The 560000-nt window shown below is 36.6% G+C and overlaps 1 protein-coding gene across 1 annotated transcript; it reads right to left on the reverse strand.

The window, feature by feature from the left end:
* Positions 1–55526: 55526 nt before the first annotated feature.
* Positions 55527–314533, reverse strand: CDH2 (cadherin 2). The gene is made up of 16 exons (XM_072604465.1): positions 313507–314533; positions 284014–284125; positions 129237–129463; positions 127423–127569; positions 123741–123896; positions 122761–122905; positions 119818–119990; positions 114132–114269; positions 113235–113420; positions 107188–107441; positions 105694–105836; positions 100093–100326; positions 99342–99575; positions 97479–97618; positions 74770–74934; positions 55527–56930 (listed from the first exon to the last, which is right to left on the reverse strand). The coding sequence occupies exons 1-16, from the start codon at positions 313681–313683 to the stop codon at positions 56724–56726; spliced, it is 2838 nt and encodes a 945-aa protein (XP_072460566.1). The 5' UTR covers positions 313684–314533; the 3' UTR covers positions 55527–56723.
* Between the last annotated feature and the right edge of the window lie 245467 nt (positions 314534–560000).

Consider the following 560000-nt stretch of genomic DNA (forward strand, 5'->3'; position numbering starts at 1 on the left):
GTTTTTCTGAAACCATACCATTTGTCATTTCTTATAACACAATAATATTCCATCTTAATCATATATCATAATTTGTTCAACTCTCCCCCAATTGACGAGCACCCCCTCAGTTTCCAACCATTTCTCCCCACAAAAAGAGCTGCTACAAATATTTTTGATAATATAGGTCATAGCCCTCTTTTTTGGCATTTAAAAAATCTCTTTGGCTTTCAGACCTAGCAGTGCTATTGCAGGTTTAAAGGGTATGCTCAGTTTTACAGTCTTTTGGGCATAGTTCCAAATAGCTCTTCAAAATGGCTGAATCAGATAATTCCACCAATAGTGTATTAGTGTCCCCATATCCCTTCCAATATCTGTCATTTTCCTTTTCTCTCATATTAGTCAATTTGATAGACATGAGCTGGTATCTCAGAGTTGTTTTAAATTGCATTTCTATAATCTATGATGATTTCATACATGTGATTATAGAGAGCTTTGATTTCTTCTTCTGTAAACTGCCTGTTCACATCCTTTGACCATTTATCAGTTGGGGAAAGACTTGCATTCATGAATTTGATTCAGTTCTCTATATATTTAAGAAATGAAGCCTTTATCAGAGAAACCTGCTGTAATTTCTTTTTACCCCAGTTTTCCATTTTCATTCCCATTTCTGACTGTGTTGGTTTTGTTTGTACAAAAACTTCTTCATTTAATGTAGCTAATATCTTATGATGTACTTTATGTCTTGTATGGTCAAAATTCTTCCTTTATCCATAAACTTGATGAATAAACAATTCAATGCTAGCCAAATTGACTTGTGATATCATTCTTTATGTCTAAGTCATATACCTGTTTTGAGCTTGTTTTGGTATACAGTGTGAGATGCTGGTCTGTATTTAGTCTCTGTTAAACTACTTTCCAGTTTTCTTAGCAATTTTTGTCAAATAGCAAATTCTTGTCCCAGAAGCTTGGATCTTTGTGGTTATTAAACATTAGATAACTATGGTCATTTACTACTGTGTATTATGTACCTAATCTATTCTGCTTTAGCCAGTACGAGACAGTTTTGATGATTACTCCTTTGTAATACAGTTTGATATCTGGAAAAGCTAAGCAACCTTCTTTCGCAATTTTTTTCATTCATTCCCTTGATATTCTTGACTATTTATTCTTCCAGATTAATTTTATTATTTTTTTCTAGTTCCTTTTTGGTAGTTTGAATGACATAACACTGGATAAGTAAATTAATTTAGGTAGAATTATTTTTATTATATTGGCTAGACCTAGACATGAGCAATTAACATTTTTCCAATTATTTAAATCTGAGTTTATTTGTGTAAAAAGTATTTTGTAAACATGTTCATATAGTTCCTGGGTTTGTCTTGGCAGGTAAACTCTCAAGTGTTTTATATTGTCCACAGTTTTGTATACGGAATTTCCCTCTTACTGCTATGTTGTAATAAGTAGACATGCTGATTATTTAGTGGTGGGTTTATTTTACATCCTGCAACTTTGTTAAAATTGTTAATTATTTTCACTAGGTTTTTAGTTGGTTTACTAGGATTCTCCAAGTATACTATCATATTATCTGTAAAGAATGGTGGTTTTGTTCCCTCATTGCCTATTCCAATTCCTTCCATTTATTTTTCTTCTCTTATTTCTATAGCTATACATTTCTAGTACAATATTGAATAAGTAGTGATAAAGAGCATCCTTGCTTTACCCCTGTTCTTATTGAGAAGACCTCTAGCTTATCTTTATTACAGAAAATTCTTGCTCATGGTTTTCATTAGATACTATTTATTATTTTAAGGAATACTCTCTTTATTCTTATACTCTCTAGTGTTTTTAATAGGAATGGGTGCTGTATTTTGTCAAAAGCTTTTTCTGCATTTTTGAGATAATCATATGCTTTCTGTTAGCTATGTTATTGATATGGTCAATTATGCTGATAGTTTTCCTAATATTCAACCAGCCCTGCATTCATATTAGAATCCTACTCATTCACTAGATCCTTATGATACACTGCTGTCATCTCCTTGCTAGTATTTTATTTAAATTTTTTTGCATCAATATTCATTAATGAAATTGGTCTATAGCTTTCTTTCTTGGTTTTTGCTCTTACTGGTTTAGGTATCAGCACCATATTTTTGTCATAAAAGAAATTAGGCGGGACTTGTTCTTTGCCTATTTTTCCAAATAATTTATATAGTATTAGAATTTATTGTTCTTTAAATGTTTGATAGAATTCACTTGTGAATCCATCTAGTCCTGAGCATTTTTTTCTTAAGGAGCTAATTGAAGCATTTTTAAATTTCTTTTTCTAAGTTAAGGCTATCTAAATATTCTATATCCTCATCTGTTAATCTTGACAACTTATATTTTTGTAAATAGGTATCCATTTCACTTAGTTTGTTAGATTTATTGGCATATAATTGGGCAAATTAGGTCCTAAAAATTGCTTTAGTTTCATCTTCAGTGGTGCTGAACTCACCATTTTCATTTTTGATATTGGTATTTTCATTTAAAATCAAATTAGTTAGTGGTTTAGTTATTTTATTGGGCTTTCCCCCCATAAAACCAGCTCCTAGTTTTATTTATTAGTTCAATGGTTTTCTTACTTTCAATTTTATTAATATCTCCTTTGAATATCAGAATTTCCAATTTTGGTATTTAATTGGGGATTTTTAATTTGTTCTCTTTTTACCTTTTTTTAGTTGTATGCCAATTCATTAATGTGTTCTTTCTCTATTTTATCGATGTAAGCATTTAGAGATACATTTTTTCCTCTAAGTACTACTTTAGCTCTATTCCATTAATCTTGGAGTGTTGTCTCATTGTCATTCTTTTTGATAAAACTATCGATTATTTCTATGATTTGTTCTTTTACCCACACACTCTTTAGGATAGATTATTTAGTTTCCAATTAATTTTTAATCTATGTTTCCACAATCCTTTGTTGAATGCACTTTTATTGCATTATGATCTGAAAAGAATAAATTTAATTATTTTTTCTTTTCTGCATTTCATTGTGAAGTTTTTATGCCCTAATGTACCATCAATTTTTGTGAAGGTACAATATACCATTAAGAAAATGGCATATTCCTTTCTGTTCCCATTCAATTTTCTCCAGAGGTCTATGATGCCTAACTTTTCTAAATTTCTCTTCATCTGCTTACCTTCTTTATTTTCTTTTTTTGGTTAGATTTATCTAGTTCTGAGAGGGGAAATTTGCAGTCCCCCCTTTGAGTAGTTTTGCTGTCTATTTCCTTCTATAACTTATTTAATTTTTCCTTTAGGAATTTGGATGCATATGGGTTTAGTATTGATATTATTTCATTGTCTATGATACTTTTTAGCAAGATACAGTTTCCTTACTTGTCTCTTTTTATTAGATCCTCTTTTGGCTTTTGCTTTGTCTGAGATCATGATTGCTATTTCTGCTTTTTTTTGCTTTTACTTCAGCTGAAGCATAGTAGACTCTGATCAAACCCCTTATTTCTACTCTGTTTTTGTCTCTCTGCTTCAAATGTGTTTCTTGTAAACAACATATTTGTAGGATTCTGGTTTGTAATTCACCCTGCTATCTGAATCCATTTTATGATTGAGTTTTTCCCATTCATATTTATCATTATAATCACTATGTATTTCCCTCCATATTTTTTTTCTCCAGTTTATTCTTCTCTCTCTCTCCTTTCACCCTGCTGTTTTCAAAAGCATTTTGTTTCTGACCATCACCTCCTCCATTCTGTCCTCCTTTCTATTATCCCCCACTCCCTTGTCTGATTCCCTACCTGTTCAATTTCTCTGCAGGGTAAGATATATTTCTACACTCAGCTAACTGTGTATGATATTTTCTCTTTGAGCAAATTCTGATGAGAGTAAGATTCAAGTGTTGCCCACCTCATCCTTCCCTCCATTGCAAAAGCTCTTTTATGCCTATTTTGTGTAAGATATTTACCCCATTCTATCTCCCGTTTCCCCCTTCTACCATTGCCTCCCTCTTTCTCAATCTTCAACTTTATTTTCTTGGATATCACCCCATCATAGTCAATTAACATCTATGCCCTCTGTCTATATACACTCCTAACTGCCCTAATAATAATAATAATAATAAAGTTCTTAGGAGTTACAAATATCATCCTATGTAGGAATGTAAATAGCTTAACCTTATCGAATTCCTTACAATTTCTCCTTCATGTTTACCTCTTTATGCTTCTCTTGAAACTTTTATTTGAATGTCAGATTTTCTATTCAGCTCTGGCCTTTTCATCAGGAATGCTTAAAAGCCCCCAATTTCATTAAATGTTCACTTTATAACTTAAAAATTTATACTCAGTTTTGCTGGATACATGATTCTTGTTATCTTAGTGCCTTCTTGTTATCTTAGCTCCTTTGCCCTCTGGAATATCATATTCCAACCTACCCCATGCCCTGTGATTCTTTAATATGGAAGCTGCTAAATCTTGTATTATCCTGACTCTGGCTCCACAGTATTTGAATTGTTTCTTTCTGTCTGGTTACAAATTTTTTAGCTGCAAGCTCTCAAATTTCATTATCATATTCCTGGAATTTTCATTTTGGAGTCTCTTTCAGAGCAGATTTTTAAGGGTTCAGAGAAAGGGTGGGTAGAATCATATGGCTTAAAATTCTACAGAGCAATTTAGTCCAGTAGAGATAAGATGCTCTTCAGAATGAAATTCTCATAACACTAAGAGAAACAATACCAAAAAAAGTCTGATGTGGAAACACTAGAAAATCATTGATCAACTTAGATTTTATGAACACAAGATGAAAGCAAAAGCAAGCAATGGAAAATCAATTCAAAAGTGTGGCAATAGTATATATGAATTGAAAGAAGATGTTTCAAACCCAGAATTATCTCAGACTGATAAGGAATGTTAGAGACAACAACAACAAAAATCTTTAAATTTATTTAGGGAAAAGAGGAATTTAAGAAAAAGATAGGCCAATTTCTCATATTGGTTGGGATGATGAAAATAGATGTTAGAAAGTAAAGCTATTTAACTCTTATTTTGCTTCTGATTTCTTTAACAAAGAGAATAATCTTTGGTCTGGAAAGGACTAAACAAGAAAGGATGCTGGTACAAAATGGGCATGATGGTGAAAAAGCATTGAGCTATGTTTGACAAGTTCAAGTCACCATAACCCTGGTAACTACATCTTGAGTACTGAAAGACCTGGCAAATTGAATTACTGAGCCATTTTCAGAGATCTTAAAAAAACTGTGACAAATGGGAGAAGAGCTACAGGACTGGAATGGGACAAATGTTGATCCAATTTTTTAAAAAGAGCGATTCCTCTTTCTCTAAGCCAGCAGACTTGACATTGATTCCTGACAAAGTTCTAGAAGTTATTAATAGGTGGTTAGTAAACATATAAAATGGAAGTAGTGACCACAGAGCACCAGCAAGGTTTTATCAAAAAACAATACAAGCCAAGCTAATTTAATTTCCTTTTTTGGAAAGGGTTCTGATATGAATATAGGAAAATGCTGTATGTATAATTTACCTAGATTCCTGCAAAGAATTAAACAGCATTTCATGCTATTTTTGCTATTCAAGATGATGAGATATGGGCTAGCTTATAGTGTATAGTCTATAAGTTGCAACCCTGATCGAATGACTAGATCCAAATTAAAGTTGTTAATGACTTGATATTAACTTAGAAAGTCTATGGTACACCAAGATCTTAAGAGCTAAGATAACTTGTGGGCTAAATATAATGCATTTTAAATATAAAATATTAGATTTAGTCAACATAATATAATGTTTTATATAGGTTCAAGAATCATCTTCACCGGTACAAAATGGGAGAGTCAAGGACAACCAAAATTTTGTCTGAAAAAGACCTGGGTGTTTTAGTAAGCAGAAAACTCAATGATTCAACAGTGTCATCTGCCAGACAAACAAAATGTTATATAATATTAACTTTATTAGTAAAGATACAGTTTCCAGAATTTTCCAGCAAGAGTCCCAATGTACTCTGCTCCATGCAGATCACATAGAAAATATAAGAGTATGATGTCTAGTACTGTTATCACATTAAACAAAAGTATCGATAAGTTGAGAAAGAATCTTGGGGAAGATGAACAGGACAGTGAATCAACCAGTCAGTAAGGATTTATTAAGTGCCTTCTATGAATTATCATATACTATGCTAAGTGTTAAGATGCAAAAATGGCATGTGGACAATGGCATATTTTGTTTTGTTTTGTTTTATGCATTTCATTGAGAATTGGAGGAAAAATATAAAATGTCAGTAAAAAAAGATGCCAGTCTTTTTTGCTTTCATTTTTTGTTTGTTTAAAGTGTAGGAGTGAGTCATTTTTGCAGTAAGCAGGGAAGGAACAAGTAGATAAGGAAAGATTGAAGATGAGGGCAGTGATTGTGAAGGGAATCTGCACAGCATTCAAGGAATAGGTAGAGAAGCTGAACTTGGTAAAGATAAGGGCCATTTTATCAGAGTAAAAGAGCATAGAGTGAGGGAAATTAGCAAGATGTTTTGAGATATAAAGAAGAAGAAAAGACATTCATTGCATCAATTTTCTCAACATAATATGAGGAAACATCTTTAGCTGAGAGAGTAGGAGTAGGCAGTAATGTGGGAAGTTTGAAGAAAAAGAAAAGGTCTGGAATCGCTGCTATAGGAAATATGACAGAGAATGCATTAGGGAAAGTAAAATGGTTCCCATGGGACAGTAAGGACACAACTAATATTAAATAATATAATATTAATTAATATAATAATAAAATTGGTATTGGAATCCATCTACACAGTTATGTGACTTCCTCCAGCTCCATTCAGTAGCATATAAATAGAAGCAGAGGAGGCAGATGGTAGGAGTAATCCAGGGTTAGGGTTTGGCAAGATGTGAGAGACAGAAGGGCAAGGGAGCAAAGGACGAGAGTATGAGATAGTTTGGAACTGAATTGCTTAACTACCGAATTGCTATTGGGAAGTATGATAGATCTGGAGTGATAATGTAATGATACAATGGGTATGGTGTCTCTGGGGTATCCATATCCAACATGTAGTACTTCACACTTTTCACCTCGGCCCTCGAACATGTATTTCATATCTGGGTCGGCTGACTTATACCAACCTTCTTTCACACTGGTGAGTCCAGGTTTCCAAAGAAGGATACAATCATAGTTACACTCTGAATCTCTCAGAGCCTTTCCAGTAACCCTACTGAGGAAGAATATATTCTCCTTACTCACCAGTTTGCCTATTAAGCCCTAACTGATGCATTTCTCTTTACTCGAACTAGCTATTTACAGTCCTGTCGCTTTTAAATCTTAAACATAACCATTTACTTAGCAAAAGTCAATAGAAATAATAATATTCCTGGTAGTCATATGTAAAGTGCTTAAAGAACAAAATATAACACAATTCAAAATTAAACCTGTGTCACACTCTCCTACTAGTACCTTCAGTATCTATGGGGGAGAATAGGCAAGTACAATGAAGGCGTGTAATCCATGTGTTTGGGCTAACTCACAACTTTGAACCAGAACCGCAGGTTTTGCTTTCATTGGCCCATTCAGGAACACTTGTGCCACACAAAACCACTTCTCTGCTAACTATTTGTACATTGGTTCTTCTTGCTTTTCAGTTCGATTCATCTTCTTCTCTTCCAAATTCAAACTGACACAACATTCATAAGTTCTTTCCACTTATAATAACCCTTAAAAGAGGGTTGAGCCAAAAAGCTTATCCAGCTGGCAATTTCTGGGATATGCAAGCGAAACCAGACCAGATATTTACTCTATTTTACTCAGTTTTGGATACTCAATACCTTCCCAACTTCTTCAGCCTCTGACTGGAGCACTAAACTGCTCCCAAAGCATTCCTTTATTGGGAGGGCAGGGATGGGAACTTTCCCATTCATTCTGTACTTGGTAGAGTACCAAGTACTTAATTAGAGTTTCCTGTCATTCAGTGACTCACTTTTCATGGAAAACATAGGGACTCACCAAACTTTCCATATTAGCCAATCATTCAATAAGTATTAATTAAGTACCTTCTATGTGTCATGCTTTGTGCTAAGCATTGAGATACAACAAAGGCAAAAGACAACCCTTGCCATCACGAAGCTCACAGTGTAATGGATGATGCACACAAAAGGTGGATGTAAGATAAATTGGGGATAAGCCGTGGAAGGAAGGCATTAACATTAAGGAGAAGTTTTTAGAAAGCCTCTTGTAGAAGGTGGGTTTTTACTTGGGATTTGAAAGAAACCAGGGAAGTTAGAAGAAGGAAGAAGAAAAAGAGTTCAAGGAATAGTAGACAGCCAGTGAAAAATGCATTTAATTAGAATCAGGTGTGAGGCACCACAAGGACACCAATGTCACTGTATCCAGTAAGTTGTAAGCCTTTTTCCCTTCATGCCTCAGATTCCAAATAGATATATGATTTCTCATTTTTTTAAGTTTTGCCCTCTTTAGTCTTAAACCAGCTATATGCAAATGAGCTGAGATACCACAATGCCTTCCTGCTCAAGAGTTCTCAACAGTCTTTTATTTTTACCTTAAAAATGTTTGCACTAATTTTTCTCAGATTTTAATAAGTAAAATACTTTTTTCTTTGTCCCATTAAACAATCAAATTGTTCATACACAAAACATCATCCTCTATCTCTCATAAGGCAATCTAAATGCTTATAATTATGTCATGGTTTATTTTCTATTCTCAAATGCTCAAATTCCATTGGAAAGTTTTTTATTAAACCAAAGTTTTTTTCCTACTCTTTTCAAGCACCAAAATATTCATTTATGATATTCTACATCCTTCGACACTTAATTTAAATCATTTTCTTTACAATAAATACTTTTAATTTTTTTTTCAGCACTAAGCTGCTCTTTATGAAAACAGCCTTAAAAGGATTTTAACTTACATCAACCTGGGAAAGTTCTGAGAAATGGAGGAATTGGTGGTCACTGTGAAGATTAAAACTAGGCTTAGGTAGAGAAAGGTAGAGGGAGGTATAGAATAACAAGAGGTTAATATCAGATAAAGGAATTTCAGTGAAGAGTCTAGATATTATATGGCATAAAGATTGATTGAAGGAACTAGGGCAATTTGGCTTAGTGACAAGAAAATTACATGGGAGAAGATAGTTGTCTTCAAGAATTTAACGGGTCACTATGCAAAAGTTAAAGCAGTCTGACTTTATGGATAAAAAAACTGGGCTTAATGCCAGAAAGACATGAGTGCAAGTGCTACCTCAGCAGCATATTATCTATGTGACAATGGATGACTCGCTTAACCTTTCAGTGTTCTAGGCAAATCTCTAAGACCAGAGATCTCAGTGTCATCCTGCATTGATACAGGGCAATGCCAATAAAATCACTGGTTTTTTTCTCTAACCTCTAACATAAAAGAGTGATTAGACTTCTACTTGGCTCCAGAGGGCAGAACTTTGAGAGACAGTATAAAGCAAAACAGGAACAATTTATACCATAACCTTAATATTAAATATCTTGAGGACTTTTATAAACAGAAAAATGAAATGAGTAGAACTAGGAGAATAAGTCATAGAGTAACAACCCTGTAAAAACAAGCAACTTTGGAAACTGTAGGAACTATGATCAATACAATGACCATCCATGATTCTAGAGGACCATTAACAAAACATGCTATCAATGACAGAGAGGTGATAGATTTAGGGTTCAGAATGAGAAGTATATATTTTGTATACCATCATTAAGCGGATTTGTTTTGCTTAACTGTGCATATCTATTAGAAGAATTTTGTTTGTTTATATTTCCAGTGGCATGGAGAGTTAAAAAAAGATTTCTCATGAATTAGGAATAATCAGGAAGAATCTGTAAATGTTTGTAATTTAAAAACACAACATATCAATTAAATCAAATAGATGGAGAAAAAAAAGAAATAGTAAAAAGTTACCAAGAGGGAGATTCAGGCTGATGGTAAGAAAAAGCTTCCTAAAATGGAATAGGTTGCCTCAGGAGGTAGAGTATTCCACTTCCCAGGAGGTTTCTGAACATAGGCTAGATAAACTCTTGTCAGATATATTTTTGGGGATGGGGGTGGTATTTTTGACCAGGTAGAGACTAGACTAGATAGCTTCTGAGTTCTCTTCCAGTTTTGGGATTCTGTGAATCAGAATGAAGAGGAACAAAAGATGGTCAGTTGAGAGGGTGACTCAATGAGGGCAGAGATGGAGCTGGTGAGTAGCCATGGAAAGAGTAAAAGGAAGGCTCACATGATTTGACTTATTTCTTTGTATGTTATTCTCTATAGAAGTTTTCTTTTACAAATAGTTCATTCTTTATTTCATAGGGAAAGGTGATCCATTTAAAAACAATTATCCAAACTCTCTCCTCCTCATTCTATTTCATATTCTATTTGGGAATATTTTTTGAGTTGTCACTGCATCTGCCCAAGAGATGAAAATGAGGTGAGAAGATCAATTTTGTCAATTCTACTAAGTAAAAGTAACTGGGAGAAAAATTATTTTCAGGAGGTTTTAGGAGGAAGGTTATCTATGTGTTCTTTTCTCCTTCAACAATGAAAGAGAGCTGGCTCCATTTTACACCCTCTCTACTACACATGGTATGACTGAAAATGCCTGAACTAGCAAAATTGTAAGAAATCGGGGAACTGAAATGCTTTTCAGCATCTAAAGAAAGTACTACCTGGAGGTAAAACTGAATGATCTAATGAATCTTTTCTAGTCTTAGCAACCAAGACTATGTTACCCCACTGCTAACACAACACTTTTCCTTTGATTTTGTGAAATACAGATCTGGAGGAATTTGTCTCTGAGAACAATGTGCTTTCTGGAATGTAACTCGTTGGAGAATATACACAAATTAAAATCCCTCAGTCTCCTTGGCCTCGGTAGGGCTCTCACAGATGTCTGAGCTATTGAATCTTGTATGTTTAGGGAGCTTTGTGCTAAATCATCAAGCAACTCTGTTTCTAATTGTGAGGGCATCAGGCACAGGCCCACAGGGCATCAATGTGACTGTTTAGGACATATGTACAATTCAGCTAGTATTGCATGCCCATAACCTACCCAGAGGGGTTGTCATTAGCAAATCTGATCACACTTTTAACAATGAGAAAGTGTGTTACTTTAAAACATTTGCAGAAGAAAAGTGGAGAAGCGTGCTTTGCAAGTATTCTTTTCATTGACCACCTTGAGGTTAAAGGGCAGAATCTCCTTTCTGGAAAAAAAAAATGTCATGAAATAGTACTACAGATAAATGACATATCATTCCCCTAGAAAAGCCAGGCTGTGTATATTCATCCCTGTTCATCACTTTTATTTCCATGATAAAAGGCACATATGTACATTATCCTTATGAATATTTGATAAGAGGAACTTCTTTGTTTAATTACAAATGAAAACCTTTTCAACAATGGACTTTCCAGGGGTTAGGGTAGCTAAAGGCTTTTTCAGTTAAAAGCAGCTAAAGTAATGCTCTGAAACACATGAGAGAGAAAACTGTGGAGAAATGGATTGAGGTGCAGAGAAGGAAATTCTGACTTTTATAAGGAAAACCTGCTAAAAATTAGAGTCACCTGAAAATTGAAACATGCTGTCTCTAGAAATAGTGAGTTACATCATCCTAGAAGTCTTCACACAAAGGCTGGATTACCACTTGTTGGGGATGGCATCAGGGGACTTTTGTTCCAGAACAGATTACAATAAAGATCTCTGGTGTCCTCTTAGACTCAGGGATTCTGTGTGTTCAGGAGTGACAAAGGGTATATAGGGTTGTCCTAACACATGCTCTGTGATTGACAGGGTACGTTTTCAAAAAATACTCAGAGAAAAGGACAGACCAACCTCTTTGTATCAAGGGTCCTTTAACGCATAGGTTCTCAAAGTGGGCAATATTGTCTGAGGGGAAGTACTGGAATGATCCAGGGGGTTAGTAGAAGCCTCTGGTGCAATTGAGGAGCACTGAATAAAAACAAGGGGACAGTGAAAGTATAAGGAAAGAAAAGAATTTTGAAAAACTTCATACATGTTTCATCTGTTGTATTAAAGTTAAAGTTAGAGTTAAAGTCATAGTGATTGTATTATTTTACAAATTAACACACAAAATGCCAGTTATAGATGATCAGTGGTCAAGTCCACCAACAGGTCTTAACAAGCAAGTGTTTGCAGGAGAGAATGTTGCTCACTGTTGGAAAGTCCAGCATGCATGGGCAGGAATATATGTTTATAATGACTTGTTTACAATTTGATCTTATACACTTACATGATACAATATTGTATCATCAAAATTTCAATGCAGGGAAAAAATCCACAAATTTACAATAAATTATCAAATTTATTCTATGTCATTCTTTTAAAAAGATATTTTCTATTTTTTGAAATGATGCAAATTTCCAAAAAAAACCATTAAAGGGTTTAAGAAAGTAGATGTCCAGAGGGGGACTAAGTAATTATTTTTAAATGGGGCAGTAGGCCAAATAAGTTTGGGAACCCCTAATGACTTCTTCCACCATGCTAAACTACATGTTACTTGAGGGCACAAACATTAATTCACACTTGGTGTCATCCCCAGAGTCTATTTTTATTATATTAGTGTATTTAATAAACATGTATCAGAATAAATTGGGGAATAGGTGTTTTGTATCTTCACAGGTACATGAAAGAACTCCCCCCCAAAATCTAGGGAGATACCATTTCACATAATTTCAAAGTAAAAGGAAAGAGAAGAGCTTTAGCTGCATAATTTTCAATTCAATTAAACAAATATGTATTTTAGATTCCTATTATTTATAAGGTATTGTCCTAGATGTCACAAATACGAAGACAAAAGCAAATAATTTCTTGCCCTTGAGTAGCTTCTGCACTGCTGGAGAAACCTTGGAAATAATTTCCTAATTATTGGTTCACGAAATGTCCATTTAGCCTGTTGTATTAGCCTTGTTTATGTTTACCAATATTCATCCCTTTCAAAGAGCATAGTGGCCTGCTGAATAGTGTTAGGCCTGGAGTCAGAAAGATCTGAATTCAAATCTAGCCTCAGTCACTGGCTAACTGTGCAAGTCATTTCACTTCTGTTTGTCTCAATGTCCTCAACTACAAAATGGGTATAATAACAGCACTGACCTTGCAGGATTGTTGTGAAAATCAAACGAGATAACAGTAATAAGCACTTTACAGAGTGCCTAGCACATAATAGGCTCTGTACAAACTCTTAGTCCTTTCTCCTTTCCTTCCTTCAAATGTCCTTCTACTTCTACTCATCCCTTCTTTTTTCTACTATTTTCTACTATCACTAGGTTAAAAGAAAGAAAGCCTTTGACTAATAGCAAATAATCCAGAGTATGACAACAGAGAGACAGCTTTGAAAATATGTTCTGTTGGATCTGTCACACTCAATAGAGTAGCTGAAGCTAGACCACTTTGGGTCTGACGAAGTAACATTACCAAAAGTGTTGGTCCTCATCCAATATGACTCTACCAATGTTTAGAATGTGACCCATTTCTCCTGAGTGCCTCCACACAGATTTACATAAAAAAGAATATATTCAAGAAATAAGACTCTGTGCCTGCCTCACGAAGCTAAATTCCAGTTTAGTAAGGAAATCATGCACATGGAACCATAAAACACAATGTTATATATGCTATTTAAAGACTAGCAGAAAGTTATTAGTTTTTGGAGGGAGAGAAGAGTGAAAGGAATCAGTGAATTGAGGGGGTGATATATTACTCGTTAAATTCAAGTCAAGTTAATAGGCATTTTTTTAAGCTTACTTTGTAGCAGGCACTGTGTTAAGCCTGGGTATATGTAATTTTTTTAAAAAGCCAAACAAAATGCATGTCCTCAAGAAGCTTACGTTCTGCGTGGGCCATAAATTCTCTTTTAGATTACTCATATTGTGATTCAGTATTCAGAGGATCCTCTGTCTCAAGTATTGAATAATATTCCTTTGCTTTGCAGTATAGATGTCCAAATTTGTTTACTAGATCTGAAGATCACATTTCCTTCTATTGCTGAGTGTTTTTCCCATTGATTTATCTACACATATTCAAGGCCTTATCAGTCCTTATCCTCACCCCTTGTTTTCCCCTATTGTTCATTTTCTGACTCTTCTCTCCAACTGAAATTTCCGTAGGGACTGTATCTCAAAGAATGTCAGCCTCCTCCCATGTTGGGTCCATGGTTCACTAGCCTAGGGCTCTATCCTAAGTGACTAGTGGATGGTCAGAATGTCTACAGCTAAAAGCTGTGCTCTTTCAGTCTTAATGAAGTTTTACATAACCACCACTCATACCCCCCCCCACACACACACACACAAACACATACACACAGCATCTTCTCCTGGTATCCTGTCCCACTCTCTCTGTTCCTTAGTTCTTTGACCTAACACAGACACTTCAGAGCTTTGGTGCACTGGTGTTACAGGATTATGTCACCTCAACAGGTTTTTGCTCTTGAGAAGCTGTCTGTCCATTGAGGACAGGGTAAATTCTGAAGCCTAGAGCTGAGTCTCCATGTAACTAGGAAAAGGGAAGGGGGAACCAGAGTATAAGGGGTTATTTGTTTGTGTGTTTGTTTTGGCATGCCTATGTTCTGTCTTTGTGAAGTGAGGGAGGTGTGCTGAGTGAGCTCAGGTTCAGTTTGTTCATAGTTGTTGAGCTTTTTTTAAATCCTTTTATATTCTAAGTGCCCTAGATCATGGAAACAGCTGAAGTTGCTTGAACTTTGGCACATAATTTCTGTTTTGGAGAGGTTTGAGAGGTTGTAAGGATCAAAGATAGTGCCCAGTCCTCCATCTTATTGTCTATATTCTAATGGGGGAGACATCATGCAAACAACTGTAGTTAGTAAACTCAGGATCACTCTCCCACAGCCAGGCTGGTTGTATTTCTTTCCCCAGGCTTCTAGCTTTACCTAAGAGCTTTGGGCATTGTCTTTCTTCTTTACTGCTCTCAGGTCAGATCTAGAAGCTAATTACTAGTGCCCCAGATCCATTTAACTACTTAACATTGGTAGCTTTTTTGACATAATCAGACCTGGTTTTAAAAAGATGAATTTGGCACCAGAGTGGAGGATGGACTGGAATGACTTCAGGAAGGGAAACCAACCAGCAGGCCATTGTAATAATCCAAGCATGAGGTGATGAGGGACAGCACAGTCATATATTCAAGAGGTGATAAAACTTGGCAACAGATTTTAATATCCACTATATATATATATCATCTATCTGGCAGGGAATGGGGATGTGATATGCTAGAGAAAGGAGTCAAGTATGACACTTAAGTTGAAGTAATAACAGGGAAGTTGGGAAGAAGGGGTATTTTAGGGGGAGCAGAGATAATGAATTCTCTTTTGGACATACTGAGTTTAAGATGTCTATAAGATGTGCAATTAATAATATCAGCTGTTAATGTAAGTCCTGAAATCAGGAGGTAGATTAGGGCTGGATAAATATATATGAGAGTTATTTACATAGAGATGATCATAGAATTCATGGGATCTGATAATCTCACCAAGAGAAATAGTATAGAGGGAATATAGAATAAGGTCAGAGACAGATCCTTGGGGGCAATTACAGTTAGTGAAAGCGCTTTGGATGAAGATTCAGCAAAGGAAACTAAGAAAAAGCGGTTAGACAGGTAGGAGGAGAACCAGGAGAGATCAGGGTCATAAAGGCCTGGAGAGGAGAGTATCCAGAAGAGAGTCATCCACAATGTCAAAGACTGTGAAGAGACTGAGACTGTGCCTTGTTCTCAGTCTGGTCCTCGCTGCTTTTAGGCACACCGCATATGAAACAGTAGGAATTTTCCAGCAGTTTTATCATGTCATAGTTTCTAAATGTGAAAGACATCCAAAGGCCTTCCTGACAAGTTAAACATTCACAGGTTCTCAGAGTTGGAAGGGGTTTGAGTAACCATTCAATTGAGCCCATGTCTGAAAATGAATCCCTACTTCAAAATAAATGGTCAAGTATCTTTACTTAAAGACCTCCAATGAGGGTGAATCCATCAATTCCTTGGGGATCCTATCCATTTTTGTATAGCTCTAATAATTGATTAGTTTTCTGCTTATATCAAGCCTACATTATCTATTTGCAACTGCCAATTAGATTTTAGTTCTGCCTGCTGGGCTCTAACCAAACAATTCTCATTTCTGTTGAAGCACTTGGCAAAAAGTCTGGCACACAGAAGGCACTTAATAAGTGTTTGTTGATTGATATGAACTCCAAGTATATATATATATATATATATATATATATATATATATATATATATGTAAAGCCATACATAGGTGAAGTCATATATATCTGAAGTCATACATAGGTGAAGTCAAGAGCAGCTAGATGACACAGTGCCAGGCCTGGAATCAGAAAAAATCATCTTCTTGAGTTCAAATCAAGCCTGGGTAAATCATTTGATACCTGCCTCAGTTTCCTCAACTATAAAATAGGGATAATAAAAACACCTACTTCTCAGGGCCATTGTGAAGATTAAATGAAATAACACCTGTAAAGCACATTGCAAACCTTAAGGTACTATATAAATGCTAGACATTTATATTCTTTAGAGACAACAAGTTGAAAGAGACAGAGTCAGATGATCAGCTATAAGGAAGACAACTCAAGTAGTATCAGGTCATATATACCCTGAGGACACAATCTATTTTTTCCACATAAAAAATCCTATCTAAATCCCCCAAGGGAATTTTCAGCGTTCTTTTCTCCCATCATGCCTTCTGTGTTTGCTAAACCCATTTTGCCTTTCTTAGATTTAAGACCTATTCTGGACCTAATGGTGTTTTCATCTTTCTGCCTGCTTCCTTTCCCTTTTTCTGCTGATGGTAAACTTGTGCAAGCAAAACATTCCCCTGAAACCCTTCTGTGGCTGTAGCAATGAAGCTGGGCACATTCCCAGGAGACATTTAGAAGCAAGAAAGGGAGTCTTACAGGATCAACCATTTGGAGAATGCCTGAGCATTGCACCCTAGGGAGGGATTTATCAAAACAGTCTCATCAGAATCAATTTGCCCCTTTGCCTTTTTTTGTCTGGATTGGGTAAAAACTATTTCAATGAAATTATTTTGTACAATCTTTCTTGCATCATTTGCTTTGTTGCATGGCTGGAAATCTTATTAGGTCAGCCCCCCAAATACCTCAGTGCGACATGCTTTCATATGAACCTACCTGAAATGATCTGCACAGCCAGTTTCACAAAGTAAGTAGATGATTTGGGAATGGAGTTCCTAACTCTTTAGTCTGTATTCTCCTGAAGGCTCCTAATTTCTAGTTTTCAATAAAACTCTCCAGGCTAATCAGTAGATTAGAGGACACAGGACAGGATGAAAACCTTTTCAAAGGCAGCTAAAGGTTAAACAGGACAAGGTATGTTACCTATCTGTCTTGGAAGTCAAAAGGTTTCTTTTTTCCTTCCTTCCTTCCTTCCTTCCTTCCTTCCTTCCTTCCTTCCTTCCTTCCTTCCTTCCTTCCTTCCTTCCTTCCTTTTTTCCAGAATGTGTTTTCACTAACAATAGACCTTTACAATGAATCTACACCCTTGGAGATTAAAAGACTCCCAGGAGTGTACAAATAACAAAAATCAGATCAGAAACTGTTAAATGTATCAGGCAGATAAACTCAATGAGAAACCTTTGGAGAGAACTAGATAAGCATTGCATCAGAGCCAAAATGTCAAAGGCAGGGAGACAATTGCTCTGGAAGCTATTTCATTTTTTCCTTCTAATAGAGAAAACTAAAGCACTGATTAGAAACAGGAAAAACATGTGGATTTCAAACAGAAATATATTTCCCACTGAAGGAATATCTGTCTGATAGACTGTTTATCTCTGGGGTTTTTTGGCTTCCTTTGAGCCTTGAGTCTCTGGCCACTTGGGGAATCTGTCTTGCTGTGGTATGGCAGCTATCCTTATGTTAACCATGTAGGGACACTGGGACCTTTAAAAATATCATAGTGCAACAACTAAATGCCAAACTCAGAAACTTTTAGCAAAAAATGTTGTTTAGAAGACACTTAACCCTGTTTGCCTCAGTTCCTCATCTGTAAAATGAGCTGGAGAAGGAAATGACAAACCATTCCAGTATCTCTGCCAAGAAAACCCCAAAAGGGGTCATGAAGAGCCAAACATGACTGAAACAACTGAACAATAACAAGAAAAATATTACCTTCCACTAAGTGGAAAGGAGAAGACCTTCTCTGAAGTACTCTTAGTCTCAAAGTGGAGCTTTGGTCCTTGACTTTTCAAGTCCCGATAATCACTTATATTTATAAGCATCTCAAGGATGAAAAAATTGCTAGGTGAATGACTGTAGGTAAAGCAATTAACCTTTCTAGACCTCAGTTTCCTCATTTGAAAATTGAGATGGTTGCACTAGAGGGCCTCTTAAATCCTTTCAGATTCTAAATATGTGATGCTATGATGCTAAATACTTGTCTCACAACAATTCTGTAAGGCAGATAGCATAAATAACATTATTCTTATTTTACAGATAAGGAAACTGAGGCTCAGAGAAACTGTATAGTAAGCATTAGAGCTACTGACTCACTTGATTCCAAAGTTGGTGCCCTGTTCTCTGCAACACATTGTCTCTCAATAATTCACGTCTATATATACATTTAAAGTTAGATACAAAAACATACATTGTCCTTTTTGGGTAACATTGGTTAAGTGTGAAAGTGCAGCATGTAAGTACACTGGAAGATGCCTATTTCAGAAGGTACCATCTCCAGCTCACATCTTTCTACTGTGAAAGTGCTCCCTAAAAAGTCCATTTCTAAATAGCAAGAGCAATACGGCATGATTCCATGATGCAGGCGAATGTTAGCCATTTATCTTGGCATCAAACTACCTGGGACCTTTGAATCCTTGCACACCTAACCTCCTGCTTCCAGAACCTTCCCTGTGACATTGCCATATGGTTGTTTTTCCCTTTGTGATGATCAATACCATAAATGCCCCATTAAAGTAAATTGTTAGGGGCTCAGTCATGCTCTGAAAGTCTATTAGATATGCAATCCAGTTTGCTCGATCAATTCTAGGGTTTCTGAAAAGGCTAAAGATTAGAGTCTTGGCTGTAACTTTAATCAGCTTCATGATGGGACAAATGTTCACTGCTGGTTAAACCCCTAGCATGCTTCTTTGTGCCCTTAAGCTAATCAGGGCTTGAGTGATATCCCTGACACAAAGAATGAGGTTCCGACCAACCACAGAGAGCATTTCAATTTAAAACTAGTCTCATCTGAGGCAATGTAAAAACATATTGCTTTAAAAAGGAATGATCTTAAATAGACCTTCTGGTATTTCAGGATACAGTATCAGGTTTGCTAACTTTTGACCGTAATATCAGTTGGCTTGCATTTTAGGATAATACACATTTGGCAGTAATGCATTTCCGTACTGAACATGATATCAGTGGAGGAAAGGAACAGTTGGAAAATTTGCCTTTGGATACAATTTTTAGAACAGAAAATGGATAGAAGTGCTCATTGGCACATCCGGAGAATATTCCCCCTGCAGTAAGTCTCAGGATACCCAATTAAGATAAACTTAAATCATGCAAATATTGATCTAGTTAAATTTGCCAGAGGTAAGTTTTATTATCAAAGTACTTTATATCAAATACCAATGAATTGTGGAAAATTTTATTTTTGTCAGGAAGACAGGAATAGAGAGTGACATTTAATTTTTCATATATGGTTTCCACTAATCTTTGACTTGAAATTTAGCTCATTATTATTAACAATTCAATTTAGTGAATTAGACTTCTTTGAGAGAACTGACATTGTACTATCCTCAAGAAACTAACAATACAGTAGAAAACCTGTATTCTTCATATTATAGATGACTATAGGTATTCACTCTGCCTTCATTCTATGTCTCAGAATTCTTTCCTTTCTCTAGTCTTTGCTCAGATGTAAACTTGTCCAGGAAGTCTTCCCTGATACACTCTTCCTTCTCATTTGTAATGCTCTCTCCCTTTTCAAATTATTTTGAATTTACTTATTTGAATTCATGTGATACCCTTCCAATACCATATACTGTTTATAAAAACATTTTTGTTTTCCCATCACCACCAAAGAGGTATATGTTGATTTCATACATTGCTTTCCCTACTCTATTGTCCCAAAAATTGTATTGTTACATTACTCATCTCCTTTTGGCTTTCTTTAGGGCTCCATTATCATTTTTCCTTCCATGACATTCTCGATACTACTTTTCATATGCATCAAAACCCACTTCTTTCCTCATTGTGTATATCCTTTATCCTTCCAGGGTCCCTCGCTTCAAAAATGATGCAAAATGGTGTAGTTTCCCTGTAGACTAATGTATTATTTTTCAGCAACAGTTACTTCATGTTTTTATCTGGGCAAAGAATGCATATTGTCCAGACTATGACAAACAATTATTAGAACAACCTATCTGGTTTGGCTATTAAAGCACTCATGCAGATACTTTTCAAAAGACAAATGAATTATACACAAAGAGGAAAGAAGACTGGATTACTTATGAGAAATTTCAGACCTCCATTTAATGTTCCTAGATTTCTACTTGAAACAATGGACCATCTTTTAAATACTATATTCTACAGTTATTGTTATATGACCACAAATTACACAGTGAGTTAGCATTTATTAAGTGCTTACTGCATGCCAGGCATAGTGCTAAGCATCAAGGTTACAAAGAAAGGCAAAAATATGGTCCCTGCTTTGAAGGAGCTCACATTCTAATGAGGTAGAGAGCATACAAAAAAATTGTATATACATACACTATATATATAGTAAATGGAGTTTTCTCAGGGGAAAGGCATTAGCAGTGGGAATGGGGCATTAAAAGAAAGAATTGTGGAGAGGAGGACCAGAAGTGCCCTCCTTGGCCTCTGTGACTGGAAAAGTCTTTGAAGAATTCAAATGAGTATCCAAGAGCAAGGGATAGGTGCAACATGTAACAGTAAAGGAATTATAAAGAAGACCCAGAGGAAAGGATGCCCTCAGATAAATATATGATCAAAAAAAGTAGGCTGGGCATTTCATGGGAATGAATGGTAGCCATTGGATAACATTGTTCCACTTCCACACTTGTGATAACAATAAAAAGTGAGAATGGCTCCCTTTATTCAGGCGGCATGCTGGGAGGATGTGGCAAGTCTTATGTGATTGGAGGCATGGATGGATTACAATGTACATGACTAAACAGGAAAATCATATTAATAATAAAACAATAATAAAAGCTAGAGTTTCTGTAGAACTTGAAGGTTCACAAAGGGAGATATACAGATATGTGTGTATATTGATATCTCCATAAAAAATCTCCTGTAGTCCTCAAAACAACCAACAACCCTATATAACAGATGCAACTCTACTCATTTTATAGATGAGAAAACTGAGATTATATAATTTTCTCAGACTAGCACAACTACTAAGTGCCTGAGGCCGGATTCGAAGTAAGGCAAATTTCAAACTCTGGTCTTCATCGCTACAAAATCCGCCGTGTAACCAAACTGCCTCAAGAAAATGAATTACAGATCCATTTGAGTCTTTGAAACTGAAAAGGAGAAATATTTCCTCAAAAAAGATTTCGTAGTGGAGAAATCAATTACTTTGATATAAATGTCAAAACAAAGATGCATTTTAGTATGTACATATGTAAATATATTTAAGTACTTACTGAACAACAATGAATTTCCTTACAATTTCTTCTCTGTTCTCTATTTACTGTCAATTTAAGGTGATATGATATATACCATGTAATAAATGCACATATGAAGCTAAATAAAAGTTCAATAATTAACTAACATGAATCATTATGCAATATTCAATATGAGGAAAGAGAAAAGAATAAACTGCATTATTATAACTTCCTATATCTTCCCAGTAAAAGCATTCAGTCAGCCAACAAGAGTTTATTCAGTGTTTACTATGTGCAAACACTGTGTAAAAGTTCATGTTTCCTAAACAATGAAAGAAGTAGTTTGCTAGTCAATCAAGTGGCACTTGATGTTTGCTCCATACGTACTCTAATGGTTCATGATTGTTTGTGACTAAGAGATAAGTAAGGATGACATTTTCAGGGAGTTAATCCATTCTTTCAATATTATAAAGACAGATGTTCTCCACAGACTTTGGTGGGAGGGGAATAATAAATTTAATAAGGAGCCCTTCTAAAATTTCTGAAGTAACAAAATCCAACAGCTTCAGGTAGGGATCAAACACTGTGTCCAATACAGTTGTTGGTGAGTAATACCATATGTGTCATTTATATACCTTAGATGCAGGTAATTCCCCAAGAAAGACCTATTGCTTCTCTCTGCCTTGTTAACCTTGTAACCTAAAAGCTGGTCTTACAACAAAAGGACCACCCAGTATAGATGATGCTTTCTCGGAGAGCAATATCAAATGCAAGGTCTGATTTGAATTAAATCCTTTGCAATGTCGCTTTATAACACAATTTCCATTCCATTCTCTTTCTAGGGCTTTTTCTTATTTTTTTCTCCTTTATTTTGCATGTAAGGAACTTATTTGTGGGATTATAGAGAGCTCTTATTTCTAGGACCTTCCTTTTTGCTCCTTCTTTGCTTCTCTCTACCTCAGGTTTGGTCTAAAGAGTATTCTATACATCCTAAATGTTTTTAATAGTGACAAATTTGGCAAGAACTTATTTTTCAAGACATGCTTTGAACATCTCACAAGTTAATGTAAGCACCATATTATGCGTCAACTGTTAGGTTTATTACTTAAAATTCCCGCAATTTCAAGGTGTTCTGGGTCCAGATACAGGTAGAACTGGGCAGTTGTAAGTTGACTGGATAGTCCCACAGTATCACCAGCCAGGGCTCTTGCAGGCAAGAATTGTGGTGTAGACCAGGGCAATAGAGTTAACTTTGCCCCTAGGCAGGCTGATTTGGGATCCAGCTATGGGGCCTTTGCACAAGGGGAGTATAAAAACAGTTTTTGAGACTTTCACAGAAAACTCCTGAGATATCATCCAAGGAACTTCCTGGCTGATTGCTTTTTAACCTCCTTACAGACAACTTTTATTTGTTTTTATCCTCTGGGCTGCTTTTAAATTACCTTGAGAATTGCTTCTACCTGAGGGTATTAGAATATGATTTTAGTAAACGGACTGTTTGTTTAAACCCTCTGGCTTTGAATGATCCATTGCACCAAATGCAGGGGACTGACCCTGACATTGGGCATCTATCCTTCTCTCTCTACCTCTACAGATGGGTTTCTATTGAAGTGCCCTGATGACCATGGGTGTTCCATTAGCTAACATAAATTTTGGCTTGGAGGAATCATCTTTTCCTGGAGTAGGAAGCAATTTAAGTCTCTGTAGCATCATTCTATGACTTGTCTTCATCTGGCTGTCAACTATGTTGAATTATGTATAATGATAAATTGATGTGGATTGCTGTCCATAAGGAAAAGAATTGACATCATCAGTCTTATTTCATCTAGGTCCTCAGGTTGTAAAACCTTTGGAATGGAGGAGAAAAGGCTTTTTTTTTCTTTTTCTTTTCTTTCTTTTGTTTTGGTCTTATTGGGACACTGGGTTTTAGAAATTTCTTTTCTTTTTGATAACAGGTATAGTGAAAACCACTTAGCAGGTCTTAAAGCATAGTTTTAAATACAGGTGTAAAAAGCAGCATTTTTTCCCTACTTAAAAGGCAACAAATAACGATATCCCTTCAACACTTTCAACATCAGCCTTACTCTTTAACCATTATTTAAACACTTGTAAATGGTTGCTGTTGGATATCCCATGGGACTCGATATAGAGAGATTTGGTACAAATTTAGACCAGCATTTCTACTTCAAACTTCAAAGAGCTGGCACTTACCCAAGAACAGGGAAATGGAAGCCAATAAAAGGGGGACTGCTCCTTTCTCCTTGATGCTTGTATGAGCAAGTGCTATTAGCAATAACGGTAGTTACTCAGTCACATTGAGAGGACAATATACGAGTAAGTACTCTCCAATCACATGTAAGATTTGGCTGTTCCTAATGTCCTGATTTATATAGTGCCTTTTTCACTGTGTAGCAATATCAATCTCTGAAGTGCATCCCATAATTATACCAGCAGTAACCATTTTATATTTGTTTATAAAAATAACAGCAGGAGGGAGCTGAAATATAATTTCAAAGAGAAAAACTCTCCAGAAATGGTTATATGCTTCATTTTATTGTGTCAGAAACTTAAGGTCCTAATAGCTCACATTCGTGCAATCACACAAAGTCAGTCAGAGGGTCATCAGTTATCTTGATTTTCAAAATGTATTACTCAGGAAACTATTGGAATTGTTCTGACTTTCAACTCTACTTAAGGGTCCAGAGTATAACAGTAAAAGTACAACAGTTTATTTAATCAGTAGTGTTTGGGAATAAGGAATTCTGGCTAATTGAATTTCCTGGTGACCTAATTTGCTGACTTATTTATGAAATGAAACTTCCTGAGGGTGTAGATACCTGTCTTGGCCAGGAATCCATGTCTCATTTATCTAGGATATCCTCTGTGAGGTATATAATTATGTTCATTTCCTAATCATATATCATTTGGGTGGAAAAGATGTTATAAACCACAAATGTTGAATTTAGTATTCAGCACATCAAACATAGCATGGCACTTTTTGAAAGTGGTATTATGTTACACAATATAAAATGTGATAAGGGGTAAGTGGTCAGAGAGAACAAATCTTTCCCTGACTCATCACACTGGCAGAACGTTCAGAAGTCCATGAGAAGTGAGGAAAAAAATAAGGACTGGGTCTCTAATTTAATTTGTGTATAGAACACCCCATGAGGAAATTGCTTCTATTAATGCAAATTTGGCGCTACTCCATAAATTCATATAGTCTTAGAGAATTGTCTAAAGGAGCCCCTGAGAAGCTGTTACTTCTCCAGAGTCACATAGAGTGTATCTGACTATCCAGGTTATCCTGATCCAAAGTTAGCTCTATATGCTGTATTATATGCCTCTCAAAAATAAAGTTTGATTAAAAATACAAAAAGCCAAAAAGCATGAATCTGAAAAAAAATGAACAATTTGAAAATATTTACTCAGTATTCCCTTTCAGAGAGGGTTTCAAGACACAGATCAATTTACCAGTATAATCTTCCCCCAATCTTGATTTAGGACTCTTGCTATTTTTATGGTCCAGTGGAAAGAGTGCTACATTTGCTGTCAGAAGACTGGAGTTCAGCTTCTTTCTGCCACTTATTACCTTAGTGACCCTGGGTAAGCAACATAACTAGGCCTCAGTGTCTTCATCTGTAAAAGGAAGGGACAAGACTAGATAAATCAAGTCAAGAAGGCTTTGTAAAGTACCTGATACCATACCTCTTCTAACTCTGAATCTATTGTCCTCTACTCTATTCTATTATATCCTCTAATCTGGACCTCTAAAAAGATTTCCTGTTTTACCTTGAGGTTCCACATGGGCACTTGTGGGATCTTCAGAGAAAAGGAGGACCTCTGTCACACATCTTTCTGGGACCTCCAAGTTCACTACAGTGTGTGGGAAGTTAAATCAGTAAATAGGTTCTAGGGTTAATCCAAGCACTATTTATTTCCTTTTCTTTACTTAGCAAGGAATAATCAGACTTTATTTAAATCAATATAATTCCTGCTTTGAAAGAATATTGGAATTGACTATGATCCAAATCCATGACTACTATATATTCGTATTTATTATACATGGAAATTAAGAGTATTAGTCCATTGAGCATATTAGGTTACAGATATTGTAATGTATAAAATCCTTTTATTACAACAACATCATAATTAAAGTAGTATTACAGAAGATGAAACTGTTACAGAGCATTCTAGACACGCTATTAAAATATTAAAGAATTATTCTTTCCAGGTGGCATATGAGTCATGTTCAGCTTCGTTAGGTCAGAAGTCTGGACTGCTTAACTTAGTTGCTGAGGTCATGGTGTCAATGAAGCAAAAGCTGAAATGAAGATTTATAGATCAATCAATTTTATCCAGAGAAAAGCTTTCTAAAGATCATACATTACATTCTTAACCTTATCTGTTCTTCTTATGTATTCCCCTTACTCATGTTGGGGACTGTGTGAAAGTACATGGAGGGATGGGGCCCAATTCAATACTGTCACTGGTGGAAAAAAAAAATATATGTACGTACTCCTTCCTTAATGGTAATTTAGTAGTATTATTTTCACAAATGTCAAATAGGACTTAAAAACCGACCCAAATTAAATCTTGGTCAAATAATAAACGAATTTCTATCAGGACATTTATTGGCATCATTTGGCATCATAAGTCTATCGGAAGAGTCTTGTCTATATGCAAATATGAGAAAAACTAACAGTTTTCTTGTCATACAGGATGAATAGGTGACTCAGATGACTTATTCATGAATCTACATGTTATTTCTGCAATGTAGTTATTGTTCTGATAGAATCTATTTTTCAAGAACTAATTGCCTGTGTTGATTCGCTCATTTTAATTCTTTACTAGCATACTATGAACAATAAAAACAGATGTCTTGATAGGAAGAACGTGTTTTAAGGGTTAACATTCATTTTGACTATGCTTATATCAACTCTGAAAGCCTCACAAATTATGAAATACTCAGGATCCCTAAAAATAAGCTTCAAACATATGAAGTTAAATTATTATCAAATTACCAAATTAGCAACAGATGTTTTCTGGAAACAGAAATTTTATTTTGTTATTTTGATATTGATTTGATAATTATTATATATGATACATGTATATATATGTTATATAGTATAATTACAAATGGATAATTATTAATAAGTTCAAAACTTTTTAAAAGAATTCAATCTTTCAAGACATCTGTTTTTTTACCTTCAATAGTGGAATTCCAAGTCAATAACATGATTTCAGCATCACTACTATTTCTCTTCTTGAAGATCTGCCTCAATTCTTATCTAATCCTTTGCAAACTCTATTTGGTTTCACACATTTCTTTAGTTTTATTTCCATCAGGTATTAGCAGGTACTGAGAAAAGGAGCTGTGACTGAGTAAGCTAGCTGCTTCAGGATTCAAGTGTTCCAGAAACACGGATAAATAGTGGAAGATGAATGCAGAACACCACCAGTTCATTAACATAAGTAAGACTGTTCATAAACTTTGGTAACAAGTGTGGTAAAACTGAGTCCAGAAATGAGATTGCAAATGAATGATACCTATGGTAGTAATTAACAAAAATCCTGAAGAAGAGAATTCCGGGAATAAAATTTAAAAAATCAAATTAAAAGTTCTCTTTATTAATGCTGCTTATCCTTTTCTTGTTTCAGTCATATTAAATTATTTTAAGCAGAGATTATGGGATATGTTTCAAGCTCAGGATTTTATTTATTTATTTTTATTTGTGCTACCACTCTTGGACCAGTTGGTACTCCCATCGGCTTCTTTGTCCATCTGATTAAGCTGGTAATGCTGTCCACTGACAATAATTCCCTCTCCCCTCCTTTGCCCTTGACAGGATTGTGACAGTAATCACTGTGTCACTTATGTTATGACACTCAGATTTTCCTTTTAACCCAGTACAGCTTCCATTAACTTACCTAGGCTAAATATATTTCTTTTCTCTTAAAATCAGTCCACAAGCCCAGAGCTTTCTACTCCTTGACATTGACGAGCTTTTGCTTCATAGATCTTTTCCAACTGTCATTTTTCTCAGCAACCTCAGCCAGAATTCTACCTTCTGCCATAAAACATAATTCCACCATAAAATGATACCTCCTACAAAAAAGTCATATGCCATTTTCCATGACATCTTTAACAAATAGCACATAACTATGTGCATAACAACTGATCAATACCTACTTATTTAGCACGTGGTGATACAAAGACAATTAAACAATTTATTAAGCAATCCTTGCTTTTCTAGAGTTTACATTTCACGGGAGGGAAATATTCCACTGGTGGCCCAGTATATAGAGCCCTGGGCCTGAAGGTAGGAAAAAGTGAGTTCAAATATGGCTTCAGGTCCTTACTAATCGTATGACCCTGGGCAAGTCACTTAAATCTGTTTGCCTGAGTTTTCCTATCTGTAAAATGGAAATAATAACAGCAATCTACCTCGCAGGATTGTTGTGAGGGTCAAATGAGACAAACATTAAAAAGTGCTTAGCCCAGGGATAGGCACACAGTAAGTGCTGAATGAACATTAGCTATTTGTGTTCTGTACATAAGCATATATGGAAGAGATACAAAACATATACAAGGTCAGGAAAGACTTTATGTAGAGATTGGATCTTGAGTTGATTACTGAAAAAAGTCAAGGATTCTGTGAGGCAGAAGTGAGGAAGGATCGCATTCCAAGCAGAAGAGATGGTCAACGTAAAAGCACAGAGGTAAGAGATAGCTGGACCATAGTGTGGAAAGGGAAGTAATGTATAATGAAAGCTAGGTTGAGGTCAAGTTTTCAAGGGCTTTAAAATCCATTTCAAGGGCAGCTAGTGGATAGAGCACTGGGCCTGGAGACAAGAAGACTCATTTCCTGTGTTCAGATCTGGCCCCAATTACTTACTAGCTAAGTCACCCTGAGCAAGGCACTTAACCCAGTTTGCCTTAATTTCTTCATCTGTAAAATGAGCTGGAGAAAGAAATGACCAACTGAGCAAGTAACTCTGCCAAGAAAACCCCAAATGGGGTCACAAAGAATCAAACACAACTGAAAACGACTGAACAAAAAGCCCCAAATTAAAAAGTTTATATTTTATTCTAGAGGCTTTGGTTGCTAGAAGTCATCAGAGCTTTTAGAGCAAGGGAATGACATGGTTATACCTGTACTTAATGGAAATCATCTTGGCAGATTAAATTTAATAAATATTTATTAAATACCTACTATGGGCAAAGCATTGGTACTATTCGTACAAAAAGAAAATGAAAAACAGCCCCTACCCTCAAGGAACTGACATCCTTCTAGGAATACTTCAGTCATACTAATTTAAGCAAATACAATAAAGTAATCACAAAACTGAGATTTGGCTTAACTAACCACAGAGTTTTTAGGGGTATCTGGGGTGTGGGATGTGACTCTTAGAAAATAAGTGGATCCAGCAGACACATTTGCCATTTGGAAGCTGGGAGGTGAATATTTCTCTGCTGGGGAAATCCTGTCCTGCAGCAGAGAATTCCAATTATTTAGAGGTCAAGCCCCCAACCCTCCTCTACTTATTGTGATAGACTCTAACTTAATGCCAGAGTTTGAGAGGCCAGTCCTCACTATTCTACTAATAGGCTTCCAGCATTCTTCACAAGCATATTTTTTTTTCCCCTGGAATCCATGAGCCCATTTTTAACAATGCTGTGATGGCTATTGATTGCCAGGAGTGGGGGAGGTAGTAGAAGAGCTATTTTATCCATAATGGCCCAGATTTACAAAGTCTCAGTTTGTAAGTACCTTTGAGGTCATCTGGTCCAAATTACATCCCAAAAGGAATTCCCTTTCCTATATCCCAGACAAGTGATCAACAAGACTTTTGAATGAAGACTTCTAGTATAAAGGAACCAAACTCCTCCCAACATAACCCATTCTACTTTTCAATAGGCTGAGATGCTAGAGTTATCTTACATCAAACCCATATTTGCTTCTCAGAGACTTCCAAAAAACCTACATCATAGAACCACAGATTTTAGACCTTGATGGGAACTCGGGGCCGTCAAATCCAACCACTTCAATTTATAGAAGAGGAAACTTCTCTGAGCAACTTGCTCAGTCACATTACTAGTTGAACAGTAATTGAGAGCCTTTGGAATTGACAAGGACAATGTAAAATAATTACATTTATTGACGTACAATAAATTTTACAACTTTTTTACTTCTTTTAAAAAAACCTCATTAATATGCAATATGTCCTTTTGCTGCAATCATTTGGTCCACAAAATTTGGCATTGAGTTTACAAGATTTTGATACATTCTTTAATTCTCTATCATGAAATTATATTTTTATCACATTGACTACTAAGCCTACCTTTGACAAATAGTCCATTTTTTTCCAAGTCTTGACTGGATTATAGCCCATATGTTTTCATTAAGGCTTAAAGCAAGCATTCTTTGAGATTTAAATTAGGGAAGATAGATCCATATCTTATATAAATAACCTAAGGTTTTTTTTTTTTTTGGAAGTAAGGCATGGTTAAGGGTCATTTGCAGTATTCTGTGGGCACTTGGGAATTTCTGTAATACTGGAACAATTCTACTTCTCAGTATAGCAATATAATCATAGTTTATCATCCCCTCAATGGAAACAAGGTTTCTAGACAAGACTTTTTGGAAGAAAGACATCCCTAAAATATTTTGGGGGTAGATGTTTTATAGTTGGATAAAGATGCCCAGATCTTACAGGTTCCCCTAGATTTCTGACAATAGTTTAGTATAGCCTTGAGCTTTTAGTGTTGCTGCCATGGGAGGCTAAGTGGCAGAGTGGATAGAGTAGCAGGCCTGGATCAAGAAGACCTGAGTTCAAATCCGGTTTCAGACACTTGTTAGCTGTGTGAACCTGCGCAAGTCACCTAAATTTTGTGTGCTTCAGTTTCCTCAACTGTAAAATGGGATAATAATCGCACCTTACCTCCTAGGGTTGTAAGGATCAAAAGAGATAATAACTGTCAAGTGTTTAGCACAGTGCCCAGCACATAGTAAGCACTATAGCTATTTTAACTATAATTATTATTGAACAAAAAAGTGAGTTTACTAGTAAAAATTACCTTTATCCATTAGTTAAAACTCAACATTTTTAGTCTTACCTATGACAAATATTTTTCTTTGTAACAATAAATCTGATTTTAGCTAGCCTTTTTATTCTTCTATATTTAAGAAACTTTTATTACTCTATAGAAGAATCAGGCTTCCTTTAAAGTTTCCAAGTTCTTTTAAAGATCTTTGCTTGTTTCCTGAAGATTAATTAATTAGTGCCAATTGTTTGTGGGTTTTTAGCATTTTGTTATTATTTTCCACCATATTTTCCTCTGTGCTTCATTCCAACTAATCGTGTTTCATTATGGGCTTGAATGATGGTTAAAAGGCTTGAGTTCCTTATACTAATATCTACTACATTATCTCTGAGTCCAGACATGCTCCTTAAGAACTATAAGGTTGGCATGTTTCCTTGGAGTAATATCCATTCTTAAAAATCCACAAACTTAAAAACACAAAAAAAGAGCAATGGAACATACACATGATAGAAAGTCTAATATTTAAAAGATAGAAAACCAACTAAAGGTGAGGAAATCTGCTATATTGAGTTTTACCTGATCTCAGTCAGATATTCTGAATCAGCCTAGTATACGCAGAAGCACACACGTGACCACTGCTTTCCCAAATAATTTCCACATCATCATAAGTAGCTGAGGCAGAATTTGAACACAGCTCTTCCTGATTTTGAGTCTAATGACACATCCACACCATCACATTGTCTCTCAGGTTTTACTCCTCTTTCTGCCCACCAAGGTCAAGCAAAATAAGTAAAATTCTTATTAGAAATGAGAGTATTTAAGCTACATGAAGATAGTGATCATTTTCCCCCTAATTCTTCTGCTCTCCAGGTTAAACATCCCTACTTCCTTTATTTGACCCTAAAATGGCATGATCACTTTGGTCTGTCACCATCTTGATTACTTTCCTTTAAAAGCTCTACAGCTTGTCAATGTCCTCCCTAATATATGATGCCCTGAACTGATAACATATGGACTGACCAGGGTAGAGGAAAGCGTGACTTTCAGTTTCCTGGTCCTACGCACTATGTGTCTTATAGAGAATGGACTCTAAGATTACACTGAATTTTTCAAATGAAAAGGTTTTGTAGTAACAACATTTTGAGGATGTCTTAATGTGATGTATGTGCCTTTGGTTTAAAGAAGGAGACAGAAGTAGGACACATATCTTTTATGCTCTGTAGTCTTGCTGCATAATTCCTGTAGGATTTGGCTCTTGAAGATTGGTTTCATTTTTAAGATGTTTGAATTAACTAAACCATTCTACAGAAACTGTCAAAAATAGCACTAAAATCACGCCTTGGATTTATCCAAACAACAACAAAACCATTGTCACCTGTGCTTAGAATTCCCAACACCATTTTGATCTCTATACTACAGATATATTTGGAACATAGCTTATCTAGAGCAGTTCAGCTTTTATTTACTTGTGGGCTATATGTTCTAATTTAACTGGATTGAAGCGATCAATGTCTTCTAGCCAATTAACCCACACTTTTCATTATCATTGGTACAGGCCAGATAAGTATCTACAAAAGTTAGTAAAAGTTCATTTCAATTTATTATTATTGGATGATCTACTTGTCACTTATTTTATAAAATGTGATAGGAGAAGTGAAAATAATGTACACTATAATCATTTTCTTGAAAAAAATTCCCTTATTTCTAATAAATCATAGAATTGTTGAGGTAGGAAACAGATGTATTATTGTGTGCTATAAGCCAAGCAAAACTTAAAACTAAAGTTTATAATCTTAAAGTTTAAAAGAGCTTATTTCTTGTTACCATTATTCAGTTATACACTAGATGAGTACTTGTGTTCATTCAAATGAGGAATACACAGTAAAATAATACTCTGTCTCAAGAAAGTGGACTGATTATATAAGAAGGGAGAATGAGGGATAAATGGTGGACAACTTATATACTCCAAGGGTAGCCATGTAATGCTAAACATCTAGAGGAAGGCTCCCAGAACTTTGGGTGGATCCCTAAGAGAGGATTTATGGAAGGATGTAGGAAATACTCCCACAGGATGAGAGGTAATGCATAGCCTGCTATCTGCATCACTGGCAAGAACACTTACATCAGTGAGGCTGAAAATCCAAAGTATCAATTTTTCTGTTGAAATTATTTCACCCTTGGATTGAAATTCCATGAACAGTTTTCAGATATTTTTAATATATGTTCTCCAGAACAATTAATATGAGGCAAGATCTGAAAGTTCACTGAAATCTGTTGTCTTGGGTCACTGAAAATTGGTCTATGAAAGGGCCCAAGGTCTCCCACTGCATCCTGGGTCATCTTCAGTCATCTGGATGAATATCTGGTCACTGGGTTCAGATGGCTCTGGAGGGGAAGTGAGGCTGGTGACCTGCACAGCCCTCCCCCACTCAAAACAAAGTCAAGTGCAAGTCATGTCATTATTTCTCTGATGTCATGGTCTTCTTCGTCAACAAAGGATGAAAACACAATAAATGTTATGATAACCAAGGGGGGTCGCTCGTATGACAGGGACAAAGGCACTATTCTAAGATTACCACAGAACAAGTCATCCTCCCAATCCTTACTTAAATATTCCCAAGGTTTCATAAACGTGGTCATGGGCAGTTGCACTTGAATATAAAGATGTATCCAACTTCTTGATGCTATAGCACCATTCAACAAGCTTCAACAGACTTTAACACCCAGCACTGGACTAAGTACCAGAAAGCAGGCAAAGAAATGGGAAGCATGGCTTTCCCACCTCAACTAGCAACTTGGTACTTTTAGTTACCAAGAAAATGAACATCTTCCTCTTAATCTCTATTGTTCAAAATCCTTCCATGTCTCCCCATTGCCTATGGAAGTCCAAATGTCCAAAAGTCCAAATTATTCTCCATTATACAATTTGTTCTAAGACTTCCTCCTTGTGTTTCTGCTCATGGTCAATTCCCTATACCTGGAATGCTTTCCACCTCCCCCCACCCATGACTCTACTGGTTCTTCAAGACCTCCCTCAGATGCCATCCTATCAAATCATTATCAAATGAGACATTTGTGAAACACTTGCATAGTACCTGGTACATGGTAGTTACTTAATAAATGCTTATTCTTTGCCCCAATTCCTCTGTGGTCTTCTTCCTTGATTCAGGCTCTGTTTCCCCTTGGAGTTCTTATGGAACTTTATAACTATCTAATGCACTTATAACAATCTATTTCATATTATAGTCAACTGTGTAGCTTCTATATCTATTAGATTATGTAAGTCCTTGAGGAAAGAGATCCTGTCTTATTTATCTTCTATTTCTCCCAGTGCCTACATTACAATATTTCACATAGTAGATTATTTATCAATATTTGTCAAATTAATATGAAAACAAAATATCAAAAAAATTTTTTTGGAAACTGTATAATGCTGTGGCTTACCTGGGGTTGAGCTGGAGCTGTTGGTGGTGGCTGGTGTGTGCTGAGGCTAGGTGAGGTCTTTCTTCATTTCCCCAGTTACACTGAAGCCCAGTGGGTGGGGTGTGTGGGAAGGGTGGTCTGGCCACTGGAGGTCTTCTCCTCCCCAAGGGCTGTGCTAGAGCATGGGTAGTCTCAGCTGCAGGTGCCCGTCCATCCACAGTGCAAGTGGTGGTTCTCGGCGTTGGTGTCTGCTGATTGCTGGTGTTGGTGCTTGCCTGCTCCACCACTCAGGGGTTCAAGATCTCCTGCTGGTTTGCTGAGGTGGGGCTTGCCACTGACTGGCCAGGATGCCTCCTGTCCTATACTGGTTCCCTCCAGTCACAGAAAGAGGAACTTTCCTGTTAATCCCCCTTGACTCTCAGGCTGGAAAACTGCTGCACCCCATCTTTCAGCTGGCTCCACTGTTCCAGGATTTTTCCTGGAGGAGCATTTTCTTATTTTTTTCAAGGTCAGCAAAGGAGAACGAGAGTGACTTACGGCTTACTCTGCCATCTTGTCTCCCAAAACACTTACCTTTTTTTAAATTTTATTTTAGATTCAATCACCATAACATAAAGAATAGAGAAAAGAAAAAAAACATATAATAAATTTAATTATTGGAACTTAAATATATAATAAGAAGGAAGGGAAGCATGTCACGTGCATAGCATTACATAAGAGAGGATTCAAAATATATAAGAATAAATTTTCATTTCAAGAAAGCCTGTAATGACAAATACTACACATTGTGTTGAGAGCTATCCATCTTTTCTTTGCTTCCTTGTAAGTTTTCTTTTGTTTTCTGAGGTACACTTCTTTACTTTGTTCTTTTTTCCCCTCACCCCCAGAAGGCTACAATTAAATATGACTATATTTCTCTACAGCTATAGATATGTACATACACGTATTCGTATGTACATACATATATAGACATATATTTTCCCAAACAAATTCCACTCCTGACCTTTGTTTTTATGTTTGTGCATATCTCTTGTTTCCTATCCCTCCCAGCTCCTCTACATTATTTTTACCCCGCTACCTTGCCCTCCTGTTACTTGCCTACAACTCTCCAAGGATCCCTCCCCTTTATTCCCATTCCCATAAATCTAAACACCCTTCTATACCCCCTTTAACCTATTCTATCACCTCACTTCTAGAGATCCTTCCTTCATTCTCTCATTCCCATTAATATAAACACTGTTCTATATCTCCTTTTACCTATTCACTCACCCTCTCCGCTAAGGATCCCTCCCTTGTCCTCTCTCCCCCATCCCCTTAACGTTTTATTTCTTCTGAATTTAGACTTTTATACTCTTATATATATATATGTATATATATATATACACACATTATATATACATATATATACATATATGCGTGTGTGTGTATGTGTGTGTGTATATATACATACATACATACACACATACATACATATATGTATACACATAGTTTCCTCTTAAACCCATTCTCAATGAAAGTAGGTTACCAGAACTATCAGACTCCCTTATTCATCTAATTCCTCTGTACCTGTTGCACTTCATTTGTATAAAATAATTACTTTCTTTTAACTGTTCCTAAATGGAATGAATTTGCTAAATTAATATCATGTTCAGGTTTACCCCAGTCTTTCTTATGAACTACCCAATTATTAATAAAAATCTTACACATACGTTTCGCATTTTACATATGTAAAAGCAAGCAGTCTGTCCTTATGAAATACCTTGTAATCAGTCTTTGGTACGTACCTAAGAAAGCCTCTTGGCTCTTGTATACCATATCTCCTATTAAGTTCAGGGTTTGTTTGTTTGTTTGTTTTTAACAAAGTCTTGAAAATCTGACAGTTGATCAAATGCCCTTTTGTGCATTCAGGATTATGCTTAACTTTGCTGGGTATGATATTTTCAGATGGAGCTCCAGATCTTTTGCTCTTCAATATATAGCATTCCAAGACCTGTGGTCCTTTAATGTCTCTGCTGCTAGGTCTTGTGTGATTCTAATTGTGGCACCATCATATTTAAATTGCTTTATTCTTGTTACTTTTAATATTTTATCATTGAGCTGGGGGTTTTGGAATTTGACTATAACATCCCCATGAGTTTTCCTCACAGAATCTTTTTTAAGTGGTGATTAACAGATTTTGCTCTATTTCTACTTTACTTATTCTAATGCTTCAGGACAATGTTCCTTAATTATTTCTTGTGTTATTGTATCAAAACTCTTTTTTTTGATCATAGCTTTCAGTTAGTCCAATTATTTTTGTTTTCTCTTCTTGATCCATTCTCCAGATGTTGTTTTTCTTATAAGATGTTTCCCTTTCTCTTCTATTTTTTCCATTATTCATATTTTGTTTATTTCTTGATCTCTTATAATTTTGCTGGCTTCCTTAAGATTCTAGACCTCCTTTTCTAATTGGTTGAATTTTCTTTCATAATATTCTTGTTTTTCTTGTATTCTTTTTTTTTTAGTTTTTCCTCCATCTCTGTCATTTGATTTTTAAAGTCTTTTGTATGAGGTTCTAGGAATTCTTTTTGGGCTGGTGACCATTTGATGTCACTTCTTTGCTTAATAAGCTCTGCTGAGGATGAACCTCCCAGTCTTCTCTATTCCCATAATAGCTTTCTATGGCTGGATTCTCCTTTGCCAGAGCATTTTTTTGAGGTAATAGCTCAATTTTTGCAATCATCTCTATCCCTGGGGTATGGAGGATGGTGTCTCTTGCACCAGATCTTCAGTTCTTCCCTCTAACTTGGAACCAAAGCCAAACCTCTAACCTCCTGTAAGTGCCTTTTGCACTCACTAGGGTGTACTCTTTCCTTCTCATTCCTGTCACTCTTCATAGCACAGGTGGGTCTGGCTTTCCTTGTCAGTAGTGGTTCCCTTGATCTTCCCAAGCTCAGACACCCAAGCCCCGTTACTACCCTGGGGGTTCCTGTGTTTGGGGCAGAGGCAGCCTCCCAACTCAGCTATCCCCAGGACTTGCCTCCAGTTGTTTAAATGGACCCTAGCTGGGGGTGTTTACTCTTCACAGGGACCAAACCTTGTCCTGGGATTTATCTTCTGATCTTCTCAAATTGTCCTAGGAAGACCCCTGTTGTTCCTCTATTTTTATTTTATCCACACTTCCCTGGCCCAATTGTGCTATTTTATCTCCTTTGTGGGGAAAAAATCTTGAGAACTTGGAATGTTCTGACCTACTCTGCCAGCCAAGAATCCTCTGAAATAAAATACTTATTAAGGAATTTTAGACATTGTTTTACCTTTTAAATAAATATTTGTTAATCTTCTGATTAACTATAAATACATATTTATTTTCTTTATGGATATTTGTATATGTAAGCTTGTAAAAAGAGAAACTGAGTAAGAAGTACATTATAGGCATGTGGACAGTGGAGACAAAAGGCCCAGAGTTAGGAGATAAAATGTCTTGTTTGAGGTCATCAACAGTCAGCCAGTCAGTCAATACCAAGCACTTACTAAGCACCTACTCTATACCAGGAACTGTACTAAGTGTTGAGAAAAGGAAAAAAAAAGTCCTTGCCCTCAAGGAACTTTCAGTCTAATGGGGATGACATACAAAGAACTATGCATGAACAAGTTATGTCCAGAATGAACTGGAGATAATCTCTAATGAGGGTGCTAGAGTTAAGAATGATTAGACAAGAAAGAAAATTTTAGCTGAGACTTGAAGGCAGCCAGGAAAGTCAGAAGGTAGAAATGATGAGAGAGCATTCCAGACAAGGAACAGAAACAGGGAAAATGAACCGAGTCAGGAGATGGAGGTTTTTGTGCAAGGAATACTCAGGAGGCCAGGGACACTGAAGGAGGGGTTTGGAAAATGTGTGCAGGGGAGTAAAGTGTAAAAAGACAGAAAGGTAGGAGATGATCAGGTTATGAAGGGCTTTAAAAGCCAATAGATTGATCCTGGAAGTAATGGGGGAGCCACTGGAGGCTATCGAGTAAGATAGGGCGTAGGTTGTAAGGGGGTCAGACCACTTTAGTGCTTTAAGATCACTTTGTGACCTGAGGGCTGAAGTGGGTTTGAGATCTGAGTGAGGGAAAGCTATTGAAGGCTAGCAAAATGGCCATTTGGGCTGGAATGTAGAGTTGTGAAGGTGATTAATGCCTAGCAAGCTTACACATGGAAATGGAGCTTAAAAAGCTTTTTTTGAGCTAGGGAAAGAAATGGTCAAACTTGTTGTTTAGGAATATCAATTTAGCAGTTACATGCAAGAGGAAGAAGGAGGAGGAAAAGAAGAAGGAGGAGGAGGAGAAAGAGAAGAAGGAGAAAAGAGTCAATTAAAGAAGGGACATCAGTTAGGCGTAGGGTTAAGGGAGCATGATAAGGGCTTGATCTATTGTGGTTCTGATGTGAGTAAAGAAAAGAGGGCAGTTTCAAGATATGATTGAATAGACAAGAGTAGTAGCTGAATCCCCTCCTGGATCACTGCTTTGTCATGGTGGAGAGGCTTGCATAGCTCAATGAAACTCTAAGCTATGTCGGTTAGGGTTACCAAAGATAGACAGATCATAGTAAAGATTTCTGACAAACAACTTCAGTAGCTTTGCGAAGAAAACATCATGTTCAGTATTAAAATGACAAAAGATATGATGCCCAAAGATGAGTACCTCAGATTGGAAGGTGTTCAACACTTTACTTGGGAGGAGCACAGGAAAACTCTGAATAGCTCCAGAATTAATGAAATGAATGGGGCAAAGCTGAAAGGAATCTCAGTTGTGAATGCATTTGGTGATGAAAGGAAACTCTAAAGTTGTAAAGATCAACACTGCATAAGAACATGTAATGTAAGCTCTATGAACTAAGCTCTACATTATTACCATAATGTAAGCTAAATATGGTCAAAAAGGGGATGGAAAAATTAAACATCCGCATTTTGGTGTCAGTGAACTTAAATGGACAGGAATGGGTGAATTTAGTTGAAGTGATCATTACATATAGTATTAGAGCAAGAATCCCTTACAATGGTTTTTTGGGCTGCCTCTTGTGAACCTCTGTTCATAGCTAACTGTGGCCTATATCATGAGCTTCTCTTTCTTATTGCAAAATTCAGACTTAAATTGAAGGAAGTAGGGAAAACAGCTAGACCATATAGGTATGACGTAAATAACATCCTATGTGAATATGAAGTAGAAGTGGATTAGATCTGATAGAGAGTGCCTGAAGAACTATGAACAGAGGTTCACAAAAGGCAGCAACAAAAAACATTCCAAAGGAAAAGAAGAGGAAGAAAGCAAAATGGTGGTCCGATGAGGCTTTATAAATAGCTAAAGAAAGAAGAAAAGGGACAAGGAAAAGAGAAAGGGAAAGATATACCCAACTGAATGCAGAATTCCAGAGACTAGCAAGGAGAAATAAGAAAGTTTTCTTAAATGAGCCATGCACAGAAATAGACTAAAACAATAGAATAGGAAAGATGAGATTTCTTTAAGAAAATTAGAGCTATCATGGGAATGTTTATGCAAAAATGGGCATGATCAAAGACAAAAACAGCAGGGATTTAACAGAAGCATAAGAGATTAATAAGAAATCCCAAGAATCTACAAAAGAACTATACAAGAAAGATCTTAACATCACTGATAACCATGACAATGTTATGATAACTGATCTAGAGTCAGACATCCTGGAGAATGAAGTCAGATGAGCCTTTGGAAGAATTGATAACATAAGGAGGTGATGGAAATGCAGCCAAGCTATTTAAAATTCTAAAAGATGATGCTGATCAGGTGATGCACTCAACATACTAGCAAATTTGGAAAACTCAACAGTGGCCACTAGATTGGAAAAGATCAGTTTACATTCTCTAAAGAAAGACAATGCTGAAGGTTAAAATTACTGAACGATTGTGCTCATATCACAAGCCAGGAAGGTTATGCTTCAGATTCTGCAAGCTAAACTTCAGGAATATGTGAACTGAGAATCAACATACGAGTAGGTAGGCTGCTGAAGAGGCAGAGGAACTGCAGACTACATTGTCAACATTTGCTGGATAATGCAGAAAGCAAAGGAGTTCCAGGAAAAAACAAACAAACCAACATCTACTTCTGCTTCGTTGATTGATTACACTAAAGCTTTTGACTGGATCACAACAAAATATGACAAGCCCTCAAAGAGATCGGTGTATCAGATCATCTTCCTTGTCTCCTGGGGAAACCGTATATAGGCCAAGAAGCAATAGTTAGAACCAAACATGGAACAACTGATCGGTTTAATCTTGGAAAGGGAGTATGACAAAGCTGTATAGTGTCACTTTTTTTATTTAACTCAAGATTGCCAGGAGAAATATCAACAAGCTCACATATGCAGATGATACTACTCTAATGATAAAAAAAAGAAGAAAAATTAAGAAGCCTTTTGATGAAGTTGAAAGAGGAGAGTGTAAAAGCTGACTTGAAGCTTAACCTAAGATCTCAGGAACTGGTCCCATCACTATCCGGCAAATAGAGGGAGAAGAACTGGAAACAGTGTCAAATTTTATATTCTTGGACTCGAAGATCATCGCAGATGGTGCCTGCAGCCATGAAATTAAAAGAAGTTTGCTCCTTGGAAGGAAAACTAGGGCAAATGTGGACCACATACTAAAAAGCGGAGACTTCACATTGCCAACAAAGTTCTGTATGGTCAAATCTATGGTTTTCCAGTTGCAATGTATGACTATGAGAGTTGGATTATAAAGTGAAGCTGAGTACTCCAGCTTTTGAATTGCGGTGCTAGAGAAGACATTCGAGAGTCCCTTAAAAACAGCAAGGAGATCAAAGCAATCAGTACTTAAAGACATTAATTCAAACTAATTAATCAGATACTGAAGTTAAAGCTTAAATACTTTGGTCACATAATAAGAAGATAGGACTCCTTGGAAAAGTCCCTGATGTTGGGAAAGATATAAGACAAAAGAAGGAAACAGCAGAGAATGAAATGGATAGATAGTGTCATGGAAGCAATGAACATGACCTTGCACAGACTTTGGAAGATAGTAGAGGACAGAAGGGCTTGGTGTGCTATGTGCCATGTAGTCACAAAGAATCAAACACATCTGAAGAACCAAATCATAACCAAACAAAAGGCAGCTGATTGGATGTGAGGTAAGGCAGTGCAGGAGAGCAAAAAGTCAAGGACGCCTGAGCTCACAATCCTGGCTGACTGGAAAGGTGGCAGTATCTTTGTCAGAAAGAGAGTTATGGGGAGAAGACTTAGAAGAATATAATTATTTGGACATGTATTAACACTGTTTCATGTTACTTTTTGACCTATGCTAAATATTTGTTGCATGTGTTTAGAAATAAAATCCATCTCAGAATGTCCAGCTCTGACACCGACTTCCTTAAAGTGGTAAAAAAGGTAAAGACAGTCTTTTCAAATCTCTGTGCTTAAAACTAGTCTTTTCTGTTAACCAAAACAAAATGTTGAAATCTTTGGTTTTTATATCACTTTTCATTTTCAGATATAACCTTGTCCATTTACCTCCCTGAAGAGTCTCTTCTTCCAAAAAAGAATAAAATAGAAAGAAAAACGTCAACTCAGAAAAACTAACCAACACACCAACTGACTGTGACAGTACATGTCATACCCAAAGGCTCCCGTCTCTTCAAAAAGCAGGAGTTGTTTTCTCTTCATCTTCAGGATGATGATTGCTTCAATTGTTTTCAATTGTCCTTCAGATTCTGACTCCTTTTCTCTCAGTCATTCCACATATTCCACTGGTTGCCACATCTTATGCTTTTTAAATGTTATGATATCTCTTTTAATTGTCTGCTCTTCATTCACACAGCCATCACTCTAGTTCAGGCTCTCATCATCTATTATATAGGACATTACTATAGTTTCCTCTTTGGTTTCCCTGTCTCAAGTTTCTCCCTGCTTCAGTTCATTCACCACACATGTGCCAACATGATATTCCTAAAAGCATAGATCACTCCCCTGCTCACTAAACTTCAGTGTCTCCCTATTACCTCTAGGATCAAATAAAAACATCTCTGTTTGATTTTTAAAGCTCTTCATTTTTCTGCCTCCAAACTCATGTGAATCATAATATACTACTCTTTTTTTATATATTATTTGGTCCAATTACAATAGACATCTTATCATTCCTCACACAAAGAATTCAATCTCCAGTGTTGGTGTCTTTGTACTTGCAATTTATATGGTACCTATATGTAAGTTTATTCATTGCCTGGAATGCACTCCCTTCTGACATGTGCCTTTTTTGAAAACCTTGTTTCCTTTGAAGATGTCTTACATAAGACCTTTCCTGATTTCCCTAGCTGCTAGTCCCTCATGAACAAATTGCTTTTTATTTATTCTTCATTTACTTGGTAAATGATTTCAAGTGGGCATGTCTTCTCCCTCTATAGAGAGCAGGGACTGTATCCCATGTGCCTGGGGGCAGTTAGGTGGCACAGTGGATAGAGCACTGGGCTTGACATCCGAAAAACTCAGCTTCATAAGTTTGAATCCTGTGTCAGACACTTGTTCACGGTGTGACCCTGGGCAAATCACTTAACCTCGTTTGCCTCAGTTTCCTCATCTCTAAAATAAGCTGAAGAAGGAAATGGTAAATTTCTCTAATATCTTTGCCAAGGAAACCCTAAAATGGGGTCATGGAAAGTCAGATACAACTAAAATAACAGCAACCCTCAGAACCTAGCACATAGTAAACAATAAATGTTTGTTGATTAACTGATCAATAATCAATAACTTCATGATATATATTTAACCAAATTTCTAATGCATTTGTAACATTCTCCAGCTGCAATGAGTGATTTAAAAATGAAATGATGCTGGCTTCTTTTAAATAATATGTTTTAGATTATTTAAAAATGAATACATTTGATTTCATATCATCCACCTCCATTTATTAAAGTTTAATGTTGTATGATGATATTTTTAAACCTTATATGAACATTCAAAATGAATAAAGATATTAAGCAGCAAAATACCAGAGAGGAAGTAGATAAGTAGATATATCTGGTGAGGAAGACCAAAATCGATGACAGTTTTAAAGTAGCCATGGTATTAAATCTGCATTTATCAAGACCATAGGGCAAAATCTCAAATTAATGAAGCCTAACATTTTCTGGATTTGTCAGATGATAACCTTCTATGGGAAGCTATTTCCGGGGCATTTAATCATTTGTTTCATATTCCTTTGGCTGGTAGCCCTTGGATATTCTTGCTGAATTTATCAAATGGCATCTGGCTTCCAGGGTCAGGGTAAAATAGCCTAGACCTAAATATTTGCACAGCACTGTGCCAAGCAAAGAGGAATATGTGTGTGTGTATGTGCACGTGTGTGTGTGTGTGTGTGTGTGTGTGTGTGTGTGTGTGCTTATAGGACAAAATCAGTACCCTATTCATTGGGATTTTAGGCATGTATTTTTGAAGTTTTGTAAAGTTAATTTTAGGGGTCAATATAATGGCCATCCCTGGCCCAGGGCCTTCAAGAACTCAGACTCTTGTGGATTTGTTTGATCAGTGAGGCCTGATTCTCTAGAGGTTAGGTTCTGTCTCTGACTTTGTCCCTACCCTGGAGTAACACGCCAAGAAAATCTCCACAAGACTTAGATATGGTGGCCTATATGTAGAGTTATTTCATACATGGATAATTGTGTTCCTTACCACAAAAGTACTCAGTGCTCAATATGGGTATTGAGTGAGGGACAGCTTTTATTTCCTCCACTACAGAAAATGTATAAGATGTAAAGGATTCCTAAGTAAGCATAAATACATAAAACATAAAATACTCAAACTCTCATATTGTCCCCTTCTTCTACATATGTCCCCAAACCCTAATAAACATTCATGTGAGATTGCTCAACAGATTATTTCCCATTACCCTTAGACATACCTTTTCTAAGCAACTCACAACAATTATCATGGATGGTTGGCAAGGTACTGATGCAATGGCATCTTGTGGCATGGCTTTAGTCTTCCAGCTATAGAATCATTTTATCCCCTAAGAAACATGTTGTCAAAAAACCTTACTCCTAAGAGGCCAGTGTTGATCAAGTTCAGAGACTAAGGTTGAAACCCTACCTCCCCACCCCAATTGGGAGATGTCCATTCTCAGGAGTCTCAAAACTATGCTTAGAAAAGGAAATAGAAAGGCAGAGACAGCCTCAGTTAGAGGTCATTAAAGCTAGACTTACACAAGAAGACACTTTCTTTTGGGGGTGTTTGAGGAGGTGATGGAGGAGAAGAGTTAGAAAGACCCTCACTATTAAAAACAATTTTTAAACAGCTGAATATGTTTGATTAAATATCATGTACATGCATTTGTTAAAATTTAATGTTTTGCTTGAAAGTATGGGGAAAGGGTTAAAAGATTAGAGCTGTTTCACAGCTAAATGTGTGTGTATGTGTGTGTGTGTGTGTGTGTATGTGTGTGTGTGTGTGTGTGTGTGTGTGTATGTGTGTATGTGTCTCCAGGGTCCCCTGACAAGAACCTCTAGTCCTGGGGAGGAGCCAAGATGACAGAGTAGAAAGATACACATATGCCAGCTCCGAACCCACAGCCCATAAAATACCTGTAAAGAAGAACTCCCAACAAATTCTGGAGCAGCAGAAGCCACAGAACTATGGAGCAGAGGAGATTTCTATTCGAAAGAGCCCTGAAAAACCAACATGAAAGGGCTGTCTCACACTGGAACCAGAGCAGAGCCCAGCCCTGCCTTGGCCCTGAGTCACCGAGAGGAGCAGATCTGAGCAGGCTTCAGGGACAGAATCTCCAGCAGCAGCGCAGGTCCCTCCACCCACAGGCACCAAAGGTCAGTGAGAGAGTCTTTTTGGCTCACCAAGAGGGGAGTGGAGTGTCCCCATGACTCAGGCCCCCTTGGGAGGCAGAAGCAGAGGCAGCAGCAGAAAAGGGCTCCCAAAGCAAGCAGGTCTCCTCGTAAACCCCCCTGAGGGAACTGAGCCCCCTTGTGGCAGCCCTGTCCCCACCTGAGCACCTGAACTTAATCTCACACTGAATAGCATCCCTGCCCCCACCCAAAGCCCTGAGGCTGGGAAGCAGCATTTGAATCTCAGACCTCAAGTGCTGGCTGGGAGGATCTGGAGGTGTGGTGGAGGTGGAAAGAAAACTCAGAAGTCAAGTCACTGGCCCAGAAAAGGGAAAAAAATTAGGACCATAGAAGAACAGATAATTCCTCCCTTCCTTTCAGATGAGGAAGAACAATGCTTACCATCAGGGAAAGACACAGAAGTCAAGGCTTCTGTATCCCACACATCCAAAATAAATATACCATGGGCTCAGGCCATGGAAGAGCTCAAAAAGGATTTTGAAAATCAAGTAAGAGAGGTGGAGGAAAAACTGGGAAGAGAAATGAGGGAGATGAAAGAAAAACATGAAAAGCAGGTCAACACCTTGCTAAAGGAGACCCAAAAAATGCTGAAGAAAATAACACCTTGAAAAATAGGCTAACTCAATTGGCAAAAGAGGTTCAAAAAGCCAATGAGGAGAAGAATGCTTTCAAAAGCAGAATTAGGCAAATGGAAAAGGAGGTTCATAAGCTCACTGAAGAAAATAGTTCTTTCAAAATTAGAATGGAACAGATGGAGGCTAATGACTTTATGAGAAACCAAGAAATCACAAAACAAAACCAAAAGAATGAAAAAAATGGAAGATAATGTGAAATATCTCATTGGAAAAACAACTGACCTGGAAAATAGATCCAGGAGAGACAATTTAAAAATTATGAGACTACCTGAAAAGCATGATCAAAAAAAGACCCTAGACAGCATCTTCCATGAAATTATCAAGGAAAACTGCCCTGATATTCTAGAACCCGAGGGCAAAATAACTATTCAAGGAATCCACCAATCACTGCCTGAAAGAGATCCAAAAAGTGAAATTCCGAGGAACATTGTGGCCAAATTCCAGAGTTCCCAGGTCAAGGAGAAAATATTGCAAGCAGCTAGAAAGAAACAATTCAAGTATTGTGGAAATACAATCAGGATAACACAAGATCTAGCAGCTTCTACATTAAGGGATTGAAGGGAGTGGAATAGGATATTCCAGAAGTCAAAGAAACTAGGATTAAAACCAAGAATCACCTACCCAACAAAACTGAGTATAATACTTCAGGGGAAAAAATGGTCTTTCAATGAAATAGAGGACTTTCAAGCATTCTTGATGAAAAGACCAGAGCTAAAAAGAAAATTTGACTTCCAAACCCAAGAATGAAGAGAAGCATGAAAAGGTAAACAGCAAAGAGAAGTCATAAAGGACTTACTAAAGTTGAACTGTTTACATTCCTACATGGAAGGACAATATTTGTAACTCTTGAAACTTTTCAGTATCTGGGTAGCTGGTGGATTACACACACACACACACACACACACACACACACACAGAGAGAGAGAGAGAGAGAGAGACAAAGAGCACAGAGTGAATTGAATAGGATGGGATCATATCTTAAAAAAATGAAATTAAGGGGTGAGAGAAAAATATATTGGGAGGAGAAAGGGAGAAATGGAATGGGGCAAATTATCTCTCATAAAAGAGGCAAGCAAAAGACTTTTTAGTGGAGGGAAAAAGAGGGGAGGTGAGAGAAAAACATGAAGTTTACTCTCATCACATTCCACTAAAGGAAGGAATAAAGTGCACACTCATTTTGGCATGAAAACCTATCTTACAATACAGGAAAGTGGGGGAGAAGGGGATAAGCAGGGTGGGGGGGATGACAGAAGGGAGGGCAATGGGAGGAGGGAGCAATTTGAAGTCAACACTTGGGGAGGGACAGGATCAAAAGAGAGAATAGAAGCAATGGGGTTCAGGATAGGATGGAGGGAAATGTAGTTAGTCTTACACAATACAACTATTATGGAAGTCATTTGCAAAACTACACAGATATGGCCTATATTGAATTGCTTGCCTTCCAAAGGGAATGGGTGAGAGGGATAAAGAAAAGTTGCAACTTAAAGTTTTAGGAACAACTGTCGAGTTCTGTTCTTGCTACTAGAAAATAAGAAATACAGGTAAAGGGGTATAGAAAGTTATCTGGCCCTACAGGACTAAAGAGAAGATGGGGACAAGGGAAGGGAGGGATAATAGAAGAGAGAGCAGATTGGTGATAGGGGCAATTAGAATGCTCAGTGTTTTGGGGTGGAGGAGAGGACAAGTGGGGAGAAAATTTGAAGCCCAAAATTTTGTGAAAATGAATGTTAAAAGTTAAATAAATAATTTTTTTTCTTTTAAAGGAATGGGTAGCTTTCAGCATAGCTACAAAAAAGACTATGACCAGTTTGTGATGAGGCAGGACCCTTATAGAATTCTGAACTTTGGATTTCCCAAGATATAGTCCCCTGGCCATGTGACTTCATGTTCTCCTCTGATAGAATCTTCCTCACACAGCTCCTTGGGCCTGTACATTAATTTCTGACCTCTAATCTGTCCATGCTAGATCACAACTCCCCATCGAAGTGTGGAAATAAAATTTGCTTCCTGTTTTCCCACAAAAAATAAAATAAAATAAAATAAAATCCCACTATCTAAAAAAAAAAAAAAAAAGAATTTCTAGTCCTGGGCCTCCAACAACCAATCACCAAGTGGTAGCGCCAGGCAATGAGGACAAATCAGAAAAATTCCCTGTGTCCTCTCAGCAAGGAACTAGGCACAGGGATGGGGAACTTGCAGCCTCGAGGCCACATGTGGCCTTCTAGTTCCTTGGGTGCAGTCTTTTGATTGAGTCCAAGTTTTACAGAATAAATCCTTTTATTAAGGGGATTTGTTCTGTGAAGTTTAGATTTAGTCAAAGGGCTGCAGTTGAGGATCTAGAAGGCCACATATGGCTTTGAGGCTGCAGATTCCCCACTCCTGGCTAGGAAATCTGTCTTACTCCATGTAAAAGAGTCCCATTTTAGGCCTTCAATTTCATTAAATTAATTGTGATATTCATAAAACTGACCACAGTTTCTCCTGATCAGCCTCCATTAGATACATACACACAACACACACATATATGTATATGCGATATTTATTATATAAAGGACACAATCCTTTTTCGTGGTAGCTGTGGATAAAAAGTAGAGCAAGAAGTAAGGAAGCAATTATTTTACTAATTTGAACAAATAGAGGTAAAAAAAAAAAATTACCTCACCAAGTCAAATGTATGTATGAGGAAATAAAGACAGCATGTATCCTATAATCTCAAGGGTTCTTATGAATGTTTAGACTGAAATATTGGCAATAATGCTTACAAAATAACAGACTAAACTGGGACCCAACAATAGGGAAATTAAAGTGCCTCCCTAAAGAAAGAGAAAGAGAAAACTGGACATGTGTCAACTGTTAAATTTCCATTTCCAGTGGAATCAGTTATAAAAAGAAAAATCTTCAAGTACCTTGGGATAAGCAGCTGTGTCTTAATGAATAAGCAAAACATCCCCAAGTACAAGTGAGCTGCATTATATTGGCAATGTACCAGGGTCCATTTTGTAAGCTAATACAATCTTATATATTTTAGTGGATTGAAAGAAATGAGTTACTGCTTCAGTGCACTGAACAGGCCCCTTGTGGCATGGAAGTGTAACTGCACCTTCCAAGAGTGCTGCACAACTGGACAGCAGCTTAAGTCCTGGGGCAATTTGACTCATTAAATCAAGAGAAAATGGTATCGATGTTCAAAAGACTGAATTGCAATAAATGCATCTAAGTATTACAGTAAATACATTCAAATACACCAAATTAATTACTAATGTCATTTCAAAAAGTAATTTTAAGTTGCATTAGATATGAAATAGTCCAGGGGCTGTCCAGGCATATGTTTACATGATAGACTACTGAATGAAACTGCTCAAAAGCCACATAATCATGTGCTCTCTTTCACAAGGGGAGACAAGTTCATCTGCCAGATTTTCCTCTTGGACTTTAGAAAGACAATTCTGTTTGAATCACTCCCTAGGATTTCTGCCCTGTGAATACGGAGGTATTGAAGCTAAAAGGCCATGGAGGAACATGAGGCTGGGGCCAGGAGTTTGTTTTTCTTTTTTTTTTCATTTTCTGGTTGGAATCATACCTGTACTGAACTTCATGGGAAGATAGCATGAAAGCTGGTAAGATTAAGGAAGGGAGAAACCTTTGAGTTAAAACACATATAATTCTCCATATCCAATAATAATGAAAATAAAGTATTGCCATTTAATGTAAAGTCCTAAGCAACTACATTACAAAAAGTAAAACAATGATCCAGAAAAGTTAAAATAGCCATGTGTATAAAATTGTGGATCAACACATTTATCTTTCTTTTTACCATATATTATATAACAAATATTTAATATTAAAAATGTTATTAAGTGGGAAGTGGTACATTTTAATATGCTTGTTAACTTACCTACTGACAACATAAACACTCCCAAGAGGATTAAACATATTCCATGAATCAACATTCTCCAATATGATATTTTTCCTTTTATAATAATTTATATTATAATCTTTGTCACACTAGACAGAAGACATTATTTTGTATTTTTGTGGAAAGGGATCCAATAGAGAGAATGTAAAGCAGAAGCGTATTGATGATCCTCAAACAAGCTGATTCTGTGACTGCAAATGGTAGACAGAGAAGAAGAAGGGAAGGTCAAGTCCATACAAGCCAATGAACTTGAAAAATTGAGGCACAAGGAGGCTGTGACCTTGTCCAAAGTCATGAGGCAGAGACAGGCCTTGAACTTATTCAAGTACCTTCTCTTCCATATCCAGTGCTCTTGTCAGTGAACCATATTTCTAAAAAGTTTAGTTGAATTAAAAAGGTGTTCTTTTTTTAATTAAAGGAATTGTAATTGAATTCAACTAGCATATTTTAAATTGGTTTCTATGTGTAGTCTTTAATGGTTTCAACTCTCCACATCCTATCAAAGATAAAAAACAAAAGCAAATTTGAAGAAACTCTAGAGATCCAGTTAAGTAAAGTCACCTCAAGGGCACTTAAGGATGAAACTAGAAGGACCACAAATAGACAATGGTAAAGATCTGTAAGGACTTTAAAAGTCAATGCCTTCATCATCAAGGATGTTGAAACTGACGCATTTAGACTAACATCACAGTCTTGGATTTGTTTCTTGAGAAAGTAGAAATGGCACTGAAAGAAATAAAAATGGGAAAACTAGCAAATCCAAGTGTAATCACAGTAGGTCTGTGTTGGAGGAAAACAGTTCTAAAGATGGTAAGGGATTGATTCTCCTAAAAGAGAGGAAACCAAGGACATGGAAATAATGTCAGACTTGTGTGCCCATTGAAATAACTGAACTGATATCAACAATCACTGACCAATATGCCTTCTTCCTCACTTATATAAGGCTGTGTGAGTGAACAATTTACATATGAATGAGGGGCATCTCTGATGATGATATATAACTAAAAGGCCAGGTTTTTGTCATTGACATTCTACAGTAAACCATATCTGTACATACAACTGACTAGAAAGTGTAGAAAATACAAAATACATTGATACTTGTTCATTGACCATTTTTAAAAACAAAGAAACTTAATTCAGTAGAACAAAACACCACCTTACAGGAAATTCTTAAAATAAAAATGTCTCCCAAACATGAATCAAAAATCATACATGATCTTTTGAAATATGCAAAACAGACATCCCCCCAAACTTTGTTTTACAGTCCTCTAATCCAAAAGGAATCCTGAATTCCTTTTGAAATGAGGTCCTTTAGTAGATGTTCCTTTTAGTAGATGATATTACACTCACTGAACCAAGCCCTAGAACACTGTAGAGATGCCTAAGTGAAGTCTGTAATCATTCAAAAATTTTCCCTATGTACCCAGAAAAAACAAAGCAGATGAAGAATACCTGTTCTCCTGACTATAATATTCATTTGGATGAACAGCATATTGAATTTATCAGAATTTGGACAAGCACTGCAAATGGAAAATGAATTGAGCCCAGAATGAAAGATGGCAGGGAGAATGGTAGAGATTGCCTTTGGGAGAGTGTACAAGCTTCTTCTTGAAACAAAAACTCACCTTTTTTTTCCTTTTTTAAAAATACCAATATTCTTCCAGGGATGTAATATGGCTATGAAAAAAGGATTAGAGTTGAATGACATGCCAAAAGCAATGGAGTGGTACAGGGTGGGTGTGTGAAAGTCACAGTACATCAAATACAAGAAATTATGCAAAAGTGGTATAAAGAACTCCATTGGAGAAACGTACGATTAAAAATTTCTACGCTGGTCACGTAGTAAGTGTTCATCAAAGTGGGCATTGCTGGGAATACTGTAATGCCAATAGAATAGGAAGCTCTTCCCCTCCCATTAATAGGCCTAGCACATGGAGCTTGTGGTCACACGGAGCTCAGACTGGGAGGAGTTTGCCCAAGGAGAGAGAGAGCATGAGCAGAGAGTGAGAGTAGGCAAAGCAGAGAGAGGGAAGCAAGCTCTGAGTGAGAGCAGTTGGCCCAAGGAGCAGAGAGAGACAAGCTGTCAATGGACAGAGGAAGGAATTTGTCTAGGGGAACTTGTTTTTGTGGGGAGCCCTGATAGAAAGGTTTAAGATGTTGGTTAAATCTTACCTCCTGATGTCCCAAATAAATATTTTGGTTTTGCCTTTGAGGAAGAGAGCTTATTACGTTTTGTTAATTTACCCTGGAAATATTCATACATATTCATAGTGGCTGCTATAGGTATCGTTTTGGTGTTACGGTTACACAAGAGTGAAAGGTAACCAATGGACAGTTCAGATATTCCAGTATTATCCACACATCAAGAAAATGTGCATGAGATGTGGGATTATGACAGGTCATGGACTGTAGCCACACAGTATGGATAGGTGAGGAAAGGTTACAATCTACATTGGTAGAGAGAATGAAGACAGGGAGAGCAATAGCGATCCGTTGAGGTCAGGACTTTCTAGAACACCTATCTGGAAGTAGTTATTCTAGGATTATTTTTGAGTGAGTCTATTATACCCATCATTTCACTGAAGTAAGCTTTCCTGCTATACATCTATATGACATATGTATTTAATGGGGATTTGTTTGCCTCAACAGGGGGATAAACTTTTATATTAGGCAATGAAATATTTTTTGAGTGTAAAGACGAATATGATTTTCCTCTCATTTTAGAATTTGTAGAAAGTATATGTGGAAAGGAGAAATATCCAGATGTGGATTTCCTCCCCTCCACACCTACTGGAGAAAAAATAAATTATCAAGATAAAATATCTATTTCCAAATTTATTCAATCCTAAATGACAACCAAAATTTACACGTTCTTTAAAATTTCTGGCAATGGAAAACCAAATGAATATTTTAAAATCACAAAGTTTTTCAACTTTCTTTAACTATGACAGTATCAATTTCTCAACTACCAAAATCTTCGCCAAGTTGGCTAACATGAAAAATAGGTGGATTTTACTTTTTTTCCTAACACCCTTGGGATTAGAAATACTAATTAAAGTCAAAATGCAGGTAGCCCAGGTAACAGGATATTTAGTTTTCAAAATAACTGACCAGGTGATTGCTGTAGAGAAATTTTTAAAAACTGACTTTTTCCTGAATTAATTTTAAAAGATCTATGAATTATGATGTCCTTTTGAGAAGTCTTGTTATCTAAAGCTTGTGGTGGCTTGAGAGCATTACTTCTCACTGGTCATAGCAATGCCAATTCGCTAACCTGTATCTGATAAAATAAGATGAGGTATATAAGCCAGTTCGCAAACTTTTAAAAGGCCATATAAATGTCAGTTATTATCATCAGTTGTGGGGAGCAGGTTTTCTATTTCTCTTTTTGAGCTGACTTATTTAATTCCCTCTGAGTTTAATATTTTAGCTCAGACATATGGAACAGTTCCACAAAGGCATAGAGTAGATAGAAATCACCCAATATATGAAAGTCATCATGCACACATGTTGGAAGTCATGGAAAATTTTACTTCATTTTTGGTGTGACTGTATTCTTGCCTGTTATACTGTGTAGGCAAATTTCCAATTGTTGCAACCCTGATATATGCCATAGAATTTAAGTAATGCAGCTGCTTTCTACTAAGCAAATACAGCAGCTTCAGTGTAAATACTGTACCTGAAGCAAGAATTTAGAAGCTGTCTGATGGTCAGCATGTTGGTAGCAATTTTTAAAAACCATTATCACAGTTATCAAGAGACATTTTGCCATGTTTTTTACATTTTTGGGGCCTGCTTAGAAATCTGAAATGATCATGGAGTTCATGATGTCCTTTCATAAATGAGGTTAGTAACTTAGGAAGGAAACATAATATGATGAATATGATAGGGCTTTGTTCAAGTACAGCTGTAACACATTAGGAGTGCTCTAGGTCAGCATATTGCCAAAGATATCTGATTTAATGTGAGGCATATACTTTGTCAATGGGAGAGAAGAACTTCTTGTAGCAGTTGGTTTTGCAGGTTGTAGTGGTCAAAAAAATCATCACCTGGTAGTCAATCATCTAGAAATAATGTGTCCAGTCTTACGTTGCTATTTGATGACAGACACAATTCATTGTTGGGTCCATACTGGAAATATTTCCTACTGGACAGGACCTTTCAGGGTTGGCCATAGAATGAGGATCCAAATCATTTTCATGTAATGATAAACTATCATATCAGCATGGGACTTTACAGGAGGCTAAGTATCACATGGTTCAGAATCATACACATTCAGTTGTGGACATTACTTAATAATCAGATTTTTGTAATTATACAGAGTATAAATGAAGGACTTGAAACAATGACATATAAACTAGATTTAGTATGCATATACACACATATCACAACAGTTTAGAAAAAAAAACTTTAAAATATGGATGTTTTATACACACCACGTCAATTAGATTCCATTCAGTAAATGCTTACAAAGAATCTACTGAGTGCTAAGGAATTTGCTAGACATTTGGAGAGATGGTAAGATAAATACGATGGTACTTGCTCTCAAAGAGCCCACAGTCCCTATGACACATCGGGAAAAATCGTTTTCAACTGAGAATGAGAAAAGCATATAAAAGTAATAAACCAAGTGTTATTTAAGGTTTAAGAAAGGAACGTCTTCGGCAGGATCATAAAAGGTGTCAAAATATTCTACTGTATTTGCATGACCACGGGTGGGGAAAACTAAAATGTGAATATAATAAAGGGGATGAGTAGTTCTATGCAAGTAGACCTATGAAAGATCTGGTGTAGGTATTCACAGCGGAGAAAATGAATGTTAGCAAGTATTAGTTTACACAAAACCAAGCATGTTCCTTTTCTTCTAAGAGATCTTCCCTGATCAGTCAACTACCTATGATTGATTCTTTATTCTACAATATTTTATCAATTTGTGCAAGAAATCTGTATTTATAAGGCACAAATTGTCATTAGATTGTGTTTTCAATTTGTCTGGTGTATCTAAGTCCTATCTCTCCAACTAGAGAGAAGACAGGGATTTTTTTTTCTCTCTTCTGTTTCACCACTTCTCAGTGTAAAATATACACTGAATAAATACTCACTGAATGAACAGATGAATAAAATAATTAATGGAATTTTAATTATAAAATTCAATCAAGTTTCATCCTGAGAATTCCCAAGGGGATATTGTGGAAGTTGATCATTAGGAAAAATTAAAAAGAAGAAAAATTAAAAACAAGTATTAACCATAGAACATAAATAGAAACCTCATCAGTTTCAGAGCCTAATCTATGGTCTATCTTATTTCAAATGAACACTTATCTTAATAAAAAAATTGGAGCTTATGATAAACTAAATATTAGAAAAATAGGAGTTCCATTAAATTGTTTAACAACATTCTTTTCTGATTTGTAATGATATACATAAGGGATGCATCTCAAATCACAAAGACATCTAGTTAAATGATCCATTTAGTATGAAATTATTTAATGATGTTTAACATGATGACAAGAATAGTGACAAATTTAGTAAAAATAAAACAAAACAAAACCAGTTAAGACTGATCTTGTGACTTATATAGACGAAATAATCGACTAATCAAATTTTTCAGAACTAACCCTGTTCTCTTCGTTACTTTCAGTTTCCAGAACTTGCTTGTCCTGGCTGTTACATCTTCACTAATGTTCTGACACTGTATGGACAGCGTTAATATCTCATTAGTATCAATACTGCAAACAACTTTGATATACTTAAATGTAAGAGTCTTTAAAAAACATTAAACTGAAGTTGACCATTCTTCAGCTAGTTGTTGCTGAGTGACTTTTCTTCCACACCGATAATACAATCCCCAAAGCTGTTTCTCCTCGGCCTGTATGTAGTCACAAGAAGGATTTGAGTTTCCATTTTTTTTCAGTGCTAAAATGAGTAAACACTTTATCACCATTACTTGAAATTTCAGCATTAGGTGTTTTTTTGGGGGGTGGCATTCAATTATTCAAGTGAAAAAGAAAAAAATTCAAACCAGTCACCAGATCCAAAATTAGCATTTTATTCAGAACGCTGGGGTCAGAGGTGTATCATTTATATTCTGGTACACAATACAGAGGCAAAGCTGTTGTCAGAAGTCTCTCCAGTTTAAAAGCTTTTTTTGTTTTTGTTTTTTTTAAACACACACTTAGTAGTGCCACCAGTGTCAGGCCACCCCTTTCTTTTTTTGGTACAAATTATGTAAAACATTTGTGCTAAGAACTTTTCTCCCTCCCCAAACAAAAAAAAAATTAAAATTAAAAATAAAATTAAAATTAAAAAAATTAAAAATTGAGTATTCTAACTACAGCTCAACAATTGAATCAAATGTCACTTGTTTTAAACCTGTTTTGTAAATATTTTATCCATAACGAAAGATATAAACATGCAAAAACCTGAATCCATAGTCCAAATAATACATACACGTGTTCTGAAGTTTTGTACTTCTCCATAGACTATGCCAATAAAACATTATGTACACATACGATTTTTACAGTGAAGTGGAAAAAAATACAAGAAATAAAAAAAGTATACATGGATTAAGACCAAAATGTGTCTAACATTCTAGCTTAGGAAAAAATTCAATTCTGCTACAAATTGGTGATATGAAAACTCCCTTTATTTGCAACCAGCTGCGTAAGTTTTAGAATTTTAGTGAAAAAAAAAATCTAAAGTCTAAAACTAGAAGTAATGTACATTTCTCAAGCTCATGGTCTCCTCCCCCAAGGTAATAAAATCGTTCCATGAGGTTTTTCTTTTTTTTTAATTCTGTATTTTAATAAAAGCAAATGCAATGTAACAAAAGCATGTTGAAGCATATCATGGTTTAACTTACTGCTTCCACCCCAACATATTTGTCTCTTTTACTTATCATTTCAGAAATCAGTACCATTAAAGCCTTAAACATAAAACTAATTCCGATCTGAAAAAGGTACAAAAAGGCACATAAAATCCCAGTGCTTCTGTACTGTAAAATTCAAGTGTAACTGAGCTCAATATTTTTTTCCAAACAGTATTGGATCACTGATATTCCCACTGAGCCCCAATGGGTTTGCAGCCTATGCCAAAGCCTTCAGCAAGCACTTGTGCTAGTAGACTACACGGTTAAAGCCTAGCTTCTGTATGCTTTTTTTTTTGTTTGTTTTTTTGGGAATATCAGTTGAAATGTTTGTACTTGTCCAAAAACCAAGTTCATTCTGTAGTTCAGTCATCACCGCCGCCATACATATCGGCAAGTTTCTTGAAGCGTGGGCCCCAGTCATTTAGGTAATCATAGTCCTGCTCACCACCACTACTTGAAGAGTTAAGGGAGCTCAAAGATCCGGCAGTGGAGCCACTGCCTTCATAGTCAAAGACAAGCAGGGAGTCATATGGTGGAGCTGTAGGGTCATTGTCAGCAGCTTTGAGTCCCTGCATGAGAGAAAGAGAGAGAGACAGAGAGACAGAGAGAGAGACAGAGAAAGGGGGGGGGGGGGCACAGAGAAACATGAGGTTACACATCTCCAAAATGCTTTAACATCAAGCTAGTAACGTCAACATCAATCATATTCCTTTGATATCAATATAAGACTGAGGTCTTTTGACAATATCAATTGCTAAATGACAACTGATATCGTCAAAACACAATAGCTATCAACTGTCAAGACGTTATTATCACATTCAATTCTTTTTTGTGAAATCTATATTTTCCAGATGTCAGGTGAAAACTACCACCTTTTTCCAAATAATCACTTCATGCTGATGCTAAAAATTAGGCATCTATGTTAGTTCTTCAAAATACGTAGGGTACGTATCTCTTACTTCTGCCTCCTGGTTCAATTTGTCCAAAAAAAAAAAAAATCTAAAATATCTGCCTCAATTAGGAAACACAGGGTTTTTAAGGCAGTGGTAGAAAGTAACTAGGGATACTCAGCAACACAGACTAGACTGCAATAGCAAATCAAAAACATTATATGGCATTACAGGAAAGAGAACAATTGTATAGTGGGGCATGAGTTTTAAATAGGCATTTAAATATGAACTAGAGTAGGATTAATTCTTACCAAAATATATGTTCATTGAACTATTTTTTCTTACTTTCTAATTAGGCCAAAAGATATATGTGAAATGGATCCTCTAAAATGAGCATTGACTGACACTTTTAATATAATAGTGCATACTTTAGCCTCCCTCATTTCTTCTTAACCCACAGCAATACTACCGTGCCCCTGAATTTTAGGGAAAATAGGTATATTCTGTTCCCAAGAAAAATATGGAAGGGATAAAGACAAAAAAACCACATCATTTACTCTACTTTGTACCACTGCCAGGAGATGCCTTCTTTTCTCTCATTTGGGTCTTGGTTGGCTGCAGCTGATGTTTCTTATCTCTATGTCTTCCATGGTAATGAATTATGTAATTGAGTTTCATGATATTTTTCACAATTAAAAAGAAATCTAAATAATCTAAAGTTAAATGATGGTTGTCCGTATGTACATGCACACACAAAATCTTACAAAGACCGAGATTTTTTAATTCTAACGATACTGCCCCAGATGTCTCTACTTCATCTCTACATGTCTCTTTCCAAGTTCTCCAAACATCTAATTTAAGCACAACTTTTCTGTGGAGTAGATGACAGCATTGTTCATAATCCAACATATTTAAGTAGCTGGTGGTACAGAGGGTAGAGAGCTGGGCCTAGAGTTAGGAAGCCCCAAGTTCCAGTTCAGTCTCAGTACAATGGGCAAAGTCACTTAACTTCTTCCTCAGTTTCCTCAACTGTAAAATGGGGATGATAATTCTAGTACTTGCCTCCCAGGATCGTAAGGAGCAAATGAGATAGTATTTGTAAAATGCTTAGCATAGCTGGGAACATAGTAGATGCTTAGCAAACACTTGTTTTCTTCCTTCCTTCCTTGAGATATAAATAACAAGCTTATAGTGAATCACAAGTTTAGACCACCAAGTACAGAACTTACCTTTAGCTAGGATGTTATTCATTATGTACAATTGTTGTTACAAAGAACTGTCCAAATGTACTGAGCAAAATATAATTTCTCAATTGCATATTGAATCCCCAGCACCTGACAGAGTACCTTTCATACAGCAGGTATTTAATAAATGCTTACGGAATTGATGTTTTTGAGAAAACAGCTTTTATAAAATTGGAGATTGACATTTCTTTCTAAGCAAGCCATCTAAGTCTAATTACAACCTGACCATACATGGCTATAAAAGCAGTCCTGCACAAGAGGTAAAACAAACCTGGGAAATTCTTGATAATAAGAAGGGTGAGCCCTCTGATCACCAAAGGAAACAATGATTTGTTTCAGTTCCAAGTAAAACCAGATGAACTGCAGCATCCCTCCAACTAAAAGGGAACTTTCTGTCTCCTTCAAGCCCTTGATTTCAGTGCTTCCCTCATGCATTTTTACACTTTTCTTTGTATTGTTGCTATGCAGCTAGTATTTTTCTTTGCTTCCTGGTGCTCTCTGCTCCAAATATATTCTCTATAATATATTACGTCAAAGCACGTAATTTGCTAATTTGTGACTCCGTGACATTCTACCATGTGGAATACTTCTCGACTCTCTCCAATAAGCCATATATGGCAACAGAACCATCTTCTCCTCCAAAAATGCCTCACCTAATTAGTTTTACTCTAAAGCAGACCTGCACAGCCTGTGGCACACCAAAGGATTTTGGGTGGAAAATGTATAGGAAATCCTTTGGCATGCTGCAGGTTGTGCAGGCCTGCTCTAGAGCTGCCACTCCACAACCCCACAAAATACTTAGTGAATTGTTTGAACATTAATACTTGAGAGAGTAAATATACAAATCAATATCAAATTAGAACAAAGGATAATGAAGGTATATAATAATGGTTCAAATATGGTAGAATTTTTGAAAATGTGTTGACTGAAAAAAAGGAACTGGTCATTTTTTTTGGAAAAACGTTTTATTAACATCTTTAAATTTTATATTAGTCATTTCCAGATATATACCTGTAGCCACACCCTCTCGCCCCAACACACACACACACACACACACACAAGAATGAAGTCTTGTTGGTTGCAAAGAAAACAAAAGGTGGCTATGAAAAACCAACTAACACATTAATTGTATCTGACTGCATTTGATATGCTACATATTTAGAGTCTCTCCTTTCCAACAAAAGGAGAAAGAAGCATGTTCTCTTGTCTTGGGTCAAAACCGGTCATTATAATTACCCTATGATCAACTTCATTTGGATTTTCCCTTCATTTACATTTTTGTAACCATTCAGTCTATTTGTTTTCATTTCTTCTTCATTTACTCTATTATTTCCTACAAATCTTTCCATATTTCTCTTAATTCTTTGTATGTGATATTTATTATGGTACATTAAATTACATTTATATAACAACATCTATTTTTTGCCATTCCTCAATTCATGAACATCTGTTTTGTTTTTAGGTATCTGCTAAGATGGGAAGTACTTCCAGGAATATTTTGGGCTATATGGGACCTTTCAATGACCTCCTTGGGGTCACTGTTCAGCAGTGGGCTCTTTGGGACAGAGTATAAAATGATTCAATTTTTTCACTCCGCATAATTCCAAATTGTTTGCAGAATGGTTTGATCATCTTATGTCTCCATTTAAGTGTATTAATATTTCTGTTTTTCTGCAGCCCTTTAAACACTGAACGTTGAAGTCTTTTTTTTAATCTTAGCTACTTTGAGGGTGTAAGGTGAAATGCAGGGTACTTTCAGCTTGCTTGTTTATACTTGTGATTTTGATCTCTTGTCATTTCTATGTCATTAGTGACTTGCAGCTCATTTTCTGTGATTGGTAATGGTTTGCAAATCTTTTTTTGAGCACACTTTGTTCATATCTTGTAATCATTTATCTACCGATGAATGGCACTTGGTTATATAATTGTGTTAATTAGCCACAAAACTTGGAAATAACTTGTGGATGGATTTTTACTCAAGCAAGAGTTATCCTTTTACTATACTTGCACTCATTTTGTTTGTGTAAAAGCTTTTAAATTTCATGGAATCAAATTTGTCTGTTTATTCTTTTGTGATGTTCCTTTTTTTCTTCAAAGTTCTTTACCTAATCCTAACTGCCATTTTAAATGACCTAACCTTTTACATTTAGCACAAGGAGCCATTTGAAACTTTAACAAACAACAATAACAATTTCTATTTCTTCCTCCTTTCTTCTTTTCCCCCCCTTCTTATTTATCATCAAAATGTTTCCAGTTTTTCCAGTAGTTTATTCCAAATGTTGTGTCTTCCCTAAGTACTTTATGTTTTGGGGGTTTAATGAACACCAGGTTATGACTACAGTACCTTCAAGCATAACGTAATTTTGTCTTATACTGTAATTCTAATTTTCTTCTTTTCAATGTCTCATTTTTAATCTTTACATGCCTTTAATTTTAAGTTGTTTCAGTTACAACATTTTTTGTTCTCATCCACTGTCATTTTCTCTTGTCTTATTGGATTGTCAATCCATTTACGTAAGATTAGACTTGTTAGGATTAGCTTTTCTACAATTTCTTTTGTAATGATTTTTATCTCCTCTTCCAAGTCAGCACTTTATCCCAACTTGACGCTACAACAGTCTCACAGACTGCTGTACTCTCCACTCCTGTTCACTTGACTCTTACGTCTTTTTGACCTTTTTCTTCTCTCTACTGAGATAAAGCATGTGCTTCAAAATCCTTCCTTCACTAACTTCTTAACTTATGTAACATTTTTGTAGTGCCCTTTTCCAAGAAGAATTCCTTTCCTTCGAACACCTCCTTATCTCTACCCTGTTTTTAGTCTATTCTGAATGTGTTACACTTCTGTTCTCTTTTATTCTATGTCCAGCATGAAGGGCTGAGCTTCTGAAGTGACACACATTTGAGCTTTCCCTATGACTTCTATGCTAGTGTGTTCACAGACCTCTCCTTCTTTCCTGTTATTCGCATAGCCCATTAATAGTCTCTCCTTCCCTTCCGTGGAAAAATTCTTAATTCATACTCTTTCAATAGTCATTCCTATTATTCTTATCCTACTATTCCAAGCCCTGCCCCAATATTTTAGAGAAGACTACAAAATTACTGCTTTCTCTTCACCTTCACCTTGTTTTTTTGTCTTCCCTTTTCACATTCAAATGACACCTATTATTATATTGTGAGCCTTTTAGGGCAGGGACTGTCTTGTCTCTTTTTGTATCCCCAGCATTTGGCCCATTGCATGACCCACAGGAGGCACTTAATAGATGCTTACTGATTATTATTCAACCCCTTGATGAGTATTATCAGAATAATATTGATACACTTACAGGAGAACATGTGATTTTGTTCATTTAATATCAGTTCTTCCTTCTCTTCTGACTCTTTAAGATTTCATTAAATGTTCAGATCCTTCAATCTTTTTGTCTGTTATTTCTTTTAACCCTCAATCCATTTAAATAATCTCAGAAACATGAGAAAATTGATTTCATTGCTCAGTCTCTTCTTGATAATTGTACATATATTTCCTCCATGTACTTTTCTGATTAAAAGTTTTAGCACAGTGAGTATTCTGCAAGCATTTGTTATGACTCAAATGCTTCTCTTTTATTGAACATCCATCTTTGTCACAGATAATTAAGCTTAGCTTTGAAGGACATGCTCTATGGATTGAGGTGCCTTATTTTTTGGAATATCCTAACCCAATATTTTCTTTTATTTCTCATGGCTATGGTATAATCCTGGGCTAATCAAAGTGATGTCCATTCATAGCTGAAGGTTTTTTCTGGTAACTTGCAAAATGTATTATATTCATTTATATTCTATAATTAACCAAAAGATGACATGGAATTTTTAACCATAGCTTTTGTATAGTAGCAGTCCATGGATTTGATTAATTAGTACTTTGCCTTCTGTAATGTGGGCCATATTTTTCTATTTTACCTTGCAGTGAAGAAATATGTCACGGTGACTAAAAAGCTGGCTTTGAAACCAGACAGACATGTTCAAGACCTATCTTTCATGTATACTTTGTGACCCTGGTCAATTCACTTAACTTCTCAACAATCTAGACCTCTCTCTCACACTAAGAGCTGCACAGAAGATACTGAACTACACTGAAAGAAGTCTTTCTCATTCCCCCATCCCAGGTCCAGGCATTTGTCCGATCCCTATTTCTTATAGCAAGACTATTTAAGTTTTAATATTTGTCCATTTTTCTGGGAGACTCATGACCATTAAGTTAACTCTGTGTGCCTGACCTTCCAAATCATCAGCTTTGGCTTACAGAATATTAATGTGTACTTTCAAAGGGATCTGTTGCTTCTCTCTGATCATTCCCCACACTACCCTCAATTCTGAATTTCTGAGTTCCAAATTCACATCTCTTTTTTGGAGTCTCTGCTCCTTTGGAGAGGTTGTTCATTATTTCTAAGTTGTTTATTTACTCTTTCACTTATCTGCTATTGATTTTCTTACCTGATGTCACTTGCAGTGTCTTCTCTTAAAACAATTATTTTTCTTTTGATTCTGGTGTTTCTGCTTTTTTGTTCTTTGATTTCATGGATATCTACAGAATTCTCTCTTTCATTAGGGGTTTTATGTTTACCTTTCTTCAAAGTATGATTTTGACCATTTGGGGGAACTCTTACTTGTCTCTCTCTGAGTTTCACTATTGGTTTCTCTGCTTGGGAGCAAGACTTATATCCAGCATCTCTGGAACTTTTTTTTAAAGCATTAGCCTTGTATTCCCAATGGTTTGTCACCTTGTTTGGCCATATGTCTTTCCAATGCTGTGGTGGGAATTTTTCTCCTTCAAATTACCTTGGGTGTACAAAGCCTCCTTGAGTTGGGGCAGTGAGGTGACACAGTGACTTGCCCAGAGTCACACAGCAAGTAAGTGTCCGAGGCCATATTTGCATTTAGGTCTTCTTGACTGTAAGGCCAACACTATCCCCTGGGTCAACTACACAGAAACTGCTTAAGCCAACAAAAATTAATTCCTTGCAAACCAAAACATGACAGCCAAAGGAACTGTGTGCTGAACAAACTAAATACCATAAAATCACACAGAAAGATGATGGGTGATTAAAAGTAGTTATTACCTTAGATAAGAGCAAAATTAATAGATTAAAAGAAATCTTGCATAGTTTATGGCTCTAGAGGAAACTCGGAATAGGACAACAAACAGATGTGAAATAAAACTGCTCTGCTATCTTTTCTTTAGTAGTCTATTCTTATCACTTAACGGCAAAGAAACTCTCACATACAGATTCTAATATTTCAATATATGATGTGCTGTAATAAAAAGAAATGGAAATGGCACTCAGGAAAATGAAGACAAGAAAAGCTTCTGAATGTGAATAAATTTATAAAAGAAGAAATCTCTGCCAGAAGAGAAACAATTTAAAAAGTATTCAGAGATCATTTTTTCAAAGTAATTCTACGAGGGAGTAAATTACAAAAAAACTTATAAAAGTTTGTAAAAGATGGTTGTTCCCCAAAAGCGATCTGAAAAGATATAGGGATAAATTGACAAAAATGCCTACTTTCTCACCTTTTTGAAATTTTTATGAGAATGGTCTCAGTACATGCACTGAGGAAATCTTTGAAGGAAATAAGATGGGCACAAGTAGGCTTTCATAATTTATTTTCACAGCAGTTCATTTTTTTCACAGCAACTCAAATTTTTCAAAGGGATAGAGTATACCAAACAGTGCCAGGTTTATTTTTTTGGTGGTTGCAAAATGTATTAAATTTCATTAGAGCAAAAGAAAAACTTAAATTATCTCTCTTCCATCCAGGCATTTCCCATTTGTTACATTAAGTTCATGTAAGATTCTATAATAGATGTGCTCTCATCTATCTCTAATAGTTTCCTGTTATCGAAACAACTTTGATCACTGATCTTTTGATGTTAATATCAGATGAAAAATAAAACGGAGATACAGACTGACCTAAAGGTATTTCCCTATATTTTGCTGACTCTATACTACAGACCTTCTCCAGGAGCTCCAGGGCCACTCCAAAGAAACCTGCTTTACAAAATACACAGGAAAAAAACAGGTGAATGGAGAATGTCTGTTGCCTAAGTTATAGGGAAAATATATAACCTATTGAGTTAGTTTTTCACATACACATTTGGAATTCTATTTGTAGAATGAACCAAAAACTGAACAGGAAAGAATATATACCTAAGATCTTGCAAAATTGTCCTATGTCATTTTTATCTCCTAAAGCAAACCTGTGAAACATTATTTTTACTGGACCTATGAATGCATTGTGTATGATGCTCTTGGTGAAGAACTCCCTCTACCAATATAGACTGGAACATGCTGTGGAACTTATAATCTTAGTTGTCCCAATCACTGAAAGGTTAAATCACTTGCCCAAGGCCACACAGCCAGTATGCATCACAGATACAACATGAATCCAAGTCTTCTTAACTCCAAGGCAATCTTTGTATTCCCTACATCATAGTTGTAGGGAATTGTTAATGTTAGCATTCTCTTAGTACTGCTGGATGGTTATGAACTCTGAAACATTAACCTCAAGAAAATAAAAATTCTACATCATTTATGGTTACAGAAAGACATTTGCATGCATATATATGTATACATACGTTATTATGTATACCAGTAGATATATATATATATATACATATATATACATATTCATATGTGTTTGTATATATACCTGTGGATATCTATGCATGTATATATACAAAGAGAAAGGTGGGTGGGTTGGAAGGTGCAGAAGAGGCTCAGAGCTGGAAGGGATCATAGATTTAGAGTTGGAAAGGACCTTAGAGATCATTCTGTCCAATCGATTATCTTTTTTTTTTTTTAACAGATAAGGAAACTGGGATGCTGTGCACTCCCAAAGATGACCAGAGTAAAAGTTATATAAAAGGAGTAACTGAGGCCATGCATAACTATAACATGAGGTGGATAAGTTAGGCGCTAACAGCACAGGGTAATACTTGAACAATATGAGTTTCGCCCTCATTCACAAAATATTCCTCCTTTCAAAGGAAGGCCTCCAACATGTTGGGTAGATGCTCAATGGAAGATTATGGAAAGGCATGGGCAAGAAAAGTCCAGAATGAGAAGATACAGATGGGTTTTTAGTTTTATCCGTGAGGCAAATTCAATTCCACTGTGACCATGGTCCAAATAAACCCTTTCAAACAATTATAATACTCAAGGGAAAGAAGGCCAAGGGGAGGTTGGAATAGGAAATAGCTAGACCCCTTTGCTACAGAAGAGGAAATATGCAGTCTCTTTTGACCCTCAGATATGTATGGAAGCTTAGTCTGGCTACCAGTGTGGAGCTAAGAACAAAACCAAATAATGTAATTCAGAATGAGGCAGAAAGTGAGTCTAGCTGGATGGGATAAACTAGCCATGGATCAAATAAGCCAAGGCTCTGACTGTTCCAAAGTGGCTCTGAACCTCGTGACCTTCAGTTCACAAGGAAAGGGCCCAGATCATTGGAGAAGGAATCAATCTTAGGAGTAAGCTAAAAGAAGTCATCTCATAGGAACAGCCACAAGAGACAGATGAGGTAGGGGAAAATAAAAGGGGAAGAAAGACATAGGAGAGAGAAAGAGAGAGAGAGAGAGAGAGAGAGAGAGAGAGAGAGAGAGAGAGAGAGAGAGAGAGAGAAAGAGAGAGTGATGGAGAGAGAGAGATGGAGAGATGGAGAGAGAGAGAGAGAGAGAGTGATGGGGAGAGAGAGAGATGGAGAGAGAGAGATGGAGAGATGGAGAGAGAGAGAGAGAGAGAGAGAGAGAGAGAGAGAGAGAGAGAGAGTGATGGGGAGAGAGAGAGAGATGGAGAGATGGAGAGAGAGAGAGAGAGAGAGAGAGAGAGGGAGAGAGAGAGAGTGATGGAGAGAGTGAGAGACTGACAGAGAGAAAGAGAGAAAGAGAGAGACAGAGACAGAGAAACACAAACACACACACACACACACACACACACACAAACACACACACACAAGTTTCCAGGGGGTCAGAAGAAGAAAGAAAGTTCCACATCAGGGTTCAGGGAAACAAATTCCTGAAAGGTGGGAGGGGACAACGGTGGAATTAGTTTAAAAGACATCCTTTCTCATTGAGTCTGGGGGATGAATGGCAGAAAGCACTTTTGACAGACCAGGGAGAGTAGGTCAAGGTGCAGAAATCCACAAAGATTAAGAGGGTACAAAGGGGGAGGACTGATGGTGGAAAGGACTACCTTAAGCCTCAGACTTCAATACTTTCAACTTGGAGGATGGGAAAGTAAATAATGGGGAGTAACAGCTCTGATAAGCCAAATGGGAGAAAAAAACGTTGTGACTGAGGGGAAAGAAGCTGGGCAGGAGAGAGCTAATGAATGTAGGCTAAGAACTATGCTATGTCGTTACTGTAAGCATAGTTATAATGAGTAACTATATGCATATCTGCAACCTGCAGATCCATTTACCTTTCATCTGTTACTGTAGCTTCCTCTCATCTCCCATTACAAACATCTTACAGGTTAGTATGTTATTAATGAAAGAGCTAAGAAAAAAATGAGAGAAAATAAGAATTTTTTTTTTCTCTTACAGAGAAAGTTCCTGTGAATTAGGGAATCCTGGAAAGCCTGGGAGAGTCATGGCATCTCTAAACCTGAAGGGATCACTACAGAGCTGAGACCAGGAATTTTAAAGAAAGAGTATTTCTTAAAAAATGAATGTAATTACACTTCTTTTGTAGAAGTGACAAAGTTAAAGCTATGAGAATACTGGGATTAAAAGAATGGAATTACAGGGTTCTGGGGCACTACGGCACTCTGTGGCACCAAAAGAACAAAAAGGAATTTGCCCCTGGGCCAGACAAGTCTGAAATTAGAAAAAGAAATAGTTTAATTTACTCTGGGAAAGGATTATGTAACTTTGGATGAACTGCTGCTCCTGTTGAAATTCACTCTATATACAGAAGTCTGAATGTATGAATGCCTTGTGTGCTGAGACATGCTAATGAAGTCTGTAAAAATCACACACAACTGAACGTAAGAGTCTAGTAAGATATTTTTAAGAGGTGATACTGCAACTCTTTTTCAACAAGTGAATTTTGTACTGTTGGTCTGAGCACAAAAACTTTATTCAGCCTTCTACATAATTACACAATCTTATCTAGCATGTGTTCTATGATGTCGGTTAGAACGCAGCTTTAAAACAAAAAGTAACCTTTTCATATCACCGTGGAATTTTACTGGTCATCACTAACTTAAGTTTCTCTTCTTTCCTACGTACTCTGGAAATCCTAAGTTTCTACTTCTATTAAAGGGACCACAGCACTTTAGAGCTATAAGGATTCCTGGAGACCATCTAGTCTAATGCGCTCATTTTACAGAAGAATCTGAGGCCTGGACTGGCCAAGGGATCTGTACAAGATTTGGCAGTCAGCTGCTGAATGGGAGGGCTTGGATGAGACTTGAACTTTCAGTGCCAGGGTTCTGTGTACTATATCACAGTTGCTCTTCACTGTTATCATTTAAGGCACATAACTAATTCTAAATTGCTAACTGTAATGACAATGCTTTCCCTATAATTTCGAAGTTAAGTTCAGCTATTTTCAAATATAACTATTAAAGTTTTACTAGTAGGAGAAAAAGATGAAATTGTCATGTAGGGTTCAGAATGAAAAATTTTATTCAAGCAAGGTTACTATAAATGGGCAAAAGATTTATAAAGAATTTGATGAAAGTTTATATTTTAATAAAAATACATGATTTACTTTCATTTTGATTTGAAAACAAAAAGGTTAGAAAATGTATTCTTTCTAGGTTAATAAAAACTGCTACATTAAGAGAAAATGAATTTGTATCAGCTTCCTACATTCTGAAGGTCATTTTCTAAAATTTCGAAGTAAAATGACCACCAACTGATGATACTTAAAAAACGTGTGTTTCACTTTATATATTTGCTACATTGCAAACAATACCCTACCTCAAGATTCGTGATTACATGGCCAATTAAGCACACTAAGCAACACTCTTCTAAACTTAACTTGGTCTTTTACCTACAAAATCACTGTGATGACAATCATCATCATAATGTTCTTCTTTTACTAGACAGTTCTAGATTACAGAGCAGCCAGGTGACATCGTAGATAAAGTGCCAGACCTAGAAACAGGAAGACCTGAGTTCAAATCCAACCTCAGACCGTAGCTGCGTGACCCTGGCAAGGCACTTCAACCTGCTTGCCACAGTTTCATCATCAGTAAAATGAGCTGGAGAAGGAAGCAGCAAGCCATTACAGTGTCTTTGCCAAGAAAATCTCAAATGGGGTCACAAAGAGCTGGACATGACTGAAACAACTGCACAACAAACTAGATTAAATCATTGAAGTTACGGGTGAATAAATATGTAGCCATTTTCAAATAACTCACTTCTATAGGTGCTTTCAACTAGCAAATCCTTCTAATACTCATCTATTCATTTATGCAAGCAAGAAAAATCAACAAATGTTCAAAGGCTTTTTCTAGAAGTATCTAAAGGAAGTTCAGAAGGATTCTGACTTCAGAAAGATTTGTTAAACAGACAGTCCCCTACTAATAATGGGTTTGTTAGTATTTTAAAAATCTGTTGAGTAAAAAACAATTCTATAAAAGCGAGTTAAATTCCAAGGTTAGACAATTTAATGGATAATGTATTTGAAGTACTAATAGTATAGTTCCAATTAGCACTAGCCGTAATGTGCTCCATTACATTGTGGGGGAACTTAAATTCAGCTTGAGATTGCATGGTTGATTATATGCATGGAGTGTACGATTAGCCCCTGCAACTTATGTCTACATACTTATGCATAATAAAATGTATCTTTTATATTCTAAAGTTTTAAAAAATACATTACTTTCCCCTTTAATCTACTGGAAACATTATTTCATAATAACCCATAAAGTATATTCTACAGGCCTAGAGCAAGAACTCTCATGTCCAAGGATACAGCCAAGTAGTACAGTGGATAGACTTCTGCCTGCAGTGAATTAGTCCTGAGTTCAAATTTGACCTCAGACACTACCTGTGTTTACTCTAGGCAAGCCACTTAACCTCTGCCTGTTTTAGTTTCCTCAGCTGTCAAATGGGGAGCACAATAACACTTATTTCCTAGGGCTGTTGTGTGGATCAAATGACAGTTATCTGTAAAGTACTTAGGACAGTGCCTGGTATGTTTGTTGTTCAGCTGTTTCAGTGGTGTCTGACTCTTCATGACCCCATTTGGGGTTTCCTTGGTAAAGATCCTGGAGTGGTTTGCCATTTCCTTCTCCAGCTCATTTTACAGATATGGAAACTGAGGTACCAGGAGTTAACTGACTTGTCCAGGGTCACACATCTATTAAGTGTCAGCGGCCAGATCTGAACTTAGGAAGATGGTTAACGTACTCCAGACTCAGCTGTACCACCACCCACTGTGCCACCTAGTTGCCTGCCTGGTACATAGCAGTACTTTAAAAAACATTTGTTCCTCTCTCCTTTAATTAAAAAAAAAATTAAGTGCATACTATATGGTAGGTACTGAGAATTGGAAATATGAATCAAACAAATCTAACTCAAGGATTCAGCCTACATTGTATCCAAGAGAAAATATTTATAATAAATACACACACACACCTATAAATATGAAGAATAAATAAATACACAATAGTTTAGCATAAGGTAGTTTGGGAAAGAAAACATTAGTTGGGAGGATTAAAAAAGGCTTCATGTTTGTACTGTATTTTAAAGGAAATGAAGGATTCTACATGGTAGGGGTAAAGAAAGCGAGCACATCAGATATGATAGTCACAGCAACGGAATGTAGATGAGAGAATGGATACCATTTGTGAGGAATGTAAGGCAGGCCAGTGTGGGAAAGGCACTAAAGTATAGAGATACTGGCAAAACAAAGAAAGATTAGGGCTGGATTGTGAACCAACCAATGAATAGCAAAATTTACATTTGATTCTAGAAGAAACAGGGAGCCTCTGGAGTTAATGAGTAGGGGGAAAGATATGGCCAGATGTGTACTTATGGAAAGTCACCACAGTAGTAGTAAAATGTATGATAGATTGGAATGGCTCTCAGATTTAAGGAAGGGAGCCTAATTGGGAGGATCCTACAGAAGTCCAAGAGTCAATAAGCACCTGAATAAGGTAGTGGTTGTCTGATATGAAAGAATGAGTTATAGAGATAAAAAACAACATGATCTGGCAATTGACTACATATGTGGACAAGGGTCAGTAAGGAGTTAATACTGAGGTTATGAAGCAGGGAAAATGAAAGAATGGTGATACCTTCAGGTAAATTCTGTACAGAGCTGTGTTTGGGGGGCAAGATAAGTACTTTGGACCTGTTGAGTTTGAGATGTCTCAAGGACATCCAGTGTAAAATCTCTCAAAGGTAGTTGGCAATATAGGACTGGAGAAAGAGACTGGGGCTAGGCATATAGATTTTTGAATCATTTGCATAGCTATAATAATAAAATCTATGGGAAATTATGAGAACAATATGAGAGATTGTAGGAAGAAAAAGAGAGCCTGGGTGGTGCTTTGAAGTATAACCAAAGTTAGGGGTAGGATATGGATGATAAATAAGAAAAGGGGACAAAGAAGAAGCTGTCAAATTGGTAGGAGGAGAACTAGGAGAAAATAATATTATGAAAACTAAGAGCTGAGAGAGTATTCAGGAAGAATGTGTAGTCAATAGTGTCAAATATAGCAGACAGGTGGAGAAAGATGAGGACCAGATGTGGAAATTAAGACATCAGTGATGAGTTTGAAAGTTAGATTGCGAAGCTTTGAAGAGGGAGAAAAGTAGAACTGAAGCAAATGAATAATAATTGTTCCCCTTTTCCCCCTTTCATCTCTGCCCCAGGAATTTGGCTGAGAAAGGAAAAGGAGGACAGTATCTTGAGAGGATGGTAGAGTCTAGTGAAGGTTTTTTAAGGATGGGAGCATCTGAGGCATATCTGAAGACTGTGCAGAAGGAAATCAGTAGATAGAGTGAAGTTGAATATTAGAAAGAAAAACAGAATGACTGATATTACCACCTTGTGGAGAAGATAGATGGTATAGAGGGATCACTTTTGGCAAGGAGAAGGGCCACCTCATCAGAGATGGAAGGAAAGTAAGGGGAAAGGGGAAGATAAAATCTAGGAGGTTTTGAGATGAGGAGAATGGGAAACAAAGGTTCCTGGCAAATAGTTTCAATTTACTGCCTCCCCCTCTCCCCCCCAATAAAGCAAGAGTTAAGGCTCTCACTTGAGAGGGTGGGGCAAAGAAGACTTGAGAAAGTTCTAGAATAGCTTATGTGAGGAATTGGATAAGGAATTAATTAGTGAGGAATAAAAGGACTGGTGCTAGTAAGCACCAGTCAAAGTGTGAATCTGTAATGTAACAATTAACTCAAATGCATGACTTTCCCTTAGCCTGGTTCAGCTGCACACATGAAGAAGGGGCAGAGGAGATGGGTGGTGAGAGTCATCTAGAACTGGGGTTTACCAAGGGAAAGTCAACAACAGAACTGGGGCGGGGGGAGGGGACTCAAGAGTAGATGATAGTATAGCACTGAACTAGTTAACCATATGGTTGAGATTGGGACGAAGTAAAGTGAAGGCAGAAAAGAGACAAAGGTCTGAGAAAGTGCAAGAAATAAGAAAACTGAAAGTTGTGTAATGAGGGCAAAGAAGAGGTCTAGGAGGGCTAAGACGTAAGAGAGATATGCACTGAATGTCAGTTTTAGAAAATGGAGTCATGAAACTTGTCTGTAATTGTGAGATCCAGGGTATGAACACCCCCATTTGTGGCTGTGGTAGAGTAAGGAAATAGGTCCTGGATTTGAGGAGACTGAGGAACTAGGAGGTTAAGATGTTTGAGGAAGCATCAACAAGGCACTGACATCTTCTTGCAAAAGGGAAAAAATGGGAATCTGAGGAAGAAATGAGTCTGATATAATAATAAAGCAACGGGTATTTAATAAGCATTTACCATGTGTCAGGCATTGTGCTACTAAAATAATGATTAAAAATAATATTAATATAAGTAAAAGAGCAACACACATACATATGTATGTATGTAAATGTATATACGTAAATACTATGGTGAAATGGCTTAAACATTACTTGAGTAAGATGAGGTTGGATTCATAAAGATGAATAGATGGTGAGATTATGTTACTTGTGACAAATTTCTTGTGTTATTGGAAATAATCCTGTTACTGTCTGATTACTTGAAACATACATTTAACCAAAACAAATTTATTACCCAATTAACACAATTTAACATCCATTTTCAAGAATAAGCACCATATTAATAAATTAAAGATAACAAGCACTTATAGATTCCTACCTTCTTATAAAACCTTTACTATAAGACCTGGTACAGTGAAAAACTTATTGGGAAATCAGAACTATAATGATTTTGTATTCGGGAATGACATCAAAATACTTTCTATTTCAGAAAAAAACTCAAGAAATATCTATCTTTTGTAAGCATATAATGCTTGGTTTTTTATTAAAGGCCATACAAAATGGATTTAGTTCCATTGCGTACACATTCTGGCTCTTCAGTTCTTAAGCCTATCTTATCTTGGGTTTTTGGGAAGGGAGAAGTGGAATAGGATTAGGGTTGATGACTTAAGCTAAGGTCTGTTAAGTGCTATTTCTAAGTTCCAATGCAATGAAACCATGATAAACAGACATGTCCAGAGCACTCTTGGATTTTTATCAGTTCTTGCCTGGAAATTTTTCACATTTCATTGGTAGTTCATCTAAATCATGCTATACTTCTCTATATGCATCATGTTCACTGTGTTTTACAGTGGAAGGGAATAATATTCCATTACATTCATGTAACAGTATTTAGTCATTTCTTAGTCAATGGGCATCTACTTTGTTTCTACTTCTTTGCTAACTCACAAAAAAGGGTGCTATAAATACGTTAGTGTACAAAGGGTCTTTCTTTTTCTTTCTATCTCCCTAGGGCATATGCCTAGCAATAGAATCATTGAAATACAGGGTATGGACAATTCAGTCATTTTCTTTGGACAGTTCTAGACTGCTTTCAAGAATGGTTGCCTTAATTCACAGTTCCATCAACAAGGAATGACTAGGTCCGTCTTTTCACAATGTCTCCAAAAGTGACGATTTTCTTTATCTTCACTAATTTGCTAAAGGTGAAGTGAAGCCTTAGCATTATTTTGATTTGCACTCTTGAATTGTTAATGATTTGGAGCATTCTTTCATATGGCTGTTAATGATTTGCAATTTGAGAAATATCCTTTGACTACTTATCTATTGGAGAATGGCTTCTTGGCCTTAAATTCTAACAAAAATAGTTTACAGTTGACTGCATTCACCTAAATGTAAGTTTTACTACACATCTTAAGCACAAAAGCTAGAAGAACTCTTGGTTAGTAGAGAAAGGAAAAAAAAATTTTCATAGTGAAAATGAGATCTGTTATATTCAACAGAGAATTGGTCTCCTCTCACACAGGTTCTTAAAACTCAAATAAATGTTTAAGTATTTATGCATTTACATAGCAGCTAATTTGCCTGGTCTTCTCACTAATCTTATTTGATGGGACTCTGGTCTTTTTGCAAGTACAAATTTCTACTATCTTTAGAATTTGAAAGGTGTTATGTAAGAAACTCAAAATGAACATCTTTTATTAATCTGTGCTAACAGGTGAATTTGGAAATACGGCAATTTTGTTAGTCTATTACTTGGAATCCAGGGAATTCTTGAAGATCTTGTAACGTGGACTGATATCATACTTTAACTGTAATCAATACAATGTATGAGAGATAACTGATCTTTTCTTTGGGTGTAACACATTTTTATTAAATTAGACTGCTATTACCAAGTCAATATGTTTTACCTCTTTCAAAAGTTCCACGATTTTTTTGATACAGGTAGCCCCAGACCAATGCAAATCACATCCTTCTATATCTTAGTAGACAGTTTCATGACCTGCTATTGGCTCCCCAAAATGTCATCACATTGTTAGTGAGTCTCTCCAAATTCAAGTTGTTCATCGGATGAAAGATATACAGTCTATTCTTAGGACTGTATTCTAAGCTTTTATAATTCATAATCTTAATATCATAGCCTATAAGAACTCAAAGTCTTTAAAGTTGAGGACTTTTCTGATGAAGGGTCATGTTTGTTTCTAAAGAAAGATAAACTTAAGGAATTAACAAGTTATGAGACTGAATACCTAATCTTCTGTAGCCCAGACATCTTAGTTGTAACATAAAGTTTCTAAGGAAATGTTACCTCATTAATGAAATCACCAATGTCCCCAGGATGAGGAGCTGCTGATCTGACTGGATACTGAGGCTCTGCATGAATAGGCCTCTCATCTAATCGTCTGATCCCAACAGGTTTGATTGCATCAGGTTCCACCGTATCAGGTTGCTGGAGCTGGCTTAAGTCATAATCCTGAAAAATACAAAATCAAAAAGTCATGTCCAGTGGGATTTTAAGAAAAATACAAATGAAAAAAAAATCAAGTGATGGAAAATGGAAATCTTTATCCTACATATACCAGCAACTCATAAAAATGACTGAAACTTAGCATAATGGAAAACCCGCCACTATGATTTCTCCATGTTATGATTAAATATTTCTTTCACACAGTTCCTTCTTCTGTGTTTTTCATTTCCACGGTCTGTGCCCCATCTGCTTTACAATGTTGCTCATCAATTTTCCACTATGAAACAGCAGAGATATGAGGTAGCAAGCACTATGAAATGACTAAAACTGCCTAGAAAATATAGATGTAGAGTACAAGACAAAGATACTGAGAGGAACTGGTCAAGTTCTTCCCCTACCCCCAACAAACAGGGCTAGCTCTCTCTAAGACAAAAACAGATACAAAATACAATGCAATTTAAATTCTTCTGAAAGTATTAGGAATTTATGCATATTATTTTGAAACTGTGGATAAATGAGTCAAAAAATGTTATTTGCATAGGAAACAATATGTTTACTAAATATCTAGTTAATCGGGACTTAATGTATGTTTTGCCACAACTCACATCTGATGCTATACCTTAACTTTCAGAGGAGAATATACTAATTCTCATTTTGTGTAAGACTAAAATTGATTGTATTCAGTTTACAATTATGACTTCTAGTCCAACATCTTAGATTTTCTATGGGCTGAGGGCTTTATACAAAGAAATACCTAAATCAACCTTTTAGTCAACCACACTTTAATTTGTCAGAAAAACAGACTATTTTGTCTCTAATAAAATCTAAGCCAAGACCTGTGAAGAAAACAGAAGAATCATAGACGGGTGTCTCAGCACTGTCTTCAGTTTCCATTTTAGGAGCCAATGAAGGATATACAGGAAAATCAAATGCCAGCAATATAAAGCTTTATCAATATTTTAGCCTGAAGCAAACATTTTCAGCATTCAAACCAGGACTATAATATTGCAAAAAATGTTATGCTACTTCTGACTTTGGACATTTCCAGATTGTGCAGAAATTCAGTTGTATTCCAGGCAATCCACTGTCCATATCCAATCTAACCTGACATTTTTCACAAGACTATTAAGATGAAAAAAAAAATTACAAGAGCTACAATGATGGTCTTTATACTTCCAACTCTAATACACACTCCTTTATGTCTCAAAACCCTGTGACTTCTTTACTCATATTCTGCTTCTCTGATCCAATCTCAGCTAGCTAGATGACCTGCTTCCTAGACATCTCTGCCCCGACCCTTCTTCAAGAAGTTATACTTCAGGAAATTTGATTCATCACCAAATTCTCTCTCATTTTCATCATTCTCTCACTCACACACATTCTGACATCAAAATATCTCTTTTGCTCTGTCTTCTCCTTCTTCTCTCTCTCTCTCTCTCTCTCACACACACACACATTTATAGACTCTCATTCTCTCTTACGCTATTTTCTCATCCAGTATCTTTCCTCCATTTCATTGTTTTACACTTCTAGAAGCTATCTATACTCGCTGCCTCCACTTTCTAACTGTTCATTTATTCCTCAACCCACTGCAATCTTGTAACACCATCACTCTAATGAAATTATGCTTCCTCAACTGTGAACTCAATGTTTATTTCACTATGGTTCCCCAAACACTTGTTCAGACTGAACATGTCTAACTCTTCATGACCCCATTTGGGGTTTTCCTGGCAAAGATCCTGGAGTGGTTTGCCATTTCTTTCTCCAGCTCAAGGAAACAGAGGCAAACAGGGTTAAGTGACTTGCCCAGGGTCACACAGATACCAAGTGTCATTTGAATTCAGGTCTTCTTCACTCCAAGGTGTTCTGTCCACCATGCTACCTCGCTGTCCCAGCAGGGACTTAATAACATTTGTTGAATTGAACCCATGAAATGCTAAACATGGTCTTCATTTTTCAGTTCTTATTATATCCCTTTATGCATCATTTGACATATTCAGTATCCACTAAAAAGGTTAAAAGGATATCTTACTACTACTGTATACTATCCTTTCCACATCATGGAGGTTAGAAGTGTGACATCCCTGCAATCTGGAAAATCTGGGTAAAATTTGTATAGAGCCTTAAGACTTTTTTTTTGTTTTGTAATGAACCAGCCTATTTGGTTCTCAAAATAAATCTGAGATAAAAGGACATGATAATATCTTCCCGGCACAAAAATCGAGAAAACTGAGACTCAAACACTTAAGAGAAGTTCAGATATTTGGTAAGTGTCAGAGCCAAGATCGGAGTCCAGGTCTTCTGATACACAGTCGAGTATGGACTTCATTACATCACAAATGCCTCTCCTTATCACAGTCCAGGATTTTAGTCTAGAGACATTTTTAATACACAAAATTTATTCCTTTCAATATATACTTTACTGTGTAACTATAAAGAATATTGTATGTAGCAGCCAAATATCTACAACAATAAATGAAGATTTCCCTACAACTAAAGTACCCAGAGAGCAAGGTAATTGTTTCTTGGACTACACTGTATAGAAAGTGATCAAAAAATAATTATCAACAATTATTTGATTGTGCCAATGATTCATTGACATCTAAATATCACAATCTGTTCCATTATTGATGCTTGATGCAAAAGCATGACTAATTAAAAAAGTTGACTTAATCAAACTGCACTATAGAAAGCTAGAAACCAGGACAAACTGTATTCTCTACACTCCTTAAGATATAGTTTTCTTATATTGATCCCAAATATGAGATACAAAATTTTACTTCCAGAAAAGCACTACTCAGACCTTAACTATATATACATCTATATCTATCTCTCTCTCTCTAGTTTTGATTCTATATCCATTCATCCTCACTCTGTCCTCTGGTAAAGGCCCCACCCTATAGTCAAGCTTCTGTCTCATGAAAGGTGGTCAATCTACTTGAACCTCTTAATTTACATAGCTTTAAAATCATATGATGTTAAACATACACTATTCAAAGAAAACACACAAATTGCAATATGCAGGGTAAGAATTACATACAGAATTACAGGGGAAACAGAGCCCTCAAGAGTTCATCACGTACATGGCTTCATTTTCAAGGAAAAATGTCATAACAAAACTGTTCAACATTTCTTGCCTAGCTTATAAAAAAAAATCTCTGGAAACAGTGAATGTCTTAAAATATTCTTGGGCATATGTTGCAAGACTCTGCAACCTTTACAACTGGTTTAAATTACTTAAAATCATTATTTTCAAATGAAAGATTCACTAAAAACAAGTAGTTTAGGTTAACGAAAAGTACATTAAATTTAGAATCAGAAACCCTGAGACCAAGTCCTGGCATCGCCATTTACACAGCACATTGTTATTGTCATGTGATTTTACTACGCCTCAGCTTCTTTATCTATAAAATGAGTCTAAGGATAATTGTATTATCTGTCAGGAAGAAAGCATTTTGTAAACTTGATAGTGCTAAAGGATTCATTGTATTACATGAAGTAGTATTAACTAATGCTCAAAACGTAGGAATGAATGAAAAGCACTTATTAAGCCCTTACAATGCCAAGCCCCTGGTTAAATTCTACAGATACAAATACAACAGGGAGACAGTCCCTGAGGCACAAAGCAGTGCCCAGGGCAACATAGTACATAGTACATCTTTATTTTAAAAAATTTTAAAAATTGTATTTTTTCCAATTACATGTAAAGACAATTTTTAAATCCATTTAAAAAAATGAGCTCCAAATTTTCTCCCTTCCTCTTTCACCTCTTCTGTCCCTGAGATGGAAAGTAACTTGATATGGGTTATACATGTTTAATGATGCAAAACATATTTCCATAATTCATCATATTGTGAAAGAAGACAGACCCAAAGAAGAAAAAATAAACAGTGCTTTAATCTGCATTCAGACCCCATCAGTTCTTTCTTTGAGGTGAACAGCATTTTTCATCATGAATCCTTTGGAATTGTCTTGGATCACTGTAGTACTGAGCATAGCTAAATCATTCACCATTAATCATCCCACATTACTGCTTTTACTGTGTACAATGTTCTGGTCTTGCTCACCTCACTTTGCATCAGTTCATGGAAGTCTTTCAGGTTTTTCTGAAATTATCCTGCTTGTCATTTCTTATAGCACATCAGTATTACATTATAATCATATACCACAACTTGTTCAGTCATCCCCCAATTGATGGTCATCCCTTCAATTTCCAATTATTTTGTAATCATAAAAAGAGTTACAATAAATATATCTGCACATATAGGTCCTTTCCCTTTTTCTTTGATCTCTTTGGGATATAGACCCTTTTTTTTTATTTCTTTGGTATATTCTCTTTATTTTATAAGACAAAATGACTCTTTAAAAAATAAGAATTGATGGGAAAATTTTTAAGGCAGTTTGGCAAAATTTAGATAAATATCTTAAATACCAACGTAAGTTTAAAATAGGTATGTAATTTGAATATAAAAGGGTCTTGCCATAAAAAACATTAGATATGAACTAGATCAAGTACCTTTTACAACTACGTCATAACTACACTCTGTCCTCCCCTCAGGCAATTTGATCAGATGAGAATCCATAGACCTTGGTTGGACATAGGGTACCTCCCTTGCAATTAAATACGTTGACCTAGTCCTTCAATCAGAAGACCTGAGAAATTCTGATTGATGCTCAGTAGGTCTGGCTGCTTCCTGATGTCTGGCCTATCAAGAGTCAAAAGGTGGACTCTTTTTTAACATTTAAAAAAATTTCGAGTTTCAAATTCTCTCTCTCTCCAGCCCCTTCCCCACCTATTATTAGTCATGTTGCCTAAAACCAAAACATTCCCCCCAAAGGAAAAAAAAACCAAAACCTCCAAATGAAAAAAGTATGCTTCAATTTGCACTCAGAGTTCATCAGTTCTCTTTGGAAGGGGAGAGTATTTTTCATCACAAGTCCTTTGGGACTGTCTTAGGTCATCGTAATGATCAAAGCAGCTAAGTCTTCCACAGCTGAACATGGTTAGAATATTGTTGTTTCTATGTACGATGTTCTCCCAGTTTTAATCATTTAATTTTGCATTAGTTCATATAAGTCTTCCCAGGTTTTTTTTTTTCTGGAACCAACCCCCTCCTCATTTCTTACAGCACAGCTAACCTCCCCTGTGAACGATATACATTCATTGTATGAAACGGTCAACTCTTTCAACCCCTTTTCCTCTTCCAAACCAGAGGGTAGCAAAGAGGGTGTGTCTCTGTGTGTGAGGAGGTTATCTTTCTTCTTCCACTCCATGAGCAGAAAATGGAAACTTTCAGGACAAGTATATGGCAAGTGAACTATTCTTGTCCAGGATAGCATGAGAAGGGAATTTCTGAACTTCTAGTTCCTAGTTCTCTTTTTCTTCTTTTGTTTACTTTTTTGACCATAGGTCAGAAATTAGTGATCCTTATAAATCAAGGCTATTTTCACCCTTGTGAACTGTACCTTGTGATTAATCTTGCTCATTTCTGCTTCCATAATACCTATCTCCATTCATATGGTCCCCACCCCAGTTCAGACCCTTGCTGCCTCTCAAATGGACTCAACTCTCAATAATCTATTATAATAGTCTCTCAATTGGTATCCCTGCCTCAAGTCTCCTCCTCTTTCAATTTCTACTCAGCCATCAAAGTAATGCTCCTAAAGCACATCTGATCATGATACTCCCTTGCTTAATAAACATCAGTGGCTCCCCTGACCTCTAGGATAGAATACAAACCTCTCCATTTTGCATTTAAAGTCCTTCACGGTGTATTCTAAATGACCTTTCCAGCCTTATTATATAATACTGCCCTTTTTCCATCTCTGTGCTTCTGCACAAACTGTTCCCCATGCTTAAGGATGGACTGCTCCTTACCTTTACATCTCAGAAATCTTAGTTTCTTTCAAAGTTCAACTTAACGCCACCTACTATATGAGGTCTGTCCCTATACTCAGCTACCAGTGCCTCCCCCTTACTCTTTTTTTTATTGAATTATTTTATTTGTTTTCAGTGTTTGACAATCACTTCCATTTATCTTAGATTTTTTTTTCCACTCCCTCCCTGAGATGAGGTACAATCTTATATAGGTTCTACACATACATTCCTATTAAATGCATGTTGCATAGAAGAATTAAAATGAATGGGAGAAACCATGAAATGAAACAAAACAAAACATAATACAAAAGAAAATGGTCTGTTTCTATCTGTGATCCAATTCCACACTTTCTCTGGATGTAGAAGGAGTTTTGCTTCAAGAGTCCATTGGAAATTTTTTAAGTCCATGCATTTCAATGAAGTAGTAAGTCTACCAGAAAAATTCCTCGCACCCTGAGGTTGTTGCTATGTACAAAGTTCTCCTAGTTCTGCTCCTTTCACTCAGCACCAGTTCATATACGTCCTTCCAGGGCTCTCTGAAATTTTCCTGTTCATCATTTCTTGTAGTACAATAGTATTCCATTACATTCATATACCACAACTTATTTAGCCATTCCCCAATTGATGGGCATAACCTTGATTTCCAGTTTTTGACCACCACAAAGAGAGTTGCTATAAATATTTTTGCACATGTGAGACCCTTTCCCATTTTTATGATCTCTTTGGGAATACAGTCCCAGAAGTGATAATTGCTGGGTCAAAGGATATGCACATTTTTCTAGCCCGTTAGGCACAGTTCCAAATTGCTTTCCAGAATGGCTGGATCAGCTCACAGCTTCACCAACAATGAATTAGTGTTCCAACTCTCCCACATCTTCTCCAACATTTATCATCTTCCTGTTTTGTCATCTCAGCCAATCTGATAGGTATGCTGTGGTATCTCAGAGTTGTTTTGATTTGCATCTCTCTAATCAACAGTAATTTAGAGCATTTTTTCATATAATTATAGATAGCTTTAACTTCCTCCTCTGAAAATTCCCTGTTCATATTTTTTGACCATTTATCAACTGTGGAATGACTTGTATCCTTGTACATTTGACTCAGTTCTCTATATATTTTAGAAATGAGGCCTTTATCACGGATACTAGTTGTAAAAATTCTTTCCCAGCTTTCTTGAGGGCACAGACTGTGACAATTAAAACGTTTGAGAGATGTAATTTCTGGGTAATTTAATCATTTTATTAATAAGGCCAGAATATTATTAATAGAAGGATGGTCATATGGCCATCTCTCTTAGACAAAACACAATCATTATGGTAAGCTCACAGTTTACATGCCCTTCAAAGAGGGGCTGAGAGTGACATCATGTCATCCTTGGACAGAGAAACTATCTCTACACTCATGTTACCTCCAGCCTTGGGCTATCTTGTCTCCACACAAGCCTGAATGGAAAAGAATGGACTTTCCCATTTTAGATTAAATTCCTTGTAAGATTGAGTGGAGTCTGACCAAGACTGGGGAGAGTTCATTCAATCTCATTATCAGTGATGTCCTTCAAGAGACTGAACTTTTAAAACTGGGAAGGGAAAGAGCTATCTCCTCAAATTATTATTTATTGATAACCATTTCTCTCAGAGTATCTCGTTATTACCTTTACTTTCCCAATGACCAAAAGAGTGCCTGGTATAAAAAAGGTACTTAACAAATGTTTCTTGTTTGTTTTACTCAAGAGTTTCTAAGACAGTAACAATTTTAAGCTCAAGAGTTCCTGAGTTTGAGAGTTCAGTGTTGGACTCTCAGAAGGTGATTTCCACATTAGCATATAACATAGAAAAGAGAGAAGACTGTCCAGAAGCTGGAGGATCAGATTCATGCCATCATAGGGCAGAATGTCATTGAGAGATGTTTAGACACTGCAGTCCAAGGTGAATGGGAAATATTTGTTTACCACTCTCAAGATATTGTTACTGTTTCCTAGTAAATCCAATGAGCTATTACAGTTTTAGTGTGCATCCATAGGCTATGGTGAGCTCTTTGACTCTTTTCCATTTCCTGTGCTGGAGGACATCAAGAGCTGCCCCCATACCCAATACCCATGTTGTAGACCTTAGTACCTTTGCAGGCAAGAACTCTTGGTACCCACATTTTGAAAACCCTAGACATGAGCTATACCTACACTTTATTTTATATATCATCCACACAGTTTTTATGGTGAGGGTACAAGCCAAAGAACATGTGTGGTCAATCCCCCATGACTGAACCAGGTCTGTGGGAACTCAGGTTCTTAGGTAATCCTGGACCACACAAAACACTAATCCAAACAAATGACAAAGGAGATCATAAAAATTAAAATAAATCATCCTAGCTTCATAAAATTTAAAAGCTTTTGCATGAATAAAAATCAATGAAGACAATTACAGGAGAAATCATATGGCAGGAAAATAACTTTCATAAAATATCATCAATAAGAGCCTGGTTCAAAAAAAAAATAAGGATTTGACAGAATTATGAAACCAGGAGTCACTAACAAATTTTCAAAGGACATGGTTGACCCAATGCCCAACGGATAAAAATGGTTAAAGAAAATGATTAAATTTTCAAAAGAAGTACAAACTACAAATGAACCCATAAAAACAATGTGCCAAATCACTACGAGTAAGAACAGGAATAGGCACTGGATTTGTATAGGATTCAATGCATGTCTCCTGCTTCCTTACAATTCTTTAAGCTGCTTAGAGCAGTGCTTCTTAAAGTATGGGTTGCAACCCCATATGGGGTCACATAACTGTGGTATCATGAAAAAATTGGCAATAGTAAATGGTTTCTGAATGTGCAATTACCAAAAATCAATTCAAAATCAAACACAAAATAAACCCAAGGTGCTTCTGGAAGCACTTGCCCATGATGCATCACACAACTTCACTGCAGCCTTAATTCTGAACACAGCATTAACAATTACCAAAATTAAAATATCAGTCAACTCTGGAAAATATTGAAGATACTCTACATCCTGCAGTATCAAATATTCCACCAAGATTTAATTCTTTACGTAAAAATAAACAAGCATACCCATCTCAGTATGCAAATTTGCTTTTGTCTTTAATAACTGGTAAAATTATATGTATGTCAAAGAACTTTTAAAATAAATTTCTTTATGATTTGTTATCAGTAAATGTTTGATTTGTATACTTATTTTATATATTTATATACCCAGAGTAGCATAAAAATTTCTTGGGCGAAAAGGGGTTGCAAGAGGAAAAAATTTAAGAAGCCCTGACTTAGAACACTGAGAGGTTAAACCAGTGATTTGTCCAGGCTGACAGAACCATTACTGAGAACAGCTCTCTAGTCACTATCTCATGCTACCTCTAGATGGAGAAATATAAAACAACTCTTTAATTTAAGTTTATCTTATGCAAAACGGGAAGAATAAAAAACGACTAGTTAATACAGAAAGGACTGCGAGGAAATAGGCACAGTAATACATTGATGGTGAAGTTAAACAGGTTAAACATTCTTTCCTTCCTGAAATTCATTTTGTAATGGTGCCAAAAAAATGACTTAACTGTCTATAATCTATAATTCAATGATAGCACTCCTGGGTATATACCCTAAGGAAGTCAAAGACAGAAACAAATGTTCGATACCAACCAAAATATTCAAAGTAGCACCCTTCATGTTACCAAAGAACTGGAAATAAATTTAGTGTCTATCAGTTAAGGAATGGCAGAAAAATGGCAACAAAAACTATACTATATAAATGTAATGTTCCATAAGAAATTGCACAAATGGGTAAATAAGTAAGAAATATGGTCAAATTTGTACAGATGGATGCAGAGTAAAATACGCAGAACCAAGAGAACAATACACACAATGAATGTAACAGCATAAATGAAAGGATTACTTCAAGGTGGCTGAATTCTTATTAATGGAATACTCTATCAAGATCCTAGAGCAAAGATAATGACACATACTTCCTTGCTCATAGAGAGTGGGGGAGGGAGGGAAACTGCCGGGCAGAATACTGTATATGTTGTCAGATATTCTCTGTACTTGATATTTTTATTAAATTGTTTTTCTTTGTCACCAGGAAGGATCCAGTCTAGAAGGCAGTAGGAAATCAGAGAGTCAAAGACTTAAGTGCTTAGAAGGGAACTTAGAAGCCATTTACTCTCAGCTTCTCATTTCAGAGGAGTAGAAATTGGGTCCACAAGGAGGTTAAGTGGTTTGCCCAAAGTCTAACAGTTAATTAGTATTGAACTCAGGTCCTTTGATTCCAGAGCCAAAGTTCTTTCCACTTTTCCAGTGACAGAAGGCAAAAACCATCAAGAAAACATAAAAATAAAATATATGATCCTATCCTTATATAAGAACAAATCAAAAGTCAGTTCTTTGGGGAGGGGTGAGTTTCATTTGATTTCTGGGTTTGGGGACCTAAACAGATTTAAGATAAAGGATTGTGTTGCTGTTCAAGTTGTTTCACTCATATCTGACTGTGATCCTATTTAGGGTTTTCTTGGCAAAGATAGTGGAGTCGTTTGCCATTCCTTCTCCAGTTCCTTTTTCAGATGAGGAAACTGAGGCAAACATGGTTAAGTGCTTGCCCAGGGTGACACAGCTACTAAGTGTCTGAGGCTACATTTGAGAGTTCCTGACTTCAGGCCTCACTGCACCACCTAGCTAGCTGCCCTGAGATAAAGCTAGGTTTACTTGTATAACTAAAAAGAACCACTCACTTCCTATAATTTATGCCAATCCAGAAAATGATACTGTTAATCTGCTTTAGAAAATATGGTTGGCATTAAATAATCTGCTACACTGGGCATATGCTTAAATTATGGTCTCCTGAGCAAAAATTTGTGAGAGTGCCCCTTTATCCACTGCAAACTCCATTTAAGGACGATTTCACGCTTCCATGCTTGCCACAGCACTGAAATGTAGGGTCTACTTGAGCAGAATACTCTCATGCTACCTGACCAGAATTTGCATCTGAGTCTCCAAATAAAAATGCAGCTGCAGGGCTACATCAAGAAGGCAGTAACAATTACATAAAACTATGTCAATACCCATCCCTAATGCAACTGAAGCCTGATAAGTGAGATCTAGGTAAAGTGCCACCAGAAAAGTGAAACGATTCTTTTTAGAGATTCAAAGCAGAAAACATCATCTCAAACAGTTTTTCTCCCCCATGAGGATAATCACCTAAATATTTAAAATTGTGCATAATATTTAGATTATTCTTCATTTTTTAAGTGCTCTAATATTATGGGTTGTGAAACAAACATAATGCAAAGGAAGAACATGGAAATAATTCAAGGAAGAAAAATATTCCCCCTGCTGAGTATCCACAAAGAAAAGGAATGTCTGGAAAAGCACCAAAAAGCAAGAGAGAAGAGCCAGAAGAAGAACCTTTATGTACTGCCCATCAAAGCTTAGCACATGAAAACAAATTATCATAATTTTTTAAAATGCTTCCGTTTGCATGACTTTTTCAAGTGCTTTCTTCACAACAATCCTGAGAGGCAAAGAGTGAAAAGATATCAATACATTATCACTCTAATGCTGCCAACTAATCAGAGGTCCTCATGGCTTTATACAAATGAGATTATGACCCAATTTCCAGTGTTAAATTAAATGTACCTGTAACAGTGACTGTCTACGCAGTAGTTGGAATTCCCAGTATGAAGAACTGTAAGTCAATTTGGCTGTAACAAGGTAGTGAATGAAAAAGGAATAATGTGAAACAAATCTGTAAAGTTAGGAGAAATCCATACTAGGAAGGGTTTTAAGTGTCAGATGGAAGCACCTGCATTTTACTAAGACAGGAGGGAACCGCAGACAATTCAGAGCTTCATGTCAATCAGCAAGTATCTATTAAGTACCTACTTTTTGCAAAGCACTGTGCTAGGTAGTAGAATGAAACAATTCTAATCACAAGGATTTTAAAGAGTTAGAGATGATCTAAAGACAGATATTCTGAGCCACAAAGAAAAGTTGAGGTTCAGAACAGTTGTCTTCAAGAATTTTATACAATAGAACTCTTTACCCATCGAAACCCATTGCAAAATATAAATATACATTCCTTAAGATCTTGTTTTTTGCCTTTGAGACATAACATTACACTAAGAAACTTTTAAAATCACTAAGCAAATCTTTTACAAGGGGAAAAATCAATAATAATAAAATATTAACTAATTCATAACTAAAAATGTTACTTAAAATATTGAAACTCAAAAACCAGTCATGTAGCACTAGATGGGAAGAGTCCTGTTTACTGACCCACTCACCGAATGACCATGGGTGACAATGGACACTCTTTGTTCTTTAATTCCCTTATGGATACTTCTGTTTCAATTCAGCTGTTCACTATTTCACATTTTTGTGTGAAATTGCTATTTTTTTCTACAATAACATTAAGAGTTGAATGATTTTGACCAGTTGTTATACTTAACTTTACAAAAGTATATTACAAACACATCTAAAATTTGTTTCAATCTGACATCTTAAGAAAATATTAATCAACAAAATTTTAATGTACTTTCTATAAATTTTAGTGGTTTTGATGAAATCTTGAGCAGTCACTGAAGGTATTTCATAAAGTTAAAATCTGCCATCTTGAAACAAACAAACTGCGCCCTCCCTCCAGTTAATCACATTTTCAAATGGTCAGATATTCTATAAATTTTAGAGTATCTCAACTTGGTACATGAGTAAAAATCTCATCTTTAGTGAGGGTACCATATATTTTAAGTTGATCAGTTAGTCATTGGTCAGCCATTCTATGAGTTTTAAAGTCTCTCAACTTGGCACATGGATAGAAATCTCTTACTTTTAGTGAAGATATCATATATTTCTAGTTGTTCAGCTGGTCATCTTTGAGTGTTCTTTCTCTTTTGTTTTAGAGTGGAGTATTTGCCAAGTCTTCTCCAGTTTATTCTGACCATCCATTATCTCCACTCCAGATATCATTACCTTAGTTCAGTCCCTTACTGATCTTACACTTGGATTTATGCAACTGGCTCCTAATTCATCTCTATGCTTCCAATCTCTCTCTTCTTTAATCTATTTTTTTCACATGTGTGTTAAAATAATCTTAGAAATTAGGCCTGACCATATGGCTCCCTATTCAAAAATCTTCACTGGCTCCTTAGGTTCTCCAGAATGATATGCAAATTCATTAGTCTGACATTTAAGGCCCTCTACAATGCTGGTCCTGAATATATATGTTTACAAACATATTTTATGTCATATCTCTTTATGTATTCTATGGCTCTGTGAGCAAGTTGTTTTATTAGCTCTTTTCTGAACTCACATTTCCTCCTCCAAGTTCTGTACCTTTGTACAGGTTGTCTCCCATCCCTGGAATTTACAGGCTCTCCCTATCTCTATCTCTTAGAAGAGTTCCCTTCAAAGCTCTGCTGGGGCTCTACTTCCCTTGCAAAATCTTTGTTATCCCACAACGGTAAAGACATTCTCAATCCTCAGGTTGCTTTGGAATTAATTATTATATACCAGCCTTATGCCTTTCTAGTAGAATGTAAGTTCCATGGGAGCAGAAATGGTTTCATTTTTGCCTTAGTATCCATGATTCCTGGCATAGTGTCTTACAAATAAAAGATGGTTAATAAATATTTGCTGAATTGAACTGGCAGGTATCAATGTAATGAGTGAGTGATGCAGTAAACAGAAATATTACCTGCTCATTTGTACGTGAGAAGCCCTACATATATAATGGAATTAATGACTGGAGAGTGAATACATCTCTTCCATGTCTAAGGTTTTACTTCTGTAAAACACCTTCCCCAGTAAGGCAGAGGTTAATCATAATGCACCATGAAATTACATTATTCTGTCTCGCTGATGTTGAGATATAAATTAAGGTGCTCTGAATTTGCTCTGAACTTTATGTCTCAGTTTACCTTAATTTCAGTCTCAATGCTGATATCAGTCTCATGGTGTCTGAAACAGTACCATCCAATCAACAAGTGCTTAAAATATTTTTATTAGCTAGTGACAACTGTTTTTCATATCATTAATCATGTGCAAATAAATGAAAAGGACTGGCAGACGAGCATTACTTACTTTTATCAAATATATTATTTGTCACAAATTTTATTCAATCTCTTGACGAAAGACAAGCCAATGAACATGCTATTAGTTTCATTTTAGGGGACTTGATGGTTGAGACTTTGATGTTTTAATTATGACGTATGTTTACCTATCACTGGCTTCAAATTTTTACCACCACTACTACTGTCATAAAAATAAGTTTATTTGAATGCTACTAAATGGCATTTAAAAAACTCTTAAACCCAATTTAATTAGCCTGGATCTAACAGGTAAGATTTGATAAAAATAACTGAAGTCAAATTTTATTTTGTAATAAATAACAAAATGATCAAGGAAAAAGTTATATATTCTGTGAAATGAGGATAAAAGTATTTTCCAATTTATTATTTACTGAAATGTTTTTATTACTATTTTAGTAACTAAGATATTTCATAGATATTGTGAGATGATTCACCGATAGTCTTCCAATCCACTTTGCACTGGCTGTACTTGTTTCCATTTCTAGTCTCGATATCATGGTCTGCTCATTTAATGACCCACTCACTCCTCGCTGTTCCTGAGCTCCTTACCTCCTCTTCTTCTGTTCCTTTGGACCTACCAATCTGCATCCTTCCACCGCCTGATGCTCTTTTTCCCAGGTAGCTAAGTATCACAAGACACTGTCATCACATCGAGCTGATTTCATCCACAATAAATTTATGTTGCACAATCTTAAATGTGCGTTGGCTAGTGTTTGATGACCTTTCCACTCTTGTTTGACTACCTACACATTCCATTCCCTATACTAAATATTCCGAACTTTATTTATTGTCTTGTCTCATATTCTTATACATCATTAGCTTCCCACATTTCAAGTGGATGACTTAGCTTCCTATTTAGATGAGAAAAAAAACAAAACAGAACCACCACAAGCTTTATCACCTCTGCCTCCTATATTTCTCAAAACTTACAGGACTGGAGATTTAAAAGTAGAAGAAAACTCAGGGGTCACATAATCATGGATTCAGAGTTAGAAGGGACCTCGGAGATCAAGTCTAACGTCTTCATTTTATCATTGAGCAAACTGAGGCCTGGAAAGGTGACATGATTTGCCCAGGATCGATCACATCACTATGAAGTAACTGAGGTAGGATTCCAACTCAAGTGTTCCTTATTCTAAGTCCAATGATCTACCAACTGCGTGATTCTACTTCTTTTAACTTTTTTGCATCATCATTTATGAACTGTCCTCCTTTCTTTCTAATCATAGGAGAAAAAAGTATCTACTCCTCTTGCCACTAACACATCCCTCTGTTTAGACCTTTGATCTCACCATATCCTACTTCCTCAGGGATGTGGGTGAACCATCAGCCTTTCATTCCCTCATGTATCTTCAAACTCTTCCTTTCCACCAACGTCTTCCCTGTTCTTACATATATAAAATGTTCCCAATGCTTAAAAAAGGGGAAAAAAGCCTTTCTTTGATCTTTTAGTTTCATCAAACTAGCATCCCATCTTTCCCCCACTTTTTTTTGCCAATTTTAAAAAAGTTGTCTCTGCCAATACATGTGCTTACCCTCGTTATCAGCTCACTGCATCCCAGCTTTTATTACCTTAATTAATTATTAATACTCAACTAAAATATCTCTTAAAGGTTAGCAGTGACCTCCTTAATCACCAAGCCCAGTGGCACCTTTTTTAGTTATCTTCCGTGACCTTTTGACAATGCTGATGGTCCCTTTCTCTTTATATACCCTTTCCTCCTTTGGCTTTATGAACACATGTTTTCTTCCATTTCTCTAATGGCTTCTTCTCTTTTTCTATGAGATCTCTTCCCTATCCTTTAAGGTGAGTGTTCCCCAAAATTCTGTCATTGGTCCTTTTCTCTTTTCTCTTTAATGTGGAAAGCACATTAATTTTCATGGCCTCAACTAGCCTTTCTAACCAAATGACTACATACTCAACCCTAGTTCTGCTTTCTTGGGACACCCAGAAAAAGTATAAGCCTTCATTCACAGGACAGGTGGTCACTCTCACATTATTCATGCCTATGTAACCACTGCTGTTCCTGGTGCATCATCTTCCTTACCAACGATCTAGGCTATCAGGATGATCATCTAACAGGGTAATACACTCTCTCACTCCCAAACCTCTAACTTTTTTTATACAACTGCCAAACTAATTTTTCTTACTCAGTGGTTTGGTAATGGCTCTCCCAAGTCTTCAAATCTTTATTAGTTCCCTACTGCCTATTGAATAAACCTAAAATAGTTAATTGGGACTATGAAAGCATATTATATGAAACAATGCCTTAAGGGAAAATTCATTCCATAGAAACATGAGACTTAGGAGGTCAGCAGAATGACACAACAGGGTTTTGAACTGCTATGCTGGGATATGGTTTATTTGTAATGTGCTAATGATGTTTTGAGATTGCAAAATGATGCTGGTGTGGGAAATATGATACAGTGTGTGCCTGTAAAGTAGGAACATGCACAAGTCCTTCACATCATAACCCTTTTCTATTTTCCAGTTTATTGACATTTGCCCCCTTTACACATTCTCCAATTCAGCTACACTGGCTTCATTGCCATTCCTCATATGTGACACTCCATATCTCCAACTCCGTGCCTTTTTGGTGGTGGTCTGTCAGACCTACAACACTCTCTTTCCTCATTTCAGCCTTCTGATCTCCTTCAAGACAGCTTGAATCACACCTTCTGCAAGAGGTTAATTCTGAGTTCTCTGCTGCTCTCTGCCCCATGGTAGGCCATTTTCTGGACTGCCTTCCATTTACACTGTATTTATCTTGTACATAGAATATCATTTGTGTATAGTCTTCCACCTTAAAATGGAAGCTTTGAGTGACAACTATGTCACTGTCATATATACAGAGGATAAACTGAGGCTTGTCTCAGAAGGAAGTTATTTAAATTAAGGAGGACTTGAAAAGCTTTAACTATGGAGGATTACCTTAGATAATATATGGCTTCCTAAGGGGCATTACACCCTAGAAAAACAGCATTACTCTGGAAACTTTTAATATTGAAACTGAGATTCAAGTTGCTGCCCAAGTGACCATCCTATGGGTATTCTACTCCCCAGCTCTGCACAGAAACAAAGTCTACTTTCAAAGCAGCAGTATCTATCATATCACTGTATTTGTCTGATCAGCCAGTCTGACACAATGGAACTTCACTTTATTATGGTGATGTCATTTTGGTCCTCTTTGAAAATGAAGGACAACAACTAATCTATCATACCATGGGTCTACTAGGTTGGTTGCTTCTTTGGAGTCTGATGAACAAACATCAGAACCTGAAGTTGTAGGCCCAGAGCCAGCTAAGATTGTGCTGGAGCCTGCCTTCATTCTCTAATCTAAGAAACTATAAGAAAATCAACTACAGTTGTAGTCTGTAGCAAACCTAAGGTCTCCACAAATACCAGCTCTTAAGGCTGAACCCACACTCAAATTAAAGAGACCTTTGTAGATCTGTGAAACAAGATCAAATGAAGTCTTTGGCCATGCAAAGTGAGAGTTCAAAGGTTTACAATGCACCAGACCAAGGGGCACTTAAAGTAAAGTCAGAAGACCTACCATCAAATCCTCCATCAACTTGTATGATTTTAGGCCAAGTCATTTTAAGATTTATAGGTCATGGCTTCCCCACCTATAAAATGAGAGGGACTGGTCTAACTGGTGACTTAGGTCCTTTCCAACTCCAGGGGGGACTTAAGAAGATCTTGGGATAAGAGGTCATTGTCATTTAAAGTTTCAGTAGATCAAGAAAAACAAAGATGAGTTTTTCTACCTTCAGAGACATTGGGTATGCCTTGGATGGTTTACAAACTATAGCTGGGGAAAATTTCAATGATCCCGAGGCATTAGAGGCTTTAGGGACAAAGACATTTACAGAAAGTTCCTGAAAGTAATTTTATTGGAAAGTACGAGCTCATGTGCCCTGAAACTCACTACCTAAATACTTTAAAAATCTACTTTAGTAAGGCTACAATATAACATAGCCACTGTTATTCTATGACATCAACTTTGAAAAAGGATCCCACTGTATTAGGGAAACTCTTTGAGAAAGTTCACTTCAAAAATAATATTATATGATGCCCAGTTAGACAGCAAGTTAATGAACCTACCTAAGAATCAAAGTGCTCACAGAACCAATGTGTCACATTGGCACCAAAGAGAATAAAGAATAATGTTTTCCATTACTTGACCTTTTTTTTTAACTTATTAAAGAGAATATAGAAAGAAAATGGCAAATTAGACCCATTCAATGTCTGATTAACTCCTTTATTTTGTAATGTATTAAAACATATTGTACTCAAATCTATTTCTCTTAATTAGAAGAGACAGAAATATAAAGTTCATATAGGGAAAAGAGAAGAAAATGGGCTTAAATTTAGTTAGAAACTAATATTTCCTGATATATGCCCTGTTTCATTCAAGCATGAGAAAGGAAAAAAGCAAATTCATAAAATGAAGAAAAACTGACACTATGGAATAAAAGCTACCAAGTATATAATTTAAAATGAATGAAACCACATATACTGAATCTGATAAAAATGATACCTAAGAAATGGAAACCTGAACAAGAAGACAGGTACCTCTGCTCTCCTTCAATGACTAACACAGAATATATCCTATACTATGTAGAAGCGTCAAATATTTCACTTTATCAGGCAGAAACTTTTTCTTCCCCACTGATGCTTAAAATTGTTTGTTGCCAAGCATAGAAACGACTACGTGTGTATCTTGGCATTGGTGATGCTTCATTTTAAATATGTGGCAATAGCTCAATGAGGGAGGTTTTGAAAATTGTAACTAAGCAATGACCCTGAGTTACAAAATAAGTTAGTGGTTTAAGTCCTGGCTAAGATGAAACCACTTCATTGGTTTGGACCGCTGGACTAAAAAACAAACAAAAAATAAAAAGAAATCAAAGGGTAACAGAATAAGTTCCCTCACTTTTGAGTCTCTTGTCCTGGTGGTAACCTTCTTTTCAGCCAAATTTTTAAAATGATATCAATGACTTCTACAAGATTATTAGGATAGTAAAGGAAGTTTGAGTTTTGGTGATTAAAAAAAAACAAGAAGAAAAAAATTTTTTTTTTTCCCGAGCTGCAAATGCCAGTTTCTAAATCTATTACCCTTTGGAAGACATCTTACTTCTATTTTCAAAGTTTTCAGTCTATCTGCTAGGTTTCAAAACAATATAGGGCAAAGTAAAATCAGAAGACCTACGATCAAATCCTGCATCCACTTGTGTGATTTTAGGCCAAGTCATTTTAAGATTTATGTGCCATGGCTTCCCCACCTGTAAAATGAGGGGGACTGGTCTAGCTGGTGACTTAGATCCTTTCCAACTCCTGAGCTATCATCCTTTGCCTATTCCAACCCAATTTATACTTTATTTGCAATATAAAGTCCTTCTAATCTAAATAATACTGCAAAAAAAAAGCTGATTATGAAACTTTCATTATGGGGAATCTGATAAAATTCTATGTGAGTACTAAAAATAAAAGTTCTAGAATAACTTCAGAATATTGTATAGACAAGTTACACTGTAACTTCAGAATATAGTAAAGACAAAAAGAGCTTAGAATTAAAAAAAAAAACAAATAATGCCCAATTAGAGAAGGGAACTGAACGGAAGTGAGTCCTGAGAAATTAATTATGCCATAAAGAGTTTTAGGAGGGCAGGAGCAGAAAGAAATAAAGGCAAAGGAGAGGATTTTTTTCTGTACAAACAAAAAAGATCTCAAGCTTCTCTATGAATTAAAATCCCATCTTTTTTAACCCTAAGTTTCTTCCAGTAATGTCATATGAATATGACTCATGAAACACAAGGATATTAAATAAACAGAAAGGGAAGAATAAGGTACAGACAAATTTACATAATACAAGGGAAGACAAATGTCTGAAGATCTGAAAAGAAGGTATCTTTTTTCTATCTTTCATAAGATATATATATATGTATTAGTCAAATCCCATCTGTTTTCTATGAGAGCTTACAATCCAGACCTATGATTTTACTGCTATAAGGAACTGCTAGTGTGCAGACACCTCCGGAAATTCAGTTCAGTAATTCTTCTTTAACATACGGTACAAGAGTTGTTGGGGTCACTCAGAAGTTAAGTATGGCGTTTATGGCCACACAGCCAGTATGTGTCAGAGGCAGACCTGAAGCCTTATCTTCTTAACTATAAGGTGCCACAGCACTTCTCATACCCTATTTGATAGTTTAACTAAACAGAGAATTAAAGTTTTCCTGTTCATGAAAATCTAATATATTTTACACATACATACAATCTATTCTCCCACATACAAAGACACAGAAGATAAAAATGTGTTTTAACAGAAAGATTTTCCACAAAATCCTACTTTAATAACTTTTAAAATGTCATTACTATCTTTTATTTTAATATATTCATTTTATACTATATTCCCCCTTCACTTCCAGAGAGTCATTCCTTCTAAAGAAAAAGAAAACAAACATAAGAAAAGAAAACCCCAAACTTTGAGCAAATCTGATGATTCTTTTAATCCAGCCCCAGATCTCATTAGCGTTTCTGGCTCTCATCACGGTGCTGACTTGCAGTCCACTAAAACTATCAGGGTGTTTTTAGACCAACTGCTATCTAACTTGTGTCTACAACATATTATATTTGAGAAGCTGGGTTATTTTGTGCCTTAGTCTAGTAAGACTTTCTATCTATCCCCACTGAACTTCATGTGATTCAACCCAAATCTAAAACCTGTCAAGATACTTTTGGATCCTGACTTGCCATCCAGTGGGTTAGCTAACTGTATCAGCTTTACATCATGTGCCACAAATCTGATGAGCATATCATCCACGCTTTTATCCAAGTAAATGATACAAATGCTTACAAACGTAGGGCTAAGCAAAGCTCCACAGCACAGGATGCCTATGCCTCCTGCCATGCTGACTTTAAACCAGTAACTGTTTTCTACCAGTCCACCAGTTCTGGATCTAATTGGATTACTGTCTAGTCTATATCTCCTCACATTCTCCCCACGGACAGCATGAGATGTGTTAGTAATAGCTTTGATAAAAGCCAGAGAAAATTAATCTATGGCACTCCATCTATTAACTTAGTTATCTTGTCAAAAAGGAAAATGGAATTAGTTTGGAACACACTGTTCTTGATGAAGTCAGGCTGGATATTTTTAATCACCATTTTCTTTTCTATATATTCACCAACCAGCTCTTCACTGATCTGTTCTAGAATTTTTCCCCAGAAACCAAAGTCAGGCTTTATCACCCAGAATGCAGTTTGTATTCTCTTCCTTTGTTTTGACATTTGGGACACTTGAATTTTTCCTATTCTTTGGTACCCTTCTTTAGTCCTTTATTACCAACTGCCTACTGGAAATCTCTTGGATGTCTAATAAGCTGTCTCAAAATCAACATATCTAAAACAAAATTCACTCTATTTTCCCTCAAACTCATCATCCATCTTCCAACTTTTCTCACATCTACTGATGGCCATACCACACTTCTAAACACCCCAGTTTGGAGCTCCTCCAGAATTCTTCTTGAGATTTCCCTCTCTCACAACCCCCATATCCAAACAGTTGCCAAATATTGTCACCCCTCCCCAATATCTCTTCTGTCTGTCACCTTCTTTCTAACCACTCATAAAACCTTTGCCTTGGTTCAGGCCTTTATCATTTCTCATTAAACAGCCTATTACTAGTTTCCCTGCCTTTAGTTTTGTTCCTGCTCCAATTTATCCTGACAAACCTGTTCCTGTAGCACAACTATATGGAGAATGAACAGGAGAGACTTCAGGCAGGAAGGTCAATCAGAAGGCTATTGAAGCACTCCAGGCAAGAGGGAAGGGGTCTTTATGATCATTCTCTTCCCCAAAAATAATTTGTGTTACTCTGAATGGCACTTTTTACTCACTACACATTTCCCATTTATCTTACATACAGCTATTTTGTACATAGTTGCTTGCGTGTTGTCTCCCCTAGTAGAGTATAAGCTCCTCAAGGGCAGGCACCTTCTTTTCACCTTTCTTTGCAATCCTCGGCATTTAGCACAGTGGCTGGTAGATAGTAGGCATTTAATAAATGTTTACTGGCTGACTTTGTATGGGTCAGAAGGAAAAAAAAAGCTCTATTAGGTCAGGGACTTCTTGGCAGAGTGCTAAACCTGGGGTTACAAACAAAGCTTTGTGACTGTGATATATCCTTAGTGCTAGCACAGGGACTTACACAAAGCCTCTTCTTAATAAATGTTTATTGAGTTAAACTGGATTGGAATATACTTAGAATATAGTTATTCAAATTGGACTTAGCCTAACGTATCATAATTTCCTGTGCATTTGGAAATTGCCAATGCCTACGTATGGATAAGAACACTAATGTGGTTCTCTGACATGGCAATAATTTAAATGAAATACATGATCATCCCAAAATAAAGACAACTCATACGTTTAGATGGATGTACTCAATTTACAGATTGATATAAAGGAAATTTTAGAATGCTCTTGAATTTTGTAATTATTTCCCACATCTCTAATGATGCATAGTGACAACTATATGATGTCTTTACATTTTAAATTATAATATGCTTCTCACCTGGTCTTCTTCTCCACCACCTTCCTCATCATACTTCAAAATATTGTCTCTTACATCATCTTCTGGGTCAATCAAAAGCTGTTTGGCTTGACGTTCCTTATCACGACGTTTCATCCATACGACAAACATTAATACCAGAACTAGTAAGAAAATGGAGGAAAAAATTTAATAGCACTATCATTTTTAGGTCCTAAAATCTTTTATCATGTTTTTAAGGCATTTGTTTTTAGTAATACATACATTCATTAATTCAATGTTTACAGCCAACTATGAGTTAAGCAAGTCAAGCAGTACTCATTGTATAGCCAAGGAAACAATTCAGTGAAATTAAGTGAGTTGTCCACAGCCACATGTCCAGAGAAGCTAGAAGAACTTAGATCTTTCCTTGTACCATATTGCCTTTCCTTTTTCAAATCTAATTTATGAATTTCCATTAGTTGACTTGAAAATAATTAGTTCATATGTAGGAATACCTTCAGGATTTTCACAATTCATATTTCACATTATTTTATGCTAGGTCAAGGACCTGTAATTCTCCAAAGGGGTTGATGTTACATAAAATGAGCCCCAGTATACTTTCCATTGGTAAAATTATTGATTAAAATTCTCCCTAAACTGATCTCACACTTTGTCACTATCTATCCTTTGTCTAGCCTTTCATTTCAAGCTAAAAACTATGTGTTCACATTTCAGTTAGGAAAAGAAATCTCTCCTTAACTCTATATCTAGGAACCAGCCTTTTTAAAAACTAAGGAGATCATTTTACATCCTGAAGGAAAAAAATTTAATGACCACCATTTTAGCACATTTTTACTACTGGTCATAAAAATAAATATCTTTCTTTTAAAGCCAGATACATGATTTCATTTGGCATTGTTCTGTTGGTAAATCTAATGTGAACAGATTATGAGTATAACACAGAGGTTTCAAATTACAGCCAAAAGTGTAGGACATACAAACCCCTTCCCCCGCCCCCCATATAGCAATTGCTTGGGATAAAGGGGAGAAATGTAAAATTACCAGACCACTTGTAAATGGAGAAAACATAAAGGAAATAGCTGACATTTTCAAAAAGTGATTGCTGCATAACATGTTCACACAATAAACCAAGTCCCACGACAACACTACAATAAAACACAGAGCCTAGGCAATTTATTTTTTTAAACCTCCATACTCAGAAGTGGCGCCAAAAGTACCTTCCAATGACTAATTTCCTGCATTCCACTGAACTGATGACTGGAAAGTGACTAAAAAAGGCATTCCTTTAATCTAATTTCATTATAAAGACAGGCACTTAGTTAAACCATGTAATAATATATACATGTATGTATGTATGCATGTAATATGTACACATATATATGTGTGTGTACACACATATACACAGATGTATAGATAGCAAAAAGAACTCTTTCTATGAAGCACTTCAGAAACACACTTCGGTTCTTATATGATTGGTTCAGGTTGCTTATTGATTTTATGTGAAGCAAAGCAAATGGAAGTGCTATAATATTCAATCTATAATATAAGTGCTAAAAAGTTAGGGATGTTCAACACATGATTATGGGTGTGAGCATATAAGTGTACGTGTGCATGTTTGTGTGTGTGTATCAAATAAAAATTTCTGCACCTAGCACTTCAGTCCAAAAATTTTACACAGTTCGGTAAATCTTAACATTGTTTTTCAGATTTAGACCTCACTCTCAGATGTGACGGCAGAGAAAATGTTTAGAGGCAGTTGGAATAGGTATCTCTGAAGGATACAGCTTTTTGCCAGATAACTTTTAAAATCATATTTGTTTTTGCAATAAAAAATCCTTATGTTTGATGCAGAGCTATGCACTTTAAGAAAAGTTATATACTTACTGAGTAAGATGATGATACAAAGCAGAATTGCAATAATAGCACCTGTTCCAAGTCCAGCACCCACAATCCGATCAACATCAGTACAATCTCCATTTGAGTCACACTGGCAAACTTTCACTCGAAGAACAGAAGTGTTGGATTTGGGAGGATTTCCTGAATCAGTGATTATTATTGGAACTTCATAGATACCAGCCTCAAGAAATTTTATTTTTAAATTGAGCTGAGCAAAATCACCTATTTCAAAAAGAAAAAAAATGCCATGAATTTAATGCATTATATGTGCAAAAAAAATCCCATGTTCTATGTTAAGCAAAGCTAAATTTATACAAAGATTGATTACAGCCCTGAAGGTAGTAGGATTATTTTTCCTTCCATTTTTGGTTTCCTAAAAATATACTAGTAGTACTGTCTTTGAAGGTATTTTGAAACATTATCTTATTTCATGGGTCATCATTGGCAAAAACTCATTACCTAGTGCCCAGACTTCCAACTTTTAGCTTTTCCTTATATAGTTAGATTAGTTCACCCTAGAACTTTACTGGAAGCCTTTCCATCTTGTTAACACCTAGTAGAGATTATATTCCATGGCTAGAGTTTTTGAGATATCTTTGAGAGCAGTCTTGACTTATTTTAAACCTGACATATTGGTTAAGATATTTTTAATCAGAGAAGATTTAAGGGCGAAATAAAGATTTTCTGTTCTAAAAACCTCTTATCCTCATATGCATCCAAGCAATTAACTAGTTTTTACCATTAAGCCTAGTAATGGTCCAATTCCTCTTGATACTTGGTGGAGACAAAGGAAGATCAAACGCAAATGGTCCAGCATTTGGATCAATGTCATAATCAAGCGCTGTGATGTTAATTGAATTGGGGTCTGGAGTTTCACAGGTCTCTGCCTCTTGAGGTAACACTTGGGGAGCATTGTCATTAATGTCAAGTAAATAAATTTGCAGTGTGCCTGTTCCACTCATAGGAGGAATTCCTTGGAAGGGAAACAGAAATAAAACAATTTAATGGTGATAATAATAATGATAAAAACCAAACTGTTGTTAAATTTTGTAATTACTATAAAGTACTTAAAACCTCTAATTTCTTGTCCTTATAACTACGCAAGTTTCTAAAACTCCCATGCCCAGGTATCTGGGCTATAGACTATAGGTCAATTGGTCTCTTCCTTGCTTCACTCAGGAGTGAGCTCTCCCTGCTGTTATTTAGAATGATAATGTAGCCATTACTACAAAATGCATTGTGGCCTCATGCAACCACCGTTCATTCTATGCAGTATCTAGCATGTTTCTAGCACTGTGGGAAGATGTAGTAAGGAACCAAAAAGAAGTTGAACAAATGACCCCTGCCAAGGCAAGACACTGTTGCATAAAACCAATGATAGGTTATTTTTAAAAACAAAATGTAAAACTTTCCCAATCTCGCCTGTGTACCCTAAGTTGATGAATGAGACGATTATTGTTGGGTGGGGTTGATTTGAGAAAGCTTTCATGAAGAGGATAAATTGCCCTGAGAAACAGGATGTGAACCAAATGTCAGAAGACAACTTCTGTGTATGACAATAACTGGCATGAATTGAAAAGTGGGCAGCATGTTTTAGGGGCCTGTCCAACTGCAGCAGAAATGGGCTGACAAAGTGTAAAAGAAACAGGTGAAGCCAGCTGATAAATGCATGTATCACAGAATCAATCTGAAGAGCTAGAAGGTCTGGTGGAGATCATACATGGAAGGTATCCTCACTCTCACATGCCTGACTAGTGGTATCCAGCCTCTGGTGTATGGACTCCAAGGACAGGGAGATCACCACCTCTAGAGGCAGACTACCACCTGGGGCAGCTCCAAGTGCTGGGAAGGTTTTACTGATATCAAGACTAAACGTGCCTCTGCAACTTCCAACTATAGCCGTTGGTTCTGTTTTGTGGGACCAAGGAGGCTAAAACACAAGCGGAAAAGTGAATGAGAAAACCAGCCTCCAAAACCAACCCACTCCCTTTCACACAGTAGATCTTCAGGTAGTGAATGGTGCAGTTCTCATGTTACCTCCAGAGTCTTTTCTTCTCCAGGCTTAAGCATCTCCAGTTCCTTCAGGTCAACCAATCCTCACAGATCATGGACCCAAGGCATCTTCCATGCTAACCTCATCATACTACTCTAAGCAATCTCCACTTCGTTAATATCCTTCTTAAACCATGGCACCCAGAAATGAGCTCCAGATAAAGTCTGATGATGAAGTGCCGTACTATGTGACTGTCAACTTTTTACTTCTAGAAGTTGTTAGGCTTCTCTTAATGTCTAGGTTGAAGAAGTGTATTCCTCCCTATTCTGTCTTCTCTATACCACAGAGTGTTGGTTACAACTGAGAGCCTGATGGATGAATAATCCATCTAGAAATTTTTTTAAGTACACACAAACTTTTAAGGTGTTTTAAATTTTATACACACAGGTAGATACACAATAAATATAATTATCAATAATAATGATATAAATTTAAAACTCATATATACAATATACGCATATATACATATACATACATATATAATGTCCCAAAAGTCTAAGTGCACTTTTACGCTATAAAAGTACATATACATACCCATATACACACAAATACATAATACAATTCCCCCCCATACATACACAAAACAACAAACACCAGAAAGTGAGTGAGGCCTTGAGTCATTCTTTTTTCAGCGAAACACAGGACTCCTAGGATTGAATTTAGAATTCTAATGCATGGATACTGTGGTTGCTGGTGGATTCTTTTTTTGTGTGTATGTGTGTGGTGGGGTTGTGTATCCTAAGAGGTTTCATGATTTTAAAAATCAAAACTCCAACCTTTATAACACATATGTATGTGGGTGTGTGTATATATATTTCTACAAACCCATAGGAAGTACTATGTGCATGTATTTTAAACACATGGATGTATGTACACATATGTGTATATATAACCCCCTCCAATGTGTGTGTAATGTGTGGGTATACAAACATACATAGAAAGAATAAGAAAGAAAGAAATAAAAGAGCCTTAAAATAAGAAAAAAATTCACATACCTTTTGTGTCTGCCCATCCTATTTCCTTTAACCACATATAACCATGAGCTTATGAGAAAGAAAAACAATGTCCCGAGCTGCCAAATTAAGGCACACTACAGATACACTCCCATACATAACCCCTCTAATATAAATATATCTTAAGATCTATAGTTTTTAATTCCAAGGACAGAAAGCTAGCTCTTATTCATGGACAATATAAAATAAGAGTAGACGCTTCCTTTGCCGACTGGCACAAAGATTCCCTCATGACAGGCCACAGCAGAAACTGTTCCAATAGAAGTTGTCACTGAAACTTATTTCTGAACACCAAGTTATATGGCAGCAGGGCCAAGAAATATCAGTTACACTAGATCTGTCATCAAGGAGATTTGCTATAAAAAGTAATCTATCTGAAATGTATTACACATTCCTTAGGAGAGTTCCTGGAAACAGTTCTTCCTGAAAGTTATGGTGGGATTGTAACTGCATATATAACTGCACATACTTAGAGAGTCTAAGAGAAACAGATTTTTTAAAATCCTGGAACTCCAACCTTTACAGTTTTTAAAACCTGAGGTTTACTGTTGTAGCTGTTGTTGCCCTTGTTTTCAACTGGCTCTGCAGAGTGCAATTCTGTGATGGCTAAACTGTCAGGAGCAAGTATATTATCAAGTTATCAAAGTAAAGGATCAAATCAACACGTCTCCTGAAACCTTAACTATTTTGAAGTTGGCCTTGATGCCCAAACAACAAAAAGGCTGACTGCCAACCAAACTGGATATCATCAATCATGTGCATGTACTCAAAAGAAGGAGACCTTAAGGCCTCACTACAGATTTCTTATTGTTTGTTTGGGCAGCTAGGTGACCTAGTGGATAGAGTGCTGAGCCTGGAGTCAGGAAGACTCCTCTTTTTGAGTTCAAATCTGGTCTCACACATTTCCTAGTTGTGTGACCCTGGGAAAGTCACTTAACTCTATTTGCCTCAGGTCCTCATCTATAAAATGAACTGGAAAAGGAAATGGCAACCCACTCCAGTATCTCTGCCAAGAAAACCTGAAATGGAGTCAACAAAGAGTTGGATACAAGAATAACACTGTTAGCCTGGTTAATGATTTTTAACAGTCTTATATGGTGCAGTGTTAGGTTCACATCCCAACCCCTACAACTCAGGTCATTCTCTAAAGACTGGGGCTATAAATGGTAGATGGGTTAGTACCTAAATGAGAAGGAAGGAGTTCCCACATCAAAGAAAGCACAAGCCTGGAGGTATTAATATATTTTCTCAAACTTAAAAACACCCTGAGGACTGAAATGTCTTATTTATTTTTATATTCTTCCTCCGCTTCCTTTCCCTCCCTCCCCACCCAATAGCTAAGACACTACCTTATGCATAATAAGTAGGTCCTTGACACATAGTTGAAAGAATGACATTTGGTCATCTGGTCAGAATAGAAGCATCAAAACAGAAAGCTGGAGCTGCTAAAGGTTGACATAGCAGTAAAAAAAAGACAGGTGATAAAGCAAATGGGAAAAAAAGAAGCTATGAAACGTAAAAACACATGAACTCAAATCACTAACTTTGAGATCATTTAGCATAGAGACAAATAATAATTTTATAACTGCTCTTCATCTATGATACAAATATATTGTTTCTGAAAAGTTAAGAATGAAAAAAAAAAACAGAAAAAGTCTCTAACCAATGCAAATAAGTCAGAACTCTGATAAGGAGAGATGATTCAAAGAAAAGACTAAGCCTAAATTTGTGGGTCTACCAGGATAAAGTGAACATTTGTTCCTTTAAAGTATACCATTTCTTTAACATAGAGTATTTTGGTGGCCCGTGATAAGTGCTGTTACTATGCTTTGGGCCTGTTTGTCAGATCCTTGGGCAAGACCTACTCAGAGCCCATTTACTCTTATTTTATATGCAGTTATAACAAATTTGGTAATCTGATTTTCAAACTGATGTCAAATTAGAGACAGAAAATCAGAAAAGAAGAGATAACACATTGATAGCAGCAAGCCCACAATTTATGACAATCGAGGAGGAGAGTGAAACACTAAAAGCAGACACAATAATTTAAAAGTCATAGCAGTCTGAGATTATTTAATTTAGGATCAAAAACGGCCCTAATATGTGAGCAGAACCTGTGTTACAGTAGAGTACTATGGACAGATTGATCTATATCAATGTGTGTATGCATGTGGGGTGTATGTTTATACGCTTCTGCTCATTTTATAAATGAGGAAACAGAGGCAAACAGGGTTCAATGACCTGGCCAGGATCATACAGCTACTAAAATGCTGGAGGCTGGATTTGAACTCAGGTCTTCCTAACTCCCAGTGCTCTATCCACTGTGCTACCTATCTGTTCATATATGATCACAGTTACACCTTCCACATTATGGAGATTAGGGGCCTAGTGACCTCATGATCTGGAGATCCATATAAATATTTTTGGCCCTTTCTTAGTACTAGAGAAGTCCAAATTTTTTCTTTTATGGAGTGTTTATAGTATTAAAAGATAAACTATGTTGACATATAATACTACACACTTATTTTCTATCTAAACTTTTTCCGATCTTTGCATGTCGTCTGTGGCTTCAGCAAAACACCCCCAAATTCCCATTTAATTTCTTATGATAACTCGCAATACAGCGAAACTACAATGGAAAAAGTTCCGATGTGGAAGGGATAGCTGTATGTGTATAAATGTATATGTATATACAGACACACATACACACATGCATGTGCACATGTATATGTGTGTATGTTGTTAATGAGTTATATTAATTGTATCTGACTCTTTGACCCTGTTTGGGATTTCCATGCTAAAGACACTAGAATGGTTTGCCATTTCCTTCTCCAGCTCATTTTACAGAACAGGAACTGAGGCAAACAAAGTTAAGTAACTTGCCCAAGACACCTAGTAAAAGTCTGAAGCCAAACTTGAACCCAGGTCCTCCTGACCCCAGGGCAATCTATAAATGCTTTATATTATTGTTTAAAGCATTACAGATGCTTTATCTACTGTGCCACTTAGTTTTGTGTGTGTACATGTGTATGCATACATACGCATTCATAATTATGACACTGAAAAATCAAGATCAGATTGTGTTCATATTTATACTGTAATTCAGAAGGCACATAATTCTGAAATATACCTTAGGCAAGAAAGAATATTCCATCACCTAGAGGACGGTTTCCTCTCAGATATTCATAAATCTCACCTTGATGACACTGAATAAATGTGGCATTACTGCACGCATAAAAAATGGAAACTTTAGAAGACATACAAAAATATTTACCATTGTCAGAAGCTAGAAAAGTAGCATTATACATATTGTTTTTCACATTTGGTGATTCTCTATCCAAAACAGCTATTGTGGTTATCTGCCCATTAACAGGATCTATTTTTAGCCAATTGGCAGGATCGAATAATTTTGTGTATCTGCAAAGTGAAAATACATTAAGTTTAGTTGCTTTATTACCATTTAAAAACAAAAAATATTAACTTCACTCATTTATATTTCTATGGCTCACGAATACAAGTGCAAGGTTGATAAGGGAAAGATCTTCCGGGGCAATGACAAAGGGTGACATATGATAGTAAATTTAGTTTGCCAAATTCATTTTATATGGTACAGGGACAGCAAGACTGGTGTTATCAAGTTCCTCTTACATAGCAGTCACAGGAATGCCCTATAATAAATTGGATAGATTGAGTTTTATGATCTTTTTTACTCATTTTTACCAGGATGTAGAGACAAAATTCTAGAAAAAGCTGTGCAAATTACCACTGGCTTAAAGGCCAATAAGAAGAAAATTACCACCAAAGACTGAAACCCTCTCTAAAACAAAGTCACCACACCTTTTATTATCATTAAGACCATATCACACTAAGGCTTCACAGTGTGAATTTTCAGTGTTAATTTTATTCTTATAAGTCACTCACTATACAATGGTTGAAAAATATGTTAGAATCCTTCATACTATTAGGGTCAGGTCAAGATAAATCAATAAATATTTATTTAGTGTGATAGTAATACTTGGTGAGGATTATGTCTGGGAAGAAATTTACTACTAACATATTAGATAAAATGATGGCTTGTGAGGTTTCAAAAAATGTTTTTGGGATTGTCTATGGATCCCATTCATCAGGGTTACTCTTATCTTTACCACCCTTGTGTCTGCTCATTAGGATAGATAATTAGGGCTTTGTTGCAGCTGGACCCGTTTTGTGATAAGCGTTCTAAGTTCAATAACTATTTTCCCAAACACTTCAAAAATAATTAGCTCTTACATCCTGGTTTTGACAGGATGAGTCTTTGTTTTTGTTTTTTTTCCCTCTCATTGATATAAGGCTTCTAGAGTTCTCACTGTTCCCAAGCCCCCAAACCCCTGCCATTTACTGCTCTTTTAGTGTTATTTAGCATCAAAGTCCAGACTAAGGTATTCAAACCCATTAAAAAAAAAAGACGAAAAAGGTGAAAGTATGTAATTGTATAGCAGAGGCTTAACTGGCTTATATGGACAATTCCAAGGAGCTGAGAACTTTGAAATTAGGAGAAAACTGGTGCGTGTTCATCCCTCCCACCCCACTTCACCCCAAAGAGTCAACACAAGTGACATCACAAAGATCTTATTCATAAAATGTCTTTCCTACTGAAAGTATATTACTATTAATATTGTGATTAATCTTTATGTGCCAAGTTTTTAAATGTAAGGAGTGGAAGAAAAACCTGGATAAAATAAATATGAAGCAATTAAAAAAAATTCCAGCTCTAAGCTAAACCCTGTACCTAATATTTTGCTGCATGTATCGATCCGGATCCTGAGCAGTGAATGTTGTTAACATGGTACCAGCACGGAGTCCCTCCTCATGGCGCACGAGCTTGGGATTTGGGGTGAAATAAGGATTCTCATTTACATCAATCACCGTAACAGACACAGTGGCTGTTGACTGTGGTGGGTGCTGAATGCCCTTGGCTAACGGCACTTGGTTTTCTGCAGCTACAGTAAGTACAAACATCCTATTTGTCTCAAAGTCAATTGGCTGGCAAAAGAGAAAGGAAAGCACCATTAGTAAGCATATGCATGGAGGACAAAGATTTTAATTTTGCAATTCATTTCTGTATCATACTCATCTATAAAACATGAAAGTATAATTATTTTATCTTCTATATACTCCTTATTGATGATACCTCAAACAATGAAAGATACAGAAATCAATTTCTCAAGCAGTTTTCTATTTGGAAAAAAAAATCATCAACATCTGCCTCATTTATAAATCCTAAACCTTCCAAATATTCATGGATCCGAATTTATAAATACAATTATTTAACACAGAAGTGATCAACTTAAAAAGCAGTGTGCATATATATTAGCCTTTTAGAGGTACAGAGTACATTATACAGGCAGAGTACTTTACATATGAGAGAGCTAGGTGGTACAGTGAAATGTGCTTGGAATCAAAAATAATTGAGTTCAAATCCAGCCTCAGATACTTCCTAGTTCTTTAATCTTGGGCAAAGCAATTAACTTCTGATTGCCTCAGTTTCTTCAACTGTAAAACGGGGATAATAACAGCATCTGCTTCGCAGGGTTGCTATGAGGATCAAATGCTAAAACAATTATAAAAAGCCCTTAGTACAGTGCTTGGCATATTCAAATCCTTGCCTTTATATATCTCATTTGATCCTCACAACAGCTCTGTGAGAAAGGGAGTACAAAGGGAACATTTTTTAGATACTGAGTAGTGAAGTCCTTGTCAAGGTCACATTGTTGATAGCAAAGCCAAAGCTTAAATTCAGATCTTCTGACTCTCAGTCTAGCACTCTTTTACCACATGACTTCTCTAAAGAAGAAAATGAAGGAAAGCATTGGTGGGACGAACAATCAGTTTATTTCTGGAGTCACGATAGAAAATGAGAGTCTAGAGAAATCAAATTCACGGATAATCTTAAACTCCAATTTTAGCCATTCAATCAAATCTGTGAGGTGGGCTATTAAACAAGTTGATAACAAGTAGACAAATGAAATGATTCAAGTTTCACCTCTTTTTATTTCCCTTGACTATCCTCTATTGAAGATACAAATGAGCAAGACAATGGAATAATGAAAAGGAGCCTGGATAACTTAACCTAGATAACTTCCAGTCTAAAAATAATCAAAGAATGATAATATGAGGAATCTAAATGACCAACTATCACAACATGAGTTAGTGACTAAGCAACAAATGACCTTCTTCTACACAATCATATGGCCCATACACAACATCTAATGCTTAATTATTTCACTCAAGACAGAGGTAAAAAGTAGATCATGAACATTTTGTGTTTTAAGTGCTAAGAATTTCACTTCTGAGTAGAGAACTCTGACTTTTATAGGAAAAAATTCTACTTTCCTTTAATTTAGATCTTTGGCATTTTATAATGCAGTACTTGCTTTTGAATGTAGTCACTATCTGAGCTAAGTACATAAAGGAAGGGATGGGGGAGAGAAAAGGATACTCTCAATGAGAAGGCAGAAGAGAAGGAATTGAACTTTAAAAGGCTTTTAAATTATACATCTATGTATTTATCATCAGTTAAAGAGCTGTCCCCCTTCTCTTTAGTACTAAATTGGTTGGCAATTAAGAACTCCAAGAACTATTCTTTTGAATATTTTAAAATAAAATTTTAAAACTGTGATATTACGTCCAAATTGTTTTCTGAGGAGCAGTTACCTATCTCCCCACTCAATTCAAATTACTCCTACAACATCCTCTGGCTTGTTCGTCACATGCCAAAGTCTAACAACCATCCATTCTGGCATGGGTTTGAGTCATCATAAAATCTTCAACAAGATGGTTTGGCTAATACTTTCTCATAAAATGAAAAAACAGTCTAAATTCATTTAAAAATTACTTTTATTTACAATCATGAAATGTGACAACACACGAATTGTAATTGTCATCAAATAAGGGACAACGAAGGTTCATTTTATATATAGGTTAGGTTATCAAGTCTGCAAATGTGGAAATCATATACTCAAAATTTCCCTCAAAATTCCCTTGAATCAATCACAAAATATGATGATTTTTAAACAGCTTTATGTAGATAGTCATAAGGCTCTCTTTAAAAGAAGGCAGTCTGTATCAGAAAAATGATGGAACTGAGATGGTGGCTTTGAAAACAACTAAACATAAATTTTATTTTTCACTGTACTGTTCTGACAGGTAGGATCAGATGGATGAACACAAGAACAGGCAAAAAATTAGCTGCAAAAAAACTAAACTGGGCAGCTAGGTGGCACAGTAGAAAAAGCACTGGTCCTAGAATAAAGAAGACCTGAGTTCAAATTTGTCCTCAATACTTCCTAGCTGTGTAACCCTAGGCAAGTCACTTAACCCTAACTGCCTCAAAAAAAACCAAAACCAAACAAAGCAAAACAAAAATCTAACGAATGGGGGTGGGGGTGGGAAATTGTCTTACAAGGGCACATACATATTAAGTAGAACAATATGCCATTGACACTAATGAGTTAGTCAGTCCAGTAGCATTTATTAACTTTTAAGCCCATGTTAGGTGCTGTGCTAAATGCTAGAGACACAATGAAAAGCAAACAAACAAACAAACAAACAAAAAACAAACCAGGCTCTTTCTTTGAGGAAGTCACAGTCTAATGGGGAAGACAACATGCAGCAAACAGCTATCTACATAAAAGATATATACAGGATAAATTGGGGATAATCGCAGAGGGAAGGCACTAAGATTAAGGAAGACTGGGACAGTTTTTTGTAGAAGGCAGGACATTAGCTGAGACCCGAAGGAAGCCAGGAGGTAGGGATTTGGAAGGGGAATATTCCAGGTATGGGGGAACAGTCAGTGAAAATGCCAAGAACTATAAGATGGAGTTTCTTGTGTCAGCAATAGCAACAAGGCAAATGTCACTAATTTGCAGAGTACATGCAGGAGAATAAGGTATAAAAAGACGAGAAAATTGAGAAAGGGTCAAGTTTTGAAGAACTTTAAAACGAATTTCATTATTCCATTTATGAGATTAAGGGGAAATACTACAGAGTTTGCTGAACAGGGTGGATGATATGGTAAGACCTGTGTTTTAAGAAGATCAGTTTGGCAGCTGAATGGAGGATGAGAATGGAGAGACACTTGAGACAGGAAAATCAACCAGAAAGCTATTGTAGTAGTCCAGGGGTGAGATGGTGGGGCCTGCACCAGAGCGATGGCAGTGTCAGGGGAGGGGAAAAGAGGCATATGTGAAAAGATATTACAAAGTAAAATCAACAGGCTTTGGCAATAGAGCTAAGAGAAATTAGTGAGGAGGCAAAGATGACACCTAGGCTGTAAGCTGGGCAACTGGAAGGATGATGATACCTTAAACAGTAATACGGAAGTTAGGAAGAGAGGAAAGTTTGGGGAAAGATAGATGTGTTCAGTACTGGAAATGTTGGCATCCAAATGTTCAACATTCTCCTGTAGAGAAATTTAAAATGTCCACAGGACATGCAGTTTGAAACAGCCAGGTGGGAGAAAGATTATAGGGCAGAATAATTAGATCTGAGGGTCATCTGCATGAAGATAATAAATGAAACCATATAACCTGATGAGATCACCCAGTGAAAGAGTAGAGGAGAAGAGATGCCCAGGACAGAGCCTTGAGGGATACCCACAGTTAATGGGCATGACACAGATGAAAACCCAGCAAAGGAGATAGGTAAGAAGAGGTCAGACAAGCAAGAGGGAGCAGTGTGATGAAAATCTAGAGAGAAGGGTCTCAAGAAGACAGTATCAAAAGCTGCAGAGAAGTCAAGAAGGATGAAGACCAAGAAAAGACTGTTAGATATGACAACCAAGAGATCCTCAGAAACTGGAGAAAGGAGTTTCACTGAAGTGATATAAGGCTGGAGGCCAGACTAAGAGAGAGTTAAAAAGAGGGAGAAGATAGGAAGTAGAAGCTTCTGTTATAGAGAGGTTTTTCATAGCAGTTAGCCAAACAAGAAGAGACATAGAGGATAATAGCCAGCAGAAACTGAGGGATATGGGAGACATAAGCATGTTTGTAGGTAGGTAGTCCAGTACACAGAATAAGTGAAAATTAGTGAATAAGTAGGGATGATGGAGAGGAGGGGGGTGTCAAACTGCAGGAGATGGAATGGGATCACCGGTAAATGAAGAGGGATTTACTCTGGCAAGAAGGGCCACCCTTGCATGTAAAAATGGGAGTGAAGTAGCAGAAAGTATGAGAGTGAAAGGAAATGAAGAACAGGGGAGAGGAGGGAACTCTCCACTAATTACTTCTTTTTTTTCAGTGAAATAGGAAGCAAGGTTCTTCACTGAGAAGGGCGTGGGGAGGACTGTGGGAGATTTAAGGTGGGGTATAAAGACTTGGAAAAACCACTGTGATGAATGGGAGAACAAATCAGTCAGGGAGGCATAAAAAGACTGCTTTGCTGCAGCAAGGGCCCAGTTAAGATCATCGCATAAATTTGCAGACAATCTGCTTGGCACAGCTTTGAGATTCTTCCAGTTTCATTCAGTAGCACATGAGGAATGAAAGCAGTGCTTTGGGAGAGTGATACAATGCTAATGTTTGGCAGGGCAAGATCTCCAATTGGATAAAAGGGCAAGGGATTTGGGAGCAGAGGGCAGTGTAGAGTTGAACTGATTCAACAAAGGGTCAAGATGGGAATGGGAAGAGAGTGTAGTTGGAGTTGGGGTGTTGGCATGGGGAAGAACTGAAGAACAGGGAGAGAATAAACAATAAGTATTGGAGTTATGAGGCAGGGGGAGAGGTGGAATGATAATAGATTATGATCAGGCAAATGAATTCAGAATTCATGAATGTGGAAACAGCAGACTCGTGGGTGATGTCAAGATAAGGAATATGACCATTTCTGTGTGTAGCTGTGGTGGGGTGGAGAAATAGGTCAGGGGAAATGAATAAGTTGAGGAACAGAGAGGTTAGAGGGTTTGAGGGAGTGCTGAAATCTAATAAGAGGGCAGGCGCTGGAGAGGAAAGAACTGTGAGTCAAGCACTGGTTTCACTGAGGAAGGAAAGAGAATCTTAAGGGTCTACAGATGACAGTTACAAGAATCTTGATTGTGTGATTACTATGGATTGAATAAGCCTCAAAGAAGAAGAAAAATAGTGAAAGAGGGAGGATCTGGAAGTGGCAACAGGGAACAAAGAATATTTCAATTTCTCCATCAAGACCAGTTAGTTGAAAGTATAAGTGCAAGTATAGCCAATCCTGGAATAGATACATAGGAAGGAGCCAGGTCTTAGTGAATACAAGAAGATGGAAGGAGAAAGGAGTAAAAAAAGAAAAGGTTTAATTTGTTACCTATGAAGCAGGTATTCCAAAGAGTACAGTGGAAGGACTGGAAGGCTTGAGAGTGGGAGGTCAAAGAGAGTGGGGCGAAGGGTGTGAGGGGGCAGGGACTGAGTGGAAATAAGGGAACAGTTAGTGAGTGAGAGTTGAAGAACTGAATATGAACAATGGCAGATGAGAGTTTGGAATCACTGGGATCAGTATTTAAATTGTTATTTCTTTTTCTCTCATTTCTCTTTCTCAGTAGAAATACTGTATGAGAGAAAGAGGAATAACAATTTAAATACTGATCCCAGCGATTCCAAACTGTCATATGTTAAATGTAAGTAGGATGTGATTCCATCACATGACAAACTTATTCTCTGTGCGTGTGCACATACATACATATATTCCTTTTGAGATTCAAGACAGGTGACAAATTCCTTAGGATTCACTGAAAAATTAAATCCTTTTGCAGTGTGGCCTTTATATACATGTCATATACAAATATTAATGAAATGGACTAGTACTTACCTTCGCAACTGTTACTAAGCCATCATTACTGTTTGGATCAGTTTGGATTATAAAACGCCCCGTGGGATCTCCCCCAGTGATTCTATATACTGCATTCCAAGCAGGCGTATGGGGCTGGTCTTTATCTGTCACAGTTAAATTTGCAACAATAACATCTACTCTGTTTTCGGGGACTTCACCATAGAACTACAAAAAGAAACAATAACCAGTCAAAAATTAATGACCTAGATAAATGAAGGACAACATGTAAAGTAACATCCAAATTTTGCAGGACAATCAATTCTTGACAGCCCACACTAATGGAGGAAATCCACAGTGCAGATAATAAAAATAAGTAATTTATACTTGACTTCCAAAGACAAGATGACATTTTAATTGGTTGATTTACTTTCCTAATTGACTTTTATTTAAAATTACATTAAAAATCAGTGATGATATTATGAATATATAACTATTTAACTTAAGAGAGAATGGCTTGGTAGAGTGTTAAACAATGAAATGCTGGATGGTAAGGAAGGCAGCCTCAACTTCAAATTGCACTGTTGATAATTATATTAAAAAGTGGACAATGGAGAAATAATTCTCAATTATGAGTTGAAGAACTATGGGGTCTGATCAAAGTCAGAGAGGTGATTTTGCCTGAAAAATACTTTATTTCACTGAAAGGGGACAAAATCTGATAGTTGCTACAGGAGCATGTAACTAATTGGTCTACCTGGAACCTACCAGAAAACTGATGCATTGGACATTATTGAAAGATATGCTGATGAAGAATATCACCACTACTTTCAGAAAATAAGAAAATTTCAAGTATAATGAATGTATTTACAAAATGTAGCAATATCTTAGGAACAGTTCCACAAACATAAACTTCTTTAAATATCAAACTCTACTTACAGTCATAGCAGTGAACTCGGGAGGGTTGTCATTGACATCTGTGACCGTGATGACAGCTGTTGCTGTGTTTGAAAGACCATATGTTGGGTTTCCTTCCATGTCTGTGGCTTGGATTATTAACGTATACTGTTGTACTTTCTAAAAACACATAAGGATGCCAACACAAGTTAGACAAACTAATTCCTCAAGATGAGGTATTCTATATAGTGAATATATGGTCTTACACAGTGAGTTTATGGTCTTATTCATACTTGTTAACACTTAAAATACTTCATTATAAATATACCTCCATTCCTTCATGCACAGCACATATGTGGAGGAAAGCATCATGTACCTGTGTGAAGACCAGATAATCCTGAACTTCACTTTGCCTTTTGTTTTCAAGAGGTTTCCCTCTACTTGAAATTTACCAAAACCTGGAGCAACCAACAAAATCAATTTATTTCAATTTCATTTCCTACTCTACTAGTTTCAAGGCCTAGATGTAACTGATGACACTATGAAGACAACCCAAAAAGCATAAAGTAAGGAAGAAAAAAAGAAAGTATGGATAGTGCGCAGATGTGTCTGGAGTGGACCAAATGCTCTTCTCAGTCTTACAGGTACAAATAAGTCACATAGCCTTCAAATAGTCACACGTAAGTCAAAATCAATTAGTGGCTCACCTTTCTCTTTATTATCTTTACTAACACAGAAAAATTCTTCATTGGTCAGTAAATGATCAGAATTATTTGGCTAGAAATGAAATAATCATGATTTAAAGGGAGTATGTAGTTTTTGGAACTTAGAATGAATTTTAAAATTAGAAATGTATTGAATCTCAACATATCTGGGGGAAACCTAAAGTCTTGTAAGTGATCTATTAGGTCACTGGTATACCTGCCAAAGCTTCCTGTTAGGAAGTTGGAGTAGCATAGATGTTGTGATGAAAAGTGCAGAAGATTATGAGTCCGAGTCAGATGACTTTGGGACCTAGTCTCAGCTTAGTCTCTTACTAGTTATATGAATCTAGCCAAAATATTACTCCTCTTTGGGCCTCTGTTTTAAAAAGAAGATGGTAGGGCCTCAAAGATCCATAAGTTTATCCATCCAGTTCTAAAATTCTCTAAGCCCATTCCTAAAAGTAGAGCTGAAATATCTGAATTCCCTGGAGAAAAGCTGGCAAGGGAAAACTACAGGAAATTTCATCATTTTCATAACATCCAAGCATTTCAAACAACTCCCCTTTCCATTCAGTATAAACTCAAACTGCAAATTTCAGCACCCTATTTCTTCATTCATTTGCCAAATTGAGTCCCATTCTCAAAGTATAGTTATAGCTCTGTCAGAAGAGACTCAAATGCAGCACTGGTTTTAGATGTCATTAAGGGGCAGGGAAAAGAAGAGGATAATTCAAAACTCACAAACTAGATTCTTTAATCATCTGCCCACCCAAATGTCAGTCTGTGTTACTTCATTTTTTTAAAGGAAAGAAAATACCCATTTTGTTAATGTAAGTAAGACAGGAATACAGCTGGCTGAGCCACTTTCATTTTTCTTAACCCATAACATCTCACTATAATGCTTACGTAGGTTAAAACATTTCTCAACGGCTTCCTTTTCCAATCCAGAGTGCCGTTTCAGCTTAGTGCTCTCATGGTTAGTGAAAGATTATTGCAGGGAATTCAGTTCAGCCTCCCAGCTGAAAACCATGAAGATAAGCATTTGTTATGACTTTGAAATGTCACTTTTGTTAGCTGTTATTTGCAGCAACAGAAGAGAATTTTCAGAAAAAAAGAAAATATATGAAGTGTTAAAAAAAAAAAAAAACATTAAAAAGTCCAAACTTCTTGCTACATGGAGACACAGTGTATTGCTACTTACTTCATAAAGAATCTTTGAAGGGAATGGATTTTTTTTAAAAAATCACAATATTACCTTTTTAAAAAAATTTCAAACAGATAACTAAGTGCGGTGGTTATAGCCATGTGAAATTTTACCTCGTTTCTAATACTGGCATTTCAATTTAGTAAGCTATAAAAGGACATTTTCTTTATAAAAGAATACAGCCTCAAAATTTCTTATGGTTTGTTTTAGAGGTGTGTTAATGTTTAACTAGCTCTCAAAAAAAAGTGCATAATTACACTTTTAAGTTTAAGTTACACTATTAACATTTTCCCCTATTACTTTCTTAAGCTTAGACCATCAACAAAAAATGTATCAAATTCTGATTTGTAGTATTTGCCAATTAAAATCCAAGGCATATGTGACCCCCTAGGTCCTCAAATGTGGCTTTTTGACTGAATCCAAACTTCACAAATCAACTCCCCTTAATAAAAGAATTTGTTCTGTAAAACCTAGACTCAGTCAAAAGGTTGCACCCAAGGACCTAGAAGACCTCATGGGGCTTCAATGCTGCAGGTTTCCCACCCCTGGTGCAAGATATAAAATCTTACACTAAAAATTTAACAATAAGCTTGAAAGACCAGTTTGACATGTCTCCAGAACACCATCATTTGTTGGACAACCTCCTCTTTATCTAAATGTTTTACAAGATGTCCTTTAATTCAAGGGGTCTGTCCATTGGTCTTTGAATACTATATTCTAGACTATAAATTCAAAGCAAATTATATAATTTAGGGAGATGGAAATTGGTTTTGAAAAGCTATCACTGCTCTAAGTATAGCAAAAATAGATGCCTGGCTGATATCTTTGTATCACTAAGAGTAAAAATAAAGCCATATGGCTTTTCAGAAACTTAGTTCTAGTTGACAACATCTCCAGAGCACTCAGGGACATGGGGAAAGTTCTTCCCTCACATCATATCTAGCCTGTTGATACTAGATTTAGAGAAGCTAAAGTATAGACTTTTCCCTATAAAAGAAACCTATTGAAAATATTCCAGTCATTAAGAGTTCTATATGTTAGAATTATGTATCCTGGGAAAATGACACTGAAATTAATTTTAAGAAAGAGGAGAAATGGATTTCTTTAAAAAAAAAATCAAACAATCTCTATTAGATTGGCGGAAAGTCTTAAGAAGTCAACCAACTTATCTATCCCCTTGTCTTCAATATGGATTACCATAAATGATTAAAGATGGGTGAGAATTTTGTTATAATATCAGAATATCAGAGAAGATTTTATAATGTTCCTTAACATAACATTCCTTTCAAAAAATTCTTTTCAGACCTAGCCAAGCTCCAGAACTTTAGTTTTTCAGTTTCACCTCCTTTCTGGTTTCAGTAATGACTTCTTACCAAATACCCAGTGATAAACGTCTTGCTGTATGGCCTTCTATTCTCCAAACCACATAACTGGACTCCCTTTAATCCTTTCTTCTACTTTCCAACAAGCTCCCAGTTTTAGAACTAACCAGTGATGAGAAAATACAATGTAAAATAAAGATCACTGAACTTTTATTTAGAGGATTTGGGTTCAATCTTGGCTGCATGATTAACCATGTGGCCTTGAGAACACAGTATTGAAATTCTCTGGGCCTCAGTTTCCTCATCTGTATATTGACATCATTAGATTACAAGACCTCCCAAGAGTGTCTTCCAACACTAAAATTCAGATTCATTATAGGATTATCTGGTGTTTAAAGAGGAAGCTAGAATTCTATGTTTGCTTGCCAGAACTGGAGACTATCTACGAAGAACAAAAATACATTAAGACTTTTAAGATACGATAGATGGCTAACTCTATTAGCTGGCATTCGAGAGAAAATAACTAACTCTGATTTTTGAAGTGTCATTCTGCCTATGTTTATCAACATTAAAAACAGTATTTCTCATGGGAAAAGAGGTAAAATGTCATACTGATTTGAAATAACAGAACTGCAAGGAATATTAAAAATTCTAAATGCATTTCAACAATTTCTAACACAAAGACATTCTTTAAATAAGAATCTTCAGCACTTTGATGTTAATAGGTTCAATTTAACAGGCATATATCTTACACTAAATGTGCCTCTTAGTTTAGCAATGAATACTGTAATTTTCATGGGTTCCTACCACTTTATTAATGTCCCCAGCACTCATTTTTGTATAGATTATATATACATATGTATATGGAAAACTGAAATGGTAAAATTTAATCTCATCCAGTTCAAATCAATGCTACTATGTCAATTAAAAAAATCCATGAAATCCAAATTCTTGATATTCTTAACAATTATAAAGACATTCTATTTTAAGGAGATTTTGTGTGATACATTCCATATGAAAAGCTGATTTATTCATCATATCTTTCATTCACTGACATTTTGGTAAATATATTGTTAATTTATATTCAAAATGACCCAAGACTCTATAATTCTAAAGTATTTTTGTATAATCAATTATGTTAAATTGTGTAATAGCTTTAGTTATATTATTTTCAGTTCATTTGCTGAATTACTAGCAATTCATTTTGACAAATATTTAACAAGTACCTACTATAACCTCAAGACTGTGCAAGATTCTTTAACAGATGAGAGGGGAATTCCAAAATAAGAATAAGACGTAGCCTTGCCCTCAAAGAGAGGGACTAGAGAAGACAAAAAAGCCAATTGTGGTCTACCTTCCACCTTTAAGTAAAAAAAAAGTAAGTAATACAGATAATAAATATTACAGTCCAAAAAAGCAAGAGATCAATTTGGGAACCTGAGTGGCAAAATATGAGTGACAGAAGTTTTGGAACTGGAGCTGGACCTTGAAAAAAGGAACAAATTGGGGAAGGGAAAAAGCAGAAGACTATTCTATGCAGAAAAAAAGAGTATGAACAAATTATCAGAGATGAAAATGATCTGGGGTTTTATCTGTTGCTTTTTAGCAGAGTAATGAGGATACTGGATGGGCTAGAATTGAAGGTTCACATGTCCATATTCATATGCTATCTATATAGATAAGTATGTATGTGTGCATGTATATATAAATGTGTGTATATGTATGTGTGTCTCTCTCTCTATATATATATATATACATATATTATATACACAGATATACAGGTATGTGTTGTGTGTATAGCATTACAATTAACCATAATATTCACTTCTTGATACTAGGGAATTTTTTGCAATGATATCTTAATGCTTTCAAATGTAAGCTATTGTTGGAATTTTCAAAAATGTTACAAGACTACACATAAACATCCACACAAGCTGAAAATGCTCTGCTTTGATAACTTTGACAATCTACAACTTGTATTGTGGGCAGGAAAAAGACTACTAAGTGAAATGAGCAAAATACTAGTTTTAAAAATTTATTATTAAAGTCAAGAAGCAAATTCTAATACTGTAGTTATTCTTCTCTGAAATAAATCAGATATAAAACACTGTCATACTGTGCACTAAGTCACAAAACATCAAGAAATGACTTTAAAATTCATCTTAAACATTAAAATGCTAAAAATGGTCCCTAATTTCTTGCTATTTTAAATTCTGCCATCATTTTTACTTTAATTCACCATACCATCGTCTATCAAGAAAGCTAAACATGACAAGCTTGAAAGTGATGTACAGAAAGATAAACAGAGATATTATAATACATTTTAAATATAAAATTATCTGTAGGTTGACATAGTTTAACTCAATTAAATGTTTTAACCCTGCAAAAGAAGAGAAGAAACCGTCTTCATCAAAAGTCAAATACTTAGCTAAAATGGCGTTTTAGATCCTGTGAAAAGAAGCAAACTTTTAGGATAAAATGGGTTTGTGTCAGCTTACTTCTCTATCTAGTCCAGCTGCCACCGTGATAATATCTCCAGTTTCATTGTTGATTGTAAACATGTTGGGTGAAGAGCTGCTTGGAGCCTGGGACAGGATTCTGTACCTCAACATTCCATTGAGGGCATTCGGATCATCAGCATCAATTGCAGTCACTGTCATCACATATGTTCCTAAAGGAAGAACAAATGTCAGAGAAATAGTTAATTCCAGTTAACCAGAATTACAGAAAAGCTATGGCCTTCATCTACAGACTTCAACTTACTTCCTTCGATAAATTTTAATTTTTTCTCTTACTTAAAACAAACTTTTTAGACTCTCTAAATTTGAGAGACATAAATTTGAAGTGCTATGTTAGTTTAAAAAATACCACTTTATGTCTGAGAAATTGCTTTACAAGATATCCATATTTCTAAAAGTTCCTATGTACTCTTACCTTTCCTCAGGCAATCTTAAAAAAAATAGGTCAAACTTATAGTCTGTTAATCAAGGATTTACAATTAGAAGACACTTTAGAGATCATCTAAACCAGAGATGTCAAACTCAGGACCTCTCCAAACCAGATTAAAATGAAGCTGAGAAATATTTAGTAAAATAAATAAAAATACAATAGAACATATGTAATGTTAAATGTGGTTCTCTAAGTTAATATGAACCCACAGGGATCCTTATGTAGGGTTTAGTGGACCCTGTTTCAATTTGAGTTTGACATCACCGATTTAGACCAACCATTTCATTTTACATTTGAGGAAACTGAGTCCCAGAGAGTTTAAGTGACTAGCCCATGCTCGCATGAATATTACATGAGAGGCCTTCTACTCTAAAACTTAGTGTTCTTCTGATCTATCATACTCCATCATCAAAAGGAAATGAAATAAGTCGTCCAAATTTTATACCCATTTTATAGATGATGAAACAAATTCTAACAGGCAAATGACTGTCCCAGGGTCACAGAGTTGTTTAAAAAATCTACCACATAAACGTAAATAATAAGTGTGCAAGATCTAGTGGTATAATCTATCTCTATACAAATAAAACAAAAATGAAACATTTTAAAAAACAATGATTTAGATTTTTTCCTAAACAAATCCTTAACATCCTGAAATATGAACATACATCAATTAAGAAATCATGAATGATTTTTTTCTCCTTTACATCATGTTTTAAAAAGATGTTATTCTCAAGCTAAACTTAAAAATCTCATTCAAGTAGTTCATTTGAAAAGGAGAACAGCAGTTTTATTTAAGTTCCAGGTATATGCCTTAGAGATTTTTTCTTTTTTCTGTAGTTGAACCATGAAATTTTAACTCTTTCGCCTGTGTACTATATCTTCATTAGTAAGAAGTAAGTCACCACCAGTATTCTGAAAGAGATTACACAGGCAGCAACGCTTAGAATAGAGTTCAATTTAAGGGTCATGAGTCACAGTACTTTTAAAGTAAGACGAAGGATAAATAGTTGTTGAAAGCATGAATGAATAAATTAAAATGTTTCCCAGAACTCCAGAAGGTACTGGTAGCTCATTCATGCACCCCTATTTTTTCATGCTAGCACTAAGAGAGAAAAAATATGGGAGAATTTATGTCAATCATGACCAGTTGGAAATGGAATTATCTTAAAAGAGGTAAATTAAGAGAGAGACCAGTTGTTTTATACTTAAGTATTTAACTATTTAAAAATAATCCCATTATAGTCAACTTTTGATTCACATGTCAATAGAGAAGAGAATAAGCCTTTATTAAGTACTCATTGTATTTGCTGGACATTATATCAAACGCTTTACAAATATTATCTCAATTGATCTTCACAGCAACTGAGGTAAGTGCAGCTTTTGTCACAATTTTATAGTTAAGGAAACTGGGGCAGACAAAAGTTAAGCAATTTGCCCAGAATCACAAAGCTAGGAAATGTCTGAGGCTGGATCTGAACTCAGGGGTTTCTGTCTCTAGGCCCAGGATTCCCTCCACTACTGCCTCTCTACCAGAAAAGAGAAGCAACACAGAAAACCCAAAGTAATATTTCATGAAAGATGTTATTTTTGTTTGCGGAGTGTTTCTATTTGTAAAATGAAATATCTAATTTATTTCTATATCTCAATTTAAATAAATAATAAAGCAATATTATGAGAACTGATCTAGGCTAACTTCTTACAGTCCCCCTTTACTCCAAGTTTTCTGCAGACGCTATTGAGGGAGTGACAAAGGGCTAGAAATTAGACTTTAGCAAAAAGAACACATACTCAATTGGTTTAAAGATGAGGAAACTACTTAGTAAATTTTAAAGCATTATAAAATACAAGTTACTATCATTCTAGTTCCTACTGAGGTAGAATAGACAAATTTACAGTTTGTCAATGAAGGACTCTGTTAAGTAACAAACATAAAACATCTGAAATCTTACTTTAATATCATACAAACAATTTTATCAGTGTATTAATGGCTGATGAGGTGTTAGTTTATTATTAATTATGCCAGAGGATTCCAAAGTGATACCTGATGAGGTCACCTAAAGAACACCTAATAACAGCCTCTTGTTAACTAAACAACTGCGTAAGCAAGAAAGCAAATGCATAACGTACTATCTAGGCATCTTTATGGTGTGGTATAATTTTAAAAGTAATGGTGGAAGCTCACCTTGAGCAGGTTATTATTAACCTCTACAGTTTCTTGTAACTTGCTGATGCTACAGGAATGATATTGTAGGAATGATGAATGATGGTATCAGAATTCAGAGAAGGGAAAAATCATTGTGGGCTGGTATAATAATCTTTTTTCATTTATTTTAACACATATATTACTACTCCCTCTCCATTATTTGTGCCCAAAGCATCCAGAATAGAAGAAAATAAAATTAGACACCTGTGACCCTTAAAACACTTTATAAGCCACCTCTCAATTAAGCAGCATTTCTTGATGAAACCTGCAAATTAATCTCTTCAGATACCTGGTTTTGATCCTTCAGGAACTGTTCCATTCCAAACCTGGTGCAAGAATTCTGGTCTGTTATCATTCATATCAATGACATTGATGACAATGTCAATGGGATTCTCTACTTGATTTCCATTTATATCCACTGCATGTGCCCTCAGCTGTAAGAACAATCAGAAAACAAAACATTTTTCACTAGACTTAAAATAAAACTAGTGAACAGACCAAATTCTTATGTTGTGAAAATATTTTGAATCCATCGCAATAATAAAAAATAACATTTCCCATCAGCTTTTCATCATATTAATACAGCAGATTTAATAATGATATAGCTTTAGGTTCTGTTTTTTTAAAGTATTTTGTAGAATGGAAAATGTACAAAGCAAGAATGAGAATTTGGGGAGGAAATGTTTTCATGGTACACAAAAATATTTTAAGTCTTAAGTACTTCTTTTGCTCAAAAACATCACGTAACATGCATTTTGCTTTTCAAATCTAGTACTGTTTAGTTCAAAATACAAATACACCAGATATTTGTGATTTCATCAGGGCAGGGAAGATTAGGTATTATAATTCCCTCTATTAAGGCAAATTACAATCTGTCAGCAATTTAGTATATACAGAAGGTCAGATATGTGCAACTGGAAGAGGTCTAAGAGAAGTACAATGATTTGTCCAAGGTCACCCAAGTAATAAGCAACAGAAGTAGGTTTTCTTGATTCTAAAACCAGCTTTGGTTGGTCTCAAGCTGAAATAAGTTCCAGGGATATGCCAGAAGTGGTATTTAAACCCTGGTCTTCCCAACTCCAAGTCCAACACTCTGTCTACACATTACACAACACTGCCTCCAGTGTGAAATTTAATAGATACAACTGTAACTGAGTATTACAACTCCGAAAAAGCAAATCTTAGCAGAAAACAGTGAAATTTAACATGCACTATTCAACACAAAAGTGAAGCAGGATATCTACAATTACGAGTCACCAAATATCTTACATGAAAACGTGCTATCTGCTCCCGATCCAAGGGCTTTGTCACTGACAGCTGACCAGAGATAGGGTTGATTATGAAGATACCAGTTGGAGGTTGGTCAGCTCCTGGTCCAGTCACACTGTATCTCAGTGAAAGATTTTTATCTCTATCAGATCTAATCTAGGGATCAAAAAGACAATCACATTAAACCAAGAAGAGACTAAATGAGCTCATTATCGAAAGTATACTTTGTGAGCTCTCATTCCCTTTTCTAAGTATAAAGTTACTCTCTCTTTTTTCCTTCCTTTTTCACACTCTTTCTTTCTGTCTTCTTCACTCCCTTTCTTTCTCTTTCTTCTTCATACCCTTTCTCTCTCTCTCTCTCTCACCATATTTTCACAGAAAAGTCACCTATAGAAAACAAGCCACAGCACTGAAACTCGTTTTTTCTTCTTTGTACGCTATTGTTAGGCTTTGAAAGAAGATGGCCAATTTATACAAGGAAGATGGGTCAGCATTTATTTCTACTAGAATTCTACCTAGACATAGTATAAAAATAGTACAACTTTAGGAGCTTTATGGTTTTTTAAAAGTACCACCTCCTTTTCTGGAGGGTTCTTGGATTCAATGTCTTAAACTCAGAAATGTGTTACGTGTCTTCATCACAAGATTTTAAATGATTTGGACACAAATGTTTGTCTATAATACTTATTTCAAGGAGCATCATTTGTAAGCTCACCATGTTCTTACTTAAGCTGGAAGTCAAGATTCTATGTGTGTCTGAGGTTCTGACATTTACCAAATCACCGATCATTCAACAAGTATTTATTAAGTGAATCAATGAACATTTATTAAGCACCTACTATGTGTCAAGCATTGTGCTAAGCACTGGGGATATTAAAAAATAAAAGAAAAAGGCAGAAAATAGTCCCTCACCACAAGGAGGTTCACAATCTAATGGATTACCTATTATTTTCTAGGCATATAATTAGGTACCTGCCCTAGATATAAGTACAAAGAATGAAAAAAAATCTCAAGTATCTTACTTTCCAATGGTATATAGAGCATACATAGAAGGTAAATAAATGCTAATACACACAAGACTGTCAAAAACAATAGTGTAAGAGGGAGGGAAATAGTAATTAGGGCAGGATATGCATGCATGCATATATGGACCAGAGGGACTCTATGAGGTCAAGGTAAGGAGAGAGTGCATTCCAGGCAGGAAGGATGCCCAGTACAAACACAAAGACATTGAAGATGGAGTGCCTGTGTAAAGAGCAGGGGAGAAGGTCAGTTTGACTGGATTGTTCAATGTAGGAGGGAGAGTAATGAATGACCAGTGAAGCTGAAAAGATAGGTTGAGGCCTATACAGGGTTTTAAAAGGTAAATAGCAGAGTTTAAAATATTATCCTAGAGACAATGGGAAACCACTGGAGTTGAGTAGAGAGTCGTATGATTAAATCTGCATTCAGGAAAACTACTTTGGCAGCATTGTCTAGGACAGACTGCAGTAGAGACTACAGAGGGGAAACAAAACTCAACTGGGAAGTCATTACAAAAATATAATAAGAGCTAGTGAGCCTCATAGCTGTGAAAGTGGAAAAAAGGGGTAGAATGCAATTGACGTTGGGAAATAAAAACAAGAAGTTTGGTAAATATCCTTTACCCATTGTATCTTGAATTAGAAAAGGATTTTGAAATCTTTTAGAAATATCAAATCAACTTTTGGCCCCTATTTGTGAATAGGGGAGGTGATTTTTCCTTCTAGCCTAAAAGGAAATATTAAAAAAAAAACATTTTATGAAAAACTCATTGGGCTTAACAGACCCCAGCTATAAAATGCAAACACTCCTGCAAGGATTAATGCTCATCACAAAGGGGCACCTGGAGGTAGGAGAGAGCTTTGCAAAAGGAAATCACAGAAGAAAACCTTCACAGCCTTGGTACTTCTGCTCAAGGCTCATCTACTGAGAAAATCATAAGCAGTCAACGGATGTTGTAGATAGGACTCTAGAGATATAACTGATACATTAAATTATTTCACTTGTAGGTTTGTGTGTCAACTTGATACACTAATAAAATGAGATTTTAAAAAATTAAGCACAAAAGATTTGCCAATAATCAGTGACTGTAGAAAATTAATGACAAACAAAAATGGTTAACAAGTATTTGTTAAGCACTTTCTAAGTGCCAAGAACCATATGTGAGGCATTAAGGATATGAAGACAAGATGAAAACAAAACAAAAACACTTGCTTTCAAGGAGATTACATTCTATTACGGGGAAATTTACATATATGTATAGATACATGTGTATCTATACGTATAGCTACATACAAGCAAACATACATGCACATACATGTGTATAGACACATGCATACATACATATACCTATTCAGAGATAGATAGGCTATGAATATTTACATCCCAGAAGTCAGCAAACAGTACAAATTAGAGCTTGAATAATTTTTGGATTGTCTAGACTTAAAAAGTGGAAGAGAAAATGATAATAAGGCAGATTAAACTTAAAAGTTGTATCATGCTATTAAACATTTACCAGCGTACCCAATGCATAAAAATACAAAATATATTATAAAAATAATTTGAGGGTATAGCAATTTGGGAAATAAGGAAAACCTAGTGAAGGAGAGGTATTTTAACTGAGCCTTGAACAAATGCAATTAGACAGAGGTGAGAAGACACAGCATTCCAAACATGAGATATAGCCTGTACAAATGCTCAAAAGCAAGAGACAGAAAAAATGCCATGTATAGAGAACAACAATACAGAGTAGATGAGGAAAAGTAACGTGAAATAAATCTGGAAAGTCAGGATAGAGTCAAAATGAGAAGGATCTGAAATGCCAAAAAGAGAAGTTTATACTTTAATGTGCATTTCTGAACCATGTATTTTCTTTCAATAAATGGGTCAGTACTTTTTCAGTAAAGATTAAAATATGTGCAATTTTTTGCACCCACTGTAATTCATGCAAAATAAGTAAAAATTAATCTTCAATTGCTTATACCAAGCTTCCTTTGACATACACTCATATACACCACCATCTGCATTTATATCAATTGCTTGTTTCTCAATCTATTTTCCAAGTGGAAACGGCATGGATCCAAGTGTAGAGAGCTTGGCTTCGGCTGAGATGAATAACGCAAGGTGGATAAACTGTAAATATACAATATTTTGAAGAGGGAAAGAGTATACGTGACTAGAGGGATCAGGGAAGGTTTCCTGTAGGAAGCAGAACTGGAGGAAGCTAGTTTCCAAAAAGCAAGGTGAGGATACAATGCACCCTGTACAAAGATACAGAGGTTAAAACATGGGAAGTCAAACTTAAGAAAGACTGACTAGGTTAACATGGCTGGAACACAGAGTGCATCTGTGATGGAGTAAGGTCTTGACAGCAGTCTGGAAAGGCAGGCTGGAGTCAGATTATGATGAGCAAAGAAGTTTTTATGAATAAAGGGAACAGTGAGCCACTAGAAATTCTTGATTAGGGGTCTTGATAAAATGCTTCAATTTCTATTTTGGAGAGTAAATGATTGCCAGCAGGCAAATCTTTTAAAAATACAGCAAAGGAGCACACTGCCATGGTCTGTGGACCACCCCTCTCACCCCAAACAAAAATAAAACAGAAGTTTAAGTCTTCTTTTCAACAAACTGTTGTTCTTACTCTAAAATTCTGCTAACTTACCCTAACTAGCTCCTGAGGAAAAGGCCCTCTGGAGTTTTCTGGCAAGTTGATTGGCGGAATGACCCAGTCTCTCTTCTGTCTTTGTAGATAGCCATTATGACTTGATGAATGCCTTGGAAACACAATTTCTTCAATTTCTTGAGGTTCCTTTGCATTAAAAATGATTAAAATTAAATAAAATGTTGCTATGGATATTAGTACAAATAATATCTTCACATATATTAGTCTTATTATATAACTAGGACTTTATGACAAAACATAATGGATAGACAACAAAAAGCATCCCATTTTACTGAGAAAGAGAAGGAAAATCCTTTTCTCTCTAAAGCCCTATGAAAACAGTAAAAGTAAAACAAACAAAAAATGACAAGAACAATAAATAATCAAACAAGAGTTAGGAGTACACTGTTGATTTGAAAGCTGAATCACAAGCAATTCTGCCCCACAAATGTGCAGACTAGTTTCTGTTTCAATAAACTAACTGCATAGTACTTAATATTCAGCAATGTAATTGTTCCCCTTATATATTCCTCATTAGTTGGAACCACAGTTCAGGTAATGTGCTACTGTACATTAAATTTAAATCTTGGTGTGCTAAAATATAATTTGAGTTCCAAGAGAAGTTTAATACATACTGGTGAGGAATGTCTCAAATATTTATGACCCTATTAAATCCCACAGAATTAATGCTGTAATTATTCTAAACCTATGTCAGCCATGATGGATGCTATGGATGACCCACTTTTCACACTGGACATTAATCTCTGTGGGGTGCCAACATTTTCTTTCTGTTTCTTTCCATATCTGCAGACATTTTAGCCATTATCACTTGCTGCTTCTGTGAAAGTATGTACATTAGTTGGCTAGCACAAACCTATTCAACAAAAGCATGACTTTTCAAGTCATTAGTCAGTAGCTTCCTTCTCCTCCAATAAAACAACATCAACACATATTTTATTAAATTAGAGTCAACTGAAGAAATCCCATCATTATCATTTGTGATAACAAACGCTATTTCCTACCTACTTATATAATATATATATACACATATATAAATACATAATATATAAATTCTCTCTCCATGCATCAAGTAGCTTTTCAGGCCTCCTTAAAAATTTTGGAATTTAGAATGTTTGGGGGCGGAGGAGTCTTTCCCTCCTCATTTTTTCTAAATAAAACTAAAAGAAACAGAGTATTCAGTAAAACATTATCATAACAGTTTAGTGAAGGAGTTATTTATTTAACTGTACTCTAATGGGCTACAATTAAGTTATTTTATCTTGGTTCATAACAGTTTCCACCAGAGGGAGTATAGCTTTCCTAAAAGTCTGGTTGGTATTATAAATAATTCACACTCTCCAATTTGATTATTAAGAAACAAGACAAACCCAATACTCCTTGCCAGGAATGCTTTCCTGCTTTTGCTGTAAATCTGCAATTCCCATCTAATAAACTTGATGGATGATACCTTGCAAAGAATTGTTTATTTTGTGGTTATATTTAACTGCTTGAATAAATACCATAATGCTTTCAAGAAATTTAAAAATAAAGAAACAACTACTTGCAATTTAAACATAGCTATAAATCTCAAAATGCAAACAAATATTTGGAATACAACTTTTATATGCTTAAAAATTAGTCTAAATGTCTTGCAAGACTAAAATAAAGTGATATGATATTTTGTTGAGGTGACTACAGTCTGAAATTGATTTATGTACTAGTACTCCAGTAGTATGATATAAGTCAAAGAAGTCCAAGTTATGCCTTAATCAGATATTAAGATACAATCAACAATGATGATTTGCAAAGAGTACCTTCACCGGGTTGTCCGTGATTGTCGGATTAAGGCTAAGTTTCACTGCCATTTGCCACTTTTCCTGAGTTTCTTTGTCCTGGGCATATATCAGGAATTTAGCATGCTCTGTAGCAAGTGGAAAACTTCTTGCTGCGTAGACCACTCCATCTTCATCCACCTTAAAATCTCCTGGTTCACTGCTTTCATACTGGACTTTCCTTTTTCCATTGCAGTTGCTAAAGTTCACTGTAGTACAAACCAAAAATAGAAGAACAATTACACTGTAGGCAATGTGGCTAAAGTATATACATGCATTCAGTTTAGTTTTCGGGGAAAAATGTAACCCAACTTCCCTCTCCCCCAAATACTATTTAACTATTGTCTAGCCTAAGGCAAATGATTTGGTGGATAGAGTGATGTGCCTGGAGTCGGAAAGATCTGAATTCAAATCGAGCATCAGACACTGATTAGTTGTGTCTCCCTGGGCAAGTCTGCCTCAGTTCCCTCAACTGTGAAATGGAAATAATAGCAACTACTCCCCAGGGTTGTTGTGAAGATCAAATGAGATAACATCTGTAAAAGTACTTGGCATGGTGTCTGCACATAATAGGTGCTATACGTGAATGCACATTCATGCACTTCTATCTAAAAATTAAACTTCAGTATTTTTTATTCGATTTGTCTACTCAGAAAGTGTTATTAAGTTTACCACTGGCATCTTCATTAACAGCTAGTTGAGACTTATCATTTCATTCCTATGTAATTTTAACTGTCTCCTACCTGATTTTCTTCTAGTCTTTCTCCCTTTGGCACGCATGGTATACAAAGGATAAATTAATCTTCTGGTAACACCACTTTCATCTAGTCACACCACTCCCTGCTGACAGACCCATAATGAATCCCAACTGCTTATCAGTCAAATCAAGCCTAAACTTCTCAGACTGGCTTTGAAGACTGTTCATATTATGTCCCAACTCTTCCCTGTGCATCCTTGTTGCTATTTCCAAGAAAAACGATATTTTTTAGTTGGGCTTATCTCCTCATTGTCCTTTATACAATGCTTTCTTCCTTATTTTTCATTACTCCACTGATTAGAATGAACAGACCAAAACTCAAATATATTTAGGCTAACGAACTTCAAGGCTCAATCAATTTCCATGACACAATATCAGTTAGTTACACTTTGAGAAGCCAGGTATCAGGGAATCAATTAAATATCTATGGATTATCATCAAGGGCTAAAAATATAAGGTATGATTGATGACTTCCTTTGTCTCCCTCAGAAAAATCTAGGGGCTACTAAGAATTTACTCAGTTTTCTAGGGTCTAAATGAACTCATAATTTGAGTTATTGATGTAAATATGGCAAATTACATTTTAATGTGAAAGACTTCATTAGCCAAGACATGGAAAACTTCATAAATACATCTTCAGGGTGGAGAAATGGTCTACATAAAACTTTTCACATAATACACAGCCCCCAATCTGGACACTGCCACAGTCCCAGAATGTCACTCTTCACCATAAGACACAACTCTACATTACACAGTGCATAAAATAATGTGAGCTAACTTTAAATTTAATAATTGTACATATATCTTATTGTTCCCTAAAAAAAAAAAAAATATCAATAGAAATGGTTTTCTAGTAACTAATCATACCTTAACTGAATGTGCTATAAAATACTGAAGTTTGATTTGGTAAATCGAAAATATATTGAGGAGTGGGATGAAACATGAAGGACTGGCAGAAGAGATTTAGTCCCCAGGGCAAATAAGTAAAAGACAGCTCTATTGGTATGCACTGTCTGGTTTAGATACAAATGTCAGTGAAGCAGGATGAGAAGGAAGCAACTGAAACAAACTCATTTGCAAATAAGGAAGAGAAAATGGCCCTTCTTCCCTCCCTACAGAGGGGTCGAAGCTGGGTGAGCCCCTCCCACAACTTGTCTGAATGCTAAATATTCCACCTCAATGAGTCAGACTCTGGGAAAACACTTGGGGAAAACTGTGTCATGCATGCCAAGTCATTGGAAAGTAAATTAGGTTTTCCATGGCCACTAACTCTAACCTATAATCAATGGAGAATGATTTAAATACTCTTTAATGTTATCATGTGGGTGTTTCACTTGAGCTAGTCCTAATTCAGTTTAACTTTAAAGATAAATTAATGCTGAATTATCAGTCTAGATTTTTACGCAATTTCTAATAATTCTTTTCCATTGATCATATAAACAGATGAGTCAAATACATGTTCCAGAAATGAATCTAGCAAGCTAATAACTTCTAACAGCTCAGATACACTTATTAGCTGTGCGACCTAGTCATTTAGTTTCTATTTGCCTCAGTTTCCTCAGAAGCCAAATGGTGATGATAATAATAGCATGTCCCATCCAGAGTTACCATGAGGATCAAAGGTGTTAATAACTGTAGAGAGCACTTGAGCACGGTGCCTGGCATGGTGCTATGTGCTAGAGCAGCTACTATATAAATGTTAGCTATTAGGATTTTTCATTTCATTCCTCTTTCCTATAAAAAACAAACTCACCACTCTTATGGTTTCTCAGATTATACACACACACACACACACACACACACACACACACACACACACACACACACATATACACATATACAAATATATATATAATATTCACACATACAATTTATGAAATTTTCCCTATCTCTATAAATTTTTCATACCCCTACATTACATTTCCATGCACTAAAAGTTCTCATATTTAAATTTAAGCCATATCCTTTTCTTCTCAAACACTGGTAAATAAATCCACTTAAGTAGGAATTTGAATTTTTCTGTATCAGCTTTATTAGACACTTGAATAAATTAATATCTACTATTTTTAAAAGACAATGGCTTCATGTTTTCTTGCCAATGATAGCGATTTCTAAGGAAGTTTTTCAAAACTTTGCCACCTTTCACCTTGTTACAGTGACTAAGCCTGGTGACTCCTAATTATTCCAAATGTAAAAGGGTCAGTATGTGCCTATTATGTCCTAGATGCTGTTTTGGGTGCTGGAGATACAAAGATCCAGATCCTTCTTCTCAAGATGCTAATATTCTCCTGAGAAAACAAAGTATAAACATAAAAGAACAAAAAAAATAGGAGGGGGACATGGGACCGAGGCAGGATCATACAGAAAGAAGCTTGGAGTTGTATCTCGAAGGACAGGAAGGCAAAAAAGAGAAAATGGGGGGAAATGTTATGTAATCTTTCAGTAAAACAGAGAATTCAGTGCCTAAAATATCAGATTAATAAAATCTGAATTAAAATCTGTTAAATGGCTTATGTAGAGAAAATTTTAATTAAGTAATCTACTCAAACTACATTTTCAGTTAGTCTCTGTTCCCCAAATAGCTGGCTCATACAACTGCATTAAACTTCATTAAGGCTAACAAAAATAATGCTAGAGATGATGTATAAAATTATCTAGAAACAAAAACCTCAAACTAATTTTACCTACAAAGTCATTTAGCAAAATTAACGAGTGTACTTAGATCCTTTACATCATATGGAAGGGTTATGGGAAGGTTGGTATTGATGAGTGATCTTGTAGGTGGTACTGAAGAGATACAGATAATTAACTCATCTGTAACTTTGTCTCAGACAGTCCCTTGACCACTGAGGGGTTAAGTGACTTGCCTACAGTTTGATACTTAAAATGAATAAAATGTAAGAACTTAACCTAAGTCTTCCTGACTACAAAGCTGGCTCTTTATTAATTGTGCCATGCTGCCTCTATGAAATATATTAGCAATTAAAAATGCTATTTAATGAAATGTATAAATATTATTCCTTAGAACCGTACATATACAAAATATGATTGATATTTTATGTTTCAGGTTTTTTTTTTAAACAGCCTATTCAGAAATGTTTTCAGGAACCTTGTAAAATATTTCTGAACATGATGATAATGAATGCCCAAGACCTACAGAGGTTATTTATTTTAAACAGCACAGTTGATGTTTTCATTGCAATGACCGAAATAATTACTATATTTTTGAGAACGCATGCCAGTAAATCAAATTTTCAATAATTTTAAAGGAAATTATTTTGCCTTTCACTGAAAATATTTGTCTCACTAATTTGAGTGTTTTGCAATATTTTCCCCAATGGATTTTAACAAAAAAATTATAGCTTAGATAAAAATGTTTAGGGAGAGTGAAGGTTGGGAAGGAATATGGAATAGTGGAGTGAGCCCTGAATTTGAAATCAGAGGACCTGGGTTCAAATTCTTCTTCTGTTTTTTACAACCTGTGTGACCTCTGGGAAATTACTTAAAACTCTGGGTGTCAGCTTTTTCACCTGGAAAATAAAAGACATTAGGTTATATGATCACTACCATCTTGCAAAGGTCTAACCTAAATTATCTAATCCCAGACAGAAATTAACTAAGTAAATGTTCTCCTTGGGTGTCCTCTTAATACTTTCTTTGCTGTTAAAAGAGTATTTAAACGTTCAATCTCATCACTATTTTGAAGATGCTTGTATTTTCTCATGCTTCAAATCAACCATTCAACAAGTTAACTGACATCTAAGGCAGAATTTTCACACAATTAAAAACAGGTCAAAATAAAAGCTCATAGGAGTCAAAAGTAAGGGAAATAAATTTGAATGAGAAGAGCCTTGAATGATCAAGACTACCTTTGGTCTCCAAAAGTACCATGAACAAATATCCTAGAAAATTCACTTTGAGTAATATTACCCTACAGTTAGTGCAGCTTAGGTAGTCTAGTGAATATGCCTGAAGTCAGGGGGACTCATCTTCTTGAGTTCAAATCTGGTCTCAGACACTTAGTAGCTGTGTAACCCAGGGCAAATCACTTAACCCTGGTTTCCTCACCTGTAAAATGAGCTGAAGAAAGAAATGGCAAACCACTGCAGTGTCTTTTTCACGAAAACTCTAAATGGGGTCACAAAAAATTGGACACAACTGAAAAATGACAATACCTTATGGTATTATAATTTTTAGTCAATTAAAAGTGATCGAAATAATATTAAGCTTCAAGTGTGTTAAACACCATCCTCTCAATTTCAACAAAACGGTGAAAAAGTTATTAACCATTTGTTATGTGCAGAACAATGGAACTAGACCTGGTGATGGAAATATACAAAGTTCAGACAAGACTGCTCTCAAGGAGTTTACAGTCTAGTAGGAAGATATGATACTCAGAAATCAACAAAATATTAGATAATTCAAGATGTTTACAGAGGAGGACTAAAGTGCTTTGTGTAGGTGAGAGCTGAGGGAAAAGATCTGAGTTTCATTTAAAGGATGATTAAGTTTCTGACAGAAGGAATTTCTGACACAGGAAACAGCCCCCTCCCCAAAATTCAACTAATATTTGCACAGAATTTTCAAGCTCTGAAATTTTTTATTTTACATATTTTTCTCCTCATTTTATCCCTACAACAACTGTATTTTACAAATAAAGAAACCAAAAATAAGAAACTTTATATGCCTAGTAAGCATACCTTAGGTAGGGTTTGAACTCACTGTTCCTGATGTTAAGTCTAATTTTCTTGCTACTAGGGTATGGATACTTAAGAGAAAACAGTTTGTATGACAGTTAATTATCCTATCCTGCTCATCTACAGCATAAGCAGCAAAAATAGGAAGGGATAAGGCTAAAGAACATAGCACGGCACCAGATTGTTGAAGCCTTTGAAAGTCAGGCTATTTTGCTCATTTTGTTAATTAGATAAGCAGCTGAAGGATTTGGGGCAGAGGAGTGGCATGATCAGATTTGTAAATAAGGAAGATTACTCTGGCAGAACTAGGAAGGACAGAACCTGGAATAGCCCAGGCAGATGTTAAGGAGAGTATTTAAAGTTTCTAAACTCAGCTCAAATACCACTTCCTCTATGAAGGCTTCCTTGATTCTCTGAAGGAGTGTAAAAAGAGAGAAGGGGGCTAAATTCCAGAGATCTTACACAAGCAGATAAAAGGAAAAAAAATGGTGATAGCAACTAATTGGGAAAGTAAGGAAAAAGAAGCATCAAGAATAACGTATAATACCAACCATGAATATGTAAAAAGTTCACACAAATAAAATCATATCATACTCCGATTAAAACAGTAAAAAAGCAACAAGAAAATAATTCTTGAAAGTTTTTGCATATTCTACAGAAACAACGATAGTGATCATCTTTCAAAGCAGTGTGTGTAATACATTATGAAACAATTACTTTCACTCTCTGGAGAAGAATATGTGAATATCATCTGTACAAGAAATACAATGCCAAATGAAATACAAAAGAAAAAAATATTAACTATGTTTTTTTTTCTTTCTAAAGGTAAGATCCCTCCCCTTCTCCATCAACGTAGCAGCAGGGATGACATAAAAGAATGATTATACCACCAAAATAATATGAAGTTCACATATTCAACAACACAGTAATATGATGCATCAGATTTCTTATATTAAATTGTTGGAGAAACAGAAGGGTTATTGCCACGTTCCCTGATATGCATTCTAATAACTCCAAATTTAAAGCCGCTATCCACTTCATTGATATTCTTCCTCCAGGCATCTGTATGTTATGAAATTCAAAGAAATACCCTTCTTTTGACAGAACTGAGCTAAAAATATATAAAATTGTCAGTGCCCAGGAAGAACTATTCTCTTTGCACAAAGAGCGCCCATTAACAAATTACACTGAAGTATCGCTTTCCATAATTAAATTTCTTTGACAGAGCACAGGTTGTTGCATAGCTGCTTTTCCCCAGCTGCATGGCTATTAGTCTTTGAAATTCGATTCAGCTGTGCTTGCTTCATTTTTCAGTCTACTTTGATGTCAATGGAGGGACTCCTGATTTTCAAAGTTCCTCTTAAGGTGTTAACTAAAACTCTTATGCAATAGGGAAAGAATCATTGAGAAGCAGCTCTGTCTTATTCTCACAGCCATCACCACAAAAAAAAAAAAATGGAGCCCCATGGCTAATTCAATTCTAGCAGTTCCATCTTGACCAGTCCCAGTATGACTTGAAAGAGTTAATGTCTCCCTGAGTGCTTAATTTACTGTGTGACAAGTCAGAAGAGAAGGGGGAAAAAGGCATTTGGCATTTATGGAAAACTTCACTAAATATTATCTAAAAATTACCCCTGAACTTCCTACAACATTAAGCCTGAAACTGTATGAAAGTATAGTAATTATGGAGCTATTTTTATAGACCTTTCATGTATACATCTCCTCAATCATAAAACCAAATGAAATAATCTTACCACCATTACAAAGGAAACTGCATCAGTTCAAATTAAAGTATTTTCAGTTAATGAAACATTTCACAAATTGCTTTGTTGACTAAGAAAAGAAGGTGACACGCACTGTGGCAAGGTCCTTCCTATGTCTACTCACTAGAGTTTCAGTGTTTACCATTTTACTGAGAAGAAAAAAAAGTTGGATTTATTCTAGATCAAAAGTAGTATCCTAAACTATTTTTGTTTTTTGGAGGGCAGAAGCAAGGGTTAAGTGACTTGCCCGACGTCACACAGCTAGTAAGTGTCTGAAGCCATATTTGAACTCAGGTCCTCCTGACTCCAAGGGTCGATGCTCTATCTATTGCGCCACTTAGCAGCCCCTGAAAAGTTAAAGGTTCTCAATTTTTTTTAATAGAGGAATTTTTTCCTTTTAATAGAGTTCAGGGAGTTAGAAAGATCCAGGTTTTTATCCTTGCCTCTGACACATACTGGGTATGTGATCCTAGATAAGTCAAAATCTTGCAATGCTCTAGGCGAGAAGTATCAAACACACTGAGAGGCTAACACTCTTCCAGTAGGATGAACCAGAATAAAATCTAATTGGGAAATATTTTTTAAAAAATAAGTAAAAATACAATAAAACACGGATAACATTGCATTTTAAAACTAAATCAATATGTGGCCTACAGGGATCTATATGTATGGATTAGTGGTGCTATTTCCATTTGAGTATGACCCTACTGCTCTGGGCAGTTCACAAACTATAAATTGTAGAGGATGTACCAACCTACATTGGCAGAGGGAATTTCCTCACATGGGAGTTATCTGCACCAATGGAATGAAATGTCCAGTCCTTATCCACTGTGTCTTTTGTGAATAAATGAACATTATTGGTAATTCCGCATCAGACTTATAAGACAAAGACAAATACAGAGACTGCTGTCTACAATGAAGCAAAATATACAAAACCTAAAATCAGCAGAAAAAGTACACAGTATCAGTCACATGGCTCCTGAAAGATTTGCCCAGGCATTCTATATATTAATGGCAAATGTTTAGAGAGTCCATATCTGATGTCATGCCACAACAAATTAAAGTGCTTTAGAGATTCTTAATGGAAGAATTACAATTTAGTAGCTTCTCTTAATAGAGAAACTGAGTAAGCAAATCAACTACACAAAATTTGTTTAAATATTCATTGACAACAAAACAAAATATTAGTAAAAATATTAAAAATGAGTATTTATGAAGGGAAACCAAGAATAAAATAGATAACCACCTGGACTATAAGAAACAGCTGGCAAATTTCACTACATCCTATTTTTCTAGGCAAATCATGTAGTTTAGCTAGTTGTCTGAATGGAAGTAAGGAATTCTCCCAATAAACTAAACTTTTTTTTCTACTATTTCTAATTTCTAATAGAAATTTTCTATTTCTATTTCTAATTCACCCAGTTTCTCAGATAAAGTGATATGGCAACTAAAAGTAAGTTACTGCAGGATTAGACAGTTTACATACTGATGTTGAACGCATCAAACTATGAGGCCCTGTTCTCAAGCACTCAAGATACAAAAGCAAAAACTTTCTCTGCCCTCAAGAAGCTCACATTCTAATAGGGTAGAGAAAATATAAATTAGTATGCGATATCTACAAAGTGGATGGAAGGAATTCTCAGAGGGGGAAGGCATTAGAAACTGGGAGACTGGAAAAGGTCTACTACAGAAGCAGGGCTTCATGCTAAGACTTGAAGGAAGCGAGGAATACTAAGGTAGTAAGGATAGGAGGGAAGATCATTCTAGGCATGGGGGACAACCACTGCAAAAACAAGGAGATGAGAGATTGAGAGTCCTTTTTGAGAATCAGCTAGTGTAGTTGGATTGCAGAGCGCATGGAAGGCAACAAAAATGTAAGATTAAAAAATGGTAAAAAAAAAAAAAAAAAGGCTAAGGTTTCAAAGAGATTTAAAAGTCAAACAAAGGAGTTTATATTAGGTCCTAGAGATGATAGGGGTCCCACTGGAATTTACTGAGAAGAGGTATAGGGGATAAGTATATATTACACAGTCAGTCCTGAGTTTTAGGTAGATCACTATGGCAGCTTAGTAGAGGACAGACTGGAAGAAAAGACTTGAGAAGGAAAATCAATTAAAAGGTTATAATAATAGTTCAGATGGGCATCTAGTTGGCACATACAATAGAGGGCCAGCCCTGGTGTTGGTCCTGAGTCTCAAGTTGGCTTCAGATTCTTATTAGCTGTGTTACCCTGGGCAGATCACTTAACTATGTTAGTCTCACTTTCCCTATTTGGTAAAATGAGCTGGAGAAGGAAATGGCAAACCATTCCAGTATCTCTGCCAAGAAAATCCCTGAAGAGTCAGACACGACTGAAACAACTGAACAAACAACAAGAAGAGACTAGGGAGGAAAAGTATGAGCATCTAGGATAGACGGATTTCTCCAATTTAGCTGAGAAGGTGAAATAGGGCAATAGGTAGCAAGGATGGTAGGATGAAGTGAAGATTTTTTTTCAAGGATAAGACCCAAGATGCAACAGGAAAGGAGTCAATAGATATAAAAATAATCATGATAAGAGGTAAGGCTCTTGAAGGGGCAATCTTCTTGAAAAGATGTCAGGGAAAGGGATGACCAAGGATATATGTAAACAGGTTGGCCTGGACAAAGAACAGGGCGGCCTCTTTATATCAGATGAGTGAAAAAAAAGATGTCTGAAAAAGTGAGATGAGGAAGAACGTGGAAGGAAGGAGACCCTCTCAGCTAAAGGCCTCAATTTGTTTTGGTTTTGAGTGGCTTTTTTTTGAGGAGGGGGGAGTTAAAAGTCTTTAGGTGAGATGTAGAAGAAAGGCCACGAAAAAAGAGATGAGACGATTAGGAATAGTCTCTGTGGACAGCATTTGAATTGGTTACAGACGAACAGAATGTTTTGCCCTGCTGCCATGAGGAACCAATTGAGATTATGCAAAACATAAATTTGTAGTGGACTCTTATCAGCACAGTTTTGTGCAAGGAAAAGTGACAGAACATGGTCTCTACTGGGCTATTTCATTTTGCACAAGCATTTCAAGGACACTTGTGTAGGTACTACTTATTCTGAGTGACAATGCTTATCGTTAGATACAATTTTGTGTTCACTAGGTTCTTATTGTTATGTTCAGAAATGCAGTGACTTCCAAATAGTGTCATTGATAGGTTTTTTAAAAAGAGTTCTCTCTACTATCTGAACATTATACCTAGAAAACATCTGCTAATGTACAGTCATTGACAGATGTTTTACAAATACTTTTACTGGTTCAAGAAAATATAATGAGCCTTGTCTTCCTGACTGGATGATGTTTCCTTTTACAGCAAAGACTAAATCTGAAGCTTGTACTTCTCAGTTCTCATTAACTATGCTGGATTGAATGAAATTAATTGACAAATATTGTGCAATTATGGGTTTCTCTGATGTCTTCTATGCAAACGAATATCTGGAAACACTTGGGTCTGGCAGCAGTCAGCTTTTCTCAGAAAGGATCATTATGTATATGATCAACATGACTTGATTTTTTTCCTAATTCAGTGATTTTTCCAAATTTTTATTTAGCCTGTTTGTGGAATAACTTTGTTCTAACATATTAGATGAGCAGATTGGCTCCCACATGATTAATTTGCTGCATATCATGGCAGAGGAATTAAAGTACTTCTGTGGACCTGTGAATTCACTGGTGCTGGCATTGAGCGCAATTCTTTCACCTCTTTAGAATGAGGGATTATTGTTCATGTTTCCCCATAAATCTTCCATGGAGTGTTTACCAATGTGATAAAGGTCTTCTTCTGGTTCTTTGAGCCCCTATGAAATAACTATGTTCCACTTGTTTGTACATTTGTTTGTTAATCTTCCCATTTGACTGACTGCCTCCTTCCTCTTTAATACACTTTATGCCACTTTCGAATACTAGTTGTCTCTATTAACATAATTCAGCCTCCTTATACATACCATGCTTCTTACCATCATCACCTGGGTTATGGTTTTAATAGTTATAAGGTCATAGTTTATAATGATTGGTAGCCATGTAGGAGAATAATGATGTTCAAGTGTTGAACCTTTTGGGAGCAGAGAAACAGTGTTGGGCAACGTAGATCACATACAACTTCTGACACACAATGAACTGTGCTGACTCAACCACCATATTTAAAAAGTTACCAATGGATCTAGTCCAAACTAAAGAGGATAAGTCAGGGACTAAATTTAGCCCTATATAATCAAGGGATGTTAGGAAAATATGCAAATGACACAGAGATGGATGATATAACTAGAAAACTGACAAACTGCAGTTATGTCCAAAGATGCATGACCATGATGGTGAAATTAAGAAACCACAACAGATGAGCAATAGTTGAAGGAACTGGGAATATTTAATTTAAAGCAAAGTATGAGGGGATAGATATGATCACTATCTATAAACATGCTAAGGTTTGATATGTAGAAGAAACAACATCTATATTGTGAGTTGCTCCAAAAGCCAGAAGTAGGGTCAAACACATCCAAGTTTCAGAGACTCAAACATAAGAATAAAAATAATGCTATATTATGTTTATATAGTCCTTTATAACGTTTTCACAGGAATTATCTTTGACTTATACATGTTTAAGCCTCAGAATAGACCCTCTATGGTAGCAGAGGGCTGGTCTTTCACAGCTGGTGCAATTGACCTTCAGAGATGGTAAAGGGACCTGTCCAAGTCCATACAACTAACACATTTCAGAGGAGCCAAGGCTCAAACCCAGTCTTTTGTCTTCAAGTCTAGCGTCCTCTCCACTACACGCTCCTGGCCTCTGTAAACATAGTGAATTAACCTCAATAATTATGACGGTCTAGAAATGGAATGTCAAATCATCTGAAGTGATGATTCTAAATCACCAGTTATATAATTTACCTGTTTTATTAACTGTATCTTAACTGTATTTGAAATGTAATGCAGTTTAAATATTTAACTATAATTAAATTCTAGTCTAACTATTTAAACTCTGAATCATATGATGCAATTAAGAAAGTCCTCTCCATTTTTTAGCATAAAACTTACCTTGTACCCTCTAAATTGATCAGAATTTCAAACATATAAAATGAAAATTCAACCCCCTTTTTAAAAAAATTTCTGAGTAATTCAGGCAGCAAAAAACAAACAAACCCCAATTGGTTGGCTTTAATGAAACAGTTGGGACAGCTAGGTGCTACAGTGGATAGAATAGCAGACCTGAAGTAAGGAAGAGGAGTCTTCTTGAGTTCCAATTTGGCCTTAGACAAGTACTTATTAGCTGCGTGACCCTCGGCAAATCACTTAACCCCGTTTGCCTCAATTCTTCATCTATAAAATGAGCTGGAGAAGGAAGTGGCAAACCACTCCAATATCTTTGCCAAGAAAAACCCAAAATGGGCTCACAAAGAGTTGGATGTTACTGAAAACTGAACAAAATGAAACAGAAGTATGTAATATATCTACTTCAAAAAAGACCTCTTCTTTTGACAGTGTCTGAAACAGAAAAACAAAAAAAATGGCATTACTCTTGAGGCAAATCATGTGGCTTGCCAATATGTGTGTAGATTATCAGCTGTCACCAGAATGAGAGAAAATTTATGTATGTAGAAAAGTAGAATACACTTGGTATTTATCATTTCCAGCACACATGGTTGCAGATTTTTAGGTCCATGCTAACTAAACTTCCAAGTATCTCCAACACCTGGGGATTTCATTTTTTAATAGAAACAGAATTGTTTTCTAAGATTTGAGAGTTTCTAAGAGAACCATTTTATTTGATAAGTGCCTCTGTTATAGCCTTAAGGCTTTGCACATAATTTTACAGTGTATAAGAAATCATTTCAACTTGGTCTTGACAAATAATAAAAAGATTCTTTGATTACTACTAAGCGAGCAACAATATTGTTCATCTTTTTCTATTTTGCCTTCTCAAGTCTTCAAGACAGGATTCATACCCCTCCTTTATTTGGTCTTCAGTAACTTACTGTTGATTGGTAGACAAAACTGCTTTCCAATCTAGTGATAATATAGAAGTGAACCTTCACAAAATAGGAACCATTAGTACACCAATTCACTGTTAATGGAGCAATGAATAAGTATGACAATTTGGGGAAATATAGAGGAAGCAATATGGAAATTATGCAAATAAAATGGCTAAAATGTCCACATCCTTTGATCCAGAGATCCTACCACTGGACATATATTTCAAAGAGGTCAACAACAAAAAGAAAGGTTCCAAAAACATCAAAATATTCACAGCAGCACTTTTCTGTAATAGCAAGGAATTGGAAAGAAAGTAGATGCCCATTGATGTGTGAACAGCTAAACAAGCTGTGGTACACAAATTGAATGGAGTATCCATGTTCTATAAGAAACAATGAATAGATAATAAAGATAACAGATGAATAGATAAATACAGGGATACATGGAAAGACTTCTACATGCCGATGCAAAAGAGGACCAAGCAAAGCAATAAAATAAGGAGAACCAAGAAAACAATACACACAATGACTACAATAGTAATAAAAACACAAATAAAATAACAATAATCATAAATCAACCAAAAAGGAATGTCGCAAAGTTCTTGTTCTTGAGTGATGACCCCATTTGGCAAAGATACTGGACTGGTTTGCTATTTCCTTTACTATCTTATTTTACAGATGAAGAAACTGAGGCAAACAGGGTTAAATGACTTGTCCAGGATCACATGGCTGTTAAGTGTCTGAAATCATATTTGAACTCAGGAAGACAGGTCTTCCTGAGTCTAGGACCAATGCTCTATCTACTGTGCTATCCAGCTGTCCAATGTTACAAAATAACTAAAAACAAAACTCTCCATCTCCCAACTCCAGACCTTTTTACTGGATGTCTCTCATGCCTAGCCTAGATCGCTCTTAGCTCTCACCTCCACCTCCTAGATTACTTGATTGTCCTTAGTCACAGCTAAAATCCCAGCTACTCCAAGAAGCCTTTCCTAGGCCCCTTTAATGCGAGTGCCTTTCTACTTCCCAATGTGTATCTTGAACATGCAAAATTTTTGCATGTTGTCTTCCACATTAGGACATGAGTACCTTGAGATCTTGAATTATTTTTGCCTTTCTTTTATTTCCTGGGCTTACTAAAGCACCTGACACATAGTAAGCTCTTAATAAATGTTTGTTGAGTTGGTGGAGCTGTGAGCTGATCCAACCATTCTGGAGAGCAATGTGGAACTATACCCAAAGGGCTATAAAAATGTGCATAGCCATTGACCCAGCAATATCACTTCTAGGACTGTATCCCAAAGAGATAATATAAATGGGAAAATGACTCATGTGTACAAAAATATTTATAGCAGCTCTTTTTGTGGTGGCCAAGAACTAGAAATTAAGGGAATGCCCATCAACTGGGTAATGGCTGAACAAGTCGTGGTATATGAATGTAATGGAATACTACTGTGCTATAAGAAACAATGAACAGGTGGCCTTCAGAAAAACCTGGAAAGACTTGTATGAACTGATGCTGAGTGAGAGCAGAACCAGGAGAAGATTATATATGGTAACAGCCACAGCATGCAAGGATTGTTTCTGATAGACTTGGCCCTTCACAGCAACGCAAGGACCTAAAACATTCCCAAAGGACTTCTGAGGCAAAATGCCATCCACATCCAGATAAAGAACTTTGGAATCGGAACGCAGAATGAAGAAGACTGTTTTCTCTTGTGTTATGTTTTGTTTTGATTTGGCTTTTCTCATGATTTCTCCCATTCATTTTAATTCTTCTAAGCAACATGATTAATGTGAAAATGTGTTTAATAAGAATGCATGTGTAGAATCCATATAAGATCGCACACCGCCTTGGGGAGGGAGGGGAAGAAAATTTTAAACTTATGGAAGTGATTGTTGAACACTGAAAACAAATTAATTTTAAAAAAAGAAATATATATATGTATATATATATATATATATATATATGAACATGTATTCAAGCTAGTAATAAAAAAAAGAAAAGAAAAAAAATTTGTTGGCTGACTGAACTATATTGGTCCCAAAGAAGAGATATGAGAAATTACCTCTCACTCCTCCTTTGAAGAGATTAGAGATAATTTTATATAAGGTCATATCTTTTCAATGTATAAATTAGTTTTCCTCAATATTTTTCCTCCTGTTTTTTTTTCTTTTTAATTCTTTGCTATAAGAGATAGCTAAGGGTGATTCAGGAGGAAATTTAGGTGACATTATGGCAAAAGGTATCGACAAAAATTATTAAGCTGTTAAGGATAGTGGTAAATGTAGAATGAATACACATCTTTAAAAAAAGAACAGTGAAAGAAAGAAAAGTGAAGTTATTTTTTTACTCTATTATAGACAATGATGTAGTACAGGTACTTACAAGAAAATGCTTAGATTATTGAGAAATGATAACCCCAAATAAACAGTCAATTCTTATATACATGTTAAATGACACTTTGCTAACTGTCCCCAAAGAAAGAAAGTTTGAAAGCATAACTGGCACATGTAGCTGAATTCAAGGACTCCTTAAAGATCACTCATTGCCTGCCTACAATGTTGACATGAACCGCCTACATATTGGTTAAGTTCGTAAAATGTTGCTGCCCAATGTTAAATGATAATAGTAACCCTGTTTATTTCTAAAAGGGAGACTGTCTCAGTCAAGACCAAAGGATGAGGAAGAAATATAATAGTGGAAGCTAGATGGCATAGTGGACATAGCATTGGCCCTGGAATCACAAGAGCCTGACTTCAAATGTGACCTCAGACTCCTATTAGCTATATAACACTGAGCAAGTCATTTAACCCTGATTGCCTCAAAAAGAAAAAAAGGTAGATAGATGATAGATACGTGTGTACGTATGTATGCACACATATATGTATACACACATATGTGCATGTATATAAATGTATTTATTATATTCATATTATGTCTATATTATAATATATATGTAATATATATTATATTTATACGAATATAAATAAAATGTATGTATATAAATAAAATCTTTCTAGTACTACACAATAGAAATGTAACTAGCATATCAAACACAATCTACGAAAGTTTGATTCTGTGGGATTCTTATAAACAGTAAAAATAAAATCCCTCCCGAAGAGTAAGAAAAATATTTGGCCAGGGGAGGAATGTTCTCTATGGATGGGCAAGCAACAAGCCTGGAACACCTTCTAAGGTTTTTGAGATTGAACAGGATACGCAGAATTTAAGAGCGAGCAAACAGTTGAAAAGCTACAGTCATCAGAATGATTACCATCTCTAGCACCATCCAGAATGATTCAGGCTACAAAGCTTAAACCATACACTGAAGTACTATTAAAATAAAGTCAGTTCCTACCTCACAAACAAGTTCATTTCTGTGTCAGTTGTTTGGAACCTGGAGCACATTTTCCTACAGAAGGATTGCTAAAAATGGTGGATGGGTTCCCATTGGGCCAGAGATGTCTAATTAACTCACGGTTCTGCTGATGCTCATTTATTCTTCCCCCTTGATGTGACCAAACTACTCATACTACGCAATGGGGTCCTCTTCCTGATCATTCTCCTTACCTTTCCCTGAAATTGTTTGCTATGAGTTAAAATAGGTAATATCTGTGATCTGAAATCCTAAATGTAATTTATGACATCATTTCCATGGGAAAACATGCTGTGTGGTATATAGCTCAGGGAATACTTATGCCCTCTGTCACAGCTGTAACAGCTACTGGTCCCAGAATGTTAGGAAAAGACAAACTCTGGGAATATTTCTGTCTCCAGTAGAGAAGCCATCCTAGCTGCCCAAGGAGAAAGGAACATGGTGAATTAGGGAATATGTTTGCCTCTCCAGGGTTCTTTGGGGACAACTTACAACCCATCTGTCCCATAAACCAGGTTGCCTCAGCCCCATGGAATAGACCAGTCATTCACAGAAAAAGACAGAAGCTGAACAAAGAGAATGTTTGTGTTAACAATTACAACAATAAAAAGTGAAAACCTTGCACATATGTAAGGCTTTGTTTTGTCAGTCATTTCAGTTGTATCCAACTCTTTGTGACCTTATTTGGGTTTCTCTTAGAAAAGATATTCTTGTATATATGATCAAGTAAGATAATATCTGGAAAGCCTTTAGCACAGTACATAGTAGGAACATAGTAGGTACTTAATAATACTTGTTCCCTCTCCTTCATCTCTCATTGATCAAAGGTGGGGGGGCCTGAAATAATCAGATTAATTCTCTCTCATTTTTATGGATGCTATGTACAGTTAATTGTTTTTGTCCTTTAACTGCCTAAGTCATGGTTCTTTGTCTCTGAGCTTAGTTCAGAAATTCAGCTGGCTTGTAATGAATTAAGTTTAGAAATCCAGTTCCACAGCCAATCACTGCCCTGTTCTTGCCTCAAGGAAATCTATTATCCTTAAGGGATGTGAGTGGACATCAGGTCTGGCCGAGTATCTATATACCATGAAGTTATCCTTCAAGGATGCTTAGTTTGTAATCCAAAGAAGGTAGATTCATTATCTCTGACTTTGCAGGTAGACCCAAGCAATGAACATTTCTTAGTCATAAGAGGAAAGGAGTGAATGATTGTTAGCTCCTCATTCCCTGTTCTAATCAATCACATTATTCCCCCATGCCTCTGCTCTATAATCAATCATAATGATTTTGCCATTCAGGTTATGAAGGTCTTTTAACCAATCACAACATGCTCCTCACCTATAAAGTCCTGCTCTTTTCTTCTATACTCCCCTAAACTATAAAAGAGAGATGCACCCTGCACCTTCTGTGTCTTAGCTTTGCCAAGAAAGTTGATATCCTATTTATTGGTAAATTCGTGTTTTACCAATAAATTGATCATGAGTACAACACTGTGCCTCAGTTTACCTTAGTTTAACTGTTATATCCCCAAATTTGTGTTGTTTAACCTATTAGAGTATAGCTTCTTGAAAGCACAGATTGTTTGTTTACCTTTTTTTTTTGGTATCTCCAGCATCCAGCACAAAGCCTGGCACATAAGGTATTTAATAAATGCTTGTTGATTGAGTGCCACAAATTAGTGGCTTTCAGGATCCTAGGATCAGAAGACCAAGGCTAGATGGAACCTCAGAGACCATATTGCTAAGCACTTCAACTTACAAATAAGAAACAGAGGCCCAGAAAGCCTAGGCAACAGGTACAAGGTTATAAAAGCAGTAAGCTGGGATCCAGAACAGTGCTCTTTCTACTATGCCATATAGGCAATAGTGACATTTACAATCTGTCTACTACATCTATCAATAATTGGTAAATCCACTGATATAATCCAAACCAAAAAATTTAGAAAACAAAAGCCCTCAATTTCCATACCTAAAAAAATTGGGGGGGGGGGTACTTAGATTAGGTCAGAGGTTCTTAACCTTTTTTTTATGCCACAGATCCCTTTGGTCATTTGGAGAAGTCAATGGACCCTTTCTGAGAATGTCTATAAATGCATAAAATAAAATACATAGCAGGATCAAAGAAACCATATGTATTGAAATGTACTCATCAAACTATATTAAAAAATTCACAGACACTAGGGTAAGAACCCTGGACTAGATGATCCCTATAGTTCTTTCAACACTAAAATCTTGTGATTTCCTATGATGCTACAATGATTTTTAATTTTATCTAATGGGTATCAGAAGATGATGGCACTGCAAATGGGCATGATTCAAAAAGGTAGTGTTTGACTGGTGAGGCAAGGGAAAGGACAACAGTGACTGAGTAGGTTAGATTTCTTCAAAAACCATTCTTGGCAGATAATACTTGAGTACTGCTGCTGTTCACATTAAGAACTTGGAAGGAATATGCTGATTCTAGAGCAAATGTCCCTAGGCAAGTACCACCAGATAACAAGAGAAAAGAAATACCAAGAGAAAAAAAAAGCAAGAAAAGCCAACTACAGAGAAAAGTCTCACTTAAGAGCCTCTAACATAGTCAGCCAAGCACCTTGCTGCCACACTTAGTAAGAAAAGTTAGCAATAAGGGACAGAGAACTGAGGATCTTACTTTCAGCCAATATGGAAGGCAATGGAGATGTTCCAGTGACCTGCTGTGATTGTGCTATGTTAGCATTTTCCCAAAACCAATTAAGCATAACATGTGTGCAAAGTGCAGGTTGATGGCCCTGCTAGAGTAAAAGGTAAAAGGACTGAAATAACACCTCTTTCTACTTCAGTTTCTCTGGGAGAATGAAGTATTCTCTGAAAGAATGAATAAAGTTTTCAAGATGTCTCTCAGGGTGGGCTCAAAGTCTGAAATTGCTTTGCTGGCTACGTATACATAAGAAATGTAGGCACATGTCTAGGCAGGCAAAGGAAACAATGGCCTTGCTCATTAGATTTTGGTCTCTATCCTTACAAAGAAGCTTACAAAGAGGAGGAGACTGGGTTTTACAACTGGAGAAATCCAAATCCCAGAGCCCTTGGTAGTTGGTAAGCATGTTGTGGAGGGTAACCCACTATAATTTAACCTCCAACAGTAAAAATCTGAGACAAACCAAATGTCTACCCTGAGCTAGTTGAGTCTGGGCACAGAGGGGCAAGACCAAAGAAGCACTACACAGATCACAGATCACAATGCAGTCCACTTCTAAAAAGAGACTTGAAACTGAAGGTACTAATTTAACTATTTAGCTATGAGTGAGCCTTCTCTGAGTTCTAAAGGGTTGGGACCTGGGAATCAAACAACCTTCTCTGGGGAAAAAAAGGTCTTCTAGCCAAGTCTCTGAAATGAAAAGGGCAGATATGATCTCAAAAAAGAAAAAGCATGTTAAGGTCCAGCTCCCCATCCCCTACTCTAACTCTAGAAGATTTTTGGTAGTCTACAGTACTGGGGCTGCCAGTCCCAAAAATGGGACTGCCTTTCTAAAAGCAGTTTGTTTGTTTTTTTTAAACCCGGTACTTGAAACTCAGAAATCATGTAGAATCCTACTCTTCTAAAGAGGAAGATAAAACAACAGACAATAGCATCACTAAAGTCAAAAAACGGAAGTAATCAAAAATGCCTCAGCACAAGCCCCTCAAGGCCATACCTAACACAGCAGCCCAAGACTACAAGTTATGCAAAGTGATACCTTGGTTTCATTTATGTATTCATTTATGTATTTATTCTGTGCTAAATATGAACTGGGTAAACGTGATACCTTTAACACAAGGAAGTAAATTTGACTTCAAACATATCACTGAGATGGTGGTGAGGAGAGAATATAACTCATGACTAGGATGTACTATGGGTATGACATTTGAAAAGAACCAGATCATATAAAAGAGGCAACAGAGTGCTAGTGTATAGAAAATCTGTAACAATCAGAAGGAAGAAATATGGAATAGTCTCTCTTTGTGATCAATGATAACAAATATTTTATTATAGTAGAAGGCTATCTCAGATTCGTCTAGAAGGCAGAAATGGATAATGAATACTGGCTTAGCTTCTTATCAGCTATGTGACCTTGTATTAGGAACTTAGTCTCTTTGGTCCTCAGTTTGCTCAGTTGTAAAATGATAGGGTTGGAATCAATGACCCTTAAGGCTACTTCCAGATCTAAAATAAACTCATTCAATTCTAGGGGCTCTCTAATCTTCCAGTATCAAATATAAAATCTGTTTGGCATTTCAAGCTCTTCACAATGGAGCCTCTTTCCTAGCTTTCTAGTTTTTTTATACTTTACCTCACTTCCTCCTACCCTCAATTTATGACCTAGTGACATTGGCCTCCTTTGTTGCTGCTTATACAAGATATCCTGCCTCTGTGCATTTTTACTGCCGGTCCTCCATGCCTGGAATCCTCGAGATTCATTTCAGATGTAAAAACTAGTTTACCAAGAAGTTGAATGCTTCCCATTCTCATAGTTTGCAGATTAAGAATGATTACCATCATGAGGACTTTTAGGGCCTTCAAAAAAAATAATTATTCAAAGCACATACAATATGACATGAGGTATTTCTGTAACGAAATTGGTTCCAAAAGTCACACGTGAAAATCAATCTCATTATGTTATAGTCACACCTCGTATGAAATGCAGTACAACAAACAGGCACTAACTGTACACTTTCATATTGAGTGCAATAAAGAACTGGCCAGCTATTAAATGAAGTGAATTTTTCACAAAAAGATGAATGATACAAAGAGAACTCAAAGAAATCCACTTTTAATCTCATGTACTTTGAAAGTAGTTGTCAGTAAGTCAATAAAGTCTTAATACTGTAATTATTCTATACTTTCTGCTACTTCATCTATATGGTGAATAAGTACTTTGAATTACTAACCTGGTATAATTATATTGATAAAAATATTGTCATTTCCTTTGTGTCTGGCAGTACAGCAGAGGAGGCAAAGCACTAGATGAGGATCCAACAGTTCTACTTTCTAGTTCTAACAGTTGCAAACTACTTCTGTGACCTTAAGTAAGTGTGTCATTAACGTCTTTGGGTCTTGGAAGAAATAATAGGGAAAATTCCTGTGTTTTGTGAAGCGTATTGTGAGTTGTGAGGTGTGTGTGTGTGCGCACATGTGGGGTATATGTTTATATTCTCCAGTTCCTCATTGTGGTGCTATGTTCGATGATGTTATCCAGCTGACTCCTTGTACCATGAAAGTGACTAGTGGTACTCAAGAGATGTCTTTCTCCAATGACTCAAATGAATACTACTACCAAAGGAACTGAATCTTGACATTCTCTCTATAAAGGAAAATGGAAGAAGTAAGAAAGTTTCAAATAAATGGAGGCAGCTAAGTGGTGTAGTGGATAGAGGGCTTAGCCTAAAGTCATGAAAACTCAAGATCTGACTCTGGAGATAAGTCAATTAAGTATTTCCTCACCTATAAAATGGAGATAATAATAATAGTATCCATCTGCCAGAAGTGTTTTAAGGATCAAGCATATGGTAAGCACTTAATAAATTCTTGTTCCTTTTCCCCATTCTCCAAAGGCAGGAACATAATTTCATGGGATATTTAGTGATCTCATATCACTGTTTTTCTGATCAATTTTTACTAAATAAGCCATTATAAGAATGGTCCCAGTTTATATATCACTGGTAGTTGCAGAGGATAAAGCAATCAAATCAACAAAGAACTCAACAGGACCCTCCATATTAAATAAAAATATATTATGATACATGAAAGTGACTTCAAGGTAAAGTTGATAATAGGTGAAGATGCAAGAAATACACTGAAGCAGAATAAAGACTGATAAAAGGTAAAGATCTGCAGGCGAAACAGATATTTAAGAGAACACAAAAACTCTCAGAAAAAAAATAATTCAGAGAAACTTAACTTGACAAGCACTACCATCAAAAAAATTAATTATGTTTAACAAAAAAGAAATTTCTTTTACTGATGTGCAAGTCATTACTGGATCAGATGTCTACAAATAGAATACCAACTTGTTAGAAGCAAGGTCAAAATTAGTATACAACTAGAAAAAAATATAACACATAATTGAAGTTTAAGAAGCTACTGATAATGAAAAATGAGCAAAGGACAAAGGGAGGAAAGAAACAAACTATAATAACTTCATGTACATACAGTTAAAGAAGTAAAAATGACTGCCATACAGAGGGCGATGGAGAGATGAATCACTGGGTGTGAGCAGGCTGTAACTGACATATAACAAATGAGAAATCTGAGAAAATAAATAAAAGAAGAGGATGTCATCAAAGAATTAGATGAGTGAAAAAAGCTGATCACACGGTGAAAATGTAGGGTAATAGACAGACAGATTGACTCCATGTGAGGAGTAAGCAAGGAAGACCTCTAGCTGATTGATCCCTGGTGGTAAATGTATGGGAGAGCATGGAAGAGTTACACAGGACAGTTTGGCATGGATGTGTTACAGTCTACAGCACTAAAGGGAACATATAAATGGACAGGATTATTGATCCATCTGAAAATTTGAGATCTGTATTATAACTCTTTTGAGCAGACTTAGGAGAACACAAAAGAAAACTGCTTTTCTGGATCTATGAAATGTATAATGAACAAAGGAAAAATCATGCTTTAAAAAGTCTATCTTAGAGAATTCTCAATCCACAGATGACAAAAAGGTCAGTGGGAAAGGTCTGTGAGGGAGGGAAAGGCTTGCTATGTGGATGATCTGGCCTTGCCGAAACCCCAGGATGGTGGAGGTGATGGTGGTGGCTGTGGCCAGGCAGCAGTGGCTGCACAGCAGCAGTGGCAAAGGCTGCTTCTGGAGCTCTGGGCCCATGGACCATGGAGGATCCAGCAGCTGATACAAAATACTGGAAGCCTAGACAGTACACCCACTCCCACTGGAAGCAGTTGTACCCTGACAAAGAATTATTAGTAAGTCAAATGTTTGGCTGGGAAGATGAGTAAACATTGTAAAAGAAATCAGACTACGAATCTTACTTTGGTGACAAGAAAGAGCAGGGCAAAAACCTGAAGAGGACATCAGAAGCCCCCAAGAGGAATATGAAGGCCATGGAGGAGTTCAAAAAGGATTTTTAAAATCAGATAAGAGAAGGAGAGGAAAAATTGGGAAGAGAAATGAGAGTGATGCAAGAAAATCATGAAAATCAAGTCAACAGTTTGCTAATGGAGATCCCAAAAAATAATGAAGAAAATAACATCTTAAAAAATATACTAATCCAAATGGCAAAAGAAGTCCCATGAGGAGAAGAATGCCTTAAAAAGTAGAATTAGCCAAATGGAAAAGGAAGTCCAAAAGTTCACCGAAGAAAATAATTCCTTAAAAATTAGAATGGAGCAACTGGAAGCGAATGACTTTATGAAACATCAAGAAATTATAAAACAGAACCAAAAGAATGAAAAAGATAGAAGAAAATGTGAAATATCTCATTGGAAAAAACCACTGACCTGGAAATAGACCCAGGACAGAGCATTTAAAAATTAATGGACTACCTGAAAACCACGATCCAAAAAGAAGCCTAGACACCGTCTTCCAAGAAATTGTCAAGGAAAATTTCCCTTACATTCTAGAACCAGAGGGTAAAATAGAAATTGAAAGAATCCACCACTAGCTTCTGGAAAGAGATACTAAAGGGAAAACTAGGAATGTTGCAGCCAAATTCCAGAGTTCCCAGATCAAGGAGAAAATATTGCAAGAAGCCAGAAAGAAACAATTCAAGTACTGTGGAAAAACTATCAATCAGGATAACACAACATCGAGAAGCTTCTTACATTAAGAGATTGAAGGGCTTGGAATATGAAATACCAGAGGTCAGAGGAGCTAGGATTTAAACCAAGAATCACCTACCCAGCAAAACTGAGTATAATCCTTCAGGGGGAAAAATGGATATTCTATGAAATAGAGAACTTTCAAGCATTCTTGATGAAAGGACCAGAGCTGAATAGAAAATCTGACTTTCAAATACAAGAATCAAGAGAAACATGGAAACATAAATAGGAAAGAGAAACCATAAGAGACTAATATTAAAGTTGAACCATTTACATTCCTACACGGAAAGGTATTTGTAACTTATGAGACCTTTCTCAGTACTAGGGTAGTTGGAGGAGATAGACAGACAGACAGAGAGATAGATAGGTAGCACAGAGTTAGTTGAATATGAAGGGATGATACCCAAAAAATAAAATTAAGGGGTGAGAGAAGAATATAGAAAGAATGAGAAGGGAGAGACAAAATGGGGTAAATTATCTCACATAAAAAGGGCAAAGGTTTTACAATGGAGGGGAAGAAAGAGAAGGTGAAAAGGAATGAGTGACCCTTACTCTCATAAGATTTGGCTTAAGAAGGGAATAAATATACACACTCAATTGGGTATCTTATCCTACAGGAAAGTAGGCAGGGAAGAGGATAAGGGTAGAAAATGACAGAAAGGAGACCAAATTGGGGGAAGGGATAGTCAGAAGCAAACACTTCAGAAAAGGGACAGGGTCAAAGGAGAAAATAGAATAATTGTGGGGTGGGATAGGATGGACAGAAATATAGTTAATTTTTCACAACATGATTATTATGGAGGTATTTTGCATAACTACACATGTATAACATTGAACTGCTTGCCTTCTCAGTGGGGGTGGGTGGGGAGGGAAGAATGGAGAGAATGTAAAACTCAAAGTTTTAAAACAAATGCTAAAAAAAAATATTTTTAAATGCAACTAGGAAATAAGCTATATAGGCAATGGTGTATAGAAATCTATCTTAACCTTCAAGAAAGTAAGGGGGGCAGGGATAAGAGGAGGGGATGATGAAAGGGAAGGAAGTCTGTGGGAAAGGGTAACTGGAATGTATGTCATCACAGGGTGGGGGGAGGGGAAAGATGGGGAGAAAATATGGGACTCAAAATCTTGTAGAAATGAATGTTGAAAACTAAAAATAAATAAATTTAAGTCTTAAAAAAGTGTCTTACATGATTTTCTTTCAAAATTATTAGATAAAAGTCCCAAACAAAACTTATGGCACAAATACCATCTCTGTAATTAGAGATGAAAAGTAACATTGATAGGTATACTTGCAATGAAACTCACTAAGAAGGCACTGAAGTTACTGAATTATCACTTTCTCTTTCAATAGGTTTTATCTCTAAAATGGATTAAAGAAATTATTAAAATGTGAAAATATCTAAGTGGTTTGCTTAAAAAACACACTATCATCAGAATCTGTCATCATAAAAGGTTAAAGAAACAAGCTATTCAATCTAAAATTGAAATGTCTCCAGATAGAGTAGGAAACTTTTCTAAGAGACCAAAGTTGTCAGCCTGAAAGTGCCGTGAAAGAAGTAAACTTTAAAGACCAAATGAATCCCTAATAGAAGTTTACAAGTTTCAAATGTTACTCCTCTATCTCTTTATGTAAATAAAGGCTTTCTGTGAGTCAAATAAAAATGAAATTTGTAAAAGAAACAGCATGTGTCTAATAAGCACTGGTCTAACTGTGGAAAATAAAATTATATATCATAAAATATATTATTAATAATTTCTCTCCACAGGTCAGTTGCATGAATGAAAGCCAAGAAAGACTGATGGATAAATCTTCAGGCAAGTAAAATAAAAGTTCAACTCAATTTCTGTTGAAAACTGAAAACTGAAGGCTGAAAAAGTCAAAGAAGTATTTTTTCTAGGCACAAACAGATTCCCTAAATTACTTAATGAATAAGCCTGTAATTTGAAAACATTCACATTTCATTGCCCTTTAGATTAAAATCTAAAACACTCTTCACTTTTAGGTCCCAGTAATCAGAATTTTCCCCTCCAATTTTCTACAATTCTTTAACAATCTTTTCTTTATTATGCCTACTACTTCTGAGAACTGTTCCATGTGTAAAATCTGCTGTTACAAACACACAGTATTAATGAATAGCTGATAAAAATGAAGAATCTCGATGGTGATTCCAAATCTCCTTTTTGTAGATGTCAATGAGATTTTGTAAAATGACAAATTTAATAAATTTAACTTTCATTTTTCAATCTACAAGCTTATACAGTCACTTAATTTGAAGATAAAATTTAATTTAATAGAAGACTGGGTTCAAGCAAGGAGGGCACAGTTTAGGGGAATAATAACAAAGTATGTCCAAGTTAAAACTCCTACGTGTGATTTAATTTAAAAGATTAAACATCCAGTTAGTTAAATGAAGACACTCATGGAAGATTTTTAAAAAGGAAATGAGTACGTTCTTTTATCTATTATGTTCAAATCAATATAAGTTCCACTTATGAGAAAAATTTATATATAAAAATCTGAACTTATGAAATAACGGTGATTATATAATTATATAAATGCATATTTATATTATATAATTATATGTATTATATAATATTATTATTATACAATCATTATATAATTATATAAAATGTAATTATATAAGTATTGCTGAAGAGTGTCTTACTCAAGAATTTTCTGAATGCATTTGACTACTTAACTGAATGGGTGAAGAAACCTGAGAAACTTGATACAAAAGGAGCCAACATTAGCTAAAGACCAGTCTTAAATGAGAACGCAGTCACTGAAATGAGAGCTTACATGAAATCACTTGGAAAATATGCTGTGACTGACCCTACAAAACCTCAGTTTAAAGATGACTTTGAGAAATGTGAAAATGCATAAAGAGATTACACTTAAAATTTGTTATCAAGTATCCAAAACAAGGCATGAGAGCAAGTAAGTACACTGCTTTGAAATGTAGGCATGAAATACTTTCTAGACATTTTACACCACAAGAAGCTCCACTGGAGAAAGAAGGCAAAAAAGGAAAATAGCTTTCCAGTATTTAAATCTTTTAGGACACTAGTTGTACGTTTTCTGTGCAGTTGTTTGAGTTTCATTTTGCAAGTGTAAAATTTCATTTAGGCCAACATTTCTAGCTGAAAAAAATTTTAAATGCTGAGCTAAAATGTGCTTTGTAAGTAAAGCTCTCATTTGAGGCTGTTTTGTTTGCTTTCCATGTTGAATAAATCAGTAGGGGAGCAAATAAATGAGGCAATTTTGGTTACCTGTATTAGAAGGGGAAAGTACAATACTGCTCATGTTTTAAATTCTCAGTGCAAGACATGCAAAGTTTTTCAATATAACATGTCGCCTTTTTTCCATTTCCCATAAGCCTCCTTGTTTATTGAACAAAGTCATAATAGGTATGCAGGAATGAAAATAGGGATAAAGTTCTTTCTAGTTGCCGGAAATGCCTATGCAGCTTTTCAAAACTGGAATCCTGGCCCTCAGCAAAATACAGATTTGGTGGCTCAAATAGAGCCCATATTACATCTGATTCACTGATCCCTTTCAAAGTCTTGCCCCTACTACTGGGTAATGCAAAATCATTTTGAGCGCCAGCATTCCTTTTGTTTCCTCTATAAAATAAAGTACGACATATGAGACTAAATTCTTAACAATAAAAAGAACTAAATAGTGATCTCATTTCAACTCACCTTAGAAATATATATCGTAGGGAGTTTTCATTAATTTCCTGTCCATCAGTTTCTATTTTTTTAATACACTATTGGTTAAGCCAGGACTATCCTGCAAAGTGAACTCTGCTGGAGTTCTTCTTACTGCAATGAGTTGGCTAAAAATTCATAATCAGTGCACATGGTGTACTCAGTGGTACATAATGTGTTTATAACATACTAATTATTTGTTAAGAGTTGGTAGCTTACAAACAGAAAACACAGTGAAAGAAGCAAGATTAAAAATCCAGGTTGTATACTGAAAGTACACATTACATGAAATGAGAATAAACTGTGTTCTCTCTCTCTTTCTTTCTCTCTCTCTCTCTTTCTTTCTCTCTCTCTCTCTCTCTCTCACACACACACACACACACACACACATACATACACACACACACACACACACACACATTCAATTCAACTGCCAAACCAGTAAATTGGTAAAAAAAAAAAAAACAAAAACAAAAACAAAAACAAAAAACCCAAACAATTAAAAATAAATAAAACAAAATGAAAACCCATGACTTGGCTTTTAACTACACAGTGGAATTGTGGAGTGGTATAAAATACGACTGGCAGAATGACAGCCTGATTAAGACAGCTGAACAAGTGAGAAGCTAGCTTCTTGTTTGAGGGGAAAAGATAATGATGTAGTTTTCATATCTCAAATTTTTTAATGCATTTTAGCCAATTTCCCTAAAGATTGGGCTCCCACAAATGGCAGTCCTGTTACAATGGAGCACTCTGGGATACATAACATATAGGGGGAAACAGCACAGTATTATGGATAGGGCCTTGAACTTACAGTCAGTCAGTAAGACATGGGCCTAAATCCTATTTAATTTCCTTAAATGAGGACAATAATATTCATAACACCAACATCTCAGGGACTGTAGTGAGGTTGAAATTGTGATAAAATGTATAAAACAATTTGCAAAATATATGGAACTAGAGTAAAGGTCACATTACCACCATCATCATCATCACTGTCATCATTGTTGCTGTCACTGACTAATTCAATCGATTACAACAGGCTTCTCTTATGTATCCATACCTGTCTCAGATCTGCTTTTTCCTTCTAGAGAAGATTGATAACAAGCATATGCTTAGAGAAGAAAATATGTCAAAATTATAGTACAGTTCTGGCTCACATTCAGCTTATCATTCATTTTAATTGAATTGTTTTCTCCTCTACTTTGTTTATGTCTATCCAGTCTTTCCTTGTACTCTACTGACATATATCTTTTTATTGTGTAAGTATACTAATGAGAACTTGTTTCTAGCTAAACTCATCTTTAATTTGATGTGGTATTTTTATTTCTCCAACTCTTTGGAGAGAGAATAGACTGCACTCAATTTAGTGGCATATAAAGTATTAAAAACTGAAATGGATTTCTATACACAATATACGCAACCAATCTCATTACTTTATAGTACATATACAAATAGTGGCCTTAGTTTACAACAGAGTCAGTATAAAGGGACGCATTCTAGACTTAGAAGATCTGGGGAAACTTGATTTCTGTCCTGTTTCTGCCATTTACCAACTATATGGCCTTAAGAAAATCATTATTGAATTTCTCTGATACTGAGCTTCTTCATCCATAAACTGGTGGTAGTAATACTTTTCAGTCTAAATGAGCTGATGAGAGGATCACATAAAATACTCTATTTAAAACACTTTGTAACCAGAAAGTAAAATATGTATTTGTAGATGTGTATATACATATGTATGGACATACACACACACACACACACATATATACACACACATACATATGTATACGTTTGTGAATATGTGTATGTATGTACACACATATGTATATGTGTATAGACACACACGTGTGTGTGTGTATACATAGACACACGTAATCAGGTTTTTTGAAAAGACTGACAACTCTACAGGTGCAAAGATAGGCATACAGAGCCTTAATAAATTGAGAAAATTGTAGTTCTCTACTAGTATTTTTCCCCCCTGTACAGGTCAGCAACTTAGTGGATTGTAGCTCTAAATAAAATAAAATAAAATAAAATGGCAGCAGCAGCAGCGGCAGTACAATGGTAATCAAAAAGAGGAAGCACTTGCAAAAACACTTTGAGCATGTGAGTAGCGTAGGTTGGCTCTAGCAGTCAAAGCCTCTATCTTATAGAACAAAGAATTTCGTTGGGGTAGTTGGAATAGACTGACATTGTTCAGGGTGACCTGTCACTAAAGATGAAAGCAAAAGTACAAAAGACTCAACTTCCTTCCCCAGTGCTTACTGCCAGCAAGTGTTGTCTTTAGGTTTTTCTCTATTTTGTTAACCTGTTTCTATTTCCTGATTTTTGTTTCACAGAAAACCTATGATCATTCAAAACTGCTTTGTGCTGTATGTTGGTTAAGTAATCCTGTGCAAGCTGAAGGGCAAATGGAGGCAGCCAGTGACTAGCTTGATATAAACAGAATAAAATTAGGTCACAGAATTTAACCTCTGTCCAGAAATACAGTATTTCCTCATAGCTTGGGATTGAGCTGATTAAAAATCCTAAAGTTCTGATTGTCAATTTATTTATAAGTTCTTAAACTGCAAAGAGAGATAGCCCAATGAATTGGGACCATTTCACCCTTAGATTAAAATGAGTTGTAACCAGAGACAGCTGTGGCTTAGAACTACAAGTATCCCAGGGAAAAAACTAGCCACCAACAGAAGGGGAATAGACAAATGTCATCTGAAAAGAATCTTCCCTCCCACATTCTTGGGAATGAGGAGAATATATTGCAAGCAAGTAGCATAGAAAAACAAGGTTTGGCCATGTGAGGGCTATTTCCCACTCCCAACCCATCCTCCAATGCAGGATGTAAAAGGGATGATTTATTCCCTTACCTCTTCCTCTAATCTCACCAGAAGTGTGACCTCCCTAATCCATGCTTGGTGAGAAGAGGAGAAAGTTTGGGTAGGAATGCCACTTTCCTAACTTGTAGATGAGCAAGGCCCTACTAAGAAACTTCTACCAACTCCTACTGTCTCTAAAACATATTTTTATAGTATAACATTGATATCTGGGGCATTGAGAAAGTCAGTCCTATTGAGGTTCAAACCAGTTCATCCAGTATGACAGTCAGCATGTGTTGGAATTAGGACTTGAGCTTTTTTCAATGTGGAGATCATGTTGTGTGAATATGAGCTAAAATAATTCCTATTATAAGAGAGTAATATGTCAAATGTCCTGAATTTTGATAGAAAGTGTTCCTTCATGATAATTATTCATGGTTTGTACATTTTAGACTCGTAATTAAATTAATAATAAGCTCCTTTACAAGTAAAGGTTGTTCTGTTTTTGTATTTGCATCCTCAATGCCTAGCATAGAATCTGGCACATAATATGCACCTAAAAACACCTGTTGATGTTTTACCAGTCAAATGCTATCCAAGAATGTGCCAAAAAGTATCAGTGACTATTTCTCTACTAATTTTTTTCATCACTAAAAGTGTTTTTTTTAAATGTGCTACAACATATCTCACAATTAGTAACCTGGAAAAACTATTAAGATGACGAAAATCAATGTTCATTTTTGCAACTGATTGACAGAATACTTGCTTAAAAACCTCAGAATAAAAGACTACTCTATCAAAGCAAACAGATACTCCAGTATGGACCTGATATGTATTATATGGATATAAGGCATGAACTTTGCACCTTAGGAAGTCTGACCAGTTTTACCTTCAGACAATGCAATCAAAATAGTATGTCTAAAAAATTAAGGTAAGGAATCAGACAGGTCACGCCTCAGAATGTCATACTCAGGGAGAAATGCGCTATGTCAGCAGTTTAACCAACTTTAAAATGAGGAAACATTCTTTGTGCAGAAAGGATGTGAGGATCCTCCAAATTATTTTTCCTATCCATCTCTATGACATAAATTGTGTTCTTGGATACAATATTAAATGATACAGATTTTGTTTCTCTAAAGGTGAATTTAGGAATCAGTAAGAAAAAATGCACTATAGAAGGATATCATTCAGCTACTTGAAGAATATTACAGAATGGAAGCAACAATGAAAAGAAGGTGTCATTGGAATTCCAATGTAACCTCTATGGCAACCTTTTGGCACTGGGTTGAAGACTGTTCCCATGTTGAAAGATTCATGTATTATTAGACTGCTTAAAGAGAGAGAGAGAGACAAAAAAAAACTGGGACAAGTCATTTATTTGGTGCTACTGGGGAAAGGGTCTGAAGTAAAACAAATCCAAAGATTAAAAATTAGCTATGAATTGGTCATTGTATCCTTGTAATTAACACTGAAATAAATGTTATCAATGTTATAAAAATGTAATCTTTGTCATTTGATAAAATCTAGACTCACTTCCTTTTGTTTCAGAAGATAAATATGTAGGGGTGTACCTATGTATATATGTATACAATATGTAGAGGTACGTATACACCCACCTATATAGCTATTTAGAACGTATATTTGTATTTTTACTTGAAAATGTAATATGTCAGGGATTTGAGCATCATAAACACATGTAAATTTTACAAACAAAACTTCAATTTTAACATAATTCTCATTTGAAAGAGAGATGGAGTTTGGATTTCTACTATTTTTTTTTTTTAAACTTCAAAGCTTTGACTCAGACTCAGGTCTCAGTTGTGACTGCAAGGCAATGTGAAAAGATGGTCAGTCAGCAGCCTTTATTGTACTTCTAGTGGATGTGTCCATGACAACAACAAAAAATGCCATCACAGTTGCAGGCAATGCTGTTGGCAGGCTCAAGGAGATTAAGGATGGAATTAGCCTAGTGATTAATCTAACTTTTCTCTGTCTTGCAGATAATTCTTTCTTAACAGGGTTAAGCATCATTGCAGGAAGCATGTAGGTTTCTCAATAATGTCATTATTATATACCTGTTCGATAGATAAATGGAAAATTTCTCTTCTTAGCATTAACCATCTGATACCCTTCCGACTGCTATAGCTTAAGTTCTGTTCAGTTATGTCCGACTCTCTGTGACCCCATTTGCGATTTTCTTGGCAGTGATACTAAAGTGGTTTGCCATTTCCTTCTCCAGCTCATTTTACCAAATAAGGAAACTGAGACTAACAGGGTTAAGTGATTTGCCCAGGATTACAAAGCTAGTAAGTGTCTGAGGCTGTATTTGAACTCAGGGAGATGAGTCTTCCTGATTCTCAGCCCAGTACTCTATCCACTGTGCTACCTAGCTACCCCCTAATTTAAGTAATTTCTTCCAATTCACATGAAATGTTCAAATGTTCTCAGTATCATCACGATGAAAATGAAATCAAGTCCAAGATAGGAAAAATAAATAAAATCTAAAGTTTTCTTTTAGGAAAGAACAATAGAGATACAAATGTTAACCCGGTATGTTCTATTACTCACATTTTAAAAACTGAAATAACAAAATAGATTGTAATTAATATTTTTGCTATAACCGATATTGTTTTAGAAACTTAACAGATCAAAAAGGCACACATCGCCATCCATTTACAGTTGGCTAAATAAGTATCTTACTAAAATTACTAATACATGGAACCAGAAAGGACACTAGAGTCCAACCACTATAACCAACTATTTCTTCCTAATGTTTTATACATGAAGAAACCAAGGCCCAGAAAGCTTGTGACCCTTCTAAGCTCACACAGTCAATACTCACTGACAGAGCCAGAACTATAATTCAGAGGTATGGCCACCAAGTAAGTCACTGAATGGCAAAGATAGCTGCTTGTGCCTTCACCTTCATTTGGACCAGCCTTGCTAATGATGTACAGAAGTGAGACGAGGCTTAAGAAAATACCTTTAGAAAAGCTTTCTACTGCTTCCTATTGTGCTAAAACTTAAGTCTAGGAAAATGTCAGTCAGCATCAGAAGGCCACAAGGCAAGGAGATTTTATTTAAATCAAGTCAATTTAAGACAAAGTAAATTCATACCCAAGAAGAATATTTTCCTATAAGAAGCCAATTCTTACAGTTCAGTGCAACTTCACAGTCCAGACAACTCACAAAGAAAAACTACAATGCATTTTTGTAGGTCTATATTTTAGATTATTTCTATTACTTTTGCAACTATAGGAGAAAAATGAATTGGCAATTTTATTAAAAAGCTAACAAAAACATAAAGGTATGGAAAAAGGAACGAACTTCAATTAAATTATTATAGTCATGAGAAATATTTGTCATTTGGTATTAGAACATATGCATTATTATTAAGTACTACAATTCTCTTATTCAACTAAAACAAGACATGTACTCTGCCATAACTCAATCTCTCAAAAAGAAAAGCAGAACAGGTACATATACAGGCATATATGAAACATACACGGAAATGGATGGATGGTAACATCAGGAACACAAGTGAGAGTGAGGGAGAGGGGACATGAAGATGAGGAACCCCCCTCACAGAAGACAGTTCGTGAATTGAGTCTTTATAGAAACTAGGCTTTCCAAGGAGCAGAAATGAGGAAGATATTTATTCTAGGAGGAGGAAACAGCCAATGCAAAGGTACAAAAGTGTGTGGAGTGTGAACAAATACATATAATTAGACAAATAAGATTAGACAAATTAGACAATTAGACAAAATAAGCATATGCATTTCAATTTTTAAAAATTATTTTAGCCATAAATGTACACTTTTTTTAAAAAAAATGAAATTTTAAGTGAGTCCAACATGGGAAATTGTGCATTATGCCTTTAATTTCAATAAAAATGAGCTTTCCGGTTCTAAAACTATCAAATGGACCATTTCTAAGAATTAAAATGCTCTTTCCTTAACTGCAGAAAAAGCTAATAAAATGAAGAATGGTACAGTAGGAATAGCTGTGAACATTTTTGAGTCCCAAACCTGCCATTTACTAGCTATGTGCCCATGAAGAAATGATATTCTACTGTTTAGGATTTGGAATTCTTACCAATGTGTCCTGGGATCAGTTTCTGGTCAGGGAAAAAGAGTTATCATGAATGGTGTAGGAAGTGAAAAACTAGGCTGGAGTTAAAGGATCTCTTTTCTGACATTAATTAGCCAGATGACCTTGGACAAACTGCTTATTCTTACAGTTCTCACAAAATAAATGAGGGGAGGGGAGGGTAGAAGAGACATGGTGATCTCTAAGGTCCCCTCCAACTGTAACGTTTTACAATCCTTAAGCCTATGATTAAACATCAAAGCCTCAATTTCCTTGTCTGTAAAATGGGGACGCTGCTTACCCTGTTTACCTCAAAAGATTGTTGTACGGACCAATCAGATAGCATATATAAAAACTAAAGAGAACAAAAAATAATTACTTAAGCAGGATTTGATGAATCTAGGCGCTTTAAGTGATGTCTACAAAGTTCAGAGTAATGACCCTGAGGCACTACAAAATCTTCAATTATCAAAGATTAAATTGGGCTCATTATAGTCTTCTTATTAAGTAGAAAAGTGTCTAATATATTCTACTGAGACTGTCAAAGGATCAGAAGATTCACTTAACCAGAACAATCCATCCTGCAATCTTCTGATTGAGATAAATGATAAAATTAATCTTGGTTAATATCCTCATCACACAATATCCCTAGATAGGATATACAAACACTACCTTATTAAACAATAAATTTTAAAAGAGATGAATCTCTGAATTCTGCAGAGTAGCTAAAGTCTAAGAGCTTAGTATCACATTGGGACCATATAGAAATGCTATTACAGAATCAGAATTTTAGGGACCTTTGAGGTCATATAGTTGAAGGAACTCACAGCTTGCCTGTGGGGTTCTTTAAATTCACAGTGCAGTTCTTTTACAAAGAAATGGACCTATATTTCTGTGCTGACTAATCTCATTAATGTGCATACTCTTTTCAGCACTTTTAATCATGATCAACTAAATCTGGCACAAGAAGGTAAAGCCCAGGCCTACAGGACTTATTCCTTCCCCATGGCCCAATGGACATTCAAATTGGGTCTTCTTTCTATACCTATTGTTTTAAGTCATCAAGCCATTGTTCTGATTTCTTTTTGATTATCATTCCTTACGGTCCCATACCTCATAGATCCTCAGGTTCTCCCTGATTTCTAAGATGATAATAAACCAAACTAAGATCATTGGACTAATGTTTATGAAAGAAAATTAGATATTCTTCATTTAGTCAATTTTCTAGGACACTTGTGTTATATGAAGGACTTTTGGAAATGATAAATTGCATTAACTAGTATAAAAATCAAAGTCATAGAGTAACAGAATCATACTCATAAGATTTAGAACTAGAAAGGACCTTAGAGACTGCCATCATCTAGTTCAACTCTCATTTCCTAAGAAAAAAAGAAAGAAAATGTTTGGCCATACCGCTTCAGAATTCATCAGACTAGGCCACCTTGTTTTATCATTCAGAGGTCTATTAGGATTGGGGGTGAGGAGGTATGTCATGGGGCTGCTTATATCAATGAAATATATGTTGAGGTAATTGCTTTTAACTTTGAGTATTATGGTTTTGTTTATTTTTTATTGACTGACTTCCCTCCCCTTTCCCTTAATTGCGTAATTCAGCCTTTTTGATTACTAGCTTTCTATCTGGTTTCCATGACTAGTCCCATCAGTAGAAGAAGGAGAGAATGCTGACTCTGTAGTCAAAAGATCCAGTTTGAATCCAACCTCTAATCCTTATCACCTTCGTTGCATTGGTCAAATTGCTACCTACCTGAATGGGTCTCAGTTTCCTCATCAATAAAATAAGGGAGCTGGATATGACCTCTGAGACCCCTTCTGACTCTGAAGCTATAATCCCTTTCTGCTCATCCTATCTACTACAGTCAGATCACTTAATATCTCAAGGATCCATGATTCAGTTAATGCAACTACTTCCCTCTACTGTTGCAGAAGCCAAACTCTCTACTGGCTTAATAGTCAGTTGTCACAGAGCACTCTTAGGGCTAGAAAATTAATCAACCAGCAGTCAGTCAGGCTATGTTCCTCCAAAAATTCAGATTCAGGCAACAGACATGCAATCCAACAATAAACCCATTAGAAGGAGTCTTTGCATCTTGACAGACCCTGCCAGAGTTTAGTTTCTGCTGACATAGCTTTAGGAAACTCAACATTACTTCTACTCCATGGTGAGAAATAGAATAATAAAACTTGAACAAAGGCAGTAAAAATCAACCCCTAAAACTGTCTCCATATATTCAGTTATAAACTATAAATGGTTTAAGAACAGGGGATACAGAAATGGAATTTTAGTAAGATTATTCATATTTCTTACTGGAATCTCTTACTATTCTACTGTCTTCAATTAAAAGTCCTTGAAATTCTACATTTCCCTTCCAATTTTATTTCCTTCCTTCTATGTGAGTCTTCAATTTCAGGTCATCTGTGCCCACTAGAAATGCTTTACACAATCTTACCTCCAAACTGGCTTATGCATGCTCCTTATTGGGAATTTCACAGGATTTAGAGCTGGAAGAGATCTTGGAGTTCACAGATTTATGTGCAAGATGGTGCTAAGCACATTAAGCCACCATCCTCTCTTTATAGATAAAACTAGGAGCCAAAGAGGTTAAGTGATTTGTCCAAGGTCACAAGGAAGTAGCTGAACTGGGATCTGAACTCACGTCTTCTGGCTCACTTTTTTTTTTCACTTGCTTTATTTCATCACAGTGTCTCAGAAGATACCTGCATTATATTGATCCTGTAAAACTTTCTCTTACCAGCTAGTTCAAAATGACTTATCCTTCTGAACTCTTATGTCATCTACTACCCATATGATTTATTAGATGCTTTAACAGAATGGTGCAACATATAACATGTGTGCACATACATGTGTTCACATGAATCTATGCATCTACACCCAATGAGCTAAATTCATTGAGGTAGGGAAAAATGTCTCGTACATAGTCATTATTTAAATAATTTTACAAAAGAAGTGAATTATTAAAGATCACTATAAAAAAATTACTATGTAGCACCCAGGGGATCCACCATTCACTGATTTCCAAAAATTAACAAAGAATCTTATAACATTTTCAAGGAGGTGACCTCAGAGAGATCATCTATAACACAAATTCCTCATTTTACAGATGAAGAAACTGAATTCCAAGGAGGTAGAGAGTCTGACCAGCAGAACTGTACTGCCAGTTTGTGAAAAAGTCCAGGCTAAACCACAAGATAACCTGACCCCTAATCCTAGGTAGGGTCTACTATAATATGCTGTCATGCCTCCCAGAAGACTTGAAAAAGAGTCAGAGACCAAGTTTTCTTTATAGCTGTCGTTGCAAAATAATAATAATAATGATTGTAATCTTGCTTTGAAATTGTCTTTATGGCAGTTTGCAACACGAAGGCAGAATGATCCCCATGAAAATTGTAATGGTATTAATCGTCCTAATTTTTGAAACCAAACAAAGTGGTATCAGGCACTGCAACAACAAGGAGACTGAAATAGTAACCTTTAGAATAACTTTAGGAAACTCAAAAGATATTGGGCACAATGTAGAAATAAGGTGTTAAGGTGCCACTGAGTCATTTTTTAATTTGGAGAAACTAGGGAATCAATAATCTGTTTTACAAAATCAATCAATTCCCGAAAATGATGCAGCTATACAGCTACATTTTATGAAAGATACCTGACAGGCAAAGCAGATGATATTAGGATCTTATTCAAGAAAGCAAAATCCATGGTTCAAACTGGAGTTGGGATAGAATCAGAACAATGGAGCATAAAATCATGAATATAATATCATAATGGTAAACCTCAATCATCCCCCCATGCCCCAAAAAGAAGATTCACATCAGAGAAACTCTGACTTGGAAACATTCAATGAGGCAATCTATTTCAACTCACATTAGTACTTCATTGCTTCAGATCACCAGCTATTTCAAATACTTTATTTTACCCACTAAAATGTAAAAAAAACATTTCTAGCTCACACGCCATTCAAAACCAAATAGCTTATGCTCCAATGGTATAATTTTTGAGACCCCAGATTCACCTTCTTGAAACAGTAAGGCTTCAAAGAGCTTTAGGGGAGATGAACAAAGTCCATCCCATAACTAAGCAGAAGTCCACTGTATTAATGTCTGACAAGTGGTCACTGAGCTTTCCCTTGAAATCCTCATGTTAGGGGAAATTCACTACCTTCTAGGGCAATTCACCACATTCTTAGTTCTAAATTTATATTTATATTTCATATAAACTTAACATACGGAAGTCTGTCTTTATGTAAAGCTAAAATATGGCTCAGCATGTTCCATACACTTCTAATCATTTTTATATCTAGTGCCAAACAAAACTTGTCCGATTCCTCTTAAGCATGACATGTTTTTGAATGACAGACATCTTACCCCATCTAGGTCGTTTCTTTCTCTAGGGTAAATATCCCCAATTCCTTCAAATAATCCTTGTACAGCACGGCTAAGATTAAAATATGATTCACATTTAAAGTAGACTCTGAATATTAAGTCAGGGAAGAATGTTAGTAAAAGATTAATATTTCCATTCATATAAGGTATGAAACAAATATCATGAAAATCATCAAGAGAGAATGATGGCAATTAAAGGAGCTATATATGTATGCCCCTTTAAAATTTGGAAGCTATTACATGATAAAAAAACCATCAACTTGATAAAAAAAGAGTAAGCATCAAATAATTAAGTCAGAACACAAGATTTTTACCATTATGAACAGTGTGACACGCTTTCACTGAGGTCAGATTTACTTACTTTATAGACAACTTTCTACATTTCTATTACGAAACTTTTAAGTTGCTTATAGCCCTACTGACTTTAAAGATTCAGTATATCTTTATGAAACTGGCTTAGAGAACAATCATTTCAGTAAGAGGATCTAATTGCTCAAATGCTTAAGTTATAAGATTATTTCTTTATTTAAACATGAAATAGTAAAACAAGTAAGAAGACATGCAAAAAATATGAAAGCAGGCAACAGGAAAATTAAAATTTTGACATATGAAATAGGCTAAGACAAGAAGCAATTTAAATGTTAAAGACTTTTTAAGAGAATGTCTAACACTACCAAGTCAAATTAGGACATAATATAAAATTCTGTGCCAAGAAAACACATTACAAATTTGCAGAATGTATTCAAGGTAACAGTTCTCTTATGAAACTGATAATCGCAGAACTGAGCGAATGTGGTATAATTTAACCATTGAAATTCAGTACAGACATCAAAAAATAAAGGAAAATAAATCAACATTTTGATGACTTTTAAGATGTTATCTACTCTGTTCGCAATAAATGAACTTTTTTTTTGGTGGCAATGGGACTTTACAAACTACAAAATACCAATTTTGCTTGTGCTGGATTAGGGGTAATGGATGAAAATGTCAGGACGTATGATTGATTACAGCCCAATTAAATTTCTCCTTTTAGAAGGGTCCTGAGCAAGAAACACAATATTACCTTTGTGAAATCTAGTATGAGTGAAGAAAAAAAAGGACATGGGTCTAGAGATTCATGTATTACAGTAGATAATGTTGGAAGCCAAAGAACTCTATGTGATGTGATTCCCAGAGGAATTTTTTAAACAGTTACACATCTGTTGTAGCCTTGTGACCTGTTGTGCTCCAGTCACTTTGCAAATAGATTATCATCACTTCTACAAGGAAGCAATGTCATCACCCTCTGAGGGTGATTTTTTTTGTTAAATGTGGAAAATGCAAGTTAGCAATAGCACTAAAAAATTCAAATCCCTAGCAACAAAACAGAAATGAGAGGAGGATAAAAGTTAGATACATATCACTGGGAGTCTTGGCCCTCTATTCACTGCTTTCCAAGAAAAACATAAACTACTCATCATTTTATATCTGAAGACATTCTGTGGTTAGAGGGTAGACTGCCTGCTACATACACTGTCAGTAAAAGTTACAGCACTGTGCCTCTTCTACAAGAGGTCACAGGAATTAATTTTCCTTGTTAAGCCATGCTAGAGTTCTGATACAATGGGGAACAAACACAGGTAGGATATGTCTACTTAAGTATTTAGCTGATGGATTTCTATGATTTCAGATTGGTATCCACTATCAGGAAATTATGAATTCTTAAAACACATGAATTGTGTCTGTTTTTTAACCTCAGTTTATCTAAGGCTTAAACTTGGAGGAAATATCTGGATGAAGATTTTCTTTGCCTCTTATTATTTCAATAAGGTAGTCTGCTTCCAACTGGAATGTACGGACACTAGTCTTACTAAGATTTACATGAGCTAGGGAGCATCCTTGCCAAATATTTTTTACCAGTGTGACAATAATTCCAGTTGGTCTTCTAGAATACTTTTTATCACTTAGGAAAAAAAGGTTTAATTAACATGTGGCTCTGCACAGACACATTAAAGTTGGTGATGTGATACCTGGATTAAATGTGTAACCCCGATTCATTCATGATGATATTTCTCCATGACGTGAAGCCATGTACAGTAAATAGACCAGGGGCTCTATAAACCATGACATGAATCTGAATGTTTGCAAACCTTATTTAAAGTTCTAACTAAATGCAAATCTCATTACTTTAGAAAAGACAAAGGTTCTCAGAGAAACAATACCCGAATTTCTGTTGAAACAAAAAGGCAGACCATGAAATAGCAGCCTGTCATCAGACATTGGGAGTTTGGTTTTCATCAATAGCAGCTGAAACAGCCCTGCCCTCCCACTTCTGTCTTAGCAAATCAACAATGCCATCTGCATGCAAGCATGAGGATAAACCATGTCAATCCACCGGCACTTTATTCAAAGGAACAACAAACAGCAAGTTAGGGTGCTTCACTCCTTGAACCTAACAGATCCTCCCAGCTACTGGACATTCAGAAAAAAAAACAAAAAAACAAAGTAATCGAAACTTAAAAAAAAAAAGGACATAAATATTCCATTGGTGTGGTATCATCAACAGGAGAAATTTCCAGCCAAAGGATTTCTGATTGATTTGTTTGGGGTCACACTGAGATAAAAGGAAAAGTTTGAAAAATAGGTACTTAAAATGTGTGAGTGGCAAATCTGAACAGTGAGGTGAATGAATACATTTTGAAAGCCTGCTCTGTGATGGTAGAAGAAAAATGTGTTGGGGGCCTCTAATACTGCTGGCAAAGGAGCAAGAGTCGACACTGGCTACATGGTGATTTCCAATTCTCCTCTTACTACTGCAACATGTTCTTAAAAGTTCTGTCTTCTGTGGGGAATAAAACTTCTCACACAGAGATGAAATGAACAACACATATATGCACAATGGAAGCCACAAGGGAGCATTAAGCCCTGGGGAGCAAATTGATTAAATATAGGTTTAAAAACATTCACAATGGATTACTCTTGATATGTGGGAAAAAAGTAAAGAGGTTTCAAATTTATTACAAATTCATTCATCTGGAAAGACAGATTCCAAAAGACTGAAAGGGAGCAAATCAGATTATCTCATGATTAAATACAAAAATAAAATGATGATAAATTTATGTTGCTCCTTAAAGTCTTCAAAGTGATTCTTCATTTTCGATTTTCACAGCCAGCAGATGAGGAAAAAACCTCACAAAGGTGAAATAAATTTCAAGGATTAAATACACAGTAATTAAAGGTGGGATAAGGGGTGGAACCCAGATCTTCTGACCTCAATCTAATCTTCCCATTAGGCTGTGATGCCAGTCTTTTATTTTACTAAACCATATGCACATTAATACAATGGCTAGAGAGCTGGCCCTCCTGGTGTGACCCTGGACAAAGCACTTAACCCCTTCCCTCACATTCAGTAAGGGAAGGAGGAAAGGAGGGAAGGAAAAAACAAGGGAAAGGAAGAAGGGAGGAAGGAAGGAAGGATGAAAGGAAGGAAGGAAGGGAGGGAGGGAGGGAAGGGGTATGATTAATTAAGTGCCTAATAGGTACCAGGCACTGTACTAAGTGCTTTGCAGATATTATTTTATTTAATCCTGAGAACAACCCTGCAAGATAGGTACTACTGTTATTTCCACTTCATAGTTAAGAAACTGAGGCAGGGTTGGTTAAGTGACTTGTCCACAGTCACACAGCTAATAAGTAAGTGTCTGCAGCCAGATTTCAACTCCAGGTCTTCCTGACTCCTGGCCCCATATTCTAACCACTACATCATTTAGCGCCCTCCTTATTAGGAATTTCCTATACCAAAGAAATCAAAGGTCTGGACCAATGGAAATGATGCTATGTGAAATGCTATACAAGGCAGTTAAGGATGATACAATGTAACACATCTCAAAGAAAATAGTTTTAAAATCATTTTCTGTTCACAAAGCTAAATAATTAGGGACACAGTTAAAAATATCAATAACGGGAGGTAGAATAACTTCAGCACTATTCTAGTTGTAGTATACTGTTCCTTCTATTTATTCTCCAAAGACTATATAGAATTTTAGCAAGAAGGACGATTGGTGAGAAGCCCTTAACGGAAAGAACACTTGCCTTCAAGTGGCCTCTGTTGGTACAATGCTCACAAGGAGAGTTTGTCTTCAGGGCCTTGCATGCCATGTCCCCATAAAGGTGAGCTAATTTCTTCAATCTCTCAGGGACAACAATCCTAACATGAACTAAGTCTTAATAGAAATAGAAGGAAAAACAAGGAGATTTTAAAATGTTAATCTACATTTTCAACCTGTGAGAACCAGGTTCTCTGACTCCTAACTCTGCTCCTTACTACTTGTGCTCTAATTCTATGACCCTATAGTAGGCAAGATGGCAAAAAGTAATTGCTAGAAACCTCAAGGAAAGGAATTATGCATTAGATAGAGAAGCATTAAAACTGAATTCACAAAACAAGAAGATAGTAATACTACACAAGGTAGAAATGTCATGAAATATTTATCTCAATAACATCAGATAATTGAAACACTCATTGTCTCCACACCTAATCCATGTCAAGTACTAGTTACATCCTGCTGTAATAGTAAGCATCCTGACATACGCAGGTTGCCTGCTATCACAGGTTCTTAGATGTGCATTTATAAAAGGGAAGGCAACTTTTGAAGAGGCAACAATCACTTTAATTAAGCACCCTAAACTTCAGAGAAAACACAGAGAAATCTAAATCAGCAGACATGTTTCCAACTCTCTAACATAAGCATACATACATCACAAATCAACGAACAGATGGCAGCTGCTTGACCCTACGTATATAGTTACCAAAGAGGGAAGCACCAACATTTGGGTTTTCAAAGCCAGGGGGTTGCTTAGTGGCCTCCCAGAGTCTCATCTAGCACACAAAGCTTCTTCCAAATACTAAGCCCCAAAGTAAAAAACCTCACCCTCAGAGTCTTTATACTCTTTTTAAAGTCAGAGGGCATCACAACCCTTGAGAACTAGTGCCTCATTAACATAAGGTGTGGGCTTACCTACAAATCTTCCCTAATCAAACTCCCCTTAAAGGGCAGACCCACTAATGGGTAGGGAAGATCTTCTTTAATCACATTATTTAATCAGAGGCACTTGATTATACTAAAACAAAAAATGCATTATCAATTCACCTGGTCAAGTAACTTGCATGCTTGTGCTACAGTGTCTGACCTGGGAGGGTCCTTGTGCAGTCGCCTAATGGAAGTGACTTAATCTCAATACCTCTTACCTGACAAGGGGTGGCAAACACTGAATATGTTCAGTCACCAGAAGAAAATGGAACACAACTCTGAAGAATGTTGTTTTTGTGTTTGTCCTTCGTTTTTGAAGAGGACCATGACATCAGGCAATGAGACATGACTTGCAGTTGACTTGAATTTGAGTGAGGGAGGGCTGCGCAAGGATACTAGCCTTACTTTTTCCTCCAGAGTCATCTGGATCCAGTGGTCAGATATTTATCAGAATGACTGAGGATGGTCCAGGATGCAATGGGAGACCCTGGCCCTTTTAGGCTAAAGCCTTTTCAGGTTCTTTGAGAGAGACAACATCCACTGTGGGAACAGGCCTCTTAAAGAAGTGAGTCAAGGGATGGCCCCTTTAATTATAAGGAAAAAAATATCAAACTGGGGAGGGGAAGACCCTCAGGGTTTCTGGTCAAAAGAGAAACATTTACTATTGACATTCAGTATAAGCCAGGGAGGGTCCAAAATATAGTCTAGAGCTAGGGAGAAGGAGAGGGGGCTGGAAGGTTCATAGAAAAAAATAGACAAAGATTGCCTTATGCCTGGTATTAACTTTATGAACCCCCAAGTCCATTTACTAAAATTCCTCTCTTCCTTCAAGGTCCCAGTTCCTCCACAAAATCTTCCGTCTTTGGTTCTCTCCCTCTCTCTTTCTTTTTCCTGAAACAAAATCCTCTGTTTGGCTCTTCAAGCACTTTATAATCTACCTCCTCCCCTCCCAGTCTTCTTACATCTTATTACCTTCTGGCTTCCTCTACGTCTCAGCTAAGATCCTACCTTCTGACAAGAAGCCTTTATCATTCCTCTTAATTCAAGTGCTTATCTCTGTTATCTTCAGTTTATCCTGTATATATGCTGATTATACACAGTTCTTTGAATTCTGTCTCATTATAAGCTCCTTTACAAAAGAGAATGGTTTCCTCTTTTTTGTATCTCCAGGACTTAGTACAATAGCTGGTACACAGTTATTGCTTCCACATCAAAGGGGTTAGGCGCATGGTGCCCCCACAATTTGTAAAATCCCCATCCAGCTTTTGGTCCTCCCTTCGTACCAAGAAGAAGTCTGAATTATTATGGCATTAGAAGATAAAATATGTTGATATTATACAATACTATACATTTTCTGCTGGCCTTCATGTGTGGTCTGTGCTTCCACAAAACTCCCCCAAAATTCCCATTTAACTTCTTATGCTGACCTGTGATACATCAAAATCACAACAGGAGAAGTCACAATGTAAGAGGGATAAGTGTAGTACACACTTAATAAATCATCGTTGACTTGAGAGTAACCCTTACTTTGCAAAAGTCTTGCTCAAATATCATTTCTCCCTTGCACTTCATATACTATTACATCACAATTACTTGTGTAAATGTCTTTTCCCCTCTTTAGAGTGCACGTACCCTGAGCACAGTGCCTATTCCTCAATATCTAGCATCCATGGGCATAGTCAGTATACATATATGCTTAAAGTCCAAACTCAATCTAGCATTTAAGCACAATCACAAGAATTTGCAACCTGACTTTCCATCCTGTGTCACAGGAATCTTCCTTTCATGTACTATATGATAAAAATGAATAAATCTGCTTGCTCTTTCTGGCATATTTCCCATGTTCTTTCATGTCATAACTTTGCTAGCCCCAATCATTGCATGTAAAATACTTCTCCCTCTACCTATCGATATCTAACACATTCTAAAAAACATTCAGATAAATTACCATCACTGAGAAGCCTTTCTTAATACCTTCTATTGGGAATTATTCCCTATCCCCACCCACTGACACACATAACATTTTGGTTTTACATTTATGAATTTATTACGTTCTTCACATTTTAGTTCAATGACTCCATGAACATTTGCAATACACCTACTATGTGCCAAAGAATGTGCTAAGAATACAAAGATGAACAAGCATTAATAAGAACCTACTATGTTCTAGGCACTGTGCTGGGGCACTTGGGATACAAAGACAAAAATGATACCTGCCCTTCCGGAGCTTACATCCCACAGAGAGACAAAGAGACGATACGTATATAAATAAGTATGTGCATAACGTGTACAAAATAAATAGAAGTTGACAGACAAGGCATGAACAGTTGAGGGAATCATCAATTAAGGCTTCACACGAAAGTGACACTTGAACAGTTTTGAAAGGAACAAGGAATTATAAAAAGTGAAGGTGAGGTTGGAGTATATGGTGAGGTGTTGGGGCAGCTAATGCAAAAGCAGAGGCAAAACGTCTTGTTCTATATATGAAGAAGAGCCAGAAGTTTGGCTACAGTGCACAAACGGGAATAGCATGTAATCAGACAAGTCAGATAGGAAAAGCTTTAAAAGGCAGCAATAGCTGGCCATTAGAGGTTATTGAGTAAGAGAGTGATATAGTCACAGACTTAGACTTTAGGTGACAATGAGGAAGACAGATTAATAAATGAGACATAGCAGAGAGACTAATGACGAGGTTGTTGCAGTAGTTCAGGAAAGACAAAGTGAGAGTCTCATCTAGAGAACTAGGCTGTGTCAGTAGAGAAGGTGTGGATGCATAAATATTCTTGAGTAGAAAGAACAAAATTTGCCAACTGATTGATGACAGCAGGTCAGGGACAGTGCTAAGTCAAGAAGAACACCACGCCTGGGTAACTGAAATAATAGTGCTACCCTCAATAGAAACAGGGATGATCAGATGGGAGGTAAGTTTGAGGGGGGAAATGAGTTCATTTTTGGACATGTTGAGTTTGAAATGCCTATAAAATATTCGGTTTGGAATATTAATAGGTAGTTAGAGTTGCATGACTAGAGGTGAGGAGAGGGACCAAGAGTAGATGGCAGATATTTAAGTCACCCTGCATAAAGATGACAATTAAACCCATGTGAACTGATATGGTCACCAAGTGAGAAAGGGTAGCGAGAGAAGATCCAAGACAGAACAGAGGGGCATTCCCATGTAATGTGGAAGATGAACCTGCAAAGGAGACTGAGAAAGGATGTCATAGAGTTAAGAGAGGAATCAAGAGAGAATCATGTCATGAAAATTCAGAGCAGAGAATACCTAGGAGGAGATGATGGTCAAAGTGTCAAACTCAATAGAAAAAAGGATGAAGAGAGAAAAAACCATCAGATTTGAAAACTGGCTAACTTTGGAAAGAGCAGTTTCAATTAAGTGATTAGGTCAGAAGTCAAATTCTGAAGGGCTGAGAAATAGTAAGTGGAGAAGAGGCTACAGGGATAGATCACTCTTTCTAGAAGTTTGGTGAGGAAAGGCAGGACAGATAGCAAATAAAAGCTTAAGGGAGATGGCTGGGTCTAGTGAGGGTTTTTTTAAGCATGTCTAAATTGGTAGGCAAGAGAGGAAGAGACTGAAGATGATAAAGAGTATGGTAATTATGGGGACAATCTGCAGAAGGTGGGAAGGTATGGGATGAAGGGTATACACACCCTGTTCATTTACAGCGACATTTCTTATGTTCTAAATAGGAAGTACTATAATGTAGCAAATAAAAGAATGGTCATAACCTTGATATATCAGTTATTTTTCCTTTTTACCAAATAAAACTACTAGTTATTTTTTAAAAAACTATGAAAATATTTTTAAAGGAAGAAGATATTGTGCAGTAAAATGTTTAAAAACAAAAAAGGTGACTTTGAAAAATATCAGCCTACTTGTCTACAATGAGAAAAAAGAACAATCAACTTTTATAAGTAAAAAAAATTAATCACAATTTTCAGTCTGCTAAGATAATAAACTCAAATCAACAAGATCCTCATGAAGCCTTTCTTTTGTCTGCTTTTATTATTTTGATAGTGTACTGCAGCTGAATGCTAATTATAGTCTCAAGGTCTGTATAATTATAGAACTGTATGGTAGGACTGTTGATTTTGTGAAATAGGACATACACATGAAATAAATGATTTAATGTGCAACTAAATGCATAGTGTAGGGCAGCTACTATGTTATTATGAAATTGCAAAGTAGAACACAGGGGATAATTCCTGGCTCACTCTTTTTGCAATAATGTTTAATTAATAAACACCAAAAAAAATACAATGAAGCAAAATCAAACCCAATTGAACTTTTTTAAAAAAAGATACAGAAAAAATAAAAGGGCTAAAAAAAAAAAAACATACCTCATTTCCTTCAGAAAAATAAAAGCATTTTTAGATTTAGATAGTGCAACAGTGCTCTTATGCCTTTCCTGGTCTTTTTCTTTTACTTTTTATTCTTTCCTCTAAGGGTTTAGTTTTTACAATTCTGTTTGCTTCATACGTAAAAATGTAAAAAATAAGAGTACTGCAAGAACAGCAAACTAGAGCTAAACACTACATTGCATAAAGATTTAATTTTAAATATTAAGCCCATATGTCTCTGAATTGAAATAATATGAATGCTTGGGAGGGAGTGGAAAGAAAACGGATTTAAAAATCAAAGAAAGGAAGAAAAAAATTGTCCATGGCCCAAAGAATCAAGTAGAGAAATATATTCAGGACAGAATGAACAGAATCCTATTATTAGAATTTGGGATAATAAAAAGGAAGGGTAACAGCAACTATTCAAAACTTCTATTTTTAAAGGAACTCTGGTGAATATAGGAATTGGTCTTTCTCTACAGGAACAAAGAATGGAAGACTTCTGGCCCTTTATTTATTGAGACACACACCCACAAATATCACTGATTGGTCTCTCCCATTGTAGTAAGCACTAAAAGCTTCATTAACACTTCCTAATAAAACTTTTCACTAGTGCTGGTTCTTTCATCTACATGCAAAATCCAAAGTCAGCAGGAGTCCCGGAGCTTCTGGAAGCCCGAGAGTGACCGTATTAATGGTCTGCAGCAGGGTATCTAGAGAGACAAATTTAGTTAGAGTAGATCTGAAAGAGTAAAGGCGTATACAAAATTTCACACCATCAGGCACTGGGTATCAGAGGCTGAAGGAGAGCAGATATGGAATAAAAAGTCTAACAGGTTTTCAATTTTGTTCTCAGTAAAATTTCACACTGTTATCAATAATTATTCATCCCAGATATCCTAAGAACAAAGTTGTAGTAACATACAATATACACTAAGTTATGTATAATACTACTAGCTTAACAAAGGAAACATGACTTGTATTATCAATCAATCAAAAAGAGAGAAAGGAAAGAGAAAAGTGGATAAGCATTTATGAAGTACCTACTATGTGCCAGGCATTGTGCTAAGTGTTTTACAAATACTACCTCCTTTGATCCTCATGACAAACCTTCAATACTGGTGCTATTATTATCCTCATCTTACAACTGAGGAAACTGAGGCAAACATAGGTTAAGTGACTTTTCCAGGGTCATACAGCTAGTAAGTATCTGAGAGAGAATTTGAATTCAGGTCTTCCTTACTCCAGGCCAAGCACACTATCTGTTGCACCACCAGCTCTCTCTGGATTTATTTATCGAACACTGCGTTTAGGTACGTGGGGATACATGATAAAAATAAACAATCCCTGCTCTCAAAGAGTTTACATTTTATCAGGGGATACAATACAAACATTAAAATATGTGAGCGTATTATATATATGCATATGTATGCTCTACATGTATATACATAAGTATATAGAGAGAGATATAGCATGTACATGTGTATATTTGTATGATGCATATATACACATATATACATATATTGTGTATTATAAGTATGTGTAGGCCTACTGTATTATGTGTATGTAGACTGTATTCTTTGAATAGATACATATATGTACAGATTGTAAAATATACATAAACATACATGCTTGTGTGTGTGCATATACATGTGTATATATGTGTGCGTGTGTATACACACATAAACAAACAAATACAAAACCGATACACAAGGGAGTTTAAGGAAGGAGGACACTAGCACTGATAAGAAAAAGAAGGGATAAGCTCTAGCAAAGTCTTGAAAGAAGGAAGGGCTTCCACAAAGATGAAGTGAGGAGAATGTTAAATTTTTTTAATAGTTGGGATGGTTTGATTCACTGTATTTATATCCTCAACGTCTACAAGAGTGCCTAGCACATAAACATTTGCTGACTAATTGAAAAGAGTGTATTTCAGACATAGGTAACCACCAGAGCAAAGGCATAAACCGAGAAGATAGTATGCAATATAGATACTTCACATATATTTCCATTAATAATATGGAAAGTGCTTACAACTATGAATTACTGAAAGATGGTTAAAAAATTCTTATTTCCTGAAATATGTACATCATTAGATCTGGAAGAGTGATGAAGAAATTCAGTTCCAAGAATTGATTTGCCCAAGTCACTCACACATCTAGTTAGTGATAGAAATAAGATTCAAAATAAAGTTACCTCAAATGTCTAGTGATCTTTTTACTTTTCCCCATTGCTATTCTCAATACGGTATTTCTAAACGGAGGCATTTATCTGCTATTAGGAGAGTTTTCTCATTAGTTTTCATTCCTAGACTCTTCAAAATCCTAATTTTTTTCCAAGAGACCCCATGGAGAAAATACATGCTAAAGTATGAACAGTTAGAATGCTAGGTGATGGGAGAGAAAGCAATGGTGAAGCTATTTTGATAGATTTTTAAAAGGCATTCTTCATTAAATGGTTAAAGACAAAGAAGACACAGGACAAAGTAAATAAAATAAAATGGAACACAGAGGCCAAGGGAAAATGGGAGTGGATATAAAGGTAGAAGAGTTTATGGCTTTAAGTATTCTTCAAAGACATGACAGAAGAAAAGAGAAGAAGCTGTGATCACCTCTCCTTAAACATTAAGAATTGGTCTCCAGAGTCACTCAGCCCAATATCCCAGAAAAGGGGCCTTTATTCAATATGGATGGTGAACAAAACTTTGCTTAAAAAAATCAAATGACAGAAAACTCACTCCCCTCTAAAGGTAGTCCATTTTTGGATACTTTTAATTATTGATAAGTTTTTATTCAAATCAAACCTAAAATTATGACCCTGAAACCTCTGCCCACTGTCTCTAGTTCTTGCTTATGAGACCAAATGGAACTAGTCTATTTTTAACAAGAATGCCTTTCAAATATCAGACACCACTCTTACGTTCCCTAAATCTTCTCTTCTCCAGACTAAACATCCCCAGTTCCTGACATAAACTCAACCCCCTTTAACTAACCAAATGACCTCCTCTTCAGCTTATTAATGTCAATCCTAAAATTGACATCTAGAAGTAAACACAATACTCCAGATGTGTTCTGACTAGTAGAGAGTATAAGAAGAGTTTTCTCTGTTTCTGGACACTGTACCTCTCGCAATGATAGCCTAAGGTAATGTTCACTTTCTCAGCTGATATCAAATGATTACATACATACCTACTGAAAACTAATGAAGAAGGGTAAGGCAGATAAGTCCCAAGAATAAGGAATAGTGCCAGGAAAGAACTACAGGAGAGTAAATAAGTGAGCATGGCTGGCAATGGCACTTCCTCAAAATGCCATTTTGGATACTGGGTTTGTATTCTCTTTTGGATGAACTATGGTCAGGCTTAGAACACTGCAGCGATGGTGGTTAAGACGCTCTTATAAGGGCCTGCTAAAAACAACAACAATGAAAGGGAAGGTAATGTATATCCCACCTAGACCCGTGTAATTCATTCTAAAGACAGCAGCTTCCATGTGCTATTTGACTGAATATTTTTCTAAAATTCAGCTGCCCCAAGAAGATTATGTCCTGGAGGGACTGTGTATTTAACAGACTAAGCATGTCAAATATCCAGTTACATCTTTTTGTCATCAAATCCCATAAAGAAGGCTCCACAGAAAGTTTCTTGTGGAGGGGAAGGTGGCAGAGTGGATAGAATGCCAGGTCTGGAAGCAGGAAGACCTGAGTTCAAATATGGCCTTAGCTACTCACTAGCTAACTATGTGACCCTGGGAAAACCACTTAACCTATGTTTGTGTCAATTTCCTATTTATAAAATAATAATACTAATAGAAATGAGATAGCAATTGTAAAGCCCTTAGCACAGTGTTTGGCACATAGTTGGCACTGTATAAATATTAATGGCATTATCATTACTTTTATTACTAATTAGTCAAAATCTCCCATCTCTGAATGATTTCTGAAAACCTTTTCTATACCAGTTCATGATACAAGAGCCTCTAATTAAAATGGTTCAACATTAGTCATTCTCTAAAACTATTATGTCCAGAATTCTTAAAGCATTCCTTTGGGAGTCAGAAAAACTGAGTTCATATCTTGGCTTTGTACTTCCTAGGAGACCCTAAGCAAGTCACTTCACATTTCACGGACCTCAGTTTTCCCATTTGTAAAATGTAAGCACTGGTTTAGATTATCTCTGAGGTCCTGGCCAACTCTAAATCCCAAGTAAGATCCTATGACCTTGCTATCTACAGTTAAAGAAATACACCGTGATTCACATTTATCAGTTGACATTAGTTTAAGAGGGGCTAAGGTATGGACAAGAATTTTGACAGAGAAAAAAACATTCACAAACATAGTTCAAAAAGCTGTAAGCATCAAGAATGAAAGAAAGGTAGATAAAAAAATCACACACTATTAAAATAAAACTGTCACATTTTTCTAATTTATATTTCTTGCTTTAGGTTTTAAGGCATTCTTCTTTTAAGATATGAAACAAACAACCCTTTTATTCCTGTATAATTTACATTTATTACATCGATATAGTTCAGTCTTTCAAAAGAAAATTTTAAGTAATGTATGGAATTGTATTGACCCTCCAAACACTCTTTCACTTTTCAACAAGAAAATCTTACTTTTCTTCTAGTTAATCAGAAAGACAAGCATGTAATTAAAACGATTTTTACTAATTCTCTTTTTTGTTGAGGTGTCATGGAGAAGTTGGTACTACTCTACTGTCTGTACAATGACTTTCATTACATTTAAGAAATTCAAGTTTAAAAAGAAATTTTCCTATTGAAGAGTGTAGAAGAAATCTTCAGATTATAAAAATAATTCTGTCATCTCTGTTTGAAATCTTTTAATTTAGTCACATTTGGCATTTAGAAGCATGCTCAATTTCTAGAGGTAATTAATGTATGCCTCCATTCTGAAGAAATGATTGAATCCCACCTAGTGGAAGAGAGCAAAATGAATTTCATGTAAAATTAAACAAAATTTTCCAAAAGTGACAATTAAAATAACTGGAAGAAAGAAATTGTTATCCCCTTTGTCTTCCTCTTTTCATTAAAAACAAAACAAAAAGACAAAAAAAAGCAGCATTGTGTTGTAAAAACAAAATATTAATATTTGCATATTAACATTTAGATTACAAATTCTGGATGCTTTCTCTAACATTAGTAATCAGTTATTCCATTTGCAGAAATCTTCACAATGCTGATAGTAAAGTAAATAATTGCAAACATATTTTAAGACTTCTATTACTAAATGGAAAGGAAAGAGAAAGGAAGAAGGAGAAAGGGAGTAAAGAAGAGAAAGAGAGAGAGAGACAGAGAGAGGAGTGAGAATGTTCCTATCGCTATCACTGTAAAAGCCAAAATGCCAAAGATCTTTAGCAAAATGGTACACTTTGATTGGTAAGTTGGGCTGATCTCTTGGTAATTTTTTCCATATTTAAATGTATTCAGTGGAAAATCAGCTAAACTGGGGAAAGGTCACAACTATTGGGTTCAACAGATGCTGATGGTTTTTAAAGCAGAGAAATCCAGTAAATCATCTATGAAAGCATGGAAGAGAAGGCATATGACTTGATAGAAAGAGTATTCATAAAGAAAAAAAACATGAATTCTTGAATCATCAAAGTGATATGTTTATATACAATATTTTAAGCATTTCATTTTTCTTTATTTCAGCTCTAAGTCTTCCAGCTTTTTTAAAAAAATCAAATCAAAATGTGTTTTTTCAAAAGCATCTACTTAAGTTAGTTTCTGGTTTAATAAATAAAAAATTAAATAATAAAGTTAAGTATTGTGAAATCCTTGGGATAATGTATTATAACATTAATATTTGTGTCAGAAATTTGACTGATTCATGTTTCTAGAAAACAACAAAAAATTTACTTGTTATTTTAAAATTTTAATAATAGTTATCATTCAAAGTCATTGGCAAAAGTTAAGTGAAAAACCTTCCCAAAGTGTCATAATGGTTTTGAAAGTACTTCTTTGTATTTACTCTGCATTGAGGAAGGAAAAAACAACCACCACCACCACAACACACACACACACACACACACACACACACACACACACACAAACCATCAAACTAAAACAACAAATCCACATAGAATCACAAAGAATAATAGTCCTTACTCCTCAAATCTGTTGTCTAGTCAGTCAAGCTCAGTCTTGTCAAAGAGAAGGATCTAGCTGTCTTCAGACGGGCACGGACATGAACAGGCCACCAAGTGGCATTGGATTATTGCTTTTCAGTCTCAACATTATTAATATGCACAACCATGAGACAAACCACCCTATTCACAAACACAAAGAATGCTCCAGACATTCCACCAATCCCTAAATAGGCAGTATGCAACTGAAAGACCTGAAAAAAACAAGCTGAATGACTATAGATCCCTACCGACACACAATCACACTAGCAGAGAAGAAACACACACAAGTTCCTGGACAAATATAGAGACAAGCATCATCAAGTAGAAACACAAACAGGGCTTACGTTCAGGAGAAAAAATGGACAATAAAAATAACTTCATCTGGCATGGTGCCTGATTTTAAGATTGGTCATAGCTTCAGCTTATACAGTGCTATTCTCCATATGTGAAGGAAACACTACATGTTACTACAAGGTCATAAACTGGACTGTGCTGAGACATTAAATTCTACTAGAGAATAAACTCTATGAGGGCAAAGACCGTATTTACCTATCTTTGCATTGCGCCACCCCAATCTATTACAAAATAGGTACAATCAGTTAGCTTGATCAAAGCTCAAAAATGCCGAGGCACAATTTAACACCAACTACACAGGAAAAAAGGGTGTTGTGAACAAGATAGAGAAATGTGGATTGACCCATAATGAGGTTTAATGGATTTGTACTTAACTAACAGAAAGTTCTGATTGATGCTAACACAGAGGGCAGAGCTCTTTTTCCTATTGAGAAGTTGTATTATAAACTTGAATAATTACCACAGTGGATGACAAAATCATTTTTAAAAAGGATTTTGAGGGGCTCTATTGAAGGGGCCAAGTACACAAGACTAAAGTCAATATGGTTGAATATAAAATCATAGGTTTAGGCTTTGTTTTTCATGCTTTTCTTTAAATCAATTGCACAATAAAAGATGGGGGGGGGGGGGGCCTTAACGTTGCCTTAGTTTTTACATGAGAAAAACAAACAAAACAGCTGAAGGGTTTTACTTTCTTTGTGATATGATAGTACAATGTGGATACTTGAAAAATATCCAATGCTTTCTGAGAATACACGAAGTCCAAGTTCAACAACAAGGAAGACAATGCTACACTAATGAGAGCATATCTTTATTATGGTCAATTCTTGATACTATATTTTAAGAGGGAAAGTAACAAATTGAAGTGACACTAGGCAATCAAAATGGTCAAGGGTTTGGAAATTATATCGTATGAGGACAAGTTGAAGATATTTAGCCTAGGAAAGAAAAGAAGTATATAGGGAACATGGCAACTACAGTATAGTATAGGTTAGAGTGACGTTACAGAGATCCTAAAGTCAAAACTAGGGTCAATGAATTGAAATTACCCAATGGGAGGCAGATTTCGGCTAAACAAACTTTCTAAATAGTTAGGGATGATTAAAAAAATGGAATAAGGTACTTTGGAGCTGGTGGTCGTGTCTATCATTAGAAGAGTTAAAAATAAATTAAATGCCCACCTATAAAAAATTATGTGGGGGGGAGGGTTTCAGAAATTGGTAGAACATTTGATTAGGTACCTTACGAGATGCCTTCTAAGTCTAGAGTTTTCTGAGTATCTAAGTAATTTTTGTTCTTTTCTGGAGAGTCAGGGTCGTGGCTACTAGTTTCTAAAAAGCACATTTCATACTTTTGAAAGGAGAGTTGTCCAAGCTCTCCATTCTTGTAAGAAACAGAGGGGTTATGCCTGTTGGTGAATTTGACAATCACCACATGTAAAGCACCGGAAGGGATGGTTCTCTGTGGTTCTGACAGCAACCAGGCACTTGCCTCTGTCAGCTACATCTAACTGAAAACAGCAGGTGCATCCGTGGGAGAAAATGTGTCAGAAAATAGTACTATGAAAAATTCAGTCTTTATCTCAAATACTATTCATATAAAAAAAAATGAACACAGTGCAATTCTAACAATCCTAAGTGGAATTCTAGCTACAGTTATAACCAAAACAAGATCCCCCCTGTCATACTTGACAAAGGTTCATGGAATAATGTGGTCTCTACTCATTCTTTAGTAGGCATCAATCCAGTACAGGGAGAGTTATGTGCATTTGTAAGCTCTAAGTGGTGCTGTGGAGGGAAGAGCTGCCACACACACCACCCCCATCCTTTCTTCTCATTCTCCCTTCCCAACAGAAGAGGGGGGGGGGTCCCATTTCTCCCAAACAATGCCTATTTCTGCATTGTTCACAGTACATAGAGACTTTCTCCTTTGATCCCTGACTCTACTTTCACCAGGGAGTGGAAAGTGCCCAAACAGCCCTCATTCAAAGCAACCCATACTGCTAGAGATAACAGCCAACAGCTATAATGCGTATGGCATTTACTTGTGCCAGACACTGATAATCACCTTACCCTTATTATCTCATTTGGTTCTCATAATAACCCAAGGTATGGCTGGGGGGGGGGGGGCTAGGTGCTATTTCCCCATTTTACAATAGAGGAAACGGAGACAAACAGAGGTTAAATGACTTGCCCAAGGTCGCAGAGCTAGTAAATGTTGGAGGATGGATTTAAACTCAGCTCTCCCTGACTCTAGGTCAATCATACTACCTATCATAACACCAACCTGCCTCTATATTTAACTATATGAATCAAAAATAATCAACAATTAAATATAACAACAAAAAACCCAAGCTAGGTAAGTTTGCTCTAACCACTGCCTAGAGACTGAATCTCTACCTTATTTTAAATTTTGGGTAAGCCCTAGAGAGCACTCTTGTACTACTGAGGCAGGATAAAACATACATGTTGTATAGCTTTCACAGAGAAAATATACAGCTCAAGGAAAACAGCATTAAGGTGATGGTTCTCAGAATCATTTTAATCACAAAAATATCCTGTATCTTACCTCTTCCTCCCCTGAAATCACCAAATTGGGCAGGGTGATGAGTCCTTTTTACCTTGGCATCTTACAGGTACTGTTACAATCAAATAATTATTGAGAGCCCTGATCTTTTCCTAAGCATGGGTTGATTTGAAAAGATGAGAGGATGGTGTGGAAATAGCATAAGAAGCTGGCTGCTACCACAAATTACCATTTAGAACTCTGTAGCCCTTTGTTAATTTTTACCATCTTGCCTGAAAAAACAAACCTGGTTTAAAAAACTCAATATATAAAAATCTCAGTATAGCACACATTTTGCAATCACCATGGAGAATGTAAGTTTCTTATGCACAGGTAAGGTTCCTTTTTCTCTTCATATTCCCACTGTCCATAGCAAACTGCCCTGAACATCCTAAGTATTTAATAAACATTCTATTGAATTGAAAAAAATTAAATATTACAAAGAAAAAAAAAAGACAGCAAGAGAGCACAGAGAATGGCAAGGATCCCTGACTTTCACTTATCTTTCCTTTGCAACAAAGAATTGACATGAACCACACCTACATATTTCATTTAATCATAATTATTGCTACCTTTATAAACAATGATTAATTTTTCCTTCCTCTTCCCATCAATTACATTCCCCTCAAAAATGGCCAAGCTAAGTTACAGACTTATTTTATTTTTAAAAACTTTTAAGAATTAAAAAATTTGAAAATTTCTACCAAAAACACATTATTAAAACACATTACTATATGTAGTGTTATAATAAAAAAATGTGTATAACAAAAGTGGGAACTGAGTTCTAAATTATTGATGACTTCATTTTCTTAGAATCTAGAGTGCTTGCTAGATTCAATAAATTGACATCAACCACAATTTAGCATCTTTTATCCATCTCCTACAATGAGCGGCATATCCTTCACCATTTAAAAAAAATCTTTTATTTTACACTAAATGTGGGGTATAAGAAGATGTGACTCAGATTCCAGAGATTTTGCTCTATTGCTGAAACTGCTTAGAATTCAATTTCATAATGATTTCATGGAGATTCAAGAGGTACAACAACTCTCTTTTGCTCCCTCCTCCCCCAAAAAATTCAACACTGGAAAAATTATGTTCCATACAATTTTCAGTTATAGCATCAGAAAGGTTTGGTTTTCTTGGGCTTCATAATATTTTAATAATTATATGTAACTTATCATTAATTAGTCATTTAAATTGTTTATTATTTATGAATTTATCCATTCATTTTCTGCTACCGTGATAAGTTACTAAGCAAAATGAATTGTTTTTTCATACTTAAAATTTGTTTTGAAACCACTATTGATCATGTGACAACCATATAGTTTAGATTCAAAACAACTATGAAAGAATACTCTAGATCTAAAGCTAGAAGAGACTACAGAGGCCATCTAATGCAAACTGCTCATTTTACAACGAGGAAATGGAAGCCAAGGGACATTAAGTAACTTGCCCAAAGTCTTAAAAGGTAATAGTAGACAGAGATGTATTTTGAATCCAGGTCCTCTGACGCTAGAATCAGTTTTCTTTCTACTATACTGTCCTTAGACTCAAAAAACATGAAATAAAAAAATCACAAAAAATCTCTGATGAATTTAATTCAAACTCTTACTGGTTTTATGGAAAAGTAACAATTTCAGAGTGTGTGAGTATGTGTATGTGTGTCCCCGAGGTCATCATTTATCAAGTGTTGGCACTTTCAATATATTATATGAATGCTAACATTCTCAGTTAATTGCATTATAAATAGATATGTGTAACTGCAAGGCATTACAAGTTTGTCGATTCATTTATGCCGGTAATTTTGATTATATTTGCTTGAGATCTCTGGTACAAACAAATCTTCCTAATGGTCCGATTAGTAAATAAAGAATTTATTGCCTCAATAAACTTGTCACAAGTTTTGCTGACCAAAAGTTTGTTTTTTTAAAAAAATCAAGTTAGACTGCAATTCATGTGGCACATATTTCATTTCATTTTGAAGAGACTCACAAGCATCAGAATTCACATACATTGAAACCTTTTAAAAGTTTGACACACAGATCTATCTAGTATCACATTTTAATGTTTTTTTTCCTCTCAGGCAAAACAAAAAAATCAATACAAATCTAGTCCCAGGCACTTGACTGGAAAGCCCAAGAATACTGAGAGCATGTAGGGTTTGTGCACCTATCATCTTTGTATCTAGACTCCGTCAGAAGCCCTGTTGTATTCAGTCTCGCATTCCACAACATCTAACACAGAACAGTACCTTACACAACAAACTTCTAAGAAAGAAAGGAAAAGAAACGAAGAAAAAATTTCGAAATAAGAAATAAGTTGGTTATTGCCGGTATACCTCTTCTATATACTAACTGGAAGGTTTATATAAGTCATTTAAACAGGAAGTTTTTACAGTGGAAATCAATCAATGTGTATTTGTCAAATGCCAACTATGTGCCAAGTACTGTGCTAGGTTCTTGGCTAACAAAGTAAAAAATGAGAAACTCCACTCTCGTGGATCAGGGTGAAATTCTATAGGAGGTAGCAAATTAACTCCCTGAGTATACACATATACATACACATACATACACTTATAGTAACTAAACATGAATTTCATAGTTTAGAAGTACACAGCACTGAGTAAGGATTTGGTTTAAAATCTGGATTTTATCCTGTGCAAATCACTTAACTTCTTTGGGACTCAGTTTTGTCATTTGTAAAAAAGAAGTAGGTACAACTAAATAACCTCTAAGTCTATTGTATGACAACAATAATAGAGCATCGGCATAGTGTTTAAAGACATAAAAAGTGTTTTATATATTTATATGGGTTATGACCTTTATTGCTTACAATGATCCTGTAAGGTAGGTGTTATTATTCGTCTTTTCATTTTACAGATGGGATAACTAATGCTAAGGGATATAATTGATTTGCTAAGGTCACACAGCTAGTAAAATAATGCCTGAGGGAGGATTTGAACACAAGTCTTCCTAATTCTAGGTCCAGCACTTGAGTCATTGCACCATCCAATTACCCATATGATCTGTGGTCATTTGTACAGAGTTAAGGAAAATAATCAATATTTTAAAACTTTCAAGTTTGAGATTAATTCCCCACATAGAAATGGTATATAAAAGTTAAAGGTTTTCTTTTTATGAATCTGTTCCATAAGTATATCATATGACCTATTTTGTTCATCATTTCCTTTTCATTTAGCACAGGTACAGAGAAAGTTTTTGCTCTCCCAATCCATTTACTCTATTTGACAAGTCAACGTATTTCAAAGCTAAATGCTTAAAATCATCTTTCTAGGCTATCTATCCATGGATGGATACAGAGCTGAGAGGGCCCTCAACAGATCATGAAGCTAAGCTTCGTGCTTTAAGAAAAAAGCCGCATCTAAGCTGTACAAGATAAATGGTTGTCTAGTCTAAACACCTCTAGGGATAAAGATTTCATAAACTCTCTGTGTAAAATCTTAGAGTGTTTAACCAGCCATACTGTCAAAAATTTCTTTGCTAACAATCTACATTTTTTCAACTCAGTTTAGGCCTATTTCTTCATTGAGTTCTTCAATGGAGACAAACAATAACGTGTACAGTAACATCTTCATTGAGCTGTGTACATGTATTAGCCCTTTTTTCTGAATAAAATTCCTTAAATTTATTAAAATTTTGCTTCTAGAATCTATCTCCACCTTCAAATAGTTTTTTTTTATTCTCTAAGAAATCTTAATATTGTCTGGTTCCTCCTCAGAATATGGTGACATAACTAAGAATCGATACCATCATAATGTCCAGGCCTACATGAAGCTTTAGCCAAGTGTTGGCTTCATTTTCTATCCTTGCATGTCTTAATCCTGCTGCCATCAATCGATGTTTTGGTAGCGGTATGACACAAAAGCCAGATAGTCAACTAAGCTCTCCTGTTATCTATTTAATTTGAGAAAAACACTGTTTCCTTTCTTATCTGTAAAAAGCAAATTATTTTCAAAACAGTAACTTCCAGTCAAAGGTATCAAATGGCATAAAGCTGAGCAGTCCCGGTGCAATGCCAAAGGTAGAAAGGGACTATTACAGAGAGAAGCATGTCAACTGTGACACTGACCTTAGAACAGAATGAAGGGCATATTCCTGAAGCAATGTTCCATGAGAGACGCCTGATGAGGTGAACTCAAAACATAATTCTAAGAGCACACACAAGATGAAGAAGCAGATAGGAATTAAAAAAAAAAAAGTAACTAAATCTCTTCCAGAAAAAAAAAAATGTCACACAACCATAATGAAGGACGTTTCTCAAAGTATCATCCAAGGACTTCAGGAGTTTTTGACTTAAAAGATTGTTCCTTTGGGAGAACAGAAAATGTGGCTAAGAAGAAGGAGAAGTTTGGATTTGGGGAATCATGTTCAAAAGGGGATAAAGATAGCACTGAAAGATGAGACAGAAAACCACTAAACAGAAAACCCGATACACATGACAAAATTAATACTTATTATAGGTCATAAGGCAGGGCAAATATGAGGCAGAAAAATGAGAGCACATCCACATTTAATCAAATCATGGTGGTTCTGCAAATTATCAACCAGTACAGGCCTTGTTCTACCAAACAGGCAAACAGAAATTTTAGATCTACTTTTTCTAACAGGTTGCTGGAGCGACAGGAATTGTGCATGTAAACATTTCAAAGACAATATTAAAAAGAAAAACATGCATAAAAATCTCTGAAATCATACCCTGTGAGTAGCTTGCCACTTGAAATTAAGAAACTATGGTCTTTGGTGCCTCTGACTTGCTCAATTTATGAATTCTAAGGTCATTACCCATGCAAATCACTCAAGAATTAAATTGTTTCAAAGGCAACAATGAGGAAAAGTGGTGGGTAGAGAAAGAATTTAGATATTATACTAAATAGTGCATAGAGTGATGGTCTGGAGGGTCAGAAAGACTGACTTTAAATCCTGCCTCTGTTACTACTAGTATGCCTACAGGAAAGACCTGTCTAACCTATCTAAGCTTCAGTTCCCTGAGAAATAAATATAACAATCTCACAGGGACATCGTGAAGTCAAAATGAGATGCTATTTAGAAAGTGTTTTATAAAACTTAAACTACTGGTTCTAGAGCCAGAAGTCCTAAATTCATTCCCTACTTAGTTGCTCATCTATAAAATTAAGGGATTGACCTATATGATAAATAGTAATAATAATAGCTAGTCTTTATATAGTGTCTACTCTGGAACAGGCATTGCGCAAAGCACTTAACAATTATTATCTAATGTGGTCCTCACAAAACCTTGTGAGGTAGGTGCTACTATTATTCCCACTTTATAGATGAGGAAACTGAGGCAAATAGAAGTTAAGTGACTTGCTCAAGGTCACACAGCTAATTTGTTTCTGAGGCTAGATTTGAATTCAGGTCTTCCTGACTCTAAGCCCAGCTCCCTATCCACTGTGCCATTTAGACAACCTCTGAAGTTCCCTCTGCCTCTAAACATATGACCCTATGTCACTTGTTATTGGGATACACCAATCTTTGAAAATAATAATATTTTCACTATTTTACAGATTTACTTCATCCTAGGTGTGCAATTAAGGGACAAAAAGATCATCTTAATACAGGGGTTCTTAACTTCTTTTGTGGCAACTTGGTGAAGCTTAAGGATCCCTTCTCAGAATAATGTTGTAAAAATGCACAGAAAAAAGTATGAATGTAAAGGAAACCAATTATATTGGAATACAGTCATCAAACAAGAATTTATTAAGCACCTACTATATATAGCAGACAATGTGATAAGTGCTAATCATCAAAATAAAAAGTAAAATAAAATAAACTGGTTCAGGGACCCCAGGTTCTACCAAGTTTTTCCTTCCTTTAAGAACTGAGAACCATGAGGACTGAGAAATTGTGTGAACGTGTCCAGATCAGATCACACAGCTAGCTGCAGAGACAGAATGAGACTCCCAGGTCAGTGCATTTTCTGTGGTGTCACACTGCTTTACCTGAGTAACACTATCTGCGAATTTATCGCTAAAAGATGACTAACTAAAGCATATTCAAAAAAACTAATTTTGAATTACCAGAGAAAAGTTTTTATCATATTCTCTTCCTTCTATTGCCTTCCTCTTGATAAGACTGAAAATTGGCACTTCAATTTGAGCATGGTGAGATTTATATTAACTGTCACCTTGTGAATTGTTACTTTGATGATTTTAAATATAAAGACTATGATAAACATTAACCTAGAGTAGATGAACCTGTGTACAGCTCCATGAACACAGTAAACACTTAACAAATACTCGTTGAAGGTTCAGTGAACTTGACTAGCCGAAAGACTTCTGTTCAAATGTCAATTCTGCTAGTTATTGTCATAGGTGACCTTAGATGTAATATTTTCCCTCTGACCTTCAGTATCTTCATTATAAAATGGGGATGGGGCAATTAGGTGGTACAGTGGATGGTATGCAGGGCCTGGAGTCAGGAAGATTCACTCATCCTCCTGAGTTCAAATCTGATTCTCTAGCTGTAAGACCCTGGGCAAGTCACTTTACCCTGTTAGCTTCAGTTTCCTCCTCTATAAAAAGAGCTGGAGCAGGAAATGGCAAACCACTCCAGTATGTTTGCCAAGAAAACCCCAAAAGGGGAGTTGGACACGTCTGAAAAATGACTAAAAATGGGGATAACATTTTATTACCTACCTCATGGAGTTCTTAGCAAGATCCAATGGAAATATAAGTAATTTGCTTTATAGTCATCAATCAAGTTACATCAAGTACCTACAATGTGCCAGGACTGTACTTGTTTCAAAAAACAAAGACAAAAATCAAACATTATAAAGTCTCTGTACACCATAAAGTTCTATTTGAATGTTAAATCTTATCATCCAAAGAGCTTATATCCTCTAAGAGGAGGTTACAGGTACACATAAAAGTAGAACTATAATTTTGAAGGAGAGTTATTATCACATGCATAAGAAAGCAATATTACCGAAAAATGGCTGCACCATACATTAAGACATAGGAGCTAGAGTCTAAATAAGTTCTCCGTTTACCAAGTAAAACTTTTTAAATGATGTATTTGAGTTGCTATATCACAAGAATGGAAGACAAGGAAAGGAGACTTCATTACCTAATTTTCCTATTTAACTATCAACTTCTCAATTAGCAGAATAACATGTCTCACTACATAAAGTTAATGTCCTAATGAAGTCTCACTAGGAGCTGCTGGGAGGAAAAAAAACACCTTACATTAACTAATTGGCCAAGATTAGAAATATTTACTGCTAGGCAGTATAAAGTCTCTGCCCTCTATGTGACATTTTTTGGTGAAAAGAAATGCCTGAGATAGCAATCCTGTCACTTCCATTGAATCCCTCCAAAAGAACAGTACACTTTGACATGGCCATGTCATAAGTGTTGACTGGCAGAACTAAAATGAAAATGCACATTTTTATTCATATATTTTTGCCACTTATTTCCAATTTAATCATACCAAAATCTGATAAATACTTTACGGATATAGTGCCCTTCTTAGAGGTTATTAAAGAGCTATCTAGCACGTTATCTCATTAACCCTTACTGGATATCTTTTTTTTTAACTCAAATTATAAAATGTTGTGCCATGCATTTTATTTTAAGCCACACACAGATTCCTTCTATATTCACCTTGTTTATCTTATTCAACTAGAGTTTCTTCATTGTGACAGACCTAGTCGTAAAAAATTGATTCTTTACCTGATCCATATAAGGTAGCCAGGTTCACCTATTCCATAAAAAGCAAAAAGATAAGACATTCATGGAGACAGGATCAAAAAAAATCAGGGTCAGGGAAGACCTTCCTGGAACAGGTAGGATTGAAGTTGGCACCAGATTTCAAAGAATAAGGAAGAATTGCACAGTATAACTGGCACAGAAAGCTAATGGTGAAGGAAATTCCAGATGGAAGGAATTGTAAGATCAAAAGCTGTTAAGCCCTGGGGGATCAGGGAAAGATGGAGGGAAAATCCAGGGAAAGATCCAGGGAAAAGCAATATAGATGAGTTTCACGGAAATATGGAATAAATGAAGGGAAGGAGTTGAAAAGTAGATAAATCATGATGAACTTTTAATGACAGATGAAAAAATCTAGACTTTACTAAAGTTTCAAATCTATGGGGATTTTAAGTTTAATAAAGAAAATAAAGTCAGAATAAATTCTTTTTATATATATGTATATATATATATATATATATATATATATATATATATATATATATATATATATATATACACACAGCAAAATAAGTACACTGCAAAGTGGGAACTGTTGTCCTTCAATTAAGATCCAAGAACCTTCAACAAGCCTATAGATTGATTTTAGGGGAATCTGGGGCAATTTCACAATCCTGTGAGGTAGATGTTATTAATATTCCCATAAAATTATTAATATCCCCATAAAATTTGTGAACTTGGACAGAAGAAAAAAATCTTTATTTTTACTAACTTTTTGTAATCTTCTGTATTTTATTTTATACAATTAAAAAACGTTATTCAGAGAAAGAGCACATGGGATTTGCCAGACTGCCAAGGAGTCCATGACATACAAAAGGCTAAGAATCCCTGGTTGAAAGGGAATTCTTGTGGGGGCAGGGGTTGAACAAGATGACCTCTGCTGTCCCTTTTCTAAATTCTACGATCATTTTATATTCCTCCGTTATTTTATGGCTTTAGGTCCTACCCAAATAGTCTAGACCAAAAAGATCTAAAGACATATTGCAAGAAGCTTATGGAAAAGTAACCATCTTTGCTAAATTAAGTAGTCATGAAGGCTGATGTAGATCCTGGGGGAAAGAATTCTGGTTTAAAATCGTTTAAAAAAAAAAAGTCTAATGCTATTCTGGTTTTCCAGAGTTAACTATGGCAGGAATGGAGACTTATCTCCATAACCCATAAGGTAATGCCTATCCCCTTTCCACTGACCCCCCCCCACCCCGCCCAGTGTAGTTCATCTGAAAAGTAAGAAATTGTAAGACTGGCTTGTTTTAATTTCCTCAGCTTTTCTTTCTCATCCACACTCACTCAGCTAGTGGTACCACTGAAAAGAGGAGGGGGAAAAAGCCTCAAAGGCAAGAGGTGAAATGAGACTCAAGAAAAGCAAAGGACTGGAATCAGCCACAAGCAGAAAAATCAATAGGTAACCACTCACTTTGAGCATCTCCTTACCTTAACACTTCAGATTACAGTTTACATTGTGCTTCATCATTCACAAAACACTGTTTTCCTCACAAAAATCTTATCACATCAGGTAAGTGAATGTAGCAGATAAACTATCGTAAAGAACAAAAATGAGAAGAACAGCAGTCTGTTGTAGAGTACAGTGATGGACGTGGGAGGTCCAGGTTCTAAATTCAGTCAGGCAATAAACATTTATTAAGCACCCACTAATGAGCCAAGGACTATGCAAGGGATTGGGGGATACAAAAAAAGAAAAAGAAAGAAAACAGTCCCCGCTCTCAAAAAGCACACAGACTCGAGAACAGAATTAATATTCAAACATGTAAATATGTAAAATATGTAAAAAAAAACAAAAACAAGGTGTATATAGAAGACCTCAGAATCAAGGGAGATGGAGAAAGACTTCCTATAGATTTTAGCCAGGAATTCTATCTCTGTTCCTAAGTAGATCTGTGACCTTGGGCTTCTCAACTTTTTTCAACTGCAGTTTCCATATATGTAGAATGAGGATAATAATCTGTCTCACAGTACGACTGTGAGTACCAGATGAAATAATCTCTTTGGTAAAGTGCTTGTATTTGATGTCATGGTCCTGTCTCTGCCTCCAGTACCTGTGTGACCGGGCAAGTTACTTTACCCTCTCCTAGGTCTTGGTTTCTTCATCTGTAAAGAAGGAGAACGAACCAGAGGGCCACTGGGATTCTGTCTAGTTCTTTATCAATGATCTCACAATTCGTATAATTCCTCGTTCTTCTAAGACTTGTTATAGAACAATATGAACATGCACATGCTTGTTCTTGCTTTGTAAGCAAGAAAAAGATAAGGAACATATAAATCTGCTTTTGTATAAACAGCACAATGGTCAGCCTTTTATAAATGCCTTTAAAGCCATTTACAAAATTTAAGTTCATGAAGTGTTTTACATGCGTCATCTCATTTGATTTTCACAACAATGCTGTGAGGTACATGCTGCTTTTATTCCCATTTTAATGATGAAGAAACTGAGGCAAACAAAGGTTAAATGACATGCCCAGGATCACACAGTTAGCAAGTGTCTGAGGCAGGCGTTGAACAGCTAGGTGGCAGAGTGGATAGAGAGCCAGATCTGGAAGAATCTGGCAAGTAATCTGGCGAGTCATTTAATCTTGTTTGCCTCAGTTTCCTCATCTGCAAAATGAACTAGAGAAGGAACTGGCAAACCACTCCAGTAGCTTTGTCAAGAAAACCCCAGATGGGGAAACAGAATCGGACATGACTGAAAAAAGATTGAACAGTGATGAATTCTAAGTTCACTCTACTACCTAGCTGCCTTTTAATGGAAACAGAAAACTAAGCTATTCAAGAGGCAGTACAGTACGGTCAAAAGGGGATGATCTTAAAAGTCAGGAATACATAGGTTTGGATCCCATCTCTGAATCTAGCTATGTGACCCTGGGCAAGTTCCTTAACCTCTTTAGGATAAAGTTCCTTCATTGGAAAAAATGAGGGAATTAGACTTAGTGACTTCTGAGGTCCTTCTAGCACTAAATCCTATGAATCCTATGTTGAATCCATCATGTCAAAGAGAACATATATATGAGTAAGAGGGAAATGAAATCCATGATAGAAGAAGAGATAGTAACAATTGTTCAGTCATGTATAACTCTTCATGACCCCATCTAGGGTTTCTTGCCAAAGATACTGGAGTGGCTTACCATTCCCTTCTCCAGCTCATTTTACAGATGAGGAAACTGAGGCAAAAAGGGTTAAGTGACTTGCCCAGGGTCACACAGCTAGTATCTGTGGCCAGATTTGAATTCAGGTCTTCTTGCCTCTAGACCTGGCACTTTATCTACTGCCTCATCTCCATTTTACAGTGAGGACACTGAAGATCAGGTAGGGAAAGTAATTTACCTAAGATCATTTGCTAATAACTAGTAGAACTGAGGTCACATTTGAACTCCTGACTTCAGCCTGGCATTCTATCCACGGCACCACCTAGCTGCCCCTTAGTAACAACATATAGCCACTGTTAAATTAATCCAAATTATGTAGGTATGCATGTATATAAAATGATGTAGTCAGCTTAGATTAAAATTTGTTATTCAAGTGAGTGGTTACTCCTTGGGATAACTGGGGATATCTAGAGATGTCCTAAAATGTGGGCTGGAAATTGCCATTCCCGACAAAACTCTATATAAATGGCATTCTAAAAAGATACCTCACATAGACATTTACTCACTTCCTACTCCACAATCCATAGTTACCCACAGGCATACCAACGGAATACTTAGGGATATATACACACAAGTTCCATTTCAAGGTAGGAATAAGTTATAAGATATTAGATCCAGAAGGATCAGAAGGTCAGAAAGTCTCTAGTCCAACCTCCTCATTTTACAGTTGAGGAAACTGAGACTCAATGACGATAAGTTATTTGCTGAATATCACAAAGATGTCATAGCAGGAATTTGAACTCAGGTCCTCCAACTTCAGAGCCAGTGCTCTTCACGCTGTACTGTACTGTCTTCTACTTTGGATTACAGTGCTACATTGTTGATTTTAGCAAACAGCATTACTACACCTTTCTCAGAAAACCGTCAGGCTCAGTTGCACAAATAATCTGAGTCTGCCCTAGGTAGCCTCCAGGCAAATCAGCCATGAAGACTCTTCATCGCAAGATTCAAATTATTAAACAGAAACTAATATTATACACTGCTTGGCCTCTAAGGTCCCTTCCAGCTCTAAATCTATGATCCAACGATCATTCCTATCAGCACCGTTTGTGTCATCTAGCTGGCCAAAATTTAACCCTTTTCATTATCTCCCTTGAGGGCCTATTAGCTTCTGGGTTAATTCACAAATGTCAGAAAAAATCTCTGCCACTCATATGGCTTATAAACTATATCAGGAAACATGGAAAAGAAACTAACTATTGTATACGTATAACGCAATCCATGATTCTGAATTCTAGAAGATTTTTATGGTCTACAAACCAGGGGTGAGGAACCTGAGGCCTTCAGATTTACTGAAGTTTGGATTCGTTCAAAGGGCCACACTTGAGGATCTAGAAGGCCACATGTGGCCTCAAGGCCACAGCTTCCCCACCCCTGGTCTAGATATTATTGGCTCTGGCTTTTGGGAAAGCACCACTATCTAACACATGCTGTTTAAGAGCCATCCCTGTCTTTTTCCATCTTGAAATGTGTATAAAGAGACGAAAATCAGGCAAGGCATGTTCAGAAAAGCTATTGATTCCTACACCACACTAATGTCCTATTTATATCAACACAAGACTAAAGGCAAAGTATAAGACAAAGAACATTAGATATGGTGTCAGGTGAAATGAGTTTGAATTCCATCTCTACCCGTTACTAGGTATGTGAACTTGGGCTCACATTAACTCTCCTAGCCTCAGTTTCCTTATTTGAAAACTGAGGGGAGTGAACATGATGACCTCTGTGGTCCCACTGAGCTTTAAATTCTAAAATACCTATTAACACCTATCTCCTACAAAAAAGTTTCAATCTTAATAAATAAATATAAGTAAATATATGATATAAAACAAATAATCTTTCAATAGAATTGGTATAATTTATTTTACTTTATGCATTTAAAATCATTATTTTGAGAAATCATCCACAGAAAGCCAAAGGAGTCTATCTCTATCTTTTTTTCTGTCTCTCTCTGTCTCTGCGTGTCTCTCTCACACACATACACATGCACATTAAAAACCCCTGCAATAACATAATAGCAAATAGCTTAAGTTATCAGACTACCTCTTATGAACTCCTCTACTTGCCTTTACAAGCATCATCCTTATATAGACATATTAACCTCTGTCTCATAAACTTTTGTTGGAAATTAATGAAATTCCATAACTAGAAGTAAGTCAAGCCTTAAGAGACTATTTTAATCTTCATCTCACATTAGAGAGAATTCATTCCTTCAAGCCCTTTCTGATCAAAACGGTTTAAAATTACAGGGAAAGAAAATTGTGCCACATTTATTCTAAAACAGTCTGTTTTGAAATTTAAGAGGTTAGTACAAAACAAAAAAAGTTCATAAATGCACGCTCAATAATGGTTACCATTTACTTATTTAGCTTATTAAAGTTTCCTGTTTACAAAACTATACATGAAATCTAATGGCCTCTTTCTAGCTCTAAAATTCTCCATGTCCATTTCATTTCTTTGAACCTCAGTTTTTACATCTCTAAAATGAGCAAGCTGGGTTAAAAGAAGTTTAATATGCTTATCACTCTAAATTCTATAAATGCAGTCATCTTCAAATAATTCCCAAGATGCTTATTTTGATTCCTTTAAACTCTTCATGAAGACTAACTCAATTCCCCAGCTTCCTTTTCAGTTACACTGCCTTTTCTTCTTCTGAAGTAAAAGGTCCTTTTACTTAATGTTTTATCATCTTTAAGGTCTTTTGTTTCCTATCAAGAACAGATTGTGTACATCACAAAAAATCTTCAGGATGCAATCAAGAAAAGAAGAAAAGAATTTACAACTCTGAAGTCACTTCCTGTCAAGATTCCAATCCTATGTAACTCTATGGGGAGGTTATCCATAGAGTTACATAGGATGTGAATTTGGCCCATTATAAATGTATATTTTTGTACATACACAGCACTCACTGGGGCTTGCCTCAAGTTGAATGGTCCCTTGTATTCACTTACAGTTTCCCAGCCTATGCTCTCATCTCATTAGAATTTCTGAATCCACTGGTCTTGCAGAGTTCCCGTTACCTTCTTTTGTGTCAAGCAACTAAAGATGGTAATTTACGTCTAATTAACGGAACTGAGTCATAATGAGCTCTTTTCTCTTAGACACTATTTGAATGTCCAAAATAACCAGCAAGATTGGGCTTTTAGTCCTGCTCCAGTTCAAGTTTTTGTGCCACAGTGCTCTTATTCAGGCCCCCTGCTTTGCATACAGTCACAGGGCTAGAGGTTATCCACATTGTGAAATTCTTAGGATAGTATGCAGAAAGTGATTTAATAGCATGCCACCAGACTGAATATTTTTGCTGAGCAGTTATGCTTAAAACAGACAAGCTTATTGTCACATTCTTCTCACTGACTAGACTCTATACCTTTGAAATGATATCTTCGCTACTTCCTGCATTTGATAGCATTCTTTATAAGATCAATTTCAATGTACAAGAACAAAAGACAAGTTAGATGCAAAGCACACAAAGAGACGTGCATCTGTGTAAAGAAAAGCATGATAAGGCAATTCTAGTGATGCATACTGATGGACAAAAATGTAATGGTGTAAACACAACAAGGCAGTCTAAGAAAGCAAAACTGAAGCTCAACATGAGCATATGCTCTCCAGGAAACAGCAACTCACTCCAAATACCATTAAATCAATATACACACTAGAAGTAGTTCCTTCCTTTTCCCATCGTAGGCAGATATCTACACTGGACTTCATAAGTATTTATATGCCCATATAAATGACATTATTTTACTGCACCTATCACTGTGTCCTGTTGCAAACTTTTAGACTAAGGGTCTCTTAACCCAAAGTTCATGTTACCAAGCATTAAAAAAAAGAACCCATACTTTACCTCCCAATCAAATACTCCCATGTCGATCCTAGCCAACCACACACACACACACACACACACACACATACATACATATCAATAGTCATAGTACTCATGAAGAGATAGACAAGTTTGTGTTTACTTTAAAGCATAAAACAGCTATAACACTTGAAATTAGTTCCCATTTGCCTATGAGAACTGTTTTAAAAATCAGTGACCAAAATGCTTACAAGAGCATTGCAAGAGGCAACGATAGCTGTGATCACACAAGACAAAAAGACAAGCAGAGCAGGGGTACAAGCATTTGTGGTATTTTTTGTTTGTTTGTTTTTTCCTCAGAGAGGGCAGATTATGTAGTTTACAGATGAAGGAAAGAATGAGATCAGATGCACCAGATTTGTCAAAATGGAAAGATGACTTGACACCCTGTTATACAAATTGGCTGCTTGGTGAAAATATTAAATCTGACAGTAAATCAGGGGAAATAAAACACTACCTTGACTAATTATTTTTAATTGGTGAATAGCTTCTAATTTATGATACTCTGCTGACAAATAATCCCAGGATAAGGAAAAGCCAGCAGAAAAGAGCAACAATTTATTCATTTACAGACTGGCCCTAAATGAACAACCATTTAAGGAGATTATCAATCTACTAAATATTTGTTGATTGGGACATTTCACATACATACATACATACATACACACACTTACATACTACATAATATACACACATATGTGGACAGATATAGAGAGATGGAGAGATAGAAATATGACAGATGATTGACAATGGATAAGTAGATAGATAAAGGAAAGAGATATAGATAGATATAGATGATTAATAGATGATAAACAGATAACAGATTGATAGAGATGATCAATGGACTGATGACAGAAATAGATGATATATATTAGATGATTGATAAATGATAGATAGATGGCACTATAGGAATAATAAAAATCACGTTGAATTACTGTCTGAAGCAATTTACATCTAAGTGGAGAGCCATGACATTTCTTTAAAAATAAAAAAGTCCATAACATTTTTTTAAATTTTGGAATTTATTTTCTCTAAGAAACAGTATTATAATAATTGCAAGATTCTCAAGCCAATAATAATTAACCTTATTAGTAATCTAAATTAATAATTTTAAACTCTGCCAAGTGCTTTAATGACAATCTCACATGAATTAGCTGAATTAGTGTATTAATAGTGATCCCAGTCCCTAACGATCTCTGATCCCTAACCTCCCTTATTCTTCTCTCAATTCTCCTTCCACCCAGCTCCTCTACCACACACACACATATACACTTCATCACTACTTTCTTTCCATAGTGCACTGAGTTTAGCGAGGGTCTTAATCCAGCATGTCGCTCCAAAGGACGAGTGGCACTCTGTGTATGTCTCCAAAGGGCTCTAGTAACAGCAGAGGCAGTGTAGCTGGAACAAGGTCCTGTTAGGACTTAGCATTTGTATGCATGAGCTATTCTTAAAACAAGTACAGTTGTCCCCTTCCACATCGTGACTTTCCCCATCTTGGTTTTGATATCTCATGGGTTAGCATAAGAAATTAAACAGGAATTTGGGAGGAGTTTTGTGGAAGGCACAGAAGACATAAAAAGGTCAGCAATAGACACAGAACCTATGATCAAATATTTAACCCAAATTTTACATTAAAATACTATAAACCCCCATAAAAGAAAAAGAAAAGAATTCAGACTTCTTCTTGGGTACAATGGTAGGGCACAAAAATTTTACATAGATTTTCCAGATCATAGGGGTACCATGCCCTACTCCCTCACAATATGGAAAGGATAACTGTAGTCATAATCTATTTTATTTGTTAATTTAACAGAAAGATTTATTAAGGACTTACTAAGCTCCAGGAACTACTTACAACTATCCTACAAAATTGACTTGCTCTGTGATTATGGATAAGTTATATGACCTCTGAATTTTAGTTTCCTCATCAGTAAAACTAGGGATAATAAAAGCACTTAGTTTAAAGATCAAATGAGATAATACATAAGTGCAGTAGAGTATAGCATAGCATAGTGCCATTATGTAATTACTGCAGTATTAGTACTAAACTATCTGCCAAGTACTATATAAAAACTAACTAGCTATATTATTCCTTCCAATTTTTTTTACAAAAATAACCACAATATAAGAAAATAAAAATCAACCAATTTTGACAATGTAATTATAAACACTATCTATTTTTGAAACTAACACATGTACTTGTTCAATGTACTTACTTTTATTTTGAATTTAAATACCAGATGACATCAGCATTTCTATATATGTATATCATTCTACATACATTAGATGTAATATAGATGGCATCTATTATTCTATAATACATACAAAATAATGTACAGGAAGACCATTCATGAAACTGTATCTCTATTATGTATGTAGCTTGCTTTTCTATTAAAATATATAATAAATTCAACTTGTAGTTTTTCAAAGCTGTCCTGTATATTTGTCATTGTTTCTGATCTTTCTGTTGTTCTCTTCTGTTCATTTAAAAAAAAATGCCTCAGTGATTCTTTTCTTAACTTTTTGCTTCCTTTTATCCCCATTTCCACTTTGCCTCTGATTACCCTCTTCCTTCCCCCTTCATGGGGATGGAGGCATACAAAACTTTAACAAATATGTACAATCAAATAAAACACATTCTCACATTCACTGTGTCCAAAAGTACATGTCTTCTATTTATCTTGAGTCCATCAGCTTTCTGTCAAGAGTAGATGATACTCTTTATCAGTGCTCTGATATCATGGTTAGTCATTGCATTGATCAGAATTTTCAAGTCTTTCAAAGCTGTTTTTCTTTATATTGCTGTTACTATACAAATTATTCTTCTGGTTCTACTTACTTCATTCTGAATCAGTTCACATGAGTCTCCCCAAATTTCTCCAAAACTTGTTGTCTTTTCTTACCATATAATAACATTCCACTACATTTGAATGAATGACATATTTAAACATGAATTTGTTTAGCCATTCTGTAATCAATGAGCACCTCTTTGATTTCCTGCTCTATGATGTTACAGAAAAGAGATGCTAGAAATATTTTTTTATACATCAAGGTTCCTTTTCTCTTTCTTGTTCTCTTTGGAGAGAAGGCCTAGGCCTAATAGTGGTTTTGCTTGGGGGCAAAGAATGTTATACACAGTATAGTTCCAAATTGTTTCCCAGAATGCCTAGTTCACAGTTCCACCAAGAATGCACTAGAGTACCTGTCATCCCCCCAAGTCTCTTGTTTACAGCGATATGAATGTTTAAATGCATCTATCTTCACAAGTTAGAACCATTATTAAAGTCAGTCATAAAGATAAGCAGTAGTGCTAACAAGGAAGCTTACTGAATTAAATTACTTTAAATATGCACAGGTCATGTCTCTAAAGGGAAAAAATCAAACAAATTAATTTAGTCATTTGATTCTTAACGAGATTAAGCAGTCAAAATTTCTATATCTATTTTTTTTTCCTAACAAATACAGGCCATGCCTGGTCAAGTTCTTCAAATGTCATCTAACAATATGTGAGTAGTAGGGACCCAATAGATAGCTTTATTTTTAATGCCTCATTATGGCAACCTATCAATAAGAGGACTGAAGATGAGACTGTGTAATGAAATTATATCATATCATTATGGTATCCACATTTTCCAAACTAAAATTTAAGACATATGGTCTGACCAAGGCTATTAATTAAAATTCTCCTTACTTTTTTTTTTCAAATTGGAGCTATCCTAGAAAATCTGAATCATATGATTGCCATAAATACCAATGAAAGTTATCTTCCTCATCATCCTTCATGTATTTAATCCCCAAGCATGTTACCTTCCAAGAGTTCTTTTATATGGATTCAGGACTAGAAAAATGTATAGAAATCATATTGTCAAATAGTTTTCTTTCCATGCTGCATGGCTGTTATATCACTAACAGCCAGAGAGATCAACTGTAACAGCAAGGACCCCAGCATACACAGGAAGATATCTGCATTTCTTAAAGGAAAGTGACTTTTGAGGGGTCAACAATCTACTTTAATCAAGCACATGTATCGTTCACTTTGTGTGTGCTTGTCTTTCGTTGTCGAAGAAGACCATGTCATCAGAGAAATAATGATATGACTTGCACTTGACTTTGTTTTGAGTGAGGGAGGGTTATGCAGGTCGCCAGCCTCACTTCTCCTCCAGAGTCATCTGAATCCAGTGACCAGATATTCATCAGAATGACTGGAGATGACCCAGGATGAGGCAATTGGGGTTAAATGACTTGCCCAAGATCACACAGCTAGTGAGTGTGAAGTGTCTGAGGAGAGATTTGAACTTAGGTCCTCCTGACTCCAGCACTGGTGTTCTATCCACTGCACCACCGAGCTGCCCAATCATCATCATTCAGTTAGTTCAAGGGAAAAAGTCAACACCTGACACTTAGAGAAAATACAAACAGAGAAACAAAGATCAACAGAGAGGGCTTCCAACTGTCTAACCATAAACAATACATAGGTTACAGATCAACAGACAGATCTGACTGTCTGACCATTATATACATATAGTTACCAGAGAGAGAAGCACCAATATCTGGGTTTTCAAAGCAGGAGGCCTCCTTAGCAGCTGCCCAGAGTCTTGTCTGATCAAACAAATACTTCTAATGAGTAAGCCCCAAAGTAAAACCTCATCTCAGAGTATTTACACACTTTTCAGAGCCAGAGGGCATCACAACCTTTGAGAACCAGTGTCTCAATGGAAATTAACAAAAGGTGTAGGCCTTCCAACAACATCAAAAAATCTCCCCAATCAAGCTTCCCTTAATGCGCAGGCCCATTAATGGGTGGGGAAGATATTTAACTCTCATTAATATTACACCAACCTAGAAAGCAGCCATAATTAGAAGTGGAAAAACTCTCTAACTAAAGGCTAAAGATCTAACTAAAGGCTTTGGACTAACCTCAAGTAAAAGATGCAGTCATGATAATCAATTCATCAAACAGCACTTATTAAGCACCTACTATCTGTCCAGAACTACGCCAGGTATTGGAGATGCAAATACAAAGACTGAAACCATCTTATAGTCAAGAATGATATCTCTACTAAACACAGCTGCTTTCACTAAAAATCAAAGAATAGTTTCCCCATATCGTCAGTATGATAAAGACTGATAGTCATATTTCTGGCCAAATTCACAATAGCAATTCTAATCATAAGTCAGGAGAGTTTAATCAATTAATCAACAAACATTTATTAAGTACTTACTATATTCCAATCAATATACATAAGTGCTGAAAGTTTCTAAAATTAAGGTCCATTTTAGTATTATCATTATGATTTTATATCCGCAAGTATAACTTGTTTCATGCAATTAATTGCTCCTGAAAAACTCCCATGTTGGATGAAAATATTAGGAAGTAAATCATATTTTAAGGACATATGTTTAATGGCAGCTGGGTAATATAAGGGACCGAATGCTGCACTTGGAGAAAGGAACACCCAAGTTCAAAATCATGCTTCACACATTTATCACAATTTTCTTGGTTAATGCTCCCATCTAGAAAGTTACCAGAAGACAAATTTGTTAGATCCCACCTTTCTCAACAGCAAGTATTATAGCTCAATCCTCAAAGAGTTTTTTATCTTTGGCCATCATGATCTGCTGCCTCCCTGGCAGTCTAATTGCCTGCCACCTTTTCTTTAAGAGAAGTGATCTTCCTAATGCATGGGTATGACCTTATCACTCCCTTACTCAGTGAACTATAGTGACTCCCCTATTACTTCCAGAATCAAATATAAAATCCTTTCATTGGCCATTACAGCCTTTTAAAGCCCTCCTATACTTTACTGTCTTCCACATACTATACTCTACAATCTTGTAACCATGGCCTTTTTGTTCCTCATACATGATACTACATCTCCTGCCTCCAGGTTTCTTCAACAGCTATCCCCTATGTCAGGAATGCTCACCCTCTTGATCTTGTGGTTTCCAAACCTCCCTTCCTTCAAGACTCAGCTCAAATACTACTTCCTGTAAGAAATCTTTCTCAGATCCACTCCTCACCCCTCAATGCATGCTACTGCCTCCCCTCTGATAGTACCTCCAATATGCTATATGTGTATGTGATGTTTATATACAAATAATTTACAAATCAAACAATTTAAATTTATATAAATATATAAAACTCTACTTATAACATACAATTATGAATTATATATTTGTCATACACATATGAAATAAGTATATGTACTTATGTAAAATACATTACAATTCTATTTTATAATATATTTATAATTAAATACGTTACATAGCTGTTCTATGTTGTTTCCCTTATTAGAATATGAGCCACTTGAGGGCAGGGACTGTTTTTGTATATCTGCATATAAATTCTTGCTGAGATGTGACTTACTAACTTAGGAGGTCCTAAATTTTTCTTGCAATCTCAACTATGAACCAAAATCACTCTAGTACACCGCTACCATGGAGCCAAGTGGATTACATCCTGGGTACTAATTTTAGTTGCCAAATGTTTGAGCAAACTTTTATGCTGGTCCTGTTTGTCCTTAGCTCTCAATTCAACTTACCCATATGATCTTAGGTTCTCAGAAATAGCTTTGCTCTTGTCCCAAAACCTTGTGGACCCATCAGTTCTTAATGCAAGGTGTTCTGTAGTCCTAAAGTCTTTTGTAAGAGAACCTCTTTACCAGCTATCCATAGGTCACCACTTCCCTAGGAACAAAACTTGCCAAATTCTGTACACCAAGGGCAAAAGGAAAGAGGATTATAGCATATATTCAAAGTAACATATCCCTTTGTCCTCTAAAGCTTCTTCCTATGAGTGGAGAAGACAGAACCCTCAGGGTGAACCATGCTTCTCACTAGCTCTGTCTTTTCAACCTCTAATTGGAAGGCAAAGACACTACAAGTCTGCCCAAGGGAACTCAATCAAGTTCGCCGAGAGATTTTTACCAACTGTTCCTCAATTTATCATAAGATACCGTAGCATGAACATGTGGATAGACAATGTAGGAAAGTGTAAGGCTCAGGGACATAACTGAGACAAAAGACCTGAATTTTACTCTTTGATCTGCTACTTATTATCTATCTGCAGGACCTTGAGCAACTCATTACCTCTGAGTCTTAATTGTAAATCTGTAAATCTGTAAAATAGAGATGATGCTACATGGATGTCAAATGAATTCACATGTAGATAAAGGGCTATGTAACCCTAAATCAATATAAAGTAAACATACAAAAGAAATGGAGAATGTCCAAAGGCCACCATGGGTACACATTTAAAGTATTTCCTGGTCTTTTTAAAGACATTTTTGATAAATTATAAGCTGAAAATAAAAATAAAGTTTTTCTTAAATTTAACATTTAAAATAGTCATGCAAAATCCAGAAGCAAACTAGGACCTTCTCCTATATTTCAAGCAACTCTCTGACAATACTGTATCATAAATGGTTTTCCGCTGCCACTCTTGCACGGAAAAATTTAATGGAAGTACAAAAAAAAAAACAAAAAACAAAAACAGAACAAGGTAGATTCTCTTTTTCGACTTTTTCTTTTTGGTTGTTCAAGGGAAATTGGCACTATGTCCACATAATTGGTATAACGGAAGAGCTCTGGATTGAGAGTGGGGAGATTTCAATTCTACTCCTACACCGTCTCATTAACTAGCTATGAGGGATCATGGATTTCTGAAGATAGAAAGGACCTCATATGTCCATTTTGTAGTTGTTCAGTCATTTCAGTCATGCCTGACTCTTTATGACTCTGCCTGAGATATTCTTGGCCAAGATATACTGGAGTGGTTTACCATTTCCTTCTCTAGCTTATGTTACATATGATAAAACTGAGAATAGAGTTGAATGACTTGCCCAGGGTCACAGAGCTAGTAAATGTCTGAGGCTGGATTTGAATTCAGGTTCATACGCCTATGCCAACCACCTTAACATACAGGAAAGGAACCTGAGATGCAGAGAGGTGATGTCACTAACCCAAGATCACACTGGCAGAAACAAGCAGCAGAACTCAATTTCCAACTCATTTCTTATATGCCTGATCACAGGGCATTTAAAATAAGGCTATAAACTACATGAGTGCAATAATTTTATATTATTTAAATCACTGTCTCTCCAAGAACAACTAGGGTACTATGCTATACAAACAGTAGGTGCTTAAGATTTACTTGCTGAACACTGGTTGAATGAATAAATAAACTCTAGTATACTAGGTGCCACTATCTCCATATCTGCAAAACAGGACAAGCTAAGTGATCATTAATTATCTTTTCCAACTCTAAAATTATTCAATTACATAAAACATACAAGTATTCTCCCACTTTTTAAAAATGTAGCACGCATTCTTGTTAAAGGAGCAAATTCCTTCTAACTTCTGCTTACCTGTAACTGGTACACCAGGATAGTAGACATTAAGACTTAAATTTCTATACCCAACAGTAAAGTCACCTGAGGATTCTGAAAAAGCATTAGTCTCTACAAACTAATACCCAACATTTAAACCCTTCAGGCTGCTTGCATTGATTTTTCATTTTTATTGAGAAGGTTGCTTTTCCCATATTTGTCGGCAGAGAGTTGCCAAAATAAAACTATCTAAATCTAGATATATGTTGATTTAAAGCAAAAATAAATATACACATTCAGATTATAGGCTTTCTATAACTCTCAACAGAGAGTTGCCAAGAATAAGTTTCTTACTGAACTAACCTATGGCACTAATAGAGGAGCATTATATCGAGGTAATAAATCTTACTTTCTCTATCTCCTCTAACCCAAAATCATTGCTTATATTCCTTGAGATATACATGTATATATACATACATAGATGAGTGTCTGTATGCATATATGTACATGTATGTTCATAGTGATAAATATCTATATCCAGCACATTTCTGGTACATAATAGGTGCTTATAAATGCTTACTGAATGATTGATATACATAATTCTCCAAGTTTATTTTGACTACCAAGACCATAATGAAAAAAATACCAGTTTTTCTTTCAAGCACATTTTAATGTAACTAGGATTTTTTTCAATTGAAACAACCATTAGCTGGAAGTTCTTAACTTGGGGTTTATTAACTTGTTTTTTAAATATTTTGATAACTGTATTTCAATATACTTGGTTTTCTTTGTAATCCTATGTATTTTATGCATTTCAAAACATTTTTTCTGAGAAGAAGCTTCAGGAGACTGTCAAAGAGATCCACGACATGCAAAAAAATATGAAGAACCTCTGTTTTAAACTGACTTTCTACAGTCCTTAGTTTGATTTTGTGAAGGTTTCACAACTCTTTGAACACTTCAAGGAAAGGGGTGAGAGGCTTTTAGTCCCTTCTAGAGTACTCAAGACAGAAGATGAAATAACATCTTGATGGAGATTACATTTGTTCTGATTACTAGCTTAACGGATTAATTTTTAAAAGTATGGTTTCCTTGAACTGGAGAGAAGGCTCTCCTAAAAAGAAAACTTACAAATCAGTTATTCTCCTGAAAAGCCAGGCACTTGGAAAAGCAATTAACTAAATGGAGATGGTTTTAGCATGCTTTCAATAGAATCTATGTGTCCTATTCTAGTGACTAATGAACTATCTTTGTTTCCAAAGGAAATCTCAAGCCTCTCTCCTTCTCTGATTAACCGGCTAATTTAATAACTCATATCATAAAATCCCCACTAACATAAAACTAGTACTTTGATCTTCATAGTGGCTGAACAATGTCTAATATTCTTAGTTTGGTGTTTAAGGAAAGATGTTGTTTCTTTCTGTCTAGAGATACTGACAGATATTGTCAGACAATGTAATTTACCAAATAGGATGCCAAATTAACACTAGCTAGGTAAGTAACGGTGCTTAAATATCTGTTGGTATCTCTATCCTTTGTTTTTAAAATCAACTTCAACAGAATCTATTCTGAAAAGAAATCTGATAATTTTCTGCACATGTATTAATGTTGTGTTATGAAAATATGAAGAACCGTGAGATGCACAAATTTAAAAACAACACCTTCCCATATGTTCATACAAACTGTGTCCAACCTGTGGTAGAGTCTGCCAAGCTCATATTGGTATAATCAGTCAGTCAGACACACTTTACATTGACCGTGACATCATAATGTCATTTTGACCCTCTTTGATTATGAAGGACAACAATGTTATAAAAATGACTTAAAACCATAACTGCAGTTTAAACAATAGTAAGAGTAATATAATAATAAATGTTTAAACCTGACTTAACGTCATTACAATATTCAGAATTTCAATATATTTAAATTGTATGCAGTCCATATCAAAAGGCCCACAATTTAGACGAAAAAGGAATAAATACTGATCAAAACGAAATTTACCCTGGCATCTAAGCCATGTGAGCAAAGAGTAATGATGCCACTTTATAAATTAACGATTATTTGGAGAAGCATAAAAAAAAAGTCCATACCTTAAAAGACTGCTATCAAAGGACATATTCAGTACTTCTCTTTTCAATTTTAAGCATTGTCATATAACTTACAAATTATGTAGTCCAGGGTTCTTAACTTTTTTGTGTCATAGACCCTTTTGACAATGCGGTAAAGACTAAGGACCAGAATCATATTTTTAAAGCACATAAAAGACAGATTACCAAGTTTACCAAGGAAACAAATTATCCTAAAATAGCTGTCTAAATAATTTTTCAAGTAAGTGCATGGGTCCCAGGTTAAGAATTCTTGATCTCATTCTATCTCCTGATTTTATAGTTGAGAAATATTCAGAGCAAGTGATTTATCCAGAGTCACACAGAAGATAGTGAAGTCAGATGCTTAATGAATTACCAAACATGACATAAACTGCACAGATAAACCATCAGCCATCTCACTGCTCTTACTCAAAAGTTCTGGCTAAAAAAGGCAGCCAGCCCAAAAATGCTTGTCGTATCATCTTTAAGACCAATTCCATAGAAAACTTGCCATTCAGGTAAGTTACACAATGTCTAAGTAAAATTTCACCTCCTTGGAAACATATGCATGCTTTTGTAATGAAGTGACAAGTTGAGGAAACTGTATCTATTTAAAATACAATGAACAGCTGCAGAGTTTCAAAGGTTTCTGCCCTTTGCCCTTCTCCAATTCCCTTATGTTAGCTATTGTGTCAGCTTTGTCAGTCCTGATTAAGACAGGTATGTCCTTGTTTATCTTTTGAAATTTAAGCAAATCTGAAAAACACTGGTCTAAACATTTCTAAAACATTAGTGAAGAACTTGACCACAGTTATCAGATAAATATACTGACTGGCAGGACTGACATGTCAGAGCCTATCACACGACGTCATGATGGGTGCACACTCCTTTAAGCAAATAAGATTCTTGACTTAACTCAGATCTTTAAAGAATCCAAATTTTGCGTTTAGTTAACAAAATGTCAAGATATACTATCCCTAGGAAAGGAAATCATGGGATAATAAACAACAAAAACACAATTCGTAAATTCAAACTTTTAAAAGATAAGCATAAAAGAATGGGAACATAACCCATCAGGTCCATGTCATGTTCAGCCTGAATATAAATGATGCCAGTACTGAGTGGTAGTGATGACAATGATTAATAAAATACAGTGTTTTAAAGTTTGTAAAACTCAGTATATATTACATTTAAGCCTCGCAACTATCCTATGAGGTATCATATCCCTAGTTTAAAAAAAAAAAAAAGGCATGGGAACGGAGACTTCATTGAGGTTACCTCATCACAGTATGTATGAGAGATAGAATCTGGCCTCATGTCTTTCCTAACTCCAAGGTGAAGATTCAAAAAGTTACTTTTTATGAAGCTCAAAAGTTTAGGGACTTATAATACCCCCAAAACATTCCTTAATAAGTTTCAGATCTATATTGCTTATTAATTTGTCTAAATTCTTAATGAACCTGATTATTTTGTATTCTCCAGCATCTTAAGTTACCAAATTCTCTGTTTACTGCCAGCTATGGTATACAGTACTACCTTTTATATTAATCCTAAAGGCAATTCCTAAGAGTTTTAAAGAATATGTGACCATGAACATGGTGACATCCTTCCAAGGACTTCACTTTGGATAAGAACAAGCTATCAGTCTACAAATGTGTACCTCCAGCTTGACCACATTTTATGAAGGTACTCATGAGTGCCACATCCTTTGATCCATCTATAACCTTTTAGATATCTATCTGGGCCTAAGTTTCTTCATCTATCAAAGAAATGCATTAGATTATAAAATCTATGGGGACCTTTCCAGCACTAAACTTCCATGATTCTTTAATTCCTTGTATTTACTCTTTAATAAAATGTTAACCACGGTCCACTGAGTTCTCAAACTCAAAATTTTCTCAAATAAAAGTTCACCCATTTCAATGAGTTAGTAAGCATTTATTAAGTATTTACCACATGCAAAGCATTATGTGGGTCACTAAGAAGAATAAAATGTGGCCCCTGCTCTCAAGGGATTTGTATTGTTCAGAGCCATTAATAATTTGGTCTTCTTAATTAGTAATTTACTCACATCTCTGGATGCCCTTTCAGGATTTTCCAGATAAATTTGCCTAATGAAATTCAAGGCTTTACAAGTATATTGTTTGTTTTGTGAGCTATGGTAAGTTACCAAGGTCTTCCTTGAAAACATTTCAACAAACCTGTCCAACCAGATTTCAAATTACAAAAAGAAGGCCAAGCTTGTAGGGAATGAAGAGCTAGGAATGAAAGAATTAGTTGGTATACATGATTAGCTGTACTTCAAAGCCAAAGAGAAATAATATAGGGATTATCCATTCCTTATTATTCTAGTTTCCTTTCCCTTCAAAAAGTATTGGACACTTAAACTTTCAATCTTGTTCATTTAATAACAAAGATAATAACTCACAGCAATTTGAAATATTTTCCCCACTTACTACTATAATTGTAATTAAGAGATGTCTATGTGCATACATTGTACTAACAGACTGTACTCACACACAGACTTTTTACTGAAAATAAGCCTACTAAATGGAGTGAGATTAAGTAACTTTTTTTAAAATACCACTTAGAAAATCTAAACCTTTTTTTTGAAACTTTATATCTTGGAGGTTTTGCTTATGTTTATTATGCAAATTCTTTTCCAAACATCTTCAAAATATGTTGACCTAGTCTTCATTTCCTAAACTCATCCTCCTCTCTTCAACCTCTATGCCCTTTTTTCCACACTCTTTTCTACAGAATAGCTTCTCCCTACTCCCATCTCCACCTGTTGAGTCCTTTGAAGCCCCAACTCAAAGTCTACCTCCTCAATGAAGCCTTCCCAAACTCTCTTCTAATTTTCCTCTGGTTCTTACTTCTCTTATGCACCAACAAAAGTCTTTGTGTTGTACTACGATTCATGTAATTTTAAACCATCTTTTAGTCCTTTTGAGCAGAAACTAGACATTACTAATCTTTGTATACACCTATTTCCTAACCATAGTTACGGGATGCAGTTAAAAACTTGTCCAATTGAATTGAGAAAGGGAAAGTCCATAATGCCAGGAGTAAGAGCACATCTAGTTGCTTTAAATGCATTCAACTCTCTAGGCCCTAATTCAAAATTCCATAGAACAGTTCTGAAAGAATTTCTAGACGTGCTATTTAAGCCACTGTCTACAAAATTTGATAAACCACAAAAAATGGAAGAGTTTCCGCGCTTCCAAAAGCCTGGAAACGAGCAATGTTCATGCCAATATTAAAAGGTGTGGGGGGTAAGAAGGGAGAGTAAAAGTTAAAAAGACTAATTTCAGCTCCATAGAAGAAATAACTTTGTAAAACATATGTTGTTCATCCACAGAACATGAATGAAAGCAGGGCGGATAACTACCTGTCAGGGACTCTTGCATGGGACAGACAATACATAGCTTTAAAGGTCTTTTTCTACTCTAAGATTTTAGGAAATGATGTATCAGGTCTAATAATACAATAAAACCTTTATAGAATCCAAAAAGCTCAATCAATCAATAAGTATTCTTTTAGCTCCTACTATGTGCCAGGCACTGTAACAGATTCTGGAAATAAGAAAAGTGAAACTGTCCCTGCCCAAGCCAGGAAAACATAATATATGATAACTACGACAATGTAAAAGGAAATAATGAAAACATACACACACACACACACACACACACACACACACACACACACACACACGGATGTTGCCAAATTATAAAGAACAAAACTGTCTCCAAAGAAAAGATATGAGAACACCCTCATTTTACCCTTTTAAAGAAGTGTGAAGTCCATAAAGATTGTATTTTACCCATATTTTCAGAATTGTTTGATATGATCAGTTAATGATGATGTTTCTCTTCATTTTTTATTTTTGTCTTTAAAAATGTTATTTGTTATATGGGACAGCTCTCCAGAAAGGGAAGAAATATTGGGGGAAATTATGTAAAAAAACATTTTTTTAACATAATGCCAAATTGTTATTTATGTGACATATAACATAGATAGATACAGAAACATCAATAAAAACTTGTTTTTATAATAGAGAACTCTTCTGTCTCTGCCCTCAAGGTGATTATTTTCTCGGGGGGAGGGGGGAGGAAAGGGGAGCTGGAAGATAGCAGAAACAGTATTTGTTTTACATGGGCTAAGCTGGTTTCTTTTTAAGGAGAAAGAAGGTGCTCTTCCAGATTTGGTTGGTCTAAGGAACTAAGACTCACAGTAATGACCTGGACTCTTCCTTACCTGAGGAAAAACAAGTCCAGAATATGCAGAGTTTGTGGCTCCTGATGCTTGGCAGAATTACCAATCAAGACTTTTAAAAAAATGATGAAAGTAAAGATGATATACTACCTGACATTTTATATAGTGTTAAAGGTTTGCAAAGAGCTTTACATAAGTAATTGTACCTTATACTGCAAGCTGGTGAGATGGGGATCATAGGCATGCTTTACATTTTACAGATGAGAAAACAGGCTCAGAAAGTTGAATGACACAGAGATAGTAAGTGTCAGAGACAGAATTCAAACTCAGGTCTTTCCTGACCCCAAGTTCAGCATTCTACCCACCATACAACAATTAGCATGTCATAGAAACAACTTTTTCAGCACAACCTCATGAACCTTTACACATATTGTCCCGCAAAGTTATAATTTTCATTTCTGAATGATGACCTTGAGGGACTAAAAGATTTCAAATTACAGAAAGTTTTAATTACATTCAATTTACTTTATTCCAGGGATTCTACAAGAGTTTGTCAAATAACAAGTTGTCCACACCTAACCAGAATATTCACTTAGACAGAATGCTCCAATCTCCATTTATTTCAGTTAGCTGAGGTCTTACTACAAACATACCCTTTCTCAAGACAGGAATACCCAAGTCAAGTGAGTGCTGATGAACCTCGTGGGCTAGAGGCGTGATGTATATAGTTTGATCATGTTTGACTTCTGAACAGGCAGTTATATTTTGAAAACAAACAATTAAAATAGCAACAATCAATATTTGCTCTTATTTAGCAGCCATGCTTTAGAAAAGTGACAAGCACAGCATGCGAGCTACTCAATTAAGCAGGATCATTTTGTGGATAATGCAATTAGAAGTAAATAGAAATCCTGATTTCCTTTTTTAGAACATTCAACCACTAATGTGGTAGGAGTATGCTAATCTACAAGACTGGGCAATTTTTATCTTATTTCTATGAGTACTATATTTTTGTGCAGTTTTACTTGATTTCACGGTTCAGTCACTATCTATTTTTAGAAATGGCCCTGGACTAAGGAGGCAGAAAAATAATTTCCCCTAGCAATCTGTAGTAAATCATTGCCTAATATAGAATAGCTCTGATTTGAAGGGAAGAAAAAGAAAATTTTTTAAAAAGTAAAACTTTGATACTTTTGGTTTTATCTCTATGTAATTAATTGAATTTATAAGCTTATACAAAGAATAAAAATGACTGAACTCCAATTATTTAACTCCATTTTTAAAATATCAGTAAGAAAGAAATGACACTCAAAATAAAATAGAAAAATCAAAATAGAAAATAGAAAAAATAATAGCTATTTCCCTATCTTACTAATGGAAATCCAGAATTCAACAATGGAAAAGGTTTCTCTGGTGAACAGTCTACTACCATTTGTCCTTGTAAATTGTGAAACCCCTTCAAGGTTAGTGCAGAAATTTCATAAACATAATTTTCTGGACTTATGTGTTTATGGCAGATGCATACAATATTCACATAAATAAATTAAATTTGCAATAATGCCTAAATATGATTTAAAGTCTCCATTAAGCCCTCCATGGGATGCACTAAAGAAGCTGTTTGTTGTTTAATTTGAATTATGTGCCAAATGATCACTGTCTTCTATTCTTTTCTCCTAGTGGAAGTTCTACTAAGCAGTGAAATGTGTCTTCAAAAAACACAGGAACACATTAAAAAGTAAGAGTATAAGACCTCAATAACTCAGCAGACTTACCAGTAATCCCTGAATAATAACTTGGATTGGCCAGACTGAAGTTAATTCAAACACTATACATATATATGTACTGTCTATATGCATATATACACACACAGTACATACATACATATATAATAAATGGACATGTTCACATCTGAGTCATATTCATGTGTACCATGTGTCTTATGGTTGTACATGAGGCCTTTAAAGATCTGAAACAAGGGGAGGCAGAGTCAAGGCGACAGAGGAAAAGCAGGGACTTCCAGAGCTCTCCCTGCACCCAGCCAAATACCTGTAAAAAAAATGACTGAACAAATTCTGGAGCTGCAGAACCCATAGAATGACAGAGTAAAGCAAATCTCCAGCCCAAGAAAGCCTGGAAGGTCGACAGGAAGCATCAATCATGCTGGGCTGGGAGCAAAGCACAGTTTAAAGTGGACTGCACCAGCACAGGCGGAACCTGAGCAGGCCTGGGGGTACTGAATCACTGGCACCTGTGGCAGTTTCCAGACTTCACAACCCCAAAATGCAGAGGAAAAATTGGAAGGTCAGTAAAAAAATAAAAATCTGTTGGACCTGTGTGAGAGAGCAGACTGGTCCAGCCCCAGCCCCAGGGTGGCAGAGGGAGTAAAGGAGCCCTCAGCAGCTGCGGCAAGCAGCAGAGGCAGCAGCTGTTTCTGGAGCTCTAGGCCATTTTGTAGGGGGGATCAAGTGGCTGACACCCCCAAACCCCTAAACTCTACTGGAAACAGAGAACTACCTTGACAGAGAGCTCAAAAGTCAAGTAAATGGCTGGAGAAATGAGCAAAAACTGAAAAAAGAATCAAACTATAGAATCTTACTTTGGCAACAGGGAAGACCAAAACAGACAAAGAGAAGAAGAAAACAAAGTCAAAGCTCCTACATCCAAAGCTTCCAAGAAAACTATGAACTGGTCTCAGACCATGGAAGAACACAAAAGGATTTTGAAAATCAAATAAGTAGAGGAAAAATTGGGAAGAGAAATGAGAGTGATGCAAGAAAATCACGAAAACCAAGTCAACCACTTGCTAAAGAGGACCCCAAAAATACTGAAGAAAATCACACTTTAAAAAATAGACTAACTCAAATGACAAAAGACATCCAAAAAGCCAATGAGGAGAAAGTCTTAAAAAGCAGAATTGGCCAGATGGAAAAAGAGGTCTAAAAGCTCACTAATGAAAATAATTCCTTAAAGATTAGAACGGAGCACATGGGAGCTAATGACTTTATAAAAAGTCAAGAAATTATAAAACAAGACCAGACACATAGCAGACAATGTGAAATATCTCACTGGAAAAAAACAACTGAACTGGAAAATAGATCCAGGAGAAACAATTTAAAAATTATTGGACTACCTGAAAGCCATGATTAAAAAGAGGGCCTAGTCATCATCTCCCAAGATATTATCCAGATATTCTAGAACCAGACAGATATTGAAAGACTCCCCCAATCACCTCCTGAAAGAGATCCCAAAAAGAAAACTCCTAGCAATATTAATACCAAATTCCAGAGCTACCAGGACAAGGAGAAAATATTTCAAGCAGCCAGAAAGAAATAGTTCGAGTATTTTGGAAACACAGTCAGGATAACACAAAATCTAGCAGGTTTTACACCAAGGAATATGATACTGTAGAGGTCAGAGGAGCTAGGATTAAACGGAAGTATTTCACACAGAGAACCATTATCCTTCTTGATGAACCCTCAAAGATTTTAATCAATCTGTCCTCATTGTGTGAGATTCTTGTGCACGTTTTTTTTGTTGGTTTGTTTCATAAATCCTTCATTGGCAATCCAGCCAATGCGCTAGAGGCCTTCCTTTATTATTTCATGGACAGTAGTAAAACACTCAGATGGCCCACTTTCTGCCTCATGATATCTAAAAATGTATCTAAGGGATATTAATCGGAAGTCACTGAATGTCTTGTTCAATGAATGTATCATCAGGTGCTGGACAAAGGGAAATAATGCTAAGCATAAAAATAGACCATTAGCTGACGCCAGCTGTGTGTGTGTATGTGTGTGTGTTTTGAGATAAAACAGCATAGGTCTATGTACTTAAGTAACTTAAGGAGAAAAAAATCAAAGCTTGATAGATTAAAACTATCAAATTTGGCAAGATAGGTTCTAATTATTTATAAAATACAGAGCACTATCCAAATACAGATATTGCACAATATTGTTGTGTTCATGTTCATTCATGCTCACAAAGTGGTTATCAATTGTAGGGTTTCACTGTGCTTTTATTTTACATAATGAAAACTCCTGAAAGCAGCTGTAGTAAGTAAAAATAAGGGTGACTGGAGGGAAGCCAGTTGAAAGAAGTTTTATAGGAACACAGAAGAAAAACAAAAGGAGATGGGGTAGGGAAAGGGTCCATCCATAAAGACTAAGAATCACCAGAACTGAAGAAGGGGGCAAGGAGAGCATGAGAAACATGACCAAGTGGTGTTGATAAGAACAAATGGTATTGAGGAAAAAAGACATCAGAGAAGAGAAGGAAATTTTAAAAAAGGGGGGGGGGTCTTGTTTTTGATGTAGAGAGAGAAGATACAACTTACCTTATTACTCAAAAGATCCTTTGTGTTTTATACTCAAATAAATATGTGGTGGGAAGAAATGTACCTGGATTTTGTATGGCATTTCATTCAGTAAAAAGAAGAATGCTCCTTTTTTAGGTACTATATAGCATGTGGGCTCATTTTCTCAAGTTCCTACTTGAACTGGCAGGTTGGCTAACTCTTCCCATAGGGTTTTGGGAGAAACTCTGAGGGTCTGGGAGTATTCCAATACTCCTGCTCTTAAGCCTTCATCCAATGAGCCCGAATATGAAGCAACAATTAACTAATACCTCCCAGATGTCATTTAATCAATTAATATCAATTACTTCCTACCAGGGGATATTTACAGAAAAGATATCCTGGGTCATCTCCAGTCATCCTGATGAATACCTGGTCACTGGATCCAGATGGCTCAGGAGGAGAAAGTGAGGCTGGTGGCCTTGCACAGCCCTCCCTCACTCAAAACAAAGTCAAGTGCAACTCATGTCATCATTTCTCTGATGTCATGGTGTTCTTCAAAAACAAAGGACCAACACAACAATTTACAGAAAAGATATAGCAAGAATCAAAGCACAGTAACTTCACCAAAGAAGCACACACACCTCAACCAACATTGTTGGTAGTCAGGCTAACCTCAAATCTTAAGTGGTTGCTACCAAACATCTCCCTCCACCTAGTTCATCTCTGAACACGCTGCTCTTTTTCTTGCCAGAACCTAGGTCTCAGTCACCTTGTCAATTCACTCCTGGGCTGGGTCAAGAAGGTTCCTCACTGGACTTGGCTACTTAAATCTGCTAGCTCCTATTGCTGAGGGGGCATAAAATGGATCCCCCAAACTTCCAAAGCTCACAAGATGGTATCCTAGTCCATTCCATTTCTAATACCCATTCGCAATAGAGACAGAAGTACCATAGGTTCAGAGCCATGTAGTTAGTGTTCAGGTGAGGAGGAGATAAGACACAGTAAGTGACATAGATACTACTTCTCCTGCTATCCAAAAGCCCACAGTACTCCTTATTCCTCACTTGAAAGCCACCAGGGGAGAGCAAGAAAGTTCATCCATATAAACACTTTTCTTCAAACTCCATCACAGCTCAGTAGCTAATTAAAAGGTTTTTTCATCCCCATGTAATGAGCCCACAGGAAATAGAGGGTAACTTCCCATGTTATGAAGCTGGGAAGGAGAAAGGTCTTTCCATCTAACCTTTCTAGAAGCTGGATCACAAGCTCCCACTCTACAATCTCATGCCTATTCCACACACAAAGCGCTCATCGCCGAAGTCAGGGCATTTTCACCAGCTGTCGGCCATGCTCAGAATAGATGCTCTCCCTCCTTGAATCTGCCTCCTAATTTTCCTGGCTTGCTTCAAGTGTCAGCTCAAATTCTGTTCCACAGCAAACCTTTCCCCTTAATGCTAACGCCTTTCCTCTGAGAGTGTGTCCAATTTATCATATATGTATTTATATCTATATACATACATGCATACATACACATATATCTCATTTGTTCATACTTGTGAACTCCCTCATTAGATTCTGAATTCTTTGAGAGCAGGAATTGTTTTTGTTATTCTTTGATATAATACCCCTAGCACTTAGCAGTACTGGACACACAGTAGGTGCTTAATAAATGCTCATTGCTGACCTGATAGTCAAATAATCAAATGGATCTTTGTTCTCATCTATTTGGGTATTCTCTCCACAGATATGGAAAGTGATCTGTTTTTCACATACATCTTGTGTGACATGATTGTTCATATCCTCCCTGGACTTTGCCACAGTGGTCCATCCAATGTACTTGGAGACTTGCTCATTTTTCTCTTGATTTTTGAGGGCATTACTGAAGCAAAATTACTGTCCCTCGTCCTTGCCATGTGACCAGCCCATCTTTTCTTCCTATCCTACAATTTCTTGGGGATGTCCCTAATTTGTTCAATTATATGTAGCAATATGTTCAATTATATGTCACATCCATAATGAGTTTAGCCATTGCTTTCTGTGATACTCATTTCATTTCAAATTACCCTATGCCCTAAAAATCAATTTCATATCTATATATTATAGTACAATGGAAATGAATTTATCTTCCTCAGAGTTGTGATGTTACTTGCATGCATATTCATTTTTAAGCAACCTACAAAAGTCTATTCCTCCTTACAAAACCTATAGCTATAACCGTATCTACCACATCAACAAATATTTCATAACAATTTTGGATACCATCTTATCAATCTCATTCATTCATTGTATATGTACAGTTTAGTTTAAAATAAAATGTTACTTATGCAAGAAATGGCAGTTCTTGATCAATTAGGAAAAGTAGAAAAGGAAAAAAAATAATGTTTAAAGCCAAACGTTTCTAGCAGATTGAAGAGAAGACAATAAGGAGGATGATGCTGGGGACAATCTGCTGAAGAAGATAGAAGGAGATGGGATTCAAGGGTATAACAGAGAGCTGGATCCAGGCAAGAAGGACCTGCATGACCCAAAGCTAACAACTATCTATGACAACGTGCCTTTTTTCCGACAAGTTGTTTTCTTAAGAAGCTTTTGAACTGAATAAGGATAAGCAGTGCTTTACCAAGGCAAAGAATTTGTAATTAGAGTACTTCATCGAAGCAAAAATCACTTAGGTCCTGGCATCTTTCCCTCAACATCTTACATCAACTCCTTCCTTATTGCCAGCACTAGCCAACCGTCGCCACACATCATAGGATCACAGGTTCACAGATCACTGAGAAGACAACAGGTGGTCAGTGGGGGTGGTGGTGAATGGGAAAGAGGGTGGGGGAAGACCCACATCTGCTTGTGGCAACAGAACAATCTTCACATTTCCTGTGTCATCTTGGAAAAGGCTTTTGAGAAATTACATTACTGATTCTTCATCCTGGAGGTAAAAAACACATCTTAGAACTGAACCATAACACAATTCCGATCTTGGGTTGTTTCCATGGGAAAAGGTGTTCTTAAAAAATTGAGAGTAGAAGGAACGTCACTTTGTGAACAAGACTACTGTCCTCATCACAAGTAGGCTTTCACAAGTTTAATTTCAATGCAGTATTATTACTTCTATTTCACCAAATGTAAAAAATTTAAATTCAACAGTATAGTATGATTCTAAATTGCTTAAAGCATTCAAGGCCTAAAACAGAAAGCAATGTAAGTGATAATGAATCATCACTACAAATTACCTTTTTTACCCTTCTTCATTAATTGGGAGAAGTGGAGGGTGAATCATCAAGTACCAGCTCCTCTATTATCAAATAATCTCCCTGCTTCCAGTTTTTGCAACAAGTCTCACCAATGTAGACATCTCCCACATATACACTGTTAAATATCAAATCAACCAATTTTGAGTACCAGAATAAGTTTTTAGACCAAAGCAAAGTTGCAGAGTAGATAGATCTATGGGCTCAGAGTTAGGAAAAGCTGAGTTCAAATCCGACCTCACCTACTAGTTGTGTGACCCTGGGCAAGTCACTAAGCCCTATTTGCCTCAGCTTCCTCATCTATAAAATGAACTGGAGAAGGAAATGGCAAACTATTCCAGTATCTTTGCCACAAAAACACCAAATGAGGTCACAAAGAACTAGACCCAACTGAAAAGACTCACCATCATCACCATCAACAACAAATGGTTTTACCTAGGAAAAAGCAAAAGCTGAGTAGATATTTCTAACAAATGAATATGCAAAACATTTTTCTTTGATTTTGGAGTTAACAGATACAGTGCTTAATGCAAATTAAGTACTGCACACCACCTATATTCCACCTGAAATTTATTTTCACAGCGGTTAGAGTTCTGAATTGAAGTTTGTTGTTTTTTCACAGGGTAAGGGAGACAAAGGATAGTGAGTATGTAAGATATATTTATCTGAGAAATATAAATGGAAATTGGGAAAAATATGATTCATAAAAATAAACTGTTAGTAAAGGGGATACCCAAAGCCTAGGAAATCCTAACATTATAATTGAAAATATTTTCAAAATTTAAACAAAGATTCAGTGCCTCTCTGGAAAGTATGGACTCAGAAATATTCCTCTCTCTTTCTCTTTCCCCTCCTTCCCATACATTGAAAGTTAATTATCCCAAGATTGCCTATAAATTACTATCATCAACAAATAGCTTCTAAAGTGTTTTTGATGTTTCAGTGAGACAATGCTAGGTGGCTTCCAAAGCAATGTTAAGTCATCAGGGTTACAGAATTTGGGAGACGGAAGGGTGTTTAGAGACCCTCTGTTTTAACCTCGTGTTAAAGATTCAGAAATTGCAGGCCAGAGGTCAAATAATTTGCTCAAGGCAGCAAAACTATATAGTACTAAATAAATCCAAGAGTTAAACGGAGATTTCCTGATTCCCACTATAGTATTCTTTCCATTATATATCCTGCCTGTTGGATTTATAGATTTTCTAATAGGATAATATAGTTTTTTTCTTTACAAAGCTGATGATTTTGCATCAGTATGATTCTTGATCTCCTTAAAAATCTCCATTAAGGGTTTGCCCAATATGCTAAAGACCTTCCTCTTATTAATTTCATACTTCATAGATAGCATTGAAGACCTGGCGTTATTCAGTATCTGTATCCCTCTCACTAGGGCAACTAGGTGATGCAGTGGATTGAACGTCAGGCAGAGAGTTGGGGAGACTCATCTTCCCTGACTTCAAATCTGTCCTCAGACACTTACTAGTGTGTGACCCTAGGCAAATCACTGTAAAATGAGCTAGAGAAGGAAATGGCAAATTATTCTAGTACCTCTGCAAGAAAACCCCAAATGAAGTCATAAAATGTCAGACATCACTGAAACAACTGAACAACAACAATCCCTCTCACTGCAAGGGGAACTCACTGGCCGCCCAATTATACCTATGATGTCTTTTCCACCATTTTATTTAATTAGAAGCTTCAGGAGACTTCTAATGCCATGGAACTTTCCACTGTACTACAGCTGACTCCTCTAAGATGATGGTACTGCATGATTCAGAGACACACAGCATCCCTGAGACAATGTTGGTGCTAAAGGGACATTTTTGTAGCCGCTTGGAATCACTAAAAAGATTCCTAAATAGAAGTATCTGTTATAATCGAAGAAGAGATGGAGATTATTTTTTCAAAAAAGATAATTTTGACTAAAATCAACAAGTCTTTCACAATAACAAAATCAAAACAGGGTAAATAAGGAAAATGCCAATTAGGGGGAAAGCTTTTATACGAAATATCTCTGCTATACAAAATATACAGAGAATTAACACAAATATATAAGACCTCATAGTCATGCCCCAGTGGATAAGCGATCATAAGAGATGAATGAACACTTTCATATGAATTATAACAACTATATAAAACATTGCTCCAAATCTCTAATAAGTGAAAAAGTCATCAAAACAACTCCTAGAATGTCTTTATTATTTGATTCAGAGATTTGACTACTAGGGATAAGTGCTAAGAAGGTAAAAGCCATAAAGAAATTTGCCATATGTATCAAAATATTCATAGCAACACTTTTTGTGGTGTCCATGGTCCTTCTTCTTGCCTAGATATACCCCTCTACTTGTATCCCTGAATCCCATCTCCTCCCATCTTGATCAGCAGAATGCCCCACCATCATACCCCTTACTCTCTTATCTTCAATCTACTAGGCTCTTTCCCTGCTTCCTACAAACACAAACCTGTCTCCCCTATTCTAAACCCTCACATAATCTTACCATCCCCAATCTTACTATACATCTCCTCCCCTCCTCAGCTATACTGCTTGAGAACACAGTCTACATTTCCTTTCTTCCTACAACAATCTGGCTTGTAGTCTCATCATTCATCAGAAACTGCTCTCTCCAAAGTTATCAATGATCTCTTAAACATCAAATCTAGATTTTTTTCAAAATCCTCATCTTTAGTAACTTCACTGCACCATCTGACAGTTCTAATAACCATTTCTCCATGGCCTCTGAGATTTCTTCCCAGCTCTGAATCCATGTCCCCTATAATAATAATTTTAAAATGTTTTTTACTACTATTAGAAACAGAATTTTACATTCTCCCCCACCCCAAAATGAAAAAACCACCCACTTGTCAAGTAAAACAAACAGCACCTTTCTTCACCATCATTTTATGGAAGTGATGTTACTAAACAGTGAAATTCCTCAAAAAAGAGCTATAAAGTCAAAAATGCTGAGCAGCACATACTTGGAAAATCCACATTCATCTCCTAAATAACCATGGTATGACTACAACTTTTAGCAGAGAAAACAGTTATCAAAGAATCACAGTTTCAGGAACAAAAATGTTTTTGCCACATGGTTTTAGTCAATAAAATTGACTATACCTCTAGGTAAGATTAAAAAAAAAAAACACTTTTAAGAGAGATTTTTCTGTTGCTTTCTAAGAAAAATAAAATGAGTTTACACATCAGGATATGCATTGTGAAGAGCAAATTTTCTGTGGTCTACTTTGTTTCAAAAGGATTCAATGTGACTTAAGTGTAGAGGGAAAGTACTGGACTGGGAATCTAAAAACTTGGGTTCCCCATCGTTAACTTCTTGGGTGACCTTGGACAAGGAACTGTGAGGCATCATCTCCTCATCTGTAAAACCAAGCAGTTGGACTACACAATCTCTGAGGTGCCTTTCAGCTCTCAATTTCTGTGATTCTATGAGAGAAAAAGTTCATAAATATTCCATAATCTTCCTTTTACGAAAATGTTACTTCCAAATATAGATAACCTTTCATGACACAAAGCAAATGTTATGACAAGGTATCTTTCAATTAATGCAAATTTTAAAGTTACTATTTAAAATAATTCAAAAATAGAGCACTCTCTATCAAGATGTTATGATTTCAGATATTTCAGAATACAACATAGGGACTGCATGCCAATCAGGATAAATCTAAATGAAGAAAAAAATTAAGAACAATTTTCTGAAAGCTCTGTACAATTCCTCAAAAACCAACTGACATTTTCAGAATAATTAATTTTAAATTGAATACAGGAAAGCATCAAGTGATAAGAATCCAGCTAATCAGAACTCTCAATCATGTTTAAATAAAAATGATTCTTTTGTACATTCAACGTTTATGGAGAATGGCAAACAAAATGAGTCTACATCAAGGATTCTATTAACACAAACTGCAATTCCTATGGCATGCCCTCATGTAAACAAACACTCAGTCTAACCTAATCCATAGCACTGAAATGTAGAAATGTAACATACTGTAAAATGAAAATCTCCCCTCTAAATGATGACTCTAAGGTAATTTGTATGAAATAAAATCAAAGACAGATGCATCTATCTCACTGTACTGTATTTACCATGGGCAAAAATGTTTTACAGATACACTTTACCTACATCTTCCATATGTTTTGAAAGGCAATGGAGTTTCTTGGTTAAATCTAATTTAACAAAAGTAAGTAGGATAAACCATTTCCTAAGCTCTGGCTAATCAAGGTCATATTATAATATGAAAAAAATATGAGTAAGGGAAAGACAAACATAAATTCTCCTTAATAATATCAGCTCTACTACCAGGTTTATTCACAAATTCCCTACTCTTGCAAGTCCAATATGAGATTCTTAAAAATTTCAATTTCCTGCCAGCATTTGGTCCATGTTAGTGGCCATGGAACAGTAAAGTGCTAGCCTATCAGTTCCTGTTTTGTTTTATTCCAATTGATAATCACTCTTTTTTTTTTTTCCGAGGCCAAGAAAAAAAAAATCTGCAAAGATTTGGCCATTGTTCGTATTACTGAAACTATGTTCACTAACACTGAAGATATCACAGATCTTAATATACCAAAAGACTGGGAATTTAAGCATGATTTCAGTTCCCTGAACTTGATCCTCCACCCCTAAGACCACATAAAGTTTCCATTTTACCAGGCATTAGCTTGTGTCTTGCAAAAACAATGGTCTCTTAAAGATAACTTACCAAATGTAACTTTGTAAAATGAACCAAAATCTACTCTTTAATGACCCTACAAAATTGGTTCCACCTTCAATATTACTATTTACATAATATAAAAAATGACTTTAATTTACACAACTATTTAATGGCCATTACAAAAGGGTCAAGGCAGAAAAAGTTAGAATTAGCTAAATTATATAAAATTGGCAAAGTGGAATTCATTGTAAAAAATGCATACAGATTCCTTACCTATTATCTGTCAAATATTTTGTCAGCAGGAGACAAATAGAAAATAGTAAAGTACCTACATTTTCAGACAACAACAGGAAAAGAGTTAGGGTAACTTTTTCAGGAAAAAAAAGGGAGATCTGCTAGCTTAGATGTTAATCAAAGTTTTATCCTCTAAAAAGGTACATATACTTACAGAAGCTCTTTTCTAAAAATGCTAAATATTTTCTCCGATGGTCTTTTCTCACATATATTCTGGCCATCCAATTGTCAAGAAGTTTACAGAAAGGTAACCCAAAACATATAACTACTTGAAGATTCAATACATGACAAACATGAAACAACTTAATTTTGGTATAAAGATTTGAGTATAAAAACAGAATACTCACTGGAGCCATCACTGACTCAAAAATGGGCAAAGGCTACAATCTGAGACTTGATTTGTTTCATTGATTGTCTAGATTTAAGAAAAGTACAGTAAATGATAATAATGCAGATTAAATGATAAAGTGAGTGTCCTTTTGGAGAGCTGGTGGTTAAACATTTACCAGTACGCTCTTCTAAGTTATATGAAAAAAATAGATAACTCTGGGATCTATTTCAATACATAAAATTCACCACAACATTAACCCTATCAGCTGAGGGTTTCTGAAATGAGGGAGAGCAAAATAATGGAAATTATTATGTTAGAAAATACCAAAACATTGACTAGTTGATTAGAGCAGATCTAATATTACCTTTAAGGCTATCGGTCTGAACTGATATTTAAGAAGCCATCCTCCCTCTCCCAGGGCATTTAAGAGTAGCTCTTTGTAACAGGAGTCTTTGGCCTGAGGGGAGGTAACACAAAATCTTTTAAGTGTTTTTAGTGAAGGTTAGGTCAGGGAACCCAGAAGGAAGTGTTGGAAATTCTACTGATGACAAAACAAGTATTTTTTTTTCCTTTTACAAGCAAGAGTGAAAGTTTTTATAATGCATTTTAATTAGGCAGCTTGCAAAAAGGAATCAGGTAAAGACTACTAATTAACACCTTCTAGCCACTCACACTTTGTAGTCTAGCAAAAGAAACACCCTCCCACTCCAGGCCATAAAAAACAAGGCTTCCTTCCTGAAACTACTGACAAGATTTATCTTCAAAGAGCTTCTTGTTTACAATACAAATTTTCTTCTCTGTTACAAATTAAACCCAATTATCCAGCAAACTGTTTCCATAATAAAACTTGGTAGACAGAGAAAGCAAGAACCTTTCCATCCCTCCTCCTCCTTCCCCCCAACCCTTTCATCTGAAAGCCTGCAGGTTTCAAGAAGTTGGAAAACTACGCATGCTCATGAGATTAACACATAGGTGTTCAGAGGGCACAACAAACCCTAAAAAGATAAATGGCCTCATTTTCTTTCAGTTCAAGCCTCTGAAGCAACTTCCCAGGGACTAAAAAAGTACTGAAAACTCAGTTGTTCTATTTCTAAATAGCTAAAAAAATGCTTTTAGGAAAGTTAATAATGGGGTTCACCAAATATTAACTCTTTCTAGTCAATGGGACTTCAGTCTGACATTTCCAGTCACTGCTGAAGGACAACCGGCAAATATCCAACTAAACAGGTCCATCTGTTGAGACAGCAAACAGATGAAATGCAATCAGACACACTTGGGACTGGGCCAATCTGCAGCATCCCATAGATCGGTGCTCAGTTTTTAATCACACAGCTGCTACAAGACATGTTTGGTGTCCATTTGAACACTCCATTGCTGCAACAGCCAAACACGGAATTTCAGAAAATCAAGTTTGTCCTAAACATCTAGTCTCAAAGCACAATTTGTGCAAGCCCAGTCACTATACGCACACTTCAATGACATAATTACAAACTTTACTTCTTCTGCTTCTCTTTAGATTTTTAGTAGCCATTACTAAGAAGCCAAATTCCTCATTCTGCCTTCAAAAAGCTGAGCTCAACTGGCAAAAGCCTCCATGGTTCAGCTGAATTATTTATATTCCTTGGGCACATCTATAGATGCAAGCTGAATTTATGTGTTTCATTAGGCACCCTTTCCTCCCCTCAGGTCTAACGTAAATTTTTTAAAAGATAGGGTTGAGATCTGGATAAATTAATGAGCTGGAAGAAGAGGTTATCTAAAGAAGCATTTATCCTCCTCCACACCAAGTAGAGGAATTCCATGTCCACCTCTTCATCATTATCTGATAGGCAATAAATGACCCAACCTGAGGGTAATTCTGCAAGAGATATATTATAAATTTATGTTTATGTGTAATAAATAATAAATCATATACATATATAAAATGCAGAATTATAAGGTGATTATCACAATTAAGAACACTGAGGCCAAGACTAAATCTTGGCTGAACTGAAGCAGGACCACAAGCATTCAATCTGTGCAATTTCTCAAAGTTTCTTAATTTCAGTACAGTCAAGTGTGACACAGTTAATTGGCTCTGACTACAAGGAAAAGCTGTGTGAATAAGCAAAGTTTAGGGCCTACTCAATTTAACCATTCACATAATACAATCTTTATCTAGATCATCAATCCCAGACACCACAGGTCTAAAGAGAAAACTTCTCTGGAAATCTCCTTGAATGAAACCAATTATCTTTGCACTGTTCAATAATAAAAAGCATAGGTATAGCAAGATATAGTTAAATGTGCTTTTACAGGGCACTGAAAAGTTGTAGCTATGATATGATGCTACAAATTCAAATAGCAGTTTCAAGGATCCAGAACTAGGTTTTCTGTTAATTACTCCTCTTAGAGTCATCCATCTCTCATGGAGCTAAGTTGAGAAATGAATTGGAAAACATATATATCTAGTCAAATTTTCTTTTTGTTTCAAGAGGAGCCATATGGAGAGAGTTAAGCTCTTTCTCTACATTTATACTGACATTCACACAAATTTCACATACTTGCAATGCCTACTCATTTAAATTTTCTGCTTATTTATCATTTGGAAAACTAAAAGATAAAGAATAGGGTTGAAATAAATAGCAGCCAGGTAAATATGGTATTTGTTAAGTACTTGCTATTTGCCAGGCTGGAGATACAAAATAAGCAAGATATTCCCTGGGCTCAAGAAGTACACTTTCCAATGGAGGAAGACAACATATAATGGAGAGTTGGAAAGTAGCAAATACTAGCCAGGGAAGTGAGGCAGACCTGGATTCTGGAAAGGGAGAAAAATCAGTTGAAAGAACCCAGTCAGTCCAGAAGTAGAGTCCAAGCACTGAGGAATCAGGACACAAGGAACTATGTAAAGCAAGACAAGAAGAAGCAAAGCATGAATATTCATAAGATTTGGATTCTAATCCCTGTTCCCTCACCTACTAGATTATGGCAAGTCACTTAACATGAGTAGTTTCAGGGTCCCAATGATCCTTATCTGGATCTTTAATGTGAAAAAGCATAGGGTTAAGTGGGAGGCCACTAATTCAGAGAGCCCTAACATAGCTTTTGGCTCTAAAAATATCCTTCTCTTTGATTCTTCCATTAGGTCAGGAAGGGAAATGGTCCTAGTGATACAGAAGACCAGGAATGAGCTCTAAGCTTAGGTACAGAAAGAAGTCCAAACACTTTATACTCAGTCAAATCACTCCAGGTCTAGAGCCTTGCATCTACACATACATCCAATCCAATTAGCTGGCTTGGAACCATGGTTAGACTTGGAATGGTGGCTAAGGTTTGCAAGCCAACAAAAACAAAAGAACTTCCTCCTCAACCCAGATTAGAAGAGGTCCATGTACTAAGTCAAGCAGATAAGCTCCAGTCATCCATTTGTAAGTTTATCCTGATCCAATGTTTGTTCACATTAAACATTAACCACTGATCCCCTAACCGTAATTTGTATATACAAAAATCTCTGATCAACTCAGGCTGTTTCATAAGAGGAATTCTTAAAGAATTCTTCTTTTTGTGGCTCTCAACATCATGTCTTGCATTTCACAAGGTTCCTGACAGACTCTTTTTGACGAGAGAATCTCAACTCAGGTTTTAGTTTAGGCGTATTTACCAGTGTGTCTGACATGCTGAATGTTCTCTGAATCATGCCTGCATTAAACTAGAAGAATGTGATTACCTAATTAAATATTCTAATCTGTAAAGTTGCTATTAAACTCAAAAAGGAGGATAAATAGACACAAGAGTAATTTATTTAAATCATCCAAAGGTAAAGTCTCATTCCACCCTGTTCTCAAGTTTTCTTAGGATCTAAAACATAGTGTCCTACGTAAAAAAAAAAAAAAATGACTTGAAAAGTCATTTTATATACATACATATGTGTGTTTTACAAATGTCCATTTCCACCTTCCAACCTTTGTCCATACATACATGTAGAAGTGATGAAGACAACTTTGGTCAGAGTTAAAAGGTTAAAGGATAAGACCTTTGTACCTATATTGAAGATTTCTTTCTATAGAACATATATAAATATTCTGCTTGACAACCCATTTAAGATTTCCTTCTGGAGCTGAAAATATCTCTTTAATGAAATATAAAGGCCCATAAATACCACATTAAAGAAACCCAAGTCTTCGAATATGAGGACAATTGAACAAATCAAGATTAGTCAACAGATAAGTGACAGCTGAGAAACTTTCCCTAGGAGGGATATTGCAGAAAGGCCAGGCACCTAAAGAGAACCCTATCTGCCCTGCACAAGTGGTGATCGTGGGGTTCCAGGAGAAGAGGAACCATTTGGCCTCAGAGACTGTAGTGGTCTGAAACAACAGTAAAGAAATAGATGAGTTGCCAGAATTATTCTGACATTAGTTTTCATGAGGAGAAAAATTATCCTGAGACAAAGCATGTTCCTGTCTCGGTGAAGGTCTTTTGAAACTGGGCAAGAGTCTTGGGCAATGAGTAGCAAGGGAGGGAAACACCATATGCAACAACACGCCTGGTCCCTCCCCTTTCTTTAGTACACCTAACTAAAAAGAACCACAGGTCCAAAGAGCTACAGGGGACACCAGAGGTCTCCTAATTCAACATCCTCATTTTTAAGACAATGAAACTGAGACCTAGAAAAAATGAAGTGACTTGTCCAAAGATTCCAATAGTAATGAGGAATATCCTTGATGAACCAGCAAGTCTTCTTTCTGAAAGAAGCCTTCTTTTATTACTTTACCACTCTTGGATACCACCTTGATTCTCTGGAGGTCACAGCAACTTGAAACCTCTTCCCGACTCATTAGGGCTGTGGTTCAGAATCATCTGACCAATGGGAGCAATCTTGGCAGGATTCCACCCCTTTTAGCTTTTGCCTGTTTCAGCCTTTCATCCACTCATCTCCAAGGGAAACCACCAGGGTCTAGTCCCACAACCTTCCCACCTGCATCTTCCTTACTCTCCTCACACAAATCTGAACAAGAAGTGATGAGGGGAGTCTCTTTAGAAAGAATTTTTTTGGGGGTTAGGGGAGAGTTCTTGTCCATAGAACTGGGGACTGGGAAGATGTTTCAATCAATCAACCAACAACTATTTATTAAATACCTAATATGTGCCACCCCTTGTGTTGAGAGCTAGGGACACAGATAGAAACAAAACAGTCCCTGTCTTCAAGGAGATTAAATTCTATTGGGGAGACAACACATACACACATAAACACAGGTAATTTCATAGAGAAAGCACTAGGAGCTGAGGGAGGGTAAGGGATTAGGGAAGGGCTTCATATTGGAGGTAGGTGGCATTTCAGCTGAACTCTGGAGTCAAATGAAGAATCTAAAAGGCAGATGTGAGGAAGATTCCTCACCTTTCCAGGTGAAGGAGAATTCCAAGTATGAGAGGAAACCTGTCTGAAGGTATGGAGTCAAGAAATGTGCAGTTATCAGCCAGAGCAAGAAAGTCAGTGTGCAGAGAGAAGTTTATATGTGTGTGTGTATATATGCATGTATGTGTGTGTATACACACATATATAAACACACCTATATACATATATATACACACCTATATATATACATACATATATATATATAGGTGTGTATGTATGTATATGTATGGGTGTATTTGTATGTATATAAGTATGTATATGTGTGTATGTATATGTATATAGACTGATTAGGGATTCCATATTACTGTTAATATTATTTTGCAGCTACATTATGAATCAAACAGAAGGACTGTGAGCTAGCCCAGGAACCAAACCAACTTTATAACCCTGGTAAAATACATTACAAATTCCATAGTAAGAACCACCCAACTAACAAAGGAATTCCTGGGAGATGGCTCAATAGACCAGCATTATCTGTATGAATGTCTAAAAATCTTTAGGACTAAAAGCAATGCCTTCCAGATTATTTCACCAGGAAGGCTCACTTGAACCTAATTAATACTGATTGCTGAATTATTTGGCCAAGTCTGCCTCCCTTGACAAGAAGCAGAAGAGCTAGAACCATGAGACAAAAGGGATTCTGTTCAAATTGTCATAAACAATGATCAATAGCCTTGATCCTTCCGGAGACAAAGAAAAAAAATCACCATAGGTGATTCCAACATGTTCAAGTCAGGACAACAGAATCCAGACCACTGACAGGGTGGCTTTGTTGATCACTGGTGTCTACCCATCATTTTCATTTTTCCCTATTATTTAGGGAAATGGAAGACTAAAAAAAAATTAAATCTATAATTTGAAAAATAAGGATTAGAGGCTCATTTTCTATCTATAAAATTATATACTTCTAGAGTTACAGAAAGTACATCCCTAATGTCATCTGTTTAAAGAGTACTATTCTTATTCTTGCTAAGAAAGTATTACTGCCAACACTGGTAACCGGATGTTATCTTTTCTTCCTCTGAATGATTAACCAGGCATTTACATACTATAGTTCTGGATAAAATCATTTTGACAGAAGGATTTGTAGTAGCATGAGCACACAAATAAAGGGACATACGGTGTCCTTTCTCAAGATGAGAGGGGAAATGCAAAAAACCTGACACCCTCACTATTTTATTTCCTTTTTTGAATTAAAAACTCCATGCTTGATACATGAAGAAAGAATAATCACGCATTCTACTAATTCTATAGGGAAATATATCTCTTATTTGATACATGTTTACTTGCTTAAGTTTCAGTCCAAAGACTAACAACAGCACCCTACCACATTCTCCCACTGAATAAATGACTTCCTGAGAGTCCATTAGGCACTCTGGGAGAAGCATAAAGGTTTTCGGACCACTAAAGGTAAATTAGCTCTGCAGGAGATTCAACCGGGGAATCTGACAGAAATGAGACTTAGATAACAATGTAAACGAACAAGGAAAGGATATGGGATTGTAAAGGAAGTAATCATTCAGCCAAGGTTGGAATCATATTCCTCTACTCTCACCATAGAATTCACCAATACAAAGATGGTTGGAATATCATTAACATTCTGGGAATCTGTCCTGAAATTTCCCCAATGAGGAGGAAGCATTTGCGTAACTTTGTTGGGCAATTACGGGTCAAAGTGGATAAATAGCTGGATCTGGAGTCAGGGAGACCTAAGGTCAAATTCAGCCTCAGACATTTACTTGGCAATAGGACCCTTGGGCACTTTCTTCCTTGTCTCAGCTTTCTCATCTGTAAAATGGGGATAACAATAGCACCTACATCTCAGGTAGATGTGAGGATAAAAAGAGATATTCACAAAGTGCTTTAAAACAATAAAACACTATGTAAGTGCTTAGTATTTATTATTATTATTCCAATGAATCATTCATTTTTAACTAAGTTCAGAAGAGATTACAAAAAAGTGATATGGCAAGATTCCAGGCTGGGAGAGCTTGCAATATTACTAGGAAGAACATTTGTATACGTAAAATATTTGAAGAACCATAACAGGCAGGTCCAAGACATTTCATTAGTGTGTATACCCAGGGAATTTTTTTTTTAAGTGAACATTATCCCCTATTCAATCAAAAAATCAATTATTTTTATCCATCTTTCCCCTTTCCAATGAACCCTACCTTCTCCAGGGAACTACAAAGTCTTCCAGATTTGAGTACCACCTGGGATTTAGCCTTCTTTTCTTAAGATTAAGACTAAGTTTCTGTACAGTCAGCCTGGAAACCTCATGAAAAGGAAATGATCACTGACCCTGGAGTCAGAGAACCTGGGGTTCAAATCTCACCCTCAGTATTCACTCTGACTGTGACCATGGTCAAGTTAACTGAACTCCCTGAGGCCTCAATTTTCTCATCTATAAAATTAGGGCACTGAACTAGTTAGACTCCTTCAGTTCTGGATCTATGATTTTCTTAAGTCACAGGCAAGGTCCAGGTTTGCTGCTGCACATGGTCTCTGTCCCTTGCTCTTCATCAGTTTCTCTCTTGCCAGACCTATTTGGTCCTCCAACAAGGCCAGGAACTTGCTCTGTTTAGGAACAACTCCTTTCCTCTACAGTTGACTTGATTGGTCCCAGAATTCCTTGAACCTGTCACTTATTAAGGTCTCTGAGTTGCTTCAGTTCCCTCATCTCTAAAATAAGATAGTTGGGCTAAATGATCACTGTGAGCTCTAAATTCTACGATCTAGTGATGCTAACAGCATTCTGATAAGAGACTTTGGGACTCAAGATTTTGAAGGCTTTTTTCAAATCTAACGTAAGGCTTACAATTTGGAGAGCAAAAGAGGCCTATGGGCACTAAAAAGGTTCCAACTCTTTAAGGGGCTTCCCTTTCCCCCCCGCCCCAATCATTTATAAACCTTTGGAAAAGAACAGGTTTTTCTCAAGGAAAAAGAACTGTATTTAAAAAAAAAAATTTCCAATACCAATTCTTACTTTAACAGCGCAACATTTGCAATCTCAACTTCCCACTTTAAATGCCTGAAACTCTTCCCCCATCTCTCCCCCTCCCAATCCCATACAATTGGCATGGCTAACTAAAGACAGGCAGGCACACACATAAATGGGAAAGGAAAAAAAAAATTGTCTGTTTGAAGAATACCTTGAAATAAAATTTACAGCTACTTAATAATACTTTTTATAAACATATCTATTTGTATCTTTTTTGTTTACTTTTTCATCTTTTGTCAAATTTTAAATGGAATAAGGGAAATTTACATACATTTATACTCCTGGAATATGTAACATATAATAAACTTTACTTCCCTTTCTGGGCGTTTTCCTTGGTTTCATCTTGCCTTTTAAATGTTATTTCACTTAAATTTTAAATAGAAGTGGTTTAGGTTTTTTTTTTTTTTTAGAGCAAATTAAAAACATGTGCATGTTCAGCAACAATCTCATCCACGTATACAAATGTTATTTTAGTATGTGTACTCAAAAAAACCTGCCTTAGTTTATGATCATCTCAAGACTTTTCAAGACAGAAAAAAGGTCAATCTGTAAGATAAATGGATTGTGAGTACAAATTGTATAAACTGAAAAAGCCTCAAATACTTTTTAAAATGACATTTTTTTTTTAAACTTAAGCTAACCGCCCCCCTATCCCACAATGTTCCTTCTTTGCAGTGGGAAACACTGGGTAAGGAAACACGGTGGACTACTGCATACGTTGTCACTCAGTTAATTCCTTTACTCAGTTTTGCTGAACAGTTTTTTCTCCCCCTTCTCTTTCTTTATTATTCTTTGTTACAAGGGTAGGGGAGGAGAAAGAAATATATTCAGAAATAAAGGTGATAGAAAAACAAAAAAAGATCACAATAAAATGAAAATTTATTTTTAAAACATTAAGTTAAAAATATATTTGAAACAGAAATTGTGCAAGTTTACACTTAATTGTTAGTTCTTAAAAAAAAAAAATGACCCTTCCCATACATACTTTATATTACAAGACTGGAAGGGCAGCTTGACCTTAGCATTTAACTTTAACTGATAATAAATGTGCTGGACAATTAACTGCTAACAGCTAGGAATATATTTAGCGGATCTCAAAAGCACTATCAGTACATTGGAAGTATATGGAAAGTTTAGTCATCAGTAGATAAGGGGTGAGTCACACCCATGTCACCAGCAGATAACTTGTCCAATTCCTCCCACAATGACTGCATGTCTCTGGGAGCTGGCTTATTTCATCTTCAGTTATGTGGACTCAGACATTCATTGAACCAAACATAAAACCTGACTAGTTTGTGTACTCATCATCCTAAAAGCTGAAAAATTCCACAGTGATCTAAAACGAGCAGGAAAGCACACACACGCTGACCTCAGCAGAGCTGAGGCGGAAGGGCCATTAAAAACGCCTGACATGGAAATTCCTCTGGATGAGGGGGCACTTAGGTGATGGGTTTTAGCTCAAGACCATTAAGTTTATGTTTCATTTCACTTATATTTACAGAGACCCTTAGAGGAAAATAAGTGCTACTTGGGATAAACAGCTTTATAAAATGTACCCATTTGTAACTTTTTTCTCTTTGTCCTACTTGGCCCTTTCATCAGTTTCTAAATGTAAATACATCCAAGTTGAGATATGCCAAAATATTTATTCACTTAGGAAATACTTTCGGATTGGTCACTCAGATTTGCCAGGGGAGAAACTGAATGCCTGAGAGAGCATATGCACAGGGATTTAAAGTCTGAAGAATACACATCAGAATCCCAGAAAAGAAGAAAATAAACAAAGAAGCCCGAAGCCTAAGGTCAATCACACCTTATCTTAGTAAACTGCGTAGCAAAGGAGGAGTTTAATTGAAGGAGGTCAGGGCAATTCTCCTAAGGAAACTGAGAAGGAAATACATGTAGTGGAATGTTGGGATCAGGGTGAATCTCAAAGCAAACATGAAGTAGGCAAACTGATTTTTTTTTCTTTTCTTAGTAAATTCTGCTGTGGATAAATAAAACGAGAGAATATAGAAACCATAAGTTATTGTTGCATAATAGTACACATCCTTCAGACTAGCTACACACAATTTAAATCAAAATGTGAGGAAATCATTGATAATTCACATAAGAGCCTACTTAAACGGTTAAACAGGACTTGGACAAATGTCAAAAAGGCACCCGCAATGCTAAAGATGGAAAAATAATAGTAATATCAATGAATTAATGGCTAATATTTATATAACATTCTGTAAGCTTTACCAACAATATCTCATTCAATCCCAATATACTTGTGAGACTGTGCTATAGTCATTACATAAAGGGAATTCTAATGAGATTCTTATACTGAGAGCAGTGAATAGATACAAGGGTGGGGAACCTGAGGCCTTGAGGCCACAGGTAGCCTTCTAGGTCCCTGGGTGTGGCCTTCTGAGTTCATGTTTTACCAAATAAATCCTTTTATTAAGGGGATTTGTTCAGTGAAGTTTGGATTCAGTCCAAAGGCAGTAGTTGAGGACAGAGAAGGCCACATGTGGGTTTGAGACCACAGATTCCCTACTGCCACTAAGGATGGCAGTAGCAGGGCTTGATTTAAAACCATGAAAAAGAGGAATAGAAGAGAGACACTGGAAACCTCCTAAAAGTTATAGTGGAGTTAGTTGTCAAATGAGACAGCAGGCTCTGGCTTACTAAAGGTAGCTGAGAAAAAGCTACAATGATGTATGTCCAGTATGTTATAGACAGGATTCTTCCTTAGATTCCTTCTGTACTATAAGGCCTCTGAGGTCCCTTCCAACACCAACTCCTATCAGTCCACACTTCTGGGATTTCCTGACACTAAGTACTGGAGACACATAAGCCTGATCTCACCGTAGCTGTCTGTAATATATTCAGAGAAGCAAATCCTCTTCAAAGTGTAAAGAAAAGTTATTTTGCTGGATGACTAAGTCTTGCCCAGAAACCAAGGGAAGGGACAATACAAACTTTAGAGGTCTCTTTAACCCCTTTGATTCTAAAATTACTGAAATAACACTTCCTAAAAGTTTGAAGTTCTTCCATCTACTGCATCAAGATGCTTTAAGGTTTTTTTTTTATTATTATTTACAAAGAGGCTAATGTTTCAAGGCACATATATTTATTATCACAGTTTATCCTTAATCACTTCTCAATTGTAGTACTCCTTTTTTACCATAATTCTACAATAAGGTTCAAGTTTCATTTAAATTCTACTATTTGTCTTTAAATTCAATGCCATGGAGAGATGTCAAATATTTGCTTTTAATAATGACACCTCATGTCAAGACATAGTACAGAGTTACCATTTCTCTAGATGTGGTGTCAGTGAAAAATACAGATGTTATTATGTCATACAAGACTTTGGTTAGAAATGTCTAAATGTGAGGCCTGACTCTGTTATTAACCTGCCATGACCTTACACATGCAGCGACCTCTATGACTCAATCTGTCCATCTCTTGGAAATGTAGATAATACTCCAAATTTATTTCACAGGGTTGCCCTGCTAACCGATATATAAATATTCACAAAACATTTTTAAGTAAACAGTATCAAGCATTTGGCTGCAGTCTCCTCAGCATAAGCAGATTTAAAAAAATACATATATGTACTAACTACTGCAGGAAATTAGGATACCATATAATATAACAGAGGGGTCCACAAACTTTATATGAGCATCTGAGATCAAGGGTAAAGGTTCACTGAATAGAAGAGTCCTTGGGAAAAAAAGAGATTGGAAATTATTGGAAATACAGAGCATGCAGAGTAAGAAACAAGGTAGGAGCTTCAGATAGCAATGAACTGGCTCAATTCTGTGATTATTCATTAAGTTATACTGCACTGAGAGCACTGGGTAGACCCTATGAAGGAAGAATCATTCTACATGGAAATAAGACACACTGGCCTTGCCTTCATGGTTACTTATGGGAGGTACCATTGCATGGTGCAAGGGGAAGCAGCTTGAAGTCGGAAGATCATGGTTTGAATTTTGCCTCAGATATGTATTACCTAAGAGGGTGGGCAAGGTGTTTCAACCTCTCAGAGCCTTGTCAATAAAATGGTGATAACTATACTTGTCCTTACTGAAAGGGTCTTATAAATCTTAAACCTGAATCCTGTTCTTGTTCCAGTACCATTTAGCTGTTGGGGGAGAGGAGGGAAGGGGCGGGGAAAGGAGTGAATGTTTTAAGGACAGCTGACCTACTAGAACCAGAGTCAGCGTTAGAATTACAGGGAAGGAAACTGAGGCCCAAAGACACGACTTGACTTTGTGCAAGGTAATACAAGGAAACAAAACCTTCAAATAAATGATACCCTAGTGTTCTGAAAAAGGCAATCAGCATGGCCTCCAAAAGGCCATAATACTGCTCTTACACTACACTGGATGACAGTATAGATGAACCATTTTTAGCAACATTGGGAGAGGGAAGATGAAGAATGACATCATTTGAAAGCTAAAAAAAATTCTCAAATTTAAGGGTAGAGGAGTAGATAACTAATGATACCAATGACCTAGGTCAGGGGTGGGGAGCCTGAAGCCTTGAGGCTACATGTGGCCCTCTAGGTCCTCAAGTGCAACTCTCTGACTTCTGTGAAGTTTGGATTCAGTCAAAGGACTGCACTTGAGGACCCAAACATGCGGCCTTGAGGCTGCAGGTTCCCTGCCTCTGACCCCAGGTTTTCATGGCTTCCTTTAAAGATGCAAATATGTTTGAACCATTTCCCTCATTTCCAAAACTGGAAAGATGTGGCTCACTCGAGCTACAAATGTTTTAACAATTCAATTTAATACAAAATCAAAGTAGCACATACTGCAGCCACCGTATGGGGAGCAGTATGTGTTCAAAGAGTGAGGTCTTGCCACACTATGAGATCAACTCTTTAAAAAAATTAGGCACGATTAATTTAAATCAGAAATTCACTCATTTTAAAAAATAGAATACATCCATATGGTTAGACAGCTAATGTGGAGAAGATATGGCCACAGGAAAATTAAACGGCTGGGACAAATGCTTAGTACAAGCAGGTCATCCATTCCCCCTTCAGGGATAGCCACCTGGCACTTTATACATGATAATTAATATACAACAATAAGTCAATAACAAAGGATGCACATTTTCAAAACACTTCATTTCAGAAACATAAAAAAGTACTAATTTTATTGTTCAATAACCATGAGAACTACATGGTCACAGTAATGAGAATATATGGTAATGCACATAATATAGGCAAATAATCTCTTTGAAAAATAAAAATCCTCCACACCCCAAATAAGGGTGATATCATTTCAAACCACAATGATACAATGGGTTTTAAGAGTGCCCACAGCAACAGAGTCAATTATGTTCCATCTAGGTTTTTATTTTTTAGATGCAGTGTTGTAAAAAAGAAAGAATGCTCCATTTGGTAATTTTAAAGACTTGGATTTGAAATTTGCTTCAACCAAGACACTAAGTGGGGGACTATAGTCAGGTCCCTTAACCATTATGGTACATAATTTCCTCATTTATAAAATGGGCTTAATATCTTGTACCATCTGACACGGTTGGATCAAATGATATACACCTTAAATAAATACATGAATGTCAACCAGGTGTTATCATTTCCCTGTACTTAGCAATTCCCCTTTACCTCTAGGATCAAATATACATTCCTCTGACACTTAAAAGCTCTTCAGAACTTAGCTCATTCTAACCTATTTATCCAACCTTATACATTTCTTTCTTCATTTGCTATTTAGTTCCACCACACTGGTTTTCTTGCTGATTCTAACACAAGACATGAATAATGATGGCTAATAATAGCTAGCATTTATAAAGCATTTTAAGGTTTATGAAGTGCTTTAGAAATATTATCTCAATTTTATCCTCACAAGAACCATAGGCTGTGCTACATATGTGCTATATGGTGCTGCTATTATCCTCATCTTACAGATGAGGTAATAAAGGCAGACAGAGTCTAAGTGACTTGCCTACAGTCCCACAAGCAAATTGTTTCAGGGCAGATTTGAAATCAGGTTTTCCTGACTCCAGGTCCAGCGCTATCCACTGTACTACTTAGCTGTTATCACTATACCTTGACACAGGTTGTATACCTCGGCACAAGATGTATACCTCCTAAGCCTGCAACATACTCCCTTCTCATTGGTTCATTCAAAGTTTAGTGCAAAAGTCCCTCAAGAAAGCCACCAGTGATTTCCCTTGAAAATTACCTTGGACTTAGTATAAACAGGACAGCTGGGTGGCACAGTAGATAGAGTACTGGGCTTAGAATCAAGAAGATTCATCTTCATGAGTTCAAATTTGGCATCAGACACTTTAGTGACCCTGGGCAAGTCACTTAACCCTGTTTGCCTCAATTTCTCACCTAAAATGGAGCTAGAGAAGGAAATGGCAAACCATTACAGTATCTTTGCCAAGAAAATCCCAAAATGGGGTCACAGAAAATTGGACATGACTGAAAGGACTGAACAACATTTAGTATAAATATACTTATCACAATTAATTTAATCGATAAGCATTTATCACCTATCTGTCCACTTCACTAAGGCTAGAAATAAAAAAAAAAAACAAACAAACAAAAATCAAATGCCCTGGCACCAATGAACTTACATTCTATGTCTGTGTGTGTGTAACAAATATTCTCTACTCTATCCTTTACATAACTGCTAAAGGGATTTTCCTATATCAGAGGTCTACTCACGTCACTCCCCTACTCCATAAACTACCTATTGCCTCCAGGACTAAATACAAAAGCCTGTGTCTGGCATTAAAAACCCTTTATAACCTAGCCCCCTCCTACTTTTCCAGTCTTATACCTTGCTCCCCAATACATACTTTCAAAGTGGTGACACTGGCCTCCTGACTATTCCAAGAATAAGACATTCTATCTCTTGGCTCTGGGGATTTTTTTTTTCTGTCTGTTGCCCATGCCTCTCTTCTCTGTTCCCACTGCGTATCTCTCTGGCTTCTTTAAGTCCCACATAAAATGCTACCTTCTACAGGAAGTCTTCCTCAACCTGTCTTAATTCTAGTATCTTCCCTCTATTAATTATTTCTATTTTATCTTTTTTTATAGCTTGTTTTGTATACATTTGTTTGTATGTTATCTCCTCTATTAGACTGTAAGTTCCCTGTGCAGAGGGAGTCTTTTACCTCTTTTGGTATCCCAAGGGCTTTGGCACCGAGTAGGTACTTAATACATGTTTCCTGACTGAATGAATAGATACCAGGCAATTTGGGGAGAGAAATACAAGCACCTGAGGTCATCAGAGAAGGTCTCATGTAGAAAAGAGCATACTGCCTCCCTTATAGAAGGTAAGCTCCTTCTGGGCTGTGATAGTTTCATTTTTGGCTATAGTCCCAGGGCCTGGTACATAGTATGTCCTTAATAAAATGCTTATTGATTGATTTCGAAGGTATTTTAGATTCTTGGTACATCATACTTAGATTATCATATGGATACTTTTGCAATGTGTTAAAAAAAACACACACACAGCCTATTCACTAAAATCAAACCTGCATCTATCACCATGAGCTACAGAAATTTGTCTAAAAGGGCAAGGAAACAATACTCAAACAACCAAGGGCAGACTTGGAGACAACATATGTGACAAGTCTTCTTTGGACAGGTTTATTCTAATGAAGAAAATTAACAATGTTGTGACAGTAAAACTTTTTAAATATTTTTAGAAAAGAACTATTTTTGTTGTTTTTACAAAATGATAGTGGTGAGTAAAGGGTCATACATTCATACAACTGGAAGGGACTACAGCAAACATCTAATTCAATCCCCACCATTTTACAAATGGGGGAAACTCTCCTAATTCTTAGTCATGATCTTTTCTATTTGCTTGGGTCCAATTCTCTGATTTCATTTATGTGGGAAAACCCTGATGGGGGTAATCTCTCCAAAATGCCTATTGGCTACTATTCTGCAACTGACAGTCTCAGAGCTTCCTGAGAGGTTAATTGATTTGCCAAATGTCACATGGCCAATATGTGTCAGAGGCTGGCTTCAAACTTCCTGACTTGAAGGCCAGCTTTCTGTCTATTTCCTTTTCTTCCGTTACACTTTATTATATGTTTCAATATATCAATACAGCTGTGAGGTAAGCTATCAGAGAACTAGGATCTTTTTCTTTGTATCACAGGCAACCAGAACTGTGCCTGGCACATAGTAGGCCCTTAATAAAAGCAGTTGATTGATTGGTGTCATCAAATGTGAGTTGTGCTCCTTCAGTCAGAAAGGATCACAACCCATCACACCTTAAGGTCCTTTACAATTTGACTTTTGTTTATACAACTCAGTTGAACAAACACTATTAAGTAAGTAGGAAAAGATGGGCTCTGGACTCTGAAAGGGAGTCATAGACACAAAGGAATGGAAGAGGGGATGGAAAGAAAGGAATTAGTTACATAGCTAAATGTAGTAGTATACAAGTAAACTTGACAAGAGAGGAAGGGAGGGAGCATGGGAAACTGGAAAGCCCTGGGAAGGCTTCTCCAAGGAGGTGGGATTTGGATAGAGCCTTCAAAGAAAACAAATATTAAAATTAGGGAGAACAATAGTATGTTATGTATGGCCTAGAACTGTTTTCAAAAGATAATTTTTCACATGATTTTCAAAGTAATGTCAGTTTCCATTTTCGGGCTTTCTCCCTTTCAAAGAATTACTCTGTGTGGTAGCAACTCAAGAACACAGACCACAAACCAGAAGGGTCCTTGGAGATCATGTTCCTCAGAGGGTTTTTTACTTGGGATCCTAGAACTTTTGTTAATATTAAAAATTATATTTCAACATACTTTGGTTTCTATGGTAATCCTACATATATAAATTTAAAAACATCATTTGGGGAAGGAATCCATAGGTTTCACCAAGCCATCAAAGATGTCTAAGACACACATGAAAAAGGTTAAGAACTCCAGATCTAATATAACCTGATAATTTTTTTTAGAGAAGGAAGCCAAGGGTCAGAGTAGTTAATGATTTGTTCAGGGAGGATAAGGCACAGCTTTGGCCTCAGGAAGGCTTAGGTGCTTATCTGTGCCTCAGTTTCCTCAAGGTATAAAATGAGGGGGTTGGGCTCAATAAGGTCCATTTCTTTTCTGTATCTACGATGCTGAGACAGCAGCAGAAATGGAATACAAACCCAGATACTATGGTTCTAAATGGAGTATTCCATCCACTCTGCCATATTGAATTGAGTCCTTTTCCAGTCATGTTTGACTTTAAATGATCCCATTTGGGAGTTTTCTGGCAAAGATACTGGAATCATTTGCCATTTCCTTTCCAGCTCATTTTACAGACAAGGAAACTGAGGCAAACAGGTTAAGTTCCTCTTAACCTAGGATCATACAGCTAGTAAATGACTGAGGCCAGATTTGTACTCAGGTCTTTCTGACTTGAGGTCTAGTACTCTCTCCACTGTGCCACCTAGCTGATCCCTCTGCCATATTTCCTCTCCATAAAACAACTGCTATTATATCGCTAGATATAAGGCAACTGACACCCACGTACATTTATGTTTAAAAAGAAATAGCTCCTTTACCCCTTCTATAATGAGGAAGGATAGAGTACAGAACATGGTAGCAAAGGAGAAGAACTTTGAGTATGAGGGAAGCAAAGCAACTGATTTGAAATGGTCACAGAATGATCAAAGGCAAATACATGCCACAGGTTAAATGTAGTCTTCCATACTAACATATGTGGCCTTTAATGTCATCAATATCATTTATCTCTCCCTCAAATATAATTAAACTGTCAGACAAAAAATAGTCAACTTTAAAGAGTACACTAATAAAGAAACAAAAAGATTATTTTCATTACCAAAAAATAAAATTACAAAATTAAAGGAAGATAAAAAGTGGGTGTACCAAGTTTTCCTTATTATCAAGAAAAGCATTTATTTTAAACTCTGATTACATTTTTTTGTGCTGACTGCAGATTGTGAGGCAGTAATGAGCTCTTGCTCATTTTTGCTGTGTTTGGGATTCTGGGAATAAAAAACCAAACAGTGCACCTAATGAAAGCTTAGCCAGTACATATGACTTAATGGTTATTGATGTATTACATTATTAAGTATCAAAATCAGACTTTTGTTTCCAAAGATGTCTCATAGCTAGAAAGAATGACAGGAAAGTTTTCTGACTCTAAATTAAAGTAAAATAAAATCCAAAATGAAATTTAAAAGGGAGAATGCATATTATTCACAAAGCTTACCTTTCTAATAAAAAAATAACCTAGTTGCATAAAATTGGTAATTAAGTTTAATTAAATTCCATATGCCTCTGTTAGGATAATAAATGTTTTTACTCGCAGTCTGTAACTTATTTAACAGGGAGGTAGTACTGCATGGGGCAGCTAGGTGGTACAGTGGATAGATCTGGGCCTGGAGTCAAGAAGACCTGAGTTCAAATCCCACCTCAGACATGTTAGTTATGTGACTTACCTCATCTGTTAAGTGAGCCAGAAAAGGAAACAGCAAACCACTTCTGTATCTTTGCCAAAAAAATTCCCAAATAAGGTCACAAAGAGTTCAACACAACTGAACAAAAACAAGACGTAGAATGGGGGCCTGAATTTAGAGACGGATGACCTGAGCTGAAATAATGGCTCTGCTATTTGACATCAGGCAAGCCACCTAATCCCTGTGAGCCCCAGTATCCATCTCAGTGAAATGATAGGCTTGAACTAGTTAACATTTAAGTTCCCTTCCAGCTCTATCACAATGATCTTATGGATGGCCCTACATGGAGGAAAAGCAATATTTTCACCTAATAGGTGCATCTGAAATAGGCTGTCCTCTCATACAACCTTTTTTACTGGTTGCCCCCAATATATTAAATATTCTCCCTTCTTATCTCAGCCTCAGCTTTCTTGGCTTTCCCATGACTAAACTTAAATCTCACCTTCTGCAGGTGGTCAGTAAGGGGTCCCTTCCTCTCTACAGTTGGTGCCTTCTCTCTGAGATGACCTTCCATTTACATAATAGACATCTTGCATGTCATCTATATGTTATTTGCATGTGGTCTCCCCCCATTAGAATGTGAACTTAATGGAAAAGATTAAATTTTTGCTTTCTTTTGTATCCTCAGTGTTCAGCACAGTGACCGGCACATCATATGCATTTAATAAATATTTGCTGAGTAATGAAAACTTTTATTTCCTTCTCTATTCAGTTTCCTTACTGACATCAATCTCAAAGCAGTCTCAGTCAGCAGTTTAAAATCAATTTGCTTAAACCAAGGATAACAAACCTTTGCCTTTCCATTATTTAAAAAAATTCGCATCATACCTGGTAAAATGATGCTCAATGAGCACAGTAAATGCTGAACAGTGCTAATAACAAAGTTACATTTCTTCTACTCGGTTCTAGGACACTAGGATACAAGGTTTAGAGCTAGAAGGGATCTTGGGGATCATCTAGATCCAGGCTGATCTGTTAATTTTTCAGATGTGAAGTAACTTGCAAAAGGTTACACAAAGAATACAGCTGAGAGTCAAGACTTGAACCCAGATCCCCTAATTCCAAATCCCATATTCTTTTCACTGGATCACATAGGATATGAATATACAGTCAATTAAATGGCACCATAATTACAGCATCAAAGGTGATTTTTAAACTTGAAAAGAGAAACACAACTTTATCCATATGAGATATAGTGTATATGCTCTAAGTTAAGTATTTACAATGGGCTTCACATAGTTAAATTAAACCCAGAATATTTCACAAACAAACCCTTTCCCCCCAATACCCTTTTCTTAGTAAAAGTGCTAAAAGATAAGTCAGGATAGAAATCTGACCAAGAGATTCTATATGGAAAATCCCTCTCAAACAGTAAGATGTGGAATAAATGTGTAATTAACTACTTACATTTAAAAGTTTCATGAGCTCAACATTTTTTTCCCAAAATGTTTCAGCTGTACAGTCATAGACTAATTATTCAGTAGGTTAGTCAACAAGCACTTTTTAAAGGCTTATTATGAGCCAAATGCTATGCTTAGTATTAGAGGTAGAAACGAGGAAGAAGAGAACTCTAGGCATGGGAATAGCAAAAGCATGGTGATGGGAAATGGGGAAGTAGGAGGTGTGGTACCACATACAAGGAAGAGCGAAGAGGATTCTATAGTTAGACCATGAAATACAGGGCAGGGAGAAACATGTAAAAAAGATTGGGATAGTAGAAATGGGATGGGTTTCAAATGACAAATATAGGGGTTTATATTTAATTTATATATAATAGGGAGCCAGTAGCATTTACTGAGTAGAGGGAAATAACACCATCAGACCCACACTTCAGAAAAATCACTTTGGCATCCAAGTGGAGGACAGATTGGAATGCAAAGAGACAAGGTGGAAAGGCTAACTGGAAGGTTATTCAACAGTCCAGGCAAGAAGATATAAGGGTCAGGGTAAGTGGAGAAAAAACACAACATATCTGTGGACTACAGGAATTAATATTCTACAAAATACTATATTAATGTATTCCCTGTGTATGTATCCTTAAGCTCATATAGGAATGATCCCCTCACCCTGCTCCACCCCCCCCCAAAAAAAAAGCTCAGATGAAAAATGTAAAAAGAACAATTGAAATAAAGGGGGGAAAAACTTATGCCCTCAGATGGAAAACACGGCTATTTGTCAATCCCAACTAGCATAGTCTAAATTTGAAGCAAATGGATAAGAAAGAAAATATCAAATACCACATATAGGTCATCCTAGAATAAAGACATAGGAAACCTCTTCGCTCATTAATTTTTTATCTTACTATTGAAAAGTATTTTCTGTTTAGAAAATTAAAATCATTAAAAAGTTTGAATGTATCTCATAGAGGAAGCCCCTTTGGCCACATCTGTCAGCTTTTACTTTTGGAAGGAATCAGGATTTGCCCACAGGCACTGGGATGGCTTACAGCTAATAGGTTCATTATAAGTCAAGGACAAATACAGAAATCCATGGAAACCACTATAAAATACTGATACTACTTACTCTGTCAGATGATTCAGTTTCGCATCAAGTAAGCCAGTACTTAGTATGCTATTTCACCAAATATCCAGTTTTCAATTAATTAGAAAGCCACACAAAACTCCCAGACTTCTCCCTTTTTTCTAGGGAGATCAAGCAAAAGAATCCCAAATATACTATCCTTCTAAGCTTATTCATGTTCACCTGTAAAAGGTTTCTTTTGAAAACATATTCTAACAAACATAAGCAAAGGTACAACATACGAAAAACGTATATTCGTATTTGTGCTGGCTGAAATTTTAAAAGAAAAGTACATCCTGGATTATATTACTTTCAGAAAAAAAGTTTTCTCCCTACTTAAAATTGTATTGTACTTTGCTGTAAATTTCATTGAGCATCTATTTAACAAGAATTTATTAAGCATGCGCTATAACCAATGCACCGTAAGATGGTATGCTTGCCCTCAAGGAGGGCAATTTAACAAGAGAAGGACAATAAACCCTAAAACCCTGTAGGAGAAGGTGGTAGGAGTATGATTATTCCCTTTTTACAGATGATTAAACTGCAAATTAGAATGAGAAGTACATAAGAATAAAAGATACTATATTTCTTTTTAGAATATTACCAAGCCCTAATATTAAGAGATAAGAATTTCCCCCAAATTAATTAATATTTTAAAAAGAATAGAGTTACAAAACTGGGGAAGATTTCCATACTGTGGAGTTTTTAAGTGGTGGAAGTTCCAAATCTAGTTTTATTTAATACAAATTGATACAAAATGGTTAATTTTAATTTCTAAGATTACGTTAATGAAGGTCTAATTTCAAAAGTAGTAAAATAAAATGATAAGAGGAGGCAAAGATCTGCAATTGTGAAGCTCTACTAAATAAATTGCTTTAAAAGGCACCTTATTTAGCTATTTTTTTCTTCACATTTCCGTGTCAGTGGTGCTGACACAAGTGTTTCTATTGAATACACAGAAAATGCACAAGACAGAACCCCTTGACTGAGGCCTTAAATAAAACAGAAATATCTTTTTAAGACAATTCATTTTTAGGCAGAAAATGATTTCTTACAGATGTGGAATATAAAACACATGATGGCCTGCAAGGAGCATTTTTATATACTGATCAAATCCTAATAGTGACCAAACTACCAAAGAGATACTTTACACAGTCAGACAAAATAACAAAATTCATCTGGAGGAACAAAAGATGTAGAGTATCAAGGACAATAATGAAAAAATGTAAGACGGAGGATGAAAACCAATTCCAGACTATTAACTACAAAGTAGAAATCACCAAAATCACTTAGTCTTGGTTTGGGAGGAAAAATAGAAGAAAAATAGATCAAAAGAACAGATTATACAAAGAAGAATTAGAAACAATTCAACTCAATAAGTTTAGGGTACAATAAGCCTGAAAATATAAATTACCTTGACTTCCTCACTTGACAAAAAAAGTGGGAAAACTGGAAAGTAGCATGGCAGCAATTATGTTCAGACCAACATCTTATACCATATTAATAAACTGAAAATGAGTAACTGACCTAAATATTTAAATTCATACCATAAAATCTTTAGAAGAAACATGGATCATTGCCTATCAAAACCATGAATAATGGATAAAGTCTTAACCAAAAAACGGACAGAAGTAACTGTAAAAGATAAAACAGATAACTTTGATTATATGTAACTGAAAAGCTTCTGCACAAACAAAATTAATGCATCTGGAAGAAGGGAAACCACTGACTAGGAAAAAAAATCAAATATCTTAGATAACACCTTATCCTGCTCTTTTTCATAAATGGGTATCTATAAGTATAGAATATTGTATATAATCTCATTTTTTCAGTGCTGATTGATATTGCTGATTTTTAAAAATATTTTGTCCTTTTTAAAATTCCTTTTCATAAATGATGACTTCATGGGAGATGGGAAAAAGAGGAGTACATGGGGAAATGCAGGCTATGTAGAAACAAAAAAAAAAATCTACTTTCAAAAATAAAAATAAAAAAATTCTGAGCTATTTAGTCAGTTGCAGTAATAGCACGATAGGCTAAAGGCTGTATTTTAAAGGCTGACATTTTAAGAAGTGGCCAACCTGGCAATGCTCATGCCCAGAAATTGTGTTTAAGTGATATGAAGCATTTATTTGAAAATGCTCTGAAAAGGCCAAACAATTAAGATCATATTCACATCAGCACTTGCCATTCTGGGTTAGAACCTAAGCATTTTCAGCCTCAACATTATAGAAATGACATAAACAGCTTGTCACAATCCTACTAAACAATTCATAAAGATGCCTCAAGGAAATTATCTTCCATCCATTCACATTTGTGTATGAACAATATGGTTTAAAAGAAACCTTTCTAACGAAGTTTCATGTACCCTGTATATTTTTTAATATGTTACTAACAAGAGAAGAGTCTTTCTTCCATGTGAATTACCAAGAAACATGAAAAATTGTATTAAATCCCTTCCAGTAACAGTCATCTCTTGTGTTCAGGCCACATACATGTGAAGATATCATTCTAACAATCTTCCATTTTCCTTCTGGAATGACAGGGGCTTTCATTGGCTTACTTTGAAATTAGGAACCTAAGTGTTAATTTTGAACAGTCACTCAAAATAAAATTAGGCAAGCAGAAAAAAGTATCACTAATTTCACAGAATCCCTGGCATACATTCACAAACACATGCTTTTTTGACCCTGTTTAAAAGAGAAGTAAAAAGTACGGCTCTGTATTTTGAAATTTTTTTTAAATCAAACATAATTTTTATTGTGCTTCATAACAGAAAAAGACACCTTCTCATCCCCTGCAGTGATCCTCGGCAGGGAATTGGAGCACAGACTTCATTACAGTGTATTGATCTCACTAAATAAAGGATTCTGAATGTATCGATCAGTTCCAACTAACCCCCTAACTGTTTGCAAGGCCATGCATAATGTGCAGCTCTAGCTTACTAAACAAGGAGTAACAGAAAGCATTTTTGTTCTCAAGCAACCAGACAGCAGGAGTGGTTTACAGTTCATAGTAGATTAACATGATTAAAATAAGAGACAGCATTCATGATGAGGAAAGGGGGTAAAAAAGATGAATTGTTTTGCGGTTTCTCTGTTTGTAAAGGTCTCAAAGGTTTCTCAGTTTGATAAATGGTGGGATGATAAATCAAAGTTTAAACTGATCTTGAAAGCAATGTTTATTTTTAAGTAAGCTACATTTTAAAGGATGGCAGCAGTTTAGTCTCGGTAATACAGGTACACTCATAAATACCAATGATATGTCTGATTTTTTTCAAATTGGTTCTAAATATGCAGAATGTATTTTCCCCTGTCACTTTCAATATTATTGTAAAATGGTGGGGAGGGGAGGGGTGAACCCAAGATTAATTTCAAGGTTCATTTTGTACATCTGCTCATTTTCATTCCCATTTGGGAAGGACATGATTTTCTTTAGTCAAACCCAATTAAGCTAGGCTTTCATTTAAAGTAAGCCTGGATATTCTGCAAATTGATCTTATTATAATAGAATATTGATGCCATCATCTCCACGGATTTAATCCTAGAAAAAGGGAAACCACACCCCCAGTCTTGCTTTTCAGAATAAATTCTGAGAATGTGATTCTTCAAACATTTATAGTCTGTCAAAGGGATCTCAAGTAAAAAAAAAGTCAGGAACAGACTAAACATTTTTCCTGCTGCCTGCTACCTTTTGGTTCTCAACCTTTTTCCTAAAAGATAACCACTTCCATTCTCTCCAAAAGGAAAAGTGATCTCAGATAATCTGCAGACAGTGTGATGCAGCAGAAGAAAAAGTTGGGGCTCTGAAGTCAAGATACTCCACTGTTGACACACATTTGCTAGGTCTCAATGGAAATGTGAAGGACTCCAGACACCTACTGCTGAATACCAGATACGGCTGGGTTATAGTTATTTTTCTTTGAGATGAAGCAAGTTTTTTTTGTTACTTAACCTAGGGGAGATACTGGGAAATATATATGGTGGGAGGAATAAAACAAAAAACACCAAAACATCACTGTCATAAAACTTTTTTTAAAAATGAAACAAGAATAATATTATAACAAAGCCCCACCCTAAAGAGGGGATTTGATATAAAAATCCTTCAGCCAAGCCCTGGGAGATCAGGCCAGTTTATTCCTCCTGCCCAGTTGGAGTCTTTATTTTATGGCTCAGAAGTTAAATAGCACAGAGAGATAGTAAGGAACTTCACATGCAGTTTACTGATTAGTGGTCCTGTTCACAAGGAAAGGTCACCAAGTTAATTATTACACCTAGCTACTTCTAGAACAAAAGAGAAAGGGGGATCTTAATTTTATTTAAAACAATAATGATGTTTAATCTAATTTATGGGAGTGCAAAGTAACTATCACTGCTGATCTATTTTGCCAATCTCTTGAGAATGGGGGGGGGGAAGGTGAGGAAAGGTAATCGAGGTCCTGAACCCCAGAGTTCCAGCTCCAAATCGATAATTCAAACTCTCGAGAACGGGAAAAGACCTCTGACATCAGTCCAATCCATAAAGGAAGAGGAATCCCCTTTACAAGATTCCTATCATCCAGTCTCCCCTGGAAAAGTTCTAAGGATGAGAAACTCAATACTTTCAGAAGGAAGCTAATTTGTTAATTACTGTGCTAAGCACTTTACAAATATTGCCTCCTTTAACCCTCACAACTCCAGAAAATAACTATTATTGTCCCAATTTTACAATTGAGGAAACAGAGGCAAAAGAGATTTAAGCGACTTGTTCAAGGTCATACAGCTAGTATCTGAGGTGGGATTTGAACTAAGATCCTCCTGGGTCCAGCACTCTGTTCGCTACACCACCTAGCTGCCTCAGAGAGGGGGCCAATTCCACTTTTGGACAGATCTAATTGACTGTCTTTTAAGTCTTCTGACTTCTGAAGGCTAAACACTCTCGGTTCCTTCAAATGATCTTGTATGGCATCATTTCCAGTCCCCTTACCATTCTGCCTGCTTAGATCACATGAGCCTTGGTCTATGCCATGTCAAACCATTGCCTAAGAGTGAGCTTTTATTCCATTAAAACCATCAGAGTTTTGTTTTTGTTTTGTGGTGGTTGTTTTTATTTTTCCTATATGAAATTGTCTCACTACAACTCTTTTGTCCTGGACTTGTTAAGTTGAGTTTTTTAAACTATTTTAAAATATAGTTATAACCCAAGCATGCCTGGTATTCAGAACTAGGTGTCTGGAGTCTCCCACATTTCCACTGAGACCTAGCAGGTGTGTGTCCACAGTGGAGTACCTTGAATTCAGAGCCCCAACAAAAGGATCTTACATTTATACTTACTATAATTCCTCGTATCAGATAAGGTAAGGTATTTAAGCCTGTCAAGATCTATTTGAATTCTGTCATGTAACATACAAGCATAACTCAAAATTATTGCAGATTCTGTTCTAGACTACCACAATAAAGCAAGTGTCACAATAGAGTCATAAGAAATTTTTGGTTTCCCAGTGCATATAAAAGTTATGTTTACATTATACTGTGATCTATTAAGTATGCAATGATATTACATCTAAAAAACATTGTACATACTTTAATTTAAAAAAAAAATACTTTGTTGCTAAAAATACCAACCATCACCTGAGCCTTCTTCCAGTTGCAATCATTCTGCTGGTGGAGGGTCTTGCCTCAATGCTGATTTCTGCTGACTGAACAGGGTGGTGGTTGTTGAAGGCTGGGGTGGCTGTGGCAATTTCTTAAAAGAATGAAGTTGGCCACATGGACTGACTCTTCCTTTCACTTGAACAGTTAGAGACCATCGTAGGATCATTAATTAGCCTGATTTGAATATTACTGTATCTCAGTGAATAAGCAGGCCAGAGGAGGAGAAAGACTGAAGAGTAGGTTGGTGGAACAGTCAGAATACACACAGCACTTATAGATTAAGTTCACCATCTTGGTTCATGGCATCCCAAATCAATTATAAATATTTACTGGTTGATTAATCTCTCCAGGGGAGAGGATGACCAGTATTGGTAAGGAGATTGGAGACTACACCACACTTGTATGTGTATCTGTAACATACTTAGATCTTTCTTTCATGGCCAAAGAACTTACCACCCAGTAGCCAAAGTACAACCTCCAGACAGAGCTAGACCAGACCTCAGACAGTAGGCATGAAGCTACATTCAGAAGCCTTTCTATCTAAGGGCCTGCCAACAATCTTTGCGCTGCGTGGTCATGGTCTTTGAGAAACCAGGATTACCTCTCTGTACTTGTTAATAACTCCCAAACTCATTGGGGGATTGTCATCACTAGCTAAGATGTTAAATTGGAGATCAGAGGATTGTTATTGGTAGATTTTAATACTGGCTGTCCAGAAACAAAAATGTACATGGAATACACTTTTTAATGATTAATCTGTATTATTAATATAGTCTCCATCATTTCTCAAGTCTAGACAACCAACAAATAATAAAGAAAGCCCTGATTTGTAGGTTTTCCCATCTCTGAGATATAAATGCTCACACTGAAAAATTTAACAATTTAACAATCTGTTCCTAAGAGTAGATTTGAGCTGGTTCCAGGATAAGTCTTTCTTCTTGTACTCTACCCATATTCCTCCTTCCCATTGTTCCCTTCCCTCCTCCACCAAAAATTAAAACAAGACAAAACATTTCAAGGACTTTTGTGAGAGGCCTCTGTACCTGAGATTTGTTAGATAACCAAACAAAATGCTACCCAATTATAGTCTCTATAATCTATTTACTATTTAAATCAGTAAAGATAGATTTTAAATTTTTAGAGCTTGACCCAAGAACTAATTTCCATAAACTACAGAGCTAATTTCTCCCTTGCAAAGTTGCTTCACCTGAAGCCATTTTAAAGTAAACAATTAAGAGGTTCAGATGCGGTATACATGTCTTTTGATAATCTTTTTTAATAAAACCAGACCCCTAAATGTTGCAGGTCATTTAATTAAGCAAATGTATTACTAAAACCCTAGAGTGAAGTGATAATCCAACTTGAAACAGCTATTGGTACTTCAGCAGTATAGAAAGTATATTCTCCTTCTTTGTACTAATTCTAACTAGAAATACAATTTGGGGATCAAAAAAAATGCAGGAAAACTCACTTCTCTTATCCAATCTATAAAGAGAAGAAATAATAACCCACAAATCAACTACATAGCTCAATTATTATAAGTATCTCATGTTGACTTGGCTGAAAATGTCAGCCAAGTCTCATGTTTATGATTAGTTACATATTCAAAAATATATATGACTTTTCATCTAAATAGAGCAGTTTTCTCTGATGTAAAAATATCCAGAATATAACAATTGAATCAAACAATGTCAAATAGCTTACTGATAGCTGTCAACCTGACCAAAAACAAAATGCCCCAAATAGGCACGAATTGTCTACTAAATTACATCATAACTGTTTATGTCAATTATCAGATAAAGGCATGTCATTTTCTAAGGTATCTATAAAAATGAATCCCCAAAAAAATCAAACTGTGATTTAAAATGTGCAATATACACTTTGTAAATGTGATACATTTGTCTGAGTCATGATGAGTATCTATTAATGATATATCAAACAATAAGAATATGTTTTTGATAACCTACAAAAATTATGCTAACTTTTCTTCAGTTGAAATTCAAATCAAACCATCTCTGGCATAAAATCCAAAAATCTGTAGGACTCCTCTAAAGAATCAGTCTAAATTCCACTTAAAGATTAACAACACCTCTGTCTCTAAGATACAGTTTTCCTAAATCTCCTTTAGCAGATGGCAAATGCAATATTGGCACCCATACTTTTAAGTAGTTTAGGAAATAGTGGCTATAGAGATGCAGATCTCTGAGCCTAAACAGAAACATTTCCTTTGCACTGCTTGCTAAACCACCAAGTTTCTCACCCACTGACCTATTCAGAAATACAATTTATCTCTATGCAGCGTTAAAGAAAAATAAGCATGTAGTCAATGCTTTAATAAGGAAAATAATTCCATTCTTGGAACACCCCTTACAATAAAAAAGCATCTGATGAAATGCACAAATTGTGTATTTCCTTCTGTCTAGAAGCTGTTTTCCCTAAAAGAATGTAGGCTCCTTGGAAGTAGGAATTACTTTTATGTCTTTGTAACCCCAATACACACAGTGCTAGGTATGTTGTTAACAATTCTTTTCAATTGACTGACAATACTACAAGATTTGAATATACCTAAATCCCAAGCAAAAGGGTTCACTAAGTCTGAAAGGCCCCTATAGCCCTAATAAGTGTCTTACAAGTTCAATAAAGGAAACAAACATTTGTTACAATTCCTTTCCTTGACTTACTTACAAATGTCAAACTGGTCAATTTCATGTTTTACAGTATTTTGAATTACAATAGGCACAAATTCGATGATATTTGACTAGAGAAATGGTAGATTTAACAATGTTCAAAGGTATTTTTTACAGCTTAAATTCTAACATATCAAGTTCCAGATATAGAACAATCTAAATGACAAATATTTTAGGGATCTAATCAAAAGTATGACATCTGACTACCATTTGCCCTATTCACTAACCCATGAGTCAAAATGAAATAATAAAATAGTGAATAAACTATCGGCAATTAGTTATAGGTAGCTAAGTGGCACAGTGGGTAGAGTGCCCAGCCTCCAGTCAAGAAGACTTAACTTGAGTTCAAATATAGCCTCAGACACTTACTAGCTACGTGACCCTGGGCAAGTCTCTTACCCCCATTTGTCTCAGTTTCTTCATCTATAAAATGGGCTGGAGAAGAAAATGGTAAACCTCTCCAATACTTCTGCCAAAAAACAAAAATGGGGTCACAAAGTCTGATACAACTGAAAAACACAACTGAACTAGCAATTGTCTTCGTAAACAGGTATTTCTTAGTAAACTCTAAAGGTTGAAATGTTCACCTTTTCGTACACATTTTTTGGGTCCACGTAATTTCACTGGTGAAGGAAAACTGAGCAAGAAAACTCCTTCTACCAGTTAAAATACTCTCAACAACTCTTGGAAGAAGTCCCAAGGAATTGCTTGATGCACTCACCAAAAGGTTATGAGATTTGCCCAAAGTCACAAAGAGTATAGGAGGAAGGACTTTAGCTCAGGTCTTAACTCCAGCTGAGCTAGACATGACTTGCACTTGCCTTTCATCTTATTTTAACAATCCTTAACTTTTCTAAAATTATCCAAAATTTACTGAAAGAGAATGTAAAATTAAAGCTAACTATTTGGCCTCAAATTCCCAAGTATGCAGGTATGTCTGGAGAGCTTCCTTTATTTAATATCCTATCTCAAAATTCAGCACATGCTGCAACAAGGCACAATGTTTAAATGCCAAAGATCTGATTATTGTAAGAATAACATTACTGTACCAGTTACCTAACTGGGGTCTGAGGTTTACACCTGCCTTGCTCTTGTATATAACATAGCATAACCTCCCGAAAATGCTCCAAATGCCTGACCCACTAATAGCTGGCAATTTCTAACACAACTTTTAGAATGTTTAAATGTTGAAAATGAATTTAATTAAACAAGTTTTAAATATGTTCTTTGTACAAGGTACAGTGCCAAAGGGGATAAAAGGAGAAAAAAGTTTCATGTGGAAAATATGAACTAAATTCAGAAGTCAGGTTAGAATCAGGTTGTGAAAAGTTTTAAATGCCAAGATCAATTTGTCATAGGTATTCAATAAGAATTCAAGGCAGAAGAGAATTATGGTTGGTTCTATGGTTTAGGATTATTAATTTAGAAGCTATAGTGAAAATGGACTGATAATAGAAGGGACAAAGCTAGATAGAGGAATTATGAGCTTTTAATGAGATTCTGTGCAAGTAGTGACATGATCTCTAAGGTAGTGTATGTTCGCCCTTCATTGCCAAAGAAGACCATGCCATCAGAGAAATAATGACATGACTTGCACTTGACTTTGTTTTGAGTGAGGAGGGGCTGTGCAGGCCACCAGCCTCACTTCTTCTCCAAAGCCATCTGAATCCAGTGACCAGATATTCATCAGGATGACTGGAGATGACTCAGGATGAGACAATTGGAGTTAAGTGACTAGCCCAAGGTCACATAGCTAGTGAGTGTCAAATGTCTGAGGTGAGATTTGAACTTAGGTCCTCTTGACTTCTATACTGGTGCTTTAGCCACTGCACCACCTAGCTGCCCCATCTAAGGTAGCAGACTGAAAGAGAAAGAGATAGAGCAAGGGATGCTGTGCATAGCATTCAGAATGGATGGTGATGTCTTCCATAGAAATAGGGCCATTTGTACAAACAACAGGTTTAGGGGGAAAAGATACACTATTCATTTTATATACATCAAATCTGAGGTGACTAAAGCCCATCTAAGTGGAGATATCCAGCACGCTTTTGGAGATATGGGACTAGAGTTCATAAGGGTTTCATATATCTATTTTAGCAGTTATCATCATAAAGATGGTAACTGGATCCATAGGTGCTGATGGTGTAACAAATAAAAAGGATAGAAAAGAGTTTCAGGTCAGTGGCATCAAGCAATAATGGCCAGCAATCATGGTTAGAAGGATTACTGGGTATCTTCTTGATAAAAAGTCAATACACAGGATGATTGATTACAACTTCCTTCAAATAGATCATTGTGATCACTGTGGTCTAATAGGGAAAGTCACAATTTTTGTTGTTACTGTTAAGTCTTTTCAGTCATGTCAGACTCTTCATGACCCCATTTGGGGTTTTCTTGGCAAAGATACTGGAATATCTTCTCCAGCTCATTTTACAAAAGTGGAAACTGAGACAAAGAGGGTTAAGCAACTTGCCTGAGTCAGAGAGATACCAAATGTCTAAAACTGATTTGAACTCAGAAAGCTTTCTGTCAGAAAGATGAGACAGGCCCCAAACTCTATCTAGTTTGTCATCTACCTGCCCCTAGCTGCCTTATTTAACTTTACTGGGTCTCAGTTTCCTTATCTACAAAATGGGGGAATGGGAGGAAGGTGGTCTTGACAAGATGACCTTTGAGAGGTCTCTTCTAACTCCAGTTCTAGGATGTTATGCCTCATACAGAGACCAATCAAATGTAATTTGGAATAATAAATTAATGATGAATGGAACTGATAGCCCCCAAAACATTCCCATTAATGTTTCTTGGCAAAGATGCTGGAGTGTTTTGACATTTCCTTCTACAGTACATTTTATAAATGAGAAAACTGAGGCAAAAAGGGTAAAGTGACTTGCCCAGGGTCACACAGATAGTAACTGAGGCCAGATATAAACTCAGGTCTTCCTGATTTCAGACCCCACACTCTGGCCACAGTCTGCCACCTAGCTATCCTAGAAAGAGACTGGCTTTCATTTATTTGTTTGTTTATTTTTAAATTAAGTCTCTTCCTCCTTTCCCCGTCCCTCTTTGAATTGACAGCTTGATTTAGCATTAACACAGGAAGATCACTAGGAGCACAAAAGTATGGCAAATCCAATGAAATGGCCAACATTTGTTCAGCAAGCCTTGTGCTTTCAGTTCAGGTTAAGGTATGCTCCAGGCACAGACCACAACCATTTGCATAGTTGCTTTGTTTTGTTTGCAAGTAAAAGTCAGTTTGGAAGTTAATTTAAAAACCCACCAGTAGATAGGTCATTTACATTATCTAGAATGTCATCACACTTAAATACACAGGTTTCCTCTGTATTCAGCTCCACTCAAAACAATTAGCAAACAATTAGCAATTAGTTACACTTTTTTGCTCTGTGCCCAATCTTTTTTTTTTAAGTCAGTTAATGATGCAGACCTTGGCCTTGCTCTTCTGTCAATCTTCTGGCTATAAATGCTAGGACTTATAATTTGCCCTTTCAAAACTGCAATGAATCAAAAACTGTACCACCTAAATATAGCATCTTCCCTACAAAATTTTATTTTCATCACTTTAATTTCTGGGGAAAAAAAATCACAGCTGTGCAAATTAAGAACCACACATAAACAAAACACAACCACCTGCATTTAAAAACCCTATAGCTACATTTAAGCAAATGTGCTTTAATTATGCTAATTGTCATAGAATTTAGTGAGATGCTTTCCTTGATAGTTCATAAATATAAGACCCCGGGATAATTTATCAAACCTTTATATTTCTTAATATGTTCCTTAATAAAAAAGGTCCAATCCATGATTTGTAAAACTACATTCTAAGCAGAGGTTAAAAGTAAAAATCAACCAGTCATTTGTTTTAAATGGATTGATGCAAGCCTATTTCCCCCATCTGTAAAATGAAGAGGTTGCTTTGGGCTAAAATGACCTCTAAAATCTTTTCCAGTGACTCTATTACCCTGACATATTTCCCATTGCAATGAATACATTTAAACACCCTCCATGCTGCCCATTCTTCTGGATAAGAGAAGCAATTTCGTATTTCAAGGTCTTGGTGAGTCAACTAATCTCTACACTATATCCTCCATTCTCAAATCCCTCGACCTTGCCCCCCTCGTCCTGTTTGCTGATCCTGTCTTGCCAAAACCCTAACACTGGATTAATCTACCATCTGCCTCCTTTGTTCCAGGAATTGAGGCAAAAAAAGGACTGAAGGAAATTACTAAGTCCTGCTGGCAGTGTTCACCACACATTTACATTATCTAATTTCACAACTGGGCCCTCACAACAGCAAGGTAAACATCCTCTTTCTCCCTAATTGATTTGATATCTTACTCTCTACAGTGGCTGTTCCAAGCCCTTTTCAAAATCTTCTGTCTCTTTTCACACTACTCCCTACCCCACTCTCAACTGAAGACCTTGCCTCATATTTCAATCCTTCCTGCCCAAAAAAATTTAGAGAATTACCTGAGAGCTCCTCCTTCTCCCCGCTCAGGTATGTCACATCATTCAGTCATTTATCTGCTCCTTCACCCAGACTGTAATAAAGAACTGGCTCTTGTCATTGCTAAGGCCAACTCCTTTCTGCTCACTCTTGATCCCATCCCCTACCATCTTTCTCCAGAAGTCTGCCCCACTCTCCTATCTTCCATCTTTCCATATCTCATGTATCCTTCCAGCAGTCTATAAACATGCTAATATCATTCCCATCCTTAAAAAAAAAAAATTCTCACTTGATTCTACAAATTGTGAATCTCCTTGAGAAACTCATCTAAACTCTAAGCATGATACTTCCACTTATCTCAGTCTCTCTCCTAAACCCTGTGAAATCTTATTTCCTACTTCATCATTCAACAGAAATAAATCACTCTCCAAATTCACCCATGATCCTGTCTTAACTGTTAAAATTGAAGGCCTTTTTTCAGTCCTTATCCTTTTTAACTAGTCCATAGTATTGTACTTTGTTAATTATCACCCTTCTTAAAATGGGGAAGGCAATGAAAGATCTTAACTAGGTACTGTTTTTTTATTATTCTAAATTTGGTTAACACTCTTCATCCAATTTTCCTAGATCTTGAATTTTGTTATAGACCTTTTTATACACTTTACTAAAGGGAAGAATCTGATAAGGACTTTTTATTAGAGAGGCATTTTTCAGCTGAACCCACAAGGTGGTTTTTAATATTCTTCCAAATGGAATTTTGTTAACCATTTACCAATTACATTTTAATGTAGCTTGAGCAGCACTACTCCCTGCATGCAACTGACACCTCTGACGCAGTTCAACCTCCTCATACTATGGATGAAGAAATTAAAAGACCAGAGATGTTAAGTAACATGCCCAGGAGCTCACAGTTAAGTGTTAGAGGGCAGGATTTTAACCCAGGAATCCAGTACTCTCTACCTTCTACAGCATAGAATGCCATGCCTTGAAGACAGTAAGCAAGCCAGTTTGGCTGCAACAGAGTACATGAAGAAGAAATGTGCAACAGGCCTGGAGAGTTAGGCCCAGAGCTGATTGTGAGGAGCTTTAGAAGTCAGAGAAGTTTTTATTGTATCCCAGAGGCAGAGAGAAAGGTTTCAGAGTAGGGGAGCACATGCCAAGATCTGAGCTTAGGACTATTCATTCAGCATCACTTCAGAGGATGAAATAGAGAGGGAAGAGAAGAAATGGAGAGGGAAGGGAGACCAAATAACAATAAATAAAAAAAGCAGTTAATAGCTTCGTTGTGATGAGGACCTGAAATGAGGGAGGAGGAGGGAAATGGCAGTGTGGTGAAGAGGACAGATGCCAGACAGATGTGGAGGTATTACTGGTTAAGTCTTCAGTCTTCAGAATCTACTGAAGGTAATTTTCCTCTACCCACAAGAGCTCTCCTAGTTTTATCTCCTTTTTATGACCATCATCTCACCAGTGTGAAAGTATTTGTCACACATTACTCCTTTTCTGCTAATACCCTTCTGCTATTTTCCACTGTTCCTTCTCTCCTCACCTCCTCGTATTTTCTTTCTCTTCAACTTGCAAGGATGGGAGGACGGAAGAAAAGGAAGAAAGAGAAAGGGAGAGACTTCTTTTATGACCATTAATAGTCAGTTTCTTTCCTTGCAATGGAAAACCAATCACATTGCATCCCCTGTGATTCATATCTACAAGTTATTTCCATTCTCACTACCTAGAAGTGCTATTTAAAAAACAAAAAACAAGATTCAGCATAATTACAGACTGTTGAGTTTCTATAAACCTTACTTCCAAAGGGAATATAAAAATCACCGTTGGTTTCTATCTCATCTTTGACCAACAATACTGAATGGTTTTAATTTTATCTATTTCTACCTCCTTTCTGGTACAGTTTTTCAAACTTTGGTTCTTGATTTTACACAGCTGAAATTAGTTTTGGGTTATTTGGCATTTTGTTTTTAATGCACTTGGTGAACTTTTTTTCCTACTATAATTTCGCTGAAGGATTGAAAGGCATTATCTTTGAATTCATTTTCTTCCTCTTTTTACATCAACAGATTACACTAATTTTCATGGTGTAATAGTGCGTTTGTTCCCAAGTACAGGCATGGAACCTACCAGAAAGCAATCAGTATTATTTTTTCTCAAACCAACATCATAGAAGACCTTGATACCTCCATCTTTTGACAGAGAAAACAGGTCAGACAGGGCTAACCTGTGAAGGTGACAAGAGGCTAACCTTAATGTGGCACCATCTCCTCTGGAATCTGAGCATCCTTAAACGCTCAGCTTGAGAAAAGCTCAACATAGGTTATCAGTGTAAAGACTGAAACATATCAGTCACTGCCATAACAAGTTTTAACAAAAATTTTAAATCTGATATGAACCTGCATGTCACAATATACTCTAAGAATCCTTAAGGGAAAAGCAAAAACTATCTTACAGTGGATTTACTACAGTTGTGTTCATTTAGAAAAAATGGAGGACAGGTAATTTGAGGGAGGGCGTGAAGAGTAGAAGCTTTGTTTAAAAGATGAAATTCATTAATTCTATAGAAGCTCAACCTCTGCCTGCCACCACAAAACATACTGCTGTCCCTTGCATCTTCTGTTTCTTATTGTTTAATTGTCTGTGTCCAACTCTTCATGACATCATTTGAGGTTTTCTTGGCAAAGATACTGAAGTTATTTGCCATTTCCTTCTCCTGTTCATTTTACAGATAAGGGAGTTGAGAGAAACAGGTTAAGTGACTGAACACAGGGTCACACAGCTAAGTAAGTGTTTGAGGCTAGATTTGAACTCCGGAAAATATGTCTTCATGACTCCAGGCCCAGCACTCTATGCACTGTGCTACCTAGTTATTCCTGAATCTTAGTACACCTTGTTTTTATTTTTTTTTTAAAGCTGAACCTTCTTCCCTACTGTTTTTCCAAAAAGACCATCTCTACCAAGCTCATGATCCAACAGACATATCAATCTCATTTTAATGCCCAACATTAACTCCTTGACCTACGTCTTTATCCACTTTAGACAAATACAAAGCAACAAGCTAAGACAGGCCCTCACCACAAAGTATACAAGAGGCATAATTACAGGAATAAGGAGGTAACAGTACACTTCCCTACATAGGCAACATCTGGAGCACTGTGTTCATTTCAGTTCTGGGCACCACATTTTACAGCAGAAATTGATAATAAGATGGAAAATGTCCAGATGAAAGGAAAAACAGGATGGTGAAGGGTTTCAAGCCTATGCACACCTCAGAAGGACTGGCTGAAATAAATGCGGATGTTGAACCTGAACAACTGAGTACTGAGGGAGACATATTCAAAGTACTTAAAACAACTGTCCCTGGAAAACAGATCATACTTGTTCTGTTTGGTTCTAGAAGGAAGAACCAGGAGAAAAAAGGTGGAAGCTTCAAAGAAGCCAATTTTGTCTTGATGGAAAGAAAAATGTCCTTTTATAATCAGTTGATTCAAAGTGAAATAGTTATTTCCAGAAGCAGTGGGTGAGTTCTTCCTTGTTAGAAATCTTATGTAAAAGTTGATCAACTATCTGTCAGGGAATGGAAATTCTTCTTCACATAAGGGTTGACAGGCTGGACCATTGAAGTCTCTTTCAATCCTGAAAGTCCTAGAGTTCTCATTTGATTCTTACATTCTCCAACCACAACTGTCCTCCTGCATCACTCATTTTTCCCTATCTCTTATGTTATACCAGAACATCCCCAAATATCAGTATTGAGGCTTATACAAGCCCATGAAGATTTTTTTGCCAGTTCAGAAAATCTTTACTAACTTGAAAGGCTGAATTTTTCCTTTTTTTCCATTCCTAATTCCTAGTCCCCAATCCCTGAACCAATGAGATTTGCTGCTCTAGGAAAAGCAGTTTGTGGTAAAAAGTTCCATTATTTTATAGGTTCATAGTATAGTTTGGGTTAGTTAAACACTGGCACAGTATCTTGACCGGTGTCTTTCTCTTCAAAATGGAGCTAAATAATGGCCACCACTTACCCTACACTTACCTTAAGAAGCACTGTCAGAAAGACTAAAGACTTTTGGTCTCTGAAATGAACCTGAGAATACTGTGAAATACTGTAAAACATTACACCTACTCTGAGAAGAAAACTGTACCAAGTACCAGGAGAATACAAGAACTGATTTAAAAAAACCCACCTCAAATGGAATTTATAACATTGTAGGAGTCTGGTTTATACAAACAAATTAACCATAATATATGGTAAATACATGAATGGTACAAAATGTTACATAACAGCCAAGGGGGTATTACAAGGGAGAATCAAATACACCCGCATTTCAAACACAGTTGAGTGAGTGAATGGTAAAAAAAAAAATCATAGTCAAAAGAAATAGTTGGAAATACTGATAGAAAAATCAGGAGTGGGGATCCTTAAGGCTGAAATTATCTTCACAGAAGTAACAGTTGAAGCCTTGGAAGAAAAAAAGGTGTAATAATCACTGGATCTAGAGTATGTCCAAGGTCATTGATTCCAATTCATACATGAGCTATCAATCAATAAAACATTTATTAAGCACCTACTATATGGTCAGGAATATGCGTGTCTGCTCTATAATATTTCCTGACCATTTCCCCCAGACCTCACTACCTCTCAAGGCAACCTGTTCTCTGAAACTTTGGTGGAGTTCAAATAGTTCGAAAAATTTTCCCTAATAAAGGGTTGAAATCTTTTTTGAAGCAAGAAATCACTGATCATCTGGTTCTGCTCTCTGAAGTTGAATAAAACAAGTATAATCCCTCTTATAGTAAAAAAAAAAAAATGTTTTTCCTAATAATAATATTAAGAAAGCATCTATCAAAATATTCTTCCTTTTTCCAAATACAGATCAGAGTAAGGCCAGATTTTCTTCATATACTTTAACCAAGACAATGTAACACAAGAGATTCAATGCAGAAGCCAATGAGAAGCCAGCTGCCTTCCATTAAGCCAGATATTAAAGAGATTTACATAACTACATAAAAGAATGCTATTTTTCTCATTAATTTGTTTTAGTTTTGTAAGTTACTTTTCATAATTATGTTAACTATAATTTTAAAGAAATTACTAAATATATTTTGTTAATCAGTTTTAATTTCTAATATGATCAATTCCAACAGATATAACCACATTTGGAATCCTCAGTTACTTTTAAGATCATAAAGATTACTGAGACCAGAAAGCTTTAGAACCACTGCCATAAATCCTCTCTTCCATCGGAAGACAGTATAGAAAAGTATACAGATCTATCCATAAGATAGCAGGATGACTTACAGAGTAGACACTAAAGATAATAGATATGGAAGGACCAGTTAGCAGGTAGCGGCAACAGGAAAAAAAACTAAAGGATGTCTCCTACTTGTTTAAGTTACCAAAAAAATTGGTACTTTTGAAATTTATGAAGTTTATTTTAGCATGGATGCCATTTTTAAAAAGAAGTACCCTTAATTTTTCTTTCAAATTTGGAGGTGTGATGGTAGGACTATTTATTAGCATCTGCACCATGTAGGTTGAAGTAATCTGAGGTAGTCCTTTTCCTTAAAACAATTGGTTCGAGGGTTGTAGCTTCCTGGTGTCCTGACTATGAAAAAACCATCAGAAACTCCAGCTGCTCACTAAGAATTCAGCAGAACTGCCATGGGCAACAGGCAAGAAGCTATGCTCAAGTGAATCAAGGCTGTATGTATTTTCACTAAATAATAGCCTCTCCCTACTCTACGTCCTTTTCCTTCAGTTCAGTTGTTTTCAGCCGTATTCAACATTTTGTGACCTCATTTGTGGTTTTCTTGCCAAAGATAGTGAAGTAGTTTCTCATTTCTTTCTCCAGTTCATTTTACAGATGAGGAAACTGACGAAGACAGGGCTTAGTGACTTAACACAAGGTCACAAAGCCAGTAAGAGTCTGAGGTCAGATTCGAACTCAGGAAGATAAGTCTTCCTATCCCCAGGTCCAGCACTCTAGCCATTGTACCACCTAGCTGCCCTTATGTTCTTTTCCTACTATGGCTAAATAAATCTCCATTTAACTGTCAGGTCTTCTACCAAGTATCTCTCACTTCTTTACAGTGTCACAAAGGACAGGTATCAGATCAGCCTGGTCAAGCCTGGCCTACTATAAAAGCCAACATTAATGTATTATTATTACTCTATACAGTCATGGTCCTAATATCCATCTATAGCTATCAAGTAAACAAATACTGTTGTTCTCAACCTAATGGTCTATAAAGCAAATAGTCTAATAGCTTAGAAGTGATGAATTCCAATTATTTGTTGTCTCCAAGATTGTTACCACAAAGTGTATTTTAAAATCCTATCAGACCCTAATTAGGACAGCTAAATGAACAACACTTAGGTTGAAACCTGGAGAGGCCAGAATCGTCACAATCTACTATAAAATTGAAAGCAGGCTTAATCTACTCATTTATCACATATGCAACTACTTCCTCACGAGAGGTAACTTTAATACATTTGTCTTCTACATCATTAGAGAAGATGACAAGTCAACAAAAGATACTACGGCAGATCTAAATGACTGAGCTGAAAGAATAATTATATACATGCATATTGTGGAAAATCAGTAGGATTTAATTTCACAATGGGAAGGGAAAAAATATTTCAGCTCTCTTGAGATTTTGCTCAGATCATTTCATGAAAGCAGGCCATTATTTTATTTTTTAAACCTCAGAAATTCTATGAAGAAACATTAATCGCTTCCAATTATTACCACAAATTAAGATCACTTTTCATCATCACCACCACCACAAATAAGTAAGCATGGAGCAGTTACAGAAACTTGGCCTCCGCACAGTGCCTTGTAACTCAAGAAATATGAAGAAGACACACAGAGTCCCTTCAGAGTTTAAATCTCAGCATGTCGAGGTGGCCGAGCAGATAGAATGCTGGTTCTGACATCACAAAGTCCTGACTCTGACACTTGCTTCAAATATTAGCTGCGTGATCACACCTCTCCCAGCCTCAGTTTCTTCATCTGTAAAATGAGCATAATAAAAGTACCTCACAAGGTTGTTGTGAGGATCAAATAAGACAGTATATGTAAAGCATGCTGCAAACCTTAAATTACTATATGTGTTAATTATATTATTGCCATTGCAATCTAAATTTTATGATTTATATTAAATTGGAAGCAGTATGGGCTAATGAAGTACACAAAACGCTAGGCAGCAGGGCCTTATGAAGACCTGGTTTCAAGACCAGCTATTGACAACACCCTGTGTGACACTGGACATGCCTCTTCACTGCTAGGAGCCTCAAACAAATTCCTGGGAGTTACCTCTAAGTCACGGATCAAGATCTCGATTGCTGGAAGTAGTTCTCTAGCAAAGGAAATCATAGGTTCCTACTCTATTCTCACTTAAAATTTGAAAATGCTAAATTATCCAAAAAACTGTTTACCTATCCCTATATCACATATACTCCCTATTTATTTCCTTCTTTTCCCCTTATTTCCCTCATTCTTCTTTTTACTGTTGTCGTTTAGTTATTCAGTCACGTCCAACTTTCCATGATCCCATGGGCCATAAAGTCCATGGGGTTTTCCTGGCAAAGATACTGGAATGGTTTGCCATTTTCTTCTCTGGTGGAATAAGGAAAACAGAGGTTGAGTGACGAGGTTGAGCGTGTTGAGTGACACACAGCTAGTAAGTATCTGAGCTCATATTAGAAATCAGGTCTTCCAGATTCCCCACACAGCACTCTATCTACTGAGTCACCTAGCCACCTCATTTTTTACTGTTGTCTACCTATGGTTTTTTTGGAGAACTTGTAAAAATTTAGTCAGAGGGCTTAGTTTTTGGGGGGAAAAGAAGGTACTTTTACTTGTCCAAAGCCTTAGGTTTTGATGGCAGGAACAGTGAGTAGCACTCACAGAGAGGTGTCCAGGCACCCAGAGCAAGAGTCACTACCATGGGCTATATTCTCCTTCTCCCTGGGAGAATGTAGAATAGTTGAGGGGAAGATGTGGTACTCTAAATATTAGCTTGAAAACAGTGAAAGTAACTACAGGAAATAAAATGATGCTACAGTCAGTATATTGGGACTGGTTCAAGAGGAAGTCATGCCTTGAGGAGATCATCCACCCAGCCAGTTCAGAACCTGGGATTCAGCAAAGGGCTAGCTTGTTGGGAGCACTTTCAGCCAAGTTCCTGAGAATGAATTATGCTGGGTATGGGGGGCATCTGGCATAACAAGGAGGGGGGAACTTTGTGTCCTATTCGCCCTCTTTCCTTAGCCAGAAGTTGGCCTTATAAACTTTGAAAGTCAGTAGATTTTGGACTGTTTATGACAATCTTATAAGTGCCTAAAAGGGGTATCTGAATTCGGAGCAAAGAACAGACTGGACACAGGAAGGAACAGCAGCTTTAGACTCTACCAGGACCCCAGCATGAAGTTACACTGTAACTAAACAAAGTGCAGCTAGGTGGTGCAGTAGGTGGTGCATGTGTGGTCTGGAATCATGACTTAGTATCCAGCCTCAGACACTAACTAGCTGTGTGACCCTGGGTAAGTCTCTTAAACCTGTTTGCTCAGTTTCCTCATCTGTAGAACAAGCTAGAGAAGGAAATGGAAAACCATTTCAGCATCTTTGCCAAGAAAACACCACATAGTTGTGAAGAGTCAGATCACTGGGGAAAAAAAAACCGAACAATAACAACATACACGTATGTATGCTCCTGGGTAGAACAGTGGTTAAAGTGTGGGATTTTAGGAGAGACAGCAGTAAATTCTAATTTCTAATGTATAACCCTCCATAATTTTACCAAGCAAGATGTGTTTTAATAATCTAAGAAAATGTAGATGTAACTAAAAGTAAAGAAATAAAAAAAAAGCATGTTTTCTACTTTGGGGAAATAATTAATACAAAACTGGCCCTCCTTTTCATTAGAATTAAACTAGATATTTAAAGCAACAGAGGCACTGGAAAATTTCTGCTCCATGCAACTCCAAATTTAGAAAGTGAATTAATCAACTGAGGAAAAGCTTGTAAAATAAGATAAAATGCTAAAAAAAAAACAAAACAACTCTGTAATATCGAGTATCAGACAACCCAAATAAAAGGAAAATTAAATTCTGATTAATACTGCTAGTTAAAGGGTAAAGTCTGAATAAATCGAGACAGATCCACTCCATATTAATGAAAGGTTTTAGGCTGAGGTAAGACAGAGCTTTCAGAAAGAGTGACTGGCTCCTGGAGGTAGGCACTCTCCTGGCATGGAGCGGAATCTCATCAGTTGGCAGTCTCAATTTCATTCTTGACATAATGCACACTACAGCCTATGAATATTAGGATCAAAGACAAATCCACTGGGAAAGAAGCTAGAAAACGATGTATTTTTTTTTCAAAACTGATAGCAACCTAAAGTATACAATAAAAAAAACTGTCCACATCTCCTTGAGATATGAGAAGGAAAAGAAAAAAAAAAAGATCAAGAATTAAGTAATTTACCCCTTATAGTCAACTGACTGAAATCCCAACCAAAATAATCTAAGACACGCTTCAGCAATGAGCAATTAAAGCAGAATACTGTAAGCAGAGACAAAGAGAGAAATCTGACAGGGTGACAAAGTGAGTGCTTAGAAGGCAAAAATGGGATGCAAGTTAACTAAAGGGAACAGAATCAAAAACTTAAGCTGGCACAAAGTCATATGAAATAAAAAGGTTTGGTTTTGGGGTTTGTTTGTTTTTTTGTTTTGTTTCTTTTAAAGCAATTCTAGTTGTGTCTCATTGTATCCCATATAATTGATGGATTCCAGAGAAGTAGTTCCATATGGGAGTGGGGGTGCAGAGCAGGGAAATAGGGATAGGTGCATGGGTCCAGTAGGCTTAGAAATGAGTCTAAAATGAATCATATATTCCAACTGACTTCAAAAACTTGTTATCAGCTTTGACTTGGGTTATTTCCCATCCCACTACTTGCAATGATCATTTCCACCAAAGTCTCCTATTAGGCAAATTAGTGATCCTCAAGATATTGAAAAAGATTTCTATTACAGGAAGAAAAACATGAGAGGATTTCTGAGATGGAACCAGAAGGTTAGGTGGTTTAGGTTTATCTGCCAATTTGTAGTGATACTATTTAATGCTCCTCTCTATTGCTTTAAGCTGGTAGAGTGGCATATGGAACTTCAACTCTTACCTACAGAGATTTTACTCTAAACTTCTTATTCCTGATCATTTACAAAAATTTTAGCTAAGATAGGATCTTTAGAGGGCCAATGTTGCTTTTTGAAAAAATTATCAACCTACATTTTTATATTCCTTTTAGTGTATAGAAGGATCCTCAGTCAGTATCTCATGGATTGGTCCTGAGGACAGTCTATCAGAACTTTTTTTTAAAAGAGTTAAATAGCCACAAAAATCTAAAGTCCTATAACTGGAGTAAAAAAATAAAAACTTCACAAAAAGAGGGTAATCAACTCTTTAGCGTACAGCAGCTTTAAAGGTCTGCAAAGCATTTTCTTCACAAAAAAAAATCCTATGAGGTGGATAATGTAAATATCATATCCATTTTGCACATGAAGAAATTAGGTTTCACGGAGATAAAGGCCTGTGTCAATGTTCATCCAACTCATGAAGTATCAGAGCAAGTTTCGTGGGTCTTAACGCAATATTGTTTCTGTCCTGCCACTTCCTCCTAGGAAGTCATACACATGAAAAAAAAACTGAGGGAGGAGGAATTAGTTAACCATTAACTTAATAGGAGATAACTGTCAGGTAGCTATGCAAAAAGCTAAGCATCTTAACTGTGAGAGAAGCCCAGATCAGTCCCATTAACTAATAGTGCTTCAGAACTAGTCAGACTACATGAGCACTAGTGTGTTCAATTCTGGGTATCAAGTAAAGAGGGACATTGACAAAGTAGGCTATATATATATATATGTGGAAAACGCAAATAGTAAAGCCACCATGAACTGGGGGATGTATAACCTACAGAAGTTAAGATTAAAGGAAAATTGGAAAAAGGCAAGAGAAAATTTGAGCAATCCAATTCTTTTAGATCCTTATTATTTTACAAAAATAAGATCATTCCTCTTATTCAGTCTTATGGCATCATTTCTGGAACCCAACACATGTCCAAACAAAGTGTGACTGGCAGGAGTCTTATATGGACAGTTGGCTCACATCCACAACTTTGATCACGCAGCCTAACATAGTAGAGAGAGTCCATGATTTGGGTTATCTATGTTCAAATCTTAGCCTTCTTGCCTTCCCTCTGTTAATTAGTTCCTATTTATCCTGTACATAGTTAGCTTTGTTGCATGTTGTCTCCCCCTTTAAATTACAGGCAGTATCTTTTGACTCTTTGTATCCCCAATATTTAGCACAGTGCCTGAGCATGTACTAGGTGCATGCGGTTTACTGAGCTGAACTGAGTTTTTATTCAAAAAGTGACCTTATGCAAATCAGTTCTCATCTCTGGACCTCAATTTCCTCATATGTAAAATGAAGAAGTTGTAGTGGATGACTTCTAAGGTTCCTTCCAGCTATATATTCTAAAGTCTCACAGAAACATATTGATCACATCAGGGTATTCCAGAGCAAGTTGGAACTAATAAAATCCATCCCTGTAATTGGAGGAAAAAATGAAATCCTCATCAAATATGAATAGGAGTGAGACAGACAGAGAGAGAGACAGAGACAGAGACAGACAGAGAGAGAGAAACAGAGAGAGAAAGAGAGAGACAGTGAGAGGGTTTGGGGCGGTGGGGAAGAGGCAGGCCATAGCAAGCATCACAGGAATAGAATATTGAGTTTTAGAAATAAAATAAAATATTTCAAGGTAATGAAAATTAAACTCATGACAAGGACTCTCAGTTCTGGTTTTAGCCTCAGGTATATAAAATGTTTTTCTCTTTTTACACAAGTGATAGGTAGAAAAGAGTATGAGAATAACTCCACAATGGCACACCTGAGATTCAAGATGGCCACATCATTCTCCTCCCCTTCTTGTTCAGGGATTACTACCACCAACATCCAAAGGAAGGGTCTCTATGTTCTTAGTGGTTTCACCCACAATCAATTGGAAATCAGTACAACACTTACAGTCTGGAAAGTCTTATAAATAAGATGCTTATAAGTGCATCTTTCAAATCTTACTAACACTTAAGAAAATATTCACACAATCAATAGAAGACCACCTTATCAGAAAGGAAAAAATAAAAGCAAAATTTGTGGTTTCATAACCCAGTTTAGCAAAGGCCTCTAATGTGGCATAACTGATTTAAAAAGCATTGCTTCCCATTTTCAGTAAAATGAAGAATATGTGTTTTAATGCCTGCCTGTCTACCTCCTGAAAGAGAAGCAAAAGTCCTAAAAAACCTAGTGACCCAACAAAAAGTACTTCACTTCCCTAAAGATTGTACAGTACAGCTTCCTCTTAGCATTAACGTACACAACCATCAATCTCAAAAGGGTCAATAAAAATAGCAGCCTATGGTTTATTTTCAAGAATATTTTCAGGAACCCATTCATGCTCACCAATGCTAGGTGGCTACATGGTGATTATTTTCAACCAGACAGAAATTGCTTTCGATTAGTTTACTTACTCAGCTGTCTATGCCTGTATATATCACTTGGGGCAAAATACAGGGAAATGCCATATTGGTACATTCATACAACAAACACTTTGTGATTCTTTTAACTACAATAAGATGCCTGTTATTAGAAAGTGTTAAGAATATTGCAATCAAATGAAAATTTGTATTATCAATTACTTTGGATTATTTTCAGGTAATTTTAAAATTCAGTGGAATATACACACACATACACATATAGGACTGTCTGTGTATAAATGTATACAAACATACACAATTATCAGGATCCAGATTATGTTCCCAAGGTCCGGATTTTTCTACTCATGAAAGACTAAGAAATTGTTAATAAGGGGAAGCAGTAAGTTTATAGGGAGATTAGTTTCTCTTCCCATCACCTATACCCAAAGATACCCTGCGTCCCATCACCTATACCCAAAGATACCCTGCGTGTTGATCACCACTGTTCACTTTGCTGAGTAACAATGTTACTCAGAAGTCTTCTCTTTATCACATATAGTAATAAATAAATACATATAAGAAAAACCTACCATGTCAAATCTCATCAACCTCGTCTCCTACTGAGCTAAGATAATAGAACACAATTATAGGTTAACAAGCTGTGTGACCTCAGTCAAGTCTGGGTTTCAACTTCCTTACTAGGGGAAAAATGTGGATTGTACTAGATAATCCTGAAGGTCGTCTTACCAAGTTAAAAAATTTTACAATTCTTTGACCCATCTATATAGAGATATGGACACTCTTCAATGATGCTAATTGCTTCTTCTATATGCTTTCTCATCCTCTGCAGATGACTATCCATATTTTCCCCAGGAAACATCCAACATATTGGAAAACAAAAGCTCTTGTTCATGTAGTTCCTCAAAAGTATCAACATAACACTCAGGTTTGTCCATCTGTTAACTCCCATTCTTGGTACAGGACCAGTTTGCATCCCTTTCAAGTCATCCATTATCATCAATAATGTCTTTCATACAATTTCTTGCAAGCCAAGTTATAACCACTTACATGCCGCAGCCTGCTTATGCCCAACATGTACCTTTCTATGGTTTCTACGTTCTGTGATTTTACTGCGTATATTTCATCATAAATAGAACCACATTACATTGTAAGTAAACTTTATAAAGTATTTTCATTTTACATGATCTTATTTCACCAATACAAGAACATATGTTGAAATCATACTTTTTTACCTAAATTTGGAACATTTTTTCTAAGGTCTCATCTATCTTTAAAAGAAATCATGCTTTCAAAATAAGCTTTATCAAGTGATCCCCAACGTTCTCCTTCCCTCTCTCCCCATTTTGGTGGTAGAGATGGTACCAGCTCAATGAGCTTTCACTAAGTGCCCATGGATAAGACATTATACTAAAAAGGCAAAGGAGGACTTTGACTGTGTTTTGACCTGCTGCTGAGAAATCAAGAGATTATGGTCGCCAAATATAAGAACATACTACTTACCCAAGGTAATTGTTAGAAAGAGGAACTGTTAATATCGGAACTAACTCCTACAGAGCTGCTTAAAGAACAATGAGAGTAAGTGACTTGCCCAGAAGTTATATTGCTAGAATTGTGATCATAATTTGAATCTAGCTTTTCCTGACTAAGAAGTACAGCTTTCCACATTGTTTGTATTTAATAAATATTATGTTGCTAGCACAATAATAATAATATCATTAGGAGAAAGATATGCTCCATATTATTATGAAATAGATGACAGACAAGATACTAGATAGGCTGGCTCTCTATATATCAAAGGACTGTGTCTTTCCCTATATGTTTCTGGTCAAAGGCTCAGACTGCAGAATTACAACACTGTTAACCTAACAATCCATCCAGATCCCAAAAGCACTGGTTCAGCTAGTATACCTGCAAACATTGGCCACAATGCAAAGAATTCAATAAATTTAACTCTGTTACACTCTTGTATTTGTTTCAACTATATGAGCAAAGCCTCCTATAAGGACTCAAAACACAAAACAAAATGGACAAGGGAAAACTCTAGAACCTTCCAAAGCAGTAATATTCCCCAAATCCTTTTCTACCAGAGATACTACTGATTCTGCAAGGAAAGCTTTAGGCTTCAAAAAAGTCTGAGCTGGGAAGTAGGTCTGCTCCTGGCCACAAATGTATTTATACACAAATACACAGATCCTTTCAAAAATTGCATTTTGAATTTTTCCTTAAGATGTTGGTGCTCTTTAATATATTTTAAGAAAAACAAAGAAAAAGCTAATGATATATCCTCTAACAAATAGCCTTATAAACAGTAACAGACAGTTAAAGACATATGCACACTGAAACTATAGATACTGGAAGGAATTCCAATGGAAACAATCACATAATTTGCTCTATGGAGAGCACAGGCTACAGACAAAGATCTTTCTTTTTCCTCAAGTTTTTATATTTCTAGCCCTAGGGGGAAGAAAGAAAAAAAAAAGAGAAAAGAAAAACCAAGTCTTTTCTCCAGTTTGTGCTTAAGAGACATCAGCAGGAAGTTCCACTGAATCCCTGTCACTGGCATTATCTAATAACCAGAAAATATGCTTTTTACAATGAGAGTATTTAAATATGACAGTGAGATCAAACAAGTCAATGGCATGTAGTGACCAACAAAGTATATGCACTTAGACATATCAAAATGTGGAAGAAGAATCAACCGCTACAATAATTCTGTGGGAGACAAAAATCCAGTCAGTGTCTCTTTTTCATCTTGTCTGAACCATTACTGAGATAAGGCAATATACTATGTGCTTGTGTCCCTTTCATAGTCTCTTGAAAATGCCACATGTTTCTGCTTCTAGGAAGAGGACATGTTGTTTCACAGACATTTAAAATTAAAAATAGACAGGGTGTTGATGCCTCCACTAAAGTCGTCAGCCTGATAGTGGTCATATGGTCTTGTAAAGGTGACCTTGAGTTTTTGAAGGGTCTGCCAAAGGAACATATGCACTGGTAGGGCTTACTAAATTGAAAAGGTTTGAACTCTTGGTTTGAGGGCACCCTGTGTTGGCTTTTGTCCCAAATGAGAAAAAGACTCATCAACCATTAAGTTTGGCCACAAGCATTTTTGGACCAGTCATTATGTGATCTGTCTATGGAAACAGTACTCATAGCAAAAAATCACAGTTCACTGGAAGTATCAAAATAAGGATGTTGACAACTCTGAAAATAGTTGTTAGGCAAAAAGAAAGCACCTGGGTGTTGTAAGTTTTGGCAGAAACTTATCTTTAGTTAATGAAACATATGGATTGCTATTATAATAGTAGCTAAAATTTACATAGTACCTTTCATATGCCAGGCACTGTGCTAAGCATTTTACAAATGTTATCTCATTTGACCCTCTGTGCAACTCTAGGAAGTGGGGGGCTATTATTACCTCCACTTTACAGATGAGGAAACTGAGGCAGTTTATGTTTACTGTTGTTTTTTAAAGTAACCTGCCCAGGCCCAGGCCCATGAAGTTAGTATCTGAGGCTGAACTTGAACTCAGGTCTTCCTTACTTCAAGTCCAGCATTCTATCTACTGCACTATCCCTTCTATTTTCAAAGAGACAACAATCCAAGAAACTGGGAGTTTCTCACCTCCATGAAGACTATGATATATTGTATAAAACAAAGAACTGGGATTCAGAGGACTTGAGTATCAAATTCCAGTTCTGCTACTTATTATATGTGCAGCCTTGGGCAAAAAACCTCTCTCTGAGTCTTTGCTTTACTTACTATGTGATGGGAGGGAAAGTGAGGAAGGACTGAATAACATGATTTCCAAAGTCCTCCTTCCAGTACTAAATCTATGATTTTGTGAAAACTCTTTTTTTTATTTGGAGATCAAGGGCAGTATTAGGTGCAGGAAAAATAAGGACTAAACAAAAACTGTAGGTGAGCAAGCATAAATCTTAACAGAGCAATTGTAATTTACATTCTCACTGCCTTAGAGTTTTCAAAGTATTTTCACAGATATTATGTCAATTGACCCTGACAAAATCTCATTAAATATTCAATGGAGTGGGGACTACTAGAAAACACACGCACACACACACACACACACACACACACACACACAAACATACACAGAATCTACCTCTGGTTCAGAATCAATCAGTAAGCATTTATTAAGCACCTACTACTATGAGCCAATCATTCACACAGGCACTAATGGATAGAAAGACAAAAATGAATGGCTGTCTTTGAGGAGACTCCAATCTAGAGTGGGAAAAAGTAGGCTGTATAGGGACTAACTCCAACCTGCCAAGAGTTAAATTTTCTGGGTGCAAATTAACAAACACTAAAATTCAGGGCCTGATTTATTGCTTTGTTGCTTGTCTAGAGGTACGTGTTAATAATAATAATACAAATTAAAGTGTTAATAATAATACAAATTAAACTTAAAAGTATATCTTTACTCGGGTTGTTAAACATTTGCCAGCCCACCTTCACACAATACAGGCAAATATAAAATGTTGGGGCAAAGGCACTGTCAGCTTGGCATGGTTAGGAAAGACTTCATACAGAATATGGTACTTGAGTTAAACCTTGAAGGTTATTAGGGAGTCTAAGAAGGGAGGTGAGGAAGGAATGACTTCCAGACAGGAGAAATAGCCAGCTAAAAAGCAAGTGAGAGGAACAGTAAGGAGGCCAAGCCTGCCAGGACCACAGAGGATGTGAAGGGAAGTCAAAGCACAGGCTAAGGGGCCAGACTGTAAAAGGCCTGAAATGTCAAAGGAGATTATATTCAATCTTGTAGGTAATAGGAAGACTCTGGAGTTTGCTGGGTGGAGGACTGACTGAGGTAGAGGCCTCAGGAAAAATCACTTTTGGCTGCTATGTGAAAAAGATACGTGAAGCTATTTCAGTAATCCAGGTGAGAAGTAATAAGGGCCAGAACTAGGATGATGAGGACTTTCTATTATACTATGTATTACACTGACTCCTACTATAAAAAAGGGAGATTAAATAATTACCTGTGCCACGATAGTTGAGAGGTGAGGAAAAATCACGTATTTTGAAACATCTCACAATTGAGAGTATCCTTAAGTACTTAACTACTCAGATGTGTCAATTCTAAACACACATACATGCACACACACATACAGAGGCACAAACTTCAAATAAGGGCATATGGCAGAGTCCTGTGAAAATCTAATTAGTTCTGGTTGCCACAGAATTTTCTAAAAGCAACGTTATAAAGCAGTCTTAAAGATTTTCAACATTGATAGGCAATTCAAGTTTAGATCAAACTATACTAATCAAGTCTCTTTTCTTTCAAGTTTCAATGACTCACAGTTTTATAATAAATAGGTCTATGGAGAACACATCATTAACTGAAGTTCCATCCTCCTGTAGTTAAATTTAAAGACAAAACATCATTTGTTCATTTAAGGTACCTAGTAATACTTCAGATTTAAGCTTTTATTAAGATTTACAGGGAAAACTAAAAATGAATTGAATAAATAATTAAACATGAACCAGATGAGTCTATATGCAAAATCATTAGTGCCACAACTCAGTAAATTAACTAACAATTTCTATGAACTCTTATCCTATACACAAGAAGTTAAACCATGAATCCACATTTCAACTCAATTAAAAGTTGATCATGGGCCTCTCTTTCATGAAGTAGCTCACTTTTACAATTCTATGTATTAATACATTAAGAACTAATTCATCCTTTAGGAAAAGTTTGTCTTGATTCAACATATGAAGTATAACTTTGCTCAAATGAATTTAAAAACAAAAACCACAAGCCTGAACAAAATACTTGGCAATCGTCATTCCCTGTGATCCAGGATGTTTAGACTGAGATGCTTTCCCCGAAAGGACTGAGGAAGAGGGAGGATGTAGAAAGAGACAGCTAGAGTGACTAATGAATGACTATCCAATGACTTTAGCCTGGCCCCCCAACTGCAAAGGAATTCTATTAAGTCCTATGATTAGCTTTTATCTGACCCGCACATGATTGATGTATTCAATGACGAAAACCCAAAAGTACCTCCTAACCATACTCATGGTTCTCAATGAGTCATTATGCCCTCTATCTTACACTGTAAGTTAGATACCAAGTGGCTGTCATGGCACCTCCACTCCTAAGGGGACTCTGCAGACAACCTCTGCTTCTCAAAGAGTAGAAAACGGGCCTTTCTATATTGCTCTTCTGGTCCAATATGCTGCCTGAATAGTATGAGTGGAGACCAGAAAATTATGAACCTCATATACTATTTAGATAAACTTTCCTCCTAAAAGTTATATGAAATATACTGATCTGGATTGGGCTTATACCATGAGAATTCTACTACATGAAGTAATATAAAGTACTCCTTCTTTGACGGCCACCATTCTGAACTGGGCATATGAATAATTACACAGTCTGCTTATTATAATGGCCTCTCGGAATGACCACATCACTATTCCCTGGGGTATCCTCAGGTAACAGCCTTCCACCCCTGTAGTCTCCAGTAGGTGACATATTTAGAATAAATGTGGGTCTCCCATAGCTGACCCTGGCATTGCATAAAGAAGAATAAGCAAGGGAGGGAGGGAAATATTAAAATGGCCCAAGAATATCACTACTAAATGAAGTCCATGGTCTGGCTAGCAGACAGTCATCAAATAAAAAAAGAGAAAAAGTCTCCTCATCCTTATATGGAAAAGGGCCTGATCTAAATAAGGCAAAATAAGTATAGTCTGGACCCTTGTGAGTAAAGTAGTTATCTTGCCAAAACCAAACAAAATAACCCCAAAATCCCCAAACCCACACGTTTACCTACGCTCCCCCAATATGAAATTCTATCTCTAAGGCCTAAGTACATGCTATCAAGGGTTGGGCTTAGGAGGATACCAGTTGTATCACTGAATCAACTCTAGCCTATATGTTGGAAGCTAACCTTGGAATCGCACACAGGGATTCGATACCTGCCTCTGAAATACAGAGTGGTTTAACCAGGAATAAATCACTCAACCTCACAATGTCTCCACCAACTTTCAGAGACAATAAGTTATGGGGGAAGAGTTGCTAATGCACATATGGAAAGTGTATCTACATCTACACCAAGAGTTCCTGATGCTGATGAAATCACAACTCCAGATTTAAAGGGGAGGGGGGAGAAGACAGCTACATACTCCTGCTTTGAGTTTTTCTCTTCTCTATTTAAAAGGAATTAGTATCGTATGGCTCTGAGGCTTCCTTTCAGAAATAACACAAATCATGTTGTTCCTTTCACAAGATTCTGCCAGTTCCCTATCTTTCCCTTAAAGTTCCTTGCACTGTCATAATGGTGGTATCAGACAGAATATTTTTCATCCAAGACCCAAAGTCACTCAGAATTTGAGGTAGTTGCCCTTCCTGCCACCATATACTCAGTAATGGGGAATATGGGATCCAGGGTGATACATAACTTTTTGTTTGACAATCTGGGCTGGCTGTGGTTGTATCCACTAGCTCGTGGGGCTGCTAAAATCTGTTCTTATGTGTCCTTTCAATGAATCTCACCACTTCTTATCCCTACAAGTCTCTGACTCAAAGTCTTTCCCTGGACTCTGTGAATCCAACTCAAGGTCTGATCATTAAAACAGTGATAACTAGATTAATGGCACAATTATCAGAAAATAAAATAGTAACCAGTTCATAGTAAGACTTCTATTGCAAATCAAAATGGAAGATACATGAAAGAAAATTATAAAAGAGTACAGAAACCTTCAATTACGTACTGTAAGAGATCCATGAACTTACAATAAGGGTAGAATATGGTCCCTATAGTCTCATTATACTGACTGAAAAATTCATACTGATTACTATAGTAGAAATGATTGAGGGATTTTTTTAAATGACCAATTTGTTGCAAAAAGCACAGAACATAAAAAAAGAAATATTTCTTTTCAAATGATACCATTGAGAAGAGGTTGTCCTTCATGCACACCCCTCGATAAGACGGCACTGTAAACATCTTCAGGAAATCCAGTCTTGCATAATGTGATTTCACCAGTTGCCTGTATTGGTGCCTGAAATACAAGATAAAATGTGTGTAATAATCGTAACCCCCCTTCAACTAGGCAACATTCCACTTGGGGAAGAAAAAAAAGAACTCATTTCTCTTCTATCTTGTACAAATAACTCCTTTGTTTCTCAATGGCTACAATTAGAACTTTGAGGGCAAAGGGTTAATCTTTTTGATAACTGGAATGGAAGGAACAAATCCCACTTGTCTGGTAAGAGCTAAATACTACACATTCTGGATTCTTCTAACTATTGAACATTTCAAGTAAAATGCTTATTGAAACTCAAGTGGAATCATAGGGGAAACAAAAACATCTCTCATGCTGTAATAAACCTTGCATTAATCGCCACCACAAACTTATTTTTCAATAGTAGGAAGGAGACACTTTTAACATTTACTTTTAGAGATATTATTACCCATTTAAAATATTTGGTTATGAAGAGTTTCTCTGACTCTATTGCGTATATTGACAAAAAAATCTTCTATGATAAAAGCAGTACCTACATAAACTCAGACTTGTCCCACAAAAATGACACAATTATCCAAATTTTGAAATGACTGCAATAAACAAAACTAAAAGTCTAATTTTCCAATTAAATATATCTTTCTAAAATATACTTTCTATTGTGCCATAGCAATATAATTTGATTTCTAACTTAATGAATCATTCAGCATTTATGATGCTTGAGGGAAAATTCTCCTTAAAATTAGTAAACAAGCAGCTTTTTTTGTTCTTCCTTTTATTCTTTCTCATCTGGTGTTTTTAATGCCCTAAACTGGCTTAAAAATCAAAGCCCTAGTACATGCTCTTTCAGTCACTAATACGTAGCCACAATTTTTTTTTTAGCCCACTCTGGCCCAAGGCTGTCTTTACTTAGTAAAATTCTGATAGAAATTTAAGTAACTGAAAGCACCGTGGTTTTTGTGGTTTATGTGATATATATGGATACGTGGCAAGTCTCGGGGAGTTATTTCACTTAAAACATTAAGTACAGTTAAAATTTCACACAAATTTAATTCAGGCACACATTACCTTATCTATACTTATTTTGATTAGAAGATTCAGCATACTGTAGGTACACGCCCTCTATAAATTATAAAATGGGTTGTGTTGTAAAAGGTGATTTTTCACATTGGTTGTTGGAACTCAAAACACATTCCCCGCCTCCTGCCTCCACCCCAAACAAGGTTATATTGCAATGATTAGCTTTCCAGGACAACCAGTAAAAGCCTGTTTAACTCATAATTTACCTGAAAAACAGCCCTAATAGAGCAGTGTGTGTTAACTCAGTGATCAGATAACAATGCTTCCATGGGAAAAGGTAATTCTGAGTTCCAAATGAGGATATCTGGGATATACAATCAGTCTTTATCTGCCCTCTGTCCCAATATGAAAGACAAACACTTTGGACATGGGGGAAAAATACAAGGAAAGAAGAGTTGGGAAATCTACAAAGGGGCCAAAGGGAAAGGGAAGGAGGGAAGCAAAGAGGAATCAGCCGGACAGAATCCTATCCTTCCTTTCCTTCCTTACTGGTGGTCAGGAGCAGGGGGTAGAAGACAAATGGAGAACATCAGCTGGCTGGCCCACCAAAGTTTTCCATTTGCATCCCCTCTCATCTCACTGCTCCTGAGGAAAACTAAAAAGCAGAGACTAAGACTTTGAAGGTGAAGCTGAAGTAGCAAAGAGTGGTAGCCAAAGGCCCATGACAGAGTACAGCCATGAGAGTGATATGGGTGGGTGGCAGGCAAACCCCTAACAGTAGCAAGTCAAGGATAAGCATTCCCACCTAAAGGATACAAGTCAAGTGTGTCTATAAATTGAGGACTCTATTACTAATTAAAGGACTGCATTTCCAAGGATCCCCATTGTTAAAGAGAAAAATCAATTTTAAATTCCTTTAAATCATATTATACTGCCTCTGTAAGTTTTACAATCATCTCAAAAAAGCCAAAAACTTCTCTTAAGCCTGATTCCTCATCCGTGAAATGGGGTATTATGATAGTATCTACTTCATAAGGATCAAATGAGGATGAAAGCAAAGCAAAATGCTAAAAAAATTTCAGCTATTATTATTATGAGAAACAGGATAGCCTAGTGGATTAAGAGTTGGTTTTGAGTCAGAAAGCTGGATTTAAGGACTGCTTTAACCTATAGAGACCATGGGACCCTAGACAAGTTCCTCAAACTCCCCATGCAACTTTCTAAGACTTAATAAGTACAGAGAAGTTTTTGAGACAGTGCTGTCGATAGTTTCCTTATATGAATAAAATTACAGGACTGTCCCCAAAATGCACTGTTGTTGTCATCATCATTATCATTATTAATAGCATTATTCTGGATGTTGCAAGATCACTTAAGTAATGATTGATATTAATATTTTACATTTGTATGTCTAGAGTCAATGGGGCCTTAATGGGGCCTTGGGAATCATCCATTCCATCACCTTCACTTTACAGATGAGAAAACTGAGGCCTGGAAAGGTTAAGTGACTTCTTTGCATAAGATATCATACTGTATTGAACAGTGAAGTAGAAATTTAGCCCAAATGTCCTGCTTCTAGATGTAATACTTTTATATACTCTGCTAGAAGATGGGATCCAAGCCAACACAGAACGTAAAAACTAAATCCAAAGTGTTCTAGAAGTCTTAATGTAGTTTTGAGCCTTAGCAGCTTAAATATCAATGCTTACTTCTTAAAACTGCACTAAGACTTTTGGGACATCCTGCATGCAACAAGGAAATTGATAATGACACAAACTGACACAGAACTACACAAAAGGGGCAAATTCTCATTAAAAGAAAATCTCAGTCTATGTGAAAAAGTCAGAAAACTCGTTGTAAGAAGAGATGAACAGACAAAGGTCTATTTAGTGATGTTGGGGTCAAGGTCTACTTCATTATGAATAATTATCATCATTATTCTTTCATTAAAATTCTACTCTAAAATGCCATCTTGGCATAAAGATGACCCTGGCATCTGAAAAGCTAATCAATCAGTCAACAAGCATTTATTAAGCACCTTCTATGTGTCACACAACGCTAAATACTACAGTCATATGGGGGAGACAAGTCACAAGTAAGTGCAAATAAGAGATATATAGGATAAATAAATTGTAGATAATCAGCAGAGGGAAGGCACCAGCACAAAAAGGGATTGGCAAAAGCTTCTTGTAGAAAGTGAGATTTAGTGCACTTGAAGGAAAGGCAGAGATGAGGAGGGAGAGCATTCCAGACATGAGGGACCAGCCAGTGAAAATACCCACAAGTCAGGACAAAAGTCAGGAGATATAGTGTTTTGTTCAAGGAACAGCAGAGGCCAGTGTCTCTGAATTTCAGAGTACATGGGGAACAGAAAGTGGGGGGGGGGGGGGGAATTAAAGTGTAAGAAAGCTAAAAAGGTGAGACAGAGTCAAGTTATAAATGGCTTTACAAGACAAATACAGGATTTCTATTTGATCCTGGAGGTGACAGTGAGCTACTGGAGTTTACTGAATGGAGGGAGGTGGTAAGTGATATGGTCAGACCTGCACTTCAGAGAGATCAAATTGAGAACTGAGTAGAAGACAGGGGCAGGGAGAGATTTGAGGCAGGGAGACTTGTAGTCCCAGCATGAAATGATGAAGGCCTATACCAGAATGGTAGCAACAGAAGACAGAAGGGAGATATGCCGGAGATGTTATGAAAATAAAATCAACAGGACTCAGTGACAGAGTGGAGAGTAAGGATCCCAGGATGATACCTGAATTGTGACCCTGGGTAACTGGGAGGATGGTGGTGTCCTCCAACTTTGACACACCAGTAAATTTTTAACAATCCCCCCCTCCAAAAAAATATACAAGACACCCTTTTAAGTCTAATCTGCATTACTGTCATTTTCTCTATTACTTTCTTTGGCTCAAACAATCAATAATCATCAAATTAAGACCTGATTTAAAGCATTTGCCTATTTCCATTAACAGAATTTAACTGCTTGAACTGCCTCTGATACACCTTTGCTTCTATGGGGAAGATGAGAAAAGGGTTTGGAGGGAAAGATAAGCTCAGTTATGGATGTGTAGAGTTTAAAATATGCTGCGGATATCCAGTTCAAAACATCCAATAAGCAGTTGGATAATTCAAACCTGAAAGACAGGAGAAACTTTAGGTCTGGACAAGTAGATCTGCAAATCAATCATCAGCATAGAGATGATAATTAAATCCATGGAGCTGACAAGATCACCAAGCAAAACAGAATAGAGGGAGAAGAGATCTGAGGATAGAGTCCTCGGAGATATCCATTGGCAGGAATGGCCTGGGCAAAGATCCAGCAAAGAAGACTGAGGAGTAATGAGATGGGTAGAAAGAGAGCACAAGTTTTGCCTGATCTTGACAAGGCAGAAAGGCCTTCACTATGGACCCAAGGCTGAACAGTATGAGACATTCATCACCAGAAGTTTGGTTACCTGGCAATAGATTCAGAAGCCACAGTACCACTGCTGAGAATAGAATAACAGAAGCACTTAAAACTGATAAAATCATAGACATTTTAAGTATTAATAGAGTTTTTATATTATTTTACACATTTCAAAATGATCTTACATAAATCATGTGAGCTCATGGCAAATGTCAGTTGTTTTGTTTTTTTTAATAATTTTAAAGTCCAGAAAGGAAGTAGAGAAATGAGGAGACTATAAAAGTTTGGCAAAAAATGAGCAACATCCAAAGAGATGATGAACATGGAGGCCTCCATCTCCTCTACACACACACATATACACTCAATTCCTCTTCAATCCACATATTCAATCCAAATTGATATTCCCAAAATATAGGTCTGAACTGTGGTATTCCTTAAACCACTATATCTCTTACTTTTTCCATATAACAGAAAATAAAAAACTTCTCTGTTGGAGAAGAAAGTGTCCAAGCCTTATAATTCTGCATTTTAATAAGTTAAAGTTTTTCATATCTCCTAGGTGTCAGGTTCCTTTTACATCACTGGGATAACCAAGTAACATCAGGAACATAATGAAAACACAACAATGGACATTTGTGTAGGGGTAGGCCTTTCAATTTTGAAAAATGCTATACAAAACATCTCATCTGAGTCTCACAATCAGTCTGAAGACAGAGACTAAAGACATATCCCCATTTTACAGATGAGAAGTGAGGGCTCAGAAAGATTAAGTGATTTTATTTTGCAGTGGTCACTGAGTTAATGAATGACAAAAGTTAAATCTGAAGTCAAGTCTACTTCATTTCAAATCAGTAACTCCAATGGAATGTAATTTTAATCACAGCACAGAGTTCAAAAACAACATTTTTTTTTAAATTACATATTTCGGACTTAGCACTAAGTCAGAAAAAGGTTTCCTTGCTTTAATCCTGTTTGTGTGGATCTATGTATCCATATACAGAATTCCACAAGGTTCAAGTTGCTAGTCTGTAGAGTTCACATATTTCCTTAACATTCTTCACGTTTACTTTTAAAACCCTGAGCTTCTTGTCTTCCTTTTCTATGGAAAGTATGCTCACAAAACACCATGTTATTCATACACAAACTCAATATTCTGACAAAGAATGACCTCTAGACTAAATGACTTTCCCCCAATTTTACATATTCTAATTTAAATTTCTCCATTTAAATTCTATTTAGATTTATCAGATACCAAATAAAAAGAACTCACTTTCAGATGCATGTGTATAGACACAAGGGAAAAAAAATGGGGGGAGGGGCAAAGAGAGAAAGATTATACCATTTTCCACAGGCAACCAGATTGTACAGTGGAAAGAGGCCTGGGCCTGTAGCCTAGAACAACCATGTTCAAATCTGGCCTCAGGTGCAACCCTAGGCAAGTCACTCAACTTACTTTTGCCTCAGCTTCCTTAACCGTAAAATGAAAATCATAATAGCACCTATCTCATTGAATTTTGGTGAGGATCTAGTGAGACAATTTCTGTAAAAATGCTTAGCCTAGGGCTTGGCACATGACAGGTGCTTAATAAATGCATGTTTCCTTCCTTTCCTCTCCCCATCGTCAGACTCTCAATTTAATTTAATTAAAGATCTTTTTCCCCTATTCCTTCTAAGTTACTCAAGAAAAAGGCAGCAGGGTTTTATGGCTAGAAAAAGCCAGAAAAACCTAGGTTTGAGTCCTACGTATGACATATACTGACAGTGTTACCTGGACCAGTTACTTTACATCTCAGAGCAGTAGACAACTGTATAAGACTACTAAGTTGTGGAGAATGTGCTGACCTGCACTGACAGAGTGAGTTTCCTTAGCAGGGAATTCCCTATTCCAATGAAATGATAAGTCTAATCACCAACCTTAAGATACCCAGAACATGTAGACTATCATAGAGAAATTAATCCTATTGACTATCTAAGCTGTGCCTTAACAACAAATTTGCTTTGTGAATCTAGGGTTACAGTCAAAGAACATACCAGTACCACCGCTAAGTCTATATCCCAAAGACATCCAAAAAAAGGGGAGGGGAAGGAACCTATTTGTACAAAAATATTTATAGCAACTCTTTTTGCAGGGGAAATTGGAAATTGAAGAGATGTCCATGAATTGTGGAGTAACTGAACACGTTTTGGTATCTGATTGTGATGGAATATTATTGTTCTATAAGAAAGGACAAGCAGGATGATTTCAGAAAAATCTGGAAAGACTTACATGAACTGATTGCAAAGTGAAGTGAACAGAACCAGAAGAACATTGTACACAGTGACAGCAATTTTGTTCAGTGAAGAACTATGAATGATTTAGCTCTTCTCAGAAATACAATGATCAAAGCCAATTCCAAAGGACTAATGATGAATCATACCATCCGCCTCCAGAGAAAGAACTGATATTGTTTGAATACAAACTGAAGCATACTATTTTCCACTTTCTTTCATTCGTTTTCTTTTGAGTTCTTGTACAAAATGACTAATATGGAAATGTTTTACATGACTGCACCTATATGACTTATATCTGATTACTTGTATCTCGGGGAGAGAGGACAGAAGGGAAGAAAGGGAAAGAATTTGAAACTCAAAGCTTAAAAATAAAACAAATGTTAAAAAATATTATAACATATAATGGGGGTGAAATTATGTGTGTGGGTGTGGGTGTGTGTATGTATGTGTGTGTGTGTGTGTGTGTGTGTGTGTGTAAAAAGAACATACCCAAACTTGAAAAGCAGTAATCAATTTTTCCACAGAAAACTAAGCAGTAATATACATATTCCATGTATCATCAGCCAATATTTTACCAAACCTAAGTTTGATGATCTCATCATGGAGGGGTGAGTAAATCTATTATCCCTTTGTTGCTTCAGAAAGGGCTCTAACTCACTTTCCATAAATTTAAGCATTTATCAGAGAAAGTTTTTAAAGTGGCTAATTGATCAGCTCGTAATTGGGGTAATTTCAGGAACTGCCCAAGGCCCCTGTCAGCACACTCTTGATTTTTGCTTTTAATCCAATTTATCTTCCAGTTATAAGGTCCACATAATCAAATTTGGCAGACTCCCTCCTGTCCATAGAGGAAGTTTCATTTATGGTTGGAGACATCCCTATTAAGGCAATGCCCAAAGCGCCACTGCTACTGCTCTTTCTGAGATTTCCTCTGGCTCTAAAGCCCTTCTGAATTCACAACAATGTTATGTGCTGCAACGTGCACAAGTCCAAGCACATTTTTTATGTCTTATCAAATTATGACTCTGCTATTCGTCTTCAAGGGCCTTAAAGTGGCCCTCTTAAGTTGACCTGCATGGCAGAAAATGAATTAAACTTAAAGGTCTTCAGATGTGATGAGGTGCTAACTAGTAAATAACTCATGGATCCCTAAGTTAACCTCATTTGCTCATTGAGCAAATCTTTGTGAGCTAAACCTACAGTACATTAATAAAAATAAAGTATTATTGCTAATAATAATAGCATTTATATATTGTGTGTTGTGTGCCAAACACTGGCTAAGCACTTCAAAAATACTCTCATGTGATCCTCACATCAACTCTTCAAGGCAAGTGCTATTATTATCTCCATTTTACGGTTGAGGAAACTGAGGGAAACAGGTTAAGTGACCTGCCCAAGGTGATACAGCTAGAAAGTGTCCGAGTCTGGATTTGAACTCGGGTTAGGACCAAGTGCTTTATTCATTGTACCACCTAGCTACGTATAATTAAATATATAGCTCCCTTATTCACTATTCACCTAGGCTGACGTGCCTCACAGACATTCTATTTTCCGAGAGCATAATCCTAGGGTATGGCGACCTTTTGGATGCCTCTTTCCAACAAGAAGCTAGTCAATCCCGTGTCCAGATCTTCAAAGAAGTTCACTAAGTAAAGGAGCTATTTACACATCTTCATAAGCTTCTCCTTCAACTTAGGAGCTGCTCAGAAAGCACTGTAACTCTACTTAGCCTCTTCAAGAACAAAAATGAGAAAATCAGAAAGAACAGAAAGTGACAGCTCAGTACTCAATCTCCACTCCTGACAAGATTTTGGCCAGTGTCCTTTGGTCTACATATTATGCATCATTAATTATGTGGCTTTATTATGAATAGTAATAAGTATGCTTATTCTTTATCATATAGAACATAGTCTAACCTCCAGAAGATAATCAATCTCATAAAAGTATGATACCATCAGAAGGCCTGGGGACTTGATGGTTAGAAAAGTTAAGCTGATAAAGTCATTAAGTTCCAAGGCCATTCCAATTAGCCTTGCCAATCATCCCAAAGTGATTATACCCTGTCAGATACATTCACTATCAGAGTGAAAAAGTGAAACATGGTTGTATAATGGTCCAGTTTTATCCTATTTCTTTTACACAGCAGTGTTCAAATGTAACATCAAAGAATGTGATGCCTGGTGTTAGACTTTCTTTGCTGTTCCAGGAGAAACTCTTTCAACTAAATAGGTCACATGCTTTACCAAAAATCTTCCCCAAAATTAACCAGAAATATCTGCACATATTCATAAAGACACATGTTGGGCACATGAAGCTGTAAACACTTAATAAGTAGCTCGGGACAGCGAGTAGGGGACTGGACTTGAAAGACAGAAATATTTGGGTTCAAATTCCACCTCAGACACTTATTAGATGTATGCCACTGGACAAATAATTTAATTTCTCCTTACTCAGGATCCTCATTTGTTAAACAAGGAGGTTTGTCCTGATGACCTCTGAGGTCCCATTCCAGCTACAAATCTATGATCCTGTCATAATGCAGATATCATGCATTAATGATCAATTGCCAACCTCTTCACCTGTCCTTAACGTCATCTTTCTTTCATGACCTTGCTGCATCAATCATCCTTTCTCTCTCCACAAATCTTCAGTCTCTTCCTCTCTACTGGCTCCTTGTCCTAATCATAGATGCACATCTTCTTTTTCACTTAAAAAAAATTCCCTTGACCCCACTACCTCTTCCCATGGATTCTATCTCTACCATTCTACTCAAATGACTTTCCACAAGGGTCACTCATAGACTCTTTATCATCAAATCCAATTACATTTTTTTCAGTCCCAGAACATGTGAAACTATAAACTACTTTCACCTTTATCAAGCTAATTCAATTCAATATTAAGCATCTACTATGTGCAAGGCACTGTATACTATGTTGGACACTGAAAATACAACTTCAAAATGTTAGAAACTGGGCTCTACTTTTCCCACCTTTTTTTTACATTTCATTTGCTCCACTTATACCTCTACCTTCACCTTTACCATCAAATAAAGTGACCCCCCTGAATCCACCAGCTTGTGGCACCTGACCAACCAGTTAAGAGACTTAGTGCCTCAAATTCCAGCCTTGGAACCAGTGTGGGCTATTAGGCAGCAACCACACAAAGAACCAATGAATCCATGTATTAAAGTGGGTCCAGTGTGGGATAATAACCTCTTTGGTTCTCAGTTTCCTCATCTCTAAAGTGAGGCAATCAGACAACATGTTGTCTAAGGGCCTATCTAGGTACAGATCTCTAATTCTATGACTTCTGCTCTGATTTTATACCCTGATTCCAGCAAATGGCCTCTATGACTTATCTATCTACTCTGTAATGTAATGTCAATAGCCATGTCTCATCCTTATTCCTCTCCACCCGATTTCCTCATGCCAGAGTACTTTTCTTGGTAACCTGCTCCATACTCCAGTTTCTCTGGAACTAAGACTCTGCCTTGCTCTCAACCATCATCCAAGATTAAAGTTCCATCTCTTTAACTATAGGTTTACCTACTACCTGATGCTCACAAACTTCCATGATACCAACAACCTTCAGAGACCTTGGTAAACCTGCAAATAAAATCAACTGGAATTCCAAGAACCTGTTTAGCTTTCCTATACATGCTCCCTGCTAGGACCAGTGAAAAGCAAACCAAAAAGTCTTTCTTTCTGGTCACCCAGTAGTATAAGCTATCGTTGACTTAGCTGATCTCAATGCTCCTGGAGACCAAGTTGTAATATCAGTCACAGCTTCAGTGACCTATTGCCCTTCCCTTTCTCCCCTCCTTTCCACATTAACCCCATAAAATCATTCTTTCACAATCAGAGATGTCCTTGAGCTTGATTTTTTGGGAGGAGGGCAGAGGTTTCAAAGGAGAGAAAATGAACTGTACCAAATTCAAGAAACTCCTAATATCACAGCCCTCACAACTAAAGTTCTTTGTAGAGCCTTCAAATATTTATATGCTGCAGTGGCTATTTTTGAAAGGAATGATCCCAGCTTTGAGTGCAGCTCTAAGGTCAATGGAATGGTTTTGAATGCTTCTGCTTGCTACAGGGAAATGTATTGAAAGGAAAAAAAAAAAGCATCAGTTCAAATTTCCATGAGTAGATCCTTTTTTTAAGGTGGGCCATCCAATTTATTCCCCAAAGGCTTTTTAATGCTAAGGAAGCAAGGAAAATTGTTAATTAAGTGTTCAATTAATATTTGGTATAGATAGCATACAGTTTTAGATATGTCATATTTATGGTACAACAGAGTTGCAGTTTTATGTGATATAATTATGTATAGCACATTGGGGATTTTGTATAATCTATGTACAATATGTTTATTCCCATTTTATTGGGCTCCGAAAATGATTTTAGTACTAAAAATACTATAGAGGCTTATCATTGTAATAAGCTTCTGCTTTTATGAAATTGTGTTGGTCATATCTAGGATTTAATGTTAAGACATTCAACCCCTCTCCTACATAATAAATGAAAATAGAATTTGCCATCCAGTAGCAAAAAATAGGGACTCAACTCCAGTGCAAAAAAGAGACATTTATTATCTTATTATTTTAAGTAAAGTAAGCACATTAATGCACGATGTCCTTATAATTAACACTGGTTAATTAGCATTAACCAACAATGTTCTTATAGTTCATAAAAAGACCCATGAAGGTCTATCTGGAGGGACACTGGTAACTATGGGACACCAACAAGCTGAGCTCTAGCCTTCAATGAGATCAGACAAAGTGGCCATGTACATCCTTTATCCAAGCTCTGACATTTCGATTGGGCTTCTTTACCAGATCCTTAAATTTAGAGTTGAAAGGGACCTTAAAGGGCAACAAGTCCAAATAACCTCATTTTACAGAGGAGGAACTGAGGTCCAGATTAATGTTATTTTCCTTTGATTCTTACATTAAGATAATTTTTTTTAAAAAATCACCAACAATAAGATCCTATAACATAGCCAATCTAGTGTCACTGATGAATATTAAGAAGAAATATAGTTAAGTCCACTGGTGTTATCATGACCACAACTATACCCAGCTCAAGTCCTTGTCTTCCTATTCACCTGGAATAAGGATAAGAAACCCAAAATGTCCGGACTAAGACTAATTTGACCTGGCCTATGCTTACTGTAGTTGTATTACTACTGGGCTATCTCAATTAACTACTTGTCACATCCACATATCTTGAGTTTTTCTTTCCTTTTAAGTTTCTATTTAGCTTCCCTTGGTTCCCCAAGTTCCTTTCCAGATAAGGCACATCGCTCATTTCATGAATTTCTTCTGGTCCCTTGCCTTCCCTTGAGGAGCCCAGTATAAGATTGTTCTGGGACATGCCATGAAATTACTGTCAGAATTTTTCCATCCAGATCTCCTTCAGGGTATAAAACTTCCTCTGATCCAAGTCATTCTGCACTATAAGTAGTGGTCCTAAGTGCTTCTGTGAATTCCCAGGAATATATTACTGGGGCCCCAGTACGTCTCTTTAATCAGGAATCTTGGGATGGGGAAAATGCTGAGCTATTGAGGCTGCTGATTCAGAGTCTGCTGCAGGTAGACCCAGTAGCTCACATGGCTACTGATAGAGAAAAATAAAACTTGCCTGCTATCTACATGCACATAAACCTCAAAACACATCAGACCTTGAATTTTCAGAAGAATTTTTTTTACATATACTCTTAACTAAAGGAAAACTACCCATTGTAAAAAAAAAAAGCCGTACAATATTAATACAGAATAAATGGAAAGCAGCCTTAGAGGGAAGGACATTACACCAGTTGGGAGGATCCTGAGAGGCCCTCTGGAAGAAGTATTGCTGGAGCTGAGTCTTAAAGGAAGCCAGAGAATTTGAGGAAGAATTTGTGCATTGTAGGCATAGGGCAAAGCAAAGGCAGAGACAGGAGATGAAGCATCATGTGTGCAGACACAAGCAGGTTACTACAGCTAAATGACAGCGTCTGCATAGCATGGGTCAAATTTATTAAGGACTTTCCTCACAACTCTGAAGCATATAATATGAACATTAATATCTTTATTTCATAGCTAAGGAGACTGAAAGAAGTTAAATACCTTCCCCAGAGTCCCACAGTTAATAAGTGTTCAAATGGACTATAATCCAAGCCTTTTGACTCCAGGGCTCTTTTTTTACTCTGCAATACCGTGATTCAGGGACTCAAAAATAAGATCCCAGAACTACCAGCGGTCCACAAGGTTTGGTACAGGTGACAATATAGGTATATTAATAATGACTATACCTATAAATATTATTTTAAAACATATACATTATCACAATTTTTATCTTATTAAAAATGGTAGACTCTTCTATTCATTTTAGTGAACTGTATGTGTAACTGGTGAGAATGTGGAGTGGAGGAGGCAGCCTGGCAAGCCGAGCGGCCTTTGTTCTCCCCCCTTTCCCAACTAAACATTCCTGCTTTACATGAGAGTACAAGTATCACTTTGGGGTCTTGGGTAAAAAGCAAGGATTATTCACTAGAATGCTTAGCAAAGTGGATAACAAAAGAGGCATCCAGCTAGCCAACGTCTTTATCAAATAATCAAAGTATCCACAAACCATAATGGAAGAACTATGAGTGGATGAAAAATAAAGAGATGATAAAGTTTAAGTCCTTGAGATGTTTACAGTGTAGTTAATAACAAAAACAGACAGAAGAAAATAACTTGGGAGTACAACCTCTCAACTAACGGCAGCAAATGTAAATGCTTCTAGTGAAGAGCCTTTAAGAGGAAAGAAGAGGGATAAAAGTGGGTTTTAATTCTGGCACCTAAAGTAGGGGAGAGGAGATGGATTCCAGGCATGAGGATTGAATCAAACCTTATAAAATCACTGAACTGTAGAGTCAAAAAGAAGGTTTTAGACAATACTAATTCACAGGACCATAGTTTTGGTACTGTGTGGGCACTTGGAGGTCATCAGATACAACTATCTAATTTGACAGAGGAACTGGGGCCAAAGAGACAGAGTGATTTGTTCAAGGTCACTCAGGCGTAAGTAGCAAGCAGGGTCAGAATTTGAACACAGGTCTTCTGACTCCAAATCCAGTGTTCTTTCATGATAATTACTTCCTTTAACAAATGAGGAACTTGAGGCCTGCAAAGTCACAAAGATGACAGAGCCATGTTGGGAAATCAAATTTCTGATTTCAGATCAATTTTCTTAGCACTATAATGCTTCCGTTTAACAACTTTCTCACTCAGACTGCTACTGTTTGCCATTCTGTCTGCCTCAGATATCTCTACCCCTATCACTTCCTCCCTAGTAGACTCTGAATGAACACCCAAAAAGGACATAACAAACTGATAAATGGCTTTGATATCTTAAAAGAAACCAAAAATTCTCAATGTCATACTCCCTCCAGCAATACAGATTTTAAAACTCCTCTTAGTAGAATGGATGATGGTTCAAGGATGCAATGTCCTTTTCTAGTTTGGTAGAATAGGACCCACGTCGAGCCAGAACCCAGGAGCAACTCCACCGCACAGTAGAAGCACTGGATTGGGATTTTACTGGATAATAGTTACATAGAAGCATTGTTCCTACTGGGAAAAATAAAGAAGGTAAACTTGGTGATAGCATGTATATAAATATAAATAAATAAATAAATACACACATCATAACTGTGTTTACATATTTTCACTTAGAAATGGGAAGCTGGGATGGGGACTCAGAAGATCAGGACCACACTCTTAAGGGGCATAGAAAAGATGTGGAAAATCCCTTCAATTCACCAGTAACCTACAGTCTAAGAAAGCTTCATGGGGGAACAAAGGTGTTACGACTCATCTACGGTCATGTAAACTCAGTATTTGTCAGAACATGAACCCAGATATTCTTGACTCTAAGGCTGGCCCATTTATTCGCTATATGCCATGCTGTCTCTCAAACATATTTACTATTTAAAGACAAAAACAAAAAAATTCTAGGTATCTTTTAAAAAAATCTATAAAGGGCTCTTTCCCATCTCTCAAGATGGTGGACAAAAAGAAAAGAAGGTTAAAAAGGTAAAAAAGGAGAGCAAAAAGGAAGATGTGGCTGAAAAGGTGGTGAAAAAGTCTCGAAAGCAGTTGGAACCCAGTCCTGGCCTGAGGGATTGGTAGGTACTCCAGGTCTGCAATGTATTCCCAGAGAGCTATGTACAAGTGGAAATATGCTGCACCAAAAACCCAGACTGAAAGGAAAAAGAAAGAGAAGGTACCAGCTACTATCTCAAAGCCAGTTGGTGGAAATAAGAATGGAGGAACCCATGTGGTAAAGATTCGCAAAATGCCTAGGTATTACCCTACTGAGGATGTGCCTAGAAAGCTGCCAAGTCATGGCAAAAAGCCCTTCAGCCAGCATGTGAGGAGACTCCGAGCTAGCATCACCCCACGCACCATTCTGATCATGCTCACTGGCCACCACAGGGGCAAGGGAGTGGTTTTCCTGAAGCAGCTGGCTAGTGGCTTACTACTGGTGACTGGACCTCTGACATTAACCGTGTTTCTCTGAGAAGGACCCATCAGAAATTTGTCATTGCCATGTCTATCAGAGTTAACCTTTCAGGTGTAAAAATTTCAGATCATCTTACTGATGCTTACTTCAAGAAATAGAGACTCCGTAAACCTAGACACCAAGAAGAGATTTTTGATGTAGAAAAAGAAATATGAGATTACACAGCAGCGTAAGGCTGATCAGGAAGCAGTGGACTCACAAATCCTGCCCCAAGTCAAGAAAATTCCTCAGCTCTGTGGCTATCTGCGTTCTGTATTCTCTCTCTCCAATGGAGTTTATCCTCACAAACTGGTGTTTTAAATGCCTACGCGAGAACTCTTATTAAAATATTTGGAATAAGTAAAAAAAATCTATAAAGGCTATTCATAACCCTCTTGGAATTTTTAAAAACAAGATTCAAACAAAAACATATATTGTTGTTCGTCATTCCTTTTCCCAAAGAGGACCAATGACATCACGGGGTGATGTCTTAACTCATTCCTGAACTGGATTTAAGTGAGGCAGAGTTTTACAAAGTTCTCACCTTCACTCTCTTCCAGAGTCACTAAAGTCAAAAGGAAAGACAAAAATCCAGAAAACTAGGGATGGCCCAGGATGCTGCGCAGCTTGGTCAGACATCAAAATAAACATACATTTATTAACCATATGTTATATGCAAGGAAATCTGTTAGGGAAGTGGATGCTAAGAAAATAAGGAGCTGCTACCAGTCCCTAAGTGGCTCGCACAAAGTTCTGCAGGGGAGAAAAACAGTAACATTACAAACCTCTAATACTAACTAGAATGCAGCATTTTGTCCCCAAATACTCAAGCCACTCTGTAGTCTTAAGTTAGATAACTTGGGGAAAATACACTGAATCTTTAAGACAAGAATACTTTTGAAGAAAATTTTCTAAAGTGCTTATCCTAGCTGAGTAGCACCCTAAAGGGGCTGCTAGGTGGCACAATGAAGAGTGCTAATCCCGGAAAACTCACCTTCCTGAATTCAAATCTGACCTCAGACACTTACTAGCTATGTGACCCTGGGCAAGTCACTTAACCCTGTTTGCCTAGGTTTCCTCATTTGTAAAACAAACTAAAGAAGAAAATGGCAAAGCATTCCAGCATTTTTGCCAAGAAAACCCTAAATGGGGTCACTTAGGGTCGGACATGACTGAAATGACTCAACAACAAAAAGTCAGAAAAACAAGTTACCAAAGTTTTCAAAAATAGAACCAATCAGACCACAATCAGGATCACAACTATGGCCCTTAGAATGTACAGGAATATTGGAAAGAAAGGAAGTGGAAATATGGTCAGTCTCCATTAAATGTACAAATATCTCTTTGAACCAGTATTTTAAAGACATATGCAGATAATCCACAATTATGTCTGTAGTTACCAAGGTATATGTCTTTAGAATAATTTATGGAAGACCATGTGACAGCTTTATGTCCATTTTAAAATCATATACCAACTAAATTTCTGCTTATGACACTGTCCAAAAAGCATCTTTGTCCAGATACCAAATAAAAAAGGTAAAGAAAAACTGCAGATCAAACTTCATGGTTACATACAATGACTACAGCTCTGATATCACATAATAAAATCTTCTGTTTGGGTGTGTCGGACCACTTAATACTTTTTAAAATAGAAAGTAAAAACATAAACGATAGAACTATAACATACCATCTGAGCAAAACACAAAAAAGTTGAGATTTTTGTTTAAAACATTATACAATTATGTCCAAAAACCACATATCATGAGGGAGACAGGGACCCTGCTTTTTAAAGCATCCTTGAAACAAATAAATCCTGGGTGGTCAATTATGTTCAGAATCAGGCTTTTAAAAGCCTGTATCATTATGCATGGAATTCTTGAATTACATGCTATATCTACTAAACAACCTATATAAACTGAAACAATGCCCCAGGAAACAAAGATCCTAGGACATGAATGCAGAGACTTCTTTATCCCTTCCCAAGAAACCCCTCAGATTTTCTTTAAAAAGAAACAAAGGGCTGTACTCTGCTCCCAAATACCAAGTGCTGAAACGTCCCAGTACAAAAGCCTGAATGGTTGATGGCATTGTAATCTATAACAATGACTAACTCCTTATTTTAATGTCCTTTACGTTAAAAAAAAACAACTAGCATATTTAGAGCCTTATTTAATAAGAAATGGGTCACTATTAAAGCTCTATCTGGGTATTAAGTAACACTGAAAAGATTACAATCTATTATTTCCCAAATCTTAAGTCTCAAGACTTGAGGCCAAAAGGGCATTTATGTTTCTACCCTATCTCACATGTTTTCTCTTCCCAAAGCTAAAAGATTTTGCTCTTGACAAAAAAGTATTTCCTATGCTACCAGAAACAATTATCTGTTTAAGAAAACTGCATTAAAAGGAACAAAGTGTTTGCAAAGCTCTGACCTTATCAACATGCAGGTGACCCTGAGCTGTAAAGAATGTCCCCTGTGATCAGCTACCTAAGACTTTCTAACCTTCCCCATTGGCCTTCCAGGCCAAAAGTCTCCTGTTTTTTCCAATTATTAAACATGAGTCCACTTCCATCCAAGTCTGCTAATAAAATGACCCAAAGAAAGAAAATCCTGGAATCCAGGATCAGAGAAATGAGTCACAGGAAGCAAAGGATGGCCTCTGATCTGAGACAGACACCAGGAGGACACGGAAAGGTTAATATTTTGGCCACAAGTGCACTAATCCTATTTACTTTACCAGAAAGTATGAACTTTGTGCTATGAACATCAGTATTCAGCCTCCAGATAATGGAGAGAGAATTTTTGAAGTAGAGGGACCACAAATCTAAACAAAAGAAATGTGTCCAGAGTGAGGTGAATTCCTGAGTAAGCTGAATTCTTTTTCAAGGAAACACAATTAATGATTTTTAATGATCTACTTCAAAGCCTGCCTGATATGTCCCCCAACCAAGGAGAGACCTTTTGTTAAGAATCACAACCATATCAAGGGTATCCACCCACTAACTGGGGATCAAATTACCAATAGTTCTGGACTTACCCAGAGGCAAACAAAACGGTTTGTGCACCTTCTCTGCCCCACTCCCACTCCCAACTTACAATTATATAATGCTTTCTGGTTTGCTCAAGCACTTCCTTCATATATCGCACATACCTTCCTCCCATCCCTAAAATCTACACCGTTAAGGAATAAGCACATACACGTTTGCTGCTTAATGTGTAGAGGTTTTGAGAGTGGAATCCAATTTTAAGAGAGATGTCCAATCAGTATGCAGAGGAAAAAATGAATTAAAATCATCCAAACATGAAAAGTAATGCCATCAACAGATTTCAAAAATTCAGGACAGAGCCCTCATTCATTTTTCTTCCCAATTAGGTATAGAAAAAATATATATCTGCTTCACAGAAACATATGGAGTGTGAATATTTACGAGCCCTTTATAAGGTAATTTTACATTTTAAGAGTTATTAGGAGAAGTTATTCTATTTTATTTGAGCCATTAACACATCATTACATTTTCCTCAGACTTGCTGGGTCACTACAGCTAACTCTGCAAGGTAGTAACCCAGATTAAAAGACAAAGCTTACCATGACTGAGGTCAAGTAACTAGCTATCTACTCAAAACCTAAAAGATGCCTATTAACATATCAACTAACCAAGCACATAAAATTCTGGGCAGCCTCATCATAAAAGCAAAACAAAAAAAAAGCAAAAGATCTCATAGTTGTTCAAAGTAACTCAGAGGTCAGCTATATAAAAAGTCTATCAAAACTCAGGTACAAATTTAAACTTTCCAGTGAAAACAACTGTAACCTTTACCCCCAGTTAGGGCAGCTAGGTGGTGAACTGGATAGCTAGCGGAGCCTGGACTCAGGACGACTCCACTTTAAATCTTGCCTCAGACACTAGCTGTGTGACCTTGGGAAAGTTGCCTCAGTTTCTTCATCTGTAAAATAAGCTGGAGATGGAAATGGCAAAACACTCCAGTATGTTTGCCAAGAAAACCACAACCAAATGTCATCATGAAGAGTCACATATGGCTGAACAACAGCAGCCCCACCTCCCCACCACCATAATCGCTTCTGAATTTTCCAGTCACTTAACACTATTGTCCTCAAAAATGAAAAGGAAAGCATCACAAGAAAAATAAAAGGAAAAAGGGAAGAGGAGATGGCAGTTAATATGTTTATCTTTGCAGAGTGTCCTCCTCTGGCAATAAATGTTCTCATAAGGTGCAGAGAATAATGAGTATTGAAAGTCAAACAATTCTTGAAATGCTCTAAATAGCAAGGGAAGGTAATTAAAATATAATGGGCAGAGTAGTCTTCACAAATACATTCCAAGATCATTAATATGTAAAAGGCCTGCACTGGGTGCTAAGGAAATAATTTGTATAAACTTACAATATGTCCTGAGGAAGTGGAAAAACAATCATTTCACTTTCTCGGTCTCTTTGCAGTAACTGCAAAAATGATCAAAGATCCAAATAATTCTTGGGCTATGTATACCTGTATAGTGGAGAGCACAAACACACACACACACGCACGCACATGCACACACGCACTGTCATTGTCTCCCTTCAAAAACTCAGGGAAAGATACACTTCCATTAATCAAACATTTAGAATTACCTACTATGTGCAAACTAGCAGTGCTAGTATTTCTTCGTATCTTAGGATTGACAAACTTATGAAAAGAGAAAGGAGCTGTTTGAGGGAAAGGACCAACCTAAGCAACAAATTGAAGCTTATATTCTTTCACTCAACATCCCCAAATTACTAATGAACATACTTTTCCTTACTTCCTCCAATCTCAAGTTCTATAGCATTTATTAGAGATGGACACATTTTGATGAGGAAAATCAAAAGAATGTAAACTTTTAGTCAGTCAATAAACATTTATTAAGTGCCTACTATGTGCCAGGCCTTGTGTTAAATATTTTTTTAAAGGTGATATAGTAAATAAATAGAAGCACAGAGGGTAAAAACAGCTTATAGCACATTACCAATGACAGGTGGCAAAGGATTCTAAACAGCTGTAACAGCCTGGAAAGAAGGTAAATTCATTACTTAGAGAGAATTAAGGGGTAGCAAATGGATAGCAGGTCTACTCCACTAGTAAGTATCACTACTGCCTATGAAAAATCAACAAACCTCAAGGAGAGAGGTCAGCAGCTTGGGATGACCACATATTGAGAATTTATGAGAGGGCATGGACAAAAATAACAAGATCAGAGACAGTATTAGGATGGGTCTGAGGAAGTGAGTCATTAAGGGATCAAAGAAAATCATGTCACTTTGTATTTATAAATAACACTTCTCTCTGATTTGCTCAAAAAGATTTGAAAGATACTGTAAGATGAATGTTACTTCTTAATGTTGGAGGTGAATAAGCCCATGACTCAACAAGTCAGTTGTTGGTATGTTATAAAAAGCGCAACATACATGAAACACTTCACCAGTTTTAAATCATTATACAAATACTAGCTATTGTTACCAGCCAATGGCGAAACTCTGAACTTCTTTGGACTTCCATATGTATATTCTAGCTATTATGCTCCAAATTCTTGAAACTATCCAACTTAGCCCATACATCTGCTATATCAATACAACAAAAGGACAGGGTGAATAAGGAAATAAAATTACAAACAGTATTAATAAACATAAACATACCACCAATCTAGTACTTTCTGTTAGAGGCAGCCCACCCTCTATTATGGAATACTCTTTTGCAATGTCATCACTGAAAATTCATGACTTTCCCTTAATAATAATGATGGACCCATCCATCACTATCCAGCCATGAATGCATCCAAATCTACTTCCATAGTTCATCCTGCTCTACCATCTAGGGTCATTCTGGTTCATATTATTAATAGCTTTCATGAGGTATACTTTTTGTCAGTTGTCATATGATAAAAACGTCCAGAGATGAAAAGGACTTGAGAGGTCATCAAGTTCAACTCCCTCATTGTATAGATAAGGAAACTGAGGTTCAGAACTGGTTGACTAGCCCAGGGTCATAAAACTAGGATGTGGGAGACTTGATGTGGGATTTTTAAATTTTATTTTTAATTTATAGAATAAAACAAGCATTTCCATAACATAGTATAATAAAAAAGATGATTGTAATGTAACTGCAAATCTATTATGTACAACGTGCAATTCCTCTTTAAATATATAATAAAGTTATGGCACAATTTTTTTCCTCCACTCCCCCACCCTAGAGATGGCTGCCATTAGATACAAATGGGTATATATGCATAAATAAAATTATTCTATTCATACAATTCTTTCTCTGGATGCAGAGAGCATCTTTCTTGTCCTTTATAGCTAATTTGGATATGTATAAGAGTCAAAATGACTTATTTGCTCAAAGTCATTCTTAATATTGTTTTGGATTTTTTCATAGAAAAACTGCCTATTCATATCCTTTGACCATTTATCATTTGGGGAATGACTTGTATTCTCTTTGGGATTTGAAATGTGGCCCTCCTACCTCTAAGTTTAGTGTTCTATGAACTACTCCAGGTTGTCTCATCATCTCTCCCAGTCTCTTTGTTCCTCAAATGAAGTGTCCTGAATTTCTCAATACAGCTTCATCCTGGATTACTGTGGCTGTCTTTCTTTGAAGAATATAAAAAGTCTGAAAAGTTTCAATCTAAAACTTACTGTCTTGAGTCTGAGAGCTTCATAATCCTTTTCATAGGTTGTTTCTGTTTTTAACAAGGATTACTGTTTACAGGATACAAAGGAATGGTTGAAAGATTTTTTTTCTCCTTAGTTATTTTATATTTTCTCCACCACTATGGTGTTCAGATACCTCAACAACTGTTCATGAAAGCAGAAAATATGCTCTGTAAGGATTTATTAGAAAACTGAAAATTATCTGAGTAGGGGTTAAAGGACTAGCCTAAGTCTGGAAAAGTTCAACACTGTAACTGAACTTTTTCAGTCATAGTCATTTACCTAATGGAACCCCCCTGATTTCTGATTGCAAAGGCAATTAGGTGGCTCAGAGTATCGATAGAGCACTGGGCCTGGAGTCAAAGAAGATGGAAGTTCAAATCTGGCTTCAGCCACTTACAAGCTATGTGACCTTAGTCATTTGCCTCAATTTACTCAGCTGTAAAATAGAGATAATAATAGTAACCACCTTCCAGGATTGTTGTGGGATCAAATGAGATAATATTTGTAAAGTACTTAACACAGTGACCTATAGTAGGTGCTAAATAAATGCTGGTTTCCTTCCCTCCTACCAAATGTGGAAGGGTTTTGACTTCGTTGGTAGCTGGTATAACCATCTAAATTGAATGATGCATTTTTGAAGTAGATGTACTGAACTTTAATTTTGTTTATATATGATGCTAAATATTCTTACTCTCAAAAAATTTACCTTCTTTCCAAAGAACACTTTTTAAAAGCTGAATAAAAAAAAAAATCTTCTTTTGATAAACATACACCTTAAACTATCCAATCCAATTTAATCCTATCTATCATTTGTTAAGTGACTGTAAAAGGAAGTGTGGTAGGTACTAAACATAAAAAGAAAATTAAAAAATGAGCTTTTCCTTCAAGAGCTTATTTCTACTGATGGGATACAACATGTGAATATAAAGATAGACATAGTGACCTAATGAGCAACAGATTAACAATTTAATGGAATCAGGAAATGCTTCATGTAGGAGGGGGTGGCACATAAGCAAAGCCTTAAAGCAAGTCAGGGATTCTGAGAGGGAGTACATTACAGGTGGAGGGAACAGCCTACTAGTGAAGTAGCTACTAGTGAAATTTCTTTCCACGAGTTGGAGAATCTTAGGGCCGAAAAGAGCTTCCCTCAAGATTATTAAGTCCAAACCTCTAATTTTAGGGATGAGGGCACTAAAACCCAGAAAAGAGGAATGATTTGTCCAAAAGTCACAGTTACTTGAACAGCCAGGACTCCAGACTCCCCGGCTGTAGGAGCTTTCTACCACTTCACACTGATTTACAAAATCAAAGTAACTTACTATCCCAATACCCTTGAAGTCCCAGACACAAATAGAAGTATTTGCTGAGCATCCTTTATGTCTCCCCCACCCCACAGTGGTATGCCAAATAGCTTTTAAAAAAAAGATCCCCAAGTTCAACATACATAAAAAGCAACTAAAAAGAAATAAAATTCAACAAACATGTACCAAGCACTACAATGTGAAAAGAATTATAAAGGCAATAGAATTACAATGAAAACAAAAATGTTCTGCCCTGAAAGAGTTTATATATAGTCTATTAGGAAAATACGTCATGGATATAAGCATTATAGAGAGAAAAAGATGAAACAATTAGGGGTATGGGGAAACCTTCATGAGGGAGATGGCACCACTCCTCAGTCTTTGAAAGGAAGTCACAAAGGCTCTGGAAGAAAGAATATATTCCAGGTATGGGGGACATAACAGAAATCTATGGAGACTGGATATCTGAGTCCCGAATTCAGAGAACTGTCAGTTCATTTTGGCCAGAATGTAGCAAACAGAACTGAAATAAGCCTAGAAAGGGGAGTAAGAAACAATCCAGGAAAGGCCTTAAAACTTCAGGCAGAAGAAATTTGTACTTTATCCTTCAGCAATAGGGAGTCAGTGGGCTCTTGAGCAAGGGAGTGATACAATCTGAGTTGCCTTAGGAAGATCATCTTGGCATCTGATTGGAGAGTCTGGAATTAGGGAGAACAATTAGAAGGCAATGGAGGCAGAGGGTGATTAGGCTTGAACTAGGTAGCAAAGTGAGTGGAGAAGATAGGAATGGAAAAGATGTTATGAATATAGAATCAATAATCCTTGGCAAATGATGGGAGGTGGTTGGGTAGGGAGAAGATGGACAGATTGGGAACCTGGATGACTGGGAAGATAGTGATGATACCTTTAACACAAAGAGGGAAATTTGGAAGTTGTCCTACCATGGGACCCATCTTGCAAAAAGTAGACAATAAGTACACCTGTTCATATTATCTAACTTGAATTGTGTAAATAAGAGGAAAACATAAAACAAAGTTGTCATAAAATTGATTATCCCAGCATTTGCAATTTTAGAATCTAAATGATGGCATGAGATTACTAGTTATTGTTGGGTTTTTTTGTTTCATTTTCCTGATCATTTTTAAAACAATAAAAGATTATTAAACTAAGCTACAGGTTATTATAGTTATGGCGGATATGAAATGATTATTCAACTGATAAAAATAAAATTTTAGATCCCTCTTCTTTCTAAAATAGTGGATAAAAGTCATAGGCAAGGCTTTGTAATTAAACTTGACTACTACTTGTATTTGAATCAAAATCATACAAACACACACACAATTTTACCTAGGTCAAAAGGGAATAACTATAACTATGTAAATGTAGGCATATTTATATATAAATACACATATATCTCAAATGCTAAGTCTGGGGTTTTTTTAATCAGACTAAATCTAACTTGAGAACATCCTCTTGAAAACAGGAAAGAGATTTGAGTCACTTTAGATCAAGAAAGGATTTTAAAGCAAGCTTAACTTTGCTTTAAGTCTTGACATTTCCTCATTAAAAATCCTAAAGCTTAATGAGGCACAACAGATTTAAGAATTTTAATGAAAAAAAAAAGAAAATTAAGAGCAGTGAAGACATAATGAACTATCATCAGAAATATGTTCCATAAGATGTTCAAGCTATATACTTCCAAATTATAATAGTTTTAAAAAGAGTTTTGCTCTTTAATCCCCGTCCAAACTTTCTTAGAGGAAAACAAGTGGGTTTCAGGAAAGCAAAGACAACATCAGACATTAACTTCTAGGCTTGCAATTAATTTAGTTTTCATTTTAAAACAATTCAGTCTTTCCAAAATTATCTCCAAACATTCATGATACTTCTATTGTTTTATAAAAAAAAATTAATTCCAGTCTATTCAGGCTCTACCACATGTAATGATTTTATGTGCCAAAGAAATGCATGAGCAGATGTATTCTTGACTCCAAAGGGGAGAAAGTATTTATGCTTATTCATACGAGTTAATTTTCTTTCCATTCATATACATGTATATTATACAAATCAATGAAAAGTAAGTACCAATTTGTATGTTTTATATTCAAAGTTTATCAGGTTATTACAGTCTAGATTTGCTCATCCTAACTCATTCTAACTCCTAAGACTGTTTCATGAGACTGACATAACTATAAAGTATGTTGATAATAAAAAGGAAAAATATTCTTTTTCTAATTTAAGAAAATATCTTTAGATTATACACTTAGGGTTCCAAAGAGATCACATAAAACAGAATATAAGGATACAGTGAAAAACAAAGGAACAATAGAAAGAAAATTCATATCTCAGAAAAGCATACAGACCCCTAACCCAAAACAAGTATATTTAAATTAAAACAATATAACTGAGCAATCAAAACAGAGCAGAACTTCAAAAGAAAAAGAGGTCCCTCACTTAGTTATTGGGTCTGCCTTAAATGTACACAGTAATGAGGTTTTTTTTTGGGGGGGGGTAGAGAATAATCACAAACTTCTTTAGAATTCAAAAGTCCCAAGTTTAAAGGAAAATGAAGGCCATATATTTGAAACGAAGCTGGTTAATTCTTCCTTTAACCTGTGAAAACTGTAGTTCAAAGCTACATGGAACCCTACTTTGGAAAAAAGTCAATGCCCTAAGTGGGCAGTGATGCTATATATTTTAAAAAGGGTAAGCTGAAATCAAGTATCACAAGATACAAAAACTTTCACTTTGCTTGAAAGCAATTCATACAAAACACTAACAGGAATCATTAGGAATCTCCAATGCTTAGGAAAAAGTTAAAAAATAAAAGCTTAGTTAACTGGTAAAACATTAAAAAAAATTTGACTGCTATTCCTTTAAGCCACACTAATGTAGGTGACCTGTCCATTTTTTAACTATAATTAACACTTTAGGTACTCTATTTTCTTTGAAATGCATCCTCAGGCCTGGCCCAATAAATCAGGCAACTGCTGCTAAAATTATTTTATGTGTTAAGGCCACCCTTATCTTCTAGAGAGTGCTGTTGTTTCCATGTATAAAATAGAACATTAGCACAAAGTCATTCTTAATCTCAGATGTACAATACAATACATATAGCACACCTGATCCTAAAACTTTTGTTGCATAAACTGAGCAACTCCGTTCCTAATGACCTTTCAAATAACCCAGTGTTAACTGCCTGACTTAAACTACTCATGAGTTACAAAATTGTCAAGTTGCAGAAAAAGGTTATGTCTGGTTTTACATGACAGACCACAAACGACAATTTCAGAAGATAAGAAACTTGAAACTCTAAGTAACTGAATATACTTTGGAGAAAAGTTTAAAGTGAATCCTTCACTTACTATATGCAGTGCTCACTATATGCAGTGTTTTAAAAATAAATTGAGGTCGGGGAAAATGAACTACGGACTTTATAACTGGTTTCATGATTCAGACTTACAAAGCTAATCTGTTCTAAACAGAATTTCCAATTTTGAAGTTTACTAACAACAAAACTCACTCCAAGAAAGATATCCTAGGGTTTGTGGGGGGGGGGGGGGTTGTCCTTAAAGAGGAAATCAGATTTCCCCAACTATAACTTCCTTAGCAATACCTCAGATTGTGAATATCAACAAACAAATCAGCATGACCAATTTCCTGTCCTAACTTCACACTAAGCTTTAAATTAAAACTGATATAAGATAAAAAGCTAGTTGGAAGCAGCTGTTTGCTACAGGAATTCATGCTGTAAAAATTTATCAAATGGTCTGTATAGAGATGAAAAGAAGCATACAATGTCTAAATATAGAGATTAAAAAAATTCCAGATCTTTACTGTAAAAAAAGCAATGTCAATAACCAGAAACATAACATTTTTGCAAAGTTTGTTCTGTCTATCCAATGGCAAAACTAGATTTCTTTTTTTTCCCTTCAAGAACATATCTCTGGACAAATCCCATTTTCAAAAAGTGAAATACTCAAGTTTTAGAAGAAGAAAGAATAAAGTGCTGAAGCTTTTATGTTGTGAGGAGCCACTCTTAATAGCTTAATGACTGGGACAAATGGTTTCTTCCCTCTTCATCCCGCGCCCCCTCCCACCTCAGATGAAAAGAAATCCCACCCTGAACTTACAGAGAACAAAAATCTGAACTGATGTGTTTTGCCCTAGTCTAATAAAAACTACCCTTTTTATCCCCCAGCCGGTATTGGGGAACCTGGGGAGAAAGACACCAGTAGGCTGGGAAAAGGAGAACTGGAGGGAAGAACAAAAGGAGAGACCAAAGAGAAGAAAAGGGAAGGAGGGGTCTTCTCAAGTACCAGAAGCATGTGAATGCATGAAGTGAACAGGGCAAGAGGACCAGAGAAGAAAGGAGAGAGGCAGGCGGAGGGACTGCTCGACCCGGGCTAGCCTGCACCATGGACAGAGACTCCGCCAAAGCCTAGCCCAGCCCACACCCCTCTAGAGGGCGGCTGCAGCTCCAGCCGGCAACACACCCCTGCCCGGGGCAGGAGGATGCCTCGACCGCTGCGCCCTCCCCCCAAACTAGCCTGGCATCCCCGGAGGAGCCAAGCCCTCTCTGCACTTTGGGGCAGGAGATGCCCCAGCCCTCAAAGACCATTAAGGGTGATAAGCCGCACCATCTGCCCTCGCCAGCAAACCTCAACGCTGTTCTCCACCCTCAGCACACCTTGGGGGATCCCACCCAGATCCGACTTTCTCTTTGTGCAACTGAAGCCCCTTTTCTGTCTACTTCCCCGGCTGAAGCCTCTCCCTTGGCTCGGGACAAGCACATTCAGCCTCTTAACCTGAGTTCGGGACATCGCTGTTTGGGACTGGAGGGGAGGGAGGGGGGCTCCCGGACCAAGGCTTTCTCCTTCCCAGCCTCCGGGCCAGGCTGCTACAAGACCCAGCGCCGGGGAGTCGGGAGCTGGTGCCCCCCGGGAGGCGGCAGAAGCACGCTATCTATTCCCAGAGGGGGATTAGAGGGGCCGTGGGGAGGGGGCGGGCTGAGCAACTCAGTCTTGCGGGACCAGGCAAGCCCAGCCCGACCAGGGGGGAGAGAGAAGCACCGGGAGGGGTGGGGGTGATCCGAGGACAGGAGGGAAGTTAAGAAGCCCAAACCACACAACAAGAAAGGGAGCCTGGGAGGGGGTCGGAGGAAAGAGCAGGTGTTTACTGACTCGGAGAGCCGGGCATCTCTAGGTCTCTTTACCCGGACCGAGTACGGAGAGGACCGTGGGGAGGAGTCGGAGGAGTCCTAAAATGAACAGAACGCAGAGGAAGAAGGCTGGGCAAGGAGGGCCCAGGTCAAAGGACCGGTCATCGCAGTGTGTGGAAAGGGGGCGATGGGAGCAGATGGAGCAGATGGAGCAGAGGGGAGACGGCAGGCTACGGACCGCAGACGGGACCTATCGCTTCCCAGCCTGGGCAAGGGCTTGCGGGATGAAGGTGGACGCGGGTGTGAGTTTGGGTTGTGTTCTGTTTTGTTTTTCCTAGGGAGAGGTGGACAAGATAAATCGCTCGAGTAAGTGGAGAGTACGGGAGGCAACTCTGCTGGGAGAAATCCAGCTGAAGGAGGGTGGAGGATACTCCGGGCACCGGGAGGGTGGTGGGTCAGAGTGGAGGCAAGTGCCGCTTTGCTTCGGCATCCCAGACACGGAGGGCAAAGGCTGCGGGGAGGGGGCGCTCGGACGGCAAGCCGGGGAATCCCTTCCACAAACTACCCACCTCGCTCTCAGAGAACAAAACAAAACACGCAAATGGGGCAAAGTCAAAGAGGGGCTAGAAAGCGGAATGCTGCAAATGCGTGGAAATTCCCCAACTACCCCACACGCTTTTTTCCTAAAGATTCCCGAGTCCCCAGAGGGGCGCCCCGGTGACCCGCTTCAATCCTCCCCCCCTCAGGGCACTGCCAAAACAGCGGCTGCAAACAACCTGCTTTGCCCACAACCCCTGCCCCAGCTCCTCCTCCTCCGCCTTTTCCCTGGCCCGCACTCACATCTCCTCCCTGGCTACAGCAACGGTGCAGCCACCCCCGTCCCTCCCACCCCTTCCTGGGTGCATCGCCCTGCACCGGAGCAGCAGTGCGGGGGAACAAAGGGACCCAGAGCCTCCACCCGCCCACACCCCACCCTCCTTCAGTCCCCGTCCCCCGGTCCGTCCCCGGGCCGGCCGGCCTGTCCGCCCCAGGCGCCCTTTACCTGGTGCAGGGCCGCCAGCAGCGCTAGCAGCGGCAGCAGGGTCCACGGCGCTCCCGCTATCCGGCACATGGAGGCGAAGAGGGGCCGAGGAGGAGCCGGAGGCGGCGGTGGCAGGAGCAGCGGCAGCAGCGGCGGCAGCCGAGAGAGAGACGACTCCAGGCAGTTTTCCACACACATACACACACTCACACACACGCAACCCTCCCCCCCTTTCCCTTCCCCACCCCCACCCCCCCTTTCTTTCTCAACCTCTCCTCCCCGCCAATAGAGAGAGAGCGATGATGACAAATAGCGGAGCGAAGAGTCCGCGGGACTCGCACCAGGAGTAATAAAACGGAGCGAGATCAAGGGGCTGGATGCCGGAAGGAGGGTCTGCGTGTGCCTGTGCGTGTGTCAGGGCAGCGGCCGCGGCGCGAGCCGAGCAGCGGAGCCGGTGCCTCTCCCGCTCAGGCGGCCGCGGGGATGGGAAGCAGCGGCGGCGGCCGCGGCGGTCCCCCTCCGGCCCGCTCTTCAGCGAGCTTGCCCTCCCCTCTTTTGCTTCTTTAGGATGCGGAGAAAGCAGCCGGGCGGACGGCGTTCCCAGGCTGCTCCGTCACGCCAGATTTCGGGCTTTTTTCCTCTCTGGGTCCCCTCTCTTCACTGTTCCCCGCCGCAGTTAAAATGGAGAGGGGCAGACAAGCCAAGCCGGGAGGGATTTAGGGCCCGGAGGCGGTGGGGCTGCGAGTACAAAGGGCAGTAAGTAGTGTAGGACCCAAGGCTGGTGCGCCGTGGTCCTCCTCCTCCGCGCTCTCGGATGTCGTCTCCTGTTCCTGGCTGCGGGGCCACTTAATTTGGTTTCTCCCTTTTCTTTTTTCCCTTTTCCCTGCGAGTTCCAGGGAATTTTTTTCTCTCTCTCTCTCTCTCTTCTCAGAGCGACCCTGGGAGAGGAGAAGAGAGGAGAGGAGGGGAACCCAACCCGGCCGCCGCCGCTAGCGCCGCCGCCGCTGCTGGTGCTGCATACTCGCCCCTAAGCCTGCCTCCCTTCTCCTGCACTTTCTCTACTGCCACTCTCACGCTCCCGCTCCCTCCTCCGCCTCCTCCCAGCTTCTAGATCCTCCTCCGCCTCCTCCCCGGCCCTCCCCCGCTCCCCTCCCCCTACCCCCCACACATCCACGCACACCCTGCGAACTCCGCTTCAACAGCGATCACAATGGCCAGCCCCACTGCCTGCGTCTTCCCTTATGCCAGGCTGCTGCTGCCGCTTCCAGCTCCCCTTTCTCTCCGTCTCCCCCTCCCGCCTGCTCTCCCCCACCCCCACCCCTCCCCTGGCTGCTTCTCTGCCGGCTGCGCGGCCAATCGGAGACCAAGCACCGGCGGCAGCAGCCCAGCCCGGATCCGCAGCAGCCGCCCACACCTCCGGCGCTAACCCCCGGGTTTTGTTTCTTTTTTCTTTCCTTTCCTTTCCTTTTTTTCTTTTTTCTGTCGGAGAAGGGGGATCGCTGGAGGGCACGTATGGGGTGAGAGCAGGGAGGGCACCCGCCGAGGGCCGGGCTTGCGGAAATAAAATAAAACTTGCGCAGTAACTTGGTTGGGTTTGTTGCCCCGAGCTATGCCTTCTAAACCGGAGGCTGGGGAATCTGGGGGTGGGAGAAACGCTTCCCCGGTAACCTCACGCACGCACCTCCCTCTCCTGTTGTCATTCCTTCCAGATCTGTTATTTACGGGGGAGGGAGGAACGCCGCGAACCACAGGCCGGTGCAGAGCCCGTCTTGGCCATTGTGTGTGTGGCCATCGCGATGAGCCACCTGCTGGGAGGGGAGCTGAAGGCGGCGGCCGCGGCGTGGGCTCCGGGGCTCGGGCTCCGGGGCTCGGGCTCCGGGGCCCGGGCTCCGCGGCTCCGGCTGCTGCCCGGAGAGGGGTTATTGGAACGCGGGAAGTTTGGCTTTGGAATCTGCTTGAGTTGGGGGGGGAGGTGCGCGTGCTTTGTTTTGTTTTTTTAATATTTTCATTGGGGGAGGCCAGCTTTATATTTCCAAATGCTTATTTGTTTGTAAGCAAATGTAAGATAGACTGCGGAGTCCCAGCGATCCCAGAAAGGTGCCAGGGGAGCTCCTGGACTCTCAGCAAATCCTGGGGTGTCTAACCGACGGGAGAAAAAGGAAGGGAAAGAAGAGACTGCGCCCCAACTGAGCTTTCCCTCCACTTCAAAGACCTTCAAGTGGAGACTGGACTAGTTTGGATCTTGCAAACTTTTTAGGCTAGATTTCATTGGGGGAATTGACTGTTCTGAAAAACGGTTTAAAATTTAACATGTTAAAAAAAATCCAAACCTAATATGAATGTTTCCATAAACGTTTGAAGCATATATATTCAGTACAGTCAAGGATAATTTTTGCATCGAGAACTGAAAATATAATTTTTTATTTCATTCTACGGGTCACTTAGTAAAGATGACAAGCCTGCAGAAGTCATACTAATTTTTAATGATATATTTTAAATAAAGTATCAAATACTCATTTTAAAGCTATTTTTCTCTATCTTTCCTCCTGGAGTTTTTTTTTTTTTGCTGAAAACGTTAATGAAACTTAAAAGTTAAAGGCTAAACTGGTGATGCAATACTTTTGAGTGTTATCTTTTATTAAATTTACTTGTAGACCCCCATTGTTCATCTGCCAGACAATTGTTCTTAAAAACGAATACCACTCAATGGCTCCTTCTAAAGGTAGTTGGAAAAGCCCATCCTTTAGTGAGTGGATTGAATCTTGGATTGAGGGTCAGATCTGGGTTAGAATCCTGCTTCTGCTGCTTAATTAATAATGGAAAACAAGGCACCTCACTTTTCTGCTCCTTAATTTCCCCATCTGCAAAAGAAGTAGTCTTTAATTTATAATCTTGGAGCATATCTGTGTGTGTATGTGTGTGTGTGTCCCAAAGTGGATTACAAGGAAACCAATTATATTGAAATCAAGATGTTATTTTTCCCCATCCAAATTCACCAGCCTCTCATTAAGATTCCCCATGTCAGAGAATTGCCTGGGCATTGAGAGGTTGTGACTTTGCTCTTGGTCTTGTAGAGTTGGTAAAAGGCAAGATTAGAAGCCAAGTCTTGTAGATCCTGCCTCTCACAAATTTATTTATACATAACAACAAGATAGGCAAGTAGCCATTTAAGAATATCACTGGTTGTCCTTTTGATTCCAAAATATGGCTACCAGGGTTATATCCTGTTCCTAGGAAATGGATTTTAAAAGATCCAAAGTGGGATGAGTAGGCCTCATTATCTCAGTTATCCAAATACTTGAATCATTTGGACAAAGTCCTCAGCCAGAGCTTAAGGTAGCCAGTGGAATGTGTTGTCCTTTTTTTCGTCTATCCTAATGGTTAAACAAATCTCTTCTACTGTTGATAACTAACTGTGTTTACTACAGCTAAATAGAACTTCCTCCTCTGGAGGTCACCCCCAGTCTCAACAAACACCCAAGTCCCTTATAAATTAAACTTGTAAAATCTGCCTCATAATGCCAGTCAACTAAGAGTCTGCCATTGTAATAAACTTAGACTGCAGCTGTGTGAGGTAGGAGCTACACACAATTATTTCTTCTGCCCAACTTGCCTGAGATTGCCCTCTATAGTTCACCAGACCTGAATTATTTTGGTAGCCTAATGACTTTCATTCTGATCACATGATCATCTCAGCCTAGGTAATCTGCCAATTTGCCTTTGATCAGGGGAATGTCTAACCTCTAAAATCCTTGTCTTGGGAGCCTTTGTACAACTATTTGATGTTTAATGAGAGCAGATCTGGTGGTGAATGACACTTGTTATAATCTGAATGCATGTCAGGAACAGGCCTGGTTTTAAATCTAAGTCGCTTAATATTATTTAGTAGGACCATTAATTGTTGGGTACAGGTGGTGATTAAGCCCCCAGGTTTTTAGCAGCTGCTTATACCTAAGGCCATGTGAAAAATAGACCATTAGAGCTGTCTGTCCCTTGAGTGATAGAAATAATGGGCCCTGATCGTAAGGCTTTATCATTTGTATAGTGCTTTACAAATAGTATCTCATTTTATCCTCACAACAACCTTGAGGAGGTAAGTGCTGTTAGGATCCCTGTTTTATTGAGGAGAACAAAGTTTGAGTGTCTTACCCAGGGTTACATTGGTATAAGTGTGTGTCTGAATTTGAATTCAGGTCTTCCAAATCCAGGCACAGTGCTCTACGAGAAAGAAACCATATAGATCATCTAAGCAAATTCTCTTGTTTTACGGACAAGGAAAATGAATGCTAGAGAGGGGAAATGATCAGAGTCACATGGCTAGTTACTGTCCATACCAGGCCCCTGGCCTGACTTACTGTCTAGTACTTTTTACATCAAACTTTGGGACAGTTGGGCAGACCCCTGAAGAAAGAGATTACTCAACTAGACCTGCAAAAGAATGGAGCATTATATGCATACAATGATCTCTTCCTCCACTGTTAGCAAACCAAACAGTGATACTTGATGTTTGGCGAAACTGATTTACCAAATACTAGTGAAAGTCTTACCAAGTGCTAGGCCCAGGGAATAAGAAGACTGAAACAAACAACAAAAAGAAAGATTCTTTTCAACTCTAAATTTTAGAGAAAGTCATAAGCAAATTAAATTTTCTGTAGGAGCATTTATAACCTCAGATGTACAAATCAGGGCTTGATTTATTGTTTTGCTGTTTAGATTTTTTAGAAGTGAGGGAAAATATTAATGCATATTACACTTAAAAGTATGCTTTGTGCACTTTTAGGAAGAAGGAGAGGGAGAGCAGGAAAACCTTAGAGATCATGTTATACAAACTTCATTTCTTACAAAGAAAGAAGCTCAGGGTGAAGAGGAAAAGTAAATTGTGAATTATTACAAAGATTCCATGAGGGAATTTACATCAGAGCCTTGATCTTGTTACTCCTGGCCAGTCCATCTTGCTTTCAGTGTGCCATAAAACTCCCATGATTTCACTTTTTATAAGAATGTTGGTGACAGGAAGGATAGGAACACAGACACAGAGCGATTTGCTCAGGGATGTTACACTTTCTTTAGGATGCCTCACATATCCATGTATCTGTGTACATATCCTTGTAAGGTTCTGCTACATGCTGGCTGTGAGATACTGGACAAACCACTTAATTTCTTTCAGACTCAGTTTCTTTTTCTGTAAAATATTGGGTTGTGGGAATAGGATGATCCAAATGATGCAAGCCTTTCCAGCTCTGGGTCTATGATCCCTTACCCAGTTTTGCTAATTCTAACTCATTTTACCCTAATGTTTGAGGACAAAGGGACATCATCTGCTCCAAATCACTCAATTAATGAGCATTATTAAAATGCCAGGTCAGACCGACAAAGAGAAAGCTAAAACAGTCCCTGTCCTAAACACAATTCTAAGCAAAAATTCCGTTGGAGAGACAATAAAGCCAGTAGCCCCACACTCTCCCCTGCCTTTCTACCCTAAAGATAATTTATGTCTGGTGTTGGATCTGGTGGACTTGTGTACCCAAATCCAAGTTGATCATGTTTGGGATACTTTGGTCTAGCTCTTCTTAAAGGGGTTGGGACCCTATAGTGGGTTAAGTAACTGCATGTGGGGGTCGAAAAAATTTGGCAACAGTAGAAGGTTTCTGAACACAAAATGACCAAAACTTAATTCAAAATCAAACGCATAATGAATCCAAGGTGTTTCTGGCAGTGATTGCCAGTGTTGGTTGTATGGAACAACTTCACTACAGCCTTGGTTCTGAACACATAACACACGTACTTTGCACTGCGTGTTGCATCACATGGAACAAAGCCAGAAACACCTCAGATCAGATTTCAGACTATTATATGTTATGAATTGCAGTGTTTTTACTGCACATACAAAATCATTAAATGAATTTTGACGTAGGATTAGGATGGAATTTCCAACAATTTCTGAAATGCCTCTAAACATACTTCTGCCATTTTGTACAACGTATTTATGCAAAGCGGCATTTTCAGCATTGATGAATGTAAAATCAAAATATCATCTAACTCTGAAAAACATTGGAGATGCTCTACCTCCTGTACTATTAAATATTCCCCCAAGATTTAATTCCTTATGTAAAAATAAACAAGCACATCCATCTCATTAGTATGCAAATTTATGTTTGTCTTTAATAAATGGTAAAAGTATTATGCATATCAAAAATTGTTTGAAAATAAATTTCCTTATGATTTATTGTCATTAAATGTTTGATTTGTATACCTAGTTTATATACCTATATGCCTGGAGTTGCATGAAAATTTCTTGGGAGAAAAGAGGTCAGAAGCAGAAAAAGTTTAAGAAGCCCTGGTTTAAACTACTAGGCTTCTAAAGTACTTCATTGACTCTGGCTACCCTACTAACACTTTCTCCCTCCTATTTCATATCCAAAGGGCCTAAGTAATTTATCCAGTCTAAAGATCTTGCCCAGAGTTTTCAATTTTCCATCCCATTAGTGTACTGCTTAATTCTGTATGCTTGCAAAGTACAGTAGCAGGATTTAGTGATTGCTTTAAATTCGGAACTGCCTGTGAAAATTTTTGATGATTTCCTAAGCATCTTAATGCTATAATAATAATAAATATATAAAATGAGGAAAGGATCACTATAACATTTCACTGTGTATATGTAGGCCTAATGCTAGATTAAAATCTCATCTTTTTAATGAACTTATATCAGTGCACTTTTATGTTTAAATGTATTAGATAGTGCTTTTGCAGGTAACAAACTGAAAGAAAATGAAAAAGTAAGATTAGATATATCCAGTTGTATCTCCTCTAGAGGAGATACAATTTGGAGATGACATTCTTAATGCTCTTATGAAAATAATAAAATCATAAATGTTATATGTGTATATGTACACACTAGGTGGCACAGAAGATAGAATGCTAGACCTGGAGTCAGGAAGACTCATTTTCCTGAGTTCAAATCTGGTGGCCTCAGACAATCACTAGCTATGTGACCCTAAACAAGTCACTCAACCCTGTTTGCCTCAGTTTCCTTACCTGTAAAATGAGCTGAAGAAGGAAATGACAAATCACACCAGTATCTTTGCCAAGAAAACCCCAAAAGGGGGGTCACAGAGAGTTGGATAAGCCGGAAATGACTGAACAAAAGAACAGACAGCATTCAGGTATACATGTGGTATATACACCTGCATTTTGTCTTGCCACTGAACTTTGATGAGTGAAGGAGAACTTTTCTTAGTTCTGCCTCACTTAAATCTAATTGATTGACCCACAAGTCAAGTCATCACTCTCCTGAGGTTATTGGTCCTCTTTGAGAACAAAGGTCAGACAACAACATATGTGTGTGAATATATGCATATACCCATGTGTGCATGGATGGATAGATACACACACACAACAACCACCACCACCACCGGTGGCTGGATAGAGTGCTGGGCCTGGAGTCAGAAGTGATCCTTGAGGTCATCTAGTCCAACTTACTCATCTTGCAGGACCTTCAAAGTAATCTAGCCCAATTCCTTCATTTTACAAATAAGGAAACTAAGGCCCAAAGAGGTTAAATGAGTTGTCCTAAGTCCCACAAGGTATTTATTCTCTGGCAGAGTTGGGATTCCTAGGTCTTTTGATTGAAAATCCAACCTTCTTTCTCCACTGTTCCAGGCTGATTCCTCACCAGAAGCATGACTCCTCATGGTCTAAGAAAAGTACCTTGAATTAACATCATAAAAGTTACAAAATTAAGTTCATTAAAGTGGACAATTGTGAGATAATAATCAGAAAGAAAAAATAATGCTGAAAAATATGCTAACTTCTAGAACTGCCAAGAATTTTTTTAAAGCTCCACTGTACTTAAAAATCACAATTCTGGCTTGGGGAAACTTTAGAAGACTTTTGTTTGTGAAATACAGATATCAGAGTTTGATGGAGGACAGAAAAGAACTGTAGCTGATGTTAGGTTTAAATGTAACTTTTCTTCACTTAAAGTCAATGCAGAGGACAGAACATTGGCCACAGGGTGAGCAGTCCTTGCTTCTATTCCCAGGGCTACCAGTGATTTTATAATTTTGGGCATTCCACTTTGCATCTATTTCTCAAGCTATATAATAGAAACATAAGACTACCTTGCGTAAAGGCACATGGTGAGTCCTAAGGAAATAATGTCTACCAAGCATATTGAGTTTGTCAGAAAAAGACAGTAGAGAGATAAATGATGCTAAGATATACAGGTGTGTGTTCCATTATTGTTAGACACATATTTGGCTTTATGTCTAAAGATCAATCATATTATGATGTGATACAATGAAGTACCACCAAATGCTTTGCTATAAATTGTATTTTAATGTGTTTTTCATTTTTCCTTCCTTAAATATCTCAAGCACATTATTTTTAGTTAAATGTATCTTAGTCATACTTAAAGATGCTATACTTAGACACATATAAAATACTCTCTAAGTTTTTCTGATCACATATCCTAACAATAAAAAAATTAGAGCATGTTTCCCCAATATCTGTATATTGATTTATTTCTAGTATGTATATATATATATATATATATATATATATATATATATATATATATATATGTAATTGTAATTTAAATGGGAAAATCTTTCCCATTCATTAATAGGCCTATGTGACCTGTGTAAATCATGTGGAAGCCTAAGTCTCATGCGTGAGAGGAGCTTGCTGAACCCATGGAACTGGAAGGGTAGAGCAGAGCTGGGAAGAAGTTGGTAAGAGCTGTTAGGAAGGAGGAGAGGATATAAGCAAGCAGACAGCTAGGCTCTGAATTGGTGGGAAGGCCCCAGTGTGGTGGGTGGGGGGAGAAGAAGGCTTGAGAATAGTTTTGTCCACTGCAGTGCTAATGTGTATTGACTTCTAGGTTACTATGACAGATTTGACTTTCTGGTGTTGGGATTTGGCCTTATGATGTCTGAATAAATGTTTTTCTTCTGCCTTCTATATGTAGAGTGTGCTATACTTTGCAATTCAGAACTACACCAGGATATTCATAGTTACCATCAGTGCTGTGAATATTGCCTTGATAATACAACATACTAAGCACTAATAATTATAAACATTATACAACTTGCACACACAAAAATAGAAAGTTAAAAAGAATGAGATAAAGAAGAAATCACATTTGATCTACAGTCAATAGGGAGCCACTAGGGTTTACTGAGTAGGAAAGTGACATGGTTAGACCTGCATTTCAGGATAACCATTTTGGCAACTGTGTGAAGAATGGATTGGAGTAAGGAAAAAAAATTGGCAAGGAAAAAAATTCAAAGACTGTTGTAGTAGTCCAGGTAAGAAGTAATAAGGGTTTGAACTGAGTTAGCGGCAAAATGAATAGACATAAGGGAACAGATATGAAAAATGTGAAAATAGAAACAAGATTCGACAACTGATTTGCTATATGTCCAACAGCTGTGTGAGGTAGAAAGTGCTTGTGCTAGTGAGCATAGCCACTCTTCCCTCATTCCTCTCTGTTTTTCACTTAGTTGTGATCTTTCTCTCTAGCTACCTTCCTCTGAGGGATGTGATGGGGATGGGTTTCCTGAAGAAAAGAAAGATACTTGAAGGCACCTAAAATAACTTCATCCAAAGGTAGCACTGTTCACTTCTTTTCCTTTACCTTAGAGGAATCCAAGATGGCCTTGTTTCATTTTGTTCTCTGCTTTTGGAGAACTGACTGTTATGATTTCAATTCTCTCTGGTTGCTTTCAAGCCCTCAGCTAGTAATAGCCCCTAGCCATTTATTTTTTTTTATTTTTTATTTATTTTTAGTTTTTCAACATTCACCTTTATAGGATTTTGAGTTTTAAATTTTCTCTCCCTCCTTGCTCTCCCCTTCCCTAAGAGAGCATGCAATCTGATATAGGCCATACATGTGTAATCATATTAAACATATTTCCACATTAGTTATATTGTAAAGAAGAAATAAAACCAAAGGGAAAAACCATGAGAAAAAAAACAAAAAAAGAAAAAACAGTATTCTTTCATATGAATTCAGACTCCGTAGTTTTTTCTCTTGATGAGGATAGCATTTTCCACCAGGAGTCCTTAGGAGTTGTCTTAAGTCATTGCGTTGCTGAGAAGAGCTAAGTCTATCAAAGTTGGTTATTGTACAACATTGCTATTACTTTATGCAATGATTTCCTGGTTCTGGTCACTTCATTCACCATCAATTCATGCAAATCATTCCAGGTTTTTCTGAAGTCTGCCTGCTCACTATTTTTTATGGAACAACAGTATTCCATTATATTCATATACTACAACTTGTTCCACCATTTCCCAATTGATTGACATCTCCTCAATTTCCAATTCTTGGCCACCACAGAAAGAACTGCTGAACATATTTGTGTACATGTGGTTGCTTTTCCCATCTGTTTGACATCTTTGAGATGCAGAATTAGAAGTGCTATTGTGGGGTCAAAGGTATGCACAGTTTTGTAGTCCTTTGGGCATAGTTCCAAATTTTTCTCCAGAATGGTTTTCCACATAGTGTTCCAATTTTCCCACATTTTCTCCAACACTTATCATTTTATTTTCCCACATTTTCTCCAAAATTTATTATTTTTCTGTTTTGTCATATTAGCCAATCTAATAAGTATAACATGGTAACTCAGAGTTGTTTTAATTTGCATTTTTCTAATCAATAGTGATTTAAAACATTTCTATATGACTGTAGATAGCTTTAATTTTTTTATAAATTAATTTGTTTTCAGTTTTCAACAATCACTTCCATAAGTCTTAAATTTTTCCTGCCTCCCCCATCCTTCTCAGAGATGGCTTACACTCTTATATGGGTTCTGCACATACATTCTTAATAAACACATTTTCACGTTTGTCTTGTTGCATAGAAGAGTTAAAACAAATGAGAGAAACCATAAGAGAAACCAAAACAAAACATGATGCAAGAGACAATAGTTTGCTTCATTCTGCATTTTGATTCCATAGTTCTTTCTCTGGATGTGGATGGCATTTTGCCTCTAGAGTCCTTTGGGAATGTTTTAGGTCCTTGCATTGCTGTGAAGGGCTAAGTCTATCAGAAACAGTTCTCGATAGCTTTAATTTCTTCCTCTGAAAACTGCCTGTTCATATTGTTTAACCATTTATCAATTGGGGATTGATTTGTATTCGTATAAATTTGACCAAGTTCTCTATATAATTATGGAAATAAAGCCTTTTTCAGAGACACTGACTGTAAGAATTTTCCCAACTTTTTGCCTACCTTCTAATATTGGTTGCATTGACTTTTGTGCAAACCCTCTTTAATTTAATGTAATCAAGATTATCCATTTTGCATTCTATAATGTTCTCTATCTCTTGTTTGGTCATAAATTCTTCTGTTCTCCATAGATCTGACAGGTGAAATATTCATGCTCTCCTAATTTGTTTATAGTATCACCCTTTATATCTAAATCATGTCCCCATTTTGACTTATCTTTGACTTCTCTATACAGTGTAAGATGTTGGTCTGTCCTTGCCATGCTTTTTTTCACTTTTCTCAGCAGTTTTTGTCAAATAGTGAGTTCTTATCCCAGAAGCTGGAGTCTTTGGCTTTATCAAAAAAGGATGTTATTATAGTCATTGACTGCACTGTCTTGTGTACCTAACTAACCTATTCCACTGATCCACCACTCTTATTTCTTAGCCTGTACCAAGTAGTTTTGATGATTGGTGTTCTATAATACAATTTTAGATATGGTACAGAGCCCCTAGGAATTTAGAAAGTTTTCTTATCTCTTTCCATTTATCTAATCAAAATTTCCCACTCCACTGCATTATTTAATACCCCCCCCCACACACACACACACTGATTGATATCTTAGAGGAACTAGATTTTTTTTTTTTTAGAACAAATGACCAATGTAGGAAATGAATAAATATTTTTTAAAGAAATTAATAAGGAAGTTTAAGGAGTGTGCCAGAACAATTTAGGAGATAGGGGGTATAAGTTTCTCCAGCCTTGTTTTCCTTCAGCAGAGAGCAGCCACCATCTCTCACCTTTTCTTCTCAGCATTTGCTCTCCAGAAAATTTGTGGTCATGGAAAAGGCCATTCTTATCCTCCCTTCCTGTCTTATTCATGTTATGAAGAGATGATGTCCTGCCTCTGATTCCTCTCTGGACTCCACTCTTATATTTTTATACTTTATTTCCCATACCACAACAGCCTCCTCAACCTGAAATTTCCTTCACCCCTGGGCTTTCTCTCACTGAAAGTACAATCTGCCTCGCATCCCTTCCTCTGACTGTCTGGTCCCTGCCAGAACCTTATAAGGAAAGAACCCAGACCAGCCATATTGTCTTCAAGCTCTTTGGGCTCCATTTTTGACTCTCCAGGCTTTCTCTACTATGTATCAGGTGGTATCTTCCCTATTCCCTTCTTTCAACTTCTTTTTACATATTGTTTTCTTTCATTAGACTGTAAGCAACTTGAGTACAGGTACTATCTTTCTGCTTGTATTTGTATTCTTAGGACTTAGCACAGCCCCTGGTCCCTATTAAGCCTTAACGAACACTTGTTGACTTGATCCCCAAGTCTGTTACTTGGCTCTCATTTATTCCAAGATTTCTATTTTCTCTCTGCCTAAGGACAAGGGAAAGAAGTGTCTTTTCCTTAGTGACAGCCCTAATTGATCATTGCATCAAAATACACTGATGATTTCTATCTCATCCATTAAGCTTACATTCAAAGTCCTTAGGTAAAAGAGCAACTATGAGTAGAATGGGGATATGGGAAAGTGAAAAATAAAGATTTTTAAAAACCTAGGTCATAGGGAAAATGGTGGTGCCATCAACAAAAATGGCAAATTTTGGAAGATAAGTTTGTGTGGAGAAAAATATAATATGATGACATCTAATCAAAATCCATTCACTTTCACTCTTCTGTATGACTCACAATCTGCCATCTAAAATGAAATCAAAGAGGGTGGGACTCTTACTCTTACAACAAAGTGATCTAGAAGTAGGGAGTAGAGTTGGAGTTTTGCCAATTGCATCTGAGCAGCTTCTATGTGTGGTTGATAACTGAAACGTAATCTACTTTAAAAAAAATAACTCAGACAACAGCATTTATCACTTAAACCTAAAGGGATGTACAAAATGACCCGGATACAAAAAACAGTGAGTAGAAGGCATTCCACCTCTATTATGACTTATCTGACTACTAGCTTCTGCCAACTGGTTTGTGCTACATATCCACAGCTTTCAGAATTTTGTGAACTTCATTTTCCAAGCCCTGCTCCACTTTGGTTTATCTCAATGATACTCTGATCTACTCCAGGGACCTTGCCTAACCTAATAAATTGGTTCATAGTCTGTTGTAAGACTTCTGTTTTACCATCATTGGCTATCTGCCTAGAAAACAGACAGTTTTAGAAGGAAGAGATTGAGTCCTTTGAGGGCTTATTAACCCATCAGAGAGAACAAATGAAGCCACATGTGGTGGGACCCCTTACAATGGCAAAAGAAGTTTTGCTGGACATTAATTCACTTTATCCTCAAGTTTTTTCAGGTCTGGTCACTCTTTTCACTGACCAAATGAAACATCAAATACATTTCACAGGGCACCAGAATCTGAGGGTTTTACCTTGGACGTCATCTTAATCTATCTGGACTCCCATGTACAGTCCACAGTAAAAATCTATACATCCATAATACTAAATTTACTTGTTTACCTTCCAGCCTTTGGTCAAATTCTGTCATAACTCAGTTTACTCACTGACCAAAAACACACCCCTTTAAACATATTTTTTTACCTACCTGGTTTTTCCTAATTCTCATACCATTCACCATCATTCCAAGAATTTATGACTACTTAGAAAAGTCTGGGGCTATCCAAACTGACTTGCAGCATATAGGTAGTCAAAACTGCATATAAATGGTAAATCACCTGACATTGCACCCCTGATAACCATTATATATTAGAGACCAGGTCTGACTTTTTGCACACAACCTATGCAAAAATATACCCTCAAGGAGAGAAAAAGTCCCAACCCAGTCACTCAGGTATATAGCTGTATGGACTTCTGAATAAGCTTATCTGCCTCACTTTTCTTCCATTAGTTCACTACAAAACTAAAATTAATTCATCAAATTAGTACCTTCCTCCATTAATTAAAAAGAGGCAAAATAAATATGCAGTCTTAAAGATCTTTGGCATATGGAGACAAACGAGGCACAGTTAGTCCCTGGTAGACTTGGAGGATCACAGGCCCAGGGAAAAGGCATGAGATGGAGCACACAACTGGCCTACAATATCCTATCAAGCTACAACCTTGAACTCCAAAGAGGCATTCTAAGTTAAAAGAAAATCTACAAATCCACAAATACATTGCCTTCCATTAAATTTGTCAGAGGTTGGGCTAAAAGAAAGGAAGAAGAACACATGGCTAATGTAGAAATTATGCTTACGCTGATTTTTTTTTCTTTGAATGAAACAAATTGTCATTAGAGATCTGCAGTCTCCTCTGCATGTTGTCTTCCTGCTTCAGATCTACTACTGCCTCCAGCTTTTACATAATATCCTTAAGCTCAGACAATTATTATCCCTATTATCTTGCAAAGAGTCATAAAACTCAGAGCTGAAAAGGACCATTTTAAGTCCTTAGGTATACTTTAGCTATCTTTATCTTTATCTCCTATAGTGTTTACTAGATATTCTCTCTTTATTTCCCTCAAAGAATGGTGTATACTTAGAACATCTTCCTTCCTCAACTTTGTTAATTTTCTCTTCACCAATTAGTCGCTTACCCTTGGCATGTTCCACCCCACCCTTCTGGAACCTGACCATGACAGCAGGGCTCTGTAGAAACTGGTGATTGCATTAGGCACCTATCTTTGGGGGAATTTTCACAGTTCTAAAAATATTCAGAAATCTGATATCCAAGAACTGACATTTATTCATGTTCCAAATGTTTTTAATTTCTTTTTTTTAACAGGGGAAACTTTTTAAAATAATTTTTTATTGTCTAGTTGTTTTCTCCATTTGATAAATAAACTTTTGTCACATATCCAACTGACTAGCAGTTAACTCATCTTGGTGAGAGGCAAGTTGGTATGATGAAAAGAGAATTGGCATTAGAAACGGAGGCCTCAGTTACTTAGTACCTGTGTGATTTCGAACAAATTACTTAGTTTCTAGGAGTCTCAGTTTCTTAATATCTAAAATGAGGGGGTTTGACCAGATGGCCTCTAAGGTCCCTTCCAGCTTTAAATCTAATGATCATTTGCATTGATACATCAGATACATGGCAATATCCCAATGTGAAAACAAAGTGGTATTCTGGGGAAAAACCAAACCAAACCAAAACCAATAGGTCTGGAGTCAGAAGATCTTAGTCTGAATGCTCTGTTACCATCTACCTATGTGAGTTTAATCATTTAACTTCTCCAGGTTTCAGTTTCTTAATCTGAGGGGTTGGACTAGAATCTAGCCAAATAGGTGTTAAAATAAACAGCTGTGGGGAGAAGGGTTGCAACATTACCAAGTAGAGGTCCAAACCAGATTAAAATATAATTGGGAAATATTTAACAAAATAATAAAAATACAATAGAACATAGAAAATGTTAATATGTGGTTTTATAAGTCAATATGGACCTACAGGTATTCGTATGTGGCCCTGTTTCTGTTTGAGTTTGACATCACTGGACTAGATAATCTCTAAATTTCACTTCAGCCAAAATTTAATCTGAGGCACTGCCATCTGCGTCCCTCCTTAGTGAGGTAGAACTGCTTCAACCTGTACCTGAAAGTCACCCAAGTTCTCTTAGAAATTCAGTATTGACTTTACAAGTTATTCTTTAAACAAAGAAAAGCTATCTCAAAGAAATCAAAGAAAAGGAAAAAGGATCTATTATACAAAAATATTTATAGCAGATCTTTCTGTGGTGACAAAGAACTGGAAATTGAGAGGATGCCCATCAATTGGGGAAGGGTTGAACAAGTTGTGATACATGATTGCAAGGGAATACTATTGTTCTCTAAGAAATGATCATCAGGATGGTTTCAGAAAAACCCGGGAAGACTTACATGAACTGGTGCAAAGTGAAATGAGTAGAACCAGGAGAACACTGTACACAGTAACAGCAGCATGGTATCAGTGATCAACTAAGATTTAGCTATTCTGATCAAGACAATAATTCAAGACAATTCCAAAGGATGCAGGATGAGAAATGCTATCCACTTCCAAGTAAAGAACTGATGAATTCTTAATTCAGATTGAACCATAGTTTTAAAATTTTCTTTATTTTTCTTGTTTCTGGATGTGTCTTCTTTTGCAATATGGCTAATATGGAAATGTTTTGCATGACTTTGCATGTATAATTGATATATTACTTGTCTTCTCAAGAGGTGGGAGAAGGAGGGAAAGAATTTGAAACCCAGAATGTTCAAAGATGAATGTTATAATGTTTAATGTAATTGGGAAATATTTAATGAAATAAATAAATATATTTTTAAAAAAAGAAAATTTAACAATCTGCTATCCATTGTTAGTAGGTATATAAGAACCTATATGAGCAGGCTTAAGTACATCCCTGTACCCAGGTTTCCTGAGTCAAAATCCAATAAATCTTTTATTCTATAAATTGTGCAAGCAACAGGTTACATTTGACTTTATTCTAAAGTAATGACTTAATTAAATGAATCCAAAATGTGGTCAGTATGAATAAAGGATTAAGACATAGCAAGGCAATGGAAAGAGTAGTGAATTATCAGTCCAAAGACCTGAGTTCAGATCTCTGCTCGTGTAATTACTATTTGTGTGTCGTTAGCCAAGCTGGTCAACTTTCTTGGGCTTTAGTATCCTCTTCTGTAAAGCGGGAGATTGGACTAAATCTTCTCTAAGGTTCCTTCCAGCTCTAATTTCTAGCATTGGATTCAGTGTACTAGCAACAGGTGTAGATACAATGGATATTCAATACATATTAATTGATAATGATGGTCATTTGAAATTAGAAATTCTGTGGGGGAAGGGAAAAAAAGCCTTGACTACAGTATTTAATAATTAATTGGTCACCACTGTGTGCTTAATATAAACCTTCTATCATCCATCTGAAATCCTGTGAAGTAGAACTTCTCTACCCATTATTCAGCAATGTGTCGTTAATTCTCCTCTCCTACCAGCATGATGATTCAGGTCTGGAGTTCAAAGTGATAGTGAGTCTATATAGGATCTGTTTAACAGATGCCTGGGAAATTCATTCACTCATTCACTGAGAGTTGTCTTTCCAGAGAATATGGTCTTCTAAAGAATGTGTTTTCCTCTGTTAACCTTTCCAGTTGAACTTTCAGATTAAAGAAGAAAGTTTGACCATTTTACTTGTATAATAAGGGTTTGAGAACTGACTGACATTTTGGATTGTAATTCAGAGTGAGAAGTTTTCCCTCTATTTGTAACTCTGAGAGTAATTTGGACTGTCACAATCTTTGAGCCAGAAGGGGAACTTGAGTCATAACCAGGAATTTTGAAAGAGATTTTCTTACCAATTGTGAGAGAGCAGACTAAGAGGAAGGAGTGGGGTCTTAATGAGTCAAACTGAGATGAATCAGTTGCACAGGAGAAACAGCCAACAAAAGAAGAAACTAAAAAGAGTGGAATTGAAGCCCAAAAGGGAGACATCAAAGTAGGCCATTAGGAATCCAGTTGTAGGCATCCAATCAAGGACTGGGAGAAATTCCAAAAAAGTTCTGCTTTTTTTTTTTTTTTGTCACCTTTCCCTCTCCATGCCTATTGAGTAACGATAAAGTTATATTTTCTGCTCCTTTCTTACCTACATTTCTGTATCCTGGCTTTGATTCAGCCACAGAGAGGCTAGGGATTAGCTAGTATCCTGGCCCTATTATCTATCAGGTTTTTCCCCACCTCGCACAATATGGCTAGGCTAGTTTTTCCTTGGAAGCTAAAAAAGCTGTCCCTGGGACATGATTAGCCCAGAGGACTAAGACAAACTGTGCTTCCCTTAACTACAATGTCCTAGCAGCTTTTGATCATAAAAATGTGGCTTCCAGGTCACCTTGGAGAGCAAAAGGCCCACCCATGTGGAACTGGGACTCTTTCAATTTGGCAGATATTCCAAGATCAGTTAAGTAGACACATTTTGAACTGCTGACCAGACATTAGGGGGAGCTTGACCTACCCAAGCTAAGTTCTAGAGTATCTTTGTTGAATATTCTTTCTATGCTATAGCTAAGTAATCATCCTTTTGTAAACTATTGAATGACCTACCAGTACCTTATTTCATTTTCAGCCAATGCATATGAGAAAATGTTCTGCAACTTAAAAGTCTTAGATAGTTGCCAGGGGTGTCTAAGATTTGCCTTGTATTAACATGGTGCTGGCCTGAATTAGGCCAATCCCTAACATTTGGAGTTACACAAAAATTTAATTAGGGTAGATAACCAAACCTCTGCCTGAATGTAGAGATTTTCTTAACTGGGATCTCTGAGCTACTGTGATTACACTTCTAACTTTTAATTTGATAAAAAACTCCATCAAATAGCAGAGGAGGGAACTATACTAAAGGCCATGATAGTGTCCCTAAGCAAAAACGATAGCAAATGATAGTTAATTAAATCTCTAGAGAAAAGAAGTATAGGATGGAGGGGGAGTGGCTGAAGAAAAGATTGCACCCTACATCACTCCTATTTAGGAGAGAGGCAAGACCTGCGAAAGGACTCTGCTGTCTCTCTCTCTCTCTCTCTCTCTCTCTCTCTGTCACACACACACACACACACACACACACACACACACACACACATACATTGTCCGTACACTGTCTCCATCTCTGTCTTCTCTGACTCATCATGGAGATGATAATGCACATGAAATCTCTTATTAATTCTCCACCCTTAGATTGTGCTTTGTTGTGTTTGTTCTTTGTTGCCGAAGAAGACCATGCCATCAGAAAAATGATGACATGACTTACACTTGACTTTGTTTTGAATGAGGGAGGGCTGTGCAGGTCATCCTTAAATACACAGAAGGGAAAACCTTCCCTGAAGGACAGGGTCTATTGTTGAGTTCTATAAGAGCTTCGTCCACTATCAGAAACGTAAGGATGTTGACAAAAAGATGACAAAAGGAAAAAGGGGAGCAGCCTTACAACTGGTCAGCATAGATTGAAACCATGTAGAGAAAGGTGTGTTTTTGTTTTTTTTAATAAGCCAGAGGTACAAAATCATGAAGACTAGAAAGATAATTTTTTGGCTGGATGTGAATTACAAGTGACAGTCTGTGAATGGAGGAGATAAGTTCATATTCTTCATGCTCGAGGAAAATCAGCCTACCATCAAACAGAAGAAAATCATAGTTTGATCATTGTATCCTAGTCAAGTTAACTCCAGACGAGCTAAAATTTCACAGGTGTCTATCCCTCTGGAACACCTGTATTTTAGAATCATAATCTCAATCTTGTTGCTGGCATGTTGTGAAATTTTTCAGAGGATTCTTTGTATCTGCCCTAGGCCTTGAAAGCTTAATTTGGCCACACCTTTTGAAATTGTTATTATGTGTAATATTAAAATCAGAGATGAAAGTAATTCCATCCCTTTTGCTGGTATCATTTTATCAACTTCAAATGTTTTACATGTCTCTGTCTGACTTTTAAAAACCTTCAGTGTCTCAGGTTCCAAAAATTAGTTGCAACAAAGTCATTACCTTTGTTTTTATTTTAAAAAACAACAAATATCAGAATATATTAATTTCTATTAGATTATCAAGTCCTTACCTCATCATGTCTGACTTAGGTCATAAGACTGGGTGATAGGTTTGAAGGGCATTATCAGTTCTCGTGATTAAGTTACTCTCTTTTTCATTTCACAATCTTAACTTTCCCTTTGACTGAATTTTATTTCCCTACATATCTCTTGTCATCTGGGCTTCTATTTTGTTCCATTGCTTGTTTGAAAAGTCTAGCTAGAATATTTTGTTTGCTATCTGGGCTTGATACAGATTTATATCCATGCTTTTATTATGATTGAACTTGTGTGACTACAACGCTCTTCCTGATAGGGTTTGCTGACAGTATGTCTTACTAGGAAAAGGAAGTCACCCAACCAAACTATTGATTTTTCTCTAATGCATTTTTACATGCCTGTGTATCCTTAAAAGTTGCCACAGGATAGCTCCGCTCCTTAAACTGACCATTAGGAGGTGCTCAAGTATAGAACTCTCTAAACCCTGAGGACTACTTGTATTTTGGTTTTGATGTTTTTGTAGCTTTGTTCTTTAATTTCAGAAATTTTTATTTTGCTTGAACTTACTACTTGTAAAAATTGTCAAATTGACAGCTCTGGGAACTGAAATCATCCAATTAGTGCCCAGAACAAATGCTTCTCTGGCACCTATCACCACAGTACATATAGGGGCCCTCAGAAAAACACATCGGGTTCAAACAAAAACATGGATTTCAGAAGCAAAACTTTTCCGGGTCTACTTGGCCTTTAGAATTATGTTTGATGATAATTGGCTTAGAGCTCTGGTCTTCAGGAGAGTTTTCCCGAGGGCTGTATTCAAGTTTATGAAATAGTGGGAACCAGGTGAATATTTGAATTCAAGTTATTATCATTACTTACATAAGGCCATATAAAAAGTTTACTTAAGATATAATTTAAAGTGTTGTTGTTGTTTTCTTGTACTTAAAGCTATCATCTAGGGATTTTTCCTAGAGATTTTTCCTTGTTATTCCCTCTTGCCTATACCATTTAACCCAGATTTCCTTATACAAGAGTGTAGAACTTAATCCAATCCAATTATCATCGTTAAAGGACTACTATGTGTAAGGCACTGTGATAGGTTAGGACATACTAAAACAAGATTTAAAACCATCCCTGCCTTCAAGAAACATATACTGCAGTAAGAATATGATATGTAAATAGATAGGTGTATATGTAATATGTACATATATAACATATGCACACATATACATATTTATATACATGTGCGTGCATGCACACACACACACACACACACACTGCTATCTTTTAGGAGGGAAAGTGCTTGATCAACTAAGAGAATCAGGAAAGGTCCCTAGCAGATGGCACAGGAATGGGAAGACTTTAATGGTCCCATGAGGTGGTGAGGGATTTCATTCCAAACATGGAGTATAACCTAGACAGAGGCATGGAAAAAACAAAAGATAGACATATTGAACAAGAAAGAAAATGAAAGTAGGGTAGGGTGGGAAGTGAATGAGCCAATAAGCATCCTTAGTAGGTCACCACTAGCTTTTATAAAATGGCACTTTAGACAAACTTTTCCACCTCAGACTTGGTGATAGAACTGATTTGAGTCATTGTGGCATAATAGAAGACTGGTCTGGGCATTAGGAAAACCTGGGTTTGAGTCCCATTTCTGAGGGTAGCTTGAATTATCCTAGACAAATCATTTAACTCCTAGGTGTTCTAGGGCCAGGAACCTCTCTAAGACTACAGAGAAGGTGATAATCTGCACTGATAGAGGGAGTTAACCTCATCTGGGAATTCTCTATATCAATGAGTCACAACTCTAGTCTCTAACTTTACCTATGGAGAATATCTAACCTTGTTTCATTGGGGTCATGACAGTTGTCCTACAATAATTAACAAATAGGTTACCTAGAGGGTGACCTTGAGTTAAACATTACTATGCTTTTCTTAGCCAAATTTACAATTTACATAGGAAAAAACAGTCAATAATTTTCTCACATATTTGTGGAAGAAAATCAGTATAAGAATTTTAACTTAGAGATTTAAGAAAGTAAGCAACTGATTTGGTTTTTATGCTACTAGAATGTCAAAGTTAAAATTTTTCATTTTTATCCCTAGAGCTTAGCATAGTGACAGACGTAAAGCAGCACTTAATAAAGATCACTTGACTGACTGTTACATGGTGGCACCTACTGGCAAAGTGCAATACCATAGCCCAAAGCCATTATACACTGTAATTACCAGACAAAATGAGTTATAGGAGAACTAAATATATCACAGAAATTGCTATCTCTCACTAATTCTAAATAATCAGGGACTAATAATGAGGAAGGGACAGTATTCTAGAGTTAGTGACCCTAAGATTTGAAAAACATGTTAGAAATTTTATTTGGAGTTGAGGACCTGGACCTGCTACTTTCTGAATTATGCCTGGATGAAGGTTATTGGAACCATGTAACTCAAAATACAGGTGAGCATCATCTAACTTTCCTGTTTCTAACATGGAAGAGTATGATAAATGCAAGAAATATAGGAAATTCCATCCTTAAACTACCAGGTAAGCAATTTTAAATGAATGATCATATTATGTAAGATCCAAACCAATCTTAAAAACTCATCACCACAAAAATTTTAAAAAACACACACAAAATAAACTATCAGGATTAGAAATGCCAACAATTTCATTTACAGTTAAGATAAACAGGGGGAAGGAAATAAGAATTTGTATAGTGCCTAGTAAGTGTCAGGTACTGTGTTAAGTATTTTTTTTTTTTTTTTACAAATATTATCTCATTTGATCCTCTCAACAACCCTACAAGGTAGGTGCTATTATTTGCCTCATCTTATAGATGAGAAACTGAGGCTAAGAACAGTTAAGTGACTTGCCCAGGATCATATAGCTAATAAGTGTCTGAGGCTAGATTTGAATTCAGTTCTGCTGGACTCCAGTCCCACTATACTACCTATTGCCTCTAAGTAAGGCCAGAGAGTGGTTAAAATCTTATTCTTATTTCTGGTTATTCATAGACTGGGGAGAAAGAATTCTACCAATGGTCATTCTTATAAATTATAAGGAGGGAAAAAGAGTCCAGCTTTAACACATTGTATGAGCAGTGGTTTTACATGTTGACAACTTGTAAAGATGAATTAGGTTGGAAGGCATTTGGGAATTAATCAGGAACATTTTCTTTCTTTTTAAATCTCTTGGCTTCTAAGAAATATTGCATTTCCTGGTATTCACATTAAGAATTTCTGATTCAATGATTGAGCTTAACAAATGTTAGTGCATAATGTATGCAAAGACACTAATAAAGATAAAAGGTTAAATAAGGCACAGACTATATCCTCATAGGATAATAGAATTGCAGAGACTAAAGAGACCATTTAGTTCAAGTCCTAATCATACCTCTAACAAGTGGTCATCCAGTCTCTCCATGGAGGCTTCCAGTGATGGGATATTTCCCATTGCCCAAGACCTCTCATTCTACTTGGGGGCAACTCCAAATGTAAAGATTTTTCTCCCTTAAGATGAAAAACATCTGTCCCTGCTGATTCTTGTTCTATAGAGTCAATCAGGCATATTCTAATTCCTTTTCAGTATGACTTATGCATACATTCTTTAATTTGTGATCTCTTGGTGTATGTACTTGGTTGGTGCAGATTTTAACCCATCCATGCTTTCTCATTTGGTGAAATTTTGTCTATGTCTTCCTGAAAATTCTCCATGAAGGTTCTACCTAACTCACCAGAGGCTTTTTAACATTGCATGGTTACCATTGCAACACTTGGGCCACCTTACTGGTATCTATTATTCTTACTATATCACCATTCCACTTCTTTTTCCAATCATACATCTCTTTGATAATATTTTTATACCATTTCTTGTGCACATCACTAAGGGTAATGTGTTGCAGTCTATTTATACCAACTGTACAACTCCAAAGTTTTTTAGGATATCCCTAATTTTAGTCTTTAGAGATCATGATTTTCTAAGATTTGTAGACACTACCAGAAAGTATGAGTGATCAAATGTTTTTTTCCCTCTAGGGAGCAGTTTGGAATATTTGCATGTCCAATGCAATTTCTTAATGCAGTCCTGTCCACTTTTTTCTTCCTATTCAAATTTGGGCAAATTTATCATCCACCTTCAGTTCCTATCTAAGATATATGTACTAATAAACTAAATCAATGAACAATCTAACATGCTATAATCTGAATAATTGACGTTTTCCATTCATTTGGTTATTCCTGAGGGGGTTATTAGGGGTGATTTTTCTTTGAGGTTACCTGCAGATCCTATTAAGGAGATATTGTAGAATTTAAGGGTGCAGTCAGCACAATGTCACCTGCAAATAGAAACATTTATAGGCCCACACCATTTGTGGAAAATTCCTTTTGTATGAACTCTCAGCAGGAAATCCTAAATAATAACGGTGACTCCTTTTAGTGAGCAAAGAGTGGTGTCAAATGAACTGGAACAAAGTAAAATAATTAATTCTATTGATCTATAATAAACTTTAAAACTTTAAAACAAGTTTTAATATTCAATTATTCCTTTTGCTATAATCACACATTTTACATGATACAGCTTTGAATTCACAATATTTTGACACATAATCTTTAATTTTTCATGATGAAACCACGCTTTTACCACACTACATATAAAGCCCAGGTTTTATGAAGAGTCAGTTTTCCCAAGTCACCTAGAAAAAAGTCCCTTCATAGTATATCTGATAAGTAGTCATTCAGCCTTGGTTTAAACTTCAAGCGACTGAGAGTTCATACCTCCCAAGTCAGTTGAACACACTTTTTATGTAGTTTTAATTATTATGAATGTTTTCCAATACAAGCCTAAACTTGACTCTTTCATTTTCCATGACTTCACCTTTAATCTTTAGCTCAACAATACAACCTATTGAGACATTTTTGTGTCCAAATTCTGTAATCCAACGTGTCAGCTATCCCCTCCCAGAATTATATTATCTATGAAATTGACAAAATAGAAGCCTGTATCTTCAATCCAAATCTCTTACAACTGGGACTCCCAAACATCTCATACAGTGATGACATAGAGACTCAGAACAATTTCTGGATGAGAAATTTTCCTGGCAATGTGTCTGAATAGGCTTATCATCACAGACTCCCTTGTCCCAGAAAACTGACACATTGTCACAGGAGAAGATATCAGGTACAATCCATGGCCCACAAGACACTCAGGAGAAGAAAATACAGACACAACATATTGCATTCCCAACTGCCTTCCTTTGAGTCACTGTGTCCTGGGAAATTCAGGGAGACATTCACATCAAGCAAAATTCCCAAGGAGCCTAGAAAAAGGAGTCATGTCCTTCATGGGCCCAAGGGACTTATTTGTATCTGAATCTCTGTAGTGAAATACATCTCAGTTCATGAAAAGTTTTTAAAGAAATTGGTAACTGTACTTTAAAATAATTGGTTTTCTTTGTATTTCTCATTGTATTTTGTGCATTTAAAGCCATTATCTGAGAAGGGGTCCATAGGCTTCACTATACTGCCAGAGGGGTCCATGACACACGTAAAAAGGTTAAGAATACCTAATTTGAAGGAAATCCTGTCGCAAAAATATAATACTCTTCCTTCTGTATTCTAGAGCTATTCCTCTAGAACAGGGGTGGGGAAACTGCAGCCTTGAGGCATGTGACCTAGATCCTTGAGTGTGACCTTTTGACAGAGTCTAAGTTTTACAGAACAAATTCTTTTATTAAGAAGATTTGTTTTGGGAAGTTTGAATTCAGTCAAAGTGTTATATTTGAGGACCTAGAAAGCCACATTTAGCCTTGAAGCCACAGGTTCTCCATCCCTGCTGTAGAATAAGATGATGTTATAATATTTTATTTCTATTTTCCAGTCATGAGCAAATTTCATTGATGCCTATGAAGTCATACCCAATTTTAAAATTTCTAATGTACTTTGTTTATTATTCATCCTTCATATATTGGCATATAGACACCTGGGCCTATGAGTATTACTTTTCTCTTTTTCCCATTCATTGTCTCCTGTTAATTCCTGAATACCTGTATTCTTTTTCGTATATTACTTAACTAAATTCCATGTGTAATGTACATGAAATAAGATCTTTATTGGAGAAAATTGTTGCAAAGAGTTATTTTTTCAGTTAACTGTTTACCTTTGGATGTTAATTGAATCATTTTTTATATAAAATATTTTTTAAAATTTTATATAATCAGAATTGTTTATTTTCTGTGATCCCCTTTATCCTGTTCGGTCATGAACTCTTCTCCATAGGTGTGAAAAGTATTTTCTTCTTTGCTTGTTTGTTTTATTTATTATGTGGTCTTTTAAACCTAAGTCATGTAACCATTTGTAACTTATTTTGGCATGTGGTACAAGATCTTAATTTATGTCTAATTTCTGCCAGATTACTATCTAATTTTTCCAGAAACTTTTGTTGAATTTTCATCCCAGTAGTTGGATTCTTTGGGTTTATTGAATGTTATGCTACTGTGTTCATTTACTTCTGTATGCTATGCATTTTATCTGCTCTGGTAATTGACCTCTCTGGTATTTTTTCTTTTCTTTTCTTTTTTAATAATTACCGAGTAGTTTTGATTACTGACTTGTAGTATGATTTGAGGTCTGGGATACTAGGCACTCTTCCTACTCATTTTTTTTCATTATTTCCCTTATGATTCCTGACCTTTTGCTTCTTCAGTTCAATTATATTATTATTTTTCTAGTTCTCTAAAATAACACTTTGGTAGTTTGATTGCTATGACCCCAAAAATATAAATTAATTTAGCACTGTTATTTTTATCATATTGGCATAGTCTATTCATGAAAAGTTAATATTTCCCAATTGTTTAGGTCTGTCTTTATTTCTATAGAGAATTTTGTTGTAGTTGTATTCATATAATTCTGTGTGTGTCTTGGTAGATAGACTCCCAGATTTTTTTATGTGTTATAGTTGTTTTGAATGAAATTTCTGCTTCTCTCAATTCCTCCTAGGTTTTGTGGGTAACGTAAAGAATCCCTGGTGATTTGTATGGATTTATTTATATCCTGATAACTGTTATAATTTTTTTCTATTAATTTTGTAGTTAACTCTTGCATTTTCTAGCTATACCATTATATCAACTTCAAATAAGTAATAGTTTTTGTTTCTGCTATACTTGTGCTTATTCTTTCAATTTCTTCTTCTTGTCTCATTGTTAGTAGCTAGTATTTCTAGCATGAAATTAAGTTATATTGGTAATGGTGCACATCATTTCTTTATTGGAATTATTGGAAAGATCTTGACCTTTCTATGATATGTGTGTGTGTGTGTGTGTGTGTGTGTGTGTGTGTGTGTGTGTATATAAGTTGGCTCTATATTTTAGATGAAAATGACTTACCATAACGACATTTCCGTTTATCCTTGATTTAGAACAGTAGTGTCAAACTCAGAAACTAATTTGTACATAAGGACATCTAAGGGCAGCATATTAACTTAGAAACCATATATTAATATTATTTCTTTTCTTATTTTTTTTATTTTATTAAATAGTTTCTCATTCCATTTTAATTTGGTTCCAGTTCTATTTGGGAGTACTATGTGACACATGTGGTCCTCAGGCTGTGTATGACACTTTTGCATTAGGGTATTTTTTTTTTTAATTTAACTTTTAACATTCATTTTCACAAAATTTTGGGTTACAAATTTTCTCCCCTTTTATCCCCTCCCCCCACCAAACACCAAGCATGCTAATTGCCCCTATGACCAATCTGCTCTCTCTTCTGTCATCCCTCTCTGCCCTTGTCTCCGTCTTCTCTTTTGTCCTGTAGGGCCAGATAGCTTTCTATACCCCTTTACCTGGATTTCTTATTTCCTAGTGGCAAGAACATTACTCGACAGTTGATCCTAACACTTTGAGTTCCAACTTCTTTACCTCCCTCCCTCTCCACCCCTTCCCTTTGGAAGGCAAGCAATTCAATATAGGCCAAATCTGTGTAGTTTTGCAAATGACTTCCATAATAGTTGTGTTGTATAGGACTAACTATATTTCCCTCCATCCTATCCTGTCCCCCATTACTTCTATTCTCTTTTGATCCTATCCCTCCCCATGAGTGTCGACCTCAAATTGCACTCTCCTCCCCATGCCCTCCCTTCTATCATCCCCCCCACCCTGCTTATCCCCTTATCCCCCACTTTCCTATATTATAAGATAGGTTTTCCTACCAAAATGAGTGTGCATTTTATTCTTTCCTTTAGTGGAATGTGATGAGAGTAAACTTCATGTTTTTCTCTCACCTCCCCTCTTTATCCCTCCACTAATAAGTCTTTTGCTTGCCTCTTTTATGAGAGATAATTTGCCCCATTCCATTTCTCCCTTTCTCCTCCCAATATATTTCTCTCTCACTGCTTGATTTCATTTTTTTAAGATATGATCCCATCCTCCTCAATTCACTCTGTGCACTCTGTCTCTATGTGTGTGTGCATGTGTGTGTGTGTAATCCCACCCAGTACCCAGATACTGAAAAGTTTCAAGAGTTACAAATATTGTCTTTCCATGTAGGAATGCAAACAGTTCAACTCTAGTAAGTCCCTTATGACTTCTCCTTGCTGTTCACCTTTTCATGGTTCTCTTCATTCTTGTGTTTGGAAGTCATATTTTCTTATCAGCTCTAGTCTTTTCATCAAGAATGCTTGAAAATCCTCTATTTCATTGAAAGACCAATTTTTCCCCTGAAGTATTATACTCAGTTTTGCTGGGTAGGTGATTCTTGATTTTAGTCCTAGTTCCTTTGACTTCTGGAATATCCTATTCCATGCCCTTCGATCCCTTAATGTAGAAGCTGCTAGATCTTGTGTTATCCTGATTGTATTTCCACAATACTTGAATTGTTTCTTTCTAGCTGCTTGCAATATTTTCTCCTTGACCTGGGAACTCTGGAATTTGGCCACAATGTTCCTAGGAGTTTCTCTTTTTGGATCTCTTTCAGGCAGTGTTCTGTAGATTCCTTGAATATTTATTTTGCCCTCTGGTTCTAGAATCTCAGGGCAGTTTTCCTTGATAATTTCATGAAAGATGATGTCTAGGCTCTTCTTTGGATCATGGCTTTCAGGTAGTCCCATAATTTTTAAATTGTCTCTCCTGGATCTAATTTCCAGGTCAGTTGTTTTTCCAATGAGATATTTCACATTATCTTCCATTTTTCCATTCTTCTGGCTTTGTTCTGTGATTTCTTGCTTTCTCATAAAGTCCTTAGCCTCCATCTGTGCCATTCTAATTTTGAAAGAACTATTTTCTTCAGTGAGCTTTTGAATCTCCTTTTCCATTTGGCTAATTCTGCTTTTGAAAGCATTCTTCTCCTCATTGGCTTTTTGAACCTCTTTTGCCAATTGAGTTAGGCTAGTTTTCAAGGTGTTATTTTCTTCAACATTTTTTTGGGTCTCCTTTAGCAGGGAGCTGACCTGCTGTTCATGCTTTGACTTCATGTCTCTCATTTCTCTTCCCAGCTTTTCCTCCACCTCTCTAAGTTGATTTTCAAAATTCTTTTTGAGCTCTTCCATGGCCTGAGCCCATTGGGTGGGCTGGGACACAGAAGCCTTGATTTCTGTGTCTTTGCCTGATGGTAAGCATTGTTCTTCCTCCTCAGAAAGGAAGGGAGGAAATGCCTGTTCACCAAGAAAGTAACCTTCTATAGTCTTATTTCTTTTCCCTTTTCTGGGCATTTTCCCAGCCAGTGACTTGACCTCTGAATATTCTCCTCACACCCACCTCGCGTCCTGATCCTCCCAGCCAGCGTTTGGGGTCTGAGATTGGAATGCTGCTTCCAGCCTCAGGGCTTTGGGCGGAGGCAGGGGTGTTATTCAGTGTGAGATTAAGTTCAGATACTCAGGTGGGGGCAGGGCCGCCTCATGGGCTCAGTTCCCTTAGGGAGTTTATGCACAGACCTTCAACAATGGATCCAGGCTCCTGCCTGCTTGGGGAGCCCTGGTCTGCCGCCACCCCTCAGCTCCTGTCTCCCGAGGGGGCCCGAGCCATGAGGGCACCCCACTCCCCCCTCGACCCACCAAAGAGTCTCTCTCACTGACTCCCGTCACCTGTGGGTGGAGGGACTTGTGCGGCCGCTGGAGATTCCGTCCCTGAAGTCCCCTCAGATCTTTTCCTCTTGGTGCCGCGGCCGCGGCAGGGCTGTACTCAGCTCCCAGTCCCGGCGCCCAGTCCACAGCGTGAAGGACCTTTTGTGAGAGGTTTGCAGGTCCCTCTGGAACAGAAATCTCCCTTGCTCCAATGTTCTGTGGCCTCTGGGTGCAGAATTCGCAGTGAGTTTCTTCCCTGTAGCCACTCTATGGGCTGTGGGTTCAGAGCTATGTGTATGTGCGTCTTTCTACTCCGCCATCTTGGCTCCACCCCCCTGCATTGGGTATTTTAATGAGAAATGGATTTTGAATTTTATCAAAAAACCTTTTAAACATCTTGATATAATCATGATGTTATTATTATGTTTAATTTTGTTTACTGTTTTCTTTGTGTTGCACCAAACCTGCATCTCTAGAGTTCAGAATCCAATGTGGCCAGACTGGTTATTCTTTAATATGTGTTGTTGAAGCCTCTGCTCATATTTAATGTGTTGATATTCATTAAATATGTTGGTCTATAATTTTCTTTCCCTGCTTTGTTTGTTTTTTTTTTTTTTTCCTGGATTGGGCATGAAGATCATGAAAGATCTTAAGAAGAGTTTGGAAGGGTCCCTTCTTCCCCTATTTTTGCAGTTTACATAATATTGGAAATAAGTGGGGTTTTTTGGGTATTTGACAGATTCATTTGTGAATCCTTTTGGTTCTGGCTATTTTTTAAAAAATCAGTGTTTACTTATGAATTATTTAGATTCTTTTGCTTATATGACATCATTTAAATAATATTCTTTCTCTATTGATAATCTGGGGACTTTTATATTGTTGCAAAGAGTCGCACATTTTATCTTAGTTTCAGTTTTGTTGAGGTATAACTGGGCAAAATTACTTAATTTACATTATTTTATAGTTGTTATGAATCTTCTCTTTTCAATTTTGATTCAATTTTAAATAACATTTTCTAGACTAGTGACTTATTTTACTCATTTAAAAAATACTATCTCCTAGTTTTATTCATTGTTTTTCTTACTTTTTTCAGTATCTGCTTTGATTTTTAGAATTTCTATTTTGGTGCTTAATTATAATTTTTGATTTGTTGCTTTCCTTTTTTAAATTACATGTGTATTTATTAATCTGTTCTTTCATCTTTTGATGAAAGCATTTAGTTTTCCCCTCAAGGTTGCTTTTAGTATTACATCAGTTTTAGTATGCTTTATCATTGTCATTTTCTCTGATGAACTTTTCTATTGTTTCTGATATTTGTTTTTTGACCCACCAATTCCTTAGGATTAAGTTGTTTAGTCAATTAATTTTATTCACTTCTTCCATTACTTTTTTAATATAATTTTTATCAGATTGTGATTGGTAAAGGATATGTTTTATATTTTTGCTTTCTTGCATTTTTCAGAGGATTTTTATGCCCCAATATATGGTCAATTTTTGTAAAATGCTCTGCAGATGTTCCCATTCAGTAATCGTCAGGATCTATCATCTCTCATTTTTCTAAAGTTCTATCCAGTCTTTAACTTATTTCTTATTAATCTTTTTGTTGGATTTGTTTAGCTCTGAGGAGTCTGGAGTATGCCCCTCTTATAGTTTCACTATGTATATATTTAAATGTTGTCATTCATATGCCTGCATATTAGCTATTGATTTATCTATGTTGCCTTTAAGCATAACACATTTTTTTAAATGACTTCTTTTTATTATGTCTATTTTTACAAATGCCTTCTCTGGAGTTCAAAATGGCTGTCGCTGCTTTTCTGAGTTGAGCTAAAGCATAGATTTTGCTACAACTGTTTATTTTAACTGTGTGAATTTTTATATTTCAAATATATTTATTATAAACAACTTATTGTTTTATTCTACTTTTATTTCATTCTATTATCTTTTTCTATTTTATATGTGAGTTCATCCTCTTTATGTTCATACTTACGGTTGTTAATTGAGTAATATTCTCCATCCTGCACTCCTGATCACTTTCTTCTCTGTCTTCTGCTTTTTTCTTTAGAGAAATCAATGAAAGAGTTTGCTTAATACTAGTGAATTATTACTGATGCCATCTGTTTCTTCTTCTTTGCTCTTTCCCCCCCTTTTCTGCCCCCTGACAGAGTTTTCACCCCTTTTTTCTTTCCTTTTAACCGCCTCTTCAAATTCCACCTGAAAACATTGAAGTTTACTTTATGTCCACTTCCCGACTCATCCTACCATCTCTCTTAAACATCTTACTCCCCTTTCCCTTTGCCTACCTAACATCCTGTTGAATTTGTGCATAAATGGGACACCAAACTTTTATGTATTTGTGTGTGTGTGTGTGTGTGTGTGTGTTTGTTTTCAACCTTCCATTGTCTGGTTAAGATGAAAGTAAGGTCATAGGATACTGGTTCTTCCCATTCCTTTCTCCATTTTCATATGCCCTTCATCCTACATATCCCTATTGTATAAAATGGTGAATTCCCTCCTCTTCCTCATCTCTCCATTATTCTTCCTCATTCCTCAAGTATGTTCTTCCTTCCCTTTCATTTCCTTCATCTAATAATACTATCAGAATAGAAAAACATAACAAAACAAAAATACCACTAACCCAGACTCTCGCTTGTCATTTACCTTTTATAATGACCTTTGAATACAATAGCTTTTGCAGAGGACATGAATTTTTTCTCTTCCTATTCGAATATAAACAATTCATTATCATATGATTAAATGTGTGCACCTTCCAATTGATTAAATATATTTGCCTCACTATGTTTTTCTTGACTTCTGTGCATGCATTTCAAGGTTTTTTTTTTTTTTTCAATACTGCCTTTTCATTGGTAATGCTTGGAAGTCATTTATTTCATTAAAAATCCTTTCCCCCTGTAGGATCATACTCAGTTTTGTCTTATTCTTTATTATAAGCTTTTATATTTTGTATTATGGCACATTATATTCCAAGCGTTCCTCTCTTCCCCATTATAATGGCAGCTGCCAAATTTTGTTTGATCCTGACCAGATCCATGATACTTGAATATTTTCTTTTTGGATGTTTATAATATTTTTCTTCAGTGTAGAAGCTTTAGATTTGACTGTTATGTTCCTGGAAATTTTCATTTTGTAGTTTCTTTCAGGAGGAGACTGGTAGACTCTATTTTCACTTTGCTCTCTAGTTCTAATAAATTGGGGCAGTTTTTGTTCAAGATGTCTTGAAATATGGTATCTGAGATTTTTATTCTTTTAGTCATGATTTTCAAGCAGTCTGATAATTTTTAGATTATCTCTCTTTGAATCATTTTCCATGTTAATTGTTTTTGATAGAATATACCTTATATTTTCTTCTGGCATCTCTTCTGCTGCTCTCTTTTGCTATGTTTCAGGAAGGGCTCCCATTGTGTTCTACTTCCTGGGCTTTGGCTTTCAAAGTATAACGATAAGTCAAATTAAATAAGATGAAATTTATGGCTTTCCCTCTAATAACTCTTATTATAATCTCTCTATGCTTTCACACCCTGTGTAATTCTTCTTGTTGTTTAATTTATCATTATAGCTCATTGAACTCTTTTTGGATCTCATTTCTGCCCTCTAATCTGTTGGCTATGCCTCTCAGCTTCGCCTTATACACAAATGTTATAAGCATGTCAATTAGACTTTTATCCAAATCACTGATTAAAAATGTTGAACAAAACAGGATCAAGGACAGATATCTTAGCCATTTCACTTGACATCTCCCTCCAGGTTTATATCAACCGCTTTATTGTTCAGCTCATTTAAGCAAGCTCAATCTACATAATTGTACTGTTACTCAGTATACATCCCTCCCTCTTGTACACAGATCTCACAGTACCCTTGTCTTGTTTCCTCTGTGGCAGTTTAACCACTGAATTAATATAGGCTGTTGATTTATTTTGTAGAATATCATCAAGTTCTTCATATAATTTATCAATTTATTCAAGTGTCTCAATGGAAACTGGAGAAGAAAATGAAATTATCTTTCTAATATTGTGAGTTTTTCAAGGGAAAGGAATAAATGCCCCTTAGAACAATAATTTTGATATTCCTAAGTTTACTTTGAAATCTTGTAGTTAATTCTTTTATTCTTATCAAGTTAATGCTGGCTTCTAAGTATTATCATTTCTATTTCTAAGGGTCTACATACCACTAGGTCAATAAACAATTCTAGTTATTTTGCTCAGTGTTGGACTCAAACTCACCATTCTACAAATTCAAGAATTCACTTTTTTCTACTTTTACATTTTCCTATTCCCGGATTCTACTCTCAGAGATAATCACCAGAATCCTAGAATGTCAGAGCTGAAAGGTACCTTAGAGAAAATAATAATAAGGAGAAGAATAAGCTAACATTTATATAAGACTTACTCTGTTCCAGCCTCTGTACTAAAATAGTTTGTAAATATTCTCTCTTTTAATTTTCACAACAACTTTGTGAGGTAGGTGTTGTTATCCTCACTTAATAGTTGAAGAAATTGAGGCAAACAGAGGTTAAATGACTTGCCCAGGGTCAGACAGAGAGGGTAGATTTGAACTCAGGTCTTCCTGACTTCAGGCCTAGCACTCTATCCACCTATCCACCATGCCACCTAGTGTCAACCATATGAACTAGCACATTTTAAGGGGAAGATGACCTCATCTAGAAGCCCAGAGAAATGCTTCATACAACTCTACTCAGTGGTTAAGGTGGTTCAGTAATCATATCTATATGTGTAAGTTCCTCAAGTACCTTGTGCCTTAATTACTCTAGGCCAGGACTCATTTAAAATTACTAAGTGTTCTCTTACATCCTCCTCTCTTATTTTGGGTGTTGATTCTATTTTAGTCCCTTCCTTCCTTCCTTCCTTCCTTCCTTCCTTCCTTCCTTCCTTCCTTCCTTCCTTCTTTTTTTTCTTTCTTTTTCTTTCCTTTCTTCCTTCTTTCCTTCCTTCCTTTCTCCCTCCGTCCTCTTCATCCCTCCTTCTCCATCCTTTCCTCATTTCCCTCTGTCCACATAGGGTATCATATCCTTACCTGGGGGTGCTCTGTCCAAAGGAATGTAATTTTTGATCACTGAAACCTCAAAAGATATCTTGGGGTTTGTGGGCTAGATTTCTTTCTTAAAGACCATGCCTTAAACCCAAATCACTGACTCTCATTGATTGACCAACCATAGGTCTCACCCCAAGCCTCACTTGATCATTGTTTGGGCCCTGAAGGCTCCGAGTGAGCGTAAATAGCAATTGTTTCTATTTTGACCAGAAATCCTGAGCGTCTTTCCCTCCCAAGCTGATCTTTTTTTAACTAGGCAAAAGAGGCCACTCTTTGCCTCATTTGTTATCTAGCCTAAATCACGATCTTGGAAAGACCTTAACTTAAAAAGGCCAAGGTCTCCCACTGCATCTGGGGCCATCTCTACTCATCCTGATCTATATCTTGCCATTGGACCAAGATGGCTCCAGGGGAGAGAGTAAAGCTGGTCCTTTGCACAGTCCTCCCTCACTTAAATCCAATTCACTTGCAAGTCACGGTATCACCCTCCTGTTGCCATTATCCTCTTTGAAAACAAAGGATAAACTCTTTAAATGTGAAGATCACATTCCTTTATTGAAAAGACAGGACCAAAATGTGGTTCCCTTCATTACTGTGGTCTGTTACAATTAAAGTGTCCATCCCAAGTATTGGAAAATTTTTCTTTATTCTTTTTGTTGCAAATGTAATTTTTAATAAATGAATGCATGCTGGGTAGAGCTCTGGGCTTAGAATCAGGAAGAACTAGGTTTAAATCCTATCTCTTACATTCACTGGCTGAGGAACATTGAGGACACTATTTAACCCTTACTTGCCTCTGGCAATTGGGTTGTCAGCTCAACTAATATTTATTAAGAGCCTATTTTGTGCCAGACATTTTGCTAGGTGCTGGGACTTATCTCCTTACTTAGAATCTACTGAGTGAAAGACAGATGCTGAAGAAGGATATTTCAGCAATGGGAGTCCCCTACAAAGAAAAAAAAGTCAACAAACCTCTTGTATATTCACATAGTCAAGAAACAAGCATATCAACTCACTATAAATTTATTAATTTAAGAGTCACCCCTAAGATACAAGATAATGAAATCTCCTTGAAATAAAAAAAAGGGATGGTAAAGGATAAGATACCTGCTCTAGCCCCAGTGAGGCCTCTATTGCAAGTCAACAGAGAGAAGAATACCATTTCTTCCTCTCACGGTTACAGCTAATATTAATATATTACTTTAAGGTTTGCAAAACACTTTGCTTATATTCCCTCATTTCAAAAAGAGACAAGCATTGGAAGAAATGACTTCAGCCTGCTTTTGTCTTCTAGGCCCTACCTCCTACTGTGCTTCACACTTTTCCAGATCATGCACAAGAATCCTCACTTCTGCTCAGCTGCTCCCCATCAAAGATTCCTCTGCTCCATTCTTTCCTTCTTTCATCTTCTCCCTCACCCCAGTTCTAAACAACTGGAAGATGCCTTGGTGTCAGTCATTGTAGCATCATCAAGGATTGCTAAACAATGTGCTTAGTGGGGAAATTTCTAGGCATGGAGTCAGAAGATGTAAGTTAAAACCTCACTTTTGGAAGTTATTAGCTGTGTGACTATAATCAAGTCACTTCACCCTTAAGGAGTCTCAGTTTTCTCATCTCTAAAAGGGTGATAATAAAAGCATAGTACCTAGCTGAAAGGACCATTATGACCCTCAAATGAGATAAGGCATTAAAATGCAATACCTGTCAGCTACCACTCCTAAGCAGGCAGGATCCTAAAAAGGCATTTGGGAAAGTGGGACTGCATCTTTGGAGAGAGGTTAGCATCTCTGCTTACAAAGTATAGCACAGCAGCTGTTCACCAGGTTGAAACAATGCCCAGCATGCCATGGGAACAGCCGCCATTGTAACTCTTTCCTTGCCAAAGTTTTGATTCAATCTACCATAGGATTTTTTTCTCACCACTGAAATGTATCTCTATTTTTATAATTAAGGTCATCAAGAATTAGGATTCCCTTTCCGGAAACATGCCTTCTAGACAATCTTGCTGGACATAGCTATTTCATAAATTTGGTCAAAGTATAAGAAGCCTTTACAATATTAAGGAATTATTATTTTTAAAAAAAGCTTTTTTTTTTCTAATAAAGGAAGTCACAAGATGATAAGTCAGTCCTATATAAACTGACAGGAACATATAACCCTTAAGTACAATTATGAACAATATTATGATTCCAACTAAAATGTTGCAAATATATATGTACATATACATATATACCTACAAAATTTGTTGTTCCTTTCAAAGTAAAAACTTCTTGTCATAAGCTTAAATATTTCCCTCAGCCTTCTACACACCACGCATATAACCTAGGAGAACAAAAGGAGATTGTCTGGAGAAAGAAGCAATATAAATTCTTTTTGTTAGGATTCTTTACATCTTTTTGTGCTGAAGCACCCTTCCCAAATTGCATGTTCACGTTTCCAGGCTGAAGATAACAGCACATGTTAGATCCAAGGAGATGTTTGCGTTTAGCTGCAAAATATATAGCTAATTTAAACTGAATTTCTTGCTTTCAGATAACAGAATTGCTCTTTTAATTTGTTGGCAGTGTCAAGACCTTTTTATTTTTCCAGGTTTATGTCCCTGTAATGACTACGCTGTTGCTTTCCATCCTTTCCCTCTGTTATCCCATAACTTTTTCCTCAACACCTTTCTGTATAATCCCTCTCTCCAAAACTCACTTTTTCCTGGGTCTTCTCTTTACAGACCACAACCAAGCATCTAGGTTCACAGTCAATCTGCTTACCGAGAGAGAATAATACTTTGCTACATCGACGACTGTGTCATCTCACTGATGTGTACTGCCTTCAGAGACGCAAATTGTAACCCATCCTGGATAATGAGAAAATAATTTCAAGTGAACAATTAAGGCATTGATCTTACACAAACCTGTAAACAAAGTGTCTCCTTTTCTCACCACCACTGTCAAGCATTATTCTCCGTCCTTTAAACTGATGCCAGTTCCATTCCTGAGATCCTTAGGCCAAAAATAGACCAACTCTTCTTCACCAACAGAATCAGGGTAAGGTTTTAGCTAGGCTAGACTAGGCTAAGGTAGGTTAGGCACTCTGATGGTGAATGTTTCTCATAGAGGGATGGAACCAGGGCACCTAAGGCCCGTAGGATAATATGTTCTAAGCAATGTTTGATTTCATAATTCTAGGTCTGAAACTTTTATAACATGGGCACTGTCCCCCTCTAATATACTGTGTTATTTTTATATTTTGGTGTATTTTTGCAACTTCCTGATCTTGATTTTTTAAAGAGGTCTCACTAAGGAAAGCAAACACCTAAAACTGTTTGAGGAAATGGGAGATGCTTATTTTCTGTTAAAAACAAATGAAAGGAGATAATTTAAGTGTTCTATTAGGCCATGATTATGTTAAGTAAGCCAGTAAATAGAGTGTCATTTATAATTAACACCATTGTAAGAGTTTTTCTTCAGCAATTTTGCCTACTGAATGTGTTTAAGCAATATAAGCTTGTATTGCCTTAATATTTTTCCTACGACCTTAAGACTAAAAATGTGTAAGGGTCCTAAGGTCAGAAAGGCACTATGAATACAGACAATGGTTTACTTAGACAAAGAAATTCTTTTTGTTATTTTAGAATGGAAATACCTGTGTTTTAGACTGAGAAAATATCCAAATAAAAAGTACCAACTTAACATTCTTGTCACAATATTATTTACATGATGCAATTTCTTTGTGTATCTGAGAAAGATCAAAACAGCAAATTAAAAAAAAAATCAGGTGCAGGTAAGATTTATTTTTCCTTAAGATTTCAGCTATGCTAGTTCAATATGTTTAGAAATATTTCAAGCTATGAATGGATTGGACCAAAGAAATAGCCTTTATTGACAACTGGGTTAATTATAGTAGTTTTTGTTACTCCAAGGCCTATTATTTCACTGTAAAACTCTCTGTAGGTTAAAACTTGACACACATTAGCCTCTCCATGGGTATGATGCTTTATATATTTTAAGGAACATATATTTTTTAAAAGCCTGCTGAACACAGATGCTTTAAAAAAGTACAGCTTCAGAATAACTCTTCTTTGATATGAAATGTGGGGTTGCTTTGGGGAGTTTTTATTTTTTAAAATCCCACTATTTCTTCCTACCCTACTAGATGCCCATTTTAATTTGTATTTTGAAGGTTCCACTTATAAGGCCGTGCTACTTAATCCTTGTATTTAGTGGTACATGGAGCTCTTTGGGAAACCAGAATGTGACTATCATAGAGTCATTAGATTTTAACAGAGATTCTTTCTCCATAATTAATTCAACGCATGCCCCATATGGGTAATGTTGAACAAGTGGATCTTTCTCCAACCTGAAAAGCTGCCAAGATGGAGAGGGAAAAAAAGAGAGAGAGTCTCAAAAGGAGTCATAGAGAACCACAAAATGATTATGAAGGAACACTGCTTTGTAATAATTCTATTACAGAACCACACTGATAGGTGCTAATATAGAACAGTTATGACACTCTGTGTCAGAGCAAACATTACATAGTTTCTGGATCATCTCTTGAAGATTATTTTGTTATTAAGTAGAAAATCAGAGAACTACAAAAAGGTTGGCTCTGCATGTTTAATGTGGGGAATTTTTAAAATGAGTATTTCAAGTTCTCTCCCTATTGTTTAAAGAATCTTTGCATAGAAGAGAAATAAGATAAATACATAGCAGAGTGGAAGCTCAGAATGAAAATCACCATTCTGACCTTTATACACCATCCCTAGCCAAAGCTTTTAGCCAAAGATTGTATTATATCTATTATGCATGACAGTCTTATTTTGAGAACCTTGTATAAATTCATTGTAAGCCTAGGTAAGACTATTCTATTCCTGTGCTTCAGGATCCTAGCAATGAAATTGTGTCAGAATCTGGTACTAAGCGATGCACAGCCTTTCAGTCGATGAAATCCTGACAAATGGAACACTGTGTCAGTGCATATTAAGAAGATGATAGAAAACCCTAAAATAAAAAAAAAAAGGTTGATTCTGCAAATGTCAGTGGAAAGATTTTAATAGTTATGTTGAACATGAAAGACCCAATGGACTGAACACAAGATCAGTGAAATATTTTCTGTTCACTTTTCATGAATGGAAAGTGAAAAAGAAATACATTATTTTTGAGCCCCTCATCCTTCACTGTAATTCATCCAAATCCAAATTTGAAATTTCCCATGCTCCAAAGACTTTTCTCAAGTTAGGTACAAAATACTATCCTGTATCTAGTCATATTCTGCCTCCTTGCATATTATTCCTTCTACATTTTGAGAAGACAGATTATTTCAGTTACATTTCTCTTCCCTGCCCCTCCTTTCCAACTGGCAATTCTGCTGTCAGCCAATAGTGGCTTATTAATATATGAATGAATGGGAAAGCATTTATTAAGCACTTACTATATACCAGGCTCTACATTAAATACTGGAGACACAAATAACAAACAAGCAAGGCTGTCTCTACCTTCAAAAAGAGGGGTGGAGGTGAGGAAGGGTGTGTGGTGGCAACATGCAGTGGAGATGGGTCAGAAGGAGTGGTGGTGTGATTCCAGACCAAGAGAAGATGAAAACAGTATCACTCAACTGGTAAATATCTCAAGTAGAATCTCAATTCAGATCTTCTTGACCCCCTGCCTAGAGCTCTATCCAACGCACCACCTAACCAACTCTAAATCATAGATCCTTGCAGTGTTCAATTATTTCCCTCAGAAATAAGGGATTGGTAAGGGATAGTAAGCATGTTTAGTAATCTCAATACCTTACAGTTGAATAGCACTTTGGATTTTTAAGAACCCTTCTATGTATATTATCTCATTTAGAGAATTATAAAATCTAAACTCTCAGAGACCTTAGAGATTATCTATTCCTCACTCTCACTTGGAAGAGGAAACTGAGACCAGGTAAGCTTAAAGGACTGGCAAAGATCACAAATTCAGTTCTTTGTAACTGATTAGTGAGTGAGGAATGAGGAGGACTGGAAATGAGGATGAATCTCAAAGAGTAATGAGTGATGGAAGTTTCTGAAAGTAGCAGGATCCAGACGTTTGAATCTGAGAAGGTGGTTACCAATTTTAGAGTAAAAATAGGAGGAAAGGGAGGGGAGAGAGCGGTATTTTTTAACTTCATTATCAACAAGCATTTGTTAGTCTCCTACCATGTGCAAGGAACTTGCTGAAGATGCAAAGACAAAATTGAGAAAAAAAATAAAACTCTTTTCATCAAAGAGCTGAGATGCTCCTGGGAGTGGCTATATGGGAACAGATAATCAAATAAAAAATAATTTGAGTAGAGAGGGAGACAGAGAGACAGAGACAGAAAGAACGGGAGGGAGAGGGATGCAGAGAGACAAAGAAAAAGGAATAGAAAGAAGTAGAGAGAGGAAGAAAGAGAGGACGAGAGATGGAGGAGAAAGATGGAGAGAAACAGAGACAGAGAGATAGGAAGAGGGAAAGAATGACAGAAAGAGAGGAAAAGAAAGAGAGAAATGGGAGAGAGAGGGAGAAGAAGGGAGAGAAGGAGGGAAGGACAGAGACAGAGATGGAAGAAAGACTTCCTGTAGGAGAGAGGAAACCATGAAGAAAGCGAAGGTTTTCAGAGGTAACCGTTAAGAGGGACTCTCTAATCAAGGTTTTTACCTTTCAAGACCTAAAGACTGTCACTGACACTGAACTTCTCCTTTTGCTTAGGAAGAGAGGAGCTACAGGAGACTCCTTACAAAAGAAACTGTTATCAAAGAGTACCATAAGAGACACCAAGGAGGAGGCCAGGGGCCCAGACTGTCCTGCACTACCAGTGATGTAGCTCCTTTAGCAGGCCACTGTCTGCTTGTGCCACTGCTGCCGCCAATTCAACCCCAGGCTGCTGCCACCAGGAGGGAAGATAGAGACACATAGGGGGCCTGTCCCAGCTAAGAACCTTACTGGGTTGAGCAGGAGAATGAGAGAGTGGGCCAGCAGAAGCTGAGAAAATAGTTGCTATGGAATCAAAAGCAGAGATGCAGGAATGAGACCAGCACTGGACTCTGGGGCGGAGAGGACCATTTGGGCAGATCCTTTTTGAACTTGACAGAGGAGCTGATTCAAGACAGTGATTCCATTCACACACACACACACACACACACACACACACACACACATACACACACACATCCTAAACACACACACACACACACACACACACACACACACACACACACTTCACTTCTCCCTCAGAAGATAACATGTATCTGTTCCAAAGCTTATCTCTGCTTCTTTAAATTTTATTTTGCATTTTTTGATCATGTAACCTTTAAAGCAGAGGTTTCCAAACTTATTTGGCTTAACCCCTTTCAAAAAATTACTAAGAATCCTCCTGGAAATCTACTTTAACCCTTTAATTTTTAAAAAAAATTGTGTCATTTCAAAAAATATGTAAAATACATTTTTAAAATGTAATTAATTTATTTGTTTTCAGTTTTCAACAATCACATCCATAAGTTTTAAATTTCCTCTCCCTCCCTCCTCCCTCTCCAAGATGGCATTCAACCTTATATGGGTTCTATACTTACATTCTTATTAAACATGTATTCACATTAGTTATATTGAATAGAAGAAGAATGAAAATGAATGGGAGAAACCATGACAAAAACCAAACCAAAACATAACCAAGAGAAAATAGTTTGCTTCATTCTGTGTTCCAATTCCGTAGTTCTTTATCTGGATGTGGATGGCATTTTGCCTCAAGAGTCCTTTGGGAATGTTTTAGGTGTTTGCATTGCTGTGCTTGCACACTGTGATTGTTTCTGTGTATAACGTTCTCCTGGTTTTGTTCATCTCACTCAGCACCAGTTCATATAAGTCCAGGATTTTCTGAAATCCAGCTGTCATTTCTTATAGCACAATAGTATTCCATTACATTAATATACCACAACTTGTTCAGCCATTCCCCAATTAATGGGTATTCCCTCAATTTCCCATTCTTGGCCACTATAAAAAAAACTGCTATAAATACTTTTGTACATGTGGGACTGTTTCCCATTTTTATGATCTCTTTGGGATACAGCCCTAGAAGTGATGTTCCTGGGTCAAAGAGCATGCACATTTTTGTAACCCTTTGGGCATATAGTTCCAAATTGCTCTCCAGAATGGTTGGATCAACTCACAGCTCCACCAACAATGAATTAGTGTTCCAACACTTCTCCACATCTTCTCCAACATATATCATCTTTCTGTTTTGTAATGTTAGCCAATCTGACAGGTATGATGTGGTAACTCAGAGTTGTTTTGATTTACATCTCTCTGAAATATTTTTTAAAAAGATGATGCATCTTAAATTTAATAATTTTTTATGTTTATGGTTTTTTTCTGCTTTGAAATTTTGATGATGTAATATTGCCCTATAACCATATAGTACTGCATTGTAAACAAGTCACATATTGCTGCTAATGCATATTGGACAACGCACAACACACTCATGCCAGCCCTTGCTTGTTAAGACCTGTTGGTTGACTTGACCACTGATTGGTTGTAACTTACATTTTGTGTGTGTATTTGGAAAATAATATAATCTCGACTCTAACTCTTGTTACACAACAGATGAAATCTATGAATGGTTTTCAAAATCTTCTCTTCTTTCCTTATGTTTCCATCGCCCCCCTTATTTTTTTTCAAGCCCCACAATTGCACACAAGGATATTACCACCTAACCCCCATTGTTCCAGTACCCACTAGGGGGTGGTAAAAGATGGAATTGAGAAAAAAACTGTGATTAATAAATCCATTACAGGGACGTATATTTGACTTGGGATGGAAAGAGAGAGACAGAGGAAAAGAGCAAAAGAAAGAGAGTTAAAGGGAGAGAGAGTGGGGGAAGAGAGAGAGATAGAGATTCTCTTTGCTAGGAGTACCACCTCAGGACTTCAGTTAAATAGAAGTTTTATTGATACATATCATTACAGATTCTCCACAGAAGAGAAAAAGAAGTTAATTTGGACCTGGAAACATTTGAATTGTGAAGTTTATGGAAACTGTATCTGGTACGCAAGGTAGCTTCTCAAGCAAATATTTTCCCTTTCCGTTGGTCATCCCATGCAAATTTTAAAGAGGAACTCTTGGTAATTGGTGAGATCACTAAGAGAGGGCATGGAGAGGACAGGAAAGAAAAGACCCTTGGGGAACAGCCAAAGTTAGGGAGTGGGTCAAGAACAATGATCAATCAAGAGACTGAAATGGAGCAGTCAGACTGGTGGGAGGAAAACCAGGAGAGAAAAATCTAGGCAGAAGAGTATAGAGGAAGAAATGATCAGTGTCCAAAACTGTAGAGGGCAGGAAAGATAGGATCTGAGAAGAAATTTCTGATTATAGATTTTTCAAGTAGATTTAGTAATTCTTTATCTTCAACCATACATTTCCTCCTTCAATTCAGAAATTAATGATTATATTGGAAGGTTAGGAAAAAGAATGTGCAGGCTCAAGGAAAGTCTCTGTGGAAGAGAAAAAGTAAGTACCTGTATGAGAAGACAGAAATATTCTCCCATCCAATAAATCTCCAGTCAAACCACTAAAGAAAATGTTTTCCTTCATGGTCATGATTTCTTAAGTGTTAGTTGAATTGAATTGCATTGTGAATTTCAGATACATGTCTAAGACAAATAACAAGGATGCTTACACTTAAAAATACATCCTCTGGAGGAGAGACAGCTTTCTTCTTTTTACATACTATATTTTCAATACAGTAGTTCTTTGGGTGGCATGACAGAGAAAGAAAAAGGGAACAGCTGGCACTGTCTCCAATACTCAACTCTCTATCTCTGTCTCTCTGTTTCTGTTTCTCTCCCCCTCTCAACATTTTCTCTTTGTATACACAGCTACTTGAAACATTTGCCTACTTATACCAAGCTGAGTAACTGATTTTCATTAAGTAACACTTGCAAGTATAGAAGGCTTTTCTGATGCACATATTCTGTGTAAATGCACTTGTAGGCAAGTTTTGCATATCTCCAATAATACTTTCAAAATACTTCCTGTTAAAGTAACAAAATCAGTAGGTAAGGGAGGGATTCTCTTTTCTTATAGAAAAAAATGGAGAGATGTGATCTTATCAGGACTTCTTAAGCATTTTCCACTTGGTGATCCCTTTTTGCTTGAGAAATATTTATTTGTCTCCAGGTATATAAAATAGTTATGCAAATCAAAATTTACTGATAATAAATCATAAAGAAATTTATTTTAAAACAATTCTTTGGAATAAATGTAATTTTGCCATTTATTAAAGATGAAAACAGATTTTCATACTAATGAGATGGATACACTTTATTTTTACATAAAGATTTAAATCTTGGTGGAATATTTGATATTGGAGGATGGAAAGCATATACAACAGTTTTTTAGAGTTTTAGAGATTGATATTTTGATTTTGTAATTGTCAATTCTGAAAATGCTGTTTCACATGAATACATAGTACAAAATGGTAGAAGTATGTTTAGGGCTATTTCAGAAATTGTTGGAAATTCTGTCCTAATCCTAAGCCAAAATTCATTGAATGATTTTGTATGTACAGTAAAGACATTGTAATTTGTAACGTACAATAATCTTGAATCTGAGCTGAGATATTTCTGGCAGTGTTTGCAAAGTGCAAAGACCAAGGCTGCAGTCAAGTTGCACAATGCAATAAGGGCAAGCCTTCCCAGAAACACCTTGGATTCATTGAGAGTTTGATTTTGAATTAAATACTGGTCTTTTACTGTTGCCAAATTAGTGCTGATAGATGATAGTACAATTAGATGGAAGGGGAAGTGGTTGAATGATAGGATTAAAAGAGCAGTCATTAATGGCTCAATATTAGCTTGAAAGGTGGTCTCCAGTGGTGTGCCTCAGGGATCTGTACTTAACCCTGTGCTGTCTAATATTTTTAGTCAAGGACTCGGGTGAAGGTGTAGTAGGCAGCATGCTTACCAAATTTCAGTTGATCCAAATTTGAGGGATATAGTGAAACACTGGAACAGCATCAGGGTCCAAAAAGATCTTAACAGTACACCATGCTAAATTGAATATGATGAAATTTAATAAGGATAAATGTAAAGTCATCCTTGGAATTAAGGAACCAAATTCACAAATAGGTGATGGGAAAATATGGTGAGACAGCAGTTTGTCTGGAAAAAAAGACCTCAACTTCAAACTCAATATAACTACAGTATGGTTTGAAAGTTAAGGTGATTTTAGACTGTATTATGAGAGTGCAGCTTCAAGAAATAAACAAGCGATAATCTTACTGAATTCTGCTATGGTTCAACTACACTTGAAGCCATGTTTCCAGTTCTGGGAACCACATTTGAGGAAGGACATTGATAAGCTGAATGAATGAATAAGAGAAGGAAGCATTTATTAAACTCTTACTATAAGTGAAACACTGTGTTAAGTGTTGGGGTTACAAGCAGGAAAGAAAGACAGTCCCTGCTCTCAAATACCTCACATTCTAGTGATGGAAACCACACATATGGAAGGTTTCAGCTTACAAGCCAGACAGAAAGGTCCCATGGAGTTTAAGGCACAACAGCAAAGCAAATGGCAATGTGTCTTTTTTTATATTATTTCTGCTCATAAAATCATATCAGTTTCTGATATTGAATTGTTTTCTATAATTAATTTGTTTTCAGTTTTCAACAATCACTTCCATAAGTTTTAAATTTTCTCCCCTCCCTCCCCAAGATGGCATGCAATCTTATATGGGTTCTACATATATATTCTTATTAAACACATTTTCACAGTAGTCATGTTAATATTAAATCCTTTGACAGTGCCTAGGACTTTGGTGGCAGGAACTTTCTTTTCTGGGTTTTAGTAGCTGCAGTTCTCTGGAGCAGTTGCCAGGCTATATCTGCACAAGATAATAACTGAGGACGTTGGGCTGGAAGCGTTGGCATTTCCAAGCCTCTTGAGCTCAGAGTTGTGGGCTTGCTTCATTAGGGTCTGAGTGGAGAAGGTAGTCAAAGTAGTGATGGTATTCCCTGGCGCATGCTGCCTCCTATCTCCCTCAGGATGCTTTGTTACTTTAACCAGGCTGGCCCACCCCTCCTGTGAGTGGCAGTCAGCTGGTAGTTGGCAGAGTAGTCTCGCTTCTTCTCCACAGGATTTTACCCCTTGTATGAGGGCTGTGAGGGCTTGGCTAGAAATAGACCTGGTGGCCTCAAGGTGGTGGTGGTGCTACTACTATTCTCAGTAGTCTTATGTTCATCTACCTGTTGCTGGCAGTTGGTCATCAGTTATTACTGGTGGTGAAGAGGAAGGTAGGATCCTTCTTGACAATGACCGCCCCCCTCAATGGTGGCTTTGAGAACTGGTGGTCAAGGCAGTAGTAGTGAATTGACCCACTTGGCACATGCTGTGTCTTTGTCTCCTTCAGGGTACCCTGAAGAAAGTTGTGCCATTTAGTGATCATGTGAAAAAATGTTTTAGGAGATGTGATATTGTAGCTGTCCTCAAGTACTTGAAAGGCTGTCATATCTTTGTGTTTGGCCCCAGGAAGCAGAATGAGGATCAATAAGTAGAAACTGCCAAGAGACAAATTCAGTCTTGATTTAAGAAAAAATAGCAACAACAACACGTCCATTACCCCCAGAATAACCCAATCATTAGAGCTATCTAAATGTAGAATGGGTTTCCTTGGGAGCAAGCTAGTGTGTCTTTCTTGCTGCTGGTGTTCAAGCAAAGACAGGGTAACCACTGGCCAGTTGTAATATAGAGAGGATTCTATTTTCAGTTATAGATTGTGCTAGATCTAGATGGTCACTGAGGTCCCTTCCAAAGCTGAAATTCTATGATTTTATTATCACTGCTCTCCTCAATACTACAAGCTCTTGTTTGTGAATTTGTGGTCCCTGTAGACTTCAGTATCTTAAATCTTGCAAGGATTAATCAGCATAGGACTACTTAAATGGGAACTTTGGTGATGTTTAAATATAAGACATATATATGGACACATAATACAAATATGTATATCTCTATGTGTGTCTATATACATATATCTATCTATCTATCTATCTATCTATCTATCTATCTATCTATCTATCTATCTATCTATCTATCTATCTATATGCATGGTTTGTGTATATATTAGGGCATCTACGTGGTCCAGTGAATAGAGAGCTAGGCCTGGAATCAAGAGTTCAAATGTGTCCTTAGATACTTCCTAGCTGTGTGACCCTGAACAAGTCACTTAACCACATTTGCCTCAGTTTCCTCATCTGTAAAATGACTGGAGAAGGAAATGGAAAACCACTCTAGTATCTCTACCACGAAAACCCCAAATGGGGTCACAAGGAGTCAGGCATGATTGAAAAAATAAAGACTGAACAACAATAATGTATATGGATGTATGTTCCTAGGTAGAGCAGCAATTAAAATACGGGACCTGGAGTCAGGAAGACTTGAGTTTAAATCCTGCCTCAGATACTTACCAGCTGTGTAATCTTGGGCAAGTCACTTAAGCTCTCTGTTTCAGTTTCCTCATCAGTGACAATGAGTAATAATAACATCTACCATACAAGGTTGTTGTGATGATCAAATGCATTACTGCATATAAATTATACTGGGAACTTTGAAGCACTATATAAGTGCTAGTGATTATTATATATTTAAACAAATACCACTAGTCACTTCTCAGTGCTCTGCAATTTTCTCAGAACCCAGGAATCTGTGAACAAAAACAACCCTTTTCTCTTTGTGAAGAGTCAAACCACAAAACTATTCATTTATCCTCTAAAGTATTTTTAAAATGTTATATATGCATACCAAAAAAGTGGTTTTGGTCATAACATTTGATGTGGTAGCTCTATGTGTAGACACACCCTCAGCTTCAGGGATGGGAGATGAAAAATGCAAACTGACTTAGGACCTTATTCTTTAGCTAAAGTAGGTGGAAAGGGCTCGACATCTCCAATGGAAAATTGACTCTGATCTGACACATGTGAGACTTTTGACTGTTGGCAAGTCACTTAACCTGTGAGTGTCCTAGGCAATCTCTAAAATGAAAAAAAAGGAAAATGGTTACTAATTTGTAATGGTGGAGAGCGCTTTCTCACTGGGACAGATCTATACCAATAATTGGTCAGGACCAAAAATTAAACTAGGTCATATCAATTGAATTATACAAATCAGGTGTTACAACCTAAAATTCAGAAGAAAATGTAGAATGCAAGTAGACTCCTTTGTTTCCACAAGTGCTATATACTGTATCAGAGTTCTAGTATTATCGTATTTTTGTAAAAAAAAATTCAATTATTTATTTTTAACATCATTTTCTTTTTAAATTTTGAGTTTTACATTCTCTCCCAGCATCTCACCCCTTCCCATCCACTGCAAAGGCAAGTAATATGAAATCAGTTATACATGTGAAACAGTGCAAAACATATTTCCATATTGGCCTTATTTTTTTGTGAAAATGCAAGAAAAATAAAGAAAGTAAGAAAATTGTACTTCAGTTTGTACTCAGAGTTCATCAGTTCTCTCTCTAGAAGTGGATAATATTTTTTCATCATGAGTCCTTTGGAATTGTCTTGGATCATTGCATTGATCAGAATACCCAAGTCTTTCACCAATTTGTTCTGAACCCCGTTTCCTGCTACCCAACCCCATACTCCCCTATCCCCACCTTGAACTTTTTCTGACATACTATGACCACTTGGCCATGACTTCATCCACTGTAAATTTGATTATAGATAAATGTAAATTGGGTCCTCACCACTGATTGTTAATTCATCTATTCTTCTTTTATAGGCTCTCTGTTTTATGCCAAACAGTGGCTGCTCCAAAACTTTCCCTGTGTCTCCAAACCCTATAACTATATCAGCCTCTCATTGTTGTTTGCCTTTTGTACTCAAAGAGGATCAAAGACATCATAATATTGGGATCTAAATACAGTGTGATGGATTATAGCTGATCAGTCCAATATGAATTTGGAAGGCTATACCAGATGTCTCTACATTTGCTCATCTCGTGCTTCATTTGTGCTACTTGCAATTCTACTTTGCTCATAGAGCACAGTGACTTCTTTGAGGCAGGAACACTGTGCTGGGTGGTCCTGTGCCAATGTCTCCCATGTCTCAGAAATGATAATCAGTTCTTCCCAGAGACCTTAAGAGTGTCTTTGTATAGTTTCTTCCCTGTGAGCTCATGACTTGTTTGGGTTCTCTGTAAAATACTCTTTTAGGAAAATGTATGACTGGCTTTTGAACAACTATATCAGTAAGTACCCCAACATACACGGGGGGGCCTGCTATCACAAGTTCTTTGATCTACTTTTCTCAAAGGAAAGACAACTTTTGAGGAGTCAACAATTACCTTAATCAACCATATATATCATTCACTTAGTTCAGGGGAAAACATCAGCACCCTGAACTTCAGAGAAAATACAAACAGAGAAACAAAGATCAACCAACACACAGGGCTTCCAACTCTCTGACAGATCAACAGACAGATAACTGTCTGACCATACATACATAGCTACCAGAGAGGGAAACACCAACATCTGAGTTTTCAAAGTGTGTGTGTGTGTGTGTGTGTGTGTGTGTGTGTGTGTGGAGCCGGGGGGGAGGTCTCCTTAGTGGCTTCCCAGAGTCTAGTCTGCCCAAACAAAACACTTCCAGTCAGTAAGCCTCAAAGTAAAACCTCACCCTCGGAGTATTTATACAATTTTAGAGCCAGAGGACTTCACAACCCTTGAGAACCAGTGCCTAGTTAGAAAATTAACAAAAGGTGTGGGCCTTCCTACAAATCTTCCCTAATCAAACTCCCCTTAATGGTAGGCCCATTAATGGGGAAGGAAGATCTTCTTTAATCATATTTTTCAATCAGAGGCATTTGATTATACTAAAACAAAAACAACAAAAGATCCTACTTTGCTTGCCCTCCCGACAACATTGCCAAACCTAAAGGTAGCTAGTAGAGTTTGAATGCATGGGAGTTCAGCTTGAGAGGGACCTGAGTGCTAATACCTTATCTTGTCAAACTGTCTTCAGAAGCATCCTAAACTTCTGAAGTGGTTCAGTTCAGTGGTCCAGTTTGGTGCTGGTATACTGTTTAGGTTTCACAGGCATACAACAATGAGGTCAACACAATGGGTCTGTAGATAAATCTGGTAGACAATCTATTTATTACCTCTTCTCTTGTAACCCTATCATGTGTTACATTGTATGATAATTTTTTTGTGTGTTATATCTTCTTATACTGTGGGCTCCATGAAAGGAAGGAAGATACCTTATTTTAATTTTCTATTTAATTTAACCCCAGAATAGTACTTTGTAATCAGCAGGTAATTAAGAAATTTTTTGTTGAAATTGATGTATTTGAATTATGTAGTGTGGATATCATATAATTCTATAACTTCTTGTTATGCCCAAGTTTGGTATGGGGTGATTTGGGTCATCCTACTGACGCAAATATGGCCGAAGCTCTCATGCTATGTGTTGTCTATCAACAGACCAGAAGCCATTAAAAAATGGCAAAGCTCTTAATGAGAACAGAATTATAAATTCAGTAACAAGTGAGAACCTTCTTCTCTCACTCTCTCCAGCTCAAGGGATGTGATTGCCCAGACAATCCCAAGTCTCCCATGGAAGAAAATGAACAGTTCCTAGAGGACCCCTCCTTCACAGGTTCCACCTTTAAGCCAACTTGCTCTGCCTTCCTCCTCTTCCTCTGCCCTCTACAGCTACCTGTGCTCTCTGACTCAAAAGCTAAGGAGAGATGAGTTCTTCTGATGCCTCTGGAAGCTAGCATTAGAACCATGCAAATGTCCTTGTAACTTCAACAACAGCTAACATTATATAGCACTTACTATGTGCCAGTCATTGTACTAAGCACTTTTTATAAATATTATCACACTTGATCCTCATAACAACTCTGGGAGGTAAGTGCTATTATTATCCCCATTTTACAGATGAGGGAACTGAGGTAAGCAGAGGTTAAGTGACTTGCCCATGGTCACATAGCTAGTAAGCATCAGAGGCTGAATTTGAGCTCATCTTCCAGATTCCAGACCCAGCACTCTAACCACAACAACCACCTACCCACTCCTATAATTGCAATGAAGAAATTAGCAACACTAGAGGAATATGATGGAGCTGGTGACCTATGAATTTCATTCCTGCTCCTCTTGCTTTGATCCCTGTCCTCTGTTAATGGGAAATATGACACTGTAGCTAGCTTTCAGGAAGCTCAGATTCCTGATTTAAAAAAAAAAACCCACCGAAAAAAACCAAAACAACCAACAGTCCATTTTCCAGGCATCCCACCTTTCTTACTGTTGCTTCTTCAGTCTTGTTTTAACAAAATGTAACTTTTTGAATACATCAGAATTCCAAAATGTGATATTCTGAATATTTTTCTTTTTAGTCTGGCACAAATGTTGGTCTAAGTTTTTTATTTCATTTTTGCCTAATTCTTTATTTCAGATGGTACTCAGGAGATGTTAGTCTGTGGTTTAACTATTATTACTAATTGCAATTATCAAAATAAGTTCAATCTAAGACATAATAAAGATTAACATGAATTTGTCTTTAAAAATCCTACTGCTTATTCTTGACTATTATAGTGGCTTAAATGTTTTGAAAAGCATGGAACAAATACCCCAAAATGAAAGCATGACATTATGGTGGATAAATAAGCATGTCATAATAGGATCTGGCCAAGATAAGCTAAAAAAAAAAATGGGAAAGGGCAAGAGCAAATTCTGTCATTTAAAACAAATAAAACAAAATAATAACCACAGAGAGGCCAGAATACTTCCTTTAAAAGAAATAGGAAGGAATGAAAAGGAAATTGTGAATAAAGAAACAGAAACTTCACATCTAAAATAAAGTATTTTCTTTATTCACAATCTCACAGTAATATTTTCTGAAGATCTGAAAGTGAACCAATCAATATTGTTGGCTTGCATTCATCTCTTTTTCTTTCTGCCTTGGGAGAGTTCAATGGGAAATCATTTGATTACTCATGTAAATAACACAATACCAAACAATAAAAATAATAACACAACACTAAAATAATTTAGCAAAATCACTATTATGCTTTGTATATGGGAACACACACAAAAAATAGAATCATAAAATTTTAGAACTGGAAAGGGCCTCAGAGGTCAACTAGTCTAATCCTTACTTGACCAAAAATTCCCTCTATACTAATTTGTCAAGAAACCTTCCAGCCTTACCTCTGAGAAAGCCTGGTACTTCTGGACAGCTCTACTTTTGGGGAAATTCTCTCTGGCATCAAGTCTGAATCTGTCTCTCTGCATCTTCCATCATTTGTTCCTCATTGTATATGACAGAGTTAAGTAGAAATTGTCTCATCATGCTTTCATGTCACAGCCTTTCAAATACTTGAAGATAGTCATATTTCTTTTATAAATCTTTTTCTTTCTTCCAGACTAAATATCCCCTGCTTCTCCAATTGATCTTAAGGTTACTTGAGGCAGCATGGTATATCAGAAAAAACGTTGGACTTGGAATTAGGAGAGACTAGATCCAAATCACTCCTCTGACTCATTCAATATTTGTTACCATGGACAAATTACTTAAGTCATAGTGCCTTTATCTGTAATATAGGGATAATAATACCTATTATAGTACAAAGGGCTATTGTAGGCATGAAATGAGATAATATTTGCAAGGATTTATGATTTTTAAAGCACCTTCTAATTGATTGTCATTAGCATGGTCTCAAAGTCCTTTATCATCTTGGTCACTCTCTTTGGATCACTCCCCAACATTAATAACCTCAGTTTCTTCATTTATAAAATGAGAAAAGTAGATTAAATTACCTCCAGAGTCCCTTCCAGCCCTACATCTATGATTCTGTGATTCTTCTAAAATGTGGTGCCCCAAAGTGAACACAGCAGTCCAGATTGTGTCTGACAAGGGCAGAGTACAAAAATACTATTACTTTCCTAGTGCTGTACTCTATGCTTCTCCTAATGCAACCCAATATTTCATTAGCTTTTTTATTTCCATACTACCCTCTTAACTCATTCATTAACTTGCAATCTGCTAAAACCACCAGATAGTTTTCAGATGACCTGAATTTGTCCTCTATTTCCACAAACAACATTCTTATATTACAATTTTGAAACTTGTGAGACAATGAAACATATCTTTTGAAAAGTTTTATGAGAAAAAATAACATAGAAAGGCTCTGGAATAGAAAGGGATGTCTGATCTTGGATCTGTTGGTGATTCATTATGAATTTGGCAAAGCAAACTAAAATCTTTGTGCCTCAGTTTCTCCATGTCTCTAACAAGATAATAATATATAGTTCTAACTATTAGGTCATTATTAGAAAACATAAAATGTATTTTAAATTCTTTGGAGGAAATCCAATGTAAAATCACAGTAATGAGATGAAAGAAAAGTCACACTTAAAGATATACATTACATCTGCTAAACTGAGAAGTGAGAAGTGACCTTAGGGATTATCCAGTATAATTCACTCATTTAACAAAGCAGTTCATAATTCCAGTCCTGATTTCCCTTTTTAAAAATATAGCTCTGAAAACTATAAAACAATCTAGCTGAAATTGGGCTGGGATCAACACATTTCATCATATTTGGCAAGATGTCCTAAATGAATACATAGCCATGTTATAAAAAATTGTTAGAGAAACAGATCCGTTTACCTCTCACAACTATGGGTAGGAGAGAGAACCAAAAAAAGAATGTAATAGGATGATAACTTTAAAATGTAGGGAGGGAGACCAGACTTAGGATTTCAGTGGTATAGGAAATTCCTGTTGCCAAGGAAGATTAGCACCTTCTCTGCAACTTCTGGTCTCAGAGAACTATGAAGCTAAATGCTGCCCAAGTTCACTCATTCACTCAATAAATAAATATTTATTAAGCATCTACTATATGCAAGGCACTGTGCTAAGCCTTGGAGATACAAAAAGAAGCACAAGATAGTCCTTGCCCTCAAGAACCTTTCAATCTGATGAGGGAGACTACATATAATACAAAACACTGTATAAGTAGGAAATTATTAATAGAAGAAAGGCACTGAAATTCAAAGAGATTGAGGAAGGCTTCCTGTAGAAGGTAGGATTTTAGGTGGGACTTAAAGGAAGTCAGGGAGGTCAGTGGTCAGAGCTCAGTTAGTATATGTTGGAGATGGTGTTTCAGAGATATTTTAAAGTTATCCCCTCATTACATTCTTTGTAAGAATTTATAATATATATGCTTTGTTTGTTTATTTTTTGGTTGTTATTTATAAAGAGAAATTATTGCTATGTATACTTTTTTTGGAAAGGCATAGTATTTTTTTAAAAAAATGTGAATGATAGGCACTGCCATACTCTGATCCTCATTTGTTTTAGATAAAGCTTGAGTTATAGAAAATTAAATGCCATCAATCGCAAAGGCATTTGAATTTTAATGTTAGAAAAAATTTCCTAAAGTTAGAGCTATACAAAAATGGAATGACTTGTCTTAAGGACTGTAATTTCCTTCTCCGAGGAGGTTTTCAAGCAGAGGTTGGCTATCTACTTGTCAGGTAGATTTTAGTAGTGATTATTTTGCATATGGATTGGACTAGGTCCATTCCAATTCTTAAATTTGTGATTCTGGGATTTTGTCCTTTAATATTTATCCTTAAATAACAGAGCAATGGGCACAAATTGAAAAGAGGCAAATTGAGGGGTGATGAATCTTTCTTTTGTAAAAATTAAATTCTTGTCAATTATCAAGGCCTTCCAGAAACTGTCCTTTCCATCTTTCTTGTTGTGCAATAATATTGCATTACACTCATATACCACAGTTTGTTTAGCTATTCCGTAACAGCTGGCATTCCCTTAAGATTCTATTTCTTTGCTCCTATAAAAGGAGCTACTGTAAATATTTTTGTATGCACAGGTTTTTTTTTCCCTCTTTTTTTTTAAATTCACTTTGGGGTGTGGGTCTAGTAGGTATCCCTCAGTGAGAGGATATGTAAAGTTCAATGACTTTTATGGCATAGTTCCAAGTTGCTTTCCAGAATGACTGGAACAATTCACTACTCCACCAAGAGTACTTTAGTGTGTTTGCTTAAGAAAAATCTTTGTAACAATTAGAACCATTGTGACAAAAATCTGCAATAAAGGGAAACTGAGACACGAGATGCAGGTTAACAGTTGCCAATAAAAGAAGTCATTGGAACTTCAGTAGTCAGAGACATATCTGCCAGAATATATTTTTATACAGCTGGCTACATGAGACCAGTGATGCAAACTAAACTAAGACATGATTGGTTTATAGCAGAAGTGGAGTGTGGGCTTACATTTTTCTAACTCATGCTGACTTGCAAGAGGGGATCTTCATATTACATAGATTCCCAAAGTGGGTGATACTGCTCCCTGGGGGGGGGGGGGCTGGAATAATCCAAGGATGGTGTTAGTAGCTTCGGGTACAATTGAGGGGTATTGAATAAAAATAAAGGGGTGAGGGAAGCACAAGAAAGTAAAAAGAAGATAATAAAATTTTGAAAGACTGTTTATACATGTTTCATCTGTTTAACACCAGAGGTAAAGTCATAATGACTACATTATTTTCCAAATAAACACATAAAATTCAAGTTATAGCTGATAAGTGGTCAAGTCTGCTAACAGGTCTTAACAAGCAAGTGTTGGCAGGTGAGAATATTGCTTGTGGTTGGGAATTCTAGCATGCATAGGCAGGAATGTGTGAGTGCAATGATTTGTTTACAATATGATATAATATGGTTATGTGATACTATACGGCCTCATCAAAACATCAAAATTTACAATAAATTATTAAATTTAAGATGTCATTTAAAAATATTTTATATTTTCTTGAAATGACCCAAACTAAAAAAAACAAAACAAAACTTAAAAGGTTAAAAAAAAAGTAGATTTCCTGTGGGGTGTTTAGTAGTTTTTTTTTTGAAAAGGGGGTGATGGGCCAAATAAGTTTGGGAATCTTTGATCTAAAGCAACAGGGAAAACACCATCCTCTGGAAAATCCAGTGCCAGATATAATTTAACATCAGAGAGACTCAGTACTAGTCAACACATCTCCTGACCAGGTTGACTCATCTTCCTTATCTCCCTCATGAGACAGGAGCTCTTAAATGAGACAAGTCGCTCTTAAAATTAGGGAACTTAAACTCTTACGAACTTTACTACTGAGGCCTATACAATTAAATCCAGATCTGATCCACATATATTGATTCCAGTGATGTACTAAAACTTTTGACCATTTGTCAGACTGTGAAATAAATAAAAGTCATGAGTTGAGGAACAAAGTGTTTTTAATTGAGACAACAGGGTAACAAACCTGCCACCCTGGGGGAAATCTTATGAGTGCAGAGCATAATGAATTGCCCAACTCCTCAAACCAGGAAAAAAGGTTTTTATACTTTTAGAAGAAAAGGAGGAGGAAGCCAGATCTGGTCATGAGACTCCAACTGTTCTTGGTAAGGAAAACCACTTCATTCTAGCTGTTTTGTGCTTTATGCCATGAATCCCAATGGAAGGGGTCAAGGACATTAGGAGCTGAGATCCAGTTTAAGTTAATTAGGTTCCTTTATAAGGTAAAAATCTCAGGGTTGGAGAGACTTAGCCTGTAGTTCAGCTTAGCCTAATCAAGAGTACCTATCTTAAAAGTAGGAATGTAAAGACATTACTGAAATTCTCACATTAAGAGAGTGGCAAGTAACATTACATTTGCATTAACAATTTTCTGTAATTATATTAATTTTTCTCTCACATTATTCAATCAATAATCAATCATTTAAATTTCACAGAACTACATAAGAGTGTACTGGACTGCCTGTAGAAGGCATAAGGTCCCCCTCATTTCAGAACTTCATGCAAAAGTTAAATGACTTGTTTGTTGGGTGTATGGTGGTAAAAATTCTTTTTCAGGTATGAAATAAAGCAAATGATGGTCTAGGTCCCTTTCCACTCTGTGATTCTTTGATTCTATGTAATAGTCATCAGCTCAAAGTATGTGTTTAGAGTTATTTTTAATTATTACTATTTCCTTTTCAAAGAAAAAGGTTTTCATTTAATCCAACAATTCCCTTTATATAGTCTCTTCAACTGATTTATTTTTTGGTTTTAATTAGCACTAAATGACCACTTCATTTCTACCTTCTTTCATTAACTCCCTTTAGATTCCAGAATTTTTATTCCTTCAAATAACACAGAATCAGAGGATTATTGATATGAGAGCTCAGTGACATTCTAGTCCCATACAAAAAGAATCCCCATTAGATGCTTGATGACTTCTATTGGTCTGGAATCCACCATCTTTCTATGCAACCCATTCCACTTTTGGATAACTCTAATCATTAGGAAGTTTTTCTTAATATCTTGTCTAAATTTGTCTCTCCATAACTTCCTCTATTTGCTTCAGTTCCTTCATTTGTAAAATGAAGATGATAATAGCACCTATTTCCCGTGGTTGTGGCAAGAATAAAATAAGATCATGTTTGTAAAACATTTTACAAAACTTAAAAACTATATACGTTCTATTAATAAGAGGAATAACAGCAATGAAATTATAACAACAAAAATAATTTTTCCTCTGAAGGTGACTTTTGCAAGGGTCAACCTGGCACAGGGGATAGAATTTCAAGCTTAGAATCAGGAAGACCTGAACCTGAATACTTCTTCATTCACTTACTAGCTGAGAGGCCCTACAAGGTACTTAACATGCCTTGGTTTCAGTTACCTCATTTACAAAATGGGGATAATTATAGTAGCACCTAAATCACAGGGCTGTTGTGAGTGTCAAATAGTACAATAAAGGTAAAGCGCTTTGTGAATCTTAAAGTGCTATGTCAATGTTAATTATTATTTTCATTTGTATCCCAGAAATTTAAGTATGTTGTCTCATCATTATCATTCTTTTATGTAGTTATTGTTTCTATAATACTCTTTAACCCACTTATCAATCAGGATGTCCTTTCAACATCTCTATTAAATTGTGTGTCTTTTACTGGTTTTTCCTCTACTTATTGAATGCCTTTATAGGGCACATCACCCATTTTCCCATTTTTCTTACCTCCCTTCTCTACATGTATGAAATCTTATACTTTACCATCTCATCTTTTAAAAGACATTGACAGATCAAGAAGTAAAGTTTTCCTTTTTTTTGGTTTCTCCCAAGTTTTTTAAGTAGTCTTGAAATCTTTAACTCTTTAAACCATTTTTTTGTCCTTTGATGGTCACTTTTTGTTCTTTTACCTCATATATCAATTGCCATTTTATATGACCTGTATATGTCTATAGAAGGCATATGTAATATTTCTATTTTAAAAAGTTATTTAAAATTTCTCTGTCCCGTAGCTCATGGTTTATTTATTTATTTATTTATTTATTTTTGTAAAGGTACCATATAGTGCTGAGAAATATGTATATTATTAATGTAACTGTCCAGAAGATCACAAGTTTTTAAATTGTAAATCCTCCAACACTTGTCATGTTTGTCTTTTTTGTTAGATTTTTCCAGCTCTGAGATGAACATTAAAGTCTTCTACATTTTTTTTTTTTACTTTCTGTCTTTTTGCATTTCAGTTATCTTCTATAAATTTAGCTGCTATGCCATTTGGTGCACATATGTTTAGTACTGAAGTAGGCTCATTGTCTCTTGTTCCTTTAAGCGTAATATAGTTGACTGGTTTAATCCATCTTGATATGAATTTTTATTTTTGCTTTGTCTGATAACTAACTTTAAACCAGTGTGCTCTTTTGGGGGTGGAGGGAGGGATACACATAATAAATAGTAAATTTTGCTTCAATCTCTCATTTTCATTCTGTATATGTCTTTCTTTTTAGCTATGCTTCTTGTATGGAACAGATTGTAGGGTTTTGTTTTCTTATATATTCTGCAATTCTCTTTCATTTTATTGTATTGCTTAATACATTACATTTAAAATTGCTACTTTTTTCTTGTGTTTTCTTTTTATTTCTTTTTGTATTGCTTTAAAAAAAATTAGAAAAAACCTTCCTCTTTTAAGCCAGCACTTTTTTTGTTAATTAGCTATACTTATACTACCAGGAGTTTAGTCTGTTCCTACACTGTCTATGCACTTCCCCATTCCCATTTAAATGCCTTCCTCATTCCAAACTCTTTGAGTGGACCTAAATTGTTAATTTCTCTTTCTCTTATTTAGTTATCTGTTTCTCATCTTAATTTGACCCTTCTCAATCAAGAGAATAGTTTAAAATCTTTCCCGTCTTCTTCTTCTCCAACCCCTTATTTTTAATAACTTTCTTTTACAACTCCTTTTCCAAAAGTTTTCCTTTATGTTCTTTCCTATTATTTCTCTTCTTTTCTAGTCTTTTCTGAATTTTATTTTCTGATTTATGAACTATATGCCCTTACTTGCCCCAGTTTTATTCTCTCTGTATCCTTTATGAGATTAAAGTTTCCAAATTACTAGGTTTGAACTCTGCCTTTTATTCAGCCTTGGTTCTATTGATGTTGTAGAGCTTACCTTTTATTTTTTTGTATTGCCTCTTAAATTCAAGAGAAAAGCAATGCAAGATGGAAGGAATTATTCTGTGTTTCACATTGTGTGATTTAGTCCCTCAATATAATCAGTGTTTATTATAAACGCCATGTTCTACCAAAGGGGCCATCCCTACCACTTGAGGGTTGGGGGAGGCAAGCTGCCTCCAGGAGCTCAAAAACCTCCTTTTCCTATGGCAGGATATTATTCTGGGGGGCACAATACACTCTCAGATAAGGTAATTTCCTTATGCAAAAATTCCTGAAGGAAATCCACACTGAGGTCCTGTCTCCCACTGCACGTTCATAACTCTTTCCCTAGGGGTATTCCCTTTAGCAGTACTCTATCTCCTACTCTGGGCTAAGTTGTACTAGTTTATGATCCCCAGTTCTATTCCCCCGCACTCTCACCCTACCATCTCATTCACCATAGTCTCCACTTTTTTGAAAAGAATGTAAGAATCACCATCTATTCTTAATTCACTTAAGGGCTTCATAGTGGCACATCATCCATTTTCCCACTTCTCTTACCTCCCCTCCCTACATGTATGAAATCTTGTACTTTACTATTTCATCTCTTAAAAGACATTGACAGACCAAGAGGAAAAGGTTTGCTTTTTTTTTCCCCTCCTAAGTTTTTCAAGTACTCTTGAAATCTTTAACTCCTTAAACCTTTCTCTTTTATCCTTTGGTGGTCACTTTTTATTCTTATTCAGTATATCAAGCTTTCCCTTTTTTCTTTTAGAAATAACTTATAATATTCTACTTCTTTACCTGTCACCTGTCAAGTGTTTCTATTGTTTGGGGTGTTTGCAAGTCAAATAATCCTTTCACCTTACTTTTCCTTTTTTGCCTTTCTTGTTGACTATATATCTTTTTATTGATTATTAAGTTTAGATTTGCAATAGATATCATTTTGGTTTGCAGCCTTGCTTTGTGGAATTTATTTCATTTTCTTTTTGATTTTTGAAAACTGCAGAAAATCCTTTGTTATTCTCCTGGCCCCTTGAAAAATTTATTGCTTTTCATAGAAACTGTAAAATTTAGTAAACTTGTTTTTAGAGTAGATATTTTTCGCTTGGCAATGATCTGTGAATTTTCTGAATTGTTGCTTTGTTGTTGGTATTCAAAAGTTCTGGACAATTTTCTTATATTATTTCCAGGCTTATGGCATTAATTCTTTTGTATACAGATTTTTATATGTTAGCTTCTTTAGGACACTTCCGATTCTAAAGTTACCTGACATCCAGGTGATTTGCTTTAGCTTCTATCTAATTCATATACTCTTTTAATATTGGCACCATTTGCTTATCTTCTACCAATATTTCCTCTATTTCAGTGTTTTTATGTTCCAAAACTGTTTTTTCTGTCTCAAATACCTTTAATTTCTTTGGAGAGATTTTCTTTCCTACTCTTCTAATTTCTTAAATCTGTGTGGGAACTACCAATTTTGGACCTAATTTATTCCTAATTTCTTCTCATGAATTTCATTTCTTTTTTTTTTGAGTCATTCTGGGTCTATTTTGTTTGTCTGTGATCTCTAGGGAATCCCTGGTCTGAGTCACCTCTTGGAGAACCTAATGGGCCCTACCTAGCTGGTTTCCTTAGGCAGATACTTGGTTCGACCTAGCTTACTGTTCTGAAGAAAGACATGTATGTTATATTCTCAGACTTTTTCTTCTTCTACAGCACTTGGATAGGCACTTGCATTGTCTTTTCTTGTGGAGTTTAGAGGTAGTGGTGTTAAGAACCATTGCAGCCACACCTGGGAGGTTGTGCTTGCTGAGGCTAAGGTGTTGTTAGATGGGGAGGGGTACTGAGTGAAAGCTCTAAGCCTTAAAGTACTTTTCTTTACGTTTAATTTTTGTTTTATTTTTCTCAATTATACGTAAACAAAAATTTTAAACTTAAAAAAAAATGAGTTCCAAATTATCCCCTTGCTTCCCTTCCTTCAACCCTCTTCAGGAAGGCAAGCAGAATTAAAGTTCTTAAGACGGTTCCTAAGAGTTTTACCTGGGGCCTGGGGAGGGAGGTGCTTCCTTATTTTGTGGAATCAGTTCTTAATTTCTGTGTTATATATACTTCCTTTTTTTTTTAGGTTTAAGGTTGAAGAGGTTTTCATATAACTTCTATTCCAGCATCTTGTTAGTCACCTGACCTTGAACCTAATTTAAAATCAATTTTTATCTGTATCAAATGCATTGCTTCAGTGATTATTTTAAAAATATTCCATCATTTCTTTCATCACTTGTCCATAATCAATCTCATTATATACATCTAAACTATGGTAAATATTGTGGCTCTATTTACACAGCACTCCCAGTCAGTTGATTTCGAATGAACTGACAAGTTAGTTCAAACAACTTAATTTACAGGTGACTTATCTTCTCACTATTTTGACCAGTTTAAATATACCAGGAACTCTTCATTGTTCATCATAGTTGTCGCAGAGACTTAAGAGAAATAAAATTCCTATCATCCTCTGAGTTTGTGGATCAGAAGTGTGGATCAGAAGCTTACACATCCATTCAATCAAGTATTATGACACCTATTCAGCTTACACCTTTATTTCCAACTAGATATTTCTTTGATAACCTGATGTTGACTTAGTAGTGCCATTAAATTACTCATTCCTAATTATCTAAGAACATAATCTTAAAAAAAAAGCTGTGTTTTTCAACAATGACTTGTTACTGAGGTTAGTAGGGATGATAATAATGATGAGGATGGGGATGGTGGTGAAGATGATGATTGCGGTGTTGCTGCTGCTGATACCTGTCAGCTCAGGATACAGTGGATGACTTTGGCACCTTTGGTGTCTAACCAAGCTCTAACCACTCCACATCACCTGCTTCATCTGCCTTTGTGGCTGTTGGAACAAATTGTTCTCATCTGCTCATTTCACCACATGAAGATCCTTTCATGTGGCAAAGTATCTGGTGCTTATTCTATTCCAGCTGAGATTTACAAGGTAGGGGGACCATTGCTCATGCAAAAGCTTACTGAAATTTTCCAGGTTATATGGCAAGAGGAGGTTATCCCCCAGGAGTTCAAGGATCCCTCCATTGTTCATCTCTATAAGGGGAAAGGGAATAGATTGTCCTGTGACAATCACGGGGGATCTCTCTCAGTCATTGCTGGCAAAATTCTTGCTAGAGCCTCTTTAACAGACTGATCCTTCACCTGGAAGATGATCATATACCTGAGAGCCAGTGTGACTTCAAAAAGGGCTGAGGAACAGTCGATATGGTGTTTGCTGCCTGACAACTCCAGGAGAAATGCCAGGAGCAGAACGCAGGTCTGTACACAACATGTGTAGATCTGACCAAGGCCTTTGACACTGTTAGTCATGAGGGCTTATGGAGAATTATGTGAAAATTTGGTTGTCCAGAAAAGTTCATCAATATTGTACATCAATTTCATGATGGCATGTTTGCCTGGGTTCTGGATAATGGACAATGCTCTTGTGCCTTCCCAGTCACCAATGGAGTGAAACAGGGCTGTGTGCTTGCTCCCATGCTTTTTAGAATGATGTTTTCAGTCATGTTGACAAATGCTTTCAATGAGGATGAACACAGAGTCAAGGTCAACTATCATACTGATGGTTGGTTCTTCAATTTGAAAAGGTTACAAGCCAAGACCAAAATGGAGGGAGTGCTGGTGCATGATTTTCTGTTTGAAGATGATTGTGCACTCAATTCGGCCTCTGAGGCTGAGATGCAACAAAGTATGGATCAATTCTCTGCTGCCTGTGCTAATTTTGGCCTAATAATTAACACACATGCAAAAAAACACAGGTGCTCCATCAGCCACCACCACACCATCCATATGTGGACCCATTGGTTACAACAAATGGAGAAGTTCTGAATGCTGTGGATAAGTTCACTTACCTTGGTAGCGCACTTTCCAGGGATGTACACATTGACAATGAGGTTGATGCACACATTGCCAGAGCTAGCTCAGTGTTTGAGAGTCTCCAAAGAAAAGTTTGGGAGAGAAGAGACTGACTACCAAACTTTAGGTCTACAGAGCCATTGTGCTGACCTCATTGTTATATGCTTGTGAAACATGAACAGTCGATCAGTGCCATGCCAAGAAGCTGAATCTCTTCCATATGAACTCTCTTAGGAAGATTCTGAGGATCACCTGACAGGATAAGGTACCAGACACTGAAGTCCTTGCTTGAGCTGAACTGCCAAATATTCAAACTATGTTTCAGAGAGTGCAACTGTGATGAGTTGGCCACGTTGTTAGAATGCAAAATGTACACTTGCCAAAAAGGCTGTTTTATGGAGAACTCGCATGGGCAGGTGATCCCATGATGGTCAGAAGAAGAGATACAAGGATACTCTCAAGGTCTCTCTCAAGAACTTTGGATTTGACTGTGCAACATGGGAGACACTAGCACAGGACCGATCAGCATGGTGTGCCCACATCAGAAAGGGTCCAGAGCTCTTTGAGCAAAGCAGAATTGTGACAGCACAAAATAAATGCAGGATGTGCAAATTTGGGATATTCATTCCAAATATTCACACGGACTATCTGTGCCCAACCTGTGGTAGAGTATTCCAAGCTCGTATTGGTCTGATCAGTCAAAGTCGGACACGCTGAAATTTCACTTTATCGTGATGATGTCATTTTGGTCCTGTTTGAAGTGGAAGGACAACAACCAACCAACCAACCCATCAGCTAGTTTAGTAGATGGATAGAACATCAAACCTGGAATTAGAATTTGAGCTCTAATCCTGACTGAGACACTTATTAGCTGTATGACTCTGTAAAAGGCACTGAACTCCTTTCAGTATCAGTTTCCAAATCTCTAAAATAGGATGGTAACATCAACCATCTCATACAATTTTTGTGTCCTTAGATATTTACTATAAAACTATTAGAAAACTGCTATGTAAATGTTAGCTAGTTTATTAACTAATTTTATTTAGCATATTCAGGTTTGTAAAACATTTTCTATACACTGTCTCATTTTATTCTTGTGACAACTCTATGACATAGGTACTATTACTATCCCATTTTATGGAGAAGAATAAACATCTCACAGAGGCTGTGGCTTTTCCAGAGTTAAACAGTGAGGTAGTATTCTAACTCAGGTGTTTCTGAATTCAAGTCTAGTATTCCACTTTCTACAGGAAGCCTTCCCTTATCCCTTTTAATTCCAGTACTTTCCCTCTTGTAATTATTTTCTATTTGTTCTCCATATAGTTTGCTTCATATATACATATATATTTCTTTATATGTTTTCTTCATTAGATTGTAAACTTCTTAAAGGTAAATATTGTTTTTTATCTCTTTTTGTATCCCTAGTGCTTAGCAGAGTGTTCTTAATAAATGCTGACTGACTGATCCGTCACTTTGATATGTTTCAAAAAATTGAAAGTGAGAATTCAGAATTTTACTGCACTGTGTTTTCCAAGCTTCCCTTGCATTTCTTCTTACTGACAGAGTATGGGGAAATGAATTATTAAATTAAATTAAATGCATTATTAAAAAGGGTATGGAAAGTAGGAGAGTTTTTTTCTGAATTATAGAATTGAGTCCAATAGTTTTCTGTTGAAATGGAATGGAAATGGAATTAATGAAAACAATTAGCCAAAGATAGCAAAATGTGATTCATTGCATCTTTAGAGAGAAAATCCTAGTTTAAAGCTCATTACAGACAACAGAGATTTGAACAACAACAAAGAAAACACACCAATCCCTGCCACCTTCCCCCATATATATATATATATATATATATATATATATATATATATATATATATATATATATATATATATATATATACACGCAAAAGAATATTTTGGAAAGAATTTCTGAGTTGAAAAATTAGACTAGAAAAACTAGTCTATTATAGTCATGGTCACTGATAGGCCATTTCCCATCCAAATGCGATACCATAAAACACTCTCACAGAGTTTTGAAATAACTAAATCTACTATAATGTTTTATACCCCACTTTTGTTTTCATAGGTAGTGAATAAATATTTACAAGTCTATCGTCTACTTTATGAGTTATTTTTTCATTACTTTGTTCAGTATTAATATCCATCTGTACCACAAGCTTACTGAGTTCACTCCAATATAGTATATGCTAATATTTATGAAGAAATGAATGGTATATTCAGACATTTATTGGGCCTTAGCCCTGTCTTATAGAAAATAAACCAATATTACTCTGAGCAGGAAGAGTCCTCCTTAATACTCTAAGATAGAGATAATTTGCTTTTGTTCTTTAGCTATACAGTCTAGACTGAATTACCATTTTCTAAACAGAATTTGACTCACTCTGCTCTCAGAAGTAAGTTGAAGCACTTAAACTTGTGGAATAGTTACTTCTGTTGTTCTTAAACCTTACCCATTGAACCCCAGTTCAAGCACCACTCTCTTCAGGGAAACTCCCCTGTTGTCTACACTATTGAGCCCACCATGGTCAGAAAATGGATTTTTGTCTGTGTATGTTAATTATTCCTTAGAAGAGAAAGGTCATTGATTCAGGAGTCACAGGACCTGAGCTGACATCTTGCCTCTGATGCTTATATGACTATGTGAACTTGGGCTAGTTAGTTACTTACCTTCTTGGGACTCGGTTTCCTGCTCTGCCAGAATGAAAGATTTGGACCTAGTTGTTTCAGAGAAGCCCCTTCCAGCTCTAAATCTCAGATCATATTTGCATATGAATTAATTTTCTCAGAAGAGCAACATATTTTAATATACAGCTAATTGGCACAGTGGATAGTGCCAGGCCCGGAGTCAGGAAGACTTATCTTCCTGAGTTCAAATCAGTCTCTGATACTAGTTGTGTGACCCTGCGCAAGTCACTTAATCCTGTTTATCTCAGTTTCTCATATGTAAAATGAGCTGGAGAAAGAAATGGAAAACCCTAAATGGGATGTTGAGGAATTGGACATGACTGAAAAACAACTTAAAAATAAGTTCCTTTTCCATTGAACAAAATGACACATACCATTTTTGTGTGTTTGCATGCGTGTGTGTTTTTTGTGAGCCTATGTATGTATACCTTTTGCCTTCTTGGATTTACCCTGGTGTGAAAAAACTCTGTCATTCATTATGAACTGTCTTACATTCTCCAACTTCTATTTTTGTGCATGTTGGCTAGGCTGATGATCTACTTGACCCTAATCAGTCTTTCAGGACCTCTTAATTAGGACAGGGAGAGATGCATATTGGTCAGGGGTGGTAACCCTGTGACCTCGAGGTCATATGTGGCCCTCTAGGTCCTCAAGTACAGGCCTTTGACTAAATCCAAATTTCACAAGCAAGTCCTTTTATTAAGGGGATTGCTTCTCTGAAGTTTGGAGTCAAAGGGCCGCATTTGAGGCTGCAGTTTCCCCATGTCTAGTGAACAAGGTCTAAGTGACCCAAAATTATCATTAGTAGTCACGAATAACCTTGTTTTTGCCAGACAAAATTTAAAAAAGCTCTTACACAAATAAATCTAATAATGTGAAGATTAAAAAGAGACAGTTAACTGGGAAATATTTTTCTTTAGTTTTTCTTAATGGCTTCATTGCCTGGATTACATTTTACATTCTGAAGAAGAAAAAACCATCAAATTCAACTACTGAATAACTGCCACCTATAGGACAGAGGCTATATCCTTCTCTTCTCTATAGATGCAGTTACTGAAAATCTGGAAAAGAAGTTCTCACAATCAAACACATTGGCACAGCCAAATAGTTCAACATTAGAAAGAAATATGATTTTGTAAGTGGAAATCATATTAAAGAAAATGCATAATCATCAGTTTTGTTTTTTTTGCTGTATCCTAAGGACTCTAAAACCTTTCCATTGACTTACAATTGGAACTTCTTAGATGGTTTATTTCTTTTTTTAAAAATCAATTAATTAATTTTGTTTTCAGTTTTCTACAATCACTTCCACCTATCTTAGATGTTTTTTCCTTCCTTCCATCCCCCCTCCCTCCCCCCTTCTCCCTCCCTCCCCAAGACAGTATGCAATCTTACATAGTTTCTACACATACATTCTTATTAAATAAATTTCACCTTAGTCATGTTGCATAGAAGAATTAAAATGAATGAGAGGAACCATGAAAACAAAACAAACCATAACACAAGAGAAAATGGTCTGCTTCATTCTGCAATCCATTTTCATAGTTCTTCCTCTGGATGTGGAAGCGTTTTGCCTCTTTGCTGTGAAGGTCTAAGTCTATCAGAAAAATTCCCTGCACACTGTGGTTGTTGCTGTGTATAAAGTTCTCCTGGTTGTGCTCCTTTCACTCAACATCAGTTCATATAGAGGCCTTCCAGGCCTCACTGAAGTCTTCCTGTTCATCATATCTTATAGCACAATAGTATTCCATTACATTCATATATCACAATTTATCCAGCCATTCCCCAGTTGATGGGCATCCCCTTGATTTCCACTTCTTGGTCATCACAAAAAGAGCTGCTATAAATAATTTTGTACATGTGGGACCCTTTCCCATTTTCATGATCTCTTTGGGATACAATTCTAGAAGCAATATTGCTGGGTCAAAGGGTATGCACATTTTTATATCTCTTTGTGCATAGTTCCAAATTGTTTGCCAGAATGGTTGAATCAGCTCACAGTTCCACCAACAATGAATTACTGTTCCAACTTTCCCACATCTTCTCCAACATTTATCATCTTCCTGTTTTGTCATGTTAGCCAATCTGATAGGCGTGATGTAGTACCTCAGAGTTGTTTTGATTTGTATCTCTCTAATCAATAGTGATTCAGAGCATTTTTTCATATGACTATAGATAGCTTTAATTTCTTCCTCTGAAAGCTTATACTTTGACCATTTATCATTTGGGGAATGACTTGCACATTTGACTCAGTTCTCTGTATATTTTAGAAATGAGGCCTTCATCACAGACACTAATTGCAAAAATTCCTTCCCAGTTGTAATAGTAATTTAAATGGAAAGATCTTTCTCATTGATTAATAGGCCCATATGATCTGCTTAAATTTCCTGGAAGCCTGAGTCACATGTGGTGACAAGCTTGGCAGCTTGTTTGAAGGAGCTTGCTGAAGAAGTGGAACAGGAAGAGTAGAGTAGAAATGGGAAGAAGAGAGTGAGTGGGGTCAGTTCAGAGGGGATAGGACACAGGCCAACTGACACAGGCCCAACTGACACATTGTGACAGTTGATAGTGAGAAGGCCCTGGATGAGGGAGGGGAGGTTTGAGAATGGCTTTGTCCTCTGCTGTGATCATGTTTATTATCTTCTCTGTCACCATGGTGGATTTTACTTTCTGGTTCTGGGATTTGGCTTTCTGGTGTTTAAATAAATGTTTTTCTTCTGTCTTCTATATGGAAAGTCTTTTATATTTTGTGATAGTCACCACCAGTGCTATGAATATTGCCTTGGCGATACACCAGTTTTCTCCTTCCTTCCTAATCTTGGTTGCATTAGGTTTGTTTGTGTAAAAACTTTTCAATTTAATGTAATCAAAATGATCCATTTGGCACTTCGTAATATTCTTTTTCTGTTGTTTAGTCAAAAATTTCTTCATTCTCCATAAATCTGACAAATACAATATTCCTTGCTCCCCTAATTTGTTTATAGTATCAGTCTTTATACCTAACTCATGTATCCATTTGGACTTTATTCTTGTGTACGGTGTGAGGCATTGGTCTGTGGCTAGTTTCTGCCACACTGTTATCCAGTTTTCTCAGCAATTTTTGTCAAAGGGTGAGTTCTTATCGCAGAAGCTGGGGTCCTTGGATTCATCAAACAGTAGATTGCTATATTCATTGACTACTGTGTCTTGAGTACCTAACCTGTTCCACTGGTCTACTTCTGTATTTCTTAGCCAGTACCAAGTGGTTTTGATGATTGCTACCTTACAATACAATTGGAGATCTGGTAGAGCTAGGTCACCTTCCGTACCATTTCTTTGCATTAGTTCCCTTGATATTCCGGATCTTTTGTTCTTCCAGATGAATTTTGATATTATTTTTTTTCTAGCTCTAGAAAATTATTATCTGGTTGTTTGATTGGTATTGCACTGAATAGGTAAATTAATTTGCGTAGGATTGTCATTTTTCTTATATTAGCTCTGCCTACCCACTTCCAACTGATGTTTTTCCACTTATTTAGATCTAACTTTATTTGTGTGAAAAGTGTTTTGTAATTGTGTTTATATAGTCCCTGGGTTTGTTTTGGCAGGCAGACTCTCAGATATTTTATAGTGTCTACTGTAGCTTTAAATGGGATTTCTCTTTCTATTTCTTGCTGCTGGGCTTTGTTAGTAATATATAGAAATGCAGATGATTTATGTGGGTTCATTTTGTAACCTGCAACTTTGCCAAAGTTGTTTATTATTTCAAGTAGTTTTTAACTTGATTCTCTGGGATTCTCTAAGTATATTATCATATTATCTGCAAAGAGTGACAACTTAGTTTCTTCTTTGCCTGTTCTTATTCCTTCAATTTCTTTTTCTTCTCTTATTGCTAAAGCTAACATTTCTGGTACCATACTGAATAACAGTGGTGATAATGAACATCCTTGTTTCACCCCTCATTTTACTGGAAATGCATCCAGCTTATCTCCATTACATATAATGCCTGCTGATAGTTTTAGGTAGATATTGCTTATTATTTCATGTAAGATTTCATTTATTCCTCTGTTCTCCAGTGTTTTCAATAGGAATGGGTGTTGTATTTTGTCAAAGGCTTTTTCTGTGTCTATTCAGATAATAATATGGTTTTTGTTACTTTTGTTGTTGATATGATCAATAATGCTGATAGTTTTCCTAATATTGAACCAGCCCTGCATTCCTGGTATAAATCCTACCTGATCATAATGTATTATTCTCATGAAAAATTGCTGTATTCTTTTTTGCTAATATCTTATTTAAATTTTTTGCATCTATATTCATTAGATATATTGATCTATAATTTTCTTTCTCTATTTTGGCTCTTCCTGGTTTAGGTATCAGAACCATATTTGTATCATAAAAAGAATTTGGTAGAACTCCTTCTTCACTGATTTTCCAAATAGTCTATATAGTATTGGAATTAACTGTTCTTTAAATGTGGTAGAATTCACTTGTACATCCATCTGATCCTGGAGATTTTTTCCTAGGGAGTTCATTGATGGCTTGTTCAATTTCTTTTTCTGAGATGGGAATATTTAAATATTTCAATTCCTCTTCTGTTAATCTAGGCAATTTATATTTTTTAAAATATTCATCCATCTCATTTAGATTGTCAAATTTATGGGCACACAGTTGGGCAAAGTAATTTCTAATTGTTGTTTTAATTTCCTCCTCTTTGGAGGTCAGTTTACCCTTTTCATTTTTTTGATACTGGCAATTTGGTTTTATTCTTTCTTTTTTTCAAATCAAATTGACCAAAGCTTTATCAATTTTATTGGTTTTTTCATAAAACCAACTCTTAGTTTTATTTATTAGTTCAATAGTTTTCTTAATTTCAATTTTATTAGTCTCTCCTTTGGTTTTCAATATTTCTAATTTGGTATTTACTTCTGGGATTGTCAATTTGTTCTTTTTCTAGCTTTTCCAGCTGCATGCACAATTCATTGATCTCCTCTTTCTCTGTCTCATTCATGTAGGCTTTCAATGACATAAAACTTCTCCTAAGAACTGTTTTTGCAGTGTCTCATAAGTTTTGGTAGGTTGTCTCATTGTTGCCATTCTCTTGAATGAAGTTGGTGATTATTTTTATAATTTGTTGTTTAACTCACTCATTCTTTAGGATTATGTTATTTAGTTTCCAATTAATTTTTGGTTTATTTTTCCATGACCTTCTATTACATATAATATTTATTGCATTATGATCTGAAAAAGATTCATTGACTATCTCTGCCTTTCTGGATTATGAGGTTTTTATGCCCTAGTACATGGTCAATTTTTGTATGTGTGCCATGTATTGCTGAGAAAAAGTATATTCCTTTCTATCCCCATTCAATTTTCTCCAGAGATCTATCATATTTACCTATCCAGGGTTTTATCCACCTCTTTAACTTCCTTGTTGCTTATTTTGAGGTTAGATTTATCAAGTTCAGAGAAGGGGAGGTTGAGGTCCTCCATTAGTACAATTTTGCTGTCTATTTCTTCCTATAACTCCCTTAACTTTTCCTCTAAGAATTTGGATGCTATATCTCTTGAAGCATATATGTTTAGTAATGACATTGCTTCATTGTCTATGGTGCCTTTTAGCAGGATATTGTTTCCTTCCTTAACAGTTTTGATTAGATCTATTTCTGCTTTTGCTTTGTCTGAGATTAGGATTGCTACTCCTGTTTTTTTTACATCAGGTGAAGCACAATATATTCTGCTCCAACCTTTTACCTTTATTCTGTGTGTATCCCCTTGTTTCAAATGTGTTTCTTGTAAACAACATATTGTCCGATTATGGTTTTTAGTCCATTCTGCTATCCGCCTCCCCTTTATGGGAGAGTTCATCCCATTCACATTCACAGTTATGATTACTATCTGTATCTTTCCCTCCATCCTCTTTCCTCTTGCTTGTTTATACTTTTAATTTTCTGCCTCTTCCTTTTCACATGTGCTGTTATAATCCCTTCTCACTCTTACATCACATTTTTATCATCACATCATTTAATTATACCCACTAAATTTCAGAAGTTTTAGATGAGAGTACAGTCTCAATGCTGACCTTTTGGATATTTGTGTTTTGGTTCTTATCCCTATAGTATGGTCTTATCTTTTCTGGTTTGCTTCTTGCTCATGATGATCACCCTTTTCCTGGCTTTTAAAGTGGATCTCTGCTTCTGGGGCACAGGGGGTTCTGTCCCATGGTTCTTGGGCTTAGAACTTGAGGCTTTGTGTATTGCGGCCTCTGGTTCTTTCAGTTAGAAGCTAGAATGCTGTAGTTTACCTGGTGCTGAGCTGTCTGGTGTGCCAAAACCGAGACCCAGTGAAGTCTTCCTGAGTTTCCCAAGAGTTGGAGCTGGCTGCGTTAAGTGTGGGGGAGGTGTGGTCTGGCTGGAGGAGGTCTCTTCTCCTGAGCATAGGCAGGCTCAGTGGTTGATGAACCCCATTTGTGCTAGTGTATTCCTGATTCCTCTGGCTGTGTTGAGGCATGCCTAGGGTCCTGGTGTTGAGGACTATGGGGCTCCACCTCCCTGGGCTTGGGATCTCCTCCTGGTTGGCCAAGGTAGAGCTGTCTGGGACAGCTCTGGTCCTACGTTGGTCCTCTTCAGCCACAGCAAGAGGGACCTCCCGCCCCTTTGAGATTTTCCTAGCTTCATGAGTTAAAAGACTATTTACCCCTTGACTGATCTCACTGTTCCAGGATTTTTCCTGGGGATGTATTTTCTGTTTTTTTCAAGGTCAATAAGGGGAGAGGGATAGCATTTACTGATTACTCTACCATCTTTGCTCCTGAAAGTTCAAGTAGGTAACTTGCAGACATTTAATCTGTGGGCTGATAGTCTCAGGAGCAGCTGCTGCTGTTACATGGGATTCTGCAGTTCTCTCCTGCTCACTTCTATTAGATTCCCATACTGGGCTGATATGTTTGAGATTCTGTAGTGCTGTTGCTGCTTCAGACTGCCCGGGGCTTCTTCTCAGCTTTGCTATGGTGGGGTCTGCTATGGTTTATTTCTTACTTTAGAATGTAGACTTTCTGAAATCAGAGACTATCTTGCTTTTCTATTTGTATCCTCAGTGCCTACCTTAATGATTTGCACGTGGTAATCACTTTAATACTTTTCCTTTCATGCATTCATTTGTTTTCCTACAATGTTGGTAGAACCTAGTACATAAGCAGACACATAAAAATATTTGTTGATTAATTGATTAAGAGAATATTGTAGTTAGGTTCACTGCCAATTCTTTTTTTTTTTTTGGAAAATAATTTCTGCACACACTATCAAATCTTATATTGCTTACTCCTAAAAGAGGAAACTGTGTTTGTGGGTGGGCTAATATGAATTCTCTACTACGTCTCCACTTGAACATGTCACAAGAACAACATTTCTGAGATGGAACTGAAGGTGGCATATACTCACTTTTTGTTTAAATTTTATTTATTTTTATTATGAACTTAACAAACACCAAATAAAATGAGCATATATGAAGCAAGACAGAAAACAAATATTATACATGAAACTACATATCTCTTTTGTGTACAGCATATTTTTCTTCCTAAGTGTATTCAACTTTCAAAGTTGGCCTGCTTATCTTTGTTTCCTTCTGTTCTCTTCTGTGCATTGAAAAAAATTCTTCAATGACCTTTCTTTCTTCTTTCCTTCCTTCCTTTGCTGTTTCCTTCTTTATTTCTTTTTTTTTTTGATAGCCCTATGTACAACATAATATGTTTAGCCACTTTCCAATTTATAGTCATTCCTTCCTGTCCATTTCTTTGACATTAAAAACAATAGCTATTATAAATATTTTTTTTTGTATAGGAGGATCTTACCTTTGATTCCTTTGGAATATAAATTTAGTAGAAGTCAGTAGGCATTTAAATGATAGTGAAAGAGTTGTATCAAATGGTATGGATAGTTTAGTGACTTTGTGGGGCATAGTTCCAAATTGCTTTGCAGAGTGGCTGGACTAATTCACAGCTCTCCTAAGTGCACTACTATGCTTGTTTTCTTTTCTTTTTTTTTTTTAATATTTTTTAGTTCTTTATATATGTATTTGAGGAGTAGATGCTTCCAGGACACATTCATTCAATTACACAAGGGATTAAGTTAATGTATTTTAGTCTGGGTTATAACTAAAGAAAGTGATGTATCATTTTAAGATTATTTAGCTAATGTAGACAAATATCATGGAAAGTGCCTGAACATTCACATTCTCCATTCCTCTTCCCAGAATGCTCCTGAACAAATTAACACAATTATACTGACTGGGTTCAGTAAGTTATTTTATCTCAATTATGTCTTTATTCATGTACATATTATTCCATAGCCCCTAGCACACTTATAATTTTCTTTTTCTTCCTTCCTTCTTTTCCTTCTTTCCTTTCCTTCCTTCCTTTCCTTCCTTTCCTTTCTTCCTTTCCTTCCTTCCTTTCCTTCCTTCCTTCCTTCCTTCCTTCCTTCCTTCCTTCCTTCCTTCCTTCCTTCCTTCCTTCCTTCCTTCCTTCCTTTCTTCTTTTTTGCTAATCAGATGGGTATATGGTTGAACTTTTGATTTAACTTGCATCATCTAATTATTAGTGATTCAGAAAATTTTTCCTTATGGTTATTGACAGCTTCAATTTCATCCTATTGAGATATACCTGTTCATAGTATTTAATCATTTATCTGTTGGGAAATCATTCTTAAATCTTCTATAATGGGGAGACTGACAAATGAGAGCCTTAGTCATGAGGGTATACATCTTAGGTGAGCCTATTTTTAGAAATACCTGATGAATCAGAATGGAAGAATTCATATCTCTACTTGAGAGCATGCATTGGCATCCTGTAACTATTTCTTGTCCACTTAGCAAGTTTTGAATAAAGGAACTTTTGGTTGTCTGTGTAACCAGAACTGAGTGCATATTCAAAAAGATTCTAAGAAGACAAATAGCTCTCTGTTTCTTGGTAGAGATTGAGGAAGATGTGTTGTAAGTCTCCAGGTGAGGAGAGAGGTCTTGGCCTTTATCTTTCCACCTAGGCTATGATCCAGGAGTGTGTGGCCCTGTTATCACTTCTGTTTCTGTTGTCTTTTATTTTCTGCTCTTAGATAAAGGAATATTACAGAAGGAATAGATTAGATTGGGATTTTGTGAAAAGCTGGAAGCATAAGTTGCCAAAGGTGCAGGAACTGGAATCCATTCTGCAATTTGCCAGTAACTAAGTCAGAAGACACTTACTGGCTTGAACAAGTCACTTAATCCTTTTTGCCCCAGTTTCCTCAACTGCAAAATAAGCTAGAGAAAGAAATGGAAAAGAATTTCAGCATCTTTGCTGAGAAAATCCCCAATGGGGTCATACAAAGTTGGACATGATTGAAAAGTGAACAAAATAAGCCATAATTCCTCTTCTCCTATATTTGTTGCCTCAGTTTCTTATATTATTTTTATAGCTAGCATAGGTGGCAGGTAGGTAGCTTAGAGGATAGAGCACTGGGGCTGGAATCAAGAAGAAATGAGTTCAAATTTGGCCTCCACATGCCACTAACTGTGTGACCCTGGGCATCTCATCTAACCATGCTTTTCCTTAATCTAATGGAGAAAGAAATAGGAAATTACTCCAGTATCTTTGCCAAGAAAATCTCATGTGGGGTCACAAGGAGTAGGACAGAACTGGACAACTGAATGACGACAACGACAACAGCAACAACTCTAGCATTTCTAGCATTATGTTGAATAATGATGGTGATAATGGACAGCTGAGCTTTAACCCTAATCTCACTGGAAATGCTCCTAACCTTTGTCCATTAGTGCAATATTTGCTCTAGGTTTTCGATGTTACTTATCATGTTAAGGAAAGGCCCATTTTTTCCTATACTTTCTAGTATTCTTTTGTCCTTCCCTTTAAATATGTTTAGAAACATATTTAACTTTGTCAAAAGTCTTTCCAGCTTATCCAGTTTTTGTTATATTGAAAGAACCCTTAATGCCTGGTATAAATCCATTCTGGTCAGAAATGGCCAATTTGGTCATCTTTTTAATACGTTATAACCTATTTACTCATATTTTCATCAATATTTATTATTAGCTAAACTGTAGGCACAGCCACTAGCTTATAAATGCATTAGAAGCTAAAACTCAGTTTGTCTGGCAATCTTCAGAGTGGTTTAAAGTGCCTACATCTGAGCAGTGATGAGAAGATTAAAACAGTGCTCACCATCAACCTTGAGCCATTACTCTTTCAACAGGAGTAAATGAAAGAAAGATAGTAGTCTGGGCTAACTTCCAGGGCCTTTTTCACTAAATAATTGGAAAACATTTTTGCGGAGAAGAGATTAAGGGAGCTTTTTTCCTCCCGCCTTTCTGTCCCCAACAATAGCTCTACTTTGTAGATTGTTTGAAGATTTAGGAAAGAAGGTCTTTAAGGCAAAAACTGAAGAAAAATCATATGACATGGTAGAAGAGAATCCTGACCCATATCAGGAAATTGAAATGTCCAAGGCAAAACACACATGTAAAGAGAAGTAACATTGAATATCTGGAGCTAAGTTACAGGTATGAATCTCTTCCTATATAGAAGGGAGTCAAATAATGATGACATATATCCACCACAAATATTGCGTGAGAGAATATCCAGTAAAGGTAAGGTAAAGAAATGAGTAGTGATATTTAATAACTCTCTGCTGAGAGAATGTCCAAGCTACTGCTTACTGCCCTGACATGCACAATTATCTTCCTATGGTATGTGTCTGCTACTTGATAAGAGAACTTAGTAATATTCTTTTTTATTGCTTTAGTACAACTAAATTTATTTTATGTTTCTAATGTCACCAAAGAGTTATAATTTAGGAACACCAAATTCCCCTTTCTGCTACACTAAAAAACATAGCTCCATTATAAAAACACCTTTATTCCACTCCAAATTTGGATAAACATAATACTGATGACACAATGCTAGAATTTCACATCATATCCAGTGGTGAGAACAAAGCAATGCCACAAACCAGAAGTTTTTGGAGACATTCCAGCTTCTAAGAGGCAACTGGTAGAACCAGATATCTGCTAGGCAGTCCCTGGCATGGGCAACAATTGTATATGCTTTAATACAAAAGCAATGATCATGTTACTGATATTCTGTGAATACATGGGAGCTGATAGGACCATGAAAACTGAGATATGCATTGGAGCTACTTTTTATCAGACTGGCAGAGTAGAATCCCCAATATGTTAGTTCAAATGATCCATCCTAAAACTTCTTAAACCTGAAAACTATGACCACTCACTTTTGGTGATTCATATGTTGACAAATAATGCCATCAGAAAAGAAACACTGTGAATGATGGGGGCTTAATCAAAAAATTTAATGAATGGGGAAAAGGTAAGGTTTTCACTACTGTTTCTGATTGAGATCACTGATCCAGCCTAGAAGGGACATCAGAGGCTATCTGGACTTTCCCTTCATTTTATAAATTAGGAAACTGAGGCTCAGGTTAGTTAAATAATTTGTTCAAGGTCAAATATATAGTATCAGAGGGAGGACTTGAACCCAGGTCAATTCAGAAAAAGAAAGGCAAATTAGAGGAGTGAATGATTGGTTAAGACAAGAGTAACTGAGAAAAGGATTTGAATTTCTGGAACATGATGAAATATAGAAATTATATACTCTTGGATAGGGATAGAATCCATCATAAGAGGTGAGATAAAATATATGTTTGTAGGGAGTTTTGTAAGGCTCATCAAAGAGGAAATTGGTTTTCTTGGCATCCATTGTGGCTTACTGAATAGAGATATTCAAGGCAATAGAGTCAGGAAGATCTGGTTTTCAAGCTGACCTTTGACGTATACTGACTAGGTGACCCTGAGCATGTTATTGAATTCCTTAGTGTTCTAGGCAATTCTATAAAATTATAATCTGTGGAGAAAGTGTCAAAATGCTTCAGTAAAGAATTCCCTCATCCTCAAATTCCCTTTGTCAGTGAAATCCAAAATCCGTGTTCAGTCCCCATCTCCAGACTCTTTCTTGGCATCATATATATAGAGACTCATGAATGACAATGGTAGAACTATGCTGTAGTCCAGTGTTGTTGTTACTGTTGTAATTGATTGGGCATGGCCCATAAGGCTGTGCTGATACAGAATAGGTGATACTTTAATTCTCATAATTATTAGTTTTCAAAAAGTTATAGATTTCAGATAAATTTTGAAAGTAAGAAAGTATTAATTAAAAATGCCTGTATAAATCGTCAAGTTGATTTTAATACCTAAATACAAATTTTAGAAAATATATTTGTCAGCTGCAGTGAATTATTGAGTTTAGCAGCAGAGGCTAAGGTTCTTTGCAAATGGATTAGATTTAAATTTGTGGGAAAGGCCTTTGGTATAAATTGGTGTAATGTCTGAGAATTCCTGATTATCAGTAGGGTATCTATAATGAATCAGAGTCTATATTGTTCTTTAAGCTTATGCCCAAATATTTCTCATGGCTGCACACATAGGTTAGTTTATTATAACTTTGTTCATTAAAAAAATAACTATCTATGTAGGGCCAACTTTGAATTTAGAGAAAATACCTAAGGTTCCTTTCAACTCTTAACTTTTTATGTATCTATATTCAGTCTATACTAAAAAAAACCTGCTATGAGGATTAAGTTCTAAAATATGGATAAGATTCAAGGTAAGGATTATTTCTCTGAACTTTCAATTTTGGGAAGAAACATTCTGGTGGGTGCCATAAAATCAGATGAGACTTCATTAAGTTTTCTTGTTAAATGGCTGTTGAAGAATGCTCTGTTGGAGGGGATAAAAACTCCTTCAGAAATCAGTTCTGAGGAACTCTTGCTAAAGATATTTATGTCAGAGGCAATTTATATAGGTGGATGGCTGCTGGGGGTTGCCAAAGGGAAGTATTGTATTTAAATTCAAGTAATATCTAACTAGCAGCTTCTGTTGGAGATACCTGCTGGGAGGATGAAGGTTTCTCTCTTTTGCAAGAAGTGAGTAGAAAGTTACCTCCTCCTGACTGGAAAAATTAGATGGGGTTTTTATGTTCTCAACAACAACATGCTGCTGTATGCCTCAGTCCCTCTCTTCTTTTTTTGACTTAATGGAAGGGATGAAAATGGGTCTCTGATGAAGATGAAACCCATGGGGTTTCCACAGTAAGTTGTAAGGGAAGAAAGTCACAGGAATCTCTCCTGTAGATGAAGTAACTCACATCCAGCTGTGACAAAGTGGAGGCTCTCAAGGGCAGCCCTAAAACAAAAGGACTCCTGGCTAGGTTGCTTGTGTGGGCTAACTTAACATTGTCATCACCAAGGATAGCAAGGGGAGAGATTTTTCTTCAGTAGACAAGGACCTTGGGTTCATGGTCGTGGATCATTATTTTCTCTTATCCAGTGATTCTTCTTTTGCTTTGAACAGAAGCAATCTGTCACACAATCAATTCAAATGTACCATTAATCTTTCTGTGGGAATTTAAGCATAAAAGTACAGTTGAGATACCTGTAAATAACAATAGTTCACATTACACAGCAAATTATGATTCACAAAACCCCTTATATCTCATTTCATCTGCACAGCAACCCTGCGAGGTTGATAGCATAAGCATGAATCCTGGTCTCATTTTACAGATGAAAGGACTGAAGCTCGGGGAGATTCAGTGATTTGCAGAAGTTCAGAGAACTGGTGAGCAGTGAGTGACAGAATCAGACCTTGAACTCAGATCCAGTATCACTTTGTATCATACCACTTAAGTGATTCATTTACTCCTATTTAACTATGGTTTTAAATATTAAATTGAACTTTGTAAATTTTACTATTTAACAAAAAGTTGAAAAACACACTCCTATTTTTTTTTTTTATCAGAGGCAAAGACATCTATGGAGTAGTCTAAGAATTTGGATAATGGCTTGAGAATGGATCTTTGATCTCTTTGGTAAAGGGTACTTAGGAAGAACCTTCTACCCTTTACCAATGCAAGTCATCACATTCTCAGCACATTCTGGTCACTGAAGGTTAAGTGATTTGCCCAAGGGCACATAGCCAGTAGTTATAAAAAGCAGTACCTGAACCCAGTTCTTGGCTCGAAGACTAGCTCTGCATCCACCATACCACACTGCCTCCTTAGCATGGAAAATATGACCAGACTAAGTTTACCTGGGACACAAAACCCTGAGCTCAGTAAGAATTTAAATCCTTTATTGCAGTCTCCAGTTTTCTCTCTAGCCTAGTCATCTTCTTCTGGGATTATTATAGTCCCTCGAATGTATGGGATTATTATCGTCCCTCGAATGTAGCATGGGGGTCTCATGGGGGTGTTGTGTACCTCAAAGGAGGCAAAATAGATTCCTCTAACTTCTTCTTTCCCCACATTTCTCCAGACTTTAATTTTTTCCAGGAAGGGAAGCAGGAACTTGGGACTGGGGGCTCTCCTCAGAGAGAGGGGGTTGCTGGACCAGAATTATATCTATCTGCCACTTTAAATATTATTAGTCTAGGGAATGTGAGTTTCAGATTCAATCTAATTTGTGATAGCTTTTCAATATTGAAGACTCCAAGCTCTGTATCCAAGATTTGATTAGTTTTCCACCAAATTCCAGTTCCACAATGAACACACATAGCACTTAGCCAAAGAAACTCATTTCTCCAAATCAATAGCAAAACAGAAATCAGAGACAGTATACATAGGAGAATCTGTACCAGAGAATGCAATGAAGGAGATCTCCCACTCAACTGAGACAGACACAGAGAGAGAGAGAGAGAGAGAGAGAGAGAGAGAGAGAGAGAGAGAGAGAGAGAGAGAGAGAGAGAGAGAGAGAGAGTTCTAGATCTCACCCAAGGAAAAGTTTCCCTGAAGTCTCTAGTATAGTAAACTGGGGAACAGGGACAAGTTATAGACTGCCTTCTCCTCTCATACTTGTAAGAGTCTTTTCCTTCAGCAACCTGAAGTGGGGTTGGCCTCTTCCATCTTTCCTCTCAAAGAAAGTCAGAAACACCTGAAGCAAGTGCAGAGCCCCATGCAGTTTGAAGATCTGACAAAAACTGAAAAACTCTCCTCTTTTCAGCTCTCACTAGTTACGCTCTGCTCCTTCTGAAGGACAGGGCACTTGTCTCCCAAAAGTAAAGAGACAATTCCATACCAGTGGATTCTGGGACTAGAATTATAATAAGTATTAATATGTTACAAGCTGTGTGACGATAAATCACTTGATTTCTCTGCACCCTATTTTTTCTCATTTTTAAAATGAGAGGATTTGAAATAATGGGCTTTGATGTCTCTTTCAGCTTTAATGACCTATGAATGCTGAGGTAAGTTATTATTAGTATTATTATTACAGTTCCTTGAACCCAAGTTCTCACTCCAAATTTTAATTGGCAACTAGTAAAAATGCAAAGGTGATCCATAATAAGATGACAAGCTCCTACAAAAAATGAGCATTACCTAGGGGAGAAAATGACATAATGCTAATTAAAATTGTTTCTTAAAAAACAAGATTACATAATTTTCTCATAGATTTCTCTTTGGAAACACAGCACATATTGTTAAGATAGTAAAGTATACAAAACAGGAAACTAGCATTTAGTGTTGCCATTAAGTGGTCATTAAGATTTGGAGCACAATAGAAAGAAGTACCAAAAATGGTTGATAGATAACTAAGGTCTTTTGTATCATTTCCCTAAAATCATATAGTGTAAGGTTCTGTGCATCTAGAATCAATAAAATTTAGCCACATCTAGTCACAGTCTTATGTCAAATATGAGATATTTAAACAGCAAAGGGATGATATTGAGAATTTTTTAAGAGGTAAAAACTGATGATAAAATACTGTTTATGCCTAATTAACAATTAGCTTTATACAGGTTGTGACTCTGAAAAGTTTCACTGGGCTAGCCACTTTGCTAAGGTTTTAATTAATCATGACTTATTTAAAGATGCTTTGGCTTTTGGGGAACTTGTGGCTTTGCTCATAATGGGGAAGCAGATTGACTGGCAGGTAGAATTAGTGTTTGACAAAACTGAGCTGACATGGCCTTGGTGGTCTTTGGAAGTCTGGGTTCTTTTCCTCTTGTGCATGTTCTCTTTGACTTTCAGTAGCATTCTATAGCTAAGAAGACATCCAGAGAATGTCTCTGGTGTTGTATACAGGTCTCCTGGGGGCTGCTTATAGAGGCACTATCTATGTTGTATAACCAGGCTCACAGGGACAAGCAGGGGAGGGTCTGAAACAGCAAATATCAGGACATTTAGATAATGATGACACAAATAGCCTTAGACTCAGGTGTCTGTTGCTTATTGGAAGCTTTCTAACATACCTTACCCTTTTCCTTTAGACACTGCTTTGGGTATACTTTGTAAAACTGAAACCACTATGTAAATGAGAGCTATTAGCATGCACCAGCTTCAGAGGTCATGGTCTTTGACATTAAAGACCATAATAGTTGAATAGAGAAATAAATTAAAATATCTTGTCAAAGTTAAGCTGCTTCTTTGTGTTAAAACTGTTTTAAATTTATTCTTATCATCTCATATGTATTTTACATATCAATGCATTATATTTTGATAATTTAAGGAATGGCCTTTGCTGTCATGCTCTCTAAACCCAATTGGAATCTGATTTTTCCAAAGAGTACTATTTAAAAAGATAAAAAAAAAATAAGACTACAGAGAGAGTTAAATGTTTAATCAAGAGAAAAATCTACTTTGCTAAATAGGACACAGAATTTATTCTTTTGGGAAATTCTAGGCATGGTATTCCAGGCAGTTTTACTATACCCAACAGGGTATCACACATTGATCCTTTGGTGGATCCATGATTTGGTAGATGCGGTTTCTCCCTCCATTAGTTCAGATTAAGTCTTATTCAGGCCTTCTAATTCTGTTCAATTGTTATCCGCATCTTCCCATATATCCTCTTTAGATCTGTAATATTGGAACCTTTCTTCAGGGACTTTCTATTTTTCATGGATACCTGTGGGACATTCAAGTTGCCTGTTCTCTTTTGTTCTTGTTACATGAGTTCTAATTTCTAGTTATACATTTTCATGGATGATACTCTTATTCACAAGAAGCAGTATGGCATAAAAGATAAAGAGCCACTCAGGAAGTCCTGAGTTCATGATCCACTTTTGATGGGTACAGACTCAGTGACCAGAGGTGAGTCACTTAACCTCTAAAGTGCTCTAGGCAACTCTCTATGACTATGAGTGGAAGAGAAAGTGCTAGTTTGCATTGTAGAAGGAGTTTCCTTACATGAGAACTACCCTCTTCAATTAAATTACAGGGACAATCCCAAACCTCTATACTTAATATTACTTCTTATGCATAAATCATCATTTGTAGTAAGCTACAGCTAACTTCTTTCACAATACATCTCTCCATTGTACTTGGATCATCTGTAATTATGATTCTTCTGAGATTGTGGTGTTTCTATTTACATCTAGACAGCATTATCAGAAGAATGGTGGCATTTAAATGGTTTGTGTGAGAGAAATAGGGTGAGGGAGGGAGGAATGGAGGAGAAAGAGAGAGAGAGAGAGAGAGGGAGAGAGAAAGAAGAAGAGAGAGAGAGAAAGAGAGAGAGATAGAGAGGGAGAGAGAGAGAGAGAGAGAGACAGAGACAGAGAGAGAGGGAGAGAGAGAGGGAGAGAGAAAGAAGAAGAGAGAGAGAGAAAGAGAGAGAGATAGAGAGGGAGAGAGAGAGAGACAGAGACAGAGAGAGAGAGAGAGAGAGACAGAGACAGAGAAAGACAGAGACAGAGAGAGAGAGAGAGAGAGAGAGAGAGAGAGAGAGAGAGAGAGAGAGAGAGAGAGAGAGAGAGAGAGAAGAATCAGTTTGGGATACTAAATGTGCTGTACAATTTTCCAAATACAATACAGCTATCTTCCTCCTATTTAATTCTGGGTCCTACTCATATTCCATCTACAGTTCTCATCCAAGATGCGTGTCCTGACGAACTAAATTGATGGACTGTCTAACAACATATCATATTTACGGTGATAGACATTTTTATTCATTTGATTTCTTCTTTTTTTTAAGTATGTGTATATGTGAATGGATTGTTAGATGAAAATCTTATGAGTGACTATGATTCTCATTTAGAAGACACTGAATTCTGAGAATTGTAATCAAGAGAAGGTCATCTGCAAATAAAAGTTTCTAGAGAAACTTGTCATCTATTGGGAATCCCTCTCCCATTTGTATGCTGAGGTTTTTCTGTGAGACGTTCTATTTCACTATTATGGAAGAAAGACATTAAGGTTACTTTTTGAGCTATGTCTATTTTTTTGTTAAAAACAAACAAATTCATCAAGATCTTATATTCTTTTTACCTTTTAGTTAATTGAATGACTGAAGATATGTGATAAGCTACAAAATCATCCTCAAAGCCCCTCCTGTTCTCATAATATCATGAAGATTAGCACCAATGTGAATGTATGTCATTGTCATAATAATTCTATTATTTTATAGGGATATTTGGAGTGTTCAAGGAAAACTACCACCTTTACTCAACTCTCACCTGTGGCTTCAAGAAGCTATAGCATGTACAGCAGCCATACTCTAGTAAACCATCTTGGCAGATGGGCTAAACTAGGGTGAGTAAAAACAACAGGCCATCAATGATTTAGAAGAATGTCTGCCTCAGACATGTGAAGACTTTCCTGAGTGGAATGAGAGGGAGGGAAGAATTTGCTTCAATATCCATGAAGGCAGTTGAAGCAAGTGCTATGGAGTTCTTAGAGTTTGGTCAGACATCAAAGATGCCAAGGTCTTCCATTGCATCCAGGCCACTGGGAGTTTTCTTCCCTTTTTTCCTACCACTGGGCTTTGATGACTCTGAGAGAGTGCGGTTGATGACATTGCACAACTCTGCCTCACTTAAATCCAATTCATGCCCAAGTCAGGACATCACTCCATAAGGTCATTGGCTTTGGAAAATGAAGATGGATAATGATTCCATAGATACACACATTTGGACATAATTATAATCATATTTAAACAAAAATAGCCTAAACCTGTAAAAAAGTCTTTGATAAAATAATATACTCATTTATACTAAAAACTACAAAGGATAGGCTTTGAAGAATCATTTTTTAATATGAGAGAAAGTATATATCTAAAACCAAATTTAGTGTTATTTGCAACAGAGAAACTTTTGGAGCTTTCCCCAATAGAATGAAAGCATGGGTAATTTTCTTCACTTAATCCTGTGCCCCCTTCTTGTCTCTCTCTGCTTGTTCTTTTGTGATCTTATGAGCTCTAATAGCTTCAATGATCATTCCTATACACAACTTCTAAATCGATATATCTAATATTAAACTGTCTCCTAAAATAAAGTTCTATATCCATAATTACCTAACTCTTCTTGGATGTCTCAGTGGCCTCTTGACCTCAATATATTCAAACAGAATTCATTGAGTTTACTCAGAAACCCCCAACTTCTCCAGACTTGATTTCTGATGAGGGCACCACCATCCTCTTAGTTACCTAGGTGTGAAAACTTGGAGTTATATCCTTGACCTTTTTTCTCACTCTAGGCAATTTCCAAAACATTGATTTTTACCTACACAATATCTCTCATGTCTGTTCCCCTTTCTCTATTTTTGTAGCTACTACTCAACTTCATTACCTTTCACTTGGACTATTTTAGTAACCTGCAAATGAGCTCTTTTTCTTTGACTCTTTCTTCCTATCATATTCCACATAGATACCACATCATTACTCGGAAGGCACTAGCTGTCTCATGTTACTTCCATGTTAAAAAATCTTCAGTGTCTAGTTATTACCTAAAATAGTGACCTCCAGCCTTCTTTGATCACATACTCCTATCAGTAAAAATATATTTAATAAATTAGAATTGAGGACCTAAATATGTATGTACACATATATATATACCTAAATGTGTATATTTATTCATTTATAAATTATATACATGAGCAGGATTCTAATTTCAGTTTTTTGTGATATTTGATTTTAATGGCTGTCATGGCTAAGAAAGATGCCTCATAAAAATATGTAACTCCAAATAGAAGAAGCATATGATTGACTGCATTTTTGTATTCATGATATTCATTTTTCCGTCCCATTCACCAATTACATAAAAGTTTTCATTGAAATTCTCCTAGTAAATTTTCTTTTTCCAGACTGCTGCCTCCACTCCAGGCATTTTTCTCAATCTTCTCCCATGAGTACCACTTGGTCTGCCCCTTTGGTTTACTTTATTTTGCTGAGATCCACATCTCAGACTCATTTCCTGACCACTTTAAAACCATTTAAAGCCTCTAATCCTTAGTTTTCTATTTATATGTTATTGTCATTCATTAGGATATGGTCTCTTTGAAGGCAAGACATGTCTTACTTAGTATACCCAGAGCTAAACACTTAGAAATGTATTATCATTCATTTGTAAATAGTAAGCTTTCCTCATATCCTTCAGTTATTCTTGCAAATTTATCTAAAAATGTTGGATTTTTGTATTTTAAAAAATCAGTTCAGGGGGTGGAACCAAGATAGTGGAGTAGAAAGATGGACCTGCTCTAGCTGTTTCCCCATAACCCATAAAATACCTGTAAAAATGACTCTAAAAAATTTTAGAGCAGAAGAAACCACAAAACAACAGAGTGAAGGAGATTTCCAGCCCAAGACAGCCTGGAAAGCCGACAGGAAAGGTTTATTGCACCAGGCTCAGAGCAGAATGCAGCCCAGCCTGGGCCACTTAGCAAAGACAGGCCTGGAGCAGACTTCAGGAGTGGACATGGGTACCAGCTGCAGTTCCCAGATTTCTCAACCCACAAATGCCAGACAGATTCAAAGGTCAGTGAGAAAGCTCATTCAACTGGGTAAGAGGTGTGTGTGGTCTACCCTCAGCCCTGGCCCCAGGGTGACAGCAGCCACTTTTGGAGCCCTTGGCCTAAAGACCCTGGGGGAATAGAACAGCTGATCTAGGTATCAGTCCTGAGTGGTGGTCCTGGAGTAAGGAGGAATGATGGTATGGTGGAGCTGATGGTGGCAGTGGAGAAGGAATCCTACTCACAGATCCTGGGCAGAAAAGAATACTTGTGGGTGTTCACAGATCAGAGTGCAGACCAGGAGAGGAGTAAACTCCTCTCCCTTGATTGTGCCACCTTGGAGGAACTGAAAACTTACAGGTCCCTAGAGTATACCCTCCACTTGACAAAGGACTCAAAATTCAAGTAACTGGCTAGGAAAATGTCCCAAAAAGGGGAAAAAAATAATACTATAGATGTTTACTTTCTTGGTGAAAAGGTATTTTCTTCCATTCTTTTGGATGAGAAAGAACAAAGCATACCATCAGAGGAAGACAGCAAAGTCAAGGCTTCTACATCCAAAAGCTCCAAAAAAAAAAAATACAATGGTCTCAGGCCATGGAAGAGCTCAAAAAGAATTTTGAAAATCAAGTAAGAGAGATGGAGGAAAAATTGGGAAGAGAAATGAGAGAGATGTAAGAAAATCATGAAAAGTGAGTCAACAGCTTACTAAAGGAGACCTAAAAAAATGCTGAAGAAAATAACACCTTTAAAAAAATAGACTAACCCAAATGGCAAAAGAGGTTCAAAAAGCCAATGAGGAGAAGAATGCCTTAAAAAGCAGAATTAGCCAAATGGAAGAAGAGGTTCAAAACTCACTGAAGAAAATAGTTCTTTCAAAATGAGAATGGAGCAGATGGAAGCTAATGACTTTATGAGCAATCAAGAAATTATAAAACAAAACCAAAAGAATGAAAAAATAGAAGACAATGTGAAATAATCTCACTGGAAAAACAACTGACTTGGAAAATAGATATAGGAGAGATCATTTAAAAATTATTGGTCTACCTGAAAGCCATGATTAAAATTTCCTCCAAATACCCTAAAATGAGAAAGGTCTCATGAGTTACAAATAACATCCTTCCATGTAGGAATGTAAACAGTTCAACTTTAATGAGTTCTTTAAGACTTCTCTTTCCTGTTTACGTTTTGATGTTTCTCTTGACTCATATTTGAAAGTCACATTTTCTATTCAGCTCTGGTCTTTTCAACAAGAATGCTTGGAAGTTCTCTATTTCATTGAAATTCTGTTTTTCCCCTGAAGTATTAAACTTAGTTTTGCCAGGTAGGTGATTCTTGGTTTCAATGCTATCTCCTTTGACCTCTGGAATATCATATTCCAAGCCCTTCAATCCCTTAGTGTAGAAGCTACTAAAGCCTGTGTCATCCTGATTGTACTTTATAATATTCGAAGTGTTTCTTTCTGGCTGTTTGCAATATTTTCTCCTTGACCTGGGAACTCTGGAATTTGGCTACAGCATTCTTAGGAGTTTTCCTTTTGGGATCTCTTTCAGGAGGTGATTGGTGAATTTTTCCATTTCCATTTTATCTTCTGGTTCTAAAATATCAGGGCAGTTTTCCTTGACAATTGTAAGATGATGTCTAGGCTTTTTTAAATCACAGATCCTGGGCAGAAAAGAGTATTTGTGGGTGTTCACAGACCAGAGAAAGGGAGAGGTAGAATGTAGCAAATCATGTCACATAAAAGAAGGAAGAAAGAGTTTTTAACGGGAAGGGGCGGGGGAGATGAAAGGAAATAATAGAGCCTTACTCTCATGGAACTTGTCTTAAGGAGGGAACAATACACACTCAATTGGATATGGAAATCTATTTTATCCTGCAGGAAGGCAAGGGGGAAGGGGATAGGAGAGGGAAGATAATAGAAGGGACAGAAAATTGGGGAAAGGGATAATCAGAAGCAAACACTATTGTGGGAGGATAGGTCAAGGGAGAGAATGGACTAAATGAAGGGCAGGATAGGACAGAGGGAAATGTGGTTAGTCTTTTACAACATAATTATTATGGAATTAATTTGTATTGTTACACATGCATGACCTATATTCAATTGCTTGTTTTTTCAATGAGGGTTGGTGGGGAGGGAGGGAGTATGGAAGATTTAAGAATGAATGTTAAAAATTGTTTTATCATGCAACTGGAAATTAAACTATACAGGCAATGGAGTATAGCAATCTATTTTACCCTATAGGAAAATAGAGGAGAAGGGGAGTAGAAGGGTGGGTAATAGAACAGAAGACAGACTGGAAGAAGGGGTGGATGGGGTTCATGCTGTCCTGGGGTGGAGGGTGAGGAGAGATGGGGAGAAAATTTTGAATTCAATTTCTTGTGGAAGTGAATATTAAGAACTGAAAAATAGATTATATATATATATATATGTATATATACAAATAACATATCAACAATAATGAGTTTAAAACTCATTGCAAATTTTTTATTTGGAAGATTCTAAAAACTGGTTAGAAAATTATGTCTCCAAGTTTTTAATTTGTATAGATGTAAATTTTTATGGGTGATATAACTTAAATCATTTTCAGCAACAAAATCACATAATGATGGAAACACTTCTAAACATCTATTTGCAAAATGCTTTCTCCATAGTACAAGTTTTCTTCAAAAAGTAGTTACTTTCTCAGTCACTGCTAAAACATCACTTTTATTTTGTACCCTCATCTGAGGCTACTGGATAGGAAAAACTTGCCAGCAGTGAAGAAAGGAAATAAGCACTGATTAAATGCCTACTATGTGCTAAGTACTTTACAAATATTATTTCATTTGATCCTCACAATGGCTCTATGAGGTGGGTACTATTATTATCTCCATTCTACAGTTAAGGAAACTGAGGCAGAGAGAGGTTAAGTGACTTGCCTAGGGTCATAGAACTAGTAAGTGTCTGAGTCCTTATTTGAACTCAAGTCTTCTTGATTTCGGGTCTAGTGCTCCATCAACTGGCCCATATGGTTGCTGCATGGATACATTTACACTTTCCCTTTCTTAGCCCTCAGACTTCGGGGGACAGAGGAATAGGAAGACTGATAAGGAGTTGGAAGTTACCAATTACAATCTGTGAAAGATAACCAGGCTTTACCTTCCACTTTGTCCATGGTCCTCCAGACCTTTCCATATGCTTTTCTGTCTTCCTGATGCCTTGGTACTACCAACTGATTAGCTGATAAAACATTTGGACTGGAACACCTTTCAATATACTTTACAGCTAAACTTGCATATGTCTCTCAGAATTCCTTCTTTCAATTAGAATAGTAGCTCTTTGAGAGCAGGACTAACTTTCTTTTTTTTTAATCCTTGGCTCTTAGGATAGTACATAATAAGTGAGGCATAGTGGGATAGCTAGGTGGTACACTGGATAGAGCACTGCACTTGGAGTCAGAATGACCTGAGTTCAAATCCAGCTTCAGACACTCACTCGCTGTGTGGCCCTGGGCAAGTCACTTAACTCTGTTTACCTCAGTTTCCTCATCTGTAAGAGTAGTTGGAGAAGGAAATGGCAAACCACTCTAGTATCTTTGTCAAGAAAATCCCAAAAGGGGTCACAAGGAATTTTACATGACTAAAAAATGACCAAGCAACAATGTGTAGCAAGTATATAATATTTCATTCATTTTCCTTGTTTATTTCTCTAGTTTCCAATGTACCTTTGATAAGAATTCTTATCATACATCCACATATATCAAAAAAGATGTTATACATCTTGCATATATTTGCATATACAAATATGTAAACTAAAGGAACCTATTGTGATAAGAGGGCAGAGAATATGCAGATATAATTTTCAAAATAAGAATTGTAAACTATTAACAATCAAATGAAAGATTGTTTCAGATAAGTAATCATATCAAAATGATTCTGTGGTTTCTCATCGTAGTCAGTAAATTAGTAAAGATGATGAAAGATGGGAATAATTAATATTGGATAGAGTCTCAAAAGACAGGTACACTAATACATTGTTGATATGGCTGTGAGTAGGTACAACCATTTTTGAACAATTTGCAATTATGTTAAGACAGTGACCAAAGTGTTCACATCCTTTGATCCAGAGATCCCATTCCTCGGCACATATACTGAGATCAAAGATAGAACGGTAAAATCAATATTTAGCAAAATATTTATGGCAGAATTTTTTGTAATAGCAAAGCCCTGGAAACCTTAGAAACCTGTTGATCAGGAAATGGCTACATAGTTGATAATACATTAGTGTGATAGATTATTACCAAACTGTAAGAAATGGTGACTATGAACAATACAAGGAGGCATGAAAAGACATATACAATGATGCAAAGAACCAGGGACATAGCACACACAGTGTCTACAGCAATCTAAATGTAAAGGAGACACTACCAAATAAAAACTGAATATTGTATAAATATAATGATCAAGTCTGGCACTGCAAATGTATCTTTCCCTTATATAAAGTGGTGGGGGGACCATGGATTTCAAATAATATATATTGACAGATTTGATTGATTTGATTGATATCTCCCCAAAACTGAACTGTTTTTAATCTTTTTTTTCCCCTTTATTAAAACAAATGTATATCTGAATGGAGATCAGATGTTCTATAGAGGACAATTAAGGTGATTAAAAAAAACCAAAAGATATCATTAATTTTAAAAACGTAGCCTTTATTTTGAGACAGATTAAGTGTTTTATTATTTTTTTTAATCTGTGAGGTAGCATACAACTAACTGACAGCCATTTCTTATCACAGAAATTATTACAGCAAATTCGTGACTTTAGTTTTTGGTAAAAAAGCGAAACATACCTCCCAGGAGATAACCAGCTTACTTCTGGAGAAAAACTGTTGGCATACATAATTCCTTTATGAGGGGAGAGGGGCAAAGGTGTTTGTAAGTTTTTTGTTTATTTTTTAGTAGTTGGAAATATTTCAAAATTAAGTATTTGACATTTTGAAAAACAGCATTAAAAGATCAATGTACTTTACCTTTCTTCTCACATCTTTTTTTTTTTTCAAATACACAATTTATTTTTCCTATGGTTTGTTTCATTAATTCAAGTATTCAGTTAAGTTGGTAAACTTTGAAACCAAACAGAGGATTTTCTCAAATACCTGGGCATGCAAATGTGTATGTGATCTCATGATTGGAAAGCAATCAATTAAAAATATTTATTAAGGGTCATTTAGGTACTACTCTAGGCTTTGGGAATTCAAAGACAAAATTGAAGTAATCCCTGACCTCAAAGGGCTGACATTTTGTTGGGAGACATGGCATATACATAAATGTGTAGAGATGTGTGTGCATAGATATATGTGCCTATCTATATTATCCATGAATATGTATAAAGTCAATACAAGGTAATTTTGAGGGGGGGCATTAAGAGCTGAGGGGAATCAAGTTTGTTTCCTTCAAGTGCTACCTGAAAACTTGAGCTGAGTCTTGAAGGAAACAAGAGATTGTAAAGGACAAAAGCAGAACAGAGGTACCATGTAGGGTCTGTTGTACATCCTTCCTACTCAAAGAGGACCAATGGCATCATGATAATGGGGTCAAGGTACAATGTGTCCAACGTGTCTAATATGAGCTCAGAAGACTCTACCACAGGTTGAGCACAAATAGTCCATTTGAAAATTTGGGATGGAAATGTCTCCAAATTTTTACAAAGGCACAGAGGTGGTACGTATACTGTTGTACACGTGTGAGGGACAGGAAGAATGATGATCTTGTACAATTCATCATAAAATTCTACTTTTTCATCTTTTGTAACAGGTGTTGTATAAACTTCAATTATCTCCATGGTAGTCAGTAAATAAACATTTATTAAGTTCCTACTATGTGCCAGGCTTTATGGGAATCATTAGCAAAGATACAAAGAAAGTTAAAAGACAGTCTCCACTTTCAACTAGTTCATAGTCTAAAGAGAGTTCCTCCCAAGGGCTCCTGGACCCCCCTAGTTTTATAATGATTATCAGTAGTAACTGTTGCTGTTTCCTACCCAGTCTAATGTCTTTGTTTTTCTTGACCTCACTAAAGGGGCCTGGCTGCTCTTAAACAGGCCTATTCAATGAATGGGCGTTGCCTCACCCTAAGTGAGTACCTGCAAAGACCTTGGCCTAAAGGACACAATGCCTCCCAGTGGATCCTGGGCCATTTCCAGTCATCCTAACTAATATCTGGTCACTGGATTCAGATGGCTCTGGAGGAGAAGTGAGGCTGGTGACCTGCACAGCCCTCCCTCACTCAAAACAAAGTCAAGTGCAAGCCATGTCTTCATTGCTCTGATGGCATGGTCTTCTTAGGCAACGAAGGATGAACACGACGAGTCTAAAGGGGGAGACATGAGAGCATCTATGTACAAGCAAGCTATATACAGGAAAGATTGTAAATAATTTAGTTGTAACTTAGTTGTGTTACTGGTCAAAATGGAGACAAATGAGGAAAGGTGGTTCTAAAGTCAGGGAATATAAATACAGGGGTGGGACATCAGGCAATGATTAATTTTGTTCTTCTAGCATGGATCCATGGAGAATTGAGATTATCTTTTCTATATGATTTTATTCTCTCTCTGTGCTTTAGCCAATTCTGGAACTTACAGCAGTGGTCTGGTATTCTGATGGCAAAATGTCAGTGTAGATAAATTGTACACCCGGAAAAACACAGAATTTACAGTCAGAATCCCTCGATACATGTAGAGTTATCCTTTCCATATAGTGGAGGTTAGGGATGTGGTGCCTACAATCTAGAAAATTTGCTTAAAAGTTTTTGGTCTCCTCTTTGCACCAAAGAAGAAGCCTGAACTGTCATAGTATTAAAAGTTAAAGTATGTTGAAATTGTATGATATTATGCATATATTTTATGCATTTCTGAGTTTCTAAACTTTTTTTTGTATCATCTGCTGACCTTTGCATGTCATCTGCAACATCTGCAAAACTCTCAAAACATTCCCATTTAATTTTTTATGCTAACCTATGATATATTGAAACTGAAATGGGGAAAGTCCTGATGTGGAAAGGATAACTGTACAAGCTGTGTGACTAAATTACTTCATTCTGTTTGTGCCTCTATTTTTTTTTTTACCTGTGATGTGTGGATAGTTGTTGTATTTACTGTTAGTAAACCTGAGCTCTCTACCTTAAATATAGGGTAATTGTGAGGACCATATAATAAAAATGAAATGAGATATGCCAAACTCCTTTGTAATCATGAAGTGCTGTGTAAATGTAAATCATTAGCAAAGGATCGTAACCACAAGTGGCAGAGACCTCAAAAGTTATCCAGTCAACCCTTCTCATTTTATGAAGAAATGTAAGCCCAGAAAGTTTAAGTGACTTGCCCACATTCACATAGGTAGTCAGTGGCAGGGCTGGGATATGACCCCAAATTTCCTCTGACTCCAAATCTGGTATTGTTTTCACTATATAAGCATACTTTTCATCATCATTATTATTAGTATCTCATTAATATGTAAGCCCATCTTTGAAAATGTCTCAATATTCACTAAAATGCCATGCAGAATACTAGTGGACTGACCTAAAATCCCATCAGGAATCATTTTTAATAGTTGCATCTATTCCAGTGGAACATCGGTTACCTTCTAGTTAATTTAATTTTCTGGATAACAGAGAGGTTAAGCAGCAAACTAGTTTTGTTCCAACCCATGTTGTTGAAAAATCTTTGTAAAATGTATTAGTCTGCTTCAATGCCTTACTAACTACAGTATATTGAAAATAATTTAGTTTTCCTTTGATGATTGATGACTTTGCAGTGGCTCTAGGTCAGCATGAATTCTCATTGTGTAACTCTACAGGCATTGAAGGCAGAGGAGATTAAATTGAATTTACTCCAAGACATAGCCTGAATGTTATTTGGGGATCTTTAATCCCTAATATTGGCTTCTTGGATTTTGCTTTGTCTCCTTCTACTAAAAGTAGTTTGGAAAAGAAATGCGTTTAATTGAGGGATTTAGTTAATTGATGTTTTACTGTACTGTGAACTACAGGTGACACTTGGTGGTTCTCATTATAGGTAATAGTGATTAGAACAGTAAAAACTGTTGGTGATGTTAGGTCTTAGCCCTAAATGGAGTTTATCATGAATTATTAGCTGAATTTTTAAGCAGCCTGTGTCCAAGAAAACCTAGTCTCATGGCTCCTGCTGATCTCATAGCTTCCACTGCTATTGCTCAGGGTTTTGTACCTTCTTCATTTTTTACTATTGGTAATTAGACAGTAGCAAATTAGACATAAGGTAACTGGACTGATGACAAGGGCTTTGTAAACATTAAAGAACTATAGAAATATTGTCATTATTATCATCATAGCAGACATAGTTATTATAGGAAACAACTAAATTTTCCAGAATACTGTTGCGTTTGTCCTTCATATTCAAAGAGAACCATGACATCAGGGAGATGACAACGTGACTTGCAGTTAACTTAGATTTGTGTGAGGGAGGGCTGTGCAAGGTCACCAGCCTCGCTTTCTCCTCCAGAGTCATCTAGATCCAGTGGTCAGATATTTATCAGGATGACTGGAGATAGCCCAGGATGCAATGGGAGACCCTGACCCTTTCAGGCTAAGATCCTTTCCGGTACTCACTTAGAGTGGGGTGGAGCTTGGGTAGGGACCTATTGTTGTCCATCCAACCTATGAGCTTCAGAGTGAACTGAGTTTGAGGTTTTGTGAAAGAAAGAAAAAGAAAGAAAGAAGGAATGAAGAAAAGAAGGAAAGAAAGAAGGAAAGAAAGAAGGAAAGAAAGAAGGAAAGAGAAAAGAAATCTATCCAGTATACCCCAAGTTAACTGGGCAGCTTCTGCAATTTTTCCTCCCTCCCTCCCTCCCTCCCTCCCTCCCTTCCTTCCTTCCTTCTTTCCTTCCTTCGTTCCTTCCTTCCTTCCTTCCTTCCTTCCTTCCTTCCTTCCTTCCTTCCTTCCTTCCTTCCTTCCTTCCTTCCTTCTTTCCTTCCTCCCTTCCTTCCTTCCTCCCTTCCTTTCTCTCTCTCTTTCTTCCTCCCTCTCTCTCTCTCTCTTACAAAATCTTAAACCCAGTTCACTCTGAAGCTCATAGACTGGGCCACAATAGGTCCCTACCCAAGCTCCACTTAATGGCTGTATTTTGGGCCCTACTGGCTTTGAGTGAATGTCAATGGTGACTCTTTCTCTTTGGAACAGCAATCCTGAGGGTCTTCCCCTCCTAATTTGAATTTTTCTTTTTTTTTCTAATTAAAGGACTCATTCCTTGACTCACTTTTTAAAGAGATCTATTCACTTGAATGGACATTACCTCACTCTTAGTGAGTACCTGAAAAGACCTTAGCCTAAAAGGGTCAGGGTTTCTCATTGCAATCTGGCCCACCTCCAGTCATCCTGATGAATATCTGATCACTGAACCCAGATGGCTCTGGAGGAGAAAGTGAGGCTGGTGACCTTCACTCCTCACTCAAATCAAAGTCAACTGCAAGTCATGTCATCATTTCCCTGATGTCATGGTCCTCTTTGAAAACAAAGGACAAATACAGCCTGTGAGTAGACCAAGCTGCCTGAATGGGGATCCAACCAGGCTTGTCCTCTGATCCAATCAGCTTGTCCTCTCCCTGTCTCTCTCCCTGTCACTGTCCTCCTCTCCAAAGGAAGGTAAATCCAGAATACTGTAGACCAAAGGAAAATGGCAGAGAGCACCAAATAAGGAATTTAGGAAAGAAAAAAATATAGGAATAAGGAGGAAGGTAGGGAAAAGTTCATTGGAAAATAGTGAGTGTTAACAGCAGCAGCTGTAGAAGCTGTCAGTTAAATGCTGGCTGAGCTGAGAAAGAATCTGTGAGGAGAAACAGGAGGCAGTTGTTTCTAGCGTGATTGGAGTGCCCAAACTTGTAGGGTCTCATACATTCACAGAACAATGGAGGAACTTCTGAAACACTTAGGACTTCTAGAAAAAGTGAAATTCCTGGACCATGACAATTTTCTTATTCAAAATTAGTTAGTCTAAGGAGAAGTCTTTGAGGTCAGAGAGGACAATAGCTAAGAGGGCATGATAAGATTGGACTTCTATATTAGGAAAATGACTTTGTGAAGGATCTCTTAGAGACTAGAGGCAGGGGAATCAGTCAGAGACTATTAGAAATAGTCAGAATAAAAACTAATGAGAACTTAAACTCAGTCACTTACTATGTTCAATGAACTGTGCTAGGCATTGTGAAAGATACAAAGAAGAATATGACATGGTTTCTTCCTTTATAGAGATCAAAATACAGAAAAGTAGATAAAACATGTCAAGAAAAGAGAGATAAGAAGAACTATAATATTCCAGATAAGTCAGAGATTACTTCTGGTAATACAGACACGGAAGATTTTTATGGAAGAGAAAATGCTTGAGTCTGGCCTTGAAGGATAGGTAGAAATTAGAAAGATGGAGCTTGGGGAGTGCAGGGTATATTCTAGGAAAAGGGAACCTTTTGAAGCAAAGGCCTGAAAGCACAAGGGATGTTCGAAACATGACACATAATTCATTTTATCTGGGATATTGGATATGTTATTACATTTTACTAGTCTGTGACTATGTAGTACAAGGAAGGTATAATCCCCAGGAAAATACCTATCCATCACCAATCCACTTCTTGTTTTGTAAGTTCATGGCATATGTTCTGGGTATGATAGCAGAAGCACATTAGAGAGGGATTCAATTCTCATTATTTTCAATCCCTGATTTTCTCTATGAATTATCTGTTATAAGCATGTAGCATATAGACTTTTAGAAAGACATGATATTTCTCTATTAAGTAAGTTACAGAAACTGGAAAAGGGGGAGAGATTTAATAGCTAGGTGGCACAGTGGTTAGAGTGCCAGACCTGAGGTCAGGAAGACTCATCTTCCTGAGTTCAAATCTGACCTCAGACTCTTAGCATATGTGTGACCCTGAGCAAGTCACTTAACCTCATTTGCCTCAATTCCTTATCTATAAAATGAACTGGAGAAGAAAATGGCAAAAAACAGGGGCAGAGCCAAGATGATGGAGTAGAAAGATGCATATACTCTAGTTCTTCCCCCATAGCCCATAAAATACCTGTAAAGAATGACGCTCAATAAATTCTAGAGCAGCAGAAGCCACAGAACGATGGAATGGAGGAGATTTCCAGCCCAGGGTGACCTGGAAAGACAATGGGAAAAGTCTGTTACACCAGACTCGGAACAGATCCCAGTCCTCCCATTGCAGTGTGGGGAGGAGGACCAAGCAGACCCCCAGGGGCTGAATCCTCAGTGGCAGCAGCAGTAGTTCACAGATTCCCTCAACCCACAGGCGCCAAAGGTCAGTGAGAGGGCTTTGTCAGCTGGCCAAGAAGGGAGCAGGCACCCACTAATAGTTCTGGCCCCAGATGGCTGCAGCAGAGGCCTCAGTAGGCAGTGGTGACTCCCACAGCAGGCAGCAGCTGCAATCCATTGTTGGTGACCTCATTGTAAAACCCCTGGGGGAATTGAGCAGCTGATCTAAATCTCAGCCCTGATTGCAGGCATGGCAGAACTGGAGGTGAGGCTGTTGTGGAGAGGAAATTCTGCTACTTTCAGATTCTAGGCACAAAAGTTTCTGGTTGCTCCCAGATCAGTATGCAAGCTTGATTTTGCCACTTTGGAGGAAATGAGATCTTATAGGTCCTCAGAGTATACCCTACTCTTGATAAAGAACCCAAAAGTCAAGCAGTTGGTTGGGAAAATGACCAGAAAAATGAAAAAAAAATAAGACTATAGAAGGTTACTTTCTTGGTGAACAGGTATCTTCTCCCATCCTTTCAGATGAGGAAGAACAATGTTTACCATCAGGGAAAGACATAAAGCCAAGGCTTCTGTAACCCAAATATCCAAAATAAATATTCAATGGTCTCAGGCCATGGAAGAGCTCAAAAAGGATTTTGAAAATCAAGTAAGAGAGGTAAAGGAAAAATTGGGAAGAGAAATGAGAGAGATGCAAGAAAATCATGAAAAGTGAGTCAACAGCTTGCTAAAGGAGACCCAAAAAAATGCTGAAGAAAATAATTTCTTTAAAAATAGGCTAACTGAATTGGCAAAAGAGGCTCAAAAAGCCAATGAGAAGAAGAATGCTTTCAAAAGTAGAATTAGCCAAATGGAAAAGGAGGTTCAAAATCTCACTGAAGAAAATAGTTCTTTCAAAATTAGAAGGTAACAGATGGAAACTAATGATTTTATGAGAAACTAAGAAATCACACAAAACCAAAAGAATGAAAAAATGGAGGATAATGTGAAATACCTCATTGGAAAAACAACTTTCCTGGAAAATAGATCCAAGAGAGCAATTTAAAAAGTATGGGGTTACCTGAAAGCCATGATCAAAAAATGAGCCTAGACATCATCTTTCATGAAATTATCAAGGACAATTGCCCTGATATTCTAGAACCAGAGGGCAAAATAAATATTGAAAGAATCCATCGATCACCTCCTGAAAGAGGTCCAAAAAAAAAAGAAACTCCTAGGAACATTGTAGCCAAATTGCAGAGTTATCAGGTCAAGGAGAAAATATTGCAAATGGCTAGAAAGAAACAATTTGAGTATTGTGGAAGTACAATCAGGATAACACAAGATCTAGCATCTTCTACATTAAGGGACTGAAGGGCGTGGAATAGGATATTCCAGGAGGCAAAGGAACTAGGATTAAAACCAAGAATCACCTACCCAGCAAAACTGAGTATAATACTTCAGGAAAAAAAATGTCATTCAGTGAAATAGAGGACTTTCAAGCATTTTTGATGAAAAGACCACAGCTGAAAAGAAAATTTGACTTTCAAACACAAGAATCAAGAGAAGCATGAAAAGGTAAACAGGAAAGAGAAATCATAAGGGGCTTACTAAAGTTGAACTGTTTACATTCCTGCATGAAAAGATAGTATTTGTAACTCTTGAAACTTTTCTCAGTGTCTGGGTAGTTGATGGGATTACACACACACACACACACACACACACACACACACACACACACACACACACATATATATACAGAGAGAGAGACAGAACACAAAATGAGTTGAATAGGAAGGGATAATATCTAAAAAAATAAAATTACTGGGTGAGAGAGGAATATATTGGGAGGAGAAAGGGAGAAATGGAATGAGGCAAATTATCTCTCACAAAAAAGACAAGAAAAAGCCTTTTCAATGGAGGGAAAAAGGGGGGAGGGGAGAGGGACAAAGTGCAGCTTACTCTTATCACATTTGGCTCAAGGAAGGAATAACATGTACACTCAATTTGGTATGAAAACCTATCTTACAATACAGGAAAGTAGGGGAGAAGGGGATAAGCAGACTAGGGGGATGATGGAACGGAGGGCAAATGGGAGGAGGGAGCAATTAGAAGTAAACACTCTTGGGGAGGGACAAAGTCAAAAGAGAGAATAGAAGAAATGCGGACAAGATAGGATGGAGGAAAATATAGTTAGTCTTATACAACATGACTATTATGGAAGTCATTTGCAAAACCACACATATATAGCCTATATTAAATTGCTTGCCTTCTCAGTGGGGATGGGTAGGAAGGGAGGAAGGAAGAGAAGTTGGAGCTCAAAGTTTTAGGAACAAATATTTAGTATTATTCCTGCATACAACTGAGAAATAAGAAATATAGGCAATGGAATATAAAAATTTATCTTGTCCTATAGGACAAAAGAGAAGATGGGGATGAAGGAAGGGACAGATATTAGAAGGGAGGACAGATTGGTACAAGGGGTAATCAGAATGCTCAGCATTTTGTGGGGGAGGGGAGAGATGTGGAGAAAATTTTTGGAAATGAATCTTGAAAACTAAAATAAATTAAAAAAAAAGAAAATGGCAAAAGAGAAACAAAAACAAAACTCCAGTACCTTTGCCAAGAAAACTCCAAATGAGTTCATAAAGAGTTGGACATAACTGAAACAAATGAACAACAACAAAGAACAGCTGATTACATGTCTCTAACAGAAAATTTTTATTGGACTTCATTGCTCAAGCAATCATTGTTGAGTACTAGGCTAAAATCTAGTAGATGGACACAGAATTTTGTGGGGCAGATGTGGGGAGAAAGGCAAGCAAGCATGAAGGTAGGGGAGAGAGGGAGAGGAAGGGAGGGAGAGAGAGAGAGAGAGAGAGAGAGAGAGAGAGAGAGAGAGAGAGAGAGAGAGAGAGAGAGAGAGAGAGAGAGAGAGAAATTTAAAAAAGTCACCAGATGTGGAGGTAGAGGACTTGGGTTCTAGTCCTGGCTCTGACCTTTACTAGCTTTGTGGGACTCTTTAGACAAGCTACTTTATCTCTAATGGCCTCAGTTTTTGCATGTATAAAATGCAAGATCAGACAGTCTTTAAAGTCCTTTCCAGGTCTCACAGAATCTATAATTATATGGTATGGGTTACCAATAAGTATTTGTTGCAGGGCTAGAGGGGTCTTAGCTGTGCCATCACTAGTCATGAGAAGTCAAGGTGAAGTCTACCATTCTGCTTACCAAAGAATAAGTTTTAAAAAGGGGGAGTGCCCACAGCCAGACTTCTTGACTCAAAAGTAAATAGAGACAAGGGATGGGAACCTCTGCTAATCTGACCATTACTGTGTCATAGAACCTTTCTCTCAAAACTCTGACTAAAGTTGTTTCTTATTTCGATGTTGTTCAGTGATTTTTTCCCCCTGTGCATTACTTACATGTGGCTGTTGAGAGAAAAACTTTGTCCTAGTTCACAGTTGATATAAGGCACATGCAAAAGAATGAGGAATGGTCCTTATCACAGAAAAGGGGTCACAATGGAGTTTTCAAATAACTGTAAAAGATATAATCATATTACGTGATCTCTTTATGAGATATGAATTAGTCCCTTGAATGACTCAGAAAGGAAACAAATGATATGAAGATAGACCAATGTTTAAAGGTGACCTTTAAAACTCAACAGACTGAGTCTAGGAAACAGACTTTGCAGTTTTGGAAACCAGCTCCTAACAGGAAAAGCAAAAGAAACATGGAGCTGGAGAAAGGGAAGCCGTAGGAAATAAACAAACCCACAAAACTCATTAGATTCTACCATCCCTAATAACTATCGTCTTGTATCTCTCCTCCCTTTTGTGTCTAAACTCAAACTCCACTGAGTAAATCTACTTCTTTCCTCATTTGTTTTAAACTCTTTCCAGTATGACTTCTGACCTCATCATTGCACTAAAGCGTCTCTGCAAAGTTACCAATGATTTCAAAATTGTCCAATCTAATGTCCTTTCCTCAGGCTTTATCCTTCTTGACTTCTTGATAGTCTTTGGCAATGCCAATCACCCTCCTCTCCTGGATACTCTCTTCTCTTGAGTTTTTGTGGCTCTGCTTTCTCATTTTTCCTTTTGACTGTTTGATTATACTTCTCGGTCTCCTTCATTAGATCTTCATATCATACCTGCTGAACATGTATGTCCCCCAGTTCTCTGTACCGGTTCTTTTTCTCTTTTTCCTTTTTACTGTTTCTGTTGGGGATTTCACCAGCAAACGTGGGATCAATGATCATTTCCATAAAAATGATCCCCAGATCTTTATATCCCATGCTAATATCTCCTTGAACTATAATCATGCGTCACCAACTGACTCTTGGACATTTAAAATTGGATGTCCTGTATGAATCTCAAACTCAACTTGCTTAAACCCTATCATATTCCCACCATCCTGATAACCATTGATGGCATTCTCCTACCAGTCACTCTGTCTGGGGTCAGTCAAATGATAAATCAATACGTATTTAAGTGCCTGATATGTGCCAGGCATTGTGCAAGGTTCTGGGGATTCAAAAAGAGGCAAAAGACAGTCCCAACTCTAAAGATCACACTTTAATGGAGTCCTCTTCAACTCTTCATTCTCACCCTACATAGCTAATGAGTACCCAGATCTTGCTGTTTCTGTATTGACAACGATTCTTATATGCATCATCTTCTCTTTGCTCATGCAGCTACCACCATGGATGCTCATCACCTTTCATGTGGATTATTGCAATAGATTCCTAATCACCTAGAGTTCTCCCTGATGTTCCTTACATGGGACTCTCTATCCTGAGTCTCACTGTCTTTGCCCTAGCTTTGCCCTTGCCTGGCAGTGCTCTGTCCCATCACCACCTCTGCCTTTCAGTTTTCTTTGACTTCTTTCAAGACTCAATTGAAAAACCACCTTTGCAGGAGACCTTTCTTAGTCCTTTCAGCTGCCAGTGTCCTCCCCCACAATCTACCCAGTATTTATCTTCTATGTAACTACTTATCTCTTCCTCTCCAGTTAGAATGTGCCCTTCCTGTGGGCAAGGACTCTTTCTGCCTTTCTTTGTATCTCTAGTACTTAGCATAGTGCCTGGCACGTAGTACGTGTTTAATGAATGTTTACTGATTGACTCTTTTAGAAAGCTCAATAATTAGCACTTTGATATTGTAGTCTAGATCTTTCCTGAGAATGAAATCAATATCACCAGCCTCTAGTTCGAATGATAGCTTAAAAAACATCCTTTGTTGACTTTAGCATGCATTAGCAGCCTCAGCACATTCTGAGGCTTTAGTTCTGTAAGAATAATGTCAGTACTCTTTTTTTGGCATTCATAGTTACCTTTATTTGTTCACATCTTGTGCATGTGTTTTAAAAATTCAAGTTGGTCCATGAGTATTCTGTGAGTTCATATCAGTCAACTAATTTTTCCTTATTGAAATTATTTATGTTTGTGATTGGGATTTAACTTTTGACAGTATCCAATCTCCTCTGAATCAACTTTCCCTGTAAATTTTGGGTCATGCTATCTTACTTATCTATCTTCCAGACTCTTTGAAATCTGCTCTCCCCACACCTAGGGTGAATGGCACATGATGCCTGACCTTCTCTTCCTTATCTATAATAAACGCTGAGATGAAACAGCTACTTCATAATAGGTTCCCCTTCATTGGGTTTTTAGCTGATGGTCAAAATCAGGTCCAGAATAGCAATTCTCCTTATTTGCTTCTTTCACCTTTTCAGGCGAAAGAAGACATTATCACTAAGGCACCTTAGAGTTAATTAGTTTGGAAAGAGTATGCTCCAACCAATATCTATATATTTGACATTTCCCATTATTGATTTATAAGTCAATCTGGTAAATATTTATTAAATGCCTACTATTTGCCATGTTCTGTGGATACAAACTAAAAAAAGTGAAACCATTTCTGCCCTCAAGGAACATACTAATATAGAGGGAGACAATATGTACAATTATAAATAAACAAATAAAATATGCAAAATGAAAACTAGATTGCTTTTAGGATGGAGGTTCCATACTAGCGGGGCAAGGAGGACGGAATCAGATAAGGTCTTTTGCGGGAGGATGCTTTTGAGCTCAGTTTTGAAGGACACTAGGATGAGGAGCGCATTCCACTGCTTTAGAAGTCAATCAATCTGGTAAACATTTACTAAGTGCCTACTATGTGCCAAGTGCTGTGTATACAAACTTCAAAAATGCAACCATCTCTGTCCTCAAGGAACATACAAATATGGGGGAGATAAATATACATTTACAAATAAACAAACAAATCAATGAAACGTGCAAAATAAATGTCATTTAACACCCTTAAAAAACTCAGCAGGAGATTCCATAGCGTCATCTCCCCTTCTTCTCTCCACCACAGGGTGAGTGTCACTGGGAAAACTCCTCTATACTGTTCAATAAAGCGTTTAGACTTACTGTTGGTCTTTTAGCTGAAATACCTTAGTCTCCTAAATCTCAAAAAATCTACATATAGGAGTAGCTGAAAAAAAAATCATGTAGAAGATTCACAGTTTTAAATCTAGAGGTTATTGGGTGAGAAGAAGTCAGTAGTGGTAAGAGTGCTATGCTAGGAAGTATTATTACTATCATTAAGTGTCACAAACTTGAGATTGACTTAAAAGTAACCAGATCATTCAAGGTGTTCCAAAAGCTTTTCATGTGCAAGATAAATTTCTCACTGCCTAAGCATCTACTTAGCTATTTGTTTTTTTCCTAGTAGTAAAAGCTTCTTAAAAACCCCCACAAAAGTAAACCCAAAAGTTAAAGCTATGATTTAAAGCTATGGGATAAAGAAAAAGATAAAGAAGGATCATTGTTTAGGGTTGATGGATAATGATAAAGTAAGTATAGCATCTCTGTTCATCCAGCTCTTAATTGGTGTGAATAATGGATCCTTTGAAGTGGTCCCATTATTTGAATTCACTCTGAATATTTCCATTGGACTGGAACCAGTGACTAGGTTTCACATAATTATAATTTATTTTAATGATATTTTATTTTTTTCAATTACATGTGCAGACAAATCTTAATATTCATTTAAAAGAATTTTTTGAGTTCAGAATTTTCTCCCCCCTACCTTCCTAAGATGATAAGCAATTTGATATAGATTATACGTGTGCAGTCATGTAAAAAGTATCTCTATATTAATCATATTGTGAAAGAAAACACAGACTAAAATAAATAAACAATGAAAAAAATAAAGAAAGTGAAAAGAGTATGCTTCAATTTGCATTCAGACTCCATCAGTTCTTTCTGTGGATGTGAATAGCATTTCTCAGGAGTCCTCTGGAATTCTCTTGGATCATTGTATTGCTGAGAATAGTCAAGTCATTCATAGTTGCTCATTGTACAATGTTGCTGCTACTGTGTACAATATTCTGGTTCTGCTCACTTCACTTTGCATCGGTTTATGTAAGCCTTTTGAGGTTTTTCTGAAATCTACCTGCTTGCCATTTCTTATAGCACACTAGTTTTCCATTACATTCATATACTACAACTTGCTCAACCATTAGTCAATCGATAGGCATCTCTCAGTTTCTAATGCTTTGCCACCACAAAAAGAGTTGCTATAAATATTTTTTGTACAAGTAGGTCCTCCCCCAACCTTTTTTGATCTCTTTGGTTACAGATCTAGTAGTGGTATTGCTAGATCAAAAGGCATACACAGTGTGATTGCCCTTTGGGAATAGTTCTATATTGCTCTCCAGAATGATTGGATCAGTTCACAACTCCATCAACAATGCACAAATTATAAATTCAATAGTGAGAATTAGAATATATATATGTTCACTTTAAGGGATTCATTATTTGCACTAATCAGAACCTGGCTGAGACATCTACTGCTTGTATTTCATGTTTTCTCTATTTAGAATAATGCTCTCTCAAATGAAGAAGGATAGAAACAAAATGGTTGAGTTTTCATCAAAGATATTAAAGGGCTTTGTAAAAGATGTCCTTGATGCTCGCAATTTCAACTCACTAGGTCCAGACAAATGATAACCCAGATAGGACTGGGGCATATATTGACTGAGCCTTGTCCATGAGCCTTGAAAAATTAAAGGAATGTAGATGCATACATCTTGTGCCATATATATGTATATATGTATGTATATGTGTGTGTGTGTGTATTTTCTTGCTGTTTGATCATTTTCAGTTGTGTTCAACTCTTCATGAACCCATTTGGGATTTTCTTGGCAGCGATAATAGAGTGGTTTGTCGTTTCCTTCTCAAGCTCATTTTACTGATGAGGAAACTGAGACAAATAGGATTAAATGACTTGTTCAGGAGTAAGTGTTTGAGGCCAAATTTGAAGTTAGGAAGATGAGCTTCCTGAGTTTAAGCCTAGTACTCTATCCACTGTGCCATCTAGCTGCTGTAGAAGTATATTCTGATCTCATATGGGGTTAGGGGTGGAAATCTTTCTAACCATGAGCTATAAAAACTGGAGTGGGTTGTTTTCAGATTACTATCCCTGGAGGGGTTATCTCTATCCCTAGAGTTCAACTAGATGACCACTGTTAAATGTTGTTGCAGAGGGTCTTCCTATTGAGATATAGGTTGCCTAGATGACTTCTGAGATACTCTCCAGTTCTGAGTTTCTGTGACTTTGTGTACTTGAAGGCCTATCAATGCCCACAGGCCGGGTTTTGGTGGTCATGGGGTTTATTTCCCATCTTTCACCACAAAATAATGCTACCTTGGAATGATTCCTATGTGAAGCAAATTATCATCATTTAAAATACCATTCTCTTGTCTCTGGTTAATTTTCTTAATTTCGACCAAGCTCCTCAAGGTCAGGAACTATTAGATTTTTGTGTTTGTATCAGCACACCCAATACAATGTTTGGCATATCGTAAGTGCTTAATAAATACTAGCTGAATGAATGCCAAACCTCTGGGCTTTTTAGTTGTTGCCTATGAAATTGCACGATATTTTCCCTGCATAGCCTCCATATCTTGTGTGGTTGTGTGATTTGTCCTTTGTTCTTGAAGAGGGGCATTACATCAAGAAGATGAAGCCATGACTTGCAAGTGAGCTAGATTTAAGCGAGGGAGGGCTATTCAAAGTTGGGCAGAGCACCCTCAGATAAGAGCATGATCCCCCATTAAAAAAGATAGGAGGAGAAGAAGAGAGGAGAGGGGAGGAGAAAGAAAGGGAGAGAAGGGGAGTGGAGGAGAGCCCTCCATATCTACTAACTTGCTGACTGGTGAATTCTTTGGACTATAGTACCAGTTAATTTCTTGACTTCAATTTTACCTAGGCTTGTAGACTTTTTCCTATCCTGTATTGAGAATTGGACTTGTTAATCACCTACTAATCCTATAGACAGATAAGAACTGTGACTTGGGAAAAGGATTAGACTTTATTATTTAGCCTCAGAGGACAAAATTAGGAGAAATTGGGTGGGAGGAGGGGACGAAGTGAGATTATAAGGATTTGGTTCAATCTAAGGGGAAAAAAGCCTTCCTAATAATTAGAGCTATTCAAAGGCAGAATGAGCCACCTTGAGAGATAGTGAGTTCCCTATCACCTGAGGTTTTCAAGAGGAAGCTGGGGGTCCATTTGTCAGGAATCTTGAAAAGAAGATTCCTTTTGTAAAGGTTGTATTAGATAACTAGGCTCCTTTCATTAAACTTTTAAGATTCTATGAAAAAGCAGGTTTGACAAATTCAGACTTAGAGAAATTAGAGGGCAACTAACATTTTAATGAATTCAGGGAAAGGTTTATGGAAGATTGATCATTTATCTATGAAATTTTTTTTTCTCCAGAGTTCTAGAGAAATCCAAACCTAAAGCTTTAGTCACATACTGTATGTATTTCTAAGAACAAAGACATTCTAAGTTTTGTTGAACAGATAATTTCATGTAGGTAGATTATATTTCTTACAAATAGTTCAAAGAACTCATATTCTTTATTTCCCTTAACTATTTCCTAAATTGAGAAAGGATAAGTTTCCTGTACATTTTCTTTAAGATGCAATTTGTCTACTTAGCAAATGCTAGATGTTCAACTGTTCAGAATGGAAGATACCTGTCATTCTTATATACAAAAATATTTACTGATTGCTACCATGTGCATGATACACTAATAAGTTTTTTTCTACTATGTACTCTTTGGAATATAATCTAGTAAGTTAGATGGAATATTTCAGGAATAGAAGTAATTAGTACTTTTCTTTTCCCCATACTGAAGACTGCAACTAATTAACACCTTTTCATCTGGTGTGATTCTCATCCACATAATTCCATATATTCCCTACAGATGATCAATGTAACACTTACCTGGTAGATGCTAAGACAATATAAATAGATAGGCAATTTAAAGTTTTTGATCTATTTTCTTCTATTGATTTAGTTTCTCAATGTAAGGAGAGAATATGTAATACATATATTTCATTCTGGAATTCCCACAAATTGCAAGGTTCAAGGAGTAATAAAAGGCTCAAGCCTTGCTCTAGTGTCTACTCTAATAAAAGTTGGCAAGCTGTCTGAATTAATGCTGAAGTATTTAATTGGCACATAAGTTAAGTAATAGTCATTAAAGAAACTTTTAAATTTGTTATTTTTTAAAACATTCTTTTCTTTTTAAATTTTGAATTCCAAATTGTTTCCTTCCCTCCCACCTCCTTACTCATCCACTGAGAATGAAAGTAATAGGATACCAATTATGCATGTGAAATCTTGCAAAATACATTTCTATATTAACTATATATATATATATACATATGTATATGTATATATTTAAAGCAAGAAAAATAACCTGAGAAAAATATACTTTGATTTGCACTCAGTTCATCAGTCCTCTCTCTGGAGGTGGATAGTATTTTTCATAATGAGTTCTTCGAAATTGTCTTGGATCATTGTATTGATCAGAATAGCCAAGTCTTTCACAGTTGATCATCACAACATTACTATTACTGTGCATAATGATCTACTTGTTGATTCTTTTCACTTGACTTTGCATCAGTTCGTGTAGGTCTTGCCATATTTTTCTGAAACTACCTTCCTAGTTATTTCTTATAGAACAACAGTATTTCCTCACAATAATATTCCACAACTTGTTTAACCATTTTACAATTTATGATCATCCTCTCAAATTCTGTCACCACAAAAAGAGTTGATGTAAACATTTTTGTACATGTAGATCCTCTTTCTTTGGGATAGGGACCTAGTAGTGGTATTTCTCGGTATTTTTGCACAGCTTTCTAATCCTTTGAGCATGGTTCAAAATTGTTCTCAAGAATGATTGAACCAGTTCGCTACTCCATCATCATTCATTAGTGTACATATTTTTTCCTCATCTCCTGTAGTATTTGCCATTTCTGATAAGTGTGAAATGGTACCTGAGAATTGTTTAATTTGCATTTCTATAATCAATAGTGATTTGGAGCATTTGTTCATTTGACTATAGATAGCTTTGATTTCTTCTTCTGAAAATTGACTGTCTATATTCTTTGACTATTTTATCAATTGTGGAATGACCCATATTTTTATAAATATGATTCTATTCTGTACTCTGTATATACTTTAGAAATAAGGACTTTGTCAGAGAAACAGGTTGTAACAATTTTTGATTATTACTTCGTTGTCTATGGTACCTTATTTAGAAAAATGTAGTTTCCCCAATTCTCTCTTTTAATTAGGTTTATTTTTGCTTTCCTGAGATCATGATTGCTATCCCTGAAGGTTTTATTTTTTTTAGTTCAACTGAAGCATATTTGAGTTTGGTTCATCCTTTTCTTTTAACTCTATGTGTGTCTTTCTGTTTCAAGTGTGTCTCTTGTAAACAACATATTGTTTGATTCTGGTTTCTAATCCATTCTGTCATCTACTTCCATTTTGTGGGTGAGCTTACGCCATTTACATTTACAGTAATGATTAATAACTGTGGATTTCCCTTGAGGTGAGAGTTCAGTACAGTTTAATGCAGGCAATGACCCAACAAGATAGCAGTGGGCCTTAGGGGTCACAGAATCTACCTGCAGCAGCAGGTTCTGGAGCTGTCAGCTCACAGACATTAAGGGGGTTAGACAGCTGATCAGAAGGAGATTACTGGAGTCCCTTTGCTGGCACTGGGTGCAGAACTCTGTTGCATTGCCTGTACATGGATCTAGGTCCTAGTCCTAGCATGAGGAGGACCTCTAACATACCAGAGCCTGCAGCTGTAGGATAGGGGGAAGTTGGTCCAGTTCCAAGGTGGAAAAGAGTGCTTATGGTTGCTCACAGACCATAGAACAGTCCAGAAGAGTAGTAAACATACCTCTCCTTCCACCATACCAAATTGAAAGAATGAAAAACTTATAGAACTAGCTCTGAAAATAGCTGCACAAAAAAACTCGAAGCTTGGGACAGTGGCCACTCCACCCTGGGAGCAAAGTCCAATAAGTGAACTATCAAGAGATAGGCTGGAAAAATAAGCAAGCAACAGCAAAAGAACCTAACCATAGAAAGTTATTATGGTGACAAGGAAGATCAAAATACAAACTCAGAAGAAGACAATGAAGTCAAAACTACTATATGATGATTTCATCAAAGAAAGATATGAATTGTTTTAGGCCCCCAAAAGAATTTATTTCCTTTTCTGTTTTCAGAATTTAGTTCTTGAGTGTTTCCCATACTGCTTCGGCTAAAGCATTTTACTCTGTATGACCCTACCTACATTTCTTCTGAATCCTCTGAAATTTACTTTTCCCAAATCTTGGGTACCTATTAGATTATGTCTTCATTTCCTTTCCTCTTTTTTTTTTTTTTATCACAAAACCTAGGATGAAGTGGTCATTTCTCTAAGGGCTCCCATTGCTTCCATCCCAACAACCAGTTTTTATCTGTAAGAAGAATCACATCCTGAATAATTTTCCCTTGTTTATTCTTATAGTTTTTAAAGTATGGAATTATCACTAAAGCAAGTGAAAAAATTTTTAGTTAAATTCTGCATTTGGAAGATGGGCAGGTACTTGGATAATTGAAGTCCCCATCTCCACCACATCATGTCTCTGTGCCAGGGTTGTGATGTTTCCCAAATTTCTTATTTGTATGTTCTTCTTGACCATGTGGTCTGCAGTATATTCCAATGACAAAATTCACTCTGCTTCTCCTTCCATTGACTTTTACCTCCAAACTCTCCTCCATGCTTCCCTGTTCTGGTTTCTGGATTTTCTCAGCATTTTACTTTCTTAATATATAATGTTAACTCCTGCCTCTTTTACCCATCCTGTTTCTTTTGAATAAGGTATGAACATACAGAGCTATGGCCTAGTGATGGATCTTTAACCCACAATATCTCAGTAATACCTATGAGGCACCTAGTTTGCCTCTTGCATTAGGATATCAAGTTCCTCTTGTTTATTGCCTAAACTTTGGACATTTGCATATAGCAATTTTAGATCATGAGTTTTACTTCTGACTCTTTCCTTGGATTTTACTCTTTTTATTTCTATATATCTCAGAAACTCTTCTTTGTGGATACTTTTTATAGATTTAATGTGGAGTATAAATATAGACAGTCTTCTCCCTTCCCCATCCTGATGTTTTTTGTTTGAAGCTTTTCTGAATAGATTCATAAGACACCTGGAAAATATATTCTTAACAGTCTTCCTTCGGTTCCATCTCTGAGTAGGAATCTGTCACCCCCATTTTGTAATCTATAACCTAGAAATTCAATCTCATTCTCAGACCATCACTTTCTTAGTCGGTCGTGCATTTCTCAAATTATTCTTTTCTCTTCTGCCTCCCATTCCTTCAATGGGCAATAGTAAGGTTCTAAAAGGGCATATATTTCTTGAGGAACAAGAAGGAAAAGGGAAAACAGGCAACGGAATGAGCATTTATTAAGTGCCTTCTTGGTACCGGTCACTGTGCTTTTAAATACTTAACAATGATTATCTCAAGACTTCATTGTTGCTAGTAATACTTTTTAAGTTCCTTCCAGTAATATCTCTTGTCACAGCATGAATCACCACAAGCTGATAGTTATGAAAGTCTACAAAAAAAAGTGGGGATGTGAGCTGAATCTTGAGGAAAGTAGGGATTCTATGATGTATGATTGAGGAAGGAGTATGGTATGGAGAACAGCCTTCCCAAAAGGAGTATTGGTGGAGTTCAATTGCCATATGTAAGGAATAGTAAGAAGGTCAGTTTCACTCTCATAGAGAGTGAGAATGAGAGTAAAATGTAATGAAGCTGGGAAAGTAGGTAGGGGCCATGTTGTGAAGAGTGAAATTACATGACACCTATACTTCTTGGAGAATCACTTTGGTGGCTCTGGGGAGGAAGAATTTGAGAGAGGAGAGAATTTAGTAATGGAGAATAATCCAACATAAGTTTTCTCACTTATATTCATGGTTGTGTCACCCTTCGGGTCCAACCTCATTGGTTTCTTATTGTCTACTGTTCAAATTCCTTTGCTTGACATTTGAGGCAGGCATTCAATAATCAGTTATCTCATATAACTCCTCTCCAATGCTCTTAAAGGAAAACAAGGCTATAGTCTGCCTTCAAGTATGCCCTGTATTTGTCTGTTTCTATGCATTTACCTCATACTGTCTCTCTCTCTGAAACAATGAGCTCTTAGTAATAGCTTAATAGTAATAGAATAAAAAAAGTATAGGCTAGTAATACAATAGTTTGATACAATACTAAGCTATTTTTCCCTTCTTTAACTATTTGTTTAATTTTTCTCTTATTTCCTAGTCTTTCTGTTCAAATTCTTTTATTTAATATTCTCTTTCCTACTTTAGAGTTCAAGACACTGCCAGGTACTGAAGAAACAAAGATGAAAAATGAAACAGTCCCTGTTCTCAAGGAGCTTATATTCTATTAGTGCAATGATTTATAACCATTGAATTCCTATTTATTCTTCAAGGCCCCAAATAAATGCCATCTACTTCAAAAAGCTTTTCCTGACCCCCTGGGTTGGTAATGAATTTTCCTGTCATTCCTGTTACAGTTTTTGTTTTGTGACTCTCTTAAGCAGTTAATGTTTGCATTTTCATATTGTAGTTTTTTCATAGATATTTTTATAATATAGTTATTTTTTTCAGGGCTAAAGAGTAGATGAGTCCAGACCTGCGATTTCCAGATAAGGAAATTTCATTGAGCAACTATACTGCAACATATTGTTTCAGAGTTACCAGAGCAGTGAGAAGTTAATTGACTTACCCAGTATCATACAGCCAGTATGTGTCATAGGCAAGGTTTAAACCTTAAAGGTCTTTGGGCTCCAAAGCTGGCGTTCTTTCTGTTATGTCAAACTGGTCTCCTAGTAGTCTTTATCTGTGTTTTGTACCTCTATTACATTGTAACTGCCAAAAGGGAAGGGACTGTTTCTTATCTAAATCATGTATTTTCTTCAACATCTAGCATAGTATTTTGAACAAGGGCATGATGGCTTCAAATTTGACAAGAGAAAAAGATAGTATAGCTGTGAAATAAATATTGAAAGGGAAATTATTTCTCTACTTAATACTTTAACCTGCTAGGTCATAGAAAGGCTTCTAGATGGTGCAGTGGATAGGGTGCTAGGCCTGGAGTCAGGAAGACCAGAATTCAAATCTAGACTTAGATACTTCATAGTTATGTGACCCTAGGAAAGTCACGTAACCTGGTTTGCCTCAGTTTCTTCATATAAAACGTGAGCTGGAGAAGGAAATGGCAAATCATTCCAATGTTTTTGCCAAGAAAACCCCAAGTGGGCTCACCAAGAGTTAGGCATGACTGAAATAACTGAACAGCAAATACTTAAACCACTCAGAGAAAAGGCACTTAAGGTAAAGATGGTCAAAGTATCCTGTTTCATACCATCTAATTTGTATGTAAGTGATAATGGGCACTTTGATTGTAATAAGTCAGAAATGTCAGTCTCTACAATTGTTTAATGACTATGAGATAAATGTACCCTGCCTAGTTATGGCTGTAGAAAAACAGATTTTGCTTTGTCATGTGATGGGTGTAAAAGTTATCTCATTTAAGAGATTTTACTTTGGCTTATTAGGGTAGCTGAGCTGCATTTAGGGTCTAGAGAGTATAGCTGATCTCGGGAAAGATCTGTGATTGGGTTTTGGAAGAAGCCTCAGAGCTTTCATTGATATCTGCTACTTGAAAGAGCTGACTAAAGGAAGGCAGACTTTGCTTTTGTTGATTCAAAGAGCTGTCAAAAGGAACAAAGGTTTTGCCTTTGCCACTTCCTGCTTGAGAGATTGGAACCTCCTCTGAATTTTAGCAGAGAAGCTATTGAAGAAATAATTGTGTTTATTAGTATTTTATAGCCTATTCCTGAGGGAAAAAAATAGAATATTACTTCAGTGGTGAGTTGTCTTGTGCAATATCTATACTTACATATATGCTTCTCATCTATGACTCTATGACTTTGTATCCACATGTCCCTCCATCAATGGGAAGGTATATCCCTGGATTATAAGTGAAATGTTATTATTATTTTTTCAGTGAATTATTAAATGGAAATCACACCTGTAGGGACTCAGGAGATTCAGTGTATAGTAGTAGGTAAGTGGCTTTCCTACAAGGGCTACTCTTAGATCCCTGAGAGAGTGGGTTGCATCAGTGTCTTCCCACTCTAGGAATCCCTGATCTGCTAGTATTAGGGCATGTTGGATGAGCAAGATAGCTGAGAGAGAGAGAGAGAGAGAGAGAGAGAGAGAGAGAGAGAGAGAGAAGATAAAGGGGGAGTCAGGAGCCATTTACATGTTAAACAGATAGAGCTTAATAATTATTACATCATATGCATTGTTATCTTCTATAATAAAAGCGTTTATTCATTTAGGGTAAGGGTCAGCAAACTACAGCCTAAGAACCAGATTCAACCAGCAGACTGTTTTTGTACCTCTGTGAACAGAGAAGTTTTAAAAATTTTCATAGCAAAAAAAAGCTTTATTTAAAAATGTAAAAAACAATTCTTAGTTGAAGGGGCAATACAAAATTGGGCAAGGACAAGTTTATCTGTGAGCTGTAGTTTGCTGAACCCCGATTTAGAATATAAGATCTTCAGTGATGGAGCTAGAGTGTACTTTAAATATCATTTAACTCAATTGTTTATTTTGCACAAGATAAAACTGAAACCCATTTTTATCAGTGATAAATTTCAGTGACTTGGTCAATGTCATCCAGCTGTTTAGCAGTTTCATGTGTAAAAGGACACAGAAAATAATGAGAAAGTTATTTGAAAGATGGTTTGCATATTATAACTTGCGTATTAACATTCCCTTAATTCAGGCCCGCACAACCTGCAGCTTGTGGGCAGCAGGTTGTGTAGGTCTGCCTTAATTGGATTTTTGGGAAGATTATCTCAAAAATCACTAGATGACCACTTAAATTATGGTCCCACTTAATTGAATGACAAGATATGGCTGGACATATGAAAAATTAATCATCACAAAATTCATGAGAAATAGATACATGTGGAGCCTCTTTTCTTACAGTTTCTAATTAAATGATATAATCAAACATCAAGTAAACTGAAAGACCATTCTTTGGAAGTTTAAGTGAATGGGAGATTTTCTGTCTTTTTGCATCTTACTTGTAGGAGAAACAGAAAACTTGAGTAAACTCAAGCCTATGGTGAGGGTTTAGATAAAAATCCAATTCCCATGGAATTGGCAAATATACACATACATGTATGTACATACATACATATGTATATGTGCATATATGTGTACATATATCCTATCTTTGATTAGCATCCACTGCTTTCATATTGTACAATGATAGCTTAGTTTCAAAATAATAGTTTTGAGTCACTGCTAGAGTCACAATTATCAAAGACAAATTAAATTTTGTTCAGTGTACTACATTTAGTAAGTCAGGAAAGCAGACCAGTTCCTCCTTTCTCTTCCCCTGTTTGATCTAGAAAATCTTTAAGATCCCCTCTGGTGCTAAAGTTTTATGATTTCATGATTCACATTAGTTCTGTTTATTATTATTGAAATAATCCACAATAATGGTAGAAACAGAAAATTTGAGCTTGACTTAAGCTGAAAAATTACTTTAACATTTCCTAAGAATTTTCATTATTTGAGATTTTATTTGGGAAATATACCAATGATCACAAATAATTAATGGAGTACTTCATTTCATATTTCCAAGGTGCCAAGATACTTTTCTACATGCAGAGGTTATCAGGAAGCTCCCAGTAACAGGAGATAAAGGTGGTATATAGGCCCCATTAGCAGATAATCAAGATGTTGCCTTACTTGAGTAGGGCACAAGGTGAGAAGAAGGGGGAGGAGAAAAGAACATTTTGATTGTCAGTTTCAGAAATCAATCAGTTTTCCCTCAGATCAATAAGCAAGTCATTTAGCAAATAATGGTAACATCAGCCACCCTGCAGAGAGCTCATAAGTCTTCTCACCCTTGAAATTAAATCTAGTTCACGGTCCTCCAAGGACCCAACTTGTGAAAGACAACAAACCGCATTCATCATATCCACATATTTAATATTAAAAACACCACCATGACAATAGGCACAACAGCAGGAAACAAATACAATTAGCAGAGGAGGCATAGATAAAACATTTAAACCCGCAGCTTTTATGTATTAGATCAATGATTCAGTTCAAACCTAACTTTCCAATTCATCTATCTCCAGGTGTCCTCCATTTCTGTAATAGACCTTATTTTTCCTCATCAGATTTTATGCCACTGAAACATCTGAGAAAATAAAGGTTGTACCTTCCCAAATCACATTCAGCTTCAAAGAGCATAATATCTTGTGATATTTTTACATAAGAAAGTCTATTTTACCTCAGAGAAACTTTTGTATGCACCCACATAATGCTACTACCTGATGCTTATGTAATATCTGTTATCTGAGGAGTGGCGATGTATTACCAAGATAAACTCATTTATTCCTGTGAGAATATTTTGAGATCACCACTGTCAGCCTCATTTTACAGATGAAGACACAAGACATTGCAAGATTAAGTGGTTTCCTTGGGGTCTAATGGTCAGTCAGTGATCAAGTAGAGACTATAATTCACAATGTCTTACTCTTGAAGTTCATTATTCTATCCGCTAGAGTACATCGCTTTTCTTGGAGGAATAGCTGGAGCAATAATAATGTTATACAATGTTGTCAAAGAGGCTGCTTTTCATCCCTATCTCTTAAAAGGGAATAAAATAGTCTTTTATCCCAGGAGTGTGTACAGAAGATAGGCATTCCCTGCACCAATCTTATATTTCCTGATAATATCCTTAATTTTCTTTTTAAGGGTGGTGGTGATGGAGTGCTTGGGTGCATATACTTGGACCCCAATTCTAAAATCACATTTCTCTTTAAAAATCACATTTCTCCCTAGCCTTTATCTCAGGCAGTTTCTCCCTCAAGGACGCAGCCTGCCCTAGCAACAACCGTTATCTCCCTTCCCGCTATAGTAGCCAGCTGATCCTATAGAACTCATTAGTTTGAACCAGCTGTGTACTGAACTGGCTATGTACTAGGTCATAACGACATTTACTACTCACTGACCAGTCATATGTATCCTAGACTTAGACATACCTATACTCCCTTCCATTAATCTTGTCTAACAAGACATTGACGAGAGAAGCCTGGTTTGTCCTGGTCAGCCCAGATGGTTGGTTGACTTAGTGATGTTTCAGGCCTAAAACCACACCTCCAGGTAACTCCACCTTGGGCTATTTCCCGATGAATTTTGGGTAAAATACCTGTGCGGTAGATATCAAAAGTGCATGTTCCTTTAAGAACTGACCACTCCTTAACCACTCCCTAATCCCATCCCAAAATACCTAGTTAGCATATTTGGCACAAGTGATTCTGTAGAATATACAAACTTTGCCCGTACCCCTTTAAGGTTGCAGGTTCCCTAAGAACTCTTGCCCACTGAAAAGAGTAATAAATCTCTACCTTGACTTCAACAATGCTGGAATTCATGAATTCTTCTCCAGACGACCTGCCCCTGGTACCCTGGTTTTTGTGGGGCCTCACATCCCCTTTCTAGCCCTTATCAGTGGGGGAAAAGGAAAACTTCTTTAAGCACATTAGTGCAGCTCAACAATATATAACTATGAAACAGCTACTAGAATAATTTCCTTAAACTTTTGAATTTGTCACCCTATATTCTTTCTGTTACCTCTGCATTGTTCATAGTGTCTTCTCAAAACGTGCCTTATCAGGTTCCTACATTTTCAGGTACAGATGATCAAATCTCGTTTCTTTACAACTGACTCTCACATGCTACCTCTTCTGTATTTAATTTTTTCCCCTGCATCTTGCCATCATTCCAGCCACCCCTTTTTCTGGGGGTGTTCCCACTTTTCCCAGAAGTGTGGCCTCAGCATCTTTCTTTTCTTTATTCAGTTCCATGTTAATTTCCACCCAGGAGTCCTTGCTTCCTCTTCAGATAAGATCACAGCATAATGAAGACTGTTGAATTTATAGTGGAACAATTGAAGAAGCCCTGTAAAGTCTCCCTTGTGTTCCAGAAGCACTGGAGGAGATGAGGAAAACAGGAGCCTGCCAAATGACTAAGAGCCTGAAGTTCAGTTTTAAAGTAATTTCTGTCCATTTTATCAGTCTTATTCTCTGAGTCTGGCATCAATCATTTGCTACTCCTGGTAAGAACACAAACCACTAAGTGACAAAGCACAAACAAGGAGATTATTAAAACCTCTTAAAAGGGAATAAAAGGGTCTTCTATCCCAGGAGCGCTTAAAGAAGATAGGCATCCCCTACCTCAATCTTATTTTTCCTGCTAATATCCCTAATTTTCTTTTTTTCAGGGAGGAGGAGGAAAAGGGGAAATTTTTTCCACCACATTAGGTAGTTCAACAATACAATAAAATATTTATTTTTGTTTTATGAGCATCTCTTGTGAATAAAGATTATGGTCATTTCCCTCCATAAATATTTTTTCTCAAGTATCATATATTGCAATGAAAAAAGCACCACAATCCATGTTATATAGGGATAGTGACTAGATTTGTGAAATCCCAGGGAAATCCCAGATAAAGTGACTTCATAAGCTAATGCACATACCATATTTCACCACACAATTAGTACCGATTTTATGCCAAATTTTTTGCAAAAATTGGGGTGTGACCATTATGTGAAGCTTTTGTTTGTGTGTGTGTGTTTAAATTGTGCTGGCATTATTTAAAATCATTTATTACTACACTGTCTTTGGTGCAAGAGTAGGATGTGTGAATATACATTAAAATTGGGAAGATGCAAGTCCAAATCATGACTTACTCATGGAAACTTCACAGGCCACATGCTCCCTTTGCTCCTACAGCTCTTCACTGGGTTGAGTGACAATACCATTAGTACTGCAGTGCTCTAAATGAACCACACAACTAGGCTTTTGGAAATATACTGACAATGTGCCAGCACTGAGAAGTCTAGGCTCACGGCTTGCAATGCACAAGAGATAAATGTGTGTTTACATTTACATGCCACTGGTGAATACATTGCTGCCCTATTTACCTTTTAAACAGCTTGAGGATCAGAATTATACCATGCAATGATTACGTAATGAAAGATTATAAATCAGTGAAATATGGTAGGAATCTTCTTTGCAACTTAGTCTTAGAGAGTTGACCAGAGCATTGAGAGGTTACCTAATTTATGACTATATTATGACAGTCACTATATGTCAGAGGTAGAAATCAAACCCAGGTCTTCCTGGAATGAGGTCAGCCCTGCTAAGCTACACTATCTTTCATACATAATACATATGCTAAGGGCATTAGATATTGCATATTATTGTATGTAAACAATTTAAAATCCCTCATTTGTTTGAAAAATGTAAAGGAAGAGGGAATGTTCTATAGCAACTCCACTCATATGATTACTTGTATGTTTAGGGATTCTTCCATAAAATCTCCTCTTACATTTAAATAATTGTGCTAGGCTTTCAAATCATAGTTATGTGAAGAGATCAATGACATAATCTAAGAAAAAATTGCATAGCTAATAGCAATGTGTTTCAATTTGAATTTTCAGAAGTGGCATTTTTTTTGGTAACTTGAAAGATCAAACATACATGGGTAATATTTTTTTCCCTGCAGATTTCTTAGTTCTCTCCATCACAGTTGTCTTGTAGCTTTAGAATGTTGTTATGCCTCTGTGTCTTTAAAAGTGCATAGAAATAAACAGCCTAGAATGTAAGAGGAATACTTCAAAGATAAAGAAATGCATAAATAGTGAACTTGGGACCTTAGGGTGTTCTTCTGAAGAAGTCTGGAAGGGGTACTAGCAGATCTGACATTAATGTTAAGGAAAAAAGTTAAAAATAACAAAAATGAAACTGGGCAATATGAAAGCTAACTGTAACAAACACCAAAGAGTAAAGATGTTTACTGAATTGCTGACCTAATTGGAATATAAATTTGCTTTACCTTTCTATGTAACGCAACATGATGTTGTGAGAAGGTCTCAGAAGGTCTGAGTTTGAAATCTGACTTGGCAGTTTATCTATTAGCTGCATTGCCCTGGGCATGTCATATAAGCGCTCATCAGGTTTCTCATTTGTTGATCTCGCAGAGATGCTTTGAGGAATAAATGAACCAGGTATTTCAAAGTGCCTTGAAAGCTGTAAGGTGCAACATAGGTGTAAAGTATTATATCAGTCTGGAAATGGGGAGTAGTCCATAACCTTTGATTAAACTGATATAGGTCTTTTGCACCCAAAAAGATCACTCGTTCTTAACACCTGCAGTTTGACTGAACCCTCCACAGCCTTGCATCTTTATATGGATCCTACCACTGAACTCTCTAGTTCCCTGTGTCTTACCTTACGGTGTGCTGCAGTATCCTAAAGACCACTTAACAGCCTTTCCACCCACCTTCAGCTTAATTCTCCCCTATGTATTGTCTCTTGTTTTTCTATTCTGCTTCTCACAAAGAAATGTCTCAATATTCTCCGTGTATTGCCAGCACTTAGAATAATGCTTTGCACATAGCAAGCATTTAGTAAATATTTTTAAAAACGTTTATTTTCTGGTATAGAGACCTTCCCAACCCATGCAGTTCAGCAAACTCATCTGTAACTTACGGTTTTAGAAAAGCTGGCAGCGGCATGGCAAGTGATTCACCCGTAGTCTCATAGAATGTATGAATGTAGGAGAGAGTGGATCTGAATTCAGGTCTTTCTAACTCTAAGACCAACCCTCCATCAAGCAAGCTATGTTGCCTCTCTTTTAAAGGTATTATCAGAGTTTTGGGACATATGCTTTTATACCAAAAAACAAACAAACAAACAAAAAACCAAAAAACAACTGCAATGACAGAGAATCCAGCGGTTTTGGAGTACAGCAAAGCTAACTGTAGGTGGAAAATATTCGTATTGGCAGATTTTCTGCTTATGTAATTTTTTTTTTTCAGATTCATGATGTTAGTTTAGTACAGAACATTTTATGGATCTTCTTCAAACAGTGTTTCTGAGATGGATTTAAAAATATGAATGTACTGTGCAGCTTTATCCTGCTGTTTTCTGTGAGTAAAAGAGGGATGGAAACACTGGCTCATGTTCCATGACTTTGGTTTGAATTGGGGCCACCTACATAGCATCCTGCTGAGGGTGTTTAAACCACAATCTACACTTTTAAACAGATAAAATGTTCAAAGGAAAATGCATAAAATTCAAAAGAAAAACATGGATTTTTTTTTTTGATTGAAAAAGTATTATCCCGTCTGGTGAAGAGAGAGCAAGGTAGATTTTATTTCAGAAAGTAAACAGGTGTCCCAATAGAATAGATAACAATATATCTAGTTTCTTCCCAAGCAAAAACAACCAAAAATCTCATGAAAAAATTTATTTTTTGCTTAGGATGGTTAATAACTTTTCTTCCTGGGAAAATTATCATGATTAATACAAATGACTATACTTAATAAGCCACTACTTAGCACCAGACCATAGAATGGACTGAAGATAAAGGGATGTATAAAGAGTGGTACCAGCCTTCAACAGTTTTATCATATGGTTGAAGAAAATATGCAGAATGAGACATACATTTTTAGACATGGACCATATGGAGATTTGTTTTGCTTGACTGTATATATTGGTTACAAGGGTTTCCCCTCTCTTCCCCATTCTGGGTTAAGAGAAATGAGAAGGAGAAAAAAGTAGATGCTTGCTAATTGAAAAAAAATTTTTAAATGCAATCTAGTTGAGGTAACAGAAGATATCTACTTAAAATTAAGAATGCCAGGTGTCAGTCTAAAAAAAAAATAGGTAGCTTAAGTCATAGCTTCATAAATCTAGAGGTATAAAGGTAATAGAAGTCCTCTAGTCTAATTCTTTCAATTTAAAAGTGAAGAAACTGGGCCCAGGGAGATTAAGTGACTTGACCAAGGTCAAACGGATAGAAAGTATGAGATATTGTGTTCATCAGAGGTCTTAAGTCTATTAAAGCTGTTGTGCTTGTATAAATTGCTCTTCTGATTCTGCTTATTTCATTTTGCATTCCAGGAGTCTCTGAAATTGTCTCTTTCATCATTTCTTGTAGTGCAATAATATTTCATTACAATCATAGACTGTAATTTATTCACTCATTGTCAAATTGATTTTCAGATTTTTTTTTCTTTTAATTTCTTATTTGGGATTAGGAAATTTGATTTCTCTGGACTTATCCTATTACAGAGTTCTCTTTCTTCTTAACGAATACCCCATGCTTCCCTCCCTTCTCACTGTTTTCAGTGTTATGTTTTCTGTGTTTCCATATATAACTGTGGGTATGTTCAACTCTCCATTGTCCATTTCAGATAAGAGTACAGTACATCTGATGCTCACTTCCCCTGCCTCTTCCTCTACACTTATATAATCTTCTCATCCATATCAATTATGAGAAATACCACATTCCATCCCTTTCTTCTTTTCTACTCTTGGGTATTTCTTTTACCCTGCCTTCTCCTTCCCCTCTTAACTTAAAAGAGAAACAATTCAACCTTAGCTCCTTTGTTTTTTATTGATAAATTCCTTCAGTATGCTTTAAAGACATTTAAATTCTGAAAGAATGCTTCTCCCCCTTTAGAATAGTCTGTTATCATCTTTTCTAATCAGTCAAGTTAAATTTACCTTTCTAGATTTCTGTTGAGCTGCATATGTTTGCATTTCAAAGTTTCTACAGATTACTTATCAGGAATGCTTGAAATACTTCTTTGCCATTAAAAGCCTGGAAACTTCCAGGTCTTATTTGAGCTCAACTGTTGTTCCTTGGTACTTGAACTCATTCTTCCTGGCTATTTGCAATACTTTTTTTCTTTGATAGGGAAGCTCTGGATTTTGGCTATGATATTCTCGGTACTTTTCTTTTTGAGGTATTTTTCATAAAATGACTCAAGGATTCTCTCGATATATTTTCATTTTGTTCTCTGGTTCTAGTAGATCCAAAACGGTTGTCACTTATGATTTCTTGAAATAAAGTATCAAGGATTTTTCTTTGATTATAATTTTTCGGGTAGTCTGATGATATTTAGATGATCTTTCCTTAACTTATTTTCCAGGTCAATTTTTTTTTGATAGGAGATGCATTTATATTATTTTTCTATTTTAATTCTGAGTCTTTTGGTTTTGTTCTATTTCTTGCTGTCTCAGAGAGTCATTGATTTTTACTTGTTCTATTTTAATTTTCAGGGAATATGTTTCTTGTGTATGTTTTATCTCTTTCTCTTCTAAAGTGTTTTTTCTTCTTTCAGTTTTTTTTCCTATGGAACTTCTATTAATTTTTTAAAAATTCTCACTCCTGTCCTCAGCATCCATGTAGTCTTTTTGGAAAATCTGTTTTTTCCTTTAAATTGTTATGGTATGGGGTTATTTTACCCTTGTAGATTGGTATTTTTGGTATCTTTTAATCTACAATAATTCTTTGTAATGGTCAATTACTTCTTTTACATACTCATTTATCTTCTGGTAGAACCAGGTTCTGTCCCCTATTGGGCTTTTGGGTGGGGCAGTCAATCCTGATTCATCTTGGCCTAGATCACCTTGGTCCATGGATTGACTTCCACCCTGTAACCTTAAACTTCTCTGGATCTTTGAGGTTTGGAATGCTAGATTCTCATAGCTTTCTATGGCATCTCAGGACAAAGTGTTAGTGACCTTACAGTTCAAGACCTGGAATGTATCAATACAAGCATTGCTGTAACTGCAAGCAGTATAACTCATGATTCCTTTCAAATTGTGTTTTTGACCATCACCTCATTTTGTGAGGAGACCTCTGCTCTTGTTGCCTCTGGACACAGAAACTTGAATGGTATATGTAACTCTCTGGATCCTACACGTACATTTGGAGGCTATTAGCTTGTTTACCTGGATGATAACGATGAGGATGATGAATTTTCAGCAGACTCCCTTTTGTCTTTGGGCTTCTGGATGACTTTTATTTTTCATTCTGGGGTGGAAGAAATCATTTACTATAGTTGCTCATTATATTTCTTGATCATTCCATATTATTATTATTATTTTAGGTTTTTGCTGGAGTAGATATGTCTGCCTTTGTTTGCCAGAAGTTTCATGATGAGTTTGGTATCAAATTCTTAGATGAGTTCATCATCATCTGGCTGTAAGTACGTGTACCATTTTATAAAGATGAAAGAGGGATCCTATATTCTCAAGCTAGTCCCAGGTTCCACCTCTCTGGTGCATGAAGGTAGATGGTTTCTGAATTCATCTTAGACAAGTAAAAAAAAAAAATATCTTGTAAAAACATTGGACTCTATTTATATTACAGAGAATTTTGATGCTTGCTTAGTATTTGCTTGGGAAAATATCTATTACTAAAAAATATTTTTGTAGGAAACTACACAAAGCTTTTTCTCTACTGTATTCTGGGGAACATATTCAGAGTGACTCCAGCCAGTCATATCTGCTGTTTTTTTGCACTAGGTTCTCCAATTAAAGAATGGGTACAATGACTGATTTTCTGTCCATATTTAAAGTAATGGTCTTAGAGTGCTCCTAGACACTGTACATTTCTTCAAACCTCCCCTGTGATAAAAGGAGTTGGATAGAGTGATTCCTCCTTCACCCTATACCAATTTATGAGTCATTTTGAAAGTAGTTATTAAATATTCCTTAAAAATTTTAGTGAATTTCTTGTAAATCAGTCTAGACCAAGAGTATTTTTTTTTCTTTTCATTTTTAGCTTCTTTACAGCTAGTTTAATGATCTTTTGTGTGATTGGATTAGAACCTACATTTGATGTTGGTCAGATGGACCCTAATGACTCCATGAGACACCAAGAAATAATAAAACAAAGTTAAACATCTAAAAAATAGGAGAAAATGTGAAATATCTCATAGGCAAAAAAACAATTGACCTGGAAAACAGGTTAAAAACAGATGATTAAGAATCATGGAATTACATGAAAGTCACAAACAACAATAACAAATTAAGCAAAACCATCAGATTTCAAGAAATCATACAGGAAAATTACCTAGATGTCTTAGAACCAGAGAGCAAAGTAGAAATTGAAAGAATTCATTGATCATCTCCTGAAAGAAATCTCAAAATAAAATCTCCCAGGAATATTATGGCCAAAATCCAAAGCTCCTCAGTTAAGAGGTCATTAACTAGCTTTTAGTTTTGTGAACTAGCTTTTAATTTTGTATATTAGTTCTATATTCTTTTTGGTTTCCTTTTTTTTTTAATTATTATTTATTTATATATTTATTTATTTGTTTATTTAACTTTTAACATTCATTTTAACAAAATTTTGGGTTCCAAATTTTCTCTCCTTTTGTCCTCTCCCCCCACCCCAAAACACCGAGCATTCTAATTGCCCCTATCACCAATCTTCTCTCTCTTCTATCATCCCTCTCTGCCCTTGTCTCCATCTTCTCTTTTGTCCTGTAGGGCCAAATAACTTTCTATACCCCTTTACCTGTATTTCTTATTTCCTAGTGACAAGAACAATACTCGACAGTTGTTCCTAAAACTTTGAGTTCCAACTTCTTTTCCTCCCTCCCTCCCCACCTCTTCCCTTTGAAAGGCAAGCAATTCAATATAGGCCAAATCTGTGTAGTTTTGCAAATGACTTCCATAATAGTCGTGTTGTATAAGACTAACTATATTTCCCTCCATCCTATCCTGCCCCCCATTACTTCTATTCTGTCTTTTGATCCTGTCCCTCCCTATGAGTGTTGACCTCAAATTGCTCCCTCCTCCCCATGCCCTCCCTTCCATCATCCCCCCCACCCTGCTTATCCCCTTATTCCCCACTTTCCTGTATTGTAAGATAGGTTTTCATATAAAATGAGTGTGCATTTTATTCCTTCCTTTAGTGGAATGTGATGAGAGTAAACTTCATGTTTTTCTCTCACCTCCAGTCTTTATCCCTCCACTAATAAGTCTTTTGGTTGCCTCTTTTATGAGAGATAATTTGCCCCATTCCATTTCTCCCTTTCTCCTCCCAATATATTTCTCTCTCACTGCTTGATTTCATTTTTTTAAGATATGATCCCATCCTCTTCAATTCACTCTGTGCACTCTGTCTCTATGTGTGTGTGTGCAATCCCACCCAGTACCCAGATACTGAATAGTTTCAAGAGTTACAAATATTGTCTTTCCATGTAGGAATATAAACAGTTCAACTTTTATAAGTCCCTTATGACTTCTCTTTGCTGTTCACCTTTTCATGGTTCTCTTCATTCTTGTGTTAGAAAGTCAAATTTTCTTTCTAGCTCTGGTCTTTTCATCAGGAAAATTTGAAAATCCTCTATTTCATTGAAAGACCATTTTTTTCTCCTGAAGTATTATATTCAGTTTTGCTGGGTAGGTGATTCTTGGTTTTAGTCCTAGTTCCTTTGACTTCTGGAATATCTTATTCCATTCCCTTCAATCCCTTAATGTAGAGGGAGCTAAATCTTGTGTTATCCTGATTGTATTTCCACAATACTTGAATTGTTTCTTTCTAGCTGCTTGCAATATTTTCTCCTTGACCTGGGAACTATGGAATTTGGCCACAATGTTGCTAGGAGTTTCTCTTTTTGGATTTCTTTCAGGCGGTGTTCTGTGGATTCCCTGAAGACTTATTTTGCCCACTGGTTCTAGAATCTCAGGGCAGTTTTCCTTGATAATTTCATGAAAGATGATATCTAGGCTCTTTTTTTGATCAAGGCTTTCAAGTGGTCCCATAATTTTTAAATTGTCTCTCCTGGATCTATTTTCCAGGTCAGTTGTTTTTCCAATGAGATATTTCACATTCTCTTCCATTTTTTCATTCTTTTGGTTTTGTTTTGTGATTTCTTGGTTTCTCATAAAGTCATTAGCCTCCATCTGATACATTCTAATTTTGAAAGAACTATTTTCTTCAGTGAGCTTTTGAATCTCCTTTTCCATTTGGCTAATTTTGAAAGCATTCTTCTCCTCATTGGCTTTTTGAACCTCTTTTGCCAATTGAGTTAGCCTATTTTTCAGGATGTTATTTTCTTCAGCATTTTTTTGGGTCTCCTTTAGCAGGGTGTTTACTTGTTTTTTCATGCTTTGCTTGCATGTCTCTCATTTCTCTTCCCAGTTTTTCCTCCACCTCTCTAACTTGATTTTCAAAATCCTTTTTGAGCTCTTCCATGGCCTGAGCCCATTGAATGGGCTGGGATACAGAAGCCTTGACTTCTGTGTCTTTCCCTGATGGTAAGCATTGTTCTTCCTCATCAGAAAGGAAGGGAGGAAATGCCTGTTCACCAAGAAAGTAACCTTCTATAGTCTTATTTTTTTTCCCCTTTTCTGGGCATTTTCCCAGCCAGTGACTTGACTTCTGAATATTCTCTTCACACCCACTTCACCTCCAGATCCACCCAGCCAGCGCTTGGGGTCTGAGATTCAGATGCTGCTTCCCAGCCTCAGGGCTTTGGGCGGGGGTGGGGCTGCTATTCAGTGTGAGATTAAGTTCAGGTGCTCAGGTCAGGGCAGGGCAGTTTCATGGGCTCAGTTCCCTCAGTGGGTTTATGCAGAGACCTTCAACAATGGATCTGGGCTCCTGCCTGCTTGGGGAGCCTCTGTCTGCTCTTGCCTTCGCTGCTGCCTCCCAAGGGAGCCTGAGTTATGGGGGCACCCCACTCCCCTCTCAACCCACCAAAAAGACCCTCTCACTGACCCTTGTCACCTGTGGGTGGAGGGACCTGGGCGGCCACTGGAGATTCTGTCCCTGAAGCCTGCTCGGATCCGCTCCTCTCGATGCTGCGCGGCCAACACAGGGCTGGGCTCTGCTCCGGGTCCGCAGCGTGATGGACCTTTTGCAAGAGGTTTTCAGGCTCTCTGGAACAGAAATCTCCTCTGCTCTGTTGTTCTGTGGCTTCTGTTTCTCCAGAATTTGTTGGTAGTTCTTTTTTACACATATTTATGGGCTGTGGGTTTGGAGCTAGTGTATGTGTGTCTTTCTACTCCGCCATCTTGGCTCTGCCCCCCTCTTTTTGGTTTCTAATGTATATATTTCTTCTCTAATTTTCAGGATCTCCTCTTTTGTGCTTAATGTTTTATAGGCTTTAAAATTTTAAAAAATTCTATTTAATTCTTTAATTCTTTTTATATCTTGTTAATGTATATTTCCAGGCACATATGTGTATAATGTACATATGTATGTGTCTGTCTGTCTGTATGTATATATATAAATTTCAGGGCTATTTTGGCCATATTCCAGAAATGTTTCTCTTTTTTCTTGTTCTTGTTCTTGTTCTCGTTCTCCTTCTCCTTCTCCTTCTCCTTCTTCTTCTTCTTCTTCTTCTTCTTCTTCTTCTTCTTCTTCTTCTTCTTCCTCTTCTCCTCCTCCTCCTCCTCCTCCTCCTCCTCCTCCTCCTCCTCCTCCTCCTCCTCTTCTTCTTCTCATCAAGAAAGATGAGAATTGAGAGAAGATCACCAGATTTGGCAGTTAAGAGCTCACTGGAAAATTTGGAGGGAGAATTTTCTCTTGTGTGCTGAAGTTCGAAGCTAATTTGTCAAGAGTTGAGTAATACATGAGAAACGAGGAAATGATGACAGCAAGTATAGAGAGCTTTTTATTTTTCTTAGGAGTTTGGCTGAGAAATCTTACATGTAATGAGTAGGAAAGCCAGGATTCAGACCTCTCTATTGCATTATGATGGGGCATGTCCCATAAGTACTTAAGCAACTTCTGTAGCTAGAAAATAGTTAGTAGGAATATTAAATTATTTGAATAGACAATTGAAAGATTTCACAAGCTATGGCACACAAGCAAATGCTTCTCTATAAGTAAAAGAAAACACTCTTAAACAGTCTTTTAAAAAGGCAGGTGCCAAGTATTTGAATTCTCTTTGTATTTGGTACTATATTAAAAGAACTTTGGATTCACTAGAATTGTAATCATTATGTTATAGTATAGTGGGGAAAATGCTGGATTTGGAGTCAAAAGACTTGAGTATTAATTTTGGCTCTGTTGCTTAATATCTGTGTAAACTTTCATAAGTCACAACCTCTCTGGGCTTCACTTTTCTCATGTGAAAAATGAGAAAGTTAAATCAAAATTTCTCCTAGTATTAGTTCCTATGATCAGCTATTATGTGGAAAAGACTTAGTAGGGGTAAAGTAATACAGAAAAATAAACTATCATCAATTTGTTTTTAAATCTAAGGATTAGAAAAAAGATATCTGATCTTTCCATCTCGGCTAAATATCATCTTACCTCTCTTCTGCCCTTTGTGGCTAAACTTGAAAATAATGTTTAGAATATGTGCCTCCATTTTCTTTTCTCTTTTTGTATCCCCAGGGTTTAACACAGTGCCTGGCACATTGCTTAATAAATATCGATTGACTAGGTGATGTTTTAAAAATATTTGAACCAGAAGACAAATCACTACCTCACCATTCCAAGCATGAGATTTTATTATGTAATCCTTCTTTGACCCAGATTTGGGTGGACTTTTAGTAGTGTCAGCTTTATCTTGCACACTCAGAGGAACACATGACTCCTGACTGACTGAGAGAATGATGAGCATAGCTATTTGCTTATATAAGGGACATACTTCAATCATTTGTAGACAATAGAGATTTTGAACACAAATGGAGCTAAGACCTTCAGGGAGATAATGAGAATCAGAGACAGAGACAGAGATATTGCTTTTTGAGTGGTGGACTAGAGGCCCTTGAAACTACAGAAAAGCATAGGAACTGGTTCTATCATTTTCCTTGACTCCCAGGCCTTATAATTCTAGAGGCTGCTGAGAATAGACAGCCCCAGGTGAGATTGTTGTTTAACTTGAAATCTTATCTCATTCTTAGCTGAAGAGCTCTTTTCCTTTTCCTTTGTATTCTTCTCTAATTTCTGTGTGCATAAATGTTTACTTGTTGTATGCTTTATCTTCTGTGAAACTAATGTTGGTACCTATCTCCCCCTTAAAAATGATAAGAAAAGTGACTTTTCCACTGAAGCTTAGACCAGAGATATTGGGTAAGAGAGAAAGATCGATGTAATTCTAGCCAAATGCTCGTCTCAGATATAGGAGAGATTGTTGACACAATGCCTGCTTTCCCTCCTACCTGGTGTTCTATCAGGGCCAACAGGACCTTCTACTAGTCTTCACAGAGGTGAGACACACCCCAGATCATATCTAGTTACACCACCCAAGAGTCACACATCTATATGTAGACAGCCCATACATATCCTGCAATTAAATTTCAGACTCTGGGGAAGATATTTAACAAAATGTCAGGATCTGATACTTAGAAAAACTAGAATTAACTCTGAATAGGAAGGCTGATATGTGTTAAAATTTCATATATAATCATCAAACAACTCAACGTTAACGTATTAATGTTAAAACCATGGGACCCTCTTCTTTCTACAAAGAAATGCTTTTAAATCACTTTTTATAAGGGCTCCATCTTCCTAATAGGTAATTTTGTAGGATTCAAGGTTTATCTAAACAAAATTATACCTTAGATCTTCACTAACCCTTAATGTTGATACATGAAATATAATAATAGACTCAGTAGCAACACTAGAATTAAGGACCTGGTGATGTTACCATTATATCACTCTGGCATTAAAAATCCACTTCAGGAAAAAATGTAGGAGTAGTATCTCACTGCTATACACATAAATCTTGCATAATGTGATTAGAACATTCCCTATGGCCTTCAAGATCTTAGCCTGGAAATGAGTTTGTCTTTCAGATACAAAAAAAGAGAGAAATAGAAGCTAGTAATATCACAGTTTTCTTTGTACAACTTTAAATATATTCAAATCAGATAGGGAAAATGGCTGCTTTAGAAATAGAAATGAAAGGAACAGTTGTCCTGATTTTAGCAACTATTGAAAATCTCCTCCTTGCAGTGATGACCTTTCCTTGACTTTATTGAGGCTATTTGCTACGAGGTCCTTTAACCAATAGTAGTAGCTAGCATTTGTGTAGTGCTTGCTATGTGCCAGGCACTGTGCAAAGCACTTTCCAATTACTTCATTTGATCCTCACAACAATGCTGGGAGGTAGATGTTATTATTACTTTCATTTTATAGATGTGGAAACTGAGGCAAACAGAAGTCATGGTGACTTTCCCAGGGTAACACAGCTGGAAAGTGTTTGTTGCTGGATATAAACTTAACTCTTTCTGACTACAGACTGTAATGGCAATCAAATTAGGATCTTTTGCTGTTTTTGTTTTACTAAAAGTGCCTCTAATTGAATAATATGATTAAAGAAGACCTTTCCCACTCACTGATGGGTCCACCCATTGTGGGAAACTTGACTAGGGAGCTGTTTTGTAGGAGGGTCCCAAGTAACTTTTGTTTTTTCTATTGAGGCACTGGGTCAGAAAGTTATTCACTCTGGCTCTAAAAAAATGTATAAATACCCTGAGGATGAGGTTTTACTTTGGGGCTTAGTTTCTGGTAAGAAGGTTTGAAAACCAGATGTTTTGCTTCCCTCTCTGGTAAGTATGGTCAGACAGTTGGGGGCCAATTGTCTGTTGAACTCAGACAGAGGAAGCCATGTCTGTTGATCTTTTGATTTCTTTGTATTTTCTTTGAAATTCAGGGTGCTGACTCCCTGAACTAACTGAATGACATATGTAGTTGGTTAAAGAAATGATACATGTGCTTGATCAAAGTGATTGCTAATCCCTTGAAAGTTGTTTTCTTTTTATGAATGAAGATCTAAGAACCTATGATAGCAGGCTTCCCTGTGCATGTTGTGGTGCTTACTGCTACGCAGGCCTAGTGCTCTATTTACTACCTAGCTGTCTATATAATGAATGAAGACTTTCAAAAAGGCAAAGAAATAAATGACATCATATGATAAAGGTGATAGGATGGGCTGATCTCATGGTCAGAATGAGAGGTGAGAGGTGGACAGCCAGAATAGCACACTGGTAACCTTGAAATATCAGGAAAAATGGAGGAAGGCCTTTTGTACACTGAGAGTAGCTCTTATGGCAAATTTACAGGAGGTCCTGAACAACAGTGGCACATGATGGGCAGACAAAGATGGACTGTGATCTTCATTCTTCAAGGGAACTCTGGATTCAGTAACAGATGCATTTGAGTATATGAGAGAATATGTCATCTTTCTGTGCTCCCCTTTCAATACTGCTTCATTATTTTAAGGACCTATGATTTTATCTAGTTATAGGATTTTCCAAATGTATCTGGGCTGTTCTCTGGATCTGGACCCAAATCATTTTCAGCTTCATAAAGTCTGCTTGAACTTAGAGTTTGCTGTCCTATTCTTCAAAAACTCAGAATTATTTCCTAGATGCCATGAAGAGGTATGAGAGTAGTCCTTTGCTGTAAGTCCTGGCTTTGTGTCATATACAAATGTGATTTGCTCTTATGTAATGATTGGAGTCAGTCATTGATAAAACAAATTAAACAGCACAAGGTCATGAATGCATTTCTGAAGAATTGCATTAGAGATCTTCCCCCAAATGACCTATTCACTAATGATTCTTTAATCTTTAGCTCATTCACAAATCCAAGCAACTTTAAAATCTTCTAGAACAAATCACCTTAAATGGACGAAGAATTTGACTTATTCTACTTGGTCTCAGAGGGTAGAATTTGGAACGAGGTAGTGAAAATTGCCAATATATACATTTAGGCTTTATGTAACAAAAATGTCCAGATCACTAGAGCTATACAAATGTAGAATGCATCCCTCCTCATCCCCTGGCTGAGATATTGTGTTCTCCATTGTTGGAGGTCTTCAAGCAAAGACTGGATGGTCACTTGTTGAGTATGATATAAAGGGAATTCTTATTCAGGAATAGATTGAACTAGATGGCTATTGAGGTGCCTTCAAATTTTGAGATTTTGGGATCTAATTGATAAGTATAGCATAAGATAGAAGAGCAAAAGAGACTTTGTCCAAATTTTTAATAAAGTCTAAACTCTTGGTCTACCAGTCTAGTGTGGGGCAGCTAGGTGAAGCAGTGGACAGAGTGCCAGGCCTGGAGTCAGGAAGACCTGAGTTCAAATCCAGCCTCAGGCATATACTAGCTGTATGACCCTGGGTAACATACTTAACCCTGTTTGTATAACTTAACCTCAGTTTCCTTATCTGTAAATAAGCTGGAGAAGGAAATGGCAAAAAACTCCAATATCTTTGTCAAACAAAACCCCAAAAGGGGTCACAAACTGTCAGACATGACTGAAATGACACAATAACATCAGTCTAGAAAACCTGTCAAAAATGTAATGAGGTTGCTTTGGCATGGCATGTCCTTGATTAAACTATGTTGAGTCTTAATGATTATTGTTTCTCTTTTTGGACATTCATTAACCAACTCTCTGACTCTATATTTTACAATTTTGATAGATATCAAACTCAAGCTCTTTAAGCATCAGTTTGACAATTCTACAAGTCTTTTTTTTTTTTTTGATGAAAATTGGGAGAGTTGTCCTTATTCAGTTTTGTAGTACTTCTATTCCCTAGAATTTTAAAAAGATCACTTTTTTCTTCTGTTCTTTTACATCCACAATCTCAGTCTTTGACAGAGAAATAGGAATTAAAATTAGGAATGAGTAGTACTGCCTTCTCTGTTATCTGTTCCTATCATCACCCCTGACTGCACATTCCTCTAGAGTTCTCTGTTTTGCCCCATGGACCTCTTCACCCTACAAGATTCCTTCAGCCTGTGTCACACATCATGTCTTCTGCCCCTGGGGCCCTTCTTTCTCTCTAATAGGAGGGTGAAGAGCTCCCCTGATGAGTTACGTTGTCCAGGTCAGCCATCTCTTTATTTCCTGCCTATTGCACTCCTCTGATCATGCCCCTTGACTGGGTACTTTCTTCTCTCTACCCCCTTTTCAGCTTCCTTTTGTGTGTTGTCTTCTTCTTTTAGATTGTAAGCTCTTTGAGGGCAGGGACTTTTTGTTTTTCTTTATATGCCCAGAGCTTAGCACAGTGACTAGCTACATAATGGGCACTTAAATGCTTATTGACTAACAGGTTCTGTGCAATGATCCTTTTCTTTATTTGATCTTCCTCTTGCCCCCAACATAGCTTAAAAAGTCTCTTTTGTTGTGCTTAACCTAACAGACTTTTTTTTTATCTCTTAAATTCCATTGACTACTGATAATGTTTTTCTTTTATATCTTTTTTCTTCTATATCTTTTGACTTCTCATTAAAGTGAGTCTCTGTCTATTTGATCAAATTAAAATATCTCATTGGTCCATTTTACAATTCTCTTTAACAGTGAAATATCTTTTCTCAGATGTGACCAAGAATTTCCATTGTTTAACTGAGTCCTGGAGAATCATGACAATGTGAGCGTGTGTGTGTATGTGTGTGTGTGTGTGTGTGTGTGTGTGTGTGTGTGTGAGTGAGGGAGATGGGGACAGTAACAGTATTCTGAGTCTGTGATGACATGATGACAGTATGGTGTATTGGCCCATGTATTTTAGCCCGTTTCTTGGAGGTTTGCTATTTTTTGTGGTGCAAGGTTAATTATGAAACACATATTCATCCCTTAGAGACTTTCCCTAAAAAGACAAATGGAAATTTTCTTATAGAATTGCATAAACTGATGATGGCATGAATAGAAAGTATTCAAGACATGCATAATTGCTTTTCTACTTTTTACTTACAAAATTATCTCATAATACAAGTAATATAATAAATGTTTTGAAAGAAAATAAAAGATTTCTTTAATCACCGTATTTAAGTGTTTTTGAAGATAAGTTATTCCTGAAAACAATTCACTATACTATATAAAATTGGTAGATACACAAAATATTTGTTTAATTTCTTACTATGTGTTTGGTACTTTGGTAGGCATTGAAGATCCAAATGCAAGCAAGCAGGCTAGTGTTTGTCCTTAAGGAGCTTACATTCTGTTTGTAACTTAGGGCTTGTCTCAGTGCCAGAGAAATAGTCTAAGGTTACAGTTTACAGTTCAATAGTATTTGCAGCTCTTTATCAAGTTCAGCTCAATGGGGAAATTAGAGGAGGGGTATGAGCATAAGAGAAAGTAAATGTGGTGAGCAGATGGATAGAAGAATTACTTGCCAGCTAGGAGAGACAAGGATTTTCTGGATGACAGAAAGAGAATCATTCTTGGCTAAACTGGTAAGGAGAAATGCTCTCAAGGTGTTCTGGAAGCATCTCTTTTTCCTAGGCAAGTGGGTGAGGTTGCTAGACCTGGATGAAATGCATGGTGAGGACTAAGGAGAATCCAAGATTCTTTTTTTGCATACTCTTGGTTCAGGGAATGTTTTTCTTTTTTTTTTACTCCTCTGTTTCTAAGGAGGAAGGGCACCCCAGCGACAGAGTAGGCTGGGGGCCATTGATTACATCAGGGATTTTTTTCTATCTTTATATTAAAGCACATTCTAATGAGAGAATGCTAAACATAAAGGGTGAGAATCAAGAGCACCTGTAATGGATCATGTTAAGACAACCAGCAAGTGGTACGTGGGCAAAATAAAGCAAAGGCTCACTTGTTAGAGGCGGACTCCAGGATTGATTCCTAGTTTCTGAAGAGTTTGAAATTCTTGGAGAATAGGGCCATGATGAGGACACTGTTAGGAAGTGACTTGTTGGAAATAATATATCAGAAATAAATATCTCACATATGTTTGCATGTATACACATATACATATAGATACACATATAAGGTCTGATAGATCATAGTATTTAGAGTTGGAAGGGACATTAAAATTAATCTAATCCAACACCCCTAAAGATGAGGAAATTGATTGATCCAGAGAGGTTGTGATTTATGCAAGATCATTCAGGTAATAATAAAAGCAATAATGCCATTTCAAATTTCTAAAGCATTTTAATATTTTCAGAGCTTTTTCCATGCAGTAATTATTGTGATTTAAGTAGTGAAGAAGACAGAACCTAAGAGGGGCAAAGTTACTTGTCCATGGTCACACATTTGGCAGGGTCAGAATTAGTACCCGGGTCTTCTGGCTCCAAAGCCAATCCCATTCACTGAGAAAGAACACATTTTAAAGGGTATGTTCAGGTTTTATAGAAGTCAGATTTGGTTAAAAATAAGGACGAAAAGCTATGTGGCTTAATTTGAGCCTAATTTGGATAATTCTCCAAAAAGACGAGCTACTTGTTAGCCATAGCAGCCTGGTCTTGGACTCTAGAAGATCAAAGAGGCAGATATTCCGATGAAGGACGATAAAACGGTAGAAACAATAATTAGGGCAGAAAACATTTCCCTGCTTAACTAAAGCTCTTTTACTTTTGTAGAAAAGATTTCCAGAATACAAAATCAACTTCTCCTAGAACAAAGATAGATTCCATAAAAAAATCAAACTTTACTTAAAATATTATCTACTGTTGAAAATTTTTTTTTCTGGTAGAATAATATTACCACTTTGAATTCCTTATGTTTCTTTGCTTCTCCCACCTTCCTTCATCTTTTTTTCATGCATACCCCACCCTGCTACCCGTCCTTGCCATTTCATCCCTAAAATTTCTCTGTGGAATAAAAGGAAAAAATTATAAATAGTATAATTAGCTGGAAAATGGAGATCTTCGTTGAGAATACTTTTTGTTTGCTTATATATTGCCAAATAACTCATTGGACTGATATTTTCACAGTAATTGATTTTTTTCTAGTGCCTATTAGACACACAGCCATTCTCTTACAATGATCTAGAATTAGCCCAAGTGACAACTCCAAACACAGAAGATACCCAGTGGAGAAATCTGGACTGTTGGATTTATTTTAAGTGTTACATTTCTTTTTGAAGAAGCCTTCACTATGCATGTCACATGTTTAATACAGTGGGAAATAATCCCTCCAACTTTGCTCCTTTCTGTTACTTCTCTGACTTCAGTTTGTGTATCCATTTTGTCTGAGCACCAGCAGTTTATTCGCTCTATTCATCTTTTGAGAGAAAAGTACCCTCCAGGCCTGTGCTTGCTTTGTCCTGCTCTTTTATGTTTGCAGTGATTTTATTATAAGTTCTAAAAAGTAGTAGCCAGAATTTATTGAACTTTCTCCCTTAGTGAAGAACTAGCTAGTAACCAAACACAAATGTTTGGTCAGGATTATTGGGCATATGAGTATCTAACAGCACACTCCCTCCAACAACAGAGGGAAGAGATTTAACTTGGCAAATAAAAATGAATTTTGGTGGGATCATAGCAGTCATGCGAAGGACTGTCTTTGCAATAATCTTCAAGCCTAGGAGGATCAAAATTCAGTGGTTTCTCTTGCAAAGAGAAGTCATTCATTCACTAATAGATGTAGATATCTGAAATCAGGCAGAAATGACTCCAACAGCTTGATAATCCTTTTAAATATGTGAAAGTAAAACTTATTATAGAGTCATAGGTTTTGGAATTGGGAAAGAATTTGTCAAAGCTACTTCTTGCCTTGAAAAATGACTTTATTTCTGTGTACATACTTTGCATATACCTATATGTGTACATGCTATTTCCTCTGATAGAATGGAAATCCTTTGAGGGCAGGAACAGTTTCACTTTATATCTTTGTATCCCCAGAATCTAGCATAGTCCCTGATATGGAGCAAGTCCTTAATAAATGGTCTTTTGTTGAATATTATATTATTCTAAGTCGATTACTACCTGTATTGTGAATTGATTTCACAAACAAATAGGAAAAGAGTGTGCCTTGAACATTATTTATTCTCAAAATTATCAGAAAAATAATATCCTGTGACTTTTCAAGGAAAGTCTCCAGAAAATTAATAAAAGAATGAAAATACCTTTATTAATTGTTTACTTATGCACAAAGCACTGTGTAAGTGATGAGCATACAAAAGACTCCCTGATTTCAAGGAGTTCACATTCTAATGGGAGGAGACAACACATATAGAAAGTGTTAGTAGGTGGAAAGACTCAGTGGTCTTTAGATTACAGCAATAACGCATATACCTATGTATCTACAGTAGTGTCATTTCCATAAATAAAATCATATTAGATTCTGATGCTGAACCATTCAATGGGGCTAATGACTTGGGCATCTAGAACTTTTTTCTAGGCCTTTATTTATTTAGATTGTTGACATGGAGGGTGCAGTACTTAGAGAGGAAATCTCAAGGGTGTATCTCTGTAAGAGTTGTTGGCTATGGGGGCATGCTGGACCAGTTATATGGGAGTGGTGGGAACTGTTGATGGGGGATATTGGGTTTATCTGCCCATCTGTGGAAGCAGTTATATTGATAGGGATGGAGGACCCCTTCTTCACAGAAGTTACTCTCTAGATGAAGGATTGAAAATTTGTCTTATAATTAACATTTTTTCTCCAAGTTAAAAAACATCCTGAAATAAAGACCTATATATTTAATACCAATGTCATTCTCTTTTTGGTATTGCTATATAGTTATAAGTAATGGAATATTAGACTCTGAAGAATTAAAATGGAGGGTTATCCAAAGGACAAACAAGAGGAACAAAGTAGGCAAAAACATGTTTTCTAAGCCTTTATTATATAATACTTTATTAATAAAGGCATAATGGAAAATAGTATTAAAGATGGAAGATATACATGTATGTGTATGCATGTATGTATGTTAGGTATATATGCATGTATATATTTGCATGTATATGTGTGCATTTGAATGTGTGAAGTACATATATATTTACATGTGACAAAGACAACGAGTTGTTCAGGAAGATAAATGAGGCAAATGGATAGTCCCCCTGCTCCATTGGTATCCTTATGTTGTCATATGGTAGCAAGGAAGGCCCCCAAGATGGACCACTTGTAGTGAATTTATGGGTAAAATGGGCAAGAGTTGAACAGTATAGTCAAGTAAGAGTGGAATGTGATCTGCTTTGTTGGAAGGAATACCCAGATCAATGTGATCATGCATTGGTTTGAGTGATTGAGAGTATTAGGGTAATAGATCTTATTTCAACAGAATATTCATCATTACTCATTTTTATTCATAAATTTGTGGGTTTCTTTGATTCTTGTTCTTTTGGATGTAACTAAATGTAGAATCATTCTTCCCCATCTAGGATTTAACAACTGGAAAATATTTTTTTCCTTCCTTAAACTGTTTTATAATATGTGCACTTTAAGATTTTCCCTTGTTATGCCTGGCTAGTAATCCATGACATTTAGAATTGCTTGTGAGAATTCTTATTCACCTGTTCTCTGCTTTAGTAGAATTTAGTATTAATCTAAGGAATCTGGTAGGCAAAAAAATATAAAGCCTGTCTCAAAATGAAAATTCATTTACTAAAAAAAGAAATCCCTCCTTAAAGAAACAGCACTTTACAACTTTTAGTACAGGGAGTTCAAGGACTTTTTTTTTTCATATTTTGATAACTATTTCTACGTAATTTCTTTCCTATGTATTTTATTTCAAATATTTAAAACTATTATGAGAGGAGGTCCCTAGACTTCAGACTGCCAGAGGGGTCCACAAAAGAAGAAGGTTAAAGACCCCTGCTTTAGAATAAACATTTAGCAATAATTATCATAATTTTCAGGGTTAAAAAATAACCTATTTCAACAGTTCTATAGATAAATTCATTCTAATGCAAATTAAGGAAACAAATATTTTGCAGTAGTCTTTTGAACAATGACTTGCACAAATACACTATGTGTGAGAAAATGGAAGGGATGTGACTTGCCCAAGTTACTATGGTAGTAAATTGTACAGTTGCTATTTAAACTCAGTTTCTCTACCTGCAAATCCAGTGATTTTTCCCACTGTGCCATATTTATCAATGTGCTTTCTAAATGTGATACCCAGAAGTAAAAACATAATGTGAGGTTGTCCTCTAACCACAAAAGAGAACAGGAAGACCATCGCAACCCCAATATTAGATACCACGTTTCTCAAACTGTTTAAGATTACATTCACATGGATTACTTACATTGATCTTACAGTACACTAAAATCCTCAAATCTTTTCAAAAATCATAGTGAAACATCCCTATATTGTACCTGTGAAATTAATCCTTTGAGCCAACATGTAAAAAATTTAATATTTATCCCTAATGAATTTCAATCTACTAAATCCATTGTTCTAGACTGTCAAGATCATTTTTGAATCCTATGTCATCCATTGTGTTAACTTCCACTGAGCTTTGTGTCACCTGCAGATTTGATAAGCATGCCACCTATGTTTTCATTCAGATCACTGATAAATATTTTGAACCGTAGGACTGTGCATAGTTTTCTGGGGAACTCCACTGGAAACTTTCTTTCAAGTTTATGAAGTCTATTCATTCAACAAATTCTTTAACAAATTTTATAATTTCCTAGCCTATATCTTCCCATCTTTCCCATAAGAATAACACAAGAGATGTTATTAAAATCCTGATGATGCAAACCCAAAGAATTTCCATGATCCAATAGAATATAAGTTTCTTTAGGTCAGTGACTTTCAGTTTTATTTTTGTGACCCCAGTGCCTAGCATGATGACTGGCACATAGGAGGTGCTAGTAAAAATGTTTATTCAGTGAATGAATTAATCAGTTCCAAAATACTGTCCAAAAGGAAAATAGTTTGGTATGACCTGTTCTTGATATATTGCCATCTACTCTACCTTTCCACCCTAAGCACCAGGGGTTCTTTCTCCCACATTAGAATGTAAACTCTGTGAGAATAGGGATTGTCTTGCTTCATTACCAATGCCTAGCACAATGCTTTGCTAATAAGTGTTTAGTAAATGCTTGTCATTCCTTAAGCTGCACTGTCCTTATGTTCACTTTTCCTCACATTAGATGTTCACCAAACTTCCCTACAGTAAGATATTCCCTGATTTTGCCTTACTCAAAGATAAGTTAACTGATCTATAGCTTGGAGCTCTATTCTCTTTCCTTTTTTTTTTTTTTTTAAATTAGGGTATTTTTTCCCCAAGTCTGTGATATTTCACTTGCTTTCTGTGATTTTTCAAGATCACTGACAATGGTTCATCAGTTTTTTCTGTTATATCTTTCAGTATCTAAAGATGTTGTAGTCTATTTGAGTCTAATGACATTCATGGAAGGTTCTTAGATTCTTGTTTATCTGTGTTGAGTAAATTTCTTATTCTTTTCTAATGGGTAATGTAGTGTAAGTCTGTGTTATAGCATTCCATTTCTGTTTGGGAATTTCCGTAATTCTAGAATAATTTTGCTTCTTGGCAAGATCTCTCTAATCAGGACCACACAGGACCTTGCAAATTCCACATAAAAAGATCAGAGTGATTGGAATAAGATATTGCATAAGGCAAAGGAGGTTGGACTACAAGCAAGGATCAATTACCAAGCAAAACTGAGCATAATCTTTCAGGCGATGAGACAAACATTCAATGAAATAAGGGATTTCCAGATCGTCCTTATGAAAAGGCCAGATCTCATTAGAAAGTATCATTTTCAAATACAAAACTCAAGACAGGTATTAAAAAGATAAACAGGAAGAGAAAAGAAAAAGAAAGCTTGTTAGTTAACATGGGCAAACTATTTACCTCCCTATATGGGTATTACCACCCTCTAAATGAGTACCTGAAAAGGCCAGCCTAAAAGGCCAAGTCTCCCATTGCATCCTGGGCCATCTCCACTCATCCTGATGAATTGATGAATATCTATCTGGTCACTGGACCCCGATGGCTCAGGAGGAGAAAGTGAGGCTGGTGAACTGCACAGCTCTCCCTCACTCAAAACAAAAACAAGTGCAAATCATGTCATCATTTCTCTGATGTCATGGTCTTCTTTGAAAACGAAGGACGAACACACACAGACAGACACAGCTTCTTGACATATCAGTATATTTATCAGAGTACATTTTTCCCCTAAGGGAAAAAGACTTCCAGGACTATTGGAAATAAAAAAAAAATGTCCAAAACATATTTTGGGTAGATGCTTATTAGGATGATGAAATTGCCCAGTTCTCAAAGGTTTTTTCAGACTTCGTCTGTCAATGGTATTGCCTTGAATGAAAAAATAAGTTTCCCCAGTAAAAACGACTTTTTTTCTCATCTTCAGTACTTGAATGTTTTTATTGTGTTGCTCATGACAAATAATTTTCTTCATAGCAATGGTTAACCATGTATTAAAATACTCGTCTTCCTATGGTTCTTCCAACTTCAAGAAACTTATACCTTATTGCTGAGAGGTGTTACACATCTATGTTATACATCCTTATGAGTATATATGTCATATACATATATATGTATATATATAAAATTCACATACATACACACACACATATATATATATATGTATTTATGAAAGAATACATATCCTTTCTGATAATTAATTAGCCTTCTAAAATAGTTTGTCACTTCTTGGTATTCGTTTTCATTTTCTTTGATGTGACTGATTTTCTTTGGTGTGACTAATCCTGTTTCATTGTAGGTTTGAATGATCCTTGAAATACTTGACTTCACCAACAGCCACAGAAATATCTCCAATAGTTATTGAAGTGTGCATTTTAAGATCTACAACTTTTGCACATTTCCTTAGAGTAACATAAATTCTTAAAAACCACAGAAATAAAAACCAAACAAAGTGGAGATTTGGAAAACATATATGGCACAAAATATATTATCCAACTGAGAGGAACTAAATGAAGATGACAAACCAGTTCAACATGATCTCATCTGGTCAGGGTCAGGCATTCTTAGTCAGGTTAGTGTCAAAAGAAGCATACGTACTGGATCATTGCTTTCACAACATGAAATCATATTAAAATTATAGCTTATCCCAAGTAATTTTCACCCCACTATATGTACTAGGAACTAATGCCAGGAACTGAGAAGGCAAAGAAGAAAATAATAGCACAGTACCTGACACATAGTTGGTGCTAAATAAATGCTTATCTCCTTCTTTCTTCCTTCCCTCCTTCCTTCCTTCTTCCCTTATATGCTAACTACACATAATATGTGATGTCTACATAATTACTGATATCAACATAGATAAACATGTTTTATTTCTAGCAATATGTTATGTTTCTCAATGGCACGAATTATTTTATTTTACAGTTGAGGAAACTGCGGCAGACAGAATTTAAGTGACTTGCCAGGATCACACAGATAAGAAGTGTCTAAGGTCAGATTTAAACTCAGAAAGATCTGAGTCTCCCAGGCCCAGTGGTCTCTCCACTCATTAGTTTTGACACTACCATCTGTTACTCAGGAAAGAAATGTAGTAGATGATTCTTGAGTTAAGTTTTGAAAGAATTAAAGAATCCTAAGAGGTAGCAGTAATGAAAGAGTTCATTCCAGATATAGGGGGCAGATAGTGCAAAGGCATTGTAGGGCTAGTTAGCTAGAAATCTCAAAGAATTGACAAAGAATCTAATTTAGTCAACTGCTTCAAAAAAGTACTAGGATACAGAAGAAATACGTAAAAATGATCAACACATTTCTATAGCAATCACAATAAGCAGAAAGAAATGAAACAGAAATTCCATTCAAAGCAACTCCAAATGTATAAATTTTTTAGGAATCAATCTATTAGAAGACAATATTTGTCCAATTACAATACAAATACAATTATAAAATACTCCTTTCAGAAATAAGCAAAGATAAATAAGATATTAATTGCTCATTGTTGGGCTATGTCAGTATAATAAAATTAGTGATATTGCCTGAACTAATTTGCATATTTAGTGCTACACCAAAGCACAAAGTATTTACATGAAACAACTCCTAGACAAAATGATAAAAAAAATCATTTGGAGAAATGAAAAGTCTAGATCCCCAATGGAAATGATGGGACAAAATAGTAATTAAGAGGGAATAGTACTTCTATACTTCAAACTATATTATAAAGCAGTAATCATAAAAAATTAATATGGATTAAAATGAAACATCAGAAAAGCACAAACAAGAAACAATCAAGCTTGGTGGTCTAGTGTTGGATAAACAAGCGCAAAAACTGCTCGGAGAAGGACTTTATTATTGGCAACAGATTGCTGGGAAAACTAGAAAATAGTTTGGAAGAAAGTAGGTTTATATTAGGGCAGCTATGTGGCCCAGTGCATAAAGTGTCTGGCCTGGAGTAAGGAAGACTCATTTTCCCAAGTTCAAATCTGGCCTCAGACACAAGCTCTGTGACCCTGGGCAAGTCACTTAATTCTGTTTGCCCCAGTTTCTTCACTTGTAATATGAGCTGGAGAAAGAAATGGCAAACCACTCCTGTCTCTGCCAAGAAAACCCCAACTGGAGGTCACAAAGATTTGGGCATGACTGAAAAAGACTGAATAACAATAACAGGTTTATATGAGAATTTCATACCATGTACTGAAATATGATCCAAATGGGTATGACTGAATCATAGTATAACATGGTTGAATTTGGCCCTTCTCCATCATCGATAGACTTGTTCTACTTCCTGCCTCCATCCCTCTACCAGGGTTTCCAGGCACTGAAAGGTTTAGGATTTCTCTTTCTTTGCTATCAACTCTAGGCCCCACTGATGATATTCCCTGCCCTAACCCTACCACCCTCTCCCCCTCCATTTTAAGGACTCAGTGACTAGTTAGCACTCTCATTCAATTTAGCCCTTTAACACTGGATAATTTTCACAAAGGAATATTTACTTTTAAGAGATAGCCAGAATAAAGTACAAACAATTTCCTTGACACCTCCAGGGCATAATCCCATGTACTACCTTGCATGGGAAGAGTTAATCAGATTAGACTCATAGGTTAGCTCAATTTCCATATTACATTGGTCCTACCAAGTTCATTTCACTTTCTGCTTGGCTTGGAATCTGGGAATCCTGCACCTTACAACTTTTCTTCTGGGCTAGCTGGATTCCTGTACTCTCAGATTCTCTGGATTCTTCCTCCTTGACCAGAATGGAAACTATACTTAGAATGGAAAAAGAAAGGTCATAGATTCAGCCCCATTTCTCTGAAAGTCCTAAGACCCTCTGCCTATTGCCATCCCCTTATATTTCATGGTCTTACTATCTGTGGGTGAGGGAGTTATCTTTTTCCTCATGCTAATACAGTAAGCTACAGCCACTGCAGAATCAAGCAATATTAAAGACATACTCTGTTATATCAACCAACCAATGGAAACATGGCTCCTTCCAAACACATTCTGGGCCAGCACAGAATGTCCATGTCTACTGTGGTCTTCCAACCTCTCCACGTGGAGAGTTGGTATCTCAAGTGATCAGTGCATATTGTAGATCTGCATTACAATAGAAAAGTCATGACATAAAAAACTGGAGGAAAATATAAGAAGATGCCTTCCAACCTTATAATTGGAGAGACAATTCTTAGTCAAACAAGTGATAAAGTAGCCCATAAAGGACAAATTACTGTAGAATATTTCAATGATCACATATACAATTTAAGAACTTTGGCATGAACCAAATCAATGTCCTTATGATAAGAAGGGAAATTGGTGACTGGGCAAAAAGTTTCACATTTGAATCTCTGATGAAATTAAAATATCCAAGGAATTAACACAAATATTTAAGATTGAGAGTGATTCACCAAGAGATAAATGGTCACAGGATATAAATTAATTATTCTCAAAAGGAGAACAAATTCTTGAAAACCACATGAAAGATTTCTCCATCATTAATAATTAGCCAAATGCAAATTGAAAGACTGAATTTTTACCTTATCTGTACAAATTGTCAACGATGACAAGAGATGGAAATAGTGTTGAAGGGGCGTCATGAATTCAGGCACACTGATAATTTATTAGTGGAGCTATGAATTGGTTCAGGAATTCTGGGAAATAATGTTAAATTACATACAATAATGACTAAAATATTTCATTCCCTTTGACTGAGAGGTTCTATGATTAAACATGTAACCCATTATACAAAAATATTATGACAGTACAAGAAACTTTGAGCCCATTGATTGGGATATCGTTTAGTGAATGAATGAATGAATGAAAAAAGCATTTATTAAGCAATTACTACATGTCACCACTATGTTAAATTTTGTGAATACAAATAAAAAAAGCAAGATAGTCCTTGCTCTCAATAAACTCATAGTCTAGTTGGAAAAGACAACATATACAAAATACTTTAGCTTCTAAGAAGATGGAAAAGTCTAGAAATCATAAGGGTTCAACAGTGGTATAGGTGGCAAGGCCCAAGAATCCTTAGGGTACATCAGCAGGTCAGATGATAGTACCCATTAATATAGTTGCAGAGAGGATAGTTGTAGGACAGATGGTAAAGTCTAGTAATTCTCCATTTCATTGGAAAGCTTCTAGTTAGTGACTCTCAGATCATCCAGGTGGCTGTGAATAGCCACGTTGCTCTTTCAGAAGCCCAGTAAGGGAGTTCCAGGGTCAGGGGGGTGGCAAAGGGAAGTCAAGGGGAAAGGATGCTGCTTCTGGTGTTTCTTTGTATCCAACTGGTCTACCTGTGATGCAGAGAGTGGTCTTGAATGATAAATAGGAAAAATTCAGTTTATGAACTGATGCTGAGTATGGTAAATAGAACCTCAAAACTAAAATTCACAGTGATTACAGCAATGTGAGTGAAAAGAATGATAAAACTAATCTAAGCCCAGTGTAATAATATGGAACAAGTTGCATCCTGGACAGGGGCTAAGGAAATGCAAATCTTTTTCTTACAACAGCCCTGCAAGATAGATTTGAGAGGTGGTATTGGATTTAGATTTAGAAGACTGGCTCTGTCACTTGCTACTGATTTAACTGTGGGCAAGTCACTTAACTTTCAGCCTCAATTTCTTTATCTGTAAAATGAGAAATGTTGGAGAATAAATGATTTACCCACACTCACATGGACAGCAAATATTTGAGCCATGATAGGAAATAAAAACCTCCTGAGAAGATTCAAGGGGTACATGATCACTATCTTTAATTATTTGCAGAGTCATCATAAGCAACACAGATAAAACTTCTTTCTAGCACCATACCTTAGAATGAGGAGAAATGGGTTAGGTTAAAGAGACAAATTTAGGGCAGCTAGATAGTGCAGTGGATAGAGTGCTCGCCTGAAGTCAGGAAGACTCATCTTTTAATTGTGGTGCTAGAAAAGACTTTTGAGAGCCTCTTGAAAAGCAAGGGGATCAAATTAGTCAGTTCTTAAAGAAATTAATTCAGATTATTCACTAAAAGGTCAAATACTAAAGTTGAAACTTAAATACTTTGACAACATGATGATAAGACAAGACTCATTTTTAGAAAAGACCCTGATGCTGGGAAAGAATGAGAGGAAAAGGAAAATGGGATGGGAGAGGATGAGATGAATGCATAGTGTCATGAACTTGGAAAGATTTTGGGAGACAGAAGAGGTTAGAAAGGTCTGATATGCTATAGTCCATGGAATCATGAAGAGTTGGACACAACTGAATGACAGAATGACTGAACAAAAACAACAAAGAAAAAGAAAAAAAAAATAATTTCTAGCCCAGTGTAGAATGGGCTGCCTTGGGAAGTGATAGGTTTTCCCCCTACTAGGAATCCTCATGAAAAGGCTAACTGACTGTTTGTTAGTTATGTTGCAGAGCAGTGGTGTCAAACTCAAATAGAAATATATAATCTATATAATCTATAAGATCTTTATGGACTGTATGTTAACTTAGAAAGTCACATATTAACATTATGTTCTATTGTATTTTTTATTTTGTTAAGTATTTCTCAATTACATTTTAATCTGGTTTAGACTGCATCTTGTTGGAACAGTATGAAACCCATCTGTCTCAAAAAGACGGAAAAAGCTCCTTGAGGGCAAGGAGCTTCTAATGAGGGAGGATGATACCAAAATGGGAAGGTAAATGTTGACACAAAGCACTGTGGTGAAATTTGAAGAGTGAAAAGCAGAGCTGGTAGAAGAAAGAAATAACGATGGCTGACCTGAGCTCTTCCTCAGAGTGGAGGTTCTGGGTGGAACTCTTAGGCTACAAGCACTGAGGTCTTCCATCATGAGAGAGCCACTGAAATATGGTGGTAAAGTCCAGGGAGTCTGAAGTTAAGTAACTCCACCTTTGAAATCTGATAATTCAGGTATTTTGTGAATCTAAACCATATACTTTCAACTATCCCATCTGCCACAGAGTAATCAATTACATTTTTCTATTGTTAAAGGTATGTAACTCCCTGTTTGTTCTCAATAACTGTTAAATAAAGATAGTTATTTCCTATTGCCTATTTTTCTTCCTAGTGTGTTTGTAGTAATAACCCTAGGGGACAATTAGAACATTCTATCCTAAATATTTCCTTTTTTTAAAAAGAAACTAAAGTATGCACATAAATTTGTGTTCCAAAAAATGCTATTATAATAACACAAGTGGTTTCTATTTGTAATTGTCATCTTAATGCTAAGCATAAAATTTAGATTCAGTTTAGCTTTGAAAATCACAATACATATTATTTCTGGTATACCACATGTGTGAAGTGTAGACACAATGGGATCTTTACAGCAAACATTTCATCACTTTATTTAGAACTCTTTACCATATTGAACATAGACCCTGACCAAGCTGGCATGAATTGCTTAGGATTGATGTCAGAAAACTGATCAAATAATTTTTTTTTTGTATTTTCATGTCTTCCTTTACAATAAAAAACTAAATAGGTTTATCTAATTCCTAGATTCATTTTAATTGCATTTGCAAAACATAAGAAGAAAAAATTTGCCACGACTGGGCTCTATTTCCAATACACTTAAACATATGTTTAGTTCTTCTCAAATAAAGGGCATATTCAGTCCTATTAAATTTAAACCAATTTCTTTTTTTTTCTTTTTTAACTCTTTAGAAATTGTGCAGTTCAGAAAATTTAGAGAAGAAATTAAGGGGAAAGATAATGGTGATTATTGCCACCTGTTTGGTTAATTCTATACTATTTCATAGTGCTCTGTTTCCTCACTAGGATAGATATGGAAAGTTTAGAACCCAGGGTCACCACCATACCATAATGAATCACTAAAATAGGCCTTTTGTGGAGGAACTTAAAATACACAATTTAAAATCTTTTAAATTATAATTTCTTGATAACAGTTCTTACTGTTTTGTTTTTGCCTACCAAGGGCTAGCAATGTTAAATTAAAATACTAAAATTTTTCTGCGATCTCATTAATTTGAGAGTTTACTCCAATAAAGCAGATCACAACCTAAGAATAGCTGTTGATCCTTTGCAATTCTTTTCATTGCCTCTCCAAGATTTTGATATAGGGGACCCACTCAGCAAGTGGAGTGATTTGGCTGGTCATGTATCATTTTCTGCTCTCTCTGTGTGACCAAACTATGCACAAAAGCCTACTCTGATGTATTATCATGGCATGAAAATTGTCCTGGGTTCTCAAAACTAATCCTGGTATAGCAAAAATTCTGGAAGACCCTACCATGCTGGAAAGATATCAAGTATGGCACTGACAACAGGTTTAATGTATTTTCCAAGACCTATCTAGCTAAGTAGGGAAAGACACATCACCTTGTTTTGGGTTTTTCACTTACTGATTTATTTATTTTGGCCATGACCACCCATGAAATCGTTATCCTAAATCACAGGGAAAGAATTTGTCAGGAACAAACTGAATTTCACCCCTTTTAGGGCCAAGGCAATATTCACAGCACCCATGGTAACCATGAATATCATGGCGCAATTGTGAATTGTGAAATACAACAGACTCTTCACATGGAAGACAGGACCAAAACATTTAATCAGACTCCAGAAAGCCAAATCCATCATAGTAACAAAAATCTGTACATAATAACAATGCAGAGAACAACACCAGCTCCAAACCTTTCCCATCCTGGGCTTCCCACAAACCAGCTCCATTCAACAAACACCAGCAGGCTTCCCTAAACAGTCACAAACAAGCTCTTTTACTCACACTAGCCAGCAGTCTGCTTGCCTGTATCCTTCCTAGTTCTGACTAGACTCTGACCAATTTCCTCTCAGTTCTGCTCTAGCTCTGCCTTTTCCTAGTCCACCTGTTCATCCAACTCCTCCCACCACAGGCTCCATGTGACTCAAACTTCTATGTTACCCAGGCAGGTCACATGGATCTATTAATGGATGGGAAAGATCTTCCCATTAAGAAGCAAAAATTCATTAACAATAAGCAAAAATACATTATCAATAACCCCTCTGCTCTAGTTAGCAACTGTTCTCCTCTGCAATCAGTGTTTTCAGTCCCAAAGAAGTTGTCTACACTTCTCATGTCTCACCTGTGGGTCCAGTTCTTCCTACATTCCTGATAGCTGTCCAGGAAGGAATGTTAAAAGCAGATCTGAGCATATAGCTCTTATCTCAGAATTGGGTCTCATCCTTGATTTTTATTGCCTTCCTCTCATGAATCCTTAGTTCTTGATTTCTTACTTATCTCTTAATCACCTTTATATGATGATTCCAAGATTCTTGTGATTTAGATATTACAGTGAATGGAGCACTGGATCTACAATCAGGAAGACCCAAGTTTGAATCCAATTTCAAGCACCTGCTGCTTGCATCATTCTGAGTAAGTCACTGAAACACTGCCTGCCTCAGTTTCCTCAATTGTAAAATGGAAAAGATAATGGCATTTGCCTTTTAGAGTTGTTCTGAGTATTAAATGAGTTAATTGCAAAATGCTTATCACAGTGCTTGGCACATAGTAGGTGTTTAATAAATACTCATTCCTTCCCCCCTTCTCTTTAGAGTCTCAATTCTTAACCTATTCCTAAGCACAAATCTTTGGACCTTCTTGTGACTTCTTACACACCTTTCCCTTGGCAGGCTGTGATTACTTCCTGATCCTTTAACCCATGTTGTAATTCTCTATTTTCTAGGTAGGGTGCTTGTCATTGACATTTCATAACTGATTATCCTTTAGCTTTTGGCTTTTCTATTTCCCTTCATTCTTAGTTTACCTATGGTCAGACTGTAATTGACACATAGTGAACAGGGCTTTCTCCCAGGGTGCCATTATCTGGAAAATAGATGCTTTCATTCTCAGGTCACAACTCCCACATCTCATTGTCTCCATCCCCTTTAACTTTAGTGGCTTTTCTGTGCTGATTATCTCCATTTTGTTCTGATATGGCTTGTTTGTACTTAATTATTTGCATGGTGTCTCCCCCATTAGACTGTGAGCTCCTTGAGTGCAAGGACTGTCTTTTACCTTTCTTTTTATCCCCAGTGTTTATCCTAGTGCCTAGCACATAGTAGGTGCTTAATAAATGTTTATTGACTGTGATTTAATGACTAACACCCCTTTTCTCCAGATTCTCTTGGTGCAATTGTATCCACAGTCAAACTAAACTGTCTTCTGTACTGCAGATGCACACACTCAGCTTCCCTCACTTGGGACCCACTCCCACAGTGAATTCTCCCCATGCATACATTTTTCCTAATTATAGCTCTGCTTCTAGCTCTGTCTCATAGGGCCTGCCTTTGGAGGCCCCAGCCACCACTTAACCATTTCTACCTGCCAATTGCCCATATTTATGTACGATTTAGTATAATACTTCAAAGAGTTAGTATATTATTTGTATTGGTAAGACTGCTATGAATCCTTCTGTACCTTCATAGATGGTTTAATGAGCTTCTCTGTCCTCTCCCCTTGCCTTACCCTAAACCCCAAATTCATATCTCATTGTCAAATCTGTGAATTTGGAAAAGTTTAACTTAAGGTGACAGTCCATTGCAGAGCCCTTCCTGTTTGATAGGAATGGCCAGAGCTTATTCTCCAGTGACACCTTCAAGTATTTGAAGAGCTAGAGATGAGTGGTCTGCAAGCTCAGTATGAGCCTGCTCTGTAATTTTACAGTACAAAATGGTAATGCCTTCGTGGGCTGTGTTAAGACAGGTATAGCTTCCAGGAATAAAGGGGATTATTCCTTATCAGACCTGGAGCATTGTATCCAGTTCTTGGCACCATGGCTTAAGAAGGACATTGATAAGACAGTGAGTGGCTGGAGGAGGGCAACTGGGATGGGGTGATGGAAATGTCTTTGTCATATGAGAATTATTTAAAGGAAATAGGCATTTTTAAATTGGAAAAGACTAAGGTGAGTGGCATCATCCCTTTCTTAAAGTATTTGAAGAGCTGCTATATGGAAAAGGGATTAGATTTGTTCTTTTACCCCAGAGGGTAGGTCCAGGAGCAAGGAATGGGTGGATGTTGTCCAGAGGCAAATTTAGGTTCAATATCAGAAAAAATGAATAATTAGAGTTGTTCAAAAGTTGAAGGAACTGCCTAGAGATGTGGGGAGTTCCTCTTCCTTAGAGATCTTTAAGAACAGGCTGGATGACCGTTTATCAAGTATGTTACAATGGAGATTCCTTTTTTGTATGAATAGGACTAGATGTCATCTGAGGTTACTTTCAACTCTCAAATTCTGTGCCATTACTCAGAGCCATTCCATATCATGATGCAGCATGAGAAGACTTTGGTGATTTGGTGCAAAAACACTTATTAATTAAGTTTATACACTCGATATTATGCTAGGTATTAAATTAAATAGGCCTGCCTGCTTAAAGTTTACATCCAAAGGCACAAAACATTAATGTGGACAAATAGGCAACTGAGCAAAGTTGAATTCATACGTAAATTGAAGATATAAAGAACTGTCTTCAGTTTATGATGTGGAGAGCAAAGGGATAGCTATGGGTACTGTGATTTTATAGAAGACAAAACTAGGGGATAGCTTGCCCCTTCTCTTTCTACTAGTTGGAAAAGGCTTCATTGAGGGGAACCCAGAGTCATATTTTTAAGGTAGGCAATAACCTTAGAAGGGAGCTAGATGCCTCAGGGGAGAGAGCACTGGGCTTGGGGTCAAGAAGATCTGAGTTCAAATCCAGACTTAGACACTCACTAGCTATGTGACCCTGGGCAAATCACTTAACCCTGTCTGCCTCAATTTTCTCATCTGTAAAAAGAACTGGAGAAGGTAATGGGAAATCACTCCAGTATTGTTGCCAAGAAATCCCTTGGTCATTATGGTTCATGGTCATGGGATCACAAAGAATCAGACACAACTGAATAACAAGTAATCTTAGAGATTCTCTGATATTCATTTTACACACGAGGTTACTGATGGAGAGAGAGAGAGAGAGAGAGAGAGAGAGAGAGAGAGAGAGAGAGAGAGAGAGAGAGAGAGATATTAACTGACTTATCTGATATGACACAGCCACTGGATAAAATGGAGGAAAAAGGCTTGTTAAGTTGAATTGGAAGTGGATATTCCAGGTGTATGTTTTCCCATTACTTCCTTTTTCTCTATATTACTTTTACATAAACCACAGACCGGGGAAACAACCCCACACTTTCGTTTCCGGGCTCCAGAGCATCCCTTTACACTTTTATGAGACTGCTGATCCCAGAGGCCCTTGTGAACAAGTTTGAAAAGCTTTAAGCAATTCCTCCTGGCTGGCTGACATAGAATAACCTGTATTAGGAGCTCACAAAGGGAAAACTAGATCCTCTCTCTCTATATCACAGATAGCCCATTTAGAGAGCCAAATCAGAAAGCAGACTGGGTGGAGGAAAATGACTAAGGAATTAAATGAAGGGCTTGGAGCAGAGTACTTTGAATCAACTAGTAAATGCTTCTTATTATAAGCTCAGCCTTGGTCAAAATGTCAGTAGGCAAGGGCAGAAATTGGATGCATAGCAACGAATCCAGCAAGGACAAATTCATGCGAGCTTTCTCTTCTCTCCTAATGGACACAGGGTCTGCTTGCTGAAAGATGGGGAAATGGATTAAAAAAAACCCCCAAAAACCTTCACCCCTTCTCCCTGTCAGATCTGCATTGATCAATAAGCCAAGGAAGACTATGGAATGAAGTAGTACATTTTAAAGTGTTGATGAGATATCAGACAAGCTGAAAAAAACAATGCATTAGTGAAAATTATCTAGAAAGAGGAAAATCCAGGAAATATTATGCAAGATAATATATTAGCTTAGCCAGAGACTGCTTAGAGAAGTATGTGAAAAAGTGATTGAAGACAGCTCTTATGACAGTTATTTTTATTCCGAGTATCCTGGTCTTATGCAGAAGCTTTGGGGGAAATTCATTTTGATATGTTTAAGAGCACGGAGACATAAAATACCGATCGTAGCATTTACTTCTTGAACAAGTCAACAATCTATGACTTTTTTTCCCTGCACAGTTACATATAGCCTAGGTAAATTTTACTGCACTGGATAAAATAAGTCACTACCAGGATATTTTTCTGACTTGCGGATAACCCCATGCTGAGATCTTTTGCCTTCATATTTTTTATCGAGTTTCTGAAGAAAAAAAAATCATTTGAAAAAATTCAGCAGCATTCCTTGTTTCTCTCTCAGCTATAGCTACGTATGTACATTGAATATGCCACTATGTCCTGTGAGGAGTTCAACTGGTGACACCCACCACCATATGGCAGTTTAGGAAGTGATCTTAAAGATCTTTTTTAAAATATGCAAGATTGCTAGTAACTGATATTTCAGGTCTGGTTGCTGCCCCATCCCCACCCCATCCCCGAAGTACATTTGCAATTCTTTGATAAAATTGCTGTAGTTTCTGTGCTTTATCTTAGAAGGAATGAAAATATATTGTATTCAACTCCATTGCCTTTATTATGTGTTTTATTTTTATTGTTTTGAAAAAAAAGTACAAGTAACGTTCATCCTCTTAAAAACAACCAAGAAACCCAGATTTTAATGAAAAACATCTTATTCAGATAAGAATATATCCTTTTGTTTTTTGTCATTTTTATGGCTTCACATTATTTGTTTTTTAGGAGGATTTTACATAACAAGATCAAGGGATCCTGCCTGATATAGAGCTGAAAGACCCCTCTGAGGTCATCTAGCCCCGCCCAACCCCCTTTCCTCCCAAGCTTTTCTTCAAATTGAGGAAACTAAAAGCCAGATAGGTTAAGTGAAGTTCTCAGAACCGCAGGGCCAGTAAGAGTCAGAGGTAAGATTTGAACTCAGGTCCTCCAATTAGGGAACCCTAGAACAAGGTTCCACTGTACCATAAAAGATGATTTATTGAGATGATGTAGTAAGATAACCATAGGAGATGATCTAAGATACTTTACTAATTTCAGTCTTTACTTCTCTCTTTCTCTCTTTTATAACCCTTACGTTATATTATCGGATTGCTTCTGCTCACCCTATGCTCGCATACCAATCTCCTTTTTTTAAGCTTTGGTGTTTAGAATCTTCTACTTCTATCATTTGGCTCCTTCACATTCTGAGCTTTGCAACCATTTGCATATCTTTATGTCCGAAATTTCTCTAAATGACCCAGTATCTCCTCTCTATCTTTTTTAATCAGTCATCAGAAATGTTTCTCAAGAGACTATGCAAAGTGAAAAACAGCTTATAGAGTTATAAGATCATATATTTAGAGATGAAGGAACTTAAGAGGTTGTTTAGTCCAATTCCTGCAGTTTAGAGATGAGGACTGAGCACAGAGAGGTTGAATAACTTACTCAAGGCCAAACAGGTAGGAAATGACATACTCAGGATTTAATTCCTGAGCTCTAAATCAGATGTGGTTTCCATCAGCTCTTCAGTTTATAACTTGAGATGAAGTATTTTCTTCTTTTGTAAGCAGCTATAAGCTCACTAAATTATCTAACCCTTCAGCAAGGAGTGGTATTTCACACAATGAACATTCCTCAGTCTTCATTTGCTTCTTGGAATATTATATCATGGATAATGACATGATTCTTGGTTCTCTTATTGAAGGAAACAGTCATTATACCAAGGAGAGGGTGAAAAGTCAGAAGGCAAAGCTATGGGGAGAGTGCAAGTATGAAAAGAAAAATGGGACAGGTACAATGACCAGTAGGGCCCGCCCCTTCCCCTTCTGACTAAATGTCTCAGGACTAAGCATGTCATTTAATTTTGTTGGAGAGAGAGGTGGTGATGAAGGGATAGGAGGAAACAGTCTGAGGGCATTGTGATACATAGAGTTATGGAAGGGTGTTACTAAAAAAAAGGCGTTGGAAGCAGAGATTAGAGGCTCAGGAGACAAATTACCACTTCATAAATTGCATGAAGAAAGTCTTGCAAGAAGGAATGAAAGCTTTAGTAATACTAATTCAATCTAAATTAGATGTCTTTCTAAAACCTAATACAAATTGCAGAAGGAATCTAGAATGTCAGAGTTGGAAGGGACATTTTTGTTATTGTTTCTCTGGAGCTATAATATCATCTATGTATGGAATTCTTCAGTAGAGAACATCCTCTGCCAGTGTAGATTAGATGATACTTTATCATAATAGCCAAAATTTCTATAGAACTTGAAGATTTGCAATGCAATTTATATATGTTATCTTATTTGATCCTTACAATAATACTGTAAAGTAGGTGCTATTATCTCCATTTTATAGATGAGAAAACTGAGACTAAATTGAGCATAGTTAGGGTCACATAGAGAAAAAGAACTTAAGGCAGGCTTTGACTTCAGGTCTCCCTGACCCCAAGTCCAGGCCTTTATCCATTCCATCTTGTCAATGCCTTTAATACAGAGTTGCTTGAGTCCCTTAGAGTTTTCTTTGTCCAAGATCATGCACATAGTATATGTCAGAAGAGGGCCTCCAAAGCTGATTTTTTTGACTCTGAGGCCTGCCCTCTATCCAGTCTCCCATCCTGCCTCTTTAAGCAGGGGACCTTTGAGATCTTCTGATTCTCTCATTTTACAAATGAGGAAATTGAGACTCAGAGACTGCTATGTGCAAATGAATAATTTGCCCAGAGTCACACAGCTAGATAGTAGCAGAACTAGAAATTTGGACTAAGCCTCCTAACCAACAGTCCAATACCCTCTCTGTTGCTTAAGTCACACTTGTCTCCTCACAGTTCAGTAATTTCTGATGTGTCTTATGGCAAACAACTCCAATAGCAACAAGTTGTGAGATGACAGGTTTGAATAACAAACAGAACCAGGCTAAAAACACAAATTATATTCGTATCATTTCTTGTATGAACATACATTGATACACTTGTGACATAGTAGATTCATTATTTAATGCAAAGTAGTTGGAAGGGTGGGTGGAATAAGCACGACATCCTGGCAGTGTGTAATGTATTCTATGCAACAGACATGTTCATCTCCTCTTGCCCTGTCCCCCAAAATACCCCATATCGTTATGTGGAATTAAGGAATTAGGGTTCAACTGCATACATATAAATTTCTAGCAAAAAGTTAGCATGTTCTTACTCAGAATTAAAGGTATGTTTTATGATAATAGAGTGTTACTGAATAGTATGGTGACCAGAAAAGATACATAAACCCCATTCTAGTCTAGTGTCTTTAACAATCTCTAAGATTTTTTTCAAGGTATTTCCAAGAAAAACCACTGTTAAGCTTTGCCATATCTTTTGTACTGCATATCTTGCTGGGGTTTTTGTTTGTCACTGTTCTAAAAATGAGGCTTTTAAAACTTAATAAAGAAAAAAACGCACAAGGAAAGTCATTATTGTAGGTTAGAGTCAATACTACGAATGCTTTATTCAAAGGCAAGGAAGTAATCAGATGTGAGTTTGCAGCTAAGGAAACCATTGTGTGTGTAATGGAAGGAAACAAAAGCCAAAAGCAGGTAATGCCTTGGGGTCTGAATGAAGCAGCCCAAAGAAAGAATAAGATTATTCTCACAAGTTTTATTATGAATCCCATTGTCCCATTAAAGTTGTTGGTACTGTTAAATCAGAACATGTGTTTACGCAGAGTACTGATAGAGTACATTTGGCATCCTTAAGTTGGCAAAGGATTGTCCTCATAATTCTGTGAAGTGTTCATGTTGTTGATTGTTTTCAACTTTAAACATAAAGGCTCCATCCATGTTAGGCAGGGACATCTGGGACAAGAAGAACGAAGGGTTTATTTACACTTGAGCTAAGCATGCACTGACATGATGTTTTGACCCTAGTTCTTTAGTATGAATTACTACAAAAAGTGTTAGCAATCAGGGTTGGACAAAACTAGATAGTAATAGGAGCATTTTGCAACTGGTCTGTGGATTAATCCATGTTCTTTGCACTGTTCCCGAAGTGCAAAAAGAATAGGAAGAACTTATAACATTGATCAGGTAAGGTTGGAAACTGCCTAGCTCAGTTTAATAGATTCAATTCCACAAACATTTATTTAGAGATTACTATGTGTAATGTTCTGGGAATAAATAGATTAAAAAAAAAAGATAGGGTTCCTGCCCTCAAAGAGCTTACAATCCTTTCACTCTCCCCCATTCTAGCCAAGGTATTCTTGTTTCTACCTGTGGACTACTCATACTCAGATCATTTCTGGTTTTGAGGTAGATGACATAAAGTTCGATATCAAGAATCCCTATAGTTGCTGGTATCTTGTGCCTGTATCTAGATTCTTTTCTTGGATTCTCACCTCTTGTAATAAAGATTCTTTAGTTTGTATTTTTTTCATTTTTGCTGCTCATACTCAACTTCCTGATTTTTTCCCCCATTTTCCTCGTGTGGAAAATCCCTCCTGTGTGATATGCTGGGCTCTGGGTTATTATGAGGCCACAAGAGAAATTCAATCAGAATTTGGCGCCTATATTAGATCATCAGTAAGCATATGTAGATATGTATTAAAAATGATTGAAAATACAGGGAAAGTTGAAATACACGTAATTTGGTTAAACACACAGCCCATAGAGTTTAAAATATCCAAACAAATAAATGTCTTGATGAGCAACTATTTGGAACACAATGCAGGATGATTTAGACCAGGAATTCAGGAAGGACACAGCTACCAGGAAATTCTTTAAGAACTGGATGAGGAGCTCATTAAAAGTAATACAGGGGCAGCCTGTTGCTACTAAAAAAGGCCCTCAGTCCCTCCTCTCTACGGACAGTTCTTAGGTGGCTGGTACATTGCCCATCAGTTAATGTAATTGGCCCCACTTGCTTCACTGAGCTGGAGAGCAAAGACAACGTAGACGAAATCATTTTTGCTTCTCGTGCAATACCTGCTGATGGCAATAAGTCTGGTGTGGAAATTATGCCCTCAGCAGCATCTTTTCTGACAATGAAAAGCAGTTCATGTACTTTGCTCTATGACAGTTCACCACAGAGCAGAATTCAAGGAGGTTTGGTTGGTATGGTACCCAAAGGGCTTCATTATAAATTGGCCCCAATGTCCCCTAGGATGGCATTGTAGGGAGGCTCTAAGGTATATACAGACATTCACGTGTGTATGTGAGGAGTTTAAAGAAATAACTTTGTATTTCTAGAGAGAAGACTAATTTTTTCCTTTGAGTTTGAAAGGGATTATCAAGCAAAGTGAATTCTCTATTCATCTTGTTTTAACTTAAAATGTTTCTTCCCTTCACAGAATATAAGAAAGGGCTTTTCTTTGGACAAAAAGTACCTGAGGATCAGTCAACTATATCACAGGCATAAACTGAACATCCCAAGTATCATGGCACCACATTAATTTGAAATGAATTTGAAAACATGAATGTGGTAGTCACTGTCTCCCGGAGGCATGCTATCAGTTAGGGAAAGAAGGCTAGGGCAGAAATGACTATTCGGAAGCCTTTTTTGGGAAATGTACCACTATTGGATATTATAAATAAGAATGGGGATTATTACTCAATGTCAGTAACACAGCAACAGTTTAAAATGTAAAATAGCATTATTTTGTAACACGATCTTAGGGTTAAAATAATGGAATCTCCAAGAATGGATATGACATTCATTCAATGGAAAATAAAGACCAGGGTTCAATTTATTCTTCCCCTAGTATCCAATGAAGGAATGTGTACTGAGTGAATATGATAGGAAGATAGATAATGTTGGTTAAGGGATTGTTATTCTTGAGTATATTAAAGAGAAAACTGAGATAAAATGATACCCATTGTTGAACTGCAAAAGGTCTCAATTAGCATGATTTTCTTCATAGAAGAAATATGAGAGGCAGAGGACCTGATTTTGAGTCTTGCTTGTATTACTATCTGTATGCAAGTCACTTAACCTCCATTAGCCTGCATTTCTTCATCATTGAAATGAAGATAACTTTCTTTTTTAAAAATTAAATAAAATCTGTAAAGTTACACTTTAAGTTCCAAACTGTCTCCTTCCCTCCCTCTCCACCCCAAAGATCACTATTTGACAAATTTATCGATATGTGTAAAAGTGCACTGTGCATATGTTCTTTCTCTGGAGGTGGAGAGCGTTCTTCTTTCTAGGTTCTTTGTAGTTGATTTAAGGATTCATAGCACTCAGGATAACTTGATTGGTCATAATTATTCTTCAAACAATTACACTGTCAAAGTTTACAATATTTTCTTGGTTCTATTCATGTTGTTCTTGGTTATCTCATGCAAATCTTCCATGTTTTTCTAAAATCAACCAGTCCATCGTTTCTTATCACACAGTAGTATCCCATCACAATCATATACCACATTAGATGATTTTTAAAATCTTTTCTAGCTCTAATTTGGTGCTTCATCATCTAAATTCTTTTTAAAAAACTAGTATTATGTATTGCTTATCAAATTGACTTTAAAATGGTGAAAATTTCATATAACCAGACAAAAATATTGGAGGTATCTTAATGATGAGAAACATAGGTTTGAAAGCAGCATCCTTAAAAGGGATAAAAATACTCCCATTACATTTCAGTTTTGTATCAAACAAAGTCAACTAGATGGACCAGTGTCAGCTTGGAATGAGTTTTCTGGTTCAATATTCCAGGAACCAGTCCTTGACTCTGTATATTTTAACATGTTTATCAATGACTCAGATAGACGCATAAATCAAGTGTGCATTATCACGTGGAGTTGCAAAGATACCTAAAACATTGCAGGGCAATTTCAAGATCCAAGATCTTAATAGACTCTCTCTTCTCTGTTTTTTTTGGGTAAAATTCAACATGAAATTTTATAGGGAGAAAGGTAAAGTCCAATTCTTGGATTCAAAATATAAATTTCATAAATATAGGCTGGGCAGGCATAGCTAGAATAGAACCTGTTGTTCATATGAAAATTCTTGGGATTTTAGTAAAATGCAAATTCATTATGAATCATTATGAATACCACATAATGTGTGTCATGGTAGCTGAAAAAGTGGACAATCACTTCTGGTTCCATGGTGCTTTGCCCTGCTAGGGACCATGTAGAATATTGTGCTCAGTTCTGGGGGCCACAATTTATGGAAACATTGACAATTTGGAAGATGTTTAGAGAGGGGATTGGAAACTATTACAGAGGTTGATTAGATGGATGAAACATGTTAAAAACTATGTTGAAGGAAGTAGGTATGTTTAATCTGGAAAAAAGAAGATTTAAGGGAGAAATGGCAGCCATTTTCAGTTTAAATGTCATTGAGTATTTGAAAGGCTGCCATACAGAAGAGGAATTAGAAATGTTCTTCCTAGCCCAGGAGGAAAAAAAATAGGACTATTATGCACAAAGTGAAAAGAGGATGGTTTTGGCCTCATTTAAGGAAAGATCTTCCAAACAATTAGAGCTGTCTAAAAGTAGAATGGGATATTTCAAAAGGAGCATGCTCTTAATCAATGAAAATCTTTAAGAAAAGTGTGGATGAGTATTTGCCAGGGAAATTATGAGTCCAATAAGCACAAGTCAGAATATGTGGTAGCTGAAGGTCTTGTCAACTATGAGATTTTGTGATTCTCTGAGACAGAAAAAAATATGATGATATATGCAGAGTTCCCAGGTATGGGCTTTTAAAATTTGTGCTTATAACAATAATCCTGCTTCTTCCAGAAACAGGTACTGCTGCAGATATCAATAGTGATGTATTTTGAAAACACTATAAAAATGACTGAATCAGAGTGATTTGAGAGCAAAGTACGATATGCTTAGGTGATGTGCTGTAAGTCAGGAGAAGTTGAATCCAAGTAAAACAGATGATTAAACTTGGCTGATCTGGTTTTCCACAGCTAATCAGAGAAGACAGTCTAATAGATCCAGCTAAGTACTTTTCCCTTTTTCTTTCTCAGGGACTTTAGGGACAGTTTGAATTTTCATCTCTGTGACATGCGAACTCATATTGGTCAGAGATAGCACTCTCTCTGATTTATATCTAATGTACTTTATCCAATAGAAAGATGAATGAAAAGCTGATTGAATTATTTCTGGAAGATTATTTGTTAAAGCAATATATACATACCTTGCAGTAAATACATTTATCAGAATCATCACCTTTCAGAAATAACACAATAATCCTGGTCAGGTCAAGATCTCTTATTTGACATAATACTCTTGGCCAACCATGCTGTATTTCCAACTATGAAAGAAAAAAATTGGCAAACTGATATGCTTTCATTTTTTGTCTTCAATTAACTCATCAGTAACAAGTTATTTTATTCATTATTTGTGTTTCCAAAACCTGACTATGACTCTCTGCTAACATTTTTTACAACTACAAACTTGCTGTAAAGATAAAAAATTTTACATATGTCTGCTTCATACATAATGCAACAACATGCATTTCCAAAGCCAGTACTTTTTTGTACTTTTTGTACAAAAGAAGTACTTTTTTGATATAATGCTAATGGATAACAGCCCACCATGATGTCAGTCCAGTTTAAAAGGGCTGGTCATCTAGCATGACTAGATAATTTTAGAAGCCCTAAACAATTGGTTTATAGTCAATTTTGTGTCTGTATGGGAGAGAGAGTAATGGTTTCCAAACTGCAGGCTATGACCCAATCCCAAGAGGAAGGTGGTCAACCACTGAGTGAGCTGAAAGATGGGTAACATCCTATCTTCTCCACATGGATAATCCTGTTTTTTTCTAATACAATTTACACCATCCTATTTAACATTCCCTTATCCTTCTCCCTTCCAATGCTGGTATTCCATGGCTATACTGGGTGTAGGCCCCTTAGGATGTTGTAACTCAAACTAATCCAGGTGCCTGAAGCGGCTCCACAGGCAAAATCGCTCCTCCCTACCCCCAGAATACTAACAGCCCTACAGGCTGTACTCTTCACCCTTCATTATGCTTTAGCTACTTCAGGTACCATTCTGTACTAGAGCACAGGGGCTCTGCACTTTGGAGCAACTGACAGTGAGTCAGTAAGCACTTAACCCCATTCCCTAACCCTTCTCCATCCATTTCAGTATCACGGTGCAAAGAGTGACTAAGCACAAGATGAATGAACAGGAATAATTAGAGTCAAGGGTGACCCTGAATCAAGCCAGTATACTTTCAGGTCAGATTTAATATTGGGACAAAATAAGTCATTTATAGACCATTCCACAGTTAACAAAGAGGAGTCAAGTAACCAAAACACAGAAAGGATTTTTGACAAGGAAACTCTAAAACTTAGCTTGGGTAGTCATGACAAAACCCCTTGTTTCTAAGTGAAAATGTGTGGTCAGCAAGGCAAGGTGTGGTGACTAGCATGGTCTTGGGATATCTTCCAAACCCTGAAGAGCCCTAGCTCCACTTACTTCAACCTTCTTAGGTACTCAGGTGACCAAGAAATTATGTCAACATGGCCAGAGGCTACTAGGAAGCTTGGTCAAAGGCAGCACAGTTTAAGTCTTGTTCCATGGACCAGGGGACAGTTTCATTGTTTTTCAGGGGAAAATGAACCTAACCTATGTTGCAAAGTGAGAGAAAACCAGCGGTCTTATCCTAAATGGACTGCAATTACATTTTCTTTCCTCCCCCAAGCCCATCTTTTCTAAAAACAAATTTTCCTAATAATCTTGAAGGTACTGTCATAACTCCAATCTCCCAGGTTCTTAATCTCCTTGTTATCCTTGACTGGTCACTCAAATTCTCTCTTCTGTTTTATGAATGAGCTCTTAATTGCCCTATTCAGAACTGTTACCTAACATGACGTCTCTGCCGCATATGATACTCTTGAGCAAATTCTCCTCTTGGGTAGTTACTCTCTCATCTCAGAGTTGCCATGAGCCTGTTCTCTCTTGGTTATCCTCATGGCAGTTTGACCTTTTTTTTTCTATCTACTTTTCTGGTTCATCACTTATATCACGTCCCATATTTGTAGTTAAAGCAAAGAACTCATAAGTTTAGACCTCGAATAGATATCGGATCAAGGAAGGTGCCTTTGAGGAGTAGCATATGAACAATGCCATATGCAAATATTGCTAACCATTACAAAATTAATTTCTAGACCAGGGACCAAGTTACCTGTTGCTTATACAGTAGGCACTTATTGGAAGCACTAGTAGCTCTGTCCTGACAATAGAAAATTAATTTTGTTTCAAATATTATTTCTTTCATGTTTCTTATCCAGGCCTGTAATTTGATCTAATTAGTGAAATCCCATAATGCTTAGCCTCACATCTAGAACCCAAAGTCTTACAGAGTTGCATAGATATTAAGTGACTTGTCTGTGGTTATACAGTTAATTTGTGTCAGAAGTAACATTAGAACTCAGGGCTTTTTGACTTGGAGGTCAGTTCTTTAACCACTATATCTGTCTGCCTCAAAAAAAAAAAAAGTACTGTGAGAATCCTCTGAAATAAAAATAATTCCCTAAATGGTGGTAAATAATAACTAAGTAGGCTTACTTAATAACGTAAATATGCTAAGTATTCTGGAAAACGAATCCTCAGTGCTTTGCTGTGGCTTTTTTTTTTTTTTTGGGAGAGGGATTGGGGCAGTGAACTAGGGTTGCTAAAGGGTTTGGTTTTTTGTTTATGACAGAAATAAAACAGAAAAGTCAACACTAATAGCACTGAAACCAAAAAAGGCAGAGAGCGTCTATCTGAACTACAAATGACCTAAAGCAATGAGACCTAAAGCCATGTGCAGAAAGATAAGAGAAAAAATAGCCTTCATACCTTCTTGGGTGTTGGTATGAATATAAGGAGGAAAAAAACACAGTAGGGCAAATATTATGGCATGTTGTCCACTGGATGTAATAAAAGTACAAAAGTATATTTTTCTCCTCTTCTTAGACCTATATAAAGTTCAAAGATATTAAGACATTTTTCATCATTCAAATACATTAGATACTTGCATCCATAATGGAAGGAAAATATTGAAAATTCATAGAAAACGAAAAAGATTAGAAAAGGGAAAAGGTGGGAGGGAGGGGAGCCTAAAATATATTCTTCACTGATCAAGACAGCTTAATACAACAACAGAAAAAAGAGAGGACAGGAAGAATGCAAGGAAGATATGATCATAGTATGTATTCAAAGAATAATACAAATGAAAGAAAATACCACAACTCCTGTGTTTAAGGAAAAAGGTTCTAACTCAAAGGGGAAAACTCTTTTAGAAACCATGCAAATATATTGTTTCTCATCATAGCAATTGATCAACAGAATAAGAAAGGGAAATCAAGGCATTTTTCTTAGATGTAATCAAGAAGAAAGAGAATGATGTATGTAGTTGAACTGAAAAATGCATCCCTTAAGGCTTTTTATCTCTAGATATATTGTTTAAATGTTAAAAAGTTAAAATGACCATGATGGAATCATAGCACCATTATCCAGATAATATACTTGTCAACAAATATATGACTAGATCTAGTTCTAGTATTGTTAAAAAACACTGATTTCTTTAGAATACTAATGGGTTCTGTTTATTTAGACTGATAAAATTGGAAATGTTCATGCTTTCTTACAACTGTTAGTTTATAGCTGGGAAGAACTTCAGGAGTTTTTTATTTTAAAATACTTTTATTTTACAGCTTTTAAAAGTAATTTGATTTATTTTGTATTTTAAAATACCTTAAGAGCTGAAGAAGCAGTGTCTTAGACTTATGCCCATTAGGCTCAAGGGCCCGAGGTGGCTATTGCCACTCCTACCCAAGGGTTCAGATACACAGAAACACTGAGACTAGGAGAAATGCTGGAGGTGAGGCAGCAAGGTAATATAGGGAGAACATTCTACTTCTTGCCTTCATCAAAGGCATTCCTTATACATTCTAACACTCTGTCTGAATTTATCCTCCAATGGTTAGGAAACTCCCATGCCTTTTTAGGGTCCTTCCATCCCTGTGGTGTGTTGGTCCTTCATTGCTGAAGAAGACCATGCCATTAGAGAAATGATGACATGACTTGCACTTGACTTTGTTCTGAGTGAGGGAGGGCTGTGCAGGTCACCAGCCTCACTTCTCCTCCAGAGCCATCTGAATCCAGTGACCAGATATTCATCAGGATGACTGGAGATGACCCAGGATGAGGCAGTTGGGGTTAAGTGACTTGCCCAAAGTCACACAGCCAGTGAGTGTCAAGTGTCTGAGTTGAGATTTGAACTCAGGTCCTCCTGACTCCTGCTCTGGTGCTCTATCCACTGCACCACCTAGCTGTCCTTCTTCAGCAACAAAAGATGAACACATACACGCACACACACACCTAGATGGATTTGATATTTCATTCTTGTGGTCTGGAATTCTAGACTAATGACTACCAAACTTCCCTCTACACCCTCTGCTTCCTGCCTCCATCTCATTTACATATAGAGAAGATCACATCTTGGGTCTTTTTTCATCTACTATAAGTTTTCCATGTTCAAGATAAAAAACTCTGAAATTCATTTACCTGACCTCAGTTGTTTATCATCCCAGCTCTTACATCTTATTTCCTCCCTCCCTTCCCCAACCTCACTGTGACTTGCAACCACTCCAAACCTCTATACTTTGACAAGTCGTCACTCCTGCTCTGACTCCTTGTTTACTTTTCAGTTGACTCTTTGGTTCAGGAGTTTTATTCTATACTGTCCTCTTCTCTCAAATCTCTTCCTCACCTATCTCATCACCATTCTTCACTTGCCAAATACCAACCCTGAATCACTTCTATCACCTGCTTCTTCACTCCTATTCATGTCCTGCTGATAAAAGGTAGAGAATGATATGCCACTGTGCTGACTGGGGAAGCCGCATATTTATGCTGTCTAATCTCAGCCAGGTTCTTGCTGCAGCAAGGCAATCTCTTTACTTCTCCCAAAATGATTTTCTACTCCAAACTCCACATTATCTGTTCCAAACCTTATCTTCTTCATGTTACTACATATCTTTGGTTTCAATACCAACCCTTCCTAGCATCCTTTCCTATGAAGTCCTTGTTTCACACTTTACTGAAGAAAAATTGAGGCCATTTAAAGAAGGTTTCCACTTTTCTCCTGACAATCCTTTCTCTTCAAGGGGCAACTAGGCGGTGCAATGGATAGAGCAGGAGTCAGGAAGACCTGAGTTCAAATCTCACCTCAGACACTTGACACTCACTAGCTGTGTGAGCTTAGGCAAGTCACTTCACCCCAACTGCCTCATCCTGGGTCATCTCCAGTCATCCTGATGAATATCTGGTCACTGGATTCAGATGGCTCTGGAGGAGAAGTGAGGCTGGTGACCTGCACAGCCCTCCCTCACTCAAAACAAAGTCAAGTGCAAGTCATGTCATCATTTCTCTGATAGCATGGTTTTCTTCAGCAGTGAAGGATGAAGACACACACAAATCCCTTCTCTTCATCCCATAAACCCTTGACATTATCCCTCATTTTTTTCTCCTTCTCTCTAACCTCTATTGAAGACATGACCCTTAACCTTGCCAAAGTCAGTCCTTCTACTAGTACTCTTGATCTCATGTCCTCCAATATTTTTTTCCAGGGGAATTCCCTCACTTTAATTACCAGGTCTTGCTCATCTTTAATTTCTTTCTATATATTGGCACATTCCTTGCTGCCTAAAAGCATGCCCAAGTTTCTTTCATGCTTAGAGGAAAAAATCTTCACTACATCCAGTCATCTCCTGTAATTACTGTCATATCTTCTTAGTTAAAATCCTTGAAAAAACATTTATATTCAGTACCTCCATTTCCTTTCTTTTTAGCTTCTTCTTAATTCAATTCTCTTTTGCCTCTGACCTCATCATTCAACTATTCTCTCCAAATTTACAAGTGATATTTCAGATGCTAAGTCTAATGGCACCTTTTCAATTCTCATTATTTTTGACCTCTCTGCAGCTTTAATTGCCCTTTTCTCCTAGATACTCTCTCTTCCTAAGATTTTTATAAAACTGCTCTCTTTTCATTCTTTTCTCCTTAGATTCATTCACTACATATATCCAATCAATTGACAAATCTTACAATTTCTACCTCCATAACCTGGTTCAGATAGTTGTCTAGCTCTCACATATGTCAAGTCAATAGTAATGTTTTAAATGCTTATTATATGTTAGGCTTTGGGAATACAAAAAGAGGCAAAAATTGTCTCTTTCTTTATGGAGTTCATAGTCTAATGGGAGAAGCTGCATACAAACAGCTTTGGACAAACAAGAGATATACAGAATAAATGAGAGAGTATAATAGGAAGAAAGTACTAGTATTAAGGGAGAACAGGGAAAGAGTTTTTGAAGAAAGTGGGATTTCAACTAAAACTTTAAAGAGGTCAGAGAAGCCAGAAAGTGGAGAAGAGGAGGGAGAAAATTCCAGATATGAGGAATAGCTATTAAAAAATCCCCAATTAGGAGATGGAATGTCTTGTCTGAGGAACAGCTGAGAAGTCAATGTCATTGAATTGTAGAGTACTTGAAGGGAAGTATGCCTCTGAAACCTGGAAAGGTAAGAGGGAACAATATTATGAAGCCCTTTAAAAGTCATGCAGAAAATTTTATATTTGATGCTGGAGGTAATAGAGAGCAACTGGAGATTATTGAATAAGTAGGGTGACCTTGTGCATGTGTATATGCATATATATATATATATATACACACATAGTCATATATAGAGAAATACATGTGTTTGGTTGACAAATACATATATTTGGTTGGTCGGTTGTTGTCCTTCATTCTTGAAGAGGACCAAAGTAACATTACTATATTAGAGTCAAGTTACAGTGCATCTGACTGTGGCTGATCAGATGAACATGAGTTTGGAATGTTCTTCCAAAGGTCAGAGACAAATAAATAGTTCATGTGAACATTTGGGGTGGATTCCCTAAATTTGTGCATCTCACATCTTTTGAGCAACTTCAATTCTGCTTTGCTCATGGAGCACAGCACCTTCTCTGAGGAAGGCATGCTATGTTGGGTAGTCCTGTTCTAGTGTCTCCCATGTCACAAAATGAATTCCAAAATTCTTTCTTTTTTAATTGAATTATTTTGTTTTCAGTGTTCGACGATCACTTACAAAATTCTCAAGAGGGACTTTGAGGGTGTATATAATGCTTCTTGTAATGCTTCTTCTGACCACAATATGAGCACATGCCCTGTGTGAGTTCTCCAAAAAATTGTCTTTTAGGCATGCATACATTTTGCATTTGAACAACGTGGCCAGCCCATTGGAGTTGCACCCTGTGAAATAGAGTTTGAATGCTTGGCAGTTTAGTTTGATAAAGGACCTCAGTGTCTGGTATCTTATCCTACCAGGAGATCTTCAGAATCTTCCTAAGACAATTCAAATGGAAATGATTTAGTTTCATGGCATGGTGCAGGTAGACTGTCCAGGTTTCAGAGGCATACCATGAGGTCAGCACATTGGCTCTGTACATCTTCAGTTTGGTAGTCAGTCTAATACTTCTCTCCCACACTTTCCTTCAGAGCCTCCCAAACACTGAGCTAGCTCTGGAAGTATGTGGAGACATATATGGAGAGACATTTATAGAAATACATGTAGAATAAATAGAATATAAAATGTTGCAATATTCATTTTTATAAATATTTTATAAATGTGTACATGCTATCTCCTATATTGGAATGAAAGGAGCTGAAGATATGGGATTGTTTCATCTTAGTTTTTCTAGGCCCTTTGCTTGGTATAATGGCCAGTACTTAGTAAGTACTCAATAAATTAATAATTCTTGATTGATTGACCCAAAGAGTGGCTGAACTTGTTTTGGAAACTAGATTGACTCTAAACACAATGAACTTTCCAGTGCAACATGTTGTTTACTTTTGGTGCCCACAAATTTTTGTGGATTAAAATTGTTCCTTTTCCAAAGTAGCAAGGAATAATGGAGAGTTTAATTCCTAGATTGCTGGAAAAAAAACAAAACAAAAACAAAAATGAAAACAAACAGATCAAAATTCCCAAACCTAAACTATGTGTTATTGAATTTCTATTAAAGAATTGGAAAGGACAGGAATATATCCTTAAACACTATGTCAGTAGGGACATTTGTCCTTTTATCTTCTGATAAAAGCACTTTGCACTAGGAGGACTGTTCTTTTGCAGTCTTCTAAGTTTAGCATCAATAAGATTAGCTACAGTTTTTCATAATGACCAGGGGAGTGAAGAGTTTCTTTCTTTGACATGCTGGGAAACTATTTTCTGATATCACAGCACTATATGGCTCAGCCACAGGAACAGAAATGCAGATGTTAAGGACTTTTCTGTTAAAATCGAAGACTGAAGCAATTTCTCATTAAACAATGAAGGATTAATGCTGTGACGTTTTGCTTTTTACTCTAAAGACATGGTTCTAAAGTTTTCTCTTTAAACATTATTTTTGCAGTTACATGTGGAGCAGAATTATGAAGTCTGTATTTTCTAAAGTATCTTGAGTTATAATTCAAACTTCCTTGTACAAAATACTCAGAACACAAAAGAAGCAAGCCTCTAGTGGAGAAAAGCTTTTGATGCTTAAAGGGAACATTTTTCTTTTTAATGGATATAATAATATGATTAATGCTCCATCCAACTCTAAATTCTAAAAATACGGAGGTAATGGGGTCAGTTGTAGTACTGGTTGATTTTAAATTTTTTAAATTACAAAAGCTACAAAATTCAAACATTTTATAGATTTTAGAGCTGGAAGGGACCTTAGAGACTATATCTAATCCATCTCCCTTATTTTACCGATGAGGAAACTGAGCCTCAGAGAGGTTAACATGAATTGCCCACTTGGGCAATTGACAAGGCTAGGATTCATGCTCAGGCCATCTGACCACAAATCATATGCTTTTTGCCCAGCCTTTTTGATTTGGTGGCAAAGAAACATATAATGACTTAATTTTAATTTCAATATATTGTTAAGATATGTATTGAGAGGAGGAGGAAGAAGAGAAGGGGATCCTTAACATTCTAGGATTTTGAACAGGATTGCCTGCTTCTCACTAATGCCAAAATAGAAAGGTTGACTCTAAGGGAAACTTTTTGCTTTCCTCTGTCTGATTTTTCCCCTCACCCAACTCTGTATTTTTCATCCCCCTTTACATGTTTAGAATGCATTCTCAAAGTTTCCCTAGATACACCCTTACCCTTCTTCCTTTCAAAGACAATCTGAAATATCACTTTCTTCCTAAAACCATCTTTGATTAACTGAGAGAAACCTGCTAACATCCTTCCTTCTCATCACAAACTATAGAAATCAGAATGTACTCTGAAATTCCAGTCACTGAAAACTAAATGTGTGTTATGTAACTGCAGAAATTCATTAGCAACTTGGTGGAGATTATGAAGGAAATACTTTCAACAGATAAAGTACGTGAAATGACATTGAGTTTAGGAAGTAAAGCAGAGCATCAGTGATATAACTATCCTAGAATTTAAGATTTAGAGCTAGAAGGGAACTCAGAGATCATCTATTCTGATCTCATTTTAGAGATGAAGGAACTGAGGCCATCAGAGGAGAGGCAGTTTCCCCAAGGTCACATAGGTAGTACATGGCAGGTCGGATTTGAACTCATGCCTTCTGCCTAGAAATCCAGCGTTCTTTCTGCTGCACCACTTAGCATAGCCTATACTTAATAATTGTTTGTTGAATTGAATTGAATCTAAGAAGTAGATTGGCATAATTAATGTGTACAGATTTCAGAGCTAGAATATATTTGTTTTAGCTCTGGATTGATCACATTTAAAACTATGACCTTGGGCAAATTGTTTTAACCCATACACTTGAATTTTCTTATCTGTAAAGTGGGGCTAATAATACTCAAAATATTTATTTAAATAGGTTGCTATGAAGACTAAAAGACATTGTATTAATACCTTTGTTAACTGTAAAGGCCTATATCAATGTGAGCTGTTGTTATCTAGCAATCATAGGTTTAGGAAAGAATGCATTTTAATCTTTGGATACCAAGTTGGGTTTATAACTAATAAATTCCATAATGTTGTCACAATCTCTAATATATATGATATGACTAACAAATGATTTACTTAACTGCCAGCTCACAGAAAAGATCTTGGTTCAAATTCTATCTAGTGTTAGGAATAAAATTTTCCAAAGGAAAGACAAAGACTAGTGAGGTAGATGAGGCAAGCTCGTTTATTCTACAATTCTTGCAAGTAGTGGGTGTGCTGCCTGAACAGCAACACACAACACAAAAGTGAAAGCTAGTGCTTAAATTCCTGTCCTGACACTGGAAGTCCCTCCCTCATTTCCTCATTGTCTGAGTACTTTGGTGTGTACAACTTTCCATATGACTACTTCATATTAACCCCCTTCATATGTTGCCCCTCATTCCACATACATTGTATGTGCATTTAAATGACCTTTAGCTCCTCCCAGGAAGGAGAAGTTAATATTCATGAAGCAATTAAGCATGTGTGTTTGAAGCCTACTTACCCAGTCCCATCTCACAGACCTGGTTGAGACTGGTTTCGTGATTGGTCTCCTGTTTTTTTCCTTATTCTGAGAATTGATTTTGTACAGAAGTGTGAAAGAAAAAAACCCCTTTCCTTCATCTGTGTGGAAACACAATCTTTATATTTCACACTAGGATACATCCTGGTCATGTGACCATGGGCTGGTCACTTCACAGCTTCCTAAGCCAACACTCTATGTGATCAGTGAGTTGCCTGTCTTGTTGCTTCCATGCCAGAGGTCTCTCACAGCATTGAAATCATAGATCTTTACCAAAAAACACACTAAAACAAAAATCAGCAATCTTTTAAAAAAAAAAATCTATGTTTTCTTAGACATAGTAATTTGTTAAATATAGAAATGATTTACTAAAGAAACTATACCAGTGCCTTGATAGAGCTACGGTTCTTTATTTTTGTAGGCCACAAGTCATCCTTAAATCTCCAACATTTATGATTATTGTCTGGGCATGTTTTGGACTAATCCTCCATAAATGATCTGTTGAATGTGCTGGAAGTGTTCTTCTAGTTATCAGAGTACTCGTATTCCAGCAGAGGCATGATCTCATACATGTAGGTATCTCTCATTCATACTTGTCCATCCTATAAGGCTTTTATCCATGTGCTCTTATAAATAGACCACAGAATGTTCACTCAACGGTGTAGGGGCTTCATCACGTTCTTTTGATATCAAATAGATACTAATAGAGCATGTAGGTTAGGCTTCAACTATTTCCTGATCTTGATGCACAACTGATTGTATCCAACTGCCTAATGGCTAGTGGTTATCTCAAAATGGATGTCTCCAAAATACTTTAAACTTAATATGTCTAAAACAGAATTTATTATTTTTCTTTCCCAAACTCTCCTCTCTTCCAAAGTTTTCCATTATTGTCACTCAGGCTCACACCATATGTGTCATTCTCAATTCCTTACTCTCTCCCACTTCTCATATCCAATCTGTTGAATTGTAAGACAAAGGATGTGTGGGCAGTGAAGGTACCTTCCTTATCTTGTGCCATGAGAGAACAGAAGAATACTGTGAAGTGTGGCTCCTAGCTGTAAAAAAGATCATATGTAGGGTTAGGACCAGGATATTTTGGAAATAATAAGCACATATTTCTGGACATACATACACAATACATACATACATACATACAGTCAACAGAATTTTAAATATACTCCAGAATGGAATAGTTTCTAAACTAGGAATGGCCAAAGAGAGCATGCCAGAGGCAGATGTGCCAGACCATAAACAGAAGTTTAATTAATTTCAGAGTGAGCAAAATAGTTTGCAAGCAACAACATATATTCTGAAACCCCTCCCCTAATGGGAGGGACCTGAGGCAGTGTGGGAAATCGGAATATTTATACCTGTAACTACTCAGTGAGTTGTAGCCCTGACAATGAGGGGTAACGGTAACAATGTGACAAGTTTGATTCATAGCAGGACTTCATGAACAGAATATGGGTATTGCAGGTGCTTGTCCAAGCTCAGATACCACCTGACTCTGGGGAAACAATTTGGGGATTTTTCTGTGATTCAGATCATCCAGAGGGTGAGTACAAAGGATTGTTATTATGTCAAGATGTCAAGCTCTGGACACAGCCTGGTTGCTGGGCCTTAGCTGTAGCAAACAGGGTGAGACACACACACAGACACACACACACACACACACACACAGACACACAGACACACACACACACACAGACACACAGACACACAGACACACACACACACACACACACACACACACACACACACACACCAGAATAGGGATAGCAAGTATCACAGGTGAATTCCTGTGTCCATTGGCAGCCTGTAAGTTTTGATCAAGCAAATGGGAGGGTTAGTTTAGAGTTAAGCCAGGAGAGTAGTGGGAACAAGATGCTCATTCTACGGCCAGGATACGAAGGAATGGTTCCTGCTTTACTCCAGCAGTTGCTTGGGGCCCTTCACGAGGCAGCTGCAGGGTCATGGATTTCTACTTAGCTTTTGCTGGTATGAAACACCCACGCTAAATTGAAAATGAGGAGAAATTTACATATGAAGCCCTAGACTGTGGGATTAGGTGAATTTTTACTTATATCTCTCTTTGCCAGTATCCCTTTGTCTTTATGTGTTTGACTTTCCCAGTTGATTGGTTTAAAAATATACTGTGTGTCATGCTGTGAATATTGGGTTTAAATACAATTGCAGTAGGTTGAACTAATTAATTAATTGAGTTTTATTTTACAAGCTGCACGTTAAGGACACTTGAAAACAATATGTAAATTTATGCAGAACATGCAAATCACTATTTTGATCCCAGCATTTAAATTAAAAAAGAAATACTGAGTTCACAAGCCCTGTTTAGGTTCTGCTCTTCTATACCAGAGGCCTAAATACCACCTTACCAATCCTGATGATGTTTCTGAATGGATAGGTTTGCCTTTAGAAAGACCAGCAAACTGCCTATTTAAGAACTGATAATCTCTAAGTGATTTAGAGGCATTCAATACTTCCTCAAGTTACTGCTGTTGAGTCATTTCAGTCATCTCTGACTTTCTCTGACTCCATTTGGTGTTTTCTTGGCAAAGATACTGGAGTGGTTTTTCCATTTCCTTCTCTAGCTGCTTTTACAGATATGGAAACTGAGGCAAACAGGGCTAAGTGACTTGCTCAGGGTTACCCAGCTAGTAAGTGTCTGAGACTGAATTTGAACTCAGATCTTCCTGATTCCAGGCCCAATGATCCACTTGTGCCACCTAGCGGTCTATCAGGTGGCAAAAAGAATAGGTAAGATTTAGTTGAAGATTTTGGTTCTGTGAAGTACTCAGAGGATATTGTCTATTATAGCTATGCCGAAACTACTAGCCATTCTTCATTCTCATTCCCTTCTTCCCCACCTTGTCTAATAAGGTATTTCTTCCTGTCCTCCACACCATTGTCTTTGGCATATTTCTCTTTCATTGAAGACCAGTAAAGATCCAACTTCCTGAAACCTGAAAATAATTTACTTTGCTTTTTTCAGATTTTTATTCTTCGGCCTCAGGGTGATGAGATGAAGGCATACAAGCTCACATTCATTAGATATCAAGTTTTACAAAGCACTTTCCTCTGAAAAACTCTTGTGGTATAGGTATTATTATTCTTGTTTTAAAGATGAGAAAAACTAAAGATAAATGATCATATTTCTGGAAGTCATAGAGAACTAATAAGTAGCAGAGGTGATACAGTATTGAGGGAGGGAGATGCCAAATGTAGCTTACCTAGAGAAAGTTACTAACCCAAGAGATATGAAGTAACCAAATAATGTCGCACCATTACTTTCTTCCATGCTCCCTCTCCTTTCATTCTTGTCTAACACTAATCAACTTTTCAGTTGTTTTTATTTCTCCACCTTCATATAAACTCATTTATTTCATTCTTTCTGTCCAGTCTGCATACCCCTCTAGAGTAACTGGACCTATTAGCATGATGGGAACTTTTTTATGTAGATTCGATTTTGTAGAACATGGTGGTATAGATGCACCAGTGGGGTCAATTACACCTTGGACACTTAAACACATGGAATAAAACATTCTCTTGTCCATCCAAACTGGATTATTGGCCAGTTCCTGATCTCATTCCCACCTGTGTGCGTTTTCATTGGTGTTCTCTCCCTCTCTGCCCAATGCTTAAAATGGACTCTCTCCACATCTTTTTATGTTATAATATTTCTCTCCTTCAAGTCCATTTGTACTGTCTCCTCCACAACAAATATGTCTTTTCTCCCTCCTCCCTGCAAATGACCTATCTGAAAAACTAACAGTGGAGGAAAAAATATATATAACTTTTTATTTTCAGTAGTCCCATGTTTAAAATATGCATTGAATAATTGTGTTGAATCTTTTAGGCTAACTTATTTGGGTTTTATTGAGTTAACTAAAGTTACTCCAAGGGAACACATTTCACCTAGCAATTTTTCTGGACATCTTTGCAGTTACCACATTATGCCTTGTATGTTATTTGTTGCTCTATATACAATATTTCCTATTAGATGATAAGTTCCTTGAAGCAGGGCTGTGTTTATTTTTATCTATGGTATTTAGCATATTACTTGGCATATTATTAAAATATAGAATTTAGCCTTGAGTATAGCAATAGAATTTTAACTTCAGGAAGAAAGTATATATCTATAGAGAGGAGATGGGGAAAGAAGAGAGAAAGACTTTTCTTGGCAGTATTCTACAGAGAAGGACTTGAATATCTTAATTTCCTCCTTGCATAATTGCTGGAGGCATTCTTCCTAGTGAGGCTCACAATGTGAGACCTCCAAATGATCAATTAATTTCCTAGAACAGTTGTATATAATTTAAAATTAATTTTTGAATGCCTTCAAAATTGACATGAGCAAATTAAAGAATAAAAGATACCAGGGTATTTTACTTTGTACAGTGCTATACATCTTGTCATGATATATTCATTTATTCATTGTGAATCCTTTGATTTTTTAAATGTTGGATTCACTGATTTATATAACAAATAATTATTGAGCACTTTTAGATCGAAGTTGAGATGGAGAAAGAAATCTATAGAAGGATAGAAATAAATAACAAGGCAGGCCAACATAAAGCAAAATGTCAAAGGAAAATTACCAACAGGAGAAGTCATAGAGTAGTTATTTATCTTGAGGAATAACATTTCGATTGCTAGACCTGGAGTCAAGAAGATTTGGGTTCAAATCCTGCCTCCCAGTTTATAAACTGTGTGGCCTAAGCAAGCCACCGTCTTTCAGCATCAGTTTGGCACCTATAAAATGAAGGTGATAATAACACATGCAGTCTTTACCTCACAGAGTCCTTGGGACTATCAAATAATGTAATAATATTTAGAGTATTATTTAAATGTCAGAGTAAGGAAAACTAAAAGAAATGTCGAAGCCAGTGATAGCTTTGCTCTGCAAAGAAACTCAAAGCCTTTCCAGTTTCCTTTGGAGGAGTTTATTCTCTCTAGATTAGGGCATTAGTTGGTTGTTGCAAGGAAAACAACCCAAAGGTTAAAGATGTTGGTACTGGAGTTTTAATTAGATTTCATAGGTTTCTTATTCACACCCCTCTTCTCCTACCATTCTATCTGTGTAGCAAAAGCCTGTAGAAAAACAATAGAACATGTTTGCAATCATATGGGCTAGTGACCCAAGGGGTTATTGTTACAAGTAAACTCTGACTTGCAAAAGTATGCATTTCACAATCTGAAAATCCTCTTAATTAGTTGAATTTCTTTCTGGCAGCTTTCCATTGTTTCAGCCCATTCTCTCTAAGTGCTTCCACTGTGAAGGAGGGGATTAGAAACCAGATTGTGAATCTCAGCTGTGCTGGAACAGATCTCCTCAAAGGCACCACTTCCTGTAGGAAAGGAACTCTATCTTGTTCATCCACCATATCTCCATTTGAGACTTTAAGTAGGTATTTGATATCCATGAGACTTGCCCCAGTGGGTTTTTTTTTTTTTTTAGTCTGTCAAGGAAAACAAACAAATAAAACTACAATGAAGACCCAAAACTAACCAAGATGGAAGGCGAACTTCTTGTCGTGCTTAAAGCAAGTTTCCAACAATCCAAATTAAGAGAGGTTTGCAAACTGACTGGCATCCTGGGATATGTAGTTCAGAGGGATAAGCATTCATTCTTGGTCCTGCCAGTGATTTGGGTCTGTTCTGACTTTTGAGCCAGAAGGTAGATAGAAGTCAGGTCTGGAAGTTGACAGTCTACAAGAGGTAGACTGAGAGGAAGGAGCCAGGACTGATTGCAAAGGCTAAGCAGTCATATCAGTGGGGTGATTTCATCCCTAGCCCCATCCAAGACTTGTTCAATTCAACCCATTTGGGGTTTTCTTGGCAAAGATATTGCAGTGGTTTGCCATTTCCTTCTCCAGCTCATTTTGCAAATAAGTACACTGAGGCAAATGGAGTTAAATGGCTTGCCCAGGGCGACCCAACTACTAAGAGTCATAGGCTAGATTTGAACTCAAGGCCCTGCCTTCAGGCTGGGCACTCTATCTAATGTGCCCAACTTTAAGCAGGTTGCCCCATTCAGGATTTACAACTGAATAATTTGTTATCCTTATGCTACCAGTTTTATCCACCCAGGACTTAAAACTGAATAAAATTGGTAACATATGGATAATAAATAGAAGAAACTGAAAAGAAGGCTGAATGTGAGCAGAGAAGGGACAGGTGGAGGTAAGGTAACTGTAAGCATCATGAAACAGAAACCTGGGAATGAAACTATTAAGTTGTGCTCACCTAATCAAGGACTGAGGGAAGGTCCCCTTAAAATTTACCCTTCTTGTAGTAACACACTATGTAATAAACTCTGCCCATTCCTTTTAACTAAATGTTTTCCATATCCTGATTTTGCGTTGTGGAAAGAGTGCTTTATTATATTATTCAGAAAACTATTCGTTATTATACTCTTTTAATCCAATTTTATGCTATTAGAGGTTGTTTGCAGCCAGAATATCACCTGACCCCAGTAACTCTCTAGGAATTCTGGACATGACCACAAGGAATTTTGGGCTCCCCCAGGTCCTGGATCCACCTCCAATATCCTTGTCACACTTAGTACTTGTTATGGGTCCACTCAAGCTTGGGTTTTGGGTTCTCTTTTTGTTTTGGCTTTTCCCAAATTTTATTTTTATATCTATTCATATCCATCTCAATGTACTTTGCTTTCAAGTTCCCTTCTGGGTGAAATTGCTTAACTAAAGTACGTGTGATTTGTATGTGACTTGTGTGTGGATATCTTTGTCAAAATCCAATTTAACATTAACCTTCCAGAACTGGACGAGAGGGAGTTGCTCCTCCTTTCCAGCTTGCTTACTCTACCAAATGACCTAATTAATTTCTTTCTAAAACTATTTTGCATTCTGGAGTTTGTTCTCAGAAGCAACTTTAAGCATAAGGAGGGTGAGTTTAGCTAAAGATACACAAAACATTTAAACTAGATCAGAGGACCAAACTTCTGCCTGAATTTTAGAAATTTTCCTTAATAGGGAATTTCAGTTATTGTGATTGTACTGGCATTTTTTTGTCAGCTGAAAACTCCAAAAAACAGAAGGAGGAGCCATGAAGACCTGAGGGTCACTGTGCTGGGACAGCTTTAGCCAAGTTGTACCACAGGTGGTTATTTGAATCTCCAGCCTATGATGTGAGAAAGAAAGGGGAACAGAGTGAAAATAGAAAGCCTAGGAGAGTGAGGTGAGGTCTAGATGAGATTTGGTTCCAGAAGGGAAGAGGAAACAGAAAAAAACGTTTGAGTACATTCTGTCATGCCACCAATTGTACATGGCAGGAATTGAGAGCCTTTTGTAGTAGATACCTTGGGAGATAGCCCTGTTTCTTGCCAAGTAGGAAAGAAAGATCAGATAAGAATCATGAAACAATAAGCAAACAAGGTAGGACAGTAAATAGGACTGATTTTCATAGATACCCTCAAAGACCGCTCTCATAACTACCAGGTTACAAACTCTAGATGTTGTCATGTAGATTGTACCAGCCTCTAATCTGGTGTTTTGGACACATCAGCCATGTAGGACTAATGGAAGAGGGAAGACACTGGAGGCTAGGAAATCAGTTAGAAGGTTGTTACAGTAATCTAGATATAAGATTATAAAATCCTGAAGGAAAGTGGGAGTGATGGGGAAGAGGAAGAAAATCTGACATTTCAAAGGAGATTTTAAAGGAATAAGTGATAGAATGAGTCAGCATAGATTACTTTCTGTTCCCAGTGCCATCAACCTAAAATAGGCTTTTAAAAACTTAGTAGGTCTGAAAACCGGCACCAAATTAATTTCCTAAAACACTCACATGCTTGAAAACATCTATTTTTCTTAAACTCCTTCATCTTTTATTTTAGGGTTGTCAGGGTTTGGCCTGATTTTCTTTACCAAACATTCTCATTCCTTTCCTATAGTAACTGTATTTTTCAACCAAAATGGTCTATTCCTTGCCCTAAATATCTTTTGTGTTTTCTTTTGCTCACTGTTTCTTCTTTTCCAGGAACACCATCCTAGGACTTTTTCACTTATCAAAATCCCACCCATTTCTCAATGTCTAGTTTTGATTCCACCTCTTTCCCGAGATCTGCTGTAACGAGTCCAGCCTGAATATCTTTACATTATATTCTTTGCATTTTCATGTTTTATCTTCTCTACTATGCAATAATTTCCTTGAGGACAGGGACCATTTCAACAGGGATCCATCCATCAACAAGCATTTTTCATCTTTTTTTTTTCTCCATTGTGTATGGTAACTGTAATTTAGAGCTGGAATTGGTCTTAGAAATAACCTAATAAAACTCCTCACTTCAAAGATGTGGAAACCAAGGCTCAGAAAGGGGATGTAATTTTTAAATAAGGTCATATAGTTTTGAAAAGTGGCAGTGATGGGACCATGGTAGCACTCACATGTTTTATGCATAGTCTTTTATTCTTGTTCCATGACCAGTATACTTCCTCTGCTAGTTAGACACGTCCTTGGAGGAATGTCTTTATTGTCAATGTAATTGTTGGTAATATACTGCATCATACTTTTATTTACCATATATCATTCCATTGTCCTTTGGATCATTTGCAATTTTGATTCTCCTGAGATTGTGGCATTCTAATATTCCTATTAGTGTTAAAGGAAAGTTACAAGAGTGAACAGCTTAGGATCATGGAAAGTGCTATAATTTCTTAATACAATTCAACCTTACGTATTTCTGAGTTCATTTCATTGCCTTTAAGCAGCGTTTGCTAAGAACTATCTGGACCTTTTCCTTCCTCCTTCCTTCCTTCCTTCCTTCCTTCCTTCCTTCCTTCCTTCCTTCCTTCCTTCCTTCCTATCTCTTTTTTCCCCTTCCTATCTCTTCTGGCACAACAATCTCATCAATGTAGGTAACTCTTGGTATGGAAAGTCTTTATATCAAGGCAAATCAGCAACTTGTGTTTAATGAATAACCTGAATGAGTTGTTGGGGGAGTATTATATCAGAAGCAGGATTTCCAACCAGGTCTTTCTGCCCCTTATGAACTACACTCTGTAGCCCTTCTCCCTATATGTCTGTGGGGATACATACATATATACAGATGTATGTCTGTGCACATGTGAATGTAGACATATCCCTGCATATTTATGAAGATGGATTTTGTTATCCATATCTTCAGCTAAATCTCCATCTCCATCTGTTGACTGACTAACTAAAAGGATTCTGATCCAGCTGTATGTCATAATTTGGGCAATATGCTGTTTTCATTCACTTTATTTTTCCCTTGTGAGTCATTAAACCTATTGCTTTTGAATGATTACAGATTTCTTTGCGCAGGCTTTGCAGTGTTCCAGAGCAAGTAAAACAATGTCATAAAAAAGACCCATGAAATAGATTAAAAGTTATTTCTAGAAGTCCACCTTTAGTCAACCAATGACATTTATTAAGCTTCTGCTGTGTGTCAAGCACTTTGTTAAATGCTGTGAGTATAGACAGATAAAAAAAAAACAGTACTTGTTCTCAAGGAGCTCACAATCTAAACAGGGAAGACAACATGCAAACAATTCTGTGCAAACAAGATATTTACAGGATACATTTGAAATACTCAGCAGAGGGAAGGCACTAGAATTAAGAGGGAGCAGGAAAAATTCTTGTAGAAGGTGGGATTTTAGCTGGGACTTGAAGCAATCCAGGGAAGTCAGGAGATAAGGAGGAAAAGCATTTGAGGTGTTGGGGACAACTGAGGGAAAATGCTCAGAACTGGAAGATGAAATGTTTTGTTTAAGAAGAACAAGGAGAAAAATGGAGTGGAGTAAAAGGAAGGCCCAGGTGAACTAGCTTTCTCACTTAAACCCAGTAATCAATTAATTAATCCATGTACATTTATTCAGCATCTACCGTGTTCCAGATCCTGTCCTAAGGCTGGGTATATATACAGACACAAAAATGAAACAGTACCTGTCCCCAAGAATCTTGCATCCTATGGTAAGGGAAACTATGTAAAACTATAATTAAGTTAAAATATATATATATATATATATATATATATATATATATATATATATATATATATATATATATATATATATATATATATATATATATATATATATATATATATAAATGGTAACTATAAAGGAACTTTTAGGAGGGTTAGCAGCTGAGGCAAATGAAAGGTCTCATGTAGGAGGAGGTATGTAAGCTGAGTTCTGAAGAGACCCAGTGCTTCCAAGACATGGAAGTCAGAAGGGATTGCATTCCAGGTGTGGACAGCCTAGGACAAAGCACAGAAATGAGAGAATGTACAAGAAACACGGTAGAGTTCATGAAAGGGACTGATGTGCAATAAGCCTGAAGGCAGACTGTGGAGGATTTTCAATGCCAAAGAGAGGAGTTTGACTTTCATCCTAGAGGTGGTAGGGTGCCCCTGGAGCTTTCTGAGTAGGAGGGTGCCATGCTCAGATCTGTGCCATTAGGAATGTCACTTTGGAAACAGCAGAGGATAGATTGGAGAGGAGAGAGGAATAATAACCATTACCACCTTTGTATACGTTGGTTTTCCCAATTATTTAATCTGTCACCTTAGATGGGAGAAAAGGAAGAAAAAGATAGAGTGAGTTTTTATTCAAGGTGGAAGGCAGTGGATGACCTTAGTCTTTCTAAACAAAAGGTCTTTCCCAGACCTCAGTTTGTCTGAGGCTATGCCCTCAATGATTAAAGACTAGGCAAGAATTGAAACAAAAGATGGAGTGGGTACTAAAGCTGGGGAAACTGGGAAACCTACGTGCCTTTTATTTTAAAAATTTCAGATCCAACAATCCCCTTTATTCAAAAGTGAAGGCAGAGTGGTATAGGTGGAAGGACATTCGAATTGGAATAAAGGAAGACCTCAATTTAAATCCTATGTCTGGCACTTGCTAGCACATTCTTTAATCTCTCTGAGTCTCAGTTTCCCTTCTATAAAATATGAATGATAATACTTGTTATACATACCTCACAGGGATGATATCTGAGGATCAAAAGAGATAATGGCAGACATGATTGCTGAATTACAGTGATGACTGAGCTGAGTCTTGAAATAAGTCAGAGGAACTGGAGGGTGGTTGGTGTTAAGGAGGGATTCTAGGGAAAGGTGCAAATACACTGCTGTGTAGCCAATTATATAATATATGGAGGGAAGCAAAGTATACTGAAGTAAATACTGGAAAAGTAGGAAAGGACCCAGATTATGTCCATATAACAATTGACATATTGTTTTCAATTCTGAATACCACTTTTTTGTTGTTTAGTTGTTTTCAGTCATGTTCGACTCTTCATGACTCCATTTGGGCTTTTGTTGACAAAGATACTGGAGTGGTTTCCTTCTTCAGCTCATTTTATGGATGAGGAAATTGAGGTGAACAGAGTAAAGTGACTTGCCAAAGGTCACCCTGCTAGCAAGTATCCCAGGCTAGATTTGAACTCAGGAAATGAAGTCTTCTGACTCCCAGCCTGACATTCTATCCACTGGGTCACCAGTTGCCCCAGCCCATTTTAAGAAGGCCATTCATTAACTGGGAGTCATAGAGGACAGAGGACAACCAAGATGGTAGAAGATCATTTGAAGTAAGTTGAAATGTTTAGCCTATAGGCTAAAAGTGAATTTCCAACTCTAATTCTTATGTATGCAAAATACCATATAAATGCTGGTTAATTACTACTGTATCAAAGGCTTAGCTTTACTCTTAAAAGTCAAATCTAAATTTATTGAGGTATTTGACATAATTTTTGACTTTTTTTTTGACTGACAAAGACCAAAAAAAATTCTGTAGAAAAAAATAAATTACAGAACACAAATTCTTAATATATTTCTCTTCCCCAAAGAAATATATCTATGGTTTTAGTGTCATAGTAAAGACCCTAGTACATAATTTTTCAAAAGATCAGTTATTAGAAATTGGCACACAGAAGTAAGGTGGATAAATTGTCTATGTCTGCCTTGAACTGTTGCAAACAACTGCAACCTGTCATTTTAAACTTTGTTTCTTACACAAAAAAAAGGATTTATGGCCACCAGATTTTATAGACAACTTTAGTTCTTGTGGGAATGGAAAGGAATTCTACTTCATCAATAGTGAGCCTCCACAAAGGAAAAACAATACTCATTGTTGACCATGAAACCTTCATTAAAAATTAATTAATTAATTATTTTTTAGTTTTCAACATTCATTTCCATAAGATTTTGACCTTTAAATTTTCTCCTTGTCCCTCTCCTCCACCTTCCTCAAGACAGCATGCAATCTGATATAAGCTCTACTTATACATTCATAACATATTTTCACATTAGCTATGATGTGAAGAAGAATTAGAACTAATAGGAGGAACCACAAGAAAGATCAAAAGAAAACAACAAAAGTACAGTAAATAGTCTGCTTCCATCCACATTCAAAATCCAAAGTTCTCTAGATGTGGAATACATTTTCCATTATAAATCCTTTGGACTTGTCTTCGATCCTTGCATTGCTGAAAAGAACTAAGTCTATCAAAGTTAGTCACCTCACAATGCTGTAGAATTCTCATTTTTATTATATTAGCTCCACCTACCCATGAGCAACGGATGCTTTTCCAATTATTTAGATTTGACTTTATTTGTGTGAAAAGTGTTTTGTAATTGTGTTCATATAATTGCTGGGTATGTTTGCCAGGGAGATTCCCAAATATTCTTTAAAATCTACAGTAATTTTAAATGAAATTTCTCTATCTTTTCAGAAAACTTCATATTTTTTTTTTTTACTTAGACTACAAGTTCCATAATCTGAATGAACAGTTCTAACTACTAGAACTTTTTTTTTTTTTTTTTTGCTACTGTCTGGAAACCACTAGTTCTCCACTTGAAAAGGGAACTTGTTTTGACTTTTAGAGCACTTTTAGGGCCAATGCATAATTCCAATTTCTGTATTGCAACAATTGTTTTAAAAGGGGAGCAGTAAATCATTGAATTATGTTCATTTGTGACCTTTTACATCAGAACTGGGAGCAATGGGCAAAATTATAGAGGAAAATTTAGAATAATTTAAGTAAAAACGCCCTTATTTTCTATACTTACAGCCTCTCAAAGACAATCTGAGCTAACTTTTTGTTTTGCTAGCTAGGATGGTAAGGTCCAGATTAATATATGTATGTGTATATGTGTATATATATACATACACACAAACACATATTACTTAAAAATCATGTGGCTAGTTGGCTGCATGTTTTGGTGTTGAAGCTATGTCTTTATTCTAAGTCAGTGCTTTTTTTCTTCTATTGCACCATCCTGCATTCTCCTTATTAAAAAAAAAAGACAGAATGAAACATATTCCCATTCCCCCTTTGTTTCCCCAAAGCCCTAGGATTTCCTTTTTGTATATGCTGACAATTGTTCTCTATAGAGAAGCTACTGTCAGTTGCATATAAGGGAAATAACAAATTGTGGTTTTAATTGTATCTTTAAAAAGCCAAAACAAAACAATTATTTTTCCTTTTTTCCCCACTCCCCATCCCATATTCCTTATTCCCTATACTCCAGCATTTTCATTATTGGAGTTGTTCATGGTATACAATGGGAATGGAACATTTACTCTGGATAACTCAGAAAAGGATCATGGGATCACAGATTTAGAGATGGAAGGGACTTAAGAGGCCATCTGTCCAAACCCTTCTCATTTTATAAATATGGCAACTGAGGCTAAGAGAGATGACGCTACTTTCCTATAGTCACTCAGCTATTAATTGTCAGAGGCAAGATGTGAACTTGGATTTTCCTGCTTCCAGGTCCAGGACTTTTAACATTTCATTAAAGAATAGGCAGGGAGTAAAAAGCTTAAGCATAATGTGTGGAAAGAAGGGATACAGTTAAAGGTAGGGGAATGAGAAGCATGCCTAAGTCAAGGGAACAAGAAATCTTTCTACCATATTACTGGGAAAAGTATTAGGTGACTGGGGTCCTGAAGGACAAGCAGAATGAGCCCAAGTGTTTACAGCGCCGAAAGGAGGCCTCTTCTTCAATGATTAGTAGCACATCATAATGCTGGTTTTTCTGCTTGGGTGTTTGAATTATGTGGTAGATGGGGATTCCAGCTGTTTGGTGGTGTGGAGTGAGTTACTTGTAGTGGAGAGAACTTTAGGGTGACAGTTAAGGGAGGGACAGCTAGGCAAGGAAGTCTGTAGAGACTGTAGGGTACAGTTTAGTGCTCAAGCTAACATGGCTAGACTCTGGCCTTCATTTCTTGTGTTATAGTTGTATACATGGGATAGCTACTTTACATAACATACATCAGACTTAGGGAAGTGAACAACTATGGCTATGGTTAATTCAATTAGTCAAGTCAACAAGCATTTATTAATTATCTACTACATGCCAGGCATGGTTCTGGGAATACAAAGAAAGACCAAAATAGTCCCTGCCTTAAAGGCACTTATATAGGTGGCGAGGGGAAGATAACACAAAAATAACTACGTACATAAAAGATTTGTATGGTTGGTTGGTTGGTTGGCTGGCTGTTGTCCTTTGCTCTTGAAGAAAACCAAAATGACATCACTATGCCAGCATCAAGTTACAATGTATCTGACTGTGGCTGATCAGACCAATAAGAAATCAGAATGTTCTACCACAGGTTGGGCACAAATAGTCCATGTGAACATTTGGGATGGATTCTCTAAATTCGTACATCTCACATGTGTTTTGAGCTGTTTCAGTTCTGCTTTGCTCAGAGTACACAGCACCTTCTCTGATGTGGGCATGCCATGCTGAGCGGTCCTGTGCCAGTGTCTCCCATGTCACACAATCAATTCCAGAGTTCTTAAGAGAGACTTTGAGAGTGTCCTTGTGATGCTTCTTCTGATCGCTATGTGAGCACTTGCCTTGTATGAGTTCTCCATAAAATTGTCTTTTAGGAAAGCAAACAGTTTGCACTTGAACAATGTAGCCAGTCCATTTGAGTTGCTCTCTCTGCTTCACAGTTTGAATGCTTGGCAGTTTAGTTTGAGAAAGGGCCTCAGTGTCTGGTATCCTACCAAGTAATCTTCAGAATCTTCCTAAGATTTATATAGGGTAAATTGGAGAAAATTTCAGAGAAAGGTACTACTATAGAAGGGGACTGGGAAAGGCTTCCTATAGAAAATAAAATATTAGCTGAGACTTCAAGGAAAGCCAGGGAAGGGAGATAGAGGTAAGGAGAGAGAGAATTTCAGCCATGAGGGACAGCCAATGAAAAGGCATAGATCTGGGAGTTGGAATCCATGCAGTTTCATGTACAAGAAACATCAATGAGGCTAGTATCTCTGGATCTTAGAGTACCTGGAGGGGATTAACATGTAAGAGGATTGGAAAGGTAGGAAAGGGCCATCTTATTAAATGCCCACTATAGGTTAGGCACTCTTCTAGAGCCTGGGAATTCATAGACAAAAATAAAATAGCCCTTGTTCTCAAAGAATACATATTCTGGTCATATTCATTCCAGCAGCGCTTATCTTAGCAGAATTGTATCAGCTGATTTGTTTCCAGTTTCCTTTTCTTAGACAGGATGGGGCTACAGGGTCTTGGGCACTGTAATACAATTTTTCTTCTGTTTTGTTTGGATTATCTTGAAGATTTATTTAGCAGAGAAGATTTATGTAGCAGAGTACAGATATTTGAGGGTAAAACTTACCATTATACAAAAATCTATCTGTCATATGCTTCAGTGAAGTCAGACAGAAAGAAAGGCCTCATATACACTAAAATATTTATAAAAGTGCTTTTATATTAGCAAAAAACTGGAAACAAAGTTGATGGTCATTGATTGGGGAATGGCCAAACAAATTGTGGTACATGGGTTTAATGGAATATTATTATACTGTAAGTCATGGTGGATGTGATAACTACAGAGAAGCATGTGAAGGTTTAGGTGAAAACCAAATTGAACTGAATTAAGCGGAAGCAGGAAAATTATAGACATGATGAGTACAACAATGTAAATAGGAAGAATACAATAAAACTGAATATTGTGAAATTATAATAACTTAGTTTGGTCTGAAAGAAGACATGCAAATACATACTTCTTGGAAGAGATGGGGACTATGGATGTGAAACATAAGTCTGACTTAAAATAATAATGTGTTAGTTGATTTTGCCAAATACTTTCCTCTATTTTTCTTTATTGCTTACTATCAGGGCTAGTTCTTGCTAAGAGTGGGGCGGGAGGCAGTAGGGGAAATACAGGTGACATTAAAACAAAATGTACTAATAACATTTTAAAATGTCCATTGCCAGAATTATTTCACATGTAATATTTCTCAACCCAACACTGAAAGAATTGCTGACAGGGCTCCTGTGATTGCCCTGATTTATAAAATAAAGACATTGAATGTCTCCTCTTTGTGTTGCTTTAGCTCATTCAGTGTTATATTTACAAAGCTCCCACACACTGAACGGAGCAATCTGCTTTGTGATGACAGTACATCAGACAATTAAAGGGTCTGTTTTCAGCATGGTGTCCAGGGAATTTAAGCACATGGCTTGTAATTGGAAGTAATAGCAATTGAACATTTCATTCCCTGCACAGTGCTGAAATGAATCCTATGCTGTCTAATATATGCCAGTACAATATGATATGATACAACACAGATATATAGAAAAGGACCTGAAAGATTAGGATGCAATTCCAGTGCAAAAGAATTGCAATAGTACCCATTTTCTAGTAATGGGCCTGATCTATCTTTTTGCTCAAGTAGTAAGAAGACAGCTGCATGGGAATAGAGGCTTTAGTCAAAACTGGTTTCTGACATGTACTACCTGTTAGGAATTGGCCATATGGTAGATTGATGGGTATGGGAAGACTTGAAGTAAGGACATCAGAACGCTAGTTAGTGATGTACTGAGGGCCAAAGGACATTTAAAGTGTCTGTTTGAAGATTTGTGCTTTGAACTGCTGAAAATGTTTTTTTAACACCCTGGAAAGAGGAGAGGGAAGGGAGAGAGAGACAGACAGAAAGAGAGAGAAAGAGAGAGAGAGAGAGAGAGAGAGAGAGAGAGAGAGAGAGAGAGAGAGAGAGAGAGAGAGAGAGAGAGAAGATGGAGAAATAGGGGAGGGAACAGAGTGATTGACTTAAGAGTGGGTAAGTGAAATCTCAAGGTGGATAAATATAGGAGACTGGAAGAGAAATATAGAGAAAAAAAGATAAGAAGACTTATTCGAGAGGGTTTTTTCCTCCATTTCCTTTTTGTCTTCCATTCTCCTTGTCCCTTTTTCTATTCCTTGAATTGCTTAATATTCTTTTTGTTGGCTCTGTTGTGGTGGTCTGAGAGACTGGTCGGCTTTTGCCAGACTGAAACTATTGATGCATAATACATCATATGGAATAAGAGAGTTGCTGTCCTTTGAGGCATGTGTTTTATTATCATTGGAGCACTTTGATAGCATTAAATTTCCTCATGCACACTGAGCTGCTAGCAGCATCTTCCTCACATGGGTGTATACCTGTGTGTATCTTTCCATGCACAACTGAAACTCTCCCCTCTCCCCACTCCCATTCCCTGAAGGCATAACTATGTGGAATCCTATCACATCTTTCAGCTGAAATGGTATGAACAACCACAACTTTTTCTTTCTATTATTGAAAGCAGAGAGATATTAATTAAGGAATACAAATGAAGATTGTGAAACATTTCTGGCTAAATAACAGATACCACTCATGCATTTAATCAATTAACAAACATTGATTAAGGACTTACTATGTACTAGGCATGAAATGAAACATTCCTTACCCTCAAAGGGGCATTCTATCACATTTTAATAGGGCATGGGGTAGGGTGGGAGGGGAAGCAATGTGTACAATATAAGTATAGAAAATAAATCCAAGGTAATTTCAGGGCAGTTGAGGCACTAGTAGTTGGAGGGATGAGGAAAAGCCTACTTAATATAGGAGTTGGCACTTAAGCTGAACTTCTGAGGAAATTAGGGATGCTAAAGAGGTAGTAGGGAGGGAATAACTTCTAGCATGGGGCACAGCTTGTACAAAGGTGTGATGATTTGAAATGAAGCACAATGGTTGAAGAACAGAAGAAAAGCCATTTTGACTGGACATGAAGGGGAGCACTGTATAATAAGTCTAAATCTGGAAAGGTACATTGGAGTCAGATTGTGAAAGCCATTAAGCACGAGAGGAGTTCATATTTAATCAAAGAGGTAATTTTATTGTTCTATAAAGGAAGTCACATGGAGGGCTGATAATGACCTTTCTGTAACAGATGTATAGTTTTTCCTGTCTGGTCGAGGACCACAGCTCTTTCATGCCACATGCCTCTGTTATGAGAATTTATTATTATTTATTTAATTTATAATGAATTTATGATTTATGAGAATTATCATTAGTTATTAACATGACATTAGATATTACAGAAATACTGAGAAAAGAGAGATGATAATAAAGGTACTGACTGTGCAGCTACTCAACAAAGTTCATAAAATAGGAAGAAAGTTGAGAAGCTTCCAGAAATTTAAAGAAGTGAAGATGATTTTGTTATTGGCAAGGAATCAGGTTGAATTCCTGACAAATGTCGTTATCATTAATGTCACTGGGCATCAACATTGATTTATTGTAGTGGAATCCTGTTATAGTATATATAACCGATTTTCTATCATGCACCAAGATAATTTAACTACGTCACTAAGACATATGCTTTAAATTGTCTCCCTTTCCTTCAAGTAATGATAATGGATTTATGCTAATTTGTTCTATTTGCCCAATCTCTTTTTTTGACGAATGGTGTATATTTTCTGTGTGTCTGGCTGGGGAGAAGGATCTAGTGTGTAGTTGACTAAGATTAGGAGTTTCATCTGTGTTCATGGAAGAGAATTGAGCTGAATTCTACCAAATCACAGAATCTTAGATCTAGAACAGATATCATCAGAGAAATTTGATTCTAACCTCAACTCTAAGTAGGAATCCCTTCAACAGTCTCCCCTATTGCAAACTGCTCATCCTCTACTCAAGCAGCAATAATGATGTGGAACTCACTACCTATAAAGGTAGTACATTCCATTAAAGCTATTTAGATAGCTTAAGGAAGGAGGAAATCCTAACAATTAAAATTGTTAGGATTTCCTCCTTCCTTAAATGCAACAGAAATCCACTGCATTTTCACATTTATTAAGCACTCATGATATATATGAAAGGTATTGTGTTAAGTTATAAAAATATAACTATAAAATGCCTGTGTGGCTTCAGAAAAGTCATTTATCCTTTTCTAAGTCTCTGCTTCTTTATCCATCAAATAATGGAATTGAATTCCATTATCTCCAAAAATCTTTAGAAACCTTATGACCATCTCTTCTCTGAAAGATCTTATGATTTAATAGGAGTGACCATAGAAGCAGACATTATCTATCCATCCAAAAACACACATATATGACAGAATGCAAACATTTACATGTGATTTTTAAGTTTTCCTTTTGCACATTGTAAGTTTATATATACACATACATACATACATACATACATACATACATACATACATACATAAATTACAAAGATGATTGTGACAAGGGAGAAGTCTAGAAGTACCATCAGAAATGCGAGGAGAGAGATATCATATATACCTAGGTCCATAACCTTGGAATCATCTTTGACTCTTTACTCTTTCTCTTCGCTGTACCCAATCAGTTGCCATATTCATACCACCCTTTGTATTCATTTCTTTCTCTTTATTCATATAGCTTTTCCCTGAGCAAGAGTAGGCTATTGCTAGATTCAACCTCTGTCAGCTAGCTGGAAAACTCTGTTGGTTCAGAGTAGCAGAGTTAGAGATTTCCCTTTGATTTTATATTTTTGCTCTGCAAGCTGGGCATGAGACTCTGCTCTATCCCTGGGGATTAAGCCTAACTACAATTATTATTGGCTTTTGAACTTCCTCCTTTCTTGGTATAACACTACCGATTTCCTATCAGGGAATGCCACTCCTATGCACAGGTTCTCTTCTCAGTCTACCCTGGATCCATGACCTGGAAGTGGGTAATGGGTGATAAAGCTGCTAGTTATAACACATGACCTCATCACAGTGTTTTGGTGTGACCCTGCTATTGCGGTTGGAAGAATTTATGACCAAACAAGAGATAGAGAACATTATAAAATGCAGAATGGATAATTTTGATTACATTAAATGGAAAAGTTTTTGTACAAACAAAGTCAATGCAACTGAGGTTAGGAGGGAAGCAGAAAAGTGGGAAAGAATTTTTACAACCAGTATCTCTGATAAAGACTTCATTTCTAAAATATATAGAGAACTGAGTCAAATTTATATGAATTCAAGTCATCCTCCAATTGATACATGGTCAAAGGATATAGACAGGCAGTTTTCAGAGGAAGAAATTAAAGTGATCTATAGTCTTTTCAAAAAATGCTTTAAATCACTATTGATTAGAGAGACACAAATAAAAACAACTCTGAGGTGCCACATCACACCCATCAGATTGGCCAACATGACAAAACAGGAAAATGATAAATACTGGAGAAGATATGGGAAAATTGGAACAGTAATGCATTGTTGGTGGAGTTGTGAACTGATCCAATCATTCTGAAGAGCAATTTCAAACTATGCCCAAAAGACTATAAAACTATGCATAGCCACACTTCTAGGGCTGTATCCCAAAGAGATCATACAAATGGGGACAGGATCCACATGTATAAATATATTTGTAGCTGTTTTTGTGGTGGCCAAAAATTGGAAATTGAGGTAATGCCCATCAGTTGGGGAATGACTGAACAAGTTGTGGTATATGGATGTAATGGAACCCTATTGTCCTATAAGAAACGATGAGTGCGGTGCCTTCAGAAAAACCTGGAAAGACTCAAATGAAGTGATACTGAATGAAGTGAGTGATTTCAGGAGGACATCACATACAGTAATAGCCATAATGTGTGATGACTAACTTTGATAGACTTATCTCTTCTGAGCAATGCAAGGATCCAAGGCAATTCCAAGGACTCATGATGGAAAATGCTGTCCATGTCTAGAAAAAGAACTGTGGAGTGTGAATGAAGATTGAAGAGTATTACTTGATCTCTCTTTTTTTTTTCTTTTCTTTATCTTTTTTTTTTATTTCTTCTTTCTCATGGTTTCTCCCATTGATTCTAATTTTTCTTTACAACATGACTAATAAGAAAATAGATTCAATATGAATGTATATGTAGAGCCCATATCAAATTACATTCTGTCTTGGGGTGGGGTAGGAGAAAGATGGGGAGAAAATGTGGAACTCAAAATCTCACAGAAGTGAACATTGAAAACTAAAAATAAATTAAAAAATAATTTGTAGCTACTTCAAGGGATAAATTTGTACAGAAAATAAAAGGGACTGATCATAAGAGCTGAAATCAAAGTCCCTTAAATCCTGTCTCTGATTATAGCAAGGTATCCATATATAGTTTGTCCTTTGTGTTTTTTTTCCTCCTATTTCTCATCAGTGAAGTGGTGGAATAATGACTACTGTGTAGCAGTGTTCTCTGGGATTAATCAATGTTTTTCTCCAGGATGAAAAATAGTTTACAAGTGGTGCTAGCATTATTATTGCTTCAATTTTAGCCACATACTGTGAATAATACAGATCATTAGGAAAAAAAGTTGTTTTTTTTGGTAAATCAGTAGAAAATAACAAGACAGTAAAAATAAGTTGTTCTTTACATCATGTGACACAAAAGTGAATTTCTGTCACAGTAAAACTTCCCTGTGGAAAATTAAAAGCACTGTATGGAAAGTAAGACTATTTTTATGACAAACTCTTCTGTCAGAGATTAGAAAAGTATGAGAGGTGGTGGGATTGCATAGTCCCTACTGCCTGAGCTATTTCACCCTTAGGAAGGTTTAGAGATAGAAGACTGATGAACAGAAACCTGAGACCCCAAGGAATCGGTGCCTACCAAGCTCAAGGAGTAATCCAAGCCCAGAGAAGTCCCACATATCAAATTACATGCTGTCTTGGGGTGGGGGAGGAGAGAGATGGGGAGAAAATGTGGAACTCAAAACCTCATGGACTATGTGCTTCTGCTTTCAGACACATATTTAGGGGTCCTGAGTGAATGATAATATAGTTCATTTCGGAGACACATGATTGTAGAATCTTGGGATTTGGAGTTCAGAAACCATTTAGTTCAATCTGTACCCTTGGTAGATTCTTTTCCACTATCCATGTGGTCATCCAGTTTTTGACTGAAAAGTTTAGGCTATTATTTCATGAGGAGCCTAGTCTAGTTTTGGGTGGTTCTCATTAGGTTAGAACATTTTTCCTTATATTGAGCTAAAATATGCCTTTCTGAAATTTCCATTCATTGACCCTAGTTCTGCTCATTGAGCCCAAGCTGAAGAAGTATAATTCTTTTTACTGAACCTGGTCAGTTGACCTCAGGAGAGGCAACTGGTTTCTCTCTTATTGTTGCCCTATTCATTTTGGGTTCAACTTCTTATTAGCCATTTTTGTTTATTCAGTTCCAATACAAAGGTATCTGGACAACTAAATTCAGTTACACAAATGTTTATTAGCAAGTACGAGTGACTGAGGAAACCTCTATGTTTGTGAATCACCATACTGTCTGTCAGTTCCATAGCCTTCAAGATTTAAAAAAGTACTTTTTTATCCAGTGATACCACTATTAGGTCTACACCCCCAAAGAAATCAAAGAAAAAGGACTTACATGTACAAAAGTTTATTGCAACTCTTTTTGCGGTCTCAAAGAACAGAAAATTAAGGTTAGTGCCCATCAATTGAGGAATGGCTGAACAAATTGTGGTATACGAATGTGATGAAACTTCTGTTCTAGAAATGAAGAGCAGGAGGGTTTCTTAAATAAGATTTAAATAAACTGATGCGAAGTGAAACCAGCAGAACCAAGAGAACATTGTACACAGTAACAGCAATATTATAGAATGATCAACTATAAATGACTCAGCTCTTCTCAGCAATACAATGATCCAAGACAATTTTGAGAGACTTATAAGGAAAAATGCTATTTGTATTCAGAGAAAAAACTGATAGAGTCTGAAGGTAGTTTGAAGTATACTTAAAAAAAAAACAAAACAACTTTCTTTTTCTTTTTGGTCTGCGTTTTCTTTCACAACATGGTTAATATGGAAATATATTTAGTACGACCTCATGTGTAATCTACACCAAACTGCTAACCTTCTGAAGAAGGGGAAGAGGGAGGAGGGAAGAGAATTTAGAACTTAGGAATTATTTAAAAAACGAATGCTAAAAAGAGTTTTTGCATGTAACTGGAAAAATAAAACAATGTGAAAAATTAAAAATAAGAAAACTTAAAAGCGTAATACCTTTTACAAAGGGGTAGTGACTTTGTAAGATCTAAGACCCACTGGAAAAGACCACAGTTACTCATGGTAGGGCATAGTATTTCTCTTGACGTAGGTATTTGGGCAACAAGTTCACTAAAAAACTCTTCCTGGTGCTGCTCAGTAATGCATTCCCAACTGCTTTGCCTACTTTATGTGTGTCTAATTTTGTCTCCTTGTTGTATGTATATAACTGACCTGATCAGACTTTTTAAGAACCTAAGCCACAAAATTTCCTGCGCCCTACCTTGATCTGCCTACATTCTGATGAAGTATCCCCAAGGCTTTATGCTGGCCACTTGTATTAGCTTATCATGATACTCTATTGTTGCTCCATACATGCAGATCTCATCTATTATTGTTCAGCTTAGGGTGAAACAGGGAATAATAGTCTTTATCCACTGATGAGGATATATTCAAAGAAGAATATGAATTTTTTCTTTATCTAGACTTGGTGGATTGCATGCTCCTCCAAGGGGTCTTTAGTGGGAGAAGGAAGAAAGAATGGAAGAAAGACAAAGGTAAGGGAAGAAGGGGGAGGAGAAAGAGGAGGAGAAGGATAAACAAGGAAGAAAGAAAAAAAGAAGAGATAGGAAAATAGGGAAGAAGGAAAAAAAGAAATGGAAGGAAAGAAAAAGCAGAAGGAGAAGGATGTTGGGAAGTACAAGGAGAAGGATGGTGAGAAGGATAATTGAATAGATAAGAACACTTAATTGATAGCCCTTTGCATGAATCAATCAGACTGATGACTTGTTATTTCAAAAGATTGAAATTAGTGTAAAGATGAGAATAAATTTATAGTGTGCAATTAATGTAACATAATTAATATAACAACATAATGTAACGTAACATAACAATAATCTGCCCTGACCTATTTTTTTTTTAACAATTTTTGATCATTAAAGTTAGGATACAGATGGCAGAAATAACACTGACAGTAATTACAATAATTTCACAAAAATGTTCAATCAATTGCCATAATGAGGAGATCAAAAGAGCCTAAAAAGCATCTTGATCAGCAAAAGCTTACTTCTCTTGCTAAGGAGCATAATACAGCATCCAATGGTAACACCTTCTTAGAGTAAAAATTCATTTGCAACATCTTACAGAGAAGAATGGTAGAAGATTATGAGTAATATCACCTCATAAAATAGAGAAAAATGGTGTATGGTAAGTGTATGGTAAAAACAAATTGGCAAGAGGGACCCAATTAAGCAAAATTAACCAAGGTTATTTAAAGATGAAGCTCAGAGGGTAACAAGTAGATGAACAAACGAAAAAGACATGTAAAACTTTTATAACAAATTACACCATCAAGAAAGAACAGTCACCACAACTTGATTTTAATTTAACAGTTGTAGATACACTTATAAGAGAGGTAGAAATGTCACAAAAGAGAAGAAAAATATTAATTATACATAAAATTATATAGAGTTAGTCAGTTTGTCTCTTAGATAAATTTGAACAAATATAAATGGACAATGGATTGGGACCAGAATTAAACAGGAGAAAAGTAGACTGCACTGCCTATGAAAAGCTGCAAAGCTCCTTTAATATCCCCAAGCTTCTTTCTAAAATGAAGTTTCATTTAAAAAATACAAATATTCCAGCAGGTTGCTGTAATATAACTTTGAGTTATGGGATACGACAATCTCCAAAAAATTAAAATTGTGCATCAGTCAGGGGGCAATGGAAAGGTACATGGGAGAGGTTGGCATGAACATGTTGCAGCAGAGAAAATAAGGTACTATGAAGAACAAATGGGGTAAAGGATATCATCAAAGAAATGGGCTAGTTGTGAAGCAAGAGATAATTGCTGGATGACTCATGTGTTTCACTAATATTCTTGTCATGCCCCCCCCCCCCAAAAAAAGGAAAAAAACTCCAACATATTGATTCGACCCTTGGGGGCAAATTATGAGAGTAATTGACAAGAGGACCAGAGGATAGGCTGGTATGGATGAGTAGTAATCTGCACTGCTGAAGGGAGAGTCCATTTTCAGCGAGAACAGAGTTCTATTTTTAGGAAAGTGAAAATTTTAAAAGGTAAAAAAGAATAGTAATAGAAAATTCCATTATAATAAAAATAATAAAATTGGTTTAAATTAAGAAGAAAGAACATAACCTTCACTTCAAAAAATTATAAAACAGACTGTGTTTAAATGCAACAGAAAAATGAGAAAAAAGACCTAACTTCTTATATCGCTTCTGATTCCTTAAACTTATATTCAAGGCCCTTTGTGACTCTCCTGCATTTTACACCCCTTCCCTATGTATAACTTGAGTTAAGCTGAGCTATTTGCTGTTTTGTAAACATGAATTGCTCCTTCTAATCTTTGTTCATACCCTGTGCTCCCCTTCCTCTGCCTTTTGAAATCCCATCCAGTTCTTTAGTGACCAGCAAACATGCTATTTTTTTCTGTGAAAAATATCTGGCTCTCTTCAAGGGAGAGAAATCTTTTCCTCCTCTAATTCTTTGTTTAGATCTCTAGCTGTTTATCATATTCTGCTTTTATTATTAATATATTGATATAAATGCTTTATCTTCCTTACTAAGTTAGAGAATCCCCAAGGCAGGGAATGTTTCTTTTCAAGATTCTTGAGGTCAAACACTTTAATTTTTGTCTTTTTAGTTCTAGTTCAATGTCTGGCACACAATAGGTGGTTAATAAGCGTCTGCTGTGTGATTCAGCCCTCTGTCCTCTCTGGTGCCTACCACAGAACCCTGTGTGTAGTAGGATCCCAGTAAATATTGTTGAAAGAATCAGTCAATAAACAACATGATTCAACATGTTGGTGTTCCTGAGGATTTGGAGATACTTTAGTATCATCAAATGGGTTTTCATTCATTTCTAACTTTGCAGGGTCATGCTTACTGACCCTATGACATTTCTAACTTCTTTGTAGCCATGCGAAATTGAAGCATGGAGGGGAAGACTATATAGAATACATGCTGCTAAGCCATGCTAATTAATGTTATAGATTTCAGTGATCAAAAAATAAAATTCTAGACCTTTAACAAATGATTAAGGCTTTTTCATAAGACTTCTTTGGCTTTTAATATTGGGAGGGCGTCTAGTGAATGTGAGGGAAGAACTGTGGTTTTTGTGAGAATGCACATTGCATTTTTCCCATTTATGAAATGGCTAGACAGTAGAGCTGCTTCATTTCTTTATACAAGTACTTTATATTCATGATTCCCTCGAGGAAGAAGCAGCTTAAAAATCTATCACATTGCAATAAAAACAGGAGCATACTTGGCTGAGGAATGCTATCCACATATGCTCTACATATCATTAATGATATTTTTATTATTATTAATAGAAGTTGTGGCATACTGGCAAGAGGCATGGTTGGAGTCAGGAATACCTAAGTTCAAATCTCACCCCTGACTCGATGGCTTTGCTACTCTGTGCAAGTCACTTAACTTCGCAGTAAATGAAGTAATTATTTAACACTGTAAGTTGGAGAACAGTTACTAATATGCTTTGGTTGAGGGAGTTTCTTTCCTTGGAATTACCTACACCAGTGAAATCACAGACCAAATCTTTTTATTATTAATAATAATGATATAACAACATTAATTATTGATTTCTGCAATTTTTGAAGCATGAAAAGTATTTTATATAAGTTATTAAATATAACCTCCACCAAAACCTTTTGAGAGAGTTGCTATTATCTCCTTTTTTGATGTTAGATGATTTATTCTGGATTACAGAGCTAATAATTGTTCAGGATGAGATTCACATCTGGGTCTTCCTCACCCCAGGTTTAATGTTCTAGCTATTGTATCATGCTGCCATTTTGTTCTTTACTAACTTCTAAAACTATGTCTACTAATGATGTATTACTTACTAGATATATATTTGTGTTATATTTACATGTAAACATGTCATATATACATATATATATCTGTATGTGTATACCTATATACACACACGTATACATACACACACACACACACACATATATATATATGTATATATATATATATACATGCATACACTTTTATAATGGTATAAAAGGTGTCCTGACATCATTAATGAAGCTAGTTAAAGTTTCAACTGGACTGTTTATGTATGAGGCAAAAGGAGAAGTTACATGGGTAGACCTATTTCTACACTCTAATTCTTATAAAGTATAGTCCTTTCCCATTCTACAAGTGCCAGGTTGAGTTAGAGCACAGTAGCAAGTATTTGATGTACGGATGTATAGAGGCCACTTGGTCTATATTTGTTGGTGAAGACGATATCTATACTGCTGCTGGCAACAGCTAGTCAAAGTGGCTAGGCATTCATTCAAAATAATAAGAAAAAGCATCCCTGACCTCAGTGTTACTACTTCAGGCTGTGCCATTTGGCCTTTAGGTAACAACAATGTGTTTTTACCCATGGTAACATCACTATAGGTGATAGATGGGAGATTGCTAAAGTTCTATTGATAGCACTCAATATAATGTAGAAATTATGGCAAGTACTATAGGTAGGCTCTTGTGTATATGATGTGTGTTCATTACCAAAACCATCCTATCTAGTTATCTGACCAAGAGTCCTGGATCTTATTTTGCACAGGAAAAAATAAGATGAATATCTGAAAATAGTTCTCACCAGCTCTCTTCAATGACATTTCCCATATCTTTAGAAGCACTTTAAGACTAGATATTGGAGAGATGGGACAGCTAGGTGGAGAGGCTTGGAATCAGGAAGAACTCATCTTCTTGAGTTAAAATCTGACCTCAGACACTTAATAACTGTGTGACCATGGGCAAGTTTCTTAACTCTGTTTACCTCAATTTCTCATCTGTAAAATGAGCAAGGAAACGGCAAACTACTCCAGTATCTTTGCCAAGAAAACCCCAAAATAGGGTCATGAAGAGTCCAAAATAACTGAAATGGAATCATCAGCAACTAAAACAATAGGAGAGAAGAAAATGAGCTGCATCAGGGTTAAGAGTGTATTGTTCTCCTTGCTCGCAGTCCGCTCCTCTTCTAGTCTGCAGCATTCTGCAGATTTTATAGGAAGACTTGATAACCAACATGGATGATAGAATTTCTGTTGTGGATATGCAGAGATTTTCTCATATCTGAACAACTTGCCCCATTCTTTTAGAAGAGGCTGTAGTTTTGGGCACTGGTAAGTTGATTATGATTAGAATCAAATGGATACTTGGACCCATAAAACATTGACTAATGAATAGACGTCATCTTTGAGTCAGGGCTGGAGTAGAGGGTTGCTGTTCTAGTCAACATTTTTGTCAGTGACTTGTATAAAAGCACAGATGTCATCTTTATCAAATTTTCAGATGAGAAAAGAAACTCAAAGGGATAGCAACATGTGATACGACTTGATCTCCCCATGTGAAAATGCGAGAAATTTCATTTCCATATCAATGTGAGTGGGTAGAAGAGGCATTAGCTGGTAGTTTTTGGAGAGAAGGGAGGTCCATGGCCAGCTGACAGTAATTATTATCACACTGATCACAGCCTTGTTGCTTCCTGACAGGTGTTGTTTGTAGATAGTGAATCAGACCTATTTAGGCTGTTGTCTAGATAAGCACACACACACATACACATAATAGAGAGTTGTGTTCTTGAATTTGAATATGTTCACTCATGCTTTATGTTACATATAGGTTATTCATGCTTTAAACAACAACAACGACAATAAAACAAGGCTAGTACCCCTGTCTTGTATCAGTGTTATCTTTCTAGTGACTTGGGAAAATATCTGAGAAGAAGGGAAACTGACCCTATAGGCCAGGTCTGCAGCAACTTGCAGCCAGTCAAAGATTACCTCTACATATAAAGGATGTTTTCCTCTATGTTGAGGTGGCTTGTGGCAAGCAGCCCACAGCCCACAAGTTGTGTAGTCCTACTATAGACCTTTCCCTTTCAGTGATGAAAAGGTCAGCCAATCTCAAATTAATTTCTTGGCTGACTTCTCAGCATTTCATAGTGGGGTTCTAAGAGTGACAACCACTAGAGCCTCAAGAAAGAAACTAAATATTCAATACAAGTGACCATTTAAGATGATTTATTTTGATATATTGTGAATTGCATTATTTATTTATATATATAATATATAAATTATTTGTGTATCATTATATTAAATATTTATTTAAATTTTTTTGTTTCAAATTCTCTCCTTCCCTTCCACATGTTTTCCAACCATTAAGAAGGCATGCAATGTGATATCAGCATGTGAAATCAGGCAAAACATATTTCTATAATAGCCATAGTACAAAAAGAGAAGTTATAATAACAAAGTGAAAAAAGTATGTGTCAATATGCTCTCAGACTTCATCAGTTCTCTCTTTGGAAATGAATAATATTTTGCATCATGAATTCCTCAGAATTGCCTTAGATCATTTATTGGTCAGAGTAGCTAAGTCTTTCACGGTTGATCAAATACAAGATTGCTGTTACTATGCCCAATGATCTCCTGGTCCTCTCACTTTGCATCAGTTCATATAAGTCTTCTAAGATTTTTCTGAAACTGCTTCCCTCACTTTTTATAGTACAATAGTATTCTTCACATACTACAACTTATAATAATAAGAGATATGAATAGGGAATGGATCTGTGATTTCATTGATGTAAGGACTAAAAGAAGAAAGCTTCCTTTAAACAACTGAATTGGCATCTTCTCTGCAACTTAGAATTTTACCACCTAGAGAAATGAAAGGATTTTGACTTGCCCAGGGTCACACAGCCAATATATATCAGAAGTGGTACTCCAGTCAAAGGCTTACAGGCTCTGAGATCCACTATACCTGACCACCTTTCAATTACTATTAGTTAGAAAAAATGCTTTAGGTCATTGATACTATTTTCTTTGCAGGTAATTACACCTTGCTCATCTCAATTCCATTTTGTCTCTAATTAGCTCTAATTTAGCCCTAATTGTTAGGAAATCTGTCCTAATTAGTGCTGTTCAAAAGTAGAATGTGTTTGCCTCAGGGAGTAGTAAGTTGTCCATCACTGGAGTTCTTCAAGAGTAGGCTGAGTGACCACTGGTTAAGGATGTTGATAGGGTCATAGATTTATAGTGGGAAGGAGTCCAAAGGTCATCTCATCTAATGTTTTTGCTTTACAAATGAGGAAACTGAGACCCCAAAAGTAAGTTATTTTTTCACTGTTTCATAGATAACAACTTCCATAAATTCTGTATCTTACAATGTCTCTTATGGTAGAGGGGACTCATATTTTAGCTATGGCTTGGACAATATGTTGTCTGAGGTCCTTTTCAACTAAGATCCAAGAATTCTATGATCTGACCTAGATGATGATTTCCATTTGAAAATTTAATAAATATTTCTTAAGGACTTATTATGTACAAGGGTTCATTAGACAGTGGGGATTCAACGTAAAACACAAGAAAACAAATGATAAAATAGAAGTCTTGATCTCCAGGAGCTTATATTCTATGAAAATTGAGTGGTGATACATGCATATAGTGAAATAAATTCAAGATTATTTGTGGCAACATTTTGCAGTAATCAAACAGAAGTAGCTGGGGAGGACAAAATACATTGAAAATTAAGAGATAATTGGATAGAACTTGGAACAAGTAACAGATAAAGAAATGTATTGAATAAGACCTGTAGAGAGAATGCATGACCTAGATGTTTCCATTTGATTAAGAAGGTGAGAAGTAACTGGGAGGGCAAGATAATTTGTATAGGCACTTGTGACACCCATTAGCATTTTCTTTCCACCAAATTAATTCAACATCTTCTAGGTTCATGATGATGGGTTCAATGTTTTCAAAGCTCTGTGGTTGTAGAGATGAGTAGAAGTTTTGTATAGTCAGGAAAAGCATTATTGCTTGATCAGGTATGATGAACATATAGATTCTTAATAAATAGGAATTGTTGCTGAAGGTGACCAAAATATTGATAATGATTGTAGCCAGACTACATATTTTCTAAAGTCTCTTCCTGTTCCAAGAGTTTATATTCTGTCCTTGGAATTCTTTAATTTGAAAGCTCTGATAAGTGTATTTAGTAAACCCGAAACTAAAAATAAAATGAATGCCAATTAAAAAAAAATTCTTTCTAAGTTCTTTTCTTTCTAAATCCTTTTTTGGTCTTGATTAAAAACTGTTTGATGGATGAAGAGAGAAGAAGGTAGGTAGAATAATCATTTCCAAATGGAAAAACTTAGCCTCTATTCATTCACAAGTCAGTCAAAGTGTTGGCTTGCTCCCGTTGTCCTTCTCTTGACCTTTCTCTTGGATGGCATAAACAAATACCTGAAGAGGGTGTATGGTAGTCACATTTTTCATAGGGACCTTGGACTAGACAGATGAGTCACCTATTGCATTACTTATTTGGCTAGTGGTAGTGGGGCTGTACTGTTTCCATATTCACAGCAAAATGAGGTAGTTGCTCCACTAAAAAAAGGTCAAACCTGCTTCTACGAGTACTCAGAGTGGACTCCTCTAGCATCCATCCTTTGTCCAGCTGGCTTTTAAGACAGCAGTGTGCCATTTTCCTTTCATAGTAAGGACCAAAGGAAAAATATTGATATTTGAAAGAAAAAGAGTAGGAATGGGAAAATGTTTGACTAGTCTCCACAGTGGCAATCTCTTTTTCTCTGTCTTTTTTCCCTAACCCTCCCAGTTACTTCTCACCTTCTTAATCAAATGAGAACATATAGGTCATGCATTCTCTCTACAGGTCTTATTCAATAACATGTCTTTATCTGTTACTTGTTCCAAATTCTATCCAATTTTCTCTTACTTTTCAATGTATTTTGTTCTCCCCAGCCACTTCTGTTTGATTACTGCCATTCCTGCTCTGATTGTAATTCTCTGCTGATGAAATTAACCTTTTACTCCAAATAACAGACTGTGTCCCAATGACAACCCATGGCTTCCTTTCCATTTTGTCCCCATAGTTACTTATCATACTTCTTTTTCATCTCCTGTTGTGAGACTCATGTTAAGAATTTCAGTTTAGAAAGGAAAAGACAGCATTGAGCTACTAAAATCTAGCTGCATAAATATAAAATCTCTTCCTTTGGGTATGGTTTGAGACTGACTCGCTTTAGTCAAGTATATGTAAAATCTGTTACAGTACAACTACGGAAGGCTTTGGGACTTTTTTAAGGAGTAGGTAGGATATAGAAACAAAGGTTTGGGCTGTGAAAGCACAGCATGGCTAGTGAAAATAAGTATGATTATCTTCCAATATTAAATGTAATAAGGGGGGCAGCATGACCTAGTGTACATTTTCTTCTGCTGAAATATTAGTTGTGTCCCATGAATCCACCCCACTCCTTTCCTTTTAATACAAATAAATAAATAAACAAAATGCAATGCTTGGTTCCTCGGGAAATTTAATAGAGACAGAATTTCCAATAATCTTGTCCTCATTCTCCATTTGGGCAACATCAAGGCTGCTCGTACCAGCATAATAAATGAGAAACAGCCTGGACATCTGAGAAACATGAAGAAGCCAGAATTCCTGAATTCAGGTGTCCACAATTTCAGTTTGTTTGAACAATCTTTAAAGAAATGCCTATCTATGATTCCTTAATATCAAACCTGACATTCTTGAAACCTCAGGACCTCCCAGACTTTACTTTTTTCTCAAATAAAACAAAAAAGGCCACATGTGATAGTAATGTTCACAGATTGTTTTCCATACAGGAGATGCCAGGATGCAGCTGTCCGTTTTGGCTGTGAGATGGTAGAGTCTGCTTGCTCTCAATTATTCAAGTCCATTTATGGACTTGATGCCAAGTTGGGTAGGTTTCTATTTAGCTTTCCCCCCCTTGCTTCTGAATTAAGAATCTCAGGTTGAATAGTACTATTCCTAGGCAACTGTGGACAATCAGCCTTGAGCCTTTCAAGTGGGGCTTCTCATGCTTTGAGAGCAAGCAAAAGCTGGCTGTAATCGTCCCTGACCCTCCTTTCTGCATAACCCATCCTCTATACAGCCTGCCCTAGAGATGTCAGGTTCTATAGAGCTGCTTCCCCAAGGAGGCTGACTTCCTGAAGCAGACTTCTCTGCACCTGGGTGATTTTACTGGCCGCAATCTGCTCACTTGCAACACATAAACTAGGAAAGCTGTCAGCGATTGAGTGGGCTGATGTAGCCCCTGGCCGATGGTATAGTCACTGCTGTTAGATGGGTACTCACAGCACCAGTCATCACCTCTTCTCTTTCAGCTTGGCTATTTATTTTATCTTATTATTTATTTATTTATTCTTTCGAACCCCTGAAGGCCCGAGTGCTGATTGCGACAACTGATTGCCTCGGTTGGCAGAGTGAACTATAAAATAACTAAGTCTCAGGTCTGGCTAGCTGCGTGCATAAATACACCGTCGCACCAGCCAGCTTCTGCCTGTGGCTATGTCAGCTGAGCCATACAGAGACCTTTTTTTTCTTCCTTTCTCATTGATTTTTTTTCTTTTTAAATTTCTGTGAAACCAGGAATGGGACACAGCAGGCTTGGAATGATGCCTGGATCCTGATGGGCCAGAAGAAAAGGCAGAAAATAAGGAGTACATTGACCCAATTTATTGGACAAAATGCACTAGAGGTGACAATACAAGCTACCAACGTGTTTTCTCAGGGAAAGTTTTTCTGAGCATCAGATTTAGGACAATGAGCTACAAATGGAACTGGTGGTCAGGGATTGAGGAAGCTCCTTTGAACTCTGTTTTGTAGCAAATTTTTTATAGTATGAATCTCTTGATTTTATGTGCAGAATACCAGCCTGGCTATTTTTGTTTTTCACCTCCACCTCCCACCCCAGCAAATTGCCAAGGCCTACTGAATTAGTAGATTTTCTAGCTGCTCTCTTTGAATAAAAAGACTTCAGAAGAGACAATTATCTATTCTATTCCATATTTACATAAGTGGTGATTCTATGAATAAATGTTCATTGGAAAAATTCAATCTTTTCTTTATCTTGTTTTAGGGTGTAAGTAAAAATTTACGAAGCTGTGTCATATGCAGAGATACACAGAGAAAATCTAAGTTATTACTCAGACTTTTACACATAGATAACTTTGGTGCTGAGTATTTTTCATTTCATTTCTTAAAGAGAGAGTTCTTAAAGTTCCAACCTGTCTCTTGACTCGTCTCCACATTACTTATTCACACATCTAAGTTGCACAAAGAACAAATGCTAAAAGTTTCTGAAGGGAGGTTTAAATAAAGAATCCAAGTATATTTTTAACATGAGATGGTATCTGCACATTTTTTAAGAACTCACATACATAATACTTCAAGATATTCTTAAAACAATTTTGTAAGTTCATAGTAATTACAGTTTACATTTGTAAATGTCTTTAAAGTTTGTAAAACACTTTCCCAACAACAACCTTCTAAAGTAAGTATACTTTCTATATTTATTTCATATATATACACATATATATATGAAATATATGTGTATTTCAAAATGCCTCCATTTTGAAACTGGAAAATTTGAAGTTTGGTGAAGTTAAACAATTTTACTGGTCACACAGCTAATGAGTGTCAGTGTCATAGACTCCCCAGTCTCAATGCTCTTTTGCAAACAGCCTGATCCTACCAAGAAATCAAATTCCTCTCTCTGTGCATATTGGCATCTCTAACAAGAGTATATCACTTTTGAAGGAGAATTGAGAGGAACAAGAATGAATCTTTTAGACTATTTCTCTTCCCATTCTCTGCCTCCTGATTCCAATGGTCACTTGTCCCACTTTCCCTTTCTGATCCTAATTTTGTCCACTACCTGCTTCAGGGAAACTAGGCTGGGTGCAATGGATAGACCTCTGGGCCTAGAGTTTAGCTCTGACCTCATAAACTCACTAGCTGTGCACCCCTGGGCAAATCACTTAACCTCTGTTTTATCTCAGTTTTCTCATCTGTAAAATAGGGATAATAATAGTACCTATCTACTTTTCAGGGTTGTTGTGAAGATCCTATGAGATAATATTTGTAAAGTGTTTTTAGCATAGTGCCCAGCACATAGTCAGTGCTATATAAATATTAGCTGTTATTACTATTCTCCCAACCACTGTCTAGGCTGATGCTGAATGTGGGCAGTTTCCTCACTTGACCATCCCCTCCTCAATTTATATTACTGCCAATGATTTGTATGGAATTTTATGAGCTCTTGCTTAAAGCTTTTCTAAGATATAGAAATAACTAATGAGCTATTTCAAAAATGGAATTAGGACTACAATTTTTTCCTTCGTTCACTCTCACAGAGATACAATTAGAGACTAAGTAGAAACAACAGAGACTTACTTGCTCCTGTCTTGATTCTGACCAAGAAAGCAGCAATTGGTGACTCCAAATGGTTGGAGTCTGGAACAGCAGAGGAAGGGAATGTTACATCAGAATAGTGGGGAGGATGGTCACACTACAAGAGTATAGAGATTCTCCTGCAATGGTGCTGATACTATCAGCAGAATGGCAGAGTCATAGACTAGAATGGAGCTCATGAAATTGCTCCACTGCTCCTTTTCCATGTGCAGAAGTGGCATGTAGCCAGAGTATTTTGAGGAGGAGAGAGAGTAATTAGTATTGTTGAACCAGCCAGCAAGTATTTATTAAGCACCTACTAAATATTAGGCTCTGGGATTATGAAGGCAGAAAGGAAATAGTCTCTGCCTTCCAGGAGTTTACATTCCATTAGTTTATATCATGCTGGCCAAAATGATCACCTCCCAGCTGACTTGAATTAGTAATGAAAGAGGAATTGGAGACTGAAATTAAAGGCGTCTGACCCCAGAATTCTGGCCAGAGTTTCCTTTGCTCTTTTTTATTCCTATACAACGTTGAAAACTTCTGCACTGTAACAGATGGATGAGAAGGAGGCATGACCATCAGATATAAAGATGCACAGGTGTCTACTTGGTATGCTTCTGATGAGGTTAAATTTTAAGAAACCACACTAGAGCTAGATGGAAGAGAACAAAATCCAGTATAAAAGAATGGTAATGCTCAAGACATGCCTCAGTATGATGCAACTTAACTCATCTTCTCTGAAAATAGTCGCACAACCACTTTCTTAGCAATCCAAATTCATTATCTCCATCATTCATCATTACCACTCTCATCCAATAAACATTTCCAAATCTTGTCTGTTTGGTATATATGATATTTCTTGTATTATCATTTCATTCCACTTTCACTACAGGCTCCTTTGTAGGTCCACATCTATTTTTATATAGACTATGATAAAACCTTCTAACTGATCTTCTTGCTTAAAGAGTCTCTCTTCTCCTAGAGATTCTCCATATTATGACTATTTGAGAATTCTTCCTAATGTACTATTCCTTCAATAAAAAACTTCCAGGGGCTCCCAGTTAACTAGTGAAGGTATGTACAATCTGGACTCACTCTCTTGACCCATATTCAGACTGTCAGACTACTGACAGAATTCAGATACTACCCCAGAATTCAGTTACTATGAGACAACCGTAATGGTTGGACACATATCTCAATCTGCTATATTCCCCAAGTATCAATTGATTAGCTAATATCTCCTCAATATCAATAAACCAGTTAATGTTAGTTTTACAAAAGAATATTTACTTAAGAATGTATAGCAAGAGCCAAAGTTTGAAAACATTCCTCCAGACTGGGAGATGTACTTTCCCCTCTACACTCAGTCTCTAGGGGGAGTACACTCAGACTCAAAGTGGTGGCTATGAAGCATCACTCAGTTCACTTCTGAGTGTGGCATATAGCCAATGGTTGAAAACTTCCTTTGATTGTAAGATGCAATGTCTTAACCAATGGTTTGATTAACTGCTGTGCTGGTTCAAGGGTGTTGTTCCACCAGAGGAAGTCACTCCACTATTAGTTCTAATTGCTGAATGAATATTTGCTGACTTTTCCAATCTTTCATAGCTCACAAGAATGCAACCTTGCCCATTCTTGTCTCTCATATCTATTCACCTAAGCTCAAGAAAGAATAAATAGAGACAAAAGAAAAAAGTATCGTGTGTTCTTGGCCACATGGTACCCAGGTAGAGATAAAGCAACTATGGTAGCTGCTGCCATTACTTCTCTTCCTACCCAAAAGCCCACAGCATTTCTTATTCCTCACTTGAAAGCTGCCAGAGAAAAGTGAGGGTTCTTTCATTCAATCTTTTTGAATGCAAATTGTTTCAGCTCAACTGCCAATTAAAAGGCATTTCATCCCCACTTGGCAAAAAGACAAGAAACCATCAGAGATTATCTAAGTCTTCTCTGAAGCTGGAAAGGCTGAAGTTCCCCAAGTCATGCATTACTGGAAAAAGGTTCACCAGTTTCTTGGTAAATTGGCAGCAGGCAGAGAATATAGCTCACGTACTAAAGACTAAGTCCTCATTGACCAGTTCCCCCACTAAAATGAAGAAACCATGAACATCTGTTTTTGGAATTCAAGGACCCTTATAATCTATCTTCAACTCATTTTTCTGATCTTATTTCATAATATTCTCCTGCCCATACTTTATATTCCAGACAATCTGAACCATCTTCTATCTCTTACTCTCATTTTAACCTCCTTTCACACAGTTGTGTATACTGTTATCCTTTCCATTCAATAAATATCTATTAAACATCTACTATATGCAAAGTACTGGGGATACAAAGACCAAACTGAAATATTCTTTGACCTCAAGGAGCTTGTATTCTACTGGTAGCAATGCAGCATAAACACAAGTAAGAATAAAAAAAGATATATACAAAGAAATGTAAGGTATTTCCAAGAAGGAGAGGGCACTAACAACTAAAGGAATGAGTAAAGGCTTTATGCTGGAAGTGGTTCTGTGAGTTGGAGATAAAAACAGAGATCATTTCAGACCTGTGCAAAAAGTATGGAATTAGAAGATTCAGTGTTATGTTCAGGGAACAGCTAATGAGCTATTTCAAAAGAATGGAATTAGGAATACAAAGTTAGGTGGGATTCATAATGATGGGTGCTATAAATGCTAGGTTAAAGATTTTTCTTTTATTTTAGGGGCAATAGGAAGGCAATGGTAATATCAAGCAGTTTAAGGTTTGCAATTTATTTTTAGAAATACTATTTCAGTATAGTCTTGTAATAACTCTGGGAGGTAGGTGCTATTATTATCCTCACTTTACAGAAGAAGAAAGTGAGGCAGATGGAAGTTGAGACTTACATAAAGTCACATAGGAATTTCTGGGAATGGATTTAAACTCATGCCTTCCTGACTCCAGGTCCAACATTCTATCTACTGGACCACCTAACTTTCTAGAAAGGTCCTTTTGAGTAGGGGAAATGATGTTGATGGGATTTGTGCTTTTAGAGTGTCGATTTGGCTGCTAGTTGGAGGATGAACTAGATTCTGAAGGAAAGGAAAACTGTTATAATAATCCAGAGAGGTGAAGTTCCCTCACCTTAAGCCTGAGTGAGAGTAAGGAAATTGTTGTATGAGGGATATGACTTACCAATTAATTGAATATAGCAGATGAGTGAGGGAAGATTCAAACATGACTCTAAACATATGAACCTGGATGTCCTCAACAGACATAGAGAAATTTGGAGGAAGGGTAGATTATTGCTCTTTGTAATAAAGAATAAAAATAGAAAAGAGAGAAAAGACTCTCAGGCCCATACTTGTCTTTCTAGCTTCATCATACCAGCCTGAGCCTGTGGTCTTCAAGTACTCAGGATTATTTCCACACAGCTAGAGAAACTGGCAGGTGGCAGGCATATAAACTGAAATATAATATTCATTCATTTCTTTATATGCAGTAGATTTCCACATATATATCATTAGTACATTCTTTTGGGGAATTTCTTTTAGACATCATTGTTTAGAAGTTGTATTTTTTCCCCCCAGATTTAATAATTTATTTTTCAGTTTTCAACAATCACTTCCATAAATTCCAAATTTTCTCCCCCTCCCTCTCCTCTTTCTCCCCAAGATGACATGCAATCTTGTATGGGCTCTACACATACATTCCTATTAAACACATTTTCACATTAGTCATGTTGCATAGAAGATTTAAAATGAATGGAATAAACTATGAGAAGAACAAAAGAAAACAAAACATAACAAAAGAGAAAATAGTCTGCTTCATTACACATTGCAATTCCATAGTTCTTTCCCTGGATGCGAATGACATTTTGCATCATGAGTCCTTTGGAAACGTTCTAGGTTCTTGCATTTCTGTGAAGGGCTAAGTCTATCAGAAACAGTCTTCACACACTGCAGCTGTTACTGTGTATATTGTTCTCCTGACCCTGCTCACTTCACTCATATAAGTATTTCTAGGTTTTTCTCAAGTCCCACTGTTTGTCATTTCTTATAGTACAATAATATTCCATTACATTCATGTACCACAACTTTTTCAGTCATTTCTTCGTTGATGGGAATCTCCTTGATTTCCAGTTCTTGGCCATCATTTGGGTTCTATTCCCATTTTTAAGATCTCTTTGGACTATATCCCTAGATGCTGTATTGCTGGGTCAAAGGGTATGCACATTTTTATAGCCCTTTTGGCATAGTTCCAATTTGCTCTCCAGAATGGTTGGATCAGCTTGTAGATCCCTGAACAATGAATTAGTGTTCCAACTCTCCCACATCTTCTCCAACATTTATCCCACATCTTCTCCAACATTTATTAGAAGTTGCATTATTTGAAAGAATAATTAATGACCTTTACATTTTTAGTGTCAGCCAATAAACATTTCTTAAGTGGCTACTAGGTACCAAGCAGGGTAGCTTAGATGGCACAATGGATAGAGCTTCAGCCCTACAGTCGGGAGGAACTGAATTCAAATATGACCTCAGACACTTGATAGCTATGTGATTTGCCTCATCTGTAAAATAAGCTGGAGAAGGAAATGACAGACCATTGCACTATCTTTGCCAAGAAAACCCCAAAAAAGGGGTCAGGGAGAGTCAGACATGACTGAAATGACTCAATAACCATAACCCTATACCAAGTAATATGAGCTAAGCCCTGGGAACACAGATAAAAGTTTAGAAGAAAAAGACAGTCCCTTCTTTTAAGGAGCTTACAACCTAATAGAGAAAGTGAACACACAAGAGGAAACTGAAAACTGGAAGTGAGATGTGGTGGAGTAGGAAGGAGAGCTTTCTTAAACAGAGGTCTTGGAGCCAGTGGCACTGCCCTCAGTCAGAGGGACTTATGAGATGTGAGTGTCAAGTAGATTCTGCCTTGCAGGATAATGAGATTTCCCAATGATGAGTTTCCTAGGGAAGGAAGGCATGATGGAGAGTCCCAAAGAAGTCCAATAACAGTGGAGCTGGTATGGAATGGGAAGGTGCTTCAACTTTTGAATGTTTATATTTGGGAAGCTTCCAGCAGACAGTTTTTAAGGACTGATTTGTGAGATTAAGCAGTCCCTTCCTGGTTTCTTATCGCCACTTCAAAGTATACCAGACATTTGTTGCTTTTGCCTTCCTGGTTACCTGGGATGTTATTGTAGCCTGACATAGTTTTTAATCTTAGCACTTCATGCTTCAATGTTTGTACTTCTCTCTCTGGAGCTTAAACAAATTCTCTTTCCTTACCTTTTCAAAAACCCTTTTACTATTTGTTGAATATCGATCTCGGTCCTGTTTTCTATAGGACAGATGCAAACATTACCATGGTTTGTGTAGTGTTTGTTCCCCTGAAATGCCTTTGATAATGTCAGGAATGATGTCAAAACAACCCTGTAAAGGAACTCCTTAAGTTGGGCTCTTTGTGCCCTGATGCTTGTGTTTAAGCAGAATAAATGCATTGGTCAAAGGTCTGACTTTTTTTTCCTCTTTGTCCATGATAGTAGAATGGAGTTGTCTAAAAAAAAGATTCATACTTAGAAACTTTGGGCCTCATCTTGGCAGTTTCATTATTGGTACAAATCCAGTTTTTAAAGGAATTGACCATGCTCTTTGCAAACAAAAGCAAATGAAATAAAATCTCTAAATGATCAAGACAGTCATCTTGAATCTTGAATATTTACTTTCCATGGCACTGGGATGTCTAGTAATTGCTTTAGATTTATTGGGTCTCTGATATACTGTAATGACCACATGCAAATCCCATAGGATTAGGTCACCAAAGAGTGCATTTCTAGGCTGGTTTGTTTGATGCTGCATGAAGGCAGATTGATAATTTTAATGTCTGATCCTTTTCGTTCCTTTGGTTAGAGTTGGAAGATGTCTTAGAGATATCTCCTCCTTTCATGATTTTATAATTCACCATTTCTGAATCTTTCTAAGCCAAAATACTCCTCTCTGGCCACTTCTCTCCTCTAAGTGTCACCTGCCCAATTAGAATCTAAGTCCCTTGAAAGCAAGGACTGACTCACTTTCTTATTTGTGTCCTTTCAGTGCTTGATACATGATAAATAACAAATAAGTGCTTTTAAAAATTCATTCATTCCTTCATTCCTTCACTAGGGAGCTGTGATATGTGCTACATACACAGTTCTGTACCTTAGAGAAACTGTTCACCATCTGTTTTTAAAACTGTTAAATTCAATTTAAAAGTATTTCAGAATGTATAGGAAGGGTACATGGAAACTTTAAAAAAAATCAAAAGCGTGTTGGTATGGGAGCTGAAAACATGTTATAGTCATTATTAAGAAGAGTTGCTTTTGTGGTTAACAGGCAAACATATGTATTTTATGCAAGTCCTGGCTTCAAAGGACAGATCCTTCTTTTGACTGGAAAAGCAGTGTCACAGGGAAGTCATGTTGGGAAATGGGGATATACATTTTGTCAAGCTGTGCTGAAGTAAAAGATAGAGCTCTAAAGAAAATGGACCCAAAAGCATTTTGGGGTGTTAACTGCATATCTAAATGAGGCCAAGGTTGACTTTGTAGGTCTTATTCCAGTGAGGAAGGTTGTGGTGGGACTTGACTTCCAAGGATCCAGGGAAAACGGAGTTGCACATTTCAGAGTTGAAAGGGATCCCCAAAGTCATCTAGTCCAACTTGTGCCTGGACAAGAATCCTTCCTGCAACATCTCTGATGGTTGTGTTCTGATCAGAATGGGGAATAGGACAAGTCGCCTTTTTTTGCTCCTAATACAATGGTTGTCCTAATGTCCTAAGCCTGCATTATCATTTTTGGCTGCCACATCACGCTATTGAGTCATATTGAATTTGTAGTTCACTAAAACATATGGATTTTTTTCTAAGCTGCTAGCCAGACTTCTTGAATACTGTACACATGACTTTTTTCTTCTTTTCTTTAAAAATACTTTAGATTTATTCCCATTAAATTTAATAATCTTAGAGTCAACTCAGTGTTGTAGCTTGTAAAATCTTGGAGGTATCTTGACTTAAATATTTCCAAATAACTTCGTTTTGTCCATTTGAAAAGGATGGACAATGCTTTGCTAAGATATAAGTAAACTATTTGTAGCATTTTCCTGATCTACTGATCCGATAATTCTAGTTTTTCCGTTTGTCTCTCTGTCTCTCTCTCACACATGTACAAAGTTAGTCTAGGTTGGCATGTTCTTTTTTAATATTTTATTTTTCCCAATTACATGTAAAAACATTTTTTAACATTTGTTTCTTAAAACTTTGAGTTCCACATTCCCTCCCTCTCTTCTTCCCCTCCCCTATCATTGAGAAGACATATGCATGTGCAGTCAAGCAAAACATATTTCCATATTAGTCATATTGTGAAAGAAAACTGACAAAAAACCCATGAAAAAATGAATTAAAAATACTTTACTTTGACTTGCATTCAGACTCCATTAGTTCTTTCATTGGAGGTAGATATCATTTTTCATCATAAGTCCTTCGGAAAGAAAATGGGACATGTTGAGTTTAAGATTTCTATTGACATGACTAGAGCTACACTTGAAGAAGATCACTGTGCAGTTGTGTGAAGGATGGATTGGAGAAAGCAGATATCTGAGTCATAGACACTAATTAGGAAGCTACAGCAATAGTTTGGGAGATTAGTGATGAAAACCTGAACCAGGGTAATATCTTTACTTATTTAAGAAAATAATAATTTGAGTGGGTAGTGCAAAAAGATTATTCTCTAAGATATATCCTGTACATATCTTATGACTTTGTGCAGTTTCTTGATACATGTAACCAAAGAGATAACTTTTTTCCTATGAAAAATCACCATGTCTCTGACCACTTTCCTCAACTGCCAAATAGAATAAGAATTTTTGAATGTAATTTGGATAGGCAACCATATATTATACATAAATATACATATTGGCGCCATGTGTGGCCCGATTAAATATGAATTGAAATCTGGCCCCCACTTTGTCTTCAAGAGTGTGATTGCCACCATTTTTGGAAGAAATATGTGGGTACTGGCTATATCTTCACTCATTCACTTGAATATCTGAAAGAAGGTTAGAATTATAGCTTTCTAGTATACTGCAAATATTTGTAGCGCAGGGGAAAGATGCCCTCTTTTAGAGGTTCGGAATAAAAGCCACTTTCCCTGGTAGTTCTGAAGGAAGGATAACAGCGTACTTTCCACATCTTTATAGTTTAGCTCTACTCTCCCTCCCCTCCGACATTTGGTATACAACTGTCAGTCGGAGATAGCTTGTAAACCTCTTTATCCACTAAAAACAATAAACAGAAATCACAAAGGTTACGCATGTTAAAATAGACAAAGATTGTGCGAGAGTAAATAAACTCTTTGATTTTGGATCAAGAAAAAAGAATTTCAACTTCACCAAGAAGAGAATGATCTCACTGAGGTAATCACTCTTAGCAATCTAGAGTTATAGGTGGTAGAAGTCAAGGGGTATGTTGGGGCTGGCATTTGCCCACAGCTCCAGGAATCTCTCCTCTTTATCATTCTAAAGTTTATTTTTCCCTCCGCCACCTCATTTCTTGTCTCTTTCAAATTCCTCTTCTTTCTCCCTGAACAGTCTCTCTGAAGTGTCTGAACATGTATGTGACATCCTGAGTTCGCTCATCTGTCAGGAACTGTGTATTCCTCCACACAAGCAGCACAGTATCACAGAGTTTGTTAAGGAAACTCTCCAGGCTTAGAATGGGAATGAGGCTACATATAGTGTCTGTCTTGCCAGGTTGTTTTGAAGCTTAAGTGCACAAATACATGTAATGTGCTTTGTAAACCTTAAAGCACTATAAACATTTTAGTTTTTATTATAATTAATAATGACAAATTGCATTTCAGTTATCTATATGAGTGTAGCATAAAGCAGGGAAACTACTACTTGCTTAGGTAGTGCACGGAGCCTAAGGTCAAGAAGACCTGAGTTCAAATCTGACCTCAGACATTTACTCACTATGTGACCTGGCACTTAACTGCGGTGTGCCTCAGTTTCCTCTTTTGTAAAATAGGGATAATTATAGCACTTACCTCCCAGAGTTGTTGTGAGGATCAAGTGATATGATAATTGTAATATTCTTAGCACAGTGTCTGGAACACAGTGTTTATGTATATATATATATATGTACATATATATATACATATGCAGTATTTAAAAAAATATATAATATATAAAAATATACGTGTGTGTTGTGTATGTGTGTACATACATATATTTGTTGGCTAATATTATTAAAGGCTTTTGCCATTGTCATGTAGGTTGCCCAGCATGGAGTTCAGATGAAGAAGGATTTTCTTGGGGATAAGCTTCTCAAAATGCTGCTTTTAAACAGATGACGGTGTAGTAATTACATTAAACCCCAGACTTGCATAGTGCTTCCTCACTGAGATTTTAAAAAATCCTTGAGGAGGGATTTTGAGCAGATGGAAACCTTGAAGACCCTCTGGTCTAACCCTATAATTTGATAAGGAAGGAAAGTAAGACCAGTGAGTTTAATTAACTTGCCCGGCATCACACAGGTAAGTAAGCATAAAATGTGGAATTTGAACCCAGCTCTCGGGTTCCAGAGCTAGTATTCTTTCTCTCTTCCAGGCAGTAAAAACCTTACAGAAATTGCAAAGTAGCCAGATTGTGATATGCAGTCAAATTGCGTTAGTGCATATATCTTCGGCAGGTACAACAGACAGAAAAATCAATCAGGTTCAGAATTGAATAGGGGCACTAGATTGAGAAGAAGTGTGACATCATAGATAGAGGGCAAGCCTTGGAGTCAAGAAGACTTGGTTTTATGACCCAGATAATTCACTTGCCCTTTCCATTCCCATGGCAACTATAGGTTGGGTTATTTATCACTTTTAATAATAAGACTATAAATTACAGAACACATGCCTATTTGTATTGGTGGAGGGAGTTTCCTCAATGGAATTTAATAAATGCTTATTGATTGGGAATTCTCTATACTAATGAAACTATAGGTGTGGTCTGCCTTCCCATCCCCTATTCCCAGTGCAGTAGGAAAAAGGAGAGAGGGCTGAATTGCCTTTGGGAAACATCATAACTTTCCTTAATATTGAATTGATCCCTGTCATGAAAGTCCATCTTTTAACACTAACGTTGTGCCAGTGTGCTAGATAGCCACAAATCCTAAGATACTATGCTCTCAGAGAATCAAAATTGAAGGTGACCCAAAGGTTAGTGGAAAGATGGATTGTAAGAGTATGTAGGCTGTAGCATATTCTCAACAATTACTTTTGAGCAAGAAGTGACATAAGGGATATTGTTCAGAAAATGTGAGATCAGAAAAGGATGTGTACTGTTCACAGAGAGAGAATAAAAATAGGTAGCCTGAGTGCTGCACTGGTATCTAAGAAATACTCAAAGGATTCTGGTGCACTGGTTGGATCCTCTCTGGAATATTCATGGAATGATTTTTCTCTACTCACACTGATGGCATCATAGATCCATTGACACAGAAGTGAATACTGTTATCAGTGTAACAGATGACATGCTATAACAGCAATGTGGAAAGAATACAGGAATTGGAGTCAGGAGACCTGGTTCAAATCTCAGCTTTGTCAGTTACTCTAGTATTTGTGAGAATTTGGAGAGTAAGTGACTTCCTCTCCTGGGGCCTCAACTTCTTCTGCAAAGTGAAGAGGTTTAGCTAAATGATATCTTAACGTCTTTTCCATCACTAAAGTTTTAAGACTTTTTTTTAAAATTTATTTTCAGTGTTCCAAAATCACTACCACACAACCTAGATTTTTTTCTTTCCTTCCACCCCCATGTCCTCCCTCCCTCCCCAAGATGGCATACAATTTTATGTAGGTTCTACACATACATCCCTATTAAATACATTTTCACCATAGTCATCATATTAAAATGAATGGGAGAAATCATCTAAGACTTTAAAATACAACCCCCTGATAGCAGCTAACTTTAATATAGACATAGTAGTTTCAATCATGACAATCTTGCAAACTGTATAAATTTATAAAGTGATGGCAAATGTAAAATAGACAAATTTCTTGTGTTGTGAGTAGAATCATTTTTATGCAAGATTGTGAAATAGTTTTGTTTTCGCTAATTCTCGCTAACCAGTTTTGTTCTTTTCCTCCTTCCCTGGTACCTTCTCCCTTAATCTGCACATTATTTTCTCCCACCTACTGTCATATCCTGTTCACCTATTTCATTTGCACTAAGGTACATAGGCAACAATATAAAAGATTAGCTACCGTTTCTGGGATTTCCATTTTACATGTCAGCAATGTGGATTATTGGTGGACAATATTGGTGGACAAAGATTGTGGTGTCATTGTTAGGCAAGCATTTTGAGTGAGAAAGACTTAAGTTAAAATCCATTCTTGACATTGACGCTTTTCCAAGTCTTAGTTTCATCATCTTTAAAATGAGGTGGTTTAACTCTATGATCATTTGTGTTTTAGTGATGGAATAAATCATTGGATAGAGTGTAGGATATTTTTTGGCAGGGATTAGGGAGAAAACAGTGACATAAGGACCTTCCCAGTGACCCAAAATGTACATGTCTTATGATAGCATAGTCTACAGCTGATTGCCATAATGAGTGTTTATATACAATTGTAAAAGAACATCCTGAGAAATATTCAATTACATAACATTGAGGCATACCACTAGAGACAGACTATAACTGAAAATGTTTGGGAAGGAACATTTGGTTCCATATTTTAAAAATCATATGCAAATATATTAAGACATATATGTAGATGTATTTATGCAAGTACTATATTTATATATATCTATACACACATATATGTATGTATGTGTGTATATATATAATAAGTATATCTAGGCACATATGTTTATTTGTGTGTGTGTAGGAATGTTGGCCTGTACACACACAGATAGACATACACATAAAACATGTCCTATTTATATGTATATATCTATATCGATTTCTATATCTATTTATGTTTAGCACAACATTCCTATGTATAGTTTTCTATTTTCCTACTTTTATTGACTCCTATGAACCTTCAGCTAGTCTTCATAAAAATGGAAACTAGTCTGAGAAACCAGGTGTAGATCAATATTTGACATTTATGAAGATAAACTCCAAATGAATACATGACTTAGACATAAAGAGTTATATCATAAGTAAGTCAGAAGAGCAAGGAATTAATTCCTTTTCATATCTATGAATAGAGGAAGAGTTCATAATCAAGGGAAAGAGACAATAAGAATACAAAGTGGATAGTTTTGATTAATTGACATTAAAATATTTCTGCACTAATAAAACCCATGCATTTACAATTATAAGGGGAAAGGGTAACTTGAAAGAAATCTTTGCAGCAAGTTTCTTTGATAAAGTTTTAATATCTAAGATACATGAGAAATGAATTCCAATTCATTAGAATAAGAGCCATTCCCCTGTAAATAAATGGTCAAAACATATCAATCAGCAGTTTTCAAAAGAAGAAATCCAAGTTCACAACAACATATAAAAATTCTCCAAGTCGCTAATAATTAGAGAAATTCAAATTAAAGCAATTCAGGGCTCCCTCAGGTGGTAATGGCTAGGTGGGAAAACTCAACCCAGTAATGAGTAATACATAGCTGAAGCAAACAGAGGATATCTGTACATGCTCAAGTTTCTACATAGCTCTTGGAAGGAGTCTAAGTATACATGTGAAATGATCTAAATTGTGGTGGGGGAGACTTGTTACATCAGTATACCTAAAGTATCATTATACTTTTATTACTGTGGTTTTAGCTGTAAGGAGGTTATTCTCTCTCTCTCTCTCTCTCTCTCTCTCTCTCTCTCTCTCTCTCTCTCTCTCTCTCTCTCTCTCTCTCTCTCTCTCCCCCTGTCTCTCTCTCTCTCTCTCTCTCTCTCTCTCTCTCTCTCTCTCTCTCTCTCTCTCTCTCTCTCTCTCTTTCTTTCTCTCTCTCACATCTTTCTATATTTTTGGGAAAGGGGTCTTTACACCACAAAGGCCCATACTACATTGGAAGATCCCAACTCATCCTTGCCTCCTACTTTTGCACCATTGCTTTGGCACATGCACGAGTATCTCTTTCAATAAATCATCCACAGAGAATTTGTCTGAAACTTTGGTCCGCCCAAGAAAGTTTGATTACTCTCCTTTAATACATCATAGTTATTGATATGCCAGCTCCTTAGGTTTTCCATCTATTACCATTCATTCTTGATCTATAATTATCCTATTTTGCTTTTAGATCATATTTTCTGATAAAGTATCTTATTTCACTTCTCATGTATGAGTTGCTGATTTCATTCTATAGCTCATTTATACAATCATGCTTTTTATCTATGAACTTCTAATTCTCTGAGACAGTGGTGCTTTGTAATTTGTATCCCTATGGAAAGGAGAAAGCAAGCAAACATTTACTAAGGACCTGCTATATGCCAGGCATTGTGCAAGTGCTTCACAAATGTTAACTCACAGCAACCCTGTTTTGATCCCCATTTGGTAGTAGAGGGAACTGAGGTAACAGAGGTCAAATGACTTGCCCAGGGTCACACAGCTAGTAATCATCATAATCCCAATTTGAGTTTAGGTCTTCCAGGCCCAGTGCTCTATCCACTACACCCCTAGTTGCCTCTGTGGAAATCAGAGTTATACTTTATGGTACAAGTATCATGGCTGCTATAGTTACAATAGTAAAAGTTATGTGTGAACTTATACTAGGCCAGTACAGTCCAACAGAAGCATTACAGAATACTGTTAAAATTACATCAGTAATAGAAAAAACATTACAGTAAACATTATAGCATAGAGCTTATTGTTCAAATGGAAATATTTTACTTAATTCTTCAGCCTCCAAAAATTAGGGGAAAAGAGTCATCTTCACATGTCAGTTAAAATCTAACGTATTCTTTCTTAAAGTCTTTTTGACTTTAAGGCTAGGTAATATAGTATGATGTGGTTTTTTGCCTTTGTTTAGAGCTAACTTAAGGGAATTGGATCTGAAAAGAACAGTTTCTTACAAATTGTGTCAGATTATCTAAGTTTTTGATAAAAAAATTGACTTATAGTCTAATGACATTTTAATAGCTTACTTTGATATAGCATTTAAAAATTTATAGCTCTGTGAAATAGATAGGCATTATCCCCATTTCACAGGTGAAGAAAATAACTCTCACAAAGATGAAATGACTCTGGGAAATGGGACTAGTGGTTGAACAAAAAAATAAATAGTTTTCAGAAAACTGCAAAATAATCTCTCCAGAATGGAATGATAATTTGGCCATCCTTGTTTAGGAGGTTCCTGAAGTCATAGAAGGTCCCTGATATAGAAATAACTCCATAGGTTACAAATTTCAACCAAATGAGAAGAGAAGCTGAGGGATTATGAAGTGAACCAGGTTTCAAGTTTGTCTTTAATATTCTGAAAACCAAACATACCTGTCCTGTACCCAGTGATCTTCAAAGGAACCAAATCCATCCCTAGATTAGATTGGACCTCTTGAGGTCCGTCCAGAACTTTGGGTCCATTCTGATTCTGACTGGTACTTTAGGATGGAGTTCCAATGCACTATGATATAGCACCAACATGATATTCACAGCACTTATGAATATGCCAATGCAGTTCTGAATTATGAAATACAGCAAACCTTCCACATGGAAGACAGAACCAAAATATTTATTCAAACACCAGAAAGTTGAATCCCAACACCAGAAAGCCAAATCCATCAAAGCAACAAAGAAATCTATCACAGTATCCAAGAAGTCTATACACATTATCAGACCTTTCCACAAATAGTCTCCCCTAAGCAACATGCCCTTCTCTCACTCTTGCTAGTTGCTGCTTTCTCTATCCTTCCCAGTTCTGACTAATCTGACCAACTCTCAGCTCTGCTACATCTCTGCCTCTTCCTGTTCCATCCTTCCTGCTCCACCTGTTCAGCAAACTCCTCCTACAACAGGCTCCATGTGACTCAGACTTCCATGTGACCCAGGCAGGTCACATGGGCCTGTTAATAAATGGGAAAGATCTTCCCATTTAAATTACCATTACATATGCACACAGGTAACTCATGTTATTGACTAGGGACAGACTGGTACCTCAGTGATTCATTGAACCTTCTGACACCCTCTCACACAAAGTATTGCAATATTATAGAAACCTCCAGAAAAGATCTACTACCACTGGAAATAGATGTACAAATATTATCTCATTTTATTGGCAAAACTGTGTAAGATAGAAGGAAGGAAACGAGCATTAAGTACCTACTATGTGCCAGGCACTATTCTAAGAACTTTATAAATATCTCATTTGATCTTCACAATCCTGGGAGATAGGTGTTATTATTATTCCCATTTTACGGTTAAGGAAACTAAGGCAGTCTGACATTAAATGACATGCCTAAAGCCACACAGCCTGCAAGTATCTGAGACTGTAATTGAACTCAGGTCTTTCTGACTCCATATTGACCACCTACCTGTCCCAAGTACAATATTGTTCTTTCTCTTGTACAGAGAACTTGCCTAAGTACAGAGATGGAACTCTAGTTTAGATTTTATTATTAACAATCCAAGGACCATTGCCCTATTCCATAGCTGCTACTGAAAAGAAATTTTAGATGTTATTTTTTATCTGATAGATGGTTTAACTTCTCTAAGTGTTGTGCCTGATATCCCTTTACAATCCTAAATTCAATTAAAATTTATTTCACTTATTTCTGGGCACCTATTGTCCTTTATCCTTTCCCACTACAAATTTGTGCCATTAATGCTATGTGACTGTCATCATCAAATATAATCCTTTCCTTCCTTAAATCTGTAATCTGTAACCAACGCCCAAGTTGTAAGCCACAAAGCCATCATTGATAATGTGGGGTGAATTTTCAAAGCTGTACTGGGGGATTTAGCTGCCTAACTCCCATTAATCTCATTGAAAGTCTCATGACTAAATCCCTATTTCCTTACTCTAAAGATTTACTCAAAAATATCTTGGCATACAAAATATGGTCCGATTCTTCAGTTGCAGTGCTCATCTTACATTGTTACAAGACTATTTCTTAGTAAATTGTAACTGACTTTTTCTTCTACAATTGACCATAAAACCCTTTGTACCTCAATGAAAAAATTCAATATGCCAGATGTTGAACAGTTTAAAAGAAAGATGAAAAGTAACTTTCAAATTCTACTTCAGTGAGAGGCAACATGGAAGAGCTATTTTTTAAAGTGCTATACTTGAAGTCAGGATGACTTGGATTCAAATTCTGTCTGTGTACATTGTACTGGCTATAACTTCAGGTAATTCTTTTCTGAGTCTCAGCTTCCTTATCTGTCAAGAGGGGATAAGATAATAGAATAGATAGATCTCAATGGAACCTCAGAGGTCATTTAGTCTCTAATGCTCTAATTTTGCAAATAAGGATATAGAGAACTAGAAAAGTAAAATGACTTGACTGAGGTCACACAGATTGAAAGTGACAGAGGCAGGATTCAAACCCAGATTCTCTGGCTCAAGAAATGAGGTTCTTGACCTTTATTGTCTCATGATTGGTAAATACCATGTATGCCTCTCAGAATAATGTTTTTAAATCAATAAAATAAAATACAAAGAGATTACCAAGGAAATAAATTATTTTGAAATATAGTTATTCAAATATTAAAAATAACAATTTCATGAGAACCCCAGGTTAAGAACCCCAATCCAAAGCAAGTGTTTTTTTTTAAATTTCATTTTTCTTCTTAAAAATAGTACTCACTTCACTAGGTTATTGTGAAGGTAAATTGAGATATTGATGTAAAGTGTTTTCAAGGAAATTAATGAAAAAAATGTGAAGGAAGGTGGCCTAGTTGTACCACATCTCAAACCATATTATAAAGCAGTAATCATTAAAACAGTTTGGTACTAGCTAAGAAATAGAATGGTGGATCAATGAAATTAATTAGGTATGGAATACATTGTAGTAAATGGCCATAATAATTTAGTGTTTGATAAACCCAAAGATCCAAATTTTGGGGATAAAAATTCATTATTTGAAAAGCTTCTGGGAAAACTGGAAACTAGTTTGGTAGAAATTAGGTATACACCAATGTCTCACGCCGTATACCAGGATAAGGTCAAAATGAGTACAAGATTTAGACATAAGGAGTGATACTATAAGCCAATTAGGAGAGCATGGAAGAGTTTATCTGTCAGATCTATGGATAAGGAAAGAGTTTAAGAGTAAACAAGCTATAGAGAGCATTGTGAAATGTAAAATGAATAATATTGATTATATAAAATTTAAAAAAAGTTTTTGTACAAACAGAACCAATGCAACCAGAATTAGAAAGAAAGCAGAAAATTAAGAAATAAAAACCTTTTACAGCAAGTATCTCTTATAAAAGCCCCATTTCTTAAATATATGGAGAACTGAGTCAAATTTATAAGAATACAAGTCATTCCATATTGATAAATGATCAAAGGACATGAACAGTCAGTTTTCAGACAAAGAAAACGAAGTTATCTGTAGTCATATGAAAAAATGCTTTAAATCACTATTGATTAGAAAATGAAAATTCAAACAACTCTGAGGTGCCACCTTACACTCATCAGGTTGGCTAACATGACATAAAAGTAAAATGATAAATGTTGGAACAAATGTGGAAGAACTAATATTCTAATGCACTCTTGGTGGAGTTGTGAATTGATCCAGCCTTTGTGGAGAGCAATTTGGAACTATGCTCAAAGGGTTACAAAACAATGCATACCCTTTGATCCAGCAATACCACTACCAGGTCTATTGCCCTAAGAGATTAAAAAAGGGAAAAGACCTATTGTAAAAAATATTTGCAGTGCCTCTTTTTATAGTGACAAAGAATTGGAAATTGAAGGGATGCCCATCAATTAAGGAATGGTTGAACAAGTTGCGATATATTGTTGCAATGGAATATTATTATGCTATAAGAAATAACAAGCAGGATGATTTCAGAAAAATCTGGAAAGACTTACATGAGCTGATTCAAAGTGAAGGGAGCAAAACCAGAAGAACACTGCATATAATAACAGCAATATTGTACAGTGAACAACTGTGAATGACTTAGCTACTCTCAGAAATGAAATGATCCAAGACATTCTCAAAGGACTGACGATGAAAAATGTTATCCACCTTCAGAGAAAGAACTGATTTGTTTGAATATAGACTGAAACATTCTATTTTTTTCCTTCCTTCCTTCCTTCCTTCCTTTCTTCCTTCCTTCCTTCCTTCCTTCCTTCCTTCCTTCCTTCCTTCCTTCCTCCCTTCCTTCCTTCCTTCCTTCCTTCTTCCTTTCTTCCCTTTCTTTTCATTCCTCAAACCTTAAACCCAGTGCACACTGAAACCCATAGACTGGACAACAACAGGTTCCTGTCCAGGCTCCATTTAATGGCTGGCTTAGAGTGATTATCAATAATAACAGATTCTGTTTCCTTCCCAGCTCAATTTAGTTATTTTTTTTCTTCTCTTCATTAAAAGGGCCATTCCCTGACTACTTCTTAAGGAGGCCCATTCACTGAATGGGCATTACCTCCCTCTAAATGAGTACCTAAAAAGGCCAGCCTAAAAAGGCCAAGGTCTCCCATCGCATCCTAGGCCATCTCCAGTCATCTTGATGAATATCTGGTCACTGGACTCATGACTCTGGAAGACAAAGTGAGATTGGTGACCTTGTACATCCCTCCCTCACTCAAAACGAAGTCAAGTGCAAGTCATGTCATCATTTCTCTGGTGTCATGGTCTTCTTTGAAAATGAAGGATGAACACAACCTACACAAAATGACTAGTATAGAAATGTTTTACATGATTGCACATGCATAATGTATATCAGATTGCTTACTGTCTCATGGAGGGGGGAGAAGAGGAAGGGATAGAATTTGATACTCAAAACTTGAATATTAAAAATTGTTTTTACATGTAGTGGTGGGAAATAAAATATTTAAAAAATAAAGTGTTTTGTAAATCTTAAAATGCTTTATCAACATGGGCTGTTATTATTGATGAGGAAAATAACGAAATAAAAGACAACTAAAATAAGCCTATAGCTATTTGACAAAACGTGTATTAACTCTGAGTGCATTTCACCTCTTGGAATTGTGAGAGCAATAGAGTCAAAGTTAGGACTACATGAGTCCCATTACAACAACTTCTCTGGGAGAAAGGATCATTTATGCTTTTTAGGGAGATTAAGTTCCTTTAAAGCAGAAATTGTAAAATCTTGGTGTCTGTGGCACAAAGATGTTCCAGAGACATTTGACTCCAAACTAAGGACTATTGCCTGAAAAACTCACTGTGACAACTTTATAAAGGAGTATGGTGTGACTTGGCTATGATGGATGACAAAGCCAAGTGGGTAATATGCTCTGGGAGTCATTGTTCCATTTTAAAGATGCATGTAAATATTACTCAAGTAGAAGAATGTAAATGAGGCAATTCTTACCAAGCTCACATGAATTATGTATCCCAGTCGCCCAGGGAGGAAAAGACTATGAGTCAGGAGGAAAACAGGAGGATAAATTTCAAAGAGTGGTGACAGCTATTCCTGAAGAGTTAAGGTGCCACTGGAACAGGGCCTCCATACTTCAAGGCAAAGCAGAGGCAAAGTTTTTGAAATGAACAACAAAGCTTCAGCAAGGCCCAGGTGACTAGGATTCTAATTATAGTCTTGCTAAGGTCATGAGAGAGTGAGCGCCCTGTGATGTCACACACTTTTATATATAGGAACGGATCACTGCTGCACAATACACTCATTCCCAGGTTTCTATTTTATTCCATTGTCTACTGTCATCACACTTGACTTTCAAGGTCTCTCTTCTCCACTGAGCACCAGATTTTCTTTCTTCCTGTTGAACTCTGTTGGTTTATTTTCATCCAACTTTTCATTTCTATCACATTCTGTTGTAAATTACCACTTGAACATTTCTTATTTTCATTTCTGACCTCTTAGGGTCCTCTTGCATTATCTTTCAATCTCTTCATATCAACAACACCACATAGTTCAGTAGAAGTGGCTCCTCTTCTCTGGGTATTTATGAGGTCTTTTAATTTAGGGAAGCAAGAAAAAGTAAGGGAAAGGCAAGGGAGAAGAAGGGAAGGGGAGAATAAGAAAAGAAAAGGAAAGAAAAACCAAAAATAAAAGAGAGAAAGCAAAAGGAAAGAAAGAAGCAAGTGAAAGTGAAAGTGGACATATTGTCATTTATTACTGTAATTTATTATTACTGTCATTATTATTAATCTTGTCATTTATTATCTTTAAGTATTTTAAGTTCAGGTGATGGTGTGTATACATACACAGGGTATATTATATACCAATCACTATGAAATGTTGACAGGTAAGATTTCAACATCATATATCATGTTTTAAAGGTCAAGGTCATAAGTCATTGACTGTATTTATGTATATCGTCCATTGCACTTATTTTAAGTTTCTATGGATAAAAAAGCATCTGTTCCTGCCAGATCCCCTCTGTCATCTTGGCAGAACAGGAGCAATGTGCCTTGCATTTGAAGGAGGGTGCTAGGAAAGAGAAAGCAGGTCATGTCCATCACAATCTCTTATCCTTAAGAAGCCTCTTGACAAGCACATTTGTGTCCAAATGGGAGAAACATTTGTTGGGTGGGCCGTAGATGAATCTCTGGAAGTGAAGAAAGTGAGGATAAAAGGCAGCAATTTCAAGATGCTCCCATCCAGAATCACAGCAAGGACTCTATTGAGTGACAAACATTTCCCCAATCCTACTTCTAAGTACTTGTGCCACCTGTTAGCAACAACACAGAAAAAAAACCAAATAGCTCACTCTGGAAAGAAGAATTAGAAAATTGAGCAGAACATAGAGGTATTCATTTATCTGGTTGTGGGCAAAGTTCAAACCTGATCAACATACTTTCAGTAGACTTCCTTTCTCACACTTGGTTATGAACCCCAAAAGCATCTATAATCTTAAAGGCAGATGATACTTAACTACTAACTTGAGTGACTCTAAAGTATCTCCAGGGAGCAATCCTTTGCATGTCAATTTTTTTCATAGTTCTGTTATAAGAACAGGCAGAGGAATTGGGGCATAAGAGGAATGAATTAGAGCCCCAATCTTTCCTCTTCCTCTCTGTTTTGGATTAATTGGATCTGGCATGCAAGATTCATAATGCAGACCATAAAGAATGGCGATGCTTGGCATGTACCATGTTTTGTCTACTGTGTTAATTGGACTATAAATGAGATTTGGGTCAATATAATAAAACATGTTGTCCAGGGCACACAAATAGAAACATTCCCTTGTTAGCATGGTAGTTCAGCATGGGAGTGGGGGTAATTAATAATATGAACAATACAAGGAAAACACAATGGGTCAAACATAAGGCATATTCACTGAGAAATCATAGAAATTATTAGTCTTATATTAGTTGCCCTTTTACCAACTTTCTATGTTTTCTTCAAAATGAAAATTTGATCCTGAATTACCTGCTATTTACTGATATTAATATATGTTATTTCGCCCTCGAGAATGGCATCTCCCTGAGGATGAGGAGCATCTTTTTTTCCTTTTCATTTGTCATGGCATTTCAAAAACTGAGCACTGCTCTTTCTATTTATTAGGAGTTAATTATTAATTTATTAATAAGAGAGTTGCTGGTTATACTGAGAGCTCAAGTGACTCACTCTGGTGACAACCAGTATTTGTTTGGAGTAGGATCTGAATTCAGGTCTTCTTGACTCAGGCAGACTTTCTATCCTTTAGGTCAGGCAGCCTCTCTGAACAACAAGCACTTAGAAAATGCTTATTTAATTGTGGATGTTATTAGAGAAGTCATTTGACCTTTTTGAAGTTTAGTTAATCTGTCTGAAAAATGCCCCTAACATAATTTTCAGGAGGACTTGAATGGCAATCAGCTTTCAGATACTTACTCAAAGTGCAACCCCTGGGCAAGTCACTTAATCTTAATTCAGTCTCAGTTTCCTTTTCTTTGAAATGGGGGATAGTAGCAGCACCTATGTCATAGGATTGTTTTGGGGGAAAAAAAAGAGAAAATATACGTAAAGTGTTTTATCAATGTTAGAGCTCTAAATAGAACCTAGCTATTATCATCATCACCATCAATAGTCTACCTATTTTGGTCAACAAAAGAAATGTGTTGTATAAATGTTTTACAGTGACCTGGGGTTAGGACAAAGAAGCACTGGACTTTATTTATGTATTGCAGGGTTTTCTTTGTAAGAAAGTCCCATGGCTGTTGTTCACCAGAATTCTTTCTATTCTTACAGAGCTTAAGTAGGAAAATGAGAACCCCAACCAGAAGTCTGTTAACGAACATTGTCTTCTTATCTCAGCCACACAATTGGAAGGGTTATTATTCCTACACCTTGAAAGAAGAAATGAAAACCTGGAGACGTGAAGTGATTTGTCCAAGGCCGCTAGTAGCTGGGGAGTGAGAAACCAGGTCTCCTCATCCCTGGACTTGATCATGTCTGGGCATCCTTGATGGAAGTTAATGAAAAGTTAGGTTCCTATGGTGTCAAGCTGCAAAAACAGCTATGAGGGAAAAAAACAATCAATTCTCAGCAGTATGGGAAGGTGTTGATGGGCTATCCCGGCTGTGGGGAATGCAGAGAGTAAAAATAATCCTGATATCTTGAGTCCTACATCAGCAGTAATAGAATGAGTTTCTTTTATTACCCAAATGAAATAAAACAGACAAAACCAATGACAATTCTCTCTTAATGCATCTGTCTCTTTGTGACATTTTTCTTACAATTTGCTCCTCTTGTTCACAGCATTTCCCTCATTAACCTTGTCTTCCTCCCCATCTTCACTTGTGGATGGCTCCTGTTTGTACACATTAGCTAACGACCTGTCTACTGCTCTGGGAAGCACTTGTTGGGTTGCTATATTTTATATTGGATGGTCGCAGTGCCTGGGGGACCATTCGCTAGAGTGCCTGGGATATTTTTGGTACCCTATTAGTGGATGGGGGAATAAGATTTTTTTCTATCTATTTACTCCTCCAAATGACATTTCCCTCAAAATTATTTTACATCTATGGGGGAAACAAGAATTCTGAAGTCTTTGGGCTCATTAACTCTGGACCAGAAAAATAGAGTCTGTGCTTCCCAAAATCCCACAATGCCCCAGGAGTTGCAATCATTTGCTTGCCTTCTCTCCTCCCTAACTTTAGCATCTTACATTTTTTACTCTAATACAAAGATTTTGTGCTAAAAGCAAAGGGTGTTACTAGCAAAGGACCATGCTTTGGTATAGCTGTCTTAGATTCTCTCCAACTGATGCCCATATTCTTTTTTTCCATTTCTGCTTCTCTGTTACTGTTGATTTGCTGGGACACTGTTTTTTTGTAGCTGAAATTGCTATACAGGTAGACCTTCTGTGGACCATTTATCAATGGTATTTATGAAGACAATCAATTCTGTACAATGTCAGAGGCAGCACGGAATATTGAAAAGATTTCTGGATTTGGAGTCAGAGGACTGGGGTTAGTTAAATAACATTTGTGAGGTTTACACTTGTATGACTGTGGGCAAGTAATTTTCTTTTCCAGGCTTTTAATTTCCTTATCTGTAAAATGAGGGGGTGGACCAGATGGCTTCTGAGATTTCTTCTGACTCAAGATCTATTATCTAATGATATCCTGGGAGACTGATACTTTATAATTTTATAGATTTTAAAGCCCACATTGTTTAAAAGGATGAAAACCACCTAATTTCATAATTAGCAGATATAAGAAATTTTTTATTATGACTCAACTCTTACCATAGTTTGCCCTAAGCAAAACAATGAATGAAAAGAATTCATTTATAACATTAACCTGATGCTACCTGATAGTTCCCTCCGGTCCTAGTACAACTCAGCCTTTAGCACTGTTTCCTTTGTCATCCTTCCGGCTCTCTCTCCTGTCCTAACTTCTGTGTTGCTCAATGCCAGATCTCTGTTTCTGGGCCTGTGCCCATATGCTTAAAACTATGCTGATGGGCCCCACCTGTTTTCTCATTCTAGCTTATCCTCTATGTTTTTCCCTCTGTTCACCCAGGACTTGTACTTTGTATTCCTAAACTTTCACACTGAAAGCCTAGTGATAGGCCTAGTGATAGGCTCTCTCTGTCACCAATAATAATAATGGTTTAACTTATTTTTATAATTTTCTTACATTTACAAAGCTCTTACATACCTCATTACATTTGGTTCTCACAATAACCATATATATTAGATAGTACAAGGATTATTACTTTCCAGGCTTCACTCCAGTTTTACTGATAGAGGAATAGAAGTTCAGAAACAGCTGCTATATGGTGGATGCAGGGTCTGAACTTCAGGTCTTCTGATACAGACACTCTCTCCACTATAACTTGAAATCTCACAAATATACCCATGTTGATAGAAGAAGGTTAGAAAGAATTCTTAGGGTCCCTTTCTCCTTCCAAAATGTCATGCATTTAAACAATCATCTCCTAGAGAAAATACCTCTGCCTTTATTGTCTAATACAAAGGAGAAACTAATAAAAAATGTCAGGGAAGATGGAAAGGTGAACCACAGCAAGCAGCTAATACAGAAAATTTGGTCCCTCAGGGCACCTCTTAAATCACACCATAGATGAAACCACCTATTCCACACCTTTTATGTCTCACAGAAGATAAAAAGGTATTTTCATATCTATTTTACTAGTGGGTAAAGAGAGATGTCAAAATACATGAAATTTTTTAACTCTTATTTTTCTCTCAATTTTGTGTAAATTTTTAAAACATTTTTAAAAATTTTGAGTTCCAAATTCTCTGTTTCCATCCCTTCTGTCCTCCTAGAGAAGGAAAACAATTTGATATAGGTTATACATGTGCAATCATGTAAAACATTTCCATATTAACCATGTTGAAAAAGAAAATGCAGACAAAAACCTAAAGAAAAATAAAGTAATAAAAGTATTCTTTGATTTGCACTCAGAGTTCATTAGTTCTCTCTCTGGATGTTGATACCATTTTTCATTCTGGGTCTTTTGGATTTGTCTTGGATTATCATCTTGATCAGAGTAATTAAGTCTTTCTTAGTTGATCATGTTACCTTGTAGCTGATACTGTGTACAATGTTTCCTTGGTTCTGCTCACTTCATTTTGCACCAGTTTATATAAATCTTCCTAGGTTTTTCTAGAGCATCTTGCCTGTCATTTCTTAAAGTACAATAGTGTTTCATGGCAGTTAAATACTGCAACTTGTCCAGCCATTCCTCAATTGATGAGCAATCTCCCCAATTTCCCATTCTTTGTCACCACAAAAAGAACTGCTACCAATATTTTTGTATATTTAAGTCCTTCTTCTCTTTCTTTATGGGATTTTGCTATGGGATACAGACCTAGTAGTGGTATTACTGGATTAAAGAGTATACATAATTTTATAGCCCTTTGAACATCATTACACATTATTCTCCAGAATGGTTGAACCAGTTCACAATTCCACCAACAATGCTTTAATATCCCAATTTTTTCACATTTCCTTCAACATTTATCATTTTCCTTTTCTGTCATATTAGTAGTATGAGGTGGTATCTCAGAGTTGTTTTAATTTGAATTTCTCCAACCAATAGTGATTTAGAGCATTTTTTCATATGACTATAGAGAGTTTTGATCTGTTCTTCTGAAAATTGCCTGTTCATATCTTTTAACCATTTATTAGTTGAGAAGTGAATTATATTCTTATCAGTTTGATTCATTTCTCTATATATTTATCTCTACATGTTTATCAGAGAAACTTGCTGTAAAATTTCCCCCAGTTTTCTTTATGTCTTCTAATCTTGTCTGCGTTGATTTTGTTTTTTAACTTTATGAGATTACAATTATCCATCTTGCAACCCATAATATTTTTTTATTTTTTTGTATTCATTAGGGAAATTGATTCATAGTTTTCTTTCTCTTTTTTTTCTCTTCCTGTTTTAGGTATCAGCGCTATATTTGTATCATAAAATGATTTTTTCTTTTCTATTTTTTTCCAAATAGTCTACATAGTATTAGAATTAATTGTTCTTTAAGTGTTTGGTGGAATTCACTTGTAAAGCCATCTGTTCCTGGGAATTTTTACTTAGGGAGATAATTTATGGCCTATTCAATTTCTCAGACAGGATTTTTTTCTCTTTTGTTATTATGAGCAATTTATATTTTGTAAATATTCATCTATTTTACTTAGATTACTGACTTTATTGGCATATAATTGGGCAAAATAGCACCTAACAATTCCTTTAATTTCATCATCAGTGGCAAATTCACCTTTTATTTTATTTTTGGTGCCAGTAATTTGTTTTTTCTTTCTTTATTTAAAAAAATCAAATTAAACAATGCTTCATCTATTTTGTTGTTTTCTTACATAAATTTGGATTTTTTTTTTTTTTACTTCGGCTAAGGTATAATAGATTCTCCTCTAGTCCATTGTTTTAATTCTCTGTGCGTCTCTGTGCTTCAAGTGTGTTTCTTGTATGCAGCGTATTATTGGATTCTGGTTTCTAATCCATTCTCTGTTCTCCTTCCATTTTATGGGTGAGTTCATCCTATTCATATTCATAGGTATAATTACTAACTGTGCATTTCCTGCCATGCTGCCATGTCTTCTGTTTATCCTTCTCTCTCTCTTTTATCCTTTCCTCCTTTAAAGTTTCCTCTACTTCTGACCACTGCCTTCTTTTTCTGTCTTCCATTTTATTACTTCTCCTTTCCCTTATCCCCTTTCCCTGCCATTTCCCTTTTATGTAAGATAAACGTCTATTACCAATTGAGTGTGTATGTATACACACATACATATGTATATACTTGTATTTCCCCTTTTAAACCAACTTAGATGTGAGTTTCAAGCATTGTCTGTTCTCTTGCTCCTCCATTTTCCCCTTCACTATAATAATTCATCAATGAGTATAATTTTTCCCATTCTTCCTCTCCTTTCCTTTTTTACTAAGGTATCTCTCTTTCTTGCGTATTTATTTTATTTATGTTGTCAAAACATAATTGACTCATTCCTGCTCCCTTTCTCTATGTAGAATCCTTCTAAGTGCCCTAATAATGATTAAGTCCTTAGAAGATACCTAGGTTATCTTCCCATATAGAAAGGTTAACAGTTTAATCTCATTGAGTCCCTTATGATATCTCTTTCATGTTTACTTTTTAAAATTTCTCTTGAGCCTTGTATTTGAAGGTCAAATTTTCCATTCAGCTCTGGTCTTTTCATCAGGAATGTTTGAAAGTCCTCTATTTAATTAAACATTCACTTTCCCTTAAAAGACTATTCATTCTTTGTTTTTGAAGAGGACCCATGACATCACAAGAGTGATGTCCTGTCTATCACACTGGATTTAAGTGAGTCAGAGTTACACGAAGTTGTCAGTTTCACTCTTTCTTCCATAGTCATTAAAGTCCAGTAGCAAAACATAAATCAAGATGATTAGTGATGACCTGGGACACAGAGGATGACCTTGGTGTCTCTGCTATATGATCTGTCTCTAAGCATTCCACATCTCTTGCTTCATGGCCATTGAAGCAAATTTTTCTTATCTGCCCATTCTACAAGACAAAGTCTACATATGCTTGGGATAGATCTTTCCCTTACTCATCAATGTGTTTGAGGCCTGGTTTAGCCGGCTGTGCGTACTACAACTTCTTGGAAGCACAGGTGAGATTTAGGTGACAGCTGAATACCAAAGATAAATGAGCAGCCCTGAAAAGAGTTTGGCAAGTCCTTCTTGAGCACCCTGATGGAGTCTCCTATTTTGCTAGGTAAGTTTATGTGGTTGCAATCCTAGCTCCTTTGTCTTCCAGAACATCATATTTCAAGCCCTTCAATCCCTTAATGTGGAAGCTGATAAATCTTGTACAATCCTGCGTACTGGTCCATGATATTTAAATTGTTTCTGGATGTTTATAATTATTTCTTTCTGAACTGGGAATTCTGGAATTTTGTCATAATATTCCTGGGTGTTTTCATTTTGGGAGGTGACTAGTAGATTCTTTCTATTTCTGTTTTGCTTTATGGTTTGAGAATATCAGAGCAGTTTTCCTTGATAATTTCTTGAAATATGATGTCTAAGTTCTTTTTTGATCATGGCTTTCAAGTAGTCCAATAATTCCTAAATTATCTCTTCTTGATCTATTTTCCAGGTCAGTTGTTTTTCCAATGAGATATTTCACATTTTTTTCCTATTTATATAGTCATTAGTTTCCACTTGCCTAATTCTATTTTTAAGGAATTTTAAGGAATTTAAGGAATTTTTAAGGAACTATTTTCTTCAGTTAGCTTTGGTACCTCTTTTTCTTTGGGCAATTCTGCTTTTTAAGGCATTGGATTTTGGTATCTCTTTTACCCTTTGACCAATACCATTTTCATAAAGGGTAGTTTTCTTCTGTATTTGTGTATGTGTCTTTTACCAAGAGGTTGACTCTTTTTTCATAATTTTCATAAATTTCATAATCACTCTCTTTTCTTTTCCAATTTTTTTCTATCTCTCTTATTTAATTTTTAACATCTTTTTTGAACTCTCTAAGAATTTTTGTTAGGCTTGTGTCCAATTCAGATTTTTCCTTTGAGGCTTTGCTTGTAGTTGTTTTAAAATAATTTCTTCTTTTGAGTTTGTGTCTTGATCTCTGCACAATAACTAATATTCAGGCTCTTTTTAATGTTTAATCATTTCCCTAGTCTATTTCTTGACTTTTAATTTTAGTTTTTGTTTTTTTTAGCAAGGCAATTGGGGTTATATGACTTGTCCAGAGTCACACAGCTAGTAAGTGTCAAATGTCTGAGGCCAGATTTGGATTCAGGTCCTCCAGATTCAAGGGTCAGTGCTTTATTTACTGTGCCACCTAGCTGCCCTGATTTTAATTTAATCTTAATGTTGGGCTCTACTCCCAGAATATGGAGCAACTTTCCAAGCTTCAGGTTTTTTTGTGCTGTTGTTTTCAGAGCTAGTTCTGGGGATCTGTAAGTTTTTGGTGCTTCTAAGGTGATATGATCTAAGAAGAGATGTGGGCATTGTTCTCCTGGCCTGTTCTCTGGTCTTTATTCAGGAAGGGACTTTGTTTTCCTGCAGCCACAGGTGCTAGTATTCTTTTTGTCCCCAGAACTATGAGCAGGTTCCCTACTTTCCTTCAGCCATAAGAGTTAATGCTTCTTTTTGCCCAGAACTGAGACCAGGGTCCCTACTCTCTTGCAGAAGCACGTGCTAGTGATCTTCATCCTGGGACTGCTATCTGGAACTGTGTATAGGCAATGTAGGAGGGTCCTGAATCAAGTGCCAACAGAGGGTCCCCTTTGAACTCTGACCATTTGTCTGACTCCCTTACCATCTGTGGCCTAAGAGCTCTGGAAGCTGCTGCCACCTCTGATTTAATCACTTCCAAGGTCCACTTCTGGCATTGGCAGAAGGGCAGCTTGTGCTGTACTCTGGGCTAATCACCATTCTGGTGTGACATATCTTTCCTGCTAACTGCCATAGTTATCCTGACTTGGAAAATTGTCTCACCTCAACCTTTGTTGGTTCTGTTGTGCTAGAATTCTGTTTAAGGCAGTATTTTAAAGCTGTCTGGAGGCAAATTTAGAAGAGTTCAGGTGAATTCCTGCCTCTACTTTGTCATCTTGGCTTTCCCTCTCAATGCATGAAATTTTTCTGGGTCACATAGTCATTAAATTCTTAGGCCAGACCAACATTAACATTTAATAATTACCTTTGCCTAACTGGCATTGCTGTAGTACCCTCCATTGGACTATGCCCAATTGAGAGAAGCCAGATTACACAAAATAGTCTATCTAATATCACAGCAAAGGGGATACAATTGAAATCTTGGTTGAAGGTCGGAAATTGTGATTTGAATATTAACAGCATCTAAATGAGGTTGCCTAGGTTTGTAATTCTCATTCAAATATAATGTTGGCCTGATCTCACCCTCCTGCTTAGTGCCTGTGTATTTTGGAAATATGTTTTGCTGGAATACTATACAGCTGTTCACTCTGAGTGATATTCCATGGAGAGAAGGGAGTAAACATATAAAGCTTCAGAAACCTATCTCAGATCCCTTCAAGTTACCTCTCAGCTTAGTTTCTGGGCCAGAAATCTAAACAGAGTTCATTTTAGTATTGGGTCCTCAAGGTTTTCAAAGAAACTCCAATGCCAAGACTCACATCCTAATTGTAACCTATACCAATAATTATCAGCTTTATTAATTTTCTATTTTTGGATTAAAATTAAAAATGCAAAGTTTAGTCCGGAAAAATCTTTGCTTTTTACTTGCTAGATGTAATTTGCATGATCAATTAGCATTTTTATCTGTTGAAATTTCCAAAATTTAAACATGTTCCAGGCTTTCAGTGATACTTAGTCTCTTTATTTAGATTTTAGGGATATATAACAACAGATGTGCATGTTAAATACTCTTTAAAATATTAGAAAACTCTTAATCTAACTGTGCAAATAGTTACTAAAAAATCATCATTTCTAAAAATGTAATTCTCTCCGCACCATTCATTTTGTCAACATTCACATATTTTGACTGCACTCTCATTCCCATGTCTTCTTTCTTTCCTTTACTTATCCCCACACTACTATTTCTTCAAGTGGGATTAAGCAAAAAAATACAAGATCATATTTCTGTAGTCCTCTAAAGAGCATCAAGCCAAGCCCTTCATGCCAATTCTGTGAGGTAAGGAGTGCAAATAAAATTATTCCCATTGGATAGATAAAGAAATTGATATTTGGAGTCAAAATGACTTACCCAGGATGACACAGTCATATCAATAAGCATTTATTAAGAACCTATTATGTGTTAGGAACTATGCTTAGTCCTGGGGATACCAGAAGAGGCAAAAAACCAACAACCAATTGACCAACTAACCAACCAACCAAAAACAATTCATGTCCTTAAAGCGCCTCTGGTGGATCTCTTAGGTCTAATGGGGGAGAAAACATACAAACAAGTATATTCAAACAAGGTATATGAAGGATCAGTTTGAGATAATCTCAGAGGAAGAGTGTTAATTAAGGAGAATACATAAATAATAAAAATCACAGCCAAAATTCCACTTTTAAAGCTTTTACCATGAGGCTCTGCTGTGTGTGGTGGTTCTGAGGAAGATTTTGAGGGTAAAATTATAAAACATTCAATGACTTTTTGTTAGTAAGGAGTGTTAAAGAAAATTTTAAAAAATTACCATTCATACATTATTTTACATATATATTGTTACAGATCTTCCCTTCCTTGCACTAGTCTAACTTCACTCATTCATCACTTATCACCTGAGGATACTATGCATGTTCCTTCCAACTGGAAGGCCTTCTCCCTTCCTCTCATATTTGAATAAATTAATTTTCTTTTTCTGAAAAACTGGGACAATATACTTTTTTCTTGCACGGTTTTCATTTATGCTCTCTTGAAATGTAGCTCTGAAAAAGCAGTCTTTTTTTTTTTATATCATTTTTTTTTTTTATTTAGCTTTTAACATTCATTTTCACAAAATTTTGGGTTACAAATTTTCTCCCCTTTTCTCCCCTCCCCCCCCAAATGCCAAGCATTCTAATTGCCCCTATGACCAATCTGCTCTCTCTTCTATCATCCCTCTCTGCCCTTGTCTCTGTCTTCTCTTTTGTCCTGTAGGGCCAGATAGCTTTCTATACCCCTTTACCTGTATTTCTTATTTCCTAGTGGTAAGAACATTACAGTTGATCCTAACACTTTGAGTTCCAACTTCTTTACCTCCCTCCCTCTCCACCCCTTCCCTTTGGAAGGCAAGCAATTCAATATAGGCCAAATCTGTGTAGTTTTGCAAATGACTTCCATAATAGTTGTGTTGTATAGGACTAATTATATTTCCCTCCATCCTATCCTGTCCCCCATTACTTCTATTCTCTTTTGATCCTATCCCTCCCCATGAGTGTTGACCTCAAATTGCACTCTCCTCCCCATGCCCTCCCTTCTATCATCCCCCGCCACTCTGCTTATCCCCTTATCCTCCACTTTCCTGTATTGTAAGATAGGTTTTCATACCAAAATGAGTAGGCATTTTATTCTTTCCTTTAGTGGAATGTGATGAGAGTAGACTTCATGTTTTTCTCTCACCTCCCCTCTTTATCCCTCCACTAATGAGTCTTTTGCTTGCCTCTTTTATGAGAGATAATTTGCCCCATTCAATTCTCCCTTTCTCCTCCCAATATCTTTCTCTCTAACTGCTTGATTTCATTTTTTTTTAAGATATGATCCCATCCTCTTCAATTCACTCTGTGCACTCTGTCTCTATGTGTGTGTGCGTGTGTGCATGTGTGTGTGTGTAATCCCACCCAGTACCCAGATACTGAAATGTTTCAAGAGTTACAAATATTGTCTTTCCATGTAGTAATGTAAACAGTTCAACTTTAGTAAGTCCTTTATGACTTCTCTTTGCTGTTCACCTTTTCATGGTTCTCTTCATTCTTGTGTTTGGAAGTCAAATTTTCTTTTCAGCTCTGGTCTTTTCATCAAGAATGCTTGAAAATCCTCTATTTCATTGAAAGACCAATTTTTCCCCTGAAGTATTATACTCAGTTTTGCTGGGTAGGTGATTCTTGGTTTTAGTCCTAGTTCCTTTGACTTCTGGAATATCCTATTCCATGCCCTTCGATCCCTTAATGTAGAAGCTGCTAGATCTTGTGTTATCCTGATTGTATTTCCACAATACTTGAATTGTTTCTTTCTAGCTGCTTGCAATATTTTCTCTTTCACCTGGGAGTTCTGGAATTTGGCCACAATGTTCCTAGGAGTTTCTCTTTTTGGATCTCTTTCATGCGGTGTTCTGTGGATTCCTTGAATATTTATTTTGCCCTCTGGTTCTAGAATCTCAGGGCAGTTTTCATTGATAATTTCATGAAAGATGATGTCTAGGCTCTTCTTTTGATCACGGCTTTCAGGTAGTCCCATAATTTTTAAATTGTCTCTCCTGGATCTATTTTCAAGGTCAGTTGTTTTTCCAATGAGATATTTCACATTATCTTCCATTTTTCCATTCCTCTGGCTTTGTTCTGTGATTTCTTGCTTTCTCATAAAGTCCTTAGCCTCCATCTGTGCCATTCTAATTTTGAAAGAACTATTTTCTTCAGTGAGCTTTTGAATCTCCTTTTCCATTTGGCTAATTCTGCTTTTGAAAGCATTCTTCTCCTCATTGGCTTTTTGAACCTCTTTTGCCAATTGAGTTAGGCTAGTTTTCAAGGTGTTATTTTCTTCAACATTTTTTTGGGTCTCCTTTAGCAGGGAGCTGATTTGCTGTTCATGCTTTGACTTCATGTCTCTCATTTCTCTTCCCAGCTTTTCCTCCACCTCTCTAACTTGATTTTCAAAATTCTTTTTAAGCTCTTCCATGGCCTGAGCCCATTGAGTGGGCTGGGACACAGAAGCCTTGATTTCTGTGTCTTTGCCTGATGGTAAGCATTGTTCTTCCTCATCAGAAAGGAAGGGAGGAAATGCCTGTTCACCAAGAAAGTAACCTTCTATAGTCTTATTTCTTTTCCCTTTTCTGGGCATTTTCCCAGCCAGTGACTTGACCTCTGAATATTTTCCTCACACCCACCTCACCTCCTGATCCTCCCAGCCAGTGTTTGGGGTCTGAGATTCAAATGCTGCTTCCAGCCTCAGGGCTTTGGGCGGGGGCAGGGCTGCTATTCAGTGTGAGATTAAATTCAGATGCTCAGGTGAGGGCAGGGCTGCCTCTCAGGCTCAGTTCCCTCAGGGAGTTTATGCACAGACCTTCAACAATGGATCCAGGCTCCTGCCTGCTTGGAGAGCCCTGGTCTGCCGCTGCCCCTCAGCTTCTGTCTCCCAAGGGGGCCCGAGCCATGGGGGCACCCCACTCCCCTCTTGACCCGCCAAAGGGACTCTCTCACAGGCCCCCGTCACCTGTGGGTGGAGGTACTTGTGCAGCCGCTGGAGATCCCATCCCTGAAGCCCGCTCGGATCTGTTCCTCTCGGTGCCGCGGCCATGGCAGGGCTGTACTCAGCTCCCAGTCCCGGGGCCCAGTCCACAGCACAAAGGACCTTTTACGAGAGGTTTGCAGGTCTCTCCGGAACAGAAATCTCCCTCGCTCCAATGTTCTGTGGCCTCTGGGTGCAGAATTCGCCGTGAGTTACTTCTTTGTAGTTGTTCTATGGGTTGTGGGTTCGGAGCTATGTGTATGTGCGACTTTCTACTACGCCATCTTGGCTCCGCCCCCCTCAAAGGCCTGAAAAAGCAGTCTTTTAAAAAGCCCATTGTGATTCAAACGGAGCTATTTGACTAAGCCTTTAAATCCAAATGACTCTTGTTTTCATTGAATGGGAGATCATAGCCCCCTAGCCCAAGTCTCAGTTGCTCATTGTTTATGTTTTAATGGCTTAGAATGAGTGTAAATAGCAATTGTTTTCTGTTCTGATCAGAAAGCCTGAGGGTCTTCCACTCCTGACTGATCTTTTTGTGATGGTAAACTAGGACATCTTTTGTCTCAATTTTTGCCTAGGATTTAGTCATTGAATCACTCTCAAGATCTCTCTCAAGAACTTTGGAATTTGTGAGCTGATCCTACATTCTGGAGAGCAATTGAAACTATGCCCAAAAGACTATAAAAATGTGCATACCCTTTGACCCAGTTATACAACTTCTAGGGCTGTATCCCAAAGAGATCATAAAAATGGTAAAAGGATCCATGCATACAAAAATATTTATAGTAGCTCTTTATGTGGTGGCCAAGAAATGGAAATTGAGAGGATGCCCATCAATTGGGGAATGGCTGAACAAGTTGTGATACATGAATGTAATGGAATACTATTATGTTATAAGAAATGATGAATAGGCAGACTTCAGAAAATTCTGGAAAGACTTATATGAACTAATGCTGAGTGAACTGAGTGAAACCAGGAGAGCATTGTTCACAGAAACAGCCACAGTGTGCTGTGACTGATTTTGATAGACTTAGCTCTTCTCAGCAATGTAAGAACTTAAACAATTCCAAAGGACTCATGATGGAAAATGCCATCCACATGCAGAGAAAGAACAATGGAATCTGAAAGCAGAGCAAAACAGACCATTTTTTTTTTCCTTCTCATGGTATCTCCCATTCGTTATAATTCTTCTATGCAAAATGACTAATGTGAAAATGTATTTAATAGGAATGTATGTGTAGAGTCCATATCAGATTACATGCTGTCTTGGGGAGGGAGAGGGCAGAGAGGGGAAGAAAATTTAAAATTTATGGGAGTGATGAAATCTAAAAATAAATTAACTAATAAATTGGAGGGAAAAAGAACTTTGAAATTGATTGTGTGACACTGGAACAGGACTGCTCAGCGTGGTATGCCCACATCAAAAAAAGTTCTATTCTCTCTGTGCAAAGCCAAATTGAAATAGCTCAAAAAAAATGCAGGATGCACAAATTTAGAGTGTCCACCCCAAATGTTTACAAGGACTACTTGTGTCAGACCCATGGTAAAGCATTCCAAGCTCATATTGTTCTGATCAGCCACAGTCAGGCACATTAAAATTTGACTCTAGCATAGTGATGTCATTTTGGTCCTCTTCCAGAACGAAGGACCTGGGAAAGATGTTCATTTGGAAAGACCAAGGTCATCCACTATATCCTGTGCCACGGCCATTCATATTGAGTTTTGTCTTGCCTTTGGACTCTGATAATGCTACGAGAGAGTAAGGCTGATGACTTTGTGCAGCTATGCCTTACTTAAATGCAATTCATTAGCAAGTCAAGATAATGCCCTTGTGATATCGTGGTCGCTCTTCAAAAATAAAGAAAACAACAACAACAACAATTCATCCTTCAAGCTTAGTTTCCATTTCTTCTAGTTGTCACAGAAAATAAAATATTGAGCTAGGCATCAGGAAGATCTTAGTTCAAGTCTTGGTTCAGACACTTACTAGCTGTAGGACATGTCATTTAACTTCTCTCCCATTCTCAGATTCCATTTCCTCATCTTTAAAATGAGGAGGCTGGATTGAATAGCATTTAAGGTCTCTTTAGATGTATGGGATTCTTTTTGAAGTATTTCCTGATCATCCCAGGTCAGAGTAACTTCTTCTCACTGAGCTCCTATAATGCTTACATGACATGGACAGCTTTGTATTATAACTTTTACATGTATATATGTGCTATCCTGCCAAGTGCATTTTGAACTCCAGGGCAGGCCCTGCTTTTTGCCATCAGGAGCACCATTTAATCTCTCAAAGATTTATTCCTACTTCAGAGCTTGTGACTTAATCAGATTACTAGGCATGAGTTAATATGAAGACTACAGGTCTATAACTCAAATGGATTTACAGTAGTTGCCTCTTCCTGATAATATTTCTAATGAATTTTTATCCTACTTCTAGCAATTGGTCTTTGCTTATACAAAGCTCCCATCTCATATCCCAAATTCCACTCAAAGTGTCTCAGTCTTCTTTCTCAAGTTTACATCTTGGTATTCTGGCTTGGATTCTGGTTCCTCTAGGACATGGGTCTACCTTGCTTTCACTGACAATGATGATGACAAAGAGTGAGAGGCAGAAACAGTGACACTGTGTGCCAGACTCCGAGTTAGGAAGACTCAAATCCGGCTTCAGACACATACAAGCTGTGTGACTATCACTTACTGTCTGGGTGAGCTAGGGCAAATCACTGAAACTATCTAGACTCAGATTTTTGCATTCATCAAATAAATGTATTGGACTTTATGATCCCTGTAAATTCCTTTTGGCCTTTATCTAGGATCAGTCTATGATTTGTGAACATAAACAATTCACTTAACCTTCAAGGCCATTAGGAGTTTCTTCAATCAGAGTCCCCCATACTGATAAAAATCACAATTCCTTTAACATGTTAAGATTTTTTAAAGCCCTGATCTCATTTGGTTCCTATCCTGTCATGTATTATCATCCCTGTATTATAGATGAGGCAATGGATGCTGTCTCTATGACATCTTTTAAAATAGTTAGGTGGTACAGCGGATAGAATGTTAGTCTTGGAGACAGTCAGTCAGACTTGGTTTTGAATTCTGCCTCAGGTACTTATTAATTGTGTGATCCTGGTCAAGTCATTTACTCTCTCACAGTCTCAGTTTCCTCATCTGTAAAATGGGAATATTGATAGCATCTTCTTTACAGGGTGCTTATGAGGATCTGATATGATTTACAAACTTCAAAGTGTATTATTAATATTGTTATCCCCAAAGGCTTGTTTCTTGATGAAAGCTTCAATGACTGTATCCCCATTACCTAATACCAGGCCTGCCTCA

The sequence above is a fragment of the Notamacropus eugenii genome, chromosome 4 (assembly GCF_028372415.1).
Source record: "Notamacropus eugenii isolate mMacEug1 chromosome 4, mMacEug1.pri_v2, whole genome shotgun sequence".
NCBI classification, from domain to species: Eukaryota; Metazoa; Chordata; class Mammalia; order Diprotodontia; family Macropodidae; genus Notamacropus; species Notamacropus eugenii.

Bases quoted from the DNA above. Each gene is read 5' to 3' on its own strand.
- CDH2 (XM_072604465.1), bottom strand. From the start codon at position 313,683: ATGTGTGTGGAAAACTGCCTGGAGTCGTCTCTCTCTCGGCTGCCGCCG. The intron at 97,619-99,341 runs GTAAGTATATAA...TTTTCTTACTAG, and splicing joins TTGTATCATCATCTTACTCA to TTCTGGTATTAATGTTTGTC. The intron at 56,931-74,769 runs GTAACATTTCCT...TCTCTCATGCAG, and splicing joins TTGGTGATTTCATTAATGAG to GGACTCAAAGCTGCTGACAA.